General features: G+C 39.1%; 68 protein-coding genes, 1 long non-coding RNA gene and 1 other non-coding gene across 100 annotated transcripts; 29 read left to right on the top strand and 41 right to left on the bottom strand.

Moving 5' to 3' along the window:
• The first annotated feature begins 3,938 nt into the window (after positions 1-3,938).
• On the top strand, positions 3,939-5,499 carry LOC145890089 (uncharacterized). The gene is made up of 7 exons (XM_082981128.1): positions 3,939-4,010; positions 4,085-4,154; positions 4,284-4,442; positions 4,645-4,797; positions 4,967-5,098; positions 5,173-5,317; positions 5,434-5,499. The coding sequence occupies exons 1-6, from the start codon at positions 3,939-3,941 to the stop codon at positions 5,313-5,315; spliced, it is 729 nt and encodes a 242-aa protein (XP_082837254.1). The 3' UTR covers positions 5,316-5,317; positions 5,434-5,499.
• Positions 5,500-17,452: 11,953 nt separating this feature from the next.
• Positions 17,453-18,728, top strand: LOC145890088 (leucine-rich repeat-containing protein 42-like). The gene has a single exon (XM_082981127.1). It carries the CDS (start codon positions 17,520-17,522, stop codon positions 18,726-18,728), a length of 1,209 nt encoding a protein of 402 aa, XP_082837253.1. The 5' UTR covers positions 17,453-17,519.
• Positions 18,729-18,793: 65 nt separating this feature from the next.
• Positions 18,794-19,203, top strand: LOC145888563 (mediator of RNA polymerase II transcription subunit 10-like). Its single transcript, XM_082979336.1, has one exon. It carries the CDS (start codon positions 18,817-18,819, stop codon positions 19,201-19,203), a length of 387 nt encoding a protein of 128 aa, XP_082835462.1. The 5' UTR covers positions 18,794-18,816.
• Positions 19,204-19,252: 49 nt separating this feature from the next.
• Positions 19,253-23,712, top strand: LOC145890087 (G-patch domain and KOW motifs-containing protein-like). The gene is made up of 8 exons (XM_082981125.1): positions 19,253-19,425; positions 19,509-19,647; positions 20,008-20,103; positions 20,954-21,762; positions 21,915-22,113; positions 22,380-22,718; positions 22,814-23,107; positions 23,517-23,712. Exons 1-8 carry the CDS (start codon positions 19,253-19,255, stop codon positions 23,706-23,708), a joined length of 2,241 nt encoding a protein of 746 aa, XP_082837251.1. The 3' UTR covers positions 23,709-23,712.
• Positions 23,713-23,805: 93 nt separating this feature from the next.
• Positions 23,806-28,145, top strand: LOC145888561 (peptidyl-prolyl cis-trans isomerase FKBP8-like). The gene is made up of 9 exons (XM_082979335.1): positions 23,806-24,157; positions 24,437-24,932; positions 25,200-25,369; positions 25,592-25,733; positions 25,803-25,958; positions 26,071-26,252; positions 26,308-26,394; positions 26,591-26,731; positions 26,828-28,145. Exons 1-9 carry the CDS (start codon positions 23,957-23,959, stop codon positions 26,909-26,911), a joined length of 1,659 nt encoding a protein of 552 aa, XP_082835461.1. The 5' UTR covers positions 23,806-23,956; the 3' UTR covers positions 26,912-28,145.
• Positions 28,146-28,687: 542 nt separating this feature from the next.
• LOC145890086 (uncharacterized) lies at positions 28,688-33,422 on the top strand. Its single transcript, XM_082981124.1, has 14 exons — positions 28,688-28,859; positions 29,218-29,344; positions 29,401-29,495; positions 29,558-29,747; positions 29,806-30,035; positions 30,135-30,256; positions 30,471-30,578; positions 31,167-31,338; positions 31,451-31,577; positions 31,867-31,961; positions 32,295-32,484; positions 32,562-32,803; positions 32,859-32,980; positions 33,047-33,422. The coding sequence occupies exons 1-14, from the start codon at positions 28,706-28,708 to the stop codon at positions 33,161-33,163; spliced, it is 2,091 nt and encodes a 696-aa protein (XP_082837250.1). The 5' UTR covers positions 28,688-28,705; the 3' UTR covers positions 33,164-33,422.
• Positions 33,423-34,274: 852 nt separating this feature from the next.
• On the top strand, positions 34,275-37,114 carry LOC145890085 (epoxide hydrolase 3-like). Its single transcript, XM_082981123.1, has 7 exons — positions 34,275-34,428; positions 34,486-34,612; positions 34,683-34,777; positions 34,847-35,036; positions 35,251-35,492; positions 35,726-35,847; positions 36,995-37,114. The coding sequence occupies exons 1-7, from the start codon at positions 34,275-34,277 to the stop codon at positions 37,112-37,114; spliced, it is 1,050 nt and encodes a 349-aa protein (XP_082837249.1).
• Positions 37,115-38,555: 1,441 nt separating this feature from the next.
• LOC145890083 (epoxide hydrolase 3-like) lies at positions 38,556-41,362 on the top strand. The gene is made up of 7 exons (XM_082981122.1): positions 38,556-38,709; positions 38,767-38,893; positions 38,964-39,058; positions 39,128-39,317; positions 39,535-39,776; positions 40,012-40,133; positions 41,243-41,362. Exons 1-7 carry the CDS (start codon positions 38,556-38,558, stop codon positions 41,360-41,362), a joined length of 1,050 nt encoding a protein of 349 aa, XP_082837248.1.
• Positions 41,363-42,651: 1,289 nt separating this feature from the next.
• Positions 42,652-43,493, top strand: LOC145889838 (eukaryotic translation elongation factor 1 epsilon-1-like). Its single transcript, XM_082980877.1, has 4 exons — positions 42,652-42,744; positions 42,930-43,094; positions 43,163-43,321; positions 43,388-43,493. The coding sequence occupies exons 1-4, from the start codon at positions 42,670-42,672 to the stop codon at positions 43,457-43,459; spliced, it is 471 nt and encodes a 156-aa protein (XP_082837003.1). The 5' UTR covers positions 42,652-42,669; the 3' UTR covers positions 43,460-43,493.
• A 2,542-nt stretch (positions 43,494-46,035) lies between these two features.
• LOC145889592 (calmodulin) lies at positions 46,036-47,732 on the bottom strand. Its single transcript, XM_082980571.1, has 5 exons — positions 47,590-47,732; positions 47,380-47,526; positions 47,137-47,271; positions 46,603-46,738; positions 46,036-46,479 (listed from the first exon to the last, which is right to left on the bottom strand). Exons 1-5 carry the CDS (start codon positions 47,590-47,592, stop codon positions 46,451-46,453), a joined length of 450 nt encoding a protein of 149 aa, XP_082836697.1. The 5' UTR covers positions 47,593-47,732; the 3' UTR covers positions 46,036-46,450.
• A 3,701-nt stretch (positions 47,733-51,433) lies between these two features.
• Positions 51,434-54,228, bottom strand: LOC145889416 (calmodulin-alpha-like). The gene is made up of 6 exons (XM_082980368.1): positions 54,108-54,228; positions 53,791-53,827; positions 53,466-53,581; positions 52,818-52,952; positions 52,394-52,529; positions 51,434-52,305 (listed from the first exon to the last, which is right to left on the bottom strand). The coding sequence occupies exons 1-6, from the start codon at positions 54,108-54,110 to the stop codon at positions 52,277-52,279; spliced, it is 456 nt and encodes a 151-aa protein (XP_082836494.1). The 5' UTR covers positions 54,111-54,228; the 3' UTR covers positions 51,434-52,276.
• Positions 54,229-57,812: 3,584 nt separating this feature from the next.
• Positions 57,813-61,741, bottom strand: LOC145888995 (calmodulin-alpha). The gene is made up of 6 exons (XM_082979863.1): positions 61,671-61,741; positions 61,167-61,200; positions 60,781-60,896; positions 59,940-60,074; positions 58,656-58,791; positions 57,813-58,459 (listed from the first exon to the last, which is right to left on the bottom strand). Exons 1-6 carry the CDS (start codon positions 61,671-61,673, stop codon positions 58,431-58,433), a joined length of 453 nt encoding a protein of 150 aa, XP_082835989.1. The 5' UTR covers positions 61,674-61,741; the 3' UTR covers positions 57,813-58,430.
• A 2,549-nt stretch (positions 61,742-64,290) lies between these two features.
• On the top strand, positions 64,291-72,305 carry LOC145888993 (calcium/calmodulin-dependent protein kinase kinase 1-like). The gene is made up of 13 exons (XM_082979862.1): positions 64,291-64,470; positions 64,656-64,792; positions 64,849-64,959; positions 67,067-67,168; positions 67,452-67,503; positions 67,782-67,891; positions 68,529-68,587; positions 68,765-68,853; positions 69,047-69,120; positions 69,273-69,392; positions 69,706-69,839; positions 70,370-70,586; positions 71,230-72,305. The coding sequence occupies exons 2-13, from the start codon at positions 64,664-64,666 to the stop codon at positions 71,314-71,316; spliced, it is 1,284 nt and encodes a 427-aa protein (XP_082835988.1). The 5' UTR covers positions 64,291-64,470; positions 64,656-64,663; the 3' UTR covers positions 71,317-72,305.
• A 2,067-nt stretch (positions 72,306-74,372) lies between these two features.
• Positions 74,373-79,883, top strand: LOC145890082 (alkaline phosphatase-like). The gene is made up of 10 exons (XM_082981121.1): positions 74,373-74,622; positions 75,024-75,259; positions 76,038-76,212; positions 76,955-77,130; positions 77,456-77,657; positions 78,127-78,273; positions 78,571-78,750; positions 78,811-78,948; positions 79,237-79,381; positions 79,681-79,883. The coding sequence occupies exons 1-10, from the start codon at positions 74,373-74,375 to the stop codon at positions 79,868-79,870; spliced, it is 1,839 nt and encodes a 612-aa protein (XP_082837247.1). The 3' UTR covers positions 79,871-79,883.
• A 47-nt stretch (positions 79,884-79,930) lies between these two features.
• On the bottom strand, positions 79,931-88,506 carry LOC145890554 (uncharacterized). Its single transcript, XM_082981661.1, has 17 exons — positions 87,820-88,506; positions 87,471-87,568; positions 85,837-85,965; positions 85,402-85,443; positions 85,181-85,319; positions 84,843-84,922; positions 83,292-84,641; positions 82,873-83,063; positions 82,611-82,710; positions 82,462-82,545; positions 82,197-82,343; positions 81,907-82,044; positions 81,444-81,518; positions 81,303-81,377; positions 81,085-81,234; positions 80,918-81,010; positions 79,931-80,761 (listed from the first exon to the last, which is right to left on the bottom strand). The coding sequence occupies exons 1-17, from the start codon at positions 88,418-88,420 to the stop codon at positions 80,600-80,602; spliced, it is 3,654 nt and encodes a 1,217-aa protein (XP_082837787.1). The 5' UTR covers positions 88,421-88,506; the 3' UTR covers positions 79,931-80,599.
• A 2,272-nt stretch (positions 88,507-90,778) lies between these two features.
• LOC145888329 (sorbitol dehydrogenase-like) lies at positions 90,779-93,438 on the bottom strand. Its single transcript, XM_082979048.1, has 8 exons — positions 93,223-93,438; positions 92,877-92,910; positions 92,627-92,791; positions 92,412-92,568; positions 91,948-92,132; positions 91,672-91,850; positions 91,487-91,611; positions 90,779-91,246 (listed from the first exon to the last, which is right to left on the bottom strand). The coding sequence occupies exons 1-8, from the start codon at positions 93,295-93,297 to the stop codon at positions 91,084-91,086; spliced, it is 1,083 nt and encodes a 360-aa protein (XP_082835174.1). The 5' UTR covers positions 93,298-93,438; the 3' UTR covers positions 90,779-91,083.
• On the bottom strand, positions 93,223-96,671 carry LOC145888328 (threonine synthase-like 2). Its single transcript, XM_082979046.1, has 11 exons — positions 96,360-96,671; positions 96,163-96,273; positions 95,912-96,106; positions 95,458-95,610; positions 95,281-95,402; positions 95,125-95,221; positions 94,920-95,065; positions 94,727-94,852; positions 94,539-94,669; positions 94,345-94,482; positions 93,223-94,231 (listed from the first exon to the last, which is right to left on the bottom strand). The coding sequence occupies exons 1-11, from the start codon at positions 96,469-96,471 to the stop codon at positions 94,138-94,140; spliced, it is 1,425 nt and encodes a 474-aa protein (XP_082835172.1). The 5' UTR covers positions 96,472-96,671; the 3' UTR covers positions 93,223-94,137.
• Positions 96,672-97,857: 1,186 nt separating this feature from the next.
• On the bottom strand, positions 97,858-103,509 carry LOC145889358 (threonine synthase-like 2). Its single transcript, XM_082980302.1, has 11 exons — positions 103,392-103,509; positions 100,478-100,588; positions 100,227-100,421; positions 99,774-99,926; positions 99,597-99,718; positions 99,441-99,537; positions 99,213-99,358; positions 99,021-99,146; positions 98,832-98,962; positions 98,638-98,775; positions 97,858-98,531 (listed from the first exon to the last, which is right to left on the bottom strand). The coding sequence occupies exons 1-11, from the start codon at positions 103,501-103,503 to the stop codon at positions 98,438-98,440; spliced, it is 1,425 nt and encodes a 474-aa protein (XP_082836428.1). The 5' UTR covers positions 103,504-103,509; the 3' UTR covers positions 97,858-98,437.
• Positions 103,510-104,604: 1,095 nt separating this feature from the next.
• On the bottom strand, positions 104,605-107,002 carry LOC145889395 (sorbitol dehydrogenase-like). Its single transcript, XM_082980347.1, has 8 exons — positions 106,791-107,002; positions 106,672-106,705; positions 106,425-106,589; positions 106,193-106,349; positions 105,758-105,942; positions 105,511-105,689; positions 105,162-105,283; positions 104,605-104,944 (listed from the first exon to the last, which is right to left on the bottom strand). The coding sequence occupies exons 1-8, from the start codon at positions 106,860-106,862 to the stop codon at positions 104,779-104,781; spliced, it is 1,080 nt and encodes a 359-aa protein (XP_082836473.1). The 5' UTR covers positions 106,863-107,002; the 3' UTR covers positions 104,605-104,778.
• Positions 107,003-108,117: 1,115 nt separating this feature from the next.
• Positions 108,118-110,842, bottom strand: LOC145889396 (sorbitol dehydrogenase-like). Its single transcript, XM_082980348.1, has 8 exons — positions 110,477-110,842; positions 110,356-110,389; positions 109,914-110,078; positions 109,647-109,803; positions 109,262-109,446; positions 109,021-109,199; positions 108,624-108,745; positions 108,118-108,300 (listed from the first exon to the last, which is right to left on the bottom strand). The coding sequence occupies exons 1-8, from the start codon at positions 110,546-110,548 to the stop codon at positions 108,135-108,137; spliced, it is 1,080 nt and encodes a 359-aa protein (XP_082836474.1). The 5' UTR covers positions 110,549-110,842; the 3' UTR covers positions 108,118-108,134.
• Positions 110,843-110,962: 120 nt separating this feature from the next.
• On the bottom strand, positions 110,963-118,426 carry LOC145889394 (uncharacterized). Its single transcript, XM_082980346.1, has 16 exons — positions 118,284-118,426; positions 118,071-118,218; positions 117,911-118,017; positions 117,284-117,507; positions 116,956-117,085; positions 116,818-116,889; positions 115,227-116,595; positions 114,703-114,877; positions 114,469-114,590; positions 113,731-114,293; positions 113,046-113,459; positions 112,409-112,784; positions 111,986-112,129; positions 111,551-111,745; positions 111,287-111,387; positions 110,963-111,221 (listed from the first exon to the last, which is right to left on the bottom strand). The coding sequence occupies exons 1-16, from the start codon at positions 118,339-118,341 to the stop codon at positions 111,025-111,027; spliced, it is 4,395 nt and encodes a 1,464-aa protein (XP_082836472.1). The 5' UTR covers positions 118,342-118,426; the 3' UTR covers positions 110,963-111,024.
• Positions 118,427-118,975: 549 nt separating this feature from the next.
• On the bottom strand, positions 118,976-129,459 carry LOC145889393 (uncharacterized). The gene is made up of 30 exons (XM_082980344.1): positions 129,306-129,459; positions 128,775-128,868; positions 127,785-127,895; positions 127,658-127,719; positions 127,313-127,468; positions 127,135-127,240; positions 126,422-127,024; positions 125,928-126,320; positions 125,477-125,643; positions 125,247-125,363; positions 124,987-125,053; positions 124,648-124,736; positions 123,994-124,161; positions 123,781-123,874; positions 123,397-123,657; positions 123,131-123,255; positions 122,458-122,887; positions 122,308-122,378; positions 122,178-122,255; positions 121,975-122,117; positions 121,615-121,746; positions 121,323-121,507; positions 121,110-121,256; positions 120,691-120,879; positions 120,321-120,403; positions 120,160-120,262; positions 119,768-119,944; positions 119,478-119,555; positions 119,253-119,411; positions 118,976-119,112 (listed from the first exon to the last, which is right to left on the bottom strand). Exons 1-30 carry the CDS (start codon positions 129,365-129,367, stop codon positions 119,047-119,049), a joined length of 4,716 nt encoding a protein of 1,571 aa, XP_082836470.1. The 5' UTR covers positions 129,368-129,459; the 3' UTR covers positions 118,976-119,046.
• An 11,297-nt stretch (positions 129,460-140,756) lies between these two features.
• Positions 140,757-142,110, bottom strand: LOC145890665 (G patch domain and ankyrin repeat-containing protein 1 homolog). The gene is made up of 2 exons (XM_082981795.1): positions 141,576-142,110; positions 140,757-141,472 (listed from the first exon to the last, which is right to left on the bottom strand). Exons 1-2 carry the CDS (start codon positions 142,077-142,079, stop codon positions 140,882-140,884), a joined length of 1,095 nt encoding a protein of 364 aa, XP_082837921.1. The 5' UTR covers positions 142,080-142,110; the 3' UTR covers positions 140,757-140,881.
• A 29-nt stretch (positions 142,111-142,139) lies between these two features.
• Positions 142,140-143,578, bottom strand: LOC145890667 (26S proteasome non-ATPase regulatory subunit 7-like). The gene has a single exon (XM_082981797.1). It carries the CDS (start codon positions 143,568-143,570, stop codon positions 142,566-142,568), a length of 1,005 nt encoding a protein of 334 aa, XP_082837923.1. The 5' UTR covers positions 143,571-143,578; the 3' UTR covers positions 142,140-142,565.
• An 803-nt stretch (positions 143,579-144,381) lies between these two features.
• On the bottom strand, positions 144,382-145,979 carry LOC145890666 (etoposide-induced protein 2.4 homolog). Its single transcript, XM_082981796.1, has 3 exons — positions 145,784-145,979; positions 145,501-145,637; positions 144,382-145,380 (listed from the first exon to the last, which is right to left on the bottom strand). Exons 1-3 carry the CDS (start codon positions 145,971-145,973, stop codon positions 144,697-144,699), a joined length of 1,011 nt encoding a protein of 336 aa, XP_082837922.1. The 5' UTR covers positions 145,974-145,979; the 3' UTR covers positions 144,382-144,696.
• A 551-nt stretch (positions 145,980-146,530) lies between these two features.
• Positions 146,531-149,447, bottom strand: LOC145889157 (zinc finger Ran-binding domain-containing protein 2-like). Of its 3 annotated transcripts, XM_082980039.1 has the most exons (9): positions 149,305-149,447; positions 149,037-149,198; positions 148,497-148,632; positions 147,610-147,801; positions 147,360-147,421; positions 147,259-147,294; positions 147,100-147,192; positions 146,984-147,038; positions 146,531-146,768 (listed from the first exon to the last, which is right to left on the bottom strand). In XM_082980039.1, the coding sequence occupies exons 1-8, from the start codon at positions 149,364-149,366 to the stop codon at positions 147,011-147,013; spliced, it is 771 nt and encodes a 256-aa protein (XP_082836165.1). In that variant the 5' UTR covers positions 149,367-149,447; the 3' UTR covers positions 146,531-146,768; positions 146,984-147,010. The 3 variants fall into 3 exon arrangements, with proteins under 3 accessions (XP_082836165.1, XP_082836164.1, XP_082836166.1); XM_082980038.1 differs by having other exon boundaries at positions 146,531-147,038; XM_082980040.1 differs by having other exon boundaries at positions 146,531-147,038; positions 147,100-147,189.
• Positions 149,448-149,859: 412 nt separating this feature from the next.
• On the bottom strand, positions 149,860-156,451 carry LOC145889181 (kinesin-related protein 2-like). Its single transcript, XM_082980078.1, has 19 exons — positions 156,257-156,451; positions 156,049-156,081; positions 155,954-155,977; positions 155,818-155,859; positions 155,712-155,747; positions 155,357-155,531; positions 155,209-155,292; positions 154,375-154,470; positions 154,183-154,310; positions 153,884-154,020; positions 153,362-153,506; positions 153,157-153,282; positions 152,769-152,888; positions 152,326-152,476; positions 152,146-152,264; positions 151,588-151,752; positions 151,061-151,199; positions 150,566-150,705; positions 149,860-150,313 (listed from the first exon to the last, which is right to left on the bottom strand). Exons 1-19 carry the CDS (start codon positions 156,401-156,403, stop codon positions 150,116-150,118), a joined length of 2,205 nt encoding a protein of 734 aa, XP_082836204.1. The 5' UTR covers positions 156,404-156,451; the 3' UTR covers positions 149,860-150,115.
• Positions 156,452-159,111: 2,660 nt separating this feature from the next.
• LOC145889199 (large ribosomal subunit protein bL33m-like) lies at positions 159,112-159,741 on the top strand. Its single transcript, XM_082980101.1, has 4 exons — positions 159,112-159,199; positions 159,307-159,325; positions 159,438-159,544; positions 159,601-159,741. The coding sequence occupies exons 1-4, from the start codon at positions 159,184-159,186 to the stop codon at positions 159,693-159,695; spliced, it is 237 nt and encodes a 78-aa protein (XP_082836227.1). The 5' UTR covers positions 159,112-159,183; the 3' UTR covers positions 159,696-159,741.
• A 31-nt stretch (positions 159,742-159,772) lies between these two features.
• On the top strand, positions 159,773-160,376 carry LOC145889198 (bolA-like protein 1). Its single transcript, XM_082980100.1, has 2 exons — positions 159,773-159,910; positions 160,027-160,376. The coding sequence occupies exons 1-2, from the start codon at positions 159,773-159,775 to the stop codon at positions 160,225-160,227; spliced, it is 339 nt and encodes a 112-aa protein (XP_082836226.1). The 3' UTR covers positions 160,228-160,376.
• Positions 160,377-161,201: 825 nt separating this feature from the next.
• On the top strand, positions 161,202-168,071 carry LOC145890470 (uncharacterized). Of its 2 annotated transcripts, XM_082981548.1 has the most exons (20): positions 161,202-161,332; positions 161,509-161,681; positions 162,094-162,214; positions 162,287-162,364; positions 162,474-162,664; positions 162,735-162,791; positions 162,925-163,047; positions 163,374-163,535; positions 163,842-163,927; positions 164,118-164,289; positions 164,650-164,760; positions 165,352-165,486; positions 165,716-165,837; positions 165,962-166,067; positions 166,152-166,277; positions 166,507-166,610; positions 166,675-166,791; positions 166,904-167,055; positions 167,508-167,715; positions 167,920-168,071. In XM_082981548.1, exons 1-20 carry the CDS (start codon positions 161,253-161,255, stop codon positions 168,004-168,006), a joined length of 2,511 nt encoding a protein of 836 aa, XP_082837674.1. In that variant the 5' UTR covers positions 161,202-161,252; the 3' UTR covers positions 168,007-168,071. The 2 variants fall into 2 exon arrangements, with proteins under 2 accessions (XP_082837674.1, XP_082837675.1); XM_082981549.1 differs by lacking the exon at positions 162,735-162,791.
• Trnai-gau (transfer RNA isoleucine (anticodon GAU)) lies at positions 164,443-164,516 on the top strand. The gene has a single exon. It is a non-coding gene; the product is annotated as a tRNA-Ile (tRNA).
• Positions 168,072-168,373: 302 nt separating the features above from the next.
• On the top strand, positions 168,374-174,238 carry LOC145888390 (uncharacterized). Its single transcript, XM_082979126.1, has 13 exons — positions 168,374-168,492; positions 168,641-168,742; positions 169,433-169,468; positions 169,543-169,630; positions 169,749-169,867; positions 169,936-170,100; positions 170,519-170,736; positions 171,502-171,607; positions 171,911-172,138; positions 172,372-172,486; positions 172,673-172,726; positions 172,958-173,107; positions 173,443-174,238. The coding sequence occupies exons 2-13, from the start codon at positions 168,650-168,652 to the stop codon at positions 173,499-173,501; spliced, it is 1,431 nt and encodes a 476-aa protein (XP_082835252.1). The 5' UTR covers positions 168,374-168,492; positions 168,641-168,649; the 3' UTR covers positions 173,502-174,238.
• LOC145888389 (ryanodine receptor 2-like) lies at positions 173,824-216,379 on the bottom strand. The gene is made up of 113 exons (XM_082979125.1): positions 216,285-216,379; positions 214,849-214,962; positions 214,400-214,489; positions 214,059-214,118; positions 213,647-213,724; positions 213,169-213,247; positions 212,820-212,932; positions 212,539-212,735; positions 212,033-212,166; positions 211,360-211,457; positions 210,938-211,057; positions 210,475-210,519; positions 210,207-210,328; positions 209,685-209,870; positions 209,077-209,330; positions 208,675-208,793; positions 208,292-208,425; positions 207,856-208,097; positions 207,419-207,611; positions 206,904-207,114; positions 206,564-206,668; positions 205,977-206,164; positions 205,619-205,778; positions 205,470-205,543; positions 205,089-205,177; positions 204,777-204,871; positions 204,583-204,687; positions 204,335-204,431; positions 204,065-204,201; positions 203,720-203,784; positions 203,548-203,652; positions 203,181-203,315; positions 202,802-202,854; positions 202,567-202,707; positions 202,188-202,333; positions 201,900-202,078; positions 201,663-201,825; positions 201,510-201,596; positions 201,064-201,274; positions 200,495-200,654; positions 200,293-200,412; positions 199,905-200,066; positions 199,230-199,382; positions 198,883-199,013; positions 198,654-198,817; positions 198,305-198,423; positions 197,944-198,076; positions 197,255-197,509; positions 196,874-197,022; positions 196,578-196,702; positions 196,256-196,393; positions 196,093-196,196; positions 195,714-195,849; positions 195,468-195,648; positions 195,141-195,264; positions 194,820-194,928; positions 194,562-194,737; positions 194,006-194,226; positions 193,617-193,707; positions 193,296-193,436; positions 192,782-192,945; positions 192,271-192,439; positions 191,894-192,037; positions 191,354-191,650; positions 191,008-191,121; positions 190,610-190,753; positions 190,315-190,436; positions 190,192-190,241; positions 190,054-190,114; positions 189,723-189,824; positions 189,463-189,596; positions 189,258-189,339; positions 189,137-189,196; positions 188,933-189,063; positions 188,623-188,773; positions 188,311-188,525; positions 188,006-188,121; positions 187,830-187,874; positions 187,290-187,417; positions 187,117-187,204; positions 186,894-186,998; positions 186,487-186,708; positions 186,010-186,111; positions 185,826-185,938; positions 185,373-185,466; positions 184,473-184,573; positions 184,210-184,330; positions 183,642-183,821; positions 183,310-183,386; positions 183,148-183,224; positions 182,635-182,715; positions 182,205-182,350; positions 182,043-182,114; positions 181,565-181,754; positions 180,911-181,127; positions 180,409-180,570; positions 180,176-180,301; positions 179,935-180,064; positions 179,731-179,822; positions 179,453-179,620; positions 179,167-179,299; positions 178,920-179,017; positions 178,558-178,783; positions 178,078-178,314; positions 177,918-178,004; positions 177,422-177,622; positions 176,982-177,155; positions 176,687-176,811; positions 176,042-176,249; positions 175,668-175,799; positions 175,425-175,581; positions 174,993-175,158; positions 173,824-174,590 (listed from the first exon to the last, which is right to left on the bottom strand). Exons 1-113 carry the CDS (start codon positions 216,330-216,332, stop codon positions 174,440-174,442), a joined length of 15,252 nt encoding a protein of 5,083 aa, XP_082835251.1. The 5' UTR covers positions 216,333-216,379; the 3' UTR covers positions 173,824-174,439.
• Positions 216,380-217,863: 1,484 nt separating this feature from the next.
• Positions 217,864-221,067, top strand: LOC145890081 (melatonin receptor type 1A-like). Its single transcript, XM_082981120.1, has 8 exons — positions 217,864-217,975; positions 218,305-218,453; positions 218,784-218,947; positions 219,109-219,185; positions 219,247-219,394; positions 220,070-220,127; positions 220,374-220,501; positions 220,941-221,067. Exons 1-8 carry the CDS (start codon positions 217,864-217,866, stop codon positions 221,065-221,067), a joined length of 963 nt encoding a protein of 320 aa, XP_082837246.1.
• A 1,348-nt stretch (positions 221,068-222,415) lies between these two features.
• Positions 222,416-226,677, top strand: LOC145890080 (melatonin receptor type 1A-like). Its single transcript, XM_082981119.1, has 9 exons — positions 222,416-222,527; positions 222,931-223,079; positions 223,805-223,968; positions 224,205-224,281; positions 224,338-224,485; positions 224,886-224,946; positions 225,467-225,747; positions 225,914-226,036; positions 226,321-226,677. The coding sequence occupies exons 1-9, from the start codon at positions 222,416-222,418 to the stop codon at positions 226,337-226,339; spliced, it is 1,134 nt and encodes a 377-aa protein (XP_082837245.1). The 3' UTR covers positions 226,340-226,677.
• Positions 226,678-227,813: 1,136 nt separating this feature from the next.
• On the top strand, positions 227,814-234,357 carry LOC145888425 (serine/threonine-protein kinase PAK 4-like). Its single transcript, XM_082979164.1, has 10 exons — positions 227,814-228,074; positions 228,187-228,323; positions 228,542-229,419; positions 229,654-229,832; positions 229,900-230,051; positions 230,357-230,480; positions 230,761-230,931; positions 231,477-231,737; positions 232,394-232,654; positions 233,044-234,357. The coding sequence occupies exons 1-10, from the start codon at positions 227,874-227,876 to the stop codon at positions 233,188-233,190; spliced, it is 2,511 nt and encodes an 836-aa protein (XP_082835290.1). The 5' UTR covers positions 227,814-227,873; the 3' UTR covers positions 233,191-234,357.
• Positions 234,358-234,399: 42 nt separating this feature from the next.
• On the bottom strand, positions 234,400-240,906 carry LOC145890415 (EH domain-containing protein 3-like). 2 transcript variants are annotated; one of them, XM_082981407.1, is made up of 10 exons: positions 240,302-240,906; positions 239,924-240,130; positions 239,318-239,506; positions 238,910-239,045; positions 238,353-238,444; positions 237,512-237,617; positions 236,819-236,997; positions 236,281-236,470; positions 235,780-235,835; positions 234,400-235,638 (listed from the first exon to the last, which is right to left on the bottom strand). In XM_082981407.1, exons 1-9 carry the CDS (start codon positions 240,839-240,841, stop codon positions 235,807-235,809), a joined length of 1,668 nt encoding a protein of 555 aa, XP_082837533.1. In that variant the 5' UTR covers positions 240,842-240,906; the 3' UTR covers positions 234,400-235,638; positions 235,780-235,806. The 2 variants fall into 2 exon arrangements, with proteins under 2 accessions (XP_082837533.1, XP_082837534.1); XM_082981408.1 differs by lacking the exon at positions 235,780-235,835.
• An 812-nt stretch (positions 240,907-241,718) lies between these two features.
• On the top strand, positions 241,719-243,880 carry LOC145888687 (dynein regulatory complex subunit 5-like). The gene is made up of 5 exons (XM_082979499.1): positions 241,719-241,935; positions 242,013-242,733; positions 242,917-243,039; positions 243,123-243,300; positions 243,559-243,880. Exons 1-5 carry the CDS (start codon positions 241,755-241,757, stop codon positions 243,736-243,738), a joined length of 1,383 nt encoding a protein of 460 aa, XP_082835625.1. The 5' UTR covers positions 241,719-241,754; the 3' UTR covers positions 243,739-243,880.
• LOC145888688 (methionyl-tRNA formyltransferase, mitochondrial-like) lies at positions 243,838-245,619 on the bottom strand. Its single transcript, XM_082979500.1, has 4 exons — positions 245,478-245,619; positions 245,086-245,420; positions 244,695-244,970; positions 243,838-244,431 (listed from the first exon to the last, which is right to left on the bottom strand). Exons 2-4 carry the CDS (start codon positions 245,293-245,295, stop codon positions 243,838-243,840), a joined length of 1,080 nt encoding a protein of 359 aa, XP_082835626.1. The 5' UTR covers positions 245,296-245,420; positions 245,478-245,619.
• Positions 245,620-246,072: 453 nt separating this feature from the next.
• On the bottom strand, positions 246,073-249,617 carry LOC145890079 (alpha-tectorin-like). Its single transcript, XM_082981118.1, has 9 exons — positions 249,481-249,617; positions 248,937-249,105; positions 248,440-248,603; positions 247,652-247,838; positions 247,320-247,390; positions 247,036-247,213; positions 246,743-246,868; positions 246,426-246,531; positions 246,073-246,299 (listed from the first exon to the last, which is right to left on the bottom strand). Exons 1-9 carry the CDS (start codon positions 249,615-249,617, stop codon positions 246,073-246,075), a joined length of 1,365 nt encoding a protein of 454 aa, XP_082837244.1.
• Positions 249,618-251,056: 1,439 nt separating this feature from the next.
• Positions 251,057-255,274, top strand: LOC145888662 (kelch-like protein 30). The gene is made up of 9 exons (XM_082979462.1): positions 251,057-251,405; positions 251,994-252,113; positions 252,176-252,277; positions 252,633-252,761; positions 253,002-253,542; positions 253,606-253,711; positions 253,993-254,124; positions 254,498-254,714; positions 255,029-255,274. Exons 1-9 carry the CDS (start codon positions 251,178-251,180, stop codon positions 255,272-255,274), a joined length of 1,821 nt encoding a protein of 606 aa, XP_082835588.1. The 5' UTR covers positions 251,057-251,177.
• Positions 255,275-255,684: 410 nt separating this feature from the next.
• Positions 255,685-263,307, bottom strand: LOC145888661 (condensin-2 complex subunit G2-like). Its single transcript, XM_082979461.1, has 26 exons — positions 263,106-263,307; positions 262,914-263,033; positions 262,656-262,773; positions 262,426-262,589; positions 262,239-262,367; positions 262,020-262,118; positions 261,796-261,962; positions 261,572-261,725; positions 261,201-261,369; positions 260,845-260,984; positions 260,637-260,789; positions 260,431-260,553; positions 260,243-260,342; positions 260,031-260,125; positions 259,862-259,976; positions 259,519-259,711; positions 259,164-259,350; positions 258,744-258,974; positions 258,293-258,419; positions 257,846-257,976; positions 257,393-257,594; positions 257,028-257,248; positions 256,704-256,849; positions 256,225-256,445; positions 255,872-255,921; positions 255,685-255,815 (listed from the first exon to the last, which is right to left on the bottom strand). Exons 1-26 carry the CDS (start codon positions 263,274-263,276, stop codon positions 255,753-255,755), a joined length of 3,789 nt encoding a protein of 1,262 aa, XP_082835587.1. The 5' UTR covers positions 263,277-263,307; the 3' UTR covers positions 255,685-255,752.
• A 315-nt stretch (positions 263,308-263,622) lies between these two features.
• On the top strand, positions 263,623-266,241 carry LOC145889148 (galactose mutarotase-like). Its single transcript, XM_082980028.1, has 8 exons — positions 263,623-263,929; positions 263,987-264,141; positions 264,323-264,366; positions 264,535-264,697; positions 264,871-264,958; positions 265,017-265,161; positions 265,418-265,589; positions 265,713-266,241. The coding sequence occupies exons 1-8, from the start codon at positions 263,743-263,745 to the stop codon at positions 265,791-265,793; spliced, it is 1,035 nt and encodes a 344-aa protein (XP_082836154.1). The 5' UTR covers positions 263,623-263,742; the 3' UTR covers positions 265,794-266,241.
• A 34-nt stretch (positions 266,242-266,275) lies between these two features.
• LOC145888942 (coiled-coil domain-containing protein 85C-like) lies at positions 266,276-279,491 on the bottom strand. 2 transcript variants are annotated; one of them, XM_082979813.1, is made up of 8 exons: positions 279,175-279,491; positions 278,545-279,031; positions 275,349-275,434; positions 274,934-275,107; positions 269,412-269,495; positions 268,861-268,974; positions 268,761-268,787; positions 266,276-267,977 (listed from the first exon to the last, which is right to left on the bottom strand). In XM_082979813.1, exons 1-7 carry the CDS (start codon positions 279,412-279,414, stop codon positions 268,764-268,766), a joined length of 1,209 nt encoding a protein of 402 aa, XP_082835939.1. In that variant the 5' UTR covers positions 279,415-279,491; the 3' UTR covers positions 266,276-267,977; positions 268,761-268,763. The 2 variants fall into 2 exon arrangements, with proteins under 2 accessions (XP_082835939.1, XP_082835938.1); XM_082979812.1 differs by lacking the exon at positions 268,761-268,787.
• A 1,056-nt stretch (positions 279,492-280,547) lies between these two features.
• LOC145888548 (uncharacterized) lies at positions 280,548-281,929 on the top strand. The gene is made up of 4 exons (XM_082979322.1): positions 280,548-280,836; positions 280,917-281,018; positions 281,076-281,192; positions 281,250-281,929. Exons 1-4 carry the CDS (start codon positions 280,601-280,603, stop codon positions 281,920-281,922), a joined length of 1,128 nt encoding a protein of 375 aa, XP_082835448.1. The 5' UTR covers positions 280,548-280,600; the 3' UTR covers positions 281,923-281,929.
• A 47-nt stretch (positions 281,930-281,976) lies between these two features.
• LOC145888549 (zinc finger FYVE domain-containing protein 21-like) lies at positions 281,977-283,595 on the bottom strand. Its single transcript, XM_082979323.1, has 7 exons — positions 283,352-283,595; positions 283,242-283,292; positions 282,952-283,120; positions 282,815-282,893; positions 282,649-282,758; positions 282,463-282,593; positions 281,977-282,383 (listed from the first exon to the last, which is right to left on the bottom strand). Exons 1-7 carry the CDS (start codon positions 283,475-283,477, stop codon positions 282,333-282,335), a joined length of 717 nt encoding a protein of 238 aa, XP_082835449.1. The 5' UTR covers positions 283,478-283,595; the 3' UTR covers positions 281,977-282,332.
• On the bottom strand, positions 283,562-285,017 carry LOC145888547 (small ribosomal subunit protein mS29-like). Its single transcript, XM_082979321.1, has one exon. It carries the CDS (start codon positions 284,978-284,980, stop codon positions 283,691-283,693), a length of 1,290 nt encoding a protein of 429 aa, XP_082835447.1. The 5' UTR covers positions 284,981-285,017; the 3' UTR covers positions 283,562-283,690.
• Positions 285,018-285,565: 548 nt separating this feature from the next.
• LOC145890653 (general transcription and DNA repair factor IIH helicase subunit XPD-like) lies at positions 285,566-291,014 on the bottom strand. The gene is made up of 19 exons (XM_082981780.1): positions 290,883-291,014; positions 290,476-290,653; positions 290,044-290,195; positions 289,746-289,887; positions 289,127-289,243; positions 288,931-289,054; positions 288,768-288,864; positions 288,368-288,501; positions 288,113-288,281; positions 287,930-288,048; positions 287,809-287,878; positions 287,675-287,744; positions 287,513-287,614; positions 287,298-287,453; positions 287,113-287,235; positions 286,988-287,060; positions 286,446-286,660; positions 286,167-286,310; positions 285,566-286,104 (listed from the first exon to the last, which is right to left on the bottom strand). Exons 1-19 carry the CDS (start codon positions 290,885-290,887, stop codon positions 286,012-286,014), a joined length of 2,283 nt encoding a protein of 760 aa, XP_082837906.1. The 5' UTR covers positions 290,888-291,014; the 3' UTR covers positions 285,566-286,011.
• Positions 291,015-291,183: 169 nt separating this feature from the next.
• Positions 291,184-292,740, bottom strand: LOC145890078 (testis-specific serine/threonine-protein kinase 6-like). Its single transcript, XM_082981117.1, has 2 exons — positions 292,433-292,740; positions 291,184-292,008 (listed from the first exon to the last, which is right to left on the bottom strand). The coding sequence occupies exons 1-2, from the start codon at positions 292,661-292,663 to the stop codon at positions 291,184-291,186; spliced, it is 1,056 nt and encodes a 351-aa protein (XP_082837243.1). The 5' UTR covers positions 292,664-292,740.
• A 215-nt stretch (positions 292,741-292,955) lies between these two features.
• On the top strand, positions 292,956-293,858 carry LOC145890077 (testis-specific serine/threonine-protein kinase 2-like). The gene has a single exon (XM_082981116.1). The coding sequence runs from the start codon at positions 292,959-292,961 to the stop codon at positions 293,856-293,858; it is 900 nt and encodes a 299-aa protein (XP_082837242.1). The 5' UTR covers positions 292,956-292,958.
• Positions 293,859-294,470: 612 nt separating this feature from the next.
• LOC145890618 (protein stum homolog) lies at positions 294,471-303,820 on the bottom strand. 4 transcript variants are annotated; one of them, XM_082981734.1, is made up of 4 exons: positions 302,020-302,073; positions 298,675-298,986; positions 297,631-297,810; positions 294,471-295,113 (listed from the first exon to the last, which is right to left on the bottom strand). In XM_082981734.1, the coding sequence occupies exons 2-4, from the start codon at positions 298,904-298,906 to the stop codon at positions 295,034-295,036; spliced, it is 492 nt and encodes a 163-aa protein (XP_082837860.1). In that variant the 5' UTR covers positions 298,907-298,986; positions 302,020-302,073; the 3' UTR covers positions 294,471-295,033. The 4 variants fall into 4 exon arrangements, 2 of the variants coding, with proteins under 2 accessions (XP_082837860.1, XP_082837859.1); XM_082981733.1 differs by lacking the exon at positions 302,020-302,073 and adding an exon at positions 299,471-300,059; XR_014399568.1 differs by lacking the exons at positions 294,471-295,113; positions 297,631-297,810 and adding exons at positions 302,134-302,981; positions 303,039-303,820 and having other exon boundaries at positions 298,909-298,986; positions 302,020-302,068.
• On the top strand, positions 301,033-302,942 carry LOC145890619 (ciliary microtubule associated protein 1A-like). Its single transcript, XM_082981735.1, has 2 exons — positions 301,033-301,780; positions 302,894-302,942. Exons 1-2 carry the CDS (start codon positions 301,035-301,037, stop codon positions 302,940-302,942), a joined length of 795 nt encoding a protein of 264 aa, XP_082837861.1. The 5' UTR covers positions 301,033-301,034.
• Positions 303,821-304,247: 427 nt separating the features above from the next.
• On the top strand, positions 304,248-304,985 carry LOC145888392 (multifunctional methyltransferase subunit TRM112-like protein). Its single transcript, XM_082979130.1, has 3 exons — positions 304,248-304,400; positions 304,622-304,723; positions 304,791-304,985. The coding sequence occupies exons 1-3, from the start codon at positions 304,302-304,304 to the stop codon at positions 304,983-304,985; spliced, it is 396 nt and encodes a 131-aa protein (XP_082835256.1). The 5' UTR covers positions 304,248-304,301.
• Positions 304,986-305,263: 278 nt separating this feature from the next.
• LOC145888391 (transmembrane protein 62-like) lies at positions 305,264-309,195 on the bottom strand. Of its 2 annotated transcripts, XM_082979128.1 has the most exons (11): positions 309,022-309,195; positions 308,624-308,809; positions 308,297-308,546; positions 308,042-308,218; positions 307,701-307,925; positions 307,434-307,632; positions 307,231-307,338; positions 306,769-306,937; positions 306,492-306,678; positions 306,194-306,312; positions 305,264-305,554 (listed from the first exon to the last, which is right to left on the bottom strand). In XM_082979128.1, exons 1-11 carry the CDS (start codon positions 309,022-309,024, stop codon positions 305,264-305,266), a joined length of 1,914 nt encoding a protein of 637 aa, XP_082835254.1. In that variant the 5' UTR covers positions 309,025-309,195. The 2 variants fall into 2 exon arrangements, with proteins under 2 accessions (XP_082835254.1, XP_082835255.1); XM_082979129.1 differs by lacking the exon at positions 309,022-309,195 and having other exon boundaries at positions 308,624-308,803.
• Positions 309,196-312,581: 3,386 nt separating this feature from the next.
• Positions 312,582-317,099, top strand: LOC145889510 (6-hydroxyhexanoate dehydrogenase-like). The gene is made up of 8 exons (XM_082980474.1): positions 312,582-312,720; positions 312,957-313,128; positions 313,537-313,672; positions 314,395-314,555; positions 315,095-315,204; positions 315,797-315,982; positions 316,364-316,513; positions 316,880-317,099. Exons 1-8 carry the CDS (start codon positions 312,628-312,630, stop codon positions 316,985-316,987), a joined length of 1,116 nt encoding a protein of 371 aa, XP_082836600.1. The 5' UTR covers positions 312,582-312,627; the 3' UTR covers positions 316,988-317,099.
• Positions 317,100-317,606: 507 nt separating this feature from the next.
• LOC145888488 (uncharacterized) lies at positions 317,607-339,606 on the bottom strand. Its single transcript, XM_082979243.1, has 31 exons — positions 339,545-339,606; positions 329,928-330,006; positions 329,699-329,826; positions 329,326-329,505; positions 328,935-329,081; positions 328,556-328,719; positions 328,374-328,485; positions 328,063-328,187; positions 327,927-328,003; positions 327,494-327,677; positions 327,306-327,410; positions 327,080-327,212; positions 326,574-326,770; positions 326,028-326,143; positions 325,050-325,307; positions 324,493-324,876; positions 324,399-324,420; positions 324,078-324,213; positions 323,946-324,018; positions 323,625-323,735; positions 323,429-323,550; positions 322,715-322,806; positions 321,991-322,110; positions 321,540-321,676; positions 320,892-321,012; positions 320,437-320,592; positions 319,719-320,132; positions 318,965-319,579; positions 318,758-318,904; positions 318,347-318,526; positions 317,607-318,142 (listed from the first exon to the last, which is right to left on the bottom strand). The coding sequence occupies exons 1-31, from the start codon at positions 339,604-339,606 to the stop codon at positions 318,018-318,020; spliced, it is 5,022 nt and encodes a 1,673-aa protein (XP_082835369.1). The 3' UTR covers positions 317,607-318,017.
• On the top strand, positions 333,681-339,018 carry LOC145888904 (uncharacterized). The gene is made up of 16 exons (XM_082979774.1): positions 333,681-333,789; positions 334,237-334,435; positions 334,791-334,966; positions 335,108-335,244; positions 335,474-335,633; positions 336,143-336,234; positions 336,428-336,659; positions 336,728-336,912; positions 336,980-337,070; positions 337,219-337,365; positions 337,424-337,576; positions 337,649-337,775; positions 337,861-337,988; positions 338,045-338,098; positions 338,160-338,247; positions 338,403-339,018. The coding sequence occupies exons 1-16, from the start codon at positions 333,681-333,683 to the stop codon at positions 339,016-339,018; spliced, it is 2,694 nt and encodes an 897-aa protein (XP_082835900.1).
• Positions 339,607-339,706: 100 nt separating the features above from the next.
• Positions 339,707-343,867, bottom strand: LOC145890076 (general transcription and DNA repair factor IIH helicase/translocase subunit XPB-like). Its single transcript, XM_082981114.1, has 11 exons — positions 343,717-343,867; positions 343,270-343,478; positions 342,640-342,802; positions 342,433-342,582; positions 342,096-342,260; positions 341,861-342,034; positions 341,458-341,621; positions 340,940-341,141; positions 340,606-340,761; positions 339,895-340,083; positions 339,707-339,802 (listed from the first exon to the last, which is right to left on the bottom strand). The coding sequence occupies exons 1-11, from the start codon at positions 343,846-343,848 to the stop codon at positions 339,707-339,709; spliced, it is 1,800 nt and encodes a 599-aa protein (XP_082837240.1). The 5' UTR covers positions 343,849-343,867.
• A 2,342-nt stretch (positions 343,868-346,209) lies between these two features.
• Positions 346,210-347,844, bottom strand: LOC145889216 (hepatocyte nuclear factor 3-alpha-like). Its single transcript, XM_082980119.1, has one exon. The coding sequence runs from the start codon at positions 347,842-347,844 to the stop codon at positions 346,210-346,212; it is 1,635 nt and encodes a 544-aa protein (XP_082836245.1).
• A 4,255-nt stretch (positions 347,845-352,099) lies between these two features.
• On the bottom strand, positions 352,100-356,591 carry LOC145889178 (uncharacterized). 4 transcript variants are annotated; one of them, XM_082980074.1, is made up of 12 exons: positions 356,549-356,591; positions 355,907-356,294; positions 355,568-355,622; positions 355,016-355,195; positions 354,846-354,942; positions 354,677-354,778; positions 354,512-354,588; positions 354,340-354,459; positions 354,222-354,268; positions 354,085-354,154; positions 353,501-353,563; positions 352,100-353,434 (listed from the first exon to the last, which is right to left on the bottom strand). In XM_082980074.1, exons 2-12 carry the CDS (start codon positions 356,273-356,275, stop codon positions 352,485-352,487), a joined length of 2,130 nt encoding a protein of 709 aa, XP_082836200.1. In that variant the 5' UTR covers positions 356,276-356,294; positions 356,549-356,591; the 3' UTR covers positions 352,100-352,484. The 4 variants fall into 4 exon arrangements, with proteins under 4 accessions (XP_082836200.1, XP_082836202.1, XP_082836199.1 ...); XM_082980076.1 differs by lacking the exon at positions 356,549-356,591 and having other exon boundaries at positions 352,100-353,299; positions 353,375-353,434; positions 355,907-356,542; XM_082980073.1 differs by lacking the exon at positions 356,549-356,591 and having other exon boundaries at positions 355,907-356,542.
• Positions 356,592-357,174: 583 nt separating this feature from the next.
• On the bottom strand, positions 357,175-359,305 carry LOC145889172 (uncharacterized). Of its 2 annotated transcripts, XM_082980064.1 has the most exons (8): positions 359,285-359,305; positions 359,139-359,209; positions 359,029-359,063; positions 358,891-358,960; positions 358,768-358,827; positions 358,522-358,582; positions 358,384-358,467; positions 357,175-358,065 (listed from the first exon to the last, which is right to left on the bottom strand). In XM_082980064.1, the coding sequence occupies exons 3-8, from the start codon at positions 359,031-359,033 to the stop codon at positions 357,254-357,256; spliced, it is 1,092 nt and encodes a 363-aa protein (XP_082836190.1). In that variant the 5' UTR covers positions 359,034-359,063; positions 359,139-359,209; positions 359,285-359,305; the 3' UTR covers positions 357,175-357,253. The 2 variants fall into 2 exon arrangements, with proteins under 2 accessions (XP_082836190.1, XP_082836189.1); XM_082980063.1 differs by lacking the exon at positions 359,285-359,305 and having other exon boundaries at positions 359,139-359,244.
• A 640-nt stretch (positions 359,306-359,945) lies between these two features.
• Positions 359,946-365,622, bottom strand: LOC145889170 (uncharacterized). Of its 3 annotated transcripts, none has more exons than XM_082980060.1 (13): positions 365,238-365,622; positions 363,923-364,606; positions 363,635-363,838; positions 363,425-363,518; positions 363,268-363,369; positions 363,098-363,174; positions 362,936-363,040; positions 362,826-362,860; positions 362,688-362,757; positions 362,366-362,428; positions 362,219-362,317; positions 360,849-361,913; positions 359,946-360,024 (listed from the first exon to the last, which is right to left on the bottom strand). In XM_082980060.1, the coding sequence occupies exons 2-12, from the start codon at positions 363,975-363,977 to the stop codon at positions 361,102-361,104; spliced, it is 1,716 nt and encodes a 571-aa protein (XP_082836186.1). In that variant the 5' UTR covers positions 363,978-364,606; positions 365,238-365,622; the 3' UTR covers positions 359,946-360,024; positions 360,849-361,101. The 3 variants fall into 3 exon arrangements, with proteins under 3 accessions (XP_082836186.1, XP_082836188.1, XP_082836187.1); XM_082980062.1 differs by having other exon boundaries at positions 362,219-362,302; XM_082980061.1 differs by having other exon boundaries at positions 363,923-364,603.
• An 876-nt stretch (positions 365,623-366,498) lies between these two features.
• LOC145889169 (uncharacterized) lies at positions 366,499-370,697 on the bottom strand. 4 transcript variants are annotated; one of them, XM_082980058.1, is made up of 14 exons: positions 370,373-370,697; positions 370,173-370,315; positions 369,878-370,060; positions 369,190-369,375; positions 368,964-369,057; positions 368,807-368,908; positions 368,637-368,713; positions 368,475-368,579; positions 368,364-368,398; positions 368,226-368,295; positions 368,104-368,163; positions 367,857-367,919; positions 367,711-367,800; positions 366,499-367,390 (listed from the first exon to the last, which is right to left on the bottom strand). In XM_082980058.1, the coding sequence occupies exons 3-14, from the start codon at positions 369,930-369,932 to the stop codon at positions 366,579-366,581; spliced, it is 1,749 nt and encodes a 582-aa protein (XP_082836184.1). In that variant the 5' UTR covers positions 369,933-370,060; positions 370,173-370,315; positions 370,373-370,697; the 3' UTR covers positions 366,499-366,578. The 4 variants fall into 4 exon arrangements, with proteins under 4 accessions (XP_082836184.1, XP_082836183.1, XP_082836182.1 ...); XM_082980057.1 differs by having other exon boundaries at positions 369,878-370,070; positions 370,173-370,697; XM_082980056.1 differs by having other exon boundaries at positions 370,173-370,697.
• Positions 370,698-376,462: 5,765 nt separating this feature from the next.
• On the top strand, positions 376,463-382,653 carry LOC145888606 (uncharacterized). Its single transcript, XR_014399445.1, has 2 exons — positions 376,463-377,026; positions 382,548-382,653. It is a non-coding gene; the product is annotated as an uncharacterized LOC145888606 (long non-coding RNA).
• Positions 382,654-382,762: 109 nt separating this feature from the next.
• On the bottom strand, positions 382,763-389,092 carry LOC145888604 (uncharacterized). Its single transcript, XM_082979390.1, has 7 exons — positions 388,883-389,092; positions 385,958-386,200; positions 385,444-385,593; positions 384,657-384,888; positions 383,795-384,090; positions 383,562-383,639; positions 382,763-382,922 (listed from the first exon to the last, which is right to left on the bottom strand). Exons 1-7 carry the CDS (start codon positions 389,040-389,042, stop codon positions 382,918-382,920), a joined length of 1,164 nt encoding a protein of 387 aa, XP_082835516.1. The 5' UTR covers positions 389,043-389,092; the 3' UTR covers positions 382,763-382,917.
• LOC145888605 (uncharacterized) lies at positions 389,091-393,695 on the bottom strand. The gene is made up of 5 exons (XM_082979391.1): positions 393,553-393,695; positions 392,284-393,451; positions 391,788-391,897; positions 391,128-391,627; positions 389,091-390,492 (listed from the first exon to the last, which is right to left on the bottom strand). Exons 2-4 carry the CDS (start codon positions 392,954-392,956, stop codon positions 391,598-391,600), a joined length of 813 nt encoding a protein of 270 aa, XP_082835517.1. The 5' UTR covers positions 392,957-393,451; positions 393,553-393,695; the 3' UTR covers positions 389,091-390,492; positions 391,128-391,597.
• Positions 393,696-417,827: 24,132 nt separating this feature from the next.
• Positions 417,828-424,140, bottom strand: LOC145888697 (uncharacterized). The gene is made up of 6 exons (XM_082979515.1): positions 423,927-424,140; positions 420,677-420,919; positions 419,722-419,953; positions 418,860-419,155; positions 418,627-418,704; positions 417,828-417,987 (listed from the first exon to the last, which is right to left on the bottom strand). The coding sequence occupies exons 1-6, from the start codon at positions 424,084-424,086 to the stop codon at positions 417,983-417,985; spliced, it is 1,014 nt and encodes a 337-aa protein (XP_082835641.1). The 5' UTR covers positions 424,087-424,140; the 3' UTR covers positions 417,828-417,982.
• A 1,200-nt stretch (positions 424,141-425,340) lies between these two features.
• Positions 425,341-426,360, bottom strand: LOC145888699 (uncharacterized). The gene is made up of 2 exons (XM_082979518.1): positions 426,200-426,360; positions 425,341-425,557 (listed from the first exon to the last, which is right to left on the bottom strand). The coding sequence occupies exons 1-2, from the start codon at positions 426,358-426,360 to the stop codon at positions 425,341-425,343; spliced, it is 378 nt and encodes a 125-aa protein (XP_082835644.1).
• Positions 426,271-429,131, bottom strand: LOC145888698 (uncharacterized). 13 transcript variants are annotated; one of them, XR_014399452.1, is made up of 5 exons: positions 428,402-429,131; positions 428,282-428,343; positions 427,343-428,104; positions 426,553-427,192; positions 426,271-426,402 (listed from the first exon to the last, which is right to left on the bottom strand). XR_014399452.1 is itself a non-coding variant. In XM_082979517.1 (3 exons), the coding sequence occupies exons 1-3, from the start codon at positions 428,013-428,015 to the stop codon at positions 426,655-426,657; spliced, it is 840 nt and encodes a 279-aa protein (XP_082835643.1). In that variant the 5' UTR covers positions 428,016-429,131; the 3' UTR covers positions 426,634-426,654. The 13 variants fall into 13 exon arrangements, 1 of the variants encoding a protein (XP_082835643.1); XR_014399459.1 differs by lacking the exons at positions 428,282-428,343; positions 428,402-429,131 and having other exon boundaries at positions 427,343-427,534; positions 427,635-427,783; positions 427,863-427,977; XR_014399456.1 differs by having other exon boundaries at positions 426,553-426,711; positions 426,800-426,954; positions 427,343-429,131.
• Positions 429,132-438,854: 9,723 nt separating this feature from the next.
• On the bottom strand, positions 438,855-445,513 carry LOC145890585 (uncharacterized). Its single transcript, XM_082981699.1, has 7 exons — positions 445,297-445,513; positions 442,055-442,297; positions 441,541-441,690; positions 440,749-440,980; positions 439,887-440,182; positions 439,654-439,731; positions 438,855-439,014 (listed from the first exon to the last, which is right to left on the bottom strand). Exons 1-7 carry the CDS (start codon positions 445,454-445,456, stop codon positions 439,010-439,012), a joined length of 1,164 nt encoding a protein of 387 aa, XP_082837825.1. The 5' UTR covers positions 445,457-445,513; the 3' UTR covers positions 438,855-439,009.
• Positions 445,514-454,608: the final 9,095 nt, after the last annotated feature.

Below are 454,608 nucleotides of genomic sequence, written 5' to 3'. Positions count from 1 at the left end.
TGGCGCAGTCGTAGACGTTTTTAGTCAGACCGTTATGGTTTAAAAAACAAATGCATACAAGTTAAACTTTTGAAATAAATCCAAGTTTGGTATCAAAAAGCAGCGTGCTTATTTTGCATTACAGACTGACATGGTAACCCCGTGTATAGTAATCATGCGTTGGCAATGCGAGAACAAGCTATCTTACCGCATGCTGCCCTTACACATATTCCGCACTGACGATTGGCAGCTTCCACTGTATCGTGTGCGTACTGGAAATTTTCACATATAGGATCCGCAAAACATTTCTCGTCACATTTGGCTTGAAGGAAATTTTTATCTAGGAAAGATAAACTGAGAGTTATGGGTTTGATAAACGAAAAGTAACTAATACCAAGAATTTTTTGCCCAGGTAAGAACAATCAGTAAATAGTCTAATTAGTTTTAGATACATTAAACAAATGAATTAAAATAAATTGTTTAACTGTCCTTTGTCTGTCTAAAGCATTTCGGTCTTTTTGTCTGACACAAAATTAAGTTTAAACGAAACGCGTACAAAAAAACCAACCGAAAACGGTCTTGCATTTTCCAGTGCAATTTCTGCAAGTTGCCAGTTTATCAAGTGCGTGGTTTGTAATGGTCGTTGGACAGGGCGCGCAAGTTCCCAGCGTATGTTGCACACATACAGACACAAAGTTGTTTTTTACAGAGCTATCACTTATTCCTGTCAACAACAAAAGACACTGCATTGTTTAAACATGTTTTTGACCAATATAAAATTACTTAAACAAAGAAGTTTAACAGGATGTATTGTTTACTTACTACATGCTTGAACCACACAATTCTGACAGTCTGTTGTCTGGTTCTTTAAGACTCTCTGTACATCGATAGGCCGCGTACATTCCCTTCTCTTTACACAACCATTCGCGCACAATATGCGTTCTGCCACAACTTGGTCAGATGTGTAAGTTCTTGGAGTTGCTAAATAAAAAGTCATATTTGCTGTTGTAAAAAGTGAAGGAGAAAAGTTTATTTAAACCGCAAGCAATGCGCAACAAAATCCCAAACATTCACTGTGTGATATTCTGGTTGATAGAAAGTGCAGTATGCAGTGGTGCAGTTTATCTTGCAACCGCCTCTAAACTAGGTGTCACACAACTATGAATGCGGTCGCCTTTTGTTGTCACGCCTTCAATTATTCCTATGATTATCTTACCGAGAGCAACGGCGATGCAGAGTGCAAGTAGAAGAATTGACTTCATGCTGATAAAGTTGTTTTCAAATATCTGATTATCAAAATAACATTTGCAATTTTCAAGCGATAATAAAATGAACATGCAAATAAGTTATTCAGTTGTAAAACTCACCTTTGGTATCTGTTTCGCTTCTCGTTGTGATTGCAGTTGTGCTGTGGTTGTAATTGTCTGAATGCCTAACTTTTATAACCATAAACTCGTTGATAATTTATGTTGGAACGTCATCAATTTTAAGCTAAATACAAGTTGAACATAGACATCCCTTTTGTGTATGTGATTGTATAATGATTTGTTTCTTTGACAAATTTTATCTTGTTCTGTTGGTGTTTATACAAATATTTGGTTTGTTTTCGGATATCCCTGATTAATCTGTCAATAGTTTTACGCTTTAACAGTGATGACAAAACAATCAAGCGACAAAAACAGTGATTGGTGTTTGTGAGTCAGGAAGCTAGTTGAAAAGGAAGTTGTGTCAAATACTGTAAAGGCAATTAACCTGCAGTTATTAATAATACACTAACGACAGTCGATGCATCAGGTTGCCGAATATTGTGCATTTCAGGATGCCGAAAATTAAAAATTAATTTTGTTGCTTCCAGAAGTTATTGATGCATCATTGTTTTCATATTCCGCTTATTAAGCGTCAACTAATCAAATATGTTAAAAAAATTACTATCGTAAGGGCATTTAATGATAACACGGAATAGGGAAGCAAAAACTAATCTGCTAATAAATATTTAGCAAATGTTTCGAACGCTGCTGAGCTTGTAGGGCTGAATCACACAAGCCCTGACGAAGACGTCAAAACGTCTGCACAAAATCTGACTCCTGATGAAAAGGCTACTATCTAACCCAAAGTCAATCTGTCGGTTTAATGCATAAATAACAGTCGCACGAATATTACAAAAAAACGTTACAAACCACGCGTACTAAAATGTATGTCTGTTTGGCTTGAAAATATTTGACTTAATGTCTTGACTTAAATGACTCTATGCGACTCTCCGTGACTCTATATTTCTCTATGTGATTCTATATGACTCCATATGACTCTATGTGACTCTTTTTGACTCCATTTTACCCAAAAAATGTGTGGCTTATATAGAAAATGCATACAGGGTCGTTTGGGTTCGGACTGATACGTGACTCATTTGAAATGACAGCTGTGTTGATGGAAGGGTCACGTAATTTGAATAGCCGGATATTTAGCTGTCTTCCGTGCATACAATAAACAACGCGTTATCCGCCGCATGTTGAAATGGGTTCGTGGCGTATTACTCGACGTTAATAAAAATACAGATGCCACGTAAACACAACATAACATACGAAAAATGTGACGTCAGATACAAGCTCATTATCAGTCTTGTGAACTCACTAACTGAGTAAACCAACTGAAATTGTTTTTAACATATGATTTTGAATCGATTATTATAAAGCTTTGTTGTGTTGTAAATCAGTGGGGTTTTTCTCGACCAAATAACAACTCGGGTGGATTTCAGCCAATGGAATATTTAAACAGCATTCCTATATAGGTCAAGTACAAGGTTGAGCCGTCTACTACTGATTCACAATACATCATAGCTTTATATTCATCGATTCAAAATTATATGTCATAAATCTATAACTCAGTTACTTAGTTCACATTACTGATGATATGATTGCTTTCTAATTATCAGCATATTGTCTTTAGCTTTCCTATTCCATGTAATGGTTAACTGCTTTTACAACAGTTAATTTGTTCAACATATTTGATTAGTTGACGCTCAATAAGCGGAGTCAGTAAACAATAATCCATCAATAACTTCTGCAAGCAACAAAAATTTCCAGCTTCCACCAATTTTGAAATTAATTTACAGCAATGCACAATATTCGGAAACCTGATACATCGACTGTAGTTAGTGTATTATTAATAACCGCAAATTAATTGCCTTTTATACAGGGTTTACCGCAACTTCCTTGTTTCGACTAACTTCATGTCCCACGAACACTAATCGTAAAAGGATATTAAATTTGTCAAAGAAAAAAATCAATATTCCATTACATAGACAAAAGGAATATCTATATATTCAACTTGTATTTGACTAAATTTCCAAAACACATGCCTGTGTAGATATGAAAATGTTTCCAACGAGTTGATAGGCAAGATTTGCAAAATTAGGGTTGCCTGGCAAGTTGTGCGCTTGCGCACCAGTGTACCTTGGCCACAATATACCCCGTGAAACCACTGTGCTCCTGTAGCTCAGTTGGTGGAGCGTTGGCCCTGGTTAGCCCAGAGTCGTGAGTTCAAACCCCACCGGGAGCTTGATTTTTCAAATTTTGTTCCGACTTGTCAGGAAAAAGTGGTTGATCCAGCAAGGTTGCAATGCCCGGGCTGCCAAGCCTGCAAACCTTATAACATAAGGATTATTTTTTCCAATTTACAGCCAAAATTAAACTTTACCCAAATTCCTAGGTGGTGTTTTTTAGCCAATATCGTTCGAACACATAAATCCCTAACGAACGATTAGGTATGGGTGAACATTAGGAAGTGAGATATCCGGAAGGTGGTAATTTAATTTATGTTCACCAAAACAAGGAAGTCAAATTTGTCAAAGAAAAAATTCACAAAACCATCACATACATGACATGAATATTTATGATCAACTTCTGTTTTCATTTGAATTGATGAAGTTCCATAATAAATTACCAACGAGTTTATGGTTATAAATGTTAAGCATTCTCACCATCACAACCACAGTACAGCTGCAATCACCGAGAGAAGCGAAACAGATATTAAAGGTGAGTTTTACAACGGTATAACTTATTTACATGTTTATTTTATTATCGCTTGTAAATGTTATTTTAACAACCAGATTCTCGAAAACAACTTTATCAACATGAAGTCAATTCTTCTACTTGCACTCTGCATCGCCGTTGCTCACGGTAAGATAATCACTGGAATAAGTTTGGCTTTTGTTGTCTGGATCGAAAATATTTTAAGGTCATTATAGAAAATAATTCTCGCCTGTCGCTGCCTTGAACACCTTCTGTAACATTTGATTTTCATTGCAGCAACTCCAAAAAGTTATACGGTTCCCCAAGTTAATTGTCTTAACAAATTGTGCGCGCATGGTTGCATCAGGAAACACGAGTGCACGCGGCCTATCGATGTTGAGAGAGTACTGAAGCAGCAGACCACAGAGTGTCAGAACTGTGTGCTAACAACATGTGGTAAGTAAACGATATCTCCAATGAGAGCAGTTACGTTGGATATTACTTCAATTTAAAGTGCAACTCAAATAAGATAATCACCTGCCAAAAACTGCATTCACGCACAAGAAAATTAAAAATTGATTGTTTTATCAAGATTGAACTTGCCGGAAACAAAGGCAAGCAGAATAGCTTACATTTTCGTATTATTTTCTTTCTACAGGAAAGGTTAGAACCGTCGTACAAAACAACTTTGCTTCTGTTTGTGTGCAAGAAGCTTTTCAAAATTGCTCGTCCTGTCCATCAATTACAAACCACGCACTTGATAAACTAGCAACTTGCAAAACGTGCACGGAGACATGCAAGACCCTTAACGGTTGTATATTTTGTTTTTCTTTTATTCTGATTTTTCTGATATTTTCAACATTTTGAGCAATCGAGGATTATTTAAATTTATTTAACCGAAAATGGAGCACACAAACAGTTCAGGCTTTCTTATCCAAATTTCCTATAGTTTAAATAACATGTAACTTTTCCATTCGCAGAAAAAAAAATGACTATTGCCCAATGCGACGATGCTTGCTTTGCGAGTGATATATGTGTGAACTTCATGTATGCACACGACTCAGTGGAAGCTGCTAATAAGGAGTGTTTTAAATGTCTTTCCGATAATTGCTGTAAGTTAGTGTGTCTTAACATTGGCGTGTTTGAAATTTTACGCTATCAATTAATGTGTTTTATTTCACGGTAGCCACCGGAACTAACAGAGAGAAAGGTCAGTGCCGCAGACTTGCGAAAACAACAACTTGCCCGACGTGTTCCTCGCCACTACAGAGTGACCGCGATATTCTAAAGAACTGCAGAGCTTGTCTGGCCAATTGCATAAAACAATAAAGGTGAGATTTAGCTTTTAACGAGAAATTGAAACATTAAAATTTAAAAATATCACGGGGAGCATCATGAGGCATCCATGCCACAGACATTGTGCAAAACCACGGAATTATACTTGCAGGTGAAGAAGAGAAAAAATGGAATGACATGCAGTTATGCTTTTTTTTAAATAATACCGATGTAATCTACCTTTGACTGATGTAATTTATTGTGACGATGCGGATATTCAATTTTATTTGATTAAATTTATTTGATTTGAAACGAAGCATAAAATTATATTTATTCAACGTCCTGTGAACCTGCTGCCCCTCGTAGTTGTATTCGGTGTAGCCTTATGAAAACTAAACATATATGCATATCACTTGTATTTGGGTATTCGTTGTTTGTTGATCATGTACACAGAAACTATAATATTCAGAAATAAATATGTGTTTTGAAAAATCGTAAGTTGATTTTTTCGTCTGGACCAGTTTTGATTATGACCATTAGGAACCGACCGCGTGGAAGAATTGCAAACATATCTTATCTGTATGGCAGCAAAAGTGTGTTTGCCTATCATTTCTCGTTTTAGATCCTATGTATTTGTATTTCAATGCTAATATGCTCCACAGCCCGTGCAATATGTAAAACTTATCGGCTTTTCTAAAGTGGAAATACAAACAAATAGTTTAAAGTTGTCCGCAGCATATTTTGTTTTGCTAAATTGTTTCTGTCTGAGGTTAAATCGTTTGTGGCGTTTAAACGGCGTTAACACCAACTCACAGTTGTATTTGGCATTGCTACTTTCACATGGTTTGAATGAAACTCACTGCATGCTTAGCTTTACCCGCCATAAGCGAATACATAAAGTGAGGAAAAAAACAATTTATCGACGAAACACAGAAGTCCAACACGTCGTTATGAATTGAAACGCAAGTTCCCGAAACACTCGGGACACACATGATATCGCGTGAGCCTTTCAGATAGCATTGCTTGTCCTGTGATTTACTCGGGTCCCCGGACTGTACGCAGCCTACGTTGCTGCAGCAATTTGTTGCAAAGGAAGTCAATAATGCACTTTCCTATACATTGCATTATCGATTGTAAATTTCATCATCAATCGTATAGTTTTCAGAGCCGTGCGTCAACGCTTATCATAATTACTCCAAAATCGTTATTAATTACAACTCTCGTAATTTGTAAACGCTATTAATAGCCAAAACATAACTAATCATTTTGAAAATGAAAGCCAAAGCTAAAATGCTGTTAATCATTAGTAAATGTTTCGAACACTAACTGGGTTCATCATCAGTACTACAATGAGCGCATGCAAGAAAAGCGTCGGGGTAATAAAGGACTGAGCAGGCAGAAGGGAAACAGCAGCAGCAACAACGCGCAACAAGCCATGGAAGCACAGCAGCGACGTCATCATTAGCAATGTGTCAGGCTGCAGTACGGACCTAGATGTTGAATAGGTAAAGGGGTTTGGAGCTGTCATCCACCATAAACCAGCACTGAACGTGGATGACAGCTCCAAACCCCTTTACCTATTCAACATCTAGGTCCGTACTGCAGCCTGACACATTGCTAATGATGACGTCGCTGCTGTGCTTCCATGTTGTTGTCACGTGACATGCCTCTGGCTTGTTGCGCGTTGTTGCTGCTGCTGTTTCCTTTCTGCCTGCTCAGTCCTTTATTACCCCGACGCTTTTCTTGCATGCGCTCATTGTAGTACTGATGATGAACCCAGTTAGTGTCCGAAACGTTTACTAATGATTAACAGCATTTTAGCTTTGGCTTTCATTTTCAAAGTTATCAACTCCAAATATTTTGCACCCAAATAACTAATCATGATAAACTAAATGGATTCAACAAACCCATACATTAACACAAAAACACGGATGCAATACCAACAACACTCGAAAAAAGAATATTTTTTTACATATTGTACGTTCTGGGAACATCTGCATTGTTTTATTGGCGAAGTTGTTCAATAAATGTTACAAAAATCATGAATATTGACGATTTGAAACTGTAAGTTTATGCAATGGTAAAACTCTCGGTTATTGGCCAATCGCATAATTTTGAACCTTTTTGCTGGGATAATACAAGTTACAAGATATGCCAACACCCGAAAAAGTTCCAAAAGTCTAAATTTGTGTCAGCTTTACTTAAACATATCGCGTGATAATAAAAAGCAATAAACAATATTTGTGACGCGTTTTCGACGTAAGAATCGCATACTTCTAGATGAAGAGCCTCAGGGCACAAAGCTAATTTAAAGGTGTAAAATTTGCTTGCAAACTAGAAAAAGAAGTGAACATAATGAAATTGGGAAACACTTCCCACGATTTAATCCCGCAAATACGACATAGCCACGTGATCATGCAGCTGACGTCACAACGCCTGGAGGCATCCTGGATGTTAGACGAAGACCAGATATTTATCATCATTTGGTGTCGTAACTAGGTTCGATTAACGACATTACAGATGTTGTTCATGTTTTCTTTAACGTTTGGATAAACTGGAAATACAGTTAATACATTACAGTAAATCAACTATTTTAATAACTAAATAAATTGATTAGTATGCTGGTAGAAATATACCAGAAGCATATACAATCACAGACAAATATTCGTTTTTATTTTTGAGAAAATAATGTCGTCAACGTTCAATATATGTCGCAAAGAACATAAGAGCAATGCACAAGAAGTACTTTTCAATGGTTACGTATTTTCCATTTAAAACGACAAATCATAACAAAATAGCATAAAACGCTTGTCCTGGGTTTAAAATAAAGTTGACGAGAAAACAAAAACTATCCACAAAAATGTTGCCTTTTTAATGTTCTGTGACGTATTTAATCAACACCCATATATTGCCCGCGGGCTGACCGGATGTCGCGTAACAAAACACAACCTCGGGCGGCGTCAAATATAGCGAGGTTCCGTGTATATAAGTTGGTGTCGATGAAAAGAACATCACCATTCAGAAGATCTGAAAACCTTTTACAAGAAGACAAAGTATTGATCGTTGATAACCAAGTAAGTAAAGAAAATAATAAGTAGTAAAAATGTAACTTATTCTCATTGTGTTTGTATTTACACAGCATCAATGTTATACTATACAGTACATCATGCTTTACGTGTGTTGTTATAATTATTTACAGGATCTCACAATGAAGTCGATTGTGGTTTTAGCCATTTTAGTTCTTGCTGTTCAAGGTAAAAACCACGTTAAAATTGATATTATAACAAGAAAAATACCTTGTCAGTCTTACATGCAAAATTCGTTCTCAGCAATTCCACCAAGAGTTCCACGTAACAATTTCAATCCTTCCGGGTTCGGACCATTGGGAGGTTGGAGACGACCCAGTTCCTTTCCAGTAAGAAACGAGCAGCAAGGATCTGACTCTGGAGATGAAGATTCTGACAATAAAATGCCTTGTCTAAAGTCCTGCGTCGGACCAACCAAATGTCCGAGTGTTCAAGAAATTAGGAGCGAGACCCGAGGAGACAGGAAGGAATGTCGACAGTGCGTAAACGAAACATGTGGTAAGTTTTTATTGATTTTCAAATATTTTCTGATGCAAGATCATTGCTTGTATAGTTGCAATACCTTTACATGACAAATACACATGTATCATTGACTATTTTAAACAGGTGATCTGAATCCCTTGGATCGCCGTTCTTCGAGAAAATGTGTCCGCGACGCCTTTGAGAATTGCTCTTCTTGTCCTCCTGTTCCAACTAAAGACAGAGATCGTGTGATCAACTGCACATCTTGTTTGATGCAGTGCAGAAAACCAGGTAAATTTACATTCAAATGACGAACGAAGCTAAGTACGTATTCGGAAAGAATTAAAGTTCAAATAAATATATTTCGTTCTTTTCGTCAAGGTAACGAACAGAGGCGCAACAGACCAGATTACAATATGGGCGCAAGTCAAACCGGTAAGTAAAAATATTATTAAAACCATTGAAGGTATTAATCATTATTATTGGCAATTACAATAATTCAATTACCAAAAATTTTACTTGGCCACCGCAGGAAACAGATTTCCAATCCGCCAGCCAATTCCCAGCGTTCGTCCGAGACCATTTCCACTGGGTGGCAGGCAACAGCGTCGTAAACCATCAAGAGCTTGTTACAAAGTTTGTGCTACATTGAAATATTGTCCAAGTGTGGAAGATATGAAATCCAAAATGAGAAACCAAAACCAAACCTGCAAAAACTGTGTCGCCGAAGAATGCGGTATGTATTTGAGATGTGAATTAGCGTAAAACAAAATAAACACAACAAACTGCTATCTCCTGTAAACAGGAGAGATTCCAAATAACGGTAGTAGCGAGGATGCAAGTTGTATTGCCAACGCAAGACAAGAGTGCGTCGAATGTCCACCGATTGATAACAACGAACAAATGTCCAAAAAGAGATGCATGGCGTGCTTGAAGAACTGCATAATTAAAGGTGCATGTTCGTATTTTTATGTATCCGACACCATATCAACTTGAGTGGTTTATACAGATAATGCCAATGAAGGAGATGCCTCTGGTGATGATAACGAAAGACGTGGTTTTGGAGTAGGTCTGATGAGAAATGGACAATTTCCTGGAAACAGACCATTTTCTGGAAGACAACCCTCTATCGGGGGATTGAGATCAATTTCTGGTGGGCTACAACCATTTCTGGGGGGTAATAGGCCGAATCAAGATAGTCGAGGACCATTTCGTGGCCCCTTGGCACAGTTTGCAACTGGATCGTTGTTTGGTGGTTTGGGTTCTGCAACAGGTGGTCGCAGACCATTCCCTGGTGGTCGTCGACCAAGTCTGGGACCCAGACGAGCAATTCCGGGACGAAAGGAAATGTTGGCTGCATTACTTAAAGTTATCACATGCGCAAGAACAGAGGATAATTGTGGTAGCTGCCCAACTCCGAGAGAAGCAAAGAGGAGGATGATTAACGCTACTGTGGGGTGCAGGAAATGTGTAAAGGAAGAATGTGGTAAGTTTTGGAGAGTTTGAACTGTTCATACGTTTGCCATGAACTTTATTTTTTTGTGAAGGCGACATCGAAAACAGCAACAAAACAGAAACCGCCGAATGTATTCGCCAAGCAAGAATCGATTGTCTCCAGTGCCCACCGCTAACCTCAGATGAACAAATAGAGAAGAAGAAATGCATCAAATGTTTGATTGCTTGTTCACCAAAAGGTACAACATTGAATGCACTGCACGCAATAATTTATTTTGTTGTTGCAAAGTAATGTGAGGTTATGTTGTAATGTTGAAAACCTGAGAACTAAATGTAAATATAACTGTGAGCATTCTTTATTTCAGGTGGAAGACGCGATGGTCCTCGACAAGATGGTTCCTTCAGACCTGGACCAAATCAGTTTGTTCGTGGGATGTTTTCTTCTGGGCACGATGATGCAGAAGACGATGAAGAATAAAATTAATAAAACGTTTATGAAATGTTAGTTTTTGTGGACGGAAACCCTGACCTGACTATGAAGATCGTTTTTGTTTTCCTGTTACGTTTTGCACAACATTACTAAATTTGCACAGAATGTCCAAGTTCCATGCGTGTTTTTATTGGTTTTGTACATAATAAATTTCTCATAACAACGCACAAAATGTTTGTGTCCAAATATTATGACAATCAGTCATAAACCTAGAACCTACGATATTCCTGTAACCTTGCTTACTATAGGCGAAATAGAGAAATGCTACTGAGATTTGTTATTTTGAGACCAAAATGTTTTTGTCTAAATGCAGCACCCCGCCCCTAAAATCCGATATTCCATAAACGTGGCTTAAGTATGGCTGACATAAATTTGGACTATTGGAACTTTTTCAGGTGTTTGCCTTTCTTGTAACTTTTATTATGACAGCAAAAAGGTTCGCTATATATGCGATTGGCCAATAATCGAAGATTATCATTGCAAAAACGTTACAGTTTCAATTCGTCAATTTATGATGCTTGTAACTTTGATTGAACAACTTCGCCTTTGCCTACAGAATTGGAAATGATTAGCTGTGTTTTGGGCATTTAATATAGTTACCAAATTACGTGAGTTGAAATTAATATTGGCTTTGGACTTTCCACATGTTTACTCTAGTTTTCGAAGCGCAAGGCGCTGAAAACTATACGATCGATGATGAAATTTGCAATCGACAGTGCAATGTATAGAAAACTGTTATGCTATTTGAAAAAAAATATCTTATTTGGAAAGCTCAAGCGTTGTCAGAAAAATATTGCCTCCTCAGTGTTACTTCTGCAACCTTACTTTATATGGTCGCTTATGTCGAATAAAAATATGTATGCGGTTAGTTTCACATGGCGTAATATAAAACCATGAGAAAGTAGCAATGCCAAGTATAACTGTGAGTTGATCGAGATATTCTTGTAGTGCTAACGCTGTTTAAACTCCTTGAAATGGCGATTTAACCTCAAACAAATACTTTTGCTGCCATACACATAAGATATGTTTGCAATTCTCCCACGCGGTCAGTTCCTAATGGTCATAATCGAAGCTGGTCCAGACGAAAAGATCAACTTACGATTTTTCAAAACACATATTTATTTCTGAATATTATAGTTTCTGTGTACATGATCAACAAACAACGAATACCCAAGTACAAGTGATATGCATATATGTTTAGTTTTCATAATGCTACACCAAATACAACTACGAGGGGCAGCAGGTTCACAGGACGTTGAATAAATATAATTTTATGCTTCGTTTCAAATCAAATAAATTTAATCAAATAAAATTGAATACCCGCATCGTTACAATAAATTACATCAGTCAAAGGTAGATTACATCGGTATTATTAACAAAAAAAGCATAACTGCATGTCATTCCATTTTGTCTCTTCTTCACCTGCAAGTATAATTCCGTGGTTTTACACAATGTCTGTGGCATGGATGCCACATTATGATGCTCCCCGTGATATTTTTAAATTTTAATGTTTCAAATTCTAATTAAAAACTTAATCTCACCTTTATTGTTTCAGGCAATTGCCCAGACAAGCTCTGCAGTTCTTTAGAATATCGCGGTCACTTTGTAGTGGTGAGGAACATGTAGGACAAGTTGTTGTTTTCGCATTTCTGCGGCACTGACCTATCTCTCTCTGGGTTCCGGTGGCTACCGTAAAATAAAACACATTAATTGTTAGCGTAAAATTTCAAACATGCCAATGTTAAGACACACTAACTTACAGCAATTATCGGAAAGACATTTAAAACATTCCTTATTAGCAGCTTCCACTGAGTCGTGTGCATACATGAAGTTCACGCATATATCACTCGCAAAGCAAGCTTCGTCGCATTTGGCAATAGTCAAAGTTCCCTCTGCGAATGGAAACGATACATATTATGGGCTTATACTATAGGCTTTATTATCCAAAGTAAAAAAAAACATTTTTTTCCTACACCAAGTGACAAGTTAAGTCATTTTGTGTTTCATTTTTAGTTGAATAAATTTAAACAATCCTCGAATGCCTAAAATCATCACAATATTTCAATCTAAAGAAAAAATAAAATTTTGCAAACAAACTAAACCGTAAAGGGTCCTGCATGTCTTGGTGCACGTTTTGCAAGTTGCCAGTTTATCAAGTGCGTGGTTTGTAATTGATGGACAAGACGGGCAAGTTCCAAAGGCTTCTTGCACACAAACAGAAGCAAAGTTGCCTTTTATAGAGCTTTCAGTCATTTCTGTAAAAACACATCAATACAAAAATGTAAGTAACTATTCTGCTTGCCTCTGTTTTTGAGCAAATTCAAGCTCGATAAAATAAAATAATCGTGAATGCAATTTTTGACAGGTGATTATCTTAAAAAAAATTGAGTTAATATCCAACGTAACTGCTCTCATTGGAGATATCGTTTACTTACCACATGTTGTTTTCACACAGTTCTGACACTCTGTGGTCTGCTGCTTCAATACTCTCTCTACATCAATAGGACGCGTGCATTCGTGTTTCTTGATGCAACCATGTCCGCACAATCCGATAAGACATTTAACTTGGGGAACTGTATAGCTTTTTGGAGTTGCTGCAATTAAAATCAAATGTTACAGAAGGTGTTGAAAGAAGCGACAGGCGAGAATTATTTTAACAAACAAGCAATTGCAAAGCTGCAGACAAGGTGTGTACACGCACTGTTTCGACCTGTAAGGTCTCATCAGTGCAGCTGTTAAGTGGCACTGTGCTAGCTTTTACACTAGAAGGCACACTAGTCTCCACTTTGTGGTACCTTTCGGTCAACGTCGATCTGCAGGGTACCCTAAACTGAGTACCGAACAACAGAGAGACCTTAATGTCGAAACAGTGCGTGTACACACCCTGTCTGCAGCTTTGCAATAATATGGCTTTTTTGCACATATAAACAAGCAATATATTGGCCTGAACATATTTTCGAGCCAGACAACAAAAGTCAAACTTATTCCAGTGGTTGTCTTACCGTGAGCAACGGCGATGCAGAGTGCAAGTAGAAGAATTGACTTCATGCTGATAAAGTTGTTTTCAAATATCTGGTTATTAAAATAACATGTTTAATTTACAAGTGATAATAAAATAAACTTGCAAAAAGTTATTTCGTTGTAAAACTCACCTTTAGTATCTGTTTCGCTTCTCTCAATGATTGCAGCTGTACTGTGGTTGTGATTGTCCGAATGCTCAACTTTTATAACCATATAAACTCGTTGGTAATTTGTTTTGGAGCTTCATCAATTCAAGTGAAAACAGAAGTTGATCATAAATATTCATGTCATGTATGTGATGGTTTTGTGAATTTTTTCTTTGACAAATTTGACTTCCTTGTTTTGTTGGACATAAAATAAATTACCACCTTCCGGATATCTCATTTCCCCTGTCGACACCAATATTTAATCGTAAGTAAGGGATTTATGTGTTCAAACAATATTGGCAAAAACACCACCTAACGATTCAGTTAAAGTTTAGTTTTGGTTGTAATTGGAAATAATCGCTATGTTTTAATTGAACCTTTGCAGTATGACTTTTAGACTGTGCTTTGTAAAGTACAAACCTATGAAATAAATTATTGCTTTTGTTATTTATTACATATACCAACATTTTGATTTCCTTTTATGATTAGTGTTCCCGAGACAGGAGATTAGTTAAAACAAGGAAGTTGCGTTAAACCCTGTATAAAAGGCAATTAACTTGCGGTTAATACACTAATGACGGTCGATGCATCATGTTGCCGAATATTGTGCATTTATCTGAAAATTTATTTCAAAATTGGAGGATGCCGGAAAACATTTGTTGCTTTCAGAAGTTATTGATGCATTATTGTTTTGACATTCCGCTTAGTGAGCGTCAACTAATCAAATATATAGTGTCGTAAAAGCAGTTAATAATTACACGGAATAGGGGAAGCCAAAGCTTATATTCTGATAATTACTCAGGAAACGTTTCGAACACTGATGTGCTCATGATCAGTCCTGTGAACTAATTAATTGAGTTAATAGCTTTTACCATAATTTTGAATCGATGATATAAAGTTATGTTGTATCGTGAATAAAGTGGACCTTGTTCGTAACCTATAGGAATGCTGGTTTAATATTCGATCGCCTGAGTTGTTAGTTGGTCAAGTAAAACCCAGATATGTGGGTCATTGTTAATATGGTCATGATTTGCGGGTCGCACATGTGGCATTTGGTCTACAACAGTTTTAAAACTTTTAAATTGAGTCAAAACATTTCCAGGATCAATTGATCCGAATGCCTTTGCAGCCTTTTATCTGACGGATACATAATACCTGTTGCCTTACTTTTCACGGGTAGTCGCACAATGCCTAAACGCAATGTTGGCAGGTTTCGGTATGATTCCCTAATTTCTTGCGTTTACATCGAGTTCGGCATGTTACTCCAAGCTGTCGATGCATAAAAAGTACGCAGATAACATCAAGCAAACGAACATTTCAACTGCAAATTCACACGGTGGTGTTAACGAAGGCATTTTAAAGGTGAATCCAGCTTTTTTATGGTGAGCTGCAGACGGGCCATTGTTTCGACCCATTTAGGTTTAGTCATAAATATTTGGTGTGACTTCGACGATCTGTCCAGCTAAATAGCAAGAATTCCGCTTTGTTGCGAGCTGTCATCTATTCGGTGCTAAACTATAAGTGCAACACGCCGGAAACAAACCATGCTAGGAATAAGGTGGCAAAGCAAAATGCTGAAACTAACTGTGAATCCACTTTGACCAACCGTTTTCCATGTATAGGTTATATGTAAAGAATTTTGAATACCGCCTAATTTGTCATATTTTTATGTCCATACAATTTTACATTATTTCCTTCAATCGGTTTAAATGTTCCGCCAACGTGCGGTTTTTTGATTGTTTGTGTCATGTATTTGAAATTACCAAAACACTGCTCCAATATTTTGTCCGAAGTAAATTAACTAAAAAAGTAACGAAATTATTTGTCGTACATGGCTGTTGTTTATTAGTTTCGTTGTGGTCGCCAATCATACCGTTTGGGACATCCTTATAGTACCAATTTTTTACTATATTTAGTTATTTAATTGGGGCTTGAGTACTATTTATACCATGCTCATATAGAGCTGGATTTCCCAAACAAGTTTTGGATGTGTTTACGTTATTTAGTTTAAATTTAGTTTAGTATTAAAAGACCTAATGTTCAACACACATTTTAAAACTGTTGATCGGGCAGTTGGCACAGGACAATTTCTTCAAAAAATACTCGGGTAAAATGCTTTTGCGAGTATGAAGCGGGATCCGTGCCATCAGATATTGAAATCGCCTACCACTTATCAGTGGCTGGTAGATTGCAAACGGCTTCCAAAAACAAAGCAATGCAACACAAAAGTTTCCAGTAAAAGCTACCTACTTCTTAATTGTTGTAATTCCCCCAAAAAATTGTTTGTGTTGACAATGCAAAGGAATTTAAGAACACTAGGTGGCGCCACAAATCTAAAAGAAGAAATTTGGGTGAAGTGGCAAATTCCCATTTTGTGCAGCATTTTAAAATGGTGATTACCCTAAGCCTTGCTGGATAGCAGGTGATACGTATGTGAATTAAATTACGTTTTATTGTGCTAGAAGAACTGACCATTAAATTAAAATATGCCTGGCACCGACAGAAACATTGTATTTGATCATTTTATGATAGGCGGCTATTCATTTTATAAAAATAACACAGCATGTTCATCGGTTTTATAGTCCTCCATATCCAAATATTCGGATACGACCAAATAGTATTTACATTTTAATTTTCGGCTAATTTCGAATAAGGACACCGAATATTAGGAACGAATCTTACATTCAATGTCCTTAACTCAACTTTAAACAAAACTTTCTTTTACAAATATATAGATTGTTTCCCCGAACTGTGATATTCAGTTTATTGGTTTTTGTCGACTGCAAAGCTGTTACAAAGTCTGTTAGGCCGGGTCCACACTCACACTTTTCGCCGGCGGATTCTTTGTTTGTTTCATTATACGTCGGCGTGCGGGCGTACGCTCGGGACATTGAAACAAAGAATCGGCCGGCGCAAAGCGTGAGTGTGGACTCGGCCTTATGGTCGGTCGTCTGCTTGCATATTTAAATCTATGGTGAATCGGGCACAAAGTCGCGCACAATTTAAAAAACATTCGTATGTCGTTTCATTGTTGTGCACACCAAACACAACTGAGGGGGTGCAAATTGCAGCGGAACCCGAAGTTTCGCACCAAGTCAACCGCTGACACTTTCCCAATATTGTTTTACCATAGTGTACTCAATTAGGTTCTTTGTTTGTGCAACCAAAGATTATTAACAACCATTGAAAACTAAACCATTGAATCTCATACTGTTTTAGTATTCTATGGTGGGTCCATCGACAACTTAAGCTGGAACAGTGCCCTGATCCCACTGCGCAGGTAGACATGCAGCGATGTTGAGAAACTTCTTAAAATCTGGAGTGTTAGAGATAAAATTTGTGGCAAGGGCGTCGTATTTTAGGTATTTAGCATTGTGATCTAGCAGGTATTTCAATTTTCAATGACTTTAAGTTTTAATATTATGCTTTTCCCTCATTGGAATAATTTGGGCGACATCTGGCGGAAGGCATGAACGTGATGCTGGGCCTGTTATCTTGTCTTGACTTCGGTAGTTTTTTGGAATTGTTGTATGTAAAGTGAAATGTATTATATTTCAAGAAAGGGATCAGTTTTACTGAATTGATTGATCAAGCAGAAATGGAATGTCCAGCTCTATATCATCAAAGCTTTAAGCAAAAACGACCTCAAATTATAAATCAATGTGTTAGTTCGACTAGTGGAAAGTTGTTTTATCAAAGAACAAGTACAGCAGCAAATTCCCGCATTAACAGATTTCTTACAGCCCCTAAAAGCCTATTTGTGGTGTCACATAAAATCAGTACTAATGTTGATCCATTAAGAAAGCTATGCATGGATTATGTTGTGGAAAATTTCCATTTGGTTGACTCACTAGATGGCTTTCCTGAACTTATTGGTAAAGAATTGTTCGACATGTGTGTGGACTTTGGGTACTTTCAGCCTGATAAAGATGGCAATTGGATGGAAATTATGCAAATATTTATTTCAACATATGGGCATGCTTTGTTGCAAAGTCTCTTCTTGTCTGGGAAGTGGCTTTTCCTATCATCACATGTTGATAATTTCACACCATATCGCTACATTAGTTTTGCCGATTTCTCCAGATGCAAAATTGGGGATGACCACCAAGCTTTGGATTATTTGGGTTCACTGCAATGGCTTTCAAAGCTTTACCTCCACAATAATTCTTTATCAACAGAAGGAGTAAAACTGCTAACTCAATCTTTTAGAAGAAAACATACAGGTCTAGAGACCCTCTGTGTGCTGAGACTAGATGGTAACCCTCAAATTACTATTGAAAGTTTTATTTATCTTAATAGTCTACCTTCACTGGAATTGGTTGTAGTAAGTGAATCTCCAAAAATTTGCTATGAGAATATACCTGTTGGGTCAAATGAACTTGGTCTATTCTCTAAATGTCCACATTCTATACGATTTCATCAAAGGGATTGGGAAAGTACAGGCCCGGATAATCTTGGAGAAGGTTGGGCAATTCCCCTAATAGCTTCCTATATAACTGAAATGGAAAATGCTTTGCAAAAACGACAGTCAAAATTAAATACTGGTCAGTCTAAATCCAACTTCTATTCCAAACCCAAGACTATTCACAAAATACCAAACAAGGATTTTTTGTGCAAAAATCATATAATATTGTGCAAGTGCCGCAAGCACCAAAAACCATCTTCGAACACTTCTCAGAAGCGAAGCATAGAAGCAGTTGAGGAATCAGTGCAGCCTAAACGAAAGTGTCTACATAACTTGAAAAAACAGAAAGATTCCAACACAAAGTTGAAACTTGATAAAGACATATTAGACATGTATTTATAACTGTTTATAATCTTTACTACATCAATGTTTTTTAAGTATGTACACATATTGTTTTTAATAGGTATTAGAATAAACATGTGCTTACACAATGTCCGAAAAGTTTGAAACACTTGAGGATAATTTGGAGCAGTTTGTAGAAAACGTGCAACAACTGGGTATAATCGTAAGTGATTTTCAAGGCCAAGAAGTTTTGAACCAGAAAATCAATTCAATCATCACTGGACTGAAGGACATTGAAAATTGCAAGTCTGCTCTGTCTGATGTTCACGTTCCATTTGAGGTTTTCGAGTACATCGACTCTGGCAAAAACCCACAGCTGTACACAAAAGACTGCATTGAGAAGGCGTTGATGAAAAACAAGGAGGTGAAGGGGAAAATTGACGTTTACAGCAAATTCCGCCAAGAGCTTATGAGCCAGCTTTCAAAGGTTTACCCAGAGCAGCTGGCTGAGTATAAAAATCTTAGAGAAGCCTAAAGTGTGCATTTCTTTCAAACATTTATTGTGAGTGACCAACTTTGCGAGCATGGATCAGGGAAAATCACAAGTTTCATTCGGTTTCAAAAAGAAAATTCAGTCCAGAGTTGATGAATCCAAGTTAGTAAAGGATGTTGATCACCAAGATGAAGACACAGATTTTGTAGATGAAGAGAAATTAGAAAAGAAAGAATTGATCATACCCCTGATTCAAAGAAACAGGTGCAAACCTAATTGTACAATCTTTCTGTATATATTTTTATACCTCGTATATTATACATATTTTTTTAATTATTTGATTGAAGATGGAGAAATGAAACCAATGGCCAAACAGAATCTATTTCTAATGGAACTAATGACCTCAATTCTGAAGCTGCAAAGGAATTGATGCAGGACTCCAAGACCTTTCTTGATCAAGTTTCTACAAATAATGAAAATGAGCAGGTAAACATGTAGTGAAACATTGTTACAGCTAGTAAGTTTTTTAGATGTACAACAGGGGCCGGCAACTTTTTTGTAACCATGAACCAAAACAGAGTCTAAGCAGACTGTAATGCTTTATCATATATACATTTTTGTTCTTTTAACTGTGGTCAATATAACATAATTCCACACGCACACGGCGGACAATAAAGTTGAACTCCACAATTTGTAAGGAGGCTGCGGGCGGATGAGGCCTGTGGGACATAGGTTAAAAACCCCTACTGTACACACATGGATTTATAAGCATAAAAAAACTATTTGATATTTTATTGCCAACCTGTCGGTGAGGCCAACTATTTTATAAAGGAGTTTCTTTTATAGTTTGATAGCATGGCTGTTCCATTGTTAATGAAAAACAAAGTCCCAGATGGATTTGAAACAGATGATCGTCTGAATGTGTCGCTGCGTGCAGAAGAGGTTGGTTTGTTTTTCTATAAACTCTTATTATTGATATATATTATTACCCACATCAGGTATGGTCCAGAATCCGGAACCTCACCAGACAAGCCTAAATACATTATTTATGTTCTGTATTGTCATATTTTTTAGTATATTTAAAAGTAAAAAATCCGTTGGGATGGTTGTTGAACTGTAAATAAGGGGGTTATTCCTGGAAGCCACCATAGAAACTGAACTGTGGTCCCTAAAACTTTATCTTGTGCAAAGAATACCTAGAAAATAGTTGAAAAAAAACAACAATGCTAGAAATGCATGCACAGAAAAAATTGGCAGGGACAAGCATAAGTAAACCCATGGAGATATTTGTATTTCGTCAGTCTGCACTGCATTTTCACATCCCATTGAACAAAAGGGTTGTAAACCTGTTTTTGGTTTACCCAAAATAATCACTGATTTGGCCAGTTAGTACAATGTTTAAAAAACATATGTTTTCACACCAATTCATGGGATAATAGTCGGACAAAAATATCTGCCAACATTTTGTAATAGATCGTTGCTTTTATCTGTCAGCACAGCAGCCATGCATAAGGTTTTACCTAACACAAATCAAAACAATATAACTCGAGACTTCCTGTGAAAATATGCAACGTTTTTTAAATATGTCCATTAGTTACATTTTTTAACTATACATTATCAACAAACATCATTTCCTTGCTGGGTTAATCACCCATTGTTACTTTGCTCTGACATGTGCTATGCTCACCATTTAGTTCAATGTGTTAGTGTGCATGGAGTAAGTCTTGCCCGCGGGTCATGGAAAATTGTAAACTTTTATTTGTGATGCGTATATTCTTCAATTCTTTTGTAGGCATCACTGGCGGACTACAGCGAGGTTCCAATAGAGGCTTATGGAATGGCCATGATTCGAGGAATGGGCTGGGACCCAAACATTGGCATTGGAAGAACTTTTAAGCAAAACACTAAGGTTTTGGAGGCAAATGTGCGGCCAAAAGGACTTGGGCTCGGAGCAAGTGCCATAAAGTCACAGGGTGGTGCCAACCAAAAAAACTCAACTGAGGAGAAACTTGAAGTGAAGAAAGGTGCTCATGTGTTAGTCCAATCTGGCTCCCATAAGCGCAAGTATGGTATCATAGAGGGTATGGACGCTGATAATGCACAGTGCCTCGTGAAATTTGCCTTGGATGGAAAATCAGCATCTATCGGACTCTTTGCACTAAAACCTGTAACTAGCAAGGAATACAAGAGCTATGGAAAGGACCTCAGCCGGTTTAGCACTGCTTATATTGAGGACGATGAACAAAAACATCATCGTACAGAAAACCCTGGTAAACGTAACAGAGATACTGAGATGGTGGACAAACAAAGGAAACATGAATACCAGGAAGATGAACACAGAAAAAAGCATGAAAAGGGCAAAAAACGCTCGCACTCATCAGAAAGAAAGCAAAAATCTAAAAAATCTCGACCAAGGACTTGGCTAAGGCCCCATTTGAGGGTCAGAATGGTTGAAGAAAAATTTAAGAAGGGTCGATACTACAGGGAAAAACTGGTGGTGGAAGATGTCCTTGATGCCTATGGTAAATGTACTTGCCGCACAAATGATGGTTTGTTGCTAGAGGACATTACAGAAGATATGCTGGAAACGGTTGTGCCAAGGTATTTTCTGCTTCAACTTAATATTTTTTGATCATTTAGCGAAACTTTAGACCAAAAGTTTAGTTGTGTTGGGTTATATTAAGAAATCTACTTCTGTTTTTTTTTTTGTATTTGATTAATCGACAACTTGACACATAGCATTTTTTACTCAGATCAACATCAGATGCTTATGTCGTCATAATTACCCGAGGACGTTTAAAACATGATGGCAAACTAGCAAAGATTCTGGAGAAGGATAAAGCTTCATGCAAGGCATATCTGCAGCTCCTCGATGATCGTGATGTTGCACTTCATGTTGCTTTTGATGAAATGTGTGAATTTGCAGGGGATATAGAAGCAGAGGCCACATTTTAAAGTGAAATCAGTTAACACTGGACATTACCCATAAATTGTGTAACATGGCCTTCTTTAGAATAAAATTTGTGTGATAAAAGTTGCAGCTTTCTATTTGTTCACACATTTTTTATGACTTTAGTGTAAATCAAATGTTTTTCATGGCTGTTCAATTTTGTATAGAATTAATACCTTTGAATTTGGATGCCTTTCATTGTATACTTTCGTTTTTAGGATAGTTGTTAGTTGATAAATTGTTTGAGTGTTGTTAAAAACATAGTTAAATGAAGACTGATTCTGAAACAGAAAGGGATGTGTCAGAATCATCTGATAATGATTCTTCTGAAGAATCAGAATTGGAAGACACTGAACAATGTGACACCAACCCCACTGCCCATCGACCTTTGCTGTCTGAGAGAGTTATGGGAACAAGGACTAAGAATATGAGTTTGGAGGACCTAATAAAAATGCGAGACCGCGTTGGCACAAAACAGTTCAATGAGCAAGTATTGAAAAATGGAAAAGGCTTCACTAAAAATTCAAAGCCTAAACTTTTGAAGCGTGAAAACAAAAATAGACCCCAAGAGCTATCGTCTAAAGCTCGGGTGCCTAAATTTAGAGAGGTAAGCAAAATCTTTTCAATTTTACAGATTTTTTTAAAAGTCTTGCTTATTTTATTTCCACAACATTTTAATTCCCCATTCATATTTTCAAACAGATAATACAAACACCGAAAGATCAAAGGACAATTCGAGACCCAAGATTTGACAATTTGTGTGGATCTGAGTATGACGAGGAACTTTTTGACAATCGTTACAACTTTCTTCAACAAATCCGTGAGCGTGAAATGAAGTCTTTAAAAAAGCAACTAGTTAAAAGAAAAGCGAAAGGATCTGATAAACAAACATTAAAGTATTTGTTAACTCGGATGGAACAACAAGATTCTGCCAAGAAAGATAGGATAGCTAAAAGAGAAAAACTTCGGGAATGGAAAAAAGAAGAAAAAGAAAAGGTTTGTGCATGTTGCCACTTGTTAGTTTCTAACTGGGTATCATATTTTAAAAACACAAAGCCATCAATTGCTACACACTTATGCACAGACCGTTACCGTATGGCCATTTACACCCTTTAAACTAAACTTTGGTATTGAAAAAAAACAATTTTAACAAATAGCCCAGGTTGTTTTAACCCTTCTATGTACATAAACATAACAAAATAAGCGTTGTATTTAGGTTTACCCCAATGATATCTTTGAAACTCTTGCCAAAGACTTTTATTAAAAACTATGCATAGGCGCAATTATGCAAATTAGGATTTCAATTCAATTGTATTTATGGTTGAAAAATGTGTTGTTTGTTTATTTGAAACAAATAGATGAATATTTTGTTTTTATGGATATAACAATCTTTTTTTCGATTCAGGTTGCACAAGGAATCAAAAAGCCCTTTTTCCTGAAGAAATCGGACAAGAAAAAAATGTTCAATGAAATGAAATTAAGTCAAAGAAAAGAACAAGGAACTTTGGCCAAGGTTGAGGCTAGAAAAGAAAAAAAGCGGAAGTCTAAAGAGAGTCGTGTTATGCCATATCAAAGGAGAACTACTAGTGTTAAATGAAAATTTCCATTCCATTTGTTTAAATGAAATTTGCCTTTTCATCGACAAATTGTATTTGTTTAAAATACTTTTATGTTAAGAAGTATTTTAGCTCGCAAGCTTTCAAACTGTTTTGAAAAACTTCTGCAATTTAATTTTCTTTTCAACTGCTTCTTCTTTTTGAAGGAAGTGTAGTATTGTTAAAGTAACAATGTACAGTTAAGCATAAGAAACACTAGGAATATATATTTGAAAAACTAGAATTGAATATGGATAACAGCCATGCCGACTTGTCCAATGGATCAGGCAGCAATGGTATTGAACAAGCTGACGACCATTTATACCAGGAAGGCTACTCTGCTGCAGTAACTAATGTAGATGATGACAGAATCGAACAAGTTGCTCATGACTTTGTAACAGAGATCATTGATTCTGCTTCAGTCAGTTTGCTGGACAACAATGACCACCAGGTAAATGAATTGTTTATGTGGTTTCACCTGCCAATAGAAGCCAGTTTACCAATTATTTTCACCAATGGGTGTGGCTTTGTGATGTGGAAAGTTGTCTGAATCCTTGTTTTTTTTAACCCAATGGGTTTACCTATAATTTGCTGCTGACCCTACCAGGCATAATATTTAATTTTAATGCTCTTCTGGTAAGGGAAAGTATTTATTTTATCGACATTACCGTCGATCATGCAATTGACCTTCATCAGGGCTTACCATAGTTAAATATTTTCCACCCAACAGGAACAAGTGTCAGATGCTGATGTTCGTATGACACCTGACTTTTCCCAGTACCAAGTCGATAAATGTCATTCTAGTGATGAAGACGAGGAAGAATTCCCTTCCCAACAAAACAATTCTAGTGTGGAAAATTCGTTGACTGCAGATGATATAGTAACAGTCGTACCTGAAGATATGCAAACCAATGAAACTTCTGTACAACAGAAAGAGGTTACAGAAAAAACAATCTCAAATGAATTTACAATACTATCAGAAACTGTTGAAATTGGCCAATCAGCTGAAGGCACAGCCCAAAACAGCGATTGTTTGACCAGAAAAACATCAGAAAACAGCATTGAAAATGCATCTGATGGTGATGTAGTCCCTCCGGTATCAGCAACTGGTGATGCAAAATCCAGTTTAAATAGTTTTGAGAAAAACAATGCAGAAGTGCTTAAACCTTGTCATGATACCGGTGAAGGTGATTTACCAGTGAAGCATGAATGGTTGGATGTACTAGGTAACATATTTTTAATACCTGTGTTTACTAATACCTTAGTTCGATGATGGAATTTAGGAGGTTCGTGCTAACCACTTCCTTGAGTTTATGATAAACGAGAAAGCACTGTTCATATAGGTTTCATACATTCTGATTGACCCCTAAATATTTGAATGCCTCCACTGCCTTAGGTCAATGTTTAAAGCTGACAAACTTTTATGCTTTCAATTGTTAATCTTTGCCCTACAATGACTTGCAAATTTAAGTTGTGGCTTGAACTTTGTACAGGGAATGGACTTCTGAAGAAAAAGACAATTTCACCTGGTCTTGGTTCTGATTCGCGACCTTTGAGGAGTAAAGAAGTTACAATTTCTGTTGAAACCCGATTGAATGATGGAACCGTTGCTGAGGAGGATCACCAACTTACCTTTGTCTTAGCCGAGCAGGATGTTATTGATGTATGTGATATTTCTAACTTACACTGCTGCATTGTTCCTAAATGGCAGTAATTCTATGTTTATATGTTTTGACATAAACCTATCTCTTATGGTTTGTTCATGTTCTTTGCAGATTGATATTTTACGTGCTTGTATAGTTTGTTCATATTCATTTCTTCTTCAAGAGCTTGAAGTCTGATAACAAAATTGCTCAAATACAAATTGTGTTCTGTTGCGTTTCAGGCACTTGACCTTGTAGTTAATCTCATGGAAAAGGAAGAAGTTTGCACAGTTGTTTCAGATGCTAAGTATTGTTATGGGAAGAAGGGCAAACTGCCACACATTCCACCGGGCACCGACCTAACCTTCAGAGTAAAGTTACTCGGTTCGTTACCTAAACAAATAACAAAACCTAAGTGTTTGGTAAGCAAAATAATGATTGTATTTATGACAGACATACAGAGTGGACCCTACGACCTTTCCACACCAGTGTCAAAACGACTCACGTGGGTTGACAACAAAAGAACCAAAGGCAACGACTTGTATGGTGAGAAAAGTTTTACTGAAGCTCTGCATACTTACAAGAAATGCACAAGAGTTTTGGAACAAGGTAAGCATGGTGCATTCATTTGAAACTTTTATTCAAAAATGAAATTCTGTGTAGGTTTTATGTAAAACAAGAAAAGAGAGTTGTTACACCATTCATTTGTCCTCCTGTTTAGTTACAAACCAAGACCACAACGATGAAATCAAATTAGAGGTAAACTCCTACATGATTAAATGTCAGAGCAACCTTTCTGCCTGTCATATGATGTTGGAGGAATGGAAAGAAGCGTTGCAAGCTTGTCAAAAAGCTGAAAAGTTAGATCCCAACAATGGAAAGACCTTGCTCCGGAAAGGAAAGGTGTATTATCTTTGTGCAAACATAACGTACCTTGGGCCAACAAAGGGTTATTTAGATTTTGGCCAAAAGTGGTGAATTGAAGAAGGCGGTCGAGACCTTGAAGAAAGCTGGCCAACTTAGTCCTAATGAAAAGGCTATACAGGTTAGTCTCAGGCAACAGTTTTGCGCTGTTTATGTTTTAATATTGTTGAACAAAACTTATTTCTAAAAAAAAATAATCAAGCATGTTATTAGCTTTTTAGATTGTGAAAAAATTGTTGCAACATTCTGTACTGCTTGCACAACGCACACATCGTTACCATAACTTTACATATTTAAATTTTTACTTGTATTTGTAGGCTGAAATTGCACGGGTAACCAAGAAAATGCAAACCCAAAAAGAAACGCAACAGAAAATGTACAAGCGTATGTTTTGGGGTAAAGATGGTCAAGTGAATGAAAAAGATCTCAAAAAAGCAAAGTCTTCAAATTCGTCCTGGGTGAGTCAAAATTGTTGGACTTCCTGGGTGTTTTTTTTATGTTAACTGATAAATAAATGTAAGAACACCTACTACCATCACTTTGTTTGTTTTCAGGGACCAAACTTCAATATTTTAGCTGGCAGCACTCTTATTGTTTTTGGTGCAATTCTACTTGGAGCATACTTCATGCATAAATAAAATTTCCTGTCTTGCACTTTTTGCATTGGATTTCGCTGGAATGTTGTCACTCACTCGCGAAAATTTCAGGAACCGTCCATGCAAAATACGTGCAATTATGATGTACATTCTTATGTCGTTGGTCTGAACTACTCAACTTTGTAGCATATTTTGGGTTTAACGTCATATCCTGATTGAAAAAATGGAAAACCATAGGGCTAGTACGCTAACTGTGCATGCACTGTTGGCTGCACTAGACCGCGCCTACTGGAAAACGGAATAAACTTGACGAAAGACAATGGAAACACCCAAATTTGTACACGGCCAGTGCAACAACAACTAAACGGAAGACTTGAAATAAAGAAAGAAATCGTTTTTTGATTCAGGAAAGTCAAAACATTGTCAAGATTAAATACTTATGGATATTATCGTATGTTGCCGCGTAACGATTGCTCCTGTTACATTCTCCCTAGTGAAGAAAGTTACGTCAACATTTGTCGTTTCAACTCGAGTGCTTTGGCACACTTGTTTTAATTTTTTGTGGCAAAGTCACACAGCTGCATTAAAGGGGTAAAATGCATAGCGAGAAGTCTGTTTCTTGAAGTTGATAATGATAGCGGGCTTCCAATCAACAAGATGTGATTTTATCAAACAGATAATTAGGTAATTTTGTTTGATTTGACTTCATGCAACTTTCCTCAATGTTTCTTGCTAAACAATGTCTGTAAAATTATATTAAAATATCTTATAGTAGAATTAATTTACCCATTGTACAGAACAACATTTTTCTGGATGCTGGCAGTTTTTTTTGCTCCTTTTGTTTATCTTGAGTGTAATGTGTGTTGCAAGAAATATAACGTTTTGCTAATGTGTGTGAAACAAATGGTTTGCAGTTGTTATTTGCCTATTTAATTCCTAGCATAATTGTTTTTACTTGTGTTGTTGTGCATTTGTTATGAAAGAAACATTAACGCTACATACATCTGTAAGGCAAATCGTCTCTTCATTCATGCTTTGTTTGTGTATTTATTATAATAAAGATTTTCACTAAACATAAAAAATGATGTCTGTGTTGTAAATGTGGCTGAAATGGAACCACAATTTAAAAGCAATCAATAATTTTGCTACTTACAAATCTGTTTGTCAGTCAAGTTGTCCAATGCAAAATTGTATTCCTACAAAAGTGTAATTTGTTAAAACTGTTGGCAATCCTTTTTTTCAAGTTCTCCACGACTAGAACAGTTGCATTGTATATGTGTTTGATGCTATAATACTGTGTTTAAAATAATGTAACTTTTTCAGTAATTGTTTTGCTTTTTATGTTTAACGTTGTTTTTTTGTTTAGATGATTAGGATTTTAGGACATGTATTGCCAACTGCCATATATGAAACATCAACTTAGCATCTGAATGAAGCAACTAAATTTGTCATTTTGTATTGAGACATTATTTAATTATCAAACCCAGAACCTGGCCAATGCTATAATTTTGTTTATGGGGTGAAAGTTAAAATTTACAAAAATATGGTATGAAATTTAGGAACACAACTCACGGGTTTTCTCATAATGCTGAGTATAAATAGACTGGCCCATATTGTTATTAACACTGTCATGTTAAAGACGTTTCGACAAAAACTTTTGTCATCAAACTGATGATGACAAAAGTTTTTGTCGAAACGTCTTTAACATGACAGTGTTAATAACAATATGGGCCAGTCTATTTATACTCATGGTATGAAATGTTTATCCAGTATAAAACACCCAAAACTCTTCAAAAATCAAACTATTTCTACAGTTTAAACAGTGTAGGACAAGGTATGGCATTGAATTTCATAAAAATTATATTTGGTGCTGTTTGGTTCCTTGTTGGTCTCTGTTTCGCTCCACTCCTCATCTTTATGGTCGTGGTTTACCTTATTAAAGCAGGACCAAGATCTCTCTTCAAACAACCACTGACTGAAGTCCCTGAAGGTAATCGAGTTATTTCTTGTGTGTCCAAATTATTGCTTGTGTGTCCAAGAGGGCAACATGATTTTTTTCCCTTGCTCCAAATAGTGGTGTTGATTCCATGCTCACCACTCGCCAGTCCATTTTTTAGCAATTTATGCAGAAATTGTAGTAGTCAGTATAAATTTGGCTTGTGTTTTAACATGTAATTATTTTAACATCTTGAGCACTAAGCATGAGATGTAGATATGGTGAACAGTTAAGCATAGTAATACAACATAATACTTTTTTCACAGCTGCAATGAAGATCATACTGTATCATTTATTGTGTGCTGTTGAAATTTAATTAGTTGTAAACTAATAAGAAAGTTTGTACATTCAGTTGCTCGCAATCCACGTTTTATACATGAAAGAGTAAAAACCAAGTCTGGAATATCATTGCATTGTGTACATGCTGGTTCTAAAGACAAGCCATTGATGTTGTGCATTCATGGATTTCCTGAATGTTGGTAGGAACAAAAAAATACAACAAAAAGTTGAACATTCGATTTACACCTGATTTCAGGTACAGTTACCACTACATCTTGGAACACTTTAGTGACAGATATCATGTGGTATCATTTGACTTGCGTGGTTATGGGGACTCAGACAAACCCCAAGGTAACTAACTTTATACAAATGTATGCAGTAAATAGGCATTGCTAAACTATTTGAAAATTCAGGCATAGGTCAATACCACACAGACTACTTGATAAATGATGTCCAAGAACTGATCCATGCCCTTGGCCACCAAAGGGCAACAATTGTTGCCAATGACTGGGGTGGTGTTATTGCTTGGAAATTTTCCCACTTTTTTCCAGAATATCTTGAGAAGTTGATTGTCCTAAATGGTCCTCATGACCTAGCTTTCCAGTAGGAAATGCCACATTTTCATCAAACCAGCTTGATGTGTTGTATTATAAATTTACAGGGATTTTGTGAAAGAAAACAAGTTGCAAATTTTGAAGGTTTCATATTTTTTTTTCTTCCAACTTCCATGGATACCGGAGCTTTTGATCTTCCTCAGAGGTTTGGATGGGTTTAACTCACACGATACTGGGATACAAAATGAGGCAAAGAAACTTACAATTGAGGAGATTAATGTTTACAAATATTCAGTGGAAAGAAACTTGAAGTATGCTGTGAACTACTACAGAGCCTGTAAGTAATAAATTAAATTTTTTATCAGCTATGAAAATATTGTACTTTCTGCAATATGTAAAAAATACAAGCTAGATTTTTATCATTCTTTTTTTGCAGTGAACCCATGGTACACTGGCCTAGGATTGAGACGCAAAGCAAAAATGATCAAACAGCCTGTCCTTGTAGTTTGGGGTGTCAAGGATCCAGTTCTTGATGTCAAAATGGTTCCTTTCCATAAGGTACCTGATTTTGTGTTGGTTAGTGGTGTAAAATATAATATATGGACCAAGTAGCAAATATATAACCCTTGTCTGTGGTTGATAAAATGATACCATGAGTTAAACAGTTAATTCAATAAAAAAAAAATTTATGCAATGACATAGCAACCAATTTGAACATTGCAGGCTAAACCAGTGAAGTTGTTGTGGCAATAATTCCTATTTTACTGTGCAGAAGTACTGTGAAAACTTCTCTGCCAAATTCATTGATGGTGCAAGCCACATGGTGGTACTTGATCAGCCAGAACAAGTCAACATTGCAATTGAGGAGTTTCTAGAAAGAACAGATTAAACACTGCAGTAGTTCTTGCATTTATGTACCATGCTTCTTTGCTGGAAGAAAAATTTGTTTTATCATGTTTTTCTGTTTCTGTCACTTTTTTGTGCAAAAATGCTTCTGCACATCAAATTGATGATGACAACTTAGACCACCTGTTGCATTTGCATTATTTCTGTGATTTGCAGACAAAAATCGTTGCGTCATCCACTGTATATAAACTATGAATTGAATGAACCATTATATGCAGGGTTGCCATCTATTTGGAAACGAAAATAAGAACAACTGAAAAAAAAATATCATTTATAGAAATTTTAACATGATAACTTTTTAGTTACAATATGAGATTGTGGAACAAATGATGTTGGCAAGAATGGAGAAGGCTTACATTTCACGTTGTTTGAGATAGAGCACAATGACAATATGAACACCTGTGGCTAAAACAGCTTTAAAATTAAAATGACTTTCAAAACAAAGACAAATTTTAGTTATAAGAATGGTGTGGCAACCTTGATTGTGTGTGTTGATTATGCTTTATGTGCGTGTAATCTTTTCTAATCAATTTCAGGTTTTAAACCAATTTAATTTTTTAAGTTGTTACCCAGAAAAATGTCTTCCCTTGTGTCAAGATGGCTGGAAGGTCTTCTATATTTTGCTGTTGGTATATTTTGGTCAGTGGTAGTGATTCCTAGTTTTGCATGGTATGTGATTCGTAAAGGGCCAAAGGGATTGCTGACAAAAAATCAACATGATGCTCTTCCAAAAGGTACATGTGTAAAATGGCCTGCTGAAATTTAAGAAGCTAGATGAATACTTTCATTGTTGATTTGCTGTTTTAATACCTGTAACTTTTACATTAGTAATTTTTTTATTGTTAGTTGCTGAAAACCCAAAGTTTGAGCATGATTTTGTTCGTGTCAAGTCTGGTTTAAGATTTCACTGTGTGCATTCCGGTCTTAAAACTAACCCATTGATGCTTTGCCTACATGGATTTCCAGAATGTTGGTGTGAAAAACTTTCATTTTTAAAATTTGTTTTATGCATACATACACCGAACTTTGACATCTAGATAGTTGCACTTGATTATCTTAGCATATTGCCAGTAATTCTAAAATAATTTAGTCTAAAACGATTGTGGGATTTTGTGATTGAATGTAATTCAAATTCTTTGTTTAATTTGATTTCTAGTTTTTATAAATTTGGTATTTTCAATTGTAATCTAATTTAAAAAAGTTGAACAATTTTTCAAGTCTTACAGTTACATACAAAACTTCTGTTACATTTGACTTTTTAGGTACAGCTATCACTACATCTTGGATCATTTCAGTGAAAACTATCATGTTGTTAGTTTTGATATGAGGGGATATGGAGAATCAGATAAACCGAAGGGTAAGTACAACACATAATTATGCATCTGCTATGTATTGGTGCTGATCAGACATGTGCAAACTGTTGTCCATAAACCGAATCTGGCCTGTCAGGTGGTGGTACAATTTAGTTTGTATTTTAGTTACAGTGTTTAAACGTTACATTTAAAAAAATTAGTTCATTCGAAATTGTGATCACTATTTGTCCACTTTTACTCACATGTCTATCTGTCAAATGTTTGATCATTTCTAGCGTGTGAAGTCAAAATAGTTACCCATATATGGTGTAATAGATGTAAAAGCTGCTGCGTATGTCGCTGATCTTAATCCTGCTTACAACATGTGTTTCTAACAGGTGCTGCTAAATATCACATGGATTACTTGGCAACGGATGTCAAGGAACTAATTGAGGCTCTTGGGTACGAAAAGGCAACAATTGTGTCACATGATTGGGGTGGTGCTGTTGGATGGATTGTCCCTGAATTCTATCCAGAAGTGGTTGATAAACTTATTGTTATGAATGCTCCACACCATTTGGCATTTATGTAAGTTCATTGCAGCCACTTTTAACATAGTTTTCTTAAATTTGTATGACTTTTGTTATTGATTTTTTGTGTTGTAGGGAATTCGCAAAGCGTCACCCATCACAGTTATTGAAAATTTGGTATATGTTTATGTACCAGCTTCCCTTTTTGGCAGAGTTTTTAATTTCTGCATATGACTACAAAAACATTGGTTCAATGCTATGTGGAAAATCTTTTGGAATAAAAAATCGCAACAAGCAATTGTCCAATGAGGAGCTGGGTATATACAAGCACAATGCTGGAAAGAACATTTCCTGTGGTGTAAATTACTACAGAGCAGGTCTCAGTCGTTTTCTCTTAGCATTTCCCCATGTACTTTAACATCATATCTACAGCAAATCCAATATACACTGGCATGAATTTAAAGCCCAAGTCGGAGAAAATAAGAGTTCCAGTGTTGGTTATCTGGGGAAAGGGGGACACTGCAATGGATCATCGCTCTGTGTCATATTTTGGGGTGATAATTTACTCCGTATTTATAAAATGTGTTTGTAAAATGTCCGTTTGTAATTTGTTTACACAGAAATATGTTGATGATTTGACTGTGGTATTTATCGAGGGTGCTAGCCACTGGGTGGCGCTGGATGAACCAGAACAGGTACATGAGGCCATGGACAAGTTTTTGGAGAAAACATTATAACTTTGAACATAAACCACTGTTGTTATTTATGTTTTGTAGCAAGCTACGATTAAATTTCGAATGCAATTTAGCAGTTATGGGTGATTTTAATCTGCAATGTATGTAATTATCTATGCAGGTATTTGGTTATGTACTTACAAATCATCTTCATTTCTTACCGACATAATTGTTTAATTAAGCTGTACCATACCATGTTCATATTTTTATAATTTTAATGCTTCTCTACTGCGTAGAAAATAAAGGGACTGAGCGTATTGAAGGGTTAGTGTTGGTTGTTTTTGAGAGGCTTCCATTGCCGAAGACCTCAACACTGCCGAGAAAGTCCTAGTTAGACAACATGCAAATATATAGGAAGATATCAAAGTCGAGGCCGAAACAAAGAAATAATTGCTGGGAATACGCGACAAAGGAGGCTTAAAATAAGTAGCGCATGTTGAAAGACGTAACGCAAGCGAGATAACTAGCGATGGCGTCAGAAAGGCAGGGTGCAAAAAATGTTCAAAACACCAAGTATAAATTATTTGTTTGCTTCAAATGCAGTTTGTTCAATATAATTTGATCTACAAACATAAAAGTGAATGTACTGAAAGCCTTTTGGTTGGAAAATGGGCGCAAAGTTTTGACAAAACTTGTCATGACGCGTTTGAAACGTGTAGCCAGGCCGCAATTCCCCCTTTTTGGAATACTTGTGTAACAAGGTAGATGTAATATGTACATAGCTACACTCAGAGCGCAGCCACGTCGCTTTAATTTCACGCGTTTCAAGGTCTTTCTCGTTATTAGCGCGCATGAACAAACACTGACCAAACACTGACCACGCCAATTGACGAAAGGTAGGCTAATCGCCAAGATACCCTGCGCCATTAGTCGCGAAATGTTTGTTGTGCCACGTTATTGTGCATTGGCACCGTCTGAATGAAACGTTTCAATTTGTCTATAACTTGTACTTTTTGAGACAGGCTTGATAATACCGCCATGCAAAGTTCAGGGAAAAATATTTCTGGAGTTGTTTCTAATTAGTCGTAAATTGGTTTTGCTTTAAAATTAAAAGATCTTTTTTGTTATAAGAGTAAAATTGGGGTGTACGTTTGCCGATTGACATCACGTCAATATGTCGATGTTTGTAAAAAAGCTTCTTGGACTTCTCAGTTTTCTGGGTACAATACCGTGGGTGTTGTTTTGCATTGGAAGAATTATATTTTTGATTGTTCGCCATGGGCCTTCGAAGTTCTTTGAACGCAAAAAGCACGATCCACTTCCTAAAGGTATGCATACTGTAAAATATGGATAGACGTAATCTAACATATCTACTTTCACTTCAGCTGCCCAAAATCCAAAGTTTGAGCACGATTTCGTCAGAACCAAATCTGGAATGAAATTCCACTGTGTGCACGCAGGTCCCCGAAAAGCCAAATTAATGCTGTGTGTACATGGATTCCCGGAGTGCTGGTAAGTTTCTGTGTATCAGCTACCACGGCGAACCAAACATATTACGATTAAAATTTCTTTCAAATTACAGGTACACCTACCACCATGTGTTAAATGATTTCAGCGATGAATATCACGTGGTTGCGTTTGACATGAGAGGATATGGGGACTCGGATAAGCCTCAAAGTAGGCAACAGTATTATGTCTGTGTTCTGCACATACATCGCTCTGACATATTGTGTCCTGTGTTTTTAGAAATATCCCAATACCATCGAGATTATTTGGCGAACGACGTGCGTGAATTAATCCACGCCCTCGGTTATGAGAAGGCTATAATAGTTGCACACAACTGGGGCGGAATCGTCACCTGGTATTTTGCCCAGGTCTTCCCGGAATGCGTTGACAGAATGATAATAATGAACTGTCCACATGTGGCTGCTTTCTGGTAAGGAGCAAAATCCTTGTTATAACAATATATGAGAAATAAAATTCTCGCTGTGAGCGTTAATTACGTAGTTTGCGTAAACAATATGCACCGCACTTTAACGATTTTCAACCACGTATTATCTATATGTGCACAAGACGATATTGTCACTGGATACTTTCCTATAGAGGAACCGCAAAAATAACAAAAAGTAGAATAATTGTAATCTCTTCAGGGACTATACCCTAGCTCACCCACTTCAATTCCTCAAATTTTGGTACGTTTTCCTTTTCCAATGTCCCTATCTTCCCGAACTCATGATGAGCGCCTTGGATTACATAATGGTACCGAGAACCTACAGCCAAGCACCCCACGGCATTCGCAACGCCGATCGGCAACTCACACCAGAAGAGATGGGCATTTTTAAGTACAGCGCTGGAAAAAATTTTACCTACGCCTGCAACTACTACAGAGCAGGTGGTTCTTTTATACTTGTGCAACATAACAGTTTAATATCTTATCTTCACTTTCATTTTAAGTTCCACAAAATCTTTAAAAATTTTGCTGGATTTTTATATATTTGTGTTCCCGATAATTACATGTTGAAATCTTCGTTCGTGAATCGAAAGTTACACAAGCTGTCGCATATAACCACATGTATAAATCATTAACTATATTTGTGAAATCCGATTTACTGAAATATTTTCCAGCAAACCCGCTGTATAACGGTTTGAGGTTAAAAAAGAAAAACGAAATAATCAAACAACCGACTTTGGTTGTGTGGGGAATGGAGGACCATATTCTTGGAACAGCCTACCTGCCTTATCTTTCGGTGAGCATTACACCTACGTAACTCGCAATTACTGAAAAGGTCACGATATCAAGGCCACTGCAGTTGAAAAAACGGTTCGACGTCCACCATATTGTTTGCAGTTGGTACCGATTTGTTTGGCACCGGCTGTGTCGGCATGTTTACTTCGTATGTTTAAATAGCTTATCGAATAATTTTATTCTGCCCGGTTATGCTGCATGCAACAGTGTTCAGCAAAAGTTTGGTACAAAGTCCTCTACTTCATTTTGAAATGCGTCACTTTTTGCATTACCTAAGCACTGGATTTCTCAGAATTTCGATCTAATTTATCAAAATCTATTTGACACTATAGGCCTATATGGGATAAGTAATACTTTTTAAAATGTCCAAAACATATCCGTTTCTGTCTGTTGTGCACGTTTGTTTGTAGAAAAGGCAATCATCCATTTTAGAAAAATCCGACATTATCAGTTGTAGGTCTATACAGGCTCCTTTAACTGAATTTGTTTTGATAATTTCTTTGAAAATAGCCTGGCTTTTTATTCCACTATTTTAAAACTCCAAAACAGAGCGTGTTGCGCAACTTTTGCGGTCGATAAATCAGTGGACAAACACGAAAAAGAACACGCTTCAAACGTGTAGAAGAACCGACCGACACTAATCCATCCTTTGGGGCCGTTTGTATGGCAAGGTTGAGTTAATATGCAATTGCTCAGCACAGCCGCATCGCCGTAATTTCTCGAGTGTCAAGGATGTCCATGTTGTGGGCGCACATAACACAACACCTCTGGAAATTCTAGTTAACAAACAGCAATCGTTTTGACCTTTGGCCGTGAATTGTACTGCAGTGCATTGTTTCGCCTCGTTTATGGTAAATGACGATTCGTGACGTAGGTTTAACAACAGAGTAACGTTCCCTCATTTTGGTGGATAACTGTGAAACATATCTACTATATGCTGTTTTTACTTTACATCGTTTTAATTTTAATGCCTGTGTATATTTAAAAACCAAAGATTCGAAATTGGGTTTGTTCAGATCCGTATTTGTTTACATTGTTTGTCTTTATTCGGCCGAACCTTGATTATTACATAGTGGAAAATATGACAAAGTGAAGTATTTTTCGTCTGACATCCTGACCAGTCTTTACCCCTTGTTTTGTATTTTCAGGGTGCTGTGGAAAATCTCATTGTAAAGAAGATAGAAGGGTGTAGCCATTGGGTGGCCTTGGACAGGCCTGATGTGCTTGCAGTTGAAATGCGAAAATTTCTAAAAACCCAAGCAGAATAAACAAAAATTACAACTGAACGCAGTTGCGAATCTTTGCAATGGTAAAACGGTGTTTCATTAAAAAACATGATTAAAATTTGCATTGCAATAATGACACAAGTCTTAACACAGAACGTAAACAGAAAAGCATGCCACAAATATATGGCCTATTACAAAAGTTTGGCTTAGTAGAAATTAAAACCACATATTCTTGTTCACAAACATGCGTTATTCATGCGTTAGATTATAGAACATGCGTTAGATTATAGCTTTGAACATAAACCACTATTGTTAATTATATTGCAAAGCTACGATTAAATTTTTAATGCAATTTAGCAATTATGGTTGATTTTAATCTGCACTATATGTAATTATCATGCAAGCATTTGGTTATGTACTTACAAATCATCTTCATTTCTTACCGACATAAATGTTCAATTAAGCTGTATCAAAGCATGTTCATATTTTTATAAATTTAATGCTTCTCTACTGCGTAGAAAAAGAAAGGGACTGAGCGTATTGAAGGGTCAGGTTGGTTGTTTTTGAGAGGCTTACATTGCCGAAGACATCAACGCTGCCGAGAAAGTTCCGGTTAGACAACATGCTGCTTGCAGGTCCTGTCAGAATTAAACCGAGATCTGTGCCGGCCAATAAGACCAAAAGCCATGATCTGTTTATTTGCGGAAAGGATCGCAAATATATCGGAAGATATCAAAGTCGAGGCCGAAACAAAGAGCTAACTGCTGCGAATACGCGACAACGGAAACTTAGAAGAATAGCGCAAGTTGAAAGACGTAACGCAAGCGAGATAACCAGCGATGGCGTCAGAAAGGCAGGGTGTAAAAAATGTTCAAAACACCAAGTATAACTTGTTTGTTTGCTTCAAATGCAGTTTGTTCAATATAACTTGATCCACAAACATAAAAGTGAATGTACTGAAAGCCTTTTGGTTGGTAAATGGGCGCAAAGTTTTGACAAAACTTGTCATGACGCGTTTGAAACGTGTAGCCAGGCCGCAATTTCCCCTTTTGGGAAAATACTAGTGTAACAAGGTAGATGTAATATGTACATAGCTACACTCAGAGAGCAGCCACATCGCTTTAATTTCACGCGTTTCGAGGTCTTTCTCGTTGTAAGCGCGCATGAACAAACACCTCTGGCCACGTCAATTGACGAAAGGTATAGGCTAATCGCCAAGTTACCCTGCGCCATTCGTCGCGAAATGTTTGTAGTGCCACGTTATTGTACATTGGCACCGTCTGAATGAAATGTTTCAATTGGTCTATAACTTGTACTTTTTGAGACAGGCTTGATAATACCGCCATGCAAAGTTCAGGGGAAAATATTTCTGGAGTTGTTTCTAATTAGTCGTAAATTGGTTGTGTTTTAAAACTAAAAGAAGATCTTTTTTGTTATAAGGGTAAAATTGGGGTGTACGTTTGCCGATTGACATCACGTCAATATGTCGATGTTTGTAAAAAAGCTTCTTGGACTTCTCAGTTTTCTGGGTACAATACCGTGGGTGTTGTTTTGCATTGGAAGAATTATATTTTTGATTGTTCGCCATGGGCCTTCGAAGTTCTTTGAACGCAAAAAGCACGATCCACTTCCTAAAGGTATGTATACTGTAAAATATGGATAGGCGTAATCTAACAAATCTACTTTCACTTCAGCTGCCCAAAATCCAAAGTTTGAGCACGATTTCGTCAGAACCAAATCTGGAATGAAATTCCACTGTGTGCACGCAGGTCCCCGAAAAGCCAAATTAATGCTGTGTATACATGGATTCCCGGAGTGCTGGTAAGTTTCTGTGTATCAGCTACCACGTTGAACCAAACATATTACAATTAAAATTTCTATCAAATTACAGGTACACCTACCACCATGTGTTAAATGATTTCAGCGATGAATATCACGTGGTTGCGTTTGACATGAGAGGATATGGGGACTCGGATAAGCCTCAAAGTAGGCAACAGTATTATGTCTGTGTTCTGCACATACATCGCTCTGACATATTGTGTCCTGTGTTTTTAGAAATATCCCAATACCATCGAGATTATTTGGCGAACGACGTGCGTGAATTAATCCACGCCCTCGGTTATGAGAAGGCTATAATAGTTGCACACAACTGGGGCGGAACCGTCACCTGGTATTTTGCCCAAGTCTTCCCGGAATGCGTTGACAGAATGATAATCATGAACTGTCCACATGTGGCCGCTTTCTGGTAAAGGAGCAAAATCCTTGTTATAAGAATATGTGAGAAATAAAAATATCTCGCTGTGAGCGTTAATTACGTAGTTTGCGTAAACAATGTGCACAGCACTTTAACGATTTTCAACCACGTATTATCTATATGTGCACAAGAAGATATTGTCACTGGATACTTTCCCATAGAGAAACCGCAAAAATAACAAAAAGTAGAATAATCGTAATCTCTTCAGGGACTATACTCTAGCTCACCCACTTCAATTCCTCAAATTTTGGTACGTTTTCCTTTTCCAATGTCCCTATCTTCCCGAACTGATGATGAGCGCCTTGGATTACATAATGGTACCGAGAACCTACAGCCAAGCACCCGTTGGCATTCGCAACGCCGATCGGCAACTCACACCAGAAGAGATGGGCATTTTTAAGTACAGCGTTGGAAAAAATTTTACCTACGCCTGCAACTACTACAGAGCAGGTGGTTCTTTTACACTTGTGCAACATAACAGTTTAATTCTTATCTTTAGCACTTTCAGTTGAAGTTCCACAAAATCTTTAAAAATTTTGCTGGATTTTTATATATTTGTGTTCCCGATAATTACATGTTTAAATCTTCGTTCGTGAATCGAAAGTTACACAAGCTGTCGCATATAACCACATGTATATATCATTAAATATATTTGTGAAATCCGATTTACTGAAATATTTTCCAGCAAACCCGCTGTATAACGGTTTGAGGTTAAAAAAGAAAAACGAAATAATCAAACAACCGACTTTGGTTGTGTGGGGAATGGAGGACCATGTTCTTGGAACAGCCTACCTGCCTTATCTTTCGGTAAGCATTACACCTACGTAACTCGCAATTACTGAAAAGGTCACGATATCAAGGCCACTGCAGTTGAAAAAGCGGTTCGACGTCCACGCTTGTTTGCAGTTGGTAACGATTTGTTTGGCACCGGCTGTGCGGGCATATTTACTTCGTATGTTTAAATAGCTTATCAAATAATTTTATTCTGCCCGGTTATGCTGCATGCAACAGTGTTCAACAAAAGTTTGGTACGAAGTCCTCTACTTCATTTTGAAATTTTACGTCACTTTTTGCATTACCAAAGCACTGGATTTCTCAGAAAATCGATCTAATTTATCGAAATCTATTTGACACTACAGGCCTATATGGGATAAGTAATACTTTTTAAAATGTCCAAAACATATCCGTTTCTGTCTGTTGTGCACGTTTGTTTGTAGAAAAGGCAACCATCTATTTTAGAAAAATCCGACATTATCAATTGTAGGCCTATACAGGCTCCTTTAACTGAAGTTGTTTGGATAATTTCTTTGAAAATAGCCTGGCTTTTTACAAGATGATAGATTTATTCCACTATTTTAAAACTCCAATACAGAACGTGTTGCGCAACTTTTGCGGTCGGTAAATCAGTGGACAAACACGAAAAAGAACACGCTTCAAACGTGTAGAAGAACCGACGGACACTAATCCATCCCTTGGGGCCGTTTGTATGGCAAGGTTGAGTTAATATGCAATTGCACAGCACAGCCGCATCGCCGTAATTTCTCGAGTGTTAAGGACGTCCTCGTTGTGGGCGCACATAAACCAACACTTCTGGAAATTCTATTTAACAAACAGCAATCGTTTTGACCTTTGACCGTGAATTGAACTGCAGTGCATTGTTTCGCCTCGTTTATGGTAAATGACGATTCGTGACATAACACATATCCCTTTAACAAGGGAGTAACCTTCTCTCATTTTGGTAGCTAACTGTTAAACTTATCTACTATATGCTGTTTTTACTTCACAGTCGTATTTGTTTACATTGTTTTTTTTTTTTCGGCCGAACCTTGATTATTACATAGTGGCAAATATGACAAAGTGAAGTATTTTTTGTCTGACATCCTGACCAGTCTTTACCCCTTGTTTTGTATTTTCAGGGTGCTGTGGAAAATCTCATTGTAAAGAAGATAGAAGGGTGTAGCCATTGGGTGGCCTTGGACAGTCCTGATGTACTTGCACTTGAAATGCGAAAATTTCTAAAGACCCAAGCAGAATAAACAAAAATTACACCTGAACGCAGTTGTGAATCTTGGCAATGGTGCAACGGTGTTCATTAAAAAAAATGCATTGCAATAATGACAGAAGTCTTAACACAGAACGCAAACAGAAAAGCATACCACAAACATAAGGCCTATTACAAAAACCTTTGGCTTGGTAAAAAAAAAAACACATATTCTTGTTCACAAACATGCGTTACTCCTTTCAAGAATAAAGTTACCAAAATATTACGAAAGGAACAAGTCAGATTTTGTATGTTTGTGAAGACATAAGGGTTTTAAAAATAAAAGTAAAAAAATCTTACCGCAACGACTGAATTTACAGGAAAAAAATGAACGCCACACCATTGCGTTTTTGGATACTTTTACAATTTCTGCAAAAACAACACGCGCAAATGCGCCCAATGTTAATGAAGTTTAAACATCAGTTACGTGTACAAATGGTCTTTTTATGGTAGAACTGAACACTTAAACCGTAAGCAGTGAGCAGGACGCAACACCTATAACACTCATTATTTTGATCACAGTCGTCTTTGGAATATGATTATGACGTCATATTTCGTTGTGTGGTCAGTTTGCAGTATTTTAAATACGACTGAGACAGCGTTTTGTTATTATCAAATTTTTAGCTAATTATCAAATTTTTAAATTTCCAAAACACGCCCAAAGCGCCCAACTGGCAACACTGGTTATTCCCCACCATGGCACAGGCTTAATTCAATGATTATTTTTCTTGGGACAAATAATTTCACGCATGACTAAACACAATTTGTTTCAAACAAAACACAAATACACGTACATTTTTGAAAACATAACCTATCAAATGTAAAGAAAATTTATTTTTTAAACATTTCAGGCAAAAATCAAACCTACTTTTACAAGAAATGTATTATATACATGCAAAGCTAACACGATCATTATTTATTGTAACAGGACGTAGTCTATTATGTTAACAAATATTTGAAGTTTATAAATGTTCCACTTTTACTATGTAGCGTATTGTTGATCAATGGTTAGCTATATCTTTTGAATCATTAAATTTACAACAGTATTTTAGCTTAGTTTATTTTTTATAAAATATTGTCTGAAATTGTGTTTAGTTGAGCGTAATATTATTTCTTCCATTTTTGTTTAATCCTAACTCCAATCCTAAGCCTTCCACATATGAATAGCCTTATTTTACAATGAAATCCCTTCAGTTTGAGGCTGTTTGTAATTTATGTTAAGTATGTTTGTAGCACATAAATTACATTATGCTACTAAACAGACAATAAATATTTTAATATTGCAGACATAACCACTAAATAATGACTAAAGCTCTTGATTTGGACTTGCAAACCATTGTGAAGTTTCTAACAAATTCTCATAAAATTGGAAGCCATGTATGTTTGTATAGTTGTGTTTTTCTTAGAATTTATTATCCACAATGTCCTAAAGCTATTTCCAAATTATACAAATAAACTGTCAATGTAGCGACAACCTCCATTATATTTGAACAAATAACACTTGCCACCAAAAAGTTATTTGCTGTTGAATTTATCATCTCTAACTTAAATGTTTTTTGAAGAATGATGAAAAATTGGATCCATCTTACTTTGCAACATCCTTATCAAAACTGTGCAGTAAAAATGCTCAGCTAATTGGCAGCAATCCTTCAGCACGTGCTGCTATTTGGGAATGGCTAGAGAACAGAATCCAAGCTGAAAGTGATGGTATTGAGGCCTTCGCAAAAGTATGGTTGTTTATTTCATGTTAATTAATTCAAAAATCAATAGCAAATATGGGTAATTTTGTTTGCAGAAGTTGAATCAGCACATTCAAAATGGTGTATACGTTGTTGGTTACAATCTGACACTTGCAGACATTGTGGCATTTTATGCCCTCCACCCATATCTTTGTGGGTTGACACACTATGAGAAACAAACTGTTTACAGCAATGTTTGTCGCTGGATTAAAAATGTAAGTTACTTCATGCAAAAAGTTTTTGCCAATAAATCTTAGCCATTGATGGAAATTTATTTTTAGATCCAAGAGCATGAAGGATTAGTTGATGGACTGTCAAAATGTGTTGTTTTGCATAATCATGTTTACAGCTAGCTAATAGTGGAAAATACATTTTGCTATTGAAACGATTTTGTGTAATGAACAAGAGCATTTGACAAAGACAGCATGTAGAATCTGCCGTGAATTCATTTGTTGTGCAGCGACACCGTGGTTGTAATATTTTCCATCGACGTTATCCGCTGGGTGGCGATAAAGGGTAATATTTTGACAAAATTCTGCAGCCAAATACTTTGCTTAGTTTAGATTTGTGTGTTCTTTAAAATTATTGAAATGTTCCGTTGTTTCAAGCCGTCCCTCTAAAGTCCTTTAGTTTCTAAATTTTATCAAAGTTCTTTGGCTTATGGTCGTCGAAAATAAACGATCATATCTAACAGGGCGTTCGTGACAGTAAATAGAAACAATTAACACAAAAAAAGTATGTCGGTTATTTGGTACAACCAAGCTTCTTAATATCATGCTCTCCGAAGAGTAATATGGTTGTTGGGTTATATAATTTAAATTTGCCTGCAATGTTTAACATTTTAATTTAAAAATGTTTGCCCCTAAATCTTGCTTACTTCAATATGGAGTCAAATCTTTCGGTTACAAAAATACCTGTCATGGTGTGGTATTGACTCCTTCAGTGCAAACCGAAACATTGTATTAGTGCTGGGTCGGGTTCGGTCTCAAGGATATACGAAACGCAACAGTAGCCGACCGAAACACAATTAGACAATGCTGGAAGATGATATGACCCTGTGAACACAGCTATGGCAGAAATCAACGACCTACTGAAAACAATGACAGTGGTAGGTTTACTTAATCCTCCAAGCGGGGGATTTGGCGTTTATACCGCGCGTTCTTCTATTTTTAATGACGCTGCTCTGAGTGCGAGCACCCAGGAGTACGCGGCCAAATAGAAAAATAAATAATTCATCACTGGCACGGTGTAGTTTCTGTTTGTAGACCTCCGGCATTCTTGAATTATGCATGGCACAGTCTCACTTCTTCCTGATTAGCAAGCCCAACAGAGCGAATGTCTTTCTTTGCAGCAAACCGTCTGTCGTACTTCAACTAAAATTAGCTGCGAGTCTATTATTTGTGCTGACCAGAAAAGAAAATCTGGTTTGACACATATTACATTGACGCGGTCGCGTTTCAAGCTACACACAGAAATAGATGACTTGAATCTAAACTTGGTTTGTATTGATCGCCCAGCTTGTTGCTTGTTTTTGATGGATGCCATTGTTTGACCCTGTTGTTGACAAAAGTAGCCTACACAAGACATGAAAACATTTACAAGTTAACCATTTATACCAAAATTGTTAGCCTACGTTGCACCTTTTCGATTCACTAAACATAAAGCTAAATTGTAATGTGAATATGTTCCCGAATTTATACATCATTATATAGTGGAACTACTTCTTAATGATCTAGGTTTAATGTATGAAATAAAGTGGATTTAATAAAGTTTCGCGACCCATGATAACTCGATAACCTTTTGCAGAAACGCAGCCAGAATGCAGAAAAAACTTGCGTGCTGCGTGGTCTTTTCGGAAAGTTTGACAAACAGTGGACCATACATGATGCAATAAACAACTTGTAATGGTCGCCTAATAAAACAACCGGTAAATGGTCGCCTAAAATCGTACACCTACTGCAAATTTGCAACAAATACAGATATGTTTATTTCTAATCCCCGTATTTCTCCAAGGAACAACTCTTCATTCCAACTAACAAGCCTACAAATGGAAATCCGAATGAAATAATTTGATTTGCTGGGTATGCGGGTGCGAGCTGGTTGGTGCGGTCGTCGCGGTTTTTGCATTGGTATATGACGAAGTTAAGTTAAGACCTCTCTTGTGAGTTCCAAAATAAACTCATAACTGTCCGTCACACGAGAATTGAATATGAACACAAGTACGAGTTGTGAAATACAGTATCACCATATATCGTCTCAGCACGCTGCGCTGATGGTTTTCAACTTTTTTTGTTTCGTAAATGAAATTATGACTATAGGCTTGGGTTTTAATTCATTACTTACTTAAAAATTTTAGTTTCTACTTTTTCACCATTTGCCTTATCGTATTCAAGTAAATTTATTTTTAGAAGATCCAAAAGCTGGAACTGCATTGCTTTTCGCAGTAGAAAACGTAATATGACATGACGTGTTCATCAGAATACCTATAGAAGCAATGTTTCAGAAATTGTACGAAATTTGTTGCTTGCACCCAGTCTTAATCAAGACCCAATAAACACCCTGGTAGTTTGATACTGCAGTCTCCGCCACCGCAAGCGAACCGGATTAAAAGTAAATCCTTACAGGATGGAATAATAAGTGGCGTTTATCCCAAGGGATGTCTTTCTACAAAAACTGGTAATTCGCAGCGGCGCCCTGATTATACGAGAAAATTTGTTGAAACTAGGTCGTTTACAGAAAACCTATTTGGTATTAAAGTCATGCTCTAGTTATTAGGCTCGTTCAAGTAACTAGTACAGGTTTTGATCGATGGCGATTGCCTACCCGAGAGCGCAATGGCGCATCTTATATCACTTTTGCTGACAACTTTCAATAACAATAAAAAAAAATTTTACTCCTTTTTTTCTTACGCTAAATCTGAACACATACGTATCTTAATGAATAACATCTTTATTTCAAAACATTTGCAGCAACTTCAAAAACAGTGTTTGGGAGGCATACAATTACAGAATACGTGTAAAAGTATATGAGCAGTGGATAATGCTGAAGTCTTCAAAAAACAATTTAATTAGCCACCAAACATTCCCTTTTTAAAAAGGCGTGAAAAACAATACAGATATAAATCACATTAACACCCAAAATATTCTATAAACCTTGCTTTTTGAGCAGCAGCGTTAGATACTCATTTGCTATAGTGTTGAAATGTCAGCTAATTTTGAGCACACAACAATAAAGAGAGCGATTGCTTAAACATTGTATGGAATGACAGAAATTTGGGGAAAAGTGCTTGCAATGCTTCCAAATGTGCATGTAGATCACAATGTGTCAGAGTAATTGGAACCACATCACTTTGACATCATCATGTTCACAAATTCTGTGAGGAAAAATACAGCAAGTTAACAAAAAACTGGATTGTTGTGTGAGCAGTTACATTGCCACAAGACCGGGATGTAAATTTATAGTCAAGCTGTAAATTTCCAAATGTATATCCGCATACCTTCATAATTAACTTGGCCATCTCCATCAACATCAGCCTCTCGAATCATTTCATCAACCTCCTCATCAGTTAGTTTTTCTCCAAGGTTGGTCATCACATGACGGAGTTCAGCAGCAGAGATGAAACCGTTGCCGTCCTAAATTAGAAACATTACGTATTAAACATTGATAGGCTAAGATTGCAATACCAAACACATAAGGCTTTTCAAAAGCCGAAGTAACAGGGAAATACTACAAGTAGACATCACAATGGAAAAGTACAGCAGGTTTCCTGGCAACTCCAATCAATGGCAAAGGCCGACAAAAAGCACTCTAATGTTGACAAAAGCGCTTTCATATTTACACACTCAGTGGAGTGTTTGTGATGAATGTTTGCTTTTGGGATGGGTTAAATTGGAATCACTTCAGCTAGTGAAATGCTCTTACTATTAAAGAATTCAAAATGCAGTTTATTTTGCACACACATAGCCAAACATATCATCACAACACTTGTGTAATTAACCAACACGCTGACTTTGTCAACTTCCTCTATTACCTTATCAAACACCCTAAATGCTTCCCGAATTTCTTCCTCACTGTCAGTGTCCTTCATCTTTCTGGCCATCATTGTAAGAAACTCCGGGAAATCAATGGTTCCATTTCCATCAGCATCTACTTCATTGATCATGTCCTATAAAAATGTTTTTTTTCAATATCTGGTTTTTGGTTTTCAATATCATGAAGCGTTTAGTGGCCTTACAAAAATATAGGAGTTTTTACTGTCAGGATAAAAACATACCTGAAGTTCTGCTTCTGTGGGGTTTTGTCCAAGTGACCTCATGACAGTTCCCAGTTCTTTGGTGGTAATGGTGCCATCGCCATCCTTGTCGAAAAGGGAGAAAGCCTCTTTGAATTCAGCAATTTGTTCTTCGGTAAGTTGGTCTGCCTGTTAAGTATACATGGTAAAAACAGTTTCAATGCACAGCACTATGTTTTAAACCTAACTCACCATTTTAGTTAAAGATTTTTTTCTTGAATCTTGTTCAAAAACAGTTGCCTACTATCTACACTGTACAGAAAACAAAAGATTACTAAACGCACACTTTTTTAATTTTCAGTTTACTGTTGTCCATGACAACACATTTGGCACAGCGTATATTACGTCAGAGGTAACTGCTAAATATATCTCGTAAGCATTTCGGTTTGAAGTTGGCCTACGCTTTCTTTGAATGGTCGACAGACGTTGGTTTTTGGCAACGCTCACTTCTCACAATAAGGTCGTCAGTCTTTTACTAACGGTTCTCTTGTTGTGTGACATCCTTTTTAGTCTTGAAGAAACTCTCTTGACTGGTGGCAGGCACATCAATTTATAAAAGAGAACACCAGGCGAGCAAAAAGAAGGAGCGTTCGTCGAACAGCGTCGTTGAAAAACAACCGGTGAACCGCTCCTTTCACCGAGCGCGCTGATTGGTTCATCTCTACCTGCAATGCGGGGATGGATTGTGACGTCACAGCGCGGTTATTTCTGCTTGAGGTATCGATTTTCAAATTAACGGAGCTTGATATGGATTGGCAAAGTGTCGTAACATGCTTTGCTCATTTGAAAATTGTGCCTGGCTTTGATTGCAAGTTGCAAAGTGGGCCGTGCGCGATTACCTCAGTAATGGATTAGGTTACTGTCGGCGGAAAAAATACACCCACCGGGCCACGTGGTGTCGGTTGTAAAAAGATTAAACTTGGACTTGTAGTGGATACATGTTAATTAGTGCAGCTTGATGAATAATGTATGATGCAACCTTGGTTTTGTCGCAAAGACGTTGTATGTTTTTTGTCCAATGAAGTTATTGGCAATGCTTAGTTATACTAGTATGTAGACTTACTAGTTTTGAAATGCTTGTGCAATGCATTTTGTCCAAAGGTCAAATATGTAACTAGTTAGCTGTTGCCTGTTACATATAATTGTGTCCCCTTTGTATTAGTTTAAAGTTGACTTAAGGTTAATTCATTAACGTTCAGATTTGTTTATCAGCAAAGCAACCATTTTAACAAATATACAATGGATATTCTCGCCAATTTCATTTGCGCTCCGTTAAGTGATCAATTCTCCGAGCGCAAACCAGTTTGCTGTGACTCTTGGGAAATGAGTGTTAGGGCGTTACAGATAAAATCCAAATGCTCACCACAACGTGTAACATGATTGCGTAAACTTTAAATGTTTGTGACCGTTGTTGCCTGCGAGGCGTCATGAGTCCATGTTATACGCAGGAAGCGACACAACCAATCCCTGTCCCAAGTAAATTTCGCGGTTATAGCGAAAGTAGACTAAGACGAGATCCTATTCTAAATCTCTTTCGAAGTATAATCCAATTGCTAGTGATTCATTTGTTGTTGGTAGGTCACGCGCCAGAGCACACATGAATTTTCTCTGAACATTGTGACGTATTCGTCACGCACTTGCGCACAAATGCTATTCAATCCTGGATCCTCAATGATCGAAGATTACTGCATGGCGCTTTTGGAAATAAGACTGATAATATGCGCTTGAGCTCTCTGTTTTATTGCCTTCATAAGTAGACTTCTAATTGCCTAATATGACACGTGTGAGTGAAAAATTTCGTCCAGCCCTAAACTACGAAGCTTTGCATGTCACAACCTCCCAGGATGCAGTAAACAATTAAGTTGTTTCAACTTTTTGACCTTTTGTATATAGTACTATAAGCCAGGCCGGTGCTTCAACTCGCGCGAGCAGTCGTTCTGCACGTCATAGCAAACAAGTAGTAATAGGACCATATTTGAGACGTTGGATATACAAATACATCAAAACACCCCGAATAACAACGCTTCAAATCTACCACACAAATATTTTTCCTGCGATGTTTATTTTATTTTTAGTTTAAAGAGTTTGATTATTCCCTGTATCATCGCTCGCCAAAACCTGAATGATGAACGTTATATAGGCAAAACATCGGTTGGTGTTTTACCCAACGAGGGCATCTTTCGAAAAGAGTGGTGATTTATTTGTTAAACAATCATCCTTTCGGTAAATTCTTGAAGAATGCTTGGTATAGGTTCTACCGATATTGCTAAATCGCTTTTTTTGAAGAATACAAATCTCGCGCGTCACCTAGCGGCAATCATTTTTAAAATTAAATAACACTTCATGTTCTTTTGTTTTAAATCAGACTGACAGTAATAACACGATACGAATTCGAGTTGACTCGACATTTTACAGATACCTTTAGCTAGATTTCGTGTGATAAATGTACTGGTAACGAGTTTTCTGCCCATTATTCTAAATATAACGGCATGTGCAACTTTCTTTGTCACAAAAACGTTGTTTATGTTTCAAGTAAGGGTTTGCATGCTGACTTAATAATTACATATATGAGTCAATGACCACAAAAAGTAATGGGAACTAACACTGGTTCATGGAAAAATAGAACCACATCAATACAGCACGGTGGTTTAAATATGATTTAGGCCCATTGTATCAGGGATTCGGTGTCAATGTTCGCATTCGGCAGAAAAATTCGGATATTTTTTTAGCCTATATTCACAAACGTGGTTCCGGCACATCCCTATTAACCCAACATGTTTAACAACCGATTCGCAAACACCTTGCACGAACCCCCTGAATGCCAATACTACATGTGTACCTTTATAGTTAACTAGGTCATCGCCATAAATTTCTGCCGCTCCAATCGTCTTTATTAGGTGCCAAAATACTTCTTGTGTGTGATCTTCAAATAAATAAAAGCCAAAGCTATAACTTGGACTGCGCAGATGGATGCAGTTGTGTTTGCTGTGCAGTTTCCATCCAAGTGAATTCTAATTAGCCAAGCAAGGAAAATCAGTTAAACTGGAAACTATACCTTCAACTCGCGAGGTTTTGGCCTTATGCATAAATGAAAGCCTTAACAATTGCAATATAAAGCAGTACAATGTCCCACCATACTCATTGATTAATATTAAATTGGTACTTATGTTCTTCTATAATGTCTACATTAATCGTAGTGGATATAGTAGATGTGAACAGGGCACACATTTTCATCCACGGACTGAAAAGGAAAGCGGGCCAATGATCCACACATATTTAAAGTGGGCCAAGAGTCTTTGATCTCAACAGTCTCAAATACCATCATGTTCTGTGAAATGAAATGGTTATTGCGCCTTAGAGACAGCATTTACCAAGATTACTGCCCTTCAATTTGCGCCCACATGCTTCTACGCAACGAGCGCAAAGCTGGGATCGATAAAATGGATTAGTTTCTTTTTTATCTCAGCGTGTTGTAGAATACCACCCCCTCATGGGCATCAACAAAACACGCGACACGGTTTTCGAACATTTCCTTTCGCTTTCTAGCGTTATAAAATATAAAATCAATGCGTCGCGTCGTGATTGGCTGATTCATGCCCGCATTGCTCTATATTGCAAGGGATGGAAAAAGTTAGCTAACGAGTTACGTTTTGCGCTTTTACGTTTGCGCCATACTTAATGGACAGAGTTTCCAATTTTCCAGTTTCTAGTTACCAAGATCTATTTATTAATGAAAGTATAGTGCTGAAAAACATAAAAGTGCTTGTTTCCGAGAAACGTGCGAAGTTAACATTTGTTTGTTTCTGATAGTAAAACTGTTTGTTGGTTTCAACAGTCGGTTCTGTAGCGAACATAATTTTTATGTGCACAAAAGCGGCTACTTGGGTTGAATTTTTAATAAGTGCCTAAACTTCCTCGCATCTCATCAACCGGCCTATGTGTATATATACGTATATATTAGCTGAAGAATTTGCCTCAGCAGGTGTTGTAACCCTGTATGTAAGTGATACACGATTTCGAAGAAAAGTTTTGTTGCTTTAGTTTATTTTTTAGTTTCGGCGAAATCTCCCAACTGATCGTAACAAAATCGTGGGTTTTACACACACAGTTATAAAGTGTGAAGAAACGGACACCCTGATGTTATAAACAATAACAGAAGCAACATACGAGAAAACAAAATCAATAAATTCATGCATTTTTGATCAAATTGAGCGCCACGTTTCAGGCAAACAGGATACCACGGCTGGTTTGTCAAACTGCAAGAGCTAAACAGTTATCGACAATCTTAACCACCATAGCAATCATTTTGTAATAACTGCCATGGTTACACAAGGTTACAACACTTTGACCTAATTTCAAAGAAGACGAATTCAATTACTTCTCAATGCTTACTCTTAGGCATATATGTGACATTGCACGTAGCCTGTCTTTTAAGTTAAACCATCACTGCTCAGCACAGGACAACCTGCATAACATTCAACTTACGTAAAAAAAATTCGTTTAATTGAATGATATACGGACGGTGTGTAAACAAGATTTGTGTTATCGTAATTGTGCCCTAAAAAAGTGACAAAACATCTCGTGCAGACAAAACATAAACATGTGTGGCAGTCCCAGGGTGCTGGTGCAGAGATTCACTACGTTTTTAAAAACACCCAAAACAAAAACTTGCTGTCCAGCTTAACGGAGTGCAAGGTCGAGCAGCAGCAGTTACCTATTTGCTATAGTTTTGAAATGTCAAGTAATTTTTAGCCTCACAACAGAGAGGCGAAACATTATTTAATCGTTGTTTGGAATGACAGAAATTTATAGAAAAGTGCTTGCAATGCCATCAAAAGTGCATGGAAATCACAATGTGTCAAAGGTGGTTGAAGACAGATCAGTTTGTCGTCATCATGTTGACAAATTCTAAAAAAGTTATATAGAATTGTTTATGTCAGCTTATATAAAAAAACAACCGCTTAACAAGTTGCAATTGTTCAATATATCTGTATACCTTCGTAATTAACTTGGCCATCTCCATCAACGTCAGCCTCTCGAATCATTTCATCGACCTCTTCCTCGGTAAGCTTTTCTCCAAGGTTGGTCATCACATGTCGGAGTTCGGCAGCAGAGATGAAACCGTTGCCGTCCTGTATTGTGACAATTTTTAAACATAGCAGCGTCACATATCTGAAGTTTCTCAATTCATGCACACTACAGTTGCGGTTAGACGGGCTTAGTTGAGGTACACAGGGGAAAACGATACCATTTTGGCCTGACGATACTTTCCGATTCTGTTAGGTTCCGAGATTATTTCGCTACACAACGATTCGCCTATTCGCGTGATGGCGACATGTAAAGACCATCCAACATTATGTACCGATAGGTTAGCTCGAATGTCGCGTATGTTTGTAAATATGATCCACAGTAGTTGTTACCTTATCAAAAACACGAAAAGCCTCGCGAATTTCTTCTTCCGAGTCTGTATCCTTCATTTTCCTTGCCATCATCGTGAGAAACTCGGGAAAGTCAATCGTGCCGTTACCGTCAGCATCTACCTCGTTGATCATATCCTGTGTGACAAGTAATATGTTCCATCAGTCAACGCATCAATACAGCAATGCAAAATGTGCGCTATAAAGACTGTACTGTCTGTATAGGCTACGATTTCTTTCGATATTTTGACCCTTTTGCATACATACAATTGCGTTGGCCTGACTGTTATGCCGTAGGTACAAGGCCATAAAAACCCTTAGTGTATATTTCCTTACATTCATTTATGTGTGAAAATCAGAGAGGAAAAATGTCCTTGAGAGTCGAAATATTTGTTTTTTATCTGTTTATGCAGTAAAATATGACGACATATGCTTTTCATTGCAACCGGTGTCTTAATTGCGGTATAACAGCGATGAGAGTGTTGAACAAAGACTGTGGTATTCTGAAGCAGGTGTCTTTTTATAATCCTTTGGTGCCTATGAAGGCGAAGGTCGGGAGCTGCGTGAATAACTTTCGGCAGAAAACGGATGAATTATTCAACGCTGAAAGCTTGCGGCCGATAGTAACAATAGTGCGCTGATGTCGTTCACCTGTAGTTCCGCTTCTGTCGGGTTCTGTCCAAGGGACCTCATGACAGTTCCCAGTTCTTTGGTGGTAATGGTGCCATCACCGTCTTTGTCGAAGAGGGAGAAAGCTTCCTTGAATTCTAAACGAGGTCGAACAAAATGTAAATTTTGATTCATTTGATTTCCGAGTTGTCATTGACATATTCGGTCGGATCCACATTAAGAAGTAATTACTATTCATCATACGAATGCACTGCGCGACTCCCAGTTTATGCGGTATTTTTTGTGTGAACCTCATTTTGTACGTTATTTTAGCGTTTAGTCACGTGCCGAAGTATTTTCCTCCTACCTGCGATTTGTTCTTCATTCAGTTGTTCGGGGTTTGCCTGAAAGATAACAGAACATTTTATTGGGCGAATTACTTCTGTCTTGGTTAAGATATAGTTTCTTAAGTTATTCAACATTCAGACTCGAAAGTTAAAACTATTTACGATTGCACCCTTTTTCGGGTAAATCACGAATGTCCAAATTCGGGCAACGCTTCACTTAAATGGTACTTAACGGAGATGTCTTTTCATGACTAGGCACAATAATAGGCGAGTCTAAATGTCATATCAGTTGACGATCAAAATTTCATGACTTTGAACGTGACAGGTCCATACTTACCATGATTGTTGTTCGGATGAAAGCTTAAATCTGTTTGTCAGAAATGCACGTATACTATGTATGCACTACAAGTCTGCAAAGCAACAATTAATATCTCATTCCTACACCAAGAATGTAGTTGTTACATTAGTTCGAAAAATTATTCATTGGTGTTGAGCTGGAAGCTTATAGCTTGGTATCTGGTTAAGTGAGTATTGACAGCTTAAGCAAAAGTAGCTTTTTTCGCAGGGACCTTCTACGGTGACCATATCTGTCACAAATGCTTGAATTTTAATTCCTTAAACGTTAACGACCATTGCTCCTTTCCCTATCCGTGACGATGACACGGTCTACATGTTGTCAACAGGAAAGGCTTTAAAAACGCTCGGCGCCCAGCTTGCATTGTGCGTTGGTCCTAGTCATGTATTATATTTACTTGTGCTATTGTTTCTGATTCGTGCATTGTTTCATTGAAGCGTATCATTATCAAAGGAGAAAACGACCGACGTACTGGTTACAGCGTTCATTGTGCGAAAAAATAGTTGTAGCGCTTAACAAATGAAGCGAAAGTTGCCAAATACAGCGAACAAGATCGCACTCGCCCGCTTTAGTTATTTAACTGTCTCCAAATAAAACATAGTGACTGATCTCAATATTCTCAAGTACCACCTTATCCTGTCTCTATAGTAAACAGTCTAATAGCTCTACAAACTTCACAGAATGTATATTGCATTTCTTCTTGATCGCAAAAGCCAGATACAGTAAAAACAGTCGGGGGTATTGCCAGACAGCATCTACCAAGACAGGATCTGATCACTGTCTCCAACAACTGGCGCGAATGCTTATATGTATCGAGCGAGCAAGCAACCGTGCAGCTGAAATCGATAAACATCAAGGCGTCTCTGTGGTGGTCGAATGCTTTTTCTCTCTCGCGGGTGCTGTCTGCTGTTGCCTCCTTCGCCCACCACGCCCTCTCAAGCACAAACAAAATATGCGTCGTGCGAGTCTCGTTATAAGTATTTCGTTACGCTTACTAGCCTTGTAAAATCAATGCCTCGCGGCGTGATTGGCTGACATATGCCCGCATTGCGCTATATTCAAGGGAAGGAAAGAGCAAGCGCACGAGAGTTGCTTCGCCCCCATTCATCCGGTGTTTCTACACATAACAGGGGTTGCTCATATATAATGTTTTCGGTTCATACACTGGCTGCTTGGCGACCGTTGCGTGGAAATTACCTGATTAGGGCTCCGTTAATATGACTTTTTAAGGGGTTCCTTTATTCACTAGCACCCAATGAAGCGATGTTATTATGTGAATGAATAACAAATATCCTTTCACATATCAAACTTATTCCATAGAGCTTAACGAAAAATAACCTATTCCTTATTTTCCACCCTTATACTTTGGTTTACCGATTTAACTGTGTAACAAAGGCAAATGTGTTCAAACAGAACGCGTATCCTATCTAAACCATTCATAAGATTCGCGTTTCCTACTTCACGTGCAAAGGTATACGGACTCGCTTGACCTGAAGATTATTGTTGAACAATTAAACAAGCACACGTCACAGACCGTAATTGTCAAATCCATTCGAGCTGTGATTGTCACAACACGGACTGCAGATGTCAGTCTGCGGACGTCACAAAGCCTGCTGGCAACATCGACATCTGCAAGCAGAATATACATCTGGTGGTAATAACCTGCAGCATGTGGCAGTGAAAATATTACTCCTTGCTGTCGTCTGTTTTGTTCGACTTTGTTTAAAGAAGTGACTTTCTAGGGTTACCATACTTGTCAAAGCGCTATTCCGGACATAGTTATATGTCAGTCATGTTGACAATTTTTTAAAGCATTTTATTGCAATAACCTTTTTTACAGGCTATTATGGGTTCCATTGCCTCCCGGTCGGTCTTTTCCGCCTGATTCTTGACACGTCCGGCAAAATCCGAACGTCGTCTGGCAACCCTAAAGTATTGGCGCATAAATATGAACAGAGTTTGTGCATGGATTATACACCGCGTAAGAGTTATATGCGAACATTTGGCAAAACGTTTGGTCGTATTATCAAAACCTAATCCCAATGCGCAGTGCAAGACAGAACAAGAGAAGTTCAATATTAAACAACTTTTGTACAATAAGTGGTGGCTCCAAAGGACAAATATTGCCTTTTGTTACTTCCCCCATTTTAACGATCTCGTGGAAGTGGTCGCGCCGTTAAGTATTAAGTAAACGGTAAAACGGACTATGCCGGCAATAAATCGTCAACCGCAAGACCAGTTTTTAGAAGCCATTTATTGACCGTTCTTGCTGATATTCATGGTTATCCAAGGTTAAACTACAGACACCACGTTATTTTGTGGTGTCCTTTTGTTTCATTCTGTCTAACGCAACGTCCAGTGAGCTGTATATGTACATGTTACATGCGAAGTTCTGTCGAAAGAGTTGTTTGGAAAGAAACTCAAACACAAGGGCTTTCAGGCGGCAAACTCTTGTGGATTAAATTGTACTGAAATAAACCCCATGAAGAACATATCAGATCCCACTTATTAATCGTATATGTTAAACAAATATCTCATATTGGCCATAGTGTTTCCACCTTGTTTTCTCCGTTTTGGTTGCACTTAGTTTGGTGCCCAACGGATGACGGTGATTGTATAGTCACCACAAAGTGGAAGTCTTTGCTTGGCCGTTTGGTCAGCAAAATCGTCTGAAAGTCACACCAGCTGCACTGATGAGACCTTTTAGGTCGAAACAGTGGCCATCTGTCTGCAGCTTATACACAATTCATATTATTGGCTCCACATTGCTTAAAATATCTCACAGTTTTAACAAGTTACGCGACAAACAATTTTCCAAATTAGTTCCATCACAATCCATCGATTTAATTCTACCAAAATTACAAATATTGTGCCGCCTGTTATCACAGAAGATAAAGCTTTGGTGCGTATAATCCCTGTCTGTGCTAATTGCTTTATCGATCGCAAGGGAACCTGCAGGTTGATACGAAGTTTGCCACCATAATTTTAATTGAAATCTGTTTTAGGCCCTGCTATATCGGACCCAAATTATAAGAAGGAATGCATTTGGACCAACATGATGGGCAGTCAATAGAAGTAATACCGCGAAAAAAAAATCATTTCTTTCAATGAACAAAAATAAATATTACGCCTTTGTGAAGCAAACAAGTTACCCAAACTTTAGGAAACACAGGTTTACTTGTAAAACGTGCAATAAAAACCCCCTTAGAAAACATTTTACCCTCATTAATTTACTCAGATCACCTGCGGTTTAGGTATCTACACTTTGTAGTGTTATCACAAGCAAGGTTTGTTTTTTTAATATAGAATCATCCTAAAACACATCTTTTTATTCCTGAAAATAGTAACAAACAACATTTTGGTAATTTCTTTCGCCTGGCACCTAAGCATAATCAAGTTTTTTCAGTGTTGTGCTGATCGTCTATTATTGGGTAGGGCCCATAAAATGTGATTACTGAGATTCAGGGGCCTATTCTTTATCAATGTAAATAACCTTTGTTTTAAAGCAGTAATGCGCGCTGACTCCAATCCCTTTCCATGCGGCCTGCTTTTAATTTTCAAGAAAATCGGGATTCAGTTTAAATTTTGAACAATTTAAAGAGGGCGTTACTAACTATCTGAATATTGTTTGAATCTTGTCAATAGACTTTTTTTTTCATAAAATTGTCACATCTGTGGGGAATCACACCCTGTTGAAAAGTTGTATTGCAAATATACATCAAAATATGGTCCAGGAACATTAAAAAAGGAATCCACAAGTTTGTTTCACACGATACAAATGTGTTTAGTGCAAAGTGCTTAAGTTAATATGGGTCGTAAAATAATTTGCATGTTCACATCAAAACGTGTCCAAATCACAGATAGACTCAATACTACATACGAGCATACATATTTCCAGTTTAAAAATTAAACATTCACAATGAGCTTTTGTCAACAGTGGGATAAAATTATGATTAGAGTTTTGCAACCAATATTTATTGCAAGCTTTAACTTATCCAACCTTCGGTTTTGGTATCAGCTGGTAGTAATTTTGCTGTTTTTTTAGTGGGAGAACGACGAAAATAAGAAAGTTAAATGTAGCCTATAGCATTTCTTCGAGCATTGGAATCTTGATTACTTCATAGGAATGAGAAAACATAAACCACAGGCAAAAAGCAAGTGTATCAGAAAAAGTTGGAATGCAACATTAGTGCATGTAGTAATGACGTCAGGCAACGGTGACGTAGCACGAATTAGGTACGCGGTGGGATCAGTGCAAACGGGATTGGAAACTGATGTTGTTCTTTCGTATACGAGTTTGCTCTTTTATGATGTGGCCATCATTTTTACGAATTCTGTGAAAAAATTTAAAAGGTGAAATCTTTCTTTAAATACAATGTACTTATATAAAGGCATGACTTCGACTATTATAGGTAGCAGTAAAATACTCAATAATGCCTCCCGGTGATAATGAAAATTTCAATGAAAATGAAAAAAAAACAATTGCAACAAGGAATCCACAGCTAAGCTATTTTGAAACAAAGAAATTACCATCGTAATTAACTTGGCCATCTCCATCAACATCAGCCTCTCGAATCATTTCATCAACCTCCTCATCAGTTAGTTTTTCTCCTAGGTTGGTCATCACATGACGGAGTTCAGCAGCAGAGATGAAACCGTTGCCGTCCTAAATTAGAAACATTGGGTATAAAACAGTGATAGGCTAAGATTGCCACCCTGTTTCGTCTAAAAACATAGCCGACTTTATTACCATTCGGACTTTCAAAATCCAAAAACAACAATCGCAATATACAAATATTGAAGCTCCAGTTTATGACGCCCTTGAGGCCAATTTAAATTTAACAACCAAGGGCAATAAGGGCGAGTCATTCCAATAAGATTTGTAAAACCATTTTGGAAATACGCACCTTACGGCATGTTAATATCACGAAAGGATTCGTGTGTAATTAAAGGATCCTTGGAAAGCAATTTAAAAGCCATGTGTAAATATGCCCAATTCTGAGGTGCAAGCTTGCAAATATAGCTGCCTTTAAAATGGTTTGGTGTTAATTCACGTTTAAATCGACGTAAAAAAGTTTTGAATGGAGGTAATTTTGTAACACCAAATCATTTTAAAAACAGCTATATCTGCAAGCGTTGCATCTCAGAATGATAACATAGAAATTAGTACAAACGACATTATCTTTACACCAAAAAAAGGTACAACAGCAATTGAGAATGAGTGTAAAGAAATAGTGAAAGTAGGTCAGTGGATCAGTAGCCCACAACTCGTTGCGCAAATTACTTGCCGCTCAATTCTTAAAGTCATACGTAAACTAATAAGCTGCAAAACAATCATCATTCGCCTGATGCAACAATTGTGCGGCGATGCGTAGCAAAAAAGCAACGACGTCATTTCAAAGGAGACTTTAGAAAGCAGCATACTGTTTGTGTGAACGTGTGAGGGTTCATGTGATATGACTTTATCAAACAGTTACGTAGTTTTGTACCACTACCAGGGTGACTTTTTGAATTGTGTAAGCCATTAGCCAAAAACATTAGTTTGACTGTTGAGTGGATGGCTCCTTGGAATTTTTGGTCTCCAATAAAGCACAAATCGAAACCGAACAAACAACAGGCAGTAGTAACAGCATTTGATATTTCATTAATATAACATATACGTGTACGTAATCTGAGCCTATAATGCGTAAAATATTAACCGAAAGTGTTCCGGAACTCGTAGACAGCTACGAGTCTGGAAGTTTGCATAGGCCTCACCGGCGTCAGTCGGAGGGCGTGTAAATGTTTGTCAACGTTATCCACAGTAGTTGTTACCTTATCAAAAACACGGAAAGCCTCGCGAATTTCTTCTTCCGAGTCTGTATCCTTCATTTTCCTTGCCATCATCGTGAGAAACTCGGGGAAGTCAATCGTGCCGTTACCGTCCGCATCTACCTCGTTGATCATATCCTGTGATATAGAAAATATACCATGAGGATGTTCAAATAACACTTTGTTTGATTTGCTGACTTTCCCTGGGCAAACTACTTGTGAAAGATTTGCTCGAAATACTCAATACGTTGGACAGCTACTTGAAGCAAAATGAGGACTTTGCTTTCTTATAGCACGCCGAAAATAAAAATTACATTTAGCGTATAAACTATATTTAAAAGCCTTGGTACGTCCATAGTTGAAAATATAAAATAAACGTTAATTTTACGGTTTACTTTGCAATGTTTTAGCATAACGAACTTAAAATTTAATGGTGAAGCTGCGTAAAACGATATTTTTAGGCGCAAGTAGGTGAGTTTCACAGTTTGCTTTTTGGGGTTTGAATTGAAGGGCGATAGTTGCATTTTGTAGTTTTAACCTCTTGTGGTCTGCCAAACAGTAACTCAGGTTCTTACTTTGAGCATTAATACGTGACCAAAGTTCGCATTAATATTGTTTACACAGTCTGATGTCTGAAGTAGCTTACACACATTTTAGCCTGGCAATAAGGTCTGCGGTTTCAAGGGAAGGGCTTTTTATAATCCTGTGCCGTGAAAGCCTGCCAATTTCGAATAAAGGCAAAGGTCGCGAGCTGCATGAATAACTTTCGGCAAAAAAACGGATGAATTATTCAACGCTGAAAGCTTGCGGCCGATAGTAACAATAGTGCGCTGATGTCGTTCACCTGTAGTTCCGCTTCTGTCGGGTTCTGTCCAAGGGACCTCATCACTGTGCCAAGCTCCTTTGTGGTAATGGTGCCATCTCCGTCTTTGTCGAAAAGCGAGAAAGCTTCCTTGAATTCTGAACGAGGTCGAACAAACTGTAACTTTCAGTGCGCCTTAAGCAGCTCATCAATCATTTACGATTCAAGGACGCGTTAAAAAGTAATGAGAGTCTCTTATACCTACTTCACTATGGGACTGTTTGTTTTTACGGCAATTACACTGCCTTGTGTATCTGAACAGTTTGAAACTTTCGTATCCGTAACACCAAACTTTATAGGCCATTTGGCGTTAGTTTTTTATTATATGTGCTAACAGTGAGGGATGTTTGAATATATTCATTGCCCACCTGCAATTTGTTCTTCTGTGAGTTGGTCTTTTGCCTGACAAAAACATATTGTTAAAATAAAAAAAACTTTTGATGTTCAAGACGTCTATAACTTACAGATATTATTAAAAAGTACATACTTTTAGGGTTTATATTCGCCATGCTTTTACACTGGTAATGTAATTTCCACTGTGATAATGAAATCATTGATCTAACTGAATTACAGCCATGTCCCTACATTACGATAGTTAAATTTCGGGCAGTACATCACCTAATTCGGTATGGTTACCGCATGTCAGTGCAGACCGCTACTGCCAGCAGGAAATAGACTGCGGTAAATCATACTGAGACATGTTATGGGTTTTTGGTTTGCTCAAAGGGCGTTAAATTGAGCTCCTATTAAATGAAATGGGTTTATGACTCAACCAATTACCTTTTCACATGTTAAACCTTACAGCTATTAACAGATTAGCTTTAAATCAAGAATTTTTTAATGCGAAGTCGTATTAGCATGACAGTTCTCACCATTTTTGTTGTCGCGATCGTGTCCGTTGGCTGGGTTCAAAAAGTTAAAAGTTTTGGTCTAAAAACCTGCCAAATGACAAAAAAACACCCAGTTAAAACTTGGTTTGTCACCAACAGCTTTCGTCGTTTATACAAGCTGGCCTTTTTCCTGTTGCTGAGTGAGTCAAGCTCGCAACTGAATAACTTATATTGTCTTCATGTCAACCTCGGTTTCGTATATCGGAAAACGCGGTCCTTTCCTGCATGAATTTATCCTGCAACATATGTCCTGTCAACCGTCAAGCACGCACTGGAAACCGGCCTCGCCATGACAAACTGAGGAGCAAGAAATGTTTGAAACAGGGCAGAAAAAACGAATGCCTATTTTCGTTTGAACGGAGGGAAACACAGCTCTTAACCACGCAATTTATGGAACTGGGCACGCTACAAAGGGGAAGGAAATACTTGGCATTCGGGAAGGCTTAAATACGCGGCCGCAAACGCTGTGCGCGTATCCCAGGCTGTTCATATTCGCATTGTCTCTCTAACTTAACAATCATAGTTGACCCCCTCAAGTATAACTTCTTTAAATCAACAACACCTAACCGGCGAACCCTGTTAGCTGGCACTGTTAGACTACAGTCAACTACACTCTTTAGCTTGCTCTGCTCAGTCGCACCACGTTCAACCTTTTTCCCTCCTTTTTTCTGTCAAGAGTGCCATCTGATACCTCTTCCTACGTCACAACATATTAAATTCCACCCCTCACTGCGGCGAGAAACAACAAAACAGTCCGACAACCGTGGCCTGGGGATTACAATTAACAAAGACGTCAACATGCAATGACTGACCCGAAAATCCCATATACACGCATGCTGACCATGTGCAATGTCGGCGAACGAACAGTTGAAAAGTGGAAGGGTTTGTGACAGTCGGCTTTTTTATCTCTTAAGCGCAGACCCATCCTTCTCACTTTCAACATTGTGCCCTCGCGGGCATAAACAAATTATGCGACGATTCGATTTTGTCAGACATATTCGCTGCGCTCGCCTGCGGACACTGTAGTAAAATCAATGCCTCGTGACAGAGAGACGCGATCTCATTGGCTGTCATATGCCCGCATTGCGCCGTATCAAGCGAGACCGCGCGAAGGCCCAGGGCTGGGAAGGAAAAGAGCGAGCACAAGAGAGCTGGTATGCGCCATTCATTCTGCGTTGCTATGGTGTTATAGGCGTGACGACGCCCAATCTTTTCAATTCATAGTCTGGCGGTTAGTGACGCCTCGGTGAAAATTGGTTGATCGGGGCCATATCGCTATTTCTCCATTATCGTTATTTGGGTGTTGTTTCATTCAATCGCATACATTAAATGGCGTCAAAGTTTGAAATGGTATTATTTAAAGCTAAACATGTCCACATGTTCGGCATGAAACCACATGGGCCATATTGCCTGATAAGGACTACAAAGCCTATTGCGAAACATCCTTTTATTGTAGTTCTTAACTATATTTCTTACTCCATCCTTAAGCATTTTTAACTTACATTGATAAGTAAAACAGGTTATAATTTCCCACGTTACGTGCGAATGCACAAACTCATGTGACCTTGCCTTTGTTTAACAAACACCTGCTCGTAACAGCTTGTAATTGGCACTTGTTATAAAAGCCGAGCTGTAATTGTCAGGCTGCTGACGTGCCATGTTGCGTGTGAAATGTTTCTATACTGCCAGTATACCTACAATCAATACAACACACCGGCTGTAATAAAACACCTATTATTCATCCATCTGCATTTGTCTACAGCGTTCGTGACGCTATTTCCGCATTCAGAGGTAGGCCGGGTGTAAAATGAGATAATGTGATAAAACGGCACATTTGTCTAGCATGTCCCAGCGTAAAGTTTTCCGGCTTACTAAAATGAGCAACATTCAGTTTATTCAAAAATGTAAGTCCCTGTAGCATTCCCTAGTAGCTTGTGCCATCGCCAACATAAGTACACTTCCAAACAGGGCGGGTAAAAGCGCAGAAACCTTCTCTTGGCAACAGCAAATATTGGCACATTCTTCGCGAGGAAAGTCTTTTGTTAGTCCAACGCTTTCCTGTGCTTGTATTCAGTGGCCGTGTAAAGTACCATGTAAAGATAGACTGTAAAGTAAATGGACATATGCTGCTTGTATGATCTGATCATAATGCTGACGATCATAATAAAGGTTTCTTATAAAGTTGGTGGTGCAAGAAAAAAATCCTACCGTACCGATTGAATTTACCTCAAAAAATAAACATTGTGTTTTAGCTAATAACTATTGACGACACAACATGCGTTGAATTCTCACCGAACCGCCATATCGGCAAAGAATTCTGTTACTGGAACTGCGTTTTAAACTTCTCCAACGCACATATACCACTGCTGGAAGTTCATCTAAACGTTTTTTGAGCATTGAGGTTTATTTCGTCACACTTCTTGCGCACAGTAATTAAACACAGGCACACGAGCTTTTCATGAAAAAAGTCGTTGTTGGTTATGTGGTTAATGTTCAGCCAAAAATTTAGATTATCTAGTTGCGGAGGCGGTAGGATATTGTTGCCACCGGGTGTCACTATTTCGCGATACTGTATTTCTTGTTTTTATTTGTGACGTAGGAGTAAAGAAACATGGCAAGACGTCACTATGATACGTGCGGTGCGTTGAGTAAAGTTGAGGTTAAAAATATAATTCTCACACACACACCCGAGTTCCGCATAGTTCACTGTAGACCATATAATCAACGATTTGCTGAGCAGCAACGTTAAGGTGGTGCGGATCATACGAAAACGGCTAAAAAGGTAAATTTGCTTCAATAAATGGTTATTATGGTAACAACTTTTGAAAGGACATAACTCTTTCTTTTAAGAGTCGTCTTTCGTCTAAGTGTTAAAGCTGTGTTTGTTTATTGTTTCATATTCGATGTTATGTTGTGAAAAAAGTCGAACACACATTAGATATCTTATATGCTTCATGCTTGCAACAGACGTTGATATGGCAAGTGTGGCAAAAACAAACCAACTGGTTGATGATATTGGAAGTCGTCTTGCCAAAGTAAAATTAGAATCAAGAGACTCTGGTATTACACTTATACCATCAGAAGAAAGTGATTCTGAAACAAAGGTATTTTTGTGTCTAATCCGATATGGTGGCATTTTATTGTCTAGAACTTTCTTTAGTTTAGAGATCCTGACAGTGGAACTTCAAGTCCATCACACAAGACTAAGCCAAGAAGCGCTTCGGATTCTGTGACACAAGTTTCTAAGCAGATATGCCTCAAAGACACTGAGGTAAGCAACAAAAAATATTATCCACAAGTTTGTCAAACAATTTTCCCAACTTTCTCTAACTCTGTTGATGCCATCTCATAGCTTTTCTTCCACATGCCCTGATGTCATATGAGGTATTTTCACAATTGTGCAAATACTCCTAATGTTGACAATAAATCTGGGTAGGCACAGAGTAAAAAACCCAAAATTAATGATTAACTTTAGATCTAATATATGGGATTACTATGCGTTGATCAGTATGAGGCAAATTATAGTAAAGTCAGTATTTAGGTTTGTATAGCGACCCAGCTTTTACACTTTTTCGAATCAAATGGTTTGGGTAATGTTTAACCATTTTTTGGATGTAGCTGAAAGTGTATTTTAAAAACTTTTGTACTAAGTTGTGAATAGCTCATATCCACAAATGTCTGGAACTGTAATTTAGTAAATGCATTCGCGTATAGTCCATTAGGGCCAGCAGAGACCTTTTTTGCACTTCAATTAATTTTTAATGAGCAGTTTGCACTTGGTTATTTATTACCTTGTGGTAAGTGGGGATTGGTCAGTACTAATACATTGCTTGTAATCTTTACTCTTGTGTGCACAGTTGTACAGTAAAGTGCATAGATTTGCCACAATATGCTGCTGCCTAATCGATCTTCTATTGTGTTGTACAGATCAGGGGTAAACTTTAAAAGTTGCATTTTATGTAGCAATCAGTTTTTTTGCTTATGTCCAACTTAGAGTGTGTGACCAATTTTGGGCAAATTTCCTTGGAGGCCTAGCCTTGGATTTTGCATTTTACATGTTTAGCTAGTTAGACCGGCTGCTCAATGTTAAATGAGTGGATTAGCAATTTATTGTCATCCAAGGACTTTCACTTGCAGCTACCATATGGTATTCATTAAATGCCTGTGTAAATTAGTCCCCATATGTTCAGGTTGTAATGGCAGACAGATGAAGTCATTCACACATCTGAATAGTGTTTCCATAGACAGAGTGGTGGCGTAATGCATAATTTATAGATTCATGGCATAGATGCTGTGAATCGATTGCTCATTACCAGTTTGTTGTCTACCCAGTTAGAATGCAGCCCAAAGTGCAGCGTTGTCAATCGAATGCTTCAAACATTTATAAAAGAGCTGGATTGTTAAAAAATGGGCCGTGTTGTAAATGGAGAAGAAGCTGATTTCAAATATGTAGCAACCAAAATATTTCAAATATGTGGCATAAAACGATATTAAGCTGCTGAGGGTGCAGGGTGGTATTTTGATGGTCAGTATCACGTTTCTAAATGTGTTAATGCAGAATATGAAATTCTAAGAAGTCTTTTCCAAGTCAAGAAAGTAAAAAAAACTGTTTTCATTGTCATGGCATCTGCAAAAGCCTTTGTCTGCTGAGTTTCACAATGAATGTGATGTTAAAGCAACAAGACATGCTTAGGCAACCACATAACAAACCACACAAACCTATGTGAATGTTTGCCGAATCAATATGTGGCTTTAAGTGGAGTTTAACCTGATTCTGCCACACTTGGAATAGTGCAATACTTTTACACACCACTGATTTTTATAGAAGGTGTGTGTAAATTATTCATGTCATTTTGTGAAAAAATTCATACAAAATTGCATTATTTGTGGTGGTTTTGGCAAGGATAGCGATATGACCAACAAGATAGGCTTGCTATGTTGAAGCAGCGTTCTAAATTCATTTTTAAATAGCTTAAATTTTGAAACGTTGCTATTTACTGCAGTTAAAATAGATGTTAAGGTATCGCAGTATGGACTATCAGCTGATTTTTTTTGGTTTATGTCTTGTGGATATAGGTTTTAGTATGAAGCAATATATGTAGCTGCCAACTGCAGAATTACATCCTTGCAAAATTTGATGGTAAGCATTAAAAATGGTGTAATTTAATATCACGCTGATATGGTGATATTACGGCACAAACTATTTAGTGTTTGCAAAATATGTTTTTTTTTGTGAACATATGAACATTGCCAATTGTGCAAAAGTGCTGCATAGTTGAAAATGCCCTGACAGAACAACACCTTATCTATAAAAACAACACCTAATATTTGGTTGGGTATAATGTTGTATATGCTTTACAAAACTGTGTACTTTGCAGGAAGGAACAAAGCTCAACCAGTATGTATTGAAAGATGATCTTGGTCGTGGTTCATATGGTGTGGTGAAACTTGTTTACAATGAAGACAACAATAATTTATATGTTAGTACAAAGTGCTTTGGCCAGCCACATATATGTGGCTTATGTGTATGATATCATATTTCATATTTATGTATATATAAATTATTTTTTATTTAAGCCTTATTAATTAAAACCAGAATAATTAGGTTAAAGTAAATTACACAAAATTGAGATGTTGCCTTTTTTGACAAGTTTTATGTACAAATCAAAATACCTCATAAAATTAGAGTAGATGACATATTTGAAGTAAGCTAATATTATTCTTTGATAATGTCTAAAAGAAGTATTTTTTTTTCTTTCTTAGGCAATGAAAATATTTTCCAAGAAGAAACTTTTGAGGCAGGCTGGATTTGCTCGTAAGTTTGTTCATATATTTTTTCATACTGTTAACACTTTTAGAATCAAATTATATATCTCTGATGTAAGAAAGTCAATCGATTTTGAACTGAAAAAAAACGTTGCTATACCAGTGGTATAATGGAAATTGTTTTTTCAATATGATAGGGTATGGTTCCCAAAATTGATTACCAAGAATTAATATAAATTAAATTTTAAGTATTTTAAAACTATTCATTATGCTTTGTGTTATATTTTATCACTTTGATTTTGTACCTTACATTATTTTTTTCCACAGGTCGACCTCCAAGAGGCGGAAGAAAAGCTTCTACCCCACTTGATCGTGTTTATCAAGAAATAGCCTTGCTCAAAAAACTCAATCACTCTAATGTTGTTAAACTTGTTGAGGTGGGTTAGGAAGTTTCAGTTATAAATGCTTTTTCTTTACTTTTTAAATAAAATATTATTTAACAATTTTATTGCATAAATTATGTGTGTATAATATACACTGTATGAATGTGACAGAAATTTTTGTCATTACCCGATTTATTTAAGACTGTTTTGTTTATGTGTGGTGTCACTGAGGGTCATACTATTGACTGATAAATAGTTAGAAGTCACTTTTTGTTTATTGATTCTGCAATTTCAATTCTAAACTTGGATACTGCAAGATAAACTTTGGCACTGGGTTTAGGTGAAATGTGGCCTTTCACTGTAACAAGTTCAACTATTCAAAAATGATTTATTTTATTGGGTTGTAATTGTAACAGTCTGCGGTAAAACTTGAGATCGGCTGCAAAAAATGAAGATTATATGGAAGATAAATGAGTAGCCTGGTCTGCTCAAAATGCACAGTAGCAAATATCTTCACTGGCCCTTAGTTGGTTATAAAACACCAAATAATCATTCATAATCTTTCCAATAAATGTTAGATGCATTTTTTTCTCATTAATAATTTTTTTCGTATTCCCATATTCATTACTTTGCCTTCATAAAACTTGTGATTTCTTGTGTGACCGTTACCCACTGTTTTCGTATATGACAGGTGTTGGATGATCCAGCAGAAGACAATCTGTACATGGTGTTTGAGCTCATGAAAAATGGGTTTGTGAAATTGATTTGTTTTAATCTAATTTTACACTTTCTTTTAGGTTAAGTAACCTAATTTATTTGTTCCTGCTTTTCACCTGTGGCATTTGCAGAAGCTGATGACTTTGCATAGAAATACAATTAGTTTTAGTAAACTGTCCTTAATTTGGTTAAAGGACATTGTGTTTTTAGGGAGGTTTTGGAAGTCCCAACAAAATCACCTCTTAATGAAGCAACAACTAGAAAGTACTTTCGTGACGTAGTACTGGGCTTGGAATATTGTAAGTAAATTTGTATATACACTAAAGGCTTTTCAATAGCTAAAAGCTGATCAAACTTGCTTTTGGTATTGTGGACTTCATTCCTTAGAATGTTGATATGGTCACCATGTGGAATGTATGACAATGTGATCACTGGAATTCCCTGTAACTGTGTTGTTATATTATGTAGTATTTAGTATTTACCACCTTGCAGTGCACTTCCAGAAGATTATACACAGAGATATCAAACCCTCAAACCTCCTTCTTGACGAGCAAAACAGAGTCAAGGTCTGTTTTCAAATTTCTGCTGCTTTAAGTCTGGAACACTTTTTAACAACTTATCTGTTTTTTTGAAACCATGGACAAAATAATTCCAGCAATGTATTTTAGAATTGAAAGCTGCATTACTTCTACATTGTTACCATGCCATTTTGTTTCAGATTGCTGATTTGGGAGTGAGCCAACAGTTTTCAGGAGGTGATGCTGAAATGTCGAGCACAGTTGGAACGCCAGCTTTTCTTCCACCGGAGGCAGTGTCAGGTGCTTCTGACAAATTTTTGGTAAGCATTTGTCAATTATTTTTGCATTCCCCCTTGGATTGGAACAGTTCAATGATTCTTTGCTAACATTGAAAGAGTTGATATCAATAATTTTGGAAAATTTATGCCGAAAGATTAAATTTGTAAATGTGAACTTGCCAATAAAATGTGTTCCTCAAGTTTGTGCAAGTGCAACAATATTTGTCATTTCTCAAGATCTGGCCATAGAATTATATACATATGCAAACACGGTTGAGACATGCTGTCACCCAACCTGGAAAATAAACCTTCTTAAAACATCCTCACAGTTAATATTCTTAAAACATCTTTTTAGGGGAGACCTGTTGACATCTGGGCTCTTGGTGTTACCCTGTATAGTCTAGTATATGGGGAAACACCGTTCAAAAGTGAACACATCATGGAGTTGCACAAGCAAATTTGTGAACAATGTGTTATCTTTCCTGCCAGGTGAGCAGTGTGTGTTAAAAAGGAAATGTATGTGCAGCTTCTGTTTAGTTCGCCAACTTTATTGTAGATGTGGTGATTTTGTTGTTATTGAGGCCGTTTTGGTTTATAATATTGCTTGTGTGATAAAATTAGCCTTGTACGTTATTTGTAGTGGATTAGTGTATTTTCTGGTGAGTTATTTGGTCAGGAATGCATGTATTACATATATTTATGCTATGAAAGAAAATTTACAAGTTCTTTTAGCACAGTGCATCCTATACTTTTTAAGTTCGCCACCCACTTTTAATGCAAGTTTTATTGTGCGACCCACAATGAGATATGACCAAACGTGATATAATAGAAAACTGTAACATTTAGAAATGCTTCGCGACCCACCTAAAATAGCTTCACGACCCACTGGTTGGGAAGCACTGTTTTAGCAAAAGCATGATACTCAAGAATTAATACGCTGTGGCCAAGTTAGTTTCGCATTGATTACTGTGCAAAACATTCCTTTAAATCACCAAAATTCTATTAACAAAACTTTTTAGTCCCACAGTGTCCCAAAGCTGTCAGAACCTCATCACTAGAATGTTGGACAAAAATCCTGCCACCAGAATCTCCCTCCAAAATATTAAGACTCATCCTTGGGTGACAGAAGATGGATCTCGATCCTTGCCGACCGAAAGCGAAAACTGCCACCTGGTTACCGTTACCGATGAGGATATTCGCAGTTGCGTGAAGACAATTCCCCGACTGAACACACTGGTACGTAACAGTAAAATTTTGCTATTTTTTTCTGGCGTTTTGGCGAATCTCGTAACATGATCACTGGAAAAATGTTGAGAATTTCCTGCAGTCGCGCGATGGTCGGTTTTTCAGAGAACCCATAGGCTGACCCGTGGAATATTCCGGCATATCTTTGTACAGTCACTGGCGGGGCCAAGGGGGTGGTGCAAATGGGTGATGCATTCCAAAACTAAAACGATTCGAGGTTATTTGTTTTTCAAATGCCCAAGACATTAAATAAGTATTAGATACTACACTGAATCAGCGAACCAAGGTACCCTGACATGTTGTCGGTAGAAACTGATGTTGCCTCTTCAGGCGAAATAGATTTTTCTGTTCTTAAACAACTATAAATCTGTCTGCTTGGTTGCTGTTTTCAACATTATACATAAGCTGCCCAAGATATGTGGATTACGTTTGTCTTCAAAATAATTAGATAAAGAATAAGCACGACTAGTCGTTTCCTTAGGCGTCATTTCAACCCAAAAGCTTTCACCGGTCTGAACTTACCAAACATTAGACTCGACCAAAAGTTTGTGCAGTCCACGCCAAATTGGCGTCATTGCTCTTCGTGCACCTTTACCATACAACGAGCCTTATCACAGCTTTTGACGTTTTATAGATTTTAGTGAAATCGATGTTGAGACATCAAAGCTTCAAGAACCCTTTGCTGCAGAAAAAGCAACAAGGGACAGCAAAGAAGTCCTAGTGGAGGGGAATTCCCGTTTCGGAAATCTACCCAAAGTTGCACGATTTTTGGTCAGTGGGTGCCGCAGTCATTTTTGCTAGTCATTGCACTTCTCCGCGCGTTGCAGTTGTTGGACAAAAGTAGAAGCCATTGTAGCTGAAGCATTCTGAATTGAAAGAACTCCTGTCGTTCGTGGGTCATTTTTGCAGTGCTTCTGTGGTAGCGCCTATCCAGCTATCACCATTTTTCATTAGAAAAAAATTTTTCGGTTCAAGTTTCGTAACATTAGCTATAGGTAAAAAGCTGAATCAAACCCCAAGGAAAAAGCAAGAAACAAAATTGAACAAGTGCCCGCCTTGTACCATCCAACTTCTAATTTCTTTCGACTGTTCATTGTATTGGTATTGTGCTTACTTTCGTATAACCGTAATATATACCCAAATTGAGCCATTACCAACTGCGTCATTTCGTTTTAACGTGTAGTACGTATTAACCGTTTTTTAGTTCCACGTGTCCCTATCTGGAACTCCCCATGGGTGTTGCACTAAGGCATATCAACATATATCATGTACTGTATAATCGGGCGTATTTGTGGTGGACCAATTAAAACTTCGTTCTACCGTTGGTGTTTCAAAGAAAAATCGTTTCTGGTTGCTTTAATATGTACTTGTTAACATTTATTGACTAAACACAGGACCGATACAGGAAACATTTGACCTGTGAACATCAGAAAATGTTCAAATCTAATCAAGTCGTTTTTAAATTAAACATAGGTTCTGTATTTCCTAGGACCGGCCCGGACTACGCAGGGTGCATCGTTATCACAAAGCTCATCGTTTTATTATATACCTTTATCATGTTTTACAAATGTTCTGCTTCTTGTTATCCATGATTAAACTATCTGGTACCTCATGAGTTAATAGGAACCTGTAGATTGCACTGTCCTGCGTATAATGAACACTTTGCAGCTTCAATTTGTGCGTCTATAGGAAACAACAATAAAAAGGTGAACCCGTAAGAGCTTGCTGTTGTTTATTGTTTTCGTCGAGATTGGATGAGGTTATTGTGGTTCGCCAGGTCAGAACGCCTGTGACTCAAGACATACCGCGGTTTGCTTACCTTTGGCTTTCTATATCCGATTGCCTAATGTTACAGCCAGTTCGGTAAAAAACACCACATTAAAAGACGTCTAACCAAACACTTAGCGACATGTAACATATCGAAATAGTAGGTAGGCTATGTGCACTATTGAAAATTTATTTCAGCTAACCAGAATTATGAAGTGTACCATGAAAGTGCAATTGGAATCCAATTAAATAATAATAAGGGATATTGAATCCTGTACCCAGTAAAGAAATGAATTTGCTTTACGGTTATAAACTGTCACTTTAGTTTTAGCCTACAAATCACACCAGCAGTCAGCCTTATGAGTGCGACCAGCAGCGCGATTTATTCTCAACAGAATAGCAATTACTTTTTTTTGCAAGATTCGAAAGTTTTTGCGCTGGATAATTTCCCGACTGGTTGAAAACCAAGACCGACTGAAAAATATTGCGGACAAAGCAGCATTTCTGTATAAAAATATCGAAAATTTTATTTAAACTAAAACTAGAATTACTTGTCTTTTAAAATAAGGGACTTGCCCCCACCGCATTATTTCAGATAGTGGGGACATAGTATGATTTATTGTCGCCCGAAAATCCATAATTTTGAATGTTTGGTGTTTCCCCTCGATTAGTAAGGTCGCTTATTTCGTCGGATCAATGAAAATTTGAAAGAAACATGTCCATAGCTCAGGGTGTCTGCAAAAGTTTTTGTGCTTCCGAAACAAGAACATAACATATATAACTGAGTGTGGCGTAACAATCAAATAATAGCAAAATCATTGCGTAACAAAACAACGCAACCCATGATAGCAAGGAAAACAAAACGACCCCTCTCAGTTACTGGTAACCTGTGTGCATTGAATTTTAAGCACTTTAAACGCAAGAAAACTTGGGAAAAGTGCCTCCTTATGTTATTTTATTGTTAGGTCATTTTGTTGCAACAGAAAGTGCATGCAGCAACACGAAAGCAAACATCTTGCCCTGTTTCTCGTTGCAATACTTGGACCCCGGACTAACGTGACGAATAATGCAATAATTTCGTGTTTGTTGGGTTTTGTTGACAATTAGACACTTCCGAAACAAAAAAATCTTCTAAAAAACTAGCACAATTGCTTTCTTTGTGTCTTAATTGTCCCCACCCAATAATTCACACGGTTCTCCTCCACTGAGAATGAAACATCAACTTTTTGTTAAAATTCGCGTGTGTGGAGCGTATAGTGCTTAGTGGCCTTTCATACAAACGTTTCCAGCACGTTCACGCACGCACGGAACAGGCAGTTAACCGCAGGCAATGCATATATTGACACAGACCCAAACACAAACTGAACAGCCTGCGTACACCGAACCTCCTTCCAAGTTATCGGGCAGGCAACATCAGTTATCGCTTCACGTGTGTTTGGTGTTAGCTTAGTTGGAAATAAATCAGGACGTGTTGAATGCAGATGTATTGGGTTTTTCATGCTTGCAGGAGTCGAGTTGTCGCTAAGCTTTTTTGTTCTCCTTGGAATTGTATTTTATATTTTTTCTTTTGGTCGAAACTTTTTTCCACACGTATAACAAACTTACAACAGTGAAATTCCTACTTAGCTAGAAAAAGTGTCGAAAGAACGAAGACACTTCCACAGAAATGATTAAAACCAGGCTTGTTTACCAGACGGTTCGTTTTCAATTCTCCGGAACCAGTCGCTGCCATTGTTTGATTTGGTGATTGTACACCCGTGAGAGGCAAACACAGGGCAATCTCATCAGTACTATGTTTTAATGGTTGCGTCCGTGGCATCTTTCTTCAAATTTTTACATGTGACCTATAAAATGTCACTGTTGGTGATGATTATTTTGAGTTATATATATTTCTGCTATAAGATGATTGACAGAAATATATCTAAGAAAAGATTAAAATTGTTAACATTGTTGTAGTCAGGCGAGAAAAAAAAATCTGTGTAGAATAAATTCTTTCCTGCATTTGTGGATATGAATTGGATCAAAATCCTATTCGGCGCAGTCCTCTTTTGCGCATGTGCACAGGGAATAAAAGAGGTGGACGAATATCACCCCCAAATATCCGGAGGACATCATCACCAAACTCGCCTAAAACCACATTCGTTTCCGAGTTCCGAGAACGTGGAGAAAACAGAAGGGTTTTTGGAATCACTCAACAGCGATGACATCCATCACCCGCCTATTGACTCCAAAGCAAAATCGTCGAATAGAGCAGTGAACTGTAAGTTGGAGTATATTTATACGGCATAAAGTAAGGCCAAACCAGTAGCCAAAACTGCAGTTTCCGCGAGCTCCTATTGGTCTGTCACACGGTTGGTTGTTATTGGTGTAAAATAATATAAAATCGTTGTTGTGAAACGGAAGAGCAAAAAGGCCCGTTGTAATACCCCGTGACACTAAACTTAATAGTTATTGTGATAATTATTGTTCTACTATTTTAACTTGAGCTTTTGACAAACTCTTTGACGCCTTTGACAATTTTATTTCGTGAGCCTCTAACCTACACAAAGCAACGGACGTACTGTGGCCTACTGCACACAAATTACCTGGCAGAATTTACTGTAATAAACGACCACATGAAAGAACCAACTCTTCAGTGCAAGTACAAACTTTTCTTCTCAGCGGAAGAAGAACAACCGAACTTCTGGAAAAGCAAGGCCGAAAAGGAGTTGGAAAGAGCACTTACGCTTGAAAAACGGAACAACAATGTGGCAAAAAACGTCATCATCTTTCTGGGTGACGGTATGGGCGTACCAAGTATCACAATGGGACGAATTCTGCACGGGCAGCTTAATGGCGAAGACGGGGAGAGTTCCACACTCACTATGGACGACTTTCTCCACTCCGGTTTGGCAAAGGTACTGGGTGGTTTGATTTGGAACAACTTTATTTGTCAGTAAGACTGCATATACTTATGTTTACAAGTGTCGTCGTTGGTGGATAATAAGAAACTGATTGTATGTAACTTTCGAGCCATGTTGTACGATTTAGCCTACTTACCTCAGTTAAACATATCTCCATTACATGCTCTTGATTTGTAGGCACGTATTTAAGACCGTCGTTTTATCAAAGTGGTTTACTTGAAATTATGCATCTTATTTAGGCATGCTTAACTGCGTTAACCACAAGTAGACTAAATCTGTAGGACTTAATGCACGAGTTTAAGACCACCGTTTTAAAATCCTCGTCATCGTTCTGAGAATGAATTACACCTAAAATTTATCTATGTTTGTAGAAGGGTATATGTATAGGTTAATCGCTGAAGTGCTATCTGGCTGTTTGCATAAACATCAAGCACCGCCAGGCGCTATCACGAAAGTGTACCATTATCAAACATAGAACCACTTGCACCTTACCCTCATCAGTTTACGTCTTACCGACGCCAATGCGATGAACTATTGCCATCATGAGTTGGCAAAAAATAGTGTACAGAGGCGCAATATGAAAAGACATTTCGGAAAAGAGTTCACTGTCGTTTTTGTTCGGGTAAAACAAATAATGTGTGATTGTGTGCTCGTCCATCCACTGATCAGCCACATTTTATTGTTTCGTACCCAACGGAAAACACTTAAAACCGGTTTCAACATTATTCAGTAGCGACAAGATTAATCCATGGAAATTTTTTTTCGATTTCAGACCTACAACATTGACCACCAGGTGGCAGACTCTGCTGGGACCGCCACCGCTTTCATGACGGGGGTGAAGACCGACCTCGGCGTCCTCGGAATCAACGCTGGTGTGATCCCGGCAAACTGTGAGTCTGGAAAGGGGAATGAAGTCACGTCAGTACTGAAGGATTCACACGACGAAGGTAGAAATACGTTTGTTTAGTTTTAGTAAAAATGAATAATGTATACAATTACATAACTAAAACCTATTATGCTCTATTGGGCTAATAAGACTGTATCAATTAATCAAAAGGTTTTCGTCTCTAAAATCAATCGAATAATTTACATTAAATGGTTTACAACACTGATACCTAAAATTTAAGGCTGTATACCAAGTTTAACGTGGCCAGCTAATTTACAAAAACATTTCTAGGTCATTTATTTTTTATTTTACTACCAAAGAAGCATCCGAATTTGTGAAAATACTAAAAACGCACTTACTGATTTGTTACAAACGGCAAAAAGTATAAAATGTTTATCAAGAAATTACATTTGGCGCCGTGTTGCCGGCATAGCTGGCCTTTAAGATAGAGAAAATATTATTGGCTCCACTTTGCTTATCTTATGATTATTGTGACACGGGGCCTGACGGCACTAATGGTTAAGCTTTGCTTGGCCATATAGTGTTTGCACCTTGTTTTCTCCGTAAGGTTGCACCTAGTTTGGTGCCCAACGGATGACGGTGATTGTATAGTCACCGCAAAGTGGAAGTCTTTGCTTGGCCGTTTGGTCAGCAAAGTCCGTCTGAAAGTCACACCAGCTGCACTGATGAAACCTTTTAGGTCGAAACAGTGGCCATCTGTCTGCTGCTTTACACAAGAAAATATTTATTCGACCACAAACAAATATAACTAAAAAAAAACACCACGTGATGAATTTTTGTAGGAAAAGCGGCAGGAGTAGTTACCACCACACGGCTAAATCACGCAACTCCAGCGTCAGCATACGCCCACTCCGCGTACAGATATTGGTATGGGGATGGGGATCTTACTGAAGAGGCCAAAATAAACGGATGCAAGGACATTGCATATCAACTGTACGAACACCTTCCAGAGATCGAGGTAGAAATAGTTGCATATAATACATACAAGTAATATTAGGATGCAAATGCAAAAATTTCTCTTGCACTCTTTAGACACCAGGCAAGACGTACCATTGGGATTTGCAAAATCTATTTGAGAGTGCTAAATAATAAATGAGAATGTAATAAGATGTAACATATCTGAAACTATCGGTCAATGACAGTTTACCTGTCAGTGACGACAGTCTTCCTTGGGCATCAGTGCAGACATTTGTGAATGGAACAATACAAACTTTAAACTGATAAAATTAATAAACCGATGAAATTAGGACGTGGTTGAATATCAGAATACGTTTGCTTTTCAGGTGGCAATGGGAGGCGGCAGAAGATATTTCAGGCCAGAAGGCACGGTTGACGAAACATCGACCAATTATTACCGAGAGGACGGACAGGATCTTATAACCAAATGGCAAAACAATATGGAAGACATGGGTAAAAATGCTGCCTACGTATGGAATAAACAGCAGCTGGATGCAGTCAACACAGCGGACGTCGATCACCTCTGGGGTAAGGTTGTAATTCTGATTGGAGAGCGCCCCATCAACATTTAAGCACGCGCACCATTGCTTGCAATTCGCCAATAAAATTTATCAAATGAGGCCTTCCAACTGCAATAAAACAGCCATCGCTCTTTGCTGGAGAATAGGCTAATAATATTTGCTTTGTGGGTACATGGCGTTGCATTATGATGGTTTAAGCAATTCTTACAGCGTGCAATATTAGTTTGTCAAAATAAGGCACTGAACAAAGGATGTGAATAAGCTAAATATAACTCTTTCTGTCATTTGCCGTTTCATCGTCTGAAAGAGCGGCATTGTGCAACGACATTTATCACAATTATGGCTGAAAGAGCGGTATTGTACTCTTTGGGGTATAGGAAAGCATTTAACAAAGCCTAGCCTTTGCGTTTCCACCAGGTTAAACCTACAGACCATGCAAAAATACACACAAGTTGATTTGTATCGCGTTTTTCAAGGCATGTTTGCATCTGCTGATATGAGTTACGACGCTGAAAGGAATCCTGACGAGGAACCGAGCATCGCAGAGATGGTTGCCAAGGCAATTGAGGTCTTGCAGAAAAACCCAAATGGATTCTTTCTGCTGGTGGAGGGTGGCAGAATAGGTAGGGCCAATATTTAATTCCTCAAGAAACACAGCAATGTTAAAAACAAACAGTGGTTATCCTTTTCGTGGCCCTTTACTTATCCATAAAAACACAAATGGTAAGAAAGTCCAGCCAGACAAAACTCCTTTTTGATTAGTTTATATGTAACACTATCAGCTTGTGGCCGACAAGAGGGCCATAGGCTACCGTTTGGAAAACCTTTGTAGAATTTGTATTCTTGGTGTGCATTATTCTTTTTGACCAACAGCCTAGGGATGTTCATTTACCTTTGACTTAATTCTTCGTTAATTTTAGACCACGCTCACCATGGATCCAGCGCTTACAAAGCCCTGCATGACCTTGTCGCTTTCGACAATGCGGTCAAGCGTGCCGTAGAAATGACGTCGGATGATGACACATTAATTATCGTCACTGCTGACCATGGGCACACAGTCACTCTCGGAGGGTATGCGGACAGGGGAAACCCCATATTTGGTTAGTTTGCGTGGACTTTGTTGCCTGAACCACGCGTAAAGATATTTACTTCAATGTTAGGACTTGCTCCGGATAATGGAATTGACAACAAGTCGTACACGACGATTCTGTATGGAAACGGTGAAGGATTTCAGCGTTCGGACATCACAAATTACACTGTGCCGATGGTGCGAGAAAGTCCCACCCTCGAACAGACTAGTAAGTATTACTCACAAATTTAAAACATTTTTTTTTCGAAGACGTCTTATTTGGTAAATTTGATTATCAGCACGTTATTTTTAAAACTTAACACATGAATGTTTTTCAAATTTGAAAAAAAAATGCAAATTTATTTCGAACGTTTGAGTCTCATCAGTGCGGTTTGTAAACTATACCCTTCGTTGAGACCCAGAAGGGCGAAAAAGTGTGCACTATTTGTAGCTCGTTTATCGTGATTTACTCTTACTTTCTTGGTCGCATTGAAGATTCCTCCCCTTCTGTTCTCAGGCGACATAGAATATCTGCAGCAGAGTGGGGTTCCCAAAAGTTCAGAAACACACGGTGGAGAGGACGTAGCAATCTTTGCCAGAGGCCCCATGTCCCATCTCTTCCACTCCGTTCACCAGCAGAGCTACCTCGCCCACGTCATGAGGTGAGTTAGCAATGACAACTTTCCACAAGAGGTTAAAAATCGAAACTTTGCAGACTACTGATTTGGCCGATATTTATTGCACAAGTTTTCAATGATGAACTCAAACACGCACGATGGAATAAATTTTCATAAAATTGCAGCTGATTTGACAGCTGTTAAAAAGCTGATATTTTCCCCTTTACGGCTTCTCAATAAAAACAAGTTGTATTTTCATGGTCTTCGGTTTCGAAGTTACTCGTTCGTTACCATGACAACATACTAGTTAAAAATGGCCATCTTTTCTATTTTCTATGTTCAAGGTACGCTTCATGTGTTGGCTCCAACAAGGCGCACTGCGACGGAAGGACAGATCCAATCGTCGATGACGTCACCTTTCTTGGTTACACGCTTACGAAAGGGGAATCGGAATCAGCGTTGTACGCCCTTTTCGCCTTGGAGCTGGTTTTTGCGCTTTGTGTTCTCGGTGGGTTAATCGCTCTGAAAAAGTAGCGAATTCGGTGGAATACCTCTTTGTTGAAGCACTACAGAGATGGACATTTTTAGTTTTGTAATTCTTTTAATTTGCGCCCGCTGCATGTCGATTTGTGTTCACGCAAGAACGATTTCACAATCTACAATTTTATGCATTTTGTAGAGATATAACCATCACTGTACGTTTCGCGCACGATTCAAATAAAAACATCTTGCAGCACCACGTCAAAAGCAAAATGTAGCGGAACATTTGTTTCAAGGATATACGGAAACAGCAAATTGGATACAAAAATATTCACAAGAAGGAACTGAACTGGATGAATGCAGTAATACTGACGGTGGATCTGTACCAGACCAACAAAAAATATCAACATTAACTCAGAAAGCGCACACCTTTAACTGAAACCACATATCATAAATCAGATGTTCACATATTTCCGCAAAAAGTCGAGACAGTAAAGAGCATAATATACAACAAACCGGCAAGACCAACAGAAAAAAAACAAAAATTTATTTATAATTCACGAATACACAACGAACAAGAAAATAAAAAAGGAATTATGGTTGTTTAACTTTTATTCCATCGGGGCTAAATATAAGTAGATGCGAGCTTTTGCAAATTCTACATCTTTCGAAGGCGCAATACTTCATTTTATACATTCGTCCAAACAGAGAGGACTTCGTCATCAACCCACCAAAAACTCATCCGAATATCGACGTTTTTATCCGGGTGAATTAACGTCACACTCACGTGATCTGTTTGCGTCGTAGTTCGACTTGAAAGCGCTGCGTGCGCATGGACTGTCGCAACCCTTCTTCCTGCAGTTGCCGGCCTCGGTCAACAAGCTTCTTCGCATCACGATGCGCTTCTTGTGCGTAGAAGTCGAATGCCCGCATTCTCGTGTATGACTGATAGATGCACACAATGTTATGTCAGATTGAATGAAAGAAGGAAAGATTTACAGATAATTTATATTTTTTCCGTAACATGTACTACATATATGTGTGCAGTTATAATTTTACATATATATATCGATTTTTATAAAAATCTGACGTTTTATTTACCGTGTCGTCATACTGGCATCCAAACTCAGCAGTTTCTGACTGTTTGCCGTCAGTTTCCTGAATTTGAACCATTTTGTCCAACAATTCATCTCTCTATGGAATAATAAAAATTGGTTTGCAAAACAAGCACCAAACAGTTTGCCACAGGGAAGCAATAACACCTGTACCTCTTTTCTTAGCCTTTCGTTTTCGATGTACAAGGTGCGGGTGATGGTGTGCTCGTACTCGATTTGACTTATCAAAGTCGTACTTTCTGTGTGAGAAGCGGAAGATGTGGAACTTACTTGGCCTTCTTTTGATTTCAGGAGTCTCTGGATCTGTTGACAGAAATTTTACAAGGAAGTTTCAAGCGTTGTAAGGCTGAAAAAATATGCTTCTTTTCTACCTCAGTTTCGTATTGATCCTTCTGCGCTCTCGCCGCCTCTTTCTGCATGCTAACTTCGTTGCTTAGGAACTCAACCTATAATTCAGTTGGAAAATTAACACAATGCTGAAAAAACTTTAAACCGAATGTCAAAAATATTACTTGTTGTCTGAAGCAATCGGAGGTGGCAGCAGAGAGATCTTGCTCCTTTCCCAGGCTTTCCCGGAGATCCTGATTCTGTAAAACAAATTAAACAATTTTTAAGTTTATAAGTTTTTGTTCGGCAGACAGCAATACGTAACGAGGGTTGCCATACCTTTGCTGAGATTTGTGTTAATTTTTAGTGTTTTAAAAAATACAAATGGGTATAGTTTTCTCATTTAAATGTGCTTATTTTTTTGGGAAATGTGTATATTTAGATATATATGCCGCAATAAAAATGACGTTTTGAAACGAACCACATGGCTAAAAAAGATCAAATTATTGCTTTGCGTCTTTCAAAAAGTCATCATGCCGACGTTATTATCACCAAAATCGAGTTACTGATATAATTATGATTTTATTCAATTCGGAATGAAATTGAGCAGCGCTTATTTTGTGACGCCGGTAGCATTTCTATATATACCTCTTGAGCCAGTCTGAAGTTTTCCTCCTGAAGTTCAGTAACGCTGTCTTCCAACCCTTGCTCCATTATTTCAATTTCTTCCTGCTCAACTACAACCTCCTCCACTATCGCCTCTGAGCTTTGAATGAGTTCGTTCACCTGAGAATAAACTCACAACGTTAAAAATAACATACCACACTGGTAAGCGTTGATGGGCGTCCATATTACACATATGACATTTATAAACGTCTAAACTGGACATTCGTGAACACCTGCGAATTGAAAATGTTTTTACAGTGAATACTTCGTACCTGGTCTGCCAGTTTGGTTTTGTTTTCCTTTGCTTCGTTCAGAGACTCGTTTGCTTTACTTAATTCCTCTTCCAACCGAAGGTTTTCATTTTGCAACTTCTTGCTTTGACGCTTTTCACGAAGCAGCGCCATTGTAGCTTCATGGAGCTGAAACGAAACATATATGACTTTTGTAGTTAAATATTTAAGAAAAGTGCGAACTAAACAGGGCTAGTTGATGAGGGACACTTTATACCACGCTAGCGCCTAACTTGTATTTTTATACCTGCAACTCTAGGTCACTCTTGTCTCGAGTCAAATCTTCGCACTTCTTTCGTAACGAAATATTTTCAGTCTGCATTTGCTCGATCTGTATAAAGAAATTTGTAATTTGACTCGACACTGAAGGCAAAAGAATATTGTATATTTTTGTACCTTATTTTTGAGGTCCAAAATCTTTTCTCTTTCGCGAGAAACCTTTCTTTCCAGTAATTTCAGCTTTTCTTCCAGCTCCGTAATTTGAAGCTGTGCATCTCTTTGAATTAAAGTTAGTTTAAACATCATCATGCCCACACCTTATTTACACAAAAGCTTAAATAAAGTATTTTAAAACCGTTGTCAAAACATTTCCATTCTTTATCGAGATTTAATTGCACGGGGGTTGGCACGCAACATAAACTGTGTAGTTTTTCCTAACCTCCTTTCTTGGTTTAGCAACCTTCTAAGATGGGCGAGCTGCTCCTGGACAGATCCTTGTTCTGTTCGGCCCTGCTCCATATTCTTCTTGAGGCGCTGTACCCGGGATTCTAGAACAGCGATCCTTCGATCTTTTTCATCTCGCTCCTCTCGCGCTTCTGTTAAACCTCGTTGCAGAAGATCGGATCTTTTCTGTATGACAAAGTTTATGTTAAAAGCTTCATGTAAATTCATATATACCCAGTTATAATATTGTTATACGGGCACCATCTGTTCTGAATGCAAATTTTTGAAAGTCAAACCGCCCACGAGCACGAGAAAACGTAAAAATGTCGCTGCTTTGATGCACAGCAGAAGCAAAATAACAGTATTTATCTTCACGTACTGCGACAGTAACTATTGAACATATCATTAACCTACCTTCAGCTTTTCAATTTCACGATCTGCCTTCTGAACATTTTCATTCGAAATTATGCTGCATTGAGCTGACGACGTCACGACCTTTTTAGGTGTCTTGTTTGCTTCGCTCTTTTCCTGGCCAAAATAAGATGCGAATGACTTGTGAGGAGTGTTTCGGCAAGCTGAATTTGTCGACAGGTCTTGTTCGAGCACAGAGTCAATAACAGGTCTTTCCATCTGCTTAACAGGCTTGTGCGGTTGACTTTTTGGCTCGATCTGTTGTGCAACTGAGACAGAAGGCTTGTTTGAGCCAATGGTCATTTTAAATTCCGACACTTGTCGTTCTTTCAAACCGGTTTGATCCGGTTCTGGTCCGCTAAGGCTGCGGCAGTATTTAGGCAATCGGCAGTACCCTGAAACGTGAACTTCGGCATCGGAAGCCAAGGTCGAATCATCACGCGTCTTCCCACTCACAGTACTTTTCCATTCGTTCCTCCACGTCCTTCGATCAAGGCTTCCACCCCGATTGTGTCGATTCGTGGACGGCAAACGACAGTAACCCGACACGTGATGGATGCTGGCATCTTTCGGTGCCTCCACAGTTGTTTTGCTGATGCTTCGTGTTGGTTTTCTTCCTCTCCCTTCACTGTTTGTTTCTTGTTTTTGTGTTTTCTTTTCAGGTGCCCCTGGGCAAGATTTTCGACTCACTGCCACAGGCTTCACCACCAGTCCGTATTGTCTTGGTTTAACTGTGGGTTCAACATTGTTAACGTATATGAACTTAATTTCTGGATTATTCTCTGGGACAAATCGATTTTCCTGATCTTTCGGTGTTCTCTTAATGCTCTTAACCTGTATTGGCTCATAGACGCATCTTTTCCCCTCCTGTGGGTCGTTTTCGGATCCGCTTGACGCTGTTCTGTGACTAAGGAGCTTCTCCTCGTAACCGCTGTCGCCACTGGACGATTTCTTCCTCGGCAGAAAAACCTTCGACTTTCCGTCGACCGGCGTGCTGTCAAACATGGCCCTCATCTGATCAACGTGATTTGGTGTTGTGGAACCGCTTTTGGGTTTTGGGGTAGATGTGCTCATTTTACCGAGTTTGCGCGCCTTGGCTTTCGGAGTACTTGGTTTTAGACCATTCTGGTGAGCGCTGGATACGTGGTGCGGGTTCATTTCTGTGGCGTTGTCAGTCTCGTCAGTTCCGTGAAATTGCATGTCGCCGTCCTTTTCGGTTAAATGCGATTTCGACTCCGCAGGCACCAATTCAAGATCTACACTTTGAACGTTGATTTCAAAAACTGTGACGGATTCTAGGCGCTGCAAATACTTGTCGAGTGTGCCGGCTAGATTCGAAAGTCTTCTCTGCCACTGTAATGACAAAAAGCTGATAAATATAGTTAAAACCACACATCTAGCTTGTATCTTGCCGCCTATACAAATTGATAGGCATAAATTAAAAACAGTTCTGTCCTCTTGCAAAGGCAAATTTGGCTTTCCAGAACATGAAAATTTGTGTTTATGACACTTTGTTGACAGGTTTAAAGTTTTATTGACTTTCAAAGCCTATACCTTATTCATGCAAGTTGGGTCGTTTGGTTTTTTAGATGCGAGTGCTTGGAGTCGACCCAGCGTGCCGTAGGAACGTTCACCTGCATATACAAAGGTTTATGAGACGTAAGTTAACTCAGTTTGTTGCTATTATGATACAAACAGCATATAAAATACCCAATTTGTAGTGATAAATGTGCAATTCCAACTAAATATAACCTTTGGTTGAACTTATGCGACGAATAAAGGGAAGAAAACATTACAACAAACATTTCAATCATAGGTAACTTAAGTAGAATGTGCAAAATATGTGAAAATAGGCATTGTTCAATAAAGTAACATAAATAATTTCCCCTTACCGTTCTCTTCCTGTTGATCCGGATCAAGAAACGATCGCCGGTGTAAGGCATAAGTCGATCGATCCTTGAGATACCGTATGAGGTCAAGCGCTACCGACAGCAAAGTGGCCTTCTCATTCCTTTCGATCCTCTGCAGTTCCTTTACGTCGATAAATGGAAGCGTTAATCGCGAAGTAATATCGTAAATAAATTGAAACGGACAAAATGTGCCCTTGGCTCACCTTCTCTTCTTCAGGGTCACATTCTACGCCCTCTTCGTGCCTCTAAAACGAATATAGGGTTGAATTACATTCCGATTTAGTGTGTATTTCATCGTATACTATAATTTTGGACATGTACTACCCTAACCTAACCTTATGCAATTACCTTTAAGTTTCACACATTTTTTCTCTTTCTAGATTAAACTCTACAACTACTTTTTTAAATTTAAATTAAACTCTTAAACTAATGTTTCTTTTGAGCAGATAGAAAATGAAGAATTTATTTTTATTTTTACAGCAAAATACAAATTTATGGAGCGCTCTACCGCCGTCGGATGTGAAAAAATCTTAATAACGAAACTAATATTTTTTCCAATATACACTTCTAGTTTTCAAAAATTATAGGTACATTAGGTAATTGCAACCGTATTCAATCACTTTATGTCATATTTTTACAATTTGTCTGGCGATGTCCATACGAATAAGGTCATTGAGGTGCAGATCGAGCTCCTCGATGAACATTTGCAGCCACTCCTCGTCGTCCACTTCATCGATCACTCGCGAAACTTCGGCGATATCTTTCAACTGTCAGAATAAACACACCATGACCATAAACACGACGGCGATAGCTTTGTGACGTTTTGGATGTTGTAAACGGTTTAACAACTTGTCAACGCGCGGAAGCATCAGTGCTGTTTATTTTCGACCCTAGTTGATCAATTCGCAAAGGCGGGGTTATTTATTCGATACATTTTTAAAATTTTAGATAACAACATACACTCAATTAATACAAAAGGGGCTTTGAACTGTGGATTTATTGATGGACGTATGTGAGTTATTTCCATGGAACCTGACGTAATGTTAGAGTTACGTGCACGGGATAACCCCACGTGATCTCCTTGGCATGTGACCTCGGGTTTTTATTGTACGTCATAGGCATGTGGTTGACATTTAAATCAGATAAATCAACAATTCTAATATACTCCAAAACTCCTTGTTTTGACCTTATAAGGAGAAATCACATCCGTGCATTGCAACAAACACACACTCTTCACCTCTTTTATACATAGTCTATCGAGACAGTGTAAGGCGGTTTAGCGTAAGAGGCTTAGACGGGTGGAGGTGAGCGTTTCTCAAAGAAGCTAAGCAAAATTCGTGTTTGGCGTAGCCCGGGGCGTATAAGTCGTGCGATCGGAATGTTGAAAATTCGCGCCTGTGACTCGATACTATGTGTTTGGTGCGATAATATTTCCACACAATGATATCACAATTCCAACAATCTCGATTTAATAGATATGGATTTCATCATTATTAAGGTTCGGAAGTAGCAAAAAATATAAAAAAAATAATGACTAAAATATACAGGCAATATGAAACAAAACCATTTTGGGAAACCAAACAAAATCAGCGTTATTGAAATTAACCACGCTTACGCAATGGTTATTTCTGTTTTGTTTAGAAGTATATAGCAACTTATATATAAAAAAACAACGGTTTTTTAAACGACTACAAGCCATTGAGGCTGTTGACGTCATTGTTTTTTCTAACTTGCAACCTTAAAATTTGACCCAGATCGCATGTTTTCGTTTTCACGAGTTACGAAAAGTTACCGATCGGATTTCAAGTTTTCCCCGTTTTGGATATGATCTGAAATTGTGCCTACGTGACGAACGTGCACAGGATCAGGTGTGGCTTCGGGCAATAAGAAACTTTCGTAAACACATCGATCATAGGGGTTTAGGTGTAGCTGGAAGCCATTAGGACGTGCGGTTAGCGGGTAAAAACGTTGTACAATATTTGGAACTGATGTAATATTGGTTTACCTCAAGAAAATTAAAACCACAACCCATTTGAAAACATGCTGAGAGAGGAATTAGGAAGGTATCGGCCATATAAATTTGTTGTATATTCTCTAAATTGGTTCTCCATGCGTTTTGCAAATATTTAAGTGTGCGCGATGTTATTTAAGTGTGCACGATGTTGCGGTCACAACTTCCTGAATTATTCAAGTTTGATTGGTCAGCAACTACAAACTTTCCGAGTGCGTCTTTTTACACGATCCACAGATAAAAAACTTTTTCAACACCAACCTCCCGCATAGCTTCAACCAATTCTCTCGTTAATTTCACATCTTCCTCATCCTCCATAAAACTACATACAGACAAAGGTTCGTTGTTTTGCGTCTCGCCTGAAAATGCAAATTGCAGAATCGTTTGTTTTGTGTAACGACAGACTTTAGTTAAGCTTAAACATGTACACAAATACTTCTCGCCTTATACATAATACTGTCGGATTTACCAGGCACATGACAATCATAAAGTTCTTTTGGAGACTGTCATACTGCCTGTCGTATTACATATTGGTATTTTCTGAACGATTCATAATGAGGAATGTAAATAAGTGCAACAAATCGTGAAGGAATTGAACATGGACGTTTACCTTGATTATCGTTTTCTCTCACAGCTGCAAGTAGGGATGGGGAATAAGAACGGTTTCTTAAATCTCCGTCGGTTGCAGTATGCCTCTGTGCAGGAGAAGGCCGTCTTTGGGCCTCGATTGGATGATTGTTGAAAGGTGATACTGAGCGCTCCGAACCACATTGTTTTCCATTTCGGGACTCGGGACGCAGGGAGTTGTTGAGTGCCAGATTGATGTTGTCACAAGAGGAGATTACACTCCCGGGACTCGGCGTGGAACGACCTGACGACAGTTTATCGTAGTTCGACCCATCGAAGCTGGGATTTGAGAGCTTTGAGCTTCTCGGCAGGGTGTGTGGGCCGCAAGACACGGATCTTGGGCTGTTGCGACCAAGTTTCTTGCGGTTGCTGTGACGTTCCAACGAGTTAGCAGTGGCGTCATCTAACCAAGACCGTCTGGCTGGAGATTTGGCGCGTATCTCGGAAGCGATGTCCTCTTCTCTGCTGCTTACGTCATCCCTGAAGCTGCTTGCGCTTGCCTGGCTTCCTCCTCTGTTCCCGTCGACGACGGCCAGGTTAAGTTTGTAGTACGGGGCTGGCGAGACCGTGACAGCTGACGCCATGTTTACCTCAAGTGAGATTGATTTAGAAAAACACGTTTGCTGTATCAACACTTAATGTTACACGGCACGCAATATAAATAGAACCGATTTCTGTTAAAACGTAAAACATTACAAGATCCAGTGAATTTGGGAGTGGAGAGGTTTTCTATACATGTTCTAGCATATAGCGTAACCTTTGTTATCGTTAATAAATACCCTAAGGTCGTAAATATACCTAATACCCAACCACTAAATACACTCCGTCTGGTGTGTACCTTTGCACGATGAACTTCGCCAGCTTAATGCATAACTAACTAATCAAACCGCGCTTGTCAAAAACTACGCGATTATCCATGTCACTATCAAGAGAAACTGCTCAAGGAGAGTTTGGACGGAACACGGTCTCCGAGACCTCTACGTGAACATACTAAAGCACTGTGTAAACGAGTTTATAGTTCAATAAAAATTGATTCACTCGTAATGGCCCAACAACTTAGGCTTCATATTGATCTGTTTCTTTCACAAGCCAAGCTATACGGCGGCACTTTAACGACTTCGCGAAGCTTTTTTACCGTGGATACCTTGCATGGCTTATTTGATGATCAGACGTTAAATTAAAAATCATCCAGTGGAAAGCAAATGTAACTAATATAGTAAAATAACATGCCATATGTTTAGATCCACGTGTGTGGGTTTGCAGGAAACTCTTATCTTTCTGAAGACACTTTTTGCTGTGACAATGCAAATGTTTGTTCATTTACCAAATTTAACATTAGCATAAGAATAACAACACCGGCTCTTGCAACGCGTAACATGGTTTGGGAACCAGAATCTAAAAACTTCACCTTTCTGTTTTGTATAACATGAATACAAAATAGCTGATCCTGATCGAAAACTTCCCCATGCCGAACCAACACAAATAACGACCTCACACTAGGCAAGCGACGCGCAATAAAGCTGAAAAAACGCTTGATGGTAAACGAGCTATGTGCCTTGGGGCCTGCGGCAATGTTGAAGCTTGTGCATCAGCATACCACTGAGTGGGCCTCGGTCGCGACAGAAATTACCAACTGCAAAAAATCCAGCTGTGACGTGTCGCCGCTGTCAGCTGCTATCAGAAATTACGTATGTCCTTGTTGTATACTCCAGACCGGTCTATGTATAACGCCCACCTTATTTGCTGTTGCGACTGTGATTGAACGTCTTTCGTTCAGCATGACGAAATCAAAGCCTCTGTGTAAGTTTCCGTTACTTTCACAACTACGTCGTCACTATGTCCTGGCTATTGATATGATTTATCCACAAGAATCACATTTTTGCCTTTTTATACACCTTGACGGAAAGGGCCTAAGTGTACAATAGCCGTGTTTGCATAGACTTCCGCTGGTTAGTACGTAGTACGTGAAAACCGACGTTTTGCGCTTATTTTCGCACACTTAACGCTTGGCTTCTCGGACACATTGCGCAAAACCACAAACCGTAATATTGCACACTTTAGAACTCGCTCGTTTACTCAAGCATTCAGGTTTAGTCTCCGCCCCGTAAACACCGGCCGACCAACAGGAATAATCTCAAGTGCGCCCTGAAAACCACATGGGAGATCTCATACCCAGGCGAGCGATAACATCTCCCAGCATAGATACCGCAAAAGTTTATCGGATCGCCGGTAAACAAAGCCAAAACTCGCGCGGACTTTCGTTTGCGGCGCTATTACTGGCACTCTTCGCTTCAGCCGAGCGCCCTTGAGCGACAACAATTGCCGCTAAACTAAGATTTCGAGTGGGCAATACTATGTCGGGCAATGGTCGCGAATTACGTGCGGCCTCTAGAGTAAATATACACCGGGCTCCGGGCACAAAGCTCGGGTGTTAGTATAAGGCGAACAACAGCAAGTTGATGTGGCGCTGCGGCAGTACAAGTTGGAGCAAGTTTGCCGACCGGCCCGTGTGTACTTTACCTCGGCTGTTCCACTATGATTTATTGGCTAAGTCATTCGTTCAAACGCATTGAGCCACGTATGCGTACTCGTTACAATCGGCGACGCGGTTTGGCTTTTGAGATTACTCAAACGTTTATTGAATGGTTTTCTGAGATTGTACACAGGCGTTACCCACTTTCCTGTTTCTTATTTTGCGTGAATTATCCTGGCCCTTAAGCTATATTTTGATACAATTCCATTATATATGTGTATATCCGCACGTTTTTCGGCCCAGTTTACACACAGGTTTGTCATGTTTGTTTTTTACAATACATTTTTTCCTTGCAGAGAAGGGGCAACCAACGTTTCATGCCAGACCTTTGAGCACCAGCGAAGTGTGTGATTTAGCGCGTATGTAGCTCCCACTAGTGACGACCATAAAATACGATTCAGAATTTACACAGGTAACATTTATATACACACATGTCTGTACAGTATTTCAAGTCATTGGTACAGCAAACACGACAACAAACAGAGAACTGTTACGATGTAAATTGAACAAAACTTTGCATACTGGTATAGTCGTTATCGTTTTTGAAAAAAAAGAGACATCTACACTTATTAAGAAGCCAAAAAGAAGCATCGGAAGAAGTCAATAAAACAACCCCTGGGTAAATGTTCGGGTTGTTTCAATAACAGTTAAAAATAACTATACATGCATGGAATTTACCACAAAACAAATCCATGTCAAAGAATTTCTTTGTATTTAATCTTGATCGGCAGGATCACATTTGATGATAATTTTGATTCCCTTTCCACTTAGGTTCATGTTGAACGCATCAGCAGCCTTTTCCAAAGGAAATCGATGTGTAACAAGTGGCTTCACGTTAATTTGACCAGATGATAACATTTCTATTGCTGTAGGCCAACTGAAATGAAAAAATTCCCTTTGTCGTTAATTGCTAGGAATCATTTTTGGGCGACACAAATACATTAATCCTTTTTAATATAATGGAACCAGTGCACTGATAACCCTGTTTTGTCGGAGCGCGTGTAATTTGGTTTATCATTGTTGTTGTTCATCTGCTTGGCGTTAGTTTTAACCGAAACTAAACAGATTTGACTTTAAATTGTGAAGTTAAAAAGACGATAATTAGTAAACTGCTTACGTGTTGCAGTACTTGAACATTCCCTTAATATCCACTTCACGTACTGCAGCATTGACGATAGGAATGCTCACTGTCTCCGATGGCCCGATTCCAACAAGCATGAGACATCCACCGGATTTTGTTGCCTGAAAAATATGTAGTTGTGTACACAGCTCACCAACACAAGGACTATGCTTATGAATTACGTAAATTCCCGTTTGAATTGCCGACTCGGCACCAGTGCACTCAATTGTTCGGTCCGGCATTGAACCAAGAATATCCCCGACTTTTGCAGCAGTTTCTTTTGCTGTTTCTCCTTTCGCGATTTTGTGAACAAAATCCGCACCAAGAGACTTCGCCACTTCCAGCCGATTCTTAAGAAAATCTATAATAAGTAAAACGAGTCAGTTTGCAAATGGAGTTAAAAGCAATGGTTACCATGGACAGTTTGTTTTAGTAATTAAGTTTTTTCTGTGCACTACCTGTAACAACCACTTTCGATGCTCCCATTGCTTTAGCCACGATCAACGAAAGAAGGCCGATTGGCCCAGAGCCGCAAATCAGAACGATGTGACCAAGTTTGACTTCCGCGCGTCTACAAGCATGTATGGCAACTGACAGTGGTTCTACCAACGCTCCTTCTTCAAAGCTGACGTTGTCTGGAAGTCTGTAAGCCACCGAAGTGAGATATAGGCTAACACATTACACGTTTATTTCTTGTGTTTTTCTGTGTTTTCTTTACGTTTTTCTTACGTTTTAGTGTTTATGCGCTTGATGTTATAATGTTGCTACACAACCCTGAGGAAGTCCCATCACCTGATGGTAGACAAACATTACAATAAAAAAACTCTCGTAAAGTGTATGCCAAGAACAATTCTTGTTAATTTACATGCGTGGAAGCAAGAATCAAACGTTACATGTCATTTGTAAAGACGGAATTTCGTACTTGTAGCAGTAATCAGCCTTATAGGTGAAATATCGCTGCAAACTACCATTGTCTGGAGGTAATGAACAAAAATACTGATCGCTTAGATTGTAGCGACCAACTTTGGCGAACTCGTCTTGTCTTAACGGGTAGCCTGGTTCAATAGCCACCCTGTCCCCTATATAGACAAAATTCACGTAAACCAATTGCGTATTAGTAAAGACATTGGACATTACCCGGTTTGAGATGTTTCACATTTGTTCCACATCTCAATACTCTTCCCGATGACTCGTGACCTGGTACAACCGATTCCTTGACAGTGTAACCTGCGAGTTGACCTTTTTGCCAGACGGATACGTCACTTCCACAAATCCCCACGGAATTCATTTGCAGCAAAACCTCTGCGACAATAAAGTGATATAGAAAAGTTACAGCAGAACATGTACAATTATGATTTCGCAGTGAAAGAAGCAAATATATCTTTACCATCCTCCCGTGGTTCGGCAATTGGACCTTCTTTCTGCAAAAGCAAAAACTTAACTGAGTATGGTAGCCAGTATGAAAAAAGTAGCACCACAAAACCGCAGTTTGAGTAATATCGCGTGAATTATAGAGAAAACCATTCACACTTTTAATTGTCCTTTAATACAGCAATCATCATAATATACCTAATGAGCTAAAATAAAAGAAAAATACTTCAAAACTGATCAAATTAAGCCTAAAGTATGCTAGTATATTCCAGGTACTTAGCTGCGCAAGCATCTTGGGTCAAATACAAACATCACGTTGAAATGAAATGAAAGTTTGTTTCCCAGTTTAAGTTAATACTTACAAGCACCAAATCAAACGGCGTTTTCCCGTCAGGTCGCTTTTGAACCACAACCGACAAATTGTTACTCTTGGTCATTGTATAAGATAGTGAATGCACAGTTTACGCACTACTAATATCTATTTAACAAGTAGCCTAACCTACAGATGCACGCAAGTGTGTTTTGCACAATGCAAGCTGCTGAAATCAAACCAGGCACAATTGAAGAAAAACGCAGTTTGTAACTCAAGCCTCTGAGCTATCCAACCGTTCAACCGCGAATACACGATTCGAGCATTTTGCGGCGTGTTTCTTCACCGATTGAATGCAGAAAGTAGTGCCTTGTTTTTGCCTTGCAAAGAAACCGGAATTCAATTTGCAATATATAGGCTACCGCCAATTCGCAATGTACTTAATTGTCATACCTCCTTGTTTAAGAAGATGTCTCAAGTTCTGAAGAATGTCCAATGCTGATGAAAAACTTTTATTCTCGTCTATCTCGTGTGTAAATTTTACGCTAAATTAGCTGTTGTGTAATATACGTCACAGAAACCAGTGCTTGTATAGCTTAATGTTTTGCGTGCAGCTTTGCACAAGTATTGCATAATCCCGTAATGTGACCCAAATAATTTATCCATCGAATGTTCTCGAGTAAAGTGATTCATTTAACAACCTGTTTACTTCATAAAATGTTCTCCTGTGCTTATGTCACACTACACCTTTGTTCTCGTATTATATTAACCCAAGTAATGTATAACGGCACGTGACTAAACCAACCAATAAGCTTCCGATAATCCATCTATAAATAGTCAGGTGCGTCGGTTAAATCCATAAAAGATCTAAACAATAAAATTTCAGACCTGCCAGGGATAATCCTGGGGTTTTGCAACCTTAAATACCATAAAACTTTAAAACAATGGCACACAAATCCCTGTAGATTTAAAATTTCTGATTGCTGTGCTTTGATGTAATGCTTGTAATCTTGTTTTGAATACAATCAACCCAATTGCTACCTTTTTCCAGCTTGATTAGCCTTTAAAATACATAGTGTTGAAATACATAAATTAAAGTGAAAACAAAAACTTGCATATATTTTTGGTTAGGAAAATTTACATGTCTATGTATGTAGTTATTTAGTCCAACTACCTTTGTTTCTGGCTTTTTATTTTATTAACTTTTTCTGAAAAAATTTCCTTCAAACCAGCTCTCTTCATCATTTCAGGGAATTTAGCTGGACTTGCTGTTGCCATGACGACTATTTTATTGCAATCTTCTTCCAGTTTTCTAAAAACAGATGGAAATAACAAAAAGGCTTTCTAATCGCAACATGCTGTGCGTACTTTGAAAATACATAAGACAGGGCCACTGCAGTGTGAGGGCAAACAGGATAACCACACTCCAAATAACATCGTTTCATAGCTGTTATAATGCTTTCCTCATCAACTGTTGATGACTTCATGTATTTTGTGACCTTAAAAAAAATTGCATCTCAAGGAATTTTCAAACAGCTGGTGACAATAACACCAACATTTTGATGGACGGCTGCAGGTAAATTTAACTCTTCCCCTTGATGGAAAGTTTTAGTTGCATTTGATACGATCTCTCCTGATTGATTAGATGCAAGCCATATAACTCTTTCAAAATTAAATGGAAACTGAATAATAACAAATAACACCTGGCATTACAACCCCTTAAAGGTCAAAACCATCCAATTACTGTACCGATACGTCCATGGAAGGAGCCATAGTGTTTACAACATCAAAAAGTTTGGCTTTATTTCCAGTCACAAAGTGATGAAAGCATTCATTAGAGTTAGTAATGGCATGGGCTTTAATTGGTACTCCACATTGCTGAGCCAGATAACATGCTAAAAGCAAAATATAGATGATCACTCTTGTACTTTTACTTCAACATCTTTTTACTCACAAGCTATATTTCCAGCACCTCCCGTGGGAATGACAATGTCAACCGTATCTCCAACACTATCAGCTGCTTGCAAGTAGGCATACACATGATGGGCCATCTAAAAATAGGACTTGATTTGCCTTTGTGAAATGTTTGATTGAAATTGGTGCTTCTAACTTGCACCAAGATGCGACAGCAATTCATTGAATTCATAGTTCCCAAAGAATTCTTGGTCACAAATTGTTTATCCTCGAAAATGTCTAGCATCAGACTATCACATTCATACATGTCCCCTTTCACTAAATAATGTAAAGTTAAATGCAAACATTATACAGTCTGTGAACCTTCGCTTACCGGCATAGACATGGACATTTTCATGAGGAATAGATGTCATCATTTGTGCTTGAATGTCACTGACACATGCATCGGGATAAAGAACAATAACGTCAATGTTGGGGCTTCCACAAATGCTGAGGGCTGCACTGGCACCAGTATCCCCAGAAGTAACTGTAAAAAATAGATCACAAGTTTATTGCTGAGTTTTGACACCTTTTTTTTTGTTAAATTAGAAGTGGAGCAGAATAAAGGGGTGTTGTTAAAACGCATATTATGGCTAATTGAGTATGTTTTTTACCACTATTACTAATGTTACTAATATCTAAACCTTACCATTGTGATAGTAGATGCCCAGTTGTGTAAAATATTGATAATAGTGACCAAATCACGATAATGGTAATGATCATAATATGCATTTTAGAAACACAAGAACAAAATGCAACCTCACATTAAATATCTTGCATGTACAAACCAACAAGTGCAGTGAAAAATGTCTGTCGTTTTTCCAAAAAATATCCCAGGAATTCTGTTAGACATGACATGGCAATGTCTTTAAAGGTCATTGACTCTCCATGCCAGAGTTCCATTACCTGAGTACGATCTGATATGGAAGACAGCCTCACCACTTCATTTATATCAAACTTTCGGAAAGCCTTATCCACTAGGTCTGTTTAAATAGTCTGTAATTAAGCTGAACTTTAAAATATGCCTATTTTCACCAACTTGATTGTTCATGCAGGGATATTTCTTCTTCAGATATAAACAATGAAAGAATCTTTTTAACAATTTCGTTGTAAGAAAGAGTTTTCCAGTTCCTCAAGGTAGTTATAGAAACTGCAATTTAAAACTTGTCTGTGAGGACAATTTTTGATATACTAACTACAGTTTAACCAGAAGAAAAAAAAATACTTAATTCTTACTTTCAGGTATATGTTCAGGCATAAGCAGTCCTCCATCGCGACCGTACGCGGTCACCAACATTTCTTCAAAACTTATTAATTGTGGGTCCCCGCGAGTGCTACGAAACTTCATATTTGCTGCTTGATATAAACAGACTTGATGCAAAGTTGCAAATGTAACATATGCGAACAATGACGTCAGAGAGTTATCGCAGGAAACGCGTTAGGTGGTTTCCCGTTCTAATTCCAAATATTCCTTTTTTGTGATAATTTACACCCAAAATTTAGGTGAGTTCAGTTTCAGGGCAAAGGCTTCGATTTAGGGGTGACTGGGGTGACATGTCAACCCTCACAAACAATCAGGGGTGACAACGCATGTATTGTCACCCCTGTATTTCGATTAAGTTAAAAATTATTGTCAGAAAAACCACATGAATTATACTATGCGTTAAGCTAGTTTCAACCGACCTGAATTATCACTGTCACAATCATGACAAACACAAGTGTCTCGTGGATTGTTACGCAGCGCAGCAATTGTTGTAGCTTTATGGTAAGAATCGGCATTGTTGCGTAATAGATTTGTTCTGTACTTCATAATTACTAAATTTGCAATGGACTAAGCGAAACAAAAATGTGCCGCTTTCAGTAAAAGGGTTCGTAATTACAGTGTTTACAATTTAGTGTTGTGACAAAGAAACTGACACGAAAGGGAATTGGCGTCGTTTCCTATGTTTCGGGCGACACGACTGACGAAATGTTTTTGCGTGTTTTTAAAACCTCCAAAACAATTATATCAATTATATAGACTAATTTTTAGGTGTTTGTCATAAAACAAACGTAGATAACAAAGAATCATAAGGCTTTGGTCTGCGGAATATTCCGGTGTTGCGAAGCTGACCAAGATTATTTTCTCTCAGGTGCGAGAGTCTGCTTCAGTTGATACAGACTTCAGACAGTCGTCGACGTAGAAATTCTTCTTTATAGCCTCGGCGACCTCACTTGGAAACTCGTTTCGCAAATCTTCAGCAGTCTGCTTCAGGCAAAAGCTCGCTCATGAGGGAGAGGAAGCTGCCCCGAGCAGGTGGACCAGCATCCGGTGTGCCGTGGGCTTCTTTGACATATCGCCTCCCGGCCACCACAGGAATCGAAGTGCATCGCAATCAGTCGGTTGTACGCGTATCTGATAAAACATGGCTTCCACGTCGGCCACCTGTCCCATCCGGAATCTTGAAAGGACACCAACCAACGAGTTGGTCAGGTCCGGGCCCTGAAGTAGAGCTTCATTCAGCGAAGGCGCAGTCGAAAACCACCCGCACCTTTCCTGGCTTGTTCGGATTTGTGACAGGATGATGTGAGAGATACCACACAACGTCTTTGGTCTATTTCTCATTAGGAATCTCCTCTGCATAGCCTTAAGCTATGTAACCCTGGACCGGCACTGTATTGCACAGTTGTCAGACACAAAAGGACAAAACCACGCTGCGTTATCACTTGAAACTTGATCTCTTATTATTACGTCACAGAGCGTATGAGATTGCACCACTCATTAATGTAGAGAAAAAATGTGCATCCATAGAAATCAGCAATTACTGGCAAACAAGATGTAACACTGATAATAAACTGTTTGTTCGGATTCAACGGTTTGTCGGTGAGGTAGGAAAACTTTACAGTTGTGTGGCACAAAAATCAGAACTCATAAGACTCCAACACTGTGCAATTAGTAATTAGTGCGTTATGTACGAATGTTGGTTAAAGTAGAACGATAAAGTACACTGAGAAAGGCTATACGTTTTTAAATTTTGATTGCATGCGTTGCATATGTTCAATGTTCACTCCGGAAAAATGGGAAAAAAATATTTGGGACACTATGGGCATCCAAAAAAATTATAAGAATTAATTCATCGTGGACAGTTTCAAATATACATCCAGAAAAGATGTTCAAAATTTATAACCTCTGACAATTGGGCATTTTTGTCATTTCTAAAATTCTAACAGAGATCTAAACAATAAAATTTCGGACCTGCCAGGGATAATCCTGGGGTTTTGCAACCTTAAATACCATAAAACTTTAAAACAATGGCACACAAATTCCTGTAGATTTAAAAGTTCTGATTGCTGTGCTTTGATGTAATGCTTGTAATCTGGTTTTGAATACAATCAACCCAATTGCTACCTTTTTCCAGCTTGATTAGCCTTTAAAATACATAGTGTTGAAATACGCAAATCAAAGTGAAAACAAAAACTTGCATACAATTTTGGTTTTTACATGTCTATGTATGTAGTTATTTAGTCCAGCTACCTCTTTTTCTGATTTCTTATTTTATCAACTTTTTCTGAAAAAATTTCCTTCAAACCAGCTCTCTTCATCATTTCAGGGAATTTAGCTGGACTTGCTGTTGCCATGACGACTATTTTATTGCAATCTTCTTCCAGTTTTCTAAAAACAGATGGAAATAACAAAAAGGCTTTCTAATCGCAACATGCTGTGCGTACTTTGAAAATACATAAGACAGGGCCACTGCAGTGTGAGGGCAAACAGGATAACCAAACTCCAAATAACATCGTTTCATAGCTGTTATAATGCTTTCCTCATCAACTGTTGATGACTTGATGTATTTTGTGACCTTGGAAAAAAATTACATCTTGAGGAATTTTCAAATAGCTGGTGACAATAACACCAACATTTTGATGGACGGCTGCAGGTAAATTCAACTCTTCCCCTTGAAGAAAAGTTTTAATTGCATTTGATACAATCTCTCCTGATTGATTAGATGCAAACCATATAATTCTTTCAAAATTAAGTGGAAACTGAAAAAAACAAGTAACACCTGGAATTACAACTTGCTGAAGGTCAAAACCATCCAATTACTGTACCGATATGTCCATGGCAGGAGCCATAGTGTTTACAACATCAAAAAGTTTGGCTTTATTTCCCGTCACAAAGTGATGAAAGCATTCATTAGAGTTAGTAATGGCATGGGCTTTAATTGGTACTCCACATTGCTGAGCAAGATAACATGCTAAAAGCAGAAATGTTATTCTCCACAAAGCAAAATATAGACTATCATTCTTGTACTTTTACTTCAACATCTTTTTACTCACAAGCTATATTTCCAGCACCTCCTGTGGGAATGACAATGTCAACCGTATCTCCAACATTATCAGCTGCTTGCAAGTAGGCATACACATGATGGGCCATCTAAAAATAGGACTTGATTTGCCTTTGTGAAATGTTTGATTGAAATAAGTGTTTCTAACTTGCACCAAGATGCGACAGCAATTCATTGAATTCATAGTTCCCAAAGAATTCTTGGTCACAAATTGTTTATCCTCGAAAATGTCTAGCAACAGACTATCACATTCATACATGTCCCCTTCCACTAAATAATGCAAAGTTAAGTGCAAACTTTATACAGTAAGCGAACCTTCGCTTACCAGCGTAGACATGGACATTTTCATGAGGAATAGATGTCATCATTTGTGCTTGAATGTCACTGACACATGCATCAGGATAAAGAACAATAACGTCAATGTAGGGGTTTCCACAAATGCTGAGGGCTGCACTGGCACCAGTATCCCCAGAAGTAACTGCAAAAAATAGATCACAAGTTTACTGCTGAGCTTTGACACCTTTTTTTGTTAAATTAGAAGTGGAACAGAATAAAGGGGTGTTGTTAAAATGCATATTATGGCCAATAAAGTATGCTATTTTACCACTATTTCAAATGTTACTAATATTTAAACCTAACCTTTGTGATAGTAGATGCCCAGTTGTGTAAAATATTGATAATAGTGACCAAATCATGATAATGGTAATGACCGCAATATGCATTTTGGAAACACATGAACAAAATGCAACCTCACAATAAATATCTTGCATGTACAAACCAACAAGTGCAGTGAAAAATGTCTGCTGTTTCTCCAAAAAATATCCCAGGAATTCTGCTAGACATGACATGGCAAGGTCTTTAAAGGCCATAGACTCTCCATGCCAGAGTTCCATTACCTGAGTACGATCTGATATGGAAGACAGCCTCACCACTTCATTTATATCAAACTTTCGGAAAGCCTTATCCACTAGGTCTGTTTAAATAGTCTGTAATTAAGCTGAACTTTAAAACATGCCTATTTTCACCAACTTGATTGTTCATGCAGGGATATTTCTTCTTCAGATATAAACAATGAAAGAATCTTTTTAACAATTTCGTTGTAAGAAAGAGTTTTCCAGTTCCTCAAGGTAGGTATAGAAACTGCAATTAAAAACTTGTCTGTGAGGACAATTTTTGATATACTAACTGAAGGACGCATATTGGTATTTCTATGAAAATTAGTTTTGGTGCTGGGAAATGCCCACCGTGTAGACCTGTGTCACAATGCAAAGTCATGCATCACCAAGCAAAGCAGTGACGCAATTAAGTTAAATTTACGGTTGAATGAGCGCACATGTGCGTGCTGTTGTCATGGCGAATTTTAAGGTGTTTGGGGCAGTTTTAGTGTGGTTTTGAGCTATTCCAATTAGGTAGTAACTTGCTGGTGGGTGCTGCTGAAATTTATGTTGAAAATGGAGCAAAAAAATCAGGCTGTGTTTGTGGCAAAATGAATCGTTTAAGTGTCCAATCATTTGTGATTTTATGAAAGATCCATTTCATATCTACAAATTTTGATCAAAATTAGTCTCCGAAAAAATGGTTTAGCCACCCCCCTAGGGCCATTTGCCCCCCTGGTTACTCAATATTTTGGTTAAAAGAGCAACCAAAAATGGAACTGGATTTTGCAGAAAAATGAATCGTTCAACTACCCACTCATTTGCATTTTTTTGTAAGTTCCAACTCTTCTCTATGCGATGGCATCAAATTTAGTTGTTGAAAAAGTGTCAATGCCCTCCCCCAAGGGCTGGGTATACCCCCCTGTTGGTCATATGATCTTCCAGGAGGCCCAAAAAGTCCTTGCTCTGTACAGTCTCATCCAGGAGCAATTTTTTTTTTTCAACTTTGTAGAATTCCAGGTCCCTATGTAAGTCACAAGACCCATCAACGGTCATTGGGAAACAAGCGGAACAGTCGCTAGATGCATTACAGCCGAGGGCCTTGAACACAGGATTTCTCCTATCTAATACCCATATAGGTCCTTAAGGCGAAATGTCAAATTTTTTAAATGGTGAAATAGACATTAAATTTACACTGAAATATGTTTATTTATGTAAGTTAAACATCATAGGAGGATTTTAAACCAGCTCCAGTCATCAGTCGCCACCTAGTGACAAAAATGAATTTTTTCAATGCCCTAATGTACATAAAGTATGGGGTCTGTTGCATGACTTTCAGCTTTCAAACAACTTGAAATATAGCTTAAAATGCATGCATTTCCTCTATTGTCATTCCGCAACACATTTTGAGTCATTTATAACACATAGTTTTTGCAATGTATTGTTCATTCGTCATGGCATTTGTTGCATGTGCTGTCTTTCACAGCATCCATTCTTTTGTTGACCTATTTTGCAAAATCTTGAATTAAAGGCTTTTTCATCTTGTTTAGTCATAATACATGAAATATAATTATTTTGTGGCCTAAGTACTGTATTTATTGCCACAGAAAGAAGTGGTCCAATGCCGGTGGGTGATACTTCAGACGAAAGGATTCCAATAAACCCACTGCTGAAACTGCCGCAACCAACAATGTATTTCCTGTATGTACTGCACTTGTTGACATGTACAGTAGTTCCTAATTGTGTTTGGGCCATTAAATTTCAATACAAAACACTTTGCAAGGTCTTGTGGGCCACTTAACAGCACTTTTTTCATGTCATTTTCATGCTTTGGAGATAGCCATGATTTCTTGCCATTATGCATGTGACTAATTAGCCTCGAATATTGATTAATTGAAACTTTTGTTGTGTCATTGAGCATGTGTGCATACAAATGGGTGTTGCCATGACTGGTGCATGATGTTTCGGTGTAATTTATGTGAACCGCTTAAGGTCGGTGGCATCATTTTCTGCCTATTAGCTGTACTGCTTGTAGCCCTGCTGATAAGGCCATTTTGTGTTGTTTAGGGGGTGTTGGCAAAAACAGCCATAACTCTGGGATCGATGATCAACCAGGTGTGAAACTTCACATTGTGATAGGTGAATGTCCCATATACTTTGCGGCTTAGGCCAATTGGGAATCTGGTCCATTGACCTTCTATTGAAGGACGCATATTGGTATTTCTATGAAAATTAGTTTTGGTGCTGGGAAATGCCCACCGTGTAGACCTGTGTCACAATGCAAAGTCATGCATCACCAAGCAAAGCAGTGACGCAATTAAGTTAAATTTACGGTTGAATGAGCGCACATGTGCGTGCTGTTGTCATGGCGAATTTTAAGGTGTTTGGGGCAGTTTTAGTGTGGTTTTGAGCTATTCCAATTAGGTAGTAACTTGCTGGTGGGTGCTGCTGAAATTTATGTTGAAAATGGAGCAAAAAAATCAGGCTGTGTTTGTGGCAAAATGAATCGTTTAAGTGTCCAATCATTTGTGATTTTATGAAAGATCCATTTCATATCTACAAATTTTGATCAAAATTAGTCTCCGAAAAAATGGTTTAGCCACCCCCCTAGGGCCATTTGCCCCCCTGGTTACTCAATATTTTGGTTAAAAGAGCAACCAAAAATGGAACTGGATTTTGCAGAAAAATGAATCGTTCAACTACCCACTCATTTGCATTTTTTTGTAAGTTCCAACTCTTCTCTATGCGATGGCATCAAATTTAGTTGTTGAAAAAGTGTCAATGCCCTCCCCCAAGGGCTGGGTATACCCCCCTGTTGGTCATATGATCTTCCAGGAGGCCCAAAAAGTCCTTGCTCTGTACAGTCTCATCCAGGAGCAATTTTTTTTTTTCAACTTTGTAGAATTCCAGGTCCCTATGTAAGTCACAAGACCCATCAACGGTCATTGGGAAACAAGCGGAACAGTCGCTAGATGCATTACAGCCGAGGGCCTTGAACACAGGATTTCTCCTATCTAATACCCATATAGGTCCTACAGTTTAACCAAAAAAAAATACTGAATTCTTACTTTCAGGTATATGTTCAGGCATAAGCAGTCCTCCATCGCGACCGTACGCCGTCACCAACATTTCTTCAAAACTTATTAATTGTGGGTCCCCGCGAGTGCTACGAAACTTCATATTTACTGTTTGATATAGACAGACTTGATGCAAAGTTGCAAATGTAACATATGCGAACAATGACGTCAGAGAGTTATCGCAGGAAACGCGTTAGGTGGTTTCCCGTTCTAATTCCAAATATTCCCTTTTTGTGATAATTTACACCCCAAATTTAGGTAGGCTTAGTTCGAGGGCAAAGGCGTCGATTTAGGGGTGACATGTCACCTCTCACAAACAAACAGGGGTGACAACGCATGTATTGTCACCCCTGTATTTTGTTAAGTTAAAAATTATTGTCAGAAACACAACATTATACTATGCGTTAAGCTAGTTTCAACCAACCTGCTTTATCACTGTCACAATCATGACAAACACAAGTGTCTCGTGGATTGTTACGCAGCGCAGCAATTGTTGTAGCTTTATGGTAGGAATCGGCATTGTTGCGTAATAGATTTGTTCTGTACTTCATAATTACTAAATTTACAATGGACTAAGTGAAACAAAAATGTGCTGCTTTCAGTAAAAGGGTTCGTAATTACAGTGTTTAAAATTTAGTGCTGTGACAACAAGAAACCGACACGAAAGGGAATTTGCGTCGTTTCCTATGTTTAGGGCGATACGACTGACGAAATGTTTTTGCGTGTTTTTAAAACCTCCAACGCTGTGCAATTAGTAAATACTGGGTTGTATTAAAATTAGTAAAGCATTCGAATACTCACAATAAAAGATGTAATTTCAATGAGGCAGTTCTAGTAAATCCAATGATGCGTATTGAGACAGTACAAATGTTCAATGTTACTGTTTAGAAAATTATATAGACTAATTTTTAGGAGTTTGTCATAAAACAAACGTAGATAACAAAGAATCATAAGGCTTTGGTCTGCGGAATATTCCGGTGTTGCGAAGCTGACCAAGATTATTTTCTCTCAGGTGCGAGAGCGGGCTTATCAGGTTAATAACGCGGAAGTATCGTAACTAGGCGAATTAAAGAGTAACGTACGTTAATGAATGAATGTGGTTAACCAATTAAAAGCGATAAAATACAATTTTTACTACACATTCAACGTAAACTACATCTCTCCAAGCAAATATCACACAACCACACGACTTCATCATGGAATAATGAGGCAGTTTATTTATTATTTCGCTACATTCCATTTGGCTGACGCTGCTGCAACTTATTGCACGATTACACGCGCATATAGTTTATGGTAAACACATACATACGGTAATTGCATCAAAAAATTAGGCGTGATTACAATATCTTCAAAATGGCTAAGTATAAAACTGTTAATATCATGGATTTTGGTCGTTCGGGTCGCATTTCAGCATGACCTTGATGCCTTTTCCTGACTTAGTGACTTCAAACGCTTTTTCGGTTTGTTCAAGTGGGAAACGGTGAGTAACAAGCGGCTTCACATTCACTTTTCCTGTTGATAGCATCTGAATGGCAGCAGGATAACTACAGCAAAACAAATGGAGGAAATCAAGAACCGCAGTACAGCAATTCATGCTGGCATAACAATAATGCGAAATTTTGTACTGAATAATATCAGGCAATCATAAGCTATTACTTTCTTATTGAAATAAAATAGCTAGCCAGCACATGACAAATTTTCTAGGAAAAAGGGGTCTTGGTTATCCCAATGTTCATAAATTTATACAAGCAACGTACTTACGTGTTGCAATATCTGAACACACCACGTATGTCTACTTCACGCACAGCTGCATTTACAATTGGTACATTAACCATTGCAGGACCAAGTCCAACGAGCAACAAACAGCCTCCGGACTTTGTCGCCTGTAGATCATGTACATAACTCACAATAAGCAGATTAAGTTTGTGGTAGTGACAAAACTTGGCAAACAAATTGCTCTGGCAGGAATGTTTATTTTTGACAATTGTCAAGGCTTGGGCAAGCATAAAACACATTTGTTTGGAATGAGTTTCCATGGATTAAACTATTAAAAACAATTTTACAAACATTTTGCAAAAGAATTTCCCCCAAATGGGTGTTGTGAACTTACATATATTCCAGTTTGAATAGCTGACTCAGCACCTGTACACTCGATTGTGCGGTCAGGCATATCATCCAGCAATGCTGCTACCTTCCCTGCAGTTTGCTGGGAAGTTTCACCCTTTGCAATTTTATGCACAAAATCAGCACCAAGGGTTTTTGCCATTTCAAGTCGATTTTCAAACAAATCTTTGGAAAAAATAAAATAAAATCAATATCACATACATAAAGAATAATAAAATAATGACAATGCATACCAGTGACTACAACTTTGGATGCCCCCATTGCTTTTGCAACAAGTAAAGATACCAAACCAATGGGTCCAGCTCCACAAATAAGGATGTTATGCCCCAAGGCAACTTCAGCACGTTTGCATGCATGTATCCCCACTGACAGTGGTTCAATTAGTGCCCCTTCCTCATATGACACATTATCAGGTAGTCTGAAAAGTAGATGACCAATTTACTATGAAAAAGAAAATCTAGTTAGTTAGATTTTTGATATGCAGACATGCATCTTTTTTGTCATGTGGTCAAACTGTTTTTTGTGTGTGTTATAATATTACTGTATGCAATTATGTGATTAATACAGTTTTTGCAGCATTTACTCTGGAAGTAAACAGATACAACACAATTTAAATAAAATTTCAATTTCAACCAACAAACAAATTAAATCAAGACAAAATCTTTTACTTGAAGCAGTAATCTGCCTTGTGGGTATAGAAGCGCTGCAAATTTCCATGATCTGGAGGTGTGGCACAAAAAAACACTTCACTAAGATTGTATCGCCCTCGTTTAGCAAACTCGTCTTGTCTCAAGGGATATCCAGGCTCAATTGCTACTCTGTCTCCTACAGAAAGATAGAACCCATTCGTACATCATGGCTGTTAAAGTTCAAAAAGTTAACATGATATAAAAGTTTTACCTGGTTTTAGGTGGGAAACGTTTTTTCCACACTTGACAACTTTTCCAGCAGCTTCATGACCAATTATCATGGGGTCGTTGACAATAAAGTCACCTATTCTGCCTTTCACCCAATAAGAAACATCAGATCCACATATTCCGACAGAGTGCATTTGCAGTAAAACCTCTAAAAATACATATTAAGAACTAACGTATTCAGAAAATGTGTGACTAAAAATTTAGAAACTTTCCAATAGCTTTTTACTCACCGTCATCACCAGGCTGGTTGATTGGTCGATTTTCCTACAAAGCAAAAAAAAAATTAGGAAGCCAACAAATACTTTCAATTTTAATAAAGCCAAGCTAACCACCTGTGACTGTCACTTACCAAAACGATATCACATTGAGGATATTCCTCACGCTTTTTGTAGAGCACCGCACTTAGGTTTTCTCCACTCATTGTGGCTTTGTTTTACTTGAGACTGGGAAAACTAACATTTCTGTAAAAATAAGTGCTTTGCTGCAAGTGAAAATGACATGAAAACGTATAATACTGTAGAGAGACCGAGACGCATTTCACAGCCAAAGAGAAGTCTTTTATAGTCAATAAAATGATACAGCGCTAAATACTACATTCAACAACAAATATATTGAAACAATTACACATCCACCAACATTTATTTGGAATAACTTTGTCACAAAAACAAATATACACGTTTGTACGTTAACAATTGCCAGCTTAGCATTTCTGCAAATTCTATTTGCCGCATATTGCTGCAAGCAACGTTGCGCTAAATCACGTGACAAATTTTATGCTTGAATGAATACATTTGACAAAAAGCAATAACAAAAAGGGCAGTATAAGAAACTTGAAATACAGGAATGCATAAAAAATAAGTTTACACATGTACCGGTTGCCAGTTACTGCTGGCAATGTTAGGCAATAAGCGGTTAAGTTTAACAGGGCCATATCGCTGTTTCTTCTTGATACACGTAAAAGTGGATAAAAATGATAAAAGTGTAGTAAACAGACGTGTACAAGAAAACATGGCCCAAAAAAACAAGCCAAGAAAGCAAATTTTAGCTAAGATTTTGGAGGACGATTACCGTTTCTCGCTACAAATTTACTATTTTTTGTAAAACTGCCTTCTGGTGTATTCATAAAACTTTCTGAAGATATTTTGCAATGTGTTAGACTTCTTTTGTAGGCATTTAGCTCACCATAAAATTAACTTGTTTTGTTTTTCAAGTTTCCAAGAGTTTTGGAACATGGGGAAAAATAGGTAAAATAATATAATTGGTATTGCAATTCCACATACGAAAAAAGTGTTTTAACGTATAGGCTAGGCTAGGTCTATTTTTTGTCCACTATACAAAAAGCCTATTCCATCTGTTTAGGCACTTCTGACCCATAACATTAAAGAATATGGTTTTAAGCGTATAGGTTTAATCGTGTTTTACTGGAAAAAGCTCCAGGACACAGATAGAGAGAGCAAGAGGTTTATTGTGATAAGTTAGGCAGCAAAGGGACTATATTAATTTTAGCCAACTTCAAGCTCAAGCGGGTAACAGGATTCGAGCGATCCGGCTAAAAACTATCGGTCACCTGGCAAAAATACTTGATCATGAGCTTTCAATTGATTGACAGCACTTTAATATGAGTGATAAAATTGTAATAAAAAATACACAGTAAACACATTTAAAAACGTCGCTGGAGAAAAATATGCCCCTGTTATGGGTTTTGGTCGCTCGGATCACATTTAAGCATGACTTTGATTCCTTTTCCCAACTGGGTAACTTTAAACGCTTCTTCGACTTGTTCAAGTGGAAAACGGTGAGTTACAAGCGGTTTCACATTGACTTTTCCAGTGGACAGCATCCGTAAGGCAGTTGGATAACTATCAAAACAAATGATACGAATTACGAACTGACAATGTTTGCTTTTTCTTTTTTTTTGTCGGACTATGGCGCCACATTCAGGATTATGTACAAACTCGCACTTAGTTCGCCATAAAGATGCAACAAAATTTATTGATGTCAACATACTTTTTCTTGTAAGCCACGCAAGAAATTTCGTTATGATATTAAAAATGTTTGTGAAGGGTACATTCTTTTCTTATCGCGTGCATTCAAGTTTTCGCTTGTCAAAAGAAAAAAAGAAATTGAGAATAGTTGTAATCAATTTCATAGTACTATAAAGAGAATTGTGGCATATACTTACGTGTTGCAATATCTGAATACACCACGTATGTCAACTTCACGCACAGCTGCATTTACAATTGGTACGTTAACCATTGCAGGCCCCAACCCAACCAGTACCAGACAACCTCCGGACTTCGTGGCCTATAAATCATGTACATATGGCACACTTTGTTGACCAACATTACTTGGTAAATAAATTGCTCTGGCAGGAATGTTTACTTTTACATTGCTTGACATATGGCTGCGATCTGATGGCGGTTAGCACAACACGATGTCATAAAATATGTGTTTTGAACCAAAGAGGCTTCAACAAAGTAAAGAATCATAAATAGTTACTCGATAACTTAGGAAGATTGAAAGTACACTACCTGTAACAATACATTTTAATTTCTGTGAAATGTGTGTTGGGAACTTACATATATTCCAGTTTGAATAGCGGACTCAGCACCTGTACACTCGATTGTGCGATCAGGCATATCACCCAGCAATGCTTTTACCTTCTCTGCAGTTTGCTGGGAAGTTTCACCCTTTGCAATTTTATGCACAAAATCAGCACCAAGAGATTTGGCTTTTTCAAGACGAATTTCAAACAAATCTTAGAAGCAAATTTGTAAAATATCAATAAAACTACATCTAATGTATAGTAAAGTGCCATACCAGTGATAACAACTTTGGACGCCCCCAATGCTTTCGAGACAAGTAAAGATGCCAAACCAATGGGCCCAGCTCCACAAATAAGAACGTTATGCCCCAGTGCAACTTGGCCACGTTTACATGCGTGTATCCCCACTGACAGTGGTTCAGCCAATGCCCCCTCCTCATACGACACATTATCAGGTAGTCTGAAAAAATCTGATTCAGTTTATTCAGTTTCGTACCTTACTGTAAGTGCAACAAAAAAATTTAAAAAGAAAAGGGGAGGAAAGGAAAGGACGTTATTCAACGTTTCTTGTCATGTAATTTATGTGGTCATGTACGCCACATCAATCAGGCATTTGAATCCTAGTGTTCATGTTAAAAATAACCGTATTAGTAATGTTACTTGAAGCAGTAATCTGCCTTATGGGTATAGAAACGCTGCAGGTTTCCATGATGAGGAGGTGTGGCGCAAAAATACTCTTCAGTGAGATTGTATCTTCCTTGTTTAGCAAACTCATCTTGACTTAAAGGATATCCGGGTTCAATTGCTACCCTGTCTCCTACAGAAATAAGCAACTTTGCATTATGTGCAAACCTTAAAAATCAGAGGATAAAGGCATTAGTTAATTATAAAAGTGTGCGGTTGACACAAAGTAATAAACAAGTTTACCTGGCATTAGGTGGGTGACATGATTTCCACATTTTACAACTTTTCCAGAGGCTTCATGGCCAATAACCATGGGGTCTTTGACGATGTAATCACCTATTCTGCCTTTCACCAAGAAAGAGACATCTGATCCACAGATCCCGACTGAGTTTATTCGAAGCAAAACCTCTAGGAATTTATCATGTATTCAAACGAGTGCGGGCATTCTTTTTGGACCAGAAGCCCACAAAAGATTCTCTACCCCAGCAAACAACTTTTTATAATAAAAATAATGTTGGATCCATAGAAACAAATAACCTACATAACAAATTGAGGCATTACATAAAAGAGGGCAGTAAACATTGTTCATCTCCGGCAGCTGTGGCCTGATAAAATATGTTTCAGAGCTGGTGCAAAATCTCTGGAAGCAGTTGTAACAAACACTTTTTAATAGGATTTTACTTACCATCATCACCAGGCTGATTGATTGGTCGATTTTCCTACAAAACAGTATAAAGATTAGGAAACCTATAAATACGTTGAATTTTAATGCAGCCATGTTAACCACGTATAGTGTTTTCACTTACCAAAACGATATCACATTGAGGATATTCCTCTCGCTTTTTGTACAGCACCGCACTCAAGTTTTCTTTACTCATGTTACCTTTGCTTTCGCATTTAATAACTGCTGATACGTTACTGTAGAAATATTACCTAATTTTTCCAGCGCCGAGCAAGAAAATTGCAACAATGATATCACACAACCAATGCAAACACTGACGCCGCTCATCAACTACGACATCTTGTTATATCTAGTGCTAGATTTCCATCAAAATTAAATAAACAGCAGATAATTTGTGTACTCGAACTTTGTCCTCTGTCACATTCGCTCGTTGCACGTCAGACGCTTAAATGCAACGGTTGAATGAACACAGCAGGTTTGTTGATATCTGCTGCTTTAAATTTAGGCATTTTGTTGGTAGTTTTTTGTGTTTACCATTGCGTTTTTAGTCAACTACACACCCCGGTGGATATCACTTATATTTGCAGTTTAAACATTGAAAGTGGACGACTTGATTTGCTAGATTTATTGTCTCGAGGGTAAGAAAAACAAAAAAAGCACGTCAAGAAGCTTCTAATTTCCATTCATAACGTCGTTAATCCACTGATAGTGGGACCAAACACGGACGTATATGCCTGGCTGTAGTGGTTTGCCACAGCCTTTCCCCCAGCTCACGACACCTTTCAAATAAAACTTCCGGCCAGTTCCAGAGCACATAAGTGGACCTCCCGAATCACCCCAGCACGAGTCGATGCCTCCAGCAGGGTAACCTTTAAAAGTAGTAATGTAGTGTGTAGAAAACGTCGTCTTCTTTGAGACTGGTGGTTTATCTTACCGGCACATATTTCGCCAGGTTTTACATTGCCTTGAAGTTTTGGCCATGAATTGCACAACGAGTTTCTCAAGATTGGGACCCTCGCATATTTGAGAGGGTTTCTGAAAACATTCAACACATACGAAATTATTCGCCGAATTGAAAAAAAAAGATTAAGTGGATTTATTTTTTATTGCATAACTGGCGGTTTTGAACGACATATATTCATATATGACTTGTCTTGTTCAGTTTAATGGTTTCACATCACACAGAGCTATGTTGTACCTGTGGTCAAAGGAATATCCAGACAGAACTCCTTCATTGCCCCAACCAGCAATAACACAAACTTCCCCTACCCGTGCGTCGCTGTCGGGTAAACAGATTGGTTTAATCGTGGAACTGAAGGTCACGACCGTGGACAGTTGCAGAAGAGCTATGTCGTTGATTGGAATGTCCCCGGCACTTCCCCTTCTCCCGTGTCTGAAAACAGTCACAGCAAGTTGCCACTAAGTTACATTTTAGGTAATATCTAGGAGGGTGCTGAACGTGTACAGCAAGTTTTAACAAAAAAAAATTTATGAAGCTAACTTTTAACTTAACCAGAAAATTAAGTGTATAATTACAATAAACACGCCTTTCTAAAAATGGGCAAATAAAACTTGTGCCTAAATTTTTGTCACAAATCTTTTCTGTTGCGTTGGGGAGCAAAATTGAACTTACAGTGGGTGCACAACGATCTTCGATATTTTATATTTAACTTCTCCGGAATTTTGGTTTCGGAAATGTCTCCCAACGACAGCACGCAATGAAGACAAGTTTGAGGTAAATTTCGGACCCACGCAGTGAGCTGCCGTTACCACCCAACTGCAAAGCACGGAATAAAATGTCGGAACAAATGCAGAAATTATTGATTATTCTTTGTAAACATGTTTAAATATCTTTTGAAATATATATGTAAGTGACAACGATTTAAAAAAATGCGGTTTTCCACTTTTGAAGTGATCAGAAAATCAATCTCTTTTTTAAGTTGACATCTCTAAAAAGTTCATTTACTTTATTGTCTGCTTCAACTTTCACCGTTTCATTAGTTTTTTACACCGAAGCCAAGGATCAAAATTGTATGGTTTTCGTTTAAAATATTACCGGTTGTTGACTAAGCTGCCACCACAAGTTGCACCTTCCAAATCCACCACCCATGGCCAACTTCCCGGCAAAGCCGTCGTTCCACCGATAATCTTCAACTGCGCGGTACCGTTAACCGACCACGGAGCAAAGTCCGCTTGACCGCAGTCCGGACTGCGTGATGCAGTGACGTTACTGGGCGCAAGATGGAAATGCACGGTCATGGAGAAGCCCTTTCCGAGAGGCAGCCGATGCGTTTGACGAGGATCAGTGCGAAACCTCACCAGAGCGACGGTGTCGTTTACTTGAACTTGCGTCGGTCTATTTACATCCTGACAAAACTTAGCTATGTTGCTTGAAGCATTCGGACCCACGCTGACGTAATCGACTCCGCAGCCTGCAATGCATATATTCCAGAATCTGAATAGTTTCTACACGGACTTATTTTTTTTCAAATTATTGCTGTTCGCCTTCAAAAAAAAACGAAAAGTCATCTTTCCTGAATTAATAATATTCACCCAAATCAGAGAAAGTTTCTGCAATAATCTTATTTTAACATAAAAGCAGCGTGGTTATTTTTTGGTTCTGTAGGCATTGTTAAATGCGAAATAAGCACTGACTATAAATCGTAATTGTAACGAAGCAAAAAACGCCTTACCATCGGAATGAACTAAAGTTAGCTTGTTAAACTGAACAACAATGACGTAAGCATTAGAAGGGCTTCTAATCCACCAATCACAAGTCAAGCCTGCTTCGTAGTTCGTCGGATATCCCGGTGAGTGTACAATGGCTGCGTTTTGGGTGATGTTGCCGCCGCATCCGCTCCTTACCATCTCAACGTTGAGTTTAAAGCCACTGTTTTCAACGCTTGAGTCGCTTTTAAATTTAACCAGTAGGGAGTGTTGAGATTTAAGTGTCAGTGAACTAACGGCGCCACATAAGCGCTGGAGACGACCGAGCTCAGTTATTCCACCATTTTGAACCAGAACCTCGTGAATCTCCAGAAAGTCGTTGTCGCATCCAGTGTCCGATTCGAGCGTAAGATCGACGATTGTGAGCTGAAGTTGCGTTTCTGTAACCCAGCAATATATAGTGTAGTGTTGCACTGTATGACGTAACGATCTCGGCACATTATTTACACTAAATTGTAGTTTTCGACGATTGAACGATGAAAAGGTTGATTTTCACCATTAATACGGCATATGATTTGTTTTTTCACCAATGGCATCTCCAAGTCTGACCCAACAGCCTCTCGCGTGCCGCATCAACAATCGATATAGGCGTAAGTATTATTTATCTAAACACACCACGCGGCGAATTCAGAATACCCACAAATGACTCACCATGACCTTGATATTCAGCAGGTCTCTGAATAATCCACTTGCAGAACAGGTTGGGTGGGTAATGCAAGTTGTAATTTGGGGAAACCACCGTGGCCGGCGTTTGCAAATAAACTACGCCGCTATTTTTGCATTTCTTCACGAGCGCACTGACATCCTGCAAATCCCTCAACGCCGGCACTTGCTCGTGTGCTGGACCGTATACCACGAAACTGTTCAGCGCACGGTAGTTGTACTGGTAGTGGTGATAGGACAGACGCGAATGCTGCGGCACGAAGTTGTACATCCCGGCGTAAAATGCCACAGTTCCTGTAATATTCGTCCGAGAGCCGTACAGGTAAAACTGTAGCCTCCAGCCGTTGCTGCAAGGATAACTGGACATGGTGTGGACGGTGATCATGCGTCCTATCGGAGGGTTAAGAACTTTGAAACAGAAATACACGATGCGGAGAAAACCCGGTCTGTAGCCGTGATAAAGCTGAAAGGAAGTGACGTCATTATATGCGAGTATTGTGCGCGTCCACTCCGGAGACGGTGGGATTTCATCGAAGCCTTCGCGGACGTACCTGCGTGGATATGGACGTTAGTCAAAAACTCCTCAGTGTATGTGTTTATGTATGTGGAGCTTGCTAAAAGTATTTTTATGTACTTGTAATATATATTGTATAATTAATTTTGAATGTTCGAATCTGCAAGGTAATGACTTTTCATTTAAGCTTTACAAGGAGTTACTAATCATACGTTTGAAATACAATGCCGTTGTGGACAGTTCTGTACACTGCCACAGTGACCACAAACGCAGGTGGTTGGAGGCCTGCTGGGTTTCTACAGCAGTAGATATTCCTTGAAATGGAGCATCGAGACTGCAAATACAACAGTGAAAACACATTGATACCAAATTCACCACAAAGATTTATGTTTTGTGACAACCCATGTGAAAACATGTTGGCCACTAAAGTATATATACTTGCATACTTCCTCGTTGCAATATTGGGACGATATACCCCACATTGGGGCGCCATACTGCAGACTATAGCGTTGGCATGTCTGGCCGAGCAAACTGCCGATCTGCAGCCATTCGTTAAACTCATCTCGGACAGCTACCATCATATTGTCATTCTCAATGCCGTATAAGGGACGTCCCCCATATCTTGAAGTAGAAAAACAAACAAGTTGCGCATAAGATTAAAAATATTGGAATGTGCAATCTTTTATTTTAAGGCGCAAGGAATCCCACTGAAAACAGACCTAGTGTTCCAAGTATATGGCGTTAAATTGTGCAACCTATTTAGAATCAGTAAGTAGATAGAATTACAAAAAAATGCAATGACAAGTTCTTTTATGAGCATTATGAATTCCCCATGGTTGCATATATAATTCACAATGAAAACGTAACAACAGCAACAGGTACTGGACAAAACGTACAGCGAGCGTCCGTAATAAGGAGTCAATGATATGCACCTAAGCAATACGATTATTGCAATTTTGCAAGCACCTACTTGCATATGTCCTGTTCTAGACAGAGATCCAAACCTCTTCTGGTACATTGTTCTCTTGCAGAGAGCCAAGTGGTGTCGTTGCCACGCAACGGAATTAGCTGCAGGCCCGATGGAGGTGCAAGCATTTCAAATATTAAGCGGAAGTCGTGGAGCGATTGGGAGAAGTTGCGCGTCACAAACTCGACCACAAGTTTGTTTCCAATAGTAACGAAGCTACTGGGGCTGGTGTCGCCACACACTGTTCCATACACAACCCAACTTGCAGTATTCCTTTGCCCAGTTGTCGGCCTCAGACGTATGTAAGAATCCGTGCAATTCTGGTAGTGGTTAAAGAGCAAGTTTCCGTGGCTCTGTCGAAATCGTTCGTTTTGGTTTACCACCGCGTAATAACGATGCCCCGATCCGCTGTCGGGCATTCTTAGTTTCGTAAAGTTGATGCGAATGACGTATTTATCCGGAGCAACGAGGCGCCACTTGCATCTTAAACTTGAAACTGCTGAGTTTTCGCTGAACCGAGGTGCTGATATGATTCCGTTTCTGTCGTAGATCTTTTGTATTCCGCTGCACGGATCTGTTGTTTTGTTGACAGCCTTCGTGACACGGGTAACTCCGTTTAACTGCAGATTTTCCACAACAGAAGAAATGACCCCTAAAGTAACCTTGGATGCTCCATTATTATCGTTGTAAACGTATAAAGTTTTGGAATTCAACGACAGTTTGGAAGCGAACAAGTAAAACTGCAGTTTAAAAGGCGGCGGACATGGGGTTTTACTGATGGTGTACAGTTTTGTCTTCCAGTTTTCACTCGTCGTGTAGTTTTTCGCACAAAAGTATACAGGAATTTCGTACGATCCCTCCAGGTAATGCGACATTAGATTGAAGGAATGGAGGTCTCCAGGGTTCCGTTGACCCTTGACCCACAAAACTTCTTCACCCTCAAGTTCCTCAACAGGAATATCGACTGACAACGAAAACCTGTATCTAACGCTGAAATCAAAATGCGCACTGAAAACAAACACAGCTGTCGATTTGGAAATAGGTAGCGTCCTGCTGTTTTTGACGCAGCAAATCACTTTTCCCTGATTTGCCAAACTTTCCTTTAGCGGCCCGTTTTCGTCAATTCGTCTTGAGCATTGTTTGTGAGGTAGGTTTTGTCCAACGTAAATCCAGTCGCCGTATTCGTCGTGAACAGGCATCCATCGGTTGCCTCTCAGTGGGAGATGAAAAGTCTGGAATTTTTCGTCATTGGCGCGTTCAGACGAGGTGCACAGATCTGCTGCGTTGCAAAGTTCGTATCCACTTCTTTCACATTTCATTCGTGCCCCGGTCCAAGTGACTTCTTCCTCAACGTCAAAAGCTTTAAATTTTGCTGAGAGGAGTTTTAATACGTGTTAATTTTTTACCCGAGAATGAACGTTTCGTTTTTTGACCTTTTTGGTCTATTTATTCTATGAAAACTGGGCGTACAAACGCCAACAGTTTTAAAAATGTTAAATTTTGGTGTGAATTTTATCTATAATTTGCATCTAACAGAGAGGCAGATGATATATAATAAAAGTATGACAACACCATATTAAGCAAGTAAACATACAGTTATTCAAGTCCAATTCACACGCGGGATGAAACTCTGTGTCTCCATATTTACATCTCACGGACTTAAAACCTGATAAAATATTGTAAATAAAACAATTCCTGACATTTGAGTAATTTCGAGGGGACAAAATCTTACATCTCCCATGCAGCACCAAACATCTGTTCGCAGATGGATTTTGCGGGTAGTCACTGCACCAAGGCAGTTCATCGTTGCTGGGTTCGTTGATTGCCCATGTTGCTGATCCTTTTACTTTCCACTTATTCTCCTTATAAATTTGGTAAATGTATCAATTAGTGATTATTAACCTATGACAACTGATACTGCACAACATTTTCAAATGATAAAAAACACGATTTACGTCATAAGATTAAAGGATAGCTTTGGTAATTACCGAGGGGAGGTACTTACAAACAGTCTAGCTAACAATAAAAACAGTTTCAGGTCTACCATATAACTACGTTACCGGAGAGTAATATTTGCCTCGCAACAATACTGGCAAACAAGTCATGCCACTAAGGAATCTCATTTCGTCGGAAGACGTAACTGAACTGAAAGAAATGGCCGAGGCGCTTTGGCACTTTTCCTTTGCGATTATTCTGTTGTTTGTTGGTATAGGAAGAATCGAATGGCAACTTCCATTGAAATGGTAGAAACCTGGCACTCCACAACTGCGATGCACATTTGTGTCTGAAATGGTAATCGGGTCAAACACCAGGGCTGTACTGAAAAATAGAAACGATTCGGATTCGGCCGAACAAATCCGAATAGTTAATGACATCATACAGTTACATAACGGCCGTAACAAATCACACGCGTCGTTAATATTTTCACCATAGCAACATAATCTGACTCTGATGTTGTTATTTATGGTCTGATGCAGAAGGCATATACAGCCTAGCATATACGAGTTTTTGCTCAAGTAAAGAAAAAAGCCCCATGGTTTCTTATCTTCACAGCCGACAAACGCATTAAAAATGTTCCATGACACAACAGGTAAAATGACAAACGTTGCAAAAAGGTTAGCCTATGGATATACTATGTACACGTGTGTGGGTTTATTGTCAGTTATGAAACTTAGTACGTAGCCTACCAACGCATTTTTGGCGAAAGCAGTATTCCCATTTTTGACCATGCACATAACACCATGGCATTGCCTTTATATGCCCTTGCGGATTTCTGCAGTAGTTCTGCATCTCCCTGAAAAAAGTCAGCTCTACGTAACAATGCATTACCAAATTAATACACCACACCGTAAATCAATTTCTCTTTTGAAGTCACCCTGTACCCAAGCTCTGCATGGTGTGTTGGTCCATGTTGTTGTCAGATTACCGTAGTAGGGAATACTGCATTTTTCTACACATCGCTTTGCCTCATCATAAAACTCATCATAAGATGCAGCTGCAAAGCACAGTATTTATTCTAGCACGCCCAATGCATTATTTCCATTCGACAGAAATTCTCACCATGGGTAAGGCTTCCTGAACAAATCACAAACAGGATTCCTGCAAGTAAAGGCAACATAACTTTCGTTCACTGAGCTTGAAATTTGCCTAGTCCTCCATTTAATCACGTATCCACAAGTCGTAAATTTCCCACACCTAAAGGCACTTTTTTGGTTTAAAGTTTGAACTTAACCTGCTCGAGTCCAGCTGACAAAAATAGCCCCAAGCAATCACAGCAAAACTGAAACCAGTAAATCATCAATCTGCCTGATGCAGTTTTCATTGTGCATTATATGAAATACATTTATTGCAAGTACCAGAAAGTTATACACCATGTATGTGTAACAGCAAAACAAAAAAATAAACAACCGTAAAAATTGTGCGTCATTGAACACAGTGAGGTTTACACATACTTTTGCTGTTAAGAAACACAGAAAATCACAAGTTAAAATTAAAACCCAGACGGGTAATATTCCTGACGAAACACCACAAGCACAAACCAACATGTTGTAAGATCGTGAAGAAAACGAACAAAAAACAATGCAGAAACTGCCAATGAAGAAAAACACTGCAACCACTGTTCGCTTGGATTGATGCAAAGTGTCAAATTACTACAGTCAGTGATACATAAGCTTGTGTGAGAAAAGCTTTCCTGCAACACAGCACCAGAAAACACAAGTGTAATTACATGTTTGACGTTACCACACTCGTGTAGCGCCATGTTGCAAAACAACGAGTTTTTTTTCTTTTCCAATTTACACAACTGGAGTAGAAGGTATTAACTTTACTCATTTCGAGAAATTTTTTCAACTGCCTCCACAACATGTTTTTCCATGTGGTTTCTAACATCCTAAACATAATGTAGCCTACATTAAAGAAACATACTCCATGCCTACAGTAGGTAAAAATTATGACTCTAAGCAAACCTGGAAAAACTTTGGTGACAAAGTGCACAAAAGCATTCAAAATAAAATCACAAAACTTCATTACCTTTGAGGTATCCAGTTCAGCAGAAAAATAAAGTGTGCAATTATCCCAAAGACAGCAGGAATCAAGCTGATTTGGATAATCGTTGGGTGCATGGAACAATTGAATGTGATTCAGCAAGGCCTCCACTGTTGTGAAACCAGAAGATGAACAACCGCTCCACTAAACAGTAACAATTGTTTAGATACATTCAGCCAGAGCCCTTTTTCCACTATAAATAACACTTACCAAACAGCTTAAACTGTCAACAAGGTCTATTAACTCCACAACTGGGTCCATTACTTGACTTTGAGATTCATGACTGACCTGTAGAACATAAAATGAACTAAAACAAGTGCAAGAAATTAAACATGCTTTTGATAGGTCAGGATGTTTGCCCAACAAGGGAGATTTACTTGAAGACAGAATGGAGAAATGCAGAAAAAAATAAAGCATTAAATATGCCATGTTTGACATTAACACTGTTTGAATTCTATAACATGAAAACTCTAGAATTTTCACATCTATTTTAATCTTACCTGAACTGTAGTAGAAATCTGTGAGAGAGGTTTTAATTGTATTCTGCCATCTTGTAGACCCACACATGCCACTGGAACTGATAACATGGAGTTGCCCTGGTGACATGCTGCTTGGTACAGATGCAAGCTCAGAGGAAGGCTTGCAGTTGGTTTAGGTGGTCCACTAACTCTGCCAGGCTGTCACAGAAAATGTTTGCAATTAATGCAACGGAAATTACTAACACACATTGTCTATATTTTTTATTTGTTGTAATCTTATACTTTATCAACATGCTGAATTAACTATTTTCTGCATATTTTAGAGTTTTTTTTAAAGCAGACACTGATTGACAGTAATCAAATTTCTTTGGGAAGTACAGTGGCCCTAAATCCAGATTTAAATTTTTACAAACCTCTGGCTGCAACACTCTGACTGATTTGTCCAGACATAAAGTGACAACAGCCTTTTTATGCACGGCCAACATCTTGATGCTTCCTCCATGCATTCCTAGGAACCTGACACAGGGAATGTATTTAGCCCTAAGTTGCATTCACCTAAAATCACTGAACTCACTTTTGTAGTAACTCTCCAGTATGGATGTTGTGCACCAACACCGTCCTGTCAGATGACCCACTGTATAGTAAGTTTTGGACCAGCTGTAAAAAGGGTCACATATTGTTAGTTCAGGGTTAGTGTTATTAAATATTGTGGCACATTTGGTTTTGGGCTATAATACTGACATTTCTTTTGTTTCTATACTTCTTTATTTAATAACATTATCATTAATGACAATTCAGGACGGAAGTTAGGAATAATGCAAATAACTTTATTGGACTTGAATTTAAAATTAAACTTGAATTCAATCAAATACAACCAAATCTATCACTTCATTGTGACATCACACATTTTGACTATTGTTAGTGTCAATAACATCCATACATACCTGCAGTGAGTTGACAGTTTTTGTATGACCAGTGAACATCCGTAGCAACAAGCCATCAACTGCATCTCGAACTGATATTCTGCAATCACTCGATCCACAACATAATATGCGGCGTGCTCCATCGGTGCCGCTTGTTAAACAGCAGATTGAGTGTGGAGAGTGACAGTCAAGCGTTTCAACATGTTTGACCTGGTAAAAACAATTAAATTACATATACATGTGTTGAATTTTGTTTAACAAAAAAAAAAAAAAACATTTACTTCCATCTGTAACAGCAAATATAAAATGTGTCTGTTAAACTTTGCAGTTGTATTCAACAGTTACAGCTTTTTGGAATCGCTGTATGACATGCAACAAAGATCAAGCAATGTTTGGCATTACGACAAAAATATTGAGGAAAGTTTGGTAAAACTGGTTACCTTCTTATGGTTGCAAACTATCACTCTACCATCTCGCGCTCCCAAGTACAGAAAGGAATTGCTAGATTGGTGAATACAGAGAATGCTGCTGTTGTATTCAATTATCTTGATCTGACGAAACTTGCAATCTGGTGTTTTGCCACCCAACTGAAAAGTAGTGTGCAATAAGAACTACAAAACCAACACATAATATTTTTCCTGCAAATTCCTTACATTAATTGTCAGGTGTATGCGGTACACTGTGGATTCAGCCAACAGAGTCCTATCTGTACCATCCTCCAAATATACAACATAAATGAAAACCTTTTCCTGATTAGGAACGGTAGCTTCATCTGTTACCATGGTAATGTGGGTTGTAATTGGAACATGTGTCAGTGGAAACTGCTTCATAACAACACCTGCAACAAGTGATCGGCACATTTAAACACTTTAGATATGGAAAATTAGTGTACTGTCTACAACTGACAAATCCATATCGGCTCATTTGCTTCCACCAGAATCTTACCTGATTTTGAGTTTGTGACCTTAATAGTTTTGTCTTTTGAACACGAGACGATCCACCCAGAATTTGTGACCAACAGGCTGGTGACAGATGCATCATGAACTTCATGTGTACCAGAACATTCATCCATGCTTTCTATAATATCCAATTATCATGTTTACAACTTCATGTGGACAAATCTGAATGACTTGATGCAATGTGAAATAACTATCCCAAAAGCTTTCTATATTATTATGATAATTAGGTGAATACTAGACCTAATGGAACCAAGACGCATTATCTTCAACTTAAATGAGACAGACGCAAGTCATTCTCTATACAGTTATCACCCTGATTACCCACATTCTCACTTATGTCACCTACCAAGCATAACAGAACCCTTAAATCTTGTTTCCGCATCCTCTTCTTGAAACGAACTGCATGCGTCACTGTGTGCAGTTACCCACGACCATGTGGCGTCGTTACTTTTGGTATGCTGTGCATCTAACTTAGCTAACTGGGGATCTCTGCAGATGAATAATAGTGTGATTTGTCACCACCAAAAGTTCACAAACAATTTTGCTTACTCAGAAACACGATTTTTTCTGCTCTTCCTGGAGCTGGCAACACCCTGGGGGGAAGTCCTTGTTTCATTTTTCTGGTTTCTAAACATACACAGGCACATGAAGAATGCAAAATAGAAGAGCTTTTGTTTACCTTTCATGATCCTCTGCTGGATTAGTAGTAGACGACACTTCACAGTCATCAAGTTTATGTGAGCTGTTTGGCTGTAAACAACATTCAAAATTGATCAAAAAAAATAGCCAACATGGAAATAGTAAATATGGAAAAAAGAAATGAAGTTACCGCTTGAATACTTTTCATCGTTGTGGAGGAAACATGTCTTTCCGAGCTTGCTTCCTGCAAATACTTGCGCATTATATCGTCCACAGATGGTTCAGTTGTGTTCTGCACAGCAACCAGGTTCTTTGAACTTGAATTAGCATCGAAATACTCTGAATTCGAAGCAACAGGAAAAGGTTGTATGTTTAATGAGGATGATTTGATAGTTGAGGTTTCATCTTTAACTGGTGTGTTCAAAGTCTCGGCAACTTCCAACTTCGGCATGGTCGTCGTATTCAAGCACTGTAGTTGGCTGTGAGAGCTGGGATTGGATGTATCAGCGTCTGCTGGAGTCTGTTTACTTTTGCTGGAAGTCGGAGTGCTGTGACTACAGGTGTCAGAGTGGAAAGAAGGAAGTTCCTGCTGACTTGTGCTTTGGCCACCCACAGTAACCCTGTGGAAATAATTTTTAACCACATATTCTAAAAGGGAAACGGAAAGAAGTTAAATATAATAGGATAACATCCAAGTTACCCTCAGCATGACAATATTTAAAGAGTAACCATTATAGTGAATTTTGACTTGGCAATAAATTGCAACACTTGTTATGCCAATACAGCAGACTTCCACTCAACACAACAATTTGCAACTTGGAAAAAATGTTAAAGCCAATGTATCAAATAAAACAGTTTTGTACCGTAGTAGAGAAAGCCTGTGAAGCCTTATTTTTTCCAGTTCAGCATTAACTTCTGCCTCTTTCCTCTCTAATTTGGAAAGCTCTTCACTTAGACTCTGCTTCTTCATCAATAGTTGCTCGATTAACTGTACAAAAAAGAAACAGAAAACATTACAAATGTGACAGATTTTATGCATATTTGAATACAACATGGTATAGACCAATGTCATGGAAAATAAGAAGCTTTATGGAATTTACTATGAAGCAAAAATACAACAACTTCTCACAGTGTTGACTTGTGATGTCTCGCTTTGAAGATTCTTTATGTCTTGTTTAATGGTGCTTCCCTCTGTATGCAAAGAGTCTTCCCTCTCAGACATTTGCAAGAGCTGGTGGGAAAAACTGTTGGCACTTGAATCAAGTGAACTCCGTTTGGAAGGCTGGTCTTGTTTTGGTGTTGTGTTGATTTGGGAAGCAGCAGATAAAGAAGATTCACCTTCAGATACGGATCGGGCTCTTTTATTTGGATTGTTTGGAGTGACTTCAACCTGAAAATAAATAATTAACATCAACATAGGGCTTGTTTAGGGTCACAAGATTATACTCCCCTTGAGCATGTCGGACTACATGTATAAACAACATTGATATTGAAACAGGAGCAGTTTATTTACCAGATGAATGGTTTTCGTAATCTCAGGCAAATCACATTCATCCAAAGAATGGTGAGAATTTTCATCTTCGTTCAGAACCAATCCAATCCCAAATCTAAAATCAATAATCCAACATTAATTTTGTGGAATCTGCAGAAGTCCTAAATAGCTTTTCTTCATCCATGTTTCAAATCAATACAAACCAGATTTCATGTTTTTTTTCATACATTATACCTTGGACCAGACAGTTTCCTCTTCTCGTTTTTCTTTCCACTTCTTAGGGCAGATGATGATACCGGGGTTGGTCTTGAGCCGTACTTCAAAAACATGTTTGCAAGTCTTGTCTGTCTCTTGTCGTTATCACTATCACTCGTGCTGTTCTTATGTTGGCGTGATGAGATTCTACACCCAAGCAAATTTGAATTAAAACTAAAATATTTGAAATAGAAAAGCCAAGGCTAATATGCTATTAATCATTTAAGTAGAGTAGACGTTTCAAAATCTAACTGCGTTCATCATCAGTAAATGTTCGAAACTACTCTAGGTAACATAATTAATGGCATATCAGTTTTAGCTTTTCTATTTCAAGTAATGAACTCCCAAGTATTTTTGTACCCAACTAAAATATTATATAACCATACTTGTTCGCATGGCGAACTTTACCAGCTGTTATTTGGCAAAATCGTCGTTAGTGAACTTAAACTGCACTGAAAAGACTTAATAGGTCGAAACAGTGTGCACTGTATGCAGCTCCTTCATACGCTCTATTAGTTGACAATTGACATAGAAAACTATACCAAAGCTATATAAACAAAAACAACATATACCACACAATAAACAAAGAATGTATTGGTAAAAACAACAAAAATTATTAAGTGATTAAAACACCTGCTTCTTGCTTTGCTCAGATTCGGAGTAGGGTTTAGTTTTTTTCTGTTCATGTCAGAAACCTTTCTCTGTTCATCATCAGATAAACCCTAGTAACATCATGACAATACTGAAAACACCTTTATTAACAATTGACACTTTAAATATTTTTATTATATGTGTTTGATACAAAACATTCCCCAAGAAAACTGCTTTACTGAGTTCACTGACTAGCCACAGAATGGGTTTATCAAAAGGGGAAAGATTAAGTGCTTCTTTTGTCAGTGTTTGTTTAACCTAATTAAGACAACAATACATTTTCCAGACAGAAGCCATGCAGACAATTAATTGCCCCTCTACCTGGCATGTGCTTTCACTTGTCTTTTTGCTGACATCAGATGTTGCAGTAACAGTGCTAGTTGCTGTGCTACAAAAGTATAAAAAATTAAATATAAAAATCAGATATTCTGACAGATTCATAAAATAAATATTTAGTCTTTCAGTAATATATTTGGAATTGAGTACACACAATATCTGGACAGCTGTTTTTTTTTACAATAATACAACATCTCTAGCAATCTAAGTTACATAAAAACAAGTGTCCAGAATTATTGACCTACCTTGTCCCATTTAACAATTCTGCTTGTTTCTTTTTTGCTAATGCATCTAAGTGAGAAAGTACAGAGGATGCTGTCGGGTCATCACCGTTGCTTTCATGTTGATGGTTGTTCTTTGCCCTAGAAACAAATGGGAATTTAGCACATTTGCAAATATGCGTATAAACTAACCGAAATTGCCAACATTTTATATTGCTCCACAAAAAATCACTGGCACTTCATAAAAACCCCACCTGCAATGTTGCTTTGCCGAAGACTTATCATTTGCTTTGTTATCAACATTTTCAGTTGTGGACAGAGAAATACAGGGCAATGTTTTGCTGTCCTTCAGTGGACTTTTTTCATGTGGCGATTCCAGCTGCAAAGTCAACAATTTTCCATCCTCTGAGGAATCTTCTTCCTATAATGGAGAAAATTTTTGATTACCAAATAATTTATTCCACCACTGAGTTTGTGGGGACCCTGACTCGGTACCCAGTAAGTTTTTGAGAGCCTATGACATTTTATCTACTCTACATACTGTTCATTTATGCTGTAGTCATACAACTTAAATATAATTCAAATTTAAAATATTATCATAAAAAAAATTTGAACAATGTTATTAATTCTGGATCATAATTAATTCTGTTAATTAATTCTATTAATTCTGGAACAATAAAACATTTTGTTTTTCATGAAATATACCTGCAAATCTCCAGTCATTACAGATACACACAAGCGTGCTCGAAAACTTGATTCGCTGTTGCTCTGCACTGCACTCGATTCACTTGTACCTTCAAAAGTCACTGTACGCTGCAACAATTTTTCCTTGGATACAGTCTTTGGCTGTTCATTTGGCTTTGTAGTAAAAACACTGGACTCTGAAGGGTTTGACACTGTGGATGTAATAGCAGATGATGACTTGAAGATTGGTTCGTCAATTTCTTCCATCACAGCACGGAATTTTTGGTAGATTTCACTTGGTGCACTCAAGGGTTCAACTCCAGTTTCTTGTGGCACTTTGTTGGGAGTCTTCTTGCCTTTTGTACTGCTAGTCTTCAGAACTTCTTTTGACTTTTCGTGAGTGTTTTCTGGTTTCTAGATGCAACATTGTGTTTGGTTTGCACAACAAATAAATAATTTTATGTACATGTTAAGTTTAAACACCTTGTAACATTCAAATAAATTGTAATTCTCACATTTGTATTTGGGGCAAATGGTGTGTCACCAAACATATTTGCTGTTTTAGCTTTGGGCCACACAGGTTTACTTCTATTCCCAAAATGAGGAGTAGTTTCCAAATCAGCCATCTGGAGCTTTTGTGGTTTGAACAATCCAATACTGGTAATTGGGTCTCTTCTACCAGAGTTTTTACCATAACGTGTTTCTACGCCATACCGTTTTGGTCGCAACAACGGGGAGGTATTTTGATTGTACCCATTGTTTTTTATCTGTGAGGGACCTGACTTTTTTGGCTTTTTCCAGGAAGGAACCTTTCCATTAGCATTTTGCTCATAGGGGTTAATGCTGTCATAGTAGTCTGCAGATTCCATCCATGCAATTTCATTAGAACGCATTGGAGTGGGATCAATCTGCCAAGGAGCATTTGACATAGTGACAGGAGGCGACGAGTTGTGCCTCATGTGGTTGAAACCTGGTTGAAAGAATGGTTGAGCAGTATGGAAGGGGGGTGGTTCCGCTTGGAATCGGAATGCCTGGAATGGCTTAGTAGGAGATAATTTTTTTGCAGGTTGAAAGAGTTTGTTGTGGGCTGGTTGGTTCCAGGAAGGGATAGATGTATTCTGCAACAAATAGCCAGTGATTTGTTTAGAGCAGGAATTAAAACCTTTTTATTTAATTCAATTTAATTTTTTTTTGCACAATGCATAACAAAGGAAATAATTGAAACTACCTGATTAACATTGCCGAATTTTTTTCCACCACCAGATGGCAGGAGAGTAGCACTTGGGGTTTGATTCACTTTTTTACGAGATTTGTTCATAAATGTGTTTCGATACCTAAAAAATATATAACATTTAACAAAAACAAAAAACTAGTTTTTCACATGTGACCCCATTAGCAATCCTCACCTGAATAGACAGTACACCCTTGCATTTGGATTCAGTTTCGTTTCCTCCTTTCTTTCTTCTACAGCTGCCTTGTGTGATTCCTCACGAAGGTGGGTTACATATGTGTTTAGGCCTTTGCATTTTGTGCTGCACAGGTTGCATTCATGTACAAACTCCCTGAAGTATAAGTGTTATGTTATTGATCATACACCACAAGTGAAAAACACAGGCTTTATTGCAAACAGAAAACTATATCTTACACATAAACTTCAAGGAGAGAATGAGTAATAGGCATGAATAGCTTCACATGTAACATACATAGAATTTGTAGGCTAAAAAGATACATCTAGGTTTAATTATACTTACTTTCCCTTTTCAGCTTCCAATGCTCTATGGTGTAACAATGAATAAAGATGCTCTTCCAAGTCCTACAAAGTAAGCCACAATCAAGTTTAACTCATGTCTTAATTATATGGAGCCAATATATTCTTACTAATTCAGATGTGAAGTGCAAGTCACACAGATGACAGATGGTGTATTGAGCATTCATGTTTGCACTTCCACTGCCCTCTGATACTGGTCTGCTCCCAGGAGATGAGCTTTCCTATAAATATACATAAACTTGAACATAATTGTGCTGTTCTGCTACTATACATAAACATTTAAAGCACGCAAATCACATATACCTGGACTTCTGCTAATAGCTCATATCAATTACTAATTACATTAAGTTGAAATGAAACCCGATAGCCAAAGCACATGGTGCCTGATGTACAACAACCCTCACACACTCAATTTAAATAATACCCGCCGGTAAAGACGTTACGCTAGACTAGCAGACACAAAAAGTTAAAGAGGGCTCAATTGTGTGCACTCAGAAGGGAGAGATGCCCTGCATGTCCAGACAAGACCCTTATGTGGTCCTAAAGCACTTGTTTTGTTTGCGTTTGGTCTTAAAGGAATTTTTCTCAAATTGTAACATATTATTTATTACTGGTGAAAGTGAGCATGTATTTTTAAGGCTTAAAACATAATGTGTATTTATACATATACATGTCATTCATCATGTTAATATATGTACATTGCCTTGTTGACGCAAGGGACTAAACGGAAGGTGCAAAATTTCCACCAAGCCCATCAAACACAGTTGTTCTATTTAAAACATTGGCTCAGACAAAGTCACGACAAATTATTGTGTCACCCAACACTGTGTATTTTGGTCCTCCAGGGTGATTCATGTCATGGATTTTAAAATTTTCACCCAAAAAAACACACAAAAGTTTACATAACACTTTTGGTGTCACACAGTTTTTCTCCTTTGCCCATGACAACCAAGTTATACAAACACTAACTATAAGACTATTTTCCACATTGCATTAACCACCTCACTAAAATATAAAATGGTTTTTCAAATTAAAAACCTCCAAATGTATGTTTTCTTTCAAGATGGGCATAAAGGTCAAAGTAGTGTTATTGAACTTACATTCGTTTTCAGTAACAAATGAGCTTGTCGTCTCTTTTTAGATGAGGGTTCTTCATCACCATCATTGTCTGAACTGTTTCTTTTTTGTCCAATGCTACACAAAATTGCAAAAATTATATAACAGGAAACTTTGTTAAAGCAAAATAATTATAAATAAATATATATATTTATGAAGAGTAATCTACATTAAAACCAAATTTAGCCATGGATTGTAAGAAAGTGCTTGTCCCTTTTATTCCAAAACTTACAATGAAATGTGTTAGTGAGAACATCAATTAAGGGTGTGATATGTGTCATGGCGTGAAATCTACGAGTCAACTATATAGACAAACCAAATATGTAAATTGTACTCTTGTATGCCAGGCTTTTAACGCGAAGCTAGGCAATGATGTTTTGTGTCATGTTTGTCAGACGATAGTTTTTCTGTTGGTGTTTAAACAAAACAGGTTATTACAGAATTGTAAATATTAGACAGGTTTTTTGTTTGAAAACTTATTAGATGTGAGCAGACAAAAAAAAACAGTAACTTACTGGTCAAAGAGTGGTGCAGATTGAGCTTGTTCAGCGACATGGTCTTTACAAACAGAAAACATTGCCAGGAAAGGTTTCTAGGGCAAAATTGCAAATTCCTATTTGAATTTTCTCCCTTTTTAAGTCTTGTTAACATTAAAACAATGTTTCTACATGGTCTGGAAAAGTAAATCAAAATGCACAGCTTTGAGTTGAGAATTATTAAAGATAGAAGTTCCTTTAGTTGGTCCAGCTTTAAAGATAAAATAACATACAGTGAGAGTGAGGGATAGGACGACTTACTTCTTAGCGTGTAAAATAGATTAAAACAAATACAACTCCCACGCAGAGCACACACCCAAAAACAGGCCTCTGTCAGTGATAAGCAAAAAGTTAAATACTTAAATTGAAAAACTATTAATCCCTGCCTGGGGGAAAGTCATGTTTGCACCCACACAAAACAAAGGCTACTTTTTTACAATTTATTTGCACAACCTATTCGTCGGTGGACAGGCGCCACATGTGTTTGTTGTGGCCACAAATCTCCGGACGGAAACTTACACAGAGGGAAGAAGGGCACCATACGATAAGTTGACTTACCACTAAGAATGCCACTGGCTATAAACTATCGCCGATCTCAGTTAACAGTCGCACAGTAGGAGCAACTTTGTCAGACAGAAAACAGCCTAGTGCTTAATTGTTACAAGGTTCAGTTGGATTTTGGGTGGATTATCAGTACTATTGTTTCATGCAGGAATTATTGTGTTTAACAGCACTGAGGTGTGGCTTGCCAAGCAATAAAGGTATTAGTAATTAAAAGCTCTTCTGGCAGCTTTTAATTACTAAGTAGTATGCCTGGCAGCATCAGCAACAAAAATAAAGGTATTAGATTATCAACTATTCATGAGAAGAAAAAAACATTACTTCAAGAAAAAAGAAAGTAGCAAGTAAACCTTAAAGATTCTGCGTTACTTATATAATATCCGTATTAAAACAAACCTCTTATATTATTTAGGCGGCGATTTGAGGATCGATGGGTGAATAATCAGACTCAAACTTGCCAACAGGGCGAGGAGATGTTACGTTGCTTAAACTAAATTTCAAAACCGTTGCTCAATTGACAGAACTCAGAAGCACTGATGGCACAAAACTTAAAACTCACAAATTGTAAAAAGTATTGAGAAAAGAGAACAAACAGAAACATTATTGCTTCACACAACCGCTGTGTTTGCAGGCTGCAAAATAACAAACACAAATAATCCAAAGGCATTTCATCTGACGTCATTAAGGATCGTGCTTTGTTCAATGAGTCATGACGAAATAACACAACGCCGATTTTTTTACAGCGGGGTAAAAGTCTATAAACCAGTGGTTCCTCATTTTTTTTTAATTTGTTAGCAGACCAGCATGCTTTGGGTATGTTATCACTTCGTTGCGTTTCACTTGTATGGACAATACTCGTTAGTTTGTAGATACAAAGATGTACAATTGTTCAAAAATTTACGCTGCAAAAAATGCAATTGTTGTCCTGACCAACAGGCAATCAGTATGGTTTTAGCTTCGCAGAACATGCGAACGTAATGGCAGTTTGGTTTTTCTTACTTTATACCCCTGGAAATAGGCATTGCGTATATTGCCTGAGACCGGATGCAGATGTTGAAAACGGAAAATTGAAATTGAAAGCCCATATCGTAAGTTTCGCACCGATGGTTCTAAAGGTAAAATATGCAATCGTATGTATATCTTCATGAAAAAGCTTTCAAAATTGTTTCACGCGTCTAACAACAAGCTCTTGAAAGCATTTGAAGACTCAATAGAATAATAACGGCGTTCATGTGTCATTAACAGTGACATCATGGTTGATTTGAGATTAGAACATCGCTTTTTAGGAGAAACTGGCTTATTCTGAAGTCGAGACTTTATCTTTTGCCTTGGCGAAGCCGAATTAACCACGCTCACACGCTGGCGCACAGTGAGAAAAACGCGACGGGCAATGAAAAACAAGGTGATGGTTCAAACTCAAGAGACAGTAGCGCGCTACCGATTTTTTACAAGTCCGCCTTGCAGGAAATACAACTTGAATAATAGAAGTGCTTTTGATATCAGAAAGGTTAAGAGCAAAATAAGAATAGTATGTTTATTTTGCTTAAAGGGGTTAAAAACGTTTTAGAATGGTAGCAGTCTATACCATTATAATTTTCGAATAATACAAATATTCGACTGCTTGTGGTACTTTTACCTCTAAAGCTATTAAGTCGAACGACTTATTGGGCTATGTTGAATTTTAGTTTTGAACGAATAATAGTTACCAAAGTTTATGTCCAAACGTATCTCAAGTCCTGTATAAGCAATTCATTTCCTATATTAATCATATATCAAATTTACTTTCCAGACAAGCTATTATTTAAACATATACGTTGATTAAGAAAGTGTTGTGAAATGGCTCACGACACATGCGCTCATACGAATTGTAAGAACGCACAGCAACAAAAGAGGAAACCCCCAATTGCCGCAAAACCACCACATATCGTTAAACAATGGAGGGCAAGAAAGAACAGGTTCGGTTCAGACGAAGCTGTATCTGCCATACAAGGAAACGAATCAAATCAGGATTTAGATAAGCGCAAAGCTGGAACTACAAAGTCGCAACATGCGTTCCCAAACCGCAAAAAGCAGCTTCGGTATTCGGCGTCTTTGCCCAACTTCGGGGCGGCTGGTAGAAACTCATTCGAACTCGCCGGTTACGTTTCTATAAATTACCCGATAGTTGATCCTGGTACCCTGATAAAGGTACACGAACTCTCCGGAGAGCTGCAGATGCTCACGAAGAAGGAACAAGAGGCTCAATTGCTTGAGGAAAACAATAATGTTCCCGGTTCTTGCTCGCCACTGACCAGACGACACTGCATGAAGGTCCACAATTCGGTAATTCCACAAAAATCTGAACCCGTTCAATCGTCACAGGTGGACGAAGACGGTTATGAGATGCCTATCGCATTTCAGAAAGATATCTACCTCTCGCTATTGGTCGATTCTGCGCAAGTGTCGTCTGCAGATGAGAGCGACGCGGTCGAGAGCTTACAAGTGCTTGATAGGCACAAGAAGCGCAAGAAGTTTGCCAAGAGAAAGCGTCAGAATGATGCAAAGGCCCTACATACGGCGGTGGTCGTAAACAACATGACCAAGTCGCTATCGCCGACCAGCGCCAACCCTCCTAACCCAAGGTGCACGAGTCCACTTCCAGAGGTACCGAGTGTTGATGAGGCCGAGCCTATAGAGAGTTTCCTCTCTGCGCGTTTGAGGTCAATCGATAAACAATTTTCGCCCAAATCGTCGCCTGCGATGGACAGGAACAACTGTGCTTACAATCCATACCCTTTGACGTCATCGGCCGACGAGTGGTCATCATTCAGCACTGACGACGCGTCGGACTTCGACGATTTTTACCACGAAATCCACGCCCCAGACCTGACTGGCTGTGAGTCCGATCACGATTACGAATGCATCGACCCTGAGTGTTTAGACCTCGGGCCCCGCAGCCACTCGAGGGGTGGGGCAAGTAAAGGCAAAGACCGTTCCAAGAGTTCAAAGAAAAAGCACAAGTTGTCCACCAAGTTATCGGCAGCGCCAAACACGACTTTGTCTCCTATAGTCACCCCCAATACTGCGCGAAGGAACCAATGCGAGATACGAGAAATGCACAGGAACGAATGTACGTGGGACACTGTGGCCACACCGGGGGTGCTGAAACTCAACAACTTCAGGAATTTGCGTTTGGCGGCCACTAAACAAACACTAAGTGGGACGTGTTAACATTGTGGACTCGTATAACTTGTTTTTCACTTTTGGTAACCAACGTTGTGCTCGTTTTATATGCATTCGCCCTATTTGCCTTGCAAATAAAGTTCTAGTTTTATGTGACCGACCGTTTGCTCATTGGTGTCCAGCAGTGGAAGGTAATGGTTGCGCAGTAGTAAAACGTTGAGAAAAGTTATTATAAATCCCAGGGTAAGACCTGACAGTAACCCCGATATTTGGTCGTTAAACCAGGGAATTACGATCATGGCGTGACCTTAACTTGGCTTTCACAGAGGGCAGGAAATTGTTAGCTTCAGACGATGCCTTGAGCGTGCAAATTTCCCCTCCAGCTACTTCGAGGATTTCGCGCGTTGTCTTCTTCGGTCTAGCGAGGGATTAAAGCCGATAAAATGGAAAAATTCTGCGTTTCGAAGAACACCATGGTTCACTGCACTTCTGCAAATTCGTGTTTCGCGGTGGTTATCGTGCAAATACGCAACGCAGCAAATTTTATCCTTTTACGCGAAAACACCCTGACAGACCAACATCGGATCGCTTTACGATGAATTGGAAAAACACGAGCGTTGGGAAAACACAAATAATCCTGTGGTTTTGGCCAATTTTCACAAATATTATTTAAATTTTAATTAAACTGCAGGTTTATGGAAATAACCACTGTTCGGGGCACCGGAACATAACGCAAGACAAAGGTTTGCGAGCAGCCATATAAAAACATGTTTGATGCAATTTTGGCGGCAAAAATACAACAAAACTTCATGACAAATAATCGTTCACGTTCGTTAAACAACGTTATGAGAAAGGAACAGCGAAGTTGGCGCGCCAAGTTCTAAGATGTCAAAAAAATCTGCAAAACAAGAATTAAAAAAAATGAACTTTTTACATTACAGTCAAATTAGGAAAATATGAAAAGAAATTTTCAGTTTAAGTGCGTGTAAGGTATTTTGTGGCGTTCAAGAGATGCTGACGTCCTTGTGTTCAACCGTGGAGAGAGTTCCGCATAAACACACGGGGATAGAGTTTGGGTGAAAACCTTTCACGTCATTTTTATGTTATATTTTATATTGTCCTACAACCGTTGGGTACTCTATATGCCGACAGCTTTTAAATGTCAAAGCCATGCAGCGAAATGCGAAATGTCTGGATGAATTTTCCACTGCAAGTTATAAGAGTCCTTCTTCAACGTTTTGAGAGTTTTGTCGCGAACGAACGTCATTTTAAAACATATAGTCTACATTTAACCGTGGTCCTGGTGGCATTGTCACTGCACCCGAAGGAACTATTGAAATGTACTTGAAAACTTTCTCCGTTTATGATATACGTCAGAGCTTGTGAACGTTTCTGTGGTGACAAACTAAAATAGTTCTATTACACTACTCAAAATATTTAATTCTTTGCCTTATGAATTGAAATAAGCAAACAATGCCGCAGTAAATATAAGACCGTGCCAATCTGTTCGAAGGCACTTCAATTGCCCCGATGCGTGAACGGCGAATGACGTAAATCGCCGCTCACGTGTTGTTTGACTTCAACACAAGTTGCGTGCCGTATTCCATTGTCCGTATCCTCTAAGACGTCACACATATACAGGTCACAAGGCATCGAACCGCGTTATAACCCCTGTTCTTGTCATTTCCCCGCGGCACGCATTAAGTTGGGTGACGTTACCATGCCGGGGTCAGCGCTAAATTTAGGCTCCATTATTGCGGTTTGCGTTGCAGGTTGGGGCTTGATATGGTGACTGGGGCGTCAAATTATGGAGGCTGGGTACAAGTTTGGCTCATCGGGGTTATTTTGGTACCCAATGGGGGTTATATCTGGGAGAAGCGTTCTGGGTCACGTGTGTTACTTTTTAGAGGTAATTGTCTGAAATATATCCTTAATAAAAACGCACTTGCGGTTTTATACGTGACGTCAAATTGGTGTAAAAGTTGGCGAACAAGCGAGGGCGGAAATGTAAGTTCACCTTTCGTGAGGCACCGAAGTTTTGATAAACAAGTGATTTGGCGATCTAAATTCGCCTCATGGATTTAGAAATTAATCGTGAAAGTCTGAACAATCAAACACTTCTTTCGTTTATTTTTAAAAAATAAGCGTTTCGTAGATTAGCAGGTGCACAGGAACAGCAAATTTCCCAACACCGCAAAATAACGTATTTCCAAAAATCTGTTTAATATCAACAATATAATGCATTGTTCACCGCGGTACCGATTTTTTTGGAAAATCCCGTTTCAAACCTCGTGACGTAGTTTCAGCGCACGATAGGTCTTCCGCAACGGACTGTGTTACAACACCTGGTGTCAGGCGAAAATCGTATCACAATGGAGGCTTTGGTAATCACCGGCAATCGCACCATTGGCAAAAACCTGTTACATTTGAAGCTGTCGCAATTAACGCCTCACCCAGGCAAAATTGTGCACTGGTTGACGAAGGTCAATTGGCCTCTTCTTAATCGCTGCCCGGGGCCTGAGGTCAGCCACTCCTTGAGATTTCGACACGATAATGCTACCTTGATTTCCTCCTCGTGATTGGTGGCGCGAACAAGTTACGCAATCCACCCTCGGCTTCTCAGGTTGTCGCATTTTAACCCCCATAGTAGAAGGTCGCTGTTTTTTTATGTGAAACAATGTTTTGTGTTGTCATTTTAAATGCTTTGTTTTGATGTTCGTAAGGCTACAAGTTAAATATTCTCATACGCTTAATACACACATTTGATACACATATTTTGAAACGCATCACACCTAATTTCATGTGCAATTGTATCTGTTATAAAATGACACATACTTCCGTATAGACCACCAAACAAATAAATGCTAATCCCTTTAGGAAAATAGTTTACTTAAATAAGAGCTCATTACAAGCCCGGTCCCACAGCTTGTCGTTGATAGCTTGTCAAACAAATGGACAAATCCAACGGTTCGCGGCAAATCCGGCAAATTTTACAAATTCCTCAGAGCAAGTTGCTGCATTGGCCGAGCAAGCCACAATGACGTCACGCCGGAAACGTGAAGAGGGCATATTTCGGGGTTATCAACTGGACAACGCACGGTTTTTGTAGTAAGACCACGCCTGTTTAACCTTATTCGGTTTTGAATTGACAAAAGGAAAGAGCAGTTGGGCATAAGATCACCTCATTTCACTTTTGTGATGTCATAATACGTGAAACTTAACAAGGAATGAATGAAAACGTAGAAGTAGAACAACCGTGACATACACAGTATTTTAAACCTACGTGCTGGTGTATAGTTAAACTTTTAATTAAAATATTACTTAAAATTTCGTAAAGGTTTGGTTTGTAAGTCACCATTTCATAAAACAACTACGTAAATAACAGCAATTCGTGCCTTAAAGATACCAGAAGCGTGTGAAAACGTTTAGGACAAATTTTCACTGCGGCCTTCAGAAGCAAAGCATGCCAGTTATAATTTTGACAATTTGGGAGCACGTAATTATTTTGAAGATAGTTAAGGTAATTGCCAGACCTCCGCGAACGGCATTTGAAAACAATTTCAAAACTCACCAGCCATGAAAAGTTCCAAAAATCGATTTTGTCAATGATTGACTGGTCGTGGAAGCGTTCGGCAAAATCTTCTTAAAAACACATTTGTAACGGACAGGTCACGAATAGCAAACAGGCGTCGCAGGCAAAACCGCACGCTATGTAAGTTTGTCTTGTCGCGGCATTTTTGTTGTGATGGGGGGTGTAACGGAAAAATCTGCACCCAGTTCGATGGTTGAGTGTGATTTATGATCGACTATGACGTATGTAAATGTAAAACAAAAAAACAAAAAATTAAGAGAATGCAGTCACAATGGAACTGTGTCATATAACCAAACATATACTAAAAATGAATATCCGAAAATTTGTACAATCGTAAAAATTAACGGTTGCTGCGTGAACAGCATTTAAAAAAACAAAACCAAGCACCCAGTTTTTAATCAACGGCGCCCCCTGGCGGTAATTTTATAAAAACTTGTAATTGTTTAGTAAATCAAATATTTTACCATATGTTGTTGCCTGTTGCCTAAAAAACCTTTTCTGAATTTCGATAACAACTGCGGCGCCATATTGCTGCTAAGGTATATGTTGAAATGCAAAAAACGATCACAAACATTGATTGGGTAGCGTTTATAATGGAAAAGGAATGGGCACGTTATGCAAATCCCTTATGTGTGCCAGTGGCGCCAAAACTTAATTAAAATGATTGATATTCGGCGCGACTGTACTCCGTGCTTTTTAATTGGGATCAGAGGAATAACAATAGCTTATCGATTACCCGCTGACATGAAGGCGTTGACTTACCTAAGATCACCATATCGTGAACAAGTTTAGCGGCCGTGTTGCAAGCCAAGTAAGCCAAGCCTTTTATTCTAAAAACTAGGAGTTGTTAATTATTACACATGGAACAAGTGGAAGAGGACGCACATGCTGACGAAACGACAGATCACGAGCTCAAAGAATGGAATCACACTTTGTTCGGGTTCGTATTATCATCTTATTGTGTTAATCCTACACTGCAATAGGATTTACTAAGAATAACCTAAACCGAAGGGTTCAACTGGTATGTACTGCAAGTGTGTGTAAACCTATCACTAATTAACAAGTCAAAATTGTTCGCATCAGTTTTCAAGTTTATAACTTGCATTTGCAATGCGCCGTGGTCGTGACTGGTCGGTTTAGTCGCGTAATTCACCTGTTCATTTATAGTGTGTTTTTGTTTTCAGACACTGTTCTAACCAACCTGTAAAATTGCACAAATATGTTTAATGGTAATGGGGTAAAAATAATGAGTGGCATTCATTGGGCACCAGATAGCCTAATCTTTCTCACAAAATAATATCTCTTGAAAAAAATTCGTAATAGGTTTTTTTTGATAATATGGCTTTTTTTGCATATATATTACATTGTTTTTTTTTTAATATTCTTAGGAAACTGAATTTGTTTTTTGTAGATGCAATTCATTTCTTTCACTTTTTCAGCATTGTTTACATTTCTCGGCTGGAGTTATATGCATTGCAATATAAATCATTTGGCCTACCTTATTTTCCATCCCAGGTCGGTGCCAGGTCGCCTAATTTTGGTTGGAACAATCGTATTTGCCGTGAGCATGGTGCTCTGGTGCATTCTACCACAGCTTAAACGTTGCATGCGATGGCTTCAGAACGACAACAGAACAGATCTCAATAACATCTGCACGTATTATCAGGACAACACAAATAGTCAGCACACGATGGTCGTGAACTACGGCATGCAGTCAGATGCAGTATGAGTTCTGTTTATTTTTACGCTTTTTTATCGGTGATAATGAACCAATATAAATGCATTGTTGTTGTCTTTGTTGCATTGAAGTGATGTATCTAAAAAAAGATTATGGGCATTGTGAACAGAGCAAAACTTCGGAACTGCGAACTGTGGTTGAGGAACAGGTTGTTGATGAGTTTGTGATCCATGTTATTGCAGTTCGTTTCCACAAACTAACCCAGCACACAAACATTAAATTAAAATACTGTTTTTCATGCATCAAAACACACGTGCAGACAACCACGTATCAAGACAAGACAGAAAATAAAATATAATAAACTACAAAGGTAATTTATCAGTCCCTATGCCATGAATATCGCAGCAAGGGGTGATTATACGAGGCTTTGGCAAAAACACAAATTTGTTGCAACAAAAGCTTCGCATCATATTCAAATGGTAAACACGGCTAAGACAAATTTACCTTTGTGCATATAGAAGCTTTAGTTACAATTAATTTTTTAAATTCAAAAAAAAATTTTCATTTTTTTTTTTTCATTAGATAATAATTAATTTAAATACACTTTTCACGCCTAAGCCTGTTACAAATCTGGGTGAGTTGACACAATATACAAACGGGTGAAAGAGCAGAATTTAGTTATACTATTGTCGCGTGAGTGCCCAAGCAATAAAGCACTCGAAAAACTTTCTGTGGCCTTGGGATTTTTTAGCAGCTTAAATTCAAACAACGATTATCCTCATGTAACGAATGCTTTTACTGAATTGCACACAAATGTAAAATAATAATGTGATCGACTATCAATTTTCGTGCAATCATGTCGCTAATCTGGGGATTAAGGTTTCTTCAATGTAACGACGATGTTCCGTTGCTTTAAGACCCACGAACAACACAACACAGGTAATCTTTCGTTCTATTGGTTTCTGTAAAATGGAGTAAACAGGACAACCCGAAGCACTATTAACCAGCGTAAATCGCAATGAATTATACTTTCTGACGAGTTCTGCCGACCAGAAGTTAATGGTTTGGGTGATGCAAAATCTAAATGAAATGGGGCTTCGTCCGCTTTTACCATCCTGATGTCGCCTCTTTTTTATTGATCGCGTGAGATTATATCGACCTACCCCGTGCTCATCGAAATCGTAGCATTAGCACAGTTTTATTCATAGGGTGAATGATAAAATAAATGAAATAAAACAATTTTGGTGTAACACTTAGGTCGTTGCGTTATTCCAGCTTCAGTTAAAAACAGAATGGAACATTCAAGGCACCGAGATATGGGAGCTAATGAATCACTAGACGAAACTATAGAAAAAGAACTCGAAGAATGGAAGCATACGTTTTTTAGGTAAGGATTGTACCAAACTGTATATACTGTTGCTATCTCACAGCTAGAAAAGTTTCGTTTTTCTTGGCGATCACATTACTTTTTCGTCGCCGCAGGATGGTGTTTTAACTGTAACTGTAGCGGAGAAACTTTGCTTTATTCTATCAAAAAGGGGGCACAGGATAAAGAAGACCTTGTTCAGCCCCTAGCCATAAGCCACCGTCCACACTTTCGTCATATTTTTTTTTTAGTTTTTTAACTGAAAGCATTACATTTACATTGCGATGGTATCGGTAATAAGCGTTCTTGCGTCCTTGACCCCGGTAAATACTCCACTTAAAAATACCAATAAATGTTATGTCTTTGCAGCGGTGGAGTGTTGACTGTCATTAGTATTCTCCTCCTCATTGTCGTGGGTACATTTTTGGTGTGCTGTTTGGCTGCATACATTTCGTCCGTTGCCCACTACATTCGTTTTATCAGAAGGGCTAGGCGTCGCCGCCGACGAACACCACTTGAACAAGGGCTTGAGGAACAGGATCAAGTCTGAACTTCGATCACAAGAGGTTTTATTTTTTTTCGGTCACAAGTTTATTTCATGTGAAGAAAACCTAAACAGAGTGGCAAAGGATCAGCGTTAGAATGGTATTTTGTTTTGAAACACAGAAATTTTAACGGTCGTGGAACAATATAAAAAATATAATTTTTACTATACAGGACTATAGATCTTTAAATCGTGTTAGGTTTTCGCCCAAACTCCATCCTACTGCGCTTGTGTCTCTTTGTCTGTAGTTGATCAAATACTGACGCTGATCATCGGCCACTCTTTTCGAGCTTCCTGGACATTGTTACGTTAACGACAGATCTGTCGGTTAACACCGAGCAGCAGAGGACGATCGTTGCAATCATGACAAATACCTTTATTTGTAGGTATTTGTTTGTATATGCACGTTGTGGGACGACAGACGATGCGAGCTTTTGTTTCCACTGATTGTCTGCATGTGATATTTTTGCGTAGTTTCACACAATTTTGTTTTTATCATCTTTTGTAGCACCTTTTTATTTGTGCGTATTCTTTTAGTTTTTGTAAAATAAATAACACTGTTTCATAGTACTCAATACAAACCAGAAGCAGGCACACCATAGAAAAAAGAAAACGAAATTCAAAATTACTGCATGCCATGATGGACAGATATTCAGTGAAACAATCGACGAAAATCAATTTCCATAGTTCGCTCCTTTTCCAGATTGCTAGGTTTTGGTGGTGGCATCTCATCCTTCGTTGGAACTTTTCGCATCACTGCAGCTTTATCCCCAGGTGCAAAGTGAGTGACCCTGGGAGTCCGGTCACTCAAGTCAGAGCCCAGGCCATGCCTGTTCCTCTTTAACACTGTTTTGACCGGGTATTTTTGACCTGAGCGATCAGGACCCAACCCACTTTTGCCATCCCAGCCTCCTGAACGTAACAGTTGGTAGCCCCTATTCCTGGTGCTTATGAAAAAATGAGTGCTATTGGGGTGACCGTGCCTCTGTTGCTCTGCGAACTGATGCAGAACAGAGCTCTGATGGGGGTTGACAGATTCATCACCATCCTTAGTAGCAGAATATTGACAGTCACAGACCTCACACCACAGTTTTTCAGCCTTTACTGCCTTGTATGCATGATTGGCTGCTTGATGTAGGACTTGGGATTTGACGAATGATTTTGAGTGATATAGTAAGTGTGCAATGTCTGAGTGCCCTCCAAGATTGGCAAGATCATATGCATCATAACCACTAGCATCCACCTTAGAAATAAATGTATACATTTTGTTATCTTGCAAAAAAGTAAAATAAACAGCAATGAAATATGAGATTTTGTTGAGCATTATTTGATTTTTAGCCACTAACCGAATGTCTCCAGTTTGCACCATTCACAAGTAGGTATTGAACCACATTCATGTGACCATTATGAGCAGACATCATTAAAGAAGTCCACTTAAATTGATCAACAGCATCAATATCAACAAATTGATTCTCCACCATCTGCTGAACCACAGGCATGTTTCCATTTTCTGCAGCACGAAAAAAGTCTAAGGTAGCATTTGCAGGTTTTGTTGGGATTGACTGGTTGCGTAAAATGTGGACTTTCGTTTCCGTTTGCAACAATTTCCTCTTTTTGGCAATTGATGTCACTTTGTGTTTAACCGTCCTTTTTCTGGGTGTTTTTTCTTTTGGGGTGCTTGGGTCGCTGAGGACGGATTCATATATGGCTCTAGCATCCTCACCACTAAGAGAATTGGGGGCATGAGACCTGGTGTAATAATTGTTACCAGAGGTAGAAGATGGTTGGTCTGTGGCAGTGACAAATTCAACTGGATGTCTCAACCGGGTATATGCACCTGACAGTGTCATTATACTATTACTCAAGCAGGCCTATCAGATTTAAGCCTGAAAAGACAAAAGTTATCAAACATTGAAAGAGTAAGTGTGTGACAAAAGATATTTAACTTTAATGGAGACCTAATGAAAAGATTTTTCATGTGAAATTTCAAATATTTGTCGTGTGGAAAGATATTTTGCTTTAAAATAGGTGCTTGGAAAGTTTCAGAAGAACAAGATGTCCACTTAATTGATAGCATAATGAAAAGCCACAATGCATATCTTGAAAGACAACACACAATTAATAGGCCAAACTTGAACTTTTGAAAGGACAGATTGTACATTAGAGCACAACAAACTTTGAATGAAATAAACAAAAAAAATCACAACATTTGACACTTATTCCCACAAAATATTTTGGTTTCATGTTGCATGTTTTCTCCAATACCTCTATTGAATTGCCTATGTTTCTAGGGATCTGGTCTTATAACTTGCTTTGTGTTTTTCATAGTTAAAAGTTTATTTGCCCTTTGATGAAGTGCTTGGCCTAGATGATGTCTTTGATGACTTTTTGTCAGCATCAGTCTTTTCATCACTCTTCTTGGAGTCACCAGATTCATCAACCTTCTTTCCTTTGGAATCATTTCGTTCGGCATTACGAGTTGAAACCTTGTTGTTGATCAGGTTGTGCAAGGCTATAACTGAACGAATTAAGCAGGACAAATATACTACTAACATCTGGTCATTGGTCTTGAGATAAAATGCCTTGCTGAACTCGGCTAAATTCACATCTGGAAGAAGATTAAAGATGTCTTGCAACTCATAGATGATGCTATGATTTATTGGCAGAGTTCCTGCAGCAACTTGTTCCAAATATCCCTTGATTTCAAGCAATTTAGAGCCAAGACCTCTTATGCCCTGAAGTTGGTTTGTGATACGCTGAGATAGGGTACCAGCAGTGACATTGTGAATGTCACGAAGCAAATGCTCAACTCCCACTTCTTCGGCCTCTTCAGCATCAATATCACTTGGTAGGTGATTGAAAGTCTTCGTAGTTGGAGTTCCATCGTCATGCACCTCTTCTACAGCCACATATGCTTCTGTTGGCAATCCCAGTTGCTTTGGCTTGGCATCAATTATAACAAGTACAGAGTTTGGGTTGTATCGTTTCAACAAATCATTAATAGCAATATCATTGGAGCACAATTTAGGTCCAGTGTGATACCAACCAACAATTCTCTCTCTGGCATTGACCTTCTTAAACATGGCAGCCATGCTTTCTAGGTAATCATGGTCCAAAAACCAAACATCTCTTTCTCTTGGATCTTCATCAAATGGCACAGCAAAGCTGTTTGATATGTCCAAAATACGTTTGCCCTCGATCACCTTTGGCTGACCCAACAGCACACCTACGACACGGCTTTGACTACCGACTTTTCCGATTCGATTGAAGTGATCAACCACACTTAACAGAACAAGAGGGTGAACAACCACCTTTTCAACGGGTTTAATTACCACGGCCATGTCTACAAACAGCTGTCAAAATTTAACCAAAATATAATTTTATGCAGTGAAATAGTAACAATTACGTATAGCAAAACAACTGTAAACCAACACGGTTGTTACACTGAAACAGTACACTGATCTTTTTTGCAAACATAAATTGCATAAATTTTAAACTTAAGCTAATATTAACGGAGAACAAAAATTCATATCAAAATTCGTAGTTGTACATGCTCTCATTGGATTACTGCTATAGTGCGATGTCATGTGAAATAGAAATCGTACCAGTTTGATAGTCATGTTTTTCGTTTTCCTGAAGCATTTGTTTGTTTTGTCTTTAATAAATTTGTTCTTTATGCTGCTTAATGCAAATATGATGTAATTTTCGTTTAAATGTTAGAGAATATTAAAACATCTCTTGCATAACTTCTACTAATAAAGAACAAAGGCAGTTATGGCGCGTGTACTTTACGGCGTAGGCAACCCGCCATTTTGCGGAGGTCGAAATATTCCATTGGTTTACGTTTAGTGAGTCGAGGTTTATTGATTTGAAATATCATCCCCCACAACAGAAAACAATTTAGCTTTCCTAAATACAGACATGGTGTAAAATTCTTCAGCACCGGATTGAACAATTGGCGTGCGTATAAAAACAACTATAATTTTTGCCCTCTTTCCAGAAAAGGGCCACAAAATAGTGTTTTCAGTAAGGCTGTACCCGTAATCACTTGACTGTATGTAAAATATCACCAGAACCATAGTGAGCTACCTGTAGGCGTAAATGTTCGACACTAAATTCTCAAGTACATAACACCATTCATGCTAGACGGTTTACTACGAATATTTGCGTGCCATTTACATGCAGACACAAATAAACAAGTATCTTCAAAACCACGGGCGAACTTGTACACCGCAATTACTTAAAATGGGTAAAAACTTGATTGCACAAAAATTTTACCATAATAGACACTCTTTAAATAGTGTGGGATCAGCATCTGGCATCTCGGTTTTGCAGTTTCGCGTGAATTTGGCATCTGGCGCGCCACGAAAAATCACAAAGCAACAACAACAAACACACCTTGGGACTGTACTCGTATTCCGTGGTACCGCACTTGGAAGGTGCATAACACGCGACAAACACACATGCTCAGTGAGGATAATTGCGAGACTGCTTTAAGCGTATGGATTGGCTAAATATGAGATTACAAGCTGACGCTGCTGGCTCGAAAATGCGCAAACGGGTAGCGAACTGTTCCTTGGGGACGGAAGCGCGGGTGCCGCTTACTATGAAGAACGGGAAGAGGATAGAGAAAATGCACGCGCTTACCAACGTAGGGTAATAGCTGAAAACCATGTTGGTCATAATAAAAAGTGGTAAACCGAACCCGCAGAAGTACGGCCAGTTCTGGTCTACAACGCGCAAACGCATTTTAAGATCCATACCCATGTTAAACCACTTGTACTCGAAAGCATAGAGGGAGTACAGCAGGCAGATATGAACGCAGTAGAGTAGGTAACCTATCCCCTCAATTGGAAAGAGACGAATCAGCGAAGCCTGCAGCAGGAAAAGTGTCTCCACCGCTATTCCGTACACAAAGTCGGCTGCCGCGATGCCGATAGACGGGAATGCGCGCGGTCTTCCATATAACAGTTTGTAGACGCTGTCGGAAACGTCAACAAACCAGAAACCGTTCACCAGCTTGCTGATGACATACAGAGGCAGAACCCAGAGCGTGGTGAACGTATAATGCAGGCCCAATTCGATGTAACTCCAAACGCCATCATGTTTTTCAGTGCTGTTCTCCCCTTGGTAAACAACCGAAACAAATACCTAGCACAGAGAAATAATAAACAAAATAAAATCCACACCACATTACCAAACTCAATATAAACTGTGATGTGACACAAATATAACAATAAATGTATATTTAAAAGAAAGACCAACTCCCACCTTTGAATAATATTGCATTGCTGGAATGAGATAAGTTGCAAAAGCCCACACGCTGACCCATACAAATGAACTCAAGGCAGCACTCAGGAACACCCTGCCAATCATTCTTGGTTCCTTTGGTTTCAGGTCATTATTTCCTGAAGCAACAAAGCTCAATGAGGTTACAGTTATAATTAAAACATTTTGTTCGTGGATATATATTGAAGATTTGGTTAGAAACAGTTAACACCAACAAATGGACTTACTGAAAAAAATATGTTTAAATATGTATGTGGGTATGTACCATGATTTGGATTGGATCTTCTGCCTGTTGTCCTTCGAGATGCGGCCATAGCCTCTTGAATTTTCCTCCGTCGCTCTGCTTGGTGTTGCTGAATTTGCAGATCAAGCGAATAAACAAGGAACACGCCATACACAGAATCTTTTAGACCATGAAAAAAGTGCAAAGCAACAGACTTCACAGCTGAAGACATTGTGAATATAACCTAAAGAAAACACAAAAGTTACATATATAAACAGAAAATAGAGTGCAGAGTATTTTGCTAACTCCTCGCCTACAAATTTCAAATCATCTGCAAAATTATACACTCCGTGTCGTATGGTGTAAAACTGCGACTGTGTTCTACCAAATATACCTGCCTGAAATAGTAAACAGCTTACATGCAGTGCACAGACACCAAGCAACAATCAATTCCACTTGCAGCACAAAAGAATGTTTGGATATTATATCCGATCAGTGCAACGAAGCGTGGTTCCCGAACCTTGATTTATCATTTCTATATATTTTTTCTGCTAAATATTTTGTGAAAATAAGAAATGAAACCGATATTCATTTTTAACTTACTTGGTAATCCTAGCAGCTTTAAAGTAAACTGCTAACCGTACTTTGGAAGTGATTTTTATAGGAACCCTTGCCTACATTTGTAGTAACATTATCGTAGTGCAATTACTACAGCTTTCCCTCCATGATATATTTTCAATGCAATTAAAACCTGGACCCATCCAATATCGACACAAGTCTATTGGTTGTTATGACGTAATGTATTGAAAACGATCATCAAACACATTGTGGTGGTTTGAATTGAAATTTTTTCAAGGCTTACTACAAACTACAAAATGACGTTACAGCTTAGACATGATAAATGTCTGGCAATGAAACTTAACTGTTGCTAAAACATAGCACCAACATAAAGACATACAAAACGTTGCGAGTACGGCCAACAACATGCAAACTGGAAGGTCTCTCAGCAGCCTTTGTCCATTTTCATCTGAAACAAAAAAATTCTGCTTAATTAAGTGTTTTACTAAGCTCTTGCTTATCACACTCAATAACGAATGTCAGTTTAATCCATGGGGGCTATCTAGTACCTTAGGCCAACCCGCCCCAATGGAAAAAATACTTTTATTGCTCTCTATATTCAGACCCTTATTTTGGGCCTTCCTAAATTTCATGCTCGGTGAACATGTTCTTCATAACCCAAACCTTTACTGCCCAGACTTAATTCTTTCTTCAGTGTCTGGGAGAACGGCTTCTGCTCCTATGCATACATACATTTATTGGCATTTGCTACAAATGCAAAACATTTTCATGTTTCGTACCTTGAAGTTTTCGAGTTTCGATGTTTTCTTTGCTTCTTGTCCTCTTCACTGTCAGAAGAACTGGAATACTTTCTTTTTCTGGCGGGACTGCTGCTTTGCAATCATTCATAAAGTAAGCGAAAGCATGTAATACAAAATTATATTTTTAGATAAGCATACCTTGATGGCGAAGAACCTTGGGATGAGTTTCCTGATCTACATTAAAAAATATGTACAAAAGTAAAAAAAAGACAGAGACATGTTTTTTTGCAATAGATTACTTAGATTTATCATCCTCGGAGTCTGAAGCAGCAAGATCATATTTAGAGGCATCTCCACTATCCTGTTAAAAAACATCGCATAAGAAGTATTACCTCAACATACACATTTTCTGCAAAAAAAAGTGTGATTTACATCACATGCAAATGTATTTTGACAAATACTGATGGAGATATTTTTAATGACACCAAAAAAACTATATATATATGTATATATATACCTAATTGTATTTTACTAAAAAGCACAACCAACCTCATCGTCATCATCATCATCCAAGTTATATTTCGATAAATCTCCATCTTCATCTTCATCTTCTTCTTCGTCATCATCATCATCATCTTCATCAGCTGTGTAGTTTTTGTTCTCTGTTTCAACTTTTGTAGAAGCAGATCCATTCCTTTTCTTTTTTCTTCTTCCAAACACATCAAACTCATCATCAGAATCCTGAAAGAAATGCAAGGTAGAACTACGAGTAAATTTCAATTGATTTCAGTTGAACTGCACATTTGAATCATTATTCATGACAGGCAAGAGCATTATGATTTGATTTAAGCAACAATTCGCCTAATTAACCCCCATGATCAAGATTCAATCACCAGCTGTACTGATGAGACCTGACAGGACTACACAATGTGCATTGTCTGCAGCTTACTCCCAGACTAACCAAAGGCATTTGATTTTAAAGTGATGTTGCATAGTTGGTAGAATATCAGTAAAAATCACTTTAATTAAACACAGCTACAGTAAGCACAGCTATAATGGTGGGTAGTCAGTCGAGCAATGTAATCTTACAATCTTGTAAAGAAGAATGCAGTTAAGCAAGTATCTAACTGCAAGCAGTTGATTCAAATAAACATAAATAGTGGTATCACCAATATCTGGATTATGAGAAGTTTACACCAAAAACATTTACAGACAAGAATTATACTGTATATATATACTGTATATAAGGTAACAATGAAAATATTTTTTTCACAAAGTCAATAGATTCCTGCGAAACATTTTTTCCAAAAGGTAAAAGCATTTTAACATGGTTTTAAAATATTTTGAAATTGACTGTATACAACGGCAATTAATTTCGTAGGAAACTTGTCACAGAAGTCCTAATAAAGATAAAAAATCCAAATTGTAGAAATTACCTGTTTCTCCTTGTACTCAACATTATCTCTTTCATTAAAACCTCCACCAAGACCAGTTCTTTCATCCTGTAATCCAACTTTTGGTGTATTGCACATGTTGCAATCTGAACGTCTTGCCCAGTTTACATTGCCACATCTATGGATAAATACGAAAAGATTGAATTTTGTGAAATTGGTTTCAAAATGAAAACCGCAATTACACTGTGTAGCGTTTCATATTGGTCGTTAATAATTAACCGCATTTTGTTTGCTGTGAGATAGGTTAGCCGGCAAATACATTGTCACATATATTTAAACAGGTAAGAAACAGAGCATAATTTCGTACATATTTTGTTGCGTCTTATTTGGAGTCCGACTGTTATTTTATTAAGGTTCATTTTTTGTTGCTTTACTAGTATTGGAGTAACTCTGAATCAGATAGCGTCAAGGCAATTAATCAAAAGCTTCAACTGAATACTTAAATTTAATAGTGCACAGATGTTGTATATACACAATTTTAATTACCAGTTAATTGTAACAAACATAAACGTGCCCACTTACGTTTTGCACATCCAGTCATCAGCACTGAACAACCCTTTACTTTTTTCAGCAGCCTGTTTTCCAATTTGAATGCCACCACTCTTGATTTTCTTAACACCGACTTTCTTTTCTTCGCCACATCTGTTGCATTGCATTCTCCTTGCAAAGTTTACGTTTCCACATCTTGTAAAAGTTAAGAGTTTGATGTATAACGATCCATAACACCAGAGAAATGTACTGTGCTTTTGATTTAACCACAATGAAAGTCGATTGTTTAACAACACCTTACCCTGCGCAAGTCCAATCACCCTCGCTAAACTTAAAGCCTCTGCTTCCTCGGCCATGAGACATGCTGACAGGTGTAGTAACCACGTATTAGGAACACTTTTGTCTTCACTAATGTTTATTGTTAGCAATAAACGACAACTTGCTGTCGAGGGCAGTTTAATTTGGTCACACTGGATGGCGCTATTCGCCAAAGGTTTTTTTCTTGCAAGGGCACCAGGGCCGGTACCGCTGATCTCTATTGAACAAAAGTTTAATAGAGATCAGAAGTAAAACAAAAGGCACGACATCGCCTTGAAAATAGCATGCTTGCTGATTTTGACCAACAATGTTCCTATTTGCATGACTCTTTTAGATCCAGCAATGTTAAATCAAGCTTCCTTGCCAAAATGCATCATCGCTAAAAATGTTCACACAAATGCTTGGCACGTGATATCACAACATATATGACACGCAAATTAGCTTGGAATTGAGCACACCTGTATTTGGAAATTACAATACTTTTACAAGGACGGTTTCACGGAAAGAATTTATTATACTTTTCCAAAAACGTGCGTATGTACATTTCACTCACAAAGTAATTTCCACAAATTATTTTACTATTTTGACCAGCAATCAGTACGAATTTTCAAACTAAAACGTAGACGAAGGTAAAAACTCGTTTTTCAAACACAACGTTCGGTTTTTTTCCCTGGCGAGTACAAACTCTCTTCCCATACTTACCTGTGATGTAAACCCAAGGTTCTACAAAACTATACGCAGTGAAAACAATGGCGAAAATATCTTTGAAGAATGAGATGAAAATAAGGGCCCATTTAAAACTTGACGATCTTTTGTGCAGTGCCGATGTTGCATTTATTAACTGTAGTTGCAAATCGCAGGGTGTTGATGGTTTCCCCGGTTGCCCGTTTGATTGGGTTCACATTTACCAGCATCAGTGTCTTGCTGTTGCCGCCCAAGCTGTCCATGAGCAGGAAGGTAAGTTTGGAGTTACGGAAGGGTACATGGTTGTCCTGTGAATGGTATGAAGTGTTACGGAATGCGTACTGAAAATGACGACCTTTTTTGGAGGCATTCATAGCGTTGAGCGTCTTGGTGAATTCGCTTATACGTAATACGATATTCTTTTTTTGTCAGTGTAACAACTAAAAGGTGACGCAGCATGTTATGGAAACAAAATTGGTCTATAGCCGTCTCCGTGTAAGCTTCCAACAACAACAAAAACGTCGCATTTGGGAACCTCTGCATTATGCTGTTGACATTACCTTGTTAGCAAGGGCAGATATGACGTTGCTCAGTTCAGAGAGTGAGCCATTGATCTTTTGCGCTTCTTTAAGACGAGTTCCTGATGACCCGGTCTCGGCGAGTCGTTCGGACCCGGCAAGATCGATCAAGTTCAGTGAGGCTGCATAAAATATACGACACCTCGTGATTGGGCCAAAACTCTCAGATCTGATTAAGTCAAAACACTTCACAGCACAACTATTTAAATAAGAAACTGATGATGCTTGTATTTAAGCAAGCGAAATCGATTTTTTTTTTTTTTACTTAATTAGCTGACATCAAACGGAGGCTTGTTGCTTCATTGTAAGAATTTCGACTTATTTTTAGTTAAACCCTATTTTCCCCCATAAAGTCGCTTTATCAGAAAGACAGTACGCAATGAAATATCAAAACAGTGCCTAAAAAGTTGATTATGACGCAACCCCCTTTTTCAATTATTAGCCCATTTATTCAGCTTTAGCGTTAACTAAACTTACACTCGATCTGTTCACCACTGATATCGTTGTTGGCTTCGATCCTAAGCATGAAAACAGAATGGGAGCGGGATGATCGTTCGTTGGCGTTAGTGGACGCGGTCGCTCGTTTCTGCTTGGAACGCTCCAGTAGCTTGCGCACCTACAGACGTAGCAAAACGTTAAACGCAAAACTGGCAACAGCAAAAGTTGGAAAAGGAATAACCAAGACTGCCAGTAAGTAATCGGTTAAACATGGACAAAACCTGTGCTGACCAAAACAAAACAGTTCCTGTACAGAATGTTTTAAAAGGCCGCTTGTTTATCCGTGTGACCAACAAACAAGCTAAAGGATATTCGTAACCCATGCATACAGAATCCAATGACGCTATATAGGGGGCAGTATTTCCCCACGAAATTACATACATTACTCAGAGCGTGTTAATCAATAAACCATGCGTGGTTTAGTCTGTTCTCCCAGTGTTTTAGTTTGATTGCCGTAGTCAACATGTTTATTTAAATTGGTCATGTAACATTTTTAAACAACTTACGTTCCCGAAGCACGTGACAGGGTGCATGGTGAGGTTTTTTACCCAAATCTTGTTGATCTTATTTTCCTTTGTTACCGTCTTGATTTCCAGCTTTTGGTTGTTGGAGTCGAGCAAGTCTTGAAGGGTCTCGCGGTAAATCTCAACATGTTGCACGGCGAGCTTGTACTGTGAACACAATCGTGTGAGACGATGGGTGATGCTACATCAGGGTTTATTGTACATCATACGGAAATAGTCTGGCGAAGGTTTTTTTTACCTATTTAGCCTAAACCGATAATTGGCGTATTTTAGCCTAAGCCAAACGCAAAATTGGCGTGACCAAACTCGGACACCCCCTCATTTGTTTTCTAGATCCGCCACTGAGAACATGGCCTTCCGTATTTCGGCTAGGTTTACGACAATCAGAGGACAGTGGTGAAATCGTTTGACGAGGCGTTATTTTTACGTTTTATACAATTTGTTCATATTTTGACAAAAGTCATTCTCCACTACGATGTACATAATAAAAGCGTCAACGCCAATGCATTCCGAGAATTTAGCAAGCCGCGAAGCACATACGTTCCAACCGAACTTCTTGAGTTCCTCACACTTCTGGAATATCAGCCTCATGGACCGAGGAATGATTCCATCTTGATCCGTATCAGGAGAATCCGGTCCCTCCATGGTGTATGTCTTGCCTGCGTAAAAAAAATGTATGACCTCGATTTTGGTCAAACACCAAAAAGTCGCGTTACTAACCGGCGCCTGTTTGTCCGTAGGCGAATATGCAAACGTTGTAACCATCGAGAGCGCTCTGTACGAGCTGCGCCACCTCGCGGAATACTTGCTCCTGGGAAGCTTGAGGGTTGAACACTTGATCGAATGTAAAAGGTAACGTCTTGTTTGAATCCTGTGGAAACAAAATCAATTAGCTTTAAAAGGGGGATGAACTTATTGTTCTTTGCCATAAACTTAGCAAATGATGACTAAAAAACATAAAACGAAATTCCGCCAAGGAAGTTAATTTATAATAACCACAAAATGTTCGATCAATGGTTAAATGACCAACTTAGCAATGCGCATTAAACCGATCAAGTTCTTTGACACAATTGCTTGTCTTGGTGAAAAGGCCAAAACGCAGCAATTACTCAGAGTCAGATGTTTTGTTTTGTTGATCGTTTAGTTTCTTGGTGAAATCTTACGTTGGTGACGTTGACGGACTTTCCAGCTTTGCCGGAAAAGTCGATGTGTTCCATTTCACCGAACTCGCGTTTCTCCTTTTGTAGCATTGGACGAACACGGCAGAACACCCGGATGTTTCCCTGTAACAAATAAACAGTATGTCGTTCTTTACCCAAGGTTTCCAAAATCATACCCCAAATAAGGGATTGTTGTAATATTCAAGGTTAATATATTATTATGTGGTAGTTTGTTAGTCGGTTTGAAAGAAAGGTAAAGCAATATAATCCTTTTGACCAGGCCAAAAATAAGACTGTTTAAAAGGTTAAGAAATGCTCATAAGAAAAGTATATTTGAAATAATACATCACAGCATTTATACAAAATCAATTAGTAAATACAATTAGCGCACTTTAAGTTCTTGCACGACGTTCAACAGATTTCTCCTGTCTGTCTCCTGTTCGCGTATTTCAGCTTCCTGCTTCTCTATGAGCTCAAGCTTCTCCTCAAGGGTCTCCTGCACTCTTCGATATCGCTCCTACAAAAAGAATACAGATTTATTCACCTATTCCCAGACAGACATGCAGTGATTTCAATTTGAGCTCTTGAAAAATTACCTTCAATTCCTCCAGCTCTTTGCTTTGTGAAGCAATCTTCTCGTCGGTGGTGATTTTTTCGCGGCGTAGTTGTCGCACTTCCAAGTCCAAATCGTCCACGTTGCGCTGCAGACTTCGGTTCTGTCTCGTGAGGTCTTCTTCATTTCTGTTGCCATGTTTTAAAAATAATAAAAAAAAATGGTTCCGCGATATTTTGGTGAAACGGAAACCGCAGCGTGGAGGACATTTAGGGTTTATTTGGCAGATTTGCTTGCAGTCTTGACTACCATTACAAGTTTGCAATTAGACAGATACAAGAAGAAAAAACTGCTGTTGATTTGTTTGCGATCAATCATTTTTTACCTCAAAAAATCTTTCGGTTTATTTAAAAAGGTGGAAAAAACGTTTTGTAGTCGTAAGGTGTCTTCAAATAACATGTATATAAATGGCTCTCCCCTGTGACAACTCGAATTAACAAAAGACCCACAAATAGGTTTTCGCTGCGACGTAAAAATTGACGTCGACTGGGTAACAAAAACTTACAGTTTAAGGCCTTTTATTTCAGTTTCTGCTCCCTTTAGCTTTTGTTGCAGGTGATTCATGTCGTTCTGTTGACGGTAAAGATCAGTGGAGAGGGCAATTTTTTCGCCAGTGATGTGTTGCTTCTCATTTTCCAGTGCCTGTATGTGTACACCGGGGAAAAAGGTTTAAAAGGCAATACAAAAATGCAATCAACGTTTAGGTTTTAACAAAAGCCACAGACAGAAAGGCACATTTAAAAGCATGAATTGAATCAATATTTAACAAATGTGTATGTGTCCAATGGGCTTTCGTTTATATACTTGTAGCCTGTGCAAGATGTCTTCCATCATATTTTCTTTCTTCTTAGCAACATTCAGTTCATCTTTCAGGTCTTGAACTTGTCCACGCAAATCCCAGGGTTGTCTCTTTGTTTTCTTAGTTTTTGGAACTGAAATGTAAAATGGATATTTCAACTTTATTGACAAAACACAAATAAAACCAGCTGTATTAACCTCCTTCATCAGATTGCCTGGAGCTGTTGGCAGATGAACACGGAGATGGTTTTCGTGCAATAGGTCGAGCTTTATGAACATTTTTCTGAGAAGGGGCTAAACATATGTTCATTATCAGCAAACAAACCTCTCAGTTACTTCCAATTACATGATAACATGATCATGGGCGTATCCAGGGGGGGGGGGGGGGGGTCCGAGGGGTCCAGACCCCCCCTTTTGTGAAATATTTTGGTCTATTTTTGATAACTAAACAAACGCCACTGTATTTTTTTGTCAAAATCCGCGGGAAAACCAGAAGTTTTCTTTGACGTTGAGCTAAAAACCGCTTCGTGCTTGCAATCGCCATTGTTTCCAAACAGGGAGCATTGTTACCGAACACTTGGTATTGTTACCAAACATGTTGCATTTTTCGTCAGTTCCGGGACGAAACGTCGTTTTTCAGTGGCCACGTTGTAATAACAAGCGGTTTACTTGCGTGAAGGTCAAGTTGTTAAACTTTTCATAGCGTTACACAATTGCGCAAGCCAGAAAGCTACCGTTTATGTGACGATTGGCGCGAACACCGGCGTTCGTATTTTGCGATTCTCGTCCACAATTAACCTTAGTTTATACCTGAAAAAAATTTGGACCCCCCCCTTTAAAAATTCCTGGATACGCCCCTGAACATGAACATAACATTTTGTTTCGCCAACCCAAATTACATGTTACGATCAATAGTTTGAGATCCTAAACCTAATGCTGTCATTTTTTCAACACCAACTGTACTGCTAAAACAGGTTTTTTATCTCTTTGGATGCTATGCTTGATTTTTCAAGTATATATGTATTTACTAACCTGTGACTGCCACAGGTTTACGTGCAGTGTTGGTTTTTGATGTGACAGGATACAATGGTTTTCTTACAGCAGGAGCAGATTTAACTGCAAACAATGTACACAAAAACATTAATTGTGATAATCTGCACAGGACCACAGGCAAACTTACCAGATGCTAATGGTTTGCCATATCCACTTGACTTTGCTGCTTTGTTACGGGTGATTTTTAATGCATTGCTTACACTTCTTCTTGCCCTCTTTGACTTCAGTGACTTAACTTGAGGGTTGTCTGGCTTGATTCGTTTCGAACTTGGCTCCATATTTTCTTCCGATCTTCGCTTTGACTGTGATATTAACTTATTTTTATGCACTTCATTGGCTTGTTAATCTAATTCTGAAAATTTGGTAGGCTCCATTTTACAAAACAGCCAAGATTTTAAACTTTGAAAGTGCATATACATGAATAATTCCATATTAGCCAAAGTGACTTGGACAGAGTAGCCGGTTAAATATCCAATACATACCCTACTGGATGGAGGCCGATTTTCTGTGTCCAAAATCTGATTAACAAACAATTGGTGTTATATTTGAAACTAAAGTAAACACATTTGTTTTAAGCCTTTTTCTTACCATTGCTGACACAGGAGAAGAATGTTGGGGAAATCCAAATGCCTAAAGTTTTAAATTGCAAGTTGTTATTGATCAGCAAAATATTTTTAGCAGATATTTTAGATTTAAAACGCATGCTGTACACAAATTGTCATACCCCGGATGTTGTATCCAGTGCGGCCTGTTAAAATTTTTTGTTAGATTTGTGCCCAAGCATTTCATTTATATGGAAGAAAAACAATGTGCCCTTACCATGGAAGATCCTGCTGTGCTTGTATTTATGATCTGAAAGTTATTACACAAAATTAGATGTGCAAGTGAAAAGGTAAGATATTCTAAAACTTTGAAAATAGTTTTTTAAAACAACAATCACAAAACAGCATATTTTAACTTAATGACGCAGGTTTATATTGAAATAAAACAAATGCGAGCAGCATATGTAAAAGCAATAAACACATACCGAGATATTTCGCAAGGTTGGAAGTCTTGATCTTGCAGGAAGTTTAGACTCCTTGTTGATAGGTTTTATGCTTGCGCTTGGTAGTCTTGCACGTACGTTGTCACTGAATTGAATTGGACGGATCGTAGTATGTGGTGACCCATCCATTTTGAATTCAACGAATCAAAAGTGTAAAAAAAATTGGTAATAGATGTAAAGTTCTGCAAAATATAGAAGAGGTTACAAAAATTAAACACACATTAACATATATATACATATTTAATCTTTGCATATTTACACCAACTGCCTTCTGGTTTACATACCAATATCATAGAAACGTAAACAACACACAACTTTAATGTGGAAGCCATTAGTCCATGTCATATCATTTCTATTCACAACATTACAAGCACAGCAAATACGAAAAAGGTTCGAAATCCCGCTCAACCATAATAGAGCAATGCGATTGGTTAAAAATTTTACTGACGTCATAATGCCAAAATATAGGTCTTTATTAGGGATGCACCGAAAGTTCGGTTTGCCGAATTTATTCGGCCGAAACTAAGGTTTTCGCAATTATTCGGTTTCGGCCGAATATTTCTGCAAAATTCGGCCGAAACCGAAACTTTTTTACTGCATTTAACGCTGATATGCAAAATTTAGAAAAGGTTAAAATCATTGTTTAAACTGTACGAGTGTGTTCGTTTCATTTGTTTACTTTCACAGATATGACAAAAATCAACTTTAAGCAGTTGGTACAGAAGACCAGGTTATTCTTCAAGCGCCAAAAAAGGCTGTGTGATAGGATAAAGGCCCGTTTACACACGAACACAGTTTGGCACGGCACAGCACAGTCTGGCACACACGGTGTTTACACTACTGGAATAATCGAGCACGACAAGTGCAAGTGACAAGTTACGTTGATAATTTTTTAAGGATGTCACTCTTGCCTTGCATTTCTCTGCCTCGCCAGCGATATTATAAGTACAAATTGAAGTTGTTTCTATTGGCTGTAGATATTTATGAACAAAGGGCATGTACTGTTTTACATAGTTAATACATGTACTGTTTTACATAATTTTTTACGACGCAAGGTAACACTACAGTTTATTGAACCAAACACCACAGATTCTGAAAACAAAGATGGTATAATTGAACCAGGACAATGGTTTTCCACAGCAGCATCCCGCTGAGACGCCATTCCACATACCGCTTTGTAATGCAGCTACGGCACCATTTCATACGCTCAAAAAAATCGCTCACATGTCAAACGCGGTCACATCACACAACCACAACTAAAATAATATATGTCCTACATGTATAGGCAGTCGCGCTGCACTTTCGCATCAATGTGTGCCGAAATGTGCCCAACTGTGCCCGAATTTATGCTCATCGAGCAAAAGCGAGCACATCCTAGCACAGACCGGCACATCCCATCCCAGCACAACTCAGCACGCGCGCACAATAAAACAAACACGGAATCGTCTGTAGTGTAAACGGGCCTTAAGATCTAATCCAGCACATGTTTTGTTTAAATTTATTGCGTTTAAAGAGATGGATACCAAAAATTAGTTTCGGTTTATTCGGCCGAATTAATTCGGCAACTTTTGCCGAATATTCGGTTTCGGCCGAATATAAAAAAAGCTGTTTCGGTGCATCACTAGTCTTTATATTACAACATTATGCATTTTTTTTCACCACACGTATCTTTAACAATGTTTTTTGTTTATTTGTTAAAAATAGCGTATATAAAACGAAAAATGCAACAAATAAAAATATTTTTTTGTGTGTGTGTAAATTAGCAACAACTTAAAATAAAAGTCAATTCGACTGACTTAAATAGCAAAATACTGCAATAACTTGTTTTGTTGCAATAGTGGGGAAAAGAACCACAAAAACGCATACAAAACCTTTTTCCAGAAAATTATTTTTTCTGTGAACGCCTATATTTGCTTTTATTGGTAGATGCTTTAACCACTTCACGGACGGGCGATGGGGATTTCTCCGGGTTATGCTGGGCATGGTTAAACTAGCGTTTCGGACACGTTTGTTGAAAAAATCATTCTTTCCGAACTAAAATAGTTATCAAGGCATTACACAGAGGTATTGTGAAAATGTGCAAAACATCTCACATCAACAAAACATTTGTTTCGTTTCACGTACGTGCTTCGGCAATGCTACACACGTCCTAAAGTGCCGATATTTCAATCTTAATCCACCAAAAAAAAACTAAATATTAGATATTAGATAATATTAGAGTTGTAACATTGCAAAGTCTTCGAGAAAACCTGAGGTAAAGTATTGCCACGCATGGAACGAGAAAATCCATTATCGCTTGTTAGGTGGTTAAAGTATCTACCGCTTTGATCAGGCAATTCTGCCAAGGACCATACCCATTTGAATTTGTTCAGTTTTTTCTATTCGAGAAGCGATTACCTCGATGAACCTTATTACTCGGCACATTTCATATTGAGCAGAAGCGGGGGTGCGCAGTTTAAAACATATTTTATTGTGATTCCTAATCATGTACACTAAATAATATTGAAGGGGGTCTATAAAGGCCTGGGGCGGAAAACAATTCTTTGGGGGAGGGGGGACTTAATTACTAACCAACAGTTTTTGTGTAGTCATGCAAGCGCCGAATAATTGAAGACACACCAGTTATAAACGAAACACAATCTTCAGACAACTTTTTTGTATGCTACAGTTTTCAGTATCATGACCTATTCGTGGGGGGAGATACAAAATTAACTGTGATAAAATTAAAAGCATATATTGTAAGGGTTTATTCTGGCAAAATCATTTGTGAATCGCGTAATCATTCATCCCAATCATACCTCGGTTTATGTGTATTATATGGGTACCGTGTGTGTGAAGTGAAGCGTGGTATCGGTGCCCTTGTGTGAGTCTGGTGGTTTGATTTGAGGTTCTAACTGCGAAAGTATGCGATGAGATTAACAACAGGTAAGCACCATTTAGTTCGAATAATAATACGAGATAAAATAAAAAAATGATTTTTCACAAAGTGAGCTTGCTTGAAATTTGAATGATTGTTTTTTGTTTTTTTTCAGAACTCTTGGCAAAAACAAGGCAAGTCCGAATTAACAAAAGATTCTTTGGTGTCCGATTTTACTTTAACGTTTTTTTCTTACCTTTGTCTTGCAAAAGAACTATTTCATGTAACTTTTTTACACTTTTTTAGATTTATCTTAGTTCGTTGTGAGTCTATGGCCGTTACTGGCGCAACTATTAACTGGGTTAGACCAAGGATAGCGGAAAAAGCTGTTTTGTTAAGATTTGACAAATCTGGTAAATGTGATTTATGTTGCTTTCTGGTACTTATTACCAAATTCCTTTTTTTGCAGTTAAACAAAGAGTATTGTTTGTTGAGAAAAAGAAGCTGAATTCAATTCCTGATTGTAAACGTCAAAGGAAAGCAAAACCTTATAGGGGTAGATGAATACTTGCCTAAGACTTACAAAGCTCCAGCATTCAACTGCTTCAAACATTTTCAAAAAAACAATCCGTTTGTCCTCGATGGCAAGTAGCGAAATTGGTCCTGTACAAAGAGAAATTCAGAAAAAGATAACCAGTGCTTTTGCCCCCTCTGTTGTGGAAGTGGTTAACGAAAGTTATAAGCACGCTGTGCCACGTGGATCAGAAACTCATTTCAAGGTAAATATTGATAAAAGCCAGTTTTATTGAACCAGGTTATGCACATATTTCACATATTATTTTAATATTTTTTTCTGACTAAACTTAGCTTAGTTATTTTGATTGTATTTATTCAGGTTTTGGTGGTGTCAGCAGCTTTTCAAGGTAAGACACCTATCCAAAGACACCGTAGTGTCAACGCTTTGTTGCAAGAGGAGCTTTCTGGTCCAGTTCACGCTTTGTCAATTCAAGCCAAAACACCTGACCAGTGGGAAAAATCTGATCAGGTGATAGGTGAAACACCACCTTGCCTTGGTGGATCCAAGAAAAGCAGTTAAAGCACAATGGAAGATCCCTTAAAAACATTTGCAATAACAAAAGAAATTGGAGGCAGCAAAATTGACATAACATGTGCAGCATTTGAAGACAGAAATTTGGTTGTGGTCACTCAGTTTAAGAAAGTTGGCACTATTGTATCTGTCAAAACTGAATGTGTGCAGGGTGGCAAACCCACGTTTCACACAAGTGTGCTTCTCGGGGAAGACACCCCAATAATTCATGTTTATGCTCGTGCACTGGCGGAGGTCATAAAGCATGGTCAGAAATCTGGTGGTCTGCAGCAAAATTTTGAAGTTTTAAGACCAGATAAGCCTTTACTATGTACATTGGCTTTGAAAGATTTTTCCTCCGCCACTTTAACTGGAATATGTGGCATGCTAAAGCTGTGTGAAATATTTTGAAGTGCGTTTTAATTTGAATGTCAAATACAGTTTGTGTGCTTTTGAAGTTGTTGTGGTAAAATGAATTGAACACGGTGAATGTTTAATGTGTTGTTGTGAAAAATGCGATAGTTTTTGAAACCATTTATGAAAAAAAACGAATTATATAATTTCTATGATGAGAAAACCAAGCATTGCAGGCGAGAACTTTTGCAGAAACTCTACTTACGTACAGAAGTGGGGGCATCGAGTTGACAGCGATTAGTGTTGAAGGAAAACAGTAGCCTACATCAAACAAAGTTTTGTCGCTAACCCAATTACTAATCCGTACAAAAAATATCGTAATAATGTATTAAGGTTGTCCACAATTACTAGGCTTTGATTCTTTTGTACAAGGTTGATTAAATTTAAGAGAGTCAAGACTTTATGCCCTGAACTCACTTGCATGTTTGCGGCAACGTAGTAGTGCTCGCTTTTTGTTGTAGAGATCAGTGTTTTTACGTTTGGAACATGCATAAAATTTGGAAAATATTGCTTGGTTATTTGACGACAGGCTAATTGATAATACTGATAACGCCTTAATTTTATTATTCAAGGGATTTAGGGATTAACTACATATAAAATTTATCAACAATAAAAATATTATGGAGGCCATGGAAGAAGGAGAGTTGGTAGAAAATGATGACAAAAATTCAGAGGAAAGAAAAACCACTGGCGTAAAACGGTGAGTTTTGGGTTAATTCGATTGTGTTAAAAAATTTTTTGTGCATGCTTTTATTTATGTATATAATATGTGTAGGACCAACAGTGTTCAAATATAATGATCAAACAAAAACCTTTTGTGTTAACATTAGTTGTGTTTTCTGTGTGTAACGTTTGTTGTGAATCTTTGTTTTAAAGCACACAATCAATGATGGAAGAGGAAGAAGAAGAAGTTCTTGATATTAAACCTCCGCCAGTTGTTAACAAGAAACACAAGCGTCACCACAAAAAACACAAAGTTAAGGAAGAGAAAAAAAAGAAACATCACCGAAGCAAGAGTCGGTCACCAGTTAGAGACAACAAGCCTCCGGGTATGAACGACTATATACAAAATGCATTTGTTTAAATTACCAAAAGGTGTAAATTGATGTGAATTCTCAAGGAATGAGTTTTGTATGACAGCCAGTATGTCCAAGCCATTACATTTTTGATCTCTTAGTGGTCAGGTGGCTACCCATCAACTTCCGACTGTAATTCTAGGACAGAATGATTCTCCATTAGGATATCACTTATATGTGCATCTGTGACAATAACCTTTACAATTCCATGTAAAATGTTAATTGCTTTTGTGTGTAGAAGTTTTTTGTGCAACATAAAATGATTTGATTTGATTAAATTCCAGTTTACCTCACTTGTTCTAGTGCACAAATTAGATGTACCGCATTACACAACATTGTACTTATACTTATGGTGTTATGTTGAAAATTTCCTGATCATTTTCAGACAAAGAATCCAGGCCAGCCGAAGGACGACCAGAATCTGATATACAAGACAGAAGGGGTGGTGATTATGGTGATCGACTTGCACCAAGGAAAGAGTACTCATCAGGAAGATTAAGTGATAGGTAAATTACAAGATAAACTATGACAAATTTTCTCATCTTCCTAATTTGCCTCCTAACTATTTTTTGTCGAAGAGTTTCCAGGAGTGACCCAAAGTCTCACCCTCATGAAAGATCGAAATCATATGATTACAAATCATATGATAGAGACAGGTAAATCATAACACGGTGAACATTGCAATTTTAGGTAATTTTTTGCTGCATGGATTTTAACCACACAATGTGCATTGTGAAGGTTACAATTAGCCTTTTGTTATCATAGAATCCCTAGAACCCATGCTTCAAAACGAGAGAGTGACAGCAAGAGGGATCGTTACGCCAGTCACCATAGCGATGAAGCTGACCGAGGATCGTATTCCAGGTCGAGAGACGAGAAAAGTAGATACTCGTCATCATCATCATCATCCAAAATGGAGGATGCACGGGCCAAGATTGAAAGAAGAAGAGAAGAAAGTATAAATACTTTGCCTAATGGATTGTGTGACGAGAGTTTTTATTTAGTTCTATTATTTTTTTTGTTTAGGCCGCGTGTCGTTAATTGTGAGAAAGTATGATGACGATAAAAGGCACGAGCGGCGATGTAAGTAGCATGAAACTAATGAAAAAACACCGTATTACCCAATTTTGAATTAACAAATGAAATATTAGCATGGCTTTGCAAACATTTTTTGGCATTTTTCCCTATTTTTAAAACATATTTCATTTTTTGACAGTGAAACACGATAGATCTGCATCAGATTATGTTCAGTCATCAGTTAAAAGTTCACATTCCTCCCGATCTGCTCGACATTCCGACCCAACCATTGATGCACACCACAGAAGCAGGAGAGGCAAAGGTAGGAAATATTCTTAACCTTTTCACATTATAAAAGTTAATTCTGGGATAAAGGATTTTCAGATTTGTTGAAAATTATTGCACACAAAATTGAGTTTATGTCAAGACAAATACCCAAAACTACAGAGCAGCAGTTGATGATCATGTACAAATGTAGATTTTGGATAAGTGTATGGAATAAAATAGTCCATTTTTTTGGAGCAAAAAAATTAAAAGCTGTGATCAAAAATTGATTTAAACATTTACTACATGAAATGAACTTAAAGTTTGCTGTAATTTCCACCAACTATGTAGTTACACTATTTTACCACCTTGCTCTGACATCAGAACGGGACGAACGAACCAACACCAGTAGGAGTGCTGAGACCTCCAGTAAACAACCAGACTCCAAACAATCCAGTCCGCAAAAGCCAATTTCTGAAAAAAAGAAGACCATAATCAAAGCAAGTGAATTCGTGACTGAAGTTGTTAGCAGTGAAGATTCTTCAGGTAGATTTGTTAGCAATCTTGTTTAAAAGCCAATCAGTTGTCTGCTGAAATTCTTGAGTCTCACAAATAGTTTATGTGTGTCGATACAAACTGTGCACAGTTTTTATAGGCAAACACAAACATGCAAATAACCCCAGGAGCACAATCAATTCATACTGAGGTTCACAGTATTTCTGCAGGTGCAAGCCACATTGCAAAGACACGTTGGTTACACTGCAAACATAAAACGCCTTTTTGTTGGGGTTAATTGTAGGACAAAACATGATACAATTACACAACAAAAAGCATCTTCTTGCATTATTTCAGACTCATCTGAGAACTTCGAAAGTAGCAGTGGTGAAGAAGAGGAAAATGTTGTAGATAATGATAATGACCAAGTAACAGCAGAAAATGTGGGTATTTGAAATGTATTTGCTGATATGCACAAACCTGTTTCATCTTCCAGGCTTTGTTGCCATGTATTGTGTTTTGGCCATCGAATTGTATTCATAGCATAACAAATATGTTGCCGAAAGTGATCCTTAAATATGTAGCCTGTCATGTGCTATCCATATCAATCAGAAAATAACCCTTAATTTACAGGCTGATGAAGACATGGAATCTTCCTCTGAGTCCTCGTCATCGGGAGAAGGCAGTGAGGAAGAAGTAAGTGAGGAGGAAGATGTTAGTGAGGGAGTGGAAGGATCAGAAGAGGAGGGGAGTCAGTCGGAAACAAATGACGAAGAAGAATCGTCAGAAGCATCAGATAACGAAGGTCCTGCACATTCAAATATGTTTGATAAACGCAGTAATATTACATGCAATGGCATGATAGGCAGGTCCTTGCTTGGCGATCACAGCTAACGTATAAGTTGTGCGCTTGTGCACCAGTGTACCTTGGCCACAATATACCCTGTGAAACCACTGAGCTCCTGTAGCTCAGTTGGTAGAGCGTTGGGCCTGATTAGCCCAGGGTCGTGAGTTCAAACCTCACCGGGAGCTTGATTTTTTAAGTCTCACTCCGACTTGTCAGGAAAAAGTGGCTGATCCAGCTAGGCTGCATTGTCTGGGCTGCCAAGCCCGAAAACCTCATGATGTTTGATAAATTTGTTAATCTTTCTTGTTGTTGACTCAGATCCAAAATCGAGGTTTGACTCCCCAACTGAACAGGCTGAAGCGTCAGAGGTGGATGATGAGAATGTGGAGTCGACAAATGAGGATTTGCCGTCACCAGAATCTCCACCTGGTGAGTTGTGTGAGAGTTTTTTGCTGGATCTTCACACTTGTAAAAATCTTGGCATACATTGTGCTGCTGTTGCTGACAGGCATCACACAATTCTCAATATAGTTGACAATCCAGCACAAAAAATAACATAAGAGTTTCTTCAAACAACGATTGGTCTGCCATAAGACTTTTTAAACTAGACAAATCAAACATATACCACACAACACTCAAAAGCACTAGAAGCTTGGTAAAATAAAAATTATGTTTAATTTTTGCCAGAAGGTCAGATTGCATACATCAATATTGCTTGTGCATTGCAAGTGTAGAAATTGTAGACCATGATTAATTTTATCCAAGTGCAGTATCCTAACACTATAAAGTCAGCATAAAAATGTAATTTTCGAATTTTGTTTAAAGTTGAAATTGGACCCTTTGATATTAGACCAGTATATTTGATTGCAGGTGGCATTGTGGTCAGCATGGGATATATCAGCTACCAAGCTGCTTGAAAAGATCTTGTCATCTACCTCTCGCACACTCTTAATATTTACCGCTGTGCCCAAACAGTTTACCTTTATGGTGCTTTAACCATTGACATTTGTTAATTTTCAGCTGAAAAGGTGCCCACCCTGCCCTATTACTTTCCAGCCATCCAGGGGTGTCGCAGTGTAGACGAGTTTACATGTTTAAACCGCATCGAGGAAGGCACTTATGGCGTCGTGTATCGAGCAAAAGACAAAACTAAAGGTTTTTACTGAGTTTTTGCAATGAAGATTGCATTGTTTATTTCAAGTATTTTGTATTTAGTATATCCACAAGTACCATACCTCCGTACAAACAACAATCACATCTCCTATTTTAAATTATGCATGATTGACAAATAATTTTAAATCACAACCTGTTATTAGTTCGACTTCCTCCTATTACAACATGTCTCAAGTCATTTGTAATTGTTACAACTGCAGTTTGATTTAAGGGACGGTCGTGGCATTGAAGCGATTGAAAATGGAAAAAGAAAGAGAGGGATTTCCGATCACATCGCTGAGGGAGGTCTGCACTTTACTGAAAGCCGGTCACCCAAACATCGTCCGAGTTCAGGTAATAAGTGAAAAAAAATTTTCAACATACCACGCAATATGTTAAACAAACTCTACAAAGATACAAAAGACCTGTACACAAACCACGTAGAGGTTGTCCAATTAAAGTTAACCACACTTTTAAGGAAATTGTTGTGGGTTCCAACGTGGATAAGATCTATATCGTGATGGACTACGTCGAACATGACTTGAAGAGCTTGATGGAAACCATGAAACAACCGTTCTTAGTCGGTAATGCGTTGATATCAGTATCATGTGCGATTCCAAATGGAAAGAAAGAATTTGTTGACATTTTTCGTTTTTTTTATGATTCAGGCGAGGTAAAAACCCTCATGATTCAACTGCTCCGAGGAGTACATCATCTCCATGACAACTGGATCCTGCACAGGGATCTGAAAACTTCCAATCTCCTTCTCAGTCACAAGGGAATATTAAAAATCGGTATGGCGCGGTAAATTATATCAAACACAAATATCCCAACTGGTTTCCAATAGAATGGGGTTCGTACCGACTCTAGGGAAATGACATACCGCGTTTTTGGTAAACAAAAAGTTTCAAAACCCCAAACGCAACCTTCACAAACACCCAAGTAAAAAAAAACTACCTGTGCTAATCCCATCCATATATACATTTTCCTGTCAGCACCAATTAATAACTGTGTTGTACTCAGGTGACTTTGGGTTGGCAAGAGAGTACGGATCACCTTTAAAACCTTACACACCCATCGTAGTGACGTTGTGGTATCGAAGTCCGGAGCTACTTCTAGGCGCCAAGGTGCGTTTTGAACATACCCACAGTTTGCACCACCTTGTTGACGCTTCGTCTTTTTTCACAACAGGAATATGCGTGTGCAGTAGACATGTGGAGTGTGGGCTGCATTTTCGCCGAATTTCTCAGCATGAAGCCGTTGTTCCCAGGGAAATCTGAAATTATGCAGCTCAACTTAATATTTAAGGTAATTTGATCTGGAATTTGATTCGAAATAATGTATTCTATTCTCAGAGTTCTCAATATTTCTGTACAATACTATATTAGGACTTGATTTTACGAGGGTATATACTGTGTAGGAACTTGGAACCCCGAGCGAGAAGATATGGCCGGGATACGACGAACTACCGATGGTGAAAAAGACAACATTCACCAAACATCCATACAACACCTTACGAAAACGCTTCGGAGCAACGGACGTATCTGAACAAGGCTTCGACCTTCTAAATCGGTACACAGAACAGTATAAGCAGGTTTCCATCGATGTAGAATACGGGCTACTGTTACAAAATATTACGGTTTTGTTTTTAATAATGCTGAAGTTAATAGAAATTTAAATATGACTACCTTATTTGCAAGAAAACATTTGCAATTAACATCGTTTGAGCCAAAACGTATTAAAAATAAGGATGCCTGTGGCTGAAACAGCTGCCAAAAATAAGACATATCGTAGATATTAGGACTGTATGCCAACCTGGAGTCCTATATTTCAAGCACAATTAAATTGATCTGGTAATTTGTATAAAGGTTTTCACTTCTTAGATTGCCTTGATTCGCTCTTTTTTACTGATACCTTGTAGAGAAGTTATTTGTGTGCCCAAAGAACTACAACTATATACCTGTTTTCTTCAATGTAAACCTGTGTTTAAATTATACTCCATGACAAACAAAATATTTGCTTAGTTTTCTCACATACTGCCCTGAGAAGCGAATATCCGCCTTCAAGGCTTTGGAGCACGAATGGTTCCACGAGACGCCGAAGCCAGTGGAGCCGTCTATGTTTCCGACATGGCCGGCAAAGAGCGAACAATCCCGCAACAAGAAGGTGGCAAACTCCAGTGGGGGAACCCCCAAAGCCCCAGAGGGCGGAATGGGTTACAATAAGTTATTGGTAAGAAGCATTGCAGCATCTTCTAAAAATGTGTAATTGGGAATTTAAGTTTAGTGGTGACGCAATTGAAGTAAGTGATTTGGATGGTCGGTGTTTTTCAATTGAGTATTTCTTATTGGTCTTAGGTAGCTAAATGTTTGAGTATTCTGAAATTTCGAAACTGCGTTCTTATAATTAAGAAATCTGCCGTTTCTCTTGTTACAGAATGAGGAAGAGAAGCTTGGATTTCAACTTACGGCTCCGAAACACGGAATGAGCAAACACGGCACCGGGTTTAGTCTTCGCTTTTGAATTGGCAAAATCCTCTCCCATTCTCTTTTGCATATTGCTGCCACGAATAAAATTTTTTGATATTGGAAAAACTTGTGGTGAATGTGGTGATTAATTATGAATTAAGAAATGTGGAGACCTTACTTGCCATCGACAGGGTTTAATCAATATAAGTGACGTTGTGGTACATCGGGAACGCAATAGTAAAAGTCTCTTATCTCAATAGTTATTTGTACATAATCATAGAACAGTTACAAAATCCTCATTTGTTTTCTTGGGGCAAGCATTAATAAATAATAAAAAAAATTAAAACCGCTAGAAATAGCAAAGAAACAATATTACGGATGGCCAGTCAAGCATGACAGATCGCTTGCCTTCACAAAAACAAATTTAAATTGGAAAACAGTTAAGAGGCATGTTAATGTAATATTATACTGCGAATTGCTTGATCATCTTGTTATACAGTTGAACGTAAACAAATTAACAAGCTGAATTTCATGTTTAAAGGTAAGCGTTTTCCGTTATCGCTTGTACCTACAAAAAACAAAAAGGTAGAATGTAAGTTGGAATTTAAATTTATTGGATAGATTATTTATGATTGTACTGAAAATGTGTAAATTTAGAATAGTGTAAACATGTATGTTTATTTGAACAGGTTTCAAAAATGGCTTTTGCCCCACCAGTGAAGGCCAAAGTTTCCAGCAACTTGGCAAAGAGCACATGGACACCAGCTAATAACCCAGAAGCAAATAACCAGGTAATTTCAAAAAAATAATGTTACTTTGTTTGCTTGAGTTGTAATATGGTGCACATTACAAAGTGTAGTCTAGGAGAGGTTGGTGCCTTTTTGAACATAGTGGTTCATTTTTCATATCATAATGTTAAAGATGTAAAAACTTATGCATAGCACAGGTTTTTAAAATTAGACAGTATTGAAATATAAAATCCTGAATCAAATAAAATGCCATGAACAATGATTGCATACATGTCAGGATGCGAACCCTTGGGGGCGATAATCCGCACAATATTACTTAGCTAATGCATTAACATACGAAAAACATTGTGATTGTCCGCGAAATTACTGATCGCCAAAACAAAATCCTTCACGCAAAAAACAAACTTTCCAATCTGGGGTGTATAGCAATATCACTTGTACATACAGGACTTACATGGCAGTGTAAGAACTAACATAGTGATAGTTGCAGCAAAAAATATCTGACAATAGAAAAGTTAAAGGTAATTTAATTGTAGCTTACAAGTGTAGTCTTGTTTATAATATTATGACATATGCTTTGTAGCTTCAGCACACAAGCCTTTGCATGACTGCTGCTCTAATTAGGATTTGAAATTCCTTTAATATCTGTCCAACAAATAACAGAAAATAAATCTCACAATGTAGTACGGGTAGATGATATCTTTCCTATTTTAACAAAACATTTTTGTCCAGGTCTTTGGAGAGAGAAGAGAATTAATCATGAAATGGGTAAGAATTTCCATTGCCAAAATATAACATGTAAAAATTTTTGCATCCAAAAGGTAAAAATTTAGGTTTATTAGTTTCAGAAATGGCATGAAAGCCAGAAAAAGATTGTTGTTGAAGACATATTAAAATCTCTGTCAAGCAAACACTTGATTTCTGTTTCAGGTATGCACTGCCCCTAGTTTAACTTGCATTTACTAAGTTATAGCACATAATTTAAGGAATAAAAATTATCCCTGCTTATGTCAGTTCATATTCCTTGTAAACCAACTGTTTTTTTCAGAAACATTAAAAGGGAAATTTCCTCAAGAAAAACATGACTTTACTAAAGTTTTTCCAAGGGTCTTGACACTGTATGTGTTTTCATACCTTGATCCAAGAACACTTTGTAGATGTTCCCAGGTTTGTCTCTAATGTGTTGTTGTTTCTGCCTTTAAAATCAACAAACTATTTTGTTTATTATGTCCCAGGTGTCCTGGTATTGGAATTACTTGACAGAAATGGATTGTTTGTGGAGACCTAAATGCCTGAAATTTGGGTGGTATCCAGTTTATCAACCATCACCATTTGAGGAAAAAGTGTGGAAACGATTTTATGTAACGACCGTCCACGAACTGAACTATGCCAAGGCTAAGGTAAAATTGTACAAGTGAAGTCGAGTGCTTCAAATATAATATTGTATTGATTTTGTCTCTTATACCACAAGGTTTGAATGCTATTAGTTTTTATTGTAATACACTTGTTGATCTTACACTCTATTTGAGGGTTCAACTGTGTGCCAATTTGAGGATTTTTTCCTTGTCATTAATACAAAGAAGTGATCATTTCACTGTAATTGAATTTAACATACTTTTTAAAACTCCTGGTTAGTACACATGACATGGCTTATATAGTGTTTCTGGATAAAATTAGTCGAAAAAATCCTTTCCACTAAGTATTTGTTGACCATAGGACTGTCTGGACATTCCTATTTAAATTTTTATCAAAGGTAAGTGTTCGATAAATTTGTATAACGTTTGTTTGATTCTGAAATTGATCTACTGGACTTTGCAGGCGGCTGAAACAAAAGCAATCACCCAACATGAAACTCAACGTCCCGACACAGCCAGAAGTGCAATGAGCAGAATTTCAACAGCACGGTCCCATGCATCTTCTGCAAGCGGTATATTGAGAGGACCTTCCACTCCGTCATCCAAAAAACCTCTGCCCGGTCCAAAATGGGAACCTCCACCCTGGAAAGGATCAGACAAAAAACCTACTGACACAATGAGGTGTTTACAACAAAAATGTATCTAAAAGTGATTGGCCCCCAAAGGCCATAGTTATATAATCTTCGTTAGCCTGTGAATTGTAACCTGACTTGGAAACACAACTTTGTAAGACTGTCATCACATGGCCACAACCAAAATTCCTGTGGTTTCAATAGAGAAGCAACCCACAGGATAAACTAAGGCCGTAACAAAATTTAGTTTGACCACAGCACATTAGTAAGTAGTGATGTGTTGCGCCGGATCCGGGTACCCGGACCCGGCCGGATATTGACCAATTTTCAATACCCGGATCCGGCCGGATAATACACTTAATTTTACCGGATAGTTGGGAAAGCATTTTTGTCCTAAAAGCGGACAAACATTTCGCAAATTACTCGTTTTTGGGACCCAGTCTGTTATACTCGCCGACGTAGGATTTTTCTGTTATTTGTTATTAAAGTTTTTTGTGGCGTGTTATACCATATTAATAAATGCCCACGTTTATTTGTTCCACTCATGATAAGCTAACCTTAACATAGCATTCTATTTGGCAATCAAACATTTTTGCCAACAACAACAAACAAAACTGCCGGATCCAAATTATCCGGCCGGATTTGATTAATAACTATCCGGGTCCGGCCGGGCCGGATAATTTGGAACTGGGAACATCACTATTAGTAAGGTTTTTTGTGGAAATATTTAAGGTAACCTGATTTTGGCAATATTTTGGGATTTATGTTTATTTAGTGCACATGATTACATACATATGGTTTTTTTTGTGAACAGATATAACTACTTGGACAACAACGCTAAAAAAGGGAAAAGTAAAGCCAGTGGAGTTCCAGGTAGCCGACCTTCCTCAAGAAGAAGTCACCGCCCACATTCTGCAACGGTATGTTAATTTATAAATGACAGTTCATGATTTTCAATGGTAGAATCTATTTGCATGAACTTTGCACTTCGAAATAACTTAGTAACTTTGGGGAACTTGTAAGTGTTATATTCTGATAAAAAATGGTTTTAATTCAATTGATTAAACATTATGGTGGGATTTTAATCAAATATTGAGAAAATTGTAATTGTTATTTGTTCCATCACGTTAATACAATCCAAATAACATGCTTTTAAAGCTACTTCAAGTTGATTACATTGTTTCTAATATCTTGTATATGAACTAAATATTGTTTACTTACAGGCAAAATCCGTTCATCTGGACACAGGGGCCCCATTTATCAGCAAGTCAACACAGAAGCAAAACTTGCCACCTGAACACAATAAAGCTGACCTGACGGATTCGCAAACAGTTGGTTTGTCACCAAGACTGGACAAAAACCTCAAACTTCCACAGTATAATGGCCACACGGCTACTGTTCCTCTGTCAAAAGATATTGGAAACATTGGAGCAGCATCAGCAACTGTTCAGGTAATCAAATGTTTGTCGACCTTTTTTTAAGAATTAGGCTTGATTTGTGTTGTTTTTCGGATTTTGTGCAGTGTCTCCTGCTTATGTATAAAAACTGTTGTTAACCTCAAACCGTTCAACTGAACACTGAAGTCTAAACATTAAAATTTTGACACTTTTTCATTCGTAGATAAACCTGCGTTTTTGCACAAACCTATTTTGAACTAAAAGTTCTAAAACCCGAATTTATTTAGTATGGGGCCAATGAAAGCATCACAGGAAGACAGGCACTCAATCTCACACAAAGATATGCCAGTCCACCAGCTACAAAAGCAAGTCCAACCAGCTACAGCAATTCACCCAGACCAGGTGCATTTTCGGCAATGATATTCTGCCATCACAACTGGTTGTAATTAACTCAATTGGGTTTTATGCAAGAAGTCTTGTTAAAACACAGAAATATTTAAATAACATGGACTTACTTTGTTATTTTGTTAAATTTAACTTTTGTAAACCTGAACTGCAAAAAAGGGACGCCATGTTTTGACTTTGCAGATGGTTCTGCTCCATATTCAGCCCCGGACATCTCAAAGCTGTCCATGGATGCTGGTAAGACTTCAATGTGGTTGTTGTGTTTATTTGCAAACCTCAATTTATGTGCTATCTTATTGTGTAAAGCAGTGATTCTTAACCTTTTTGTCCATTTGATGACGTCAGAGTAGTCACAGACCTGTTAGGATTTTCGAAAGTTTTGCTCCGGAGATTTTTGTTTGTGAAGTGCCAAACCATGGTTTATACAGCCAGATTACCACACAAACCTCATTAAATTATTGCTTTTAGGAACGATGCCAAAACCAGTTGTGAGATTATCAACAGAACGTGTGAAAAAGAAATCGCCCGAGAAAGAAAAAGATGCTGATGAAGATTCGAGAAGGGAGAAAATCATCCCGGCCCAAATAAACAAGTCACTGTCCACTAACAACACAGATGGTGGGTGTTTTAGATCGTATACCTTTCCCCAATCAACAACTGGCTGGTTGGCAGATTCGCAAATTATTTGCGTCATGGGAATATTTGTGTGTGAGCAATTTATGTTTTCAGGGCAGCCTCGTGGTTCAATTTCTGTTCATTGAGTCATTTTTTGATTGGCAATCAAAAGTTGCAAATTCAGTTTAGTAACTTATTTTAATTTTATTAAAGTAGCGATTTAATTGAAAAAAACTAACACAGCTAAAGGGTTTGATGAAATTCAGCAATTTCCAATGTTTGATGCGTTGGAGCGAATAATCGCCGGGAAAATTAACTTGTGAGTTTTCTTGTTGCAGATCTGAAAGGACAAGGATGGAAATCTCCCCCTCATCAAAATTCCGACGAAGACGAATGAGTTATTCGCTTCCTACTCGTTTCGCTCTATTTCCCATATGGGAAGGCACAACCTACACTCGTTTTTCATATAATTTAATCATAGTTGTTAGTAACCAATCACTGTTATCTCATAGTACACACGTGATTTCTAATCTTTTACTGTGTCCTTGTTTGTCTGGTATCGCTGGGTATTTCCGTGATTTTTTTAGAATCAACTTATTGTCGAGTTCTTAGCCTTGTCATGACCCAAAAGTCACATAAAACAATACTGTGGCCGTGTTACAGTATTGTTTACTTGCGTAGAGCGTTGTACTGTTGCTTCCTGTGTTAGTATCAAGCATTTTGGTGCAGCACAGGGCTTCTCAAACCATGGGTCAAATTTCGAAACAAATTAGCTTTTTTGTGGAGGCAACTACGCATTTTACTATGTTGTTTACTGGATGTCTGTTTGGGCTCCCAACGACATATCTTCTTTAGAATAGAATAAAATAATGTTTGAGAAGCTCTGGTGTAGTCAACAATCCCAATCGTGTTATGAAAGAAGTATTTGCTAATGTTGTTTAAAGGCACCATGTTTTGTCTTTCTCGTTTTGTATTTTTCTGTGTCAACGTCACGCAATTGAAACATTCCGTAAAAATAAACCAAACGCCGAAAAGTGCAAAATTTCACGACTGCATGCTTTGATTCTGAATATCATTTATACTATTTACAATTGCGCTTTTTCTGGAAAATAACAATAAACGTTTGCTGCTTGAGCTAGAGAGTCGTTCTGTGCATGCAAACAAAAACTCGAGTTTCTTTGTGAAACCAAAACCAAAAAACAGTGACGTGGCGAAGAACAACTGCCAACAATAAGAACATCAGCTCTCTTCTCCACTCTGATCGATTCGTCCAATCAATCAGCAAGCCAATGTATCGCGTGTTGCGAATAGAGTGAATAGCTTTCCCGTTTAAGGTCAGCCAGCTAGTTCGTTTTCGTATTGCTTTCTGAAGCAGTCGCCGGCAGGGAAGAATTCCCAGCATCTTTCCTGGTACTGCTGCCACACATACGTCTCCTGACCCGTGTATTCGGTCTCGTCCTTGTTGATAAGATGCATAAGAAAGAACCTGCGGATAAAAGGAAATGCTTGTGATGAGCTAAAAAAGCAATTTTGTGTTATGCAAAATAGTGGTAACTTTTATTTCATCACAAAAAAGACTGTATAGAGCATTCCTCATGATAGTGTATACTCAATACGCATTTGTAAGTTACATGTTTTGTGAAACTTTTTCTTGTTTGGACGACATGTCTTTTGATAAAAATTGTGTGGCCCATCTCATTAGCTTTGTTTATTTTTGGTCCTGTTAACATATTTCACCCTGTTTTGTAGCCCATGCGAAAACTACGCTATGGCCCACTGGTTGAGAAACACTGCCTCAGAGACTGCATGTATTGTACTGTGATAATGTTGACTAGCCTACTGTACATTCCACCAGAAACTTGGCTGAAAATGGCAAATTACAACTTACATGTAATTTGCGAGGTTGTGTTCCTGCATAGTGTGGGTTTCGAACCCGTGAGGAACCTGGTCAAAGTAATCATTGCCGATCGTACAAATAAAACATTTCGTTTCCATATCCTCCTTCACTTGCTCCTGTTGGTCACGCAGCTCCCCGAAAGCGTCAATAATTAAACCTGTCCACAGACGACAAAAGTTTAAGCTGAGAAATTAGTGATGCCCATGACATATTATAAAAGGGCTTATAGCTTTTAGCTAAGTATAGGTACAGGAGTAACCTAACTAAATACACAAAGATTTTAAATTTTTACATTCACTAACACAAAGAACAAGATTTTATTTAGCAACTTTTTGCATTCTCATACATGTATGCAGCCCACATCACAACCACTCTTAATATATCCATAAATCATTTAACTGCACGTTAGAACACAGATTTTACCTTGAATAATGGCGAGCAATATGACGACAACAAAGAAGAAAAAGGAAATGTCGAAGAAGATTCGATAAAACTCGTAATCGTCTCCACTGGGATCCTCAAGTTCGTCTCCGATTCCACCTCCAGCTCTTACTCCGGCGTAGATGTGGAACTGGAAGCACTAAACAAGAGAACAGCTCATCAAACATCTACGTTTCCACGTTGTGAAAGCAATTAGGCTTCTAAAGGTTATCCAAGTTTATTTACGGTAAACATGTTGTGGCACTTCCAGTCTGGCTCGTCGCCTTCTCCTTTGTTGTAAAACTTCTTGAAGAAGTTAAATGCGATGACAGTGTAGAGGTATGCCACTACCGTTAGAAGTCCAATGGTCAGAATGAGCTGCAAGAAAATAGAAAAAGTTACTTCTGGCCAAAATTTTTGATAATTCGAGCCTAATTTTACCAGTTTTATGTAACTCTCTAAAAAAAACAGGGTCTTAAAGGAGACTGGGGCTTTATGATCCACCACACGCACCAAGGTGCCACGGGCACAAAGTGACCAACGGTGATCACGTTTTTTTTCTTGTAATAAATGCTAGCAAGGTTATGAAGTCAGCCACAAACAACGAATTAAAAACATGCCTGCTTTCCGTTGTGAGTGACCGACGTGAGGATCGTCCTGAGACCTTTTGAACACACGGCGATGTCCAGAAGATGCAGAGAAAAGAAGAAGCGATTGTACTGGCCCAGAACTGACATGATAAGGTACCACAATAAGTAGAGGAACGACTGGTCGCAAAAAATCACCCCTGTTTTCCATAGCGTATACTTGGAGTCGAAGTTGTTTATTCTGCAAAAACGGGAATGTGTGTAGAAATATTAAAATCCATAGGTTGAATGGAGTATGTTATATCGTAGTTTTAGCGTCTCAAACACATTTTCAATGTTCGTATTCCAAAATAACATGTCCAAAACCGTTAATATCAATCAAATAAAATAATTTAAGTCAAAAAGGTAACCGTTTGCTTAATCGGCGTTGAATTAACTTGGTCTTGCTCTAAATTGTTTAAAGAACTGTAGATAATTCAACTAACTGTTTTACTAAAATCATTTGCAGAGAAATTGCTGTCTATTTGCAGGAAAAATGCGACAATAACCTTTGCAACAATTTTTCTATGTTTTATTGTTGCACACAGAAAGCGTCATTGCCCTAAAAATATTACACTAATTTACTATACCTAAGAAACGTAAAGTTTATGATTCTCATTCTACAGAATTCACGCTTACATTTGCATTACAAAGCTCTCCTCCGGTTTTTCCTCCTCAAAGAGGAAACTTGTGGTCGACTGATCCATGCCCAAGAGTTCTCGGACTTTGTCCTGACCGCACTGGGCCCCAAACTTGTCCATTACCTGCACACAGAAAATTAAAGAATGCCCGAAAATTCTACAACAAATTCAAATGTTATTTAAAAGTCATCGCTGGTCTTCTTAGTGTGAAAAACATGCGGCACGACATTCGGCATGGACGTCTCCCAATGTTCATTCATTTGAAATACTAGATAGTATTTGTTTGCACTGACCTTTTTCTTGACGAACTTATCCCAGTAGTTGGATGGAAAGGACGGACAAGATATAACCAATCTGTCCCACTGGCCAGGCAAGTCGTCGTCGCTTGGGTCCTCGTTCACGTACAGACCATCAAACTCCAGTTTTCGAGCAACCTCTTTTTCTCGCTTAAATATCACCAACGGAACCTAAATACAGCGTTTGGAGTTGAGAATTTGCGCAATGACTCATTTTCTGGAAAGTTTTTTAAACCTCTTCTATCAGACATATGTCATTGGGAATGTTTTTTTTTAAACCGTTCCCGTTATCATGAGAACATTTCTTAACAAATAACACTTTATTAAATTATAATAGCCTAGATAAACATGTTTGTAATTGTACGGTGGATCAACTCAGAATTCCACATTAAAACCTAATTCCAAATGACAATCAACCCTAAGATATGTCAGCTTGCCTTTAGCCTGTAGTAGGACACGAGCATGGACAAGCTCAGAAACAGATGTATGGTGCAAAACATGCGAAGCGTTTGCTCGAAATACGGATAATCGTCAGGAAGAACGATTGAGTCCGTCGCGTCATCGTCCATGGAAATCTGCGCCACTTCTTCTTTATCGCCCTCATCGTTTCCTTCCAAATCACCACTGATGGTTTGCCACTAAACCAACGTAAATGGAGTTGTTTATTATAATTAAATATTACATTCCTATTATAATGACAAGTGTTGATTGACAAAAATGGCCTGGGAACTCACCAGGAGTATGACTTATGACTTGTTTTATGGAAAAGCAATATTTTAAAAATATATCGTTATATGTGAAACTTCCGGCAGGACATCTTTTCAATCTCAATATGTTACTGAGAAAACTCGTTTAAAATTTCGCTTGGAACAAAACGTAGACCAAAATCAATTTATGAAGTAGCCCTGCAACAAACACATTCAGTATCTTTACCTTGTAGAAGAGGAGCGCGGCGTTGATTGCGAACGTCACAGCCAGGGCTAGGATCTTGAAGTGGTAAAAGTTTCTCGCAAACATTCCCTGCGAAACATATCAAATATCGTGAAAAACAAACCGCACCGACCTGTGAGACTGTGACTAATCCAACACCCACCAGTATTCCGTTGTTGATTCCGTTCACGCGATCCCAGAATGCCGCGTTCTTGTCTTCTACCTTTTCTTCTGTGGTGTAACGCGCGGGTCTTCCGCACTCGCGCATACAGTGTCCCCATGGCGATGAGGAGCTTTGCGTTTCCGTGGTCACGTGATCACTGTCGAAGCTGATTCCCTTCATGTCCGCGAGGTTGGTGCTTCGCTGCGAGCCTCGGTCGGGAGAACCGGTGGACGAATGCTGGGTGGAGTAAGACGGGTCAACGTTTGCTTAGACACTGAAACTCTGGTAACTGTCGGTATTAACCAGCAAACAAATCAGGTGAGTAATGGATATTTGCTGGGGTTGGGAACAAGTGTAGGTGATAAATTTAGTTGCAAGTTACGCAACTTTTACTGGTACACGTCGCAGCACTTTACATTTTTGCCACAGTACTTGATAATGCTGTTTCAATGGCATGACGCTTTTTATATGCCAACTTACATCCGATGATACGCTCTTAGTGATGGGACCTTTATCATGTGTCCTCCCTCTGCGGAATCTCCTCCTCTTCCTTACAATTCCTGCCGGAGTGACTGGGGTCGAAATTCCGCTGTCGTAATCGGAAGCAATCATGCTCAATGTGTCTGCCGCCTCTTCAACTGTGAAATCGCCGAATCCCGCATCCCTCTTCGGGTTCACGACAGCCTTAATCAATTCCTTGCCATGCCTGTAAGTAAGGGGTACATTCGCTGGCGCTTTAACTTCAACACATTTTGTATTAAGTATATGAGTTTTTTTAATGGTACGTTAGGGGCCGTAACTTGTGTTGTGATCATCGAAAACATATATAAGTTGTTACTTACGAAAGATCTATTCCGAATACATCCGACAAGAGTTCATCTTTAGGATCATGGACGGCGGAATTTCTTTCGTAGAGAAATTCCTCTCCGCTACCAGAAGCCTACACAACAAGCAATTATAACGATACATTACCAATCCTCTTTTTTCTACAAACAAAGCAATGAAACAATCACAAGTCTATATTGTTTGGAGTAGGTTGTCAATGTAAGTGATTTGAAGACGAATTTAGAACAGTATTACGGAACCCACCGAGGTATTTTCTTCGACCCCTTCTATAGTCGGATCAGGCATCTCTCGAACCAGCTGAGTCACTGTGGTGCTTTTCACCGCCAAGATCAGTGAGTTGGAAAACAACAAAGTCCTCAGCAAGGCCAGCACCAATCTTACACACAAAAATCTCTTATTTTACAACAGGTGGACCGAGACCTTTCGCAATTGTCGAGGTTTTATCTAACTGCGGGAAGCTAATTAAGTCTAGATCCGAAATTTACTTAACCGTGGCCAGGAATGTGATATGAGCGTATTTATGAAATACCGTGCAAAGAAAAATCCCAGTCGCAGGAGAGACTTGCTGAACGCAAACACCGACCAGAAGAGGGCAACAAAGAGTTCGATCCACGTCATTGCCCGAACTTTTCCGATTTGTTTCCTGATTCCTGACATGCTGAAAGATGGCAAAACACCACCAACACTAACAGGAGACCTGGAAAAAATTCGGTCGCTAATGTTTTTTAATTTATTTAATGCTTCAGAACTACTTTATATTATGATAAATGCATTTTTTATCCTCCATCTTATAATAGAAAAACTCACCCGGATTCAGGTTCAATTTCAACTTCCTCCTCTTCAGCTTCTCCACTACCATCCCCAAAACCAGCTTCACTGATATCAGCCGCAAGTTGCATCTAAACATACAATATATGTCCAATTTGAGGTTCAGCGCACGTGTAGTCGTTATGGTAAAATAAGAGCTGTCGGCGATCGTTGAAGTTTTGCAGTGGCTTTGTGGGTTCTTACTTCAAAAATTGTGTCTTCGCAGAAATTAACAAACTCGTCCATTTTTCCTTTGTCGCCGTTGGTGTTGATGACGTCAAAGAAGAACTGTCGTTTCGACTCTTGAACTTGCGGTTTGTGCCACTGGTCCAAACTGAAAAAAACATTTGAATAAACTGCGTAAAATAAAAATAGTGGCAATTTAGAATAAACATGCAGAAAACGTGGTAAAACAGTTGGATTCAGAAAACTTCTTTTTCCGTACCTGGATGACCGAATATTGAAATAAACTCTTTCAATCCTTTTCGCTCCACCTACGATTTCGATGCGACCAAGATTGGGTTGAAAATATTCCAACATAGCTTCAGCCATTTCCAGAAACTTCTTCAGCCTGAATAGCAAGACGACCCCAATTTATTCACTATTCCACAGACTATTACAAGTTTTCCACTTTAGAACATCACACAAGATTAAAGAGATGTGACAGATTCCCTTTACCTCGTGTCTTTCGGCATATGTTCAGAAAGGTTCGTAAGCAACACGGCCATGTTGAAACCGATGTCAGCGGCAGGCCCGTGGAATTGCTCCGTGAACTCGTGGTAGTTCAAACTCTCTTCCTCAGGAGAAAGTGCGCAGCTCAGGAGGAATTCTATCTCGTCACTGTTGCCAATTTTTCAAGTGTAATTATTGGTTTAAATTATCTACCACAGTGATATAAGGTTAACCAACGGAAGTAAGCTCTTACAAATAAGCACGCAATGCAAATTTCTGGATTGTTAAAAATATCGATTTAGTTGCAAGTTACTACAGCGCACACAACTCACAAATGCAGTTTTACAAATATCAAACAAGGTTTGTGAGGGACTTTGTTTATCACAGAAAACATCCGTTTGTCGACCATTTGCGAACAAAAAGCTTTTGTAAAAGTTTCAGCTGCAACCATATCCCGCGACTAAAAAGCACAGACTTCGTGGAAACGTGCAAAGGCATCTTTCTTTACCTGGAATAAACTTTCGACGCCTCCATAGCTCGGTGAAAGTCCCTCCTCGAAACGACGCCCTTGTTGTCGGGATCGTACACCTTAAACCGATCTGACTCCGTGATGTCCTTGAGTCGGAGAAACATGTTAAAGAATCGGATGATGAGACCAACGTTGTGGGAGGATTCGATGAGAGTATCCACTAGTTGGCGCCCGATCGTCCCATCCACAACATTGCCTGTGTGGGAAAACACATGTAAATGGGCTGGTGATTGGCAAATTTTTATTTCTGAATAAATTTTTAAACTACGAGCTTGCTACTTTCAATAAGAAGCCCAAAGCTAAAATGGTGGACATAGTAAGCAGACGCTTCAAACACAACTGTGTTCATCATCAGTGTAGGCTACCAAGTTTAGCACTGACTCCGTTTGCAATACAAGGAGGTCTGCAGGGATGAAGCATACAAACTATGTTATGGTTGAATAAAGATAACGGTTATACATGGAATATATGGTGTTTCTGTGTTACAATTGAGAACGCAATGTTTAATATCAACATGGCCGGTCGATATCGCGCAAAATTATTGGAAATTAAAAATGAAGTTTGACTAGGAAGCGGTAACGAGTTTTAGGTTCGGCGAAGTCACCAATAGTAAATAATGTAAAAGCGTTATACCTTCCAACATTGAAAGGAGCATGACGACCATATCTTGCTGCAGGTCGAGAAGTTCGTTAAGAAGGGACAACTGCCTTCCTGAATCCTGAGAAAGCTTCATCTGCATGTTGGCAAATACATGAAGAAATCCGACCACAGCATCCCAGAGACGACTGTGCGCAAGAGCTTGTTGATTTCCTTCACAAGGTCCCTGTGACATGTTTTACGTATTACTTTGAATCTCTTTTTGGTACCTCCCTTTTTTGAAAAAGCAACTAATTAGGATAATTTTATTGTAACTATTTTTACACCAGTGTTTATGCAAGACACTACAAGAATACAAACTCCACACAATTAGACCAGGCAAAATTACTTTATTCTGTTTATAAATCAAGAGCAAATATACCAATTTCATGTGTTTTTGTATAAAAGAGATAATTGTAACGATACAGTAGCAATTCCAATAGAAGCTAAAATATTAAACTAAACAGTGGCGTACCTGTATGTACTCAGTAAGCGAGTTGAAAACTTGCTTGGCGACTCGAATAGCTTTGGAGAAGTTTTCTTGTCCCTGTTACCACAGAAAAATACGATTTGCTAAAGGATTTCTTTGCATAAAGTGGATTTGTTTTGTTTTTGTTATGCAAGAAATAATACGTACGTTATCATCAATCGTCTCTTTGGCGGAGTAATACCAATAGAAATCGCTGATGGATTCTTGCAGGCGTAAGAGGTAGTCGACGGTTGAGATGATTATGTTTACTGTTGTGTTGTTGCCAACCTGGGTCCGGAGGTAGTTTTGGAAGTCTATGCACAGTGGAGGTTGCTGTTAAAACTATCCTGTTTCGGGGAAATAACATCAATAGCCTATATTGTTGTTTTCGCAAGTATTTCCATTTGGTGTGACGCCATTGCCATTTGAAGAGTATATGAAAGAACACTTGTACTGAGTCATTTCAGTGTGATTTGATAAGTAAACTCCATACTAAGATTGTTAACGGGGAAGCATACTGTAGCGAATAACATTAGCAGCGCGTTTCTAGAAGGCACAAAAAAGGTAAAACCCCGTAATAACGAGATGGATGTTCAACCTGCGTTATGTCCTTCACACAACAGCTGGAGGAAGCGGAACAGAGCACAAGTGAAGTCGGCGTCATGCATCGTTTTCTCTCCTAAACAACAAAATCCAATTACAGAACTTATTGTTGATACTACCTCGTCCCATTCATATTGAGCACAGAATACGTTTGAGGCGAAGTGAAAGTTCAGTGCATAATGAACAAGCACAAGTGCTTTAAGCAGGTGCAGAAAAATTGTGTATTTGTGCGTTTCGCCAAAACGTCTCCTGCAAGAATTAAAGTGCAGTTTTTTGTGCATCGAAGCTGGAAGTGAAATCACCTGTTGAAATTGACCTGAATTCTTCAGTAAAACCTATGGCAATATAGTTGGGGGTAAAGTAATAGGTAAGGTTGAACTTAAACGGTAGGGTTGCGAAAATTTATTCCAAATAAAACAAGCCTCCGCACATTATGTTTGCGTATTATAAAGATACCCTGTAAGCAATAATGTAGCAGGATAAAGAGTGTTAAAAAAACGATCTCTACCTGCAGAAGAACCATCGTTGACGTGACCCAATGTTTCCGCCTTGATGCATCTTTCGTATGCATTCAAATCCAAAACGCTGCGAACAAATATGTGTTCGGGGTTTGGATATCTCGTAATTGTCAAACAATGTTAAGTGCTGCAACAGTGTCTGCGAAAACTACCTGCACTGATCCATCAATCCGGCGACGCTGGTGAAAAACTTCACGTCCTTCTTTGCCTGAAGGTGCTCTAACATGATCTGCACAAAGTCATTGTGTTTCAAAAGACACAAAAGCATCGGTCGCACAACACAAATCTCGTAAGAGTAACAGTGAAAAATCAAAATTAAAATAAAAAGGTCTGCGGACTTTTCATTGTAAGATTTGGTTGGGAAGCTTGGGCTTTGCACTTTTTTATATATTACTGCGTATTTTACTCCTAAAAAACATGAAAATATGTATATGTATATTAGTGACTCAATTTGCCGATCTGAAGACGCAAGGTAATAACAAACCTTCTGTATTAGTTGATTTCCGCCGGTGAGCAATGCAATACCAAGTTCCAACGTGCCGGTGACGGTGTCAGACAATTCTCCTCTGCTTGCACTCAAGTTATACAAGACCATCTCCGATGCCCCCCTGGTTGCAAGACGTTTCTGCTCATAGAGAAGCCTCTGCTTCTCGCGCTCTTTTTCCTTAGAGTAAAAGGTTACGCATGTTACTTACACACGTATCATTAGGTTCACTAGATTCGCAGCCATGGCATTACACATTTACGTATAGGAGACCTCTACCACCTTAACCAGGCAACAAGTGTTCCGTGCTATCGTATATACAGTAGGAATTTGTCATTTAAAGAACTATCATGTTTGGTTTAGAATAAACAATATAGGCACTGAAACCATAAAGGAATAGAAATCTCACTACGTCAAAGGGGTTAAATACGGTGGTTAAATCTATGAATTTTCCTGAGTAGTAATTTATTACCTATGTTAAATATAAGTCGTTGAAAATTGTCATACGCCCTTTTAATGTAGAAAAACACTCCAGTAAAAAGGACTTTCTACAAAGCAATCAGTTTACCTCGAAGGATTTTCCAGTCTCGTCATCGCCTTCACCTTCTTCATCGTCATCATCACCAGTGTGACAACTTTTCGACATCAACTCCGTGTAATTGAGGTAAAGCTCGTCCTCCTTCAACGCGCTGACCCAATAATGTAAACTTAGACTTATTTAAGCACATGCTTCATTCAGCATACGAGAATCGGACCCTCACAGTTGCATAAACGAAACATGCGGGAAAAACTACCGAAGTATAACATAATGTAATATACAGTATGTCTTACCCTTGCGAAGTGACCGCAGCCATACTAAATACTTGGATAAGTTGCCGGAGTGGATCTGATGTGGAAATTGAAACTTCTTGGTTGCCATCCTCTTGGCCAGGCTGCACAGTTTAAAAAGCCAGTTTGTCAAGAGTAACAGGTTTCATACATTCATGCAGCAATGTTTTAGCCGAGTTTAGCGCATGCTCCGAAACCATTGAGAACATACAACCTTCAAATGCGTACCGAGCAAAACTATGGTGCAGAAAATACGAAATGATCATGCTTCGTGCAAAGCAGACATACTGTAAATGCTTGGGTTTGTCTGATATGCTGGAATATGATGATAAGCGGTTGATGAAATGAATAGCGTCCAGAAATGCGAGGGAATCGTTAGTGCCAGCGGATTAGAGTCTAACTATCTATAAGCGCCAAAAGCAACAATCAGCGCAGCTATGCAAACGCCAATTTAAGCTTGTATACCTTATGTAGAGCCCGCAGAAACCGAGTGGAGAGACATTGTCTCTCGGTTGCCACCCAGCGGTCAGCGAAATGGTCGATGAATAAGGAAATCGCTTTGTGTCTGCGTTGTGCAAAGTTAAAGTTACTTCGCCGATCTTAACATGGCAAACGATGTGGACAAAATAGCGTTTTTTTGTTGTGGTCCAAACGTAGCTACAGAATTCATTCCATTTCAACTACGAGTTGTGTGGCCAGCATAACAATATCAAATTGAAGCATTGACCACCGTAAGAGCCTAAATTTGAAGTTAAACCACAACCGATCAGGTTTCGAAACGACCTCAACAGATAGAATACTTTTGTTTTTTAACCGGAATGCACTTGCACCACTACTAGACCGCATGCCTCATTCAACACAACAACATTCACGAAGACAGTAAGTGGGGCCCAGAAATTGTACCGATATCATATCAATGAGAGCGCATTTCTCTTGCTCGTCCTCGATCAGCCAACTCTTCTTGTAGATGTCAAGGAAGCAATTCGAAACACGATGTCTAATTTGGCACAAGGGTTATAATATGACCCTTACTGCGCTACTTTTAAATCAAACGAAAAAAATCAGCTGTTATTGAGCCCAGATGCAACAAAATTCGTACATGAATGTTTCTGACCCAAAAATTGAAACGACTTTTATTAATATAATGATGGTTCTGTTTTTAAACAGACTTGTACGTGACGGTTAAATATCAAATAATGTAAAAAGTTGTTGCTAAATAAGCCCTTTTATCCTCTAAATTTAAGGTGATTTTCCCCTTCTTAATCATTAAAAATTAGCTGGTCAAAAGTCGTCAAAATTTATTGAGATTGTCTGTGTTAGTTCTTAATTAATTCACAAAGGAACAGAACTACTAACGTGGGTAAATTATAAAGAGGAACCATTCTGAAACATGAGACCACCGCTCGCTTCCTTTGTTTGGACATCAGTTTTCTCCAAACTGCTCTTCTGGACTTGGATGGATGCTCAACCTTTAATACACATACTCGGGGTAATAATGAAAGAACTTATTGTTTTAAAAGACCGTTTGTAGCGGACTTACCATGTACAAATGGTACTGAACACGAGATATTTCCAAAAGCCAGTCAACTCGCTTTGCGATGAGCTCTCGGAGTTCTTCGGATTCGGATTCCTTTGCAGAATCCTTTCAGAGAAAAACGTTTAGAAATTCTACCAAGACACATTTATACTATAATCTGTGTTTGTAAAGGATATGATTATTACCTGAATACTTCATAAAACTATTACACCTAACTTGATAGTAAAACTGTGTCGTTGGTATGAGATGGGTAATCGAGGACCAGATTCTGGTACGTTTAAGAAGCTAGTCATACATTTAGTGAAGGAAAAAAGGACATTGCGGAACTTCAGTGGCCATAGACAGCTTTAAAAAGAACTGCAGTGCGCACTACTTCCCCATGTGTTTAATACAGCTAATTAATTGCACGAGAAACCGATTTTGCTCCTGCAAACTTTTCCGATCAACCGTTTTAACCAACCCGTCTATTTACATACGTACAGACACGGGCGATTCCGTGACGAGATTATTCAGTAGAAACTCGCGAATGTCTTCGTCCGACTCGCGCTTGTGGAACTTTCCCTTGGCTTCATGCACCAGCTTGTGGTCTCCCGCCAAACCCACGTTCAGTCCAACAGGCAGGAGGCGTTTCACGCAAACCACGATGAGCGATGTCGATACGGAATAACGGTCCCCTCGCTTTTTCACTAATCGGCGACTGGCCTGTTGCAGTCAATCAAAAGAGTTGTATTACCATGGACAAGGACTGCAAAATTAACCCAAAAATTATTACAAGAAACATTATATTCACAAAAGCTTTGCAGAAAACAGTTTAAAAGCTTGGAAAGGTTTGTTTCATCGTACAAAAATCGGAATATTTCTTGTAAAAAGTCGACGGTTTCGCATACCAACAACCCTGCAGCATTGGGTGCCGCACTTTTGTCAGCTGTAAGGACTGACATATTGTCGATCTGATTCTGGATGACGAAGTTCTGCTCTTCGCGACGAAAGTTCTAGAAGCAAAAACAACTCCACTATTCTGCACAAGCAATGCCAACGCCCTCAGAAGAAGAGGGATCAGGATCGCGCCAGATAGCATGTTTTTTTTGCAAGAAAACGACTAACACTTACCAGCGACTTGGACCAAATAACGAAGATTTCTGAAACAAGTTGAAACAATTCAACTGCTGCCTCATTCTTCTCTGCAATCCAGCTTGACCTAAAAAGTTACAAGACAAGTAACACCACCTTTGTGCATGCATTTAAACACCATTTTAGTACTAAATACCATACACTGCACCTACTTGCTCAGATCAATGAAGCGCACAAGTAAGGGATAGTAGGCGTACAGGTCGCGGACTAGGATTCCGTAGTCCTCCAACATGACTAGCTCCAAATCTGATACGTCATTAACTCGCTGCTCGTACTTCACCTTAAGGTGCAACGTAAATGATTAAACACACTTGAATCGCTCAACGTAAACCAAAAAGCTTACGGAACAGTAATAAATTGTTCATACACACAACAGTCAATTCCAAATACCAAACCGAGCAAGGATTAGTTTTAGTTGTACTAAAAATAAAGCAACTCGGACAACCAAGGGCAACCATATAACATTAAAATGAAAGAATATTTAAACGTATATATAATATAATATAAACAAAGCAAGTGTAATTTTGCAAAAACAGTGCTCGCACTAAAACGTACAAAGAAATCTCTAAAGATTTCTAAACAGGACAACAACCAAAACGTTCTCGAAAAAGCCATTAAAACTTTTTACCGAGACATGCAAAGTTCAACCCCAAGTGCTAACTCGTTGTCTGTCACAATAACCGGGTACTTACGATGTTAAGCAACTCGCTGCTCGGGTTGCCATGGTGACTCGCCAACTAGAGGGAGAACGACACAGTTAAGACTGCATGAGCCGCCATATTTTCAGGCGGTAAATTATGCATATGCGATGGACAATGGGTATTCTTGACACACAATGTCTTACCACATATTGGTATTAGATATGTACCTGTTCCTCCAGATCACGGGTTTGTCTGAGTTTCTTCAGCGTCTTGTGAAGAATGGGAAGGAATTGAGTGGTTAGAAGGTCTTTCTCGTTGCGAACCATAATGGGAAGAGTGTATACTGAGTAGAAATGTGTGTAAATGTTGTGTGGAAAGTAAATATCGCCGAGCAGATATACAAACAAGATCACACTGGTTTCAAGAGTTTAAAAACACATTAATTTAACCAAAATCTCACAACTACGTAGCTAACAACGCAAACGAAGAAAATCAATACATTGATACTACGAGCTCATGACAAATTCTATACCAGCGATTCGTCTCATCCAATCAGCTTCGTCTAACCCCAAGTTGTTGTGAATAAGTCTGAGTACGTCCCTCAAAACTGCACTCATCGTCTCATGTGCTACGGAGGTGGAGCAACCTCCAGGAGCAGCCGAATCAGTTTCTGTCGGACTTTGAGAGTTGTTTTTCGCATTGAGATGAATGTAATCAATGCCTTGCTCCAACCATTGGGTCAAATAACTGGAGAAGATTGAACGTTTGTATTGCGCCAGATACCAGCAATCATTTATTCCGTGAGTTGGCAAGGAAATTTCACATTGTGTGATTTTACACCCACCTGCAGATCATTGGAAGAATAATGTCAATCATCTCAGGCGCCTCGTCGTATTTTGCGCCAGATTCCGCAAGTCGGCCGATGTCGTCAAGCAGGATTTTCAAAGTAGGGAGACGCGGAGTCAAGTGTTCCAGTTTTGAAGGCAAGCCCAACACTACAAGAAAAACTCTGTTTCTTTTTGTAATTCAAGTTAAATGTAATAAATTAATTGATAGTTTGACAAACATATTTTAATATAACAAGAATACCCATATTTGTACTTGTGTTGGCATTTAGTGTGTGGTGTAGTAAGCGCACGAAAACAATGTATTACTTTTTCTATCCTTGATGCTGAGTATGTTGTAGATTGAGTAGGCGTTGAACTTGTTGAGGCGAGGCTCTAGAAATGAGACAGGAAAGGCGCTCGCGAAAGCAGCCAGACACTCTCCAACTTGCGATCGGTGACTGAAGAAACAGTCGTGAATTTAAACTGTGAAACATCGAGAACATGAACCACTTTATAATTGTTTATGCTCACGTTTCAAATATGCTTGACACCCGCTTGAGTGAGAGCCTTCGACTTCCCTTTTCCTGTAAACTGTGGTAAAATGGTTTAGTTATTTTTTGTCTGGTTTTTCCAGAAAAAAGCAAGCTCCTACCGTTCGACAAAATCTTCTTTGCCTGTACCGAGACTGTACAGCCCGTTAAGGATTTTGTAGCAAGCAACTTGTATCTCATCCACTGCAAGGTATAAACGATAAACTAAGAAATAAAGATCCTAAAACACAAGTGAAATTATCCTATATGACGTCTTTGAATGAGGTCAAAACAACAAAGAATAAGTCTGAAGGCGTGTTAACTTACACAGAAGATCCTGTCCAAATTTGTACGACCCGAGATGGCGATAGAGAGTTGTAAGTACGGGCAGCAAGCAGTGCGTGACATAACTTGTATTCTGGGCGCCCACCATCATCTTCTGCAAGCGATCCATTCTCCCGCTAAACACATATTTGTGCTATTGTGTTATGTGTAATATATTAATACGAAAAACTCTTCATAATTGGACTTATAAATTCCATGTTGTTTTATCTTAGTCGTTATGTTGCTGTTCTTTACATTTGTACCTTTTAATGTATTTCAGCATTTTCTTGAGGTCTTCCGCTGCGTTATTGAAGAACGTTGTAAGTGATTGCTTGACATGCTCTGGGCAAGATTTGGATACCGTCCTGAAAAGTTGAGAGCGCAGTCAACTATACCGTCAAAGGCGCATTTACCAAGTGATATGAACGTTTTTCCATCTCCGTCATAAAAGATTACGCTTATCTATAATGGTTATGGTCGTATACTGTCAGTAATGACACAAATTACATTCTATGATGGTTAGCAACAACTTGGGAAATTAATGACAACTTATGACGCATTAACCAGTGAACTGTCAAACACAAGAACACTTACGACGCGTCGATACATTCCGCCAACACCTTCACACAACTGATGGCGACATGAGCGTCGACACCTAAAAAAAAAATTTTCCTTTAAATCATTTCTGTGCATTTCACTATTAAACACAACAAATGTATTAAAACGAGTTACCGAAAAAGGACGTTCGCTGACGAATCAGCAGCGCCATCTTGCAGAACAACCTACAATAAAAACAAACGTTACTTGTTGAAAAGTTTTGTGAAAACGTAGAGAGTTAAAACGAGCATTGTTTACGTTGTTACAGACTCCTTTTCCTTATTTGAAGCGAAGGACATTCCCTCATCACCACGACCGGCGACTGTTACGTAATAGATCTGTTGGGTCTTGAAATAGGAGTCCATGAACGGCATGGCAACCTGTCATGCACCAAGGAAATGGTAAGGTTGTACATGACTTATGTGGATGTAAAGTAATCTGTAGCATGGGCGTGTCTTATACCATACCGTATCTTAAGTACATTCACGGTAAGAAAAAGATAGGAGAAAAGTCAGGAGGTGCAATAGGTTTTTGACAAGCGTTTCCGACAAACCTTGGCAAAAAATTTGATGCCATCGGATGGAGTGATTTCATGTAAGCCGAGTGGTAAAGGAATTGATCCCATAATGATAGATTCCTGTTGACGTTGTTTTGTGGCATCTATTGCTTGAAGCATAGAGGTGATGTACTTGGATGCCTGAGTACGACAGCATTTAATACAAAAATATTTTAACGCGTATGACGTATTTCCAATGCTACAAGAACACATTGATATATGCCTCATGTAAAATAATGTAAGGATTTGGTATTGGCAAAACTTATCACTAGGCATCGATTTTCAACTCATCATGTGAAGAAAAACAACGCGAACATGTTTTTTTAATTGCAAATCGGTCAGACTTCTTTTGTGCCTTATTTAAACGTTTTGTTGACATGAAACAATTCTAATACTTCGTCAACGTATCCTAGTAATCGCGTGAGCAGCATGGAAGAAAAGCGTTTCTCAACCGATGATTTTAACTCCGTTTCGTCCTTCTCTTCCTTGTTCAACATGTAATTCTGGAACTGTTAAAACAAACACACATTTACGACAAACTGTTAATAATGGATAAAAAAAAATTCGAGAATTCATTCACTATGACGCTAATCGTCTGTTACTCTTTTTGGGGTTTCCGGAATATTAATACAGAAAAAAAGACCGATCTATCTGTCGACACCAACCTGCACTGATAACTGGAGTCATTTCATGACGTTTTCTCTTGTTTATACAATATAATATCTAAATGCCCCTTTTTACCTGAAGAAACTTAAGCATGTCATATGCCTTGCTTCTGTCTCTTTCCTTTTCCTTCGCGGTCAGCCTATCGTAAGGTACGAGCATTGGGTTTGTGTTGAGTGTGTTGGCCGGACTTGGTTGCCCGGATGCCTGCGCGGCGGCCGCCTTCGCCTCGAGCTCGCCGATCTTCTTTTTCGCCCAAGCTAAATGGAAATTTTCGGCCAGCATCTCGGCGGTGGTCGCCATTTCCCGACTTAGCGAGACGCCGCTGAGGTCGTAGGGACGCGGGGAATAACCGTGAGGGGAATCACTCAAATTCTGAGCGAAAATATTTAAAAGTGTAACGTTTGGGAAATTGAAACCATCTTGAGGACACCGTTATATTTATTACTGGTGTCAATAGAAATAATAACGTAAATGCCATCTTGCAGAAATATTTATTAGGATAGATCTCCCACAGTACATTTTTGCCTACCACACCGGAAAGTCCAACTAACTCACAAACTATTAAATGTTTTATTAAACATGGCAAAAAAATCCTTTCTCGATAACACTTCTTACCATGGCACTTTGTGACGAACAACGTATTTTGGTGGGACCCTGGTTAAACGATTCCGTCGTTTCCTTTGTTTTACTGATTGACCAACCCCATGCATTGAGGGTTTTGAGGCCTTCACGAACCGTTGGTCGATAAACGTCCTTCTCCTGGAAAAAGTTTAAACCAAAGTCGGTTTGACGACGATTTATGATAATGCGATTCGATGAAGTTGATTTACAGCTAAACATCAAATTACTACACTCGATCGAAGTCACTTATCTGATGCTTGTGTTTAAAATGTTGTTGCAAGATTCACAGTTTAACAAAAACTTTACTTTTAATTTCAATTGAACGACACATTTGAGTATGTATAAAATTAATCATTGAGGACAACATTTACCCTGTCAGAGAGAAGTCTGTAAGGCTTCAGCAGGGGATGTTGCTTGAGATGGTCCGAATACTGAGGTCCGTACGCCCAACCAACTGAAAAACGCTCCAATGCCCATGTATCGTGCCACTGCTCTGAATACTTGCTCACAAATGTTTCCAGTTTGTCAGGAAGAAGTATTCTGTTCAAAATGATGACGATGTTTTTGTGTGGCTTTTATTTAAGCAACAATATGATACAGAAATACAGTATTTTTTTCTGTGATTTATATTTTAAAATAAAAAAGTACCTTATTCCTTTTGTGCATTGCACCGATAAACTGCATATTATACTTATTCAATTGGTTTATTTCATTACAATTTGAAACACCACCAAATCCCTGTACAGCTATTAACAGCGCCAAATTGCGGCAAAATTACCCTTTTCCTAAAACCACAACTACTCGTGATCGATATACGAGAGATGAGATCGCCAAATATAAATGACCTGTCCCTCCATGTAACACTTCAACATAGTTTAATACCCTTTTGTATCGACGGGTTTCGGATTAAATTTCCCATCTGCATCAAGAGAAGATTGCTGACGGAGTTTTTCCATCGCTGGAGAGAGAGCGTAGTCAGGAGGAAGAGCGTTACCGACCGAACACAAACACGGGAGGACTTTCGAAAACAATTCATGTTCGTATTCCTGCGAATGTTTTAGAAACAGATTCTAAATTTGGGTATAACTTACGAAATTAGGATAAATATTTCGATCATGTTCAATTTAAATTGGGGCGTCGGTAGTATAGATGCAACATCCTCCTGTCAAACGGCCAATTGTTCAGAAATAAATAAAAATGAAAAAAATGTAAGCATTATAAGCTTGAGTAGAAAACGTAATTTGTTCATGACCTACAGCTGTTAAACGCAGTGGAAAATCATGAAAAAACATGGTGTGCTTGAAAAAAAAAACTCATCAAACGTATGCTTGAAACGCCTACTCTAAGGAAAAGGCAACGAGAAAGTCTGTAAACACAGCATGTTTTTTTATCGTACCCGCTTGGACAAAGAGTCGAAGATTCCCCAGAACAAAACCATCGTGAGATGTTTCTCTTCGTCTGTTGCCCGACCAAACTCCACACAACCATCTTGCAAATAATAATACTTCCAACAACGCGTGTAGTGCTGAGTCAGAAGCTGAAAAACGAGATCGTGATAGTTTGTGGGGTGAAATGTCAACGACACCACGCCACCAAATACATGATCGTCATGTTATAGTCTCTAAGAATCGCAGAAAGTACATTGGCTACAAAAACAAAACCAAATACAATGTGGTGTTATTCCCTTTACCTATGTAAGGTTTGTTAATATACTCACTCTGATTGGAACGTAGGTCTCCTCTGTGAGAGTCGGGACATCGAACGTCAACTTGCGAAGGAGGCCTTGTAACAATGCAGGACGCAAAACACTGAAACACAACAAGGTTGTTTGCCAAATACAAACTTACGGGAATGTTTTGCTTACATATTTAAAAAGGCGTAACCTATGCGATAATAATGCATCATTGTATTTTGCAATATTATATTCCTGAGACTCCAAAAGGAGTAAAGTATTTAAAATTTTTTGCCTTTACAGGTTGTCGTCATGCTTCATGTATAAAGCTTATTTAAAGAACCGTTCTTTTTCCAAATTAGAGCTATTGATATGTGTGCTGAACACACTGGAACCTCACGTAGGTTTGTAACAATTATCAACATCGAACTCACCCGGCGACCGCGACCAAGCAATCGCTAATCATTTCCTTCTGAGCTTTGGTGAGCGCCCGTGCGCGCGACATTCGATAAACCGTGTGTAATACTTGATCCAAGAGCGTCAATCGATGCTGAGACTTTTCGAGAAGTTCCACGTGGCGTATGATAAGTGGGAGGACGCTGTGGCACATGTAGCGGTTCAATGCAAGAGCCATGTTGGAGGAATGAAGAGCAGGCTAAAGAAAGAACGTTTGTGTTATGTGAAGGGAAAGAAGTTGTTTAATATTTTGGATTATTGTTTCCTCCATGTTTTTGGATACATGGGCGTTTCGCAAAGAATTTTGTCAATACAATACGAAAAGTATCAAAAATTATCTGCTTAAGATTAAAACCATTAACTTAGAATATAAATATGATTAATGACGTAAATATATTCAGTTTAAAAATCCCGTTTCATATACAAATTGCTTTCCGATTCAGTAAAAATGACGTATTGTAAACGTGTTTTATCGTTTTAATAATCTTTATTTTGCTGTTTGGGTTGTTTTGATTATTCCCAAAAACTACAAACCGTGTCAAGTTGGGCAGCCGCCTTCATGTCAGGAAGCAAGCCAACCTCCAGGATTCTTATCAGAAGTTGGGGAGAGTCGATTCCGTAAACACGTTGCAGGAAGAGAATCATCGCCGCCTTGTGATCAGGAACGAAGCAAGCCGAAAGATCGGGTTGTCGGATGTGACTTGATCCTTCTGTTATTATGTTCAACATAGAAGGTGATCGAAAAAAGAATGCTTCGTGTTTGAACGGGTGAACATTTGAAAAGGTTTTTACCTCTTTCCAGTCGGGGAAGATCAAAAGACAGACTGATAACGCCGATCAGGTCCTCGAGAGGAACGAGACTCCTCAAGATGCTGCGAATGCGAATTGCTTCACTTTTTCCCTGGTGAAAAAGAGCAAACATGTAAGGCCTGACTCGATAACATTCATGCTTTTATCGGTGCCCATGTTACTTTAATTTTTGGGTGTATCGTTTATCCGCGTGGTTGAATTGTTGCACAAAAAATACAAATGCTGACCTAAATGATAATGATAAGATTTTAATCAGACACAAGCTTTAGGGTCAATGATAGCACAAAACAAAGAGAGTGTCACCTGTTCGATGAGATTTTGCTCAGGAGCACATCTTCCCAGCAAATCAATTAGGGCCGAGTAGAAAGCTAGAATTGAGAATCCCATGTGTATTTCTTCATCCTCCTCATCTTCTTCATCCAAATACCTTTAAACAAAGTTTCAGAAAAATTTTGATTTTGGATTGTGGTTTGAATTAATTACCACAAATATCGTCTGCTGACATAAGAACAACACCAACATAAGCATTACAAAGGTAAGGTTGATTTAAATACGAGGTTGTTTCAAAACAACCCATCGGACTAAATTAGGCTGTAAACTATTGTTTCAAACTGGCAAGAATCGACTTACTGGTGGTGCATAAAGGCCGGGTCAGGACAATCACGCAAAGGATCACGGCATATCTGAAGGGCCTCTGTAACGGCAGAGAGCAATCCCTGACCGCCTTCACCTCGCAAACTGGGACTGAAGCACTCCGGTCGTCTGATCAACTGACGGACCACGAGATTGGCGTTTTCCTCCACACTTTCACCTGAAAAATACACGAAAATTCCAGTTTTGGATTTGGTTTGTTCGCACAGACGAACTTGCTCTTACCATTCACAAAGACGGCGTGTTTAAGGAAATCGAGATACCTTTCTCCCTCAACTGGATTCCATCCAAGATCGGGATAACCCTTCCTCAGCAGAATCGTGGAACTTTGCAATCCACAGTTGGCCAAGTTTTCAACGAGCTAAATGTAATGGTTTCATCACTGTTTGTAAATAAACCAAAGTTGATCAGTTAACGAGTCCGTAAAATTTGAAGGAATATACTGTTTCTAAGCTTTGATGTCGAAAGAAAACAAGATAATGCACAATGAAGCACACTCTATAGAAGTTGTATAACGTTTAAACAGAAACAAACTAAAGCAGTATGGCAAAAATTTTAGTACATATAATTGAAAAATACGACAACAATCCAAACATTTGTAAACCTTTTCAAGATCAGATTCACGCAAAGCAAGCGCGAGTTCGTTATTGTCCATCACCGAAGCCGCCGCCACATCAAGAGGTGTCGAACCACGCATGGATGGCGAAGCTACAAAAATACAATGTTTTTAACATCTAAGCTGTGCATCTATGAGCTGTGACACTTACCCAGGCCAACGGAGCCGTGTTCAAGGAGAAATTTAATATTGTCGAACATTGCTCCTTGGTTCATTCGACTGATGCGACAGAAATAGCACAGGAAACGACAACACGCCGCCACCATTCGAGGAAAATGCACTTCCTGGCCTAAACAGATTTACCGTTATATGGTTTTTCGTGTGAAATATTTCAGCTCTACAGCTAGTATGTGTAGTGCATTGCGGCATGTTGCAAAATGATAAATCATGTGCATCAGTGCATCAAGATTTATGCAGCAAACTGAGATAGTGATTGCAGGTTTTGCAGAACCAGAGAAATCATTTCCACTTACCGTTCATTTCGTCATCGTCGCCTTCTCCGAGGACGCTCACCATTACCTCCATCACCGTCTCATGCATACAAAGAACTCTCATCAAGTTGGGATGTTGGTAGAACACCTTGTTGTTCATGATCTTACTGCAAAATAACACAGACAAAAATATTAAATACATTATCATACATGGTTCAGGCAAAGCTATTTAATTTGTAAACGTTTGCTTAATTCATTTATGGTCATATGCTTCGCTGTGGAAAGTTTTGATTCAAAGGAAGCAGTCCTTTAAGTAGATAAGTAATGCCTTGCCGTACTTGAGCTCTTTGATGATGAGAGCTTCTTCTTCGCGTCCAAGTTTGACAGAGAGCAAAGATCGAAGTCTCGACAACGCGTCAAGCAAACCCATCGTATCCAGTGCCGACGCCTCGCTAATGCAATAAGCTTTCTTCAAGGAGCGATGTAGCTTAAACAAACGAGACAACGGTTCAATACCTGTTTACCATTTCGAATGGAGAAGCCATAGAAAAACATTCAGTGAAGGACAACGATACACAGCAATTGATTATTTTCAGTTACAGAGTGATTCACTGTTTTTGTATATTTATATTTCGGTAAAATTCTATATTAGATACATAATAGAACGGCAGACAATCACAAGAAGCACAATTTAATGTGTTTTCTTTAAGCATTCTTACCTCGCCAATGCCATCAAACTGTCGATAAAGAAGAGAAAAGATTTCCCGAACCAACAAGGGGTCTCCGATGGTTTTCTCCTGTCCCCACTTCACCATGACTTGCGTCACCAAATCACGAAAGGTAAAGGTTTTAGCAGGAGAAGAGGTAGAAGTGAGTACATCACGTTCCTTATCCTCTTTCCCATCCTGAAGAGTTTGTCTTTTCCTTCTTACGACACGGGAGACGAGAGATTTGAGTCTCGCTGCGTAAGATTCCTAAACAGAAGAGGGAACTTGATTTTTTGCAAAGCTAAAAGTTTGTCGGGATAAATGTGCAGCAGAATAAATGCGTATTTAGTGCGGATTCTAAAAAAAGTTTAGCGCGGATAAAAAATTTTTTTTATTGAGGTTTTTAAATTAAATAATTCAACAAATTATAGAATGTGTTTATCAATTATGAAGCGTGGCATGCGTTTACACGACACCATTTATTACAACAATAAAGTATGGATAAAGCATTAAATAGGTGAACGTGAGTTTCAAGGTATGGGTTGAGGCCTGACATCCAACATTTGAAACATTTTCGTGTAATCCCCAAATTGTGACGTTAACTTATTATAAGTTAAATCGTTTCCAGTCTTGAATTATAACTGGAATAGTATGCAACTATTCCTTTTACGTCATAACCGACCCTGCGGTGATCAAATCACCTTTAGTGTTTCTTCGGGTTCCTCGTCGGTATATTCCCCACAGTGACGTAACATGTCCATGTGAAAATTCCACATGAAGTCGCGAATGTCGATCGGCACTGGACAATCACTCTCACTGTCTTCTGACTTAAAACTGCAAGGGAAAAGTTTTAATAAATTTATGTCTTTATTATTAAGAACAACCGGCGTTTATTTAGCTAAGAAACTTCCACCAATCAGCAGTTTGCCAACCAAATAAAGAATTACAAACAAATAGAGAAGCCTACCAACGGAATTAGTAATTAATGACTGACAGTTGCCTACTTTTGTAACAAGAGCCGGGAACATACAAAATATACACATGCAGATAAACTTTTCCCACCTCAGCAATAACGTCATCTGGTCGTTGGGTGGAGACCTGAACTCCTTGGTCATTTTGGCTGTCATGGCCGCTGACATATTGAGGGCTTCCATGACCGACTGATAGCGATTTCGCTGATCCTACAAACGCAAAAAGGTTGGTCTAAAACAAAGCTCGAGTAGATACACATGCATTGACGTGAATATCATGAGGTTTTCCAGCCTTGGCTGCGATGAAAGAACCTTATGACCGAAATATACGAGAGCTGAGATCGCCAAGTATAAAGAATCTGCGCAGTGGGGCGATCCTGCCTTGTCAAGCGACAGCATGTAACACTTATGATATGAATATAACACACAAGACCGCTTACCTGTTGCATTTTAGAAACGACAATAGTCGAAAACGAAACAAGAGCTTCCACGCGGTGGCGCAACTGCAGATCATTGAGATAGTGCAGGAGGCGGCAAGCTTCCAGCTTTACTGGTTCTACAAGACTCATGCGCAGCAAGCCGCAGCCAACCGACGATTTCAAATCTAAAAAACTTCAAATCGTAAACAAAACCTTACGTAACGATATATTTGATGACGTATATGCGAACCTTCAAGTCCTTCCAGGTCAGTCACGAGACTTCCAAAGTACTCGGGCTCGAGCATCACCAATATTCGTTTCACATCGTTGTCTTCAAGAACCCCCATTGCAAGAAGTGTGACCGTTAGTCGCAGCAAAGGCCTGTCGTGGAGGAGCGCAAGAAAGTTTAATTTAATCACTATTCTAAGGAAAACTATCGGACCCACATGTTTAAGCAAAACAGGTTGAATTTACTTTTATTTACAAAATAACTTCTTTTTCTGGTATTGTCACTAAACGAACTTCTATATCGCGTATTGTAAAAAACGTAATGTTATCGCACAATTTTCCTCAATGAATGTCAAGATATTCACTCACACAAACAAATGCTCCTGTGCATCTCCCATCACCTCCTTGTACTTAAGGTGAGTTGACGTCACTGCGTCTTCCAACTGGGTGATGACGTGTCGACGGAGTCCGTCCAACGGAAACTCAGGTACCTCCACTGGTCTGATATAAGCATCATCCCAACTGCGAGGTTGGAAAAAGTTTCTGTTATTGCTTTTTGTTTGCCAAAACATCCCCCCTTCACATTAACGCCAAAACAGACAAAAAGACATTACTGCCTGTGGTCTTTCAGATGTAATTCGACTGTCCCTGTCAGACTGGCATATCGTTCGAAAGCTAATGGTGTCGGGGAAAGGTTTACTGTTCGATTACTTATATATAAGCATATGGCATAGCTGGATATTAGAAGCAGCACAGGAGTTCAAACCATTTTCCTCGTGCAAATTGCGTGATTGATAACTTGTTTTTAACCTCAAGTAAAACAACAGTAAACATACAGCAGGTGTTTTCCGTAAACGCCCAAAATAAACGAAAACCACAGAGTGAAATGAGGTATTACTTCGTGTTGTTAACCTATTGTAGGTAATAATTACAAGCGTCGAAAGTTGATTCTACCCTTACACTGTATAAAAGCTCTTGAATACGCACCCGTTATCTAAAGACCTGCTTCTGATTTCAAAGGACAACAACTGCCCGAAAACTTACTTCGTTACAAAATCTGTAGCCGACCAATGTCTTCGCGGGCGTAGCGAGGACGCGAGTCCCACTCCTGGCAAACCAGGTGTGTAAGAACCCGGTCCATCAAACAAACCCACAGATCGCGTCAAGTCGTTCAACGGGAAAATGTATTCGTTCTGAGTATTGCGCCTGAATGCAATCGCAACATTTTTATTTAATTAACTGCAATACAAACCATATCAATATGGTATGCGTAAATCGTTTTAGTAGCGCTATTTAGTTTCATTCAAAACTACACGGACATATTATAAATTCGAGAAGCCGAATCACACGATTGGAAAATATTAACTAATGGCTAATTTAATAATTGTTTTTTTTTTTTCACGAGATGAACTGGACATCAGCAAAAACGTACCAAGCATTAGCGTGGGGCGCCAAGTGCATTTCTATCAACAAATCGTGAAAAGCCGCTCGCATTGATCCGACGAGGGAAGAGTCCTTCACAATGTACATCATCTGGCGCTGGTCGACGTAACTGACGAAATTACCGAGGAGTTTTAAAATTTAGATAACCAAAAAGGCAAAAAATAAAGCTCTGATAAAGGAAATACTTTTACCTGCTGAGCACGTGGGCGACTTTGTTGTTACCGAGCGCACACAGGGAGCAGTACAGCTTGATCGTGTGTTCGTGGAAGTCGAGCAACCCGCTGTTTTCGCTCAGTTCAAGTAAGTCGACACATCGGTTTTCCTCCGGAATATGGAGCACCGCCATGTTGTCTAAAGATCGAAAAAGTATGTCGATTTTATGCGAAACGTTTTTTCGTCATCAGCACCACGTGATAGTAAAGAGACGTTAAAATGGTCAAAAAAATGCGGAACTCAATATCAATGTTATTTAAGTGCGGCCATTCTTATAAACTAAATTTTGAAGAATCAAGATAGTTGTACAGGGTGAGAACTTTCACTACGAATCAACTACAGCCAACAGCTTTGGATGTGCTCTCTATACGTTCCTTCTATTGTGACAAGCCAGCGTCACATGGTAAATACCGAATAACTATAAACAAAAGCTGGCCATTATTTCGTTTTATATCTTCGGTATATAATTGTTAAACTCAACAATATTTCCACCCAAAACCACAATTATGTTTTGACAAATTGCCGGATAAATTGCGCAATCTCTTACAAGCATCGCCGTAGGAATCGATCTTCTTAAGCTCGGCACTCCATCCCTTCGACCGATCCAACTCACGACGACATTCGGCGTTAATCAAGCGTGTCGGCATACGCGTCCACGTGACCCGCGCTAGTGCTTGAACGACCAATCGCGGTGGACACTGAGGGATGACGTTTTTTCGCTCGCACTCGAACAAGGCAGCAGACAACGGCATACAATTCTAAACGAAAACACTATCTTGAGATCTTGAGAAAATGCATCTTATTTTTTTATGTATAATTTTTTATAATAACGATTTTTTCCTGTGTTAGAAACACACGTTAACATAATGTCAAAACTTTAAAGTCGCGGGATGAAGTTAATGCTTTAGCTAACCAAGGTTTTGTGTCAGGATGATCGGACAAGATAAAAACGACGAAATAAGGGAATTAAGGAATTTTAAAACACAACATTACCTTAGACCGCCCAAGTTCGTACTGGAAAACAGACTGCGCAGTGGGCAGAGCGAAAACAGCCGGGTATAGCATCACGCCTGGCTCAACCTTCAAACAAAATAGTTTTTGATTAATTTAAAATGCTCGAAAAAAATTGTAAGGTAGTTTTCCTACTTGGTAGAATAGGTGAAGATCTTTCCCGTTGACGCTGAAAGTGAGCAAGCCTGTTGCTATGTCGACCATACACGTGACCAGCAAACCGTTATTCGATTGGCCGTTGGCCACATGCTGGTGAAGGTCGCCGCACCAGATCACGTAGCAGTTGGATCGCTTTATGCTGTAGAAATATTAGTTGAAGTTTAAAAAACGCGTCTAAGCAAACTGTCGGAAAAATTCCTGTTTTTTTTTCACCTCTCGCTCACTTTTCCCTTGTCGTCGCCAAGAGTCAGTGTGACAGAGGGAATATTGTCCTGGCGGAATTGGTCAAGGTTCCAATGAAAGTCCGACGTCACCCAACCCACGTAAACACTGCCCGGCTCCTGATCGGGAAATACCCGTACAGTGAAAGAATACTGAGTGGAGTGGAGAAGCTGAACGAAAAAAAAATTGTTGAAAAGAAAGAGAACGTTTTGGCCAACACAAAAATTCCGGTATTGTGAATAAATATGACACAGAACATCGTCATTTCGTGCTTATCACCTGGTCGATGTCGTTCTTGTACAAAACGTCGGTGTATTGGTCGGGCAAGACTTCCTCCGTCAGTCGTGATTTGGCTGGGGTGTTGTTTGCAGTCTGGGCGGTTGCGGACGACTTGGAGCGGAAGTGAAATTTGGAAACTTTTATCCCTTAACAATAAAACACGGCTGACTGATCACAGAAACGAGATACAAACTGGGAGAACTTTGGAAAACAATCCGCTCATAGAAATTACACAAAGTTTATCACAATCACGATAATAACGCTACAAAATGGTTTTATCAATAGTTCCTTTGAGCAGTTCGCTACAAAGGCCCGAGAACGACATAGAGAAATCTACGAGAATCCAATCCACATTTGTCTATTGGATTAACGACTCTACCTGGTATTGGCAGCGTTGAAGTACCGAGGTGATGATGATGGTGATGATGTTGTTGTTGACGTTCGTGGTGTTTTCCACCATTCACCCCAGTTAAACCACCACGGGCAGTCTTGCGCAAAACCTCAAAATCCCCATCGACATCTGGGTAACACGTTGCGGTTTAAAGAATATCCAGCGAACAATTGATAGAAAAACAAGGACACCACAAAACGCATAGACGACAAATCTTGCTCACCGTCGTCCAACATCGACTCGCTTTCAGTGAAGATATTGATGATGCGGCCTGAACTGTGAAGGGAAGAATTCCAAGGAAAGCAGAAAAAATACGAAAGAAAGTTGGATGAATTATCGCGAGAAGGAAAGAACAAAGCAGGAATCATCGAACAAAAAGTAAATAAACAAAATGGAAATAAGCCAAGAAATGTAAGTTACGATTATTTTAAATATGTACGCAGTACTCTCTATTAACGGTATCTTCTCCAGCTTGAAACAATATACCATATGACTTAATGAATGAATTATTGACAATATTAAAACCTCATGGGTGAAATTTATCAACTTATTAACGTACGGTTTACAAAGTACGCACTTGTATTATGAGTTTTTTTGCTTACTTTTTAGTAAAAGTTTCGCCCATCATGACTGGCATATTTAGCCTCGTGTAAAGCCAGTCTGCAGGTTGTGAGAGGTTGCTGGAAGCAGCTATTAATCGGCGGTTAATCACCTTCAACCTTGGCGGCTTGTGATTGCTATAGAAAATGAACAAAATAAAATACACCATAAATTAAATTTTGCAACAGCTAAAAACGAAAGCACAAGAAAATATATAGTTGGTCAGTTTGCTTTGCTGGTAAACTTTGCAGGAATAGGGCTAGGAATGTGAAAGACGGAAAAAAACATGGAGCATCAATATGAAATTTATATTAAGCGTTGGCTCGAATCCTTACATGCACGAGAGTAAAAATTTAAATTAATCATTACCTTGCCGGAATGCGAATTACTTCTACGTCACGGCTGGTTTCATCTACGGTGACGAAACAAGGCAGATTCTTTGTAAACCAGATGGCAACTTGGGAACGCATGCCCCTGCACATTCAAAACAATCATCGTTAGGAAACTTTACGCTAAAATAATGGTTGTTTGAGGTTCTTACTCAGCGAAAGGTTGGTAGCCCTCCTGGAGACCCATTGCTGCGAAGTATTTAAAACTTGTGGGATCCTGTTAAACCCCCAAAAACAGTCGTTACTTCATGCAGTGATTTTGTGCATTTTCTTAGTGATTTAAAAGAAATTGGATAATGGACTTAACTCACTAAAAATGTAAAACTTATTTCCATAGCAAAAGGAAATCATTGATCTTTTCTGTTATATTACAATACTGTATATTGTTTTATATAATCTAATTCTTCATGATGTAAGATGGGTTTGAGCATTCTGTCTGTTTCTCCTTGCAAACGTAACAAAAAACTAAGCGAAATATTTGGCTGAGTACAGCAGACCTGTCCAAGATTGAGCAAACCACTTTGCCCCGTGTTGAGACTTGCAGCAGGAACAAGAAATATCCCAGCAGGGAGGTTGTTGAACGCAAACTCCTGACCAAATCTGTCGATCAGAATCTCACCATTCAAAGTAAATGCTGAAAAGGAGATGAAAAAATGCCGTTACTCATTTCAATAAGTCATAGACGAAGAGAATAAGTCATAGACATCTTGGTAGAAAACCTTAAATTTTGTTCAAAGGCTACACCTAACAACTTTTCTTTCTCTTACAAATTGTCCGTTCATTGAGATCAAGCAAACATCCGATGACGTCACCGACTCGCCAGTGTTGTCCGAAGCCTTCAGACCCGCAGTGCCATTTGAGCGCCTTCACAAATGGGTAAGTATAAACAGTAGCTCAACAAATTTACTGCCAGAAACATCCGAAACAGCCATGATTCTCAAATGACCAAAAATTATTCGACAAATGACACATGCAGGAAGAATTGATAATCTTTACATTAACATATATAACTTACATTGACTCCGTCGAAAACATAAGCGCGGTCGTCTGTACCAAGATCGACACAAGCCGAGCATTCCGGTCGCGCCCACCCCACACGAACATCTCCCGGAGTCTCAATCTTTGAAACAAGATTGTACAACATCATGTTCCAAATATATCAAGAAAAACTCATTAAAACCATGTTTGCAAAATTGCTCGTCTTATTACCGTAAATTCGAAGTACCACTTGTTGCTGTTGACTGCGTGCGTTTTCTCAGCTCTGTAAATCCTCATGCGGTTATGCTGGACATGGTTCTTTGCGCCTGCAATATAGAAGCACTTGCATTGAATTGCATTGTTCATAAAATTGTCGCATTGTTTTGTATAACCATCGACCTATAAGCAAAAGCGTTCGTTTAGATGACGCAGTAGATAAAACTTGACAACTTGACACAATGCACACAAGACTGGAAATGTGGGGTTAAGTTTTTACAGTTGTTAACATTAGCAGCGGCCAGCAAACAATAACATAAAGCTCACTTCGATCCATTCTCTTAAGGCGATCATCTGGAGGTTCGATCATGTAACCGTGGCCAATCAGTGTGCGAACAAGTTCACGGATCGAGTTCCTGGAAATAACAATCACACGCAAATAACACACGCCGGAGGTTTTATTCAAGAAAAGGTGGTTGCTACGAAAACAGTCAAAGTAAACATAACTACTACAGCTGTGCCCGGATGCATTGTTACCACAGTGCTACCCAACAGCGTCACAAGACTATCGCACAAACTACAAAAGTATAAAATGTAAGGGTCCACAAGAATGTTCACGTGCTTGCGGTAAGAAATTCTACTGCTTAAAAATCTCTCGAGAAACTCTCCCGCAATGTATTTTTCAAATGTTCAATGACAAAATCTAACCTGTTGCTTTGTTTGGCAAGTTCATCGAGAAGCGAAAACGGTACCAATCGCGGGTTTCTCTTCTTCCCAACATCCTTCAAAGCAACCAAGTTTGAAACAACACAACGTTCAAGGTATTACGAACGAACATGCATTCAAACAACACTGACCAGGTGCACTCCGTACGTCCAACCCTGCTTCACTCTCTCCTTCGCCCACACGTTGTGTGCGTTGTTAGCGAGCTTCTCAACCAGATCTTCCATCTGATGAGTGAGACGAACGTGGGAAAGGTCGATCGGTGCTGGTTTGTAGCCACTCGCCATCATGTAGCTGTTTAGACAAACCAACATCAGTATTGAGTAATATACCAGTGAAAAACTCACAATTTATACACATACATTTTGACCCACTGTAGTTTTTAGCGTAAGGTATTAAATTAGAAATATTTTGCTAATTATGTTGTAACCATTCGCGCCATAGTTCACGTTGCCATTGTCAAGCGCACGATTATTAAGACATTTTGCGTACTTTCTGGGTAGTTTCAAACGTTTTAATTTGTATTCGGCGTCCTCGTCAGCCATTCCCACGTGATATCCGAGAGCAATGATCGTCCTCAGAGTCTCGTAAGACATCGTCAGGTTGAAATTGCGTTCCTGCTCGGGAAGGCGAGCGAATTCCACCAGACAAGGATTTTGCTTTTTCTGTTCATCTCGAACCTGCAAAGTTTATCCTCGATAAGATGCGAAAACGCAAGAATCCGGTGTTATATTTTTGTAAACATATATAAAGGTCATAGTAGATGGTAGAGTTTGTTGTATTTCGGATTTCTTGCGTTTTCGCAATTAAGTTGTTTGCGTTTTTGCGTTTTTGCGTTTTCACAACTAAGCAATAAGTTGTATTTCGCCTAAACTATGACTGTGAGTTTTGGTTATCTCAGACATACTGCAAACGCAAGAATCCGGTGTTATATTTTTGTAAACATATATAAAGGTCATAGTAGATGGTAGAGTTTGTCAGTGTTGCAAATCCGTTGAAACGTAGAACGAGCGACAAAAAGTTCTCAACAGCCGACATTCTAAAAGTGCCAAAAATCTTCAGAGAAACCTGATTCTTACCGTCCCGTAAGCCCATCCTCCTTGGATTCTAGTCATCGCCCATAACTCGTGTATTCCTTCAGCAAGCTTTGGTACGACAGCTTGTAGATTATGAGAGAGGATCACCTGTCGACAGAAGTTAACAAGAATATACAAGTATTAAACACAAGAATTTGGCATTCTTTTATTTGAAAGGTTAAAATGTGTCAACATTATCACTTTCAAATGTAATTGATCTTTTATCAATTTCATGACGCACAACAATTTACTTCTAACTTGTTACATTCCAGTATAGAATTAAATTTTAAGGCTGCTATACAAAATTTGTGCGTAACTATATTGTATGTAACTCGTGACTTACACTTTGCGTGTTGACAGCATCTGGCACAAACACTGTATGTTCCCATGACGCACCAGGACCGAGAAGGTGACCTCTGGCCAACTGGCCGTATGACTTGCAGGGCGACAAATATAAACGTCTTCCGGGCAGCAAAGCCTCGTAAGCAGGCGCAAAACCAACCGGAGGGAGAAAGCGAAATTCCCCATGAGCTCCACCGAATAAAAAACGAACCCTTGAAGCAATGTAAAGTGATTCTAACATTTTCAACTTGTGTGTTCTATTAAACAGTTGGTACCAGACGTTGTACTGTGTGCGTTTATAGGTAATGTTGGATTCAGATAAAAAGAATTTCGTGCTTTGGAAAAAGTTATTTCAGGTTTTTTTTAAACTGAATCTTGGTTACATTTTTTTTCAGTCATTACACTTAACCTGTGGCAATGAAAAGTACTAGTAGAATACATATTACAATCAACCTCAGTTCACCGAAATTATGTTGATAAATTGTTAACAACCCCCCCAAATTCTGAGTTACCTACCTTACACCGACAGAAAAACTAACAATGGGAAAAAAGAGTCCGGTCAGATTGAAGTTCTCAAACATTCCTTGTACTGGTTGACCGTTGATGCGGAACGAGATGCTTGGAGCACTGAGGTCCATACAACAACTCACAACGTCGTTGGAAGACAAAACATGGCGATTGTTGGAACCGACGGGACAACGACGATGACCTTTAAAGATTAAAAGGTGTATTGCATTGCTAATGAAACTGTTTGGTTATTTAAGATTATGATTAATTTGCCCATGTCGATCTAAGCGTCGGCAAACTGCCCAAATCGTAATGGGCAAATACATACCGCCGATAAGAGTTAAAGTTTTAAAAAAAAACATCACTAAAAATTATTGGTATCCAAGAAAATAAAAAAAATTTTAAAGGATTTAATTTAGCCTTATTTAAAACATGAATGAACTTACTTGTCCACAGACTAATCCCGTCGTACGCAAACGAGTAGGCGTCGTCCCCCGCTCCGCTCTCTCCAAAGTAATCTCCCCCTACGGGGTAGGGGGAATACCCGGTCGAGTTGGCCCATCCAACGCGCAAGTGGGGTCGTCGCGAGAACTGGTCGTCTTCGACTCGTTCCACCAGCAACTCGTAATACCATTTCTTGTACTGCGCGCATGACTCGCTCACCCCAATAAATATGTTGGGCTGCACGCTGTGATGAAATTAATTACACCCGATTTAAAGAGTATTTATGAACTTAACTTTTGGAACTGATTAAATTTGTTGCTGCTAACATCGTCAGTGTATAACACATATTGCAGTAAACCAATAGAACGACCTAAATGGTCTCATCAGTGCAGCATCTTTTGCCATATTTAATCATTTTCTTTTGTTTCGTAGACTTACTTGGTTATGTAATCAACCAAAGCACTCTGCAGTAGGATTGCTCGGTTGGGAAGCAGCGTCTCGCAGATAAGATTCTGGTTCGGTCTCACAGCCACACCGTTGCACACACACAGTGAACACAGCACCTCCAATACCTGTGTTACAGTTGACGCGTTTTTGAACAGTCTTCCATGTGATTACGTCAGTTATATGGAATGCTTAAACATTGTAGAATATATATTTGCTCCAACATATATACCTTTATTACCACCAAAACTGTAATAGTTTTAATAGACAAGGGAATAACAAACTGAAAATTCGTGATATCATGATTAAGTTTACGATCCCACATAATGCATAGCACATGATGTATCAACCAGTCACATAAAAACGTTTTAATCTACCCTGGAGTTCCGGCCTTGCTTTTCGAGCAAGGAAATAATGGATCTGATATGTTCTGGCTTCATCAGGTTTAAAGCTTCTTGGCAATCTGTTAAAACCGCATTCAGAACTTCCAATATTCCTGCAGAAAAACAAAATACAGTATATTGACCACAGAAAACGGGAATTTTATTTTATTACAATTAACGTAAAGGCAAAAAGCCCAATGTACATAAATTCGACGCGCGATGCTGTGTTGTATAATACACAATTGCAACTACACGGTTTAATCTCAATCATATATTATAACCATTTATTTTCTGGTGGTTATAGTCAAGTTCTTTCCCAATATGAAATGTCATTAACGAATCTCTGTTATTCTGAAAACTGAAACCTAAATACGCCATAACTAAATAACCACTCACCAGCGGTAGCCTGCTGGCCGTCCAACTGGTTGACCAACCATTCCAAATGTTTTGCAAACTTAGCACAGTTCGACCGGTTCCCTCGCACGGTGGCAGCAAGGAGCACATACATGGAGTTGAGCAAACGTTCGTATGCGGATCCAGCTTCGTTGCCAAACTCTGTAGCGAAGCTGATCGGATCCCCGTAGGCACTTAGCTTATCAATGCACTGCAAAGTGAGCGCGATGGCACCTTCCTCTTGGAACAGATCTTGTCTGCAGTATAATACGAGGAAATATAATGACAAATACACCTAAATGCAGACAAAAATAGAGCATCGTGATCAAAATTCAGGGGATTGCGTGAGGAATATTTGTTGTAAACGTGCAGTATTTCACTTCATAATATTAAAGATTACACAAAAAATAATTTTTTTTTTGAATTGTTGGTAATGAAACCCACAACATTTTGGAAGTCACCTTACCACTCACATTTGCATTTTTGCACAAAATACCCTAAAAACTGTTTTAAATCACATGTTTCGAGTGCGGTGAATTATTTTCCGTAGTTATAGTAAAACCAAATTTAATCTCATGTTACAAATTCGAGCAAAATAAAGACATGTTTGCCTATTTAAAAGTTGCTGGGCGCGATGTTGCCTGTCCTCATGTTCGTCTGTTCGCTCATCCTCTCCACCAGATTTTTGTTCGATTTCCTGGAAATACTCAATCAAGTCCTCCACGCACTGTTCCACCTCATCAAGATGGGGTTGTGTGGGTCTGGTAAACTTTTTTGAATGGTGAGATTCCAGTGCCCTAAAAAGCATGCAAGTAACCGTGTCAATGCAATAACCTGGCAAGCTGCAGGTTTGTAAAAATCTGTTGCTTCTAAAAGGGTAACAACGATTTGTTGCAATTGTCAGGTAAGTTAGACTTTACAAAACCACTTAGAAAACTAAAAATTTTTAGTTATGCGCTAAATTGATTGGGGAGCGACGAGACAATTTATTCACGAGGTTAAAAATGCATTCAAAAAGTTAAAAATAAAATTTCTGAGCTACTTTAGGCTGTGTTTTTTTTCATATCACAACAATAAAATAGAACAACATGTTTTGAAAAGGGTTAATATTTCGCGTTTTCTAAAAAACTTACGACACGAAACTGGTGAAAATGTGTCCAGTCCTTCGTATAATTGTCGCCGTTCGTGATTCGCCGGTTTGAGAGCGGGACAAGGTCACGCCATCGTCCATGTGTCCTTCGTGATGGGGGATTGCCTGCAAAAAAAAAAGTCACAAAACCTCCAGCACGGCTGGTTTACATGCGCACTGAACCTAGTGTTATTTGCAGTAAACCAATTAGTTCGGAGAGGTAGAAAAAGTAAGTAACTTGAGTTTTATTGAAAGCAACGCAATCTACTTACCCTCCTCTCCTTGCATCCGGATCGACCGGGTTTGGAATCAAGGGCCTGTGAAAGACGCAAGTTATTCAATCAAATTAACAAGGAATTTGGCCTTATGTTCATACGTTTCCCTATAACAGTGGTTTTTAACCTTTTTGTCTCATTTTCCACTTTCAGTTTCAAGGGAATCCTTTTCCCACCAATATTCAACTTTTCAAACTCAGAAATTCAGAAAGAATTTAATTATTGCATTTCTGCAATATCTGTTATACTTTGTAACATTTTTGACGGCATTGCGTGGCCAATTCCAAAAAGTATATGATACACAGTAAATACAGAACATAACAACCACTTTTGAATATTTCGTTGCTGATTAATAACCTACAGCCCTAAAATTTCCCACTAGTAGGATATTTCCAACCGGTCAAGAACCCACGCCCCATAATATGGAGTTCACCATACGTGGTTAAGGACACAACGTTACCTGGTAAGTGATCCACATTCCGGTGTCAATGTGTTGTAGAAAACAAACGGAATCACCGTATTTTATTTCAGCGGTTCCCATTCCTTCTATCTCTTGGTCGTTAATCGGTTCAAGTTTGTCCTGAGTATTGAATAGCAGTAAATATCTATGTAAAATGTTAAATCATGCCATAACAAATATATTTGTTCTCCCATAATGAAGGACAAATGACAAGAAAATAAAGGACGACCTTCAATTAGAGCAACTATATTGACTAAACGAACTCTAGGGATTTGAGTGCGATCATACATACTAATGAGGAAGCATAACAGTCGGTGCATTAATTAATAGGTCCTATTGCCTGGCTTATAGTTTAGCCATCGACCCTGCACTTGGAAGACGAAACAACAACGAATTATTGACTGGAAGGTATCGTCGATTACCTTCGATGGTTGCCAGCAAAAATTTGCCATACTGCAATTTGCTGAATCTCCATTCATCAAACTTAGGGTCCGGTCCTCCATCATGCAAAGATACAAGCCTGAAAATAGTTCCAAGACGTTAGTTAGATCAGTTTCCCAGCAACCACTTGGACCAAGCCACATACTTGTTACAACATGCTGAAAAGTTTGCGAAGCACATGCTTTTACGAGGGTTTATACCAGTGTTTCCGAAACATGGGTACGTGACAATTATACAGTGGGCCGTGACGATTATACAGGGGGAGGAAATTAAGTGAAACTTATACACATTTTACAGCGTGTGCAACTGTATGTATATGTTTCTAATCGCATCTAGGTTGTTACGTTATTTATTTGTTTTATTATTTCACTCTGGTGGGGCGAAAAATTGAATATGGCGTATGATTAAGTTTAAACAAATAAAGATTTGCAATTAGAAGACCATAGCCCCAGAAAGTTTGTTCTACAACGTTTAAAAGTAAGTATGTGCGAGGAAGTGGGTTGCATTACCCAAGACAAGAATGAATGACAGAAGCAGTTTCTTTCCTAAGCACGTAAATGTCCCTTGCAAGAAGTCATACATAGTTTACTTTCAACGACCCCCAGAAGTCTTTAAAGGTATCTATAAACGGCAGCTGTCGACCAATCAACGCACCCGACGTAATGTGACGTAAACGAAAGGGAAGTCCCCAACCGACGTGTGCTCCCGACCACTTGATATTGACGAGCTCGAGTCGCCACAGAGAGCGAGCATGCGATCCGGCAATTCCGCTCTCGTAAATAACGGACCTGAAACATACGTTTTGTACTTTGGTAAAGCTTAGTATTCTGTACATATTCAAGGATGTGTGGAACTAAGCTAAGGCTTTACCGCAAGTTAGGAATCACATTAGCCGCCATGACAGTTCAAATAAGTATCGTAAACACTTAAACATTAAAAACCTATGTGTTACACATAGTTCACATAGTAAGACCTAAAGTAAGTTGTTTTTCCGTGATCAATGCGTAAATATTAACTTGGGGAAAAGTAATTTTATTACATGGTGAGAATGGTAAAATAATTTTCTCTAAATTCGTTGTTGAACTTGTCGAGGGATTTTGTAAGATTTGTAGTTAAGTCAAGGTTATGTTTTCAGGTAAGTGGACGGTCAGGGTGATCACCTCAGCATGTGAAGTTTATCCTCTCCAGAAGGCACTGCAAGGCAATCGTCCATGTGACCGTGGAACATTCTTATCGAGTCACCACCGGTCAGGTATCCCTGCGCTTTAGCGCCACCACATGCCACGGGCCCCACATTCCACATGGTTTGTTGGAAGGAGGCTTGTACTGCTCCCTTGTTATCACTTGTGGAGAGGTGCTGCAAAATATAAGCGTTGAAATCGATATTTTTCAAAACACATTCGCACAGATTTCCATTGGCAATTGCTAGAAAGGAGCTCACCAAATATCGCTCGGACGAAATGCTGATTAAGATGACGTCATCGCCGACGCGAACTTTTTCTCCCTCCGATCTCTGCTTGGATGTTGGGTGCACAGTCCACCAGCAGCTTTCACCTGTTATAAATTTCCACTGTTGTAAGTTTACAATTTAACGACAGAAGAGCAATTTATCCCCTTTTGATGAAAACGAAATTTTAATGGCCACTGAGTAGAAGCAAACTATATGTTTTGTTAATTTTAGATGCGGATGAAGATTTTGTCTTAAAGCATTACACAAGAAAGCTCAAAGTGAAAAAAAAGATTTTTTGGCTGAAGTGGAACTTTCAAGCTAAATATATGATGTGACCAACCCGTATCGTCACTGGTGAGCCCAACGTCAAATGCAAGTTTATCCGTGGATGAGCTTGAGGTTGTCATGCAGGCAAGGAACTTTAAAACAAAAATTCTGATTAAAACCTACACAGTATCAGCTGTTTGCTTGGGAATTGAGGATACCAAATAACGTGAGTGGTTTAAACAGAAAAATCAAGCATACGTTGGCCATTACGCAGACGTTTCAAACACCATTGCGTTTATCATCAGTGCTAAGTAGGAACGAGTTGCAGCAAGGCGTGCGCAAAGCTAGGCAGGCAGACAACTGAACAGAAACGTCTGCTTAATGACTAGCATATTAGCTTTGGCTTTTCCGGTCGCACTACTCAACTATTTTGCACCTAGATATACAAATAGCTTAAATTGAGCAAGTAATTATCTGAAAATATCGAACTTACAATTGTTGAAAACAGTTTCCTAATTTTAAAAATGTTTTTTGTACAAACAACAACTCACCATTCCACTAAGATCGTGACGAAGTTGGATAGCGTTGCCGTACAAAAGTGTTCGACTGTGAGTCGAACTCCCTTCAGTCTAAACACAACATACATCGTTTTATCCCTTGCCGAAAACGAGTTATTGCGTGTTATAACAAAGTTTTTGCACTTGAAAACCACAAAGCAGCAAAAAACGAGGATCTAAACCACTCAATGCAGGCTAAGCAAGCCTCTGGCTAAACGAGAGACGAAATGTAACGTTGCACTGGCAAAAACACGAAAAAATGGACATTTAAATTTAGTACCACTCCCAAATAGGTAACCTGTTTGTGGCACACGCCAGTGGTTTTCGCCAACAACAAACAGCAAAAGGAAGTAAATAAAAAAAAAAGCCGTTCCCATCACACGACATGCACGTTGCTAAGTCTTGCCTGCTCGTCAGCAGTTAGGCTGGGCTTAGCGTCGATCTCGTCGGCGAATTCTTCCAAACACTGTCGGTTGCCACGTGCGATGTGATAGTGAAGTGGAAGCAAAATGCGATTTTTAGGAAATGGAAAGTGAAATGCAAAAAAAGAAGTTGAAGATTTGTATGAGAAGATTATAATGCACACGTCAGAAAGAAATGGTAAAATGTGGAAATGAACGCCGAAAATTGGTGAGGTGACATAGCGCTAAGATCGACCAACACAAACAGATGATAAGATGACCTTACCGGTCCTACGAAATGCGCACCAAACAAAAGTCGCGTCCGCTATCTATGTATACAACTTACGTCATCATGGGCGAGCAGTTCATGCAGAGCTCGCACGGACAACGCTTGGGACAAGACGAACATGCATCTGGGCGCATCTGTAGGGATGTCCTGCCATGAAGCATAAAAATATTGTGTTAAAGTCACTCAACCCATTTGTCCTGAGCAACTTGATACTTGATTTTTACGCATGTGTCACGTTTTCAAAAAAAGGAGATAAACAAAACTATGGATATTACAAGAACATTAAATGCTCATCCATAGAATGGTGTCTACGCAGTTAACAAGCAAAATCTCAACCAAATCTATCGGTTTACAACCGTTTATAATCCACCATGTTTGCCTGATGCAAATAGTAAAACGGTGTGCGATATGTGATAAAAAATTATTATCTAATTACAATTCACTGTACATATATCCCATTGCTAAAAAAACGATATTTCCAATTAAAAAAAGGTTCCTTTTCTTACTTTGTCGTCGGAAGCATGCTCGACGTAGCAAAGTCGATTGCCGAACCCCTCAGCAGCGAGACAAAGCTTCGACCCTTCTTTGGACGAAATACACTGGAGGTAGATTTCATCGTCCTGTTAAGTACAACGCTTGCGATTTAAACTCGAACAGCTGTGTGCCTTTTTGGCAACTAAATGTACAGCTTTAGTATTGGACGAACTAATCAACACAGCCTTGATTTGTCCAATTTATAACACACAAATCCTCAGTATATGTACAGGTACCAAAAGCACGTGGACCGGGCGTAAAATGATTGTATGTTTGCGGATTATTTATTAAGGTACCATATACTGCCTAAACCTTAAATTAGTTTATATATAATTATATAAATGAATAATATATTGTAGACATAATGCAGGCTTGAAATTGTGACCCTTTTTGTTTTTCTTTTGAGTTGATATGACCGTGTCACATGCACTTTAATTGAACATACATCCATATTGCAGATGTTCAGGTGTTAATTGACGCAGTTAGGTTATGTGGATACGTCTAGTTTATGTGTTATGTAAATATTTATCAAATTATGAAACGTGCCGTATCAGTCTTATGTCTACAACCTATTTATTTATATTTATATTTCCGTATTTGGCTTGAAAGCTTGAAACAATGAAGGGAATAGATTAAGAATCATTCTCATTGATTTTTGAAAATATCCATTTGTTTTAAAGGGCCGAATAATCGAAAATTGTTGATTTTGCAGTAAGGCAACCAATTAGGCATTGCAGAATACATGGCAACTTAAATCAGCGCTAATCGCGATCGATGCAGTCTAGTCTGATGACAAAACAACACAAGTTGCTTCAGGATTATTGCCCTGTCCCTAGGGAGTTGTCGCGACGCGTTATTTTGGGCGCGTGGAAGAATGTGAGGTCGTCGATTAATTGGGAGGACGCCGATGACGCAACCTTACAGCTCTCTGCGGACACCTTTACTCCCGTAACATTTGTTACGAAAAGCAAACATCTTCAAGTCAAGTTTGGGCTGCTTCGTACACTTTGAGCTAAACATATCAACAAAACTCGTAACCCTGGTGAAGCTTAACTGAAAGTCAATGTAAATAATAGACACGGTTTATCGACGTTTTACTATGAAGGAAATGCCTGAAGAAATGCGAATACTTTGGCTATTATTTGGACCATTTTTGTGTTTCGCACGATGAAGGTTTTTATTACTTTCCACTGATTATTAACTTAGGATGTTAAACGCATTTCAATGAAAACAATCTTTTCGGTAAAGAAGTTGTATTTGCCAGGGATACCATCAACTACGGACTTTAGACAGAACCCAAGCTCACATTTACACAGCAAAAAAATAAACAACGATTCTGTGCATTGGCATTTTCAACAAATACTGCAGTTTGTTTGTTATTTATCTCTGAGCAGCACGATGTGCTTACCGTGCGTAGAAAGTGAACTTCCTCTTCGCCTTCGCCGCCTTCTGCCATACCCGAATTCTCCGACACCAGCTACTAATTCAGATCCCTTCAAATCACTATCGTTCCTGACCTAATAGAATCACGATTCGGTTAAGTCTGCTTCATGAATAATGAATATGCGGCAACGAAGTAGCTTTTCTTAATGCACACAAAAATTTCGAAACCCTAAACGTGCCTCGTTTCAAGATTTACGTTAAAACACCCCATACACGTTTGACCATGGCTTTGACACACCTTTTCTTAAACTACAACAGACCAAAACACGTCGATTCCTTCTCAAGAATACAACGTCTACTTACTGTCAAAGCCCATAGTGTCAACTGTGATTCTACATTGCACGTCAGAAAGCTCAGGCGCCGGTGTCGCCTTGCGCAATCGATCTACGGGACGAATGGCAGACTCCAGGTTTGACACGTGACGTCACAGCTGCTTGCGGGAGTCAGCTGATCACGGGTTTCAACTGTGACAAAACAAAGCGTCGTCACGGCCCAGTGATTGATGGACGGGATCTTATCAGCTGGTAACCCGGTTATTGATCGTCGGTCAAATGCATTAGGTCCGAGAAGGCGCCGTTGTTGATGTAACAAAAAATGTAAGTTGATGGGGTTTATATTTGTACAAAAGCTGGGATACCGAATTCTCAAATTGTCCACCGAAATTTACAAGTGATGTTGATTATTTAAACACTTTTCCTGCTTTTGCGACCCCATAGATTCTTTAACTTGTCTGTCAATCGCGCTACAGGCAATCCAAATACATGATGTAAATCACACATTTTTTTAAGTTGACAGATTGATGACGTCACGAACGTACAAGATAATGTTTAGTAAAGTTATAATGATGAAAATTTCATATTAAGTAGAAAATTAAAACTGGTTATGGTTGTCCACCCACCATTTAATATTGTGATGCCACTGCTGTCACGAAATATCACCCATCCGTCCTTTTTTATGGAGAAAGTTAAGTCGTACTTTCAAGTGACAGGCACGGGAACTGGTTGACGTATTTCAAGGATTTCTTCCTTTTACGTTTTAAATCAAGTTCTGTAGAAAGAAGTTCGGCTTTCATTGGCCGTTTGGTCAGGTTTTATTGTGATTGTCACATGCTAATCATTTGCTAGATATTGAGCAGTATTAGTGATTCGGAGACAGGTGGTCCTCTAACAGGTGAGAAAGTGGTATTTGCTACTCGCAATACAATCGTCGACAGTCGTGTAATTAATACATTGCCAGAGTTTGTTGCCTTTGCAGCTCGGAAAAAATCTCTTCTTTAACGTTTAAAGATATGCCAGTCGTGTTGGTTGGCTTCCAAGGACGATTGCCATCTTTAAGGAGATAATAAGTTTTTGAATCTACTTGCGGTCGTCAATGTCAAATAATTTTACAAACATGTTTTCAGGAAACTAGATATTGAATTTCCATTTTGCGAATTAAGTGTGCCAATAAACTTGCTCGTGGCGCAGTGCAAAGCAGTAGTTTGACTAATTGGAAACTCATTTTATCAAATGAATCGATTGCCCAGTGAAGACAAATATACGATTATGAATACAAGCTTGGTTAACAGCACATCGTCTGCTGCGGTCTCGTATGAGATCAACTCAATATACAACTTCAACTTTGAAGTCCCATACCTGGTTTTTGTTATTCTAATCGGTAAGTTTTGTTATCCTAATTGGTCGCCTCTAAAATATCGATTTGTAAGTTACACAGGCCTCTAATTTTGTGTGAGTGTGTTTCTGCACAAGGGGGTTCGGCCCTGATCTACAAGTTCGGGACAATTCCTCCAGCAAGGACAGGATGGTTTTATATTTTTCATGTTTTAACAACAGCAGTGTTTCATTCCAAAGTTATACAACTATATAAAAATAAAAATTAATTATTTTGTTGCATAACTATTAATGTTACCGCAAACTTATTCAATTAAGTAATTGCAAGATCACGTTGGAATATTGGCCGAGATGCACGCATTTCTGTCTGTTCAGGAATAACGGGCAACCTGATCATTATCGCAACGGCGCTTACAGAGAAGAAACTAAAGAACATGGGAGTCGCCTTCATCATCAACCTAGCAGTTGCCGATCTGGCGATCACTGCATGGCATCTTCCTCTCGTCTTAGCTAACATTTTGAACGTAAGACATTTTTTGATTTGACTTGAAGGTTATCTGTTGATTGTCACCTTTGCTATGGAGTTTTACGCAATTTGTGGGTTCATTTGCTGTACAAGCTTGTCAGAAAACAATTAACTTAAATTTAATCATATTTGTCCCGATATATTTCATATGTTTTTAGTTGTAAATCTAACTCGCAAGTATTGAATACATGTTTTATAAACAAATCATTCATGCGGAACACGTATACAAATAATAAATTTGGGTTGAATATCAATGCATAGGCCGTATATAGCAATCATACCTTAATTTTGTGCTACTATCAGAAAATACTGTTTCTTTCCATTGCAGGGCTATCGAAACGTGCTCGAAAATCATATGTGGTTGTGCAGCATGACTGCTGTCATGGCTTCTCTCTGTTGCGAAGTTTCCATGTCAACCCTGATGCTGATTTCTATATACCGCTATTGTCAAGTAACGAGGCCAATAAAAAGCGCAAAGTACTTCACCAACAAGTAAATGTGATTTACCTGAAGTGTTTTAATGGTAAAGTACCACTGGAGTGCGCTATATACACGGATAGATATAATTTTAGTTTTTGTAAGATCCGTTTTATAAATCCTGGTTAGCAATGAATTGGAACAGTTCAATGAATGAAGTATGCCATGTTTTTCAGGTATAAGGCGATGATGATTGCGCTCATTTGGGTCTACTGTGTTCTAATCGCTTTACCAATGATGACGGGCTGGTTCGGTGCGTAGCATTTACCAATAGTCGACAATATAATCCAACGGGTTCACATACTTTATTGTAGGTGGGCCACCTCTTGTTCACTTCGATGTTAACATACAAGCTTGCATGTGGGACGACAGAGGTGCGTTCGGTTATAACATCCTTGTTGTGATAGCGGCCATCTTTCTGCAGATTGTAATCACCGCGTACATGTATGGTTCCATATTTCTGTAAGTACTGCTTGTCTGTTTGGTTGAATAATTACTTGTGAGATTTTTTATCAAACCTACCAGGTAAACGCAGCTTGGATCAGGCATGGCCGCGTAGCTACTATATCACCGAGTTGTAGCCTATAAACATATAGAAAAATATATATATATATGTATATCAGTAATTGCTGGTACGCTGTTTTGGACAGACTAAATGTTTAAAACTGTATTTGCACGTGCTTCGCGAGCTTAATTTCGCTTCATCACGAACAGGATTAGTCTACTAAAATTCAGAAAGATTTTTTTTCACCCTACGGTATCATCAGTTCCTTGTTTAAAGTATAATTTATGTGTATACAACCTATGTTAACAACGCACGTGAAACAAGGAAGGAAGAGTGACAACAAATGGCTGTAATAAATCATGTCTTTTCAGCTCGTACCAGCTGGCCAATTTTGTAAACTATGTGGACTCTCCAACATCAATGAAAAATGTGAACACCTGTTTTGTATTTTCACGGGAAATTTTAATATGTGATAACATTGGCATTCAAACATTTGTTTCCCTTTGTTTAAATCGGTGTGACATGTAACAGCCGAAAAATATGTTTCTTTATTTTATGAAACACTCCCATTACCAATCTATTGTTAGTAGTAAAAGTAGTTTTCGATTTAATTGTTCAATGTTTTGTTACAGACACGTGAGGAACACGTCTAAAGCTGTGAAGAGCAACGTCGGTACATCTCAACGACTAGTACGGTGTTTGTTGACGTTGTTATCTGCATTTTGTGTCGAAATGAATATTGATAGTTTTTCATGCTCAGTCAAATCCACCGCACTACTTCTTTCCCCTCGTACATTGCCAATGATGCCACGCAAAATATATTTTTTTAATCTATTTTTCGATTGATTGTTTTCCTTGTTAGGAAAGTCTATTAAAAGTGTCATCGACATATACATAGTTGAGTTTGTAAACTAAGCTTACATCAACTATTTACAGCAAAGAATCACAGCGATATCCACCGAGAATTTGACTTTGACCGATTGCAGTACCACAACTATTCCAAACCGATACACAGTGTTCAACAAGAAACCAAAAGGGAAAACCCCGGATCGGGAGCGCAACCTGTTTGTAACACTCGTCGTCGTGGTTGTGTTTTTTATTCTTTTCTGGACTCCCTACGCGTTGATGACACTCATACGACCGCTGAAAACACCCTTTTTCATTCGGTTCAGCGGCTGGCTTGCGCTAACCAACAGGCAAGGATAAATTTATGCTTTAATTCTCAGTTCTGAATGTAGTGTGTTTGGAAGCAGAATAAGTTCACCAAAAAATTGCTATAAAGTGAAAATTTGTGTGCCGTCTAATTCAATGCTGCGATCTTAAGTCCTTACAGGTCAAAACAGCAGTGGTTTTTCGTTCTTGCAAAAAATACTAACATATATTGACGTGCAAGGTGAGTGTAGGGTTTTCACAAATACAAAGGTGTTTTGGTAGCAAAAAAAATTTAGAAACTTCAAAACGCGTATACTGCAAATTTAGGCTTCAATTGTGTTTTTCGTGCAGTGCCATCAACAGCATCATCTACGGCTTGTTCAATCGCAACTTCCGACACGGATACATGAACATCCTTCGTCGTTTGGGAAAACCGTTCGTTTCGTGCTTCTATTGCCTGAAATCACGTCCCAGATAGCTGAAGCCTCTGTGGATTGACAGAGTTGTTACTGCAAAATGCACAAGAACCAAAAACTTCTTATGTTATTTCTTTTTTATCAGTATCAGAGCGTGTCGGCCTGGAGCGAGGTGAATTGTTACATCCCAAACAAATTCCGTTTTTGCTTCTGTTTACATGCCAAATATTCGTTGTTACCAGTGCCCAAAATCTTGTGAAAGTGAACAAACATCGAAAACTAACTACAGTTCCCTTAATTGCGTGTCTTCTTATCCTATCGCTTTGTCGGATTCTGTTATACTGCATGCACATTGGATATCCCACACCTAAAACAACTTTAAAACCACTGTGTAGCACTATCTGGTGTAGTGTCACAAAATAATTATAATACTGCACACTAAAACCCCCGGCGTGCGCCTGTTCATGTAGTTGATTGAATGAGAATAGCGAAGTCAATCAACTTCCTTCGAATATTTAGGCGCTCCTCTTGCGCAAAAAAACGGGAGGATTGTTTTGAGTGAAGCCAATTACGATTCGCTTAATTTGATCATCGGTCTTCGATGCGTTGAGCTTGAAGCTGCAGGTTTGGTTAAATAAATACTGTACGTTTATATCAATAGGGCTGGTGCAACAGGTTGGAAGGAAACATGAACTCATTTGTTCGCGGGTTTGAGGTTGATGTCGTTATAAAAGTACGCAAGATTCAATACAATGACGTCCAGAAAATGTACATATTACAAAAGTTTCATGTAATCAAAAAAGTGAGAATTTAAGGTTGTTCTGGGACGGCTTAGTCATGTCACTGCCACGATTTGACAGCCAACCGTCGCGTGATAATCATCAGATAATAAAGCATGTGGGGTTAACCACGGGAAGCATGCAGTTGACGTAAGCGTAAAGACTTCTTCCCGTTGTATCAGGAAGAAGCACTGGTAAGCAGCAATTCTCCGTCCCAGGTTTCTGTATTATGCAGTAAATTCCCCCTCATTGAGTATGTGATTTGGGGACAAGATATCACGAATTGCTTGGTTTAAAAGAATTTGCACTGACAGAATGTTTTGGTGTTTGTAGTTGTGGGTGACAGTATTTCTTCATTTTGAACGAGAAGCCTTAGTAAAAACATTAAAATATTGAAGAGAATATTATACATGCGGCAAATATTATTGAATTGTAAATAAGATGTGTTGAGTAAAAGGTTTGTGATCCGCACTTCAGCCGATATCACGCTCAAAATTTGAAGCAAGCCTGTTCTAGAAAACCAGAAATATTGATGTACCAGTTATTGTGGTATTAGCGCAGAGTGATAATTGAATTTGATTTTACTTGGAAAAATATCGAATATTTTGTCGATTAAGTAAAACAAACAAGAATGGAAACAAGCTTTGCTAATAACACAACGTCTGCAGTGGGTCCAGTGGAGACCAACACAATAAAAAATTTTGGCTTTGAAGTTCCATACCTGGTTTTTGTTATTCTTATCGGTAAGTCGTCTCTAATTTTATTGATAATTTCTTTTTCAGTTTTCTTTCTTTGGCGTGATACGTTGCAAATGAAGCTTAATTTGGCATTGTTGGATCCAAAACAACTTACAAATTAAGAAGACACGAAAACATACAACATTCTAGGTCAAATCAGACCGCGTGTTATTTACAAACCAATGGCGTGTTATGTCGGTTTAAAACGTCGGTTGTAACAGAATGACAGTTCCTTTAAATATAAATGTTTATTCGGATAAAACTGTTTGTCAGTGATTACTGTTTAAGTGATATTTGGAAGAGTTTTTTGGGAGAGTCGAATAGACCTTTGACCTCCCACAGACTCATTGCGCGTGCGGTTAGTATTGGATAACTGTCACTACAAAGTCACAGCGTTTTGTCCTTCCAGGAATAACGGGCAACCTGTTCGTTATTGCCACGGCGCTGACTGAGAAGAAACTAAAGAACATGGGAGTCGCCTTCATCATCAACCTCGCAGTTGCCGATCTGGCGATCACAGCATGGCATCTTCCTCTCGTCTTAGCCAACATTTTGAACGTAAGACATTTTTGATTTGACTTGAAAGTTTTCTGTTCACTGTCACCTGAAGGTTCATAGTAGTATGTGGACCTGCAAGTTTTATTCAATTTGTGGGTTCATTTGCTTTACAATATCATCAGAAAACGATTAAATTCGGCTACAGTTCTTTTAATGGCCACTTTCTATGGTCTTACCCAACATTTTAACCGCACGGTAACTTTTAATGTGACGTGACGGTTTTTATATTGCTATACCCGCATGGCCATACACGTGATTTTTGGTTTGTTTAGTGGGTAGCCAGCAATATAGCACAGAAATAAACTTCAATGTCTTTCTTTCAATCGAGCTGTCCTACTCCTTGATATATATAACTAATATATATCTATACATATGTATATATAGCCCATATGAAAACATATTAATAAAACAGATGACTTTATGAGAGCTGCAGACAGGGTGTATACACGCACTGTTTCGACCTGTAAGGTCTCATCAGTGCAGCTGTTGATGTGGCACTATGCTAGCTGGTAGACTATAGCAGGCACACAGATTTCCACTTTGTGGTACCTCATTGATTATTATGGCTCTTTTGCGCATATAAGATGACTTTATATTTGCAAAAAAAGCCAGATGACTTTAAATTTACTTGTTTCATTTTTTCTTTCTATAAGTTATATGTATCTATTGTGATAATTCTTTTATTTCAAACGGTACATGGGAATACTGTTTTCTTTCCATTGCAGGGCTATCAAAACGTGCTCGAAAATCATATGTGGTTGTGCAGCATGACTGCTGTCATCGGTTCTGTGTGTTGTGAAGTTTCCATGTCAACCCTGATGCTCATTTCCATATACCGCTACTGTCAAGTGACGCGGCCAATAAAAAGCGCAAAGTACTTCACCAACAAGTAAATGTGATCAACACAAGTGTTTTTACATTAACCTGATATAGAATATTTAAAGTACTTATATATGCAACATATGAGTGTATAATATACGGGTGAACATTTTTTCAGCGTTTTATGGTTTTATTATTTAACTGGTTTTGCTAAATGTGAACATCCACAAGCATCATTAATAAGTTTTCACATTCAACTAAAAGCCGTTGGCGCTAAAATGACCAATGTCTTTTTACGTTTCTTAGGTACATAGCGTTAATGATTGCGTTTGTTTGGGTCTACTGCTTTCTAGTCGCCTTACCGATCTTGACCGGCTGGCTTGGTACGTAAAGTTTACTAATAAATCACAGCAAGACATTAAATATTACTTTATTGCAGGTGGTCCACCACTTGTTCACTTTGACGTTAACATGCAGGCTTGCATGTGGTATGATAGAGGTGCATTCGCTTACAATATCCTTTTGGTAATAGTGGCCATCTTTCTGCAGATAGTAGTCACTGCATCCATGTACGGTTCCATATTTCTGTGAGTACTAGTATGCGTCGTTTCGAAACCATAATAATTGCTAAAAACCGTCGGTGAGGATTTCGCATTTAGAGTGAAGTGATTGGAGCGAGAATTATATGGCTTAAGTTATATAAATATATGTCTGTTGGAATACCCAATACAAGGTATTGGTTGTTGGGCGATTTTGCCTTACTATGTAATAACATGTTTGATGTCCGTTATTCGTCTTGTGCATAGTAATTAAAACGAACTCGTGTGAAGAGAGTTACATGCCTCGCCCTGTTTTTTATGTGTAGTAACAAGAGAATTCGTCTCAATGAAACATAAAAGCATGATGATAATTAGTGTGGATCGTCATGACATTTAGGAAGTGCTTTATGTGCGTCACTGGTTCATTTTATACAATGTATTGTTGCAGACACGTGAGAAACACGTCCAAGGCTGCGAAGTCTGGCAACGTCAACTCATCCAATCGACTGGTAGGTTTTATGTCTTAGACGCTAAATTGTTTGAGTTGCGCGAAAATCTATGTTGTTTTACTGGAACGATTTAAAGCAGTGTTTTCCAACTGGGTGCCAAATCTATCTTTTAGGGTTGTGAGCTTTCTTTGTGTTCACTCCAATAATTTTTCACCACGTATGGTTTACGGGCGGTGTAATCACCGCCACAATTGATTACAATGATATTGGCCCCATAAATATTCAGACAGAAAGGCTGACTTCTGTATTCGTGTCGGTCGCTCATTGGTTTGCCGCCATTGGGTGCCGCAGTATATTTATAAATTCCGCAGGGGGGCGTGAGTCAAGAATGGTTGGAAACCACTGATTTATTGCTAGCATTGGTCAAGCGCCCGACCCATACACCAAGAAGAAAACCTGCAGGGTTCAAATCCCAAGCTATTGCGCTTTACTCTGTATTTTGAAGAGCCTTTATGAACGACGGTGCCATTTACATTTATGCATATAAATTTATAACCCAAAACCTACACGTATCTTATAGCAAACAGCTACAGCGACATCAGCGGAAAATCTGACTTCGACCGATTACAATAACCCCAGCATTCCCACATCAAACATAGCAGTGTGCAACAATAAGGTTGCAAATAGTTTAACGCCAAAAGGGAAGACGTCGGACCGGGAGCGCAACCTGTTTGTAACACTCGTCGTCGTGGTTGTGTTTTTTATTCTTTTCTGGACTCCCTACGCGTTGATGACACTCATACCACCGCTGAAAACACCATTTTTCGTTCGGTTCAGCGGCTGGCTCGCGCTAACCAACAGGTAAGGATATATTTGTCAATGGTGATTAATAATCTACTTATTGACAGCGTGCCACGAAATAAATAGTTTGGAATACTTTTTGAACTTAACAATACTTATAATAAAAATATAAAAAAATATGAACTTCCATTCAATCAAGCTCCAACTTTTGGTTACTTTCGTGCAGTGCAATCAACAGCATCATCTACGGCCTGCTCAATCGCAACTTCCGACACGGATACATAAACATCCTTCGTCGTTTGGCAAAACCGTTCGTTTTGTGTTTTAACTGCTTGAAATCATGTAGCAGGTGAGATTGCAGAAGCTTTATCCCTTTTCGACCAAAAGAAAAGGGCATTATTGCAAATGTATGAGAAAGGCGAACGTTTTTAGTTTGGTACACGGACTGAACGCTTTTGTCGATGCAATAACTACGAGCCGTTTGCGAACATCGAAATTTTGGGCCTATATTGCGACACCGATTGACTGAAATTTACCGCGGGGAAACAACATTTCGCGTGTTAGCTTTAATTATATTTGTGCACGTATGATATCACTACAAACCAAACTTTGAAGAAAATATTTTTTCTACAGGACTCGCAATTCTGAATGAACCCGCTCATCTGTTTGCTTGCTTGTGCGTGAACTATGCCAAGAATGCGTTCGATATTGTCTATTTTGCATGTATTTGACGACATTTAGAGCCGCGAAGATCTATAGTCGCACAGGTTCAACACATATACACTTCGGATACCGACTAAAAAAAACAATAATCCAACAGTACAACGATGAATAGAGCGGGGTTCAACCCTGCTTTGCTGCTTGCCAATCGCCAAGGCGTAACTAACCTGAGACGGTACATAAAGACAAGTTTTCATTGTTTTATGTAACATTACTATTGTAACACTGTCGTATGGCTTCTAGCGATGTTGCGTGATTGCCTGGATATTCTGTAATCATCGACCATTTGATTCTTGTTATGTTTGCCTCGAATCTAGGTTATCGTTGTTATGAGAAATTGCTATTATGCTGAGAGACTTTAAGGTTTTTGCTAGCTTGCGATTTATCCTAGTGAGCATGTAATAATAAACTGTTCATTCGGATTCTGGCAAATCCTACTGCAGCAGTCATTCAGCTACAAATGGACAGATAAGTTTTGTGGAATTTACCAACAGGACAAGACCTTCTTCTGACTCAAGTTTCGCAAAACAACGCTGGAAAACTCTTTTTGTAGCATTTGAATCAAATTTCAAAAACATTTCTTATTTGTTTAAAAGAAAACATTAATTAAAACTGCTACCTCAAAAAAAACATCAACATAAGTAAAATAGAAATTGCGAAGCGTTCTTCTTTCCTTTTTTCAATCAGATGGCGTTATTTTTACGTAATATGAAAACTATTCGTTCAAAAGCAAATTTTTACTTTATAGTCATATAAATTTAACTGAAGTTAGATTAATTTACCTTGAAATCACTACTTTATAAATATATTATATAATGATTCATTTTTTGTATATGATAGCCGAAAGAAACTTTTCTGCGCTGTGGCGTTGTAGTTGTTCTATAATGTAGTTTCGATCATTGGATTATAAATTGAAATCATCCCAAGAAAATTTCCTTGTACTACTACTATTGTTATTTATGTTATTGTTGGTATAATCTTTGATCTGTCGTATACTGGGTATTTGTTTTGTTCTTTTTAGCCATATTTTTGCATTTCATGTCGTTGTAAGGTCCTAGGATTTAAAGTAAAATTTGAAATGTAGTAATTAAAAAAATATGTCTTATCGATAAATTTACCGGATATTATTGGATGCAAACATGCAACCAAGGTTGGGAAGTTTGTCATTTGCGTCGAGTGTTTAGGCGTTTGCGGAATACGTAGATTAGACAACGTTTAAGTATATACATTAGTGTATTTCTTCATGAATTGCTAATAAAATTACAAAAATATGGGCTATAAGTTACCTTTGAGAAAATATTTTTTCCAACCAATGATGCAAGTTTGTGCGCCTTCTTCTTTTAGTCATGAATTTTCATAACTTACTAATCAAGAATTGTTTTATGTTCTTTTACACTTGCAGGCAAAAACATTGACAACTAAATTTTAAGACTGTCTACATTTTTTTACTGTTATGTCGTTTAACAATGTTCGCTGGAAAGAAAAAGAAACGGATTGATATATCAGAACCAAGCAATTTTGAACATCGGGTGCACACAGGTTTTGATGAAAATGAAGGTCGTTTTACTGGACTACCTTTGCAATGGCAGAGCATTATTCCGGACTCAAAGTCAAGACCAAGACCCTTGATTGATGCTAGCCTAATCACACCAGTACCTACAGAGAAGGTCAGTGTCTTTGTGCCACACGAACGATGTCATCTTAATATTTTGCTAAACCAAAAACGCATCACACTTATTACGGACTGTAATAAACACCATATATTTTGCCTTTATGTAGGAAATAATAACCGGCAGCAAGAAACGAACTGGAAATGGAGCTTTGCCCCATTTATCTGCTCTCTCTGTGACTAGATCCAACTCTCTCAGAAAAGAAAGTCCCCCACAGATTAGAAGGCTCCACCTTAATGAGAACAGGTGTGATCATCTAAAAAAAGAGTTGTTTTAAATTATGCTTAAAAACACCCACAATTTCTACACATAATGTTGGTACTTCTGTTATATGTGTGTACTTTGTATTTCTCTGTGAAATGGTAAAATTTGATGAGTGGTCTGTATGTTATGTTAGTTATATACTTTGTCAAGTCATAACTTTTTGGCATCTTTTCAAACATTAATCATTCCTCATTTCACAGGATTCCTGACTCTGTCAGAGAAGATGGTACAGGGTCCTCGGGTGGGTCAGATGCTGCTACTTCCAAAGCATATCATTCTAACTCGAGACATGACAACCACCGTCACAGAGACAGCCACTATCATGAACGGCATCACCGTGATGACCACACTGAAACACGAACAGACAGTGACCGTCGTAGTTCTGACCGATCAAGACATGAAAGCAATAGACACTCTTCCCGTCAGAGACGTGAGGATAAAAACAGAGGGTCAAGACAGAAGGAGAATGGAGAAGAGCACAGCTATGTGAATGTGGATCAAGCAATTACCAGAGAACGTGATTCGCGGCACCACAGAACTACTGATTACACCAGACATAAAAGCTCCGATGCAGCAAGAGACACACACCGGCAAGGCTCTTCGTCGTCATCGTCTAATTACTACAACAAATCTGGGAGACCAGACAGTGGCTTTGATTCAGGTACCTCCACTAGGCAGTCAAGTAGACATGGCCGTCATCGCAGTGATGATAGACCAAGGCACAACTATGAAAACAGCAGTGTGGAAACCTCTGAAAGGCCTCGGCACAGTAGCCATAGGGACTACCAAACACGAGACTATTACCGCAGTAGAGATGAGCAGAAACCAAGATGGACATCAAGTGATCGTATACGAGGACCAGAGGGTGTGGATGTACCAGACAGACCTACTACTGGTTATTATCAAAATGTTCCAGTGAACAATCGTTTTTATGAAAACACTTCCAAGCCAAGATCGAAAACAGATCCACCCTATCAGAACATTCCAAATCCTATGTATGAACCATCTGCACCACTGCGGGCAAGCCATTACCGTGACCACAGGTCTCAAACCATGTCACACCAAAATCTCCATACAGGTAAATTTCCTTCACCTTACATTTTGACATATTATTCTAATTATGCTCAGGGTTATACTTTAGTGCAAGAACTTTTTACAGCCTTTCTTGTTTCCAAAAGTATTTTATTTTTTTCCTTCTATTGTCAATTGTTAGATTGTTGCATAAATGCAGTACAAGAATGACCCCTTGTCACAACCATTCTTGTGGTGTATAGCATGGTTTGTAATAGGAATATCATGTGTTTCTTAACAGGTCTTCCAACTGAAAAGCCATCCAATTTACGGAGACCCAACATTCCCATCAACTCTGGTGGTCTACCATCCAAGCACAGCTCCCACTTTAAAAGTGCACCTGATGTCAGTCGTAAACCGCCAGAGGAAAAACCATTTGAAGGTCCCAGAGAGTCACCTCCTTATCACACCAGAGATGGGGTGAGCGCTTTTCAACGCTCAGTATTTGGAAAGAAAATCTGCAATAGAAACATTTGATATAATGCAGGAATATGGCGGTGGCTCTGAAGTCAGTCCCTCTCCTGCTACAAAACCAAGCTTCCGTCCTGCAGCGATTAAAACTCAGCAACAACCCATAAAACAAACCAAACCCTCCGAGAACAGAAAGGCAAGTCGTGAAACAACCAGGGACAGAGAAAGGTAAACTGAAAAAATAAGCTTGGGTTGCACTGATAAAAAAAGTCCTATTGTTTAGCGATCTACAAGTAATCTCACATTTTTTGTCAGTAATATACATTTCACCTTTAAAAAATGAATAATGGTTACTTTGTGCATTATTCATTTTATATCATACTTAGTTTAAGACTCAGCAAATTGGTTTGGTATTTTTCATTCAGTGCTATTGTGTGGTTTTTGTGTCTTTGGTTTACTTTTGTACTTTTTATATTTCAGGATTTGAAGACATATTAACGTCATTTATGTTTTGTGTAATGTTTTTGCAACAGGAAGCCATCACACAATCCAAGTCAACAAACAGTTGCGGTTCCGCCCCCTGCTGCACAGAAAGCATTAGGAAAGCAACAGGACAGCTACACCGTATCAGATGCTCAGTTCCGTGAAGCTCTGCAGGTTTATTTATTTGATAGAACTCTTACTTTACAAATAAACGGTCTTAGTGTGGACGATGCTGTCTGTCATCTCTTTAATTTTACTGCCTTGTGGAGTCAACAATCTGAACAAGAGAACAACCCACTTATAAGGATTTGACCTCCTTTATAGAATTATCCCAGCTGTTGCACATAAGAGGTGTACTTATTTTATATTTGACAGAGGAAATAATGAAACCATTTCCGGACTAATTCGCCCGCTCACGTACTCCTAACAATTCTTAAATCGTGTCCTTTCACAGATGGTAGTGTGTCCGGGGGATCCCCGCGAGAGCCTCGAGAACTTCATTAAAATCGGCGAGGGATCCACGGGCATTGTGTGCATAGCAAGCGAACGCGGAACCGGTCGGCGAGTGGCGGTCAAGAAGATGGACGTTCGCAAGCAACAGCGACGGGAACTGCTTTTCAACGAGGTAGATAGCCTGAGGCAACGTCTGCGGTCAGAGGGCTGGCGTATGTGTCATATTGTTGTCGCTATCGAAGCATACGCCGAAAACGGTTGGTTTGGGCGCGATAGGTTTGATGGTTGCTTTTGGGCATTTTGCGGTTGTTTAGGATTGGGCGTTGGCGGTGGAAAAACCTGTGTCTGCTCTTACGTCATAAAGTGTGCTTGGTTTCATAGTAGCTTAACAATTGACTTGAGTTAATGAAAGATTGAAAACGAATTATTGGCATGGATCCTCAACGTGGCTCAGTTTTGCGCTCAAGTCGAAAGTAAAAGGAAAGATTTTTGATACAAAAACGGAAACACTCCCACATCAAAACCCGTTAAATCCGACACAAACCCAAAACTTTGCGTTTAACTTCGTTACATTTTACTCCTATTTGGTCGTTGGTTTTAACCGGTGATTATCCTAATAACTTCATTTTGTTTCCTTTTTGTAAAACTAGCACCAATAAGAAGGTTTATAAATGATTGTTTATTTCAAGTCACGTAACACCAACCCTTCATTGCCAGGTGGTAATCATGCGAGACTATCATCACGACAACATAGTGGATATGTACAGCAGCTTCCTGGTTGGCGACGAGCTGTGGGTGGTGATGGAATATCTGGAAGGTGGCGCTCTAACCGATATTGTCACCCGCACACGATTGAACGAGCAACAGATCGCTACCGTTTGTGCTTCAGTGCTTGATGCCCTGGCTTACCTCCACGCACAAGGTGTAGTCCACCGCGACATTAAAAGCGACTCCATTCTTCTGACCACCAACTTGGAGGTATTTTCTTAGCGAGTTGTAAAAGAACAGATCGATTTTAACTTTCGAAACTAATGCGTTTTGTAATTACGTTTCGATTTTTCGCCTTGGCCTCCATTAAAATAATTTACCGGTGTTTACATAACTTTTAGTTCATTTCAAAAACTTTTCTGTGATACACATCATAATGTAGGTATGCGTATCAGCGATGCGTGCAGTAAAAAATTATTCGGTTTCGGCCAATTTTGGGAGAAATATTCGGCCGAAACCAAATAATTGTAAAAACCTTAGTTTCGGCCGAATAAATTCGGAAACCGAAGTTTCGTTGCACACCTAACCACAACCCATCGAACTTTGTGCACAGTTCCGCATCGCAGCTACCATGTAGAGTAGTGTATATTGTATCGTGTACCGTGTTTTTTACTGTGCGCGGGCTCACTTTGAGTTTTCTAAACACTAACTCTCTTGTGCATTTGAGTTTTCGGTAACGTTGCAGAATTGCGCAAATCGCCATTAAAGCGAAGATAGACCAGGACTAGTGCGGTCATCTATATACTTAAAACTTGACCACCAGCAACTGTAACAAAAGGCAAAACCAATGAGGAATTTCCGAAAATATTTGGATCCTCTCCTTTATAATATCCCAGATACGCTCATATTACCTTATTATTTCGAAGGTCAAACTGTCTGACTTCGGCTTCTGCGCGCAAATCTCATCCGAAGTTCCCAAACGCAAATCTCTGGTCGGCACACCGTACTGGATGGCGCCCGAAGTAATATCTCGGGTTCCGTACGGGCCGGAGGTCGACATATGGTCCCTGGGCATTATGATAATGGAGATGATTGACAAGGAACCGCCTTATTTCGACGAGGCTCCACTGCAGGCAATGCGACGAATTAGAGACATGCCACCTCCAAAACTCAAGAATCCCCACAAGGTTTGAGCTGTTTTTTCATCCATACGTGATTTTAGCCAATGAATTTAGAGAAGGATTTAGTTCATTTACAGAATATGTAGTGGTGTAGCAGGAAATGAAGCAAGAGCATAAAATGGATGGGAATGTGGCTAATTTTTTAATGTGGCTAATTTTAATTTGGCGTTAAGCCCTTTGAAGCAGCAAGATCTGCCTTATATAGCAAATCTTTACCAACTATAAGAATATGTACCTGTATTCCTTTACCATATAACTATTGTACAAACCAACCTCGTCGACAACAGTATGATCGTAACAATAATATCCATATACTGCGATGCCAGCGAACCTAATAATATCTATAAAGTAAACATACTTTTTTGTCTTCAACCGACTATATATCTTCTATGCAGGCGTCACCAATGTTAAAAGGTTTCCTGGATCGGGTTTTGGTGCGAGATCCATCAGCTCGGGCAACGGCTCGCCAACTGCTGGATCACCCGTTTCTCAAAAAGGCTTCCCCCCAAGCTTCCATTGCTCCCTTGACAAAGCTCGGTTGAAGCTGTTAATGGTGACCCCGATTTTGCATCAGTTGTTTTGTATTGGTTAAATTTGTATTTCATTTCTATTAGATCTCGATCCTCAAACGAAACGCGACACTTTCGAATAGAGTGTATGATTTTTGTTACGTGTGTTGGTTTGTCTTTTTGTCGCTTGGTGCTTTCTGACACGATTTTAGCTAAAAAATTCCCGTTCACTCTTACTGGTGCACAATTTGAACGCGTGCTGATAGCATAATAACATACATCTCCAACCACTATTTCCAATTTATCTCAGCCATTACCAATCCTTACATAGATCCGCTGTATTTAAGACGCATAGGAACTTGTATTTTCACCGCCGTGGCTCCCATCTTCTTCCTTTAAATCGAGAACTGCGCTTAAACGCTGCATGACGTCATCTCGGCACTTGATCCATTACGTAACACATTATTTTATAATTGTTATTTTGCCAACGTCTTATGTCTCCTATTTCCGCTTGCGATCAAAACCCATCGTGTCTTTGTGCACAGTTCCGCATCGCAACATTGTGCCATATATAGTAGTATATATATTGTATCATTGTGCTCCCGCAACTGTGTTCTTCCGTCTTACGAGCGGCACCGATGGGCTATGCCTAAGTATATGGATTGCTACGATTGTGTGACACTGATATATACACACCATGTCAGCACTGACCAATATACTGCGAGTTGCCGCACTTCACTGAAACCCAATTCAATTACACCAATCCACCCTTCGCTATATGTTTGTCATGTTGTTGATTTGTGTTTTGAATTTTTTTAAATCAGCCCTAAGGTTTTTTTGTTGACCAAAGTTGATGATTTTTTTGCAGTTGATGTTTTGATCAGGGCGGCAGCTAACTTGAATCACGTATGATGTGAAGGTTGTTTGCAGCTGTATAGTTTAAATACCTCGTGTTCTTCCGCTGGCGACTGGTGCTGTAAGCTTTATCTGATTCAATAACCCATGCTTCTTATAATATTGTGGTGCTGCGAGAACACGGAACTTGTATGTGGTTCTGGCGATTTTCTGAAACTGGGTACCTATTTTGCAACAATCTCTGTACATGCTTTCGAACTGTTGGCTTGACCGCTGCAACCTGCTGTTTGTTTTTTTATGACGTGATTTCTGTAAATCTTGTTGTATAAATACAGCAGTATATCTGTACAAGTGTTTTAACCATATAGGTACGCTCAGAGATGGCTCGTTACTGCACGAATTTATTTTGTCAGGTTATTGCGAACACTGAAAAAATGACGCGACCTTACAACTATATGCTCGAACGCGAGAGAACGAACGTTTACATATGTACAAGGGGGCGGCGGACTCGTTGCCGGCTGCAGTAAAACACACACCGGTATACGGTCCTGTTGCCTGGTAACGCAGGACGCAAGGTCACTTTTGACGGAAGGGAAACCAGTAAGATCGCGATACGAGCGAAAAAACGTCATCCCAGTGGGACGCGAAGGTGTAATCTGCGGGGAAGTACCGATGATGCGTTTATGCAGTGGCGTGACGTGTGGTTGGAACCAACGCAGCACCAGGCTGCGTCGGGGTTGGGTTTTGTTTGGGATATTGCAAAGCGTTGTGCTGCCAAGGAGTAAAGCGCTATATGAGAGGTCGGTACTTCCAATTAAGCCACGGTAATAAGTTAGAAACGCCAGAAAAAGCATGCGATGGAGCAAGAAAGAGTGCACGGTGTAAGTACATGGGACTGTGACGGCTGACATAGGACTGTAAAGATTATCCGGCCGTCTTTAAAGACTTGGGGTTGGCAACTTGATCGTTTCGGTTCGGCAAACTAAAGAGACGTCTACATCCGTCGGGTTATATATACATACTAGTGCATATACTACACCCTAGTTGATATATCTAACATTTTCTTTCACATTTCTTGCATTATGTTTTAACTGCATACGTAGCAGATGAGCCACGTTTGATATCATCAGCAAAGTGCAAGACAGACGCCACACCGGAGAAAATGCTAAAATGTCATCTAGTTACATAAAAAAATGGCTATGAATAAGTTAACACCGTGCGACTATTTAAATACAAATGCGATTGGTAATATAGCAGTAACAGTTCATGTTAATCTGTTACTTTTACAGTAAACCTCGTTAAACATCATACTGACAATGAATTTGGATTGGGTCATTGCTAACATGTAATCACTTAAATTTGCCGATTAAATGAGATTGTTACCAACACTAAAATCCATTCACCAGAGAAAAAAGTTCACTTTATGTTCAAAGCACGAGGAAAGCAAAAGCGTTAAAAATAAGTGAGCGGTAAAAGGTGGCGGGGAATAACAGACGCAATAAACGTGAATGGTATTCTCTAATCAAATAATCTGTTAAAGTAGAAACGAAAGCACATTAAAAATTCGGGTGGTCAAGCAGGCGGACCTTGGCAACAACCAAGGGGTCGAGTCTAATGAAGTTCAGTCTGCAAAATAAGCCAATGTAAAGACCATGGCTTGGGACGCGTCAACGGTTTAATCGTTGATATTACGCTTGTTGACAGACATATTAACGGTTGAAGTTGAAACGTGCACAATTGCAGGCAAACACAAAACAAAGTTCAAACCTCGTTGAGATGATAGTGCGTGCGGACTCAACAAGACTCGTCGTTAAAACCATTCTCTGTATTCAAAACAAAGGCTATATCACTGAGGTATGAGATAACAATACAAAGATATTTGTCAGTGCGTTTGCCTCTGAGGGAAACCACCAAACTTTATCTATGGAAAAGATGCATTGTGACAAATTTAGGCATGCAAAATATTGTGGATCATTATTGTAGCATTAGCGTTTTTTCATTGGTTACACTACATTATAAACTTAAAAAAGGAAAAAAAAACATGCAATTTTGTATATATCTCTAGTTTTGCAGCACACTAAACCATAACAATACTTAAATGGTAAAGTGGGCAAAACTAAGTTGCAAATTGGTAGAGGTTAAAAATTAGATCGGTAAACACCCTGAAAAGCTTAAAGTTGTTTTTCACTCATTCATAAACCAATATTTTTGTCTCTTTATGTGGTAGCACCTGGCATTACATTACGCATGCAACTTAACAATGCTCACTTTTTCGCTGTTGTGGAGGAATCAAATGTTCTGGAAGATCATCAGGTAAATTGTGACCTTCAAGTCGAACCTTGATGAGGTGCATGGCCAGAGCAAACTCTTCTTCAGTGAGCATTCCATCCTTGTCGTAATCGGCTAACCGCCAAACTTTGGCCAGTGCAGTGTTGGGCAACTTTGATTTCACCATTTCCTGTTAAAAAAGTTTTGATTTTTTTTGCAAAACGTGGGTATGAAATGCTTCTTTTTATCAACTTAAATTAAGACTGCCAAGATCCAATTGATTTTCCCACATCCCTTGCAATGCCAAATTTCATTTTTTACACACATCACATTACAACACTAATTTTAACTGGATCCCAATATGGCTAGAGCTACTATTTCACTTACAAAAGCACATATATATGGCATGTATTTGTTGTACACGTTAAAAAGGTGTGTTTAAGAATAACAACTACAATGATCAATTGGAAGTGCTTTTTAGTTCACTTCTTAGATCACAATAAAACAAAGCTTTATATCAAGCAAAACAAAGACTTACTGATTTGGCAGCACTTCCTTTTATTTTGCCGTCTTTGGGATTCAACTGCATGAATTTCTCATCATATTCACTCTTGTTTTCTGAGACAATCCAATCTCCGCTGTAGTCAACACCAGCATTTGCTCCCTCTCCCCATTTGTTAGTGAATGGGTTGTCCACAGTTGTTGCAAATGCTCCACCTTTTGCAGGAAACATCTAGTTAGTTAAGGCCCTGGAGTTTTGCAAGCAATTATGTTGGGGAGTAGTGTACATTGTATACTAATTTTTAATATTGTGGTTGCAAATTTTTCAAAAATGATTTCCAACATTGCTTGAATGAAAAAATTTGGCCAATGCATCGATTTGATATTGTATATGAAAAATATATGTAACAGAGGACTAAAAAGTTTGATTGCAATTAATTATATTGCAACAATCCGTCATTTGGCGTATATAGCATTCCTCTGTCAATAACACACTTTTGATGTAGCCAATATATCCTTTTGAGGTAATTACAGCTATTACAAATGTAAAATGAATGGATGCATGATTTTGAGGGATTAATACACACATGTCTATATTTTACCACCATATTATACCATCACTTTCAGTAGATAGGCCCCAGGTAAAGATCCCACCTAGATTTGTTGAATCAGGATCAATCAAAATGAGACACTCAAATGTATTACATGCATTATTAACAATGTTGTTTACCGCGCACTGCCGGTCCATCCTTCTTCTGAATTTCACTGTTTCTTGCCTCTTCCCTCTGTATCAGCTTCATCAGCTCAGCAATGTCTTTTGCCAGCATATCATCAATCTGTAGGTAATTATGGACAGTTTTAATCCAGCATTTACGACAGCTTTTCATAGAAAATGATCACAGACAGAGTGCAGTTAGGCATGTCAAACTATGATGCTTTGCTTTTGCAAATGTAAGAAATACAGTTTAACAAACAAACAAACTTTAGAGCTGTTTTCATTTTATGCACAGTGAAATGGTTTGGTCAACACAGACACCTTGCTAAATGGGACTTAACACATGTTTCAAAAGGTGCCAAAAGCTTAATCAATTAAGTTCACCAAGAGTTTATTTGTCAAATAACTAGTGGTATGCTGGCAGCAGTATGAAAAGACAGTATCAAAATAAAGTATTTAGTGAGCGGCACATGGCTTACTGAACAAGTATGATATAGTCTTTGACATACTATAGTTTTTCAAATTGAAGTAACACAATGAAATGAATGGTTTTATAATGACAAAATAATATACATACGGACAATAAATCTGTGGTTTTTATTTTGTTAAAATGGAGATGAGGAAGGTGTACTTCCTTCTATAGTTGCCATGAAGGCGACCAAAGTCATGATGGATGGTCAAAAGAAAGTCGGTGCTTTTTATTGTGTCCTATTTGCCACAGGCCAACAACACTATTGTTATATTGACAGTTGGCATTTCTATGAAACCCTTTGTTTTTAGTACACCACGGTTTGGCAATTTGTAGTGGTTTATTCTATCAAAGTGTGGCAGAGCACAGTGTATTGAGATAACATACCTTCTGCACCATTGATGTGCTTAAACTCCTAAATTTTGAGAAGTCGGCTAGCTTCAGCTGTTTCCTCATGTCGTCAACCTTAGGAAAATCTCCTGTAAAAAAACATTCAATTGTAACAATTCAGTTTCCACAATTTAAAACTGCTTTGCTACTTGAGTGAACACATACCACCATCCAGGCAGAACCACTTAACAATAATCGCCTGCAACCAAAGCATGTTATCAGATAAGCATCAAGAATATGTATAGATCTTATTGCAAGAGAGTCTTTAAAACAAGCCACATAACAACCAACAAGTTCATTTTCCATTGGGCTGGTTTTAAAATTTTCCATGCAATTAAACCTGCTGGCAAGATACTTGTATTCAGATGAGTTGCTAGGCAACAAGCTGACCATGAAATATACATCTGGTGGCTCTCTAATGTCAAATACATTCTTATTTTAGGCACTTTACATATTTTATACATGTGAAAATGCAACTAATATTCGCACGAACAATAAAATCACAAACACTCAACTTCCTGGTACTGATAAGACAACATTGTATTGTCACTAACCCAGAGATACATGGTGCTTGTTGGCCAGTTCAGCATAAATCTTGTCTAAGTCCTGGATCATTTGTTTCTTTGCCTTTTCCTTGCCAAACATAGATGGCATGTTATCGTGCAAGTGACTGATGATATATGCATGAACCTGGAACAATAAAAAGCAGTCAGTTGTGACACATATGTGTCATACAAAATTACTTATGTTTCTATTACCCTAAAAATAAGACTTGCCTCAAAGACAACTACCCATGCAAAAATATGAAATAACAATATGAATATCGCTTAATAGTAGTGGTTGGGTGATATAGATACTTTTTAAAAGTATTTGTTTTATTTAAATTTTAACTTAGTTACCAAACTAAGGCATTTGGACATACAACATATTCATAAATGCCTTGGTATGAATGCTTGCTTCACCTTGGCTAGACGAGCCCTTTTGATAAGATCATTTAACTTTCTCAGTGCTGCATTCCTGGGAAGACTTTGAATGTCTTCGAAAAGATCATTTCTCTCAGCTTCAAACAACAGCCTGTTGTCGTCATAGAGGAGAGGTTGATCCCAAAATGAGCCAATGTAAACTCGCACAACTTCAGGAGTTGTGATGACCTGAACACAAAGTTGTTTGTAAAAAATTGTACCGTTTGCATAAAATTACTTTTTTGAATGATCATTCAACTTCCAAACCTACTTGGAACTAGACTGTTAAAAAAAGTCAACGACAAACAATACAAACTCAAATAAAAAGGAATAGCATGTAATTACTAATTACCAACTGGCAAGGTTTGGTGTCGCAACAGATAAATAAAAATAACAAAACATTAATAAAAAAAAACATGACTTATCAAGAAATGGATGAATAAAGTTGCATTTTATTTTCCAAAACTAAAAAAAAATTAGTATTATTAACCTATTTCTATGATAATTAAAGTAAATTTGACAAAAGTAGAACAGAAAGGCCATTATCCAGGCAACACAGTTTCTGTTTAACATGTTAGGGCAAAGAAAATTTCGCATGTGACCTACCTTTCCTAGTGACCACATGAGTGCACCATACACTCTCATGAGCTGCTGTGTGTTTACTTGGTCCGCTTTGTTTAAAACCACTCGAATCTTTGAGTCATACATTTTCACAGCATTCAACGCCTCATGGAACTCATCCGATATGTCAAGTTTGTGGGCATCAAACAAAAGAACGATTCTATCCACTCTTTCAGCAAGCCAAGTCAGCACCTAAAAAAACATTAGCACGTTTAGGGAAAAACACTGTATACAATACATATATTTGTACATATCCATAAAAATTAAATGTCCTACTCCACATATAAACAATAAATGATAACTATGACATCACAACAACTTTGATCAAAATACGTTCAGTATCCAGTAGGTATAGTAAGTTACCTTCGAGAAATCATATCCTCTGTTTACCCTCTGCTTTTCTCCAGATAAGATGCCAGGAGTATCAATGATGCTGATGCTTTGCAGCACTTCATTTTTCATCATTGAGCACTGCAACCTTGACAGAAATGCATTTCCAAATGATGACAATGCTGTGAATGGTTTGCTGGTGTCTACCACCAAGGCATTGCCTGGAATTACACCTTCATTGATGGTTCCAGTACTTTTATCCTTGTCGCCATGCATTATAGCAATGAAACAGTCAGTTGTGGGTTCAGGGCCAATTCTCATTCCAGGGAAATCTTTCTCCAGTAGGTATCGAATAAAGGTTGTTTTACCGGTGGAGTACTGTCCCACCAGCAATATCATCGGTTTGGAATCGAAATCTGCATCTTGGAGAGGAGGAGAATGGAAGTCATGAAACTTGTAACTGTCTTCTAGTGGCTTTAGGTTCTTTTTGTACAACTTCTTCAGACCCAAAGCAACATTTTCGAAGACCTCTGGTTCTCGTTCCTTCTGGTCACCCTTCAACCACCTAAGCATTGTGCTGTTCCCTTTTTGTCCCTTTTACACACTGTAAAGGGTTATTTGTCAACTAATGCAGTTTATTGCCTGAAATGGAAACATTAAACACATACATAAAATTATCCCTGGGAAAAGCAATGGAAAACAAATCTGGAAAGTTCCAAAACAGCTACGATATTAACGACATAAAATATTGCTTGAAACAGTGTTCAGAAAAAGTTTGTGTAATGTCACAAAATATTTTTTGCCAACTATAAAATCGCTAAAACATTTGCACAACGCTGCACTACATATTGGACTTTATAATAGCATTGGGGCGCGAACAAAACTTCCACTACATCACGTCCTGCCAACTTCCACTACTATGGTAATGATAACCAGCTTTCGGCTTGAATAGGTGGCAACTTCGCAGCTTCTTGTGAACGGTCCAACCCATTTCGTGAAACGGTTACGTCATTAACTAGCGTGACCGATCGTCATAATCAAAATGCCACGCTCCAATGCTTTTTAAGGATTTTGGGCATGTGGTATCAGAAGGACACCAACATAAGCTCAAGACAATCAACCGGAAGTATAAAACGTTAGTTTATTCTTTGCGCTTTTTCGATACTAGGTTCAACATTACCAGCATGCAAGGTAGAGTTGCTTGCATGTAAAGTAAAGCACTTTTTTGCGCTTTATTTGATTTTAAAATAATTGCATTCATGAAAAGAACTAAATTTATAGCAATTGACTAAAATTTAAAAGTTTGTTTCATCGTAGCAATATTAATTTATTTGTGTTTTGTAGAAGCATTTTGAGAAAAATACGAAATAAAATATTTCTCTGGCGCCATCTAGCAACAAGTGTTGTCATAACAACCTAAACAATTAATGCACGTATAACTGGTAAGAGGTTTGCGCTGTGCAGTGTAATGTAATATAGCTTAAAAATGGTGGTCACGGATCTACGTTCGAGTGTGATAAAAAGGCCGGTGGTCGCCCCATCGGCGGGCCTCAAACAGGACCCAAAGACAATGCGCAGAATTATTGCTGAAGACCCGGATTGGTCACTGGCAACAGTACCATTGTTGAAAGATCTTTCCATTAATCACCTTGTCCAGAATTTTAAAGGTGATATATTATTTGCATATATTGCGGATTAATACCTCGCATGTGCTCAGCAGTTTTCACAGTAATTTTTATTTTAGAGAATCCGCAGTTAAAAGGCTTGCACTCAAAAGACAAAATCAAGGTCCTGGACAAAATCAGCACAAAACTCCCATTGGAAATAACAGCACACCTTGTGGAAGATGAAGGCTACTGGAAAAGATGCTCAAAGGAGAAGTGGCCAGTGTGTGATGTTTCTACCTATGGCGGAAGCTGGAAAAGAATGTTCTTTGAAAAATACATAGAAGGTTTGATTGAGAACTTTGTGCCGGAGCAGACAAATGAAGAAGTCATAGAAAAGGCCATTCCACTTGCATCTCGGTATGTTAAAAGGTTAAATATTCGCCAGCTGCTTCCCCCAGTAAAGGATACGACCAAAACTGATGATGGTTCCAGCGATATGGCAAGTGATATTGGGTCCGAGGCACCGTCAATGGATCACTTTGAGTTCGGTGCACTCATGGAGAAAATGCCCCACTTGGAAGAATTGAAAGTGAAGTACGGTGTTCGTGACTGTGGTATGAATTTTGAGTGGGGTGTGTTCCAGTTCACGCAAAGGGATTGCCTTTTACTTGCAAAGAGTATAAAGAGCTGCAAGCAACTCAAGCGGGTTTGCATCCACCAAAGCAAAGTTGATGACAGTAAAGTCAGAGTGCTGATCAGTCACTTTCTTGACCATCCTTCTTTGACTGACTTGGATCTTTCCCACAACTGCATTGGAGATAGAGGGGCCCGTGCAGTTGCCAAGATGATCAACAACAGGTTACCTTTGTGCTTAATTTTTTTAGCATTACTTTGAAACAAATTAAATAAAGTTCCAATTGGTCCAGACCATACAAAATTAAAAACTGAGATGCAGGATGTGAAAAAAATATTGGTGGTTATTCGTCAAAAACATTTTGTAGAGGTCAACTTATAAGCATAAAAAAAAATGATTATGTACAGGTGTCCCAACTTGAAACGAGTGGTGTTGACTGACAACATTATGCGAGGTGATGGAGCAAAGGCACTCGCTTATGCTTTAACCAAGAACACTCACCTGAAAGAACTAAACTTGAGACTCAACAGGTAGAGCATGCTTTTCTAATTGCAAATGAATCAAAAAATATCCACCATACACTTGGTTGCAGCAACTTAAAATGTGTTTTAAGGTTTGGAGATGTTGGTGGTCAAGCAATCATGAATGCCATGCTCAAGAATAACACCTTGAAGTCTCTGAATGTTTCTTCAAATGACCTGACTGAACCAACTGCAACAGTCCTCTCGCAAGTGCTTCAAACTAACACAAGCTTAACTTACATCTCCCTGTCAGGGAACAGAATTGGAACGGTAAATGTTTTTTCCAAAGTTTTTGTCGAAATATTTTAGGTTATATGAAGTGTAACAATCAGTGATCTAAACAAATAGGTTCTTGATTAATACCGAGTTTTTTTCACTAACAATGTTTAAAGGCTACTAAACCAGTTCAGTGTTTTGTTTATGTCTGAATCATTATCAACTATACCAGAATATTTTCTATGACACTTACTGAAAGTAGGCGTTGTCTTGATGACAACCTCCATGTCACATGATAAAAATATACTTTAGGATGGTGGCAAGCAAATCCAGGAAGGCATGGAAGTAAACAAAACCGTCATTGAACTGGACCTGCGTCTTACTGAGGCTGGACAAGAAAGCGAATACTGCATAAACCAAGTCTTAAAGGTGAACCAAGACCGAGCGAGAGAGGCAGAAGAAGCTTTGCAATCCAGCAACAACCTAAGATAAATGCACTCCAGCAAAACCTTTTACTTTCTTGCATAAAAACCTGGCCAACGTGAAACAAAAAGTGTTTTGCTTTTATATGTGGAAAATAAACATAGACAATCATGGCAAAGGCATTTTGTCATTGCATGGTGTAAAAATTACTGTGTTTCCTTTTTTAATCTCTTTTTGCCAGTATCCATTTTTAAAGTCCTGTGCCAGCAGCGTTTTGCCACCCAAACGAAGCTTTGTGCATGCAATGTGTCCAGATTTGCATTTAATCACTATTGATTTTGTATGCTTATGGAAAAACACTTGACCTGGTACGGCATTTTCTGGAATATTTTGAAGCTGTTGCTCTGAGGATAATGTGACTTCAACTAACCGTAGCTTTTGCTTGTCACACATGCATTGCAAGTAAAAGTTACTTTCATAACCGAATGCCCTGAATTTGTTCCAAATGTCTATATCTGTCATCATGCTGAAGTTGATGGCAGAATCATCAGTTGTTAACTTTGGAGCTAGTGTTACATCACTTGGATTTTGCTCTGTAGCATTTTCCAGCTTGTTTGGCAAGTCTGCAAGTACTTTAATACATAGGTCTGCTCCTATATCTGAGAGTTTGCCGTAGAGTTCTTTGGTGATGCATTTGTTGTCAAGAGAGACTGGCTGACTCTGAGCCAAAATTCGTCCATGGTCAAACTTGTTTGGTTTTAACTGTTATAAAAAGAAAATTGTATTTTAAATTCCCACCACTGTCAAGCACATAGTCAACTAAAATTAAAAAGTAGACTAGATTTTTTAAGAGCAATTACATTGGTAATATCAGGACTACAAAATGTTAATAGCAGAAGTGCTTTGAATATAAAGACTGTTATCACGATGTTCAGGGAGACAAGGTAATGACGAATTGGACAAATATATTTGCCTATTCCAGTCAGTTGAACATTTTATTAAGCCCAGCTTTAAAAAATATTAACCTGTATAATTGTGACTCCAGTACTTTTGAAACCTCTTTCAATTGCACGTGATATTGGAGCTGCACCTCTTAATGCAGGCAAAAGACTTCCATGCACGTTAATCATTTTACATCGAAATCTGTTTATCAATGATTCAGGTATTAGCTTTCCAAATGACACAACTACGCCCACATCAAATTCTTCTGCTTGCGGTATATTATCCCAAATGTGAAGAGTAAGATTTTCTGACAGTGCAAACTTTTGGATTGCCAAATTAGACTGGGGTAGACATACAACCTTAAAAAATAAGCATAGTTTGTATAACAGTTTATAACCTAAACAAACATATTTTCAAGTCATAAACAATAGAACATAAAATGTGTGTATTTGTGAATAGTAGAAATGCACCCACCTCCAATTTGGACACTAAAGGATTTTTGGACAAATAATTACTGTGGATTTTTTGCAAACAAGTCAAAGCAAATTCATCGCTTCCAAAAAACAAAACTTTGTATGGAGGATCAGGTGCTACTGTAGATAATTTTCCAGGACTTAAACATCTCAAAACAGAATGCTTCAAAAATGAGTTGGCAAAAATCCTGAGTTTAAACAGGGTGTTCATTTTCTCTGTTGCAGCAGAGTTTCTGTGAGAATTCTTTCTTCTTCAAGTCTTTTTCGATTTTCCTCAATCCGAGCAGCCTTCTGTTTTTGTCTTTCAATATCACGAAAAACACCTTCCCTCATACGCTAAAACATTAATTTTGTTTAAGTACCACCTTGTCATGTAAGCAAAACTCCACTGACCTTTTTCGAAGAGTTTTGATCCCAATGCACGTAAGCAATGGTGGAGGTGGTAAATATAACCGATACTGCAAGTGTAGCTTTGGCAAGGGTAGACATAAATTTAATTCATCAGACCTCGAAAGATCAATTGTAATACTGCCAAATTTAAAAGCTAAGTCATCGTACAAATTTAGTATTTACTGTACAACTCGTCACTTCTGTTCTGACGAATGCGGTGAAAAATTTACAAGGTATGCGTAGAAACTTACATACTACAGATATTTTTATTGGCATAACCAGAAGCTTTGCTCAAATACAATTAAACGTAACTTAATGTTTGCGTGCTACGAAAGTTTAATTTGAATCCAATACGCTTTGTACAAGAGAATAAAATAAAGGAATTATTTTTAATATAGGTGTGCGATGACCCGGTAAGTTTAGTTTGGAAGTTGGGAAATAACCCGCGCTGCGCTTTCAATAGTTGAAACAAAATCGTGATATTTTGATGGTGGTGGATTAATATTTTGTACATGAAAAAACAGATACATATTCCCATTGTCGTAGTATGTTCCACACGAAAATACACACTTACATACTCTTTTCAAATAAATACACGCTAGTAGTCCGGAGATAAAACGAAATTAATCTTGTCGTCTTTTACTTTCCGATTGCGGTGACCCGACTTTGCAAAGCAGATAAGCATGCCCAAAAGTAAAATAGAAGATAAAATCAAAACCAGGTAGGTAAGAGCTTCGAGGTCGGTAAACTTTCGTCCCAAGATGGTCACATAATTTCGCTGATCATAAGGCGCTCCTACCACTAGATCTTGACCACTGACCACATCTGCAAAAACACATGGAAAGGATGAGTTTCGCCAAACTTCATCGAAACTACATTGGACACTCGTGCTTAAAACGGAAATATTTTATGTGCGGTTCTAGTTGTGGGCTTATTCTGCGTTGAACTTACGTCTGCATGTTTTCCCATCGTCGTTCAACTGATAGTTGTCCGGGCAAGTGCAGATAACCTGTTCCTCCGACCAAGGTACGCACCGGTAAGCACAACCTCCATTGTTCTGAACATTTATGTTGTTGTTACAAATGGCGAGTTGGACCACTCGTTAAAAGGGTCGAAAACCGAATGGACCCCAGAGGCTATTTGTTTAGTGTTCTTCTTAATAAATAGTTTCATTATTTGTAACCGTGACAATAAGCTTAAACCAATGTAAACAACGAATTGCTAATCCACAATAATACACCTGAGGATCATGAAACTAAAGGTCATACCTCGTCACAGGCTCCAGGTGGGACAATGACCCTGATTGGTCCAAACGAAACAATATTCCCTTCGTCGTTTTGCTCGTCACTGAGACTCATCACATCCCGGCGTCGACGCGCCGAAGTACAATTTGGCTGAAAAAGGGGTAATTTTATGCTAATAACTTAACAATACAACTAGACCAAGAAAAATCGGCTTTGTCGTATATATGTCTAGAAAAAATGTACAGCCCCTCTTTAAATGAGGATTTAGACGTATTTTCAAAATACAAGTAAATTTTCCACTTTTACAAATGACTTACTTGGCTAGTACAAGAGCTGTTGGCAACGAAATCGCACAAAGTGTAAAAGCAGTGAATATAGAGGCTCGTAGCCCCTGTGCTCCACACGAAGGATCGAAAACCAATTTGCGTTTTTGTCGAGTTGTTGTTCTCATAGATTTCGTTGGCGTCGCTGTAGGTAGCATCGGACGTTGCGCATCTGACAGAAAAAATATAAATAACTTAGGTGGCTTCGATGCGACTGTACCTTATAAGGTAGGGAGCATAATATAGACGTGTGTTATTTTTTACATATAAGGTCCTACCCGCTCGTCACTACGTAGTAATTGGTGGCGTCGGCCGAATCGCTAGTTGGAGTCAGCCAGCATTTTGTCGTCTGGGACATAACAACGTAAGTGTGCAATCATATAGACTTGTATAGTTATTACTACTGTTATATATACTAAACTCTATTAAAATTTGCTAAAACACTTTATTTTATACCTTCGAAGTTAAGGTTTTGTTGTATTTCGAAAATGCGATTATTTCTTGATGATTTGATACACACTTAAAAGGACAATATAATTAAAAAAATACAGGACTAAAAGTATACACTGCTTGTTGTAGTTTTTTGTTCAGTTAATATCCGTGAATTTACCCGCAAAACGTATTGAGTGGGATCGGCGCCAGTGACCAAAATTCCAAAGAAGATCTTTTGCGGAACAATTACAGACATTGACGACGTCTCGTTGGATGGGTACGAATATTGGTAAGACGAATCGTTGTAAAACAAAAATTGCTCTCCAAATGCTCCGGACGATGCCGCCGCTGTAACATTGATGACTCTGAGAAATAACAGGAGTTTGGTTATGTTTGAGAAGCTTTGGAAGCAGTAAATGCAACGTATGTTAATACGGAGCTGCCACTATGATTCTTGAGTGTGTGTTTGTGAGACTGACAGCTGCTTCACGATTGTGTAAGATTTTCGTTTAAGAGTCTATTACTTGTTTTAAATATATTAACCAAAAGGCTTCGACATTACATGGGCAGGAAACGAGTTGTAAATTAAGTCAAACATTCTTGGAATTGCCTAGCATGATTGGTTTGGATAACTCCACAAGATTGCCAAAACAAGAAAACTGCTAAACGACATAATGTTGCTAACAATTCAAACACATGATGTAAAAGTATTTAAAAATTGAAAGTGTGAAAAATAATATATACAAGAGCAGGTTTTCACTCAATAAATATTGTTGGTAATCTAAATTTTCCATGTAGAATTGGAAAGTAATCTCTTTTGAAAATATAATACATTTGACACTTCCGTGTTCCGTAAATGAATCTAGAGTATATAAGTGCGTTGTGACCCTCAACAGTTGGAAACCATCACTGTTCTAAACCACCGGCATAATTATTCTGTAAAGAATTACTTTACATTATACGCACTGTTTTGATGCAGTGATTGCACTTCCGTAGCTGACGTTGTAGCTGGATTGGAAGATGCAGGAAAAATAGACATTGAAGACATTTTCTCTGGTAATTATCAGACTCGAAGAAGGATGCTCTTCATTTTTAATCTCATAGGAATATGTAATGTCTGTTCCGTCAGTCTACACATATATAAGATGTTAATGGGTCTTCGAACGCTTATCATTAGGTGTGACTTTTGACTTCCAGGCGGAATGCTAATTCTTTAGGCAGCTACAAAGGCTATTTGTAACACTTGTCCTAGATAAATGAGCAAAGTTTTTATCCTTCAATATGCTGACAAGAAGCACTGTTCGACAATTATGATACGGGTTAAATGAGTTGACATAGAGACGACGTTTCCTTCGAGTTAGACAAGCCTACATTTCTTTTGTTAAAAAAGTACACTCAACTACCAAGCGGAAACAATCTGGACCCCAGAAACTTATTTGTGGAGGGAAGAAACCAACACTTACCGTAACCGAAGATGAGCACACACTGAAATTGCTGAAACTAAATTCAGTTATGGTGGACTTTGCAAGAGTGCTGGATAGACAGGAGGAGTTTCGAATATGGAATCCGCTCGAGTCGAACAAAGAGACGTTTCCCGAATATCCAAGCTCGATTAAAGCACAAGTACTCAACCTTGATTCAAAAAGTATTTGCCTTGCTTAGTTTTTTGACTTAGTTTCACAGGCACTCAAATTGTTTGTGCATCATCATTTTGAGTGCTTAAAATAAGGCAAATGTTTGAGACGAGATTGGGGAAATAGGACATTAAATCTTTCCCGAACATTGTGCAAAAATGAAAAAATTCTTCCCTCTTATTTTTAAGTTTAACAATTAATGCAACATACTTAATTCACATTTGTAAGGGCTGATTGGCTGATAAAACTTAAATGCACGAAATTTCGCCAGTGAACGCCGACTTGGTTGGACTTTGGTTGAACAATTAAAACTAATGTATTGTCTCATCACTCTACTCTTTTCCCAAAACTAAATCGTCAAGACAACTCTTACCTCACATTTACACCAGACGTGCTGCAAGTGACGTTGAGATTGACATAATCAAGAATCGCGGACTGGTTTGTTATATCCGATGGAGGTGACCCGAAGTTGGTGCAATTCGGCTCCACCACATCTAAAACGTTATACATAAAGCACTGACCTTGGAAAGCAAGCACCGCAACCACGAATACTAAAATTTCCTTCATCACACTGTTTGGTCTGTGATTTTATTTCCGCATTGGAAAAACCTCGAAACCACTAAGTGGAATTAAAAAATCCTGTAAAATACAAAAAAAAATACAAATGAATTCTCTGGGCAAAACATGTTGCAAAATTGGTTTAAATCAGAGCTGTTAGCTGACACCAACCGATGTTTTCACAAAATATTTTTTCTGTATAGCGGAAACACGGTATGTGTGAAAATGTGGGTTATGTTGTCGGTAAACGGTGTGCCGACAAAAACGTGCTCGTCATTTCCGTTCACACAACAAATTTTTGAACACGTCGCTTGGTTTGTGGACCGTGTTAAACGTATGTTCCATTTACAGTCGGCAGTTTCTCCAGATGATGTTGGTGTTACACGAAAATCCTGCCCAATAAGCCCAGTCGAAAATTTGAAACCAATTTTGACACTTCAGTTAAACTTGCAATAAAATGTTTTTACTTCATGAAATCTACCTAACCAGCAGCACTTCTTTCACGTGACACAAGTTAATCATCAATTCAATTTTAAATGTTACTAGAACAACTTTGTGTCCACGCTTCTGGTTTTAGAAAACATGTTTCGCTTTTTATTAAAGCATCTTCAGTTCTACAAACAAAATAAACAGAAAAGACATAGTTAGACGCTAAAAATGATAAAACGATAAAACTGGCCGAACAGTAGAAACCTCTGGTGCTAACATACTGCACGACGCTCTGATCAGAGTTTTATCATTTTTAGCGTCTAACTATGTCTTTTCTGTTTATTTTGTTTGTAGAACTGAAGATGCTTTAATAAAAAGCGAAACATGTTTTCTAAAACCAGAAGCGTGGACACAAAGTTGTTCTAGTAACATTTAAAATTCAGTTAAACTTATTTTGTAAGGTAATTTGTATTTCTAACAGAAATTTTTTTTGCACAAAACAAGTCATGCTCACTGCATGAAATTTGCCATCCAATGTTTTTGCAGCAATTTACACAGAACAAGGCCTTGTTCCCAACTAAATCCGCAAAATATGTCACGCCCATAATGTACACACCCCTTGTGCATAACGCTTATAAATAACCGATGAATCCCTGGCTGTGTATGACGTAACACATCTGCTGGTAATGACAATTCAAGAGGCGCAGCTCAGTTAAAAGTAATTGCTTTGCCACTTCTTTGCCGGCAATTCCTCGTGTGCGTGCTGACTGACCGCTGATGTGATGCAAAGAATTAGCTACAGCCAGAGATAAGTTATCTGGTTGATGTTTTAAAAGTGCGACGTTGACCTAACGTATTGCTGTTATTAGCAGTGTTTTAAGTACGAGGTCAGAATAAATGACCTCTGTCTTTACGTTTCTTGGCGTGTGTATCAACGTGTATGTAGTAGTTTCTTTAGTGTACATAGGTTTTTGTTGGTTAGGAACATTAATATAAATCTTGTTGTCCTGCTACTTTTTTATATGGGAATGGTGATGTGAACAACGATATTTTTTATCCAACTTCACCACACACCCATACATAATGACGGACGAATTTGTATACTTTGAGGGAGATGATCATGCAAGATTTGTTCTGGGTGGGTTGAACGAAACAAGGCGGGGAGCACCTTGCCTCTGTGATTTCCGCATAATATGCGAGGATCAAACATTTCCATGTCACCGTACTGTGCTCTGCTTGTTCAGTGATTACTTCAGAGGAGCCATCGCTGGCGGGTTTAGGGAAAAACTGGAAAATGAAATTGTGATTCAGGTACGTTTTGCATGCAGTGTTGCAGACGCGTAAACAAGCTGGTGTAATGCGGCTTGTTGATCAAGAAAATGGTAAGAAACCACACGAGGTCTCTCTGTGCGTCGTGATTGACATCGAAAAAAACATCGAATTTGAAGAACAAATTCAAAAATCCGTATAGACAGAGGAGCCTATGCATAATTATTTTTGGATTGTCCTTACATACTGAAGAAAAACGCACCTGTCTGTGCTGTGTTATGTGATCATCTATACTTGCTCTATTATTTCCTTACGCAACAGAGAAACTCCTGCAGCATCTTGCGTGATGTTATTCATATGACCTTTAGTACGTCACTGGGAACACGTGTTCAGAATTCAGGAATCCCTTGAGCGTTTGTCGTCACGTTGTTGACTCTTGAAGCGAAGCCCTGCAAAATCAATTTTCAGCCGTTCTGCAAATAACAAGCGTCGTTTCTACATTATCAGTTTCTCTGTTTATCCTTGATTTTCAAAATATGTTTGTCATGACCGATCTTTTGGATTTAAAAATATATTTACGAGTTTAATTAGTTTTGCAATGGCAAACAAAAGAATTTGTAATCTTGACAGGGAGTGTCCAGCAAATCCGTGGAAACAATTCTTGATTTCGTGTACACGGGTAACATCGTTCTTAATCATTGCAATGTCGAAAGTTTGCTGTTCGCTGCCACCAGGCTCGGGTTTACAAAGGTATGAGTCGGTTGCTTGTTCAGGATTCACGCCACAATCCTCCTTTTGGTTTGCACATGTAGATTATGAATCTGTGCAGCGACTACATTCGGCATCAGATCGACGAACGCAACTGTCTGGAGATTTTAAAGCTCGCCCAAGAGCATCGCTACGATTCATTAGAGGTGTTTTGGGGCTGTTTATTGTTCATGATTTGTTTCAGTTTGAAAACCCACGTTATTCTTTCATCTCATACAGTTCTTAAAACAGATATGTTTGTATACAAACAGCAATAACTGTTTTATTAAGCTGCAGTAGGGCCACTGTTTAGACCCAAAGGTATTATTATGTGCAGATTCGGTGACCTACCCCGTCCTGCCAGCTAAGTCAGCCATGGCTGTAGGTCACCAAAATTGCACAGATGAGACGTATCAGGTCGTCATAGTGGCCCTGTCCATTACTCACTAACAATATCTCTCTGCTGTTTTGGATGTTGAATAAATGCTGGTGAAGGTCAGATTATAATATTCAAAACTTTAGGCTTCTGCCCGGCAATACCTCTGCGATCACATACGTTCAGTATTTAAACACGAAACGTTTGAATCTCCTATCCGACCTGGAACAGTGCTCACAATTCTTCGGGACCCTCAGATGCACAAACGCGGCGAAGTAAGAAATTCATTCTTTCCATAGGCGATGATGATTGATACTGCATGGTCTGGTCAAAATCCTCTGTATTTTTGCAAAAACACTCCATATGCGAATCCTCTACAAGTACCCGGAGTCTTGAAACAGGGCAAAAATACAATTTAACACTGTATTTAGTCTTTAGTGATAAAACTACATGTCTCGCGTACACTAGTAGTTTAACTGTGTATGCATAATAAATAAGGGTTGTCTGCCACATAGGAATGCCTCGCCATGGCGCTGCTTACTTGGATTCAAAAACATGCCGACGGGCGGAAAACACACGCAAGCGAACTCCTGAGCCAAGTCCAGTGGCGACGTCTTCCAGCTCCCTTCCTCCTAAAAGAGCTCCTTCGTCACCCGGTTATCGTATCCGATAAGGAGGTAAAAGAACTAGTGCTTGACCACGTGAGGCGCTCGTACGACGACGCGAGCAACGGGAGCGAGCTTCTTAATACGCTCAGTGAAGCTGAAGGTCAACAGTGCGATGTCGATGGTCAATTACACAGGAGTGTGTCCACGGACAGCAGCTCAAGCCTGACTCCAAACTACAGGAACTTTAGGCCGAGGAAAGCACCTCACCAGGCACTTATATTGGTGGGTGGACTTTCCCTTGGCGAAGCGGAAAGGGGCGACACAACACAACCGAATGTTATGTGTTATCATCCGCTGGAACGTGCGTGGAAGAAGAAAGCGTGGTGGCCTGAACGGGGACTTCGCGGTTTTTCTGTCGCCAACCTTAACAACGGTGTGGCTGTAACAGGTAGATTGCAAAATTGGAATCTATGTTATGTAAGTGTTTTTTTTAATTGGTACTGCTATTCAGGTGGTTGTTCCACAACTGTCAAGCGACATCTCGTCATTGACCGTGCGTGGCATTATGACGCTACATTGGACCGGTGGATGAGGTTAGCAGATATGAACAAACAAAGGTATGTATGGGTCATGAATGAAGTACTTAGTATACCTGTTTATGAAATAAAAAGGAATGTTACGTGAAACTGCAAAGCCTTTCTGAAAACTGCTAGTTTGTTTCCGTCTGCACATAATATTTACGCAATGACTATGCTTGACGAAGTTGAAGAATCCGCTGTAAAAGTATATTTTGTACATGTTTATACTTTTGAAACGGTGTGAAATTTGCGTGGTAATCTGCATCCTCAAAATTACATGTATGTCCTATTTTTCCTTAATTGTTTATGTTTATGATCAGAGCATTCCACACGTCGTGTGAGTTGAGTGGTCGACTGTACGTTGTTGGTGGTGCTGTTGGAAATGTTTTGGACGCAGAGGTTTACGATCGTCACATGGAAACATGGACATCGTTGAAGAAATCCGCACCGAGGTTGCGCATACAAAAAATGAGTGAAGAAAACCAAATATTTTTAGAACTGTTTTTTATTCAAATTACTTGGTCACCAAAGTCTGTACATATACCCCTTGACTAAAACTATGTCTTAAATTTGTTCATCTGAAGCATTTGACGTAAGGTTGCAATTAATGGCCCGTGCGTTTCTATAAACTATACCACTTGTGTGTACACGCACTGTTTCGACCTGTAAGGTCTCATCAGTGCAGCTGTTAAGTGGCACTGTGCTATACCACTAGTGTAAGGCAAATAATAACTCCTCTAATGGGGCACGTCTTGGCAACAAGGGTTGTTGAAAGTTACCACTTATAATTCCAACATAACCTTCAATCTTTACATCAAATTTTAGAATGATGGACAATTTTACCGCAAGCGCTTGCAACTCTAAACTGATAGTGCTTGGAAGCGGGCAACCATCCACAGTTTTCATCCAGTGTTACAACCCGGCAGTGGATAGCTGGACGGTGGTGAGGTCCCCTAATGTTCCTAGACACCTTTCAGCTCCGGTTTGTGTCGCGGCACCAGACGGGGACCGGGTTTTCGTGGGTGGAGACAACACCAAGAAGGTAAGGCAACTAACCTGAATTGCAATTCTCCTCTGAACCATACTTGTATCCAGTGAGGAACGATCACATAAAAACGTCTTTTGTGTTGACGATTACCAAGAGCCCAATTTAGGTAAAAGTTTACGGTAAAAAGTAAGATGTCCTCGAAAGAATGAGCAAAAAACCTTAACCCTTTTTAAACTCTTCTTCTTTAAACCTGATAAATTCTATAAACCCTATTAGATCTCTACACATAAACCATCGAAATTTCATTTTTCGACCATCCAATGCTCTTATGTTCAAAATACTAACCTCGGTGGTCTATTGTTTGACAGATGTACATGTACGACCCGAACACCAACACCTGGTCCCGCGGCCCCGACATGAACAACCTACATTCAAACGGTAACCTGGTTCTACTTGGAGGAGAAGTGTTCGTAACCGGAGGCCATTGGGAAGACGACGGCTACTGGGATGAAATGGAGAGTTATGACGTCACGAGCGAAGTGTGGACCTCCAAAGGCGCCCTGCCCCATCTCTGGTTGTACCACGGCTGCGCGACTGTTTACATGGACGACTGAAAGTGTTGCCTTGTACAATGGACGGGTTTCGTCGTGAAAAATGCGTGAGGGATGATGTGTTGGTCGAATGTTTGCCTATAAGGACGATATGCGGGAGACATTTTTTTTAATGGAAAATTTCGTTCGCGCCTATCCCTGTGCATAGTTTTACTAATAAGAAATCAGATTTTTTGGTTTTGCTGCATTTTAATGTTACCCAAGTTTTGATTTTAGTTTGTGTGTATCCGGAAACTTTCAAGCAATTATTGATAAAAATGAAGACAACTTCGGACGATAGATTTGAAAAATATGCCCAACCACTGTCAACCCCAGGAAAACATCTCCTGTCACATTATAGTTGTCATTCATGTTGTTGTTGTTGGTCGCAAAAAACATCACTGGGCAGTATGTTGCGAAGGAAAGAAAAAATAAATTTAATGGACAGAAAAGGTGAATTTTGAACCGATAACTTTATACAAAAAGCCGAAAAAAGTCCGGTTTATGGAAGTGCCAGCTCCGCGGGTTGAACCAATCCAACTGTTTCGGCGTATTCGTCGCTTAACTGTGCAAAAAATATTTTTCAACGAAGTGCTGGTGTTATTTGCAACAGAAAAATACCTTTTTCAGTTCTTCTAACCACAAGATAGCAGCGTTGCTGTTCTTTGAGTCTTAAAAAGTATTGTGAAATTTAAGGCATTTAGGCAAACTAGTAGAAGCTTACCAACTTCTATTTCAACTTTTTCAGGCTTTGGACTATTCACATCCAGCATTTTAACGGAATCACATGATAGGTTGAAACTGTTGCACTTTCTGTAGTTTACTTACTATTATTACATCTATTGCTTTTTTAACGTTTTTGCATGTCACGAGGTGCTGGCAGACTCGCAAACAAACTTTTTGAGTTCACGGACTCTGGGTTGAGGCTACGGAGTTAAACATAAAATCTGGATAACAAATGTTGCTAAAATCACCTTTCGTTAACACGTAACTGAGGAACACCATAGCTTTTGCGCTACATGTCCTCAGTTTCTTGTTTTCAGCCAGGAACTGGGGATCAGCAGCAATTGCGGGGAGTGTAGAGCGGCAAATGTAATCGCACTCGTCTGATGTGGCGCAGAGAAGAGGGAGTAAACACGCGCAAAACTGCGGAAGATCGGCAACTTTCTCACACGCTTCGAAATCGCCCGAACTCCTGTTTTGTTACAAAATATTGGTTGTGTTTAAATTGTCAAAAACTTTTGGCAAAGTTTATTGAAGGTTTATTTATTAGCTTTATTACCTATGCAAAAGTAAGGGAAATTTAAAATAATGGAATAAAAAAGTCTCAAGGAAAAAACTTTCGAGTTTTATTTGGAGATTATTAAACTACATCCATTTAAATTTTGTTTGTTAAGTTGACTTGGATCGCAACTTCCCATAAATATCGTAAATATACCAAGCAAAAACTTACATAATATGATGCGCCATATCGGCTAGTAGCGCAGAGGCCACTTTTTTGCAGTACAATGAATGAGTGTGTTTGGTAGCGTTGGAGCGCAACTCAAACTCTGATTGGAGGAGGGACCGAACACGTGACCTCAACTCGGTGCGGAAAGTCTGTGATAAACACGTCCTGATAATTATTTCTTTATATTCAACGCAACCACATCAAATGAGAAAATGATTATTCTGTAACGTAAAAATTTAGCGAATTTGCCAAACAGGTACATATTTGACCAGTGCTTGCACGCTTAAAAAAATAAAAACAAGTAAGCAGAATATAATATTTACATACTGTGTGAAATCCGTTTGGATTGCGGCGACTATACGTCATCAATGCTAACAGTACGTCATCGAGAACTTGAAGCATAGCTTCGTCGTTCGCTCCAACTCCATCGCTAACTAAATTTTCATCTACTTGGTCTTTCATCTTTACCCACTTTTCCAACAGAAACTGCTCGCGCGCATTTACGAGCAAAGAAGTTAGCGATGAAACATAATCCACTGTTTTCACTCCTGGAAGTAAAAAAAAATCTCGTTGAAGTCCCAGATACTGCATGAAACCAATCTTTAATAGAAATAGAAGTCGAAGCTGTTGATTTAGCATGCATTGGTGCAAGTATTCAAACGAGAGTAAACAAGAGTGTATTCCAAAGTGACCTGTTTCGGTGAAAGCCGACAGCAAGTTGAGTACGGAGTCGGCGAGGGGAATCCCCATACTCAAAAAGCTTTCGGTCGAGGCGAAGACCAATTCCAGACACTGCCGGATGAGTGACATGCGACGCAAAACACCCTGTGCTGACGTGTCGCCCGATGACGTAACGTTGAGCGACGTAGTCGACAGGAGTGTGGAATTCTGATCCTGTAAAGGTGTGTTTATTTATATACAAGCTTAGTAATGTACTTATACCAGGTACATCTAAATTAATTGGTGAAGGTTACATTAAAATCAGTGAAAGTTTTCACTGTTTAAAATTCCTCAGTCAGACCTTCCGAAATCTTAAGGTACTGGCAACTAATCAGATGACAATTTATTATCATATATTACATATCAACAACACATTCTTAACAATGGTTTAAGTGTACCAGTTTCCTCATATACGTAAAGCTAACCTGCATGATGAGGGCTGTAGATTTAAGGTTTCCCAGCAGATCAACCTGTGCCCATTCCACAAAGTTTCGAAGAGATTGAACGCTGTTTCGTCTCAGTACATTCTGCTCGTCGTCACCTGATTCCGATGCACCTTCCAAAAGCAAAAAAGTGCATTAGGTACATAATGGAATTTTCAATACAACTGACCGGTTAGCCTTAAAGAAATCTTGCCGCATGCCAGACCAAACGTTGATTGAATACAATCTACATTAAATTTTGCAACAGATTGATAGTTACACTGTGTCTGGTAACAACAGCAGGACACACAGCGGAAATTTTCAACGGAAGTGCGAAGCAACATTAACCAGTTCGTGTTGTGTTTAACAAATGCAACAGACGGCTACAGCTTGATACGAGTCTATCACTGTGGTAAAACAAGGGCAAAAATAAACGTCTACTGTCGGTACCTGTTATTGTGCGCACCGCGAAGTAGCAGAGAATCTCAGTACGAAGTTTCAATCCTTGCACAAGCATCTCGTTTGTCCACAGTTCAAACAAGTTGTCGTTCCCACACAGACGTGTGTTAAGATCGAGCTGATGGGGAAGGTGCAAAGTTATTTCCTGTTTCTCAAACTTTTTTATTCTTGGATCCCCAGAACAAACAAAAGTTCAACAGAGAACTTTCTATGCGACCACATATAATGTGAGTGAAAGCGACCTAAGGTTTAGAAGAATCCCTGATTTCGTGGGTCGGAAAGTATGGGCATAAAATCGACCTTTAAAAAGCGAAACCTATGCAGTTGAACATTTGTAAATGGATCCACAGTCCTAATAATATCAATCCTTCCCAACAAAACAGTAACTTTGTCCATGTCCCAGAACGTCGGCATTTCACCGTCATATATAAAAAAAACTTACCTGGCATTTTTGCAGCGTCGTGCATATCACGTTTAGCAGTTCCAGAGTTGGATCGCAATCCAACAACGAAGCCATCAGTTTTTCTTCGGAAACTATGCACTGGAGGTAACGCAGGGCTTGCAGAGGTCGAGCTACTTTTTGTACGCCAGTGAATTGAACTGTCTTCTTCTTCTTGTTGGCTGCTTTAGCTTTACCTCTACCACTCCTCGACGACCTACGGGATTTCGATGGCTGTGAATATCAATATGCCGTTACTATATGAGACCAAAGAAACTACAGGCATAAGTGTAATACACTGTATATTAGTCTGTCAGTGCACTAGAATGGAGCTTTCAAGCGACAAGAAGTTGATACGGATTACTACATTGTTTCATATATATCCGCATTGTAAATGTAGGTAAATGGAGAGGTTGCACCTACTTGTGGTTCAGTCTCTTGACTTTCCGTTTCCGTTGTGTTGTCAGCGAAAGAGTCGCACACCCAATCGTTGATGAGCTGGAGAATCTGCTGCGACCATCTCCATTCCACCAGACACTTGATCAACTGTGAGTAATACGACGAGGGCGCGTCGTCCGGCAACGATCTCAGTTTGGGGAAAATCCCTTTGCTGTAAATATGAAAACCAATATCTTAACTAAATCCATACTTTGATTTATAGAGACTTGGGAGTCTAAGTTTTTGATTACTGATTTACCAACATGGTCTGATAAAGTGTTAATTACACATAATATACCTTATTATTTAGTTGCATGTATAATTAATGAATTGAAATTACCTAAAAATTGGCATGCTAGCTGGCTGTAGCTGGGAGCAGAGGTGAAGCAAAACATTTATGTTTCGTTCGTCGTGGAACTTTTTGAAGCAAACGTGGACAGTTCTGGGCAGGGTGACTGCGATTCGTTTGGCAAGCTCCCTCATTTCACTGTTTTTTTTCTTGCCCTTTTGTGTCTTTTCCACTTCTTTTTCCACTGCATATAAGTTGGTTGTTGGTTGTGGAAATGTTTTGTAAAACAATTTTATTGTTACATAGGAATGGTCAGAAAAAATAAATGGTGAGAAAGGTGGAATAGAGTGATTGTATGATTTATTGCAGTTCCAGTAACAATTGAAACTCCTACCTGGTGCAACAGTTGAATACTTTTGGTTAAAGCAAGGGTTTAAAATGCAAACTGCCTCCATAAGTCCGGCAATCAATAAAGGATCTTCCTCCAACTTCGAAGTGCTGTCCAATTGCTTAAAATGGCATGTTTCAATTCTAGAATATTTATATGACAAGAAGAATCAAACCTCCTTTTCACTTTCACTGTCTGCACTTTCTTCTCGCCTCAAACTTTCAGTGACATTGTTGCACACGAAGTTACTGATCATCAAGATGAACTCGCCTGAAAAAGAGAATATTGGTAAAGTTGTTGAGTATTCACCTGCAACTTGTTTGGAGAAATTGTATTAACCACCTGTGTTGCTAATAGCAGGTTGGCATGAAAGCAGAGTTCACTTACCGAGCTCGTTGGGTGCAAGCAAGTCACCCACTTGCAAATAAAATTTCCTGGCAGCATTGGCATTTCTATCAAAAAAGTTGAGACATCTCATCACCCAATTCTAAAAGAAAACAAATTTAAAGAATCATGAATTCACACAAAATATTGGTAAAAGTCAAACAATTGCAGCTTTTAACAAAAAGACCCACCTGCATTGGTTGTTCAGGAGGAATAAAAGAACCTGTCAGAAGTTTGCACAGTCTTCTGGTGACCGTCTGGTTGTCCAATTCCAACTGTGCCAAAATGTTCTCAACTGGACAAACATCCCAGAACTGCATTCAAACACATGTCGCACATGAGTTTGGGCCACAATGAGCTATTTCATTTGTGTCAACAACATTAATTTGACACTCACTGCAATTGTGCTTGTATTTCGGAGAGCCAGCAGCATGTTGCAAAATGCCACTCTAACCTTTTCACTTGTATCATGGAGAGATAGAGTCACAGAAGGCAGAAGTTTTTTCAGCAACGGCTGGCTGCATGGGTTGTCCAACAGAATGACAGTGCCCTAAAACATGGCAACAAGTTAAAGTTCAGATTTACAGAGAAAGAAATAAACTTACACGGAAGACAGCTTCCCTGACATCTGGGGATGAGGCATCAAATGCTAACTCAGTGTAAAGTTTTTTGGCCTGAACAGCGATAACATGGGCTGGAATCACATCCCAGTAATCGTGCAATATGTTGCACATCTGATATACAGCTGTGAAAATATGCCCAATAAGCTTTAATTTATACTTTACTTATAAAAAGTATTGTAACAATTTTCTACATAAGCAATTGTATTAAAATGGTTCAACAAACCTTCATTTTGTAAAGCTGAAGCCACTAGTTAATTGGTTTGAAAAAAAATTTTTTTTTTTTAATTTTTAAATAAATTCAAAACAGTTCTGTGCAAATGTACATGCCAAACACATACCTATGGAGCGAACTTTTGGGTAATCGTCCACCAGTAAATCATCGATTGCCTTGAACTGTTTTTGCAGAAGCTCGTCAAATTCCTGCCTGACACTATCTGGAGGTGGCAACAGTGGAAAAGCATCAAACAGAAGTGAAGCAGCATTGGCACGAACCATAGCATTAATCGCCTGTATGCATTTTGGAGTTAAAGCAAAACAACAATGTGTATGTACAGGAAGTAGTAGACCAATCTGTTTTCAAAAAAAAAGTTAATATAAACACTTATTGTTATACCAGTGTCCAAAACAACAAATTGACAGCCAATGTGGATTGTGACCGGAAACTAGCTATCTTAGCATGCAAAAACGCATATGTAAGAAATACAAACACCTTGAGAGATCTCCATATGATGGGGTCATAGAGGCGTGACAGCATATGAGCAACTTGCTGGGAACCCTTGTGACAAGTTACAGCTCTAAGTATACCTTGAAATGCAGTAAAGGGACAATGTGCAGAAACTTTCCCACGTGGTAAATGCACTGCCCTGGATAACAGATTTTTGTGCAACTTAAATAACTAAAAAATATATTTTTTGTGGATTTTGTTATATATACCTGTACATGATGTCTTGAATGCAAACATCTTCAATCGTTTGCTTTTTAACTTCATCTGCCAACATCCAGGCTTGAAAGTAGATGTTACCAAAGGCTTCAGAGTGATTTCCATTGCCTTTTATAAGCACATAATCCAGTATTGCTTTATGCATGGCAGTCATCAAGTCCTAAAAAATTAGGAATGGAAGCTGGAGAAACATACAAAAAGCTTTTCCAATACAAACCTTTTGCAAAATAAGGGCATTTGACAAGAATTTTCTTCCATTGTTATTTTTCAAAAGTATTGGATGAACAGCAGTGCACACCAGTAGCTGTTTGAGTTCCTTCAAAATGTGAGGTAAAATTTATTGGCATTGATACATAAACTGAGGTACTATGACAGCAATTAATACTCTACTTTAGTTCAAATGTTTATACACACTAGCAAGATGTTTTGTACCAACCTGAATATTCTCATGGTATATTTTATCTTCGGGAGATGTAGGAATTCTGCGCATTTCAACATCGGAAAAGTCAAACTCTTTCAGGCACTGATGCATTTGGTACAAATCAGACACAGCAGAAGAGATGAACTGCACAGAAAAAAGTGAATAAATTAATGGAAATTGAAGTATTTTATGAGCAAATTACTCTGCTGTTCTTGGCATCTGCATTCACTTCACCGAGCAAATAAACCAAAACATGAAGACAGAGCTTCTCTTTGTTGCTTAAACCCTTTTTCCACCAGTCTCTAAAAAGTGTGCATATGCACCTGGCAAGATCACCATGCTCACTATCTAGGTTCAGGAGAACTCCTGCAAATGTCACAAAAATTTATATATAGTATCATCATACTGAAGTGTTTGCATAATATCAATTACCATGCAATAGCTGGGCAGACACATTCAATCCATCTGGAACAACCAAATCATCCAGGAAAATGGTAGCTTGGCATAGACAGCATACATTTTGTAATAAGCTGACCAAATCCTCTTTAGTCTGTTAAAAAGTTACAAACTTTTGTGGGACTTTTTTATTGGAAATCAGATTTTTCTTCAGCAAACAATGATTTTGTGGACCATTTAATACTTTATTTAAATTAATTTTAGGCACTTTAAAACATTAACAAAGGCATATACCTCATTTGCAGAATCAGATTGTTGCTCAGCAGTAAATACCTCCACAAATCTCTCCATGGATGAAATGCAAATATTTGAAATTCCATGCCATGCCAAACTTAACTGTTTCTTGTCGAGCTCCTGTACAAGGTATATACTCTATTCACAGTTTTAAAACACATGAAAAGGCTATCTAAACAAAAAAGAACATACCTGTAGTACTTCAGCAAGTTGCAAAACAAACTGTGATTTCGTCTTTTGTTTTGACCGCACATCTGTTCTATCATGCAAACTCGAACGAAATTGTTCAAAGAATTCTTGTAATTCCGTTCGCCCAGTTGACGCAGCAGCAATAAACTGCTCTCTTGGCCTTATTTCCGTCATTTGCGCTTCTTGGTGACAATTTAAGGTATCAAACCACCTCAGCGATATTTACGAAAGAGGTTACATTTTTCGCCAAAAATTCCCGCCAAAACACCTCTTCTAAAATCCAGTATGACGCACACTACGATGCTCTCAAATTTAAAAGCAATACGTCCATTGCTGTACATAACAATTTACGAATAAAGATTAATTACCAACATCAATTTACTTTGAAAAAGATGTGCTTGTGTGCTGTAATCAAAATGCAGGAACGACAAAAATTACTTGCAGCACTATCTACCTATCCGGGAAATACCCTTGCTGGTGACTATTTTTGAAATATTACAAATTAAAGTTTACGGAACCCGCTGTGACACGTATGGTGAATGATGTTTGCATAATAGTTTGCAATTACCAAAGACGGCAAAGTTGCTGACGGGACTGACGCGTGGTGCATATACCGGTAAGTTTTTCTGCAAAAATAGGCATGTCACCTGTTGCTGCGAAGGAGTTTGGGAAAGATTCCAGTGGTGTGATCTACAATTTGTACACAATTAAATCACAAAATTTGGAAGTTGGTTTAATAAATTATGGTGCTGCAATTGCATATTTAAAAGTGCCAGATGCAAATGGACTGCAAGATGACATTGTAACAGGATTTGAGACACTCCAAGGTAAACTTCAAATACATTTAGAGTGCTTTTGATAATTCTGACACAATTTGTTTGCAGAATACTTTGACAAGAGAACCTTCTTTGGCAGTATTGTGGGGAGGGTGGGAAATCGAATTGCTGGTGGTAAATTTACAGTGGGTGGGAAAGATTATCAACTGGAACTAAACAATGGACCAAACAACTTACATGGAGGATTTAATGGGTTTGACAAGGTTACACATAAATGTCTATTTCTCTTCTTTATATTCTACAACCATTGTAATTCCAAAATGAATTGAAGTGTTCCCTATATGTGAACTGAACTGTAGTATCATGCTTATTAGATAATTTATTTACTATCGATGTAAAAAACTATCAATGGCAATGACATTGAATTTTGTTTAATTTTTGTAGAAGCATTGGCAAGGTGAAATTGGAAACAATTCTGTTACATTCAGGTAATTTAAACATTCAGTTGTAATTTTGACATGCATTAATTTTGTCATTAAAGCAAAAATCTTGCTTGTACCTTAGTGTCAAATACTTGAGGTTCTAATGTGTAACTTTTTTGAATACTTTTAAAATCAAACACTTACCTTCAAACTAAGTTTTCATGAACTATAAAGATTGGTAAGTTCGGATGGTGAAGAAGGGTTTCCAGGTGAAGTAACAGCAGCTGTCACTTACACAGTGGATGATCGCGAACTCAAGATTCACTATGAAGCACAAACCACCAAAGCAACTCCAATCAACCTCACCCACCATTCATTTTTCAATCTTAGTGGTCATGTAAGCTGAATAGGATAAACATGTTTAGATGTTTTATGTTGTAAGATTTTTTTTGCTTATTTGTCATTTTAATAAAATATTAATTTTTTCAACTTTTTGGTTTGCATTTAAATTCATAATATTCTGTGCTTTAAACAAACAAATTCTGTAATAATTCATCCGTTTTGGCGCAGAAATCCTGGGACAAAGATCTTTCAAACCACAAGGTTGCCATTAATGCAGAAAAGTATCTTCCTGCAGACAAATTTTGTCTTGTCACAGGTTAGCAATCGAGTCACAACATCATCCACAGAAAAACTAAATAGCATTTTTTTGGAAGGAGAAATCTTACCTGTAGAGGGAAGTCCATTTGACCTCAGAAAACCCAAATTCTTGACTGAGAAGTTGTTGGATTCTTGTCCTGGTGGAGGAATCGATCACAACTTTTGTCTTCCAAAGGACAAAACTCGTCACTTGGCAGCTATGTAAGTTCCTGTTTGCTAATCTATAGCTTCGACTTAAGAATAATCGAATCTATAGTTAGTATATTGGCTTAAGGATTTGCTATTAATACTTTTACATGAATATTTTACTTTTTCAAAATGTTGGGAATTCGTCATTTTAATTTTTTTTCTTTGAAGACAATTTTAATAAAAAATAATACCTTTCCAAAATTCCAAAAATAAGTTATGTAAAAATTTAAACAATTGATTTCTTAAATGAAGAATTGCCTTTATTTAGTGTAAAGCATATTCCAAGTGGCCGTATGCTGACGGTAGAGACAACGGAACCTGGATTGCAAGTATACACTGGAAATTTTCTCAATGGACAACTTGGCAAGGGTGGTGTTGCATATGTTAGACACAGCACTATATGCCTGGAAACACAGAATTGGCCAAATGCTGTAAACAATGTAAGTTGACAAAACTATTTGTTAAAGATAAACATGTCACAGCTAACCTATTGCAATTTTTAATTAATTTAAATTCTCAATAATTACTATAATTTGGTTTATATAACTTTATTTACTTTGCAGCCTGGTACTTTTCCCAACAGCATTCTGAGGCCTGGTGAAGTTTACAAACACACCGCTTGGTTTAAATTCGGAACTTGTTAATACTACTAAGACATTTATTGGCAAATGCAGTAATTGTTAATTTGAAGCAATATTCAAATTTAGAAAGGTAATAATGCAACATTAATATTTAATTCCGAATGCTTGTTTATTCTAAGGTAATTTAATTGCATAATAGCTTAGTTTGGGGAATCGTGCAAGTTTTTACTTTTTTTGGTGGCGAGGCTCAGTTGCTGACAAATATTTAAATTTTTCTGTGAAAAATCAAATTAATGCAAATATTATACTTTTACCTCAATTAAGTTGGATGATCCACGGTGTATTCTATTGATGACCTCAAAGCACTGCTTGCATTTTTCAGAACACCTCACTTAATACATTTGTTTATCGTACAATTACTATTAAATTGCAACTATATTTTCAAATCATGTAAACATTCTCAGTAATTTGTTATGTAGCTATTTGTCATATTTTGTATTTCCCATATACTACCTGCATGTATTGCAATAAACCAATCACTAGGCAAAGGTGAATGTCTGTTTTAATGGCGGCCACACTAAAGTTGTAATACTGGTACATCGCAAAATATATGGGGCAGTATAATGGATGGTGGCAATCTCCCACAAGCAACAGTTGCAGCCAATTGCTAGCAGCAATATGCTCATGTCCAAGTTTAAGTGGTGCTGGAAAAGGAAATCTCACAATGTATCAGCAACTAATAGCCATAGAATTAAATACAATGAAAACAGAAGATTAAACAGAATCTTTAATAAGCAACAAACATGTGTTTGTACAATTTGGGTGAATTAGACATGGTTAACTTTCAAAAGCATTGCTTTACTGGTGGTTTCACAAATCCCTGCAATTCTGTTGGAAATGTGAACTTAATGGGAGTAATATGAACAAAAGCACACCTTAATGAGTAAAACGTTTTTTTGCCAGTAAATCAGGCACCAACAACCACAAGTGTTTGAAATGTGGAAGAAATCATGGGTACAAAAATAAACCTCTCAAATACTGGAAGAAACAAAACAGCAAATGCCCAAAGAACAGCAGAGTCTCAAATAAGATGATGCGTATTCCCAAAAGGCATCTAAAATTCTACGTAGCGGTGACTCTTCAGAAGTGTAGTAGCTCATTTAAAAAGTTTCTATGAGTAGTTGGCGATTGTTAAACAAGAGTGAATGACGCCAATACACATTTTAAGCACACTTCAGTGCAGAGGGCCATCTTCAAACTGTAATATTGAGCCATTAAATGCAGCTAGGTTGAAAGTCACCTTGAGAGTGTCATGTGTGTTTTTGATATGCAGCACCACGTTGATAGTTTGCACATATATAAAAAAATTTTGTTCCAAAAATCATTAAACAAATCCCTGTGGCTTAATAACACGATATGTTGCAATCACTTTTGTGCTGCTCAACACCATTGCCAGCTGTTTTGAAGGGTGCTCAAAGGTTCTTGACAAAAAGGACCCCAGATTTAAATGGCATTGCACAATTAAACCCTGTCATGTTTTATTGCTGGCCTAAATGACACCACTCATGTGACCCTTCACTTGAAATCAATATTGTGTGGGCCAGTTTAAGCGGAGCTTCAATTTTAAGGTTTCTTTGTTGAATGTCATAAACCCTTTTTGTGTGCAATAAAATTTAGCAATAGGTTGTCGTGAAGTAAAAAAAGCAATTATTGTAGAGTAGACAACAGGGTATTAGGGTGTAGATGGAAATTTACACAAAACATGTGTTTGAAGTGTTTTTAAAGAATTTTTTTTGGATCATGTTGGAAGTGCCCAAATGATATGTCCTTGTTACATTGTATGCAGCAAAGTACCTTCAAATGAAATAGGGGATTTGTTTTGAAAAACACCAAGAAAATGTTGACATTTGGTGGGGTTGAAAACAAAAATAGTTGCATAGAAAAATAAAAAAAAATGCAATAACTCAAATCACCCAAATGCTTTTCCAAAATTTGTGGTTGATTTGACGCCAAAGTAGTAACAGTAGACATTGTTACAATGTATTTCTTCTTAAAAAAACAATTATGCAAATGTTGGTGTTGTAGTTTAATGGACGACCCAAAAGGAAGCTTGAACCCATCTTTGTAGACACATCACAACTTGAACTTGGCAGTTTAAAGATTGCTCACACTGGCTGTCCTTGTTACCATGGTTTTGCCATTCACCATTTTTACTTTTCCTTTGTCCCCCAGTTTTCTCCATACAACCTGGAACATGAGGACATGTTGAGTGTTAACATCAGAAATATTTTTACTGTGCAGAAAAGACTTTTACAAATAATTGTACGACAACCCATTAGTACCCTCATTGTACCCATATTACTGAAACGTTCTATGGCGAAGAAAAACTTTACATTAACTACTATTCAACAATAAAATTTAAAGCATATGTGATATTCCACAGTCACACAGCTTGTAACTGCTCGCCAGAACAACATTTAGATGAAAAAATAAAACTGAATCATATCCGACTCCAACTGGCGTAGAACATAAACTTCCCTCAAAACAAATGCATCTTAGTAATTGTTTTGCCTGAAAACCTTGAGGCCATTATGTTGCACAACTGACTGCAATTACCCTGTCAATCAACTAACCACAAGCTTCAAATGGTGAGTGATGATTCATGCAAATGTTGTGACAGATAAAGTCATGCAAAACTCTGTGGTGTGCTGCAACTTCACTGGCAAAATATTTTTTTAAGTTGATGCTATCCAAGACCTTCGTTCAACTTTCCTTGTCACACTTATCTAATTTATTATAATCTAGTGTCTGCAAAAGGAACATATGAGATAATGTTTAACTCACAGTGCTTTAATCTATTTTCTAATACCTGTTTCCACTGAATAAACCTCAACTTCTTGCATCTACCCATTTGACTCATCTTGACTCTAGGCTGGCTACAGACTTGCAAACAGTGAAACATTGTAAGTGGCAACAAAAAACCCTGTGTAGTATTAGGATGCTTTCAAACAGCGACGTTCCGTTACTTACTTGTCATACAAACGAATCCGCCGGGTGCTGGGTAAGCAATAAATAAAAATGTAAAGTTTTTAACCTACTTCGATAAACTACTTAAAGTGCGTACACTTACATTGCACATTTCCCGCACCATTGCTTTTTCCTTATCGTCGAGGATGGTTGTGTCGGTTGAGGGAAAGTCCCCCTTACCCATTTCCTGGTCCAGTTGGTCGTGAAGTTCTAAAACCTGTACAATGATGCATTAATGAGACTGTATAGGTTGAAACAGTGTTCACTACAATTTGCAGCTCAATCGTTGCATTATGGCTCTACAACGATTTGCAACTAGAATGAATGTAATCATATTTTGAAAACAAAGCATCCAGCCATTGGAAAAGATTTTGTGTCAATAATACAGGGGTTTTACAATCGTTCTGTGTCAACTTCAAAATAAACTAATTGTGTGATTGATAAACCTGCATTTACAACAGATCTACGTACGGTTAAAATAGCAACATTGGGTTGAACTACAAATCCCCTTTTAAAAAAATAATGGGTTCCTTTGATTAGTGTTACTCAACCGTTTAAACCCCTAAGCCAAAGGTGTTTGTGTCAAACCGCTTGAGTGAAATAATCAGTCATCCTTCAAAGGGATTAAAGCAACCTTCAGTCCAAGGAACTTACCTTCATTGCGTAAACGATAGCTTCGGGTTTTTGGGGCGACATGGAATTGGAAGACATGTTGCTCTCGCTGCCGGAAAGATGATTCTAGAACAAAGCGAAGAAAAACATTTAAAAATACGAGGAAAATACAACAAGGTTTTGGCGAAAGTTTACTTGTTTTTTTTGGATTAGGTTACGCAATATTGTGCAACAAAGGTTTGGTAATTCCACCACCACCCACCTCTGCTCAATTAACCTATTATTATAACACTGAAACAAATACGGCCTCGCCTCGTCTGTTTAGTAACAAAATACACAAACGATCGGTAGTAGAGGGTTTCCCAATTCACACCAACGGTCGTTATTGTTTGGTTTGTGGTTCCATCATGTACTGGTGGCGCAATAGAGAAAGGGCCGCATTATCAAGTTACCAAGGAGCCTGTGCAATTTGTAAAACGACACGGCACAAATTGCCTTGAAAAGTGGCGCGTGACACTCGAATTGGGAGTTGTGGGGCTCGAATAGCAATAGACGAGCAATTTCGTAGGTGGCTCCTGCGAAGTGATGGGTGGGCTCTGCGGGTGATGGCGCACTTGGTAATGACCGGAGACTTATTGCAAAGTATGCGCGGCGGTGGTCCTTAGGTGGATGTTTTAATTTTGAAGCCAATTATTATCACGATGATGTTACAGATCGATGGACTTTTATAACGGATGGATTGGACTGAATTGCGCTACAAGCTTTGTTTATTTTTGAATATTCGAAAAGGCTGTTTAAACTTTTTCGATTTCTCTGCCATGGCAGGGAAGTTGAAGTTGGGTAACATAACATAAACACATTAAAATAACAACGGAATAGTGTAACATTATGAAAAAAAATAATGTGTGTCCATATTAGGTGAACACACACGCTATTCTGAAAGCACACCAACGTCGCACTCGACTAATTTAAATACGAAACCTATGGCAATATATATTGAGCAAGTGTTCGTTTAAACAAGACAAACCAACAGCACGCGCCCGGGTATTTGAACACACTCTCGAACAGAAGAGGCGGCGGGACATTTCAAACAATGCGAATCGTCAAGTGAGGAAGCGATTAAAGCGAAACAGGAAACAATAGCAAGTCTCTAAGCGTACTTCGACCTGCTGTCAACCTTCTGTCCCTGTCACTGCAAAGCAGCTGAAACCATTTATCGACGGTTTACGACTGTTAGTTATAGGCCGTTTAAAGAGAAGACATGATAGCCAACAAAACTGTCATGAATTTACGGTGCCATATTTGAAAACAACTTACTATTATTTCTTTTAATCCAAGCCATTATGTTTGATAAATTATTAAAGAGTGTAATAGTGTTGATGATTCACAGGCAGAAATCTACGATTTTTGTGTGGTTTGACATTGATGACATCTAAAAACAAATCCTTCAGCAATGCCAAGTACAGGCAATGTAAAACATTACGTTACGGTTGAATAAACATTATATGAAGGTCAAAGAACAAACCAACTACTCTTTGTCCATTTTCGGAAACGAGGGCGTTCAAAACCTCGTAAGTACAATGCAATTACAAGCAATTTCCGAAACGTTATGGGTTCGATTTCACGCCGACTCAGAATCAAGTATCATGTCCTTGTTATGACCCCGCACGTCCCATGAGGGAGAGCGCAGATGACGGATCAGAACAAGGACAGACAACTGTGAGATGGAATCTATTCGGTCGAATGCAGTTGCTGCGCTTGGTTTTACATGATTCTTCTCCAGTCATGTGGCATTGAGTTGTGAGATTTTTTTTACTTTTAGCACCTTACACGTTTACTAGATATGAAACGAATAACAATGCTTTAGTGCTGTATATTTTGCAGTAAAATCGCCAGTCGAACAAACATGTTAAGATTGCGAAACCAAGTGAAGCATTTTGCAAGCCGGCCCAAAACGTAGCGTTAAGAAACCACAAACTGCGCAACTAACAACCGGCAATGTAGCAAGAGCCAACTGGGACGTCAACAAAGCAATCAATATGAACACCAAATAGAGCCTGCCGCTAACAGTACTTCGTTTTAATTGATCGGGACATTCAAATCCAATTCTACGCTGTATATCAATTCGAAGCGGAGAGATCAACCAGGGTCGAAACACGCAATTTTACAGCCTTGTTCTAACGTCGAGCATAAAGCAATTAAGCCTTAGTGTTCGGAAGTTCATTTTAAAGCGGCGGTGAAGTTTGAAGAGCAAAATAGGGATTATGCTCACTGAAAACGATCGATTGTGCAGTTAGGGAACAAGTCTAATTTCGGCAACGGGGACTGACGGACGGCGCCTTTTGGGGTGCGGCATTGGTAGTGTGCAAACAATGCAATCGATAGGTTGCAACCTCGTGCGTGCATTTGGGTGCTTAAGTGGTGCACTCAGTCAGAAGCCAAGTCCATACAAGGAGAGCAATGGATCGGATGTTTTGCTTTTGATGTTGTTGTGGAGACCCAACAGAAAACAGTTGTTGTATTGTCATGCCACACTCATATGTACTTATATATTTAGCATTTGCAACTGCTGAAAAACAGTATTTTTATTCACGCCATTTCGCTACATACACATGCCCTGAAAACGAGTCACATGACCACGGCGTCTGTTAATGTCAAAATTGCAACGGTGAAATCTTTGCAGTGATCAAGATACAAGGGTGGCAACTATTTCATTGTTCACGCATTTTAACAACAGAAAATATCCCTTTTATTTTTTAGCTATATTTAAAATATGGTATCAATATGCAACAGCGTTGCCCAGTACACCATTAGCTTTTGAACTAAATCATTTACCAAGGAAAAGGCTGGCAATAACAAGTTGGGAGGTCCTATTGCTTTCGGGGAAGTTGGAAACCATAAACACATTTGTGCTTTACCGCGAAACATAACCACAAGACGAGCAAGACAAACGCACCTATGTCACTTTCCAAATCGCGAGCAAATAAACCCCGAATGGAAACGCTCGCATTAGTGCCCCACAGCGAATAGAACGTTGAAAGCCAAGCCAAGCGGGTGAGGAGGGGTTGCCTTGACGAGCGTTGGTGAGCGGTCTATCTGTTTGCCAAGTGACCGCGAATGCGGAGCCCCGCTTTGCTAGGTGTATCGATTGCACGTAGAGATAGACGCAAGTTCATATGAGCGCGGAATTAGCTAGCTCACTCGAGCGTAGCGCGCTGCTGGTGTGGTTGTTTTGAGGAAAACACGAAACGGCAGACCGCCTGTCGTATAACCCGCACCACTTACGAGCTTTCTGTCTTCCGACCATACAAAGGCAGTCGTTTTTAAAGGGGGCTTTGCACAAAGCCGATACGGATTTTCAGCCCGAAAACGATTTTCTAAATGATGGCCTCAGTGTGAACTTGATATTCCAAATTCATGGAAACATCTGCACTAAAGTGTTATATTTAGCATGGCAAAAAATCCTAGGGATGCAATTTGACGTTGAAAACTGGACTTCACACCTGGTCAATTAGTGGACTGGAAACGACTTTTGTATCCAAAACTGACCGCCCAACGGCGCAACAGTATTTTGTTGTACGTACCGGAACAACAAAACAAACAAAAGGCCAAGAACAAACGGATTAGCGAATTGGGGCGCATATCAGATCGAGGTCAATCAATTCACCGGGACTGACCACGTGATTTGGCTCGTCACAGCTCTACTTGACGTAATAGGATTTTGACCAATAAGCGGCGACGCACTGTTTTCCCCGCCTGCCACCGTCATATTTACGCGCAGCTGCTGACGGACATCAATAAATAGTCATGTGACATTGCAACACGCGTTAATAAAGTGTCGTGAATGTGACACACCACATCAGGGCAGTGTAATAAATCCTAAATCTATATTAAATCATCCTGCATGTCCTACCAACCGTGGAAGCAATCAAGTTATCGCTGCCCTTCCGCAAAAGGAGGTTGAATGAGTCCAAATTAGAAAACGGTAAATTATTGTAAGCCGTAAAAACCCACACAAACGCACACAGAGGTGCCAAACGGCTTTAGATTTAAGCTGTTATCATGCGTAACAAAACAAACACTTTCTGTTACGTCATTCACCACGATGTGTCAGGCGACGGAGAGATCACTGCCATCGTCATAAAAATATATCTTAATGCATAAGTGGAATACTACTCGGCAGTCGTGGGAAGACGACGCCCAACATCCGTATCCACAGAATTTAGCAACAGGATTACGATCGCCAACTTCACGGTTTATCTTTCATCGGGAAAAGTGCCTCGCAAGCGCGGGCGAGCAAAACCGATTGAGCGTTACAAAAGTTGAAACGAACCGTGGCCCACTCAACGGAGCGCATCGCCTGCTGCTCAAAGTTTACTACGATGCTTCTGTGCGCGCCCCCGCCAAGCCGTGTGCTTAGACGTGTACAGTTACACTATATATTACGGTGCTGCAACTGCCCCTAACGTAATGCGATTTTAATAGAAACTGACGCGTTCAAACATAGGGGGTTGAAATACCCGCACCCGAAAGCCTCCCGATGAGTTCAATAATTAATTTCGGAGCCTACGCCGACATCTGCAGGTGAACCACAGTTGGCGCGAGTTTATACGAGCTGAACCGAGCATATGCCACAAATCAAAAGCGGGTAGTCCCTTTAACCAAGATAATTTAATTTTTCGCAGCTTTTGCGTTGTGGACGGTCGGACGCCCGAACCATTTTGTGTAACTGCCACACACTTTCAGGAAAACTACGTTGAAACCAAAGCCAAATGTCTAGAGGTCACAAAAATCCCACGACCGGTAGCTACAAAGCTCAGAGTCGCTAAGCCTAGATAAAAGGATGAATGCCGACAGAGGCTGCATTCTGCTCCGAGCAAGGACTAAAACGTCATGATTTTCAACACCGACCTATCACAAAAGTTTGTAGGGCCTGACACCAATATATTATTTTGTGAGTGCGGTTCAGCCAATGGGCATAACTCTCTCACCAACCATATAATTTACGACCAAAAGTTCAAACAAACATTCGGCGAAGCGAAGCCTGCAGTGGCGCTGGAAACACAGACAGCAACGCTGAGGTCAAAATGACGCATTTTGCAAAAATCAATGCGAAAGGAGATTGCGCTTGTCCGCGACGCGCAATCGTTCTGTCCCAATCGATAATACTTATTGCGACCGGCGACGACATTGGCGGCGTGGAGGTTTCGATTTGAGCAGTTTACGTTCTGTTCTTACGTTTATTGTAAACTCTCGTGAGCTTAATGTTTTACCGGTCAGCGACGGGACAACCAACCAATGCAGTCAAGTGATACACACAGATTACATCACTTTCGCCAGCCATTCTTGCTGAACGAAAGTAACGTCAATGTTAAGGAGCGTATGCCAAAAATGTGGTGCGTACTAAATGTGTTGGTAGCCAGATGGTTGGTTGGGCCTAACGTATTATTACTCATAAGCCATGTTTATCCCTTGCAAAAGCTCGAGGCACAACTATAGCCACAAGCTGACAATAAATGTACAGGGTGCTGCTCGTAACGCTCCTCGCACACAAGAAGTCTCACCAAGGAGGGGACTCTTCCGGGGAGAGGTTTGGCGCTCATCGCCGCTGACGCAGTTGATGACGTCGGGAGGACGGAGGAGGAAAAGAACTTCCTTTCCAACTTCCCAGGAGATCCGATCCCATCGGTCGTTGGAGGCGGGGGGTTGGGGATTGAGGTTGGAGGGGGGACGGTTATCTATGAAAGTAAAATGCCGTTTATGTTTAAAAACAGAGGTTTCACAGCAGTTTCGCGAAAATTTACCATTTAAATAGGATTTTATTTCACAAAAGTGTAGGTTGGGGCAAAAAGGGAAATAGTTTTGAATAAAATAAAATAAATGCAAAAATATTTGCAAAAACGCTAACAATTACCACTGTCAATTATTAAAGTGTTTCTATATCTCGTAAATGAAATAAGAAGAAGATAGACGACCCACCCTTTTCACCCTTCCCTTAGATTCCTCCTCCAGATGACGGACTTTATGTTCAAGGTAGCGCAGGTAGCTTTCTCCGTGGGATGGATCTGGAACAAAATCAAGACGCAAAATCAACGTGAGTAAAAAAAGCAATTTGGCTCAAACGGTTTAAAACGATCGATGTTCAGGTCAACGTTCGTAGACTGGCGGACATAGATGTTATAAGGCTGCGGCCGTTAATGGAGGCTACGATCAATAGGTTAAAAGACGCTGGATCAATCTAAAATACCCTAATTCGTTGCACGAAAGATTAGGATTAACTTAGGTTGTTAAGGGGGCCGAAATGTGCAAGTAACCGGGCATTAATACAAAAAATAGAAAACGTATTTAAAGACTAATGTTACTGGTTATAGCTCTAAAAATTATTTAAGTTTCGCCGAGCCACTAAGATATAGTGCAATATTTGAAAATTTGCGCATTAGGTTGCACATATCCAATAAGGTTTGTGACTTGTAAGTTGTCACGGAATCACAGAACATTTTTTATTTTAACAGTCTGCCCTGAGGAAGCCTAGCTGGATAGCAGGCGAAACGTCGGTGAAAACAAGTTACGTTTTTATGCCAGAAGAACAGACTATTAAAATACAAAATGCCTGGCAGCAACAGCAACATTACATTTGTTATCATAGAACATTTGTACGAGAAAAGCATTTCAGAACCCACTACAAAGAAAAATAGTCAATGGACCTTTAGGCATAAACTATGAAGAAAGGCCAGTCCGAAACAACATCTAAGAAAACGGTCGACGTTCGTAAATGCCATACGTGGTAAGGAAGCATGGGGAGCGACCGTCACAACATAAGAGATCGATAAACGGTGGGAGGCCGGCCAAGGACAAAAACTTTTTTACAAGCTGCCAGTTCTGGAACCCGGAAACCTTGACTTGGGCTGTCGGAATCGATTTGCAGCGCGCTAAGTGATTTTACGGTGACATACAGCTTTTTTCCTGCAAGTCTCTGTGACGAAACTATTCAAGCTGTTTACAAAACGGCATTGTTTTGGGTTGAAATGTTAAATGGTATTGCTGGTGTTTGAATGCAGTATTTTGGGGAAATGTACAAGTATTTTAATGCCACAGAGGGACACGGTTCGCAAGTCAAATTTATTCCTGCCCATCTACGCCTATACATTTCATAAACGGTTTGCCGTACGCCGCTTTAGTAAGGAGAACGGGGTGGGGAAGTGTATTGCTCGGTCTATTGATAGGAAATGCAAACCAAACATGTCGGCGGTTTTGGCGACGGCAACCGCTCCAAGGGACAATATTACACGCAGTTCGCACTATTCCCAACAAAGAAAAACAAAACAACGTCAACCATCCAAGTAGGAACGGTTAGAAGAAGGCGATAGTTGGGTGTCGAGAACACGGCACAAATGGGCGAAGGAGGGTTTTCAAATCACAACATCTGAGCGCCCGCCGAAACAACAAAACCGACTCTCTGGGTGATCGAGTGGTCGCCGACAAGCCGATAAAAACCTTTCCCGAGCACTTGGGCGGAAACGTACCGACTCCACAAAAGCCGACAACTCGGTGGTTTTAAGCGCTTACACGAAGTTTAGTTGAAAAGAGTCGTTGTAGTAAAAGAAATGACATGTTGTTTCAGTGAGTTAATTCGCTGCTTACGGGACTTCCCTTTTTAACTTTGTTGTTTTGTCTCGGTAATTAGTAGCAATCCGTGCTGCGATGTGCCGTAAGAAATCTTCTAATCAAAAATATAAACGTCACTCCCTGAGCAAATGTTATCGTAAGACCTGGGTCGTAGGGATCGCAGTTGTACGCTATACCGCTTAGAAGGTTGCGTCGCGAGGCAAAAACGAAACAGAAATCGAGCAGGCGCTGTGGTTAGCGGCGGAGAAAACACCCTTACGGCAGACAAACTCAACCTAAAGGGCAAAAACGCGTCAACGTGTACATAGGTCCACCTCACCGTGTCTATGCATTATTGATGTCAGACACGGGTGTGTAATGAGACACACATGCAACCGGTATCGGGTGATAATACTGGAAACTACCGCTGTGCTGCTGTCTAATGATCTTGGCTACTGTTCGGATCGCATCATGTTTATCACACAAGCACGTATGTTCGGCCGCACAGTCGCTGATGCGTGCCGAGGAAACCGTTTAAAAGCGAATGCGACTTGCCCTGTACACCTGGCTTACTTGCTGCCCCTATGTTTATGGCGCAAACAGATTGTGGTGTTTATAAGCAAGTGGCAGCTCGCTAATTTTCCGTGCGCACTGCGCGATCTTTGGCCTTTCCACTGTGCTTGTGGATAAAAGGGCAGATGTGGTTGATATCTGTCAACCCTTTGATGTTGATTTTCAAATAAATTCTACCCATAGAAAAAACGAAACATGACTTTTAACATTATACTTGACACATAGTTAAACCATTCTGGCAAAACTAAATTGACAACAAAATTAAAAAAATATCTACACAATTCAAAACGAAATTCCGAATATTTTTAAATTTATGTTTAAATTGTTGATATTGAGCCCATCTAAAAGTACTACTACGACCAGATTACAAATACTTCTCAATTGACCTACAGACCTCAACAAAAGAGCCAAAAAAACCTCAACTGGTATTTTTAGAAGTGTGAGTCATAGCCAAGTTTGTGTGGGCAGCAGAGACTGGAATCAATGAGTGTTTGTTGTTAATCAAGCAACAGTGGAAGAAAATAAGATCCAAGTAGACGCACAACTTAAACGAAAAGCATTTTCAAGAATACTGTATATAACTATAATGTTTGTGCAGTATAAATTTGTGTTGAATCTGCTTCGGGCAAATAGATGTAAAAGTTTGCTGTTGCAACAAAAACAGATAACAGTTTGTTTGAAAGCTAAACAGGATTGTAAGTAAGGTGCATGGACCTTTAGGCCACTTCATATCATCCTCAAACAGGAATAAGCCATATACAAATATGCGGAGTCAATAAACCAGTGCAAAGCAAAAGACCTAACATTCCAATGTAGAGATAACCAGCCAAACCAAACATGCTTGAGAACATTATACCACGTAGTTTCCCACACTGTAGCGTGTTAATTTTGTGTGCCTAATATGTTTTCCAGACTACTTATTTCATATTCAAATTACATCTACTTATATAGCAACCAGCTTGTACATATACACACCTTACTCAAACATGCAACTCACCAGGAGAATAAAGGTTGTCTTTAGAAGCAACACCCACTGTTTGTCTGTGATCGGGGCTGCATGTGCTTGTAGTAGAACCATTGCTACTTCCATCTCCAGAGTCTCTGGTGCCAGCAACAGTTAGAAGTGCACTTGGAGGGCCTGGCAGGCCATCATGACTATTAACAGAGTTCCTGCTACCAGCATGTTCCTGATCAAGCATTATGCAAAGTTCTTTAAGATTGCGGTTTTCATGCATTAAGCTCAATTGTCTCTGCTCAAGCTCTTTGATTTTAGTGTGACAATTGGCCAGTTCTTTTTGCAACACTCCTGTGGCATAACGGCCAAACATTTGCCATTCTCTTGCCACTTTTTTGGCCTTCTCTCTGTCATCATCCAAGAAGCAACATATTCCAGACAGTTCTTCTTTTTCCTGAAGCAAGATTTCTTTGTCCTGCATAAGCTTCTGGTTGACTTCTCTAACACCACGTACTTCTAAAAGGTGGACCTTGAACACAAAAACAGCAGCATGTAAGCATATATTTCTGCAAGGCTGAGTGCAGCTACCATACTTACTACACACTTACATACCTATGTTTTTGTTGTGTGACTTAACAGTGACTTAAAAAGAACAATGTATAATTTTTTAACCTGTAGTTTGCGATTGACATCTTTCATTGAACGGCTGCGTTCGATTAGCAACTTTTTATGCTCATTTTCAGCATGCCTCAACCTCTGAATAACCCGGTCCACTCCTTCTCTCCTAAGTTCATCATCACTAAGTGACTTGAGAGTCGGAAGTCCATCTCCACGATATGAAGGGGAAGAGGAAGACGATGCAGTTGACGAAGATGTGGATGAAGGGGATGATGGCTGAATGTTGTAATCCATTTGGTCGATATACGTCCACAAAATTTGTAGCAGGGCACCAGCAAGTTTATCACCACATTTGACAACACTACCAAATGTCTCACTAAAAACGTGTTATTTATTACAATTCAACAACAATATGAAACATTTGTGGATAATCACAAACTTGCCTCTACTTAAACTACATGCCACAACTTGCTTTCTCCGAGATACAAAAGTAAACGCTATGAACGTATCATGAGGAATGAACGTAAATACGTTTTCGACCTTGCGCGATCTATAGTAAACGCGCGTTACTTGTTCGATTCCGAATGTAGAGAAGTAAGCCAACTTTTCTCAACCCTATATCAACGATAACAATGTAGGGCGCTGCGGTCCCCGAAAACCTTTAACAGCTTGTCGCCTTTTAAACGCGCTCTTGTGTAACGCTGTTACAAGGAGCTATTTGCACAACAGCGTCTGGCGTTTTTTGAAAAACGCTGCGTCTCCCACGAAATGCTGAATACAGAACATGTGCGCCATCTCGCGGATTACTGTTTTACCACTGTAAAGTTGCATGGATTAAATTCAAACGTTTGTACTAAGTATTAAATTGGTCGCATGTTGGCTATGGTTCGCATATGAGCGAGTATTAAGAGCAGCGATTGTTACTCTGCAAGGCTAGCCTAATGCACCATATTCACACCGACACTCTACCAACCTTATTTGCATTGAGTAGCGACAACGTAGGATTATTTCACAAGAAATGCAAAGTGAAGGAACTTATTTCACCCAAGGGTTAATTAAAGGGGCCTAAAATATGCGCTAAAATGGGTCGGCACTGTTGATTCAAGTATTATGAGGAGCAACATTCCCCTGTTTTGAAACCAACATGTTTAACTGAAAAAATATATTAGGTACAGTAGCAAGTTTTTACTTTATTATTAATGCACACTAACCAAACGTAATCATTAAAACACTACTGAAATCATAAAGCAGTTGGCGGTAGTTAATACACAAATTGCTATTAATTTTATTTAAACCGATCACTTTAAACTCAAAAAGCTGTCAACTAAACATATTTTAAGTTTGTTGACATTGTACCTCATAGTTATGTCATTTATCTGATACGGTACACCGAGAAGACACGTGTGAATAATGTATCTGTATGGAAAACAGTGTTGACACTGGAAAGATTTTTGCGGTTGGTGTGAAGTTTAATTGATTGATGTCGCCGCTAAGAACTGAGAAGGAAATACTTAAAGATGTGTGTGGATCAATTTCCAACCAACAAGGGTTTGCATACCACCTTGGTGTTTTGGTACAAGTAGCCTACAAGCACAGTTGTGCCCAGCGCTCGGAAAAGTTTTTTCATGCCATAAAGAAATTGGAACGAAACACACGAAAGTTCGTTTCGTTGAAGCTGTCAAAAAGAGCAAAAAGGGTTCTTAATGACCATGACACGTAAGCTTTTGTAAATTAACAAACCACATTAGTGCCAGCCTATATATTGATTAAAGCTCATTAACTGTTTCTTTATACAGTGCATGTATAGCAGCAACCACTTTGACAATATTTTCTGAGGTTTTGGCAAAGGGATATCTCATCCTACTTGAGTCCTACAAAAATTGTATGGAATGTGTAAGGTGAGTTAAACTGACATTTGTTGTACATACAAAGTAACATTGTGGATTGATTTTTAGTCATTCAATGGCGCAGTTGAAGATTGAACATTTTATATCACTCCACATGTTGTTGATTGGCATATGCAGTAACATCAGACAACATGTAAAAAATCTATTGGACAAAATAGAAGAATGGTGAGGCAGATTTCTTGCAATAAGTTACAGCATGACTAAGTGTTTTCTCTTATCTAGGTACAGTGAAATCGCTGAACACCTTGGACAATACAACGTGACCCTTCAAACTTTGCCAGCAAACATCGCTGAGAATGTCAAAAAAGAAATTAAAGAAACAACAACTTTAAAATTGCCATCATCTCTGCATAAGCTGTTTGGTGAAAGTTTGAATGCCAATAACAGTTTGGACCAAAACAGATCTTTTGATGGCGATCAAGAAACCTTAAACCTGGAACTCCATGACATGCTAGCAAAATTGCCTGGTTATAGCTTAAACACCAGTGACAGTTTCTTGACCCATGACATAACAGATGGAAATAACACAGATCTTGGCACTGTTGTTAATCGGTCCAACCTGACTTCCATACTTTTGCACAACAGCAATATTTCAAGCAGTCATGTAAGTGATGGTAATATACTGCAAACATCTCAATTTAACAATTCACAACTACCAACTGAAAAGAAAGTGAATGATACACCATTAGATCATGCTACTGTTTGCCAACTGCCGTTACCACCACAAAGCATAAACTTGCTTCATAAAAGGAAGGCTAAAGACAGGCTGAAAATAAGAAAAATGCAAAATACTCCTCTTAAGTATAAGCGGTACCACTATAACTTTTTTAAATTGTGCAAAAGAAGATGGTTGAAATCGCAACCTATACAACACACTTTTTTTGATTATATGTGATTTTAATTACAATAGTACAACCTTGAAATATTCACACATCAATTGCAGCAATATGATTTGAGTAAAAACGTCATAAAGTAAAATGTCGTAAGGCTTATTGTTATCCACAATCATAAAACAATGGTTTGCAATTCAGACTAACTGGTATTAGGTAATTTCTTTGTTGTCCATTGTTTTTATGCAAAATAGTGTGAACTGAAATAATAAAAAGGCACAAAAAAAAATTAAAAACATTTAGTCACAGTATTTATTGCACAATTAATCTCCAATTTGCTTCTGCACAGATATTTCATTTAACTGCAGTTATTGTCCATTGAGATTTTGTATGTTTGGGTTTAATATTTATCAATATATGGACTTGTACAAGAAGTGATCTGATAATAATATGATAAAGTATGTGGAAAGTAGGTTTAGGCCAAGCTTTCATCATCTCCTCTTGCTTCAAATAGGAACTTCATTGCCTGTAAAAACTTATAAATCAGCAAACTACCGCCACACTTCTTTACCGAACTATAGTAAAAAATAACATTATCGACATACCTGTCGAAATGACGAGAGCCACGGAGCGTTGGCTGTTTTGTCAACTGATTCATATGTCTGGTGGTGAATAATTACACTGTCATCATCGTCTTTAAACTTTATTTCAACCGATTTGGTAATTTTAGGGCCACCTGAAATATAAGTTCAAATTGAGAGGAGGCTTTGAAAAATACAACAGCATTTTGCCTTCGTCCGAAGTTGTCCTGAAGTTCACCCATACAATTTTTGATAGAGTAACGGTCACTGGAGACTCATCTGTCGATGTGCTTTTTCTTGTATGATGATGAAGAAGCTGACTGCATGTAAATAATATTTTTAAAGCAATGTTCCTACGAAAAGTTTAAAAACCCACCGATTGTCAGTTGATAATGAACACCGAATGGTTCCAAACTTCTTGCTGTTATTTTCATCAGCAACAATAAAGTCACATTCTGCACCCAATTAAAAGCATGTTATCTTTTTTGAATTATGTAACACTGTATCCACAACCTGTCATTAGAGTCTTCAGGCATTTATCATAGAAATCCACCTCTGCTTTTGAAATAACAGCACATTCATAACACTGTCGGACGGGATCAACAAAATACATTCTTTTCAGTGGCAAAACATGGTGACAACATCGATCACAAAAGCATTTTCCACATCTCCGGCAGTGGTGCTGTTAATAATTCATCACATTTTACTGTGAAGTTTAAGAGTTATACAGAGGAGTGTATTGTGTGTTTTATGCCAACAAATGCTAGCATGAAAAAATTAATCAATAATAAAAACCACAGTACCTTGCGGTTGAAAAAATCAAACGTTCTACTGCAAGATCCACAGATAAGACACTGCAACAAACAAACAATAAGTTTAAAAGTATAATGTTTTTAGCAATGATACTACTTGCCTCTTTGTCTGAAACCCACATAGGCTCAGGCAAAGCAAATGGGCAAGCAAATGTATCTGACACTGGAATCATCCGTAGGCCGCTCGGGGACTTTTCCAGCTTTCGGCTGGAAGTATCTGTGGTCATGTCTGTTACTGTTTTTCTCTCAATGTAAAACACAACAATACATTACATTTTGTTGACAAATGTTTCTACAAATGAGCCACCTAAACAAAAGCAATGTTATTTTCACAAAAGTGATGAAGCAAATGATTCAATTGTCATTTTTTAAATAACAAACTGTGGGCCAAAAACTTGATAAACCAACAGGCCTAATGGGGCAATAAAACCAACACATCCTTAAAAAGCACTGAGACATATTTGAGCTAGGTCTGCTGGGTTATTGTAGCAGAGTTGCAATACCTCTGCTTCTCCAGCCTCTGATAAACAGTTTCCTGTTATCCACTTCTTGTCTTTATAATAGGCAAGTTGGGACATGACCTCCTCATTTGTCAATTTGTCCACATGTATTGGTATATGGGGGTCCAGCCAATCAAATCCCTTTTGTCCCAGCAAGTCATAAGGATGACTGCCTGGCAGCACATAATTTTTCTTGGCCATCTTCACCAGATTTTGTGAGTGAAAAGCAGCAATGACTGCGCCGTTTGACCATGTACTGCTAATTAATTTCAGTAAGTTATGCCCATATGACAGTTCATGCATGTGTAATTTATTCTTGTGTTTCAGTGAAAGTTTTGTTTTTTCAAAGAGGTAATTCACTCCATCCACCAATACCAATGTCCTTGGCATTGTACTTTCATCCTGCAGTCGAACTTCTTTCATAATAGCACCAATGACATCTGTGGCAACACCTAAACGGGCTTGTCCATAATCCACAAGAGCAGAAAAGGTAGTTCCCACATCTGATGACTCATGTTTGGACCAAGTATATTTCACTGTTGTTTTGATATCATTTAGCATAGATCCATTAATATCCTTAAAAATATTAAGCCAAGTTACCGCTCTATGGGGAACATTTATTCTTTCTTTGTTCCAGGTGGATGGCAGTATTTCCTGTGCTTGGGTCCGTCTAAATCTTGCATTATAAACCGTCCATCTCCAAAGGTTATAATTAGGCACCACAAGCCAACCCTCGTTCATGCAGTAATGTGTGCCATATGCCAATAATGTTGTTTTACCAGACCCTTGTGCACCATGAATCAAATAACGGTTAACAGGGGCAGAATAATCGGCATTTCTTAAGTAGCTAACAAGTTCCACACCTGGTTCACGTATTACGAGGCTTGCTTCATTTAGGCTTTTAGCCTGTTCCTGAAACTGGACGGTAAAAGCCCCAGTATTGTAATCTTTTGCCACCAACCTCTGGTAATCTTTTCCTGGTATGGTATACATTAATCCTACATCATCTGCAGTATGGTTTGTCGGGATATTTTCCTTTGCCATGTAGTTGTTAAGTTTGCAAAAGTTGGCAGGATCGGTTAAAGAATGTGGCTTAAGTTTTGTGTCTTGCGAAAGCAGTCTTATAAAAGTCCCACTTGCCGTCTCTTGTAACGAACACGCTCCATACCACTCATGATACCCCACATTTCTTGTGGCCAACAACAACTTGGCTGCTTTGTGCGACAGCATTGCATCCGAGCGAAGTAGCGCCTTGTCAACTCCTAAATTGAGAATCGACGAGTCGTTCAACCTCACCTCAGCGGTCACGCATGAGTTGCTGCATTTTAATAAGTCGTGGTTGTCTACTCTATACTATATGGTTGGCACCATTGGTGCAGAGCAGCAAGAGCAAATTATTGCGTGACAACTTAATGTACACGATGATCAGAAATACACCCATAGTACTTCTGATGCACAAGAAAACTTCCTTTTTTTACCACACCGGGATTTGAACCCTGGTTATTACGAGTCTGGGCACGAATCCCGATCACGGCGCTTGGTCAATGCTGTCAACACCCGCCCAGAAAACTTCCTTGTTATTCACATTTTTCGCGAACCATTTGCGGATCCCTCGTGTAGAGTCAGCAAATACTTTTGGCGCGGTTTAAATTACAGAGTAAGGCAATTAGAGCATATTAAGATGACTTATTTCGTTTATTTTTCCAGCAAGTGCATATTTCCACTTCACTATCGACAAAATGCTTTAGGACTTGCAACACCATCATAGTGAGCACTGTAAAGAAACAGCGTACCACAGGAATATTTTGACAGGGGGTAATTACTTTTCCATAGGGGATCCTTTAACATGTAACTTACAAGTGAGTTTGACATAATAAGTATAGAAGGTTGAACTGGTTTGGGTGCCGGACAGTAAGCTTACTTAGGCTACAAACTTCATCAGTACCCAAAGGTAAACAAAAACCATCGTCCGGGAAACGCTCGCGCAGGAAGTCTATGTGCGGATTGTTGACAAAATTAAATCTCAAATTTACGATGTAACTGTCTCATACGTGACATTTCAGTGAATGCTAAACTAACTTATTCTACTGTGTAGATCTTCATGTAAAAATGCATATAACACAGATGAAGAAATAAACAGTATTTTGCTATATATTGCGAGATGTAAGACGACAACTGGAACTTTTGGCACCAACTGAAGTATTTTGTGAACACAACGAACACATCGCACTGCCCAGATTTTGCAACAAATCCAATTCAAACTAAACTTGGTGAGCAATTTGTCTTATTCTTTCTCGAAACTCCTCCGATTGCAATTGTTCAAGGGTTAATAACGACAGTCCAAGTTGGTCTTCCTGCAATGCAAAAGTGAACTCCAATATAACTGTATATTTTAGATAGTTTCTTTTCATTGTACCCTCGAAAAGGGTTGAGCCATTAAACGTAGAAATCGTTTGGAGATATGAACGGCCTCGTCTGTCGACAGATTGAGGACAGCGTCGGACAAATGCTCTTGAATCCATCGAGGTAATTTGCTCTTTTTGTCGCTTCTAGCAAACCTCTAAAATATTTCACTAATGTAAGACATACGTTGTTTGTTAATAGTGACCGTGCCTGATTTATCCGTAAACGTCAACAATTACTTATTGGTCACGTTAACTCACATTTTTACCATATTGTTTTGTTGTTAGCTTACTTTGTCTGCGAACACCATGATACCATAGTCCGTTTTTCCACGTATTACGCGACCAACACATTGTGCGGCATGACGCATGGCGTCGAAGGTAAGAAAATCGGCTTCGCGTATTTGAAAATTGTCCCGCAAGTACTCGAGACGGGCTTTGAGAATTCGGCTCTGCGTGTAAACGTAAGGAATGCCAAACATGATGACAGCTCTTCCCATGTGGTGCGCTGTTTCAACAAAAACGTGACATTTTTAAGCACGCGACAAGGCTTAATCTTTGGAGTATCAATAAAGCATTGAAAGCAGGATCATTTTTGTCAGTAGGGCGTTGGTACAAATCCCACGACTGGTTTCTCCAAACAATACGTGAAGAACGTAATTATGATATCTTTGTTCACTTCACTACACCCACAGTTAATTGTTCCACTAGAAAATTTTAAACTTTTACCATTTTTTGACAAGCAAGTTAATCAGTTTATGCAGCAACAAGTTTTTCACAATATTAATTCTACCGTCACTCATACCAGGTTTCTATTTTATATATTAAAACTTACTAAAATCGATTCCTTCAGATACTTTCCCCCTGGCTACAGACAAAAGTACTGCACCCCTTCCATTTTCACAAGCCTTCACAAACAAACATGTTAGCAGTTAAAAAAAAATCAGTCCAACTTTGTACCTCCTGGTACTTGTCCAAGGCCATGCTGGTCTCTGCTGCATCCTGTGTCTCAATAAAAAGTAACTTATTCTTCTGGACATTCTCCAATATCCCTTGCTCATACCAACTTGCTACTGTGTTCTCCTTTATACATCAAATTTCATTATTTACCATAGAATGGATATTAGCACCTACCACTATCTTACCATATAGGAATAGGAAACAAAGAAACACACAATACCATCAGGTACGATTCTGGACATTTCAATCAAAAGATTGCCATAGTTTCGAATCACTGCCACGTCTTCACGGCTTTCGAACCTTGAACTGATGGCCACTTGGTCGTTACCTCTGGTGATAACCTGCATCACAGGTGCAACCAATGATTAAGTGAGTAACTTCCACTATGATGATTCGCTACCATTGGACAGAGACACTGTCTCGATAAGGTCATGGTAAAGGTTGCCATGGTGACTGGTTGAAAATCCAAAATTCTTGGATACATGTCAAGAGGAGATAGTGTCTAGAATGAAATATCATCGCTATAAATACAACAAACATAGCGAAGAGTTGACACAATTACCCCGGAAGTGATAATAACACTTTGAAATCTTGAAAACACAGGTTTGATAGCAATTGAGGCATCCATGCAGCTGTCAAAAATAAAGCCGTATATTTACACAATAAATTGTGATCTGATATAACATTATAGTAAACCTGAAATGCATGATTGGATTCAAGATTGTTGGAGTTTTATCGTCAAATGGTTCTATTAAAATTACAAACCCTAAACAATATAAGTGTTATTATAGTATGACCTTGTTTAAAAATAGTGCACCTTTGTTGTACGTGCTCACTAGTGTAGCAAAGTTGGCGATTAGAACCAAAGGTGAAAAGTCAGCCATGCTTGCCAACTCCAAAGTGCGCAATAAAGAACGAAGCCTCTCAGAACAAAATCTGCAAACACAAAATATCTATTAGGAGTGGGCATAGAAATATAACTGTTCATTGTTTTTCATGCCTCAATGGTTTTCGGTCAATGCAAACTTGATCATAAATGTCACGCAGAAAGGAAACAGGGGTTTCGGAAACAACATGTCGAACTCGCAGCCTTGACTTCAAATACTCAACAAATCGCCTCATAAAAGCAACGAAGTGTTCAGCATTCCTAATGTTACCAGGAACAGCCTCTGTTTACAAAATTAAAAAACATAGATTTATCTCAAGTTGGCAAAATTTTGCATCCAATGTCTACATGCAAGTAGAGTTATTTCACCTTGTAAAATTTCATCCGGGATAACAGGGTTGGACAATATAACATCAGTCTCACGGGCAAGGTTTGCTTCTCGAAGACCCTCTACCAGGCGTTTGTACTCATTGCGCAATTTCTCCTGATCAGATTCGCGGACTCTGTAGCAAAAGTTTGACTATATAGAGTGACAGCCTGTTTGACTTTGACTATATAGAGTGACACCCGATTTTTCCAAGATAAAGAATGGCAATTTATGGGGACATTTTCCTATTTAATGATGTTACATTGCCACACCTTAAAGACCCATTCGTAAAAAAGTGAAAATATTACTTAAACCAGTCCATAGTGCAAATAGGTTGGGAACCCTGATGGAGGTTTTGTAGGAATAATCAAATCAGTGCTTTTTATACAGGAAAAACTGTACTTTTGAAGGTGGTTTTGTAGTGCATCAATGTTCTGCGAACACCGGTCCAATGTTCTGCGACCAATTGTCACGCTCATAGATTCAATGCAGACATTGTCTAAATCAATAATACAAAATAAGCCATTCTTAAGACAGTCATCACAAACAACTTTCCAATACCAACCTATGTTGTGGGCTTCATCAAATACCACAACTGCATTTTTGGACAATTCTTTTGAAACCAGATCTGCTATTTTGGGATCCAGTAAATAATGGTAACTATACACTACAATGTTGGCATGCATTATCTGAAATACAGAAATGCTGCATTTAAAAGTAACCCAATGCAACTGCAGTTAACCCTATGGGACTCTACTTACACTGTATCTGGCAAGGAAATAGGGACACCACCTTTTTATTCTTCCATACCTGCGCAGGTCGTCAAGGTTGTACACACCAGCAGGCAATGTCTCCTCTCGCCCACCAGCATCAAACTCCTAAACATGAAACAACAAGGAGATAACCCATGTAAATCAACATTCGATTTACTGAAAATCATAGTTGCATATAAATTTACATTTACGGATAACCATGCAAATATGTAACTTACCATTGGCCTCATTTTTGTTTACTTAAGGAGTATAAAATGTTTTTTTTCTGTGTATATGGGTATTGGAATATCTGATTTACAGCAATGCAGCCGAATGTTTTAACTTACATATACACTGGTTGACTATGAAAACATATTGTTTTAGTACATATAGGTGAATGTTTCTTGCAATTCAAATAGAACATGTATATTTGTTATGGTCAGTGTATTCCGAAAAGTTTGTTAATCATTAAAAATAATGAAATTTTGTCATACAGCATCATAAGGAATATATACTCTTATATTTTGCTGAATAGTAATCACAAGTAGAAAGCAGCATATCAAACTACATTTCAACAACAAAATTTAGGTAAACACGGATTTAAAATCCACCTTGTAATTGTACTTACTTCATAAAAAGAACACAAAGGCACATTAGGGTCATGTCTACTTTTTATTCTGATGTGCGAAGCTGTGAGAGCGTGGCATTTGCTGTCAACCTCTTTTCCAATACCAGCTGTTTTTACTTCTGAGTTAATGCACAAATTTTTCCTGCAACAAAAGTTGATTAAAATTATATATCAATGAACCAAATAAATGAAAGATTTCACAGATATATATAATTATACAACATTTAAAATTTATTGCCCTGAAATAAACAAAAAAGTAACTGCTTCTATGTCATGGTTAATAAAAATCACAAACTACCTGGCACTCAAAGCCAAAGCGAGAATTTTGGGCATTTCACCAACTTCTTTTGTGTAATATTCCATCAGTCTCTGGAGCTCTTCAAGCACTTTTTCAAGTTCAGGAACAGTTCTCGAACAATAAAGTAGCTTGCTTACCGTCTGGGGATATTCCTTTGATAAGAACAGTTTCATTAGATTGAATTGAAATTCCATTTACAAATTTAATAGTTCTTCCGTAGAGTAAAATTCAAGCATGATTTTGGATTTTAAAATGGTTTACTGAACATTTTGGAGTGGAATTTGCACAAACATGTCATGTAACAATGTTACATACACTAACTTTGAAAGCCGTATGCCCTGAAAACTAGTGGGATTTAACTTATTTATAAATTTCATCAAATGAACAATGGCCCAGAATGATGTATATTGAACTAATATATAAAGTAATCACCAGGTGATAAGCAACAATAAGTGATAACAGAGTGGCAGTCTTTCCTGTTCCGGAAGGCATTTCCAATACTCCATGACCTTTGGCATCCAGAGTCCTTTTAAGTTCTATCATATAAGAGTACTGCTCTGGATAAATAAATTCATAAGGAAAGTACACAAGCAGGCCTTCCACATTGAGTCTGCAAAGTTTCAATAAACATATGTTAACTACACGCAGAAAACAATTATTATTATAACAGTCTTTGCCTTGTATAAATGAATCACGTCCATTTTGTTTACTTAACAGTTGCTTATCACTAACCCGAAAGCATCAATGGTAATGTTTGTTTATATTTTACAGCACTTTTTGGCGATGAGAACAACTTACTTTAAATTAAGAAAATTAAAACAGCTTATGTTAGTTCTTACTTCATTGCTTTTGAATGAACTAAAGCATTTAATAATTAAAATTCCGTCTATAATGCTTGTTGTTGCAGATCATCATCAAATTTGTTGCTCGATCTACATCTGTGTTTTCAACTTTCACAACACAAAACACGTGGGTAAACTTTGAACCCAAACAAACATGTTTGATTTCTATGCAAGTTTAATATTTTTTCATTTCAGACATAGAAACACAAACAGATTGATTTGTTGATCTGCAAGGCAAGTTGTCAATATGTTATACAAGTAAAAATAATAGCTACAGCCGTTTCGTTTGCTATTTTTATTAAAAATTCTGGTGGCGCTTGTTTTGAAAAGTCATGGTGGGCATGCTCATACGCAATCGCGATAATACAGATGGAGTGGCTACTGCTGGTGCCTTTGAATCTACATGACACATTTCAGCAAAAGGTGATCCGGCATGAAAAGTTCTTCCAATCTTTCGTTTTGTTATTTCAGCAGGTGGAGCTCGACTCTGCCTGGTAATTGTCGAGCATTTTATCGTGCTGCTGTTCATCCACTTTGATCGAGAAATATCATACAGTGTAATCCTTCGGTCCGACTCCACAGTAAGAAGGGACCTAATGAGTTCTTGGCACTCGTTCGAAGTCCGCGGAAAGGAGGGAAACTCCAAGACTTTTGCTTGGGCCCTGGAAATCCTGCGAACGCTGCCAAGATCGTTTCCTTCGCCAAACGGCATTCCACCTACAACCATTTTATACAGCACCACCCCCAAGGACCACACGTCCGTCTTCCAGGGGTTGTACGGCGTTCTTTGCAATATTTCAGGGGCGCAATAGGCGAGGGAACCGCAAAACGTGGTACTATTGACTTGTCTGCTGCCAGTGGCCACGTCCATAGCTTTCGAAAAGCCGAAGTCGCATAATTTGATCTGACCGCGCGAGTCCACGAGAACATTTTCTATTTTAATGTCGCGGTGAGCCACCCCGCGCTTGTGCAAGTAGTAAAGCGCTGACGCTAACTGCCGAAACCAGTTGCGAGCCTGATCCTCTGGTATGTGGGAGCGCAGCTCTATTTGCCGCCTAAGGTTTGTCTGGGCGTACTCCATTACTATGTATACTTTTGCTTCATTTTTTGCTACCTTGTAAACCTGAAATACGAAAGGGACATTAAGGAAAAGTGATTCCATACGTTAAAAGTTATGCATTCCCAGAATTCAGTTTTTTCTGGCCAAATTTCTCTAACATGGCCATTTTTTGAAATGTTTTGCATCAATATATGTCAGCAGTGCCACATCTTTCATTGATTACGAGTAATTCGTACTGCATATACAAGTCAATGCTCTTTGAATAGCAATGATACTAGTTTGACTTTTACCGGTGACCTTTCATAGTTAGTTTTTCTTTAAACGTAATTCAAAACGTTTTCAATTTGACTTTCTTGTTAATATTTGTTTTTTTGATGAAAGATTTATGAAAGATTGGTTTCAAGAAACTTGTAGGATATATTCTAGTTCAGTATTTGGTAAACCGTACATTGTGTTGTACAACCGATTTTACGAGCCAACGAAGTACCTTGACAATGTTTGGGTGATCAAGGGTTTGGACGTTTTCAAGTTCGCGCGGAAGAAAACGGTTTTTGAAGCAGGAGCTGCAGTTTTTCAAATCAATAATCTTCACGGCAACTACACCAGCGTCGCTCACCCGAAGTGCGCAGTGGATAGTGGAAAATGAACCACTGTTGATGCGGTCGCCCAACAGGTATCCAGCAGTGCGCAGAAATACCGAGTCCGCCAAAACAGACATTCTTTTTCCGTGCAAAACGGGCGCTAGGAGATTGCGGGTGTTTGATATAGACACCTTTTCATTTCTACGGAGTCTGGTTGGCCCTAAACTAAAGCCTAGTCCTATGTAATTTATGTGTTGAGAAAATTGCCTTGTCAGAAATCCATTGTTTGGTGTGACAATTGTGCATTATGCAATCACTACGAACCAACAATGACGTAACAGCCTTTAATCCAAGCGTATGTTTGGTCATGACATAGAGGTACATTCGACACAGAAATGTGGCAAAGGGAACCTTCAAACAAGAGGGCTTGTGATGGGTAAATTAAAAGCCCTTTTCTCTGGAGATGATAGTGCGCTTTTGCAGAAGAAGGGTTACACACTGCTGGGAGACCTCGGCGAGGGCACCTATTCTAAAGTCAAACACGCTACGTGGGTAAAAAATGGTGAGAAGACACCACTTAAGGTAGCCCTAAAGATCATCAACAAAAAAACCGCCCCAAAAGACTTCCTCGAAAAGTTTCTGCCTCGTGAAATCGAGGTAATGAAAAAGGTAAAGCACCCGAATCTGATTCGCCTTTACGAGCTGTTCCAGATTTCCGGTCGTTTATATTTCACCTTGGAATGGGGCGGACACGGCGATTTGCTGCAGTACATTCGCCTGCGAGGTCCGACGAAGGACGACGAGTCTCGTCGATTCTTTCGCGAAATGTGCTCTGGTGTGGAGTACATGCACGCGCATGACATAGTGCACCGTGATCTCAAATGCGAAAACGTCCTACTGAACAAGAGTAACTCAATTAAGATCGCTGACTTTGGATTTGCTCGCGAAATTAAACCCAATGAACTGAGCAAAACCTACTGTGGCAGCGCGGCATATGCGGCTCCCGAACTTCTCCAGGGCATTCCCTACGTGGGCAAGATAGCCGACATGTGGAGTCTCGGCGTGATTCTTTACATAATGGCGTGTTCATCCATGCCTTATCGAGATTCCACCATTAAAACATTGATAAAAGACCAAATGGAACCGCTGCATATTCCAAGTAGTCAGGCAAAGTCATTCAACCCAGTGCTGAAGGATTTGCTTTCAAAGATCATGTGCTTTGATCTGAATAAGCGCTACATGATGGCGGAAATCAAGTTGCATCAGTGGTTTAACAAGCCGAGCGATTCTGCAGGCGAAACCGATGGTTTGTTTTTGTACGTTGGTTGGTAACTTACCGCGTGCTGACAACAGCCAAAACAAATTATTTTGCATATGTATTTTAAAGCATTGCGCAATATTAGTGGAAGATATGATAACTAGTTCATGATTACTGACGCAACCTTACTTTTTAGCGGTAAAATCTCTATGTAACTGCGTATGTTTCGGTCACACCAAAATAATGATTATTTTGCAGGCGGCGGAACTTCGGGCGCAACGTGATCTCTGTTTTTTTTCTTTTCGTCGCATCGCCAAATACAAACTCAAAATTGTTTCTTTCAACCGCTCGCAAAACTTCAGACATTTGATTCCATTTGACGTCCGGACACAGACGAATTACCGTCGTATCTCGTATAGTATGTTGGAATTGTGCCCAAATGGGGTTGAATAGCATTCCAAAACCTCTCACAGCGCTTAACTGGCCGGACAGCATTGGGTTGGGAGGTCATGCCAGGGCGCTATTTCAGTATCACTCTGCAACGAGCCTTACCCCAGGGACTCCTAATTGGCCGGCAGCAGCTGAAGATTTTATACAGGGCAGGCGCCGTGACTATCGACAGCATACTGAAGCATATGCACAATATGCATTGAAGCCTATATACACGCGAAGGCGGGAATCCAAGGCCATGGGTGGCCGCGGAGCCACGTTTTGTGTATTGTTGAACGATCGCACACCCATGCAAGAGACAAGCGTTTGACATTAGGCAGCAAACGAACAACGGAGGAACGTTGGTGGTTTAAAACAGGTAACATGCTACACGCACCAACAACACCGTACACTCACCAAAAACGTCTAAAAACGAAACTTTTTTAACGGCACGTTGACATAAAAAAAATATCGACCAAAGAACTGAATAAACAGGGCACGTTGCAGGCATTGTTGCATAAAAATGAGAGCAACAAAGCACCCGTGATTATTAGGTGTAAAATTGAAAATGTTAGTGCAGATAACAGACTTGGTTGTTGCAATCAAGCTTTCTCGTAAAAACCAAGAAGTAGAAAAGAGATAATTGTTAACTGAACAGCGGTAAAGGATTCAACGCTGTATCGTTGCGACTGGCGGAGCCTTTAAAAGTGCGCAAGGTAAAACACAATTGTGTATCGTCAATAAGTTGTAATAAACGTAGCGTCGTTTGCGGCGTTATTCGTTGCAGTGAATGGAAACAGACTTGAGGTCGTGATGAACCTTAAGCAGGCGTGGGATTGTAGATATGTTTCTCTGCTCCCTCTTCAGTTTTGTCGGTTAATCTGGGTCGCGGTTTTTCTTCTACAAAATTACAGCTGGATTAGAAGGGGGCGCACACCACAAGCAATCTCACATGTACTATTCAAACAGGCATGCTAGTTTCCAAAAGTACCATATTTATGAATTTCAAGGTTCTAACAGAATCGTAAGAGTCTGTTTCGAGTCAGACAAGTTGTATTTGTGTGACCCTGCATAAGACACAGTAGGGGGTTTCTATTCGTTCTGGTATGATGCAATTGCTTGTGTTAACGGTTGCCCATCTCCAAACTCGCTCGCCAATACGCGAAATAAAATGATTACCCCATTTAAATTACATACATCCAAGGTTGCACACACAACAGACGTTCGCGAACGACCAACACACAACAAATTAACCTGCACAATTGCTCAATAAAACTGCATAATCGTCATATTTTCATTTCAAAATCCGTTTAATTAGGCATTAAAGCGGACCTGGAAGACGAGTAGGTATGGAACACTGTGCTGAAGTGGAATGCGCAAAGATAAGTGCGGTTGCGGAAGGACGCGCCACGACCTTCGGTTGCAGGGGTTAAGTCGATGTGACCCACTTAAGTCTTGCTGGGAAAGCCAGCGGTGTGGTGTTGGTCACTTCGAGTCCGAACACAACAAACACTTATGGGTATAACTCAAGAGTGGGTAAGCTTATAGGAAACAATCGATAAGGGTATAAGTGTGTGATTAACGGTTTTGTGTATTTAAAGATTTGAGGGGATGGCAAAAATATCGTTACACATTTGTGGAACTTACAGCAAGAAGAAAATGATTTTTTCATCAGTGTCGTTTTCATGTATAATTCGTAGGTGGCGAAAATATATCAGGAAAATTCTACAATGGCGGAATGATATCCAAAACCCCAACCTTATAATTCTCAGCCAATGCGAAATGTTTCAGGAGTTTTCCGATGCTGCAGGTTTACCTACAAAAAGCGTTACACCGCAGACAGGCCACCAACCAACAACCCATTAAAAGGGCAACCACAAAACCTTGGAACATTACCGCGCGATTGACAGCTGCGTTATGGCAATCGAAAGTGATGGTTGACGTCAGTTGAACGGGTCGTGATATGTAGTTGACAGAGTGGAGTAGTATAGCGTACAGTATGCATTCGCAATGCATGACGTTCAATACTGCAATTGACATAATTTTGGACAGGCATCCCAAACCCTCGGCAATAAGTTCCTCAGGGAAATACTTTTCGTAAAAGACCAACAACAAGTTTTGGTCCAAGCACAATTACCGCACTTGTGGTCGGGGAATGCTTCACCCAAAACTGTAGCGAGGCGAGAACATTGTGTAGTAACTTATTACCATAGTGGTTCATTCACTACAACCTTTTGAAACGCGTTTCGTTTTGCAAGAAGAGTCATTCGATTTTTTTCAATACATAGTGATGGGCAAGTATTTCGTATTCCCGGAAAAAAATGCATCGGACACACGTAGACATATTTCTACAAACTGAAAACGTTAACAACGCACTACACGGCTACAGTGAAAATTTGCTAATCAGACTAATGTGAAATATAAAAACCTTAAACTAACATCAATCATCACACACATACATGGGTTCCCTTGATATGTCTACAAATAATAAACCATTGTTCAGAACCAATCATAGTTCAAATTTCAAAGATTGAAGATGCGTTCAAAGTCCAAAGGATTCAACAGTAGGTTTGTTTTTCCTACTGCTTGAAAGGAATGTTGATATCTTTTTTCATAATAACAAGCACTGGCTTTTTTCAATTAAATTTGTCTTTCCAAACAAAACAATTTCAAATACATATTATCATCATGACACGACGATCTTCCGCGCACAACCATCGACGAGCCAGTGCTTGTTTTCCAAACAACGTCGCATTATAAGTTCAAGCACAAAGAAACCACAGGCTGGTAAAAATGTTTTGTTCCAGCTCAACTGGATGCGACACACGACCCCCTTCACTATACAGAATTGTGGTTGTCGGCCGCGAGACATTTTTTCATATTTTGTTCCATGGGGGAAATACATTCAAGGCCATCGACCCAGTAGAGGTCAAAAACAAAGCAGTAGAGGTCAAAAACAAGTTTAAGATCCACATTGAATGCTTGTTATACATTACTATCACATATGAACGAACATTTTGTTTCTAAGTCTTGGCGGTATTTTACTAATATTGGAAATGAGCTATAATTTCAACCCTAACATATGCTATGGGTCAGGGCGACTAAAACGTATCAGAAAATCCAATAACAACTAATCAAACGCGCATTAATCCAATAAAAATTGATCACAATGCACCTACAGTTGCTTTCGTAGGCGGACATCTAAACGCGTGTATGTGCGCTAATGTCATTAATTAACAAACGCATTGGCGCAAATTCGTTTGCAGACGTAAACATCAAATACCAATGTAGAAAACGGCGTTTCAAAAATATTGGAACGGTATTCACCTACATAATACGTAATACAATGATACAACCGGCTTCTGTTCTTATGCAGTGTATGGTATACCTAAGCTATACGGGGATAATAATACTCACGTGACTGTGTAACGGCATGCATCCCCCAGAATACGCTCCACACGAGTCCAACGATTACCAACGTGGTGATAGTTTGCAGTAACCCGCACACGATGTTGAGAAGAAAGTCGATGCATCGGTTCGGTTTCTTGGAGCAGGTAGGGGCGCCCAGCAATGCGGCTACACCCATGAAAAGAGTGCCTGAGAAAAGTGACGACGCGGTTTACGTATAGGGAAAACGGGTGTTTTTTTATCCAAGTTATAGCTGTCACAATTGAATGTTTAAACGTCAAAAAATGGTGGGCGAAGGAAATAGTCTACTTGTGACTGACCATGTAGGTCACTTTTTGTAGTTGGACATTCCCATATTTTGTAATATCAACGGTTTGAAAAAGTTAAACGCCATTGCTACAACTATGGTTGGTTAAAAGGCCTTGATGTGCGAATTAGGACGTCCAAAAAACCTTCAGCAAAGGGTCTGTTTTAAATAGCAAACCCCGAATACCGTCAAAAAGGTATGACGTTGCGTGGAAATTGAGCCCATAATGTGACAAGCCAGATTTCCCGACGGACCGCGACCTCTTACGTGCGCAGTTGTACCATGCCTTGTCCGTTTATCCGGGGGTACTTATAGCATTAGCCTTTGCGAGGCTGCGGCGAATCCGCTGGGAAAATCCGGGCCTCGGTGCCAAAACGGAGCATGCATTATTTACAGCACAACCTATAAGCAATGCAATGACGAGAATGGCCGACCCCGCCCAGTGTTTGGTGACACGCCCGCCCGACACATATCGATTGTTAGAATCTTACACACGCGAGACGGCGGCTGACTGGAACTGTAACTCAAAAGTAAGCGCCGATATTACAACAGCAGTGCCGGGATGACATTTGCTATGGTTTTAACAATAAGATTCGTTAACTTCAAAACATGCAATAGTTAGGGTTTGGAACATTGTCACAACTCAAGGGTAACATTATACAATCCCTGTACATAGTCAATTTAACAAGCCAAACGGTAATGACGCATCTTCTCCAATATTCCCCTTAACCTTTACTGACACCTACCTACGCCGGGCAGGAGCAAGTTGAACACCAGGATGAGCCAAGCCACAGGTTCAGGAAGATAGGGGATGGCTGCACGAAGTCGACTCTTTTTGTCCCGAACTTCCAGAATGTGCGTAAAGCGCCGGGATCTTTGCCGTTTCACTGTTTCTCCTGGCTGCTGTTCCTCCGTTGCGGTTTCCCCACTTAGCGGGGCGGTGTCGTTCTTCGCGTCTGGTTCTGGTTCAGTTGCCATTGCGGCGACTTTCTCAGTTTTACAGCTAAACTGATGGTAAAATGTGTCGGGCTGATTTTTTCACGTGCTGTTGTATATCCCTGTAATGAAACAGAACTTTTTATGTATCATTTGCACCATTGCCATCAAATCGCTTTAAAAAAAGTGTGTATGCAAAAAATTAAAAAAAAACTGTCATAATTTTAAACAGAATGTTAAGTTTTTACAACCATAGGAAATTGAGAAAATATGAGAAGTGGATATTGTATGATCGACAACGTTAAACACTTGCCAAAATTATGGAACGAAAACAATTCCAATATCCAAGGTAACACGACCATTATTACTCTTTCCTGTTGTTCGATCAACCCATGCTTACTTTAGTTGTTATGATACTCATCGTTTATTATTGAAAGAGAAATCATTGCGCGTCAGAGAGGTAACCTTGCGGTTAAAGATAAACCACTCCCTAATGCTTCGCTTCGCGAAAACTTCGAAAGTTCACTAAAAGGACTGCCATGTAAACAACTCACAGCAGCGTGCACTTTACCATATACACCGGCACCCGACCACACAAACACTTACCAACTTCGGTGGGCATGGAAAATTGTTGAAAGCAAGAATCAACTTGTGGCAAATAAGAATGGCGTCCCAGACTACAGGTAATTGATTTGTTAAACGTGGAGAAACTTGCGTTAAAACCTTGCACGAGTTCACCAAAAAGGCGTTTACGTTCCAACATTTGGGCAGAGAGCAATGCCTTCAATGCAAAATACAGCACAAATGAAAGAGCCTCAAATTATTTCGTCGTATCATTTTACTTGTCTTGTCTCTAAACCTTTTCAAGTTCGTTTACCGCTTGGCACTACTAGGTCTTTCGTAATTCAGTTGAAAACAAAGCTAATTATAACCGATTTTTCAAATATGCTAGCAACAGGGGACTAAAACTTTTCACTGACTGAGGAGACATTGTAGTTGACTACCTGCCGCAACGCAAAGCATTCAAATTCAAAGAAAGTGTGATATTGTTAAGCCGGACGAAAAAACCGCGCTCTCCACAAATAATGAACAATGGCAACCCCACCATACAATTTATACTTTTGTAAAGTTCATTTCACTTTCGTCGCCCAAACAACAAACGGAGATTGAATCTGTCAGTTTATGATCAAGTTATCGATTGGAATGTTCGATTGCATTAAGCTGCACCGTATGATTGCTATCGACCTGATTGCTGCGCATTATATTGCAATTAATTGCTCGACTTTCACAAACTTTTAACCAGAGGGCTTTGCAGTGCTCCCCACAAAGCCTGCAAATTTTTTGCGACTAAAAGCTGCAAACGGTAATAAACAATTTCAAGAATTATTTTAGTACAAAACAAATCGCCCCTCAGTTCATGTAAACAGCCACAATGCTTTTTAGAATTTTCTGCCACTTCACTAATGGGCGTATTAATTCGTTGAGAACGTTTCTGATTGCAGATACGAAGCGGTAACAACAGTAGTCCACAGTGGATAAACCACAGCTTTGTTTTCCCAGCCGATCCGAAACAAAGAAAAGAAGGATGGTAAACGCGTAATCAGAGCGCCATCTTGCGGCGTGACTATGCTCCAAAGTAATGAAATACGACATTTGTTTCTGATAAAAAAAGGCAGTAGTTGATGTTTCAAACTGCGCAAATCAAAAATCCTTTTTCACGCAGGTGATGTCAAACATAACAAAAAACTGTCGGCTGTCGTATGACGTAAATAAGGACAGATCTTAGAAATTATGACCAACGGACGGTATGACACCCCGACGATAACCGGTGTTTTTTGGACAGAAAATAGATGCCAACAAATTTTTCAATCACCTCTGTAAAAATTTCATTCACACTGGTGTATTAATGCCTTGATTTGACAATCGAAGCTGTCACATATCGCCAAGCGTTGTTGCTCAGGTATGCCAGAATGAAACATAATAGGATGTGTAGATTTTATGCGCATTGATCAAGGAACATTATTTTAATTGCCGCATTTGTGGCGTTGGCATTTCACTACAAACAGCCCATTGTTTCCGATAAACACCAACAATGACGTCACAAGAGCAAAGTTAACAATCTGTTCATCAGCTGTTTTTGCAAACAATTGTGCTTGCTGATAGTGGAAACATGCCTTCGGAGGAAGAAAACGAAGACGCGCACAGCCCGATCATCGCGGCCAAACTCCGGGGGCCCGGCTCCGGTAGATACAAGCTACCTTCAACATGCGGCTACATCGGACACGACTTCACTAAGCACCAAAAGCCAGCGTATTCGTTCGGCAAGAGGCTTGGCAACTCGTTTATCCGCGATAACAAGTGCAGCCCGGGACCAGTGTACTACATCGAACCACGCTATACCAGAGTTGGCAAGGATGGAACACCTCACTACTCCATTCTGGGTAGGCCAAGGGATCCAAACGTTTTCAAGACCCCCGGACCCGGCAAGTACCAGAACGAGAAGGTGCACCCGCAAGGTGAAAGACACGCACCCAAATACTCCATGGGCTCGCGCACCCGGTACAGACAATGTGACTCCTATCCCTCGCCTAACAGTTACGGTCTGCCCAGTCTACTTGGAAGCAAAGTTATCAACAAGGTTTCGAATCCAAGTTACTCCATGACTGGTCGCTCGCGTACTGGCAGTTTTGACGAGGATCTGGCGAAAACGCCTGGCTCAGCGCGATACAGCATAGTAGACCCGAACAGCTACAGAAAACGACCACCCTGTTATTCGATGTTGGCACGGCGTTATATGCCCGGCGACAAGACGCAGAAGCCTGGGCCCGGAGCCCACTACCCGGAAAGCGTGAATATCAACCGACCACGAGCACCTCACTATTCGACGGGAATTCGTCACTCGGAGTACATCACTCCGTTTATTAATGAATGCGGGGATGCGTAATGCGGCTTGTAGCGCGTTTAAATAAAAATTAAGAAAAGAAACTTTAGCAATGAGTTTTTTTGTTTGTTTTACATTGACATCACTGGTTGAAGTTCAAGTATGCAAAACTACCAATTATTGAGTTTTTAAACCATTTGTCAGTTTTAACCAACATCTAAAGGAAATGCATAGCACAGCATTTCACATGTTTACGGAATTTTCAGTCACTTACTTATCTGCCGGTCCTTGCTCTTCACACATCTTTAGCTAATACCAAAAACCTGTAAATGTAGGAAACAGTGAAAAAGAAACCAACTTGTACAAGCCGCAACATTAGATTACTTACCTTTAAGTGTTCCACAGCTGTCAAACATCATCATATTTCTGTTATCTGAAATTGTATTTCCATAACTAGTGACGCAGTTTGAACTGCAACCACCAAGGCATTGAGTTTTGCATCGTAGCAATCAAATACAATCTCATTTGTGTTTAAATGACGTCCCAAATCATGCAATGCTTTGCAAAAGCCATTGAGACAAGTTTGAAACTGTCCAGGTGAACAATGAATTCCTGCTGGAGGAGAGTTGTTTTTGTACAGATCAAGCAGATAACCTGCTAAATACATCTCAGTTTTGCCACCTCCTAGACATACTTTTTTACTTTTTAATGCCTGGTTAAGAGCATGAATGGTACCCTTCACCACATGCTGTAAATCTTTGCTGGTTATAGAGGTACTATAGCAAATGACTACAGAGGATAATGTAACAGAATCATGCTGCATTTGCACATACCACTTTTTCCCAATTTCAACCATGCTAACCTTGTCCAGAGTGCCCAGACACGTCTCTACATCATCTGCAAGGTGCCCCATTATCTTGCCAATAGTTATTTTTTCAAGATAATTCATGGGCTGCTTTCCGATTCTGTCTAGAACTAATACCCCATGGCTTTGAAGATACAACTTCAGGTGGTCACATACCACTTTCTGATTTAAAACAACTGAAACTTTATGCTTTAAAACAAGATGACCAAATGATTGAATGACTTCTTCAACTACTTTTGTATTTTTCGATGCCATGTTACCGACATATATATTGTCAAGCAAGTCTTCTGGTGATATTGAAAGATTCAAAATTAAAGTTTTCATGTTATTAGATGGTCTAAAGTGGTTAAATGCATCCTTTAAAGATCCACCTGTGTAGTGAGGCAAACTTAAAATAACACCAGAATAAATGTTGCTGTCACACATACTTTTTGCTTGTTGAAAATGCAAAACAGGCCACTCAGTCAATCCCCGTCTATCGGATATCGATCCAAGAACAGCCCTCAGTAACATAATACACATTTGCTCAGAATCCTCAGAATTTATCTGCAAAGCAGGCTTTGAATGAAGTACCCCTTGGGCTATTTTAAGCAGTTGGTGCATGTTATCAATGTCAATTGTTTTGATCACAGGCGGACTACAGTTTTGTAGATGGTATATGACATCCTGCAACAAGCGTCGATTTATGGCAGCACAAACCATTGCAGAAAAATCTTCTCGTAATGCTGTACATATCAATGACATACAAAGCGTATGGCAGAAAAGTCCAAAATCATGATGCACATCCATATGTGATTTCACTGCAGAGTGAATTAGTTTCAAAGTTGGGCTGCTGTACACAGATAAATATGCATCTGCCAATACAGTGGAACTACTGCTAACTGTCAAATCATTGCTATCCTGTTGACAACAGAGCTTGGTCCTTGCCTTTGAACCATAACTGGACAGCAGACTGCATTTAAGATTCGTGAGACATTCCAGAAGATTATGACTACGTATTGGCTGAAAAATAACTTTACCTTGTTGCAAGTTTTCTGAGCCAAGTTTTCCTGCCATTGTAAAAACTCCCTTGATATATGTTTTTAGAACAAGGTAAATTTCTTTGATGGTCTGATATTACCGCATTATATTCTTCAACAGCAGCACAAATGATCTTAATAGGACACTATTCAGTCTTTGAATAATTTTTAGAATAGGTTTTGTTACCCGACTTACAGACTATAATATAATCAATAAAATTTATTTATTGTATGAAAGTAGTTAAAAAGGAAAAACAATATTTTTCAAATCCGGACTATTCCAAAAAGTCCAAAATTGGGGAAATTCGGCATTAGAAATGCAAATGTTCAGTACGCTATGGTTTCATCGGTTTCATTTAGAACAAAGTTGTAAACAATACGTCACTACTTGAAACCACGTGCTTCTCACTTTGGTTGTTTATTATCTATTCGTCCTAAGCAACACAGTATATATATCGCTCAATTAGCTAGCTGGGTGCTATTTTCCATCCTTTCTAAGACTAGTAAAAAGGTTAACACTACCTTACAAAAACATGATTGCTTTTAACCACGATTGTGGGGAACGATTAATAAAATCTTACAGCTCTTTCCGCTTTTCTTGTGTTGTGTGAGCGAAAGGCCAGAACAGTTCACACCAAAACTGTTTTCTTTGCAGAACTTTAAACTGTACGCATGCGTTTTTCAAAGCTGTTAAAAATGCGTTTAATTACCCATAATATGTTAACATCACATGTGAAAGGCGTCACAAATGGATACCCTTTAATAATTGAGGTAAGTGAAAAACGGTTAATGTTGTGATAACTTCTATAGGAAGTTAGTGTGTAGTTTAGCAGTTATTCAGGTTTACTGAATAAATGGGCGCCTGACTAGATAACCTTTATGGTTTTATCGGTGCCTATGCCATTTCATTTCCTTTTATATTGTTCTTTGCGTAGTTGCTTTTTTTTCGCAAAATAAACAAGATTTGATTTTATTTAATTGGACATTTTCAGGCGACTGAAGTGGAGGAAAAGGAGGTGGATTTTAATCCAGAATTTATCACAAAAATTATGTCAAGGATTGAATGGCCAGCACTTGTTAAAGCTGTGGAAATGGTATGCATGTGTATTGTAACAAACCACAGTTATTAAATTATGTACAAAACATACTGGTGTTGATTAGGTTGGTAAGAAGGATTGTTTACCGGAGGAAATTGCAGAAGACTTTGAAAAAGACCAGGACTTTTTGCAAAAAGCTCATCATGCTCTCATGGAAATAGAAGTTATTGCTGGACATTTAAAGTGTCCAGAGAGTGGAAGGAAGTTTCCTATTTCAAATGGAATACCTAATATGCTTTTGAATGAAGATGAAGTGTGAAGGAGCAAATACATTGTTTTTGTCGATAGATCAGTTTCCACAGTGAAAACCTACATGTGCCGCATTCTTTTCTTAATTCGTGAGACCCATTTACACTTCTATACTGCCCTCTTGATTTTTTAAAATGCTAAAGTCTTCATTGATAAGTTCTGTATTGTTCATCTTAAAAGTGACATAAAACAAATGGACTCTACACAAAACTACACAGGATCAAGCATACCATGTTGTAAAACACTTGGACAGCTTGAAGAATGAAGTGCACATTACAGGATATGAAACTAAAACCGTTTTACAATTCTATGTTCAATTAACCAAGTACGTATGGTTAAAGCTATAAAACAGATCGTCCACCAGAGCTTTGATGGACTGACAACCATTGCCATTAAACCATAGCTTAAATACACTTCTACACATGTGTAACATTGACACAACAAAACATGAACAAATAAAATGTGACAAAGCCATGTTTTTCCTGTAGTAAACGAATCCACAAACTTGCAGCTGTGAATCCATCTTATTTCTGCGACATAGGATAAGTATAGTATGGCCGTGGCATAGTGAAAGACAAACTGAAAAATAATTTGAATTTAAGGTCAATGTTAATATGCCGAAACTATTTGGTTACTCTTCTTTTAGGGCAGTGTTTCTCAAACTTTTTCCAATCACGTAACGCTCATTTGTTTTTTAATACACTGCGTACCACCGTATTACTATATCATAACTGTTATGACATAACACCAATGAATAACAATTTAGCCAATATCACCAGTTGCTTGGTTTTCTTTATTGTGCATTAGTGACACAATAGTATTAACGTGAAATTGTTGCACAGTTGAATACACGATGTCAGAATTACTTCAACATTGCAACAATTTCACGTTGATACTATTGCGTCACAAATACAAAATAAAGAAAACCGACATCATGTATTTGCAGCGGTTTTGGCTTCTGCAAAGTGCGGCAAATTGTATAGAGCAGACTAAATCGCATACCACTTGAAAAGCTCTCGCGTACCACAGTTTGAGAACCACTGTTTTAGGGTATCACAAAAACTTGTACATGTTAACAAAAAAATTACACATTTATGATGTGGCAATAGCATTCTTTATGTACATTTAAAAATAAAAAGCTAAATTAAACTTTTTTCCAGTATGTAGTGGAGAATTTGACTGAATAAATTGTACATGACAGACTACAAACATTCTTACCGCAGACACTGTGCATATGTAAAGGAAATTCTCAACAACCAATTGTCCATCTATTAATAGACCATAGACAAAACATGCCCCAACATGTCCTGTGATTATTTCACCAATGAAATGTGGCCCTGAAAAGTTTTAGAAGTCAGATCTGGATGTTACACCTCCTCGTGTATTTGTCAGGTCTACCATTTACAGATTTATTCCTTTTAGTTACAGACAATGTTACTGAAAAGATCTAATACAATGAAAGCCTGTATTTAAGGCACTTGCAAAAGAATTTGGTCATTTCCTAGTAATAACTTACCAAGTGCAAGGTTTAACAAAAAAACTAATAGTGAGTAAAATGTAATATCATCTGAAATGAGAATCTGAAGTCGGAATAACCAAATTGGGATAACATTTCTGTCACTTGTAAGTCTGACACCATATAGTTTGACCAAGATAATTGTCACAATAGATGATGCAATAAGTACGGCAAATCCAATTTTGGCCTGTGAAAACAAACACACACCAACTTTACCATCACAAAAAAATTTAATGCTGCTATTATTATAGGATCAAGCTTATTTGTAAATGCTTACAATGCTGCAGAAATCTGTTAGGAGAATAAACGTGGCATAAAACTTGAAATCGACAGGCCATTCATCATTTAAACTAAAATGGGATATTGTTGATTTCACAGAACCGAATTCATCTTCAACAGTTACGTTTAGCTCGTGCACACCACTTGTGTACAAAGCTGGATTCCATCTGCATGTAATACACTGTTTTAATATCAAATAACATGAGTTACACCCATGTAAATACTGTTTACATTAAGTTGGCTCAGAAATAACTTGCAAGGTCATTTTAATAACGCATAGTTAAGTTTTAGAGTAAAATTTGAAAAATGTGAAAGTTGCAAATAGCAGCAACCAAATAATTCACATGTAAAGCAAAGAGGAAGTGTATAAACCAACCCATGATCTAATCCAAATAAGGCGTTCAACTAAATGCAAACAGTTTGCACAAAGTCCAGTATGTTGCATAATACCGTGACTTACTTGCATGCAAACAACGGCCCTTTAATGTGCTTTGCTGGTTCATCTAAATAAATGCCATTGATTGTTACAGAAGTTTTTGTGATTGGGTACAAACTGAAGGCCAAAAATCTGCAACATATACACAGAAATGTTAAGTGTGTCATGTTCCATGTTAAGTGTGTCAGCATTTTTTGTCCAAAACTATGTGGTGTGATTGTGTATACCTAATATGGGTAGACTTTTTTATTCTTCCAATAGGCTCATGCTTTGGTATCATGTCTCTTGCTTCTTTCGGGTTTGTGATCAAGACAACGGGCCACTGATCAAACTTTACATCGACATACGATATAAGATCATGATCAACAGCTAGAACCCTGTAATATCTATTCCACTTCCAGTCTTTCACCTCTAACTCAAGAAAACCTAAAAATAGTTTAGGTTAAAAAAAAACTCAAATCAATTTGTGCTCTTCATGGGATAGTAAGCCTTACCACTTGGATGCATTGCTTGTAGTTGAGGAAAAAGGCCACCAATGTCATGCATATGGCCACAGAGGTAAACTGCACCAAATTTACCCAGTACACTTCTTAAACCAATAGCAGATGATGAAGAAATAGTCGGGGTGGTATAGTGTCCATACCACACAGTGACATTGCTTTTTTTACTTGCCTCTCCTTCTTTTTGAAGTTTTTCGATGGAAGATGCAGACAAATGACCTTCAAACATATACAAACATCCATATAATTAGGTGATATCTCAGCTTTTGATTATATTGAATACAGTATTGTCTCAATCATTGCTTCATGTAAATCATACTAAAAAACTGCCATACCCATAAAGTTAAATGGCCTGCGTGGTCCTGGCATTATTGCAGCATCAACAGGTATAAATGAATACTTTCCATAAGGCTTATGTAGATCCCAAGTGGTGCTTGAGAGTTTTCCCTTACTTCCAGATAAACTGGCATAAAAGTTGGAGGAAGACTTCTCTGATAGTATGTTAAATACATCTGCAAACAACAGATAAAGATACTTTTATTTCTACTCTGCAAGGGATATCTAGTTGGAATGTTAAAATGTTACATTACCATGATTGCCTCGTATGTCCAACCAGACATACTTTTCCAATACTCCAGAATCTTGTAAAATCTTGTTATAAGTTTCCCATTCATCGAGAAACTGTTCAGAGTCGTACAAGTTTCTGTGCTTGGCATCGGTCAGGTCTCCAGTTACCAAAACCACTTCTGGATCAATCGCATCCAGTGTTTTTGAACAAAATGATTGAAAATCAGGCCCACGTTTTTTATCATAAAATCGACTTATGTGGATATCCGAAACCTAAAATATAGCAAAACTTTTAAAAAACTACCATCAATATGCGGAACAAGATGAACATTTCAATATTGGTACATTACCTGCACAAACCAAAATAAGTTAGTTGCTTTGTTTGTAGGATATGGTGGTGTGCTAGGCTTCCATTCTGACTTCACAACATGGTGCGGCTTGTACAATGTTATGGCAAGAAACAGCAAATAAAGAAACGCAAACAGTATGGAATATTTGATAATCCGAAAGAGCAGCATGATTGCAAAACTGTTTATCTGCAAAAAGTATAAGTTATTTTACCTTATGCAATACCAAAAAATATAAAATAATGTCAGAACTGTACAAATTATTATGGAAAAGACATTTTTTAAAAACAAAACCATACTTTTGAAACAGGCACAAATATTTTTGTAACATAAGACGAACACAGCTAAAAATTAGGCGCCCGTCGAACGAACGAAAACAAACACAAAATCATGCCCCTTACCATTCAAAGATTTTAGTAGGTTTCTGCAACCTTTGTCCCATCTCGACTAAAAGCGACCTTCGGCCTTTATTAAATTGTTGTGCATTTCGCTTACGAAGAACACAAGCGACTCACGATTTCGAAAGAAAAACAAAAACGATCAGCTGATCGATCGCCTTTGTTGCCATGCTTGAGACGCATTCGACCGTGAACTTCGCTGTTGCGTCATTGCAGTTTACGTCAAAACGGAAACGACACAATCACGACGTGTAACTTTTCACACTTTATGTAAAGAATGTCAATGAATAGCATCACGCGACTAGGCCAATGGTATACAATTTAAGATTAAGTGATATTGTAGCACCACACGCATGTTTCCAAACTTAATTCTTCACACATTTGGAACACGGACGGACTGAGGGCAGCGGACGGTGTTAGGCTTTTCTGCAGAACTCGCACAGTCTTCTGTCATACGGCTCGACGACAGACCTTTTTTAGTGTAACCTGTTAAATACCCGTTCGCACTTTACTCGCTCAGTCAATAGCGCGCTTGGTACAAATTAAAGTTGCGCCGCCTGATGTTGCAACGTGTCTTTAAATTAATAAATAAGTCTGCTCACGGAGTCCAAATTCAGTAGTATGCAGCAAGAGAACACGCAAGCGGACTTAGTTTTAGTCACAGCAGCAGGCCGAAATCAATGGAACGTTGCAATATCTAAGGCAACGCTCTTCATGACGTTTTTTTGTTTATTTCACAAATAACCGAAATTAAAGTCGGCACAATATCAACATTGGGGCAATAGCACATGAAATATCATTCAAGCTGTCAGGAATCGTGACGTGACCACTCGGCGTGCGGTTCCTTTCGCAAGTAGGCTACAGGATTTTCCAACGATTTGGGTATAAGCTCGGGTACTTTTCACGGCAGTAGGCTATATCGTGGAATTGCGGGTCAACAAATGAATTTTCAACTTTGGAGCTCTTTTTACTGCCACGTTTCGATCATTACATCAAGATCTCTGTTTATTCTCTTTTTTGTTATGATGTCCAAAGTAAAAACCACAAAAATGTGGCCGTATTGCTGAAATTTGATCAGAACCCCAATCGACCATCTAAGAATACATAGTTGAACATACAATCAACCGACAATTGATCATTTTTCCAAGTAAACATGATGTAATTCAAAACATGTAGGCCTATAAGTGGTCGTCCTATGAATGTAATCTTGCTTTCTTGACATGCCGAAAAACACTTTTTTACCCCAACATGGCATACAGGCTTTGTCTGGCATTGTTTGAAAAGTTGACAAGCATGCACAACCATACCAGTAAACGTTTCAAAAACTGCTGTGTTTATCATCAGTGGAACAGGCGGAAGAGTGTGTCTCGCTAGTGACTTTCGGAATATTCAACGTTTGGACTAATTTTATATGGCGCCAGGAGCATCAATGCCTGAAATGTAAATGAACAATTAGCAACCGCAGGCGCAAGTAAATTGGATTGACGAATACCCAGGCAGTAACGTGCAGCAAAATAAAGGGCAGTTTGCGGAGAGGGTAAGTCTGGGGTGAATGAGGTGACTACAGTTCAAATTTAAATTTATCTTTTAGGAATTCAAATCGTTTAATATCACAACAAGCAGTCAATGAGTGTGACAGTGGTCAGATTTGATCATAGACCAAAAAACAAACACACTTTTTGGTTTTTGATGCTTTATGAAATTGAGAATATTTTATTATTAGGCAAGATAGTGACCTTCATAATTGTTCAGAGACGTACAATAACAACAATTTATCTTATTGGCCTCGTGACAAATATATTCTCCATATTTTAGATGCACAATAAAAACAGCAACCATCTCAAACCATATATCCTGATGTTTGTGTCGGGCGTAGGATTCCCCGCAATGGTTGATGTTCAGAGTGTGTTTTGATTGTGTGTTCTAAAATATTTATGTTATAATCTAAACGTCCAGCATCGGACGACAGCAAACACTTCTTTGCGCCCCGGTTCAACTAAAGTTGACCCATATTTACATAAGATTGAGTTCACGCTGTCCTGGAGGTTATAACGGTGCTGGCAGGGGTTTGTGTTTCCGCTATTTGAAATTTAAAGGTGCTCTTTTGCATAAAAATAGTTGGGGGTCTATGCAATGCAGATTTTAGTATGACATGCCCGATATAAACCGTAAAATTGCAAAATAAGTTACGAAAAGGTCGTACTGGGGTAATAGAACGGAAAGAGAAATATGTTGAGAAATAAAAAAATATCCATGTATTTAAAAGATTTGAGCGGGTGTGGTGGAAAAATATGTCAGATTTGAGGGACCCTATATTGCAAACATTTTTTTTGAACGAAATGCAAGCAAGCGCAGACCATCAGCTGAAATCGACGCAGTTTTGAATAAGGCCCACCTCATGTTCTATGCCATATCTGTTGCTCATATTCATCTGCTTTTTTGCAGAACATTTCTATTTTTGTCTAGTTTGTATTTTGTGCTTCATGGTTTAACATAATAGCAACATTTAAATATACGGTCAATACTCCCGTTTTAAATGATTTGTGAATTGATCAAAATTTGCAAACGGTTTTTGAGCACACTAAAGTTTCTGTGGGTCTCCGCACTGCTTCACGTGCGTGTTGGGTGTACTGTTCCCTTCCAAACCACACCACGTTGCAACTTTGTAACGAGCTAACGTAACCCAACACTCACAACAAATAGTCACTAAAAGCTTATTGTTAAACAAATAATCTGGTGCATAATAATGATTTGGCGAAATGCTGACCCAATGTGACGCATAACAACAGTAGCCAAGGCAAATATTACGTACAAGATTATAATGCACGCTTTGCAAGGTTTATTCAGCAGTTAAATAATGTTGCACTTGGGTAATGTGGAGCTCCACGAAATGTTGCTTTTCGGTTGGATTGCGATCCGGAACAACCTTTGCCGAGAAGCTTAGTCAGATTTCATCTATGCGGTTTTTCACTATGGACACCAACAATTTTTTAGGTTTAGCCCCGAAACACATTCTCGACTGTGTTACATGGATCGCTGCGCTGCAATGCAGTCTTTTAGGATATACACCACAAAGAATAGCCAGCGGGATTAAAAGTGAGAAAAAAATGAACGAGAAAATAGCTGAGTCAAAAGACAACAGACATACAAAGATCACCTTTGGTTTAAAAAGTCTGGTCCTCTGAGAGTAATGTCGCAGCAGGAAGATTGTGGTTTGGGCACGACAGAATTCTTCACAAGCATTCGGAAACCTTCACCTTATTTGCCAAATCAATAGATGTTTATCCCAGTTACATATTAAGCCAGACATCAGCTTCGGTGCAAAGCTCACGTACGCGGCGGAAGTAAAAACGGATCATTCTTTATTTAAACGCTCGTTAGCTTTGCGCAAGAGTAGTGTACCGGTGCTCCGTACGAGATAATGAGCACAAAAGCCTGTAGTCGTCTGCGATCACTTGTTTACGGTCGTAGCTGAGTTAACTCCAGTTTATCAGCACCTAAAACGAAATAAGCCTCATTAAAATAGAATGAAGAGCGTTATGCATTATTTTGTATGTAGGCCACAAGTAGTTTTTAACGTTAGTTCGAACGTGAAAGTAACGCTACAAAATGAAACGAGCGCAGATCGTGGAAGCCAACAAGGACTTGGTCCTCAGCGAGGTCGACATCCCGAGCCCACCCAAGGGGGGTTTGGTGGTCAAGGTAGAGCTGACGGCTTTTTGAAATATTTTATGTTGTAAAATTTCGATTTAAACACCGAAAGAGCCATCAACCATAAGAGTCGAAAATTAGTGTTGTTGTGTCATCGGTTAAAAGCGAGTTTTTGTTATTGTTATATTTGGGCCAATCCAGCATTTGTTTCTGCTCGAAACGCGTGTAAACAAAGGTACCAATACTCTTTAATTTCGAATTCTCAATGTCTGCGAATATTTTCACAGACCACCTTCAGTGGCATTTGTCACTCCGACTTGCATCAATGGGAAGATGAGGTTGGTATGGGGGACGGAACATCTTTCAAATTTACAGACGTTGATTACTACAAGCTTCCTGTGACGCCGGGCCATGAGATCGCAGGCACAATCTACTCTATTGGATCCAATCAACCCACAGGTTAGTTCAAACACGTAAGGTTTTGTTAAGTTTGCTTTAAGGCGATAAGGTTTGTGACGATAAAATTGATCAAACACTCGTGAGACAAAAGCGAGCCGTAGTGAGATATTAAAACCAATATTTTGTACAACCAACACGATTAGACGATTTACCTAACCCTATAACCAACGGACGATCGAGGGACGTACACTATGATTAAATCTTTCATATCAAAACGATGTAAATCACTGTAAAAAACAAAACTATTCCTTGGGCATTTTCTTGCTTTGTTTGGCGCCAAAAGACCCGTACTTTTTTTAATGAAAAAAGTGTAATTAAAATCAAGCACAATTTCATCCTGTGAATCGCGTATGCAATACGAGTTTATGCAACAATACAAAACCCGGCACGTATATTTGATTTTCTCAGGTTTAAACCACGCGATTGGTGATCGGGTGGCCGTGTATTCGTGGGCGGCGTGTGGACATTGCGGCTACTGTGATAAGGATTGCTCGAATATGTGCAAGGAACGGCTGCGCTGCTACGGATTTGGAATTCCTGGAGGGTATGGGCCACATATGTTTGCCAATAATTCATACACTTTTTTGAATCGAAAGAATGCATGTAGTTTTAACACTTTACCAACGTTTTTGACTTTAATGTACGATAAGAACCAACAATCGCTAATTCCAAATAGGTTCGTGGTCTTATCGTATGGGGACAATATGTTAATCATGGTACATCACATATGTGTAATTAACATATACACCCCCAACAACATTTACGGTAGATCAGGTTTCAAGAGGTTTTAGTTCTTAACGGTGCAACGTTTTGGATAAACCCTTTCCTCATTGGTCGCTGAGAAGCAAACAAGCTTCAAAACAACGTCTGCTAGGCTATTACCTTCAATCGATTTCGCTTATCAAGGCATCACTACTTTCTTATTCGCACAATAAGAGACATATTTCACTTAAATAGGAAAGTCGATATTTTAAGCTCGTAAATCACCCGAAAATGATTTAAAATTAGCTTTAGCTTTGCAATAAATATATGTGGTGTTGTTACGATAATGCTCAATAGACGTAATGACTGCCAAACGGGCATTAAGGTATAGAAAATCCTCAACAAGACCTGCTGAAAGCAAAATGATATAATGCGTACAGAGTTACTATAAGCACATGAACCCACTGCCCAATTGCCAATAAATTTGACACAAACTTTTTGACTGCTTAGTTTTCTAATAGTAAACGTCCAAAATGTTGTAACAAACATTAAATGCTGTTGTAGCTACGCTAATTTCGTCGTGGTACCAGAAGCGAAGCACGCCCTCAAGCTGCCAGATTCGATTCCGTTTGAAGTTGGCTGCATGCTCCCTTGCTCCGGAATCACAACTTACAATGCCGTTACAACCATCAAGCCAGTCGTAGAGGAGTTCGTCGGGTTTGAAGGTACAAGTTTTGTGGTTTTGTTCTTGCCTTTGACACGGCAATAACAGCGTACTCAAAGTGTCTAACTGCCTCGGCAATCGATAAGCGTACAACGACAGCTTTGTAGCGGAATATACACTGCGGCGAACATTGCGGCAAACATTTCAAATGCAGCATAGCTTAGCGGCGTTTGAGCGCCATAACACTGTAGTGGTTGCAGTCGTCGCACTTCCTCGCCTCAGTAAACAACATACATAAACAGAGCCATAGTATGTTCTAAGTGAGCTGCATATATGGCCACTGTCACCTATGTTTTATCTCATCAGTGTAGATTTGCACTATGGCAAAGAGATATTGCAGAATATTATTTTGCATACTCCTGTATTTCTCTATTAGGTCAACACATTGCAGACAGCTCAGTTGGTTGATATTTAGAAAAAATATATATCGGCTACAAGCATCATCAGTCTCTCCTACTTATTCAAATGCATGCTCCTGTTTTATATGTATCCCATAATAAGTTATATATTATATAACTAATCGTTATTATTTCATTGTAGGAAAGGCAAGCGTGCTCATCGTCGGTGCAGGTGGTCTTGGGCTCTGGGCATTGCAGATCGCAAAAGCCGTTTTGCCAAAGTGCACCAAAATTGTCGTCGCTGACCTTGCCGTAAGTCTTGCACTCTCTTTTCGCTCGAAACCAAATATTTGCCTACAGCTACGTGATCGAAACATGCTCAAAGTTCACCGCGGGGTGAAGGGCGATATTAATATTTGCGACGGTTAAAGGTTGTCATTGAACAGAGCGGTAATTGCAGGCCGACACCGGGTAGCATTCACACGGAACGAAACCCAATTTTCAACGGTTATTTCATCGACACCAAACCTACTGCTGCAGCAACGATTCCAAACCTGGGGTTCTTGAACCACCAAGAGATCTGTGGAATGGGTCCAGGGGGTCATTGAATGAAAACATTACAAAGGAAGTGTCCTTCCAACCTGTTACGTTACACCCGTCTTTTACAAGGAAATGCACAACTTAGTTCAGATAAACTTTAAGCAGGGGTCCGCAGATGGTTTTACAAAAGTGGTTCGTGACTACAAAAAACTTTGTGAAACACTGCATTTTGACATCCAGATGGTTTTGATTTGTACACAGATTACTGCATCAAAACCTTGATGCATTTGGGCGCTCGGTGTCATATTCTATATATTTGATTTCTAAACCATAAGTATAATCGTGTGACGCTCATACCTTATAGGAAACCAAATTGGAGGTTGCGAGAGAGCGTGGTTGTGACGACACGGTTATGTGGAAGAAGGGAATGAACGAAGAAGATCTGATAAGTCTCACCAAGTCCAAAGGAGGCGAGGGCGGATTTGACGCCATCATGGATTACGTCAACACCTCTGAAACAAGCAAGAGGGTTTTCAAATGCCTGAGACCAGTAAGTAAGATAGTTATAGTTTACTGTGCTGTTCTGGAATATTGGCACGTCAAGCGGCTAAGGCATGTAGGGATCGGAAACCCTTCTCAAAAACTTTACTTGGGGAAATGAAAGGTTAAGGCAGGTGTGGGCAGGGAGACGCTAAAATAACCTGAGAGTTTTCAAAGTCATGCGTTCCCCGAGACCTAAATATAGATTCATTTTAAAGAACACAAAATTTTAAAAGAAACATAACAACAACAAAAACGTGTAGACGGAGGTTATCATAATTTAATACATACTGCATTTTCCCGAAACGTTGACCGGTGATCAGCAAAGATGAATTGCTGTATGGATCACACAACAGTTCATCCGTATTTAAAACAAAACTCCTATCACCAGAACGGCATGCTGGCCATGATTGGTTTGTTCGGAGGTTGTGGGCAATACTCGCTTCCAAGCATGGTGTTGTGGTCCAACCGGGTGACCGGCGTCTTTGTCGGCAAACTGCACCATCTGCAGGAATTGATCAAACTCGTCGACACTCAGAAGGTATGGTTTAACACGAAGGTTCGCATCAGGAGGTAATTCTCCGCCAGAGGGGGATTGTGTTTAAAATGGAATTGCACAGTTATGATATTATAGTCTAAAACGTTTGCTAATTCCACAAGTTATATAAAGATAAAACCCCGAGTGTATTTGGGGTATTTTGCTGATCGTCAGTATGCCACTCACTAAAATAAAACTTTTACTAATTGTGAGAGCTTTTCTTTTCCTAATGTATGAACATAATGTTTACAAACTGTGGGGGATTTCAAATTTCAATATCGATGAAACGGGGTTGTAAAAACCACTGGTCTAACTAAAATCCACAAAACTGTACTACAATAAAAATGCTGTTCTTCCGTCGAATTTCAGCTTATTCCACCTCCCCTTAACTTCTACAAGCTCGAGCAAGTTTCGGATGCTTTGCGTAAACTGAAGGCAGGAACCATGAGGGGGCGCGGAATCATCAAGTTCGATTAATTCACGATTTGAGGAGATTGATTTTGGAAGAGACGTGACGTTTTGTCTAATCTGCTTGCTGTACACGCTCATACTCTATCTGACATGAGTTTAATTGAAATAAACCATGAAACACAAATTTGTGGGTGCTGTTTCTGAGTTTTTGGTCGACCACGTTACCTTGAACTTTGTGAAAAAAACCTGCAAATTAACTACGAAGCAGACTTGGACAAGTGGATTATTTAAGCTTTCTTTATACAGATCAGTATTAAAATTGGAGCCAACTGGTGTTGTTTTTAATTGCATTTGAAATAAAATTAGAGTTAACTGGTGTTTTTTAAATTGTTAGAACTATAATAACAGCTCACTTATATTGGATTGGAATTGTCGACATTTTCCCCTAACTCGTCATATTAGAGGTTAAAATTATTAAAGCTCAATAGAAATCAGATGAATCCGGACCGAACGTTGAACTATCCTAATGTGTATCAAACGTATGGTAACCAATAGCAACCTTCCTTTTCGCGGGTAAATATGAGATGACAAACTGTCATGGTATGACACAAAAAAGACCTATGGACAATTCTAGGCATAACAAAACTAAATCGTCAAAAAACCGTATCACAATCATCTGCTTGGTTTATCTTTAATTTTCGAGCAGCTATTGTATGTAGGCCAAAAGGCCCAAATGACTTAAAAAATCGATATAGTCACAATGTCGCAAAATGCAACATGTCATCACTTCCAAGGGACTTCCAAACAGTCATGAAAGAGGAAGTTTAAAGTTAACACTAGATGAAGTTTATATCCACTGTCTCTCCGTCCGTTTCGGGACTAATTTTCAGCGCGTTTAACACTGGAGAGAAGTGCGGTAGTTTAAACCTAGCTTGGCTGGCAAAGCGAAAGACCAATCGAATGTTTCGGGCCGAAATTGTTAAAGAGGCAACGACATCAAGCTCCATGCACAAAGCAAGCTGCTATCGTAAGGGAAAAAATAGGCAATGTTGAAAGCAAGGTAGTGCAAGAAATACAACACGGACACGACGTTTGATCAAGAAACGGCTTCATCCATCAAAGCATCGTCTATCAAACAGGGCGACTCCGATCCAACGAGGGAAAGTTCAAAGTCGCTCGACCCTTTCTTCATAAGTGCGACGACGTTACTTGAAGCACCATCTGCAGAAAAACGTTTGACAAAATTCCAACACAATGCTATTCTGATGATAGTACTTGCTATCACAACAGTGAATCAGCAAGTACTATAGATATAGTTATAGACCAGAAACTGACATCGCGCATTAAAGAAATTATGTCTATTCCTTAAGGTTCGTCCTTAACGCACGGTAAATGCCACAAGATCCCGGTTGTGGGAATACTCACCATTCGTTTGTGGAGCTCGTACAACCGGCGAGCTCCCTCTAGCGGCAACCGCGACGGCTTGTACCGGAGTAACGCTCCGGTTAATTTTGGAAGCAGCGGTTTCGTCATCGATAATTAGTTGGTCATCGGGACTCGCGGGGCTTTCAGTCGCGCTCGGAGGACGTGGAACCGGGGCAGGAGCTGAACAATTTGTTGTGAAAAGTGTTTATTTTTACAGGCTCTTCGGGCAAAGCTTATTTACCAATTTTTTACACTTGACACCTAATAAAAACATTTTTCCATTTCAATAATGTGGACTCATATCTCCAAAGTACAAATACAGAAAATAGTCGGCACCCATACAAAAGTTAAGTTTAAAAAATTTTGACTACTTGATTACGAAGTGAAGTTAACTTTAAGGTCGATTCTGACCTGGAGAAATGGAATGACGTTTTGCGGGAGGAGCACTCAGAACAGATTCGGAGGTTGAAGACTTCCGAGAATGAGAGGTTGGGGCGGTGGAAGACCTCGGAGTTATCGATCTCTCGTCGCCAGTTTCACCTCCAGACTTCGCTGCGTCTTGAAGTAAAAACAGCTACCTATTATAAGTTGTTGTATATTAGTATCCCAAGTATTTACCTATTGGCGGCATGGCATGTGCTGGCGATTTCCGGCCTTTCATCGCAACACGCGCATCATTATAGAGGAGAACCTCGGGTATACCGCCAGGAAACGGAGCTTTTGCGTGCGGTGGAGTGATCGAGCGCCCGGGCGACTTGCCGCCGCTCGATGGACGTCCAATTCCCACCGTGCGCTGTTTCGCGACGTCGGAGTTCGGTGGCAGGTTGTGTTTGGTCGTCGCCGCTGCGGTTTCGTTGATGCGGTTTAGCGTGTTTTTTAATTTGGGGTCCACAAGTAGATTGGCGGGCATTTGAGCTTTGGAAAGCGGCGGACTTGAGAAAAATCCGCCTTTTTCGTCTCGCTGTGGCGTCACAGGGCGTGGCTGCTTCGGGTCCTTCTTAGTTGGCTGCGGTACCCGCCCGACAATCCCAGGGGGTCCCGTATTCCCCCCGGCAGGTTTTGACGAATGACTTGGACTTTTACTCGAACCCTGTTTTAGGATTGATGTCGGTTTCGGTGGAGGTTTGGCGATGCCAATTTTCACCGCTTGCACGCCGATTGGCTTTAACTTGGGTAAGCCTGGGTTTTCGGCGGACGCAGGGGACTTGACGCTTGCTTTTTGTGGGACAGGACCTGAATCGAAAGACAATGTAGTGAAGTAACTTTGATCTGTAGATTTTTGTTTGTACGAAGCCGCTACTGTATGAAGATTTACAATATCTTTTTCCGCACAAGTTTTTATTGACAACTTACAGGTCTAAACCGCACATACCTTGTACATTGGGACCAATCCGAGCCGGGCCCGTGACTCCGGCTTGGGGCGTTTTAGTTGTGGTCGGAACCGCAGAAGTTTGTCCATGTAACATCTTCACTACGTCATTGATCGACCCCTTTCTAGGTCTCGGCGCTGCTGCTTTCTGTTGTGGCGAAATCTGGCCCTTTGGCACCGCGGTCCCGAGTGTCTTGGCCCCGTTGGCGCTCGCCTTCACGGAAGGGGGCGTAGGGAATTTCCCATTACCCTTGACCTGAACCGCGGCCACCGGGGAGGCAGAACCGCCAACTAGTTTATCCTTCTTTTTCTTCTCCATCTCCATTTGGGTTTTAAAATATCGTTGCAAATCGGGGGAATATTTGCCGATTTCTGTGGATGCGCCCTGGCCGTTTGGAGGGACCGGTGGGGCCGCAGCTACAAAGTAAAATGGACATTGGTAAATGTTAATATAGGTTAAAATGCTTGATAATGGGCAATGATCAATATATCAATACCACCAACCAAAACGTTCCTGTGTAATCAATCGTATACTATAGCTGCGTAAATAGTCAAATGCTATCGACAGTAACACGAATAAGATGTTCGAATAAGCTCAATAACAGCAATTGTTTTACTGCCTTTTTTTACCTGTTCCAGTTTAGTTGTTCACGTTCGGGCCCCATACAACGTAACGACATGTTGCATAGTTGCCTTGAACTAGTATGGAATTAATACTTACGAGGGACTTTGTCGGTCGCGTTTGGTGTTTCCGGCTGGATGGGTTTGGTTTTGGTTGAAGAGGAGATTGGCGTTCCTTTGTTCAGTTGGACGTTCAACACAATCTTACCACGCACTTCGGAATCATCAGCTCCACTTTCCAATTTCTTTCGTTTCCCTGCGAAATATTTTACTCGGTTTAACGATTTTGTGACGTATTACGAAGTGGAGTTTTTTCATGGAAATGCTAATAACAACATGTTTACGCACTAGCGGTTTTCTCAGTGTTCATGTAATGTGTATGCAAAAGGTAAAAAATATGCCGGCTTTATAACCTGGCACACAGCAAAACCAATGCCGACATATCACTTGGCACCGCAACAAAGCTTTAACAACAACTGGACGAACAGCAGAATGAAAGTAAGGATAGTTTCGGGAGGTGGGTTGGGTTGGGAAGAAAAGCAAATGATAACTCACCCGAGTGTTCCTTTTTATCTGTAGAGGGGGGTCTGCCTCTCCGTTTCGGAGGACCTTTGTTAGCTTCATCCTTTCCCGCTGCTCTCTTGCGTGTTTTATCCTTTGCATCGCCAGGTTTTGCCTGAAATGTAAACGTTGCCATTTACTCGTACGCTAATCACTTTTCCACGGGCGACTGTATGTTCGCATGTCCAACATATCGTCGACCCCTTTTACGAAAATTGTAGGGATCTTTCTGTGGCCACTAACCTTTATATAACATATATGATGAAAAATCCGAGCGACATTCCACGCGTTGCGAATGGTTTTGGTAAAACATATTTCCTTGTACTGGTTTAAACCAGTGTTATTTTTAATCAATTAGACCTTTTCAGTGATGGTACAAAATATCAAAGCAGAGGGCAAGAGGACACGGAGTCAAATAAAACACATTCCAAATTTTCAATTAATTTACCACTGGTACCCGGAGGGGAGGGGGCGTGAATTTTTGCCTCCGCTAAATTTTTTTCCGCGGACGCCCATGCAATTAGCCGAGGTAACGTGGGTTCGAAACTTGTTAGACATGTCATGAGAAAAGGCCAGGTCCCGTTTGAAGCTTGTTACGACATTCCGGAAAGTAAATATACAAATCAATACAAGTCTTCGTACCGGCAAGCTCACTGCAGTTTTCATCGTTGCGGGTTTTGAAATAGCGTTCTGACGCACCAGGGGTTTGTGGCCTCCCAGACTCTGCTGACTTGTCATGGCCTCTTCTGAACCTCGTCTCTGTGTGGTATTGATTGGATCTGAACGATAGATATACATGTTACAGTGAAATACAACAGGGTAAGCTAAAAAATAAACCTTTGTTGGTAAAATAAAAAAGATGAAACTGTATGCCATGTTTACCATCTGGAACATCGCAAAAAGATTCAAAGTTTTAATGTTGGTAAGAATAATTATTTTTGCATAAGATAGAAACTAGAAACAAATTCTCTGTTTTTGAATTGAAGAAATCATTTGCAAATGGCAAATGGCATATGGCCCTTCGTACAAAGCGATTGGAGAACCCTAAAGTCCAGGGACCAACATGGGATTTCACAGAAACTGCTGAACGCACTTTTAGTTAACAGGTTGTGGAGAACGCCCGGTTGCTTCTCAAGTTTGTTCATTCCCGCCTTGTTTCCATTACTTCCGGGGATTTGACCGATCAATAAACCCTTCAGTGTCGAATCCTCACCTGGAATACAGTGAACATGGATTGCAAATTCCATCGAAACAAATGGAGTGAAAATGATCGGAGGTTCAAATTCTCAATATTGAGAAACTAACAGAAGTTTCAAATTGAAGTCAGCTGATTTATTTACAATATTGAAAAATCGATTTCGTTAGTTTCACAATATGGACTTAATACCAAAATAGGAAATTGGTGTCGCTGATAGAATGCAATGCCAACCAGAGGGCTATATTCTGAAAAAACTAAGGAAACAGTCTTAGGTTCAAATTCTCCGTCAGTTAATTTCAAAATCTCAATTCAAAAGTGCGAAAAATGATTTCTGATACATAGTCACCTTCAGTGGGCTAAACGCACTTTTTAAATATTGTTGTATTTGCACTGGAATCGTTCATAGGAGGTGGTAAGTATACGTATTATTTTCTATATATATATATTGAATTATCTTGATTTGGATTTACACCTGACGAAGCGAGAGGTACTCGCGACAGCTGGTGTACTTTAGAATACAAAAGTCTTCTTGATAAGTGCGAAACCAAGACAATTCAGTTCGTAGACACAAGACTGATTCTGCACATTTAAGAATTCTAAATCGTGTTTACTGTGTTACCTATGACTGACGATGAGCTCGATTGTCTTGAGAGAGATCCACTTCGTTGCAAGTTGACTCCACTGTCAGACATACTGATCGTAGAAGGTTTCCTGAAAAATTATCCTACTATTACTTCCATTCTAGCTAAGATCACAACAGCTGTAATCATGTTTAAAAATCTTTCGTTTCGCAACTGAGCAATGTTTCTTCGAAATTATGGTGCTTTACAATAAGGTTTAATATAAAACATGCAAAGCGTATTTTCTAGCGTGCAACACATTTGGGAAGCTTTTGTTTCTGCCAGAATAGTGTGCAAATAAGCCGACAACAATGGTAACGCTTTTACAAATCAAACTTTTGCGTTCAAGTAGCAACATAAATCCATCACGTGTAACATTGGTTTAAACACCACGTTGGTGCAAATATTGAAATATTGAAAACAACTCTAGCCTTTGGTTTCGCTACTGTGTTTCTTTTATCTCTAAAAGAAACCTAGTCGCTCGCACAGGGGCAACGTCATAAATAATTTTTTAAACAAACAGTGTATATTGTTGTTTTTTAACGATACCGATGGTGCCGGCAAACACAGGCGAAATAGATATGTCGAAAAACTTTAAACAGACAGACGACTTTGCACTAATCCGTTACTGAGTCTCTGTAAGCCATAGAGACAATACAGGCGATTCAAAGAAATCAAACTCATTTTTTAACAGTTTTGAATATAATATTTACTTGTTGTCGTCGAACTTAAAAGGGTCAACCTCAAGTTGCTCCGACGACTGACTGAACGAACGACCAACCGATGTTGGAGTTCTGATCGATACGTTGTGATCATCCTGACTCTCGACGCCACCCTGTGGCAAAACAGTAGGTTATTGGGTAAGTTCTTACAGGGGTTTCTTACGGAATAACACTAAAGGTTGCCTACCATCTGATTCGTTTGATACTGGTTCATGTTCTGTTGGTAGTTTGGAAAAATCGGACGAAATTGCTGCTGTTGCTGCATTCCCTGTTGTTGTGTAATGTCAGGTGGATATTCCTGTAAGTGGAGAAAATTAACTTGCAAGCAGATACAAAGTATATGACAATGTGCGACAAAAGACTATGTTGAAGCGTCCAGTTTTTATTCTTTTAAAATAAAATCATGTAAAATCTTGAAAAAAACAAGCGATGTCCACGAGCAGGTCCATTAAAAAAAAAAGTCCGGTTTCATTATTCTCGCCTATATTTTAAATCCTGTCAAGCGTACCTGACTCTCCTGCTTCACGACGGGCTGGGGAGTATAGGCTTGTCCCGAGTGACGTCGTCCGTACGAATTTCTCCTGTAATGTATGTAACCGTTACATGTAAAAAAAAAATCAAAAAATTATCGTGGAATTACCTTTGGACCGAGCGGTCAGAGTCGAGACCGAAATCAGAATCAAAGGAAAAGTTGCTGAAAGAAGATAAATCGCCGCGAGACTGGTTCGGCGACACCAGTTTTGTGCCAATGAAACCACCGGCAGAGGGACTTGTGCCTGTGTGTGACACGTAAGAATATTTTATACATTTAATTTGGTTAGTCTAATTTCATTCCGCAGCACGTGTTTCGTAACCGACGAATTAGCGCGATGAAATATGCGTGGCATAATTTAAAGCGATTATCTGTAGGAACACTTGTTGCGCCACGATTGCGGTGCGTAATGCTTGGGAAATGTCTTACCGGGGTTGAAGAAGTCCGCGTCCTAAAGAAATAAAAACAAACATTCGTTTAGTTGTTGCAGCCGACGTTACATGAAAAACAAATGATAACCTACATCAAAATTGAAATCGGGCAACTCCGTTTTGATGTCCATGAAACCCCCAGCGTTCGACGATACCTCGGTTGAATAGGATTTCGTGCGCGACTGCCGGCGACCGACTTTGCGAGGCGACGGCAGCGGTGGCGTCATGGCCGGGTGCATGGGTGACGTCATCGCCAACGACTGTGGGGTGTTCATCGGGGGCTGCATCGGGGATTGGACGGTGTACATGCTGGGGGAGGGCATGGATGGGGTGTTTGGAGATGGGGGAATACTGTGGACGGGCATAAGAGGTGGAGTCATAGCCGGTCCCCCGACGTTAGGCTGCGCATTGAAGCCCGGTGACGTCATCGATGCAGTCATAGACGAGGGAATATCATCGAGGCCCAGTGGTGACTGCTGGTGTGACATATATAGTAAAGATGTATGTAAAGGTTGCAAGTCAAAACAAAATCAAACATATAAGGGCGCAGAGGACAGTAATGCAGAGTTTGCCAATTCTTGACAAATTAAAAAAAATAAAATTGAAATTAGAGGAAGATTTGCACCAAACACTGATTCTCAATTCTAACCTGAACAGGTTTCATCGACATTGATGTGGGATAACTGGGAGGTGGTGGCATCGGGTTCACTGACGGCTGTTGGTTAAAGTATCCTTGCATTGACTGGGGAATGGTGTTCATAGCAGTGTTGTAATGCTGGCTCAAGTCAGGAACTGTCTGCTGGAACGGCTGCACCTGTTTTGGGGCTGTTACTACACTCGTTGTGGTTTTGTTGTTGTTGCCAGTTGTGTCTCGATCATTCAGCAAGTCCAGTAGCATGGGGTGTTTCTGAAAGCCAAATATACTGTATTGAACATTACATGTTTGACATGAAGTTATGGATACTATGATAGTGCTGTAGATGAGGTTGTCATAAAACATATTTAAGACCAAGATTGCCAACCTTTTTGTACAGGTAAGACATAGGTGAACAAATAACCGAAAAATAGAACATTTAAAATAAAAAAAACTGAAATTTAATAGTCTGTTCTTCTGGCACAAAAAAAAACATAACTTTATTGACCGACGTTTCGCCTGTTATCCAACAAGGCTTCCTCAGGGTAAAGAAAACTGTGTTTGGAGTTTTGTCACAATTTAATGTTTTTTAAAATTTTTTTTTTTTTTTAAATTTAAAAAAAAAAAAGAATGATAAAACACAATACTGAAAGAACAGATTATTTTACATGAGATTTGGTATACTTCAATGTCAAATCAAAAACATCAATGTCAAATCAAAACCCACAGCATTTTTCTTTCTTTTCAAAATCATTTGCATTTAATTATTATTCACCACAATAACAAACAAAATAAAGCTTTACCTTCAACAAGTAAACCTTTCTAAAGTTTAGCTTTGAAAAATGCTTGGATATTGCGAACCTTTCCATTCCTACACGTGTGTGTGCCCCCTGCTAAATGCCCCTCTTACACATTACCAACACTAATGGGAATGTTGCTTATGGGAAAACCTTTCATTCACCAGCAACTGGATAATTAGAAAAAGGCGTGTACTTTGGTTTGAACTGTGGATGCACTCGGTTTCGGGGGATCATGTGAAGGTTTCAGAAGGCTTGTCAACATGGGATGGTTCGTCTCCTTGCCGCCATCAGGCCTTGGAGGTTCTGGAGCTAAAAATATTTTGAAAGCTTATGGTATGTTTTCGAAACCTTCACAGTTTTTTTCAGACTTTTTACCACTGGTCATGGTTTTGATGATAATTCTATGGATGAAAATACTGGCCAATTATGCAGATGAGATAACATACGATTTCATGACAATGTTATCTGCCACTGCACTTTGTATCAGTTTTTCATCCGCAGAATTTTCACCGTGCTATTTATTGTCAGAACTCTCCAGGGAAAATAATTTTTGCGTAAATTTTGTTTTGTAATTCGCAAGAAATGTATTACAAATCTGCAAACAAAAAACATAATTTTCAATTCAATACTGGAACCTACAAATTGAGTTACATATGAACAAAATATTGCTACATATCAAGCAGGCAAAAAACAAACAAATTTTCCTGTCACAAAACAGTTGCCAAATGTTTTTACTCACTGGTTGTGACTGAGGTGGTGGGCGATTGTTTCTGAGGAGATGTGTATTGTGCTGGTGGCTGCACACTTGGAACTGGTGGTTTTGGTGTTGAAAGCTTCTTAGGAGCTGTAGGATGCAGCATTGAGCTTCGAAGAGGTGGTAAACGGCTCCGATCAGGTTCTTTGCGAGGTTGCTGCTTTGTTTGTTTCATTAGGTATCTAAAGTGGATTTCAAAGTTTTTAAACCATTGCACAACAAATGATTACAAAATTTCCCATGGAATAAACATGCGTTTTTGGTTACTACTGATATAAAACCAGTTCATAACCTTGTCAATGACCATGTTATAGTTAGGTGGAAGAATCTGTTTTATAATTTAGCAGGGTATGATCGACCTTCAATCCACATTTTCCGACATAGTTAAACTTTTTACCTGTTAAATTTTTACTGCTCAACCATCCAACATTTAATGTTATTTTTAAATATTTTTTTTGTAGTACATTATTGTTTCATCCGACACAACACACCTCATTGTTATTGGAAGTGAATATGATTTTTGCAGAACTTTCGTGGCATATTGATCTGTGCAAAGTGAAGGGTCTCCCCGGCCAGTGAACAAATGGCAAGCAGAAAAACCCTCGGAGGAAAACAATATTTCAGCTGAAAAAAACAACTAGGTGTTAAAAAAATTTTTTTAAAACTTTTAATTCACTCATTCATGTATTTATTTGTTTTTTCAAAGATTTTACCCACCGAATGCAGTGGAACTGGAGCAGAGTGGATGCTCGAAGATCACATTCAGTTTTGTGAAATGCTTGTCCGTGGAAATGTCAAAATACCACTCAGCCCTTTCTTTTTCTACATTAACACATGTACAAGGTACAATAGTTTAGTTCTATGCATTAAAAAAAATCGAAGCAATTTGAAAAAAAATGTGTTACCAGAGCTTTGTTTTTTCGGTCGTATGCAACTGGAGATAATGGTGTTGAAATAGGCTTGTTTGCGCAAAAGTGTGAGCACTGATGAAACATGCCCAGGATGTGTGAAGCGGATTTCTTCAACAGTCAGTGCTTGAATGTTTTCGAAGCCCAAATGGTATCGGTGAGTGTGTTCATCGAAAGTGGTCTGGCAAAACACAAATAACAGACCTTAGCAGCAATTTAATTACAAATTTTTGAATGCACCTAAAGATTGGACACTTTGTACGATGTTACAATTATCACAATTGCAGCAAAAGGGTTTAATGTAAAATTTGCAAGCAAACTAGACATGCAAAGTTGTGTGAATAGGCACTTAATAATAAAAAAATATATAAACTTTGCTTTAGTCTTTATACCGGTTATGTTACAGACACTTCACAATGAGACCATTTACCTGTGAGCACATCCCTTCCTTAACCACAAGGGATACAAATCCCTGCACCTCTGATGTGTTCGTAATTACAGGAATTCCTGCATTAAAAATTTTAATAGTAACAGTGTTGTGTGTTTATTATTAATGAAATACTAACCAGTTTCCGCTTGAATTTCAGCAGCTACTTTGGCTGTCAGTATAACAGGTGGGCAAAGTTTCATTATAAAACAGGCAGGAAGAGATATCGAATTGTGCTGATTAACTTCTGCAAATCTTGGTTTTCTGCATGCAAAACTATGTATTTAGTTCTGTGACCAGACACCAATGATAGATTTTAATATATTTTTTGGAGTTTTTGTTATAATTCATGAGATGTCTTATATGAAACACCTAATTATTTTTAATTAAATGACATGTATTCTGGAGCTAGGTTGCACACTAACTTTGAAAATTAACTTATACACATACCCAGTCCCATCAATTGGATGGTTATTAGATATTAGCGGTGATATTGGAAGTGTTCTCATAGTTTCTTGTGAAATCACCTTGATCTCTGCATGCAATCCTTTTGTGTTGGGCACTATCGGAAAGCAATTGGGTAAACAATGTGATTGCAGTGTAATAACAAGCAAAATCATAATAAAACATACTGTTATCAAATGCTGTTACAAGTTGCTTTGTGTCTGAGTCTATAAGGTCGTAGGGCGAAAGGAAATAATTCAGTTGAAGGTTTTTGCCGATTGCATGTGGAGCAAGCAGTCCGACAGTTCCGTGGTTAACTATTTGTAGATTAGGACAGTCGGTGTGTGACTCTCTGGAAAAAATGAAAAGACAAAAATTGTATGTTTTCTCCCAAAGAATCTTTAAATGTTTGGATTGGTTGAGATAATACAGAAAGCACCCAGGTTTGAAATTAAATTTAGGAAAATTTCCCTTTTGCTTCATTGGTTAAAAAATAGTTTACTTAACGGTGTTGATTTATAAACAACTTTGGTTGTGCAGTTTGTGCAAAACTTTTTCAAGGCTTACTTGTAAATCTGGCTCATTTTTGAAATGTCCATTTCCAGAGATTGCAGAGTCATGTAAACTCTTGTTTTCGTGTGTCGGTCCATGTTGATGGGATACATGTCGATGAGGCTTTTTAGGTATTCGGATAACTTCAAAAACTTCCCCTCTCTGCATGTACATGGATGATTTATAACTAACTATGTTATAGAAGGAAAGTGTACAAGTCCAGCAATAGGACAACAAATTCAAAAAACCTAATTTTACCACCATTAATGTTAACCAGGTATTATTTACTTTTATTAATTTGAAACAGAATATATTTTTAAAAAAATGTTGGCAGTCTGTTGCATATATTTTAGTCATGAAGCAGACATCTCGGTAATACTTAAAAATTAATACACTTTCAACATACCTGATAATTTGAAGCAGTTCGGGACAGCTTTTTGGGTGCTCAGAATGGTAAACTCGAACATCGTGGCAAAAATTACTGTCTTGTCCACTGAGAGAAACTTCAACCTTAAACATGTCACCAGTGATCATGCAAGTAGTACTCGATCCTGCTGACTCGTCGAAAGGCATGTGGAAACGCAATCTGAAAGCAGAAACATTTTGTAAACAACACTTTTTCAAAATAAAAAAACAGTGATAGTGTCAGACATGTAAAGAGAAATGGTTGGATACAATGTATACAAACAAATAAGAAAATACTCATTGATAACAAAATTATGAACAAAAAACATTTTATGAAAGAGCAATATGATAAATTAGGGCAATCAAAAAATCACCCATTTGTTCTTGCTACGGAGCGCAATCTTTCAATCATCTCTCTCAAACTGTGGATGTCGCTCATATTGATTAGCACCTTATCCATACATGACCGAATCAAAGTCTTTGTCTTCTGCTCTGAAGCAATCTACACAACAAATATTACTCAATTTTTTTTTAATACGTTGGTTGGAAAGTAATGAATATTAAACTGCCAGCATACAATGCAGATAAAAGTAAAGCACTAACCACATGGAGAAGGTTGACAATTTCATCATAAGATTTTATTTTGGTGTTGTTTTGACGTAAGTGCTCCAGAACAGCCTGGTGTGTTGACATGACACCGTCTTGTGAGTCCATGATCATTGTTGCAAAACGCACCAAGAGCTACAAAGAACAAACCAGACAATGTATTTGTGCAATTACCAATAAAGAACTGACATAAATGACAAAAAAGAACAGAAATTTAACCCACAGTTAGACAGAAATTAAGCTCTGTTCTGTAGTGGTAAATGTATTGTATGTAATACGACAAATGATACAAGGTAACAAAGTAAGTAGTAAGGTCTAAATTGTAAATTTCTTACCTAGACAGATGGGCAGTTAACACATTGTTTATTTCGTCATGTCTTTCCTATTTAACAGAAATTCAGTAAATTGAACTTGCAAAGAAACAAACCTTTCACAAAAAATATACTGCACCACCTGCCGTATCAAAGTTAAAAGTTATTCATGCGCGACAAAAGAAATCAAGTAAAAATAATCGTCAATGCATCCCTTAAGTTAAAAAACGCACACTACTGATTCTGACATGTAATATTTAAAATAAATATAATACTGTAATTAACCCTAGATAGTCGCAAATAAATACTTTTGGGAAATTTTATTCTGGGAGAAAATTGATAAAAAAAGGCTTGTCCAATCTCTGTGCTGAAAGAAAATCTTGAATAAAAAAATAGGGTTTAAATTTTAAATCAAGTATAACCATTTTGTTTTATGCTAGTGACACAACATAAATGAAAAATAGAAGGTAATTTGATTCGGGTATCGATAACTCCCCGATAAAACCGTAAACAAGCTCCTAAGTATGACGCTTTGCAGGGTCGCTGCCGATTGAACTTGGAGTGCTTTGGATTTTGGAGATTGAACTGCGATGAACGGCAGCATCGGACGTCAGATGATCACTAAAGTTGCTGGACGAAGCAAAACCCATCAAAACGAAAACGATAACTTGGTTACAAACGTTTCCTTTGATCCAATTGATAGATAGAGGAATGTCCAATAGTGTGAAAAAGTATAGTTGGGGTAAATAGGAAATCGCACTTTTTTGTCGAAGCATCGCGAATCTTGAATCTTGACAATCAACATGATTGTAGTGTTCGGGGATAAATGTTGGAAAGTGCTGAGATGTCCAGAGTTTTTCATTTTACTGGTTTTATGACAAGTTGCCCGAAATTCATATAGCCTACCACAATAGACCAGCTACCTAAAGTCGTTGTAAATTTGTATACTTTCCGTCTCCTGTTGTATTTATGGGCAACAAAGCCTCAGTAACAGATTTTTAACAACTCCTGCTGTAAGTAATCCTAAGTCGTATGCTTGTCGTTGTTTATGGTATATATATTTCGCCTGTACTTACAGGCATAATCAGTATCGCTAAAAACACGAACAATGCAGTTTAAAAACCAACTTAAGTGCGGTGTTTTTCCCCTTTTCCCAATGGTTTTATCCACCACACCAGTTTTTAGCGATGGTCTTCTAATTTACAATTGGCTTGAGCCAACAGTTAGTCTCACCTTAGGCCGTATGTAAATTCTGTATCTCCACAGCCAAATATACAACAGGTAATTAAACCGTTGAACTAATCCCAACAAAGCAGTTTAAAAGTCTGAGATGGCAGCTTTATTGTGGATGCGAAAAGAAAACAATGCACAAAAAAGTTATCTAAATCGTTTGAACAGGTCGTGGTGGATGTTCCTTCGCGACTTGTTTTTCGAATATTCCATATAAACTGCGTCATCGGCTCCAGACATTGAACTCATCGCCCCCTTGCGGCGGTACGACTGTGCGAAAAAGTTGAAATTAAGCTTTCTTAAAACAAATTTCAATGCGTTGTAGTCGTAACCACAAAAAGCATAAACCAAAGACTGTAACAGCACCAAAATTACATTTTATGTCCTGTTTCAACTCATGTTTTGTCGCAAAATCTCAGCAACGACTTGATAACAAACCTGGGATCCTGGTATATAGTTGGGGTCACCAGGAACTGCCTCCTCCTCGGCATCAAGATCGCTGGCAGCCAGAACCTTTTGCAGTAGCTGGTGCTGCTCTTCTTTTGTTCCAAAAGCAAGTTGCTCCTCCTCTTCCAGACCAGCAATTTTTGTGACAGCCTGGAAATGTTTAGCAACGTAAGTCACACGTGTAAATCACTTCCTACTTGTATGAGGCAATTCGACTGATCTTGACGCCTGTTCTCCTAATGAAAACCCATAACTTTATAACTCAAAATAGGTAAGGTCAGGGTTAAAAGGAAATAAATTCTCACCAGAACGATTGAAATTACAGGAAAAATCGACTGTTGTGTTTTCGTATATAAAATGAGATTTCCTAAATAAGTGAATAAATTCACTAAATTTCTTCTAACTATTAAATTTACTGTTTCTTTTGAATATTTGGTACGCACTAGCCGATGAATTCTTACGGCTTACTTTTAGCACTCGGTAAGCTAATATGTTTTCGCATAGCAGATGTAAGTATTTAGGTACAATATATTACCTTAATGGGTGATTTCATTGAACTAAACAACATAGTTTTTGCGTCTTTTAAACCACGATAATCAAACTCGAAAAAGCAAAAACATAACGCCATTTGTGCGCAAGAAAGCCGTGGTTCGAATCCAGGCGTAGTAAAAAAACATACCTTAAACGAGTAACCCTGGTTGACCAAAAAGCGCTGACGTTTCGTTGAAAAGGCGACCTCCTTAGTATCTTGCGACACTAAAGAATAGAAGAATGCGTTGTATTCCTCCGCCAGTGAACCTTTCTTTGCCCGTAAGATACGACCAAGACGCTGGGCCTCTTGTCTCCGCGATCCACCGTGTGAAGAAACTTGAATCAAAACATTGGCCTCGGGAAGATCAATGGAGTTGTCGCCGACCTTTGGTGAAGGATAACGTTAGACTTAGAAGTTCCAAATCGACAAAAAAAACTTGGGTTAGTTTACTTTTAACAATGAAGTAATTTTTACTTTTTTGGAAAGTTTGCGATAATGATTTTTCATCCTAATATGAGAGTATTGTATTTCTTAACTACATTCTATCAAGAATCATAATAAAAGAAAACGAAGGTGGAGAATTTTTCATCACAATTAAGTGATCACAATTAAGTGACGACTTTCCTATGGTGAACAAATTAGTGCGATTTTGCCGGAACGCAAAAGGAATGTAATAAACTGCTAATAGCAGATATCTATTGTGAGAATATTGTCATGAAATCAAAGGGATGAGAAACGGACCGCAACTTGTCAAAGAGATTGCTAACCACAAGAAACGAAAAAATCGCGCACAGGGATGTGACCTATCGTCCTCGAGCCAATAAATGACTCATTAGCAGTGGATAACGACAGGGCCACCCCGACAACAAAAACAACCTCTTATATCTGCCTCCGCAGAGCAAAGGGCCTTGGCTAGTGTGTAACCAACGTTCAAGTTAATCATTAATCGCTAGGAAGTGGCATAAAGCCATCGGTCGAATCGCGTGTTTGCGTTTCTGTGTCAAATTATACATTGTGACGGGTCGGCATAAAACAGTCACGCAATGATTGTGGGTCCTCGGATGTGCGCAGGGCTGTTTGTGGCGGTGCAGTGCAGGAGCTTTTAATTAACTCATCAGCGAGTTTTGCTGATTGTTCTGTGAAGGATATGATATTGTCTTATGGAGGAAATATTGTTTTTTTGTTATTTGGGTTTTGTTTTGGTTAGATCGATGTATAAGCTATTTTGGCATGAGGAACTTCTTCGTATTTTTTCTGCTCACAATCGGTCTTCCTGGATCGTATCAAGCTTACCGCAACACGAAACATGGGAAAAAGTCGCTAGAAGACTTTTTGACAGGTTTTTGCATAGGCTACCAAGTCATTTGTGTAGTGACTATAACGCATTTTGGCTTAGGTTTATAAAGATTTTTTTTACTTGGCTGATTGCCACCTAACTCGGTGGGTTTTACCCGGACCCGATCGAACCTCTAATGTCCGGTTGCGGTTCTCTGAATTACAGAAATTTGGGTAAAGTTCGATCAAACAAAATTGTTTGTTTGGAGCGCAATTACTTTGCGTGTCCTGCGCAACACACAAAGCTGTTCTGTCCCGAGTTGTATAATAATTGTTTTGTATGTTTCTCTCCCGGTTATTATTATGCAACAAAGTGGAGCTTCACAGACCATTACATTTGAGTTAGGCGTATTTGTTAAAGATACAGACCAATGACTGGCTGTTTTCGACGACCGATATCAGCGTACGCTCGCTTAGCTCACAGGTTAAAACTTTTAACAATGTTTTGCAGTGCAACCTCTCCACACCACAACTACATGCAAACCAAGCATCTCCATAACTTGCTGGACGTCCTGCTCATTCGCGGCCAACTGCTGGGGGTATGGTGACCACGATGCATACATCTATTGTCAGTGGAACGCACCTCCAGAGTTCAACCAGAATAACTATGTGGTCCACCTTAAGGCAGCTAACTCTTTACACAACCACTGGTGAGTTAGTTGAGTGCTGCCTTGTAACATTGATTGTGTGGGTGAACTAGTTGAACAAATATTAATTAGTTGACAAACTAAAATACTTGGTTTGATTGTCCATAGGTAGTCATCAAACATGATTTTTGCACTTTAGTACTTTATTGAAACAATTAACATCAATACTACACAAGCATTGGACCACAAGTCAATAATAAATCAATTTAAAAGCATAACCATATTATGACCACTGACAAAAAACCTATATAAAGCAAATTTTATGACACAAAAACAAGACATGGCCAGGGACAACTAAGCTTATTGTCAGTAAACCGGATCCCAATTGTTTTTCATTTGTATATGTTTTATCTTTCAGTGTATCGAATTTATCGTGTAATGAGCAAGGACCTTGTCACACCTACATCAGAGTTAACACATCTGAGTGTTATTTTGCGACAACTTCGGATCACCTAAGGTTCAGCATTGAGATTACTTCCGTCAACAATACAAATATCTGCTGGACCCATGCTAACTTCCGTCCATGTGATGTTGGTAATGCAAAATATTTTTAACATTTAAAGTAAACTAAATAAAAACTGACAGCTTTGTCTTTTGGTGTTTGTTTAAAAACGGAAACATTTTTTGGAAATATATCTTATAGCCTGGTAACTGTTCTTTGCAACTTTTTTGCAGTAAGAATTAATCCACCTGAAATAGATGATATATCAACTGAAGAAATGACGCTGAACATTCAAATGAAGCCCTCAGTTTGTCAAAGACACAGCTGGGGTGTAACCAAATACAAGCTCTTCTACTCTTCATCAAATGGGGTAAACTGATCAAACATTTGTTGTGGAATTAACATGTAAAAAATAAGCATGTATTAGGGTGTAAGTTTAACCCCCTCATTACAACACACATGTTCAGCAAACAAGTCTGCACTAAAAATAGCTTGCTTGAGCTTCACTGGTGTAATTCATTCACGATTACCACAGGGCCAAACTTTGCTCATGTGCTCGTAAAAAAAAAACTTAAATTGTTTTGTTGGCTTTCTTTTAGGAAATAACACACCATGCTGGGCCTCAAACTTCATCTTCAAACTTCAGACTACACTTGCAAGAGGCACAAGAATATAATATTACTGTGATTAGCGCAATCGATGATGTGTCTGAAGTGTTGAAAATTTGGAGCAAGCCAGTTAACATAAAATATTTAACAGGTATTGACTAACATACATGAAAAAATACCTGTAAAAATGAGAGACACTCTGGGTCTCAAATTCTTGTGTGCAAATTCACTACGGTCACCGATAGTGACAAAACAAGGCATGAACTTAAACACATATTGGAGCCACATCTTTTGAATGCAGTTCAACGACCTAAGACACGATTCAATGTAATGTTGTGAGAGAAAGAATCTCGGATTTTTGTTTGCTATGTCTGTTTGCCTTTTAACATTCCGATGGATGTATTACTGGGGGTATGACACCAAGTGACCGTACGGCATTTCAGGTCATTACCTCTAACTGACTTGACTATGTGTGCATTCCAGTCGAATTGTCTTGTGATGTATTTCAAGGCAGACAAGACACACCCTTGTATTGGCAGCTACAGATTTAAAATTGTTTACCTACACAGAACACCAACTATGGTGCCTTGTTTCAATACACAAATAATATGCCAGGCATGGATAGGATAACAATGGCTTTAATTGTTGTATATTTTATAGCACCTTCAACAGCTACTGATCTGTCCTACATTGATCTTGGAGACTGTACAGATAAGGGAAAAAGCATGTTTTCAGCAACAGCACAGTGGCAGGTGGGCTGAATGGCTTGTGTCAACATGGCTATATTAGTTTATGTTTTGTGACACCAAACACTGCTGGGGAGTGAAAATTTGGGTAACGACCAAACATTTAGATCAAATACAAATATAGAATAATTTCTGCAACAAAACCGAAACCTATTACAATTTCAATACAATAATAAAATTTGTGCACTTTCCTTCACAGAAGAAAGGAATAGTGAAGAAATTCATCTTAACATTAAGAGATCTTTCCAATTCAACTCTGCCTCAAGTTTTCAACATAACAAAGACCTTCCACAGTCAAGAGTTTTTTCAAGTAATGATTCAAAACATGAAGAAGGGAAGCAAATACCAGTTGGAACTAGTTGCAGAAAATGACCAGGGCATTTCTGAGCCTTTCTACAAAGATTTTTCACATGAAACATGCAACAAAACAGGTGCAGATGCAAGTAAATTTTCATTGGAAGTGCAAATAATTAATTCAAATGCAACATACTTTCTTAAGGAGTATACATAGAAACATGTGACACAGTGGAAAAGGGAGGAACATGGATGAAAGTTCAATGGAGAAAACCAGCAAAAAGTGGAAGCTACACAGGATTTAGAATCAGAACATTGTTTGGAAATTCTTCCATAGCAACAGGAAAACTATCACCAGTTTCAAATGGCTACAACATAACACATCTGCAGGTTTGTACCTCTTTCTCATGACTATAAAACAAAATTAGAAATGTTTAAAGATGTGTTGCTCTTCAAGGCATGTATGCTGTACACACATACTATACAACAACTGCATGGAGACATGGTGATAGGATCATGCAGACTACATTCATATACTGTTGGGCCAGGTATACAATACCTATAAATGTGTACAAAACATAACTTTTGGTGCTTCATTATCACTGTTTTAAGATAAAGCTTTGTTTCCATTGTTTTTTATCATTAATAAAGCCCAGTTTTTATTATGATTTTTAATGGAATATTGGTCCATTTTAGTGCCGATGACACACCCAAACCTAAAAAGGAAGCATGTTACAACCAGTACAGCAACTTATAATGTTCTGCCTATGGACCCAAATCTACAATGTGGTGATGTTACCAAAATTACTGCCACATACTGGAAGACAAACCATCACCTTCAAGGTACAAATAAACTTAACACAAACAGCCATGCAATTAAACCATGAAAAACCTTTTACAGGAAACTACACTATTGATGTCATGGCACCAGCAAAACAAATCAAGTTAAAAGTTCTTGAACCATTAACATCATATTCAGTAGTCATTGCTGCACAGAATAGTGCAGGAATAGGACCATACTCTCCTGTGTTTACGTTCGAAACATTGCCACCGAGTAAGTAAAGCAATGGCCATACCATGACCAATGTGTCACAGAATCAGCAAAAAATGGCAAATTTTGTTTTAGATGCACTAGCCACGGCAAAAATCATGAAAATTATTCACAACTCTGATGGACAGTACTTTGTGCAATGGAAACAACTGGATGGAGTTATTACAAACCCAGTTTACACAATGAAAATAACGAGCACAAGGTATAACAATGCATCGATTATTTCTGAAGCCTGTAGTTTTTTAAATTCTACAAAACAGGATAATTTGTTTACTTTAATCTTGCAGTGAAATACAACAAAGTGATGTTCAGTGTGTGGACAAGCATAGACATGAGTGTTATTACATAACGTCGCAACAAAATGCAACCTTGCCCTTACCAAGTCACTCATACATTCAACTGTCTGCATGTACAGGTAAGTCCATGTTCTAACAACAAAACAAACACACAGGTGACAAACTTTTTTTGCAGAAAATGAAACACTGTGCTCGAACTGGTCTGACCCCGTGGAGCTGGAAACCAATGGTAGGAGAAAAGCAGATTTTCTTTGCACATAGATTTGTCAACCAAATATATATCTTTCTAGGTGACTTGCCAGTGGCTTTAATTGTCACCTTATCAGCAGTGGTAGTGATTTTGTTTCTGCTTGGAGGAATATATTTTATTTGCTTGAGGTAGAAAAGAAGTGATCTTGCAGGGTCATTGCCCTCCTTTATTTTTTATGTGGTATCTTTTGCTTTCTTGACTACATTGACATGACTCAAATATTTTTGCAATTTGTTTGAATTGTATGGCATTTTAAGGTTTAAAATTCTAACCCTTTTACTAGGAAATACAAAGACCCATTAAAAGGACTCAATGAAATGGACATACTGCCTCGTGATTTGCCAAACCTGAAAAATGATCGTGAATGCATTGAACTTCAAATGAAAGAAGAATATGAGCCTCTGTCCACTTGGGCAACTCAGACTGCCACAGAAGGTGATTGCATGCAAGAAACAAAACTACTTAACAATCAAAATGAGAATCACATGGAGGTTGTGGCCAATCAAAGCACAAGTGACCTTGGAAATGAAGCAACATGTAGTATAGAGACTCGGTCCTCGTCGCATGATTTACATGGAGAAGAAATGGACAATCCAGATGCATATGTGGACTTAACACTTGAAAGCGACAAGTTAGGGCATAAAAACAATCAGGATGGCTCAAATTCAGAGGACAATGAGTTTGAGTTTGACATTCCTGAACAATGGGATAGTGATGGACAAAAATTGTTTTTGCATGAAATCTGTGGGTCTTACACAGACAGTGGCATGTATTCAGGGCAACTCTCCAGTACACATCACAGAGAGCAACAGTATAACATGGTCTCCGAACCAACTATGCCCACAATAGAATTGTTTCAGCAGTATAATCATCTTCTGGGAAAGGAATCACTTTTATGACATGCCTGTGTGACACATTGCAAAAAAATACCTCTTGCCTACTGCTATTAGACACAATAAATGTGCCTAGGGTACTAAGCAGTATTTCAAACGACGAAAAAGGACTTGTTAAAACAACATTGTCCTTTCGAACCAACGTTAACGATCTCTCGTGAGATAAATGAGTTTACTAACCATTAAATTTATTGATTTAGTAGACGCTACAGTGTTGTTGTTATTCTTGTGTGCGTTTGGCCATGTGACTAATTTTAGTTCGTAAATATTTTTAATAATAAAGTAACTGGCTTGTTTTTATTTTTGTTTGCATATTTGGCAACAGGGTAGGCAATACATTTTTTAATAAAAACACGTTTGCATCTTACTTTGTTGTGGGTTCATTTAGACACAATTGAGGGCAATAAAAGTTGCTGGTCAAAGTTATAGGGTAATGATATTCCTCATATTAAAAATGTTAAAATTGATAAAGACTTACCTTGGAAATGAATATTGTGTTGACTTTTGGGTTATGGATAAAATTCTGCAAAATATGGAGTCTCTCTCCCTGGCTGGTTGGTCCATAGATGTATGGTTTACCCATTCTAACCGCATATTCTTTCAGTGCGAAGACATTGTCAGAGAAAACAACAATCTAAAAAGGTTTTTCAGACTTAACAGTGGATGTGCTAAAAAAGTAGCTTTATTTTTATTTCTAAGATAACAGCCAGTTTGTTGGGTGCACCTCATTGAGTTTAAGTAGCTCATTGACACAAAATTTACACAGATCATGCACAAAGAAATGACACATCTTCACATCATACATACAATTTGGTTATATGAGAGAAAATATCAGCATAATGCAGATGTTTTGATTGTGTGCATCGAAAAACCAAATTGTACCTTGTCATTTCTTCTCTCGTGGAATCGGACGAGATACTGACAAGCCCTGAACTTGTTTGGGTTCATCACATAGAGCAAGAGACGCTTGGCAGATTTAGTAGCAAGATACTCGCGATAAAACTCCGGTGTCATTGGACACCAAACTTCTGCACATTGTACCCGAGCAATGAAACCTCCATTTTGTAATTCCTGCATATGTATAATTTTTTTGCATCACTAAAGCAATCCTATTTTAAATATTGTAAAGTTATGTGGCCAATATGTTGTGGAATAGTTGGCTGCACCCTAAACAGGGGGCTAAAAGCAGGCAAATATACTTTTAGTTGAACATTTATGAACAGTAGAATTGAAAAAGTTAAAATGGGACAAGGAGAAAATCACAACATAGTAAAGTGCAACCAAAATCACACATATGTAAATTTGACTAATGGATTTCAGTTTTGGACGGTGGACTAGACATGCAACAATATGACAGCTTAGAAGACAACTACCAATTTTGTAACTCCTTCAAGCTCAATATATTTGTGTCATACAGTTTCTTTGAAGGGCTGGCTTTTTTGAGTGGAAATTGTTTTGGCACTGTATCAATTTAATTATGTTGTATTAAATACTACAATTAATACCCATTACCGCAAATTTTAGACTAACACAAGCCCGAAGTAATATGTTAAATATGCAACAAATATAAAAGTTTGGTTTTCTTTGTCTCACCATCCAGTTAGCTTCATACAACTTTGGGCCAATCAGAAAATTAAGATCTGAAATTTTGTCGTCTTCTCTCACCAGAGTAGCAGTAAGGCCAAGCTTGCAGTGGGATTGAACCACTGTCAAAACTCTTCTGAACTGCTTGGCAGGAATTGTGTGTACCTATGAATAGGGAGCTTTTTTACACTTACCTGCATTTTTTTGTTTTTCTGTAGACAACTGAATTGATACACAAAAATTAACACAAAATGCTGTTCACAGACTTAGCAAAGCAGCTACAGACAAGCTACAGTGTATTTGACATGACGTGAAAGTACAATAACATCAGTATCTGACCAACCTCATCCAGGATAATTAACCCCCATTCCTGGCTGCGAATCCATTCCATGACCTTCTCAGACTCATACGCTCTTTTCATTGTATGTCCCATCATCGAGTAGGTGCTGATGGCAATACTGCACCCTTGTGGGCGATCCTTTGCATCAGAGGTGAATCGACATATCATGCTGTCATCAGCGGTGGACCACATTTTAAACTGTGACCTGGAGATAACAAAATAGCTCTTTACCGACAAATTAATGAAACAAAATTGCATGGCCAGCAGGGTGCCCAAGCATTGCTAATTTAACTCGACATGGGTCAAAAAGTGGAACTTTAGTATAGTGTTGAAAGGATTCTTAGTACCAATGCTTTGCACAAGCATGAGTCGTTTTCAGATTACATAATTTAATTGAAAAAAAGTTCTAATTTTAGAATAAGCACAATAGCAACTCCACCAACAATTACCAGTTATTTTTGAAACTCAACGAACCTGATATTCTATTTTACAACTAAAATTATTTCAACTGGCATGCTTACCTCCACTGTTCAACGGCAACTCCTGATGTACATAACACCATGCATCGTTTCCGCACTGTGCATGCAGCTGTGACACCAACTAGAGTTTTGCCAGCCCCACATGGCAAAACAATTACACCAGAACGTGCACGACCGTTGCCAAACATCTTTCTCAAGCTCTTTTCCTGGACGAAATAAACTTGTGTGATTCATGAAACTCATAGAAATTACAGATTAACTAATAAACTTTCTGTAATCTGCACGCATTAAAATGTGCCTTTCAGATTTATATTTTCGAAAGAAAAAGTTTTTAAGTGACAAGCTAACTAGAAAATTGTGCCTATGTGAATGTTGGCATGTGACAAGCTTAAGTTACTGTACACGACAAAAGGCCAAAAATAATAATTGCAAATAAACTTCACACAACAAAGCAAACCTGGTAGGGACGTAGCACTGTAGTTGGTTTTAGGTCAATTTTTAGATCAGGGTTGACTGTATCATTGCGAAAATCATACTCAGCAAGAAGGGGATATTCCAATGTGATGCAACGCTTCTGTAAAGTCTCAACATGATCCTGCTCCACTTCAAATGATATTACCTGCCAAGAATTTTACCCATTGAGTTCAATAACTAGCAAAACCCACACTATTTTCTCTCACTTGTTTTTCTTCATCTTTGTTTTCATCTTCTTTGTCCATCTTCTCATAGAAATCATATATGTCTTTTGGAACCCCACCATCCTCTTCTTTGTTTTCATCTTCTGGATTTCCGGAATTTGTTGGTTTATTTACTTGCAAGGCTTGCTTTTCCACAAGTGTAGAAACCTAAAATGAATTTTCATATTTGCTGGACCCCGACACCAATAACACAGTGCAAAAGGGATTACTCATGAAATAAAATAGAACATAATATGATACCAATAAATACCAGCAAACTAAACTTTACCACAAGGGGTCAAATAACGTTGTTTAATATTTGCGAACAAACTTCACTAACCTCAAGACCATCAGCAGTGGTTGAGGATTGCCCTGCGTCGGACGTTTGCTTGCGACAATCAGCAATATCCTTATCCTGAAGTAACTTGTGAATAATTTCAGCATGTGTGCTTTCCACATAATAGCGGTTATGTTTGAGAACAAGTTTAACCTGAATGGGCAAAATAGACAAACAATCCTTGCTACCAGAAGTTGTTATACAGCTTACCTTTCCATAACTCTGTGTACACAGCTTGATAAAATCACATATACCCTGTGGAATTGAGGTCTTGCTTAACCTGCTTAAATACTCTATGATGTCTTCTGTTTCCAAACCAACACTAACGGCAGCATACAAAGAGTAAGGAGTAAGCTGGAATTCATGGACAAATCTGAAAATGCAATCCAATGATCCAAATTTTTTTGAAAAGAATGTATCATACAGAAACAAAATTAAATATCAAATAACTTTGATAAATATTGTACCATAGGCGTAGAGTTTTGCACATTAACGGGGTGTGGTAAAGAAAAAATAATGACGTCAGAAGGTCGTTTGCACGCTATAATATACAAGTTACAGTGTAATCTATGGTAGCAACGTTTTTGGCCGAAAAAAACAGACGAAACGTGGTTTTCTTCCTTCTACACGTTCGTCACCAACCTAATTGTAGGTCACGAATACGAGGCAAACGAAACTGCGTGTTAAGTAATTTTATGAATTTAATCAGAAAAGAAATGCGGCTTCATCTTTGCTGCGGTTGCCGAAAGGACGCAATGCGATTGTGTTGTTAAATATAGTAAAGGTCAGGGGTGTGCGGCAAAGTATGTTTAGCAATACAACCACAAATAATGAACTTACTTTGGGCGACAAACAGGTTCTGCTATAGCAATCAGAAAGTCACGAGCATGTTTGTACACTGGTGAAAAAGATTCTAAAAATATATGTCCATCTGGTGCAACATAGATAGGCCTTGACTCATGGTCTGGTTTCATCTTCATTTGTGAGCGATAATCTTTGGCTCCGAACCGATCTCTGATCACGACAGAGCCATCAGTTTCTGTGTCAATCTGCATACCACATAAACATGTTCTAAACTACCAACAACCACCATTAAACCGATGATTCCCAAATGGGTTTTGGAGAACCCTGGTTTTTAAAAGAACATGTAAAGGGATCCATTAGTTACCATATAGTGTTTTGCGAGACAAAACATGGTCAACCCAGTGATAAAAAAAGACTAATTTTCAAAATAACAGCTGGCAAAAACTTTTCTTTTAACCCATAGTTCACCAATTTACAACTTACATGTCTGGTAGCGGCGGCCGGAACATCTTCAGTATTGGCACCTTTGTCATTGTTGTCAACCTCAAAGTCAGAATCGTCAGAATATGCCCGCTTCCTACTTTGTTTTGAGAACTTAATCTTTGTTTTACCCATCTCAACGTTCTTACACTTACAACAGACAAAAACAAATTGCGCAAAAGCACAAGCACGAATCTTCACAAAGTACCGAAAGGTACTTACCCTTTTATTGTTAAAAATTATATAATTGGGGTAATAATAACAACATGATGTGGCAGGATAATTCTTAAAATATTCATAATTTTATTTTTCTCTTTGCATTGGAAAGTACAACTTTGCTCAGTTTAGGCAAAAAAGCTATGAACACAATAAAGCCGCCATGAAAACCCTGGCCGAAGAAAGTGGTGAAATTAAATTATAAAGGGCAAACGTTGAGAAAAAAAAAGTTTTGTTTGTTGTAGTGGTAAGCAAAGAAAAGATAAAAACACCAATGCAGACCCAAAGATTGCAAAAGGCAATAGTAACATACTGTTCTAAAACACATGCCGCCGTCTGTCATCTCTTGTAATAATTGGATGAGGAAGTCACAGAAAATAATTGTGAAATATGTCAAGTAAGCGATTTGTGGTATTGCAGAAATAAGGGTTGTTAGTTATTATTTTAAATGTCCGATATAAATACCCGATAAACTAAATTAGAGGCTGCTGTAGGTGGTAAAAATCATTTATTAGGACAAGGGGCATAACAGCACAGTCGCTGCAAATTGTAACGTGGTCTTTTAGAAATACACTTGCCGCCAAGACTGTTGTAGATCAGAAAGTGGACATGATTTTTACTGTTATGTCCGTCAGTTTCAGGCCTAAATAACTTTGAGCCTTGTAGTAGACGTTAAAAATATTTTATTTGTATTTTAAACCGTCAGAGGATGTCGCCATTGTGCTGTTTATGCTGTTGTGAACCAAAGCTGCAGTACTGCAAAGTAGGTACTTTTTTATGAAGTGCCCGTTAAAACTAAATCTCACAGTTTTTAATAGTTTAAAAGTGTTGTTTCCATTCCTGTTATGTACTGATTTAATTAACAACCAATATCCTAACGACGAAAACTATAATGTTTGGGATTTAGTTTATAAGCTGAATAAATAACCTATTTTTGCTGATCTAATCAGACAAGTGACCGTAAGTTATGTTAAAAAATGAAGTGTGTGCACACACATCTAATACTCGCACAACCATGCAAGCGTGCTCTAACTGTAAACGCAACAACATTTAAAAATGACTTGGGATTTTGTCCCACGCTGGTAGCAAAAAATGGCTTATTGGTGAAGTATCTATTAAGTTTGTAAAAGTGTTGAGTCACAGATATCCACAACGTAACGCCGACTGCAACAAACAAATATTCATATACATGTACAAGAGAAGTAGACAACATGTGTTAAACAGCGTTAAGTCCCGCTTAACAGGCAATAGAAGCAATCCCTTAGAGCACGCCGGCTTGCAACAGTAGTCTGCTTGTTTCATCTCGTGTGCTGTGATTCCAGTACAGGACATACGAAATATTGACAGGGTATACACGGTTGTAGACCAATAATTGTACTCTTGTTTGTTCAACTTACTATTAAACGCTGTGTATCTCAACTATTTACTGTCAAATATTCCGACAATCATTTGGAACGCACTGGATTGCGGCCTTACAAAACTTATATAAACACACGCCTGGGCTTAGGTGTAAAGAGGAGAGTTGAGTACACCTCGTATTACGGAAATGTAAACGGCCACTGTTTAATCTTCAAACAGTTTGCCATGTTTGTTTATTTATTTGGACGCTTTACAAACCATTTGCACACAAGCCTAAATGGCGGGAATATTAAATCTCTTCCATCAGCTGCAATGAAACCACGACTTAGCTTTTAACAGTTCAAACGAACATTTAATGTTTTGTGCATCAAATTTAATCAAATATGATTCTGACCGAAGTCAACACAGCAGCCAGTAACACAAATGACGAAACAAGATGAAAGATTCTAGTAAAATTTTACATTTTTTATGAGGATTATTTAAGAATGCATGCGAAAATTTTAAAACAACGATTATTAAAGCGATATAGTACGTTAAAACAATTACAGGGCGACTTACAGAATTTGCACAGTATTTTTCCCATGGTTTATATATACACAATGAACCTCTAAATTATGTTTGCGTTAATACAATATATTTCCAACGCCAACCAACATGCAATTACTGCAAAGAAATTTGTATAACCTACGAAAAGCAGCAGCAGTAACTCTTGAAAAGACTTTTTGCAATTAACAGTTTGGATACCGTGCTATTAACGAATCCAATAATGCAGTATCAAGCGACGTCCTTTGAACATATTTCAACTATCAAAAAGGCGTGTGCGCGGTTCACTGTAGATAACACTTCAACACAAAATTGTCAAATGTAATTATACGAGCGACTACCAGCAAACTGCCTAAGGTGATCTTGCATGGTCTGTATTTAACTCTGCGTTTGCTGAGCCTGCGTCGGTTGCATGACAGTCGACTGAACGTTGGCGGTGTAGTACGATGCCTCCGTGATCTGGGCTTCATTAAGTCCAGACATTGCGATCAAATGCTGCTGTTGTTGCTGATGGTGTGGAGTACCCACGTGACTTGGTGTTACTGACTGCATCACGTGATGACTCATTTCGGCTGCGTTCGACGTTTGTTGCTGCTGCTGTGGTTGTTGGGGCTGCGGCTGCTCGGTGGTGGGGGAAGAAGCGGTCGTGGACATTGGTTGGGCGGCAGGCTCTTCTTGTGGGTGACTTGCGACATACTGAGGAACGACGCTAACTGGTGGTGGAGGAAGAAGTGAAGAGGCCTGGTGCTGGAGAGGGGAATAGTACTGCATCTGCAGCTGTTCCTGATACATCCTCATGTCCTTGTGCTGGGGGTCGTTGATGAGGCTGTTAATTGAGAAGGGATGAGAGAATGAATGCGGGGCGTCAGGTTTTAAACTGTTCATCGCGTGGATGTGGGGATGTCCGGTGGAGTTCATCATCGAACCGTCCTGGGCCTGCATCATCTGCTGGAAGGGCGGCATGAAAGTATGTTGCGGGTAACCGGGATAGATGGCCTGCTGTTGGGCGTTGTTTCCCACGAGCAGCGTCGTTGACATTGGTGCCAAAACCGCCTGTGTGCCTTGAGCTGCTGATTCGGTCATCGCTGAGGTTGCCGCTTGTGACGAATTGGCCACTGGTTCGAGTGGCTGCAAGCCTCCAGCATTGGCTTCAGCCTGTTGAGCCATAGAAGGGGAAACATTTCCTCCAATCAAAACAGGCTTTGTGTCGACGTTGCCCTCCGGATCTTCCAAGTGAGATGCGTTGTGCGAAACCACCATCCCGTTTTCATCAAAACTTTCATTGTCTTTGCCCTTTTCTGGCTCGTCCTTCACTTTAGACTGTTGAGCGGCCTTTATAGCTTGCTTTTTTTCGCATTTGAACCGTTTTTGCCTACGGAGGTAGCAGCCATTTTCGAACATATTGCCCGCTTCGGGATGCAAGCTCCAATAAGAACCCTTGCCTGGCTTGTCAGGCGCGCGGGGCACTTTCACAAAGCAATCGTTGAACGACAAACTGTGACGAATTGAGTTTTGCCAGCGCTGTTGATTAGACCGATAGAAGGGGAACAAATCCATAATCCACTGATACACCTCGCTTAGCGTCATCATCTTGCTTGGGCTCGACTGTATCGCCATCGTTATTAGCGATATGTAGCTGTAAGGTGGCTTGGCGTGGGTGTAGGTTCTTCTGTAAGCGTTGGGGCCCTTATCGGCGGGCCGGTGGCCGGGCATAATGGCCATATTGGGACTAATCCCGATGCTGGGACTTACCGGATACGGAGACGACATCCCACCATGCGGATTCATCTGCTGGGGAAACTGATTGTTCGCAGCCGACGGATGCGGCAGGTTGAATGCCTGGGTTATGGGGCTTGCGATAGCTCCCGTGGGGTTGGTGCTATAGGTCGGCACCACTGCGTTCTGGTAAGTGGCGGGCACTCCCGGCGGCGACGAATAACTCGGCTGATATGCTACTGGATACCTGGCTGTGGGCGCAGGCAGCATCTCACTTGAAGGCGTTGAGCTGTACATTCTGTCTCAAATACTTGCACACTGTGAACGACTGTGAATCGAACCTTGACTTCACTCTACACGGCTGGGATGCGGAATGTGGAGCGCTTCTCTGGTCCCTTCGCTCCTGGTATACCCCGCTCATCGGCGAGGATCGTTCTTTAGCAAACAACCGCGGACACACACGGGGCGTTTAAGCGCCGTCAAGGAACAAATAAGCCGGGTGTGCGCGCGCAACCGATTCTACCCTGTCGCAACCAATTTAATATTTAACTTGCGCTCTTGTTTTTTGCCGTATACCTGCTACAGGTCTGAAGGACGGCCTGTGCCAGGAAAGGGAATTACGAATTTCCCATGGCCCGCACGCTCAACTGTGAATGAGTTACGACTTTAATACGAGACGATTTCCCGCAACTTGGTTCTTCTTTTACTTGCTTGAATTGTTTCTTTTTGAGAGCAAAGCGTTGAATTTTAAACATGACTACAGCGTGGTTCATTTTTCCTAAAAATGCTACAGTTTTTTCGAATACTGCTTATTTGTTCCCGACGGTCGCTCACCAAGCAAAGGGGGGCACTCCCAACCCCATGTTATTGTCCTGTGTCTCTAGTTCAACAAGCAAATACAACTAAACAAGAGAACTGCAATCACTTACAGATGCACTGCAAATAAAGTACCCGTGTCAAATGTTGTCAAAAGCAAATGGGCCATCAAATTGGTGACAGTGTCAACATATATAACAGGCCCGCTGCGCTGTTGACTTGCCTTAAAGCGCATCTTATGTAGAATCCGAATCCATATTGTACATGTAAACAGAGCGATCAAATGATACATTGTTGAACTTTCAAACAAATCCACACCGGCAATTGGCTCTGCTTTGAGGGACACACACCCGTGAGCATATAGGAAGGCGCGCACACCGGCTTTCGGGTTTTCATTGTCAATATTTTCTCGCAAATATGTTGTTAAAATTTCCGCCGTCGTAGCCTTGTTGATTCAAACAGATCAAGCAAACTTCCAGTATTTACAGATACGATTCCCTGATCTATTTGTTAAACCGTAGTGAACACGTTTAGATGTGTGTTGATAGACCTGCGTTTACACTGGAGTATGTTCACAGAGCCCAAGGTACACAAGGCCGGCAGTTATAAATCCGAAACTGTAAATAGGCGAGAGTTTATCCACGAATCTCCCTGCTATTTGAGTTGTCGGCTATCACAAACAGAAGTCTATATTATCAAGCGTGAAGGCAAATTTACATGGACATGGCTAAATCAAACCAAATCCAACAACGCCGGCTCATTGGTTAACGCACCTTGTAGGTTTAGATGCTGGCAGGCGGGAGGACTAGTCAGCAGCCTGAATATTGGTCGGGTGCTCGAATCGCACGTGCTTTACTGCAGTTGATGTATTGCTATGCGGATAGATTGCTAGTCAAAATTTTGCGCAATGAATTAACTAAATGAGAAATTTAGTTGCGATATGTGTCCGTGTGCAGATTTTATTCGTGATCAAAAGTCACTGCAGGAAAACTAACCAAAAATGGCGCAAATGTGTTAATATTAGGGTTATAACTAAAAAGGAATGTTGGAGCAAATAAAGTTTTCATGTATTTAACATATTCGAAATTTTGCACAGGAAATAATTTACTTTGTGTTGCAAACTAAATCATACTAACACATGTAATTAAAACAGAATTTGTGATTTAAAATCCTTCTTTAAATTTTTAAAATCCTTTTCTCTAAAAGCTAATTCGAAAAGAGAAAGTTTCGAAAATTTCAAAATAAATCTACCCCCTTTTGAAAACCAGGTATTCAACGGGCAATGATGACTCGTTTTGAGAAAAGGGCAATTAATTTTTCCACTTATTTTTAAGATATTCGGGTAAAAATGAAAACAAAATTGTTTGCACGGCGCTAAGAGCAGCGTTCTTGTCCCAAGGCAGCACCTGTGCAGCGATCGTGTGGGATTGAGAGCGAACAATGGTGATATCAGCCCGCACTGAGCGATGACACCCATGGATCGCGGCCCAGATTCAAATCGCTACCGCACAATGCCGGGGTCAGGCGAAGGACAATGCCGAGGAGCACGGATGGCCTTTGATTTTTATTTGGAATATTGATTCGTGCATGGAGTTGTAAGATTTTGGCAGCGATAAGCGATCATCCGATGTAGGCCGGCCAGGTGATGCGTCCGACTTCATCATAGATGGTAACGGAGAGATGAGCATTTTTAACTTTTATCCTGGGTGACAGATTAAGTAACAACATCATCGGGATGAGTAGGAAGACGCGGATGCATCAGTTACCGAAAAAGCGGGAAAACGCTGTTATTCGTTCGATAAAGCATCGCGGGCGAGGCAACGATAACGGATTCGGCGCGGGCAATTAAGAGCACGGCAAACACTGGGCCGCGTCGGACGCAGCCAGCGATCCCCGCATTCACCGCCCGTTTGATGATTAATCCGACTGCAAATATTTGATCAAACCTGTCGTGACGCTTTAGAGCGAAGCGCTCCAGCTTCTTTCGCTTTACGAGGGCTAGGATTGGCGAAACGGTTCGCGTGCTCGCCCGGTCGTTTCCCTGACCGTTGTTACGCCGGTCTAATTGCCCTTACAGCGGGTGCCTGTATATTCCCGTTAAGCGACGGCCTATCACCCCCACGTCGGAGACGCGGGTCCGCAAACAAGGCGTTAATTATTGACCGGGTTCCCGACGGATTCAGGCCTCTACCTGTCCCACCTCCGCGACCGCCCGAAAATTAGACGTCGACGATGTCGGCCATTTTGGAGACGATAAACAATCGGCCCTCGGGCTTTTGCGTCAAAAGACGACGAACAAAGGGCGATCGGAACGGCTGGGCCACGCCTGCTTTGCTCTGTCATGCACCCCATGCGATTCATCAATGGTCGGAAAGCCCATTGTGGCCCTGGGCTTTCGGGTTACGGACGCCCGACTCGTTCGGCCCCGTTTTTGATGTATTGTTTGAGATCGTGATCGTGAATAAAACAGGCTAAAGCCCAAATTTCATCGCCGACTGTGAAATTCTCTTGGCGAAATTGCCGTGACATTTTACTAATAACTATACAACCACACATTCATCGTAATTGCCAGCCCAATTCTGTATGATTTCCACCTGAACCAAGGGTTTCAAACCGGGGTTTTGTTGATCACCAAGGTGTCCGTGAATTGGTTTCAGCAGTTGGTTCGTGAATAATTTACTATAAAACAATTTTAGCTTTGTTCCGAAACTTTTCTATTTGTTTTGTCACAGCCATCTTTTATTTCAAGAAACGTATAAATGATAAGATACGGTCAAATAAAGTTGGTCTGCAGATTTGATTACTTTATAAATTAAAAAGGGGGTGCGTGACTTCAAAAAGGCTGGGAACCACTGACCTTAACACCAAAACAAAAGGATAAAATGAGAACATTTAGCGTAAGTTTTATGTGACGTTTTAATTATGAAAGCGATACTTTTATTTTAAATCTTTTGCACCATAGGCAGTTTATTTCGAGTATAGTTGTTTCATGCACGTTTTGGCAAACTAGACAGTGGTTTTGAAACTTTTTTACCCGGGTCCCGCTGTTTGCAAATATATAACTAGAGAATTGTTGATTTGCTTAGCAGAAAGATAGTTACTCCGCCGCGACATCTTGTGCACGAAAAGACCTTTACGCAACTGACTTGTTTAATGATGTAATAAAATTTAGAAGAATTAATCACTCTTAATGTTAATGAATAAAGCAAAGTAAAAGCATGGACACAAGAGACAAAATTTAGGCCTATTTCTGTTACAGATGATAGTAAGATAATTTGTTTCCGCCTCCAACGACCGCCACCAAACCTACAAACATAACTTAACTTTCGTTTACGTAAATCATGTGTCCTTGTAACACGCTTGAAACAACACAAATACCACAAAAAAGAACTATTTTTCTTGTCCGTTATGTAGTTTATATGTGTGCAAACTTTTTGGGTAAATGTTCGTTTCTTTTGGCAAACTAAAAGTTCCAAAGTAGTGGCCTACAGGAAATACACCATTTATCAGTGCTACGGATATTTACACTAATATTACCACGTAACAAATGTTCGTAACAAGTTCTCGCCTATTTAATCAAGGAATATATTTATGATGATATAAACTACTTGTAAACTTGGCATTTTTTTCATATAAATATTTTAAATAAATAAATAAATAAATATTTTTTAGGCCGCACAATTTTTATGTCTTGCCTTTGATTACTTTTGAAATACGGGAACAATACGACAAACAATCATATTCGGAAACAATTTATTCCGTTTCTATAAAGTTCGCAAAAGATAATTCAAAAACAAAAAAAAGACACTGGTGCAAGTATTACGCATGTGCCGGGTCATTAATATGAAGGCTTAAGTTAATGATGGTACGGGTAAACTTTTCAATTAAATTTGTCCCAATTAACAAGCCTGTATATATTAATGATATTGAGAAGATCTGTGCAACCGGGTGCTTAAATCAGGAAAATAAAAAAGTGCAACTTTTTGACGTATGCAGTGACAGTTACTTCTTTAAAGCGAAAATTCACCTATCACGAATACCAAACATTGCCAACCATGAACAAACATCACAATGTGAAAATGCAAACGAAAGCAGTAACATTTTACTGAGTTCACCTCACATTATGGTGAAAGTCCAAAGAGCTTCATATTGTTAATTATAGTGTTTTTTTCATCTAATTTATATTGCTCGTTTTCAAAATCCTGAGCTTTTTCGATAGCATCCAGTGCCATATTGAAATACTGTTTTGCAGTTTCGATCTCTGTTTTGTAATCGCAAGTTCGGGCGATTGCGTGTAAACACCGTCCGTATACATAATACGATTCCACTTTCGGGCCGAGACCATCCTGCAAGATGGTAAGGGCACGAAACAGAAGCTCCAACCTCTCCTTCTTGTTTCCTAATTCCAGTTCCACGGCGCTGATGTGGCGCAAGCACCTCGCTTCGTTGACGCAACGACTTTCACCATCCGGCAAACTGCGCAGTTTCTCGAAGATTTCCTTCATGGCTGGTATGATGAGGAGTTGCACTGAGGTGTGGCAGTTGTTCTGAGTTGTCAGTACCGCTTGAGCAGCTTGTTTTACACCGTGAGCACAACGTTCGAGTCCGCGCGCTGCTTGACTTAATTCAGCCTCTGAGACATACAGGTCAGAGGCGATTAAATAAAACAGGACTGCTTTTGGATAGAAGTTGGCATTGCGGAGTTTCTCAGCGAATATTTTCGTGGCCTTTGCGGATGTGTTTACGTAATTGTGGATGAGCTTTGTGATTTGGGTCTGGAAATCGCGTGCTCGGTCTGGGCGACCAGCTTTAGCGGCAGACTGGTATGCATCAACCAGCGCGGGAATTTCGCGTAAATGCCAGTCTAGTTGCAACTTTTTTGTTTGGACTTCAAGCATCCGTTCGTAGTTTCCGTGTTTTTCCAATTCCCTTTCGTCTGCAAAAGACATGAAAATTGAGTGGTCACCGAAAAATATTCCCTTGACTTTGACACATATTAACATGGCGTCACCTTCAAGAAAAACAACGTCCTCCAAACGTGGCCTTGCGCGCAGAGACTCGATGCTTTGCTCTAAAAAGTACAACGCACAAACATCACACTAAAATGCGACTCTAAAGCTATAAGGTAAAACCTTACCCTTAAGCATGGTTAAATGATTCGTCGATGTGGACTGTGGCCATTGGAAATTATGTTGGTTTTCTAAACAATACAAGGTTGATGTTGCGACCTATATGCCAAATGTTGTTAACTTGACGTTGGATATTAACAAGTGAAACATATGTTTTGTATTGTGTAAGCTGCAAGCAGATGGCCACTGTTTCGACCGAAAGGGTCTCATCAGTGCAGCTTGGCCGTTTGGTTAGAAAAGTCGTCTGATAGTCACACCAGCTGCACTGATGAGACCTTATAGGACGAAACAGTAGCCATCTGTCTGCAGTTTACGCAATTCATATTATTGGCTCCACCTTGCTTATCACATGTTTTACATGTGGGTAACATATGGAAAGACAACTTTTGGCGAAATCATCGTGGAAACCAACAGAAATACTCTTTGTATGTAACGATGGATGCGGCAGGTGGCGCGATAACACCTGCTTGCTTTTACATGCCCAAAACTTTGGCCAATGTGATCATTTGTACACAACACAGCGACTTGTCGCCAGTGAAATAACAACATGACCCTTTTGTACTAATTAATATAGGGATATATTTGTAGTTACCTGAGGCGCGTCGCAACGAATGGTAGGGGGTCCCGGGGGCTGAATAAGCATGTCGAGAAAATGTTTTCACCTGGAAATATATATGAGAATTGTTTTTTTCCAGCCCTCTTTCAAAACTTCACATAAACATTTCAAACCTTTCCAACTTTCCGCCGGGGCAAAGTGTAAATTTCTGCAGGGATTCCTACATATTTAAAAGCAGAGCATATTGGCGACACAATGGCAAGTTACGTTCTTACGTTTTCATATACTTACTAGCCGTACGGTAAGCTATCCAGTCCTCGATTAGTATGTCGATTGCCTCCCCTAAATCGATTCGTCCAAACGAAACAAACGTTTCTTTTACAAGAGTGAGTTTATCTGCAAACACGAACACTTTTTTCTATATTGACTCATTATTTTATTCATTTTTTATAAAAAAAAATACCTGCTAATGCAGATCCTTGCTCCCAAAGGTCGTTTTCCTCCATGTGATAGAACAGCTCAGCTCCAGATGAGAAGTTTCTGAAAAAGTATTATAGTTCGATACGCTTGTCACAATGCGAATGAGCAAAATCAACAAATTTAATGTGACGGAATGTCCATCTCTTACTTATTAGTGCTACTGTAGTACACTTTGTTCAGCCTTTCCACTTCATCTTCCGATAGTTTTTGGCACACTTTTTCGATTGCAAGTCTGTACTGCAGAGCCGAACTGCACATGCAAGCGTAAGATATATACAGGTTAAAATAAAAAAAAAACTTGTTATCAATTCATGAACCTTGTCATAATTCCGGAGTCTTTGTGTTCCGAAGAACGCGGAGTGCGTTCTGCGTTAAATTCTTGCAATAACTCCTGCAGCCGTTTGGGTGTATTTCCTTTTAATTTAAACAAGTATACATCTTACCCAGTCGTGGGTAAACATATATAAGGGCAATGCGTTGAACTTACGCGGCAATAATCCCCAACGCTGCAACATTTGATATTTTTGTTCTTTCACATTTTTGTAATCATTTTCAATATTTCCGATCTCATGATCTTCAAGTCCAAGCTTCTGTCGAACGAACTCGTTCCAATCGTGAATGTGCAGCAGCTTCATAACTTCGTAGTAGACGTTCGCTTTGTTATTCCCTTCAACAAAAATCACTAATTTTATGAAAACGTCTCATGGAAACGTAACTTGATCATCATAGCATGGGTGGTTTGTAAAAGGCAGATTATGTTGGAATTTTGTGCCAGTGACTGGTGATGAAAACAAACAACAAAACACCAAATTACGCATTGACTTAGTTTACCTATTGAATGGTATAATTGAACTTGTTTGTACAGTTACTACCATATTCAAAACTACATCTATAGGCGTAACTCTTCGTAACCAATCTCTGTGACAAAGTCACACTTTCTTTCAAACACACAAACTGGTGCTTTTTGCAAAAAACAGTGCAACATTAAAATGCAGGAAAAATACAACGGAATGTCTACATATAAGATCCACGACATTACCTTGTTTTGTGCAGTTTTCGGTGCATTCGCTGTCATGAGATTTTTCATGTCCTGTCTTTTAAAACAAAAAGGAAAATCGGTTATTTATACACGCACCGGTGCAAAACACCCTTGGTTGCGAACAATGGTGTATCACATGAGTCAGCGGACCGCAAGCCAACCACTGAGGCACGCTCAAATTCCTCAATGACGTAAAGTACCATTTTCCCCCACCCAGCCAGCACAAACAGAGGATATATATTTACTCACCCGCCGGACTATTTTGCGCAGCCATGCGTGGTTATATTCATTTGCTCAGTGATCAAACTTTAAACCCAATCGTTTCTTAGTATTAATCACCTCGTCTGGTCTTAACTTTGTTCCTTTATACTCTTTCTTGACATCTGAATTTGTATTTTGCTGATCATCAGCGTCACATGAATACTCCAACAGCTTTAATTCAGCCAACTGGTAATCTTTCAGCTTGTCGTTGAGGCTTTTGAGGAATTTCGCACTATTTACCATGTCGACAATCTTGTTAGCATCTTCGTCATTGTCAATAGTAACGAATGGGTCAGAATCTAAATCTTCAGAAAAGGAAATCCCTCTGAAATTCACCAAAGCCTCCTTCATTGCTTGCACACATAGTTCCGTTTTCCATGATGAATCTTGGTCAAGCTTGAACGCCTCGCTTACAGATGAATGTAATCTATACCTTGTTGGTGGCATGGCGAATAACCACACCTGTCTTGGAAAACGCAGAAACTGTTCAATTAGTTAACAATCAATACAGTGCTTTCTTTTTGACAATATTAACTACACCTTTGATTTGTGTGACATGAACCAGCACTAAGCTGTCAGTTTCTAAAGTGCTTTTACCCAGAATACATTGCAGACATATATTCGGTTTATCAGCAACAGACAGGCCTAATCAAAAAAGATTCTGGATACCTGATCAGTTGAAACTCAAACCTCAATTAAGCAAATCATGTTAAAACCCACCTTGCGCATCACTCGTTAGCAGACTGAGTGGCGTTTATTGTTCACTGAACACAAAGAAAGGGCGTCGCGCAACCGTGCTCGTTGTATGAGATCTGGATTTTTTTGTGCGTTCGTCCAAATTCCAGGATGGTGTCGTAATGTGATATGATTTGAAGTGGTCGCATCATATTGCGAGTATTTACAAGTCATGTCCACAATGACCACCTGCTTATTTTACGAAATCATGTACCAATGTTTGTACCATGTTAATATATTATTTACTTGGACATTCAAGTATAAAGTCGAAACGGTTGTTGTTAAATATTCAATCGTGGCATTGGTAATACGCGTTTTTTGTTAGATAACTTTGCAGCTATGGAGAAGGTCTACCTTCTGCAGCATGGCCCATCATTATTTGGCACCATTCGATTTCCACTTAAACTTCGCATATACCAAATCTAAGCTGCACCAAATCATTTATTTCGTTACAGGTTTCGCACAGGTGTGATTCTCTTCACGTTGTTACGCTTGAACAAAATGTCCTCAACCCTTTTCTCCTAACCCCTAAGGAGGCTTTCGATAATAAACTATACCCCGATGTTGCTTGCAGTATGTCATTGCAATTATTTGTTCATGTTTACCTCCAATGTACGTACATTCACCTTGGTTGGCGTGCGCGAAAAACGAAACGACAAAATGCGAGCGACCGTTCAGAAATGGCAACAGTCACAGAGACACACCATAAAACTTCATATTTTCTTTGATGGCTTTCAGTTCGTCACTTTTTACTTGGCCACGGTCGAAGATCTCAGCTTTTCTAAATGCTTCCAATGCCATTATGAAATGTTGTCTTGCGGTTTCAATATCATTCATTTTGCCAAGACTACATGCTATCGTGTCTAAACAATGTGTATGCACGAAGTGCTTTTCCACATCCTCGCCTAAGCCTTCCTTCAAGATCGTAACAGCACCAAAAAGCAAATCGAGTCCTTTTTGCATTTCACCAACTGCAATTTCAACGGCGCTCAGGTGGAGTAAGCATTTCGCTTCATTGACACACTGATTTCGGTCGGCTGGCAGACTGTTCAGTTTCCCGCGGATTTTTTTAAGTGCCGGAACAATTAAATTGTTGGTGGTCTGTTTACAATTGGAATCAGATTCCTGTATTGCCAATGCTACTTTTCTGAGCCCGTAGGCACAGCGCTCAAGGCCGCTTGCGCAATCCGCGCCTTGCTCCACGACGTAGTATTCAGATGCTATGTCATAAAACAAAATGGCCTTAATGTTTGAATTGGCCTCACGTAGTCTTTCAGCAAAGGCTTTTGTCTCTTTTCCGGAAGTTTCAACGTATTTTCGTATCAGATTTGTGATTCGCGCAGCGAACGTTTGAGCCTCCTCGGGGTCTTTGGCCTTGGCTGCAATTTGGTAAGCGTCAATGTGGGAAGAAATGTTACGTTGTCTTTCGTCCATATTCAGTTTCTTGAACACAACCTGCAACGCCTCTTCAAAATTGCCTTCTTTTTCCCAATTGTGTTCATCTAAGAATCAGAAAACAAACGTGCAATTAACCCATACGAGAGTGCTGTATTGCCAGCTTTCACTTCTAACAGTTAATCAGCGATTTGTATGGTTTAGCAAGGCGACGTACTCGCAATTAAAGTTTTAATATACCTTAGCTTTTGGGTGGAGTTGCAATGGGCGTTTGAACCCAAAAAAATAATCCAAACTTTTGCGGGCAATGTGCGACACAATTTAAACCACAGTGGCATTTTACCTCACTTTGGATAAGCCTGGCTTTAGCACGAAATAGCGCGAAGCAGTTAAACTGAGTCATGACATCTCACCAACACTCTCACCTTTTACGAAAACTACTTCTTCGAGTCGGAGTTTTGTCGGCGTAAAGTTACCCAGTCCAGGTAGGATAGTTTCACTGCTGAAAGCTGAAAAGTAAACACCTTTAAATAGCTAATGACTTCTTCTGCACAAAATATTACCGGCAGACATGTTTAAACTTTCCGTCGAAGGACGGAGAAAACCGAAAGGAATGGCGGGAGGCTAAAAAGCAGAGGGGTTAAGTTGAGGAAGAAAAAGGTTCTTGTAACATCGGTCCTTGAACTTGATTGGGAATTAATGAAGTATTTTGTAGTCAAGTATACTAACTGACACTGTATGGCGTAACTCACGATTTTAGGTATGACATGGATCCTATAAAATGTGAAGCCTATAATATGGTTACGTACCACGCTGCCATACATCATCAGGTCTTCCTCCATAACAACTGGCAGGTTCACTGTATGTCGCTGAAAGTACAAATTTATTCGCACAAACAATGCATTTTATCAAGTTTTTCTCAATCCTCATACCTGATACACGATATTGCTTGTGTTGAGGTGTATTAGGAAACGAACGAGCGTGTCGAAGAGGCACATCAACCTTTATGAAACAACATCTGCTTACTTCACAGATTAAATGACACATACCCAACGGAAATTGTGCATTACGTCATAGCTCCCACTCCAACGCGCCATTCCACGCTCTGCAATAAAACACTTCCTCTTTAACCTAACGCTCGCAAACACATACACACACGCATATAAACGCTCGCACAAACCTGGCCGATGACTCTTTGCCCATTCCTCCATAAGTTGATCGATTTCGTTGCAAAGGTCGATCCTTCCTAAACTGCCAAGGCTTTCTATCACCATCCACAACTTATCTGTGAACGTGATTCACGTTTAGCCTGGACATAACTTTTACCTGCTTTAATACAGATCTTCAACAGATATTTCGGGCGACCATAGGTTATTTTCCTCCATGTGATAAAAAATTTCTGTTCCGCTCGAAAAGTTTCTTAAAAAAACGAATTCGAGTTAACTTTTGCTTAAAATGATGATAATGATGACGTTGCACAACAACAGACTCTGTGATTGTGATCAGTGGTCACCTTTTAGTTGAGTCATAATAAATCTTGTTGAGGCGCAAGACGTCATCTTCAGAGAGCTTGTGGCAAACCCTTTCGATCACTAGTTTGTACTGGAGGGAAGACCTGAACAATTTAAAGGTCGTCAGAGGAATTCATTTTAAATTTCACTAATCCGTACCTTGTCATCACTTGTGCGTTCTGGCTTTCCGGTCGTATTGAAAGATCTTGTTTGTATTCTTGTACAAGTTTTAACAGATATTCCGGGGTTTCCCCTGGCGATTAAAAGGGTTTCGTTTGTGCCAACTTCAGGATGGAAACACGATATTAAGGAAAGCGCTGTTTTGCATTACATTCACCATTTAAAACATAAAACATAAGGACAAGTTACCAGACATCAAAGCCCAGCGACGCAACATTTTGTATTTTTGTTCCTTTACGCTTGAACTGTTGTCTGCTTCAATGTCATCGATTTCATTGTCGGAAAGTCGCAACTTTTGTCGCGCAAACTTCTTCCATTCGCTGTTGCTCAGCTGCTCAATGACCTCGTAGTAGACATTGCTCTTCTGACACCCTTCTGTTTAAGTCAGAAATAGAAAAATTAAATTCAACTGCATGGGCCGTGGGTGTTATTTGCAGCTTAAACAGTTAGGTAAACAAATTGAGACAAATAAATTTGTGGGCCAGAATTTTCATCGAAGGGACATACCTTTTTTGTACTATACTAAGATGGATTGTGCGAAATATACACACAGAACAATTAGGTGCGACAAAGACACATGCTGAATGTGTCTTTGAATGAGTCGAGTATGTTGGGCTCATTTGATTTTGCTTCCATCATACCAAACATACAGTTTCTGTCTTCCAAACAATTACATTGTGACAGATATAGCTGTAATTAACTACATTTAACTCTGGTTGTGAAATGTAACCCCAAACCGAACAGGTACCGAAAGCCAAACTCGCACACCACCATGTAATCTAGTCCACGAGCCTGTATGTATATTAAACCCTTATTGGAGTGCCCGTTGTGGGGAATCTGGATTTTTTCGTGCGTTCGTCCAAATTCTAGGATGGTGTCGTAATGTGATATGTTTTGAAATGGGTCGCACCATATTGAGGGTAATTATAAGTCATGTCCACAATGACCGTCCGCTTATTTTACGGAAATCATGTTCGCATCATGTTAATATATTATTTACATGGGCATACAATTATAAAGTCGGAACGGTTGTTATTTAATTTTCAATCATGGCGGTGGATACCACAGTTTCCGTTAGATTACTTTGTAGCTATAGCGAAGGTCTACCTTTTACAGCATGGTCCACCATCGTTTGTTCAATTCGATTTCCACTAAAACTAGTCCGTATTTAAACCTTACCATATCGTTTATTTCCTTACCGGTTCCGCACAGGTGTGATTCTCGTCACGTTGTTACGCTTGAATAACAAAAGGTCATCAACCCTATTCTCCCGACCTCCACGAAGCTTTCAATAAAAAATTATAACCCAATGTTTCTTGCAGTAATACACGATTATATTTCAATGCTATTATTTGTTCCTGTTTACCTTCAAGGTACGTACATTTACCTTGGTTGGCGTGAGCGACAAAACGAAACGACGAAATGCGAGCGACCGTTCAGAAATGGCAACAGTCACAGAGACACACCATAAAACTTCATATTTTCTTTGATGGCTTTCAGTTCGTCACTTTTTACTTGGCCCTGGTCGAAGATCTCAGCTTTTCTAAATGCTTCAAATGCCATTATGATATGTTGTCTTGCGGTTGGAATATCATTCATTTTGCCAAGAGTACTGGCTATGGTCTCTAAACAATGTGCATACACGAAGTGCTTTTCCACATCCTCGCCTAAGCCTTCCTTTAAGATCTTAAGAGCACCAAACAGCAAATCGAGTCCTTTTTGCATTTCACCAACTGCAATTTCAACGGCGCTCAAGTGGAGTAAGCATTTCGCTTCATTGACATACTGATTTCGGTCGGCTGGCAGACTGTTCAGTTTCCTGCGGATATTTTCAAGTGCCGGAACAATTAAATTGTTGGTGGTCTGTTTACATTTGGAATCAGACTCCTGTATTGCCAATGCTACATTTCTGAGACCGTTGGCACAGCGCTCAAGGCCGCTTGCGCAATTCGCGCCTTGCTCCAGGAAGTAGTATTCAGATGCTATGTCATAAAACAAAATGGCCTTAATGTTTGAATTGGCCTCACGTAGTCTTTCAGCAAAGGCTTTTGTCTCTTTTCCGGAAGTTTCAACGTCGTTTCGTATCAGTTTTGTGATTTGCGCAGCGAACGATTGAGCTTTCTCGGGGTCTTTGGCCTTGGCTGCAATTTGGTAAGCGTCAATGTGGGAAGAAATTTCACGTTGCCTTTCGTTCATCTTCAGTTTCTTGAACACAACCAGCAACGCCTCTTCAATATTGCCTTCTTTTTCCCAATTGTGTTCATCTAAAAATCAGAAAACAAATGTGCAATGAACGCATACGAGAGTGCCTTATTGCCAGCTCGCTTCTTAGAATTAATCAGCGTTTTGCATATGCTTTAGCAAGGCCACGTACTCGCAATTAAAAGTTTCAACGAAATTCAGCTTTTGGGTGAACTCGCAAAGGTCGTTGAACCAAAAAAAAACAATCCAAACTTTAGCGGGTAATGTGCAACACAAATTTGAACCACAGTGACATTTGACCCTACTTTGGATAACCCTGGATTTAGCGTGCAGTAGCACGAAAATTAAATCTCACCAGCACTCTCACCTTTTACGAAAACTACTTCTTCGAGTCGGAGTTTCGTCGGCGTAAAGTTATCCAGTTCAGGTAGGGAAGTTTCACTGCAGGAAGCTGAAAAGTAAACACCTTCATATATCATATAGCTATACTGACTTCTTCTGCACAAAATATTACCTTCGGGAATGTTTAAACTTTCCGTCGAAGGGTTCGGAGAAAACCGAAAGGAATGGCGGGAGGCTAAAAAGCAAATGAGTTAAGTTGAGGAAGAAAAAAGTTCTTCTAGAATCGACCCTTGAACTTGATTGGAAATGAATAAAGTATTTTGTCGTCAAATATGCTAACTGCCACTGTATGGTGTAACCCACGATTTTAGGTATCACAGGGACCCTATAAAATGTGTAGCCTAATATGGTTACGTACCACGCTGCCATACATCATCAGGTATACATTTATTCGCACACGTTGCATTTTATCAAGTTTTTCTAAATCCTCATACCTGATACACGATTTTGCTTGTGTTCAGGTGTATTAGGCGACGAACGAGCGTGTCGAAGAGGCACATCAACCTTTATGAAACAACATCTGCTTACTTCACAGATTAAATGACACAAACCCATCGGAACATGTGCATTACGTCATGGCTCCCACTCAAACGCGCCATTCCAGGCTCTGCAATAAAACACTTCCTCTTTAACCTAACGCTCGCAAACACATACACACACGCATAAAAACGCTCGCACAAACCTGGCCGATGACTCTCTGTCCATTCCTCCATAAGTTGATCGATTTCGTTGCAAAGGTCGATCCTTCCTAAACTGCCAAGGCTTTGTCTCACCATCCACAACTTACCTGTGAACGTGATACACGTTTATCCTAAACATAACTTTTACCTCCTTGAATACAGACCTTCAACAGACCTGCCAGGCGACCATAGGTTGTTTTCCTCCATGTGATAAAAAATTTCAGTTCCGCTCGAAAAGTTTCTTAAAAAAGGAATTCAAGTTAACTTTTGCTTAAAATGATGATAATGATGACGTTGCACAACAACAGACTCTGTGATTGTGATCAGGGTTCACCTTTTAGTTGAATCATAATAAATCTTGTTAAGACGCAAAACGTCATCTTCAGAGAGCTTGTGGCAAACCCTTTCGATCACTAGTTTGTACTGGAGGGAAGAGCTGAACAATTTCAAAGTCGTCAGAAGATATTTATTTAAAAATTACCATTTCGTACCTTGTCATCACTTGTGCGTTCGGGCTTTCCGGTCGTATTGAAAGATCTTGTTTGTATTCTTGTACAAGTTTTAACAGATAATCCGGGGTTTCCCCTGGCGATTAAAAGGGTTTCGTTTGTGCCAACTTCAGAAGGAAACACGATATTAAGGAAAGTGCTGTTTTTGCATTACATTCACCATTTAAAATATAAAACATAAGGACAAGTTACCAAACAGTAAACCCCAGCGAAGCAACATTTTGTATTTTTGTTCCTCCACGCTTGAACTGTTGTCTTTTTCAATGTTATCGATTTCAGGGTCGGAAAGTTGCAACTTTTGTCGCGCAAACTTCTTCCATTCGTTGTTGCTCAGCTGCCTAATGACCTCGTAGTAGACATTGCTCTTCTGGCAAACTTCTGATCTAGTCCACGAGCCTTTGTGTATATTTATCCCTTGTTATTGAAGTTCCTCCTCGCATCAGCACTTGTGTTTTGTAACGCGATATGTCTAGCACTTACCTGTAGGCTTGAATTCTGTCGACTTTCCACTGGTGCTGGGCTTCTCGTTTTCCATGGCTTGTTACGAATATGCGGGCTGTAGTTTTTACACAGTTAGTTCCACTACTGGCATAATATGCAAACTTCCAACTTCTGAGTGTGGTGCAATGGACCATTTGCTTGCATGTACATGAATCACAGTTGCCTTTTTAAAAGCTTAAGCGTCATTCACCCACACATAGTTCGAAGTAAATACATCTAGTACTCGTGTTAACTTTCAATGTATTGGCGCTGTGCTGGGGTGGTGTGGCAAGAACTTTGGACAGTACGTTTTCAATCTAATCGCTTTCTATGTTTTCGTCAGCAAAGTGATGGTAGACGAGAAAGGCGTTGGTTTTGTAGGGACGTCACGTTTGAAAAAAGAAAACACTCCGATTCCTATGACCATCAAATTAGCCACGTACCTTTGAGACGTTTTCATTAGAACACAAGAACTCTTTATAATCAATCTCTGTGACGAAGACATACTTTCTTTCCAACACACAAACTGGTGTTTTTTGCAAAAAAACAGTGCCACATTAAATGCAAAGATTTGCACGAGGAAATATGCCACAATGGAATGTCTACATATAAGGTGCATGACATTAATTGTTTTTTACAGTCTTCAGTGCATTCGCAGTCTTGAGGTTTTTCATGTCCTGTCTTCTGAAACAAAAAGTACAATCGGTTATTTATACATGCACTAGTGTAAAACACCCTTGGTTGTGAACAATGGTGTATCAAATGAGTCAGTGGACCGTAGGCCAACCACCGAGGCACGCTAAAATTCCTCAATGACGTAAATTCCATTTTCCTCCAACCAGCCAACACAAACAGAGGATATATATTGTGTATAAGCTGCAGACAGATGGCCACTGTTTCGTCCTAAAAGGCTCCACATTGCTTATCATATGATTATTGTGACAGCACTATTGGTTGAGCTTTGCTTGGTCATAGTGTTTCCACCTTGTTTTCTCCGTAAGGTTGCACCTAATTTGTTGCCCAACGGATGACGGTGATTGTATAGTCACCACATTGTGGAAGTTTTTGCTTGGCCGTTTGGTCAGCAAATTCGTCCTATAGTCACACCAGCTGCACTGATGAGACCTTTTAGGTCGAAACAGTGGCCATCTGTCTGCAGCTTATACACAATTCATATTATTGGCGCCACATTGCTTATCAGAGGATATATATATTTACTCAGCAGCCGGACATTTTATATTGCGCAGTCATGCGTGGTTTCAATCATTTGCTCAGTGATCAAACTTTAAACCCAATCGTTGTTAGCATTAGTTACCTTGTTTGGTCTTGACTTTGGTCCTATATACTCTTTCTGGACATCAGAATTTGTATCTTGCTGATCATCAGCGTCACATGAATACTTCAACAGCTTAAATTCAGCCAATTGGTAATACTTAAGCTTGTCGTTGAGGCTTTTGAGGAATTTCGCACTATTCACCATGTCAACAATCTTGTTAGCATCTTCGTCATTGTCAATAGTAACGAATGGATCAGAATCTAAATCTTCAGAAAAGGAAACCCCTCGGAAATTCATCAAGACTTCCTTCATTGCTTGCACACATAGTTCCGTTTTCCGTGATGAATCTTGGTCAAGCTTGAACGCCTCGCTTACAGATGAATGTAATCTATACCTTGTTAGTGGCATGGCGAATAACCACACCTGTCTTGGAAAACGCAAAAACTGTTTAATTAGTCAACAATCAATATAGTGCTTTACTTAATAACAATATAAACTACACCTTTGATTTGTGTGACATAAACCAGCACTAAGCTGATATAGTCTCTAAAGTACTTTTACCCAGAATATATTGCATACGGTTTATCAGCAATAGACAAGCCTTATCAAAAAGATTCTGAAACCTGATCAATTGAAACTCAAACCTCAAGTAAGCAAATCGTATTAAAACCCACCGTTACTCAACTCGTTAGCAGACTGAGTAGCGTTTATTGTTCACTGAACGCAATGAAAGGGCGTCGCGCGACCGTACCCGTTGTGGGGAATCTGGATTTTTTCGTGCGTTCGTCCAAATTCCAGGATGGTGTCGTAATGTGATATGTTTTGAAATGACTCGCAGCATATTGAGGGTATTTACAAGTCATGTCCACAATGACCGTCCGCTTATTTTACAGAAATCATGTTTGCATCATGTTAATATATTATTTACATGGACATACAATTATAAAGTCGGAACGGTTGTTATTTAATTTTCAGTCATGGCGGTGAAAACCACAGTTTCTGTTAAATAACTTTACAGCTATAGCGAAGGTTTACCTTTTACAGAATGGTCCACCATCGTTTGTTCACTTCGATTTCCACTAAAACTTGTCCGTATCTAAACCTTACCAAATCGTTTATTTCGTTACCGGTTTCGCACAGGTGTGATTCTCGTCATGTTGTAACGCTTGAATAACAAAAGGTCATCAACCCTTTTCTCCCGACCTCTACGAAGCTTTCAATAATAAATTATACCCCAATGTTTCTTGCAGTAATACACGATTATATTTCAATGCAATTATTTGTTCATGTTTACCTTCAAGGTACGTACATTTACCTTGGTTGGCATGAGTGACAAAACGAAACGACGAAATGCGAGCGACCGTTCAGAAATGGCAGCAGTCACAGAGACACACTATAAAACTTCATATTTTCTTTGATGGCTTTCAGTTCGTCACTTTTTACTTGGCCACGGTCGAAGATCTCAGCTTTTCTAAATGCTTCCAATGCCATTATGAAATGTTGTCTTGCGGTTTGAATATCATTCATTTTGCCAAGAGTACATGCTATCGTGTCTAAACAATGTGCATACACGAAGTGCTTTTCCACATCTTCGCCTAAGCCTTCCTTCAAGATCGTAACAGCACCAAAAAGCAAATCAAGTCCTTTTTGCATTTCACCAACTGCAATTTCAACGGCGCTCAGGTGGAGCAAGCATTTCGCTTCATTGACACACTGATTTCGGTCGGCTGGCAGACTGTTCAGTTTCCCGCGGATTTTTTTAAGTGCCGGAACAATTAAATTGTTGGTGGTCTGTTTACAATGGGAATCAGATTCCTGTATTGCCAATGCTACTTTTCTGAGTCCGTAGGCACAGCGCTCAAGGCCGCTTGCGCAATCCGCGCCTTGCTCCAGGACGTAGTATTCAGATGCTATTTCATAAAACAAAATGGCCTTAATGTTTAAACTGGCCTCACGTAGTCTTTCAGCTAAGGCTTTTGTCTCTTTTCCGGAAGTTTCAACGTAGTTTCGTATCAGGTTTGTGATTCGCGCAGCGAACGTTTGAGCTTCCTCGGGGTCTTTGGCCTTGGCTGCAATTTGGTAAGCGTCAATGTGGAAAGAAATGTTGCGTTGTCTTTCGTCCATATTCAGTTTCTTGAACACAACCTGCACCGCCTCTTCAAAATTGCCTTCTTTTTCCCAATTGTGTTCATCTAAGAATCAGAAAACAAACGTGCAATTAACCCATACGAGAGTGCCGTATTGCCAGCTTTCACTTCTTACAGTTAATCAGCGTTTTGTATAGTTTAGCATAGCGACGTACTCGCAATTAAAAGTTTTAACATACCTTAGCTTTTGGGTGGAGTTGCAATGGGCGTTTGAACCCAAAAAAATAATCCAAACTTTTGCGAGCAATGTGCTACACAATTTTAAACCACAGTGGCATTTGGCCTCACTTTGGATAAGTCTGGCTTTAGCATGAAATAGCGCGAAGCAGTTAAACTGAGTCATGACATCTCACCAACACTCTCACCTTTTACGAAAACTACTTCTTCGAGTCGGAGTTTCGTCGGTGTAAAGTTATCCAGATACAGTTCAGATAGGGAAGTTTCACTGCAGGAAGCTGGAAAGTAAACACCTTTATACAGCTATACTGACTTTTTCTGCACAAAATATTACCGTCAGGAATGTTTAAACTTTCCGTCGAAGGACTCGGAGAAAACCGAAAGGAATGGCGGGAGGCTAAAAAGCAGAGGGGTTAAGTTGAGGAAGAAAAAAGGTTCTTGTAACATCAGCCCTGGAACTTGATTAGAAATGAATAAAGTGTTTTGTAGTCAAATATACTAACTGCCACTGTATGATGTAACCCACGATTTTAGGTATCGCAGGGATTCTTTAAAATGTGTAGACTGATATGGTTACGTACCACGCTGCCATACATCATCAGGTCTTCCTCCATAACAACTGGCAGGTTCACTGTATGTCGCTGGAAGTACACATTTATACGCACAACAATGCATTTATTCAAGTTTTTCTCAATCCTCATACCTGATACACGATATTGCTTGTGTCGAGGTGTATTAGGCGACGAACGAGCGTGTCGAAGAGGCACATCGACCTTTATGAAACAACATCTGCTTACTTCACAGATTAAATGACACATACTCATCGGAACTTATGCATTACGTCATAGCTCCATCTCCACCGCGCCATTCCACGCTCTGCAATAAAACACTTCCTCTTTTACCCAACGCTCGCAAACACATAACACACACGCATAAAAACCCTCGCACAAACCTGGCCGATGACTCTTTGTCCATTCCTCCATAAGTTGATCGATTTCGTTGCAAAGGTCGATCCTTCCTAAACTGTCCAGGCTTTGTCTCACCATCCACAACTTACCTGTGAACGTGATTCACGTTTATCCTAAACATAACTTTTACCTGCTTGAATACAGACCTTCAACAGACCTGCCAGGCGACCACAGGTTATTTTCCTCCATGTGATAAAAAATTTCAGTTCCGCTTACAAAGTTTCTTAAAAAAGGAATGTGATTTAACTTTTGCTTGAAATGATGATAAAGATAACGTTGCACAACAACAGACTCTGTGATTGTGATCAGGGGTCACCTTTTAGTTGAGTCATAATAAATCTTGTTAAGGCGCAAGACGTCATCTTCAGAGAGCTTGTGGCAAACCTTTTCGATCACCAGTTTGTACTGGAGGGAAGAGCTGAACAATTTCAAAGTCGTCAGAAGATATTTATTTAAAAATTACCATTTCGTACCTTGTCATCACTTGTGCGTTATGGCTTTCCGGTCGTATTGAAAGATCTTGTTTGTATTCTTGTACAAGTTTTAACAGATACTCCGGGGTTTCCCCTGTCGAATAAAAGGGTTTCGTTTAAAAATTTTTTGTTTGAGTCAACTTCAGAATGGAAACACGATATTAAGGAAAGTGCTGTTTTTGCATTAGATTCACCATTTAAAATATAAAACATACGGACAAGTTACCAGACATCAAAGCCCAGCGAAGCAACATTTTGTATTTTTGTTCCTTCACGCTTGAGCTGTTGTCTGCTTCAATGTCATCGATTTCATTGTCGGAAAGTCGCAACTTTTGTCGGGCAAACTTCTTCCATTCGCTGTTGCTCAGCTGCTCAATGACCTCGTAGTAGACATTGGTCTTCAGACACCCTTCTGTTTAAGTCAGAAATGTAAAAGATAAAGTCAACTGCATGGGTCGTGGGTGTTACTTGCTGCAGTTTCGTAAACAAATTGAGACAAACAAATTTGTTGGCCATGAACATACCCTTATTTATGCAATTCAATCTATGTAAGTCAAGCTGGATTGTGCGAAATGAAAATACAGAATCATTAGGTGCGACAGAGGCATATGCTGAACGTGTTTCAGTATCGAGTATGTTGGGCTCATTTGATTTTGTCTTCCATCATACCAAACATACAGTTTCTGTCCTCCATATACGATTACATTGTGACAGATATAGCTGTAAGTAACTACATTTAACTCTGGTTGTGAAATGTAACCCAAAACCGAACAGGTACCGAAAGCCAAACTCGCACACCACCATGTAATCTAGTCCACGAGCCTGTGTGTATATTTAACCATTATTGGAGTTTCTCCTCGCATCAGCACTTGTTTGCTCCCCGTGTTTTATCATCCGATATGTCTAACACTTACCTGAAGGCTTGAATTCTGTCGACTTTCCACTGGTGCTGGGTTTCTCATTCTCCATGGCTTGTTACGAATATGCGGGCTCTAGTTTTAGACGATCTGTTCCACTATTGGCATAATATGCAAACTTCCAACTGCTGAGTGTGGTGCAATGGACCATTCGCTTGCATGTACATGAATCTCAGTTGCCTTTAAAAAGCTTAAGCGTCATTCACCGACACAAGGTTCAAAGTAAATACGTATTTCTATATCTGGTGCGAGTGTCAGCTTTCAACTTATGCAAAGCGACCCAAAAAGTCACCTGTGCTATGCTTGTATTGGCGCTGTGCTGGGGTGGTGTGGCAAGAACGTGGGACAGTACGTTTTTAATCTAATCGCTTTCTTTGTCTTCGTCAGCAAAGTGATGGTAGACGAGAAAGGCGTTGGTTTAAAACCGTGTGACTGCTGTGAATGTGGCATAATTGTGAAAGCATGACAAGTCAATGATTCGCACAAGCTTACCAAGCAAGTAGCAGAGTGCATACAACCATCATGTACACAAACATTCTAAATACCATGTCCACATTCCCCTACAATCACGTTGACTTGTGTTGTTGTATTTCAGCTTGCTTTTGTGACAATCATTTATTATTAATTTATTAGTCTGTTCTTCTGGCACACTAAAAAAGGAACTTTATTGACCGACGTTTCGCCTGTTATCCAACAAGGCTTCCTCAGGGTAATGATACTGGTACAGCACAGGCGAAACGTCGGTCAATAAAGTTACGTTTTTAGTGTGCCAGAAGAACAGACTATTTAATTACAATATGCCTGGCAGCAACAGAAACATTACACATTTACTACTAGTCTGTAAAACCACCGCTCTGACCAAACTGTTCATTGGGGAAGCGCCTGCCCCAGCAGTACAATCTGTCTGTACTTTCGAACCGGATGACTGACCATGAAGGAACTTGCAGGGCGCTAACTTCGTTTTGTTTGCCAGAGGAGAATTATAGCTCCCTTGGTTTTGTTGCGACCTTATACAAATACCGTTGTCTCATGACGATCGCTCGGTGTAATGTCGTAATACAACATCTCCAATTTATATACACGTGCAGGTTTTGCTTCTCCGATTGGAAATGTTAATGTACATGTCAACGACAAGGAAGTTTTCTGGTAAGTGTATCAAACTAAATGTCTTCGAGGATTTTCCGCTAACAAGTAAAAGGTGAAGCCCGCTTACGTCATCCCGTTGTGACTAAAGAACAAATAAGCGCAGCTCGGCAGGAAAACATTGGCTGTGTGTCTATGGTTGGTTCTCTTCTCATTGAGTTTCAAGGCAAGACAATACGTTTCAGTCAAATCTACGTTTCTATTTGGACCATACCACATTATGTCGATGTCAAGCATACTTGCTTACGTGCACAATTTGTGACCATTATACCTGTTGGCTTGAATCGATTTCCATTCAGAATGACACAACCACCATTGCGCCCCTGCTTTTATCCCCAATCCTGATTTTATTGCAATGTGAGGACCGCACTTATATTTCCAAGGTGTTGGATGCGATTATCCAGCTTTTCGGAATGGAAATTTCTATCATTGTTATGCAAATGCGAAATGTTTGTGGCAGAACAGTGGCGGCGTCGGGGTCGTTTGTTTCCCGTTAGCAGTAAGGAACGGAAACATTTGCCTGCATTGCGTCAGTGTCAACAACTGCTGCGCCCGACGTCCATGTCTCGATATATCAAAACCACTGAATACAAGTTCGTTTCCCGCTATACTTGAAGAACTTTTTTTTACGGTTCCTTTAAAAAAGGATTTATCCATAGCCCACGAATTTCAAGCGGATGCTGTAGTGGCCAACATATTTCCATTGATCGACGAAAGCTAGCTCATGTTGTTTGTCCTTGCAAGTCTATAGGTTTTGAAACCTAAACCACAGTAAACCTTACATCTTCCTTAACCGTAATTTGACGCCTGCCCGCTTCTGGATAATGATCTAGTGGCGACCTCATTTGACACACTATGAATATAGTCCACGGTTCCAGTGTAAAATAAATGGATAACTGTTTTGATATTTAGTTCGAATACAGTGTCGTATACATCATTTACCGTTCAACGGTTGTTATTTCGAATTTGAAACGTTTTGCAAACTGATATAGGCAATGATTTTACTGTCATTTTCTGCCTGCGGCCATTCCAGCCAGTTTTCATGACGAAGAACGCACCTAAACATTTTGTGTATTGTCAAGGTTGTAACCCCCTTTTTTTCCTGCATACCCCTTTTTTTCTCCGTTCTGTAAAATTTTAAACACTAAGCATTGAATTACTTATATTGTTATTTTCATTTGATTTCTAAGTGTATTGAACACAATAAAGTTTTAGTTTGGTGCAGAAGGTTAAAGTAATGTCACTATGCCCCCCGGCTGTGAGCATGAGCAACTCTATACAAGATATTGAATGCAGAATACCAACGGCAAGCTGCAGCAACTGCAACAATGAAATGACAGCGCTGTGTCAGGTCTCAATGTTACAATAACACAAGGAGCCTTTGTTAACTAACTGATTGTGAAAAAAAATGTTATACATAACTTCAAATATTGCGATGAAAAGAGTTGCAAATCTTTTTTGTATTTTCGTAGCCTCTGAAAGCTGTTTTTTCTTGGTAGTCAAAAGGCTTTTGACAGTAGCCTATACATCATTTAAATGTTTTGCATCCAGACTACAAAGCGATGAGCTCTAGGATTGCGATTAGAAGAAAAAATGTACAAATGCTGCAAATAGCGCTGTCATAGAAAAGGCGTTCGTTGTGTGGTACAACTAATTGGTATGTAAGGCTCATGCTTAACTATGTTAATATGCTATAGGAGCTGAGGTCACAGCAGGAACCTGTTACGAGTTAGGTGTGTTCCTAATCAAATCGCAGAAGCCATGCAAAAACTATCCCTGATTCTTGTTGTGTGCTATGTGATCTTAGCTTTTACTAACAAGATGACTAAATCATCAGGCAAGTCCAGAGATAATCGCAATTTCTAATACAGTTGAGGAGTTTTAGGTTTACATCAAAAGTTATTCAATTTGCATTAGATAAATTTCTTTCTCCCCTATGAAATGTGTCCAGTGTTTTTAGTCAGATTTCTGGCAGCTTATAGACTGATCCTGTCATACGTTCATTTAATAATTGTAAAATACAAAGCGACAATAATTTCCACATTTTTCCTAACATAACTAGGGGTGTCGGAATGGAGCAGCTGGGGAGAGTGTACTAAAGCGTGTTGTGGTGGAAGAAAGTACAGAAATCGCACTTGTCTGGACTCTGTAGATCAGAGCACATGCAGTGGACGATTAAGCGACTGGAACCCATGCAATACTTTTGCTTGCTGTGAGTATATCGGTATTTTCCCATCCAGCTTTAAACTGCATTGTATGTGGTGGAGGTGATTTGTAAGGAAAACGAAGGTAAAGGAATCTGTAATGCATTTTTTAGACAAAACTGGCAATTGGAATGAGTGGAGTTCCTGCTCTCGCACTTGCGGCACCGGAGAAAAGCGCCGATCCCGTCGGTGTCTGGTCGCCCTTCCTTCGACTCATCCCCAATACAATAAACTTCAGTTTATTATGGGTATTGCAGAAAACAATACATGGTACGCGACCAAGAAATACTCTTTACATGCAAAGTTTAGGTTTATAGGACAGCAAACATTTAAACATTAGCAGCTTTTTTTTAGTCTGCTACTCACTAAATATGTTGAAAATTATGTTTGTGATTTTATAACGGATGCTGTAGGCCATGTTTATCCAATTCAATTTACCCATATCTCAAAATGATTTAAGACGATAATCTAAATTTAACACAGACCATTAGTTTATACATATAGTCTTGTAATATGACGTAGGTCTTGGTCTGCTATAAACGACCAAAGTATCTCTCTCCATTTCCGCAACGCCTTCAGGGGTGTGTGCCATGAACGTGTGCCGTACGGCCTACGACAAACCAAAAGTTGCAATCAGCAACCATGTCCACGTGAGTTTTTGTTTAGTTTAGGAACAAGAAAAGTTAAATTGTCACACATTGTTTTCAGCGAAACCCAACCACAGGTTCACGGAATGGTCCAATTACTCTGATTGTGATAAAGTGTATGGTGGAGGATGGATGGAAAGAACCCGTCGTTGTTATGATGACAGAAATCGCTATGTCACTATAAGTAATTGCAAGTCGGGCAATCGTCGAACTGATGAAATGGTGGATGTGGAAAGGAAAGAATGCAACACAATACGTTGTAGTGGGTTTGATGTCTTTTATGTACTGAACATTACATTCATTAAATCTTTGCCACCGTCCTATCAAGATTAAAAATACAACGTCAATTTCACGGCTCTTCAACATTGTATTTCCAAACATTACATTCAAACGGTTATGAGAAGTTATGAGAAACGTGAACTAAGTAAATTTATTCACCTATTTGACACCGGTTGCTTTGCTCAGGAACCTCAGACTGGGGTAATTGGGGCAAATGCACCCGACCGTGTGGATACGGAAGACGCTACAGATACAAGATCTGTCTCGATTCAAAGAACCAGACAAAATGTAACGTTGAATATAGATGAGACACATGTGGTCCGACATGCTGTAAGTTTAACGCAATCGATATACAATTGTTTATTTTGTCATACGGAAAACATTGTTTTGCCCCATCAATTGAAGATAGGTTATATGTTGACTTTCAACGAACCAAGGATAGGATAGGCGAAAACAAACTAGGCACATACATCTTTTAACAAGTTTTATGTAAAATTTGTTTTTATTCACACAAGTTATGTTTGTTTCAGTCCAGTTGGGAGATTGGAGTGAGTGGAGTTCCTGCACTGGAAAATGTGGGGGAGGTTTTAAGACCAGAACCCGCAAATGTCAACCCAACTTACCTTCGACAAACCCCTATTACAAAGATCTCATCTCGGTCCTTTCGCGTGGCATTGGTTTTTGGAGGTTAGTGCTGATTACGCTTTGGAAAGTTACATCTAGAATAACGGTTTAGTAGCTGTACTATTTAAAGACCGACTTTAATATTTCTTTGGAAACAATGCGCATGCGTTTTTACTGACAGTGCGTTGGCATTTTTATTTATAGCAGTGCTAACGACGTTACGAGGGGCTTCAGCAGTCAACACTACATAACGTGTACTGAAGGTTATATGTCTGATTCTAAAGAGTGTAACAACCAACCATGTACAGGTAAAGTGAGTTATAGAATAGGAAAGGTTGCCATGTTGTCCTTACGAGCGTTTTCAGTTCTGCATTCGTTTTTATTTGCTACTGGGCGCCCTCCATATGTTCCTATATGTACCGTTTTCAAGATGTTTTAGCCTCAGGCTTGCTTGTTTTCAATATGTTGCGCCTCAAACAGGGTTAAATGCACACCACCATGGAATACGGTTTGATGTTATTTAGCTTTTGCGGTACTAACATCAATGATACCTTCCCAACCGGTTTGGTTTTATGTTTATGAGGACTTTTACATAAACGTGCAAAGAAGGAGCAAGTGTTACTCTGCTTGCAGTTGCTGTAAATTACACATTTTCTGGATGGCACATGGAATGCAACCAAGCTTGCGGAAGAGGACGCCTTAAAAACACCGCACGTTGTCTTGCAAACGGGACATGGGTTGTACCATCGTATAAGTGCGGACCAGCACCAAAACGAAATCGGTATTTTTCATTTAGGAGCGAACACGTGTGCAACAAGAGGCCCTGTGGTAAACACATTTCTTCTTCTTCATATTATAATGTGGTTTGTTTGCTAAATTAATACTATTTCAATGTTTTGTACGTTGTATTAATGATTTGTAAAATCAGCAACATCTTCGTCGTGCGTAATGGCTGATAAGATAATTTCTATTGCGCCTTGAAGTTACACTAGAATAGTACATTTATTAAAAGGACGAAGAAAATTACCAGAATTGTACCGCACAGTGTTTTCTGATCGGGGTAAATGGGGAAAATGCAACAGAGCTTGTGGACAAGGAATCCAATATTCAAATCGCACCTGTCTTGACTCCGAAGATCAGAGCAGATGTGGAGCAATGCAACGCCAGTCAAGAGTATGCGAAGAACAGGAATGCTGTAAGTTGAAAACGTCCTCGATTTTACATGCTACATTCGTTGGTCATACATCTGTAATATTTGGCGGCACTTGGCGAGTTGAACCAATACCAAACCTAAGATATTTTCAGTCGAACTCAGCCAATGGAGTGATTGGAATGAGTGCTCAAGCAGGTGTGGAGGTGGAATAACTTCGAGATATCGTTCCTGCCGGCCCAAAATTACCCAAGGGCACCCGGTTTCCAAAACCTTACCGAAATTTTGGAACTGGTGGACGAAAACCCAAGGTTAGCATTGTTAAAGTGTTTTGATATTTCAATCTAATTCGGTGTCAATTTTTTTTCTACCTTTGAAAACATCCAGTCGCATATTAAGTTCGAAGAGGCTTTTGTAGTTTACAAGCTATACAACCGCCCTGAACTTAAGAGTGACTGATTTTTATTATTTCTATGCAATCCCTCGTGCTGTTGGAAATGTATGGATGCGGTTGATATCATTAAATTATGCGTATCGTTTTATGTTGCTTAAATCGGTGGTGTTTTGTTTCATCTTTGATACGTTTTTGTATTCAGCATTTCTGCATTCATTTCCAATACACACAAGATATTGAAACGTCGAAAGGTTCCCATCTCTTACCACTATCAGTACCTCGTAGATTGCAATCATCCCTTTGAGGAAACGAAGGAATGCAACACAGAGAAGTGCACTAGTAAGCAGATTAAACTGTAACAAATAAGAGGAAATTTGGTTGCAGGTAGCATTTTTATTTTAGTCAATTGAGCTAGAGAGATTGGGTAAACTTGATGCTTTAAACCTTTGATTTTTGTTATATTTAATATTTTGTGTTATTATGAAAAATGTTTGATGTAAAAATATACAACACAACTCTTTCAGATTCTTCGGGCGAATGAATAGCCGGGGAATGCCAATCTTAAGGCAACCACTGCACCAATATTTCAAAAACTAACTGATGTTGAAAACGGTCTACGATATTGTTGTATATATTGCGTTAAAACGCACGTTCTAATAAATTTTGTTGCATGAATTCGTGTTCCTTAAGACCGCTACAAACCAGGTCAGCTTAGCTCATATGAAGCAAAAGGCATTTAAATAAGTACTCGAAAGGCTGTATGGTCGTTTTTGTAATGCTAACTATGTCTGTGCGAAATTATACTCACTTGCTTTTAAACATTTAAAGCTTTAAATCATGCGTTTTGTATGCAGAGTTACAATAAAATTCGTTGACAAAAAACACTGGAAAGGGTCTGATCTTACAGTCAAATGCCAGTCTATGCACACAGGTTTATTGGGAACATTCTCCAACAGAATATTTACATGGGAAATACACATTATTGAAACGTCCGAAAGACTTGGAAGCAAAACAAAGACTTTTTGAGTTAATCTCGTCAGTAAACAGGAAATTAGCTATTCTTCTGGTGAGCCTGAAAATAAATAAATTAATTTTAAATGACATTCAAATCGCAAGCGGAAATTACTTGTATTTCGGGTGAGAAAAACGATCTTTTCCGTCAAGGAAATAAGGATAAATAATTTGTCCAATTTGATTTCGATAATTACGTGGAATCATGAAAAATACCGCCAGATTAAAAAAAAGACCACTCCTCATAAAAAAAAATGACCTTATTCAACAATACTCGGTTTCAACAAGCTATGTAGGGGAAAATCTATGTTATTCGTCGTTATGTTGTTTCTGATACATAAATTTCGCCTACAATTCGGCATCGTCAGTATCACTTATTTAAATTAATTGAGTTACTCGCTTCCATGCATACTTAGAAACACTGTTCAATCCGCATTTCAGCGAAAATATAAAACTTTCACAACATTCCTAAAGTTGCATTAAATCTTACCGATCATTTTTCATCACGAATCCGTCACCGCCTAGAGCTATGTTCGTAAACCACAAATGCTTCTTGTGGACACACTGTAATGCACCTTATCTTCCGTGAAGTAAACCGGTTTTAATAACTTAAAAAACGCTTTTGGCAGTAGCCTTTCCATCATTTAAGTGTTTTGCATTCAGACTACAAAGCGATGATCTCTAGGATTGCGATTAGAAAAAAAAATGTACAAATGCTGTAAATTCCGCGTCACAAAAAAGGCGTTAATGTGTGGTACAACTAATTGGTATGTAAGGCTCATGCGTGACTATGTTAATATGCTATAGGAGCTGAGGTCACAGCAGGAACCTGTTACGAGGTGTGTTCATAATCACATCGAAGAAACCATGGTAAAACTATCCCTGATTCTTGTTGTGTGCTATGTGATCTTAGCTTTTTCTAACAAGATGGCTAAATCATCAGGCAAGTTTAGAGATAATCGCAATTTCTAATACAGTTGAAGAGTTTTAGTTTCTCATCAAAAGTTATTCAATTTGCATTAGATGTATTTCTATGTCCGCTATAAAATGTATTCTGTTTCAAATTAGCCCGTGATGTTGCAGGTTGTGTCACAAACACAACAGTGTGCATCAAAAGTTAGCAGTCGCGTGTAATAAATGTGATCAGAATTAAAATAAATATGTCTAAAATTGTTCTTTTTAATTGACAGATTTCTGGCGATATTTCTGGCAGTCTTATGAGCATGCTCCTCTCACCAAGCGTTCATATATTACTTGTAAAATACAAAACGATAATATTTTAAAACAAATTTTTCTTAACATAACCAGAACTGTCGGAATGGAGCAGCTGGGGAGAGTGTACTGAAGTGTGTGATAGTGGAAGAAAGTACAGAAATCGCACTTGTCTTAATTCTGAAGATCACAGCACATGCACTGGACGATTAAGAGACTCGAACTCATGCAATAATTTTGCTTGCTGTGAGTATATCGGTATTTTCCTATATCCAACTTGAAACTGCATTTCATGTGTTGGAGATGACTTGTAAGGAAAACGAAGATAAAAGAATCTGTAATGCATTTTGTAGACAAAACTGGCAATTGGAATGAGTGGAGTTCCTGCTCTCGCACTTGCGGCACCGGAGAAAAGCGCCGATCCCGTCGGTGTCTGGTCGCCCTTCCTTCGACTCATCCCCAATACAATAAACTTCAGTTCATTATGGGTATTGCAGAAAACAATACATGGTGCGCGACCAAGAAATACACTTTACATACAAAGTTTTGTAGGACAACAAACAATCAAACATTAGTAGCCTTTTTTTAATATGCGAATTACTAAACATGTTGAAAATTATGTTTGTGATTTTATAACGGATGCTGTAGGCTCTATTTATCCATATCTCAAAATGATTTGAGACGATAATCTAAATTACAACAGGCCATTAGTTTATACATAAAGTCTTGTAATATGACGTAGGTCTTGGTCTGCTATAAACGACCAAAGTATCTCTTTCCATTTCCGCAACGCCTTCATGGGTGTGTGCGATGAACGTAGGCCGTACGGCCTACGACAAACCAGGAGTTGCAATCAGAAACCATGTCCACGTGAGTTTTTGTTTAGTTTAGGAGCAAGAAAAGTTAAATTATCACAAATTGTTTTCAGCGAAACCCAACCACAGGTTCACGGAATGGTCCAATTACTCTGATTGTGATAAAGTGTGTGGTGGAGGATGGATGGAAAGAACCCGTCGTTGTTATAATGACAGAAATCGCTATGTCGCTATAAGTAATTGCAAGCCTGGCAGTCGTCGAACGAAAAATGAAATGGTGGATGTGGAAAGGAAAGAATGCAACACAATACGTTGTAGTGGGTTTGATGTCTTTTATGTACTGAACATTACTTTCATTATATCTTTGCCACCGTCCTATCAAGATTAAAAATACAACGTCAATGTCACGGCTCTTCAACATTGTATTTCCAAACATTACATTCCAACGGTTATGAGAAGTTATGAGAAACGTGAACTAAGTAAATTTATTCACCTATTTGACACCGGTTGCTTTGCTCAGAAACCTCAGACTGGGGTAATTGGGGCAAATGCACCCGACCATGTGGATACGGAAGACGCTACAGATACAAGATCTGTCTCGATTTAAAGAACCAGACAAAATGTAACGTTGATTATAGATGGGACACATGTGGTCCGCCATGCTGTAAGTTTAACGCAATCGATATACAATTGTTTATTTTGTCATACGGAAAACAATGTTTTGCCCCACCAATTTAAGATAGGCCATATGTTGACTTTCAACGAACCAAGGATAGGATAGGCGAAAACAAACTAGGCACATATATCTTTTAACAAGTTTTATATAAAACTTTTTTTTATTCACACAAGTTATGTTTGTTTTAGTCCAGTTGGGAGATTGGAGTGAGTGGAGTTCCTGTACTGGAAAATGTGGGGGAGGTTTTAAGACCAGAACCCGCAAATGTCAACCCAACTTACCTTCGACAAACCCCTACTACAAAGATCTGATCTCGGTCCTTTCGCGTGGCATTGGTTTTTGGAGGTTAGTGCTGATTACGCTTTGTAAAATTATATCTAGAATAACGGTTTAGTATCTGTGCTATTTAAAGACCGACTTTAATATTTCTTTGGAAACAATGCGCATGCGTTTTTACTGACTGTGCGTTGGCATTTTTATTTATACCAGTGCTAACGACGTTACGAGTGACTTCAGCAGTCAACACTACATAACGTGTACTGAAGGTTATATGTCTGATTCTAAAGAGTGTAACAACCAACCATGTCCAGGTAAAGTGAGTTGTAGAATAGGAAAGGTTGCCATGTTTACCTTACGAGCATTCTCATTTCCACATTCGTTTTTACTTGTTACTGAGCGCCCTCCATATGTTCCTATATGTACCATTTTCAAGCTGTATTAAGCCTCGGGCTTCCTTGTTTTCAATATGCTGCGCCTCAAACAGGGTTAAATGCACACCACCATGGAATACGGTTTGATGTTATTTAGCTTTTACGGTACTAATATCAATGATACCTTCCCATCCGGTTTGGTTTTGTGTTTATGACTTTTCCATAAACGTGCAAAGAAGGAGCAAGTGTTACTCTGCTTGCAGTTGCTGTAAATTACAAATTTTCTGGATGGCACATGGAATGCAACCAAGCTTGCGGAAGAGGACGCCTTAAAAACACCGCACGTTGTCTTGCAAACGGGACATGGGTTGTACCATCATATAAGTGCGGACCAGCACCAAAACGAAATTGGTATTTTTCATTTATGAGTGAACACGTGTGCAACAAGAGGCCCTGTGGCAAACACATTTCTTTTTCCATATTATATTGTGGTTTGTTTGCTAAATTAATACTATTTCAATGTTTTGTACGTTGTATTAATGATTTGTAAAATCAGCAACATCTTCGTCGTGCGTAATGGCTTATAAGATAATTTGTATTGCGCCTTGAAGTTACAGTAGAATAGTACATTTATTAAAAGGACGAAGAAAATTACCAGAATTGTACCGCACAGTGTTTTCTGATCGGGGTAAATGGGGAAAATGCAACAGAGCTTGTGGACAAGGAATCCAATATTTAAATCGCACCTGTCTTGACTCCGAAGATCAGAGCAGATGTGGAGCATTGCAACGACAGTCAAGAGTATGCAAAGAACAGGATTGCTGTAAGTTGAAAACGCCCTCGATTTTACATTCTACATTCGTTGGTCATAAATCTGTAATATTTGGCAACACTTGGCGTGTTGAAACAATACCAAACCTAAGACATTTTCAGTCGAACTCAGCCAATGGAGTGATTGGAATGAGTGCTCAAGCAGGTGTGGAGGTGGAATAACTTCGAGATATCGTTCCTGCCGGCCCAAAATTACCCCAGGGCACCCGGTTTACAAAAACCTTACCGAAATTTTGGAACTGGTGGACGAAAACCCAAGGTTAGCATTGTTAAAGTGTTTTGATATTTCAATCTAATTCGGTGTCAATTTTTTTTCTACCTTTGAAAACATCCAGTCGCATATTAAATTCGAAGAGGCTTTTGTAGTTTACAAGCTATACAACCGCCCTGAACTTAAGAGTGAGTGATTTTTATTATTTCTATGCAATCCCTCGTGCTGTTGGAAATGTATGGATGCGGTTGATATCATTAAATTATGCGTATCGTTTTATGTTGCTTAAATCGGTGGTGTTTTGTTTCATCTTTGATACGTTTTTGTATTCAGCAATTCTGCATCCATTTCTAATACACACAAGATATTGAAACGTCGAAAGGTTCCCATCTCTTACCACTATCAGTACCTCGTAGATTGCAATCATCCCTTTGAGGAAACGAAGGAATGCAACACAGAAAAGTGCACTAGTAAGCAGATTAAACCGTAACAATAAGGGGAAGTTAATTGGTTGCAGGTAGCATTTTTATTTTGGTCAATTGAGTTAGAGAGTTTGGTAAATTTAATGCTTTAAGCCCTTGATTTTTGTTATAATTAATATTTTATGTTATTATGAAAAATGTTGGATGAAAAAATAAACAACAAAAATCTTTTAGATTCTTCGGACGAATGAATAGCCGGGGAATGCCAATCTTAAGGCAACTACTGCACCAATATTTCAAAACTAACTGATGTTGAATACAGTCTACGGTATTATTGTACATATTTTTAATAAACTTTGACGCATGAATTCTTGTTCTCCAAAACCGCTACAAACCAGGTCAGCTTAGCTCGTATGAAGCAAAAGGCATTCAAATAGATACACGAAATTGTGGAAGGCTATATGGTCGTTTTTGTAATGCTAACTATGTCTGTGCGAAATTATACTCACTTGCTTTTAAACCTTTAAAGCTTTAAATCATGCGTTTTGTATGTAGAGTTACAATAAAATTCGTTGACAAAAAACACTGGAAAGGGTCTAATCTTACAGTCAAATGCCGGTCTATGCACACAGGTTTATTGGGAACATTCTCCAACAGAATATTTACATGGGAAATGCACATTAGTGAAACGTCCGAAAGACTTGGAAGCAAAACAAAGACTTTTTGAGTTAATCTCGTCAGTAAACAGGAAATCAGCTATTCTTCTGGTTAGCCTGAAAATAAATAAATTAATTTTAAATGACATTCAAATCGCAAGCGGAAATTACTTGTATTTCGGGTGCGAAAAAAGATCTTTTCCGTCAAGGAAATAAGGATAAATAGTTTGTCCAATTTGTTTTCGATAATTACGTGGAATCATGAAAAATACCGCCAGATTTAAAAAAAAGACTCTTCATGAAAAAAAAGCAAAAACTAGCAGACCTAATTATTCAACATTAAGTTATATAAAGGAAAACCTAAGTTAATCGTCGTTATGTTGTTTCTGATATGTACATACATATAAATATATATATTTCGCCTACAATCTGGCATCGTCAGTATCACTTTAGCGCTTAACACATAACATAAAAGAGAATGTTATGTTGAACATATCAGTTCCAAAAAACGTATTCCAGAAAATCAGATTACAACCTGTTTAAATGAATTTGAAAATGTGTCGTGAGAGCAATTAAGGGATTTTTACCATCGTTCGACACATAATAAATATTTTAATTACGAACAACTGTTAGCTTCCTTCAACATACAAGCAATTTGTTCGTAAGACCAATACTATTGCAACAACGATTAACTTCACACAAAGATCTGAGCTATCCTCTTTAGCAGTACTCCAAACACTATAAATGTCAACTAACCAGGAATTTTAATGCACATCACTGGACAAGTACCACCGCTGGTGTCACACGGTACGGTGTACAAAGTACCTTCGCAACCTAAAAATCACAGTAATGTTTGCAAAATATTGTTTGTTTATTGTATGTTAAATACGGCAAACCAGTCGTAATGTCCGTAATTGGCAAACGTTGATTTACAGTGAGAAAACAATTATTTCATCCCCAAAATCTATCACCGCCGTAACGGCACTTACGACAGGGACTTGGTTGGTCGGGACTGATACCAATTAATGAATCAAATGGGCAATCTTCGCGCATCTCAGGTTCATCTTCGCTTCTCGCGGGAGTAGCGCCTTCTGGTCGCAGATCCCTTTTCTTCTGCCTCCTCCTGTTCCTCGTCAAATCCATTGTGGTGGTTTCTATTGGTGGAGGTTTGGTTGTGGTGCTTGTTGGAGGAACGAAGGTGGAGTAAAAGTTTCGGCCGTACCCCGGGACGCCATTGTTGCCGACCGTGGCCCCAACATGGGACGGGGGGCAGAGTAATGGCTTTCTGTTCGACAATAAGAGGTTACGAAACTTAATATTGTCAAAACGTGGAAAGATTATTAGGTTTTAAAACAAACCAGCATTTTTATGACGACTATGATGTGCGTAAAACACGGAATGATATAAACAGCTTTGTACTGTAGCGACATAATATGTTGTAAAGATGTTCCGTCGCGGGTTGCGTTAGTTTCAGTGCGTGTTGCCTTTTTCGTGCGATTCTCTCACGTGTCATGTGTCACGCCATGTTTGCATCATTCGATTGACTACGAACAAAGAGCAAGCACGCCACAGTACACACTTCAATGCTCTAACACATCATAACCCTAACATTTTATAATTCAAATAAAATTTAATCAATATGCGGAACTCAACTATAGCAAATGACATGAATTCCCGTTTTAATATGCGTTTTATCTGAATTTTAGTGGAGCTTTTTTGTGCAAAAACAACATTTTCATGACCTAACAGTGTTAAGAAAAAAGCAAAAACTGTGTTTAAAAAAACGTTGTTCACGCAGAGAGTTTATATTCATGGCGCCCCTGCTTTCAAAAGAGCGCTTGTGTGACTTACGAGTAGCATTTTCCGTCGGAGCCGAGCAGTGGCCGCAACAAGGGACATCCGCAACCCGACTCACATATTCCGTTGCAACCAGTCACGTGACCGTAGAGGTAGTTGGTCTTCTGATACTGGCTTGCGAATGGGTGGAAGTTTCTGGGGCTGTAATAGGGAAAGGCGACTTGAACCCTGTTACAGTGATGCGGACATGGCTTGCATGAGTAGTGGATCTGATTGAAGGGACAAGCTGCGAAAAATAGTATCACGGTTATTTGTGTGGTGGTTTCAGGAAACCCTTGTTATGGGCACGTTCTGTGTAGTTAGTGCTACTGTAAGATAATATCACATATGTTTGCATGGGCTTACTCTTCCCGGCAAAGCAAGTGTACGAACTATATGATGTTATTACCGGTAAAGCAATATAATGTTATTTTAGCAGCACATAATGAAGCTAGTCTAATCTCGCTAAAGCTCGTGCGACTAAAGTTTTTAATAGTCTGCTTTCTCTGTGTCAAACCGCCCCCACAATCACGTGATCACGAACCCCATTTACCCCAGTTGGTGAGTTGAACTAAAAATTGTAAAAGTTCTGACATAACCAACAAAAAATTGTCAGAGAGCTGATAAAATTTTGTTGGTTGTTTATTGAGAAACAGAAACAATCAATCTCTGCACAGTTTTTAAGTTTTTGGTTCTAAGATTAACATCTAAAGTAACGACAAAAACTTCCAATGACTTAAGATTGGTACGGGCTAACCAGATTTGGTTTAGTGCACAATGTAGCAAATGAAATGAAACTTACAGCAAGGCTGAATGTTACACCTCCTCATTTTTGAACGTTGAAAGTTGCACTTGGTCTGATCTTTAGATTCGACACAAGTGCGTGTTGTGTGTTGACTTCCACCTCCGCAAACTCTATCACATTCTCCCCAATCTCTCCACTCCGAGGTAACTGCGGGATTCGAGACAAATTTTACTGCGTTTTAGCAGTGTCCATATGGCGGGAAGTACTTGAAGAAAGGTGTGCCAACAAAATGAGTAAAAATGTAAAGGCGCCTCACTCATAAAAAGTGCCATGAAAAATGTTGGATCCTAACTCATTTTTTGTATTCGAGACATTTAAAAAATTGTTTTGTGAAGCTCAATTCGTTTATTCGTTAGTAAATTGCTTGAAACCTTGATGATAACAATAATACTTTACTGTGGTGGTTTAGTTGGCGACAAATATTTATATCCTGTACCACTGTAGACGAACAAGGGACAAATGCGAACAAACAGAGATTGAAAAGATGCACAAATTTCCAAAGCAGACTTACCACAGGCGCCAGTGTTGCAGGGCTTCTGTTGTATCTCCACCTTGTAACCGGTACCCTTCCAATAGCGCCTTATCAGGTCTAATGGAGACCTTCGACCATTAGACGACGGACCACACCTATATGTGGGCACTTCCTGGCCACCGTTGGCAAGGCAACGTCGCGTGCGTTCCATCATACCACCGCCACAAACTTTATCGCACTCCGTGTAGTTGGACCATTCCGTATACGCGTACCGCACCGGACCTGAAAGTAAACACAGTAATTATTGAACAGTAACAGTAAGCCGAGAAGAATTAATAATTACAAGACAGTTGAAAAATTGTGGATGAAGCATCAAACGTATGTTGTAATCGCAACCATGTACGGCCAAGTTTAAGAAAAACTAACAGTAATTTGATCTGGATTTGGCACAATAATCTACGAACAATATATGCAAAACGATAGTGTTGTTCATCATATTCGTATGTACAACTGTCAGCACTTTTTGCAAAGAGGACTTCAACATTAAGATACCCTTTATAATAAGTTACATACTCCCACTGAAAATGCCAATCCCAACTGATACTCACACAATACCTTTTCATAACACTCCGTGTCAAATTGCTATTAGGTTCACATGGAAACGAAACGATCAAGGGCATTTCCGTAAGTAATTGAAAGGAGCTCACGTTCTTTCACAATTACCGCCAATGCACTTCTATTGCACACAATTATGCAACCACCAAGAAAAACTTACAAGGATGCACAGCAACATCAAAAATACCAATCCAAAGGGTGTGTAAAACATTATTCGTTCTGTTGGCGCTTTGGACGTCTAGGTGAGGTTATTACATCAAAAATAACATCAACCTTACATGATGATGGTATAAGTATATATCCAAACGTGTCAAACATGAAGTCGCTCCTATAACAATTTGTATCTGAAATTGTTTCAGCTGAATATGTATATGTAGAATATCCGTGCATTTATTCGCTCGTCGTTTTCTACGCTTTCACGCCAACTTTGGCGATTAAATGACAAAGTTTTGGCAAGTCAGTAATGCGATTTGACATTTTGTTAATGTAGTTCATAAAGGTGCTGAGCACGACTTGGGAATCGTGAAAGAAATCGTGGGTCGTTGACGAGCAATCAACGATGATTGGGGGACTTCCAGAGAATTTAGGACTTTTCTTTTTCGCGTCGAGCTCAGTTTTATCAAAACGGAACGGACAAAACAACAGTGCAAGTTTCTTGTGCTTACTTTTTTTGTGCTTAAAATATATTTATAAGCAGTAAGGAATGAACTGACTGCTAAAAGTTTTTAACGCATTCGAAATTTCAAAACAATATTCATTTAAGTTTACAATGTCGAAGAAATAGAGTTCCTACCCTGCTATTAATCAACACAGAAACAATTCAGCCATGAAAGCCATTTTTTAGATTTTCCTAAATCTAATTTGGACACGACTAGTAACAAACATAAGTTCGTCAACACCTATGTAAAAAGCTACAACGAATGTCAAAGTAAACCAATGTACGTGCACTGCGGGCGATGAAATGGGATTTTCAGCTCATATTGCGCTGTCTGGCGCATTCGGCGGTAAGCGAGGTTTCGGTCAAAAAGTTTTACGACAAACAATTCTGTCTCCTGTTCTTGTAGAATATACAAAGCGGTTGATTTAGTCTAGACGTGTTTGTTTGTGTTGCGTCTGGGGTAGATGGCTCACATAACAAAACCCCTGTGTTACGGATAAATTGTTTATTGCACTGTTGGCCACACGTACATTACGCAATCTTTTCATGTTTATACATTGTTGCCAAAAGTTGATTTAAATGTTGTTACGTTTGTTGTGAGTTTAATAAACGTATTGACTGTAAGTATTGTCATTTGGGTGCAAAATATTTGGAGTTAATAACTTTGAAGATGAAAGCCAAAGCTAAAATGCTGTTATACATTAGTAATAGTAAACGTTTCGAACACTAACTGCGTTCATCATCAGTACTACACATGCATTTTCATGCGTGAAATGTCAAGAGCGACATTCCCAGTAATGTTTCCGCGACAACAATCTCGAAAACAACCGTCACCCTCGTTGACTCATTGTCTGCAGCGAACGACAATCAATATTTTGCGTCATAGGCATCGCGTTAGGTTGGGAAGATTGAAAGTTGTGTGTGTGTCGTGGGAGAATTACGGCGAAGGGGTGTGCGCAAAGCGGAAATCGAAGTGGACAAAGTAGTCGGACGTACAAATAACGACCACCACGCCTAACTACTAGGGTTACCATCAACATGGACTAAAAAATATGCACGCTGCTTTTGATGCCGAAATATGACAACAGGCTTTTGATTAAATTTACGATCGTGGTTTTTGTAAACAACAACAGGGTCGGTGCTATTTTTTCGCAGGGACCATAAAGTCCTAGATTCACGAAAGGTCCAATTTGGAGCGAAGCGGTCAATCACAAAGGTCCATAAAACTACGCCACAACATCAAACGAAGCAAGACAATTTATAGGTCACCATAGAGGCTGGTGTTTTATGAGTTAGTGTCACGAATAGAAAAGAGATGTGAGAATATTTTAGTCGGACGCAGCACTTTGCGTCAATCATACAAATTAATGATCTTTTTAGACCTGCAGGTCGCGGCCAGGTTCGAATTCCTTTGGTCTCCCAATTCAAAAACACGACACAGGCAACAACTTAATATGTAATTTACATATTATTCACTTATTTTCAGCTGCAAGTATTTTCAGCTTCAAAACATTGCGATGTCAATGCAGAAACTATACGGTGCGATGAGCTTGTGCCTCACAGGATGATGCACATAAAAATAACCATGGCGACTGGGTTCGAATATAAATTGTGCTTGTAATGAATCCATGCACATCATGCAAACTGGCAAACAATGGCCATGATGACTAAATCGCACTTGTAAATCTTACCTGTGCTGGTGTTTCGCGGTCTTACAGGCTCGGGGAGTGGCAAGTTGGGAAATCCGATAAATGTGAGGAAATCCTCAAGGTTTCTCGGCTGTGGGGGAAAGTGGTGAGGTGTAGCGAACGTGGAACAAAATAACGCAAAAACTACGACAAGTCTAAGCATGATTGCTGGTGGTTGTTGCACACCTGGAGAAAAGACTTCAAACCGTTAAGTGAAATAACTTAATTGTAGTGGTGAGGACAGAAGTGCAAATGGTTTTTCCTCGGTTTTAAGACAGCGGATGACAGAAGGTTGTGGTTGAATATTTTGTTAAATAAGTTACATTAATGATTTGATTTTTCAAAAGGACGATTAATAAAGTGCCTGACGAAACAAAGCAGTCTAACCAAAACACCGCTGCTTGTTCTTCTTCTTCAAATGCTGTAAGGTGGCTCAAAATTAGATTCTAAAAATATTAACTCGCAACTCCAACAAATAAACATCTACATCTCACATTTGTCTTCTCGATAAAAATTTTCTTGTCTGCGCATCCAAGTGCTTTGTACGACCTTCTGCTTACAATGAACCGTCGTCCTGGACTTTATTGTGATCGTGCAACCACTGATGCCTTCTTCATCTCCTGACGCCCCGCGGGCCACTTACAAAACAAGCCGAAGCTGAACCATTTTTGAATTATCCAAAGATTCGAGGTAAATAATGCTGTGTTGTATTGCCATAAACCTCAACCCGATTTCTCTTAATTTTGTCGCTGTTCAACGTATAAAACCACAAACAAAAGGTTTTCACACTTGCAGGTTTTAATATAAATTAAACCATGCAAGTTAATCAAACTAAAACGAAGTCGCTTCAAACACTAAAACGCGATTGTTCTCGCTCGGATTTGATGCGTTGCTACAAGTTACGGCGTTTGTTCAATTTCTGTCCGAAGCGATCCGACAATGAACGTGTTGGAAATCGTGAAAGAAATCGTGGGTCGTTGACGAGCAATCAACGATGATTGGGGGACTTCCTGAGAATTTGGGACTTTTCTTTTTCGCGCCGAGCTCAGTTTGATCAAAACGGAATGGACAAACCAACAACAGAAGTTTCTTGTGCTTATGCCAAAATATATTTCTAAGCTGTAAGGAATGAACTGCTAAAAGTTTTTAACGCATTCGAAATTTCAAAACAATATTCATTTAAGTTCACAATGTCGAAGAAATAGAGTTCCTCCCCTGCTATTAATCAACACAGAAACAATTCAGCCATGAAAGCCATTTTTTAGATTTTCCTTAATCTAATTTGGACACGACTTGTAACAAACATAAGTTCGTCAACACCGATGTAAAAAGCTACAACGAATGTCAAAGTAAACCAATGTACGTGCACTGCGGGCGATGAAATTGGATTTTCATCTCATTCTGCGCTGTCTGACGCATTCGGCCTCCTGTGTAACCGAAATTAGCTTGTGCGGTTGTTGCGTTCGACTTCCCCATTGCTCGCGGGGTGATATGGCTTCGTTCGGGTCTGTTTACAACCCATCAATCTCACCAGTTCTGCAAATAATTTGCTTTCGAAATTCCGCCCTTGATCGGAGTGAATTGCCTCAGGTACCCCATGTACCGTTAGCCACCTGTGAAACAAAATGTTCGCTGTTTCATGTGCAGTTTGATGCCGCATAGGCCACGCTCTGACATGTTTTGTGAATAAATGTGAATAAAATCCTGTCCTGGTTAACGGAAGTGAACCAAGCACATCAATCTCTACGCGTTGCATCGGTCGCATTTCTTGTGATGGAACTAACGGTGCTCGGATGGTAGTGGTTGGTTTCTTATTTCGTTGACAGTGTTCGCATTTACGGCAATAAGCCTCGGTCTATTCTCTCCATTTTAGCCAGTAAAAACGCTGTGACAGTTTGCTCAGGATTTTAGCCATTCCCAAGTGTCCCCCGCCGTGTACCTGGTCGTGGCACGCGGACAGCACTTCGCTGCCCATGGCAAAGGGTACCAACACTTTCTGAACTTCGTTTAAACCTGGCACCGCACCAGGGTCAGTAAGGAATAGCACCCCACCGTGACATGAGAGCCGCTCGAAAAGGCTCCATAAGTGTTTTGTCTCGGCCGACAGGCGTTTGACGTGGCGAAAAGACGGCCTTATACCCTGTTGCACCCATTTCACTACAGGACGCAAACTTAAGTCCCCATACTGCGCTTCTGCTACATGGGTGGACTCATACCCGTACTCCGCCTTTAAATCAAGTGCAAGTACCTCTTCCAGTGACTGATGCTCACGAACTGTGTAAGGGAATCCGTCATCTTCCGGTTGCCTCCGGCTGAGCGCATCTGCGTTTGTGTGCTTTTTTCCGGGCCGGTGTTGAAGATCAAAATCGTAACTAGCCAGGTGTTCAACCCATCGAGCACATTGTCCATAGAGTTCCCTGGATCTCCACGGCCAGCGAAGGGTTGAATGGTCTGTGCGCAACAGAAATTTCGATCCGAGCAAATAACTGCGATACAACTTAGTCGCAAATATGACGGCCAGCAATTCCTTGCGAGTTGTGGAATAATGCTTTTCAGCTTTGATCAATGATCTACTGCCGTAAGCGATCACATGCTCATTACCGTCAATTTCCTGACCGAGAACACAACCTACGGCTGTGTCCGAGGCATGGGTGTCCAACACGAAGGGTCGGCTGAAGTCGGGATACTGTAGGACTGGATCTGTTTTCAGAATTCTTTTCAGGCTGGCGAACGCCTGCTGGCAACTGTCTGTCCAGACAAAACGACGTCCCTTTTCTGTCAATTTGTGTAAGGGGGAGGCGATACGAGCGTAATCTTAAACAAACTTTCTGTAATACGATGTAAGACCCACAAATTGACGCACCTGTTTTACAGATTTTGGAACTGGCCAATCTTTAACTGATCGTACCTTATCGGGGTCGCATCGTATTCCATGTTTTGACACTACGTGGCCAAGGAATCGCACTTCATCTTTGAACAGGTCGCACCTCGTGGGCTTTAGTGTAAGTCCAGCCGACTCTAGGCGTGAAAGAACATCAAGACGCTGCATGTGTTCGTTGAAATTTCTACCATAAACCATCACATCGTCTAAGTATGCGAGTGTTCCTTGCCACTCTATACCCTGCAGCACAATAAGCATTAGGTGTTGGAAGCTTGCCGCTGAGTTGCATAATCCATAGGCATCACGGTGAATTCAAACAAACCCATGTGACTGGCAAAGGCTGTCTTCTCCCTTGATTGTTCGTCCGTGGGGACCTGCCAGTAGCCAGATTTCAGATCAAGGGTGGAAAAGAAACGTGACTCAGACATTTCAACCAGGCTATCATCAACCCGGGGAATAGGGTAACTGTTTTTTTTGCTTGCTTCGTTTACTTGTCGATAGTCGACGCAAAATCGCAACTCACCAGACTTCTTTTTCACCAGAACAATCGAACTTGACCATGGCGAGGTTGAAGGTCTCACGAGTCCTTGGCTTCGCATTTCGTTGATGATCTTCTCGACCTCCGTTTTATGATGGATGGACATTCTTCGAGGATGTTGACGAATTGGTGCCGCATTCTCAGTGTCGATCGAATGTCGAACAAGATCAGTCCGGCCTAGGTCAGAGTTACATGTCGAAAATGCTTTTTGATGGCGGCAAAGAAGTTTTAAAACATCCGCCCTCTGGGTTGCCGACAACCCATCTCCGATACTCACGCCTTGGTGAATGCATTCCCAGCTTTCTTCATTGGTCGGTGTCTGTGCATAGAAGATATTGCAAACTTCCTCTGTAGGTTGCACACCGCTATCTTCAACAACAACACACCATTCCGACGATGGGCATGCAACGTTGCCAAAGGCGTGTACTGGAATCGCGACAGCAACCCTTGTTGCTGATGGTACTAGGATTGGGTCATCGCTAAAATTGGCTATACGTATGTTTACCTCATTTTTCCGCACAGTTGAAACACAGTTCGCTGTACAGAGTCCAATCTTGTCTGTAAATCCCGGTCTTCGCGCAATATACACTTCAAAGTCGGGGATGTCTTCTTTGCGGGCGTCAAGGTGGTAACGAGCTGTGATCCACACCTCCGACATTGGAGGGACTTCTGTGGCGCCGGTCACACAAATATCTCTGGTAAATTGTACGAAAGACGACGAGAGTAATGGTACCTTGGCACGTCCCGCTGTCAACAAATTTTGGTCGTAACACACATTGCAGCGGTTCTTCTGCAGAAAATCCAATCCCAAAATTAAGTGGTGAGTGACGCCCGACGCGACATATAAACACGTGGGTGCATCTAACCCTCCCAGTTTAACATTCACAGTGATTTTTCCAATAACTGAAACCAAACTACCATTAACTCCAGAAAAGCGTTCGTTTTGGCCCAGCGGGGAGGTTTTGAGGCGATCATTGCTCAACGTCTCTAAACACTTTTGGCTAATCAAAGATACACTTGCACCAGTATCAACTAAAGCACATACCGGCTTCGAAGCGATGGAAACGTTGACAAACCGGACTAATTGGGGTTTGGTGGGACTCTTGCTGATGTTCTGATCATTGGTAGGATTCGAAGTTTTGGGTTCCGTGTCCTTCAAACATACACTTGCTTTTTCGTTTTGGGTCACAGGCGTACCAGGTCTTTTATTGAAATTCCTGCGAGGCGTAAAACTGGTATGAAAGCCGCGCTTACCTTGCATGGGGCAAAATCTTTGCAAATGTCCTGGTTTACCACAGGTGAAACAGCGTCGATCCAACCTGTCTGCCATCTGATGTAGTGTTGGTTTCCCCAATCGCTGCACCTCGCGGCGTACCAGCTCAATGTCCTTCTGGAGCGCGGTCACAGTTTTTTGGAATTCTCGAACGCCGATGTCTGCATCCTTTTCCGGTTGTTTTGATTCTGATGGACCTTGAACATCACGACGACACACGCCTAAAACCTGGGACATTTCCGGTACATGCGTGGACAAAACCATCTGAGCGGCCGTCCAAAAGTCACGTTTATATTCCAACCGTTGCGGCAGGGACCTGGCCATGTGCTGGTCCAACATGCCAACAAAGAGTAATGAATATAAAACCTCGTTTTTAATAGTCTCCTCCGTGGGATAAGGGATAAGCCATATTCATTTAAGTTTACAATGTCGAAGAAATAGAGTTCCTACCCTGCTACTAATCAACACAGAAACAATTCAGCCATGAAAGCGATGAAATTGGATTTTCATCTCATTCTGCGCTGTCTGACGCATTCGGCGGTAAGCGAAGTTTCGTTCAAAAAGTTTTGCGACAAACAATTCTGTCTCCTGTGTAATCGAAATTAGCTTGTCTTGGGCCTATGCTACTCTGCACTAACGGCCTATCGCAGAGGCCTGAAGTCACACGACCAAGGTGGCTATTTTCGTGATAAAATAGAAAAACGCTAATAGGTATAAAAAGAATAAAACGATAAAAGCGCGAATAAAACAACGTTTTTCTAAGATTGGCACAAAATACACATTCCACTACGACTAGCGTTCATCAACAATTACCACATAAGATCTCCCACCAAAAACAGTGTTTACCACACGCCACCACCAGAGAACTGTCTGGCTTTTCGCTCATTATTTCTCTCGCCAGCGCTTGACCAATCATTTTTACCCGCGTTTGCCACGTAAGCATGATCACTCGGGCATATTAAAACGAGTAAATTGCAAAATAATTACAAATATATTATAAAGGTGAGTGTGAAAAGTAAACAAAGAAAAACATGCGGTGAGTTAAAGTGAAGGTGAAGTGAAAATACAAAAAGAAATAAAGCGTGTGAAAAACAAAACGAACAAAGACGTTTACACCCCCCGCGTTAAAAATTATTCTATTCCGTTAGGACGCTTGATAAAATTTGGTTTGTCGCCGATTTCGCTGTGGCCGGCTATCGTTCATCGTCGCCGCAGCATTATTTATGTCGGCGCCCAAACCTTGACAACCTTGACCAACGTCCATCAATGGCCGCGTAGGCAACCTTGTATCCTTGCGTGTTTCGCTTTGTGGTGTGTAGATAACAAAATTGTCTGTGTCGTGCAGCCCGAGCTCATCCGGCTGCGTGTTTCGGCGTTCTTTTCATGGTAAGGCATGTTTGCCTTTTTCAAGCGGGCGTTGAAATGTACTTGCTGCTGTTTCCCATCCTCTCCTTCAATAAGGTAATTCACCAGACCGTGTAGCTGTCTGACGCATTCGGCGGTAAGCGAAGTTTCGTTCAAAAAGTTTTACAACAAACAATTCTGCCTCCTGTGTAACCGAAATTAGCTTGTGCGGTTGTTGCGTTCGACTCCCCCATTGCTCGCGGGGTGATATGGCGTCGTTCGGGTCTGTTTACAACCCATCAATCTCACCAGTTCTGCAAATAATTTGCTTTCAAAATTCCGCCCTTGATCGGAGTGAATTACCTCAGGTACCCCATGTACCGTTAGCCACCTGTGAAACAAAATGTTCGCTGTTTCATGTGCAGTTTGATGCCGCATAGGCCACGCTCTGACATGTTTTGTGAATAAATGTGAATAAAATCCTGTCCTGGTTAACGGAAGTGAACCAAGCACATCAATCTCAACGCGTTGCATCGGTCGCATTTCTTGTGATGGAACTAACGGTGCTCGGATGGTAGTGGTTGGTTTCTTATTTCGTTGACAGTGTTCGCATTTACGGCAATAAGCCTCGGTCTATTCTCTCCATTTTAGCCAGTAAAAACGCTGTGACAGTTTGCTCAGGATTTTAGCCATTCCCAAGTGTCCCCCGCCGTGTACCTGGTCGTGGCACGCGGACAGCACTTCGCTGCGCATGGCAAAGGGTACCAACACTTTCTGAACATCGTTTAAACCTGGCACCGCACCAGGGTCAGTAATGAATAGCACCCCACCGTGATATGAGAGCCGCTCGAAAAGGCTCCATAAGTGTTTTGTCTCGGCCGACAGGCGTTTGACGTGGCGAAAAGACGGCCTTATACCCTGTTGCACCCATTTCACTACAGGACGCAAACTTAAGTCCCCTATACTGCGCTTCTGCTACATGGGTAGACTCATACCCGTACTCCGCCTTTAAATCAAGTGCAAGTACCTCTTCCAATGACTCATCCTCACGAACTGTGTAAGGGAATCCGTCATCTTCCGGTTGCCTCCGGCTGAGCGCGTCTGCGTTTGTGTGCTTCTTTTCGGGCCGGTGTTGAAGATCAAAATCGTAACTAGCCAGGTGTTCAACCCATCGAGCACATTGTCCATAGAAGTCCCTGGATCTCCACGGCCAGCGAAGGGATGAATGGTCTGTGCGCAACAGAAATTTCGATCCGAGCAAATAACTGCGATACAACTTAGTCGCAAATATGACGGCCAGCAATTCCTTGCGAGTTGTGGAATAATGCTTTTCAGCTTTGCTCAATGATCTACTGCCGTAAGCGATCACATGCTCCTTACCGTCAATTTCCTGACCGAGAACACAACCTACGGCTGTGTCCGAGGCATCGGTGTCCAACACGAAGGGTCGGCTGAAGTCGGGATACTGCAGGACTGGAGCTGTTGTCAGAATTCTTTTCAGGCTGGCGAACGCCTGCTGGCAACTGTCTGTCCAGACAAAACGACGTCCCTTTTCTGTCAATTTGTGTAAGGGGGAGGCGATACGAGCGTAATCTTAAACAAACTTTCTGTAATACGATGTAAGACCCACAAATTGACGCACCCGTTTTACAGATTTTGGAACTGGCCAATCTTTAACTGATCGTACCTTATCGGGGTCGCATCGTATTCCATGTTTTGACACTACGTGGCCAAGGAATCGCACTTCATCTTTGAACAGGTCGCACCTCGTGTGCTTTAGTGTAAGTCCAGCCGACTCTAGGCGTGAAAGAACATCTTCAAGACGCTGCATGTGTTCGTTGAAATTTCTACCATAAACAATCACATCGTCCAAGTATGCGAGTGTTCCTTGCCACTCTATACCCTGCAGCACAATACGCATTAGGTGTTGGAAGCTTGCCGCTGAGTTTCATAATCCATAGGCATCACGGTGAATTCAAACAAACCCATGTGACTGGCAAAGGCTGTCTTCTCCCTTGATTGTTCGTCCATGGGGACCTGCCAGTAGCCAGATTTCAGATCAAGGGTGGAAATGAAACGTGACCCAGACATTTCATCCAGGCTATCGTCAACCCGGGGAATAGGGTAACTGTTTTTTTTGGTTGCTTCGTTTACTTGTCGATAGTCGACGCAAAATCGCAACTCACCAGACTTCTTTTTCACCAGAACAATCGAACTTGACCATGGCGAGGTTGAAGGTCTCACGAGTCCTTGGCTTCGCATTTCGTTGATGATCTTCTCGACCTCCGTTTTATGATGGATGGACATTCTTCGAGGATGTAGACGAATTGGTGCCGCATCCCCAGTGTCGATCGAATGTCGAACAAGATCAGTCCGGCCAAGGTCAGAGTTACATGTCGAAAATGCTTTTTGATGGCGGCAAAGAAGTTTTAAAACATCCGCCCTCTAGGTTGCCAACAACCCATCTCCGATACTCACGCCTTGGTGAATGCATTCCCAGCTTTCTTCATTGGTCGGTGTCTGTGCATAGGAGATATTGCAAACTTCCTCTGTAGGTTGCACACCGCTATCTTCAACAACAACACACCATTCCGACGATGGGCATGCAACGTTGCCAAAGGCGTGTACTGGAATCGCGACAGCAACCCTTGTTGCTGATGGTACTAGGATTGGGTCATCGCTAAAATTGGCTATACGTATGTTTACCTCATTTTTCCGCACAGTTGAAACACAGTTCGCTGTACAGAGTCCAATCTTGTCTGTAAATCCCGGTCTTCGCGCAATATACACTTCAAAGTCGGGGATGTCTTCTTCCCCCAGCGGGGAGGTTTTGAGGCGATCATTGCTCAACGTCTCTAGACACTTTTGGCTAATCAAAGATACACTTGCACCAGTATCAACTAAAGCACATACCGGCTTCGAAGCGATGGAAACTTTGACAAACCGGACTAATTGGGGTTTGGTGGGACTCTTGCTCATGTTCTGATCATTGGTAGGATTCGAAGTTTTGGGTTCCGTGTCCTTCAAACATACACTTGCTTTTTCCTCTTGGGTCACAGGGGTACCAGGTCTTTTATTGAAATTCCTGCGAGGCGTAAAACTGGTATGAAAGCCGCGCTTACCTTGTATGGGGCAAAATCTTTGCAAATGTCCTGGTTTACCACAGGAGAAACAGCGTCGATCCAACCTGTCTGCCATCTGATGTGGTGTTGGTTTCCCCAATCGCTGCACTTCGCGGCGTACCAGCTCAATGTCCTTCTGGAGCGCGGTCACAGTTTTTTGGAATTCTCGAACGCCGATGTCTGCATCCTTTTCCGGTTGTTTTGATTCTGATGGACCTTGAACATCACGACGACACACGCCTAAAACCTGGGACATTTCCGGTACATGCGTGGACAAAACCATCTGAGCGGCCGTCCAAAAGTCCCGTTTATATTCCAACCGTTGCGGCAGGGACCTGGCCCTGTGCTGGTCCAACATGCCAACAAAGAGTAATGAACATAAAACCTCGTTTTTAATAGTCTCCTCCGTGGGATGGATCGTGGGATAAGCCTTGTCGCCAAGAGCTTTTGAAGCATACACAAAGTCCTTTATGCTTTCCGGTGGCAACTGCCGCCGGCCAAACAACATTGCGCGTGTTTCATGGAGGCGCGAGTGGTCAGAACCTTGCTTTAGGGCGCGGCTAATTAACTCATCGTACTTCAGTTGAAAAACATTATTGTCGTTTCCCTGAACTAGCCAGCGGAGGGCATCATCAATTGATGTCAAAAAAAGATGACGCTTCACTTCCTCACTAGCTTTCACACTCTCACAGTACGATTCAAATAAGGAAACAAACTGGCCAACATCTTGTCCCGGGACAAAGCGCGGTGGCGATAAAAGCAAATTAAAAGACATTAAATTCTCTGAAAGCCGTGTGACCCCTTATAAGCGATAGCAGAGTCCTGGCGTGCTCGCCAAATGCAACCGAAATTAGCTTGTCTTGGGCCTAGGCTACTGTGCACTAACGGCCTATCGCAGAGGCCTGGAGTCACACGACCAAGGTGGCTATTTTTGTAATAAAATAGAAAAACGCTAATATGTATAAAAAGAATAAAACGTTGAAAGCGCGAATAAAACAACGTTTGTTCTAAGACTGGCACAAAATACACATTCCACTACGACTAGCGTTCATCAACAATTACCACATAAGATCTCCCACCAAAAACAGTGTTTACCACACGCCACCACCAGAGAACTGTCTGGCTTTTCGCTTATTATTTCTCTCGCCAGCGCTTGACCAATCATTTCTGCCCGCGTTTGCCACGCAAGCAGCCATATTAAAACGAGTAAATTGCAAAATAATTACAAATATGAGTTTGATTTCTATGAATCGCCTGTGTGGTCCTTATGGCTGACCGAGACTTAGTAACGGATCAATGCAGAAAATGATAAATAATCCTAAGTCCTCTGTCTGTTTCAAGTTTTTACGATATATATATTACGCCTGTCTGTGCAGACATCGTCAGTATCGCTAAAAAACAACACAACAACGGAGTTAACCAACAGTAATGCAAATGTAAAAATACCTTACAAACTGACAATCAGATTTTACGATTAGGTAAGGTGCGACTGAACTGTCGGCTTTGGCTTGTTTGTGGGGACGCTCGATAAAACATAAAATAAAAGAAAAAACGAAAAAAGGCGGGGAGAACACAACAAGCTGCAAACGATGGCGGTAAAAAATGTGCCGGCGGTGATCTGGCTCTACGTCATTGATAAGCTTGTCACAATGACAACACAGTTGGTGGACACTTCAACGGTAAGCGGAAGTAAAAACAGAAACAAAACCGACAGTTACATTGTATTAGGCAATATAAGGGGGTTGATGTTAATGTTTGCCTTGATTTTGTGATACCATTTGTCTTCAAAATGAAGATTTCCGCCAACCCGAAGTATATTCGAGCAAAGGTACTTCCGACACCTGAAAGACTTTCGCTTTTTTCACAGTTATTGTGAATTACCAGTGTTTCTAAACCTTTTTTAAAACCGGTTTTATCCTGTGCAAGACACAACTTACCCAGTTCTAGCCACCAATCGGAATACAGGATGTGTGCGCAGACCGTGCTTTAATGCCAGCTGATATTCCTCTACGAAGCCACAAGCACGGTATAGACTTGTGCCCCAAGGAAAAGCGAAGGAGTGCGCTGTTCAAACGTACTCGACGACGCTATCTGAAAAAAACGAATACGATTCATCTTATACCAAAAAATCTTTTTAATATAGTTTAGGAAATTGGTAAACGTAGTTTGTCCAAAACAAAAAAAGCCACAAACTTCCAGGACAATCAAATCGGCATATATTAGATGTAAAAAGCACAACTTTCAATATTTCACTTACCAGATCTTCGGTAAAAGCGATTAACTTATCTTTAGCTGTATGAAGTTCGCCTAGTCGCAGAAAACACCAAATTTGGGACACTTGAGCATCTTTAAGCAACGTTCGATTTGATGTTGGGACAGCGTTAATACACTGTTCGTATACTTCGGCGGCAGAGCGAAATTCCCCTTTGTAATACAAATAATCAGCTCGGTATTTTAACACTTGTGGCAGGTCTTCCTTTTGGGATAGTTGGAACCACCTGGGCGTTACTACGTTTGGTTCAAATCCCTTTAAGGAAACGAAGGAATGCAACACAGAAAAGTGCATTAGTAAGCAAATTAAACCGTAACGATTAAGGGGAAATTTGGTTGCAGGTAGCATTTTAATTTTAGTCAATTGAGCTAGAGAGATTTTGATTTTTGTTATATTTAATATTTTGTGTTATTATGAAAAATGTTGGATGTAAAAATATTCAACACAACTCTTTCAGATTCTTCGGGCGAATGAGTAGCCGGGGAATGCCAATCTTAAGGCAACCACAGCACCAATATTTCAAAAACTAACTGATGTTGAAAACGGTCTACGATATTGTTGTATATATTGCGTTAAAACGCACGTTCTAATAAATTTTGTTGCATGAATTCGTGTTCCTTAAAAGCAAAAGGCATTTAAATAGGTACTTGAAAGTCTATATTGTCGTTTTTGTAATGCTAACTATGTCTGTGCGAAATTATACTCACTTTCTTTTAAACATTTAAAGCTTTAAATCATACGTTTTGTATGTAGAGCAATTTTATTCGTAAACGAAAACGTATTTTTGAAACTATGGTGGCTATAGTTCGGCGAAATAAACTAAATTTGACAGTTGTCCGCCTATGATTTCAACATTTTTACATCAAGCGACTTGAAATTTGCACACAAATATAAGATGCCAGGTCAAAACGAGCAGTGAAAACCAAATTGGTGTAGGCTATGTTACAGGTCCGTAACAAAATTTTGCTCCAACAAATACTTTTTCTAACAAAATTTTATTCCAACCAACACTTTTTCGTGACAAAATTGTCTTACAGCTATCGCTTTTTGTGAGCTGAATTTATTTAAATCCGATGACTTTTGCAACTTAAAATATGTTCCTAGCTAACACTTCGTGTAACAAAATTTTGTTCCAGCTAACACTTTTCCGTAACCAAATTTTCTTACATTTATCGCTTTTTGTTAGCTAAATTTATTTATATCCGACGATTTTTGCAACGTACTGTACGTTCCTAGCAAACATTTCGTGTCACAAAATTTTGTTCCAACTAACACTTTTCCGTAACAAAATTTTGTTCCAGCTAAAACTTTTCGTAACAAAATTTTGTTTATTTAACACTTTTCCGTAACAAAATTTTATTACAGCTATCGCTTTATGTGAGCTAAATTTATTTAAATCCGATTATTTTGGCAACTTAAAGTATCTTCCTAGTTAACACTTCGTGTAACAAAATTTTGTTCCTGCTAACATTTTTCGTAACAAAATTTTGTTCCAGCTAACACTTTTTGTAACAAAATTTTGTTCCAGCTAACACTTTTCCGTAACCAAATTTTATTACAGCTATCGCTTTATGTGAGCTAAATTTATTTGAAACCGATCATTTTGGCAACTTAAAGTATGCTCTTAGCCAACATTTCGCTTAACAAAATTTTGTACCAACTAACGATTTTCGCAACAAAATTTTGTTCCAACTAACGCTTTTCGTAACGAAATTTTGTCCAGCTAACGCTTTTCTTGACGAAATTTTGTTCCAGCTAACGCTTTTCGTAACGAAATTTTGTTCCAGATAACGCTTTTCGTAACAAAATTTTGTTTATTTAACACTTTTCCGTAACAAAATTTTATTACAGCTATCGCTTTATGTGAGCTAAATTTATTTAAATCCGATTATTTTGGCAACTTAAAGTATCTTCCTAGTTAACACTTCGTGTAACAAAATTTTGTTCCTGCTAACATTTTTCGTAACAAAATTTTGTTCCTGCTAACGCTTTTCGTAACGAAATTTTGTTCCAGCTAACGCTTTTCGTAACGAAATTTTGTTCCAGCTAACGCTTTTCGTAACGAAATTTTGTTCCAGCTAACGCGTTTCGTAACAAAATTTTGTTTATTTAACACTTTTCCGTATCAAAATTTTATAACAGCTATCGCTTTATGTGAGCTAAATTTATTTAAATCCGATTATTTTGGCAACTTAAAGCATCTTCCTAGTTAACACTTCGTGTAACAAAATTTTGTTCCTGCTCACATTTTTCGTAACAAAATTTTGTTCCTGCTCACATTTTTCGTAACAAAATTTTGTTCCTGCTCACATTTTTCGTAACAAAATTTTGTTCCTGCTCACATTTTTCGTAACAAAATTTTGTTCCTGCTCACATTTTTCGTAACAAAATTTTGTTCCAGCTAACACTTTTTGTAACAAAATTTTGTTCCAGCTAACACTTTTCCGTAACCAAATTTTATTACAGCTATCGCTTTATGTGAGCTAAATTTATTTGAAACCGATCATTTTGGCAACTTAAAGTATGCTCTTAGCCAACATTTCGCTTAACAAAATTTTGTACCAACTAACGATTTTCGCAACAAAATTTTGTTCCAACTAACGCTTTTCGTAACGAAATTTTGTCCAGCTAACGCTTTTCTTGACGAAATTTTGTTCCAGCTAACGCTTTTCGTAACGAAATTTTGTTCCAGATAACGCTTTTCGTAACAAAATTTTGTTTATTTAACACTTTTCCGTAACAAAATTTTATTACAGCTATCGCTTTATGTGAGCTAAATTTATTTAAATCCGATTATTTTGGCAACTTAAAGTATCTTCCTAGTTAACACTTCGTGTAACAAAATTTTGTTCCTGCTAACATTTTTCGTAACAAAATTTTGTTCCTGCTAACGCTTTTCGTAACGAAATTTTGTTCCAGCTAACGCTTTTGGTAACGAAATTTTGTTCCAGCTAACGCTTTTCGTAACGAAATTTTGTTCCAGCTAACGCGTTTCGTAACAAAATTTTGTTTATTTAACACTTTTCCGTATCAAAATTTTATAACAGCTATCGCTTTATGTGAGCTAAATTTATTTAAATCCGATTATTTTGGCAACTTAAAGCATCTTCCTAGTTAACACTTCGTGTAACAAAATTTTGTTCCTGCTCACATTTTTCGTAACAAAATTTTGTTCCTGCTCACATTTTTCGTAACAAAATTTTGTTCCTGCTAACATTTTTCGTAACAAAATTTTGTTCCAGCTAACACTTTTTGTAACCAAATTTTGTTCCAGCTAACACTTTTCCGTAACCAAATTTTATTACAGCTATCGCTTTATGTGAGCTAAATTTATTTAAAACCGATCATTTTGGCAACTTAAAGTATGCTCTTAGCCAACATTTCGCTTAACAAAATTTTGTACCAACTAACGCTTTTCGTAACAAAATTTTGTTCTAACTAACGCTTTTCGTAACGAAATTTTGTTCCAGCTAACGCTTTTCGTAACGAAATTTTGTTCCAGCTAACGCTTTTCGTAACGAAATTTTGTTCCAGCTAACGCTTTTCGTAACAAAATTTTGTTTATTTAACACTTTTCCGTAACAAAATTTTATTACAGCTATCGCTTTATGTGAGCTAAATTTATTTAAATCCGATTATTTTGGCAACTTAAAATATCTTCCTAGATAACACTTCGTGTAACAAAATTTTGTTCCTGCTAACATTTTTCGTAACAAAATTTTGTTCCAGCTAACACTTTTTGTAACAAAATTTTGTTCCAGCTAACGCTTTTCGTGACGAAATTTTGTTCCAGCTAACGCTTTTCGTAACGAAATTTTGTTTCAGCTAACGCTTTTCGTGACGAAATTTTGTTCCAGCTAACACATTTCCGTAACGAAATTTTGTTCCAACTAACGCTTTTCGTAACGAAATTTTGTTCTAGCTAACACTTTTCGTAACAAAATTTTGTTCCAACTAACGCTTTTCGTAACGAAATTTTGTTCCAGCTAACGGTTTTCGCAACGAAATTTTGTTCCAGCTAACACTTTTCGTAACGAAATTTTGTTCCAACTAACGCTTTTCGTAACGAAATTTTGTCCCAATTATCACTTTTTGTAACAAAATTTTGTTCCAGCTAACAATTTTCCATAACAAAATTTTATAACAGCTATCGCTTTATGTGAGCTAAATTTATTTAAATCCGATTATTTTGGCAACTTAAAGTATCTTCCTAGTTAACACTTCGTGTAACAAAATTTTGTTCCTGCTAACATTTTTCGTAACAAAATTTTGTTCCAGCTAACACTTTTTGTAACAAAATTTTGTTCCAGCTAACACTTTTCCGTAACCAAATTTTATTACAGCTATCGCTTTATGTGAGCTAAATTTATTTAAAACCGATCATTTTGGCAACTTAAAGTATGCTCTTAGCCAACATTTCGCTTAACAAAATTTTGTACCAACTAACGCTTTTCGTAACAAAATTTTGTTCTAACTAACGCTTTTCGTAACGAAATTTTGTTCCAGCTACCGCTTTTCGTAACGAAATTTTGTTCCAGCTAACGCTTTTCGTAACGAAATTTTGTTCCAGCTAACGCTTTTCGTAACAAAATTTTGTTTATTTAACACTTTTCCGTAACAAAATTATATTACAGCTATCGCTTTATGTGAGCTAAATTTATTTAAATTCGATTATTTTGCCAACTTAAAGTATCTTCCTAGTTAACACTTCGTGTAACAAAATTTTGTTCCTGCTAACATTTTTCGTGACAAAATTTTGTTCCAACTAACGCTTTTCGTAACGAAATTTTGTTCCAGCTAACACTTTTTGTAACAAAATTTTGTTCCAGCTAACACTTTTCCGTAACCAAATTTTATTACAGCTATCGCTTTATGTGAGCTAAATTTATTTGAAACCGATCATTTTGGCAACTTAAAGTATGCTCTTAGCCAACATTTCGCTTAACAAAATTTTGTACCAACTAACGCTTTTCGTAACAAAATTTTGTTCCAACTATCGCTTTTCGTAACGATATTTTGTTCCAGCTAACGCTTTTCGTGACGAAATTTTGTTCCAGCTAACGCTTTTCGTAACGACATTTTGTTCCAGCTAACGCTTTTCGTAACAAAATTTTGTTTATTTAACACTTTTCCGTAACAAAATTTTATTACAGCTATCGCTTTATGTGAGCTAAATTTATTTAAATCCGATTATTTTGGCAACTTGAAGTATCTTCCTAGTTAACACTTCGTGTAACAAAATTTTGTTCCTGCTAACATTTTTCGTAACAATATTTTGTTCCTGCTAACGCTTTTCGTAACGAAATTTTGTTCCAGCTAACGCTTTTCGTAACGAAATTTTGTTCCAACTAACGGTTTTCGCAACGAAATTTTGTTCCAATTAACACTTTTTGTAACAAAATTTTGTTCCAGCTAACAGTTTTCCGTAACAAAATTTTGTTACAGCTGTCGCTTTTTGTGAGCTAAATTTATTTAAAACCGATCATTTTGGCAACTTAAAGTTTGCTCTTAGCCAACATTTCGAGTAACAAAATTTTATACCAACTAACGCTTTTCGTAACAAAATTTTGTACCAACTAACGCTTTTCGTAACGAACTTTTGTTCCAGCTAACGCTTTTCGTAACAAAATTTTGTTCCAGCTAACAGTTTTCCGTAACAAAATTTTCTACCAACTAACGCTTGTCGTAACAAAATTTTGTTCCAACTAACGCTTTTCGTAACGAAATTTTGTTCCAGCTAACGCTTTTCGTAACGAAATTTTGTTCCAGCTAATACTTTTCCGTAACGAAATTTTGTTCCAACTAACGCTTTTCGCAACGAAATTTTGTTCCAGCTAACACTTTTCGTAAAGAAATTTTTGTTAACGAAATTTTGTTACAACTAACGCTTTTCGTAACGAAATTTTGTTCTAGCTAACACTTTTCGCAACGAAATTTTGTTCCAACTAACGCTTTTCGTAACGAAATTTTGTTCCAATTATCACTTTTTGTAACAAAATTTTGTTCCAGCTAACAATTTTCCGTAACAAAATTTTTTTACAGATATCGCTTTATGTGAGCTAAATTGATTTAAATCCGATTATTTTGGCAACTTAAAGTATCTTCCTAGTTAACACTTCGTGTAACAAAATTTTGTTCCTGCTAACATTTTTCGTAACAAAATTTTGTTCCAACTAACGCTTTTCGTAACGAAGTTTTGTTGCAGCTAACACTTTTTGTTACAAAATTTTGTTCCAGCTAACGGTGTTTGTAACCTAATTTTATTACAGCTATCGCTTTATGTGAGCTAAATTTATTTAAAACCGATCATTTTGGCAACTTAAAGTATGCTCTTAGCCAACATTTCGCGTAACAAAATTTTGTACCAACTAACGCTTTTCGTAACAAAATTTTGTTCCAACTAACGCTTTTCGTAACGAAATTTTGTTCCAGCTAACGCTTTTCGTAACGAAATTTTGTTCCAGCTAACACTTTTCCGTAACGAAATTTTGTTCCAACTAACGCTTTTCGCAACGAAATTTTGTTCTAGCTAACACTTTTCGTAACGAAATTTTTGTTAACGAAATTTTGTTACAACTAACGGTTTTCGTAACGAAATTTTGTTGCAGCTAACACTTTTCGTAACGAAATTTTGTTCCAACTAACGCTTTTCGAAACGAAATTTTGTTCTAGCTAACATTTTTGTTACGAAATTTTGTTCCAACTAATGCTTTTCGTAACGAAATTTTGTTCCAACTAATGCTTTTCGCAACGAAATTTTGTTCCAGCTAACGCTTTTCGTAACAAAATTTTGTTCCAGCTAACAGTTTTCCGTAACAAAATTTTCTACCAACTAACGCTTGTCGTAACAAAATTTTGTTCCAACTAACGCTTTTCGTAACGAAATTTTGTTCCAGCTAACGCTTTTCGTAACGAAATTTTGTTCCAGCTAACACTTTTCCGTAACGAAATTTTGTTCCAACTAACGCTTTTCGCAACGAAATTTTGTTCCAGCTAACACTTTTCGTAACGAAATTTTTGTTAACGAAATTTTGTTACAACTAACGCTTTTCGTAACGAAATTTTGTTCTAGCTAACACTTTTCGCAACGAAATTTTGTTCCAACTAACGCTTTTCGTAACGAAATTTTGTTCCAATTATCACTTTTTGTAACAAAATTTTGTTCCAGCTAACAATTTTCCGTAACAAAATTTTATTACAACTATCGCTTTATGTGAGCTAAATTTATTTAAATCCGATTATTTTGGCAACTTAAAGTATCTTCCTAGTTAACACTTCGTGTAACAAAATTTTGTTCCTGCTAACATTTTTCGTAACAAAATTTTGTTCCAACTAACGCTTTTCGTAACGAAGTTTTGTTGCAGCTAACACTTTTTGTTACAAAATTTTGTTCCAGCTAACGGTTTCCGTAACCAAATTTTATTACAGCTATCGCTTTATGTGAGCTAAATTTATTTAAAACCGATCATTTTGGCAACTTAAAGTATGCTCTTAGCCAACATTTCGCGTAACAAAATTTTGTACCAACTAACGCTTTTCGTAACAAAATTTTGTTCCAACTAACGCTTTTCGTAACGTAATTTTGTTCCAGCTAACGCTTTTCGTAACGAAATTTTGTTCCAGCTAACGCTTTTCGTAACGAAATTTTGTTGCAGCTAACACTTTTCGTAACGAAATTTTGTTCCAACTAACGCTTTTCGTAACGAAATTTTGTTCTAGCTAACATTTTTGTTACGAAATTTTGTTCCAACTAATGCTTTTCGTAACGAAATTTTGTTCCAATTAACACTTTTTGTTACAAAATTTTGTTCCAGCTAACAGTTTTCCGTAACAAACTTTTCTTACAGCTGTCGCTTTTTGTGAGCTAAATTTATTTAAAACCGGTCATTTTGGCAACTTAAAGTATGCTCTTAGCCAACATTTCGAGTAACAAAATTTTGTTCCAACTAACAGTTTTCCGTAACCAAACTTTGTTCCAACTAACGCTTTTCGTAACGAAATTTTGTTCCAACTAACGCTTTTCGTAACGAAATTTTGTTCCAGCCAACACTTTTCGTAACGAAATTTTGTTCCTACTAACGCATTTCGTAACGAAATTTTGTTCCAGCTAACAGTTTTCCGTAACCAAATTTTATTACAGCTATCGCTTTATGTGAGCTAAATTTATTTAAAACCGATCATTTTGGCAACTTAAAGTATGCTCTTAGCCAACATTTCGCGTAACAAAATTTTGTACCAACTAACGCTTTTCGTAACAAAATTTTGTTTCAACTAACGCTTTTCGTAACGTAATTTTGTTCCAGCTAACGCTTTTCGTAACGAAACTTTGTTCCAGCTAACGGTTTTCGTAACGAAATTTTGTTGCAGCTAACACTTTTCGTAACGAAATTTTGTTCCAACTAACGCTTTTCGTAACGAAATTTTGTTCTAGCTAACATTTTTGTTACGAAATTTTGTTCCAACTAATGCTTTTCGTAACGAAATTTTGTTCCAATTAACACTTTTTGTTACAAAATTTTGTTCCAGCTAACAGTTTTCCGTAACAAACTTTTCTTACAGCTGTCGCTTTTTGTGAGCTAAATTTATTTAAAACCGATCATTTTGGCAACTTAAAGTATGCTCTTAGCCAACATTTCGAGTAACAAAATTTTGTTCCAACTAACAGTTTTCCGTAACCAAACTTTGTTCCAACTAACGCTTTTCGTAACGAAATTTTGTTCCAACTAACACTTTTTGTAACGAAATTTTGTTCCAATTAACACTTTTCCTAACGAAATTTTGTTCCAGCTAACACTTGTAACAAAATTTTGTTCCAGCTAACAGTTTTCCGTAACCAAATTTTCTTACAACCGCCGGTTTTTGTGAGCTAAATTTATTTAAAAACGATCATTTTGGCAACTTGAAGTATGCTCCTGGCCAACATTTCGAGTAACAAAATTTTGTACCAACTGACGCTTTTCGTAACGAAATTTTTTACCAACTAACGCTTTTCGTAACGAAATTTTGTTCCAGCTAACAATTATTGTAACAAAATTTTGTTCCAGCTATTCCGTAACAAAATTTTTTTACAGCTGTCCCTTTCTGTGAGCTAAATTTATTTAAAACCGATGATTTTGGCAACTTAAAGTATGCTCCTAGCTAACACTTCGTGTAACAAAATTTTGTTCCAGCTAACACTTTTCGTAACAAAGTTTTCGGACAACTATCGCTTTTTGTGAGCTAATATTGAAAACCGATGATTGTTGCAACTTAAAGTAGCCTATGCTCCTAGCCAACATTTCGATTAACAAAATTTTGTTCCAGCTAACACTTTTCGTAACAAAATCTTGTTCCCAACAACATTTTTGTGACGTATTTTCTTCCAATTAACAGTTTTGTATCAAAATTGTGTTACAGCTAACACTTTTGGTTACGAGATCTAATTGGTATGTTTTCAGCATCTATGTACGAATTTAACATTCAAAATCTTGAAAATATATTAAAAAAAATCTCTCTGTCGCCATCTAATGAAATAAAAATATGGTAACAAAATTTTTTGTTACAGCCAATTTAACGATATTTTTCTGTTCAAAAAATTTTGTTACGACATACCAGAAATTTTTGTAACTTGTAACAAAATTCGGAACAAAATTTTTGTTCCGAAACGAAATTGTTCAATTTGGAACGAAATTTTGTTACTCGGAACGGTTTTGCTAACGGTATTTCAGAGTTAATGGAAAATTGCATTATGAACCATTACTATGAAATATGTCCAGTTTTTTTTAATCAGATTTCTGGCAGCTTATAGACTGATCCTGTCATACGTTCATTTAATAATTGTAAAATACAAAGCGACAATAATTTCCACATTTTTCCTAACATAACTAGGGGTGTCGGAATGGAGCAGCTGGGGAGAGTGTACTAAAGCGTGTTGTGGTGGAAGAAAGTACAGAAATCGCACTTGTCTGGACTCTGTAGATCAGAGCACATGCAGTGGACGATTAAGCGACTGGAACCCATGCAATACTTTTGCTTGCTGTGAGTATATCGGTATTTTCCCATCCAGCTTTAAACTGCATTGTATGTGGTGGAGGTGATTTGTAAGGAAAACGAAGGTAAAAGAATCTGCAATGCATTTTGTAGACAAAACTGGCAATTGGAATGAGTGGAGTTCCTGCTCTCGCACTTGCGGCGGTGGAGGAATTCGCCGATCCCGTCGGCGTTTGGTCGCCCTTCTTTCGACTCATCCCCTATACAAAAAACAAAATTTCATTTTGGATCTGACAGAAAACAGTCGGTGGTGCGCGACCAAGAAATACCCTTAAGTTACAGGACAACAAACGTTTAAGCAGTAGCAACCTTTATTTCATCTGCGAATCACTAAATATGTTGAAAATTATGTTTGTGATTTTATAACGGATGCTGTAGGCTCTGTTTATCCAATTCAATTTATCCACATCTCAAAAAGTAATATCACGTAGGGGTTGGTCTGCTATAACCGGTAGAAGTATCCGTCTCAATTTCCCCAACGCCTCCCTGTTGTGCTTGAGTTATGGGTGGCCCGCCCTACGACAAACCAGGAGTTGCAATCAGCAACCATGTCCGCGTAAGTTTTTGTTTAGTTTAGGAGTTTACGAGCAAGAAAAGTTAAATTGTCACAAATTGTTTTCAGCGAAACCACAGGTTCACGGAATGGTCCAATTACTCTGTTTGTGATAAAGTGTGTGGTGGAGGACGGATGGAAAGAACCCGTCGTTGTTATGATGACAGAAATCGCTATGTCGCCATAAGTAATTGTAAACCTGGCTATCGTCGAACGAAAAATGAAATGGTGGATGTGGAAAGGAAAGAATGCAACCATAAACGCTGTAGTGGGTTTGATGTCTTCTATATACTGAAAATTACTATCATATGAATCTTTGCACTCCATCTTACCAAAATTAAAAATGCAGCATCAATTTTACGCGTTTTGAACATTGTGTTTCCAAACATTACATTCCAACTGTTATGAGAAGTTATGAGAAACGTAAACAGAAAAGTAAATTTATTCACTTATTTGACACCGGTTGCTTTTCTCAGGAACCTCAGACTGGGGTAATTGGGGCAATTGTACCGGACCGTGTGGATACGCAAGGCGCTACAGATACCAGATCTGCCTTGATTCAAAAAACCAGACAAAATGTAACTTTGAAGATCGAAGGAGCAGCAGATGTGTTCAGCCATGCTGTAAGTTTAACGCAATCGGTATACAATTGTTTATTTTTTGTCATACGGAAAACATTGTTTTGCCCCATCAATTTAATATAGGCCATTATATGTTGACTTTCAACAAACCAAGGATAGGATAGGCGAAAACAAACTAGACGCATACATCTTTTAACAAGTTTAATGTAAAATTTGTTTTTATCCACACAAGTTATGTTGTTTTTAGTCAAGGTTGGAGATTGGAGTGAGTGGAGTTCCTGCAGTGGAAAATGTGGGGGAGGTTTTAAGACCAGAACCCGCAAATGTCAACCTAACTTGCCTTCGACAAACCCCTACTACAAAGATCTCATCTCGGTCCTCTTACATGGAGATGATCTCTGGAGGTTAGTACTGATAAGGTTTTCTGAAATTTAATCCGGAATAACGATTTAGTAGCTGTGCTAATTAAAGACTGACTTTCATATCTACTTAGGAAACAATGTGTATCCTTAGTGCGTTTTTACTAACTGTGCGTTGACATTATTATTTATAGCAGTGCTAACGACGTTATGAAGGACTTCATTGATGAACACTACATGACGTGCGTTAGTAGTTATATGTTTGATTCTGAAGAGTGTAACAACCAACCATGTCCAGGTAAAGTAAGTTGTATCATAGGAAAGGTTGCCATGTTGTCCTTACGAGCGTTCTCACTTCAACATTCGTTTTATTTGCTACTGGGCGTCCTTCATATGTTTCTATATGTACCGTTTCAAAGCTGTTTTGGCCTCAGGCTTCCTTGTTTTCAATATGCTGCGCCTCAAACAGGGTTAAATGCACACCACAGTGGAATACGATTTGATGTTATTTAGCTCTCCTCGTACAAATATTAAAGATACCTTCCCAACCGGTTTGGTTGTATGATTATGAGGACTTTTACATAAACGTGCAAAGAGGGAGCAGGTGCTACTTTGGTTGCAGTGGCTGTAAATTACACATTTTCTGGATGGCACATGGAATGCAACCAAGCTTGCGGAAGAGGACGCCTTAAAAACACCGCACGTTGTCTTGCACACGGGACATGGGTTGTACCATCATATAGGTGCGGACCTGCACCAAAACCAATTGAATATTCATTCGAGAGAGAACACAAGTGCAACTATAGGCACTGTGGTAAACATTTCTTTTCCCATGTTATATTGTGGTTTGTTTGGTAAACTTATACTATTTAAATATTTTGTAAATTGTACTAATGATTGGTAAAATCAGCAGCATCTTAGCCGTGCGTATTGACCGAAAAGATAATTTATATTGCGCGTTGAATGTGTAGCAGAATAGTACATTTATTAAAAGGACAAAGAAAATTACTTGAATGGTACCGCACAGTGTTTTCTGATCGGGGTAAATGGGGAAAGTGCAACAGAGCTTGTGGACAAGGAATCCAATATTTAAATCGCACCTGTCTTGACTCCGAAGATCAGAGCAGATGTGGAGCATTGCGACGACAGTCAAGAGTATGCAAAGAACAGGATTGCTGTAAGTTGAAAACGTCCTCGATTTTACATGCTGCATTTGTTGGTCATAAGTCTGTAATATTTGGCGGCACTTGGCGTGTTGAACCAATACCAAACCTATAAGATATTTTCAGTCGAACTCAGCCAATGGAGTGATTGGAATGAGTGCTCAAGCAGTTGCGGAGGTGGAATAACTTCGAAATATCGTTTCTGCCGGCCCAATATGGCCCCAGGGCACCCGGTTTACAAAAACCTTACCGAAATTTTGGAACTAGTGGACGAGCTTACAAGCTACCGCCCTGAAACTATAGAGTGACTGATTTTTATTATTTCTATGCAATCCCTCGTGCTGTTGGAAATGTATGGATTCGGTTGATATCATTAAATTACCCGTATCGTTTTATGTTGCTTAAATCGGTGGTGTTTTGTTTCATCTTTGATACGTTTTTGTATTCAGCAATTCTGCATGCATTTCCAATACACACAAGATATTGAAACGTCGAAAGGTTCCCATCTCTTACCACTATCAGTACCTCGTAGATTGCAATCATCCCTTTGAGGAAACGAAGGAATGCAACACAGAAAAGTGCATTAGTAAGCAGATTAAACCGTAACAATAAGGGGAAATTTGGTTGCAGGTAGCATTTTCATTTTAGTCAACTGAGCTACGTTTATATAATTGCAGCTTATACACAATTCATATTATTGGCTCCACATTGTTTCTAATAGTTGTAAAATATAAAACGATAATATTTTAAACCAAATTTTTCTTAACATAACCAGAACTGTCGGAATGGAGCAATTGGGGAGAGTGTACTGAAGTGTGTGATGGTGGAATAAAATACAGAAATCGCACTTGTCTTGATTCTGAAGATCAGAGCTCATGCAGTGAACGATTAAGAGACTCGAACTCATGCAATAATTTTGCTTGTTGTGAGTATATCGGTATTTTCCTATATCCAGCTTTAAACTGCATTGTATGTGGTGGAGGTGATTTGTAAGAAAAACATAGGTAAAGGAATCTGTAATGCATTTTGTAGACAAAACTGGCAATTGGAATGAGTGGAGTTCCTGCTCTCGCACTTGCGGCACCGGAGAAAAGCGCCGATCACGTCGGTGTCTGGTCGCCCTTCCTTCGACTCATCCCCAATACAATAAACTTAAGTTCATTATGGGTATTGCAGAAAACAATACATGGTACGCGACCAAGAAATACTCTTTACATACAAAGTTTAGGTTTATAGGACAGCAAACATTTAAACATTAGCAGCTTTTTTTTAGTCTGCTACTCACTAAATATGTTGAAAATTATGTTTGTGATTTTATAACGGATGCTGTAGGCTCTATTTATCCATATCTCAAAATGATTTGAGACGATGATCTAAATTACAACAGGCCATTAGTTTATACATATAGTCTTGTAATATGACGTAGGTCTTGGTCTGCTATAAACGACCAAAGTATCTCTCTCCATTTCCGCAACGCCTTCAGGGGTGTGTGTCATGAACGTGTGCCGTACGGCCTACGACAAACCAGGAGTTGCAATCAGCAACCATGTCCACGTGAGTTTTTGTTTAGTTTAGGAACAAGAAAAGTTAAATTGTCACACATTGTTTTCAGCGAAACCCAACAACAGGTTCACGGAATGGTCCAATTACTCTGATTGTGATAAAGTGTGTGGTGGAGGATGGATGGAAAGAACCCGTCGTTGTTATGATGACAGAAATCGCTATGTCACTATAAGTAATTGCAAGTCTGGCAATCGTCGAACTGATGAAATGGTGGATGTGGAAAGGAAAGAATGCAACACAATACGTTGTAGTGGGTTTGATGTCTTTTATGTACTGAACATTACTTTCATTAAATCTTTGCCACCGTCTTATCAAGATTAAAAATACAACGTCAATTTCACGGCTCTTCAACATTGTATTTCCAAACATTACATTCAAACGGTTATGAGAAGTTATGAGAAACGTGAACTAAGTAAATTTATTCACCTATTTGACACCGGTTGCTTTGCTCAGGAACCTCAGACTGGGGTAATTGGGGCAAATGCACCCGACCGTGTGGATACGGAAGACGCTACAGATACAAGATCTGTCTCGATTCAAAGAACCAGACAAAATGTAACGTTGAATATAGATGGGACACATGTGGTCCGACATGCTGTAAGTTTAACGCAATCGATATACAATTGTTTATTTTGTCATACGGAAAACATTGTTTTGCCCCATCAATTGAATATAGGTTATATGTTGACTTTCAACGAACCAAGGATAGGATAGGCGAAAACAAACCAGGCACATACATCTTTTAACAAGTTTTATGCAAAATTTGTTTTTATTCACACAAGTTATGTTTGTTTTAGTCAAGGTTGGAGATTGGAGTGAGTGGAGTTCCTGCACTGGAAAATGTGGGGGAGGTTTTAAGACCAGAACCCGCAAATGTCAACCCAACTTACCTTCGACAAACCCCTACTACAAAGATCTCATCTCGGTCCTTTCGCGTGGCATTGGTTTTTGGAGGTTAGTGCTGATTACGCTTTGTAAAATTATATCTAGAATAACGGTTTAGTATCTGTGCTATTTAAAGACCGACTTTAATATTTCTTTGGAAACAATGCGCATGCGTTTTTACTGACTGTGCGTTGGCATTTTTATTTATAGCAGTGCTAACGACGTTACGAGGGACTTCAGCAGTCAACACATAACGTGTACTAAAGGTTATATGTCTGATTCTAAAGAGTGTAACAACCAACCATGTCCAGGTAAAGTGAGTTGTAGAATAGGAAAGGTTGCCATGTTTACCTTACGAGCATTCTCATTTCCACATTCGTTTTTACTTGTTACTGGGCGCCCTCCATATATTCCTGTATGTACCATTTTCAAGCTGTATTAAGCCTCAGGCTTCCTTGTTTTCAATATGCTGCAGGGTTAAATGCACACCACCATGGAATACGGTTTGATGTTATTTAGCTTTTACGGTACTAATATCAATGATACCTTCCCATCCGGTTAGGTTTTGTGTTTATGACTTTTGCATAAACGTGCAAAGAAGGAGCAAGTGTTACTCTGCTTGCAGTTGCTGTAAATTTCACATTTTCTGGATGGCACATGGAATGCAACCAAGCTTGCGGAAGAGGACGCCTTAAAAACACCGCACGTTGTCTTGCAAACGGGACATGGGTTGTACCATCATATAAGTGCGGACCAGCACCAAAACGAAATTGGTATTTTTCATTTAGGAGCGAACACGTGTGCAACAAGAGGCCCTGTGGTAAACACATTTCTTTTTCCATATTATATTGTGGTTTGTTTGCTAAATTAATACTATTTCAATGTTTTGTACGTTGTACTAATGATTTGTAAAATCAGCAACATCTTCGTCGTGCGTAATGGCTTATAAGATAATTTATATTGCGCCTTGAAGTTACAGTAGAATAGTACATTTATAAAAAGGACGAAGAAAATTACCTGAATTGTACCGCACAGTGTTTTCTGATCGGGGTAAATGGGGAAAATGCAACAGAGCTTGTGGACAAGGAATCCAATATTTAAATCGCACCTGTCTTGACTCCGAAGATCAGAGCAGATGTGGAACAATACAACGACAGTCAAGAGTATGCGAAGAACAGGAATGCTGTAAGTTGAAAACGCCCTCGATTTTACATTCTACATTCGTTGGTCATAAATCTGTAATATTTGGCGGCACTTGGCGTGTTGAATCAATACCAAACCTAAGATATTTTCAGTCGAACTCAGCCAATGGAGTGATTGGAATGTGTGCACAAGCAGGTGTGGAGGTGGAATAACTTCAAGATATCGTTTCTGTCGGCCCAAAATTACCCCAGGGCACCCGGTTTACAAAAACCTTACCGAAATTTTGGAACTAGTGGACGATAACGCAAGGTTAGCATTGTTAAAGCGTTTTGACATTCCATCTAATTCGGTGTAGCTTACAAGCTACAACCGCCCTGAAACTATAGAGTGAGTGATTTTTATTATTTTCATGCAATCCCTCGTGCTGTTGGAAATGTATGGATGCGGTTGATATCATTAAATTATGCGTATCGTTTTATGTTGCTTAAATCGGTCGTGTTTTGTTTACTCTTTGATACGTTTTTGTATTCAGCAATTCTGCATCCATTTCCAATACACACAAGATATTAAAACGTCGAAAGGTTCCCATCTCCTACCACTATCAGTACTTTGTAGATTGCAATCATCCCTTTGAGGAAACGAAGGAATGCAACACAGAGAAGTGCACTAGTAAGCAGATTAAACTGTAACAAATAAGAGGAAATTTGGTTGCAGGTAGCATTTTTATTTTAGTCAATTGAGCTAGAGAGATTGGGTAAACTTGATGCTTTAAACCTTTGATTTTTGTTATATTTAATATTTTGTGTTATTATGAAAAATGTTGGATGTAAAACTATACAACACAACTCTTTCAGATTCTTCGGGCGAATGAGTAGCCGGGGATTGCCAATCTTAAGGCAACCACTGCACCAATATTTCAAAAACTAACTGATGTTGAAAACAGTCTACGGTATTATTGTATATATTGCGTTAAAACGCACGTTCTAATAAATTTTGCTGCATGAACTCGTGTTCCTTAAAACCGCTACAAACCAGGTCAGCTTAGCTCATATGAAGCAAAAGGCATTTTAATAAGTACTCGAAAGGCTATATGGTCGTTTTTGTAATGCTAACTATGTCTGTGCGAAATTATACTCACTTGCTTTTAAACCTTTAAAGCTTTAAATCATGCGTTTTGTATGTAGAGTTACAATAAAATTCGTTGACAAAAAACACTGGAAAGGGTCTAATCTTACAGTCAAATGCCGGTCTATGCACACAGGTTTATTGGGAACATTCTCCAACAGAATATGTACATGGGAAATGCACATTAGTGAAACGTCCGAAAGACTTGGAAGCAAAACAAAGACTTTTTGAGTTAATCTCGTCAGTAAACAGGAAATCAGCTATTCTTCTGGTTAGCCTGAAAATAAATAAATTAATTTTAAATGACATTCAAATCGCAAGAGGAAATTACTTGTATTTCGGGTGCGAAAAAAGATCTTTTCCGTCAAGGAAATAAGGATAAATAGTTTGTCCAATTTGTTTTCGATAATTACGTGGAATCATGAAAAATACCGCCAGATTTAAAAAAAAGACTCTTCATGAAAAAAAAGCAAAAACTAGCAGACCTATTTATTCAACATTAAGTTATATAAAGGAAAACCTAAGTTAATCGTCGTTATGTTGTTTCTGATATGTACATACATATAAATATATATATTTCGCCTACAATCTGGCATCGTCAGTATCACTTTAGCGCTTAACACATAACATAAAAGAGAATGTTATGTTGAACATATCAGTTCCAAAAAACGTATTCCAGAAAATCAGATTACAACCTGTTTAAATGAATTTGAAAATGTGTTGTGAGAGCAATTAAGGGATTTTTACCATCGTTCGACACATAATAAATATTTTAATTACGAACAACTGTTAGCTTCCTTCAACATACAAGCAATTTGTTCGTAAGACCAATACTATTGCAACAACGATTAACTTCACACAAAGATCTGAGCTATCCTCTTTAGCAGTACTCCAAACACTATAAATGTCAACTAACCAGGAATTTTAATGCACATCACTGGACAAGTACCACCGCTGGTGTCACACGGTACGGTGTACAAAGTACCTTCGCAACCTAAAAATCACAGTAATGTTTGCAAAATATTGTTTGTTTATTGTATGTTAAATACGGCAAACCAGTCGTAATGTCCGTAATTGGCAAACGTTGATTTACAGTGAGAAAACAATTATTTCATCCCCAAAATCTATCACCGCCGTAACGGCACTTACGACAGGGACTTGGTTGGTCGGGACTGATACCAATTAATGAATCAAATGGGCAATCTTCGCGCATCTCAGGTTCATCTTCGCTTCTCGCGGGAGTAGCGCCTTCTGGTCGCAGATCCCTTTTCTTCTGCCTCCTCCTGTTCCTCGTCAAATCCATTGTGGTGGTTTCTATTGGTGGAGGTTTGGTTGTGGTGCTTGTTGGAGGAACGAAGGTGGAGTAAAAGTTTCGGCCGTACCCCGGGACGCCATTGTTGCCGACCGTGGCCCCAACATGGGACGGGGGGCAGAGTAATGGCTTTCTGTTCGACAATAAGAGGTTACGAAACTTAATATTGTCAAAACGTGGAAAGATTATTAGGTTTTAAAACAAACCAGCATTTTTATGACGACTATGATGTGCGTAAAACACGGAATGATATAAACAGCTTTGTACTGTAGCGACATAATATGTTGTAAAGATGTTCCGTCGCGGGTTGCGTTAGTTTCAGTGCGTGTTGCCTTTTTCGTGCGATTCTCTCACGTGTCATGTGTCACGCCATGTTTGCATCATTCGATTGACTACGAACAAAGAGCAAGCACGCCACAGTACACACTTCAATGCTCTAACACATCATAACCCTAACATTTTATAATTCAAATAAAATTTAATCAATATGCGGAACTCAACTATAGCAAATGACATGAATTCCCGTTTTAATATGCGTTTTATCTGAATTTTAGTGGAGCTTTTTTGTGCAAAAACAACATTTTCATGACCTAACAGTGTTAAGAAAAAAGTAAAAACTGTGTTTAAAAAAACGTTGTTCACGCAGAGAGTTTATATTCATGGCGCCCCTGCTTTCAAAAGAGCGCTTGTGTGACTTACGAGTAGCATTTTCCGTCGGAGCCGAGCAGTGGCCGCAACAAGGGACATCCGCAACCCGACTCACATATTCCGTTGCAACCAGTCACGTGACCGTAGAGGTAGTTGGTCTTCTGATACTGGCTTGCGAATGGGTGGAAGTTTCTGGGGCTGTAATAGGGAAAGGCGACTTGAACCCTGTTACAGTGATGCGGACATGGCTTGCATGAGTAGTGGATCTGATTGAAGGGACAAGCTGCGAAAAATAGTATCACGGTTATTTGTGTGGTGGTTTCAGGAAACCCTTGTTATGGCCACGTTCTGTGTAGTTAGTGCTACTGTAAGATAATATCACATATGTTTGCATGGGCTTACTCTTCCCGGCAAAGCAAGTGTACGAACTATATGATGTTATTACCGGTAAAGCAATATAATGTTATTTTAGCAGCACATAATGAAGCTAGTCTAATCTCGCTAAAGCTCGTGCGACTAAAGTTTTTAATAGTCTGCTTTCTCTGTGTCAAACCGCCCCCACAATCACATGATCACGAACCCCATTTACCCCAGTTGGTGAGTTGAACTAAAAATGAAATTGTAAAAGTTCTGACATAACCAACAAAAAATTGTCAGAGAGCTGATAAAATTTTGTTGGTTGTTTATTGAGAAACAGAAACAATCAATCTCTGCACAGTTTTTAAGTTTTTGGTTCTAAGATTAACATCTAAAGTAACGACAAAAACTTCCAATGACTTAAGATTGGTACGGGCTAACCAGATTTGGTTTAGTGCACTATGTAGCAAATGAAATGAAACTTACAGCAAGGCTGAATGTTACACCTCCTCGATGATAACAATAATACTTTACTTTGGTGGTTTAGTTGGCGACAAATATTTATATCCTGTACCACTGTAGACGAACAAGGGACAAATGCGAACAAACAGAGATTGAAAAGACGCACAAATTTCCAAAGCAGACTTACCACAGGCGCCAGTGTTGCAGGGCTTCTGTTGTATCTCCACCTTGTAACCGGTACCCTTCCAATAACGCCTAATCAGGTCTAATGGAGACCCTCGACCATTAGACGACGGACCACACCTATATGTGGGCACTTCCTGGCCACCGTTGGCAAGGCAACGTCGCGTGCGTTCCATCATACCACCGCCACAAACTTTATCGCACTCCGTGTAGTTGGACCATTCCGTATACGCGTACCGCACCGGAACTGAAAGTAAACACAGTAATTATTAAACAGTAACAGTAAGCCGAGAAGAAGTAATAATTACAAGACAGTTGAAAAATTGTGGATGAAGCACCAAACGTATGTTGTAATCGCAACCATGTACGGCCAAGTTTAAGAAAGACTAACAGTAATTTGATCTGGATTTGGCACAATAATCTACGAACAATATATGCAAAACGATAGTGTTGTTCATCATATTCGTATGTACAACTGTCAGCACTTTTTGCAATGAGGACTTCAACATTAAGATACCCTTTATAATAAGTTACATATTCCCACTGAAAATGCCAATCCCAACTCCCAACTGATACTCACACAAAACCTTTTCATAACAATCATAACACGTGTCAAATTACAATTAGGTTCACATGGAAACGAAACGATCAAGGGCATTTCCGTAAGTAATTGAAAGGAGCTCACGTTCTTTCACAATTACCGCCAATGCACTTCCATTGCACACAATTATGCAACCACCAAGAAAAAAATGCAAGGATGCACAGACACATCAAACATACCAATCCAAAGGGTGTGTAAAACATTATTCGTTCTGTTGACGCTTTGGACGTCTAGGTGAGGTTATTACATCAAAAATAACATCAACCTTACATGATGATGGTATAAGTATATATCCAAACGTGTCAAACATGAAGTCGCTCCTATAACAATTTGTATCTGAAATTGTTTCAGCTGAATATGTATATGTAGAATATCCGTGCATTTATTCGCTCGTCGTTTTCTACGCTTTCACGCCAACTTTGGCGATTAAATGGCAAAGTTTTGGCAAGTCAGTAATGCGATTTGACATTTTGTTAATGTAGTTCATAAAGGTGCTGAGCACGACTTGGAAATCGTGAAAGAAATCGTGGGTCGTTGACGAGCAATCAACGATGATTGGGGGACTTCCTGAGAATTTAGGACTTTTCTTTTTCGCGCCGAGCTCACTTGTAACAAACATAAGTTCGTCAACACCTATGTAAAAAGCTACAACGAATGTCAAAGTAAACCAATGTACGTGCACTGCGGGCGATGAAATGGGATTTTCAGCTCATATTGCGCTGTCTGGCGCATTCGGCGGTAAGCGAGGTTTCGGTCAAAAAGTTTTACGACAAACAATTCTGTCTTCTGTTCTTGTAGAATATACAAAGCGGTTGATTTAGTCTAGACGTGTTTGTTTGTGTTGCGTCTGGGGTAGATGGCTCACATAACAAAACCCCTGTGTTACGGATAAATAAAAAGACTTTTCTTTTTCGCGCCGAGCTCAGTTTGATCAAAACGGAATGGACAAACCAATAATGCAAGTTTCTTGTGCTTATGCCAAAATATATTTCTAAGCAGAAAGGAATGAACTGACTGCTAAAAGTTTTTAACGCATTCGAAATTTCAAAACAATATTCATTTTAGTTTACAATGTCGAAGAAGTAGTGTTCCTCCCCTGCTATTAATCAACACAGAAACAATTCAGCCATGAAAGCCATTTTTTTAGATTTTCCTTGATCTAATTTGGACACGACTTGTAACAAACATAAGTTCGTCAACACCAATGTAAAAAGCTACAACGAATGTCAAAGTAAACCAATGTACGTGCACTGCGGGCGATGAAATGGGATTTTCAGCTCATATTGCGCTGTCTGGCGCATTCGGCGGTAAGCGAGGTTTCGGTCAAAAAGTTTTACGACAAACAATTCTGTCTCCTGTTCTTGTAGAATATACAAAGCGGTTGATTTAGTCTAGACGTGTTTGTTTGTGTTGCGTCTGGGGTAGATGGCTCACATAACAAAACCCCTGTGTTACGGATAAATTGTTTATTGCACTGTTGGCCACACGTACATTACGCAATCTTTTCATGTTTATACATTGTTGCCAAAAGTTGATTTAAATGTTGTTACGTTTGTTGTGAGTTCAATAAACGTATTGACTGTAAGTATTGTCATTTGGGTGCAAAATATTTGGAGTTAATAACTTTGAAGATGAAAGCCAAAGCTAAAATGCTGTTATACATTAGTAATAGTAAACGTTTCGAACACTAACTGCGTTCATCATCAGTACTACACATGCATTTTCATGCGTGAAATGTCAAGAGCGACATTCCCAGTAATGTTTCCGCGACAACAATCTCGAAAACAACCGTCACCCTCGTTGACTCATTGTCTGCAGCGAACGACAATCAATATTTTGCGTCATAGGCATCGCGTTAGGTTGGGAAGATTGAAAGTTGTGTGTGTGTCGTGGGAGAATTACGGCGAAGGGGTGTGCGCAAAGCGGAAATCGAAGTGGACAAAGTAGTCGGACGTACAAATAACGACCACCACGCCTAACTACTAGGGTTACCATCAACATGGACTAAAAAATATGCACGCTGCTTTTGATGCCGAAATATGACAACAGGCTTTTGATTAAATTTACGATCGTGGTTTTTGTAAACAACAACGGGGTCGGTGCTATTTTTTCGCAGGGACCGTAAAGTCCTAGATTCACGAAAGGTCCAATTTGGAGCGAAGCGGTCAATCACAAAGGTACATAAAACTACGCCACAACATCAAACGAAGCAAGACAATTTATAGGTCACCATAGAGGCTGGTGTTTTATGAGTTAGTGTCACGAATAGAAAAGAGATGTGAGAATATTTTAGTCGGACGCAGCACTTTGCGTCAATCATACAAATTAATGATCTTTTTAGACCTGCAGGTCGCGGCCAGGTTCGAATTCCTTTGGTCTCCCAATTCAAAAACACGACACAGGCAACAACTTAATATGTAATTTACATATTATTCACTTATTTTCAGCTGCAAGTATTTTCAGCTTCAAAACATTGCGATGTCAATGCAGAAACTATACGGTGCGATGAGCTTGTGCCTCACAGGGTGATGCACATAAAAAATAACCATGGCGACTGGGTTCGAATATAAGTTGAGCTTGTAATGAATCCATGCACATCATGCAAACTGGCAAACAATGGCCATGATGACTAAATCGCACTTGTAAATCTTACCTGTGCTGGTGTTTCGCGGTCTTACAGGCTCGGGGAGTGGCAAGTTGGGAAATCCGATAAATGTGAGGAAATCCTCAAGGTTTCTCGGCTGTGGGGGAAAGTGGTGAGGTGTAGCGAACGTGGAACAAAATAACGCAAAAACTACGACAAGTCTAAGCATGATTGCTGGTGGTTGTTGCACACCTGGAGAAAAGACTTCAAACCGTTAAGTGAAATAACTTAATTGTAGTGGCGAGGACAGAAGTGCAAATGGTTTTTCCTCGGTTTTAAGACATTGAATATTTTGTTAAATAAGTTACATTGATGATTTGATTTTTCAAAAGGACGATTAATAAAATGCCTGACGAAACAAAGCAGTCTAACCAAAACACCGCTGCTTGTTCTTCTTCTTCAAATGCTGTAAGGTGGCTCAAAATTAGATTCTAAAAATATTAACTCGCAACTCCAACAAATAAACATCTACATCTCACATTTGTCTTCTCGATAAAAATTTTCTTGTCTGCGCCTCCAAGTGCTTTGTACGACCTTCTGCTTACAATGAACCGTCGTCCTGGACTTTATTGTGATCGTGCAACCACTGATGCCTTCTTCATCTCCTGACGCCCCGCGGGCCACTTACAAAACAAGCCGAAGCTGAACCATTTTTGAATTATCCAAAGATTCGAGGTAAATAATGCTGTTTTGTATTGCCATAAACCTCAACCCGATTTCTCTTAATTTTGTCGCTGTTCAACGTATAAAACCACAAACAAAAGGTTTTCACACTTGCAGGTTTTAATATAAATCAAACCATGCAAGTTAATAAAACTAAAACGAAGTGGCTTCAAACACTAAAACGCGATTGTTCTCGCTCGGATTTGATGCGTTGCTACAAGTTACGGCGTTTGTTCAATTTCTGTCCGAAGCGATCCGACAATGAACGTGTTGGAAATCGTGAAAGAAATCGTGGGTCGTTGACGAGCAATCAACGATGATTGGGGGACTTCCTGAGAATTTGGGACTTTTCTTTTTCGCGCCGAGCTCAGTTTGAAAACGGAATGGACAAACCAACAATACAAGTTTCTTGTGCTTATGCCAAAATATATTTCTAAGCTGTAAGGAATGAACTGCTAAAAGTTTTTAACGCATTCGAAATTACAAAACAATATTCATTTAAGTTTACAATGTCGAAGAAATAGAGTTCCTACCCTGCTATTAATCAACACAGAAACAATTCAGCCATGAAAGCCATTTTTTAGATTTTCCTTAATCTAATTTGGACACGACTTGTAACAAAGATAAGTTCGTCAACACCGATGTAAAAAGCTACAACGAATGTCAAAGTAAACCAATGTACGTGCACTGCGGGCGATGAAATTGGATTTTCAGCTCATTCTGCGCAGTTTGACGCATTCGGCGGTAAGCGAAGTTTCGTTCAAAAAGTTTTACGACAAACAATTCTGTCTCCTGTGTAACCGAAGTTAGCTTGTGCGGTTGTTGCGTTCGACTCCCCCATTGCTCGCGGGGTGATATGGCGTCGTTCGGGTCTTTTGCAACCCATCAACCTCACCAGTTCTGCAAATAATTTGCTTTCGAAATTCCACCTTTGATCGGAGTGAATTACCTCAGGTACCCCATATACCGTTAGCCACCTGTGAAACAAAATGTTTGCTGTTTCATATGCGGTTTGATGCCGCATAGGCCACGCTCTGACATATTTTGAGAATAAATCACAAGCGACTAGGATATACTGGTATCCTGTCCTGGTTAACGGAAGTGGACCAAGCACATCAATCTCAACGCGTTGCATCGGTCGCATTTCTTGTGATGGAACTAACGGTGCTCGGGTGGTAGTGGTTGGTTTCTTATTTCGCTGACAGTGTTCGCATTTACGGCAATAAGCCTCGGTCTCTTCTCTCCATTTTAGCCAGTAAAAACGCTGTGACAGTTTGCTCAGGGTTTTAGCCATTCCCAAGTGTCCCCCGCCGTGTACCTGGTCGTGGCACGCGGACAGCACTTCGCTGCGCATGGCAAAGGGTACCAACACTTTCCGAACATCGTTTAAACCTGGCACCGCACCAGGGTCAGTAATGAATAGCACCCCACCGTGACATGAGAGCCGCTAGAAAAGGCTCCATAAGTGTTTTGTCTCTGCCGACAGGCGTTTGACGTGGCGAAAAGACGGCCTTATACCCTGTTGCACCCACAGGACGCAAACTTAAGTCCCCATACTGCGCTTCTGCTACATGGGTGGACTCATACCCGTACTCCGCCTTTAAATCAAGTGCAAGTACCTCTTCCAATGACCCATCCCCACGAACTGTGTAAGGGAATCCGTCATCTTCCGGTTGTCTCCGGCTGAGCGCGTCTTCGTTTGTGTGCTTCTTTCCGGGCCGGTGTTGAAGATCAAAATCGTAACTAGCCAGGTGTTCAACCCATCGAGCACATTGTCCATAGAGTTCCCTGGATCTCCACAGCCAGCGAAGGGATGAATGGTCTGTGCGCAACAAAACTTTCGATCCGAGCAAATAACGGCGATACAACTTAATCGCAAATATGACGGCCAGCAATTCCTTGCGAGTTGTGGAATAATGCTTTTCAGCTTTGCTCAATGATCTACTGCCGTAGGCGATCACATGCTCCTTACCGTCAATTTCCTGACCGAGAACACAACCTACGGCTGTGTCCGAGGCATCGGTGTCCAACACGGAGGGTCGGCTGAAGTCGTGATCTGTTGTCGGAATTCTTTTCAGGCTGGCGAACGCCTGCTGGCAACTGTCCGTCCAGACAAAGCGACGTCCCTTTTCTGTCAATTTGTGTAAGGGGGAGGAGATACGAGCGTAATCTTTAACAAACTTTCTGTAATACGATGTAAGACCCACAAATTGACGCACCTGTTTTACAGATTTTGGTACTGGTCAATCTTTAACTGGTCGTACCTTATCGGGGTCGCATCGTATTCCATGTTTTGACACTACGTGGCCAAGGAATCGCACTTCATCTTTGAACAGGTCGCACTTCGTGGGCTTTAGTGTAAGTCCAGCCGACTCTAGGCGTGAAAGAACATCAAGACGCTGCATGTGTTCGTTGAAATTTCTACCATAAACAATCACATCGTCTAAATATGCGAGTGTTCCTTGCCACTCTATACCCTGCAGCACAATACGCATTAGGTGTTGGAAGCTTGTCGCTGAGTTGCATAATCCTATAGTCATCACGGTGAATGCAAACAAACCCATGTGACTGGCAAAGGCTGTCTTCTCCCTTGATTGTTCGTCCATGGGGATCTGCCAGTAGCCAGATTTCAGATCAAGGGTGGAAAAGAAACGTGACCCAGACATTTCATCCAGGCTATCATAAACCCGGGGAATAGGGTAACTGTTTTTTTTTGGTTGCTTCGTTTACTTGTCGATAGTCGACGCAAAATCGCAACTCACCAGACTTCTTTTTCACCAGAACAATTGAACTTGACCATGGCGAGGTTGAAGGTCTCACGAGTCCTTGGCTTCGCATTTCGTTGATGATCTTCTCGACCTCCGTTTTATGATGGATGGACATTCTTCGAGGATGTTGACGAATTGGTGCCGCATCCCCGGTGTCGATCAAATGTCGAACAAGATCAGTCCGGCCTAGGTCAGAGTTACATGTCGAAAATGCTTTTTGATGGCGGCAAAGAAGTTTTAAAACATCCGCCCTCTGGGTTGCCGACAACCCATCACTGATACTCACGCCTTGGTGAATGCATTCCCAGCTTTCTTCATTGGTCGGTGTCTGTGCATAGGAGACATTGCAAACTTCCTCTGTAGGTTGCACACCGCTATCTTCAACAACAACACACCATTCCGACGATGGGCATGCAACGTTGCCAAAGGCGTGTACTGGAATCGCGACAGCAACCCTTGTTGCTGATGGTACTAGGATTGGGACATCGCTAAAATTGGCTATACGTATGTTTACCTCATTTTTCCGCACAGTTGAAACACAGTTCGCTGTACAGAGTCCAATCTTGTCTGTAAATCCCGGTCTTCGCGCAATATACACTTCAAAGTCGGGGATGTCTTCTTTGCGGGCGTCAAGGTGGTAACGACATGTGATCCACACCTCCGACATTGAAGGGACTTCTGTGGCGCCGGTCACACAAGTATCTCTGGTACGTTGTACGAAAGACGACGAGAGTAATGGTACCTTGGCACGGTCCGCTGTCAACAAATTTTGGTCGTAACACACACTGCAGCGGTTCTTCTGCAGAAAATCCAATCCCAAAATTAAGTGGTGAGTGACGCCCGACGCGACATATAAACACGTGGGTGCATCTAACCCTCCCAGTTTAACATTCACAGTGATTTTTCCAATAACTGAAACCAAACTACCATTACCTCCAGAAAGCGTTCGTTTTGGCCCAGCGGGGAGATTTTGAGGCGATCATTGCTCAACGTCTCTAAACACTTTTGGCTAATCAAAGATACACTTGCACCTGTATCAACTAAAGCACATACCGGCTCCGAAGCGATGGAAACGTTGACAAACCGGACTAATTGGGGTTTGGTGGGACTCTTGCTCATGTTCTGATTATTGGTAGGATTCGAAGTTTTGGGTTCCGTGTCCTTCAAACATACACTTGCTTTTTCCTCTTGGGTCACAGGCGTACCAGGTCTTTTATTGAAATTCCTGCAAGGCGTAAAACTGGTATGAAAGCCGCGCTTACCTTGCATGGGGCAAAATCTTTGCAAATGTCCTGGTTTACCACAGGTGAAACAGCGTCGATCCAACCTGTCTGCCATCTGATGTAGTGTTGGTTTCCCCAATCGCTGCACTTCGCGGCGTACAAGCTCAATGTCCTTCTGGAGCGCGGTCACAGTTTTTTGGAATTCTCGAACGCCGATGTCTGCATCCTTTTCCGGTTGTTTTGATTCGGATGGAACTTAAACATCACGACGACACACGCCTAAAACCTGGGACATTTCCGGTACATGCGTGGACAAAACCATCTGAGCGGCCGTCCAAAAGTCCTGTTTATATTCCAACCGTTGCGGCAGGGACCTGGCCATGTGCTGGTCCAACATGCCAACAAAGAGTAATGAATATAAAACCTCGTTTTTAATAGTCTCCTCCGTGGGATAAGGGATAAGCCATATTCATTTAAGTTTACAATGTCGAAGAAATAGAGTTCCTACCCTGCTATTAATCAACACAGAAACAATTCAGCCATGAAAGCCATTTTTTAGATTTTCCTAAATCTAATTTGGACACGACTACTAACAAACATAAGTTCGTCAACACCTATGTAAAAAGCTACAACGAATGTCAAAGTAAACCAATGTACGTGCACTGCGGGCGATGAAATTGGATTTTCATCTCACTCTGCGCTGTCTGACGCATTCGGCGGTAAGCGAAGTTTCGTTCAAAAAATTTTACGACAAACAATTCTGTCTCCTGTGTAACCGAAATGAGCTTGTCTTGGGCCTAGGCTACTCTGCACTAACGGCCTATCGCAGAGGCCTGGAGTCACACGACCAAGTAAAATAGAAAAACGCTAATAGGTATAAAAAGAATAAAACGATAAAAGCGCGAATAAAACAACGTTTGTTCTAAGACTGGCACAAAATACACATTCCACTACGACTAGCGTTCATCAACAAATACCACATAAGATCTCCCACCAAAACCAGTGTTTACCACACGCCACCTCCAGAGAACTGTCTGGCTTTTCGCTCATTATTTCTCTCGCCAGCGCTTGACCAATCATTTCTGCCCGCGTTTGCCACGCAAGCCTGATCACTCGGGCATATTAAAACGAGTAAATTGCAAAATAATTACAAATATATTATAAAGGTGAGTGTGAAAAGTAAACAAAGAAAAACATGTGGTGAGTTAAAGTGAAGGTGAAGTGAAAATACAAAAAGAAATAAAGCGTGTGAAAAACAAAACGAACAAAGACGTTTACACCTGTTCTTGTAGATTATACGAAGTGGTTGATTTAATCTAGACGTGTTTGTTTGTGTTGCGTCTGGGGTAGATGGCGCACATAAAGAAACCCCTGTGTTACGGATAAATTGTTTATTGCACCGTTGGCCACACGTACATTACGCAATCTTTTTATGTTTATACATTGTTGTCAAAAGTTGATTTCAATGTTGTTACGTTTGTTGTGAGTTCAATAAACGTATTGGCTGTAAGTATTGTCATTTGTTTCGCATAGATGTTTTAAATGTATACAATTCACATAACATGCATTTTCATGCGTGAAATGTCAAGAGCGACATTCCCTTTGCCGCGAGTGTTTCCTTGGCAGGCCTAATCTTTTTTTTTGCAGGTAGCCTGATCACCTATCTGTTCCAACGAAACAAGACCTTGGTTCCAAAGGATCGTATACATCCTTAGCCTGGGAAACCCTGGCACAAAAGTCGAACAAAAAAATAACAAAAAAAACTGTAAAAGTCACATGTGAAAAGACAGGTCAGTGATAAATGATGTAAAAAGACATGACAGTGATAAATGATGTAAAAAGACATGACAGTGACAATTGTCATTTTTTCCGCTTGCAAAATTTTTTTTCAGGGTTTTTAATTTCATGGCTTGTTCCCCGTGTTTGAAATTTGATTAGTCTCATAACAGCACATAATGTAAATTCAAACTTATAAACCTTCCCTTGCGCTGTCACTTGTGGTAATGGCACGAGACTCTAGGGAATTGTTTAAGATTTCTTTCAGATCATCATATGACCTGATTGACTGCAGCATTCTTCCATGATTATTCAACGACTTCTGGTTCAACGGACCGCTTGCTATGCAATTGGCAAACAGCTGGGAATGAAACAACATAAGAGTTGCACCTTCAATGGTCACAATCACACCGTTATGTTATGAACAAATTAAAGATTCTGTTCATCTGCATTCTGTTGCATAAATTGAAAAACCATTGACTTAAACTATTGTTTCAACACTTTTGCGCCTTAAATATCATTGGTTGACATGCAATGCTTCAATTTCAATAATTACATCTTTCATTCATTGTTGTCACATTTTTATTTGCAAATTTCAATAATGTTCAAAACTTCATTCTTTCATGTTTCAGCTGTTTGGCGTCATATTAATCTCAAGTCATTTAGTAGCTATTTTGAAAGTGTTTGGCATGTTCGCTTAGAGACATTAAGTTTTCACATGTGACTGTCCTTTATCGTCTTTCAGTAACCGACCTTTCTTTGATTGTCCTTCTTTTCACAACACTTCGATCGCTTTGTTTCTCTTTGGTTTAAATGATGAAACTTTGTGTGTGCGTTTAGCTGATGCGGTGCAGCGCAGCTGTACTGTGCTCTCCTCAGTTCTTTTGGTTTTGTGATTCGGTTTTGTTCAATTCTGTCTGAGCGTTTGGGCGTAAATTCACGCAGTTTCGCGTTGGTATCATTGCGTGTGTTATTTTCGTATCCAAAATTGTTCATGGTAAATAAATATTGGTGTAGTGTTTGCATCGGGTTTTCAATTTAAATCAGGTTAGGAAAACACAACAATTAGAACTCACGTGCGATCTTATGTCAAATGCCTTGATTAAATAGGATTTCCCATCGATCATAATTAATATTGTCAAGACCCAGTTTGAGGCTCATATTTGGCATATAGGTCGGAACAGCAGCGAACGACAATCAATATTTTGCGTCATAGGTATCGCGTTGCTTTGGGCAGCTTGAAAGTTGTGTTTGCGGCTGAAGTGGACAAAGTAGTCGGACGTACATGTAACGACCACCACGCCTAACTACTAGGGTTGTCATCAACATGGACTAAAAAATATGCACGCTGCTTTTTGATGCCGAAATATTACAACCGGCTTTTTGATTAAATTTACGATCGTGGTTTTTGTAAACAACAACGGGGTCGGTGCTATTTTTTCGCAGGGACCGTAAAGGCTTGGATTCACGAAAGGTCCAATTTGGAGCGAAGCGGTCAATCACAAAGGTACATAAAACTACGCAACACGTGGAACGAAACAAGACAATTTATAGGTCACTACAGAGGCCAAAACAACTAACAACTAGCACGCAAGTCTAAAATTCACGTTTTTTAGAAAAAAGCATATTTGCATTTTCTAAGACACGGCTTTTGAAAATAAGCGCAAATCATAGAAATATGCAGGGCATGACCTGCCTACCACAGAAGACATGTGTCAAGCGTATATTATACCCCAAATTATAACGTGTACGTGCCGCGGAGGCACAGGGGTGTTTTAAAGACACTTTTATGAGTTGGTGTCACGAATAGAAAATATATGTGAGAATGTTTTAGTCGGACACAGCACTTTGCGTCGATCATATAAATTAATGATTATTTCAGACGGGCAGTTCGCGGCTAAGTTCGAATTCCTGTGATTCCTTTGATGCAGAATGCATGCATTCAAAACTGCATCATTTTTTTGCCGTTTCTCAGCACATTTTTATGTCATTGTAAACTGTATCCAAGCCGATAAATAATCAAAATATAAACCGTTTTTGCCGAAAGTCAATATCCTGAGGGGACAAAAAAATTTAAAATTTTGACCTTTTTCACTTAAAATTCAAAAATATCCGGACGGAAATGCTTACCTGTCCTCAAACTATGTTCTCAACTTTCATCAAATCCCTTCAGGGATGTAACGAACAATGTTTTATTCATCCACGATTCGACACCTTGTGGTGCAAAGCGCCGGCAATGAAATCCTTCTTCTTAACATAGATCTTTTTAACATAGTTTAGGAAATTGGTAAACGTAGTTTGTCCAAAACAAAAAAAGCCACAAACTTTCAGGACAATCAAATCGGCATATATTAGATGTAAAAAGCACAACTTTCAATATTTCACTGACCAGATCTTCGGTAAAAGCGATTAACTTTTCTTTAGCTGTATTAAGTTCGCCAAGTCGCAGAAAACACCAAATTTGGGACTCCTGAGCACCTTTAAGCAACGTTCGATTTGATGTTGGGACAGCGTTAATGCACTGTTCGTATACTTCGGCGGCAGAGCGAAATTCCCCTTTGTGATACAAATAATCAGCTCGGTATTTTAACACTTGTGGCAGGTCTTCCTTTTGGGATAGTTGGAACCACCTGGGCGTTACTACGTTTGGTTGAAATCCCTTTAAGGAAACGAAGGAATTCAACACAGAAAAGTGCACCAGTAAGCAGATTAAACCGTAACGATTAAGGGGAAATTTGGTTGCAGGTAGCATTTTTATTTTAGTCAATTGAGATAGAGAGATTTTGATTTTTGTTATATTTAATATTTTATGTTATTATGAAAAATATAACATGAATTCGTGTTCCTTAAAACCGCTACAAACCAGGTCAGCTTAGCTCATATGAAGCAAAAGGCATTTAAATAGGTACTCGAAAGGCTATATGGTCGTTTTTGTAATGCTAACTATGTCTGTGCGAAATTATACTCACTTGCTTTTAAACTTTAAAGCTTTAAATCATGCGTTTTGTATGTATAGTTACAATTAAATTCGTTGACAAAAAACACTGGAAAGGGTGTGATCTTACAGTCAAATGCCAGTCTATGCACCCAGGTTTATTGGGAACATTCTCCTACATAATATGTACATGGGAAATACACATTAGTGATACGTCCGAAAGACTTGGAAGCAAAACAAAGACTTTTTGAGTTAATCTCGTCAGTAAACAGGAAATCAGTTATTCTTCTGGTGAGCCTGAAAATAAATAAATTAATTTTAAATGACATTCAAATCGCAAGCGGAAATTACTTGCATTTTGGGTGAGAAAAAAGATATTTTCAAGTCAATTTTGTTTCGATATTTACATCAAATCATGAAAAATACAACCCGATTAAAAAAAAGACCACTCCTCATGAAAAAAAACTGACCTAATTATTCAACAATACTCGCTTTCAACAAGTTATGTAGGGGAAAATCTAAGTTATTCGTCGTTATGTTGTTTCTAATACATAAATTTCGCCTACAATTCGGCATCGTCAGTATCACTTATTTAAATTTAATTGAGTTACTCGCTTCCATGCATACTTAGAAACACTGTGTTTTTCAATCCGCATTTCAGCGAAAATATAAAACTTTCACAACATTCCTAAAGTTGCATTAAATCTTACCGATCATTTTTCATCACGAATCCGTCACTGCCTAGAGCTATATTCGTAAACCACAAATGCTTCTTTTGGACACACTGTAATGCACCTTATCTTCTGTGAAGTAAACCGGTTTAAATAACTTAAAAAAGGCTTTTGGCACTAGCCTATACATCATTTATGTGTTTTGCATTCAGACAAAAAGCGATGAGCTCTAGGATTGCAAATAGAAGAAAAAAAGTACAAATGCTGCAAAACGTGCTGTCATAGAAAAGGCGTTCGTTGTGTGGTACAACTAATTGGTATGTAAGGCTCATGCTTAACTATGTTAATATGCTATAGGAGCTATGGTCACAGCAGGAACCTGTTACGAGTTAGGTGTGTTCCTAAGCACATCGAAGAAACCATGGTAAAACTACCCCTGATGCTTGTTGTGTGCTATGTCATCTTAGCTTTTTCTAACAAGATGGCTAAATCATCAGGCAAGTTTAGAGATAATCGCAATTTCTAATACAGTTGAAGAGTTTTAGTTTCACATCAAAAGTTATTCAATTTGCATTAGATGTATTTCTATGTCCGCTATAAACTATATTCTGTTTCAAATTAGCCCGTGATGTTGCAGGTTGTGTCACAAACACAACAGTGCGCGTCAAAAGTTAGCAGTCGCGTGTAATAAATGTGATCAGAATTAAAATAAATATGTCTAAAATTGTTCTTTTTAATTGACAGATTTCTGGCAGTCTTATGAGCATGCTCCTCTCACTAAAAGTTCATATATTACTTGTAAAATATAAAACGATAATATTTTAAAAAAATTTTCTTAACATAACCAGAACTGTCGGAATGGAGCAACTGGGGAGAGTGTACTGAAGCGTGTGATAGTGGAAGAAAGTACAGAAATCGCACTTGTCTTAATTCTGAAGATCAGAGCTCATGCGCTGGACGATTAAGAGACTCATGCAACAATTTTGCTTGCTGTGAGTATATCGGTATTTTCATATATCCAACTTTAAACTGCATTTCATGTGGTGGAGGTGATTTGTAAGGAAAACGAAGATAAAAGAATCTGTAATGCATTTTGTAGACAAAACTGGCAATTGGAATGAGTGGAGTTCCTGCTCTCGCACTTGCGGCACCGGAGAAAAGCGCCGATCCCGTCGGTGTCTGGTCGCCCTTCCTTCGACTCATCCCCAATACAATAAACTTAACTTCATTATGGGCATTGCAGAAAACAATACATGGTGCGCGACCAAGAAATACTCTTTACATACAAAGTTTTGTAGGACAACAAACAATCAAACATTAGCAGCCTTTTTTAATACGCGAATTACTAAATATGTTGAAAATTATGTTTGTGATTTTATAACGGATGTTGTAGGCTCTATTTATCCATATCTCAAAATGATTTGAGACGATAATCTAAATTTAACACAGGCCAATAGTTTACACATATATTCTTGTAATATGACGTAGGTATTGGTCTGCTATAAACGACCAAAGTATCTCTCTCCATTTCCGCATCGCCTTCATGGGTGTGTGCATTGAACGTAGGTCGTACGGCCTACGACAAACCAGGAGTTGCAATCAGAAACCATGTCCACGTGAGTTTTTGTTTAGTTTAGGAGCAAGCAAAGTTAAATTGTCACACATTGTTTTCAGCGAAACCCAACCACAGGTTCACGGAATGGTCCAATTACTCTGATTGTGATAAAGTGTGTGGTGGAGGATGGATGGAAAGAACCCGTCGTTGTTATAATGACAGAAATCGCTATGTCACTATAAGTAATTGCAAGCCTGGCAGTCGTCGAACTGATGAAATGGTGGATGTGGAAAGGAAAGAATGCAACACAATACGTTGTAGTGGGTTTGATATCTTGATTGTACTGAACATCACTTTCATGATATCTTTGCCACCGTCTTATCAAGATTAAAAATACAACGTCTATTTCAACGCTTTTGAACATTGTGTTTCCAAACATTACATTCCAACTGCTATGAGAAGTTATGAGAAATGTAAGCTAAGCAAATTTACTCACTTATTTGACACCGGTTGCTTTGCTCAGGAACCTCAGACTGGGGTAATTGGGGCAAATGTACCCGACCGTGTGGATACGGAAGGCGCTACAGATACAAGATCTGTCTTGATTCAAAAAACCAGACAAAATGTAACGTTGCTGCTTCTAGATGGGCCACATGTGGTCCGCCATGCTGTAAGTTTAACGCAATCGGTATACAATTGTTTATTTTTTCATACGGAAAACATTGTTTTGCTCCATCAAGTTAAGATAGGCCATATGTTGACTTCCAACGAACCAAGGATAGGATAGGCGAAAACAAACTAGGCACATACATCTTTTAACAAGTTTTATGTAAAATTTGTTTTTATTTACACAAGTTATGTTGTTTTAGTCCAGTTGGGAGATTGGAGTGAGTGGAGTTCCTGCACTGGAAAATGTGGGGGAGGTTTTAAGACCAGAACTCGCAAATGTCAACCTAACTTACCTTCGACAAGCCCCTACTACAACGATCTCATCTCGGTCCTCTCGCGTGGCAATGGTTTTTGGAGGTTAGCACTGATTATGTTCGGGAAAATTATATCTAACGGTTTACGGTTTAGTAGCTGTGCTATTTAAAAAGCGACTTTAATTTTTCTTTGGAAACAATGCGTATGCGTTTTCACTGACAGTGCGTTGACATTTTTATTTATAGCAGTGCTAACGACGTTACGAGGGGCTTCAGCAGTCAACACTACATAAAGTGTATTGAAGGTTATATGTCTGATTCTAAAGAGTGTAACAACCAACCATGTCCAGGTAAAGTGAGTTGTAGAATAGGAAAGGTTGCCATGTTTACCTTGCGAGCATTCTCATTTCCACATTCGTTTTTACTTGTTTCTGGGCGCCCTCCATATGTTCCTATATGTACCATTTTCAAGCTGTTAATGACTCAGGCTTCCTTGTTTTCAATATGCTGCGCCTCAAACATGGTTAAATGCACACCACCATGGAATACGGTTTGATGTTATTTAGCTTTTACGGTACTAATATCAATGATACCTTCCCATCCGGTTTGGTTTTGTGTTTATGACCTTTACATGAACGTGCAAAGAGGGAGCAAGTGTTACTCTGCTTGCAGTTGCTGTAAATTACACATTTTCTGGATGGCACATGGAATGCAACCAAGCTTGCGGAAGAGGACGCCTTAAAAACACCGCACGTTGTCTTGCAAACGGGACATGGGTTGTACCATCATATAAGTGCGGACTAGCACCAAAACGAAATTGGTATTTTTCATTTAGGAGCGAACACGTGTGCAACAAGAGGCCCTGTGGTAAACACATTTCTTTTTCCATATTATATTGTGGTTTGTTTGCTAAATTAATACTATTTCAATGTTTTGTACGTTGTATTAATGATTTGTAAAATCAGCAACATCTTCGTCGTGCGTCATGGCTGATAAGATAATTTGTATTGCGCCTTGAAGTTACAGTAGAATAGTACATTTATTCAAAGGACGAAGAAAATTACCAGAATTGTACCGCACAGTGTTTTCTGATCGGGGTAAATGGGGAAAATGCAACAGAGCTTGTGGACAAGGAATCCAATATTTAAATCGCACCTGTCTTGACTCCGAAGATCAGAGCAGATGTGGAACAATGCAACGCCAGTCAAGAGAATGCGAAGAACAGGATTGCTGTAAGTTGTAAACGTCCTCGATTTTACATGCTACATTCGTTGGTCATACATCTGTAATATTTGGCGGCATTTGTCGTGTTGAACCAATACCAAACCTAAGATATTTTCAGTCGAACTCAGCCAATGGAGTGATTGGAATGAGTGCTCAAGCAGTTGCGGAGGTGGAATAACTTCAAGATATCGTTTCTGTCGGCCCAATATGGCCCCAGGTTACAAAAACCTTACCGAAATTTTGGAACTAGTGGACGATAACGCAAGGTTAGCATTGTTAAAGCGTTTTGACATTCCATCTAATTCGGTGTAGCTTACAAGCTACAACCGCCCTGAAACTATAGAGTGAGTGATTTTTATTATTTTTATGCAATCCCTCGTGCTGTTGGAAATGTATGGATGCGGTTGATATCATCAAATTATGCGGATCATTTTATGTTGCTTAAATCGGTGGTGTTTTGTTTCATCTTTGATACGTTTTTGTATTCAGCAATTCTGCATCCATTTCCAATACACACAAAATATTAAAACGTCGAAAGGTTCCCATCTCCTACCACTATCAGTACCTCGTAGATTGCGATCATCCCTTTGAGGAAACGAAGGAATTCAACACAGAAAAGTGCACTAGTAAGCAGATTAAACCGTAACGATTAAGGGGAAATTTGGTTGCAGGTAGCAATTTTATTTTAGTCAATTGAGCTAGAGAGATTGAGTAAACTTGATGCTTTAAACCTTTGATTTTTGTTATATTTATTATTTTATGTTATTATGAAAAATGTTGGATGTAAAAATATACAACACAACTCTTTCAGATTCTTCGGGCGAATGAATAGCCGGGGATTGCCAATCTTAAGGCAACTACTGCACCAATATTTCAAAAACTAACTGATGTTGAAAACAGTCTACGATATTGTTGTATATATTTCGTTAAAACGCACGTTCTAATAATTTTTGTTGCATGAACTCGTGTTCCTTAAAACCGCTACAAACCAGGTCAGCTTAGCTCATATGAAGCAAAAGGCATTTTAATAAGTACTCGAAAGGCTATATGGTCGTTTTTGTAATGCTAACTATGTCTGTGCGAAATTATACTCACTTGCTTTTAAACCTTTAAAGCTTTAAATCATGCGTTTTGTATGTAGAGTTACAATAAAATTCGTTGACAAAAAACACTGGAAAGGGTCTAATCTTACAGTCAAATGCCGGTCTATGCACACAGGTTTATTGGGAACATTCTCCAACAGAATATGTACATGGGAAATGCACATTAGTGAAACGTCCGAAAGACTTGGAAGCAAAACAAAGACTTTTTGAGTTAATCTCGTCAGTAAACAGGAAATCAGCTATTCTTCTGGTTAGCCTGAAAATAAATAAATTAATTTTAAATGACATTCAAATCGCAAGCGGAAATTACTTGTATTTCGGGTGCGAAAAAAGATCTTTTCCGTCAAGGAAATAAGGATAAATAGTTTGTCCAATTTGTTTTCGATAATTACGTGGAATCATGAAAAATACCACCAGATTTAAAAAAAAGACTCTTCATGAAAAAAAAGCAAAAACTAGCAGACCTAATTATTCAACATTAAGTTATATAAAGGAAAACCTAAGTTAATCGTCGTTATGTTTTTTCTGATATGTACATACATATAAATATATATATTTCGCCTACAATCTGGCATCGTCAGTATCACTTTAGCGCTTAACACATAACATAAAAGAGAATGTTATGTTGAACATATCAGTTCCAAAAAACGTATTCCAGAAAATCAGATTACAACCTGTTTAAATGAATTTGAAAATGTGTTGTGAGAGCAATTAAGGGATTTTTACCATCGTTCGACACATAATAAATATTTTAATTACGAACAACTGTTAGCTTCCTTCAACATACAAGCAATTTGTTCGTAAGACCAATACTATTGCAACAACGATTAACTTCACACAAAGATCTGAGCTATCCTCTTTAGCAGTACTCCAAACACTATAAATGTCAACTAACCAGGAATTTTAATGCACATCACTGGACAAGTACCACCGCTGGTGTCACACGGTACGGTGTACAAAGTACCTTCGCAACCTAAAAATCACAGTAATGTTTGCAAAATATTGTTTGTTTATTGTATGTTAAATACAGCAAACCAGTCGTAATGTCCGTAATTGGCAAACGTTGATTTACAGTGAGAAAACAATTATTTCATCCCCAAAATCTATCACCGCCGTAACGGCACTTACGACAGGGACTTGGTTGGTCGGGACTGATACCAATTAATGAATCAAATGGGCAATCTTCGCGCATCTCAGGTTCATCTTCGCTTCTCGCGGGAGTAGCGCCTTCTGGTCGCAGATCCCTTTTCTTCTGCCTCCTCCTGTTTCTCGTCAAATCCATTGTGGTGGTTTCTATTGGTGGAGGTTTGGTTGTGGTGCTTGTTGGAGGAACGAAGGTGGAGTAAAAGTTTCGGCCGTACCCCGGGACGCCATTGTTGCCGACCGTGGCCCCAACATGGGACGGGGGGCAGAGTAATGGCTTTCTGTTCGACAATAAGAGGTTACGAAACTTAATATTGTCAAAACGTGGAAAGATTATTAGGTTTTAAAACAAACCAGCATTTTTATGACGACTATGATGTGCGTAAAACACGGAATGATATAAACAGCTTTGTACTGTAGCGACATAATATGTTGTAAAGATGTTCCGTCGCGGGTTGCGTTAGTTTCAGTGCGTGTTGCCTTTTTCGTGCGATTCTCTCACGTGTCATGTGTCACGCCATGTTTGCATCATTCGATTGACTACGAACAAAGAGCAAGCACGCCACAGTACACACTTCAATGCTCTAACACATCATAACCCTAACATTTTATAATTCAAATAAAATTTAATCAATATGCGGAACTCAACTATAGCAAATGACATGAATTCCCGTTTTAATATGCGTTTTATCTGAATTTTAGTGGAGCTTTTTTGTGCAAAAACAACATTTTCATGACCTAACAGTGTTAAGAAAAAAGCAAAAACTGTGTTTAAAAAAACGTTGTTCACGCAGAGAGTTTATATTCATGGCGCCCCTGCTTTCAAAAGAGCGCTTGTGTGACTTACGAGTAGCATTTTCCGTCGGAGCCGAGCAGTGGCCGCAACAAGGGACATCCGCAACCCGACTCACATATTCCGTTGCAACCAGTCACGTGACCGTAGAGGTAGTTGGTCTTCTGATACTGGCTTGCGAATGGGTGGAAGTTTCTGGGGCTGTAATAGGGAAAGGCGACTTGAACCCTGTTACAGTGATGCGGACATGGCTTGCATGAGTAGTGGATCTGATTGAAGGGACAAGCTGCGAAAAATAGTATCACGGTTATTTGTGTGGTGGTTTCAGGAAACCCTTGTTATGGGCACGTTCTGTGTAGTTAGTGCTACTGTAAGATAATATCACATATGTTTGCATGGGCTTACTCTTCCCGGCAAAGCAAGTGTACGAACTATATGATGTTATTACCGGTAAAGCAATATAATGTTATTTTAGCAGCACATAATGAAGCTAGTCTAATCTCGCTAAAGCTCGTGCGACTAAAGTTTTTAATAGTCTGCTTTCTCTGTGTCAAACCGCCCCAACAATCACGTGATCACGAACCCCATTTACCCCAGTTGGTGAGTTGAACTAAAAATGAAATTGTAAAAGTTCTGACATAACCAACAAAAAATTGTCAGAGAGCTGATAAAATTTTGTTGGTTGTTTATTGAGAAACAGAAACAATCAATCTCTGCACAGTTTTTAAGTTTTTGGTTCTAAGATTAACATCTAAAGTAACGACAAAAACTTCCAATGACTTAAGATTGGTACGGGCTAACCAGATTTGGTTTAGTGCACTATGTAGCAAATGAAATGAAACTTACAGCAAGGCTGAATGTTACACCTCCTCATTTTTGAACGTTGAAAGTTGCACTTGGTCTGATCTTTACATTCGACACAAGTGCGTGTTGTGTGTTGACTTCCACCTCCGCAAACTCTATCACATTCTCCCCAATCTCTCCACTCCGAGGTAACTGCGGGATTCGAGACAAATTTTACTGCGTTTTAGCAGTGTCCATATGGCGGGAAGTACTTGAAGAAAGGTGTGTCAACAAAATGAGTAAAAATGTAAAGGCGCCTTACTCATAAAAAGTGCCATGAAAAATGTTGGATCCTAACTCATTTTTTGTATTCAAGACATTTAAAAAATTGTTTTGTGAAGCTCAATTCGTTTATTCGTTAGTAAATTGCTTGAAACCTTGATGATAACAATAATACTTTACTTTGGTGGTTTAGTTGGCGACAAATATTTATATCCTGTACCACTGTAGACGAACAAGGGACAAATGCGAACAAACAGAGATTGAAAAGACGCACAAATTTCCAAAGCAGACTTACCACAGGGGCCAGTGTTGCAGGGCTTCTGTTGTATCTCCACCTTGTAACCGGTACCCTTCCAATAACGCCTAATCAGGTCTAATGGAGACCCTCGACCATTAGACGACGGACCACACCTATATGTGGGCACTTCCTGGCCACCGTTGGCAAGGCAACGTCGCGTGCGTTCCATCATACCACCGCCACAAACTTTATCGCACTCCGTGTAGTTGGACCATTCCGTATACGCGTACCGCACCGGAACTGAAAGTAAACACAGTAATTATTAAACAGTAACAGTAAGCCGAGAAGAAGTAATAATTACAAGACAGTTGAAAAATTGTGGAAGCACCAAACGTATGTTGTAATCGCAACCATGTACGGCCAAGTTTAAGAAAGACTAACAGTAATTTGATCTGGATTTGGCACAATAATCTACGAACAATATATGCAAAACGATAGTGTTGTTCATCATATTCGTATGTACAACTGTCAGCACTTTTTGCAAAGAGGACTTCAACATTAAGATACCCTTTATAATAAGTTACATATTCCCACTGAAAATGCCAATCCCAACTCCCAACTGATACTCACACAAAACCTTTTCATAACACTCCGTGTCAAATTACAATTAGGTTCACATGGAAACGAAACGATCAAGGGCATTTCCGTAAGTAATTGAAAGGAGCTCACGTTCTTTCACAATTACCGCCAATGCACTTCCATTGCACACAATTATGCAACCACCAAGAAAAAATTGCAAGGATGCACAGACACATCAAACATACCAATCCAAAGGGTGTGTAAAACATTATTCGTTCTGTTGACGCTTTGGACGTCTAGGTGAGGTTATTACATCAAATATAACATCAACCTTACATGATGATGGTATAAGTATATATCCAAACGTGTCAAACATGAAGTCGCTCCTATAACAATTTGTATCTGAAATTGTTTCAGCTGAATATGTATATGTAGAATATCCGTGCATTTATTCGCTCGTCGTTTTCTACGCTTTCACGCCAACTTTGGCGATTAAATGGCAAAGTTTTGGCAAGTCAGTAATGCGATTTGACATTTTGTTAATGTAGTTCATAAAGGTGCTGAGCACGACTTGGAAATCGTGAAAGAAATCGTGGGTCGTTGACGAGCAATCAACGATGATTGGGGGACTTCCTGAGAATTTAGGACTTTTCTTTTTCGCGCCGAGCTCACTTGTAACAAACATAAGTTCGTCAACACCTATGTAAAAAGCTACAACGAATGTCAAAGTAAACCAATGTACGTGCACTGCGGGCGATGAAATGGGATTTTCAGCTCATATTGCGCTGTCTGGCGCATTCGGCGGTAAGCGAGGTTTCGGTCAAAAAGTTTTACGACAAACAATTCTGTCTTCTGTTCTTGTAGAATATACAAAGCGGTTGATTTAGTCTAGACGTGTTTGTTTGTGTTGCGTCTGGGGTAGATGGCTCACATAACAAAACCCCTGTGTTACGGATAAATAAAAAGACTTTTCTTTTTCGCGCCGAGCTCAGTTTGATCAAAACGGAATGGACAAACCAATAATGCAAGTTTCTTGTGCTTATGCCAAAATATATTTCTAAGCAGAAAGGAATGAACTGACTGCTAAAAGTTTTTAACGCATTCGAAATTTCAAAACAATATTCATTTTAGTTTACAATGTCGAAGAAGTAGAGTTCCTCCCCTGCTATTAATCAACACAGAAACAATTCAGCCATGAAAGCCAATTATTTTAGATTTTCCTTGATCTAATTTGGACACGACTTGTAACAAACATAAGTTCGTCAACACCTATGTAAAAATCTACAACGAATGTCAAAGTAAACCAATGTACGTGCACTGCGGGCGATGAAATGGGATTTTCAGCTCATATTGCGCTGTCTGGCGCATTCGGCGGTAAGCGAGGTTTCGGTCAAAAAGTTTTACGACAAACAATTCTGTCTCCTGTTCTTGTAGAATATACAAAGCGGTTGATTTAGTCTAGACGTGTTTGTTTGTGTTGCGTCTGGGGTAGATGGCTCACATAACAAAACCCCTGTGTTACGGATAAATTGTTTATTGCACTGTTGGCCACACGTACATTACGCAATCTTTTCATGTTTATACATTGTTGCCAAAAGTTGATTTAAATGTTGTTACGTTTGTTGTGAGTTCAATAAACGTATTGACTGTAAGTATTGTCATTTGGGTGCAAAATATTTGGAGTTAATAACTTTGAAGATGAAAGCCAAAGCTAAAATGCTGTTATACATTAGTAATAGTAAACGTTTCGAACACTAACTGCGTTCATCATCAGTACTACACATGCATTTTCATGCGTGAAATGTCAAGAGCGACATTCCCAGTAATGTTTCCGCGACAACAATCTCGAAAACAACCGTCACCCTCGTTGACTCATTGTCTGCAGCGAACGACAATCAATATTTTGCGTCATAGGCATCGCGTTAGGTTGGGAAGATTGAAAGTTGTGTGTGTGTCGTGGGAGAATTACGGCGAAGGGGTGTGCGCAAAGCGGAAATCGAAGTGGACAAAGTAGTCGGACGTACAAATAACGACCACCACGCCTAACTACTAGGGTTACCATCAACATGGACTAAAAAATATGCACGCTGCTTTTGATGCCGAAATATGACAACAGGCTTTTGATTAAATTTACGATCGTGGTTTTTGTAAACAACAACGGGGTCGGTGCTATTTTTTCGCAGGGACCATAAAGTCCTAGATTCACGAAAGGTCCAATTTGGAGCGAAGCGGTCAATCACAAAGGTACATAAAACTACACCACAACATCGAACGAAACAAGACAATTTATAGGTCACCATAGAGGCTGGTGTTTTATGAGTAAGTGTCACGAATAGAAAAGAGATGTGAGAATATTTTAGTCGGACGCAGCACTTTGGGTCAATCATACAAATTAATGATCATTTTAGACCTGCAGGTCGCGGCCAGGTTCGAATTCCTTTGGTCTCCCAATTCAAAAACACGACACAGGCAACAACTTAATATGTAATTTACATATTATTCACTTATTTTCAGCTGCAAGTATTTTCAGCTTCAAAACATTGCGATGTCAATGCAGAAACTATACGGTGCGATGAGCTTGTGCCTCACAGGATGATGCACATAAAAAATAACCATGGCGACTGGGTTCGAATATAAATTGTGCTTGTAATGAATCCATGCACATCATGCAAACTTGCAAACAATGGCCATGATGGCTAAATCGCACTTGTAAATCTTACCTGTGCTGATGTTTCGCGGTCTTACAGGCTCGGGGAGTGGCAAGTTGGGCAATCCGATAATTGTGAGGAAATCCTCAAGGTTTCTCGGCTGTGGGGGATAACGGTAAGGTGTAGCGAACGTGGAACAAAATAACGCAAAAACTACGACAAGTCTAAGCATGATTGTTGGTGGTTGTTGCACACCTGGAGAAAAGACTTCAAACCGTTAAGTGAAATAACTTAATTGTAGTGGCGAGGACAGAAGTGCAAATGGTTTTTCCACGGTTTTGAGACAGCGGATGACAAAAGGCTGTGGTTGAATATTTTGTTAAATAAGTTACATTGATGATTTGATTTTTCAAAAGGACGGTTAATAAAATGCCTGACGAAACAAAGCAGTCTAACCAAAACACCGCTGCTTGTTCTTCTTCTTCAAATGCTGTAAGGTGGCTCAAAATTAGATTCTAAAAATATTAACTCGCAACTCCAACAAATAAACATGTACATCTCACATTTGTCTTCTCGATAAAAATTTTCTTGTCTGCGCCTCCAAGTGCTTTATACGGCCTTCTGCTTACAATGAACCGTCGTCCTGGACTTTCCACCGACATATTATGATCGTGCAACCACTGATGCCTTCTTCATCTCCTGACGCCCCGCGGGCCACTCACAAAACAAGCCCAAGCTGAATCATTTTTGAATTATCCAAAGATTCGTGGTAAATAACGCTGTGTTGTATTGCCATATACCTCAACCCGATTTCTCTTAATTTTGTCGCTGTTCAACGTATAAAACCACAAACAAAACGTTTTTACACTTGCAGGTTTTAATATAAATTAAACCATGCCAGTGAATCAAACTAAAACGAAGTGGCTTCAAACATTATGTGCGATAGGTTTAAAGTGTAAAATATAACCAAATCTAAACCATGCAAAATACAAGATGAAGACTGGAGATGTATCGCCCATTTACGCCGCAAACAAGCGATTGTTCTTGCTCGGATTTGATGCGTTGCTACAAGTTACGGCGTTTGTTCAATTTCTGACCGAAGCGATCCGACAATGAACGTGTTGGAAATCGTGAAAGAAATCGTGGGTCGTTGACGAGCAATCAACGATGATTGGGGGACTTCCTGAGAATTTGGGACTTTTCTTTTTCGCGCCGAGCTCAGTTTGATCAAAACGAAATGGACAAACCAACAACAGAAGTTTCTTGTGCTTATGCCAAAATATATTTCTAAGCTGTAAGGAATGAACTGCTAAAAGTTTTTAACGCATTCGAAATTTCAAAACAATATTCATTTAAGTTCACAATGTCGAAGAAATAGAGTTTCTACCCTGCTATTAATCAACACAGAAACAATTCAGCCATGAAAGCCATTTTTTAGATTTTCCTTAATCTAATTTGGACACGACTTGTAACAAACATAAGTTCGTCAACACCGATGTAAAAAGCTACAACGAATGTCAAAGTAAACCAATGTACGTGCACTGCGGGCGATGAAATTGGATTTTCATCTCATTCTGCGCTGTCTGACGCATTCGGCGGTAAGCGAAGTTTCGTTCAAAAAGTTTTACAACAAACAATTCTGCCTCCTGTGTAACCGAAATTAGCTTGTGCGGTTGTTGCGTTCGACTTCCCCATTGCTCGCGGGGTGATATGGCGTCGTTCGGGTCTGTTTACAACCCATCAATCTCACCAGTTCTGCAAATAATTTGCTTTCGAAATTCCGCCCTTGATCGGAGTGAATTGCCTCAGGTACCCCATGTACCGTTAGCCACCTGTGAAACAAAATGTTCGCTGTTTCATGTGCAGTTTGATGCCGCATAGGCCACGCTCTGACATGTTTTGTGAATAAATGTGAATAACATCCTGTCCTGGTTAACGGAAGTGAACCAAGCACATCAATCTCAACGCGTTGCATCGGTCGCATTTCTTGTGATGGAACTAACGGTGCTCGGATGGTAGTGGTTGGTTTCTTATTTCGTTGACAGTGTTCGCATTTACGGCAATAAGCCTCGGTCTATTCTCTCCATTTTAGCCAGTAAAAACGCTGTGACAGTTTGCTCAGGATTTTAGCCATTCCCAAGTGTCCCCTGCCGTGTACCTGGTCGTGGCACGCGGACAGCACTTCGCTGCGCATGGCAAAGGGTACCAACACTTTCTGAACTTCGTTTAAACCTGGCACCGCACCAGGGTCAGTAAGGAATAGCACCCCACCGTGACATGAGAGCCGCTCGAAAAGGCTCCATAAGTGTTTTGTCTCGGCCGACAGGCGTTTGACGTGGCGAAAAGACGGCCTTATACCCTGTTGCACCCATTTCACTACAGGACGCAAACTTAAGTCCCCATACTGCGCTTCTGCTACATGGGTGGACTCATACCCGTACTCCGCCTTTAAATCAAGTGCAAGTACCTCTTCCAGTGACTGATGCTCACGAACTGTGTAAGGGAATCCGTCATCTTCCGGTTGCCTCCGGCTGAGCGCATCTGCGTTTGTGTGCTTTTTTCCGGGCCGGTGTTGAAGATCAAAATCGTAACTAGCCAGGTGTTCAACCCATCGAGCACATTGTCCATAGAGTTCCCTGGATCTCCACAGCCAGCGAAGGGATGAATGGTCTGTGCGCAACAGAAATTTCGATCCGAGCAAATAACTGCGATACAACTTAGTCGCAAATATGACGGCCAGCAATTCCTTGCGAGTTGTGGAATAATGCTTTTCAGCTTTGATCAATGATCTACTGCCGTAAGCGATCACATGCTCCTTACCGTCAATTTCCTGACCGAGAACACAACCTACGGCTGTGTCCGAGGCATGGGTGTCCAACACGAAGGGTCGGCTGAAGTCGGGATACTGTAGGACTGGATCTGTTTTCAGAATTATTTTCAGGCTGGCGAACGCCTGCTGGCAACTGTCTGTCCAGACAAAACGACGTCCCTTTTCTGTCAATTTGTGTAAAGGGGAGGCGATACGAGCGTAATCTTAAACAAACTTTCTGTAATACGATGTAAGACCCACAAATTGACGCACCTGTTTTACAGATTTTGGAACTGGCCAATCTTTAACTGATCGTACCTTATCGGGGTCGCATCGTATTCCATGTTTTGACACTACGTGGCCAAGGAATCGCACTTCATCTTTGAACAGGTCGCACCTCGTGGGCTTTAGTGTAAGTCCAGCCGACTCTAGGCGTGAAAGAACATCAAGACGCTGCATGTGTTCGTTGAAATTTCTACCATAAACAATCACATCGTCTAAGTATGCGAGTGTTCCTTGCCACTCTATACCCTGCAGCACAATAAGCATTAGGTGTTGGAAGCTTGCCGCTGAGTTGCATAATCCATAGGCATCACGGTGAATTCAAACAAACCCATGTGACTGGCAAAGGCTGTCTTCTCCCTTGATTGTTCGTCCGTGGGGACCTGCCAGTAGCCAGATTTCAGATCAAGGGTGGAAAAGAAACGTGACTCAGACATTTCAACCAGGCTATCATCAACCCGGGGAATAGGGTAACTGTTTTTTTTGGTTGCTTCGTTTACTTGTCGATAGTCGACGCAAAATCGCAACTCACCAGACTTCTTTTTCACCAGAACAATCGAACTTGACCATGGCGAGGTTGAAGGTCTCACGAGTCCTTGGCTTCGCATTTCGTTGATGATCTTCTCGACCTCCGTTTTATGATGGATGGACATTCTTCGAGGATGTTGACGAATTGGTGCCGCATTCTCAGTGTCGATCGAATGTCGAACAAGATCAGTCCGGCCTAGGTCAGAGTTACATGTCGAAAATGCTTTTTGATGGCGGCAAAGAAGTTTTAAAACATCCGCCCTCTGGGTTGCCGACAACCCATCTCCGATACTCACGCCTTGGTGAATGCATTCCCAGCTTTCTTCATTGCTCGGTGTCTGTGCATAGAAGATATTGCAAACTTCCTCTGTTGGTTGCACACCGCTATCTTCAACAACAACACACCATTCCGACGATGGGCATGCAACGTTGCCAAAGGCGTGTACTGGAATCGCTACAGCAACCCTTGTTGCTGATGGTACTAGGATTGGGTCATCGCTAAAATTGGCTATACGTATGTTTACCTCATTTTTCCGCACAGTTGAAACACAGTTCGCTGTACAGAGTCCAATCTTGTCTGTAAATCCCGGTCTTCGCGCAATATACACTTCAAAGTCGGGGATATCTTCTTTGCGGGCGTCAAGGTGGTAACGACCTGTGATCCACACCTCCGACATTGGAGGGACTTCTGTGGCGCCGGTCACACAAATATCTCTGGTAAATTGTACGAAAGACGACGAGAGTAATGGTACCTTGGCACGGCCCGCTGTCAACAAATTTTGGTCGTAACACACACTGCAGCGGTTCTTCTGCAGAAAATCCAATCCCAAAATTAAGTGGTGAGTGACGCCCGACACGACATATAAACACGTGGGTGCATCTAACCCTCCCAGTTTAACATTCACAGTGATTTTTCCAATAACTGAAACCAAACTACCATTAACTCCAGAAAAGCGTTCGTTTTGGCCCAGCGGGGAGGTTTTGAGGCGATCATTGCTCAACGTCTCTAAACACTTTTGGCTAATCAAAGATACACTTGCACCAGTATCAACTAAAGCACATACCGGCTTCGAAGCGATGGAAACGTTGACAAACCGGACTAATTGGGGTTTGGTGGGACTCTTGCTGATGTTCTGATCATTGGTAGGATTCGAAGTTTTGGGTTCCGTGTCCTTCAAACATACACTTGCTTTTTCCTTTTGGGTCACAGGGGTACCAGGTCTTTTATTGAAATTCCTGCGAGGCGTAAAACTGGTATGAAAGCCGCGCTTACCTTGCATGGGGCAAAATCTTTGCAAATGTCCTGGTTTACCACAGGTGAAACAGCGTCGATCCAACCTGTCTGCCATCTGATGTAGTGTTGGTTTCCCCAATCGCTGCACCTCGCGGCGTACCAGCTCAATGTCCTTCTGGAGCGCGGTCACAGTTTTTTGGAATTCTCGAACGCCGATGTCTGCATCCTTTTCCGGTTGTTTTGATTCTGATGGACCTTGAACATCACGACGACACACGCCTAAAACCTGGGACATTTCCGGTACATGCGTGGACAAAACCATCTGAGCGGCCGTCCAAAAGTCACGTTTATATTCCAACCGTTGCGGCAGGGACCTGGCCATGTGCTGGTCCAACATGCCAACAAAGAGTAATGAATATAAAACCTCGTTTTTAATAGTCTCCTCCGTGGGATAAGGGATAAGCCATATTCATTTAAGTTTACAATGTCGAAGAAATAGAGTTCCTACCCTGCTACTAATCAACACAGAAACAATTCAGCCATGAAAGCGATGAAATTGGATTTTCATCTCATTCTGCGCTGTCTGACGCATTCGGCGGTAAGCGAAGTTTCGTTCAAAAAGTTTTGCGACAAACAATTCTGTCTCCTGTGTAATCGAAATTAGCTTGTCTTGGGCCTAGGCTACTCTGCACTAACGGCCTATCGCAGAGGCCTGAAGTCACACGACCAAGGTGGCTATTTTTGTGATAAAATAGAAAAACGCTAATAGGTATAAAAAGAATAAAACGATAAAAGCGCGAATAAAACAACGTTTGTTCTAAGATTGGCACAAAATACACATTCCACTACGACTAGCGTTCATCAACAATTACCACATAAGATCTCCCACCAAAAACAGTGTTTACCACACGCCACCACCAGAGAACTGTCTGGCTTTTCGCTCATTATTTCTCTCGCCAGCGCTTGACCAATCATTTTTACCCGCGTTTGCCACGTAAGCATGATCACTCGGGCATATTAAAACGAGTAAATTGCAAAATAATTACAAATATATTATAAAGGTGAGTGTGAAAAGTAAACAAAGAAAAACATGCGGTGAGTTAAAGTGAAGGTGAAGTGAAAATACAAAAAGAAATAAAGCGTGTGAAAAACAAAACGAACAAAGACGTTTACACCCCCCGCGTTAAAAATTGTTCTACTCCGTTAGGACGCTTGATAAAATTTGGTTTGTCGCCGATTTCGCTGTGGCCGGCTATCGTTCATCGTCGCCGCAGCATTATTTATGTCGGCGCCCAAACCTTGACAACCTTGACCAACGTCCATCAATGGCCGCGTAGGCAACCTTGTATCCTTGCGTGTTTCGCTTTGTGGTGTGTAGATAACAAAATTGTCTGTGTCGTGCAGCCCGAGCTCATCCGGCTGCGTGTTTCTTCGTTCTTTTCATGGTAAGGCATGTTTGCCTTTTTCAAGCGGGCGGTTGAAATGTACTTGCTGCTGTTTCCCATCCTCTCCTTCAATAAGGTAATTCACCAGACCGTGTAGCTGTCTGACGCATTCGGCGGTAAGCGAAGTTTCGTTCAAAAAGTTTTACAACAAACAATTCTGCCTCCTGTGTAACCGAAATTAGCTTGTGCGGTTGTTGCGTTCGACTCCCCCATTGCTCGCGGGGTGATATGGCGTCGTTCGGGTCTGTTTACAACCCATCAATCTCACCAGTTCTGCAAATAATTTGCTTTCGAAATTCCACCTTTGATCGGAGTGAATTACCTCAGGTACCCCATGTACCGTTAGCCACCTGTGAAACAAAATGTTCGCTGTTTCATGTGCAGTTTGATGCCGCATAGGCCACGCTCTGACATGTTTTGTGAATAAATGTGAATAAAATCCTGTCCTGGTTAACGGAAGTGAACCAAGCACATCAATCTCTACGCGTTGCATCGGTCGCATTTCTTGTGATGGAACTAACGGTGCTCGGATGGTAGTGGTTGGTTTCTTATTTCGTTGACAGTGTTCGCATTTACGGCAATAAGCCTCGGTCTATTCTCTCCATTTTAGCCAGTAAAAACGCTGTGACAGTTTGCTCAGGATTTTAGCCATTCCCAAGTGTCCCCCGCCGTGTACCTGGTCGTGGCACGCGGACAGCACTTCGCTGCGCATGGCAAAGGGTACCAACACTTTCTGAACATCGTTTAAACCTGGCACCGCACCAGGGTCAGTAATGAATAGCACCCCACCGTGATATGAGAGCCGCTCGAAAAGGCTCCATAAGTGTTTTGTCTCTGCCGACAGGCGTTTGACGTGGCGAAAAGACGGCCTTATACCCTGTTGCACCCATTTCACTACAGGACGCAAACTTAAGTCCCCTATACTGCGCTTCTGCTACATGGGTGGACTCATACCCGTACTCCGCCTTTAAATCAAGTGCAAGTACCTCTTCCAATGACTCATCCTCACGAACTGTGTAAGGGAATCCGTCATCTTCCGGTTGCCTCCGGCTGAGCGCGTCTGCGTTTGTGTGCTTCTTTCCGGGCCGGTGTTGAAGATCAAAATCGTAACTAGCCAGGTGTTCAACCCATCGAGCACATTGTCCATAGAGTTCCCTGGATCTCCACGGCCAGCGAAGGGATGAATGGTCTGTGCGCAACAGAAATTTCGATCCGAGCAAATAACTGCGATACAACTTAGTCGCAAATATGACGGCCAGCAATTCCTTGCGAGTTGTGGAATAATGCTTTTCAGTTTTGCTCAATGATCTACTGCCGTAAGCGATCACATGCTCCTTACCGTCAATTTCCTGACCGAGAACACAACCTACGGCTGTGTCCGAGGCATCGGTGTCCAACACGAAGGGTCGGCTGAAGTCGGGACACTGCAGGACTGGAGCTGTTGTCAGAATTCTTTTCAGGCTGGCGAACGCCTGCTGGCAACTGTCTGTCCAGACAAAACGACGTCCCTTTTCTGTCAATTTGTGTAAGGGGGAGGCGATACGAGCGTAATCTTAAACAAACTTTCTGTAATACGATGTAAGACCCACAAATTGACGCACCTGTTTTACAGATTTTGGAACTGGCCAATCTTTAACTGATCGTACCTTATCGGGGTCGCATCGTATTCCATGTTTTGACACTACGTGGCCAAGGAATCGCACTTCATCTTTGAACAGGTCGCACCTCGTGTGCTTTAGTGTAAGTCCAGCCGACTCTAGGCGTGAAAGAACATCTTCAAGACGCTGCATGTGTTCGTTGAAATTTCTACCATAAACAATCACATCGTCTAAGTATGCGAGTGTTCCTTGCCACTCTATACCCTGCAGCACAATACGCATTAGGTGTTGGAAGCTTGCCGCTGAGTTGCATAATCCATAGGCATCACGGTGAATTCAAACAAACCCATGTGACTGGCAAAGGCTGTCTTCTCCCTTGATTGTTCGTCCATGGGGACCTGCCAGTAGCCAGATTTCAGATCAAGGGTGGAAATGAAACGTGACCCAGACATTTCATCCAGGCTATCATCAACCCGGGGAATAGGGTAACTGTTTTTTTTGGTTGCTTCGTTTACTTGTCGATAGTCGACGCAAAATCGCAACTCACCAGACTTCTTTTTCACCAGAACAATCGAACTTGACCATGGCGAGGTTGAAGGTCTCACGAGTCCTTGGCTTCGCATTTCGTTGATGATCTTCTCGACCTCCGTTTTATGATGGATGGACATTCTTCGAGGATGTAGACGAATTGGTGCCGCATCCCCAGTGTCGATCGAATGTCGAACAAGATCAGTCCGGCCAAGGTCAGAGTTACATGTCGAAAATGCTTTTTGATGGCGGCAAAGAAGTTTTAAAACATCCGCCCTCTAGGTTGCCAACAACCCATCTCCGATACTCACGCCTTGGTGAATGCATTCCCAGCTTTCTTCATTGGTCGGTGTCTGTGCATATGAGATATTGCAAACTTCCTCTGTAGGTTGCACACCGCTATCTTCAACAACAACACACCATTCCGACGATGGGCATGCAACGTTGCCAAAGGCGTGTACTGGAATCGCGACAGCAACCCTTGTTGCTGATGGTACTAGGATTGGGTCATCGCTAAAATTGGCTATACGTATGTTTACCTCATTTTTCCGCACAGTTGAAACACAGTTCGCTGTACAGAGTCCAATCTTGTCTGTAAATCCCGGTCTTCGCGCAATATACACTTCAAAGTCGGGGATGTCTTCTTCCCCCAGCGGGGAGGTTTTGAGGCGATCATTGCTCAACGTCTCTAAACACTTTTGGCTAATCAAAGATACACTTGCACCAGTATCAACTAAAGCACATACCGGCTTCGAAGCGATGGAAACTTTGACAAACCGGACTAATTGGGGTTTGGTGGGACTCTTGCTCATGTTCTGATCATTGGTAGGATTCGAAGTTTTGGGTTCCGTGTCCTTCAAACATACACTTGCTTTTTCCTCTTGGGTCACAGGGGTACCAGGTCTTTTATTGAAATTCCTGCGAGGCGTAAAACTGGTATGAAAGCCGCGCTTACCTTGC

Source organism: Ascidia mentula, chromosome 2, assembly GCF_947561715.1.
Source record: "Ascidia mentula chromosome 2, kaAscMent1.1, whole genome shotgun sequence".
NCBI classification, from domain to species: Eukaryota; Metazoa; Chordata; class Ascidiacea; order Phlebobranchia; family Ascidiidae; genus Ascidia; species Ascidia mentula.
Note: the sequence above shows the minus strand (reverse complement) of the source record. Positions and strands in the feature narration are given on the sequence as shown.

What these genes read in the sequence shown, in the direction of transcription:
- LOC145890089 (XM_082981128.1), top strand. Translation starts at nt 3,939, where the DNA reads ATGTTAAGCATTCTCACCATCACAACCACAGTACAGCTGCAATCACCG. An exon ending in CTGCATCGCCGTTGCTCACG is followed by an intron (nt 4,155 to 4,283) that starts GTAAGATAATCA and finishes TTTTCATTGCAG; the next exon opens with CAACTCCAAAAAGTTATACG. An exon ending in GACATGCAAGACCCTTAACG is followed by an intron (nt 4,798 to 4,966) that starts GTTGTATATTTT and finishes TTCCATTCGCAG; the next exon opens with AAAAAAAAATGACTATTGCC.
- LOC145890088 (XM_082981127.1), top strand. Translation starts at nt 17,520, where the DNA reads ATGGAATGTCCAGCTCTATATCATCAAAGCTTTAAGCAAAAACGACCT.
- LOC145888563 (XM_082979336.1), top strand. Translation starts at nt 18,817, where the DNA reads ATGTCCGAAAAGTTTGAAACACTTGAGGATAATTTGGAGCAGTTTGTA.
- LOC145890087 (XM_082981125.1), top strand. Translation starts at nt 19,253, where the DNA reads ATGGATCAGGGAAAATCACAAGTTTCATTCGGTTTCAAAAAGAAAATT. An exon ending in CCCCTGATTCAAAGAAACAG is followed by an intron (nt 19,426 to 19,508) that starts GTGCAAACCTAA and finishes ATTTGATTGAAG; the next exon opens with ATGGAGAAATGAAACCAATG. An exon ending in TGTCGCTGCGTGCAGAAGAG is followed by an intron (nt 20,104 to 20,953) that starts GTTGGTTTGTTT and finishes ATTCTTTTGTAG; the next exon opens with GCATCACTGGCGGACTACAG.
- LOC145888561 (XM_082979335.1), top strand. Translation starts at nt 23,957, where the DNA reads ATGGATAACAGCCATGCCGACTTGTCCAATGGATCAGGCAGCAATGGT. An exon ending in CTTCAGAGTAAAGTTACTCG is followed by an intron (nt 25,734 to 25,802) that starts GTTCGTTACCTA and finishes TATTTATGACAG; the next exon opens with ACATACAGAGTGGACCCTAC. An exon ending in AGTCTTCAAATTCGTCCTGG is followed by an intron (nt 26,732 to 26,827) that starts GTGAGTCAAAAT and finishes GTTTGTTTTCAG; the next exon opens with GGACCAAACTTCAATATTTT.
- LOC145890086 (XM_082981124.1), top strand. Translation starts at nt 28,706, where the DNA reads ATGGCATTGAATTTCATAAAAATTATATTTGGTGCTGTTTGGTTCCTT. An exon ending in GGACTCAGACAAACCCCAAG is followed by an intron (nt 29,496 to 29,557) that starts GTAACTAACTTT and finishes TTGAAAATTCAG; the next exon opens with GCATAGGTCAATACCACACA. An exon ending in ACATGATGCTCTTCCAAAAG is followed by an intron (nt 31,339 to 31,450) that starts GTACATGTGTAA and finishes TTTTATTGTTAG; the next exon opens with TTGCTGAAAACCCAAAGTTT.
- LOC145890085 (XM_082981123.1), top strand. Translation starts at nt 34,275, where the DNA reads ATGTCGATGTTTGTAAAAAAGCTTCTTGGACTTCTCAGTTTTCTGGGT. An exon ending in CATGGATTCCCGGAGTGCTG is followed by an intron (nt 34,613 to 34,682) that starts GTAAGTTTCTGT and finishes TTCAAATTACAG; the next exon opens with GTACACCTACCACCATGTGT. An exon ending in CCACATGTGGCTGCTTTCTG is followed by an intron (nt 35,037 to 35,250) that starts GTAAGGAGCAAA and finishes TAATCTCTTCAG; the next exon opens with GGACTATACCCTAGCTCACC.
- LOC145890083 (XM_082981122.1), top strand. Translation starts at nt 38,556, where the DNA reads ATGTCGATGTTTGTAAAAAAGCTTCTTGGACTTCTCAGTTTTCTGGGT. An exon ending in GGACTCGGATAAGCCTCAAA is followed by an intron (nt 39,059 to 39,127) that starts GTAGGCAACAGT and finishes CTGTGTTTTTAG; the next exon opens with AAATATCCCAATACCATCGA. An exon ending in CCACATGTGGCCGCTTTCTG is followed by an intron (nt 39,318 to 39,534) that starts GTAAAGGAGCAA and finishes TAATCTCTTCAG; the next exon opens with GGACTATACTCTAGCTCACC.
- LOC145889838 (XM_082980877.1), top strand. Translation starts at nt 42,670, where the DNA reads ATGACTAAAGCTCTTGATTTGGACTTGCAAACCATTGTGAAGTTTCTA. An exon ending in CTCATAAAATTGGAAGCCAT is followed by an intron (nt 42,745 to 42,929) that starts GTATGTTTGTAT and finishes TGTTTTTTGAAG; the next exon opens with AATGATGAAAAATTGGATCC. An exon ending in GTATTGAGGCCTTCGCAAAA is followed by an intron (nt 43,095 to 43,162) that starts GTATGGTTGTTT and finishes TTTTGTTTGCAG; the next exon opens with AAGTTGAATCAGCACATTCA.
- LOC145889592 (XM_082980571.1), bottom strand. An exon ending in CCACAGAAGCAGAACTTCAG is followed by an intron (nt 47,272 to 47,379) that starts GTATGTTTTTAT and finishes ACATTTTTATAG; the next exon opens with GACATGATCAATGAAGTAGA. An exon ending in TGGCCAAGTTAATTATGAAG is followed by an intron (nt 46,480 to 46,602) that starts GTATGCGGATAT and finishes TTTTCCTCACAG; the next exon opens with AATTTGTGAACATGATGATG.
- LOC145889416 (XM_082980368.1), bottom strand. An exon ending in CGACAGAAGCGGAACTACAG is followed by an intron (nt 52,953 to 53,465) that starts GTGAACGACATC and finishes CTTGTCACACAG; the next exon opens with GATATGATCAACGAGGTAGA. An exon ending in TGGCCAAGTTAATTACGAAG is followed by an intron (nt 52,306 to 52,393) that starts GTATACAGATAT and finishes TAACTTTTTTAG; the next exon opens with AATTTGTCAACATGATGACG.
- LOC145888995 (XM_082979863.1), bottom strand. An exon ending in CACAGAAGAACAAATTGCAG is followed by an intron (nt 60,897 to 61,166) that starts GTGGGCAATGAA and finishes GACCTCGTTCAG; the next exon opens with AATTCAAGGAAGCTTTCTCG. An exon ending in CGACAGAAGCGGAACTACAG is followed by an intron (nt 60,075 to 60,780) that starts GTGAACGACATC and finishes TCTATATCACAG; the next exon opens with GATATGATCAACGAGGTAGA.
- LOC145888993 (XM_082979862.1), top strand. Translation starts at nt 64,664, where the DNA reads ATGGCAAGTGTGGCAAAAACAAACCAACTGGTTGATGATATTGGAAGT. An exon ending in ATGTTGTTAAACTTGTTGAG is followed by an intron (nt 67,892 to 68,528) that starts GTGGGTTAGGAA and finishes CGTATATGACAG; the next exon opens with GTGTTGGATGATCCAGCAGA. An exon ending in TGTGTTATCTTTCCTGCCAG is followed by an intron (nt 69,840 to 70,369) that starts GTGAGCAGTGTG and finishes AAAACTTTTTAG; the next exon opens with TCCCACAGTGTCCCAAAGCT.
- LOC145890082 (XM_082981121.1), top strand. Translation starts at nt 74,373, where the DNA reads ATGAATTGGATCAAAATCCTATTCGGCGCAGTCCTCTTTTGCGCATGT. An exon ending in GGTGGAGGGTGGCAGAATAG is followed by an intron (nt 78,274 to 78,570) that starts GTAGGGCCAATA and finishes CGTTAATTTTAG; the next exon opens with ACCACGCTCACCATGGATCC. An exon ending in CAGGGGAAACCCCATATTTG is followed by an intron (nt 78,751 to 78,810) that starts GTTAGTTTGCGT and finishes CTTCAATGTTAG; the next exon opens with GACTTGCTCCGGATAATGGA.
- LOC145890554 (XM_082981661.1), bottom strand. Translation starts at nt 88,420, where the DNA reads ATGGCGTCAGCTGTCACGGTCTCGCCAGCCCCGTACTACAAACTTAAC. An exon ending in GAGAGAAAACGATAATCAAG is followed by an intron (nt 87,569 to 87,819) that starts GTAAACGTCCAT and finishes TTGCATTTTCAG; the next exon opens with GCGAGACGCAAAACAACGAA. An exon ending in ACGAAAGGCTAAGAAAAGAG is followed by an intron (nt 81,011 to 81,084) that starts GTACAGGTGTTA and finishes ATTATTCCATAG; the next exon opens with AGAGATGAATTGTTGGACAA.
- LOC145888329 (XM_082979048.1), bottom strand. Translation starts at nt 93,297, where the DNA reads ATGACCAAGAGTAACAATTTGTCGGTTGTGGTTCAAAAGCGACCTGAC. An exon ending in CGCCGTTTGATTTGGTGCTT is followed by an intron (nt 92,911 to 93,222) that starts GTAAGTATTAAC and finishes TTGCTTTTGCAG; the next exon opens with AAAGAAGGTCCAATTGCCGA. An exon ending in ATCGAAAGTGGTTGTTACAG is followed by an intron (nt 91,851 to 91,947) that starts GTAGTGCACAGA and finishes TACTTATTATAG; the next exon opens with ATTTTCTTAAGAATCGGCTG.
- LOC145888328 (XM_082979046.1), bottom strand. Translation starts at nt 96,471, where the DNA reads ATGAAGTTTCGTAGCACTCGCGGGGACCCACAATTAATAAGTTTTGAA. An exon ending in ATCCCTGCATGAACAATCAA is followed by an intron (nt 96,107 to 96,162) that starts GTTGGTGAAAAT and finishes CTATTTAAACAG; the next exon opens with ACCTAGTGGATAAGGCTTTC. An exon ending in AAATGTCCATGTCTATGCCG is followed by an intron (nt 95,403 to 95,457) that starts GTAAGCGAAGGT and finishes TACATTATTTAG; the next exon opens with TGAAAGGGGACATGTATGAA.
- LOC145889358 (XM_082980302.1), bottom strand. Translation starts at nt 103,503, where the DNA reads ATGAAGTTTCGTAGCACTCGCGGGGACCCACAATTAATAAGTTTTGAA. An exon ending in CTCCTGCCATGGACATATCG is followed by an intron (nt 99,147 to 99,212) that starts GTACAGTAATTG and finishes TGTTTTTTTCAG; the next exon opens with TTTCCACTTAATTTTGAAAG. An exon ending in CTGTCTTATGTATTTTCAAA is followed by an intron (nt 98,776 to 98,831) that starts GTACGCACAGCA and finishes ATCTGTTTTTAG; the next exon opens with AAAACTGGAAGAAGATTGCA.
- LOC145889395 (XM_082980347.1), bottom strand. Translation starts at nt 106,862, where the DNA reads ATGAGTGGAGAAAACCTAAGTGCGGTGCTCTACAAAAAGCGTGAGGAA. An exon ending in CAACCAGCCTGGTGATGACG is followed by an intron (nt 106,590 to 106,671) that starts GTGAGTAAAAAG and finishes ATGTATTTTTAG; the next exon opens with AGGTTTTACTGCAAATGCAC. An exon ending in GTGTTCAGATATTGCAACAC is followed by an intron (nt 104,945 to 105,161) that starts GTAAGTACGTTG and finishes GTTTTGCTGTAG; the next exon opens with TTATCCTGCTGCCATTCAGA.
- LOC145889396 (XM_082980348.1), bottom strand. Translation starts at nt 110,548, where the DNA reads ATGAGTAAAGAAAACTTGAGTGCGGTGCTGTACAAAAAGCGAGAGGAA. An exon ending in CTCAATGTGATATCGTTTTG is followed by an intron (nt 110,390 to 110,476) that starts GTAAGTGAAAAC and finishes ACTGTTTTGTAG; the next exon opens with GAAAATCGACCAATCAATCA. An exon ending in TGTCACCCACCTAATGCCAG is followed by an intron (nt 109,804 to 109,913) that starts GTAAACTTGTTT and finishes TTATTTCTGTAG; the next exon opens with GAGACAGGGTAGCAATTGAA.
- LOC145889394 (XM_082980346.1), bottom strand. Translation starts at nt 118,341, where the DNA reads ATGTTGCCTTTACTTGCAGGAATCCTGTTTGTGATTTGTTCAGGAAGC. An exon ending in TTCAGGAAGCCTTACCCATG is followed by an intron (nt 118,219 to 118,283) that starts GTGAGAATTTCT and finishes TGTGCTTTGCAG; the next exon opens with CTGCATCTTATGATGAGTTT. An exon ending in GAGGCAAATATTACTCTCCG is followed by an intron (nt 117,086 to 117,283) that starts GTAACGTAGTTA and finishes CAAATTTATAAG; the next exon opens with GAGAATAAGTGGAAAGTAAA.
- LOC145889393 (XM_082980344.1), bottom strand. Translation starts at nt 129,367, where the DNA reads ATGTTTTCTGTTTGTAAAGACCATGTCGCTGAACAAGCTCAATCTGCA. An exon ending in CAAGTGAAAGCACATGCCAG is followed by an intron (nt 124,737 to 124,986) that starts GTAGAGGGGCAA and finishes TGATGTTACTAG; the next exon opens with GGTTTATCTGATGATGAACA. An exon ending in CTGAGCAAAGCAAGAAGCAG is followed by an intron (nt 124,162 to 124,647) that starts GTGTTTTAATCA and finishes GCTTGGGTGTAG; the next exon opens with AATCTCATCACGCCAACATA.
- LOC145890665 (XM_082981795.1), bottom strand. Translation starts at nt 142,079, where the DNA reads ATGACACTGTCAGGTGCATATACCCGGTTGAGACATCCAGTTGAATTT. An exon ending in GTGCAAACTGGAGACATTCG is followed by an intron (nt 141,473 to 141,575) that starts GTTAGTGGCTAA and finishes TTTATTTCTAAG; the next exon opens with GTGGATGCTAGTGGTTATGA.
- LOC145890667 (XM_082981797.1), bottom strand. Translation starts at nt 143,570, where the DNA reads ATGGCCGTGGTAATTAAACCCGTTGAAAAGGTGGTTGTTCACCCTCTT.
- LOC145890666 (XM_082981796.1), bottom strand. Translation starts at nt 145,973, where the DNA reads ATGTCTTCAGCTGTGAAGTCTGTTGCTTTGCACTTTTTTCATGGTCTA. An exon ending in AAGATCCAATCCAAATCATG is followed by an intron (nt 145,638 to 145,783) that starts GTACATACCCAC and finishes TTGTTGCTTCAG; the next exon opens with GAAATAATGACCTGAAACCA. An exon ending in CAATGCAATATTATTCAAAG is followed by an intron (nt 145,381 to 145,500) that starts GTGGGAGTTGGT and finishes TCTCTGTGCTAG; the next exon opens with GTATTTGTTTCGGTTGTTTA.
- LOC145889157 (XM_082980038.1), bottom strand. Translation starts at nt 149,366, where the DNA reads ATGTCTCATGGCCGAGGAAGCAGAGGCTTTAAGTTTAGCGAGGGTGAT. An exon ending in TTGAGTACAAGGAGAAACAG is followed by an intron (nt 147,802 to 148,496) that starts GTAATTTCTACA and finishes CATTTCTTTCAG; the next exon opens with GATTCTGATGATGAGTTTGA. An exon ending in CAAGGTTCTTCGCCATCAAG is followed by an intron (nt 147,193 to 147,258) that starts GTATGCTTATCT and finishes ATGATTGCAAAG; the next exon opens with CAGCAGTCCCGCCAGAAAAA.
- LOC145889181 (XM_082980078.1), bottom strand. Translation starts at nt 156,403, where the DNA reads ATGGATGGGTCACCACATACTACGATCCGTCCAATTCAATTCAGTGAC. An exon ending in TCAAGAAGTTCGGTTGGAAC is followed by an intron (nt 151,753 to 152,145) that starts GTATGTGCTTCG and finishes TTGTGTTCACAG; the next exon opens with TACAAGCTCGCCGTGCAACA. An exon ending in TATCTGCCCTTGCTAACAAG is followed by an intron (nt 150,314 to 150,565) that starts GTAATGTCAACA and finishes TACCATTCACAG; the next exon opens with GACAACCATGTACCCTTCCG.
- LOC145889199 (XM_082980101.1), top strand. An exon ending in GTTAAGATTTGACAAATCTG is followed by an intron (nt 159,545 to 159,600) that starts GTAAATGTGATT and finishes CTTTTTTTGCAG; the next exon opens with TTAAACAAAGAGTATTGTTT.
- LOC145889198 (XM_082980100.1), top strand. Translation starts at nt 159,773, where the DNA reads ATGGCAAGTAGCGAAATTGGTCCTGTACAAAGAGAAATTCAGAAAAAG. An exon ending in GATCAGAAACTCATTTCAAG is followed by an intron (nt 159,911 to 160,026) that starts GTAAATATTGAT and finishes GTATTTATTCAG; the next exon opens with GTTTTGGTGGTGTCAGCAGC.
- LOC145890470 (XM_082981548.1), top strand. Translation starts at nt 161,253, where the DNA reads ATGGAGGCCATGGAAGAAGGAGAGTTGGTAGAAAATGATGACAAAAAT. An exon ending in TCAGGAAGATTAAGTGATAG is followed by an intron (nt 162,215 to 162,286) that starts GTAAATTACAAG and finishes TTTTTGTCGAAG; the next exon opens with AGTTTCCAGGAGTGACCCAA. An exon ending in AAATCATATGATAGAGACAG is followed by an intron (nt 162,365 to 162,473) that starts GTAAATCATAAC and finishes TTGTTATCATAG; the next exon opens with AATCCCTAGAACCCATGCTT.
- LOC145888390 (XM_082979126.1), top strand. Translation starts at nt 168,650, where the DNA reads ATGGCTTTTGCCCCACCAGTGAAGGCCAAAGTTTCCAGCAACTTGGCA. An exon ending in ACCCAGAAGCAAATAACCAG is followed by an intron (nt 168,743 to 169,432) that starts GTAATTTCAAAA and finishes ATTTTTGTCCAG; the next exon opens with GTCTTTGGAGAGAGAAGAGA. An exon ending in TGAACTATGCCAAGGCTAAG is followed by an intron (nt 170,101 to 170,518) that starts GTAAAATTGTAC and finishes TGGACTTTGCAG; the next exon opens with GCGGCTGAAACAAAAGCAAT.
- LOC145888389 (XM_082979125.1), bottom strand. Translation starts at nt 216,332, where the DNA reads ATGGCAGAAGGCGGCGAAGGCGAAGAGGAAGTTCACTTTCTACGCACG. An exon ending in TTTCGTCCGAGCGATATTTG is followed by an intron (nt 212,736 to 212,819) that starts GTGAGCTCCTTT and finishes TATATTTTGCAG; the next exon opens with CACCTCTCCACAAGTGATAA. An exon ending in CACAACCTCGCAAATTACAT is followed by an intron (nt 174,591 to 174,992) that starts GTAAGTTGTAAT and finishes TTTTATCCGCAG; the next exon opens with GTTCTTTCTTATGCATCTTA.
- LOC145890081 (XM_082981120.1), top strand. Translation starts at nt 217,864, where the DNA reads ATGAATACAAGCTTGGTTAACAGCACATCGTCTGCTGCGGTCTCGTAT. An exon ending in TCTTAGCTAACATTTTGAAC is followed by an intron (nt 218,454 to 218,783) that starts GTAAGACATTTT and finishes TTTCCATTGCAG; the next exon opens with GGCTATCGAAACGTGCTCGA. An exon ending in GCAAAGTACTTCACCAACAA is followed by an intron (nt 218,948 to 219,108) that starts GTAAATGTGATT and finishes CATGTTTTTCAG; the next exon opens with GTATAAGGCGATGATGATTG.
- LOC145890080 (XM_082981119.1), top strand. Translation starts at nt 222,416, where the DNA reads ATGGAAACAAGCTTTGCTAATAACACAACGTCTGCAGTGGGTCCAGTG. An exon ending in TCAACTCATCCAATCGACTG is followed by an intron (nt 224,947 to 225,466) that starts GTAGGTTTTATG and finishes CGTATCTTATAG; the next exon opens with CAAACAGCTACAGCGACATC. An exon ending in TGGCTCGCGCTAACCAACAG is followed by an intron (nt 225,748 to 225,913) that starts GTAAGGATATAT and finishes ACTTTCGTGCAG; the next exon opens with TGCAATCAACAGCATCATCT.
- LOC145888425 (XM_082979164.1), top strand. Translation starts at nt 227,874, where the DNA reads ATGTTCGCTGGAAAGAAAAAGAAACGGATTGATATATCAGAACCAAGC. An exon ending in ACAACCAGGGACAGAGAAAG is followed by an intron (nt 230,052 to 230,356) that starts GTAAACTGAAAA and finishes TTTTTGCAACAG; the next exon opens with GAAGCCATCACACAATCCAA. An exon ending in GGGAACTGCTTTTCAACGAG is followed by an intron (nt 230,932 to 231,476) that starts GTAGATAGCCTG and finishes CTTCATTGCCAG; the next exon opens with GTGGTAATCATGCGAGACTA.
- LOC145890415 (XM_082981407.1), bottom strand. Translation starts at nt 240,841, where the DNA reads ATGCTTAGGTGGTTGAAGGGTGACCAGAAGGAACGAGAACCAGAGGTC. An exon ending in TCATGTGGTCACTAGGAAAG is followed by an intron (nt 239,507 to 239,923) that starts GTAGGTCACATG and finishes CTTTGTGTTCAG; the next exon opens with GTCATCACAACTCCTGAAGT. An exon ending in CAAGCACCATGTATCTCTGG is followed by an intron (nt 238,445 to 238,909) that starts GTTAGTGACAAT and finishes GTTTTTTTACAG; the next exon opens with GAGATTTTCCTAAGGTTGAC.
- LOC145888687 (XM_082979499.1), top strand. Translation starts at nt 241,755, where the DNA reads ATGGTGGTCACGGATCTACGTTCGAGTGTGATAAAAAGGCCGGTGGTC. An exon ending in CCTTGTCCAGAATTTTAAAG is followed by an intron (nt 241,936 to 242,012) that starts GTGATATATTAT and finishes TTTTTATTTTAG; the next exon opens with AGAATCCGCAGTTAAAAGGC. An exon ending in CTAAACTTGAGACTCAACAG is followed by an intron (nt 243,040 to 243,122) that starts GTAGAGCATGCT and finishes ATGTGTTTTAAG; the next exon opens with GTTTGGAGATGTTGGTGGTC.
- LOC145888688 (XM_082979500.1), bottom strand. Translation starts at nt 245,295, where the DNA reads ATGAACACCCTGTTTAAACTCAGGATTTTTGCCAACTCATTTTTGAAG. An exon ending in CTTTAGTGTCCAAATTGGAG is followed by an intron (nt 244,971 to 245,085) that starts GTGGGTGCATTT and finishes TTATTTTTTAAG; the next exon opens with GTTGTATGTCTACCCCAGTC. An exon ending in CTGGAGTCACAATTATACAG is followed by an intron (nt 244,432 to 244,694) that starts GTTAATATTTTT and finishes TTTTTATAACAG; the next exon opens with TTAAAACCAAACAAGTTTGA.
- LOC145890079 (XM_082981118.1), bottom strand. Translation starts at nt 249,617, where the DNA reads ATGTATAACGTTTTAGATGTGGTGGAGCCGAATTGCACCAACTTCGGG. An exon ending in CACCTGGAGCCTGTGACGAG is followed by an intron (nt 246,532 to 246,742) that starts GTATGACCTTTA and finishes ATAAATGTTCAG; the next exon opens with AACAATGGAGGTTGTGCTTA. An exon ending in CGATGGGAAAACATGCAGAC is followed by an intron (nt 246,300 to 246,425) that starts GTAAGTTCAACG and finishes GTGTTTTTGCAG; the next exon opens with ATGTGGTCAGTGGTCAAGAT.
- LOC145888662 (XM_082979462.1), top strand. Translation starts at nt 251,178, where the DNA reads ATGACGGACGAATTTGTATACTTTGAGGGAGATGATCATGCAAGATTT. An exon ending in ATCGCTACGATTCATTAGAG is followed by an intron (nt 252,278 to 252,632) that starts GTGTTTTGGGGC and finishes TCAAAACTTTAG; the next exon opens with GCTTCTGCCCGGCAATACCT. An exon ending in AGATGCACAAACGCGGCGAA is followed by an intron (nt 252,762 to 253,001) that starts GTAAGAAATTCA and finishes TCTGCCACATAG; the next exon opens with GAATGCCTCGCCATGGCGCT.
- LOC145888661 (XM_082979461.1), bottom strand. Translation starts at nt 263,276, where the DNA reads ATGACGGAAATAAGGCCAAGAGAGCAGTTTATTGCTGCTGCGTCAACT. An exon ending in ATTCAAGACATCATGTACAG is followed by an intron (nt 261,726 to 261,795) that starts GTATATATAACA and finishes TCTGTTATCCAG; the next exon opens with GGCAGTGCATTTACCACGTG. An exon ending in ATCCAAACGGATTTCACACA is followed by an intron (nt 256,850 to 257,027) that starts GTATGTAAATAT and finishes TGTTTATCACAG; the next exon opens with ACTTTCCGCACCGAGTTGAG.
- LOC145889148 (XM_082980028.1), top strand. Translation starts at nt 263,743, where the DNA reads ATGTCACCTGTTGCTGCGAAGGAGTTTGGGAAAGATTCCAGTGGTGTG. An exon ending in AACAATTCTGTTACATTCAG is followed by an intron (nt 264,367 to 264,534) that starts GTAATTTAAACA and finishes TGAACTATAAAG; the next exon opens with ATTGGTAAGTTCGGATGGTG. An exon ending in ACTCGTCACTTGGCAGCTAT is followed by an intron (nt 265,162 to 265,417) that starts GTAAGTTCCTGT and finishes GCCTTTATTTAG; the next exon opens with TGTAAAGCATATTCCAAGTG.
- LOC145888942 (XM_082979812.1), bottom strand. Translation starts at nt 279,414, where the DNA reads ATGGATTACAACATTCAGCCATCATCCCCTTCATCCACATCTTCGTCA. An exon ending in CCGGAAGAGTCCCCTCCTTG is followed by an intron (nt 269,496 to 274,933) that starts GTGAGACTTCTT and finishes GCTTTGTTCTAG; the next exon opens with AATCATCTTTCCGGCAGCGA. An exon ending in CTATCGTTTACGCAATGAAG is followed by an intron (nt 268,975 to 269,411) that starts GTAAGTTCCTTG and finishes ATCATTGTACAG; the next exon opens with GTTTTAGAACTTCACGACCA.
- LOC145888548 (XM_082979322.1), top strand. Translation starts at nt 280,601, where the DNA reads ATGTCGCCGCTAAGAACTGAGAAGGAAATACTTAAAGATGTGTGTGGA. An exon ending in GTTCTTAATGACCATGACAC is followed by an intron (nt 280,837 to 280,916) that starts GTAAGCTTTTGT and finishes TTCTTTATACAG; the next exon opens with TGCATGTATAGCAGCAACCA. An exon ending in TTGGACAAAATAGAAGAATG is followed by an intron (nt 281,193 to 281,249) that starts GTGAGGCAGATT and finishes TCTCTTATCTAG; the next exon opens with GTACAGTGAAATCGCTGAAC.
- LOC145888549 (XM_082979323.1), bottom strand. Translation starts at nt 283,477, where the DNA reads ATGACCACAGATACTTCCAGCCGAAAGCTGGAAAAGTCCCCGAGCGGC. An exon ending in TGTGGGTTTCAGACAAAGAG is followed by an intron (nt 283,293 to 283,351) that starts GCAAGTAGTATC and finishes TGTTTGTTGCAG; the next exon opens with TGTCTTATCTGTGGATCTTG. An exon ending in CAGGACAACTTCGGACGAAG is followed by an intron (nt 282,594 to 282,648) that starts GCAAAATGCTGT and finishes CTTATATTTCAG; the next exon opens with GTGGCCCTAAAATTACCAAA.
- LOC145888547 (XM_082979321.1), bottom strand. Translation starts at nt 284,980, where the DNA reads ATGCTGTCGCACAAAGCAGCCAAGTTGTTGTTGGCCACAAGAAATGTG.
- LOC145890653 (XM_082981780.1), bottom strand. An exon ending in GACAGTGTCTCTGTCCAATG is followed by an intron (nt 287,454 to 287,512) that starts GTAGCGAATCAT and finishes CCTGTGATGCAG; the next exon opens with GTTATCACCAGAGGTAACGA. An exon ending in CCTTGGACAAGTACCAGGAG is followed by an intron (nt 287,061 to 287,112) that starts GTACAAAGTTGG and finishes TTGTTTGTGAAG; the next exon opens with GCTTGTGAAAATGGAAGGGG.
- LOC145890078 (XM_082981117.1), bottom strand. Translation starts at nt 292,663, where the DNA reads ATGTCTGTTTTGGCGGACTCGGTATTTCTGCGCACTGCTGGATACCTG. An exon ending in ATCACCCAAACATTGTCAAG is followed by an intron (nt 292,009 to 292,432) that starts GTACTTCGTTGG and finishes TTCGTATTTCAG; the next exon opens with GTTTACAAGGTAGCAAAAAA.
- LOC145890077 (XM_082981116.1), top strand. Translation starts at nt 292,959, where the DNA reads ATGGGTAAATTAAAAGCCCTTTTCTCTGGAGATGATAGTGCGCTTTTG.
- LOC145890618 (XM_082981734.1), bottom strand. Translation starts at nt 298,906, where the DNA reads ATGGCAACTGAACCAGAACCAGACGCGAAGAACGACACCGCCCCGCTA. An exon ending in CTTGCTCCTGCCCGGCGTAG is followed by an intron (nt 297,811 to 298,674) that starts GTAGGTGTCAGT and finishes CACTTTTCTCAG; the next exon opens with GCACTCTTTTCATGGGTGTA. An exon ending in GCATGCCGTTACACAGTCAC is followed by an intron (nt 295,114 to 297,630) that starts GTGAGTATTATT and finishes GTAATTTTGTAG; the next exon opens with AAGAAAAACCGCGACCCAGA.
- LOC145890619 (XM_082981735.1), top strand. Translation starts at nt 301,035, where the DNA reads ATGCCTTCGGAGGAAGAAAACGAAGACGCGCACAGCCCGATCATCGCG. An exon ending in CACTCGGAGTACATCACTCC is followed by an intron (nt 301,781 to 302,893) that starts GTTTATTAATGA and finishes TTGTCAAGCAAG; the next exon opens with TCTTCTGGTGATATTGAAAG.
- LOC145888392 (XM_082979130.1), top strand. Translation starts at nt 304,302, where the DNA reads ATGCGTTTTTCAAAGCTGTTAAAAATGCGTTTAATTACCCATAATATG. An exon ending in GATACCCTTTAATAATTGAG is followed by an intron (nt 304,401 to 304,621) that starts GTAAGTGAAAAA and finishes GGACATTTTCAG; the next exon opens with GCGACTGAAGTGGAGGAAAA. An exon ending in TTGTTAAAGCTGTGGAAATG is followed by an intron (nt 304,724 to 304,790) that starts GTATGCATGTGT and finishes GGTGTTGATTAG; the next exon opens with GTTGGTAAGAAGGATTGTTT.
- LOC145888391 (XM_082979128.1), bottom strand. An exon ending in TTTGTTAAACCTTGCACTTG is followed by an intron (nt 306,313 to 306,491) that starts GTAAGTTATTAC and finishes AAAACTTTTCAG; the next exon opens with GGCCACATTTCATTGGTGAA. An exon ending in ACATATGCACAGTGTCTGCG is followed by an intron (nt 305,555 to 306,193) that starts GTAAGAATGTTT and finishes ATTATTTTTCAG; the next exon opens with TTTGTCTTTCACTATGCCAC.
- LOC145889510 (XM_082980474.1), top strand. Translation starts at nt 312,628, where the DNA reads ATGAAACGAGCGCAGATCGTGGAAGCCAACAAGGACTTGGTCCTCAGC. An exon ending in TGGATCCAATCAACCCACAG is followed by an intron (nt 313,129 to 313,536) that starts GTTAGTTCAAAC and finishes TGATTTTCTCAG; the next exon opens with GTTTAAACCACGCGATTGGT. An exon ending in TTTTCAAATGCCTGAGACCA is followed by an intron (nt 315,983 to 316,363) that starts GTAAGTAAGATA and finishes TCCTATCACCAG; the next exon opens with AACGGCATGCTGGCCATGAT.
- LOC145888904 (XM_082979774.1), top strand. Translation starts at nt 333,681, where the DNA reads ATGAGGAACTTCTTCGTATTTTTTCTGCTCACAATCGGTCTTCCTGGA. An exon ending in AACTCTTTACACAACCACTG is followed by an intron (nt 334,436 to 334,790) that starts GTGAGTTAGTTG and finishes TTTATCTTTCAG; the next exon opens with TGTATCGAATTTATCGTGTA. An exon ending in GACAAACCATCACCTTCAAG is followed by an intron (nt 337,366 to 337,423) that starts GTACAAATAAAC and finishes AACCTTTTACAG; the next exon opens with GAAACTACACTATTGATGTC.
- LOC145888488 (XM_082979243.1), bottom strand. Translation starts at nt 339,606, where the DNA reads ATGCGGTTAGAATGGGTAAACCATACATCTATGGACCAACCAGCCAGG. An exon ending in TCTGACCGCTCGGTCCAAAG is followed by an intron (nt 324,019 to 324,077) that starts GTAATTCCACGA and finishes CATACATTACAG; the next exon opens with GAGAAATTCGTACGGACGAC. An exon ending in ACGAGCTCCACAAACGAATG is followed by an intron (nt 318,143 to 318,346) that starts GTGAGTATTCCC and finishes GTTTTTCTGCAG; the next exon opens with ATGGTGCTTCAAGTAACGTC.
- LOC145890076 (XM_082981114.1), bottom strand. Translation starts at nt 343,848, where the DNA reads ATGGGTAAAACAAAGATTAAGTTCTCAAAACAAAGTAGGAAGCGGGCA. An exon ending in TGTATGAAGCTAACTGGATG is followed by an intron (nt 340,084 to 340,605) that starts GTGAGACAAAGA and finishes ATACATATGCAG; the next exon opens with GAATTACAAAATGGAGGTTT. An exon ending in ACGAGAGAAGAAATGACAAG is followed by an intron (nt 339,803 to 339,894) that starts GTACAATTTGGT and finishes TATGATGTGAAG; the next exon opens with ATGTGTCATTTCTTTGTGCA.
- LOC145889216 (XM_082980119.1), bottom strand. Translation starts at nt 347,844, where the DNA reads ATGTACAGCTCAACGCCTTCAAGTGAGATGCTGCCTGCGCCCACAGCC.
- LOC145889178 (XM_082980074.1), bottom strand. Translation starts at nt 356,275, where the DNA reads ATGCCACCAACAAGGTATAGATTACATTCATCTGTAAGCGAGGCGTTC. An exon ending in CGAAAACTGCACAAAACAAG is followed by an intron (nt 355,196 to 355,567) that starts GTAATGTCGTGG and finishes TTTTTGTTGAAG; the next exon opens with GGAATAACAAAGCGAACGTC. An exon ending in GCAAGGATCTGCATTAGCAG is followed by an intron (nt 354,460 to 354,511) that starts GTATTTTTTTTT and finishes TATAGAAAAAAG; the next exon opens with TGTTCGTGTTTGCAGATAAA.
- LOC145889172 (XM_082980064.1), bottom strand. An exon ending in CAAGCAATATCGTGTATCAG is followed by an intron (nt 358,828 to 358,890) that starts GTATGAGGATTG and finishes TTGTACTTTCAG; the next exon opens with CGACATACAGTGAACCTGCC. An exon ending in TGATGATGTATGGCAGCGTG is followed by an intron (nt 358,583 to 358,767) that starts GTACGTAACCAT and finishes TCTGCTTTTTAG; the next exon opens with CCTCCCGCCATTCCTTTCGG.
- LOC145889170 (XM_082980060.1), bottom strand. Translation starts at nt 363,977, where the DNA reads ATGGAAAACGAGAAGCCCAGCACCAGTGGAAAGTCGACAGAATTCAAG. An exon ending in GTTTGAGTGGGAGCCATGAC is followed by an intron (nt 362,758 to 362,825) that starts GTAATGCACATG and finishes TGTTTCATAAAG; the next exon opens with GTTGATGTGCCTCTTCGACA. An exon ending in AGAAGTAGTTTTCGTAAAAG is followed by an intron (nt 361,914 to 362,218) that starts GTGAGAGTGCTG and finishes TCTGATTTTTAG; the next exon opens with ATGAACACAATTGGGAAAAA.
- LOC145889169 (XM_082980057.1), bottom strand. Translation starts at nt 369,932, where the DNA reads ATGGAGAATGAGAAACCCAGCACCAGTGGAAAGTCGACAGAATTCAAG. An exon ending in TCGCTGGGCTTTGATGTCTG is followed by an intron (nt 369,058 to 369,189) that starts GTAACTTGTCCG and finishes TTTATTCGACAG; the next exon opens with GGGAAACCCCGGAGTATCTG. An exon ending in CAAGCAATATCGTGTATCAG is followed by an intron (nt 368,164 to 368,225) that starts GTATGAGGATTG and finishes GTGTACTTCCAG; the next exon opens with CGACATACAGTGAACCTGCC.
- LOC145888604 (XM_082979390.1), bottom strand. Translation starts at nt 389,042, where the DNA reads ATGCTTAGACTTGTCGTAGTTTTTGCGTTATTTTGTTCCACGTTCGCT. An exon ending in GTGTAACATTCAGCCTTGCT is followed by an intron (nt 384,889 to 385,443) that starts GTAAGTTTCATT and finishes TATTTTTCGCAG; the next exon opens with CTTGTCCCTTCAATCAGATC. An exon ending in CGACCAACCAAGTCCCTGTC is followed by an intron (nt 383,640 to 383,794) that starts GTAAGTGCCGTT and finishes TGTGATTTTTAG; the next exon opens with GTTGCGAAGGTACTTTGTAC.
- LOC145888605 (XM_082979391.1), bottom strand. Translation starts at nt 392,956, where the DNA reads ATGTCGGAGGTGTGGATCACAGCTCGTTACCACCTTGACGCCCGCAAA. An exon ending in TCTGGTGAAAAAGAAGTCTG is followed by an intron (nt 391,898 to 392,283) that starts GTGAGTTGCGAT and finishes TTTCACGCCTAG; the next exon opens with AGTCGGCTGGACTTACACTA. An exon ending in TACGATGCGACCCCGATAAG is followed by an intron (nt 391,628 to 391,787) that starts GTACGATCAGTT and finishes TTGTCTGGACAG; the next exon opens with ACAGTTGCCAGCAGGCGTTC.
- LOC145888697 (XM_082979515.1), bottom strand. Translation starts at nt 424,086, where the DNA reads ATGCTTAGACTTGTCGTAGTTTTTGCGTTATTTTGTTCCACGTTCGCT. An exon ending in CTGCAACACTGGCGCCTGTG is followed by an intron (nt 419,954 to 420,676) that starts GTAAGTCTGCTT and finishes TATTTTTCGCAG; the next exon opens with CTTGTCCCTTCAATCAGATC. An exon ending in CGACCAACCAAGTCCCTGTC is followed by an intron (nt 418,705 to 418,859) that starts GTAAGTGCCGTT and finishes TGTGATTTTTAG; the next exon opens with GTTGCGAAGGTACTTTGTAC.
- LOC145888699 (XM_082979518.1), bottom strand. Translation starts at nt 426,360, where the DNA reads ATGGACAATGTGCTCGATGGGTTGAACACCTGGCTAGTTACGATTTTG. An exon ending in GGGATGGGTCATTGGAAGAG is followed by an intron (nt 425,558 to 426,199) that starts GTACTTGCACTT and finishes TTTGTTTCACAG; the next exon opens with GTGGCTAACGGTATATGGGG.
- LOC145888698 (XM_082979517.1), bottom strand. Translation starts at nt 428,015, where the DNA reads ATGTCGGAGGTGTGGATCACATGTCGTTACCACCTTGACGCCCGCAAA. An exon ending in TCTGGTGAAAAAGAAGTCTG is followed by an intron (nt 426,955 to 427,342) that starts GTGAGTTGCGAT and finishes TTTCACGCCTAG; the next exon opens with AGTCGGCTGGACTTACACTA. An exon ending in TACGATGCGACCCCGATAAG is followed by an intron (nt 426,712 to 426,844) that starts GTACGACCAGTT and finishes ACAAATTGACAG; the next exon opens with AAAAGGGACGTCGCTTTGTC.
- LOC145890585 (XM_082981699.1), bottom strand. Translation starts at nt 445,456, where the DNA reads ATGCTTAGACTTGTCGTAGTTTTTGCGTTATTTTGTTCCACGTTCGCT. An exon ending in TCCGACGGAAAATGCTACTC is followed by an intron (nt 440,183 to 440,748) that starts GTAAGTCACACA and finishes ATTGTCGAACAG; the next exon opens with AAAGCCATTACTCTGCCCCC. An exon ending in CGACCAACCAAGTCCCTGTC is followed by an intron (nt 439,732 to 439,886) that starts GTAAGTGCCGTT and finishes TGTGATTTTTAG; the next exon opens with GTTGCGAAGGTACTTTGTAC.